The 576,716-nt window shown below is 36.3% G+C and overlaps 1 protein-coding gene across 1 annotated transcript; it reads right to left on the bottom strand.

Annotated features, from left to right (window-relative positions):
- Positions 1-249,095: 249,095 nt before the first annotated feature.
- Positions 249,096-521,890, bottom strand: NCAM2 (neural cell adhesion molecule 2). Its single transcript, XM_059493913.1, has 18 exons — positions 521,413-521,890; positions 384,302-384,376; positions 383,128-383,334; positions 380,732-380,875; positions 376,605-376,742; positions 372,183-372,300; positions 367,029-367,189; positions 358,276-358,421; positions 342,076-342,226; positions 328,735-328,922; positions 327,995-328,091; positions 317,856-318,029; positions 296,786-296,905; positions 294,648-294,769; positions 287,210-287,390; positions 264,777-264,981; positions 260,210-260,329; positions 249,096-255,425 (listed from the first exon to the last, which is right to left on the bottom strand). Exons 1-18 carry the CDS (start codon positions 521,888-521,890, stop codon positions 255,314-255,316), a joined length of 2,937 nt encoding a protein of 978 aa, XP_059349896.1. The 3' UTR covers positions 249,096-255,313.
- Positions 521,891-576,716: the final 54,826 nt, after the last annotated feature.

Here is a 576,716-nt window from a genome sequence, read left to right as displayed (position 1 = left end):
AAAGCTCTTAAGCAGTCATGAAAATAGAATTCATGTTTTAAGTATTCATTGAAAAAACAGATAAACTTATACTATCCCATTGGGCTTAGTTCTATATTAAAAAGGAGAAATATCAGCTTCCATTAGTGCCATAAATAGAAATAATCAACTGTCAAAATACTGAAAATAATAAAATAAAATCAGTTTAATGAAGCTCTGTAAGTAAGGAAACTAAGTTTATGGTAACCTATTGTGAATATGGAGAGAATGCTACTGAGACAATTCAAGCTGTCTAAGCAAAAGAAGTTATCTTGATATAAATCCTTTATTAATTTCCAAAAGTGAGCTGTTTTAATATACTTTGGATTAGTTTGGTAGGTTCAATAGATAGAGAAAATGTCAATTTACCCAAGTGAAATCCTTTCAGGAGATGAATCTATTCAACTAAACTACTATCAAACAGACTTCTGAGCTCACAAGTGGAACTTTTAACAGAAGAGATCAGCCAAAAACAGCTGAGCTCATGGGGGAGATGAGAGAGCCAAGTTTTAGCTATGGACTTTGAATTTAGCTCTCCCAATACAAGGAAGCATCAGAGCAACTGTCTACACTGCTGAGATAATCTACTTTTAGCAAATCAACATTTATTTTTATACAGAATTGAATCTGAACCTATGATTTGAGCTTGCTGCCTACACCTGTGCTCTCAAAGTACACAGGAATGCCTTTTGTCCCCATTCCTATCCAAAAAGAAGAATGAAGCTATCACCGCAGAACATTTTTGTTTGTACAAACTTCTTGATCTTAATTTAAAAAATCCTGAAAAAAAATAGCAAAAGGATTTCTTTCTCTGGGAAAGCAAATGGAAAACTTCTGACATACAAGATATATAGAAAGTTGTCACAAAGAATTGCTCACATTTTAGAAAACACCACTGTATTTACTTTGTATTTCAGTACAAGAAAAAATACCATGGCATATTTGGACCACAGCACACCATAATTCCTCAGTCTGAAGATGAACATCAGCTAAAATATGGTCTCTGAATCTCTGGGCACCAAGATCCATTTCTAAAATGGATTAAGAAATTACTGTAGAGAAAAGGAATGGAGAACGACTATTGTCATGAGTGTTCCTCAGGAAAGCTATTTAGAAAATAGGTTTATATATTCAGCTACAAATACAGCAAATTCCCCATTTCCTACTTTGCTTCTCCTTGTACCAATGATGTTTTTACTCCACGGCACTCAAATGTATTTGAAATTATGATTGCTCACGCACAAGAAGAAACATAAAATCTTGTGGCTTTATTTGTCACAATGGCTGTATTCATTGCTGTCTATCCAGGTCTATTGCCTATTATTTCACTGGGATGAAATCTGCAAGAGGGGAGCTGTTACTGAAATGCCCGTCATTCCAAAATAATAATTCTTTTTATGGAAACAAATTAATTTACATGTATTGATCCATTTAAGTATATGTTAGCAAGTATTATATTGCTATGATAGAGACAATAAGGCATATTTCTCTTAACAGAATTCAAATCTTTCTAAACAAGCCAGCTTTGCTATACCTGTACCTTCAATTTCACACTTCAGCAGATGGTCTATTAGACTCAGCTGTTTCCTCCACTGTTCTTTAGAAGAGTAAACAAAAAGTGCACCCTAGAACTGATGTTTGCAAATGCTTTCTATAAAATAGAGAACATAAGCCTATTCCAATGCTAATAAAATATAAATGTAGAAATATTAAATAAATTTGTATTGGAACAGAAATAAAGCACAGGTACGATAGGCCCAGGGTCCAAATAGCTGGGAAAAAAAAAAAAAAACCAACACAACAAAACCAGCAACAAAACAAACAAAAAACCCCTACACAGAATCCTCACAGGGAAACTTATTATTTTCTAAAAATAAAGTAATAATAAAAATATATATGCAGATGAGACTTTTTGCAGTTTAATACCCTGTAGACATTAAAAACATATGATAGAAAAATAATTAGGATAGCTGTTTTTCCTTCAAACCTTTTTGACCAGGACTCTGATTAGTGCAACTGAGCTTTTTGTAGGTCTTTAAAAACAACTACCTGTATTTACACATCTGGTGTTTAATAAAGTAATTTGTCTGATTATCTTAGGTACAGGTAAGAAGGTAGCACTTTATGTCAGGATGCCCATCTACCTTCCAGAGATAATGAATTCTTAGGAAACACAGTAAAATGGTTCAGGGGTCACTGAGTCATCAGGGTACCTCCTCATATGGGAGAGACCAAAGAAGAAGCAAAATAAGTAGAATAGGATGTCCATAGGTAAAAAATTAATTAAAATGTCCCGCAAAAGAAAGAGGTGAAAAATTAAAATTCTAAATTAGAATCAAAGCCTTCTGCCATGAAAAATCACAGCACAAGGATTTAATCCCCAGATAGGCAAGTGGCAAGTTCTTTCCCCTGAATAGTGAGGAGTCACAAAAGGGGACTGAACACAGCTTCATTTGATATTTCTGGGTTAGACATCACCCAAACAGTAGAGAAAGTATTTTATTTTGAAAAAAAGAAAATATCAAATGGTCTGAGACAGCACAACCAATCAATTTGCTATGCTCATTTTGGAAATTAGTGTGGCTAAACCACAGACTGAAACTGTGGGCTTCTGGCATGCTGGTTTTCAATTTTGCTAATATTTGAGTTGAAAACACATTTGGCAGGAACTTTTTACCAAAGTCCACACATAGCATTTCACAAGGAATCAAAGCAGCTTCTTCTAAACAAATATATTCCTCCTATGCTTTGAAGCATACTGTAATTGCAGAAGCTTATACTCATTTCACTTTAAATTTATCCTTGTTCTTTCACGCTTGGATTGTAAAAGATAACTTTCCTTCTTGGGTTTTGACTAACTCTCAGCATTAACTTTAAAGAAAATTATGTTCCACTCAGATGCCTCCTGTTTTGGAAAGAGGAAGTGGTGGGGAAAGTTGTAAGCAGTAAGCACCCCTTTGATCTGAGCTCTCAGCCTCAACAGGCCTCTGTGTAAACTGGACAGGGATGTTGACTGATGTAGCACTGGGATTATCTTCTAAGTGTTTGCTGAAAAAGCACTTAAAAATCACTTTGAGGTGCTTAAAAATATTTTTAAGTGGTGAAACAGAGCCAAGCTAATGAAGAGAAGCCTTGTAGTTAAGTAAAACTAATTTCTGCTTCTCTTTTCATTCCCAAACTGCACCAAATAAGTAGATCCTTCACTAAATACAGATATTTCACCACTTGCTTATTACCCAGGCTGTGCTCACAAAATTAGTCAGCTTTACTTTATCCTCATTTTAGACACTTTTGTGAGTCATTTTAGTTTAATGAGATTTAGCAAAACCAATGTCAAATTGTAGCAAGGAAATTCACAAACAACATATCACTCACTGGTAATGTACTATGATGTTTAGTTGTTTATTGATAAGAGCACGTGTGAACTGAGGTAGCCATGCCATAAGAGTGGTTCCTGATTCAAGAAGTCTTCGAGCACCTTCTGAAGTAGCAAGTTTGCAAGTAAATTGGACATTTTAAACACATTTCTTATTTATTTGAAATTGAAATACAGATTGAAAGATTAAGAAAACTTCCCAAGACCTTTCTCTGTTATCTTTTGGATTCCTCTATGCCTTAAGTAAATCTAATCTGCATAAATTTATGCTCAAGCTGAATGTCAGGGGATATATAAATTTTCTTTCAGCTGTGGGATGAATGAATAGGATACTTTGACACACACAAAGACAATACTTCTCTCAGTAGCATCCAGAAAGGTCCATGTGTTCTTAATTGACATGCAAAAGACACTGCAGATAATTTTGGTGATACAAGAAATACATATACACATGTATCTGTCCATACTGTCCTGTCTCAAGATTCTCTTCCATACAAACATTCCACAAACATCCTCTACAAAGGTTGCAGCGACCCTTGGAAATTCTAAGAAATACCAAGTGAAAATTATACAAGAAGATTCAACTTTAGAAAGTAGTTTAGGCAGCGAGGCTGTCCATGCTTTTTTAATATCCAAATGAAAAGCAAAGCTGTTGAAAAGTTTGGACAACAAAAAGGCTGTGCAATCAAAAATCTCTCTTCTGTTTTGATATCCAAGAGAAAATCCTATTTTGGCACAGGTTGAATAGTTTTATACTGCTAAGGAAGTATAGGTCAACAAAAGCCCCTCCCCTGCTTGAATTCCCTCAACTGCAATCTGAAGTTCAATCCCTTGTGAAAACTAATGAAAGTGGGCACTCATAAGAGGAAAAAAAGACTTTCAAAAATAGGAAACAATAGCTAGGGAGGGGAAAATGCATAGAGCTTTTGTGAGGGCTACTTTAGAATGTAAAACAAGACCTCATTTGAGGGCAAACATAGCTGCAGTCAAGTAGGTGTGTTCTTGTGTGTGCTCATGTGTGAAATAAGTGGTGAATTTTTGCTCAGAGATACAACCTCCTCTTGATACATCCCTGGTCCTAAATTGTCTCACTTTTTAATTTCATCCCAATATGCACCAGGAACCCTTTGCAATTTCATCTCGCTCTTCCCACAAGCAGTTCCCATTACCATACCTTATAAATTAATTAGGAAATTACTGTCCATTAAACTTATGTCAGACTGTTATGTTACCCCAGAAGTTATGTCAGCATCAGTTTTCACTTCATTAATACTACTACACTTTTTCAAGCCCAAAGACTGTATATTTTGAAATGTCAGCATGCTGGGGTCTTTGAAAATTTGTTGCATTTTCCACATATGGAAAATGTTCAATACTTTACAAGTGATTATCTTTCAAGAGAGAAGACGTTCTTTTTATTTTAATGATATGCCCAGAGGTTTTTGAACCCAGTGTGCTTTAGGAAGTGATTCACAGTGTCCTAGAGGACACCTTTAATTAGCTTTTAATTTCAATCAGTGAATTAGCTGATGAGCATAAAATGGCAAATAACCGTGCTACATCCCATCACCTATGGATCTGTAAAAACTGGATGTTGTTCTACACATTACAGACTACCCTGATTTCTTTAATTTTCAATCATAATTTCCCCTTCAGCTCTGCATTATATTACAACATGACTCTCTTTAGGTATAGCTTGAGAAACCTTCTGAAAAGACCAACCATTAAATAAAATGTTTTCCACAATAATGGCTACTTTAAAGCCTTACATCTGATCCAAATTACATATAGACTTACTCTACAGTAATAAAATGCAGCTGTTTTGCAGTTCTACGCAGTCTGATCTCAAAATAAAGATTAAAATACCATTCTTTTCTAGAATGAACATGGTAGAATAAGGCAAGTGGGAGTGGGATGTTGTTTGACAAATAGAGTGAGTAAAAGAAAGGCACTTTCAGCTTCATTATTTATATTGAAATTAGAATGGTTCAAGGATCCAGGTTACGACTGTCCTCTGCACGAAAGTAATTTTAAGATTTTTAAAAGCTTTCTCTTTTTTCCAATCTTCTGCTAACATCATTTAACAACAACGAAATATCAATTTGATGGTAATATATGTAAATATTTCTTTGCTTATCTCACTTAACTCCCATAAACAATTTTCAGTTATTGCAATAAAAATCAAATTGAAATTTGAAAAAAAATTAAGCAATAAACCAAAACCTGCCAATATAGCTGTAATTTAATAATAATAATTTTAATTATTTATAAAACTGCTATTGAGGATTGACTCTTCCAGGAATGATTGCATAAAGATATTTTTATTTGCTAATATAAAAGGAATCTAAATCTGAAGGAACAGAACACAATTTCCTTGGGTGAATTTTTAGCAGGACCTAGAAGGAAATTAATTCTGCAATTCTTATTATTGTTAATGGGAGTTACTCAGCCAAATCGTCATGCATGAGTCATAATTAATATGCAACCCTTATGGTTTTTCTGCATAATATTGTAAATTAATTTCCACAAACAAATTCCCAGCAGTCATTTAGTACAGTAGATGTGATTCTGATTCTCGAAGGTCCCTTCATTCACTCCAGTGTAAGCCTGAACGTGTGACCACATTAAAAGGAGCTAAGACCTGCCTGAACTTCTTAATTAAATACTCACCCTGATGTAACTCAACTAGCTTAAACAAACTAGCCCAAATTTACACCAGTAAGAACGAAACCAGAATCAGACCCCCACTTCTACAAACCAATTCCTTCTTTAACTCATCCACTGTGAAATTTCCACATCAGTAACTTTCAGATGGGATCTACAAACACTTCACCTTGACCCACCAGCAACCTTTCCAGCATGGAATTCAGTTCTGCTGGATAGTATTTATTCTGGTCAGATCCTTTCGATGTTTCTCTGAAATTTGAGGCTGGTACACATTACTTCAGCAAGAATATACTTTTATATATGAAGAATTGAAGAAAATTATTTTCTTTTGTTCCTCTCTTTAACTTCACTTGCAAGAAAACAGCAATCCAATACAATTCAGCACTGCTTCCATCATTCACTTTTGCATCAGGCTTCTTTATTGTCTTAGCATCTGTTTTTCAGGGAACTGCTGAGTTCAGCACAGTGAATACCTTTGTACAGATGTAAATTTTTAGCTTACTTGCGTGCATCACATAACACACAACTGGGAAAAAAGCTACCTCTAATTACATAAAATGGGAGGTCATAGCTACTTGCAACAGTATGTGGGGAATTTATTTAACCCCATTTTATGGCAGACATTTCCATTTTGATACTTTCTCCTCTGAATGGTGACAGAGATGATGAATCATACTGGATGAGCCTTCTCACTGTGTTGCATAAACACATCTTGCTCTGCTCCTGAGGACTCCAGACCAGAGAATATAGGGCTTTATCACACCTGCTGATGACTTCTCTGTGTTGAAGTGGCTTTGTGCCAAATGCCTCCCTAATTAGCACACACAGAACATAGACTGGTTTGGATTGAAGGAGATCATCCAGTTGTAATCCCCCTGCCATGGTCAGGGACACTTTCCACTAGACCAGCCTGCTGAACTCCATCCAACCTTTCCTTGAACCCTTCCAAGGATTGGGCATCCACAACTTCTATGGAAAACCTGTTCCAGTGTCTCACCACCCTCTCAGGAAAGATTTTTTCCCTAATATTTAATCGAAACCTACTATTTTTAAGTTTGAAGCCCAATCTTTCTTGTCCTGTCACTACTTGCTCTTGTCTATAGTTTCTCTCCATCTTTCTTGTGGGCTCCATTTAGGTGCTGGAAGGCCACAGTTGGGTCATGTCTGCATCTTCTCCAGGCTAAATGATCCAATTGTCTCAGATTTCCCGCATAGAAGAGGTGTTCCACCCCTCTGATCATCTTGGTGGTATTATCTGGACTCCAACAGTCCATGTCCTTCCTGCACTGGGGACTCCAAAATGTGTGGAAAAGTACTTTCAGCATAAGTCACAAATCTAGCCAAACCAGTTCAAGATCTTTAGGATATGGTACCATACTATAGTTCCCCACCAAATTAATTTTGTTTGTTTTGAGCTTAGTTTCAGGCAGAGGCAAATCAACAACTTGAGCTTTGACCTCGTTTTTGCCTTACTGTCTTAAAAGTCTGCAGGCTGCAATTCCACCTGGCAAGATCCTGATCCTCCTAAGCTCATTCACTGCTCAGTTCCTGTGCCATCACACCTGGTTTGCACAGACCAGTGGGTGCTGTCCATATGCCAGTCTGGTGCTTCTGCCAGAGGCTTCTACTCCTCCTCACTGCTACTAAAAAGACATCCAGTAATTGCTAGCTTAGACTTAGATATTTAGGTAATGAATCCCACCATCCTGGGAGGCCTGCTACTCAGCCAGAGGTGATAAAAAATCTTAGTTTAAAGCGCTTGAGAGGATTTTTTTTATTCTCATATTATCATTACAAGAGAATGCTTTTTTGTTCTAATATTATCAATTTGTACTATAGAAAGTAAGTTTATAAAGTGTTTGGATGATGTTAGTCTGGGGAAAACTTGAAATGAGCTCAGAGCTTATCAGCTTATGGCTCTGGTTAAAGAGTGGCTCTTGGGAGAACTGTAATTATGCATGCACAGTGCTGCAGTTGTGTTAATAATAAATCTTGCCTCACTCGAGGGTCACCATGGAACCACCTCCCTGTATCTGCATCCACAGCCCTGGTAATTTTCAACCCAGATGAGCTATCCATGGATCATGAGAGCTGTCTGCATTTTTATGCCAGGACAATCCCTATATCCAGCTTACAGATCTCTTACTCATTGTCTCTGATACATCTGTGTCATGCATTCCCTGTAAGATTTTGCCACCCAATATCTACCCTATTTGTGATTTCTAGGAAAAAGAAGGAATGAGAAAGATACCAGATCAAAGTCTGTAAAAATATAGAAGCAATAAATTTCTGTAATTGTCCTGGAAAATATAAAGTGTGCAATTACTGGCAGAGACAGGATAATATTGGTACCTGAAACTACACAGAGTGTTCGGTAAAACCTTAACTCTAAAGAAGTCTGGATTTCAGTCTTTTGGACTGTGAAAGTATAACTGCTTATCTCTGGAGCTGCTCTTGTAAGTAAAAACCACTAAACATTTTTTAGCAAAAAGTATTTTCACTTGAAATAGTACGACAATTTTTGTTTTGCTGTCTTGCACATTACTGAAAAAATAACCACAGAATCCCTCAAATCCCATATGCCATACTGTGCTGGTTTGGCACTGCCTGGCTTTTGGTAGCAGGGCAGTCACAGAGGTGACTTCTGCGAGAAGCTGCTGGAAGCTTCCACCACGTCCAGCAGAGCCAATCCCTGATGGCTCTGAAGATGGACATGCTCCTGGCCAAGCCAGGGCCAATTAGAGAGGTAATGCCTCTGTGATGACATATTTAAGAAGAAAATCAAAACAAAGTTACAGATTTTTTTCTAGTTAGAGAAGAGTAGGAAGTGAGACTATGTAAGGGAAACATGGAAACACCAAGCTCAGTGGAGAAGGAAGGGCAGGAGCTGCTCCAGGCACCAGAGATGAGATTCCCCTGCAGGCCATGGTGAGAACATGGTGAAGCAGCTGTGTCTGTGCAGGCCACGGGGATCCACAGGGAATGCAGAGATCCACCCACAGCCCATATAGGAGATGCCCACGCTGGAGCGAGTGGATGCCTGGAGGAGGCTGTGATCCTGTGGGAGGCCTGGTGGAGAGAGGGGGCCCTGCTCCCAGGCTGGAGCAGCCTGTCCTTGGAGGGCTGCACGCCGTGGAAGAGTGACCCACGCTGCTGCAGTTTTGGGACAACTGTGTGCCTGCGGGAGGGACTCAGATTGCAGCAGTTTCAGGAGGTGTGGTGCTCGTGAGATTGGAACCGCTTGGGAGAAGTTCACAGGGAACTGTCTCCTGTGGGAAGGGACCCCACAGTCTCACAGGGGAAAGACTTCACGCCCTGAGCAGTGGAAAATTGTCACTGCCATATTTTCTGGAAAAATCCCTTCGCCAGGATTTCTTTTCCTGGTAAGCTGAGAAGCCTCAGAGAAAAATTAAAACAATAAGTATCTGATTGCTTCTCCTGTGTTTTGCTGCTTTTGAATGTGGTTGGAGATTGTTTACCAACATGTGAATTGTTTTTACTTAATGACCAATCATGGCTAGCTGTGTCAAGGTTCTAGAGAGTTATGGGTTTTTCATTAGCATCTTGTTAAGCCTTCTGTAAGTGTCCTTTCTCTATTCTTTAATATAGTTTTAGTATAACATTCTTTTCTATAATATAATATAATATAATATAATATAATATAATATAATATAATAACTAAATAAAATAATAAATTAGCCTTCTAAGAACATGGAGTGAGATTCATAATTTCCTTCCTGCCACAGGGGACTCTGAAAATACCCCAGAAAATCATCTTGGTGACAAACTGAGCAAACTCTCACCCCACTCTGTCCCTGCATGGTCAGTGGGAAGGAGGGAGGAGTTGGGGGAAGAAAAGGTGTTTCTAAGGGCTTATTTTACTTCTCAATATCCTCCTCTGATTTTGTAAGTAATAAATTCACTTTGTACCCCTAAGTTGAGCCTAACTTGCCCCAGTGTTTGTTTGGAGTGTTTTCTCCCAGTCCTTAACTCATGAACCTTTGTTAATTCTTTTCTCTCCTTTGCCCAGATGTGGCAGGAGAGGGTGAGCGACAGACTTTCATGGGTGTCTGGTGCTTGGCCAGTGTCAAACACATACAAACACTGAAGAATATTAATTTTAAAAGGAAAGAAGATATATCTAAATTCACAAATAAAATGTCTTATGGAAGAAAAAGTCCAAAACCTTGTTAAACCTATGTAAAAAACTTAGATCTCAAATTACTCAAAGATTCAGTGAACTGATCAATTCTCAGAAGCTCATTCCCTAAAAAATTAAAATAGAGTATTTTTTTAAACATTTTTTAGGTTCCTAAATATCTGTAAGATATTTAGATACCAAATAAAAATGGCAAGATATTTTTTAAAAGTTGGAAGAAAGTTATAAGTGAGAGCCAATTGTTATAAATTGGCAAGAAGTGATTAAAAAGCAGCAAGATTCCACTTCCAGTGTGTCCTCTAAATACAAGTCAGGGTACAGGATACCTGAATTTCAGCTACAGCATTATGCACAACACATGGATGCAACAGCAGGTCCCAATACAAAACTTCAATCATCTTTTAAAATTACAGAGTACATGTCACATGTTCAAAAAAAAAACCAACTTTTTTTAAAATTAGAAGAAAAATATTAAATGATGTTGGCATTATCAAATGAAAGATATGCCCAAATGAAACTCATTTGTTTCATCTCTTCTATAATATAATTTGTATAACATCAATATATACAACCAATTATTTGGTTTAGTTGAATAATGGAATAGCATCTATCATAACTAAACTACAAAAGCAACCCTCATCCTGCCAACTGTGTGCACAGACATCCTTCCCCTACTTAATAAGTCAAGAAAAATCTGCAAATATACCCTCACATAAAACCATGATTGCTCTCAAACGGTTGATACTGGGAAACATAATTGATATCCTCAATTGATTCAGGTATATTCCATGGGAATATCATGTCCCTTTTCTACATTCATATATTTTTGATTGTTTATGAAGAGGGGATAGTAAAAATTTCTCCATTTCAGAGGTAATTGAATGCTTTAGTTTCACTTGCTTTTTAATCTGTTTTCTGTGGCAGTGTGTCTGGGAAAAACCCCCAGCCCCAAAATCCTCCATGTCAAAGAAAAACCCTGAGGCTGAAAGCCTCTGCTGTCAGGAGCAGTCCTATGGAAAAGCAAAGTGGATTTTTGCTGGTGCAAGGATATGTCTTAGGGCCTTACTATGAACCCTGGATGCACATCTATGGCTGTACAAATACTTTTAAGGATTAAGCTGTAACTTCAAACTTGCCTAATCAACAGCAATTCAAGCAGAAATATAATGGAAAAATCATTAAAACAGTAATTTTGCTGACACGGACTTCTATTAAAAGCATCTTAAATTGGAATGGCTGCACACAGAAAATGCTTTTCCCCCAAAAACAACTGTAAGTGATTAGTCTATAAAAAGATTAATTTCTCCTAGAATAGAAAATCAAACCAAGAACAGTTTTGTTCAGGCATCTGCTCGCAATGGAAAACATATTTTAGCTCTGGCCAAATGCTGAAATAATATTTTTATTCTGGAAGTATTTTGCTATTTTATGTTCCCCTCATTTTAGTTTTGTGGATTTCATGCTGTAGCCACAACAGTGTTATTAACACTACTAACTTTTTTGTGTTACTTAATAAGGAAACCTATGGTTTCAAATTAAACATCACCACCAGAATTAGTATTTGCATAGTCATTGTGGAGAAGTGATTAGACTAATCAAAACTCCTTGATTAAAGAATGTTTCCCAAGTGTCTGTCCCTGATAATTACTATGCAACCACTACAGTCTAGGAGATAAAACTGAAGGCCTTTGTGCACATGCTGTAATGTTTTTTAATACAGAAATTATATTTTTAAAAATTTTTTCTATTTTATATATATATTTATATGTAGCTGATGCAATTCCAGATGTAGCAGCTGATACTTTTTTGTAGATAGAAAATCTTGCAAAATTTACTGTGGAATCACAAATGTCAACAAAACCACAAAAATTTTTAGTTTGGTTTTCTTAAGACAAAAGCAGAAGACAATGTGACTGTACATCTTTGGGAGCAGAGCCTGCATTTCAGCGCCCACTCTGAAGATTTTGAACATACTTTACAATAGATAAAACACATAAAGAGCCTTTAGAATCATTCCCCGGATTCTTCTTCTCCTTTGAAAATGTGAAACATGGATAAAAAAAATTGAAGGTGAGTTACCTCATAACTGTGTGTTGAAAGCAGTGGGAAATGATCTGAGGCAAAAATGGTCTTCACATGCTTCAGCTACATTTTTGAAGCAGAATAATACCCACTGCAGGGAAGGTGTGCTCACTTATGATGGGTGCACACAGGTGTCAGATTGGGTTTCTCCAAGCATAAGGTAGCAGATTTATTTTGGGTCAGAATTTATGGCTTTCAATATGGTTTAAATGTAAAGTAGGCACTGTGCTATTCAGCCATGAACACGACACAAGAACATCCACAAATGGCAAGGTCAGACACAAAATGTTAAGTAACTTTGCAATTTTACCAGCAAAATCTGTGCTCAAGAACTGAGACTTTCATTCCTTTACTTAGAAAATGAAGCACCCAATGTACTCAACTTGCCCAAGGTCAGAGCACAGACTCCCAGGTCAAGGGAGGTTTTTACCACTGTGATCTCTTATCTCACCAGACCAGAGTTTAAGAGCATCCTTAACACAGAATGTAATTGCTGTATATTTTATTTAAACTGCTATATAGGATAGTAACAGTCCCTTTTTACAGCCTATAGAAAATATATGCACTACAATCTCCTTTTTTTTTCTCCACTCCCAGTGTTTGAATTATTCATGTGAGTAGTAATTGGAAGGATGATTAAATTAAACCACGTGGAAGAAGCTGTATATAAATTTCGCTATGTTTTTACAGTCATATTTAATATCAAAGCAAAATACACATAAATCATAAACCAAGCTCATGTCTGTGAAGAAAAACAAACAAACAAATAAATAAATAAATGAAAATTTCGATTCCTAATTCATCCTTGTGTAAAAGTCTGCTTCACAAACAACATATGTTTGGTATTGTTGTTTCTTTAAACAAGTTAAATTGTCTAAACAGATCTGTTGAGACTGCAGCTAAGAATAGGCCTCCTTACTTCCATTTCTTTTCAAATTTTTTAGTCTCAATACTTAGTTTCATGTTTAAAATGTTCTTGCTTGTGGTCCACTGATAGTGAAAAATTAAATTCTATTAGCATGAAATTTAATTTCATGCATTACTTAGTAAATATTAAAAACAATATCTACTATCTACTTTCTTCAAAAGGATTGCATCTTGTTATCACAGAAGTTACAGGACATTATAATGACTTAAAAATTTAATATAAAAGTATCAAATTTAGAATTTATCCCAGAATTAGTGATAGGGTCCTTCACTTTTACAATGCCTGGAACAGGGAACCTTGATCCATGTAGTTTAAGTAAATAAAACCAAGAAAGCACAGGATCCAGGATCTCTTAAATCCTGTATTACAGATGGTGCCTCTTTGGTACCACAGAGCTACTCGAGACACAAACAGAGCTATATTTAGTTCTTCCTCCTGCAAATCCCCAGTCTAAAAACCACAGCTGCTTCATGAGTCATCAATTGCAGACAATAAATAAAGAGAATGTCAGGATATTTTAATTGATAACTTGCAAATCTGCTTATATTATAGCTCTTTCCTACAAAAAAAAACCCACTCAATTATTCTATGACAATCCTAATCCCAAACCTGTGATTAAGTCATCATAAACCACACAGTCTGCGCTTTGAAACACTTTATTCTGAGTTTCTTTCCCTTTGTGTTTTGTTTTTTTTTTTTTTTTTTTTTATCGTTTTAATTGAAAACTTAACCCCAAAATAATTGAGTATAAGGCTGCCATTATTTTTATCAGGGTCATAACTCCAGAAACTGAACCACTCTTTTTACTGCATAATTATCAATCTTGAACAAGGAAACATACTTCCTGTTCTTGTGAAATGCTGAAAAATAATACTGTCAAATCCCATCAGAATTAATATTAAGTGAAGTCAAAAGAAGCTATGTCAATATTTGCATACAAGGAATGCTCTGCCATTCACAAGAGTTCTCACACAGTGAAGAGCAAAAATGATGAAAAACCCCCAAACCTTAAAATAAATAGAACATTAGAACAAAAGACTGCAAAGGAAATTTCACTAAAGGAATACAGAAAACTTAGTCGAATCACATTCAGAAGCCTGAGATTCAATCAGTGCTCTAAATATTCAGGGTAGTTGATACACTGTGTGCATGGCAGTAGGTATTTTTTTTTATTTATTTTGTTTGTTTGTTTTTTGGTTTTTTGTCTTTTTTTTATTTTTTATTTTTTTATTAAATGTAGATTTAGAAAACAATATTTATACAGGAAGAAACACATTTTTAGGTGTACCTGAAAACATAATCTTCTACTGATGCAACATTTCTGTAATCCCAGCTATTTAAGTAATCCAATTTGCTCTTTCCATGTAGGTCTAGGCTAGTCAAACAACAAGTTTTCTTTCCCAAGCAATTATTAATTTCATAAGTTCTTCGGTGGTGAAATGTTTTAGAATCAGATATTCAGTAATTCAGATTTGCAAACAGAATCCTGTACAACAAGATGAAAGTGTAAGACATGCCCACAATGAATACAAAAATGTTTAAACCATAATCACTGACAGTGGTTGTAGTTCCTTGATTCATCTCTTTCTATCTCCTCAACATATTTTTATATTTTATAGTACTACATGAAAGAAATGTTCCACTTCCCATTAAAGCAAGCAAACAAAAAGATTTAACAGCTATTTGAGCTGATCTGATCAACTAACTGGTGTCTGGTAATGCACCTTCATCGATTTATACACATGTGATTGCTTATAAATATTTTCTTCATTGATGTATTAAAGCTGCCCCAAAAGAAACAGAAATGTCAGCTTAATATTCATTTGCAGGATGCTCTTCTGAAACCTGACCTCTGCAGCGTTTTAATAGCATTATTGCAGTATTGACAGCCTAAAGAGTTGCCTTTTCTAATTTGAAAAAAAATCTATTCAGAAAGGAATATTAATGCACGGCCCAACTTTGATGTGAGAATCTAAATGAAGGGAGATATGCCGGCAGGGTAAGCACTCTAACTATAAAGAGTTATTATTTGCTATGAGTGCATTCAGTTTAGAAAATGAGGGAAGACAAAAGCCTAGATGTGCAGGATTTATCTACTGAATATTCTTGAAGAGTAGATCAGATTATTCAAACGTGTGGTACAGCTTTAGAGTGGGACCTGGGCACCTGCAGATGCCTTCCATGCGACCAGGTTGCTCAAAGCTGCATCCAACCTGGCCTGGAACATCTCCAGGGAGGAAGTCTCACATTCATGATTTCTGAAAAATCTCTTCACCCAGGATTTTTCTCCTGGGAAGCTGAAAAGCCTCACAGAAAAAGGAAAATAATATTATCTCATTTGCTTCTTCTCTGTTTTTCTTGTCTGGAATGTGTTTGGAGATTGTTTACCAACAGGTGATTGTTTCATTGGTTTGTGCTGTGGATTATTTTGACTCATTGGCCAACTGGGGCCAAGCTGTGTCAGGACTCTGGAGAGAGAGTAATCAGTTTTCATTATTATCTTTTTAGCCTTCTATAAATATTCTTTCTATATTCTTTACCATAGTTTAGTATTTTTTAATAAATATAGTATCATAAAATAAATTAGCCTTCTGAGAACATGGAGTCAGATTCATCATTCCTTCCTTCATCAGGGCACCCTGCAAATACAATAAGGGAGCATCTATAGCTTCTCTGGGAAGCCTCTTTGAGTGCCTCACAACCCTCACAGCAGAGAATTTCTTCATCATATCTAATCTAAACCTACCATCTTTCCATTTAAAGACATTCACCTTTGTCCTGTCATTACATGTCCTTGTAAATAGTCTCTTACCATCTTTCTTTTGGGCTCTTCTGTGTACTGGAAAGCCTCTAGAAGGTCTCCTTGAAGCCTTTGCTTCTTCCTCCTGAAAAACCCCAGTTCTCTCAGGCTCTCTCATAGAAAAGGAGCTCTGACCCTCTGATCATCTTCACATCTCTGCTTACATTAGGAGTACCAGAGCTGGATGCAGAACCAAGGTGGGGTTTCATGAGGTCAAAAAAGAGCAGCAGAATCACCTCTTGCTGGCCATTTCATGCAAAGTAAGGTCCTATATTACTCTTAGAGAACATCAAGCACATTTTTCTAAAACAATATTCAACCAAACACAACATTTTCCATATAAAATCCCATAGTTGGTTATGATGCAATCTTTCTGTCTGATCCACTGCTTGTCCACCTGTCTGTCAGATTCCATCACACAATCCAAGATGTGTAATCTCTTCTGTGTGTCAGTAACTACTAATGGCTTCCTGAAAAGGTCTTGGTGGAGGTTCAGTGAAAGGTGTAAATTAGCAAGCAGACTTAGCAAGCAGCAGATAAAACAATTAGACTAAAGATCTTTTAGGCTGGAAGTACACCCACAGCGAAGCCTGACTTTGTAATTTAGCAAACAGATTTTATGAGTGGCAGATACAACAATTAGTGGGAAAATCTTTTGTGAGTGAAATAGCTCATCAAATATGCACAGAGAAAGCACATTTGCATGAAAATTATGTGTATGTTTCCACTGAAAAGCAATCTCTTTTTTTCCTGCCTTTTTTTCCCCTCTTTTTGTTGCTGGAGTTTGTGGTAGGAGAGTGATGGAAAACAGAGCACTTAGTAAAGGAATAAATTCCAAACAGGGACTGTAGATAAATTTGAAGAGCCACCCTAAAAATCCCTTGCATTAGAACTCAAGCATTTTGCACCTCAGCTATCCTAACTGTTTTCTTTGGTTGTTTTTTCTTTTTAATCAAGCTTTCTTGTTTTATGATTGCTATGCTTTATTGCTTTATTTTAACAACTTGTCCGCAGCCAAATGTTGACTGAAATGTTATGCTGTAAAATTATTTGAAAGGACCTGACAGGCTGCAATTTCTGTAACTCTGTGGAGGAAGGGGAAGTCTGACACTGGATTTATTATGCAGCCCTTGATCTCAGGTAACTATTTGCTCACACTCCATTGCAAGTGCACACAGAGCTATAAAATGCTGGAAAAACCTCATGTTTATTTCTTAGGACCTTAGTTAACCATTTGAAAAGATTATTTGCTTCCTCAAATACAACAAAAGCCACAGGAGATGACAACTCAAACCTGAGAGTATCTCCCCTCAGCCAATCCCTCCAACCACTGGGAAGTTTCCAGGGCAGAAGAATAAATTTGGGTTTTGCCAAGTAGATAACAGGACACCACCAGCTCTGTATTTATATTGCTTGTGTGCTATAGAGGTCACAGTACTGGTTGGCACAGGGCTCAGCAGGGCCCAAGCTTACAACAGCACATCAAGTAATTTAAAATAGTCTGAGCTATCTAGATAAATGGGTCATTCATGTAATACATTTCCTCAGGTTTGAGGATTACGTGGATCTGAGCAAAGTCTTCTCAAAAGGCCTTCTACCCACCCAGTTATGACAGAGAAATGTTTACAGACACAAGAGAGCTAAACTTTCAGTTTTTGCCGAAAGGGTTGTTCCCATGAATGGCCAGTTGGTGGTACCTCGGGTTTTGATCGGGTATACTTGAATCCAATAGTCTTCTGTCCAGACTGTATGAAATGGAACTGTACAGGACATCAAACATATTAACAATTTTTTCCATCCAGTATTCTTACTGGATAAATGTACTGAGTTCAAAGTTCAGTTAAAAGAATACTTGGCCTTTTCCTTGCTGTTTTAAACTTTATTTATTTATTTATTTTAATACAGAGGTCTCTTTTATTACACCCTATGACAAACACTTTGTTCTTACATATGTTCCTGTTTTAGCACTTTTCTTCACTTAAGAGTTTAAAAAAAAAGATGACCTCTTTTCAAGATATTTTAAACCTCTCCAAGACAGTGACTCCGGAGTGACTCCTAGGTTGGCATTCCCAAACTCAACAATTCATTTAGTAAATGATATTACCATGCTTTTAAAACACAGAAACACATAATAAATCTATTCAGAGTAAAAAATATATTCAGAGCAAATTTATACACTTTGAAGAGATAAGGAGTAATTTTACACTTTTGTTCTGTGAAGAAAAATTAAGTATTTATTAAAATTTAAGTAAATATTTAACTGAGGCACACACTACAAAGATAGGAATGGAAAAGTTTAGTATTTCTGTTCAGATTAAATAACCTTCTTCAATTAAGTTGTACTTTTTTCTTAGACACTTTAAATTAATTCCAGTAAAATTTTTCTTATTACTGCAATTCCCAATATTTCAGATTCTTTAGAATAGTCTCCCAAATACTTATGGAAGTTTTTGAAGGTATACTCATGTCAGAGACTGAAATGTTTTCATTTATGCTTTAAACATCTTAATTAAGGACTTTTGACAATTATAGCAAAACTGTAAAAAGTCTGCAGAGAAGACTACCATGCCTGAGGCCCTGGACTGCACGTTGATGTAGATTGTTATGGGAACTAAGCTGATTAAGAAGGAGGTTTTGACTGTGTTTGTGATTGTGTTGGGGGTATTCTTGAAGTTGTTGGATAGAAGCGGAACTAGGATGGGGGTGAAGAGGATTGTTAGGGTTAAGAGCATGAATATGTTTAGGACTAGTGAGAGGTCCATTACTTTCACTTGGATTTGCACCAGATGGAGGGAAGACAAGAGAGATCACTGAGACCCTCAGAAGGATGATATATTTCTACCTAGCCTGTCAATCTCTCCCTGTGCTCCTCTTTTTTCTATTCCTTCCTTTTCCCATTAGCGCAGTCTGTATTGCACAGCCCTGGCTGCTTTTGGAGAATAATTCTTTTTTAAGTGATCTCCAGCTACTACACCTCCATGGCCTCATGTTTTTACACTTGGTTTGTGTAAGCTTTCCTTTTTATTCAGGTGTGGAGAGACCCCTCATTGTAGCCTCTGTTTGAATTTCCTACCTAAGAATACCTCTGAACCAAAATGTTGTGAGTTTCTAATAATCAATTGCATATCCTGCCTATTCATTCACTGATGATTTCTCTCCACAGAATTTAAATTTAAAATTTTATTACATTTCTGAGTGTTTTGGGAAACTGGCAGCTGGAAAGACCAAAAAGCATTCACAATAAGAGGAAACAAGGCTGATTGCCCTCTATTCATACTCAGCACAGCCCCTGCCAGCTGCCCAGGAACTGCTCCATCCCCAGAGCCAAAGAAGAGGAAAGGAAGCCAAAGTGACCACAGCTTCAGCTGGAAGGAGAGGGTGGAGAGCTGACAGTATGCCAAGATATTTTGTGTCATCTCTGAATGCCCAAGAGTATCTGAACACCAAAACACTTGAAGATTCATTTGAGAGAATAAGATATGTACAATGAAGGTGTAATAAGAACATTTTGCTGTCCGTGAGACCCACATCAGTGAGACTTACACCTACTACTGATGCTTTCAGCTCTTTTGAATCATCTGGTGTCTGAAGCCATGCTCTGTTTAGCCATTAATACTACAATTTAGGTATTTTAGGAGAAAAAAAAAGTTTCTCCTAAAATCTTGAATCAGTTTAACTCTTGCTAAACCAAATAAATAAATGTTTTTTCAATTTTCTATAATTGGCATAATTTTATACATTCATTATAGATATACATAATACAAATATATGTAGCAATTGGGACAACAAAAGTTCTAAATACAATGTATATTGATGTTATTTTGAGTACAATTTCATATAGTCTTTAATCCAAAACTCTTGGAGTTAGAAGTTTTCCCAGTAATTAAGCTGTAATTCATCACCCATTTTACTATGCTATTGACTCTTGATCACATAATAATTTAGCAATTCAAGCACTTATTATGGGTTGCTATGTTTTGTACAAGAGTTCCTGAGAAATTACTACAATATTTCATAGTTCTTGTTTTTGCAAAGTTATGGGCAGTATATGAAGGTAAATTTGGTACCATGGTTTTACTTCCATGAGAACCTCTTTAAGTCCCCGCTGTAGGACGTCAAATAACTTGGGCTTCAGTGAAATTCTTTCTCTTAAAGTGTCTTCATGTGAAAAGGCTTAGAAGGCAAAAGTTTACAGGTGCAACTTTCTCCTAATATGGAATAATGGCATAATTTAGGTTGGAAAAGTCTCCAACATCATCAAGTTGAACCTCATCAACCACAACATGGCACTGAATTTCATGTCCAGTCATTTCTTGAACTTCTTCAAGGATGATGACTCCACCACCTCCTGGGTATCCCATTCCAGTTCTCCTTTGTGTCCATTCCAATATATTCACAGCCACTTGTATATGGACAAAATACAGACATAAATGCCCGTGTTCCAGATTTAAATTGGTGACTTCAAAAATGGCCCCTCTTATTTCTTTAATTTAAAAACATCAGCTAATAACAAATAATAGGCACATTATGGTTTTCAGCACCTTGGGCTCTCTCCCAGCAAGTAGGAATATATTCAGTGGTAATAATCCCTGACAAGTTTGGCTTGTCTTAATGTTCTCCAGGAAGAACACAGGAGATCTGTGCCCCTGGAGTCTGGTGCTCACAAAATGCAACATTCGCTTTGCCGATTACCTATCCATAAATGTGCATGTTTCCAAGTTATTTTGAAAATGGAAGGGCCATATCCAACCAAGCATTGTTAACTAAAATTTAGTGAAATTATCACATCTCTAAGGAACAGTGTGAAAGACTATAAGAAAAATGCATACTTTTGTGCTCACGAATCAAAAAGAAATTACATTTTCTGCAATCATCAGCTCATGTATAAAATGCTTTGAAATTGAATCACATTATTACTTCAGACAGTACAGGAAGTATCATAAAATAATAGCTATGTCATGAATTGCTTTTTTTCCTAAGGACTTTCTAAAATAAATAGAAAGGTTTGATAGCATAGTGCTTCAAATGGGCTGCATCAGAAAGGGGCTGTGCCTGAGAAAACGTTTGGTCAGATATATTGCATGTGCAAATTACTTCAGTGAAATTAATAGCAGAGACACACAGTTCCTGCTTCTTGTCTCTAGCAGAGAAACTGTGAGATTTTATGTGTTCTCAGTGGGCAAATTTCCTGAATCTATTAAATGGATAAATGAAATTATTTTGGAAAATGGAATAACTTCCTCTTTATGATTTTAAAATGTTTATTTTGATGTAATATCTTTCTCGTTTTCCTTCCTTTTCCCCCTCCATAAATTCCCTGTTCCATCAACATTTGGGCATTCAAAATATTTTGAAATAAAAATAAACACATCTACTTATGTGTGTGAAATTACTTATTTCTGAATTGGACTGGATGGAGTACATTTGAGCAATATTCTGTTAGGGGTGTGTCTGCAGAATTTATCTTTGTTGCAATTTCTAGCATATGTAGACTTTTTTAAAGATAGGTTTTCAATGCTTAAAACAAAAATTCTGATGTATTTTTCAACCATGTATGTGAATATAATTCATGCATTCCCATGACTTGATCTAAAATTTAGAACTTTGACATGGAACTGTAATATAATGGTTTTAACTGAGATAGAAATGAAAGTAAGTTAGGTAATAGCAAATAACAACTTAATTTGCTTACTTCAATCATCTGGGCTCTTTCCCAACAAGTATCATTATATTCAGTTGAAAATGTACAAACGATGAGATTTTAAAATGTGCAATTCAGCAGCATAAAAGCTTGTGTAAAGTTCATCTAGGATAAATTAAATATAAGCCCAGAAAGGCTATGGGATTTCCACCCCCTCACCTGTATTGTGTTTGAGACAGCTTTTTATTTAGGCCAGAAAATAGAGGAGGAAAAAATCCCTTCTTCTTTTTCCCTCTTTCTGCATGAACAGCACTATCTTCACCATCTAAAAAAGATTGCTGCAAATAGAGTGAGATCTGTGGGAGATTTCTTCTGAAATAGTGGTGCCTGATTCAGTTATCACACAAAGAAATAATAATAAAAAAAAATGTCATGATCATCACTTGCACTAAAAGTCATATATGGTTAACTGCTGAAATTTGAAATAACAGCAGCAGTGGCTGTAACAACCTATGCAAAAAAAGTTAATTAATATCTAAAGAAAACTTTGATAGTTTTTTTTTTCCTCTACCCTAAATAAGGGCAAATTTAATTTTGATATTCTAGAAGACTTGTGTGTTTATGACTGGAAAACACTTCGAGACTTCATTTTATGATAACAGAGGTTTTACTGCAGAGCAGATAAATAGTATTTAAGAAAGCAATTCAAAACACAGTGCTAAATTACCAGAAGCCTTCAATAAACAAGCAATGGAACAAAGTAATTTTAAGAAAACTGAACAGAAATGAAAGTAAGGAACAAAAAAAACCAAAACCAACCAAGCAAAAAAAAAAAAAACCCAAATGACAACAAAAAGAACAAAAATATTAAACAAAATAATGATCAAATCACTGGAAAAACAATATTTGGACAAATATAATTTTTGGGAGGAGGGGACTCCAGTAGGTACCAGAGGAGATAAATGGAGATAGAAAAATGTGAGACCATATGGTAAAGGTGAAATCCATTGTGCCCAGCTTGATACCTATATTTAGGGTACAAAAGCAAGATTATTCAAGCATTCAAAATTTTCTAATAGTCAATGGAGACAGATTAAGAAAAGCACATTTAAGAAAACACAAAGTTGGTCTAGAGACCTGTATGTCTTCCCACCAACTACAGAGGGACCTAAAATTGTTAAATTTGCCACACAAAGTAGGCACAAGTTGTCTCACGAAGTTTGCTGCATTTCAGCCTGGTCCAGGCTGAATCTCAGACTAGAACCAGGAACTGCAATATAAGTGACCCAAGAAATGGTGAACAGGTATTAGAAGCATAGGAGAAATTGCAAGTAGCAAAACCATCGACATGAGACACTGGTCAGACCTGATTTTAAGATAAGCATGAATTTAAAGAATGGATGGGCACCACCAAGATCCAACACATAAATAATTGCTAGGTTGCATGCAAAAACAACACAGCAACAAAGACTCTGAGGTCTGCCAAAACAGTCAATAAAATGCATTGTCTTAAAGGATGTAAAAGGAGATGGAGGCAGGGAGAAGAGAAAACACATGCCAAATTATCAATAGAAGTCTTAACATCAGGTCATCTGCTGGTCCCAGTTACTACAGAAATAAAGAATTATGATCAGTACCAGAAAAAAAAATGGATGGAAAATATTTGCCATCAGAAGACAACCAGTTCTCAGCAAATAGTTATCGGTCAAAGTAGTATAGCCATTTATGTAACAAGTGACAGTGACATGTAACAGTCACAAAAACATTTTAAAGTCTCTTCCACAAAATTAGTTCATTCTGGAGAGAGGTATTATGAGGGAAAGTAGAGATAAAATATTCCTCGGTTAGCATTCTATGTGCTGCGAACCTTAGTAGAAAATTAAGCAACGGGTTTTGCATTGAACTTTGGCTTGAGCAAAAGGAAACCAAGTAGTTTGGTTACTACTTACCTACTTTGGAGCTTTGGTTAGCTCTTTCTTTGGTTTTGAACTGGATATTAGACATATTTGGACTCTCACACAATTCGAGAGTGAAAAACAAAAGCCTAGAGAAAACAAAAATCCCAATCAGATGAAGTGGCTGAAGTCACTTTTTCTGCTCATCCTGGAGAAGAGGAGATTGAGGCCAGACTTCATCACTGCTCCTCTTCAAGAGAGGAAAAGGAGGGACAGGCACTGATCTCTGCTTTTTGGTAATGGCTGGCAGGACTAGAAGGGCTGAAGTTTTTTCAAGGAAGGTTTTGGTTGGATGTGAGGAAAAGTTTCGTCATTCAGAGGGTGATTGGGCACTGGAATAAACTCTCCAGGAAAGTGGTCACAGCACCAAGCCTGGTAGAGTCCAAAAAGAGATTGGAAAACACTCTCAGACACATGATGGGATTCTTGGTGTATTCTGTGCAGGGCCAGGAACTGGACTCAATGATCCTTGTGGGCTCCTTCCAACTCAGGATGTTCCAAGATTCTATAAATTCTATAAATTTTAAAAATGTGTGTTTTTTGTAGATGGAATTTTAAATTGTGGCTCTTGGAAGGGCAGGCAATGACATGCTCTTTATGCAGAAGAATGTTTCAGCGAGACAGAAAATCGTGGTGAGATGCAGAACTGCCCAGAACTGAAAGCATGGCTATGGTAAGGATGGTGGCAAAGAGCTGACAGAAAGACAGACAATATTATACCAACGTGACAGAAAGACAATATTATACCAACACGACACGGGTTCCTCCCTGCCAGGGGCTCCTCACTACTGGACTGTGGTATCCCAAACTGAAATCTCATCAGCTTGGGCTGACAACTCACTACAGGAAAAAGTTACAATGCTTTTGTAACAATGCTGTTGACACTTGCTATGTCAACAGAGGTAGGAGCTGGAAAAACAAACCATCACCATTATTTCCTCTCTTGTGCCGCTAGAAAGTAACTAGTTAAAAGCTTCAAAGGCACTGCAGGCTATTTGGATATGCACACATGAAATTATCTTTAGCACATGGTCCTTTTCTCCAACTAAGCTTTCATGTACCACAGTATAACCTACATTTTATTTCAGTATCAGTTCTGTGTTAAATCCCAACACAAAATTCACATCACTAGCAGAGTCAGCAAATACAGGGTCTTGTCAACAAGTTGTGCACAGTCTGTCATCAACATGCTGGCTGACAAAGAGCTTTATTACAAAAGCTTAGTCTGAAAGAATTGGAACATTCCCCAGGGACACCAAAATGAATTGGCAAGCCTGAAGTTCAGTGTTACTGAGAATAGTTTTTACTCTGCAAGTTATTTATCCATGCAGGAATATTAAAAACAAACAAACAAACAAACAAACAAACAAAAACGCTGCACAGTTGTCCATGGGTTTCAATCCATTTAAGTGTGAAAAATTGACTTCTGATTGTCAAAGATGCAACTGGCAATTTTCAAATCTGTGCAGTAGAGGGAGATTAAGTCCCACTGAATAATTCACTATGTTTATAAACTAGAGTAATAGAAAGTGAGAAGAGGGGATTGCATTATGCAATCAGTATATTTTTCCTACATGTGGTGAACTGATAGACTACCCACCTTTTATTTTTATTCACAATGATACAAAAAAGTGAAACATGGAAGCTGGACTCCCACAGAAGAGACCTAGCAGCTATTTTTTGAGAAGAGCCCTTCTCAAAGAAAAAAAAATTAAAAATTACAGTCCATAATGGCCAAGTGCCTGGATGACAAATGCTGGGCTGTAAAGCCCCTAAAGCCCCTACCACCAGGCACCACCATGGTGCTGACACCATGAGGCCCTCCCAAGGAGCATAATCCAGATTTCTGCTTTGTGAGCTCATCTCTCACCTGTAGAGTCTCTGCCATCTTTGCAGCAGGAGGAAGCACAATGATAGGACAACCCTCTGCCTTGGCTAAACAAGCTGGTAAAATGATAAGACAATAAAAAGGTTATTAACAATCCAGCACCTGGGAACAGAAAAATATTTTCTCTAGGTCTAAAACCACACATTCAATCTATACTATTATGACTTCATTATCCAAGCTTATTATTTTCATCATTACCCGAAATTATTGCATTGTTGTATTGCATGACACATTTACACTGCAAATAAACAAGGAATAAGTAATTATAAATGCCAGTCATGTAAAGCCATTTTGTCAAATGTTAAATGCCTAAATATCTCTGAATACCTACCTATATAAATCACTGATTAGTACATATTCAGAATTTAATGACTGAGACCTTTGTCACTTTTAAAATAATGAAAAACTAGCTTTGCTTGGATGCATGAAAATATTACCATATTACCTCATTTATTTTTAATCTTTTCACATGCGGTATAAAACAAAAAGGAATCTATATACAAAACTGAAGATTCTTTTAAATATATTCATTTGTATGCATTGTGTGGTTTTAATGGAATTCATGAACTTGGAGGTACATATAGCTGACAGAAATCTACTCTTTTATAAAATTCTTACCTCTGCAGAACCATGAAAAATGTATTTGAAGAAAACAAATTACTGGTTTCAAGCTTAGTATTCACTGTGGCCTGCAGATGAACAAAAGATATATGAACATTCAGAGAGAGCAGATAGAGATTCTGTTTATACATGCATCCCCTAAATGTGAACAGCTCTAGCTCAGTAATTTTCTAGGTTTTATTAGCAGCTTTGACATAATTTCTTTCAGTTTAATTGAATGCAGAGTTTGGAATATGTTAAAATGAGGAAAACATGTATTTTAAAATATCTTGTGTGTGAGACTACTGAAAATCCATTAGAGTTTAGAATAAGAAGAGGACAGTGTACAGTGTAAACAGGAGACATTACTGGTCACAGCCCTCCCTGTTCTCTGGATGCCAATCCCAAATTTCATTTAGCAGAAAGCATGGCTCTATGCTAAAGAGTATCACAGCTAGGAATATTTGCTGCATTATGTCACCTGCAATGTTTTACTGTGAAAAACTGAGATTTCAAAATGTGCCTGTTCAAAATTTATCAATTTCCGCTCCTGAAAGTTCTCTTTGGAGGGAAGAGAAATTAATTTATTTAAAGAAAATCCACGATAGAACTAAAAGTCCACAAATTTTTAATTAACAATATGCATTCTTTCAGTAAAAAATACTTTTAAAATATTTTAAAAAAAGATTTTAATATTTTATTAAGAACCATTAAAAATATGGCAGTTTGCTTTTTTTTCAGAGGTGAAACATGAAAGATAATGATTTTGATTTGCATGACGTACTATATTTAAAATAATTAATTTTTTAACTACTGCATCCACCAGTGAATTAAAACTGTTGCACTTCACTCCTTCAATGTAAATCTCTGGAGTACATTTATAAATACATATTTGTGTTGGATTAAACATTAATCAGCAAGACTACTTTATCCTGATGCATTTCTTTTGCAGCTTCACCAGTTCTTTGGTTCTTGGACAATTCTTTTGGTTAGAAAATAAAACTCTTTAAGTCAGGCCTACACTAAAGGATTCCCAAAATCCTTGAAGGCTACTTTCTGACGTGACTTTTTTATGTACAATTTTTATCTATATGGTACAACTTTCAGATGGAAAGAGTGCAAATAAAAAATTACATACTGTTCTTATATTTCATGGTGACACCTTTGAATATGTCGATTTCCAGCTAAAGGGAATTTTCTGACATGAACACAGAAATTTTTAACAATCATATTTTAAAAAATGTGTGAGATATCTCTTTCACCAGCAAAGTAGGAAATCTAAATTACAATGTATTAAAACACAAATTAAAATAAAGCATAAAGTATTAAAAAAAAAAAAAAAAAACAACGGAAGAAAAGAACAAATAAATTGAGAATGATTGCAGGAATACCATCTCAAATTTTTGGTGATGCTTACATAAAGATTTATGCAATTTTATTCTGGCCAAGAAGACAATAATTTTTTTTAAGTAAAAATTTCAGAGATATTTTCTTTTGACTGGAATTATTCTTTCCTTTTGAGTAAGGTAGAACATATACTTAGCTTACATGACTACATGTCACAAAGCAAATTCAACATGATTTAATTCTGAATAGATGATGCCTGTGTATATGTACTTTCCTCAATTTTCTTCCACTCGTTTTCCATTTTGGTGACTATATATTTCTTTCGTGATGCACAATCCAATTTCTGAAGAACACTAAATAATAACTTACTGTTGACACTAAATTACTAAAAATGACAATATAATTATCTTGGTCTGATTCTTGTATGCTAGGGTTTTTATTATTATCTTCATATCACTTTATTTCATTTTCTCTAAGCTAATATTTACATTGTACTCCATACAAAAAGTCTTTCACACAGATCTATCTAGCTGATAAAGAGTAATTGGCTATGTAATATGCAACCTACAATACTACTTTTATTTGGAAAATAATCTTAATACCTTAAAAATAGAAACCCTCTAAATATTCATTGGAACACACTGGCTTGGACAGAACTTCATTGCATTGAAAAATAAAATGCAACTTTTTGTTTGTTTTTATTTTAGTTCATTTGACTTTCTGGTTAAAGACAGTATTTTCTACATGGTAAACTGAGCCACCAGCATTTTCATGAGACTAAAAAGAAGTAATTTGTGTTTGCCATCAAGCTGTCCATAAAAACAACAGTCAGTAACAGCTGGTAAGGCTCTGGTCTTCAGATTATGTTGGAAATGCACATAAGAGTGTGCAGCAGGAGAGGATATGCCTTCTTGCATTTCACAAAAATGTATTGAAATTGTATTTATACAATTGTCTCTTCATCTATAAAAATAAATCTGTTCAGATGTAAATAGGAAAAAAATTTGTTGACATTCAGCATAAAACTGAAAAAAACAGCCTTAAATCAAGTGAGTACACTTCTAAGATCAACCTATGATTTAGGTGGAAGATATACTAAACCCTAATGTTGTTTTAGCACCTTTTGCAGGTACTCACTGTTTCTTCTCAAAACTGCCAGTTATAACACTTGCAGTTTTAACATGCACTCAGCCAGTAAAGCAAAACTGAATGGCCACAGAAAAGCTGACTTTGATTGACCCCTCCCCATCACCAAAAACAGAGTTAAACACACACACATTCCTATATCAAAAGCTTCATTCTATCAGACCACTTTCAATAGATACAACCCCATTAGTCGTTCTTAAAAGTAGCAACTTAAAAGACATCCCAACTCTGCCATGTAATTTTCACTACCAACAGATACACAACCCCAGCAGTAGCCAATGCAACTTGGGCTCTGCAAAATGTCAGACTGTGCTTCTGAGAGGATCTCACCATCAATGTCTACATGAAAAATTATGTCAGGAAAACTAAAAAAAGCCAAACTAGACATCAGTTTTTAAAAAAATCTCTATTATGTTTAAATTGGCATAAGTCACTATCTAAACACCATGCTAGAATTTTTCTTTTTGCCATGCACCAATCTTCCACAACTCCTCACAACTGAGAATAACAATAGGATTAATGCAGGCCTTTTGATGAAATGTTTTCTGCTTTCTGGGTCCCTTTCCACTCTTGACTTTATAATAAATCTTAACTGAAAAGGGAAAAATCTGAGCATGGTTTTTGCCAACCCAACTACATTGGTCTTCCCATTTCCATTTCCACTAGAGTCCTATTCACATTTTAACATTTGTATATTGCACTGCAGCTTCCATTTATAACCAGGCATCCAACAACAAGCATGAAGTAGCACAAATGTTTAAACTGCAAATGTTTATAGCAATCTACTAACAATTTTTTCACCACTACACTCAGTTTGTTTATCATGACCCCAGGAACAAAGAACTAGTTGACGATTTTCCAAAATGATATTTCAATATTAGGCAAAACAGAAGATATAGCTCATAAAAACCCCAAAACTGAGGCATTTCCTGAATAACCTATTGAGTGGATGCACAAGTAGTATTACAAATATTTGCTTTTGTATATTTTACACTTCTAATTTCAATAGCTCTCTTCCAAACACTCAAGCTGATTTTGAACATTTGCTGTTGATTAAAAAAAAAAAAAAACAAATAGCCCACAACCAAACAGACAACCCTCTCAAAAAAATAAACAAACAAAAAACCCCAACGAAAAACCAACCAAACAAAACCCACCAACAACAAAACAATCTGAAAGAAAGGCAAAATAATTACCCATGTAATTTATATTATGTTTATATATTATTATAATATATATTAGATATTTGTTATATCTACAAAGTTAAAAAGGGCGAATTCTTTCTTTTGGGGACATTAAAGTAAAAGTACTTCATAGGTGGCATAAATTTTAGAAGGGTTTCTCTGCCATGAAATGAGATCTTTGCAGATAGAACAATTCTTTACTGCCTGGAAGAGGTTCCATCATCACTTTGCTGTAATGGGAAATACTGAGCATCTTCAAGAGCAACATGGACAAAAAGCCCTGCCTTTTTATGAGCAAGATTTTTCAGTGCAGTGGATGGCATGAGTGGGAGTAGATCAAGTGTTCTGCTTTGGGCTAAAGTCACAGAAGAAAACAGTGAGTAAATTTTGAAACGGGACTCCAAAGGTTATTTTAATGCATATTAACTAAAATTCTTTGCACTGGAGGATCCTCCACTTTCTCAGGCCAAGAGCAGCTCTAGTGCTCTTCCATGCACCAGGGCCTTCCTACGGCATTGAGTTATCCCAAACCAATCCTAGTTTGGAAATTATCAAAATTATGGGGATGCACGCTCTGATCCATCCCCAGACTCCATGCTGGCAGCATAGATTACTTGGAAAAACACAGCAACCACCCAAACCTCATCTACAGTATTATCTCTAACATAATTGATAACAGAGGTAAGACCACAAGGAAATCGTCTACACAGAGTTTACCTGTAAATCAGCATAACATTTCAGCATGAAGAACTACAAAATACAGCATAAAAAGTATTCATTCATTCATTACACAAACAAACCTAAAAAAAAAAAAAATCTGTAGGATGTGACAGTGTTCGCAGGGGTCTTAGGGTGAGGGAAGAGACAAGAATGTTCACTTTATGTTTCAGAAGGCTTGATTTATTATTTTATGATATATATTATATTAAAACTATACTAAAAGAATAGAAGAAAGGATTTAATCAGAAGGCTAGCTAAGAATAGAAAAAGAAGAATGATAACAAAAGGTTGTGTTTCGGACAGAGAGTCCAAGCCAGCTGTGATTGGCCATTATTTAGAAACAACCCCATGAGACCAATCACAGATACACCTGTTGCATTCCACAGTAGCAGATAATCATTGTTTACATTTTGTTCTTGAAGCTTCTTAGCTTCGCAGGAGAAAAAAATCTTAAGGAAAGGATTTTTCAGAAAATATTATACCTACAGTAAGGAACTACTGTGCTAGCAAAGACACCTTCATGTTTCTGCACAATATTGATGATTATGGACCATCTCCGTCCACAGATACAATCACATGTAGGACTAAACAAGCAGGAATAAACAAGAGATATGAAGAACAAAACACTCATGTTTTACTATGATGCAGCAATATCACAAAACTGCAGTAACAGAAATGCTAAATAGCCTGAAATGACAGGGTCCAGTAGATTCACAACGCAAAAAAACCCCCAAAGCATGTTTCTCTCAAGTTTGCTTATCTGCTTGGCTCAGGTTAACCAAGCTACCAGAAGCAACCCAGATGAGGCAGTGGGGAAGCTCTCCTGGACTAAGTTACTCCCAGGAGCTCCATTTCAACTTCCAGATTGCTTCCACCGCCCTTCAGATGCCCCACACCCTTCAGGGTGATACAGATTTGGCCACACCAGTGCACTCAATAGGAAGCGTTGTGCCACTTGCACTGAAATAAAAGCATTCTGGTCAAAAGTAGGAGCTAATGGCTGGTACCTCTCTTATGCAAATGACAGAAATAATTTATCACATGTTTTTCATGTTATGTGATCCTTTTCCGGGAAAAATAACCATACCACAATGTGGTGGTTTGACCAGGAAGAAGTGGGAATTCTGGGATGCTGTGGTCAAACCAATGGGTGCTTGCATTTTGATATTGGCACCTGGGGTAGCCAGTGGGGTTTTGGACACACCTCTGAGAACACACAGGGGTTAAAAGCAGAACTTCGGGCCTGGGAGGCTCTCTTGGGACTTGGAGGTCGGATCTCCGGATCTCCCTTCCCCCGTCCAGCCGCTGCTGCTGGGCGGGGGAGGGGCAGCCATGCCGGTAGGCCTGGGCCTGGACAGACATGGGAGTGAGGAGGCCCTGGAGGATGGAAGGGTGGAGGAGCACCAGGAGACATCAGGCAGCCATCCCCCCTCCTTGGAGACAGACAGAGAGAGAGAGAGAGTGCAGCCTGTGTTTGTGGCCGTTACCTTGAAACTCAGTAAACATGTGCTGGCAGCAGGCAGCCGGCTGAGGAGATGGGGGGGTGCAGCCAGGAGTCCAGCCGCCTGGAGGAGTTTTTAACCCTTTTTGGACAATGAAAACCCTACAGAACATTAACCCTTCCTAGACGAGGGATAAGAGTGGAGGAGGACGAAGGAAATGAGCGAGTGATGGAGGTCTGGACCAGAGAGAGAGTGAGAGATGTTAGAAGAATGGAGAAGATGGAGTGGCATTTTATGCTGGACTCTTTTGTGTAGCCATGGACAGAGCTATGTTTCCGTGTGATACAGAGACTGAGTCCAGGGGGAGAAATGTCCCAGTGCCAAAGAAGATTCAGTGTGGGTACCCCTCGGCCCCAGGGGGTATATAAAATATGGGGGGGATAGATGTCCCAAAGGTGAGAAGGTGAGATACTGTGCTTTTCTGGAACTGGACAAAGCATCCTTAAAAAGACAACCCTGGAAGCAGTCCTGATCCCTGTTTGGTGGTGAGAGCACCGGAACAAGGACAGAAAAGGCCACCACGACACATGGAAGGACTCACTCTCCTCTTGAGGAATTGAAAGTTGAGCATTCTAAAGGGGTGGTGCTGGACCCAGAATTGGTGATTTTGGAAGACGTATTGGGAATTTAGGGGGGAGGAGGAGGAGAGTGTTTTTTGTGAGGTTTTCATTTTCCTTGTGTTTTCTTTTTTCTTTTGTGTGTAGTTTAGTAATTGTTTGTGTAGTTTAGTTAATAAACTTTTCTTTATGTTTAAGCTGGAGCCTGCTTTGCTTATTCCTGGTCACATCTCACAGCAGACACCAGGGAGAAGGTGTACCCATGGGGGCTCTGGCTTTGCCAGGCCCAAACCCTGACACACAAGAAGGTGTCTCGCCTTTTTCAATATTATAGTTTTTTTAGTAAGATGGTCTTCTATTGTACTGAAAAACTTACAGCACATGCACATATCTAAGCAGATAAAACATCACATATTTGTTTTTCTGTTTATTTTGATTTATGTTAATTAAACATCTTCAACAGGATGCAATGAAAACTACTTATCTCCAAGCTATAATGATTTCTTTTCAGAAGCAGGGCAATAATAAACTCTGTCAATTCTTTCACCAAAACTTGCTATTAAAATATGCAGAAAAATGTTTGCAAGGAAGAAAGAGCAGCAAGGGACAGAAGAGAGCCACAAACAGGCACATAAATATGCAGCTTTTAATAGGCAGTGTGGATTCCTATTCTCATATTTTAAGTGTCCTCACCCCTGAGTGAGCACAAAGAATGGGGGCGACAGGGCAGATGTAGCAGCATCAGTGACAAAAGTAACACCAGCCAGATCTTGCTGCCTCCCTATGACTGACAGCTCTCTTACCTGCCTCCCCTGCTTTTTGTTCCCCTCTTTTCACTAACCACAGAATGCATTACATGTTCTGTATCACATGTTTTGCTGGAGCCTAAGCGCACACAGGCAAGAAACAATTTCCCTGATGGTATTTCATGGTGCAGGCTAAATGAGAGGCCTTTGTGATGTTCCTGAAAGTAAATTTGTGCAGCTTGTGAACCATGGCAGTGCTGCTCAGCTCCTGACTCAATTCCATCCCAATCCTCTGGCTGTGATTACATATTCCTCCTATGTGCTGCATCCCAGGGTCAGGTGCTTTCAAAGGTTTCACTGACAATACCTGATAGGGAGTTAGCATCCTCTCTCAGTGATGGCAGCTAAAAGTATGGGCATGACTCTTGTTTAAACTGACTTCATATATTTACATTTTTATTTTGATTTTATATGGGCATGACTCTTGTTTAAACTGATTTCATATATTTACATTTTTGTTTTGATTTTGATTTCATTTGAATAAATACAATCATACAACAAATTAACACTTGAGGGTAAAAAAAACCAAAACAATGTCATAAACCAGTGTTTTGCTACAATTACCAACATCTTTATAAAGCTTTACTAAACATACAGATTCTCTAGGTTTGATCATTGAAAGCAAAAGTCAAAAAATGTAGTGCATAATATAGATATATGTGTGTGGGCACAGATGTGTGTGCATTTCAAGAGAGAGATCTTCCTTTAAAAAATATGTTTTGCTTTTTTTAAATTAAACCTGTGGTTCCTGTAAGAAAGACAGCACAATTATTATGCATAAAAAGTAATTATCTACTAAAGTTTAATTTCTGTCTCCTAGAATTTTTAGCAGATAATAATCTCAAATATCTATTTAAAAAATTTTAAAGGATATTAATGATTCTTCCATGTTATTAGATTTATATCCCTCTGGACATTTGTATGATCTACTACTGAAGTAAGCAGTCTATAACACACACCAGAAGGAGCACTGATTTTTCCTTTTGTATAGGTGTGTATCTTAGATGGGTATCCGGAAATTCAGCATCCATAATTATCCAGAAATTAGGCTCTTCTGTGCTAACAGAGAGCAGTCAATATTTGAGACAGTCACAAACTAATATAAAGACATACATATTTGCTGGTCCCATCATGGGGTTATTGTTTTTTGTTTCTGGATTTATTTCTTGCCTTTTTCTTGCTGTTCTTTAAGTGCTGAATTGTTGCTTTTCAAGCAAGAGGCTGCTGTAGGTATCCCACAGGAAGGAAAGGGAGAGAGAAAAGATGCAGTCACCTCTTTATCTACCTGTCCTCTATACTTTTCCGACCTATCTGACTTTCAACATGCTTTACAGTAATTTTTTGTTACAGGTTGACATTTCGGTGGCATTTCCCTGCCTGAAAAAATTTATTTATTTTATTACCGAAGACTCTACCATTTGTCAATCAGAATTTTTTCTGTGCTATTAACAGTGACTGCAAGCAGCAACAAGTACAAAGTCTGCCTGAAAGCAGAGGATGCTCAGTTAAACCCAGAGCTTATAGTCCAGTATAGCAGCCAGTGAAACTTGCAAGAATTTTACTTTTTCTGACAAAGCAAAAAGAGGATAATATCAATGATTACTTAGAATTTTAAGTTCAATAAAATAAGGTAATTTTGTTTAAAAATAGGAAAGAGGATTATTAGCTGGATTCTTCAGTGAGCAAGGTAAATATGAGGATGGATAAAAAATACTTTGTTCAAGTAAACTGAAAGGACATTTTTCTCCTGCTTCATCAGAAGAGGTGGATCTCAAGAAAAAAAAAAAAAACAGAATAAGTTACTGGCCTGGGAATTTCCTAAGAAGCAGTTTTTCTGAGAAGGTTTTAACTGATAATCTCCAGTTGCAGATTTGAAATAAGGCCTCCTCTGCTTAAAATAGAAAAAGGAAAGAGAGCTCCTAGAGCATCTGATAGATATTTCATTCCCTAGAAAGAAGGTTGAGTAATGCAGAATTATGACATTTTCATATGAAGTCTAATTATGATATAGACAATTCAAAATTATGGATCTATGAATCTTCACCTATGGAAAAGTTAGAAGGGCCAAGGTCAATGGGGAAAGTCATTAATTTAGCAGTCAACTGATTAAGGAAGAGTAATCAAAAAGGATATTTAAGGGATCTTCAAAAAAAGAACCAGACTAATAACAAACCAAAGATTATGCATTGACAAGAGACATGTCAGCTGATAAGAAAGTACTACTTTATCAAATGAAAAATCTATTATTTTTGTGTTTAAATGTTTGCATACATATTAAATGCCATTCAAATATATCAAAGTATTTTATACTGATAAAAAAGGATAACATTTCATCTCATTATAGTCCATTTTTAATTTTTTTCTTAACTTTGTACATTGCAAAGGTGAGATAAAAACCAAACTAACAAGTCAGGTAAGTGGGTTACAAAGCTCTCTGGATAGAGCTGTCCATCTCTAAAAATTAATGGAGATGTGTTAAACACAGCCTACAGCAGGTGCAACAATATCATGGATACTTTTGAAAAGAAAACAATAAGCCAGATAATTACCTATATTGTAGGGGGTTTGATTGACTAATTGTTTTGGGTTGTTTTGTGGGGGGTTTTGGTTTTTGGGTTTTTTTCGCAGTTGGGTTTTTTTGGGTTTTTTTGCTCAGTTTTGTTTTGAACAAAACCCAAACCTTCAGGTTACAGGTCAATAAACTTACTTTTCCTCTTCTGACTGAATATTGAAAGAGTCTTAGGGTCATGCCATATTAACAAAATTAAATGCAATCTACATACACAGATATTGATAGTAAGCGACAGACTTGATGACAAAAAAGGATCAGAAAATTTAAAAAGCCATTATTCCCTCTTTCCAAGGTTCTTCTATGAAATTTGGAAAGTAACAGATCAGCAGCATTTACTATAAGACATCCCTATAGATAACTAGCAACTGAAAGGAGAATAAATTCAAGGTAGTTTTGATGCCCAAATCGCATAAATACTGTGCAATAGTTGCCATCTAGAAGAAATTGGATTTTCTGCTTCACAGGAAACACTGATGCTTCATATTAGTTTCCATCAGTTATTGGAATAAATGGATACACATATGCATTAATATATACATAATTATGCATTTATATACCAAAAATCTAGAATTCTAGATAACAATAAAATTCAATCAACATTTGATTGAAAAGGAATGATGCACTAAAGTTGTTATTTTAGGTCACTAATTTTTCAAAGTACAAAATAATTTATTTTACTCTATAATTTAATTTTTTTTCAACTGCAATGACTTCTGGGAGTTCTCAATCTATTTTCAACAGAGTATGCTTGAGACCCTGGGTGGAAACAACAGTCTGCCTTAGAGCATCCACCTTTAACACCTTCAATACTTCTGAGAGGTCCATTCCAGATCTTCAGTGACAGCATTTTTAGTTTAAATTTATCTAAAACAATTATTAGCTTATGTAATTTCTCCCATCCTCGTTTAAAGAGAACTTGGTCTTGCTCTAGCTCTGATAAATAAGGTATGCTTTTAGCCTTGCCTTTTAAAATAGCTTCTTCAATTTCTTGCTGATCTTTCTTCACCCTCATTCCTGCCCAAAGTCATCACTCTTGTGTTTGTTTTCCTGAAAAACTGCATGCAGTGTCTCAGATAAACTCTCATAAGGGTTTTTCCTCCAACAGAATCCCAGTGCATCCCACCATCATATTTTTTATTTCCCTAAGGAAAACTTTATTTTTGCAGACTCTGAAAATTATATCAGAGGGTCACTATGGAAAATTACTCTTCAGCCTAGGAAACAGAAAAGGTTCTGCTCTTCAGTTTTGCTTAAAAGATAAATATCTATGTCATTGATTGTTGTACTTAACCACTCTTGGCCAGTGGAGGGATTAGTTATTCTACATATGTCTGAATGTTGCATCATAATATGGCTTTCAGTGGGGGAGAGGGGGGGAATGCTTCAGCTAAAAACCTGTCATGGAGCACATTCAGGACCCACACCAGGTGACATCTTGCTCTGAACAGTCCTTTAAAATTCATTCCTCTTGCTGCAATTACTTTTTATAAAAAAAAAAAAAAAAAAAAAAAAAAAAAAAAAAAAAAAAAAAAAAAAACCAAAAACAAAAAAACAAACCAAAAAAAAAAAAAAAAAAAAAAAAAAAACCCAAAAAACACCCGAAAAACTAAATCCTCGCTCCCAAACATATAAACAGCTCAGAGAAAGGCACCTGGAAACAGAGAGATAAAATCAGGGCACATCTGGGGGACTCTCTGGATCCTGAACAGTCAGGTTGAGAGGACATACATTCTGTCTCAACCTCTGCTTGGAGAAGTGCATCAAGAGAGGAATCAGAGAAGAAGCACCCGCTGTAAATGTGTTTAACTTCAGACTCCTTATAACAGACTGCCTTTGTTCACAGCACTATTATATGGTCCACATGCAGAAAAGCTGATTAAGTGGATGCAAAACCCAGCTCCCACCCCTTTATTCACAGCATTAGACAGTAAAAATAGATCTAAGTAATGAAAGAGTGAAACTTGTACTGGGTACACCAGGTACAATTCATGATTTGTGGGGATTTTTTTCCAAATGTCTTTTAATTGAAAAATTGTCCACTACACATCCAAAAAGTGGACATCAGAAATCATTTCACTTCAGAGCAAACCTTTCCTACATACTCAGTTTGCAGCTCTGGAGGAGAATTTGTCATATCATCTTAGAAAAGTTTTTTCAAGACCAGTTTCATGCAGTTGCCTGAAGGGCAGAGATAGAGCAGAGGTGGAGTTCTTCAAGAGATCAGGTGTTTGAACATTCACAGAGAAGGGCAAAGTCAGGGTTAATCACTGCTTGGGAAATGCTTTCAGGAGACCATTTTAAGTGCTGTCACAGGAGGTAAGAAAAAGGGGTCAGGAGATGACTAGACATCCCAATTCCTCATTGTCACTGCTTCACTTAGGAGAGATAATGAAGATGCTCTCACCAGGAGGGATATCTTCCCATAGGAGTACACTTAATGTCTTGACCAGCCGACCAGAAAGTCATCCTAGAATATCTTCAGGTTATGTAAGTTATTTATAAAAAATTAATTGCACCATTATAACTAAAGACACACCTTTAAATTCTCTTAAGAGAGAGGGCATTTAGTTCAAGCTATTCATTGTCTGATCAGTATAAGCAATTTCACCCAAGGGCTTGAACCAAAAATAAGCATTTTCTTTTGCATCATACTCTTGTGATTCCAAAGGCAGCCCATGTTGGCAGGTCACTTTTTGCCTACTTAGAATTGTAAATGGTTTCAAATTTTGGCAGTCCAAACCTCTGCTTAAGCTTCCTACAGTCCAGTTACTAGCCTGAAACGTTATACTCACTTCTGTTCACCTTCCCTTCATCCTCTTTTCATTCCATCCTTTACTTTTGCCTAAGACCTCCATCAAAACATGTATTAAATAAGTTAATAGGATAGAGATGAAAGTAGAGGAAAGAAAAACCAGAAGATTACTGGGAAAAGAAAAGCTATGAACAGAGAGTAAAGCTGAGATAAAGTGGGAAGTGTGGAGAGGAAAAGTGAAATTAAGAGGAATGTTTGATGATCAGCTTAATGGAACAGGGTTGTGGGGAGATGAATGAGTGACAGAAATTAAGACAACATCAGAAGAGATGACTAGGTGATAGCAAGTGGGCAGAAAGACTCTAAACACAACAAACCGTCAGAGACAGAGTTAGCAACAAATAAAGCAAGATTTCCAAATAATTCCCTTTTTAAATACTAAGCATATGTAAGTTTAAATATAGAATTGCATTTATAGTTACGAGGCAGATGGGATCAGGGGACACCAGCAGTGACCCACACAGTTGGAGACCACATCAATGACATTTGTTAACACCACACATCCATGAGGTGTTACACTGCTAGGCACACAACCTGAATCCTTCCAGAGCTGAAAGCTCTGCAGAGCAATTGCTGTGCCTTCTCACCCAATGCTGCTGCCATGGGAGTGTGGGTGCTGCTGGCATTGCAGCCACCTTGCAGAGACAATGATTTTCTGATGATATTTCTCTTTCTTTCATAAAGCTAATATATTGACTACCCCTGCAAAGAGGAGAAAGAAATTGATCTCTCCAGCAGTAGGTGGCTTAGCTGGCAAACAGCAGTGGTGTCTCCTTTGATGATTTTGAAGGATCCCGCTGACAGGACCCGAAAGCTGGTTTCCTTAGCAACCACAGATGATGCATGACTGTATTATGTTTGATTCTCCAAACATCATTTCAGCTCCTCCCTGAGATTTAGTTCTTGTTTGTTTGTCAAGCTTGTGTCTCTGAAAAGCATGTTCCAATGAAAGATTCCAAAAATTAATCCTCCACCCATTTCTCAGTAAAAACATGTCTTTTCACTCATAGAGATTTACACTTTCAATCAAGCAAATGCGATTGGGCCCCTCTCCAGATTTCATTGCCAGGACAAGTAAAGTTCTTCCCAGGAAGGATGAAGGAGAATTTGTCACAAGAGCAAAAGTTAACCACTGCAGCCCACCAGGTGGAGGTGACCGACTGGGGAAGGAATGATGGGTTAATATTGATCCTGCATAAAGTGGAAAATGGAATATAGGCAGTGTGGTTTTGCAATCTAGGTTGAAAAACAAAGCAGAAGAGCTGCTCAGGGTGTGCTTTAGGCCATGGAATAAGGGACCTAATTAGCCATTAAGAGGGCATTGTGATAAAAAGAGAATATAAATATTAATGAATATCAGATAACCCTCCAGGATACAAATAAAAGTATGATCCTGGAGAAAGATAATTTCATAGAAGCAAATCAATTTTAATGCAATGAATATTGCACTTGGAAATGTTCAAAAGAGGGGTGTATTAAAATGGGGCATAAAGAATTCTTTACCATTTATAACACAGATGAAAATATTACAAGGCAAATGTAGAGGATGGCTAATATTATTAACAGTGAACCACCCTGACTTCAAGGATAATGAAAGTCAGTACACATGAATTCAAGTACTCACACCTTGACACTTTGACCTGGCATTTTAGAAAGCACAGAAAGAAGAAAATATCTTAAGGGAAGCCTATTTCTGTGGCTACATTTTTCCTTTTTGAGGGTTTTATTGGTTTCCCCCTCCTCCCCTCTGCAAGCACCTGAATTAGCTCCTTCTAGACCTGATGCCTCCTGCAAGATTGACCACTTCCTTTGCCAAGAGGGCGCACTGCTGCCTCCTGGTCAGCGTGGGAGGCACCAGGGTGCCAAGCTGAATTTCAGCAGCTCAGCCTCCAATGGCTCCTCTGACTATTCCACTCCAGGCACGGAACCTATTGAAAGTTGTGACCAAACCCCTCTGCCTATTTCTCCAGCCTCTGAAGACACCTTTGGAGGGCTGCAAAACCATCTAGGAGCTCTATCAAGAATTCCTCCCAGCTTAGGGTCATCTGCAAGCTTGCTGAGAGTGCTCTCTGTCCATTCATTCATTCATTAAAGAGGATATTAAGCAACATTAGACACAATATTGACTACCAGAGCACTTGCCCAGTTATTGGTTTAGAGCTGGGCTTAGTACAAACAATTCCAGTTCTTTCAGCCAAGCAGTTCAGTCAGTTTCCTGTCCCACCTCATTGCCATTTACCCAGTCCATACTCCACTGCTTTATCAATTTTGATATCATAGGAGAAAGGCTGAAGTCAAGATAAACAATGTCCATGGCTCTCCCTTCATCTGCCCACCCTGTCATCTGATTGCAGAATGAAATGTTTAGACACAATTTCCCCTATGTTAATATTGCATGTTGCCTACTCCCAATCACCTTTTCATGTGTCTGGAAATGGTATCCAGAATATTTTTCTCCATCATCCTCTCAAGGATCAAGGTGAGGCTGACCAGCCTGTATCACCTCAGATCCTCCTCCTTTCAGGTTCATAGGACAGAAGTGGCACTTCCTTTCTGTCCAGTACTCAGGAACCTTTCCTGGTTGCTACAAACATTCAAAGATAATTTGGAGTGGCCTCACAGTGAAATTGGACAGCTCCCTCAGCATTTGGTGGGTACATCCTCTCTAGCTCCAGCCTGCTTCGGCATTCCCAAATCTGATTCTCCTCCACCAAGAGCAAATCCTCCACACTCAACTTTCCCACAGCTCCTGGGGAGCCAGAACTCTTAAGGTCTAGTCTCAACAAAATAGACCAACATGAAGATGTCATTGAGTACCTTGGTCTTTTCTCAAGTGCTCTGTTACCAAGTCTGCTGCTTTATCCAGCAGTATGTCCATATTTTCCTTTGCTTTCTTTTTATTGTTAAAATACTGTATGGAATTATGGAAGCCCTCCTTGGAGACCTTCTCACCAGATTTAACTGCAGGTGGATTTAAGCTTTCTTGGCCCTGAACCTCCAGACTAACACAGTGTGTCTGTATTTCTGTGGCACTAACACCAGCTGTATGATTTCTTTGTCAGGGTCTCAGCTCATTCCTGCAGGCCTGCTCAGATCTTTGCCTGGCTTCCTGCACAGGGAGTATCCCATTCTTGAGATTGGAGCACATGGCTTTGGGAAACCATCCAGCTCTCCAGTCTCCTCTTCTTCTCTACAGGACCATATCTTGCAGTATCCTTCCAAGCACACCCTGAACAGGCCCAAGTCTGTTTTTCTGAAGGACAACACCTTGATCCTCCTTCTTGCCACCGTTCAGGATCATACCATATCACACACACAGCAGCCGAGGTTCCTGCACCTAGCCATCAAATCCTTGAACAATTATTTTCATTTCATCCTGAATTTCCACATGGCAGTTTCATGAAGAGGTGGAAACACTTCATTACATGAGCCCTCACTGTCAGCAAGGCCAGGCTTATTAAGAGAACTCATTGCTCAAACCTCCTTGTTGTTGAATTCCTTCCCTGTTCAGAGGCCAAAATCCATCCAAGTTCAGGTATTTCCCTGATGCAGTAAAATATAATCCTGTGGTTTAGGTACTTCATTCATCAGTGTTTTTATCCTTATCAGGGGGTTAAATAAGTATCGAAGGTCTTTTCTTCCATGAATTTCTCTAATTGCCGTTAAACCAATTTATACTTTGGCATCCTCAGCATCCTTTGGCAAGGAATTCTATGGCTTAATTAAGCATGGCTTAAAGCAGCACTTCCTTTTGTTCTTAAACCCTCTCATTATTTAATTTTGTGCTTTCCAGTTCTTGTTTTATAATAAATCATAAATGATCATTCTTCATCATTTCTTCCATGATTTTGGATATAGATCCCTACCCAAGAGAAAAGCTACTACTTCTAAGCATCTTTTCAATCTTTACAGTCTCACTTGCAGCTCTTCCATACCTCTGGTAATCTTTATATCCCTTCTTCTTACTTCTCCCAAATTATTATGTTACCCTTGAGATGAGAGGATCAGAACATGTAGCATCCAAGATTTAAACACATCAGAAAGGTGTTGACTTACAGTAGTGCTTCTTAGCTTTCCCTTTTCTTTCATCTGTTCAAAAAAATTCTTACACACTTTTTGAGAACAGAATTTTGTCTCTAGAGGCACTAATGCTTTGGTTTTTGTTTTGTTTTTGCTTTTGTTTTGTTTAGGTTGTATTTTTCCTTTTGGTTTTGGGTTTTTGTTTTTGTGGGTGGTTTTTGTTTTGTTTTGGGGCTTTTTAGTGTTTTTTTTTTTTTTTGTCTTTGTTTTTTGAGAGAGAGAGGAAGGTTAATGCAGAGTTTCTCAATAATATAGTAACGAGATTTATCTGATCTGAGTTTCACCTGCCCTGAATTTTATCTTCTCTTTCTTCCTCAATCATATCTGGATAGTGAAATCATTCTGCAGGTCCTGAAATTGGGTTTTGGTTTTACTCTACTGTATAATTTTGTACTATCTAGGATTTGTTACCTAATATTTTGTCTCTTTTCCAAATAATTTATGAAAAAATTGAAGAGGACTTTAAGCTCCCCTGTATTTATTTGTTGAGTAGGAGTAATTTTGAACTGTGTTCATTTGTCGTCTTGTGCTGTCTTTCAGCCTTTAAAATAGCAAGATTTTTTTATCACTGGCCATTTGCCATTTTATCACTGGCATTTTGGGAAAAGTGCCTCCTTTCTATATGAGCTCACTTAAAAAAAAAAAAAAAAAAAAAAAAAAAAAAAAAAAAAAGTAAATTCTTCCAGAAGGAAACTTTCTTCCCTATACCCTATATCACCTTTTTTCTTTTTTTTTTTTTTCCTGTCTGGAAACTTTACTCAGGAATCTTATCTACTCCTTGACAGCTTAAACTCTGTGTCCAGAAACTCTCAAATCTCTCCTCCCTCTTATCTTCTCAGTGGGGCATTGGTTCATGGCATCTACATCTTACTCAAGAGGAAGAATTCACTGGTCCTCAGTTAACCTGAGGATACAATGAATAATCAAACTCTCCCAGTACCACAGCACCATTCTCAGTTAAACTCTGACTCTCCCACAGGGTATTCTCAGCACAAATCCACAAGCCTTATACCTGGTGCAAACATTGCTTGCACTTTCCTTTTTGTCTTGATGCTATATCTGCTCAAATGGTCTTTCTGTGTTTCTGCCAGCTTAGAGGTAGAAGTGGTCTGTGTTGTAGCTCTGTATACTGAGTACTCGCCAGTTTGTTTTCCTGGGCTCCTGTTAGTGAACCACACTGGCACAAGTGTCAATATTTCATGGAGATCACCTCATGCACAATGCTATTCACAGAATCACAAAATCATTAACGTTGGAAAACACCTCCAAGGTCATCAAGTCCAACTTTTGCTTGATCACCACCTTGTCCACTACGGCAAAAAATGCCACATCCATTGGTTTCTTGAACATCTCCAGGGATGGTGACTCCACCACCTCCCTGGGAAGCCCATTCCAGTTCTTGACCACCCTTTCAGTGTCTCACTCACATCTAACTTGACACTCCCTTGGCACTTCTTGAGGCCATTTCCTTTTGTCCTGTCACTGCATGCCTGGGAAGAATCCAACCCAAACCTTGTTACAACCTCCTTTCAATCCATTAACCTTCATGACAGGTAACCAAGGTTATGCTCCATGCAGAAAACTCTGAGACTTCCTTTCCCCCACCTCAGACTGTTACACCCCAGTCACACAAACCTGGGACTAAACCAAGGTTAATTTTCTCTGGGTAGACACAAAGGAGAAAATTCCAACCAAATGTTCTCAAGAGGTGAAAACACACAAAAGTTTACTGGAAAACTATAGAAAATTAAGTAACATGTAATGTAAAATTAAGTAACATGTAAGAATAAATACAACATAACATCACCTATCCCAGCATAGAGTTAGCCCATTGAACATAGGAAACCTTTAAACTCATTCAATATGACAATGAGTGAGGAGAGAGAGGGAGAAGAAGAAAGTGAGAAAAACAGAAAGGAAAGATAGCAAACAGGCATAGCTGCCAGGTCCTGGGTTTCAGCAAAGTAAGGCTCCAAGATGAAGTTGGGGTTAAAGAACAATGTGCTTGCCTGGTGATCATTCTTAAACCTTTCTGGCCCACACTGAGCCTTCCTCCCAGGAGGAACCTCTGCTCTCTTGGCCCCTCAGGGAGTGGGTTAGGCAAAACTGGGGCTGCCTTGAGTGTGTCATGATGGACTGACACTGCAGGGCTGGGCAGTATGGGGACAGGGCACTATCTCACCACAGCAGGGCCTGACCCACTCCCTACCACACTTTCCAAGGCCCCAAGCAAGATGTCTTGAAACAGATTGCCTTTTCCAGACTCTGACACAGACACATATAATTTTTTTTCAAATTCTATTTGGATTTTCTTCTACATTTCAATTTGGAGAGAGACAGAGTAAGACCAAACTGAAAAATATAGGTAAATTTTTTATTCTTCTTTTAAACTACCCAGTTTCATCTTTCTTCTGCCTGCTCCTCTCCCTCCAAAGGTTAGTACCTCTGGGCTCCACAAGTATCTCCTCCTCGACTCTCCTAAGCCTTGGCTTACTCCACAGACACAGCTTTGTTATTTCTGGGGTTTTAACAGTTCATGAGCTTCCTATCCAGCAGGCTTCACTGCCACTCTGCTAAAACTTGTGGTTGCAACTATGAGGCAACATTAATCTTTTCTTCATGCACTTGTGGATATAGATTTAGAACTAAATGTATTTACATTCAGGAATACACTTAGCAGTGATGTGTCCTTAAAACAGGACAGTAGGTATGATCAGGTACAAATCCATGCATTTTTCTACAAAGTGAGAAAACAAACTTCTGACTGCCTGCTGAACTACTTCATGCCATTTATTCCACTTCAATACTGAAGAAACTTTAAATGTTAGAAAACAAAATTTCATTCTGTTAACTAGCATCTCAATTGCATCCCAAACACCAGCTATACAATGAGTCATCACAGCAGCCTTGCATTCCCAGAAGAGCTGTCACAAAGATAGAAAATGAATAAATGAGTATCTTTGCTGTTGTGTGTTGTTGCTCCTGCTGCCCCACTCCATTAGGGAAGAAATCAAAGCACACAAAAGAAAAGTCATTAATTCTTACTCCTAATCCCTTTCAATATAAATCACCCTTTTTCATGAATTGTATAACCTTTGTCCTATAGGTTTACACAGATAACACAGCATATAAATATAGAGAAGTCATATCACAGTAGAAGACATCAAATGAGTTTCAAATAACTCTAACAGAAGATTTGTATTTTTCCATTCCTAGTAGCATTGTCAATTTGCATTTTCATTCTCCTCTGTCATTTTTGTTCCTCTACTGGCTTTTAAAATCAACATTTTTCTTCCTTTGTCTTGAATTTGTTTCACACTAAATAAGGAAATGCACTTGATCTGTGCCATGCATAATGTATAGGCCTCATAAACATTGACATTTCAAGTTTTCAAAGTTGCAGTGAAACAGAGAACACTTCAAATACCTGTTTTGACATACTTTCTTATTCTCAGCGACAACACACAGGTTGACAGCCTCAATACACATGAACACCTATTTCAAACTTAAGGGAGAAGATTTAAAAACTATTTTTGTGTATATCATAAAAAAATTGAAAGCAGGAAACTTAAGGAGATGTCTGCAGCATATTGTTCATGTTTCTAGTTCTTTAATTCCATCAAAATGGAAACTAGTGTGAAGTAAATTGTATTTACACAGTAGAGAAAGTAATACATAATTTTAAAAAATTAAAAAAGCATTGTAGAATCCATTGAAAGACGGGTGCAGATGAAGAATAGCACTGTAAGTAGCATTCTCTCTGTCTTGATTTTAGCATTTTATGTATCATTATTTTTTAATTAATTCTGTACATGTTTGCTGTCAAAAAACAAATATAGATTTAAAGCCGGTGTCTCTTATCTAATCCACATTAGGATATCTAACACTCAATTCTTTTCATTTCCTGAAGCCAATGCTGTGATAAATACAAACTAACAATATCTTGTAACTTGTTCACTGCAGTTCTCTGGTACTCACCCTTAAATTAAATTAAGAGGAGAGTTGTCTACTAAGGAGGATCAATTTTTTGGTAAAGGTAATGAGAAAACAAAACAAACAACTTCAGCTGTGCTAGCAAGATATGGAGATCTTACTAATGAATGTCCAATAGCAAAAAGAAAAGAAAAAATTAAAAGGAAATATTTGCATAGCTGCTGTCGCAGCCAAGTTCAGTAATCCTTTTCCTTGCTGTTTTGCTGAGAATTGCATGCTAGCCAATTCATTTAATGAAGAAGGGTAACACCAAAATTGAGTTTTGGACAAACAGGATTAAAAGGTAGCAACAATATTTTACAGTGAAAGAGGATTAGACATTGTGGGAATTGTTTTCTAACAAGTTATATGGTCTTCTGGCTGGACTGAGATGGTATTACATGTGTAAATTACACATATAGAACTAATTTAAACAATTTATTTGTTGTCAGTCACTAATTTCCATCAGTAAGACATTAAACATAAACATAGCAAAAAGTAGTATGGAAGCTTATGGCTGAAGGCTGCAGAGACCAATGGAGGGAGCATTATAACTTTGTCTCTGATGAGCCAAAAAGGACAAGAGAGTGAAGAAAGAAAAAGGAAAAAAAAAAAAAATCATCATTTAAAATATGCACAATCACATACTTGAAGAGTCTCTCAAGTAAGTATTTAAATCTGGATTCAAGACTCAAAACAACTTATAGAAAGAAAAAGATTAGAGAATCTTCTGGAGTTAACTTGTCCCCTTTCTGCCAATTTTATATTGACTCTGAAAGAACCGATTTATGGTTTCCCATCAGATTCTCAGGCAGTCCTCTAGCAGTGATATTGAGGAGACTACTGATGAAAAGAGTTGATAAAATAAATAACAAAGGGAAAATGATTTAATTCCTTGAAAAAGTGATTCTTTTTAAATGACCTAGAATATTTTTAGAAGAAATGTAATAATAGGTGTCTTAACTCATGCCTATGGCTCAATTCAGATGATTTTTTTTTCCCTATCAAGGATTCATTAAATCTTTGATTAGGTTAAGTAATTACTTCAGGTAGTTTCACTAAGACACAAAAGAAAATTATACAACTGATTAAAGAATTAGTTATTTATGGTTAAAGGCCAACTTTTGAAGGCAGTCAGAGGGAAAACCTCAATTACACTGCACAAAAGACATGCACATTCTCCTATGACCAGGTTTGTTTGGGTGGTTACAGCACACCCCAGTTAAAAATTTAGTGCAGTCTGAATGCCTCTTGAATAATAAATAGGGAACATCTTCCTAACAAGAGCTCTGTGTTGTTCTGTCTCTTTTCTGAGTGAATGATTTGCATTTTCAGCTCCCTTTCCTCATGGTATCTCAGTATCTAACATCTGAACACAGCTACAAGGAGGACATCTGGGGGTCAACAGTGCCTGCTCCAGAAGTCCAGCTAGGAACAGTGCAAATAGATTTCCTACTTCATTGCACATTGTTTTAATTTCTTCCCTAAAAAATTTTAAAATGTAGTTGGAATGCATTTGTTTAAACTCTTAAGAGTGTATAAAATAATGGAGACATTATTTTTGGAAAGTGCCAATGAATTAGATTACGGTACCTAAATAATGTAAAAGTCTCTGGTAAGTACATGAAAAAAAAAAGTGGAAACAGCTAAAGTTCAGGGGTTTTTTGTCATTATTTCCATGGTCTTTCATTTCTGAAAAAAAACCAAATACAGCCAAAAATTAACTCATGAAACAGAGTCGGGAGTCTTCACTAAAATTGTACCATTAATATTAAGACACTCCAGGTTCTGTCTAGCTCTATTTCAGATGTTTTACCTGAAAAGGATTTGGGAAGTCGTCTTTGGATAGCCAGAATACTACAGGGATGCACCAAGAAACAAGGATGATTAACTGAACTAACAATTTTGTGCAATTTAGGGATAAATGAATAAATATATTTTAAAAATTGAAATAAATCTTAAATAACTACTAATTTCTCTGATGATGATTGCAGTACAAAATGAATCACAAAAAGGAGCAGTGAGAGTGGCGAAAATTTCTTCTTTCTTCTTGCTCTTCATCATCCAGAAGGATCCTGGAATACCTATTCAAAATAACTTTTTGTCAACTGAAAGGTAATATAGGAATGAGCCTCAAGATTAACTTTTTTTCTTTAGCATCTTAACAAGTCTTATAAATACTAAGTACCTTGACCCTGCATCTCCTCACTGTAGCAAGATTTAAACTTTATGATATTCTGAGAAACAAGTTGTCTAAACCACTGTCAATTAAACAGTTTTAAAATAGGTTCATATCTTGCAGAAAATTCATCAACAGGGTAGTTAACAAAGGTTCACAGTAAAAATAAAGCAAGCTACAGCAAAAAAGTATAATGAATGAAATCAGCCAAATGGCTTTCCTCCCTTTAGTCCTTCTTAATGCTTTAATTTATGAGCTAGATAATGATGGACTTTCCCTGAATTTGAAGCCAATATGAATATAGGAGGTAGGAGAAAGGTGCACAATGTGCCTTCACTGTTGTCAGGAAGGATGAGATTTAAAATTTCTCTAGATTTTTTTTTTTAAGAATTGAAGCTACACCCTGAATTATGGATAGGATGTAATTCTCTAATGGGAAGAGAAATTGTATTTTAGGCAAGAATAATCAACCATGCAAACATAAGCACTTAGAAATGGAATGGCAGGTCTGTAGGAAAAGATGTGTGGGTTATAAAGGGAGATTTATTTGGAGCATGTGGAGACAGGATAACCATACTCAATATGTGCTAAAAGCTTCTATAATAAGAAGACATGTATGTGCTCCACATTCAATCAAGATAGGACAAGAAATAAACAAATTAAACTCTATTAAGAAAGTTTCATTTCCAGTGTCAGTTGAGAAGAATTCTAAAATTAGAAATCGTTTAGGATGCTCCTGATTCTCATGCTAAAGGTAATTTTAAAGAACAAAATAAATAAGAAAAAGTTGGTTTGGATTTGGCCTTGCCTTGGGCGTGTGAATCAGGATCAATGTCTTCTTGAGGTAACACTGAACTTTATCTTTTAGGATTATGAACTAATCTCTCTGTCCTTAGCCTTGCACATTTCTGTCGGAGACAACTCAATCTTTTTCTTCATTGACAAATAAATCACCATCTTTTCCTACCTATAAACTGGCAATGTGCTGAAATTTAAGTTTCAAATGCCATTTATGTTATTTGTCCTCCTGGTGCACATTTAATGGCCACTGCCACTAATGCTGTGCAACAGCATCTTATTATTACAATCTCTTGAGAGCTAAAAGCCAAGAACTTTAACAGCTTTAAGCTTAGAATCAGCACAGAGCTGTCATTGCTTCTTCCATCATTTTAATTTTTGCAAAGTATGAGAGAAAATTCTCCTGCCTCGTTTGATGTGTGTCATCAACTGCAAAATCAGAGCAAACTGCAGTTTTCTTACCCTGGAAACCAGCATGTCAGGAACTGAGCTGCAGTCATCAGTTAAATTAGCTCCAAGCACGCTGGGCTGCTATGCTCTCATAGTATTAATTTTTCATAAACAGAAGTTGTTACAAAGAATACAAGCCATTCTAACTTTGAATAATTTCTTCATCTCTTCTTTTTGTCCTAAGATTTTTCATTTGTAGCTTGCATGTTCCACTGCTTAGAAAAACATAAAGCCAGCATAATTATTAGTTTACATGTGACAGCCCAATATGTCACCTAGATAGGGTCTTTTTGACAGGAAATTGAAATGATGAGCCATGACTTTTGCCTTGTTGATTATATCAACTGTTGTTATATACCCAGTAATTAAACATTTTTTAATGCCTAATTATGGACATGCCAATCAAGACCACAGCTAGAGATAAATAACTCTTGCACTTCATGATAAAAAACAGAAAATAATTAAAATATAAAAGATCCTTGGTATATTTATAGATAACTCATTATAAAGCAGGTTTCCAGAAAAAGACCTGGGAGTCCAACAGACAGCAAACTGAAGAGGAGTTGTCTCTCTCTTCAGTGCCCCTTTGCAATAAGCAAGGCCAAACACATTCTCCCTTTTTACTAGCAAAAGTGTAACTGTGAGGCCCAGGCAAGTGATTCTCCCCTTCTGTTTCTCTGTATTTAACTTAAAACTTTCCAACATATGAAAGACACTGACATACTGGATCATGTTCAGCAGATGATCACCAAGACAAGTCATCAGTGCATCTCATGATGCACAAAGGAAGGCAGAAAACTTGTTTTTTTCATCTTGAAGAGCCTCAAGAGAGAGCTTATTACTCCCTAGACCTCCCCACAGCTGGAGCATGCTGTAAAGAAGCAAACAGTCTCTTCTCAGAGGTATTCCGTGAAAAGGGGCAAACCGGCACAAAATGAAACAATCATTTTCACTGTGATATTAAAAAAAAAGTATCTAAAATTAGAGAATGGTTTGGGTTGGAAGGAACCTTTAAGTTCATCTAGATCCAACCCCCCTGCCATGGGCAGGGACACCTTGCACTAGATCAGGTGGCTCAGAGCTCCATCCAGCCTAGCCTTGAGCACTTCCAGGGGTGTGTGCATCCCCATATTCTCTGTGAAACCTCTTCCATTGCCCCAACAGTCTCACAGTAAAGAAATTATTCTAAATATCTATTCTGAACCTACTCTCTTACAGTTTGAAGCCATTCCCCCTTTTCCTGTCACTGTATGTCCTCATAGAAAGTCCCTCTCCAGCTCTCCTGTAGCCCTCTCTAGGTACTGGAAGGTGCTCCAAGCTCTCCTGGGAACCTCCTCTTCTCCAGGCTGAGCAGCCCAACCCTCTCAGCCTGTCCTCATAGGAGAGATGCAGAATGGCAGAATATGTCCAGATACAAATTCTGAGAATACTCAATCCATGTAGATTGTTCATAAAGCTCAGCACGACAAAATTTACCAACCTGATCAACATGATCCTGCTTCGAGCAGAGCTTTGGACTGAAAGTGTCTTTTGCTCCACATTACTCTCTTTTTCTATGCTATATCATGTGCTTTTATTATATGCAATCATGCATATAATATTTTATTCTATTTGATTATATTTTACTATATGCAATATTTATTGCATGCAATATTTACTATATGCAATATTTATTACATTTCTTGCAGAAATATCTGAAATGTAACATTGATAACATAAACACCATATGCAATGTTTTAACTCCTTGAAGTCTGGGAAAAGATTTCCACAAAATATGTTTAGGAGGAATGTCTGCTTTTGACCATTAATCTTCAAAAAAAGAAAGTTTCTCATTTAGCTCTTCTAGTTAAAACCTTTTCTACTGAAGGGGCATGAGATGAATAAGTGCATTTCAAAATGCTTTGTCTCTCAGGTTATTCTTGTATTTTCAAGATTTCTGCCATGATGATGACTTCTGAGCTTCCTATTTTTCCTTTTTTGACTCTCCATAAGATTAAATACCCTAGACTGGGTGAAAACATCTATTGTAAGAATTATTTGACTTCCATTCTCTTGAGAACAAAAAAGAAAGGGGACGGATGCCTTCAATTAAGCTTTGTTAATGACAATTCCATTACTGAAAAACAATGAAAGTGGAAACATCAGCTTGAAAGAATGTGTTTTTTCAAAAAACTCTCAACCCTGGCACATCAGTCACTTCTAAAAATGAGTTATTACAATCAAATATCACTAAATCCAAAAGATTAAATCTAATCACCGAGAAAAGTTATACTCTGGATTACAAGGTTTGACCTTTCAAAAGTACTCCTACTGCACAGTGGAAAATTATATATATAAATACAAAGCTTATACCATTTCTCCAGAGAATTACTTGCATAACACAATACAAATAGAGTGTATTTAAAGAAAGAATTGAATTTAACATCTCTATAATCTTGAGATGAAAATACACTAAATAAACCACTCTAGTACAAAGTTGCTGAAGACTTCCTGGGCTTCCAACTAGAAAATGTTTATGCGAAATTAAATTTCAGTTTTCTATTCACACTTTAAAACATAAACACTTGTTAGTGTTGCAGTATGAAACTGCCTTTTTCACAGCTCTGAAAATAGCAAAGTAGTGTTCCTCATTCTTTTTGAATACGCAGATGAGAATGTGTGCAGAAATTAAATAATACTGCATGTTTTTTAAAACTCAGAGAAACTACCATCCATCAATGAAATTCTGGATGTGGTGCAGTTTTCAATGAAACAAACTTAGCTAGACATGCATGGAAATCTCACATATCAATCACAAGTAAAAGATTTTTATATCAAACTTCAACTTAATCCACCGAAATCTGTAGCATTTCCTAAATAGGATTTTCCAAGAAACATAAGGGATTTGATTTCATGTTTCTCACTGAAACAAGAATGGAACTGTGCTAAAAAACCAAAACCATAAAACCATATTTAGGCACTTGATGATGCAGACAGATACCTTTGAAAAGTGTTTGAGAGAGACTGGGGGCCCTCCTGCAAGCTGCACAAAGGACAAGGATTTATAAGAATGCAGATGTAATTGGGAACTGCTACTTCCAACCTAAAAATTCAGATTCTCAAAACATTGATGAGCTGCCACATTAAGCCTAGAAATATCTGAAATGTAACATTGATAGTATAAAAACCAATAAAGTTGCCAAAGTACCTAAAATATCTATTTCTTGACAACTGCACCATGACAACTGCCAGCTAGAGACTTACACAAGAATCACATGCTAGAAAAAGACCATTCAAAACTGCTCTGAGATAGAAAAAACAGGAAAACAGGAAGTAAATGACATAGTATTTGCCAGAAGTATCTGACTTCAGAAGTTTATTGGAAGTTATCTGCATTTCCATGTAAAAAAAAGTTGAATGCAAAAGTTTTTTGCATTCAAAGACCAGAGAACTGCACTTCAGGGCAGCACATTCACACACGGCTGAAAGATGGAGAGTGTTTCATATCACTCAAAGCAACTTCTCCAGCTGGTTGATAAATGCCCCAGAGATATTCCAAAGGGATCTCTGTCACACACTGTCTTCATCCACTGTTGGGACTGAGGATGCAGAATCATTGATAAGAGTTAAGAGAGAAAAACTTCTCCTAGCTTGGTGCAGAAGGCAATGATCTTTACCAAGAACTTGTTCTAAAGAAGCACTTTATACATGCTCATCTACCTGCCATGTACATAATTTTGGTTTATTAAGTCACTTTAAATTCAGCCTTCAGGTTGTGAACATATTGTGGTCATTCATTTTCCAGAGTTCCCTCTTCCTGGGAGCTGAAATCCTTCAACTCAGGAGCTCACTGGATGGGAGGAGCAGCTCCTTGTGCTCTTTAGGTTGGGTAATCTGCCCTGACTAACTTCTAGGAGAAGTAGTCTCAAAGTACATATGAATGCTGTTCTTGGACATAAGATGGCAGACAGGTACCATAGCAAACCTTAAATTCTTTATTTTCCTTAGCAACACACTTACGTAAGGTCTATTGGTGCATTATCATCATTCAAATTTCCTGAATAATGAAATTACCTTATCCAGCAGAGCTGTGCAATGCTACATTTTAGACACTTCCAACACTGCTGTGAATAATAAAAGACCTTTGGAAATGTTTCATGTCATTCTGTCACATTTGAGTTTCCACCCTTCCAGAGGGTATTGTCATACCTCCTTTGTTGTTGCTGCTGAATATTTTGGGAATTTTCCACCTTTGCAGCTCTAAGCTTTTCCATGAGCTTTGCAGCCAGCTACATCGCCATCCCACCCAACATCAGGATGAACACTCAAGGGTCTTGATCTGGACAACACACTGGTCTAATTCATAAAGTCCATGGAAATGAGACCTTTTACAAGTCAATGGTTCCGACACTAAGCCAAAATGTATAAAAATTACTCAGATTGCTTCAGCACTGACTATCTGTTTAACAAATCACTTAAACACACACAAGTGTTTGGCTGAGCACAGAGGTGCTTTGCTGACTTATAACTTCAAGGGCACAGGAGAAGCACAGACATAATTAACCTGCCAAACCTGCACTGACCTTCTGCTCCTGAGATTATTAACTTAAAACTTCTTCTTTGTCAAGAAACGTCAATTAACTTACCACAAGAAGTGTAGCCGGGGAAACTAAATCTCTCCTTTAATGGTTTGATTTTCTCTGTTAGTTTCCGTTTCCAGCTCACAGCCCAAAAGAAGAAATTCCCTCAGTGCTTGATGTTCACCTGAATACATCAATTAAAAGAGACGTCTCCAGTTTCTGCTCCTTATTAACTTCAAGTGTGCAGCAGCCCAGAAGACAAGAGGATAAAACCTTCCAGAAGAATGACAAACTTTAAAAATATACATGTCGTTGTCAAGGCAGTTACGACACAAAGCAGAGACTACAAGTAGTCTCAGCTGGCAACTCTTTATTAGTGAACATGGCTGACTTTTATACACTTTCTAATTGCTTATGCTTTTTCTATTTTAAGTATTGGCTACAATAAGTCAACATAATACTGTTGGTGAGAAGTTACAGTGATTTCAACTAACTTTCTAAAAATACTTCGTCCAGCTGCAAGGTTCTCTTATCTTTCTTCTCCCAGTCTTTTTAGTTATACCTTTAGAGAGAGCTCCTTATCAGCTTCTTCTTACTTCTCACCTTCTTCTCACTCTTTTTGCTAACAAGCCCACTGTGAGCCCCTTCCACATATACATAATATTAGTTTTAGACCCAATCTGTGCAATTCATCAAGCATGATGTCTGGAGTAATTTCAAATAATTTGTTACCCTCCTTGTTCTGGGACAGAGGCATCACATTAGCACTACCTTCTTAGAAATAAACATCTTTAAGTTTAGCATTTGGATGCATCCTTCAAAGAGTCTGTGGGAACAAATTTAGGGGTTGTTGTTCTGAAAATTGAACTTTTTTGGAAATTGCCAAAGCACACAAGTAATCTAGGAACAGTTTTGGAAGAGGCGTTAAACCCAGTGTTTCACACACAGTACTAGCCTTGATCACTGGAAGAATATGGAATTAAAAGCCAGTATAAAATCTTTCAGATAAAAATAAATATTAGTAGCCAGTAATGTAGATGTAGATACATTAATTAATAATGTAGATAATTCAATAATTAATAATGTAGATCATTCAACATATTCATATTAGAGATTAAAGCATTGGATTTTGCAGCTTTTACAGAAGTGGTTATACTTGTTAACTCCAGTGAAGCCTCTTACTTACATCAGTATCTTTTTAAAAACATTATTGTTATGTAATCTTACAAAGCTCTTGGGTTCAGCTGCACCTTAATTGCATATATTTCTTCTTATTCACTCACAACCTTTCCATGCCATGACATACAATGTTTGTTTTATCAGAATTAGAGCTCTGAAATTCATATCTAGGGCATTTCACTTCAAACTGGGTATTTAAATAATACCCATATTTGGGCCACAACCGACGTTTGAGAGAAGGGTTTCTAAGTCCTCAGAAATGGTAAAATGTATCTCTTCTGTTGTCAACTGCTTAAAAAAAAAAAAAGAAGTGAATGAAAGGTATTGATCAATGAAACATAAATTTGACTTACTTTTATGTTGTGTTAAAACTCACTTGTTAAAACTTTGAGAAAAATTTGCAAGGTTTGAAAACACAGGATTTCTGAAGAGAGGTAATTTCAAATTTTAAAAGCTGGTAGCTTCTGAATAGTACTAATTCCTTTCTTAAACATTGTTTAATAGAAAATAAAGTCTAAGAGATGGGAAATCCCTCTGGGTGCATATTCTTTCATGCTTCTTGACTACTCATTTTTAAATACAGATGACATTAAAAAAATAAACTCAAAATATAGTTAGATGTCAGACATTTCTTATAATCTGTCATCAGAGATGTATAATGATAAATACTGTACATTATAATGGCTGAATTTTTACCTAGATTTTTCCCTAGATTTTCCATTAAAATCATGAGAAATACTAGAGCCAAAAATTATCCTTCCTCTGATGGATTTGTTTCAGAATTCTTTTTCTCAAAAAAATCACTTAGGAAACTTTGTAAATTTCATTAATTTTGCCCAAAATTAGACCATTTTGTAAGAAACAGTGATAGCAAGACAGGGAAAGCACACGTTTTATACAACATATTTGTGTCCTTTTTTCATGTCTTATTGACACTGGATGTAGTCTCAGTTGCCCACCTCTGTTGTTTACACTTTTACACAAATGTTATGCACAGGTTTATGAAACATCAATTCAAATGAATATTGAATATCGAAAAACTGGTCTCAGAATGAAAATTTTCTACTAAATCTGTCTTATTTTCATTCCTAATTTACAGTTTAAGAAAGGAAAAAAAAAGAAAACCCAAATCAAATCACAATGACAAGCTAAAGGAATGTATTTCATGCATGATGAGAAAAAAGTAGGATTTCATATGAAAATCTTACACAGTTTCTATTAATCTAGTTATCTGTTATCATAACCTAGTCAGTTCCTTTATCCTTATGCTCAAAAGTATTTTTAGGTTTCCAGGAGATAACTAAACCAAAAGCCAGTAGAGGTTGAAATATTTGAAACCCACTGCCCTCTTGCAAAAAAAAGGTACTGCTGATATTTCAAACTCCTAAACACCATGAATAGCTCCACTGGCAGGAGATGCCTACCCTCAGTTGGATGTGCTGAGCATGAAAGTGCATTCTGATACTCTCACCAAAGTTTTGTCTCAAAGTGACTGCCTCTTCCTGAACTACAACCAAGTTATTTAACATCGTCCTTCCACAGAAAATTTTGTGCTATGAGTCATATAACCAACTTGCTTTTTTTTTTGTTTTACAAAAAGAGCCCATGGAATCAGCAATGTGCCACCTTGCATTGCCCTGTCTGGCCATTTCCAGATGAAACAGGCAGCAAACCTGTGCCAGACTCACAGACCATAAACACTTTAAGCAGCATGGGAGATATCTTAGAAGAAAGCAATACTTTGTGCAGTTATTTAAATTTATTCCAGGTATCTCTTTTTAACCATTATGCTGGATCACTTTAAAGTGCAGTTCAAACTCAAAAGCAAAAAACATCCTTTACATCTCACAGATAGGAGCCATCACAGTCCTTTTCTACAGCAGTAAGCATTTTGATTTAGATGTAACTTGAGTAACCTGCCACACAAAGGATAGAAGCAGGCACAGAACTTTCATCACTGTCCCATCTGATTTAAGAGAAAGAAAACAATTTTTCCTCAGCTTAAAAAAATATTAAGGCTATTTTTATTCATGTACTAACAAATGCATAACTCCTATTCGGTATTTCATTTCTACAAAATGATTGTATTCAATATTTTGTATGTTGAGTGTAGCATCACTCATTGCATACATTAATATTTTGAATTTATTTTAAACATAATAATAAGCACCATAAGAATACATTTTTACAGAGGGTATAAAAAAAGTTGAGCTATTTTTCCATAATCCAACACACCCTAGTTAGGTCTGGTTAGGACAACTGTCAGCTAACTGAAAAGCTACAACAAAATAAGCAGTTTCAGACTGATGGTTAAATAACTGCTAAATTCAACATCCCATTTTCTCAGAACAGTCTGAGGTCATCTGGCAGCATAGCATCATGAAACTCAAATGTCAATCAAGTTCCAAGCCTACTTGCTAAGGGGGGCTGTGTGAGTCAGAATTTTTTCTGGATGTTTGCATTTAAATAGTTTACATGATCCAGTTACTGGTATAGAAGCGATGCCACATTTGACTTCTTCAAAATGGTAGTGAAATGGAATTAAAAGAAACAAGCTTTAGCAGTAAAATCTAAACTTAGTGAAATTTAATGTCTACACATTAAAAAAAAAAAAGTGTGTTCTCTGGTGATTTTATACTCAGGTTTCTGTCAAGTGGAGGCTCCTTCTTCCCCCCCTTTATTTGTCATTAAATTTTAGACCACAGCGGTGTTTATCCTTAGCACCACCTGAAAACTCCTGAAAACAACCTGAAAGCTCAGTTCCTTCATCTAATAATCATTCAGTGCATGACATAGTAGCCAGCTTCCCAAAGCCATCTTTAGCCTATTGATCAGGTATCTCAGATACTGGATCTTTAAACAATTTGGAACCCAACAGCAGCAATCCAAAGAAATTAGTGTATGAGTTTTCCCATCTATGAAACTGTGAAATTAGGGCTTTGAAGCTATCTACAGCTATCTACAGGACTGATGATCCTGGTTCAGAATACAGCTATTCCTAAAAATTAACCAATCTAACTTTCATGTAAATTTCTTAAACAAACAATAATCTTTACGATCAGCTCTTGTATTGTTTAGTCATAACAGGTGAACACATTCTGGGAGTTTTGAGGCCAGATTTAATTCTTCATTTTGAGGCTAGTCACTGAGGTCCTTCTGGTGCTGCACATGTGTTTTTCCTTTTTGGGCAGTGAGTATTCTTATAATAATGCCAAGGGAAAATCTCCAGAAACAACATTGTTATATTCTTATTTCATAGAGTATTGTACTTTGCAATATATTCAGGGGGCTTTTTGTGTTTGTGTGTTTTGTGTTTGGGTTTTTTTTGTTTGTTTGTTTGTGGGTTTTTTGTTTTTGTTTTTTTTGGTTTTGTTTTTTTTTTTTTTTTTAATTTTATTTCTAAGTCTTCCAATGGACTTACATAAGTCCTCACTTTTTTCCTCTTTATATGTGAAGCTCAGGCTGTCGGGATCCTAGGAGTACCTAAATAATAGTTCATAAAAAAGGAAGGAAAAAAACTCAAACACTAAGACAAGGATTATCTTGGGCTTTTATTGCTACATTTTCCTTCTAAATAACCATTATGCTGTCACTAAAAAACTCCATTTTTTATTAATTTGTTCCATGAAAATGAGCATTTGTGCTGCATATGTGCTTTCGCTTGGCCTGGCTTCATCCCAATTTCTCTGGCTAGCTTCCCATACAGCTCCCTACTTTCTTCCTAAAATCGGTTAAAAAGTGATGATCTCTGGTTTTAAAACCTCATGGCAACCCAGCTTCCAACTGCCACGCTCCTGCTGCTGGCTGCGCTCCAGGAATGCACAGGGGCACCAAGGCAGGAGTGCTGTGCCCAGAGCACGTCCACAGAGCCATCACACATTTATTGGGCTGTTTACAGGTGCCCGCTCTGGGTGGCGGGTCCATCCCTTGCATGAGGCAGGAGGAGTGTTTGAGGTGAAAAGACTCACACTGTGCATGCTCCCCTACCCTGCTTACCTCCTACACACTTTCATTCCCCATTGCTGCAAGATTTTTCTCTCAGTTTTGGCACATCTGTAAGGAAAATTTCCATGAAATTAAAAAAAAAATTAATCATCTTTTTTTTAATCATCATGCAATAAATACATTACATTTCTACTTCTATATCTTTGTTCTTTGTTCAAAGTAATGCTCAACTTTAGAAATACATCCTGCAGGCAGTATCATAATCTCACTTGTTAATTATATGGATGTGAAAAAAACACATTTCATCTTCCTGATATATTGATTCTTTGGCAGCATCTCTTACTCAGGCAGTTTGAGAGAAAATCAACAAAGTTTCCAGACTAACAACATACCATCCCCATTATCCATTCCCTTTGTCTTCTTGGGGCAGAAGAGGAGGAAGAGGAGTTGAGGATGAAGAAGTTAAACTGAGCCTGGAAGCAAGGGCAAAGGTATTTTATTTTTGTCTTTATTTCTAATAATAAAAAATTATTTTATTGTTATTTTAGGCTTATTGTGAAAATAAAAGCAGCATTTCACAACATGATTTTTAAGACTTGTGGCTATGGGCTCTATAAATCAGGTACAAGATGAATAATTTAAAATGTAAAAATCATTCATAACCTGTCCAAAAGAAATGTCTATTAGGTAAAGAACTATAATTTATTACTTTTGAAATTTTTAATCCCTCCTATCCATTTTAACATTTATTCAGAACGTTGCTACAACTTAGAGAAAATGGAAACCTTTTTATATTTGTTATCTTTCCACTGCTAATAAGGAGGACTGAATAAGAGATAAACAAGCTATTTCTCCCAGAGCTGGTGTTACCCCACAGAAGTTGCTGGCAGTTTCAAGAGGACAAAGACACCTAGAAAAGACCAGGAAAGAAAGAGCTTTCTCTGAATAAGTGGTAAGTTCCAGTTTGAAGATGAACCTCACTTCGATTTGTTGCAAGTCTTCTTCAGCCTACTGAACACAACATATTCAACTCATGTGCACCAACATTTGACACCTGCAAGTAGATGAGTGTCTTAATCTCTGAGATATTTAAATTTATCTAAATATCCAGGTTTTTCTGGATATTTAGATAAATTTAAATATCTCAGAGATTAAGAGCCAAGGTTTTTCTGATATATCAAAAAGACAGAATCTTCTGTTGTCACTATAGGTTTCAATTTATATTCTATACCAATATAGACTTATCAAAGTCCACTCAAGTTCTTATTAAAATCAGGAGAAAGGTCAAAATTAACTCTCTTTCCCTCACTAATCAAATCCAGTTCTTGTTCCTGCAGTACCTAATACTGTTTATATTTCTTATTTCATTGCAAAAGTAATGAACTTTGCATAATGGAAGCCAAAGCACCAAGAGATTATTGTGATGAGAAGAGGCTATAATATGATTTTATTTCAAAGATGGACAGTGTTAACTAAAAGAGGAAAGGAAGGCAGTATATTAACCTAAATAATTAGTCCTTATGTTAATAGCACCAATAATTCATATGCTGATAATGAGAGTTTCATATAACCTATCAGGCTGAATGAGTTACACTGTTCTCACACAATTCCTATGAATATATCTATAAATATATATGTATATATTTTTTATATTTTATCTATGCATTATAGATACATATTTTATTATATGTGTCTATATATATCTGTAAAAAAAAAAGGCAACAAAATTTGTCATTACTTATTTTGGGGCCGATTTCCGCTTTACCAGCACCAAATCTAAATTAGAGTTGGGGTGTGCCCTCACCATTACCTGCAGCACACAGTGACACAGAAAGGGTGTCCAGAAAGCAGCCTGCACTGCAGACCATGAGGCACAGGGTGCCAAACAGCACCCAGGAGACAGGGATGAGAACTGGCTGGAAAATCACCTGTTTGATCTGCTGCACCGCTGTTGAAGATTGCAATGCAAGTTGTTTTCCATTACCATTTGTATGGCAGATTACCTTTGTCAAGTGGGCAGTTTGCCTTATCTCTCTCTCTGAGTGACCACATTCACACCTCCCTCGGGAGGGGACATTGCTGATAACAGCTATTGAATGTCACTGCATGACTGATAAGAGCTACAGCATCCCATTGTGAGATGCCCTGCCCAGAGGGAGGAGCCAAGCATTGCTACCCAGATATAATCCAGACGTTTTTGAGACACCAGCACGGCTTTCTCCAGGGGATTCCCCAGAGGAACAGCAGCTGCCTTTTCCTCCACTGGATCTTCAGAGGAAGAATACATCCTCTCTACAGATCCCCCTTGCTCCAACAGAACCACCCCTGACACTGCAGGAGGGCTGCAGCCGCATTTCCAATGGGACTGCCACCAACACCCTGACCCACAGGGTGTCAGGTTGGATTCTGCCTCTGTCAGTGTTGTTCTAGTGTACTGCATTGTTTAAAATTTATCTTTTTTTTTTTCTTTTCCCTATTAAATAACTGTTATTTCCTGCTTCCATAGTTTTGCCTGAGAGCCCCTAATTTAAAATTTATAGCAATTTGGAGGGGTGGGGAGGGTTTACATTCTCAATTTCAGGGGAGGCTCCTGCCTTCCTTAGCAGACTCCTGTCTTTCCAAACCAAGACAACCACATATTCACCAGGTGTGTTACACATCACTGAATGCCTTTAGGGGTTTCTTTCTTTCCAAGGGAGTCATTGTGATCATTCTTCTCCTTGACCCTATATAGAGGCCATGCAGATTTGCTGCCACTACCTGTGACAGCAGCTCAAAAAAGGCAGGAGGTAAGTGCTGAGAATGTCCAATGTGACATCACATGCATTTATATAAGCACTGAAACTGCTAGAATGCTTCACAACAAGAACAAACACAGGCAGTGTAACTCTACCCATTGTATCTCACCAGAAGAACTAGTAGGTTGTAGAATACAGCATAACTCCTTCCAAAAATATGATTTTATATCCTTTATTCTCTTTTTTCTCTTCACACACAGTCAAGAAATGTGATTATACTAATGAAGCTTTCAACAAAATTGTTAACAGCACATATAAAAAGTCAAAGCTTCCCCTCTTTAGATATTATTTCTTACTACAATTTCTGATACATTATATACATCACCAGAAGTAATTTCATAAAGCTTTTATGGAATGAAATTATTTTACTCTTGAAACTTGAAATATTTCCATTTTATTTCATGACAAGTTAGAGGCAAAAAGATTTCTAGCTCATATAAACTGAAATTATGTCATATTTCTTACCATGTGTTTTGTTAGCTTTCATTTTGGTAGACTCACTAAATTCAGATACTGATGGTATCTTGTAAATTTATATAATAATGGTTCAAAGTTCCTGCAGAATGATCAATTTATTTACTATTGTTTATCTAATTCAGAATTAATTAGCAATATAAATTTTTTTCATTCTTCCCATATGTTCCTGAAAATATCATCTTTCAATTACTGAACAATGATTAGATGGGCTTCATAAAACTGCAGTTTTCTTGAATAATTTCTTTCTGAAATGCCTATGTAAATAAGTGGCAAAAATGAGGAGGCATATAATTGATCCTTGTAAAGACAATACTTGAAAAAATGTAGAAGAGGAGCAGAAGAAGAGCTATCAAGCTCTCAGAGAGACCTGTTGGTATGAAAACTGTTAACATTATTCCTGGACCCTTTACAGGTACAACCTAGGCAGGTATGATCAACGTGCAGTCAAACTCTATTCTAAAGATACCAAAGTAGCTCACAGAACCATAGAATATCCTGAGTTTCAAGGGACTCACAAAGATTTTTGAGTCCAACTCCCAGCCCTGCACAGCACACCCCAACAGTCACACCATGAGCCTGAGAGCATTGTCCCAATGCTTCTTGAGCTCTGTCAGGTTTGGTGCTGTGACCACTGCCTGGGAAGCCTCTTCTCGTGCCCAGATGCTCTCTGGATGAAGAAACTTTTCCTAATATCCAACCTAAAAGCTTCAGATACAGCTCCAGCTGTTCCTGAGGGTGCTGTCACTGCTCTCCAGAGGAGAGATCAGTGCCTGCCACTCCTCTTCCCCTCTTGAGGAAGCTGCAGACCCCAGGTAGGTCTCCCTTCTGCTTCTTCTTCTCCAGGCTGAACAAATCAAGTGACCTCAACTAATTCTCATTCACAACTCAATGTGTTTCATACCAAAAAGGAGTTCAACTAAAATGTTGAACTCCTCTTTAGTTCAACCTAAAGTTCACCACTTTAATGGAAGTGTTTTCGTGACAATTCTTAAGGCTAGGATATGTTTCTTCTTAATTCCTGAAGTAAATAAAATATTTTTCAAGCAGTGATAATTACTCACTGTTAGATTTGGTACACTGTAGCAGTATTTTTGAAATGTGTATTCAATTTTTTGGACTCTGTAGTTAAGTACTTGTAAGGCACAAAACCATAAGCAATTTCACCATGTAAAAGGAAAGATGGGTTTGGAGAGAGGAGAATTTGGAAGCCATTTGTGCTGTCTCTCATGGGCTTCCCTTTCCTAAGCAATAAGGAAACACTTAGAGAGCAGGTTTTAAGCTGTAGAAAAAAAAAAAACTCAAAACTCCACACAAGCTACTTCTCTTCTAAATATTTCTAAATTATTCTCAGTTCTTGCAAACACAGTGCAAGTGTGTGTTTGTATGTGTGTGTTTAATCTTTTGAGATAAAATTATTCCCTAGGTGTACATTTCCTTTAAATATTTTTCCTTTATTTGCAGTGCATAGAAAACACCAGTTCCCTTGATGTTTCCAGAGAACAGGTAAGAAATATTCTGAAGAAACTCTCCCATCCTGAGCTAGTAGGCACTAAGCATCCCTCTGTTTCTTCCTTAAGCCTTTTGCAAAAAAAATATTGAAAACACCTTGGCACTGGAAGTCTTAATTTGGTCCCTTTAATCTCTCTTCTAGAAGGAAAAAAGTGTGATACAAATGATACTGAAATGTTCCTCTTTATAATTATTTTTTCATCATTCAAAAGGAAGCTCACTACTGAATGGATATTAAAAAGTGACATGAAGTATCTGGCTTAAGGTTGCAAAGATAAACAGAGCTGTATTCACTGCTGCTGCTTATCAAGTTATGCCAAGAATGCAAAAACCTCAAGACACCCAGAATCCCAAATCACTCAGCTCCTTCTCCCTCAATGGGCCACATGCATTCAGACATTAAATGAAATCTCAGCCTGTCATTTTTCAGTGCAGAACACAAGGTTTTGGCAGTACCTGACCCTCAGCCACACACACATAGAAAAAGCAAAGCCTTCTTGCTCCACCAGCAATCCAACAGGCTTTCAAAGGTAAAATGTTCAAATAATTTAAATTTCACAGAATTGCAACAGAAGGCACAGTGAAAGTGGTGCATACCCCCTGACCATGCACATGTGATGGTATTTATAGGTATAGCTAAGGTTACACAATTATCATCTTTAATGCCTTATCATCATCATCATCATCATCATATGAACATACTTTTGAAACTTCTTAAAAAAAAGGAAATTTCTCATCACCTTCTTATGCACCATACTCAAGAAGGATTTCAAAAAACACGTTTATTTTTTCTTCTGCAACCCAAACCAGGCAGATGACAAGGGATCAGGGCTAGGAAGGAAGAGAGCCCCACTGGGAGGTAACCTGGCACAGGGTGTCTAATCTGCCCTCCTGGTCAGAAATTATTCCCCTCCATCCTTCCACAATTAAGCTGCTTCTGCTTTCCCAGGGAAATTGAATGTTTCTCTGCAAATGCACTTGACAGACTAACGCAGAGAGTTAACCAAATCAGCAAAAGAGAATCTGAGAGAAAAGATAATTTGCTACAGCTCCAAGTTTTTCAGCTGATAATATTGAATTAGTTGCAGCATGTGTTTGATAACCCACTGACTTTCACTGAAGTCACAGGAGCTCTCATCTTTAATAACTCAGTTCACATTGTAAATAAACGGGTTTCATCCAACACAGACTCTTTTTCTATTTAGGGTGCCACTGCATGAGGCTGCAAGTCCCCTGTCTATTAGCTCTTATAACTTGGATGCAAGGAATGAAATGCTTTAGCTACCAGCAGTTCTCAGATTTCTTCCTGCCTGTGACAACACTTTGTTTAAAGCAATTTAGCTAACTCTCCTGAGCAGATGAAATGATTTGAATGATTTGCCTCACTAATCTTTTCCTCACTTACCAGGCTGTTAGTCTCTATGTGGACATTGTGCATTTGATCTTTCATCTAGGAAAAAGAATATAAATATATAAAAATGTATTTTTACATCTTTATATATTTACACAATGAACATTTCACAGGAAGCTCTGGCAGCTGTGCAGGGAGTTCCAGGCACCATGTGCTTAATGCAGCATTTGCTACATAACATATAATATTTTCCTTTCCTATACCATGTATTTTTCTTTTGCACAGCACTGCAGTTGATCGCCATTACCTGTGTATGTGATAGATGTAAGACCTACTTGTCTCTGAAGAATCATAATGTTTAAATGGGTCCAACACAGACAGTATCTCCACTTTCTTTTATTTTTATAGCTGCACATCTGAACTTTACTAATTCCTGATAGAAAATCACCAAATACTTCTTGTACTTTACAGTATAATTCTCTGATATATACAAATATACACAAAACCTCAAACCTAGATGGATTTTTAAATTAAGAAATCCAACTAAGACATAACATCAGTTTTGCTGACAGAATCAGAATATTTGCCGTAAAACTGAAGTTCCAACAGGATGTTCAATCTTGATACATATTTTTGACATAAAATATTCCTTGGTGCTGCTTCTTGGGAAATAATAAATTCACTGAGGTGTTACATCCATCAGGGCACCGAAGACAGCTTTAATGTATACCTCCTTAAATGAAAATCATTGCTTTTACAGGCCAATAATACCATTTTCCTGTCAGCTTTTAAAGTCAGTCTTATAGCTCTCCAGAAGAATCAGGTGTCACAGGAAGACCTCTCATTGAATATTCATTGTGCTGCCAGCAGTATTTTGAAACTATCATCCTCTCTAAGAGAAGGCAGCAGAGATTGCAGAATACTGGCCCCCTTGGAGGACTTAGTTCAAGCAGTAATGATCTGAATAGCAGGAGGTTTAGTCTGGTACTGATTCAAAAAAGTACTTTTACACACAGGAAAAAATGGCTGGTTTCCTTGCCTTTTTTATTTTAACAGGAGACAAAAAAAGGTATCATAAATTTACATCTTTAGTGTTAAATTATGAATTAATATACAAAAATATAGGAAGAAGTATGCTTGAAATCCATTATTACTCATTAATTACTCAAAATATAATATATATTTTGACACATATTTTAAGTACTATTTTTGTTTATTGCTGAGCTTTTAAGAATAGGATAGCCTAACTTCACAATCTCAAGAAAAATAAGCAATAAAATATTTTGTGAACATAGATAATGTTGATTAATGGATTATTCTTATAATACTGGTATTTTTGACCTATTTAGTTCATTTGAACACCTTGGCAACAGCCGCTGGCATTACCCATCAGCAAATAGTGATGGGTGGTTTCTTTTTTATCTATTATATGTTGGTTTGGTTTTTTTTGTATTATGGCTCAGTAAGTGCTTGGAGATCCTGAATTTTCAACACTTTGAGAGCAAGAAGCTATTTCCAGCATTGCTCTTTTCTTTTAAGAACGCTCCTCATAAAATTAGTGATTTATTCATTTCTTTCTTCAGTGGCACACTGAACATAAACCTCAACCCTCCTGGAATTCACTCAATCTGATGACATGCTATCCCTATGGATGTTCATGGACTGCTATTGCTGTCCTCAAGGCAGCCACTGCTCCAGATGCAGCAATGTTCCGAAATGACAACCTGACTTGGAGGATCTGCAAATCCAACCCGACCTGAAGACAAGCAAAGCTTGTAACAGGAGCAAAACCATCCAATACACCTTGGAAATGGGGGAAAGGAAAACTTTCCCATACACCAAGACAAGACAGTGTGGGACCATCTGCTCCAGAAAGAAAGTGATATTTGTGAATCAGAAAGAACACTGAAAGAAGAGACCTACTACATTAGAAACTGGAATGTGTAGTTTAATGTTTTGCTTTAGTTTTCCCAGTCAGCAACTCCAAGTTCTGGGACTTCTGGGTCTTTTGAGTGTGGTTTTCTGGTTTTTCTGGAGATGTTCACCAAGAACAAGGCATGCAAAGGACTTCTGGCCTAAAGATTCTGTCTTGCTAGTCAAACAGACTTCTTCAAACAGACCAAGGACTGTGGGTTTTTATCTAATGATTCACTCACACCTCTTGATATAAAAGAGAAAATTTAAAACATAAAGACTCATTTCACTGCTAAGCAACAGTATCAATAACAAACTATAGAAATTTAAAAAAAAGTTGTTGCAAAAATTATATTTTATACAACCATCTGCGTGTTCTTTTAGTACAGAAATATATTCAGAAATGTGTTCAAATAATTGAAAAAATTCTTCAGTGATTTGGAAATGCTTTCAGAAAAGAAGAAGATGAAGAAGGGCAGGAGACAAGAGAAGGATGATAACAAAAAGAAGGGCAGTAGACAAGACAAGGATGATAGCAAAAAATTTTCCATTGTACTCAAGGTACCCTGGGAAGGGAGGACTTCAAGAGGAGTACCACAAAGGGAGGACAAGTTATGGACAAGGGACAAGAGTTGTAAGTCACGTTTTCACAACTGTAGCCAAATTCCTCTCAGTAACCAATCCTCTCAGACAACCCTCTGTTGTTTGAGGAGCATGAGGACTTTTCAGGATGATCACCAGCAACAAAGTAATTCCTGGAATAGAAATTTCTAGGGATCATCCATAGCACAGAAGTAGACAGTCAATCCAGTTCGAAAGTCTGGATCATCAGCTATTGTGAAAAAACAAATCTTTATGAATCCTTAAAGAGCAATCGTTAAAAATACAATCAGGCTGACACTTTTGAAGGAAACTAGTATTCATCAATTTTCACCAGGCTATTTATGCACATTTGTGCTAAATATGGTGCTAATTTTAATTTTAATCCAACATCATATTCAGGGATGGCAGATATTTCTCTAAAGAAAAAGATAGTTGTCAAGTAAAACTAAACTTGACAGCGGTCTTAAGTGCTGGAATACAGAGAATCAAAACAAATGTTCAAGGTGAACATTGAATATGGTACATCCCATGTGCTCCTACTTCAAGGTCACATGAGGAAAATGCTAAGTCCATTTGCTCCTCATTCCCAAGAGCCAGGCTTTCTGCCAGCTATCCTTCAGAAAGAAAACCTTTTCTGTGCAGCTGTGCAGAGGAGTTATGTATGCACAGCATGTGAGGGACATAAAAGCAGCATGCTCCCATCACCTCTCCTAGATTTATCATTAGTTCAAAAAATTTATTGTATTCCAAGGCTGTTCTCGTAGTGTGAGATGGGAAGTACAAATTGCTGCCTCTCATTTTATTGTGTTCCCTGCAGGGGAAGGCAGTGCAAGCTGCCTTCTCACACCCTCAGCTGAGGAAGGAGCCCAGTCCTACCCCCTCGCACCACAACACCAAGGCCTCTCCACCCCTCTGCAGAGAAAACCAGGGGAAAACTTAAAGGATGAAGGAAAATAAGGTAGTCACACCTTGGGTGTAAAAAAGCAAATTTCTGTTATAAAAGAGGAAACAAAAAATGTCTAACATTTCTGTTTCTGCTGAAGTTTAACAAGGGAGTATGGTTGGCCAGGTTGGCTTTTCATGATGGACAACACCACAGTACAAATATCAAGTGTAGCTGGAGAGAAAAGTAAAACAGAGGCAAGTGGTACTTGAAGCTCAATTTTCACTACGTTTCATATGTAGCCTAATGAAACACAAGTACTCTAACCAAAACCCAAAATACTTGCATTTGGATGCAAGTATTTGCATTTTTGGAATCAAATTTTCATTTAAATTTTAAAAAAAATTTCTGATTTGTGAGGTAGTGTCACAGACATCTTTTCATGAAAATCCTTTCTTAGGATTTTTTTTTCTGAGAAGCTGAGAGGCCTCAGAAATAAAATACAAACAATTATTATCTGCTGCTGCGGAATGCAACAGGTGGATCCGTGATTGGTCTCATGTGGATGTTTGGAATTAGTGACCAGTCACAGCAGAGCTGGCTCTCTCTCTCTGTCTGAGCCACAGACCATTGTTATCATTCTTTCTATTCTATTCTTAGCTTAGCTGGCCTTCTGAGATGAAACCTTTCCTTCTATTCTTTTTTAATATAGTTATAATGTAGTATATGTCATAAAATAATAAATCATGCCTTCTGAACATAGAGTCAACATTCTCGTCTCTTCCTTCACCTGGAAACCCGTGTGAACACCCTCACAATGGTAGCTTTAATGAATAATATAAATTACCTTTCAATATACTTATGGAAACTACACAAAAGGTATAATGGACAATTTTCTAAACATAATTTTTTATTGCATTTTATTCATCACCTGACTGTGCAGGATAACCTGGAGACATGAAGTCAAACCTTGCTGCCTCTCCCGTTCAGCTGAAATTAGATCTCAGCCCAAGAAGCTCCTGAAGGAGCAGCCAGTATAAGGCTTCCCTACACAAGTCCTCACCTCTTGCTGTTCACTGTGATTCCTCTGGAGATTTAATTCAGAAGTTATCTCCTTGATACAGGAAGCTTGTTCACTGGCTTATGTCCATCTGGATTTTTTTTTTTCTTTTCAAATATTGAGTCTGATGATGCTGGAGTTTGGAGAAAGCAAGCACATCTTACCTGGTAACATTCCAGTTCTGAGACTCTCAATGATTTAAGAGTGTAAACCTGAGCTAATGTTTATTTATACCAGCCTGCATGACTCTGCAGTTCAGTCCCCCTAATATTATAACATGGAATTCATAGCTTTTTTGTTTTATGAATTACTCCTCTGTGAAAAATTAAGTGACAAATAGGGGGCAATAGATACTTACATTTTTTTCCTGCATCAGAGTTGAGCACAAAATCTCAATGATTTTGTGAATGAGAGGAAGCAACAGGGATGAAAGAGAACTTGGAGGCAGCAGGTCCCAACATGCTGGACATTGGTGAATGCTTGAGTGACTCTGGGAAGTGAATTCAAAGGGCTGCTGCATAGGGAAAATGTCTTTTAATTTTGCATCTTTTGAACAATTGCATTAACCTGCAGCCATCAGATGTGAGCTTCCCTTTTCATTCTGTCTGTTCTTTCTGTTTTCTCCTCAGATCCTAGATCTTACTTTGCTGCAGTATAGCTAAAATTAAAAATGTCTTAATAAAGATTTCTAAATATACCACATAGGGGATCTTTAAAGACTCATCTACTTCTTCAGCTGGTAACTCATTTTAGCAGTTACATAACCATCATATATGGGAGCCAGTTCCCAGATTTGTGGGAACTGAGGATGGAAAAAGTTTATGAAAATGTGACCTCAAGCAACATTTAGGATTTACAAATCCTGAGATCAATAAATTTAATCTTTTGTTTTCTGTCTGAAGTACAACATTCTCAAGAGAAAGTTTTGTGCTTTATATTAGGAATAAAATCCCCAAGTTTGTAGCAAATATTTTGGTGCTCTGTGAGACATCCCTAATGATTTCACAGGAACTTAAATCTACCAGGAAAGGTTAGTATAAGAAAATGAATATTTCTTTTCCTAGAATTCCTAGAGACTTCCAGAAAGCCTTCAGAAATTATATCACTGCTGATATCATATATAAGAAAAATTCTGATCATATTTATATTGGCTTATTTTTAAACAAATATAGATACTTAAAGGAGATAATTAAAAAGTCTTTATTCTCACCTAAGTATGATTTTCTGCTTTCAACCTAATTATTTTTATTCCAAAAGTTATTTTTCAGCTGAATATTTCTGTTTTCCTTCCTGCACATGGCAGAAACATTTCCCTAGTGAAGCCATACCATACCAAGGAAATACAGTTTAGAAGGAAGAACTTAATGCAGTATCAATACTTATATTCATAGAATCATAGAATGGCCAGAGTTGGAAGTCACCTTAAAAATCATCTACTTGCAATGCTCCAGAAATATTTTGGAACCTGTAAAGCAAACTGTCTTCCTTCAAATTAACTATGTTCCATTATTATTCACTGACCTCAAAAATGAATTTTATTAGCTAAGTAAATAATTACCTTCTTCCCAGCACATATTTTATAGGATTGGGGTTTTTTTTTTTTATTCTGACTAATACATTTTGTTGGTTTTTATCCAATAATGACTTAGAAGGACACAGGAATAATTTTTTTCCTCAGCATTTAGACATTTCTGATTATACTCATACAAACTCCTTATACTGCAGCAGATTTTTTAGACTCTGCTTTGCTTTTTTCCACAGAAAACTCAGAAACTGCACACATACACCCCTTCAGTCTACAGCTATTTTGACACACAAGTGATAGACAGCCATTTCCTAAGCAGAATAAATTTCAGTAAGTGTAAATATATTCAGAAGTTTACTTTTATGAAGGAATGCCCTGTGTCCCTTACCTGCTCTCCAAAACTGGATCCATGCTGTTTCATTGCTATTCTAGAGATTTCTTTTCAGACTTCCGCATCTTTCATCACTTTGGTGCATGTCCAAACTCTTAACTGGAGTGAGCCTAAATTATTCTCCAAGTTTAACAGATAAAATAACCAATTCAAAGGTAAGCACAGAGGACATTGAGGAGAGTACGTGTTTATTCAAACAGATTCCCTCCTTCATCCCTATTCCCCAAACCACATTTTTATCCCTCAGTCTGCAGCATGCAAGTGCAATGATAATCTTTGTCAACATAGTCACTGCAGGTATCCTATGTTAGAATTTAATACCATAAGGCACGCTAGAAACAGCTCTCCATATGACTGGAATTTTAAAAACTACTCTCAGCTTTTTCTAAATGAAGTCTTTTTCCTCTGAAAAGTCTAGTGGACAACGGGGTTTGATCTACATGGGCTAAAAAATATATGGGGGCTCACAATCCATTTTTCCAGAAAGACCATCCCTTACTTCTCTGGTTTGTCCCCTTGTTTTCTTATGAAAGAAGCTGGATAACTAGCCAAGGAAATTGGGAAATTTAGCAGTACACAGGGGTGACCTGTAACCATATATTAGCTCTTCCCTTCATGATAATATTCAGAATAAAGAAAACCTGGGCAGGATTCACTTCAATGAGTTGCAGATTTTGAACACTACAGACATCTCCAGCTAAGCCAGTCATCCAAGTTCACTTTAGAATGAGGGAAAATGTAACCTCTGGGCACAATTTACCTAACTCTGAATAAATGTCTGAACCAGGTCAGATGAATCATTCTGTGTTTCTCCTCACTGACTGTAAAAACAGCCTATGAATAACTTGCATGATAAAATCCTTCACTATAGATATATCAGTGGAAAAAAAACCCAAAATACAGTTCTGACCACTCATAAAAAGATACATGGATATGTATGGTATAATGATCCACCATTATACAATCAAGAGGGAAGCAATAATATTGCATCAATGCCAATTGAAAATAAAAAATGGTACTACAATCAAACAGTTTGACCTCAGCTAGCTTATTACTTACGAAGAACAACACTTTGGTTAATTTTTAGATGTAATTACTACAAATTATGGAAAGCAAAAACAATTGTAGGTTTCCTTCCAGTTAACTGCCCAAATTAAATGCCCAACAACAATAGAGCAAAATGTGCTACAGGGAAAAAAAGTCTTTGCTTCAATAGTCTTTAAGTTTACACAGAAACCTTTATTCCATGTATTAACTACAAATCTTATTAATTCCTTAAAATCTGTAGAATTTATTTTAATTTCTACCCGAAATGCAAAAATGTAAAAAAACCCAAAACCCCAAACTGTTAAAACATTAAAAAGCAATTAGAATCTTCTAAAATCTAATTTTTAAGTACATTCTTCTAATCTCAATCAGTTTCAATTCTCTGACAAGTTTTGTACTTTGAAGCTTTAGCGCAAATGTTCATTGAAACCTAATAAAAATGCTAAATTAACAACAAAGAATATTGTAAACAACAAATGGAACATTATGAAAAGTGAATAATATGCTAAACATATATAAAATATATTAAGGAAAATACATGAAAGTTAAAATGAAAAGTGCTTTCCATTCCCTCCCACATTTGTTTATATCTTTATTTTAACTGTATATCTATTTTCAGATAATTTTAATGAAGATACAGGGATCCAATTTCAGTCAGGGAGAAGTCAATAAAACAACACATCTGAAAATTTCTTTCTGGCTTATAGTATATTATGCTCCAGGTGAAATCTCTCTAGTATGAAATGACTTATTGCATACAGGAAATAGATTTTTACAGCAAAGGATCAAGACAGAGTAAGCAAAGACTGCCAATTAATCCATTCCCACAGTATTGTTAAAATTTATTTTCCATGGTGAACAGCGTGGTCCTAGCTAAGTATGTGTACAGACTGACAAAAGAATATTTGTGGAATGTCTTAACATAGCTAGTCATTGTAGCTGGCAGTGCAAGTCAGCTATATCTTCTTAAATAATTTGCAGATTCTTAGGACAAAGAAATATTCAGCCAACTTTTCCTTTTTTGTTTTATTTAATTTCCTATGTTAACAAATTAAGTTTTCTCTTTATACATATCTACACAGAATTAGTGAAAGTACTTCCTCATAAATACAGAAACACATATGCAATATATAACTTCTTCCAATTCTTCCTAAACACATCATTTTACTCAGTTTCCTTCCTTATATCCACAGTCCTTACTCAGATGCATGAATCAGAACACATCCAAAAATATCTATCCAGTACAGACAAATTCTGCATTTATTGAGTTTACAAAAAAAAAAAAAAAAAAAAAAAAAAAAAACCAAACCAAAACCAAAACCCTAAAAAAAACCCCCAAAGAAATAAACAAAAACAGCCAAAAAACAAGCAGACTGAAGCAAAGGCTTAGGGAATTTTCTGCAGGAAGATTTAACCCGCTCAAATAAACCGAGTTAAACATTAGGAAAATAACAAGGCAGTAAGGAACATTACTGTAATACTATCAAATTTTCTGTAAGGGTATTATGTCCAGATACTAAAACCAGTTATTCAAGGACTTAATTCTTAAAAGTATTATTTATGCACATATTTCCATTGACTCGTATAAGCCTACTCATGTGAGCTAAACATATTATAGGGGTTCTGTTTTATATTCAATATACTTGATTTCATGCTCTAATAACACTGCTGATTTATTTCTTCCATTAAGTAATCCTCTTGACTCTCTGTAATAATTATATTGTAAGTTGTTTTCCAGAAAAGATGAAAGTGAAGCTATGCTGTGGGAAGGAGTAGAAAAAACCCTGGTCATTATACATGTATATCAAGACTTTATTAATTTACCACAGACGCTTTCTTTTAAAGTGAAGAATTAAGATACTCAGCAGCTGTACTTGCAGAGATAAACAAATTTATCACACATCAAGTCTCTCTGCTAGCTTTATTTAAAAGACATTAATAAATCTGTTTCCCTTCATCCTCAGTCACATGCTTATCACCTGATGATGCTTTTTTGTGGTGCTCTACTGAGGTATTTAAAAAATATTCTCCCAAGCAGTTTTACAGCCTGCTGAGTAAATACACACATCTTCATACTTATATACCCTGATAACTTAATGACACATTGCAAAACAGCACTTCAAATGTGAGGATAAAAGGTAATTACATGGCCATCCAACAACACACTACTTTCTGTTCAAACCTGGTGCAACTCTGAATTCTGATTCTAGCTTAAGAGAATAGTATACATCCAAATTTCTTCCCTGCGAGTAATTTGGCAGAAATTAAGTTTCCTTCTTCCTTTCCTCTCCTCCAGTTTCTGAATAGTATATATTTATGAAGTTTCACGCATTCTGGTTTCTTAAACTGAGTAAATTTTTCTGATGCCTCCAGGATACACTGATTCCTGTGAACACTTTCGAGTCTGTAGCCAAGTTAGTGATATTGAACTGACTTCCCTTATGACTACATGGAGTTAAATCCCTGACCAGGGAAGAGCTCATATCTTCTTGAACAGCCTTTCACTCAGGTTTACAACACCCATTCTTTTTATTTTCTAATAATGATGACCTGTGAAACATCATGACTGAAGCTATTTTCATAGAGAATAAGTTATCCTATGATTCCCTAAGTGGAACCTGAAGGGAAATACAGGAAGACCTTGAAAAGGACATTATTGTTAAATTTGAGTTGCAGTTGAAGGCTCAGAAAAAGAATCAACACACAAAGACACAAGTAAGGACATTAAAAATTGTGCTCTTTCTCTCACTATATATAAAAAATGCCTTGCATTTTTCACTCTTGCTATCCAAAATCTCGACTTCTTCTTTCTTTCCTAGTGTAATGCTGTTCAGCCTCAGACTGCAGAAAAACTAGCAAAAAAAATTAAATTAAACTAGAGAGATTTTTTACTTATTATATAACCCTCATTCTGGAGATGGCAGGCTGTATTTCTCTGATCCTTCTGCCTTCTAGATTAATGTAAACCCAGAAGGTGAGTTGGTATATGTATGCATAATGCAAAATAAATGAAAAAAAAAAAAAAGACAAGAACTTCAAAATTGCCATTTGGATATTTATGCAAACCCAGTGACTATCAGAATATGAAATTTCCTTGTTTCCCCACTGTGCACCATGTGCTGCTGTTTCCTAGAAAGGTGTTATATGTGCTAGATGGGAAAGGTTTAATCTCCAAATCAGGAGGTTGATTTTGAGCAATCTGAGGCCAAGAACCTCCTTTAAGAAAGCTGAAGGCAGGTGGTGGGGCTGTGGGCGAAGCACATGCAGAGACCAGGAGCTGCTTCAGAGGTACAGGCAGCCACATGTGGAACAATCCCTATCAACATGAAAATTGTATGAATTTTATGGAATCCATATACAGTTGTAACAGCTGTGGAATGTTGCTGGATTAAGAGTAGCCATATTAAAATTTCACTGTACCTAATAATTAAAATTTTGTAATTATTCTATTTATTTTCAACCTATTGCACACACTGTATTTTAGAAGTTTCTTTATTCCTTTGTTATTCATAAAAAATTCTACCAATCTCTTTCAAAGTCCTCTAAAGTTCTAAGTTAAAGGAAGAGGTAGCAGCTGCACACCCCATTAGGCTCACAGTGGGATGAGAATGAGACTACAAAATCATCCTCTTTTCCACCTTTGCTTCTTATCTTCTTTGCTTTTATCTTTTATTATTCTTATCTGTTTTCCTTTCCTTTTGAAAACAGAATTCCACTCTTCTAGAGCTGGACCAGTCAGCCATGCACTTCAAATATAATATTTAGTGGAGGTGAAGAAGCATTTTGTCCTATCACGGTGGCAATGAAGCCACTTTTTTTTCCATTAATTATGTGGAAATACACAAGCATGCAAAAATCACAGTGGTCTTTAGAGGCTAAAGGAAAAAAGAACTGCTTTCCCCACACATTACTTTACATAACAGTGATCTACACAGAAGGCATGAGCTTCCATCTCTCCTCTAACCTCACATATCTGCCCAAAATTCTGGTTATCAGCATGTCTCATTCCTAACCCTGGATCACTGAATGTTAATCTGCAGTCAAGGACAAATTCTGCCTGACTGCAGTTTTCTTGTCTTTTTATTACTATTTTTTATTGTTATTTATACTGTCTCCTCTCTCTTTTTAATCTCTCTCTTTGGAATAAGAGATTCAGTACGACTTGCAAGAAGTCTTTAAACTTTGAATTGCCCTGACATGAGCGTATTGTGGACAATTAACAAAATCCCATAAAAAAATTGATGGTATCAGAAGCAATTTATATTTTAAACAAAATAAAAGGAAAAATGAAATTTCTTATCCTGCTCAGTGTAGCAAGAGTTCAGAGGACCTTGAGGCCAGTAAGATGTAAGGAGCTATCAGTAACTGAGGACAAAGGCAAAAAGTCCTGACAGTGCTAATATTGAAATCCATGGAGGATAACATCCCATGCTATCAATATCACATATAGTTATGGTCCCCAAACTGGCCAAATTTAAAATGGGGAAAAAAGAGGTGGGGACGAGCAACAAAATAGAGAGGCAAATCTCCCCTCTTTCAAACTGAAAGATGGGAAATTTGGGAAATTTACATTATAGATATTAGGAAAAAAATATATCCTGTGAGGCACTGGAATAGGTTTCTCCAAGAAGCTGTGGATGCCTGTCATGGGGTAATTGTTGATGGTAGTGTATTCCCTGATCCTCTGCTTCATGCCTCAAAATGGTTGTTGTATCCTTGAGGTGGGTAAAGAGCAGGGATGAGCCTTGCACCTTGTTGGTGTTTTTTACCAAAGCCTCCAGGTGTCCAGGCTGTGCTGCAGTCTGGGTTTTCTTGGCTACCTTGGTTTTGCTAGCCCAGGTGAGAAGGTTTTCCTTTCCCTGACCATGGAGAAGCTGCAGCAGCAACCCTTGGGCAATCTTTTGAGGTGATCTAGACAGCTTGGTTAGTTCAGGCCCAGGTCCCAGCCCTTGGGACATGAAGGAGAGGGGTGGATCAGGACCAGCAGGATAGAGGGGCTGCTCCATCCCAGCCCCAAACCTTGGGAAAGCTGAGCCTGGGACACAGAGCACACCAAGCCCACTTGCTTCACCTGCTGCTGGAGAGGAGGTCAATGCCAGAGGTTTTCACCTGTCTGCCCAAACTGCTGTGTGAAACTCCTGTTTGTTTTTTCTCTTGAGACCAATGACGGCGCCATCCTCTACCACATGGGGTGAGCCAATATTTTTTCCCTGAAATTTTGGGGTTTTATTCCAGCGTGTATGTGGGGTAAGATCTGACAGTTTTATAATTTTTCCCCATGCCTTACGGGCATTCTGTTAATAAACTGTTGCCATTGTTCTTTTTTTTTTTACTTTCATTCATTAGTGTTAATTTCCAATTGATGGAAAGGGGCTGTTGTAACACACACTCCTCTTTTAGAGGAGACAACTCCTTCTAGAGTGACTTCTCCTGAATTTATCATTAAACTGAGACAATGCCCCATCCCTGGAAATGTTCAAGGCCAGTTTGGATGGAGCTCTGAGCAACCTGGTCTCGTGGAATGTGTCCCTTTGAGAGGAAAGAAGTTGTGCTTATGTCTTTACAAACAATTTGATGGGTGAAGATGTGGGTGTTATAGTCTTTGACGAATCTACTCTACTAACTTTGGGCAGCAGGTTTGTTGTAGAGCCCAGACAGTTTGGCTCCTAAAACAGTCAAGTGGGTCTGCACAACCCTGAATTTCTGAACTTTGGGGTCAAGCAACAGGTCAAGTAGGGGAATATGTGGTAGGTTTGGGAAAGTTGTACCTTCCTAGTACCACAGCCAATGGGCAAAAGAGGAGGGTAACATGAGGCCAGGAGTTTAGGATAAAAGGAGGCTGTGCCCTTTGAAATTGAGAGAGAGAAAACCCCGTGGGGCTGTGCCCCAGTGGTCTGGGGTGTGTGCCCCAGTGCACCCTTTATTTGAATAAATTTGAAAGACTCCTTGTCTCCTTTACGGACAGGGGCTTTTGATAGCGTGATTTTGTCATACGCTATCCATGACAGGGGGTTGGAACTGGGTAATCTTTAAGGTCCCTTCCAAACCAAACCATTCCATGATTGTATAAATAATAGCCTCTCTACTTAGAAATGTGTAGACAAAATATACCCCATCAACTTTAGAAGGAAAAAAAAGCAATTATGGATAAAAAAATCAACAGATGCCTACAGCATAATAACAAATGTACATGAAGTTAAACAATGAACATTTATTCCTTATTTTTCACAGGACAGAAAAGGAAAATCATGATACTACCACAGTCACAGTCAGCAATTCAAAGTCATAAGAAGGAATTACATTCTCCACACAAAATGTGATTAAATAGTGAAAATCACAAGAGACCAAAAGTATAAATGAATTCATAAGAAGATGAGATAAGTTCATGCAAGTGATACAAATTCCCAGCCACTAAATACAGTGGTTTGATGTAGCTGCTGGCTAATAAAGCCATTAATCTGCTTATGTCTGGAAGCTGAAGGGGGAAGGGCTTTTCTGCTTTACTATGTGCTTTGCCTAGAATCTGCTACTGGCTATTGCTGGGAACAAGCCATTTGGCTGGATGCATAACGATATCCCTCACTATGGAAATTCAAAGCTGAAAAGGAAAACTATAGTTGCAGAAATACTTCATTTTCAAAACCACTGTGGAATAATTTCACAACAAATTACTTGTAAATATAAATAGCTACTATTGCTTATCTAAACTACAGGATTTATATGTTCAATACTGATATTTCAATATATAAAATGCAGAATAAACCTGTTGTACTCCACTGTAACAGCCCTACTAATAAAAAAGCAAATTTTAACTTTTTTGGGAAACTACTTTCTAATGTATTGGTTTTCAAATCAGATTACAAAAACTGAAAATCATCTGACATCAAATGGTAATCTTACACTAATCTTTAGCCCCAAGACTTTAAAAATGGTCGTTCAAACAGAGAGATGTGGGAAGAGATGGGATGGAGTTGGGCAGTGGGCTGTGGGATGCTCCTGCAGAAGCACATGGCAGCACAGAGAGGGTTGTTTCCCCCTGACCCTGGGAAAGGAGGTGTCCCACTGCAGAACCCTAAGGGAGAGGAGCCTTCTGGAAGCTGACAGAGGAGTGAACAGAGCATAATCACCCCACAGAAGGACGTTTAGAAAGCATGTTGCTGATGAGGCAACATGGGATAAGTCACGTAGTGAGAATTACCATGTAAGGAAATACTGTGCCTTGAAAAGTGTGTGAAACCAGCTCATTTCTTTTGAATAAATGATTCAGATTCCCTGCTGGCCTGAGTCTGTGTTGCAGTCACTCACAAAGACAGACTATTATCATTCTCACATGTTGGGCTGAGTTTGCCTGCTAAGACTTTGTTTATCTCCTTCAGCCAATGAGAATTCAATTACTAAAATGAATAAAAATTAAAACCATACTTTGAATCAATTAGATTAGGGACTAGCAAGTGCAGTGTTCACCTACACCATTTCCCTTGCATTTCCACAATAGCCAATACCCGTGTTTTTCCTGAAAACCATGTTGAAAACCAGCTGCAGGATTGCATAACTTTCTTCAATCCTTTAATTTTTTTTTTTTTGTAAATGTTACCTATCTTTACTATCAATTTCATTCATTGGTATAGTGGATTAATTATTTTTGTGACTAAAATGTAATGCACAGTGTTGAACCTGAATATCAGCTTTTGCTCAAAGTAAATCTTACTTTGTCCAATGGCAACTGGTTAAATTGTACATCAGACATGTTATTCATTGTACTAACTGGATGGGCACTGTCAGATTCATGTGATGTTCATCACAGCATATGACCTTTCCATCATCAGGGAGGACCATTATGAACAGAATAAAATCAGCTTTGGGAGAGCACAGAGGACTCTAAGAAGTTAAACACGGCTGACCCCACCTACTGAGATTCATGGGTGTAAAGAAGCGACTGAGATCAAGGCTTCAACTCTCATTATCAAGATTTCAATAACCTCCATTTATTTTTTGCTTGTAACCTAGTTGTGACCTGCTGGAAACCCCAGGTTGCTCTGAGGTCTTAATAATTTTATCTGCCACACCAAATAGTGCTCAGGTACTGATAAAAACCATGTTACCTCTGTAGGCCTTGATGATCTTTTTTTGGCTGAAGGTATGAAACATTGAGACTGCACAATTCCATTTTATTCCACAGGCCTGCCTGAAGAAAAGTTTTTGCCCTACTGCTGATAACTCAAAGAAACTTATCCCAAAATAGGTAGAAGGTCATTCAAATTGGTAGAGAAACAGATCAAGCTGATCACAGACTCCCTGGAAAATGAATGCTTTTTCTCTATTCACCTCTAATCCTGCTGATATATATCTTCACATACACACATACATACAATCAAGTGGTCATACCACTCAATCAGCATCTGGCTTTAAAGTATCCATGTGCTCAAGCCATACAGAAAGAAAATACTGGATAATAATGGCTTATAAGTATTGCCAGGAATACATCTGTTTGCATATTATGCATACGCTGTTAATACTTTACTTTCTGGTTCTCTGCTTTCCTTCCTTCATAGATCATTTTCACAGTGAAATCCTTTTCTAGTCAAATTTCATCACACCATGCCATGTCAAATCAGGGACTCAGAAGTTAACCACAAGGTACAGTATTTCCTAGATTGTATTTATCATCTTCTTTCATAACTTACATTCAAGACACTAAACAAAATCTGGGAATAGGGAAATATTTGGCAAAGTAAGGTCTTCTGCTTTGAAAGCAGCCAGAATTTCACCATGTTTAGCAAGAAATAATTACTAGAACCATTAAATAGACTCTGATAAAGATAAGTACTCATTTGTTACATGGTAAGACTGTAAAGAATAGAAAGCAAATTTTAGTGGGAATAAATAATATTTCAAATCTTGTTGTTCTGAACCTTTCTCAGTTGCCTTCAAGTATTTCCAAATTCTTCAGCCAACATAATTAATTAAATAAAGCTCTGAATTCATGTAAAGTAAGAGGATGGGGATTTGCCTTAATGTGTAAAACAATAATCATCCACTACATTACAATATAGGTCTATTAAAGTCAACTTTTCCTGTTTAAGAATAGAAATCTGAATAAAGCCTGAGCAACACAGAAGTAAGAAAGTTTGTCATGTTGTTATATTTTCTCCTAATCTTGAATGTCCTCTGATGTGTCTTCCTCTTTAACCTTATACTGAAACTAACTTTATTTGTCACCTAGTTTAAGCCATCTTGTCCACAGGTAACATAGCTATAAAGCCTTTCTTTAGCAGGAGTCACATTGGCAGGAGGTTTTACAGTCTTTTAACTAATAAAAAAACCACAGAGGTTTTTACAATAATAAATTATTAGCAAATACATAAATATGTATGTCTATGTATATTTCAGATATCTGAAAGTGATTCTTTTGACTCAGTACTGAAATACAGCATGGAACAATTTGAGAAAGGAGGGACAAAAATATTTTGCCTAAAAACATGTTGTGTAACACAAGCACAAAGAAAGAAGAATAGTGCCTTTCTGAAATATAATGGTTTGGGGAAAAAATAGTAGTACTCTTAACACCAAATTAAAAATAACCCAATTTACAATCAAAGAACATCAGAGTGTGCAGCCTGTAGAATTACAAAAATAAGAGGGCTGAAAATAAGGACAGCCTATTACACAATGGTTAAAAATTAAAATGTTAATTATATAAAATTATGTTTTCCTCTTTTTTTCTAAAGGGTTTCTTGAGAACTAATATGTACAGAAGAAATAGGATTTTTTATTTTAATCTGAAACACAAAACCTGAATGAAGTATTTTGGTGTGCTTGGGCTCACATAGGTACACAATCACTTACGAAAATATTAACAAGGCATCTAATGAGCAATATTCCAACTTCTACTCCCTTTTGGCATAGCTTTGCTGGCTGCCCTTGAATCAACCACTTGGCCAAGGTACCATATAACTCATAGATATCTGTTTCTATTAAAACAGGTACATTTGGAGCTGTCAGCAACATTTACAAAACTTTCAGTGAACTAAAAATTACCATGGGCTGCAAGGGAATTTCTGCTCTGGAGGAGTTTTCTCCCTTCTTCTTCCCTGTTGTCTGCAGGGCTGTTTCTCTCACATATTCTCACTCCTTTTTCTGGCAGCTGTGCCAGCAGCTTTCCTTCCTTCCTTCCTAAATCTGTTATCCCACAGGAGCAACCACCATCACTGATGGGCTTGGCCTTGGTTCCTGTTGGAATTGGCTTTCCTTGACACCCATGGCATGTTTTGGTCACTTGGGATATGCATTTTTATCAAATTATCATTTAATTAACATGATCTGTAGTAATAATACATGACATCTTAATCTTGGAACTTTGTTCTGAAATAATCTTTTTTTCCTTGAGGTTTATTATGGGAACAATATTTTCATTACATGAAGGGTGAGATGAAACATCCTATTCTGTAGGAGAAGTGAATTTTCTTTCTCTTTTGTGAATGCACAGGCTTTTTGCATCACCAGTACCTTAGAAACAAGGGAACAAGACATTGCTCCATGAGAGGGGCAAACAATTTAGTGACTTTTGCCCGTTTTAGAAGTTTCATGAAATAAGGATTCATTACAAGAGTTCTGAAGAGTTTTGTTTCCCAGAAGATAAAAGGTATCTTTAAATTATGCATATTAAAGATTCTAAGTACTTTTAATCATGTTCTAAAAAATATCAGAAATTAAAATAACAGAAGTGGGTAGATGTGCTCCTCACTTTGTGAAAGTTCAGAGTAGCTATAAAGGAATAAAAATCATTAAACTCCTGCTAGATGAGTTTTATTGAGTAATGATGATTTTTCTCTCATTCTCACTTTAAGATAATTCACTGTATCAACTTTTCAGATGAAAAAGAAAATGGAAATTGGCAATGAAAAAAATTCAGATCAGTATAAAAGATATTTTTTGCATATTCTCCTTATTTCAAAGGAATTTTTCATTTTTTAAATCAGTAAATTGCAAATACCCTATGGAAATTTGCTGTCTTCAAAAGTAAGTGAACAATCCTTAGTTATTTTTTGAGCAAGCATTTACCAAGCTTTAATATTTAGCGAGGCTGACAAGCACATACCAGTTTGACTGTTTACTCACAGATTTGCAGATGTGCATGTAAGAGATACACATGATGCTCAGAACCCCTCTGATTGAAAGCCAATATAAAACATTGAAACAGAAAAATAAACAGCCAGGAGAAACTGAAAAGATGTCTCTAGCCCCTTGCTGCTCCAAGTGAGCAGAGTAAAACTTTGCACATGCTTTTCAGTCATTTTTCCCTCAGATTTTACTGTAGTTTATTTTTATATAGTTATCTACTGCTCCAAATTAAACCAACAAATCCAACAAAACAAAGCCAAGTCATAGTCAAATTTCACACATTTTGCAGTTTCATCCCTATTTTAGGATTCTTACATACATTGTTGTATAGATGTCGTCTTCTAAATTCAATGAGCTTTCTTACAGGATATTGTTTTTCTAAATGTATTTCGAGTTAAAGTGAAATTTTCAGGATTCAAGCAAGATTATTCCCAACAAATCACGTGGTCCTTGGTCCTGAGAAAAGCCCCACTTGAGTGAAAACAATTACAGGTAAGTAAAGGACAGGTAAAAAAAAGAACAAAAGCACACATCATGTGCACATTTTCATCTTCTGGAGGATTGATGTATTTCTAATCTCCATGTGCAACATTTCTCTAGATTATCTTTTTTTTAAGAAAGGTACAATGTAGTGTTAAGGAATATATCTGGTGATAGCTGTAGATATATAACACAAAAAATAAAGTGATTTAAAGTCAGAATGCATTTAGATGGCTAACTGAAAGAAATTGTCTTCTTCCACCACCCTTGCTGATATTTTTATATGCTTTTATATGTAAGTATTATTCTATGAAAAAAAAAAAGTCTATGCAGGTTTTCAAGTTGATCATGGTAGCCTGAAAAATCAATGTTTTAAAAGCTATTGTCAGCAGCTGTACACTTATGCACATAATATTTGTACTTTGACCCATTAAATTTCTCTATAGCAATGATTTTTTTAAAAATGTGTTTTAGAAAACTCACCATTATTAATCTTTTAATAAAATCTTTTGGTATTATTATTTAATGTTTCATATCAGTCTTCATAGCCTTCACCCAAGGCTGTGAAGAGGCTGTGTTGAACACACCTTAAGACAAATATTTTCTCTTTTTAAAACTGTTTTTTGTGTGTCTTTCATTAACACTAAAAAAAAGCAGTACTGGCATTATTGTGGAGTACTTTTTTGAAGATTTTTTAGCACTTATGTAACATAAAAAATGAGTTTACTGGCTGATCCATCATCATTTCATATGATTGTGGAAATTGTTCTATTTTCATGGATAACATAGCTCAGGGTATTTGTCACCTCACTTGAAATCGCTGCCTAAGGAAGCTGATGATCTCCTTGAAACCTCCATTTTCAAGCAGTTAACTCTGGTAATGGAGCTCACTTTGTAACTGAATTACTGCAGCTATGTGTGGAACTTCCCTTTGATTCACACCCCTTTTTCTTGCTGGGATCTTTGCTGGACAAAACTCCTGACAGTGCCCTGTCACTGGTGGTGGCTGATGCATTGGTTCTCCAAGGCACATACTTGGGAACAGCACCGGACAAAATTAGAGATATTGAGAAACAAAGAAAGGAAAAGGAATTTTCCAACTCTTTTTATATTTAGAATCCAAATCAGTGCCAGTCAAAGAATATTCAAAGAAGCAACTTATTTAAATGATGTTACTGGATCAGTTTTGGAAGCCTAAAATCTGCAGGCACAATCAACAAAGCAGTAGCTGAAGCAAGTGAGAGAATGAGGAATCATCTTGACATACTGAAAAAACCCACTGCAACAAGACATGCTTGAGCAGAGAAAGAAATCACTCTTTCAATACTCATAAACAGCTTCCAAAAATTCATTTCTGGGGCCTCCAGCATTAGAGGAATGTGGCTCTCTTGGAGTCCAGGGGAGGACCATGAAGATGATCAGAACTTGAGCACCTATGATGCAAGGCTGAGAGAGTTGGAGGTGTTCAGCCTGGAGATAAGAAGGGTCTGGGATGACCTTATAGGAGCCTTTTAGTACCTAAATTAGGATTATGAGGCAGCTGAAGAGAGACTTCTTACAAGGACATGTAGTGACAGAACAACAGGCAATGGTTTTGAACTGAAAGAGGGCAGATTTAGATTACGTATCAGTGGCGAGGCACTGGAACAAATTGTCCAGCCCAAACCATTCTATAATTTTATTATTCTGCAGCCAACAGAACTGTAGACATAAATGTATCTACTATTTTCTTCATGAAGATCAAGATAAACTACATAAAATTATACTGAAAAATTTTTAAAGAATTGGATATATTTTTGCAGAAGTTTAGCACAGGGTAAGCTAAATCTATTTTCTTCACAATTTTTTAAAAGTAAATCAAGTTAGATCAAAATCCAAAACAAAATCGAGATATTTTTAATTAGTAGAAAACATTCCTTTCAAGGATAAGTTAAATCCTTAAAATTAGGATGAACAAGGGGATATAGAATACCTCAAAGGTCTTAAAAGTATTAACTAATGTTAAAAATTAACAAAAAACCCAGTCATTTTTATGAAAGCGTGTAAACCATAAATTTCAGATTTTCATAACAAAAAGAAATTTAAAATAGCTTAAAATGGCAAGCAACACATTTCCAGCAAAAGGTGAAAAGGAAATAAAATTTGTTTCGTTTTACGAAGTCAGTTTGTTGGTACAAGAGCCGCTAAGTAATACGACATGAGGAAGCTGTAGGGAGGACACCTACCCAAAAAAGGAGACTTTAATCCAACAGAGAACAGTGTTAGTAGGGCCTGTTGGTTTCACCAAATCAATTTTAAAGCAGACTAAAAGTGCAATGTGAACACATTCTCTGTGATAGTTACATTTCCATTGTATTTATCTGCTGAAATCAGCCATTTTGGAATCATTGGAAAAGTGTGCAGAATTGCTGGCTAACAGCCACCTGAATGTGAGCCAGCATGTTTGCCCAGGTGGCCAAGAAGGCCAGTGGCATCCTGGCCTGGACCAGCAGCAGTGTGGCCACCAGGACCAGGGCAGTGACTGGTGAGGGCACACCTCAGATCCTGTGTCCAGCTGTCGGCTCCTCAGTTCAGGTTCTGGAATGTGCTGGGGAAGGTCTGAAGCCCAAATCTGATGAGGAGCAGCTGAGGGATCTGGGGGTGTTAAGCCTGGAAGAAGGAGGCTCAGGGTGGACCTTTTCTCTCTCTGCAGCTGCCTGAAAGGAGGGTGTAGCCAGGTGTGAGTTGGTCTCTCATTCCAGGTAACAAGTATGAAAATGAGAGAAAACAGCCAAAAGTTCTAGCACTTTCTTCTTTTTTTTTTTTTTTTTTTTTTTCCATTTCAGCACTTTGATGAGGAACCAAACCTGGCAGAGAACCTGCCTTTTGCAGAGTATCACTAATTTCAGCCCTTGGAATACGTTCACAGATCAGTTTCTATCCAAGGTGCTGGTGAGGCAGAAGGGAAGCGGGGAGTGATTCCAGCCTGCTTAGCAGCACACCTATTCCAAATTAGCTGCGGACAGGGAAAGTACTACAAGGCCTCTCATCTGCCTTGTATTGGTTTTTCACAGGGAAAGAATTATTGCTGCTGCTACTGCAACTTTATAACCCTTGCAATTGCTATTATTATTTCTGTGGAAGAAAATGACAAAACATTAGTTATTCTAGATGGAAAGGGAATGCACGCCTTGAAGGTCAAGGAAAGTCTAACTTTTACCACCATACAATAAAATTACTTTTCCTTTTGCTAGTTCAACTATCAAATTGAGAGAAGAAAAGAGTTAAAACAAATCAAATTTGGTATATCTTGATATATCTGCATTCGAAACTTTTTTTTTTTTTTTTACAAAGAATGGATATACTGGGAGGGAGCAGAAATTGTTAAGTTTTTATTTTATTTTAGACATTTCAATTTGGAGAAAATACATCCAGTGAAAAGTAAAGTGATATTTTAGCATCAGCTGGGTGGTTGACTGTACTTTTTTTTATTCAGTAACTTAGGGCTTTTGGTGTTCATCTAGATTTAGAAAATCAGATCAGTTATCTCTACTTTTGAACAAAATATTATCTCTCATCTTTCTTGTTCTGGGGGTTCCTCAAACCATAAGGATACAGGGGATTTCAGCATAAGCCTCGTGTAAATTATAGAATGATAGAATTGTCTGGGTTGGAAGGAACTTTAAAGACCACCCTGCCATGGATGGGAACCTTCTACTAGACCAGGTTGCTCAGAAATCCATCCAAACCGGCCTTGAACACTTCCAGGAATGCAGCAGCCACGACTTCCCTGTACAACCTCATCAAGTAAAGAACAAAGAACCACCCTTACAGTAAAAACTTTCTTCATAGCACCCAGCCTAAAATTACTGTCTTTCAGTTTGAAGCCATTCCCCCTTGTCCTGTCACCCCAGACCCTTATAAAGTCTCTCTCCATCTTTCCTGTAGGCTCCCTTCAGGTACTGGAAGGCCACAGTTACATCACCCTGAATCTTTCTTCTCCAGGCCCTACAATCCCAATTCTCTCAGCCTTTCCTTACAGCAGAGGTGCTCCATCCCTCTAATCAAACAATTATCTTATTCAAACAAAGTTTTTAATATAACAATAAATGCAGCAGAGTCCTACCAGAGTAGGAACCTCCTGAAGAACTTGTATAATGCTCCTCCCTTCACCCAGCAAAATTAGATTTTTAGTGTCACCATAGCAAAAAGAGAGAATAATACAAGTCCATTATTGCTGCCTAAAGGCAACCAGTAGACACCAGTAGAAAATCCCAATGTGTCACTTCAATCCATTTTGAAGAGTAAACAAGTGGCCTTCGATAGGTAACTTCCTAATGCAGGGCAAAATTTTGTCATCACAGGTACACGTTGCAAATTCAGCTGTATGCTGTCATGTTCATATTTTGCATCAAATGTGCCTCCTCCATGCTCAGGAGTAAGCAGTAAGCACAAATAATGGGGAAATGCTATGATCAATGGTAAAAAACTCTAATGGCTTATTCAGGGAAAAACCTGTAAATTCTTAGTCAAAACTTTTATTTTTCAGCAGAGAGACTACCTGTCAGGAAATAATGCATTTGTTCATATCCACTATTTTTAGTCTGTCTTTGACTGACAGAGTCCTCAGATATTTGTAGTGAGAGCTTAAAAGGCAGTAAGTATTCCCTTTGTATTTCTTTCAAATAGTAGATATTACAATGATTATTCATCAATATATAACACATTTGGTACAATATCCAGCAGTACAATATCATTTTAGGAAATTATAATTTCATGGAAATAAAAAAAATCTGAATTTTTCATTCTGAGAGCTAGAACCTGAAAAAATTGAAGATACACTTAAAAATCCATGGAGATACACTTAAAAATCCATGGAAATTTAAATTGAAAAGCCCTCAAATGTATTTTGCATAAACTTTAGTTCTCAAAATGTTCTTAATTTGTGGGTCGCTTGTCAACAATAAACATTCCTCTTTGTGTAGACAACATTCATATTCCTGGTTGAAGTATGGCAGTACAACAGAACACTTTCTTATAGCTGGTTGCTCACTTTTAAGAGAGAAGTAGCAATATGTTTCTTGATATAAAATAGTAATTTAACAAAGTTGATAGTAAATGTGACAGTTTAAGAAGATTCAAGAGCAAGGTACACTCAATTATTTACTTCATAGAGGATCTCAATTTTATGTATAACTTAGGAAAAGGAAAAAAACCAAACCAGTACTGATAATGCATACAAGTCATCCTATCAAACACTCATTACTTAACTCATGTTAAGTAGTTTATTTTCTGGTCCAACCTATCACGTGTGATGTGATGGAAAAATACAGTCAAAGGCAAAACATGGAACACAATTATGAAAGCTGTACAGGAATGTTGGATAGTTTGAACTTCACAACCAGCTTTTCCTTATCCCATTCCTTCTGCCCCAGCAATATTTTCTCTCCCAGTCTGACTTCTAAAGCAGGAGAGAATAAGAGATGTCTGCTGTAAGATTTTTCCTATTATATTTACAGGAAAACCACCTTCTGAAATTCACAGGAAATTGTAATATACACAGTAGGGAGTTCCTCCAGCATCCCGCAATTTTCAGCAACAATCAAAATGTGTAAAGCAACATGCAGAAATGCTGAAACAGCTTTCATTTCAGGTACTCCTGGAATGGAAAAGCAGTGTAATGCCTTTGCTGCCTACCTCTGCTATACTTCTCATCTCAGAAAAGTCAGTAATGCATATATGTGCTGTACAACCTGACATGCTCTTTAGATTTTGTGTGTATAGAAAGATTTTTTACTAAATAAGATTTTTGCTGATGTCAGGAATTGGTTTAAACACAGAAGACCAAGGAAAACTAAGCCTCTGTGTAAAAAATGGACTGAACCCCAAAAGGTTTGAAATATACCCAAAAAACATGATTAAACCAGACATGGTTAGATGTACCAAAACAACCTGATATATTTTATTTAATAGTAAAAGAGGCAAAGAGAAGGAAGTGTCGGAAGGAAGTGTCGGAAGGAAGTGTCGGAAGGAAGGAAGGAAGTGTCGGAAGGAAGGAAGTGTCGGAAGGAAGGAAGGAAGGAAGGAAGGAAGGAAGGAAGGAAGGAAGGAAGGAAGGAAGGAAGGAAGGAAGGAAGGAAGGAAGGAAGGAAGGAAGGAAGGAAGGAAGGAAGTGTCGGAAGGAAGGAAGGAAGGAAGTGTCGGAAGGAAGGAAGTGTCGGAAGGAAGGAAGTGTCGGAAGGAAGGAAGGAAGGAAGGAAGGAAGGAAGGAAGGAAGGAAGGAAGGAAGGAAGTGTCGGAAGGAAGTGTCGGAAGGAAGGAAGTGTCGGAAGGAAGTGTCGGAAGGAAGTGTCGGAAGGAAGGAAGTGTCGGAAGGAAGGAAGTGTCGGAAGGAAGTGTCGGAAGGAAGGAAGGAAGTGTCGGAAGGAAGTGTCGGAAGGAAGTGTCGGAAGGAAGTGTCGGAAGGAAGGAAGGAAGGAAGGAAGGAAGGAAGGAAGGAAGGAAGTGTCGGAAGGAAGGAAGGAAGGAAGGAAGGAAGGAAGTGTCGGAAGGAAGGAAGGAAGTGTCGGAAGGAAGGAAGGAAGGAAGTGTCGGAAGGAAGGAAGGAAGGAAGGAAGGAAGGAAGTGTCGGAAGGAAGGAAGGAAGTGTCGGAAGGAAGTGTCGGAAGGAAGTGTCGGAAGGAAGTGCCGGAAGGAAGGAAGGAAGTGTCGGAAGGAAGGAAGTGTCGGAAGGAAGTGTCGGAAGGAAGTGTCGGAAGGAAGTGTCGGAAGGAAGGAAGGAAGTGTCGGAAGGAAGTGTCGGAAGGAAGTGTCGGAAGGAAGTGTCGGAAGGAAGGAAGGAAGGAAGGAAGGAAGGAAGGAAGGAAGGAAGGAAGGAAGGAAGGAAGGAAGGAAGGAAGGAAGGAAGGAAGGAAGGAAGGGGGTTTGGTGTTTTTTTCTGCAGCTTTTGTACACTTTTGCTCTAATAGGCAAAGATCCTTCATAAAGATCTTCGAGCCATAAATTATAACCCTCTGTCTCCAACAGCTGCCTTTAATGTCCTGCTAGTTCATTTAGACATATGCTGCCTGTGGCTGATTTGTAGAAGTGGAGCATATTTCTAACATTTAATCAGCACGGAAGGTGAGAGAGTTATTTATCTTAGTTTAATTTTTTTCTTTTTTTTTTTCCTTGCAGTAATAATATTGAGAATCACAGAAAGCACTAGCAGTTTTAAACTGACATATACAGTTCAAAAGTGATATGTACCAGTTTATCTGTGTGTGAAAAGCCCAGTTAACACAACACCAAGTGGTCACACCAGAAAAAAAAGGCACCGATTACCACATCCAGATTTATTCTGAAATTCCTTAAAGGTTTCAGACTTGGTTTCTTGAGGATATTTTCTCTCTTTTACAATAACTTGTACAATTTTATCATTGCTATGATGAAATTCTCATATTTGGATTTTGCTATAATTTACTGCTATCCTTCTGCTATTTACTTCTTGCACCCTTGGAACAGGATTTGGTATTTCTCTTAATTCACTTTTTTTTTTTTTTTTTGCTGAAATCCTTGAAACAGGATTCTATTTAGTATAAAAAACCACTGGTTTTGAATTATATTAACCAAAAATTACTTTACAAAATCAAAATTTCCTCCATCTGAGTAGAACACTTTTTTTTTTTCTTGAAAATAGAGTTTTCAGTAAGAGGAAAAAAAACCCCAAAATACTATTGGTGATACCACAGAATCTCATGTACCTAGAAATTCCTTTGTTCTTCCATTCTTGTTTACCCTGTCCCTCTCCCTACCAAACATGATATTGCTTCTAAAGCATAGACTAAAAATTTTAGTTTCAGGTTCATCCTGAAATCTCTATATGAAATATGGTGGATATTTTAGAATAAAATGAATATTTTCTTATTTATTTACTTTAGAATAAAATGAAAATATATTTGAAATTCTTCCGACTACTAGTTTTTGATCAGTATCCTGCATTCATGTTGTGTCTCCTAAAATTGGGATCAAGCATGATGATACAGACGCAGGAGAATTTCATTAAAGCCTTGTTGAAGAAAATCTCCCCACTAATCACAGGATCACAGGCCCATCATTTGTCAGCCAGTGACTCAAATTCGTCTCAGAAGTTAATTTGAATCATTGCAAGCTTCTATTTTTTTGATTCCTGGCACAAAAGAGTTGCTGCTCTCAGTCCAGCTTTTAATGGGCAGGTGCCCACATCATAGAATTTATCCTTTATAAGCGAAATTCGTTATTGATGTACTCAGAAGTGTTTATGTCCATTAATGACGCATTGTAGGAAACATTCTCAAGTGATGCTCATGTTGTACTCAGGTGATTATTTTATAATGGCTCCTCATAGCAACAGCTGGAAAAAATGTAGAGGGAAGAGAGAGAAAGGAAAGATGATAATTTCAGGTTTGAGAGTCTATCAATTGCAGAAATTTTCATAAATACCTGAACTGGAAAAATAATCTCACTTTGACTACTGGAGTATTTATTATCTATTCTTATATCTTCAGGCTATATAGACAGGAACAGCGCTGTAAAAGGACTTTGACCTTCATATTTCAGACTAAGAAATTTACACTAGTCTAAAAGAGGAAAGAATGAGAAAGTTCAAGGTCTCGTGTAGGGAGGATATGAGTAGGTTGGTGTTCCCATCCTTCATTCCACCCCAAACCCTATTTACTCTTCATCACCAAACTTGTGGTCAGTACCTGACAAAAGGCAAATGCAGATAGGCATAGATTGGATAAACTTCAAATGTAAAAAAGTATTTTAAAAGAAAAAATGCACCGATCAAGTAATGAGCGGCTGCTGACCTTCATTGTCTTCTGCAAAATGTTTCTTACTGAATAATAGAGAAAAAAATAATGGAAAATAAATAGAGAAAAAAAATAGAAACTAAGAAAAATAATAGAAAATAATATAAAAACTAATAGAGGAAAAAAAAACCCACATGGGGAGGCTACATATTGTCCAGAGAGCACATTTTTGAAATAATAACTTATAAAATTTTAGATGAGCTTTTAGAGCAAAGACATGTGGAAGTATATTCTAGATCACGCAAATAATAATATTTTTTAAAAAACATCCAACATGCAAAACAGACTAAATATTCAATACATAAATTGATGACTCATCAGTTACAGAGAGTTTAGAATTAAATCCTGAATTTTTTTTTTTTGCCCTTTAATCTAAATAATTACTTTGCAAAATTAAGGAAGATACAAAAAGCTGTATTATGGGCACGATAACTATTTAGTCCTGCAAATGTACCTCATTCAGTTAGTAGCTGGTTGAAAGCAGCATCCTTATTGCCAACATAAAACCTTACCTTGGGGAAGATTTATGAAAACATCTGTCTTTTTTAATCTTCAATAGCTTAAGACAGTAAAACTCTGGGCTCCAGTAGTATGTGTGTACATAATGGGAATTCCCTGCTGGAAAAACCAGGAACTTTTTCAGATGTCTCAGATGGTTTTCTCCCAGAGGTGAAGCGAGCTGAAAACAACACACTCCTGTATCCATAACAGAGCATCACAAAAGATTGTAAAGAGCATTATATTAAGATTGTAAAGGTTAGAACATGTGGGCCAGAGGCTGAGGTCTGCAAGGAGGAGCAGCAAGGGTTTAAATCTGACAAATTCTTATAAATCTAACAAATTCCAATAGAGAACCCAAGGCTGCATCTTGCTAAGAGCTTGACCCTCCAAGTCACACACTACTGTGCCTGTTATAAAATTTTAAATGTACTCCATGTTTTACAGCAACAATATTGGAACTGCTGCTCATGGAAATGAGATAATGATTTCTATTTCTTGTTGTGCCATTACAATTCTCTTCTTTTTGCTTTTCTGTCAATAATTTTTCCTTGTTAATGTATTGATGCGTGTACAAATTGCCTTTTTTTCTGATTGCTCCCTTCAGCTCCTTTACAGAGATACTCACTTAAAAATCCCCACTATTCTAGGCATTGAGTCAAGTTTTCAATTTTTCATTAATCACAAGGAATATAGATTATGACTTTCTTTGTTTTTATGCCATTTCAGTCTCCTACAACAACAGAAAAACTCTAGTAAAATATAGTTTTAATCACTTTATACCTAAAAAATCTTTCTCATCAGTCAGTCTTAAATCTCCCAGCTCACCTCTTCTCTCCTGTTTTTTCCTTCCAAAGCAATTCCATTTTGCTTCATTAGCAATAGCCGTCCAGAATTCTTTGCCAGCTACATTCTTTATTCATCAGCTTTACACGTTTAAGCGTTGGATAACAAATAACTTCTTAGGTTCAGATATAATAATTTGTTTTGAATTTTAAAGAGCTATTAATTTCCTACTTCGAAATGAAAGCACATTCATTTTTTTTCTGAAGGTTATTCTTCTTTCCCAATAAAGCTAAGGAGTGCCATTAACAAGACCACAAAATTTCACGCTGAATAGAAATTTGACTCAGTCTCGCTCTTCATTTTTGATGATGCATGCCTTTGACTTCTTGACTGTATTTAATTCCTTCTCATTAATGGCACACACTTGTCTCTTATGCCTCTTTGCAAAGATCAGTTATTGATCCACATTAATGTAACTGATGTATCTCTCCCCCATCTATTAGCCAGGTGTTTTCAAGCATGTAATTTAACTGAATCCTTTCCTCCTCGCAGATAACAGTTTCTCTGTCATGCACTTCTGACAAGCACTCTACTAAATTTTATTCCTTTTCTTGTGCTTCATTTTAGTGAAAAAACACCCCCCAGCTCTGCACTCATTTTATAATAGTCATTGTTATTAACTGCAGTAAGAGGAATTTTATCACTATAGGTGTTTCTTGTTTTGTTTTGAGAAAATCACTCAAGAAATATATCAAACATTTACAAAAGTAACAAACTCGTGTGGGGTCACTGAACAGATCCAGAAATGCTTTAAAAATTCTTCTAGGTTCTACAACTCTATACTTCACATGCAAGGTACCCATCATCACATCCTCCTGAAAAGTAAGCTGTGCCATTTCTGATAGAAATTAACTGCTCTGCTCCAAGGGCTGGACTATTTAACACCAACTGTGCACCCCTGAGTCTCATGGGAACTGAGCAAGCCTTTAATTTGGCCAAGGTGTACTAAAGACCAAGTCCCTGTTGTGAACACCAGCAGGCCTTTCACAATGCAGTCCATGGCACGGGAGTCATTGCTCTGGCAGAACTGACAATAGTGATGGATAAGTACACCAGTCACATGCTCTTTCTAGGTGAATTCTGTGACCAAAAATATGCCTCTTCAGACCATATGAGAATCTACTTAAGCCGATTATAGTGGCAATGTAACCCGCTAGCCCACTGAGATTATTAACCTGAATTTTATTTATCTTAGATATTTTAGGCAAAAGTAGACATCACTTACAGTTTCTTCTCCTGAACTAGCTCCATCTTAATCATTAAATAGATATAAACCACCTTCATATAATTACAATATCTGACAAATCTGGTGATATTCCTAGGAATGACAAAAACAAGAATATGAAAGATTTATCAAACTTCTGAGTAAAATGTTTCAACAGTTGCTTGCCCTCATTGCCAGCAGTTTTCACTGCCTTTCCAGTTTGGACTTTGGTGACTTAAACTTCCAGCTGTTGGATCTTGTTATGTCTTTGCTTGGCAGATTAGAGAGACCACTGTTATCAAGTAAAAGCACCATGCCCTACACAGTTGACTCCTCATTTGCAAGCAGTAATTCAACATCATTTTTAAATGCAGATTAATAACTCAGTGAGAAAGGTGGGTAGGAATACAAGGAGAACATTCAAGTTGTGTCAATCTTTTTTCAGAATAATACTGAATTAATAGCTATGTTATTATTTAGATTATTATTTCATAAATTGCAATCTATTCATATACCACAGCTAAGCAGCATGTAAAAACGCCAGGTGGCAAAAATCTGTATTTTTTTCCAATTAAAATACATAAATATGCACAAAAGCAATAAGAACACTAAAGTGCAAGGCTCTACTTTCAATGGCTCACTGATTAGTCAAATTATTCTCAAGCACTTTTTTATCTCTCTGGGAATCCTCATTTTATACTTTCCAATGAGCAAATTTCAATTTTTACAGTACTGTTTGCCTGAATTAAGTTTCTTTTGTTCAGAAATTCTCCTTTCAGCAGTCAGCATAAGAAGGAAGACAGAACTCATTTATGCAGTAAGATAAGTTAAAATCCATCAGTAATTTTTGCTCTGTACCAAGCATTTTGGTCTGGCAAGATGGATGAGCAGTACCTGACCATATTGCCCTAGCCATTTAAAATTAAAATGGAGTTACCAGTTGTAATGACGCTGTTTTCAATATAACGTTAGAGGTTGCCAGATCTGGTGGGCTTCACTCTTACTGCAGCTGGGTTGACACCAGGCTGCAGTGGTTCCAGGTTTCCAGATGGATCTCAAGCTCAACAGATGCTGGCATCTGGACATATATTAGGCCAGGTTGGATGGGGCTTGGAACAACCTGGTCTAATGAAAGATGCCCCTGCCCATGACAAAGAGATGACCTTTATGGTCCCTTCCAACACAGGCCACTCCATGATTCCATTCCATGAGTCCCCACAGCTGCAGCCCTACACCCTTTGCTGGCAGAGACTCACTCATCACACACAAAGTTGAGCCAGGATTTTCCAGGTCCCAACAGCTAATCTCCTCCATGCTTTTGCCTCTGTAGGCACCCAGATGCTTTCACAGCTGGAGTCAGACATGGAGACTTGCTCCACATCTTGCTTCTGGGTCATTTTTACTCACCAACTCATCAGTTACCTCGACTGTTACTCACACACATGTTCACAGCCTTACACTCATTCCAGTCCCTGGCACTGGACCTTCCCCCATGCTCTAGTTGCTGCACAAGATACCCCTGGCACATAAAGAAGGACTTTCTACCCAGGGAAGAGCTGGGAAAAAAAAAATTATAAGGGGGACAGACAGGTGATAAGTCACAGGGCAAGGCCAGACAAAAGTGCAGACCAAATTACGTGAGATGATCTCTTCTAATCCCTTAATTTCTCTCTTGTTTCCTCACTCCTATTCCTCCCAAAATCACCCAAACACCTTCCTTTTCTTATCATTGATTCCTGCCCTAAACACCTTGTAAATCCTGTGTGGTCTCAAACTCCTTTTCCCCTGCATCCTACAATGTGTCCCACCCCAGAGCAGCAACTCCTTTTTGCACGAAAGATTTCTCAAGTTTCTCAAGACTGTTCCCCATGACACTCTGTGATGGTTTTCATGCCTGGACACTGAGATGGATGTCTCAGCTGAGAGAGCACTCATAGGAGTCTGGAAAAGCTGATTGTTCTTAGGAGTTGTAGGCTTGTGTTCCCACCTGTCCCTGTGAATTCCAGACAGCTCCTGATGGGCTGGTGATCCCTATAATTGCCTGGGAGTAGCCCAACAGGGCATTACCTGGGTTTCAGGTAATTTGGGCTACTGTCTTTCTGAGCTCCTTTATGGGTGTGGAGATGGTCTTCAGTACACAGCTGAAGAGTAGTGTGACACATGTCACCACAAAAGCTGTGGAGCAGCACCAGACAGGCAAGCAAAGAAAGAGGAGAGAAGAGAAAAGAAAACATTGGGGCAAGACTAGGAACAAATTTTTAAAAAGTAGTTTCCAACATTTTCCTATGAAAATGTTGGAAATCAACTGGAAGAACAAAAAGCCCTAGAAGTTATCCCAGGCAGTATCTTGAAAGCCCAACAATGCTTCCAGTAGTAACCATGGATACAGAAGATGAGCCCTCATTTCCAGCTGAAATCTTGAGGATGTCAACAGGAATGATTAGCACAGGGGTTTTTTTCCTCACTGCTCTGTGCCCCTTCCACGGCTGCTGCTCAGAGTCGCGTCTGCAGCAATCACCACAGAGCCAGCGGAAAACCCAGCACTGGGACTCACCAGTAAGCTGATTTCTCACAGAAGCATCACTGAATTGCAAGAGTGCTGTACATGCCTGTGACCAACACTGAATTGCCAAATTTATATTGTCCCAGTGCTCGGCAATTGCTGGGTGACAACATTGTGGGCTTCTCCCTTATGAGGAACTTGCTTAGGTATGTAGAAAAAACCTTCTCCATAAACACGCCACTTAAGCCTAAAAACCTTTGAATTTTTCCAATAACATGTCACAAAATTCAACCCTTAACCAGGTACAATAACACTAACTCAGCCACTAAGGCCCAGTGCAGAGGCTTAAACTGAAAAGACTGAACAAGTAATTTCCCAAACCCCTGACTGTGCTGAGACTGACTTCAACATAACATTTACAGGAGAATGATGCAAAAGTAATTTTCAGAATATTCACATCCCAGATCTTGTTTCACATGACAACTAAAGATGTCAGATAGAGATTATAAAACCCCTCATCATCTGTTCTAAAAGGAAGGACACTTTCTGATGGGTTAATTAATTAGTGGCAACAAGGAACATTTCATGTAATCACAGAAACATTATTAACAGTAATAAATTGCACCTTCCCAGAAGCAACATAAAATCAATGACTTTACAAGAAATTGTTAAAACTATGGTACTGCTTTAAGAAAAATGCTTATTTGAAATATGTGAAGGTTGCAAGGCCATTGTATTTTCATACATTTTTTTGTTTTAGAGATATTTGATGTTACCAGGTTAAATCTATTTTCTTGAAAGCCAGTGCCTGCATAACTGGATAATAAGGAAATACACTTTTTGTGGATAAATCTCTGGATTAATTAGGAAACATGGACAAGTGGCTAGGAGAAATTCAAAATACGATGGAATGAGAATTGCTCCTCAGGATAACTATAGGCAATAGCATCCACAATGTTTGCTTTTTTCAAAGGGGATGGCAGCCTAGGTCCTCCTACATAGAGATTTTCCTGTCCTCAGCATGGGATTAAGCCAGAGTCTGGAGTATGGATAGCAGAAGATCAGGGTCATGACTATTGTGCTTTACTTCTAAGACTATCTGTCTTATATACTGTGTACAGATTCTCAAGATTTAGTTTTTGTATTTTAATGAGAGGTATGCAATATTAGAAGGCAGATTTTTGCTAAGAATGTTACTGAGGAGTGGAGGAATGAAGGAGTTTTACATAAATTGTAAAATTTCTTGATGGAAAAGATTCTCCATAAACCATAACCATAATTTTCTCGAAAAAATGTAGTCATACTGATCCTCCAAGAAAAGTGTACCTCAAATTTACTGAATTTTCATAGGAATTTCACTGAGATATGAAAATATTCCAAGAGAAACCACTGTCATGACAAATTTCTCTTTGCTTATTGATCTTTCACTATAATACAGAGAAGGTTTTTTCTCTCATGTGTATGAACCCAGAGAAGCTTCCCATCTTCACCTAGAAAATATTTATCAAAACTGAGCCTCACTTCAGTATAAATTAGCACTGACCTATATGAGATAACTATTTTTGCTACCCAGTTCACTAAGGGATTTCACTGATTACATTGAGTAAGGCAAAAATTTTAACTTCAGTTTCTGGGTTGATTTTTTCCCCACACTTTAAAAATTAAATTCCCTTGAAAATGCAGCTGGGTCACCACCTAATGTTAACCCTTATTCTATGTTCTTCCATCTGCTGAAGGAGGGCAAGTGGCATTAGTTCTGTTCTCCTGTTATTATTTCTCCCCACTAGCTTATAATTTATTCTTGGCAATTACGGATAAATGAAATCTACTGCTGATAATTAAACATACGTGTCTCTTTAAAGACTCAACCAGAGGTCACAACAATTGTCAATAGTTACACAAACATTATTAGTATTAATTTAGCCTTAAGTGCCAAAGCATCACTTAACATGTAAACTGAAGCAGTTTTTACACATAAATTAACCAGTAGGAGGTTTTCCCTTCGGTGTTGCATAACTAGAAGGAGGAAAGTCCTGCTGTGGCATGCTCTATAAAACTATTGTTTTCATAGAGAATTATTGATAGAGAAGCCAAAAAAAATGTCTTTTGTTTTTAAGGATGATAGAAATTGGAACAAATACACACAAGTGATGAACATGAATGGAGACAGCATGCTATCTAATAATAAAAGTAGATGCCTAGAAAAAAAATCTGCCAAGTTTAAATAATAATTAAAGTGCTTTAGACGCTGTCCTGGAAAGGAAAACAATAATGCAGGACACCATGATATATGGATACCATAATGTACCACCTTACAACAACCAGGTTAGGACATATCAAAAGGCAACTCTCTGTCATTACTATGATCAATAAAAATATATTTCCTATGATGACCATTAGGTTAAATAAGAGGTAAAGAAAATTCAATTAATTACTGGTAAGTTTTGGAATCTTACATGGCCATACAGATTTTAATCTATCCTAGAAAATCCAATTTGCCAAAGAAGAAATTAATATACAAATTTTAATCCTTTACCAGAGGCAAAAATAAATTTCCATAAAGCCAAAATTCATGATGCCTTTTTTGAGAATATCCTTGGCTTGGTAAAACAACGCTACTAACAAACAATGTATGATATTATCTTGGGTAATGTTTTCCCAGAGTTTACTCCAAACATATCTTTTTTATCGTTTACATAATTTATGCAGCTACACCGAGAAACACTTTATTAAAGCAAGCATTAATCTATCTCATTTCCACATTGAGCCACCTCAGAATTACCTTATCAAAATTCCTGTCATGTAAAAAGCACAACCAATATCTGATTAAATAGATCAACTATATCTGATCACACAACCCACACACAGTCCAATTCACCTCTGTAACATATTGCATAACTGTTATTATCTACCCAATTAGCAAATACTTTGTTTTCCAAAGTGTATCATACTATTCCCACAACTCTACAACTACTATTTTTTTATTTCATCAACAAACAATAATTACAATATGCCTCTAAGATATTTTTGTTCTCAGAGATTACATTCCTTTGTACTTGCTCAACTCCAAATGGTTAACATGCACTGTTTACCCTCAAAATTCTCGTCTTGCCATACTAACTCAAGGCATAGTGCCTGCCAACTTTAGTTTCGGATTTTGGCTTGTTTTTTGGTGCTTTTTTTTGGTACGACTGAAATGTACTGTTTGAACTGTACCTTGGTCTGATCCCTTGTGCTGATCAGAAGATTTGTCCAAAAGCACAAGACAAAGTCCCTCTAACATCTTGAATTCCCTACGTGTTCCAGCACAAAGCAGTGACCTTGTCAAGGTGAGTCATGAAAGCTCTAACACAAACAGAACAGTAAAAAGCAGTGGGACCGAGCCTGCCCTCAGCATGCTTGCAGGTGATGCTGAGCTTGTGATGCAGCCACACTTTGGAGGGAAGGGATGGATCCAAAGGGACCTGGACAGGCTGCAGAGATGGGCTTGTACAAAAGTCATGATGTCCAACCAGGCAAAGGGCAAGGCGCTGCATCCTGGTCAGGGCAAGGCCAAGCACAAATACAGGCTGGATGGAGAAGGGATTGGGAGCAGCCCTGAGGAGGAGGACTTGGCAGGGTTGGTGGACTGGAAGTTGTCCTGGTTTAGGACAAATCTGGGAGAAAACCTCGAAGGGGTTACTCTAGAAAGCAGATTCAAGCAGCCCCTTCCCCAGTTAGTTTGGGAAAAGATTTCCTTGGAGAAAAGTGGAAAAAACCTGTTTATTTAACAGGCAAAGCATTCACCACACCAGCACAAAAAATGAACAATACTAAACAATAAAACCTCTTGCCAATCTGAAGAGATTACAAACTCAAAAAGTCCCTCTGTGGGCTGTGGCTCAGCTCACTCAGTCTCTGATCAGTCCCTCTGGTGCTGGAAATGCCCAGGCCCAGGCCCGGCCCAGTGGGCCACAGGTGTGAACTGCTGGAGCTCTGCTGGTGTTCAGTGCAGAGCAGGACTGTACCTTGAACCTTTGAACAGTTCCAAGAAAAAGAAAAACCACAGTCCAGGAAACTTCTCTGCCTCAGCTAGCGAAAAACTAACTAAAATGCAAAGGAGAGCTCTGTCCTGCTGTCTGTCTGTCCACAGACAACACAGTTCAGGAGCAGGAATGTTGAGGAGTGACAGCAGTTACTGAAAACAAACTGAGCATTTCTTCCCTCCTCCCCCCCCACCACTTCACTCTCAGAACCAATCTTAAAGGCAAAAAACTTATTTCTGGGCTAAACAGATGAATGGGGATACAAGCATCATAAAGTCACCCCTGGACAGAAGTTCAACATGACTGCTGCTATGTCTGCTGGCAGCCCTGGAAAGTCAAACTTAACCTGGGCAGCATACAAAGCCCTGTGGGCAGCAGGGTAAGGAGGGGATTCTGCGTCTCCCCTCTGCTCTGGTGAGACCTACCTGGAATACCTGTGTTCAGCTCTGAGGACCTCAACATAAAAATGATGGGAACCTGTTGGAGTAAGTCCAAAAGAGGGAACAAAATTGATCAGCTGACTGGAGCATCTCTCTTATGGGAAGATGTTGAGAGAGTTGTGTCTGGTCAGCCTGGACAAGGGAACGCTCCATGGAGAGGCATCGAATCACAGAATAATCCTGAGCTGGAAGAGACCCAAAGGCATAATTGAAATCCAACCCCTGGCCCTTCACAGAACACCCCAAAAATTACATTGTGTCCCCAGGAGAATTGTCCAAATGCTTTGTGAGCTCTGGAAGACTTGAGGCAGGGATCATTTCCCTGGGGAACCTGTTCCAGCGCCAAACCATCCTCTAAGTGAAGAAACATTTCCTGATATCCAGTCTAAACCTCCACTGACACAATTTCAAACCATTCCCTTGGGTCCTGTCACTGGACACTGCAGAGCAGAGATCAGTGTCTGCTTCTCCTATTCCCCTCATGAGGAAGTTGGAACTGCAGTGAGATGTCTCCTCAGGCTCCTCGACTTGAGGCTGAACAGAGCTGAATCCAATGAAATCCATTTTGCAATATTCAGATTACAGCCTAGAAATTTACAGCCTAGAAATACAGCCTAGAAAGAGTAGAATCAAGCATAACACAATCCTGGTCAAAGTTTTCACCCACAGGAACTGGGAATTATGTCGGTCATAGCCATAATTTTGGGGGTGGGGGACAGGAGAGAGGCAGAACCAAAGCAAATTTGGGTAGAAAGCACAAGGACAGTGAAGTGGTTCCACTAAATCACTATAATGTACATATACCAGTGCTCACAGTCAGTGTGCTGCCTCCCCTACACTGACATCTCTGTGTTATCTGTTTCCAACCCCTGGCTTGCCATGAAGAACAGATCTCCAAATTACCTTGTAATTATGCACAGCAATGGTTTTGCTATTGCTGGTCCATCTGCACAAATCATGTCAGCCAAATGCTGCTGCTTTTAAAATACATTGCAAGATGCTAAACTCAAGTATACTCAAGAACAAGATCTTCTTCTCCATGCTAGTATTACTTTTATCACATCCAAGTTTGTTCTTATTATTAGCCAAATTGTACCTTTCCAGAATTCATTTCATACATCTGGAAAATACAACTCTTTGAAGGAGTTGAAATTCATGACCTTTTCCCGGTGTCCTATAGCAGTTTCTATTTCACCATGGACCTATATCCTCTCAAACTCTTCTTGTGCTTCTGCAAGAAATCAAATATTGTTAATAAACAACAAAATATTTCCCATAACCAACTTCTTTTAAATACTTAGTTCCATTTTGGCAAGGTGTATTTTGTAACAGGTTTGGCTTTCCTGAAACTCTTTGTACAGACTCTGGTGGTTTTTAATCAAATTGACATGGGATATGAAAACTCTTTTAAGACATTTATAAATCCATCAGTATATAATTACAAAAACCATATCCATTTATTCTGAAACAAAACTTGTATGTGAGCTTACATCTAACAGCACAGTGCATTAGCAAAGGAGAGGAGTGGAAGAGTCTTCTCAGCCACATGAATACAAAAGTAAAATTCAATAAAAATAATCAGCTTTTCCTCCTTTTCATAATTGGTTGCCAAAAAACTCATCCCATCTCAGCAGAGACCTTGGCATGGATCCTGTATAAAATCACAGTGTTCAATTTCCAGGGCCTAGCTCAAAAAGCTTTTCTTTGTGTTACATTGTTCAGCAGGTAATTGATTGGAGCTTATTTACATTTTTTTTGTTTTGGAGTTCAACTGGTGAACTCTCTGTGTTAGTGTTCTCAGAGATGAAAAATAAAGACAAGTATACATCTATTTCTGAATCATCTTTGAAGACATTTGAGCTATAAAATTTAGTCTGGTGTTCAAATCTATATGATGAAAGATCCACGTAGCTAAATCTCTTAAAACAGGAAATGATACAGAAGAAATTGTGTGTAACAAGACATTCATTACACCACTGAAAGCAAAGGTAGTGTTGAGGGGAGACATTTAATTTCATTGGCACAGAAAATGAGGATTGCTCTTGCATGTGACTTTCTAAGGTGGGTGGCAGACAGCATTAATGCCAAGCAGGGGAGTGCTCTATTGAATGTGATCAATCCAAAATACTGCTCATGGAAAAGATTTACCACATCCTGAAGCTGTAAATCTCTGCTACAGCAGAGTTTGTGCAGCATTTCAGGGAGTTCTTTACTATCCTGTACTGACTTAATCTTTTAAAGATAAGTTAAAAATATGCCAATGGTCTCATCACAGAATACCCTGGTCACTGGGAGATATGCTAATTATCAAGGGACAGACTGATCTGCATCTATACTCACCCCACAAGGGATAAAATCCTTGTGCACAGGATGGGCATGAGTGCATGTACATGAAGGAAAGAGTCTGTGCATGACATACTGCCACATTTAAGATAACATCACAAGCTAATCACAAGCCCCTGCTTGATAATACTTGTAGGAACAAAGACCAATGATGGTGTGTTCACACAGTACTTCACTGAGTCCCTATATCCTTTCCTTACGTCATCCCTTGATTAGTCTCTTGTCTTTTTCCTTTGGCCATGCACTGTCAACTAAAAATTTCTCCCTCCAGTTACACAGCTTAACATAAGCATCACTTAAATAGTCTTGAAAACACCATGACTGATTCAGTATTCCTGAAGAAAATTGTCTAGCAGTTAGTTGAAAAAATGTGCAAATGTATACATCTATATATATACATAAAGATATGTATATAGAAGCAACATCTTCAGAAAAAGTATTTTTTACATACTCAAACACCAGACCTATAAACCAGCACAACATCAATTCAAATTCCGTGTTGTGTTGCTGGAGCTCCAACAAAGCAGTGTGACTGCACTGCAAGAAACTGACACTTCCCACTATCAGATCTGTGCACTGGAGCATGCTTTATTTTTGTCAGTCAACAAAATTAATGCTAAAAATATTTCTTTTGGGGGGAATTGGAGAACTAGATCTAGATATGGATGAAGTTTGCTTTTGTGTATTCACAAGGCTGACCAGTTGCATCCGTTTACCTCCTTTCCTCTCCCTCCCCTGCCCACCACACAGCCCCTGACCAAGGAATAAGGAGTTTATGTTAGTTTTATGCTGAAAAATAATGTTCTACACTCACTTTTTCAACAAAATACAAATGTACCCCCCAGATCATATTTAGGGGGAAAAACTTCTTCCCCTGGGAAGGGGAAAAAAATCCATGTATCTTCATAGGACATTTAAAAATGGAGAAATAACAGGCAGAGGTTTGGGTAGTGTGGAATTTACCTCCTAATGAATTAAACAGCAGATGATAGTATCCCACACTGAGTCATGGCATATGGAGTAATAGTCATCTCTGTAATACAGAAATTCACTAGGAAACATTTGGAAAGTGGGAAACAGTGGGAAATCAGGATGAAACTATGAGGATGCCAGTCTAGCACACCAAGTTTGGTATAACATTACTCACTTGAATAACCTTTATTAAAGATGCAGATCATTCTGTTCACAATCTGTTCCTGTAGACTGACAGATAAATAGGCCTAGGTGAGTTTAATACCGTAATTACATATTTGTCAATCAAAGAGTGAACAAATACAGACTGAATAGCATTTCTCTACCATTTGTTTCTATTTTCTATTTTTTCTAAACATATGATTTTCATTACAAAGCAAGACTAAAAGGGACTCCTCACACAAGACACTCAAAGAAAATTATAGGAACTGGACTTTGACTCCACTTCAAACACTTTTGGTATTGAAGACAAGACCTATTAGAAGTTCATAAGAGAGTTTATTAGAAAACAGATTCTATTAGAAGTTTATTAATATCAGAGATTTCTGACTTTCCCTAATTTTTGTGTTTAATAATGTTAACAACTAACAAGCAAGATGCACAAATATTTTATGTGACATAGTTGCAATAATTAATCCATGATAGTTTTTCTGTCCTTCTAGTGAGATGGGATTCATAATTCTGTTGAAATTGTTAGAGGACCAGCATTGGCTAAACAATAAAATAAGGAACGTGTCTCTCAGGAAAATACCTATCTTATTTTTACATTAGTAGTTTGATTTTTCCTGGCACTGAAACCTCTTCTGAGTCAAAACACAGCTTTAGTAGGAGGCATAGATCTGTATAACTTTCATGAGGGTGATCCAGGTACATTAAATCTTGACAGGATATCACTGTAATGGCCAAAACTAATGTGGAAGTCTTGGATATTACTTTCCAGCATGGTTGCCCACTTCCTCGATCCCTCAATCCCTTTGCCTTGGAAGCCAGAGGGATATCATTGCTGCATTGCACTGATTTTCACTCTGCTGAATAAATGTCTTAAGCAGAGACTAAACCAGTTTGTTCATCTTCTATTCCCAATTTTCCTCACAATGGACTGGACACAGGTTTAATCCTATGCTCCCAATCTAAGCCACTCCACCACCAGAATGCCACAATAAAGGTACAACTTTTTGGTTATGAGAAGGAAACAAAGACAGGGTCAAAATTCATGTATTCAGCCATTGCAGATCTGTCATAAAACAATTTCACATTGCTTAAGTGCATCTCTCTACTGTCCAATTAATATTTAAAAACAAAAGGCAAAATCAGAAATAACGAATAATGTCGATCCTTGAAAAATGGCACAGAAATATAATCCTACAGTGTACAGCAATACATTTTGATGTGTTTACAATTCAATCGGTAGTATTTAGTGCTTTTTCCTTTTAAGTGCATCTAAAATGAAAAAGATTTTATAATAGGCTATACTGCATAGTTTAATTTTATTCTCTTATTTGTAAGAACAAATTATAATAGCTTAGCTACAGTAAAAAACATAGGGGATTTTTAAATTAGTTTCTTCTACTTGCATACTTATAGCTTCTCAGATTGTTTAGTTTAAATAATTTCAATGCTGAACTCAGCACACAGAGAAAGCTATTAACCATAGGAATAAATATTTGGAAGCTGAGGTTTTAAAAATTGCATCAACGTTATTATTCTACTTAATAATAGCTTTTTCATTGTAATTTAAAAGGCAGTTTATCTTGCAGTTAAAGTGATAAAATGTAACTGTATAAAATAAATAGCCTTTTCACAAACCACTGATTTAATTAAATTTAGAGATCATTGTGAGCTAGCTTTATGATTCAATTTTTGCATCATATTTTTATTGTTTTAATCTGAATGCCTATATATATATAGACATGCAGTTTATAAATATAGATGCAGAGATGTGTTTTGATAATTTATTTGTGCTGTGTTGCTATGATGCATAGGTTGGTGTTCTCAGCATTCTCTATTTTAACTGTTAGGAATAGTTTGACAGGGTTACAAATTCCCACAGGTCTACAAATTAGGTAAAAGTAGTGCAGTTCCAGTGAAAGAGGGGAATGTATGATTAAGAAAACTCACTTATAAAGTGAACTGATTTGCCAAATGCTTTTCCTGATTTTCTTTCCTAAGCATAAACTTTACTTGAGTTTGTAATATGGAGTATCTGGATATGCACTCTATTTTCAGCACATGGTCAAACACAGTGGGAGTCTCACGGCTGAAAACCGAAGCAGGAGATTTGCATATATATCTTTATGAAATATATATAATTTATATAGTATTTATATTTTTATTTATTATACATACTCTATATATAAATTTTTATATATATATATATATGTTAAATTTATGCACATCTTTCATAGAGCTAGCTCTTCAGCCGCTAGGGCTGCAGAAAGACCGGTGAGGAAAAAGAATGGAAAGATCTCTTACCTTCCCAATCACACATTTGTGAAAAACAACAGATGGAAAGTGATTTCCACACCAGGGTAGAAATTAGTGGGCTGGCCTAGTCCAAGGGAAAATTCTGCCTTGTTTGCTCTCACTGCTGATCTCTGTTTTTTCTATTCGCCAAGGGTCCTTTAGCAGCCTTTGCTCCAACACACTATTTTAAATCACTGTAACTACTCTGTTTGGTTTCAACAGATCATATCTTTATGAATTCCTCTCTACTGGAAGTATTGACATTAATTTTATTGAGAATTTTTTCAAAAATTTCAAAACTTAATTGTGGGAAGAGATGGGATGGAGTTGGTTTGCAGGCTGTGGGATGCACCTGCAGAAGCACCTGGCAGCACAGAGAGGATTGTGTCCACTTGATCTTGGAGGAGGAGGTGTCCCACCACAAACTCTACAGGAGAGGAGCCTGCTGGAAGCTGAAAGACAAATGAACAGTTCATAATCACCCCATAGAAGGACATTTAGAAAGCATGTTGCTGATGTGGCAACATGGGATAGGTCATGTAATGAGAATTACCATGTAAGGAAATACTGTGTCTGGAAAAGTGTCTGAAACCAGCTCGTTTCTTTGAATAAATGATTCAGATTCCCTGTTGGTCATTGTCACTCACATTTAAGTGATCACATGTATGAGCTAATTCCTCTGGGTCTCTTGTGACTGATGCTTTCCTGTGAAGTTCAAAACATTCAAATCTTGCTTTCTTTTAGCTGGGAATAAATTTTTGTATCCCACACTGTTTTACGTGAGTTTGTATCATAAAAGTAGCATCCCAGGACAAGATAAACAAGCTGATGAGATCCACCAAGATAAATTTGGTTAGTCAGAACACCAACACCTGCCAATAACACCAAGATTGAGGGTTCAATCCCTGTATGGGCCATCCATTTATGATTTGGACACCATGATCCTTGTGGGTCCCTTCCAAATCAGAATATTCTGTGAAGTCTGTGAAACCAAATATTGTCCCCATCAGCACCATGCTGAAGTGAATTCAAGGGCAGGTTGGACAGAACTCTGTTCTGGAAGGGGTGTCCCTGCAATGGCAGGGCAGTCGGAACTAGATAATCTTTAGTCCCTTCCAACCCAGGCCACTCCATGGTTATAGGATTTTATGTTGAACTCTTGGGCCTGAAGCAGTGATGGCAAACAAACCAACATAATTTTCATTAGCTACGGAAACAGCCTGACACTTCACATCCACCACTTATCCTTGTCCCCACTAGGAACCCCATACTCCTACAAGTTATGCCCATAGAATGGCTTCGGGCTCAAATTAAATAAAAAATATAAAAAATGCATTTCACTTCTTCAGGTTATCCTGCAGCCTTAGGGATGTGTGTCTACAGGTATATGTCAGCAACAGGTCAGTAAAATGTGTCAAGGAAAACACTTGAAAATTCAACTGCAAGTCAAAGAACGTGTGTTATCTTAAAAATAGTTGATTTCAGGAATGTGAAACCTCAAACTTCTGTTGAACGTCGCACTGACTCCACTTATCCAGCAAAATTTGATTTTAATTTATATATTCCTCATCTCACTTGGATGTCAAGAGTATATTTCATAATTTTAAATCAAATGAAAACTTGTATTTGGCAAAATTTAGAACTAACAATAAGTGTTGAAATTACAAAGCATTGGATCTTTCTGGCAAAAAAATAAAAATCAATAAATTAAATTTTAGTTGAAAGATCATGTTAATATGTTCCTACAATTTATTCACCTTTAAGAAAATGAAGCAAACTGACATTAACTAACCAAAGGTTTACAAAACACTATTGTAAGATGTTCAAAATTTAACAAACAAGAGGAGTCTGGATGAAATCCACTGTAAAAAAGTGGGACAACACTGTTTGAATAACTGGCATTGCCCTGAATTACCTTTAATTCACATTTTATTGTCAGTACAGCAGTTTATCCTGCAGGGATAAAGGAATACTGAAACATCCAAAATTTCATAGCAAGTACTGAGGTACAAAATTTGACTTTGTACTGAGCAAAACAAGTAAAGTCTCTGAGATGAATGAGTGCTTTCTGACAGACAGACAAAAGTACAGTCAATGATTTTCCAGTCCTGTACTTCTACTCCTGAAACATGTAAAGCCTTTCACATCAAACTAACTGATACTCCAGCACTCTTTTCTGCTATGTTATAGGAACACAGATCTTTTTTATACAGGTGATCACTACAGTTGTTGGGCAGGCTGAACCATTTTTGGAAGCTGAACTATGCAGTTTAATATTACTGTTCCCACTAATGTTCCCATGTCTGGGTCCGAGAGAGTGTGCTTTGTAGACTTTTTTCACAAAGGAAAAAGCAGCATTTGCTGTTTTGAACTGAACCTGGGGTACAAAAGTCATGGCTGCAAATAGAGAGGGATTATCATTTTGCTAACACTTGCATCTGGCAAAGTGTTGTATGCAGCCCTTTAGTTTGGCTGAAATCAAATCTCTGGAATTTCAGACCTGTAAAACCAGACAATGATGATCTCTGGCTTAGAATCTTAGAACTGGATCACACTGATCTAAACATGACTAGCTTAGCTTTAATAATTCAATTGATAATTATTTTACAAGAATTATTTTACACTGCTATTGAAGAAATCAGTTTCATAAAAACATTCTTTTACCAGTAAAAGGTACAGTAAACATGGCATAATAACAGGAGCTGATGCCCTTGAAAATATTTTATGAGTTTCTGGAATCTGAATGCACACCTTAAGAAAGGACCTATATATGGACATTTTACACTGTGTTTGCCTTAAACAGCAGCCATTTATTCAAAACCCATTTGTTTTTCTGGTTATTAATGCTCCTTATGGATTAAACGCAGGCCACATAAGGCTTTTAATTTCTTAATCTGACGGTGAGTCTTAAATAAAGAAGTGATTAGGTCTGCAGCACAGACTGATGTATTTCCTTTAAAAAAATTAAAAAATCCCAAAACTCGCAAAAAAACCCCTCCAAAAGCAACAACAAAAAGCCTCCAAACAACAAGAAAAAAGCAGCAAAAAGCATTCTGAAAAATAAAAAAAAGAAAATGTTTCTAAAACACAGAAAAATCAAGGTTTACACACTGAAATGCACTGAAGTTCCAAATCCAGCTTCTGGGATCTCAATATCTATTGTCCACCTGCAGACATAGTCTTTATAATTGTTTCCAGAAATAGATTACATGGGAATTCAAAATATGTAGAAAAAACTCTGTGCTGCAAATAAAAGCTTTGAGAGTAATATCTGGTGAGTTCATTCTCCAATGCCCATTCTCCAATGCCCACGTATGTTTAGACAGCAAACAACCCTTCTTGCAGCTTCACATCCTTTTGTTTACAAAACAAAAGAGTTTTTACAATTTTTTGCAAAACATAGAGCATTTACTGTGCTAAGGCTTGTACAGAGGAGTTGGGTATGTAGCTTAAGAGAAAGAAAAAAGACAGAGGATGGATTATTTTTCTGTGTCTGTCCTTCAAGATTACTTGCTCCAGTTATACCCTAGACAAAAAAAATTATTAAAACTGTATTTTATTTTTAAAATGTTGCTTTATTAGAAACAGTAAACAGGAACCATTTTAACTGCATACATCTGTCATCCTGCACTTATATTTCAATGAGATAGTACTCAAAATTTTATGGGACTGCCTGGAAGCACTATTACTGCTAATCATTCCTTTTCTTCCCCTGCAATTTTTTAGGAGTTAAAGGATATGCTGATGTTGGGGGATTAAGAGCAATTGCCCAGCTTCACCAGTGTTGTACAGCATTCTTAGAAGGTGTAATATCAATGGGTTAATTTAAGACCATAGTGTCCTTTATTGTATTGAAATGAGAGAATATATTTTGGATTTTTTTAGTAATTTCACATGATTTTAACAGAAATTAGTCAATAACAATTATGTTAAGCTTTTTTAATGCATTGTCACAAATCTCTGTAATCAAGTTCTCACAAATACCTTTTAAAGCATTACCATACCTCATCATTGCAAAATGTGAACAGCGCAGAAAAACTTTTTAAAGTATTTTAAGAGACTTCTGGCTTACTAGCAAGCAGCATACAGAAAAAAAATGTTGTTTTATAGACACATAGGAGAGACAATCAGAAAAAATATGCAAAACAATTGATATAAAGCTAATACTAATTCCCAATAAAGAAAATCATTCTCAAGAGCCTGTAGCACACTGTGAAGTATGTAAAATATTTTCTTCTTACAGAGTAAGATAAAGATTTCAATAAAAAAAAGAAGGTTCATTTGCTAAATTATGTCTTGCTTACATATGATAACCATTAACCTTCTCTAAGACTTAGTCAAAAATGCTCAGAAACCCTTTCAAAAAGATACTCCTAAAAGCAAATTCCAGAAAGTAATTAACTGGAATCACTCTAGAGGCTGATGAAATAGAGAATTAAATCTGTCACAATCCTCTGAAGTAACACATGCATCAAGAAAACGGTATTTAGTCCCTTCCTCTCCTACAAAATCTGAACAGTGATGTTAAAAAAAATTTTTCAAATAATCATTCGTAAGATAATACTTAAGGTGGAGAAACAAGTAAGGCACCACTCAGAGCGTGAGCATTCAGAAGAGATGAAGTGTGTGTCAGCACAAGAAAATCTACCTAGAAGTCATGCAAATCCTATGCTACACACAGAGCAGACTTAAAAGGGTTAGGTTTTGAAAACAAGCTTTCTCACTATAAAGTATCTTTGCAACCTGTCTCCAAGATCCTTTCACCACTGTTAGATAGACTTTAATTCAGAGCCATCATCTTCTTTTATGCTTTGGTGGATATATTGTTCCCTCTGATCCAGTCCATGAATTCTGATACAGCAGAAATAAAAGACATTTTAGTTTAATAATTTCCTATGGTTTTGATAAAAAATACAAAGTGTTTTGACAATGAAAAGGCAGCATATGGAACTTAACAAGGAGGAAATTCTTTGCTCATGCAAATTTTACTACTGCCTATTTAGACTAATGAATATCTCCCCTTTCAAGCTTTCTCAGGAGAAATGTTTTATACACAAGAAAGATAAAACTTCTTGGTCCCACTGACTTCTGTTGTCCACAGTCACTTAGCCACAACGGACCAGGGACTGCCATTTCAATAGGAAAGAGACAGATCCCCAACTTTATATTGCCTCTGATGTCAAAAATGAGTGAGATCTCAGTTCCTTTCTGTATTGGATTCATTTTTGTTTCAGCTCTTCCAGAACTGAAGATCTCTTCTATCCTTTGCAGAGATTTCACAAAAAATCTCCAACACTAACTTAAGTATCACATATTGCTCTGTTCTGTCTGCTCACTTGGGCTTAAAATACCCATTCTGCTGAAGTAGAATTCTTAAATATTCATCTCAGATGCTCCATTTAAAATGAAAGTGAAGTAAAGGAAAAAAAAAAAAAGGAAACACCTCACCTCATCCATTTTCTCCCTAAGAAATCGTTGCTCACTCCAGAGCACCAAAGTCTTCATTTTCTAACACTCCTGCTGTTATCACCCCATAAAATAAAGCGACACTTGAAGTACCATCTAATGGCATTTACATGGCTACAGTAAAGAGAAATGGAGCACTTTCTTCCATAGAAGTCTTCCAAGATCCCCATTTTGGGAGCAGCCTTTCCTCATAAGATCCAGCTCAAATGAGGACTCTTACTCCCAGATTAACTAGAGGTGTTAAACCTCTAGATGTCAAACTCTCTTAATGCAAGATCTAACACTTAGGCAAGTGCAGCACAGGCCTTTCCCAGGCATTTTAGAACATGAAAAAGACAGATTTTGCACCAAGTTGACCACACCAAGAGTAAACGTTCCATGTTAGAACAAAAATCCTGGAAGAGTAGCTTGAAGAGGTGGAGTCATGCAGTGGTTCCTCTGTCATTGAGGAACAGCTTGCTGTGGGCTGCTTGGTGAAATGGGGTAGACAGACAGGGATGGCAGGGGAAGCAGGCAGGGAAGAGGTAGCTCTGCAGGGAGATGAACTCTTTAGGTACTCCCTTCTCAGCAAGAAACCAAAAATGGCAGGGAAAAATTATGGTGCAGTTGACTGTGTTTATGTGCTGAGACTCTTCCTATATTTTAGCACTTGTAGGACGACCATTGGTCAAACTGGCAACATTTATCCAGGCTTTTGGGCCTGCCTGCATCCAAGAGGGGTCACTTGCAGCCCAGTTTCTCCGCCAGTCAGGCAAAGTATCCCTGGGCACAGAGCCTCCCTCTGTTCTCTCCGAGCTGCTTCCTGCGCAAAACACGGGTTAAAGTTCCCAGCACATGTAGAGCACCTAAAGTAATTTTTCACCACATGCCAGAAAATGGATTTATAAGATATGTAGAGGCATAAATAAAAATTAAATTTGTTTCTCACATGCTGCAAAAGGGCATGGTCAAATAATGAAAATAAAAAACTAAGCACTAAGGGGAAGTTTGAAGACTTGTCACCCAGAGTGATGGGGAAAACTTAGCCTAGGAAAGCTCACACACACTGTGACTGTCACTGTGTCATTAGAAAGAAATCAGGTCTGAAGCCACAGGAATAACCTCAGTAACTCAAGACCAGGGAAAAAGGGGAAGACCAAATCCTCCAGGTTAGCAGATGATAAAAACGGAGGAGATCCCCAGGAAACAGCTTTTAAATGGCAGAGAACGTGTTCACTCTTTCAGAAAAGAAGATGGAGTGCCTCTATGTCTCTGCAGAGGTTATCATACCACATTTATAGTAAAGATTTTTTATCATGATTATTTGGTACTGGTACTATGGTAACAGTATGGTTGGCAATAAACGTTCTGTGAAATGTCTTAAATTATTTCCCAAACTCGACAAAATGTTACTGGTGCATTCACAGTATAGTACAGCACCGAAGTATAAACATATTTGCAATGTGCTGTCTATACATTTAGTAATATTTTTTTTAATAGTAGTAACAAGAGGAGCTTACCTAAATTCCCACATGAAATAAACTTAACCCATAAGAGTATTTATCTTTCTAAATATTATTATGAATATACAAATGGAGGTAATAGACATTCCGGGCTTAAGGACAAAATTGAAGATATAAAATGAAGAAAAAAATAATTTACGTTAAAATAATCTTCATTATTTTACATAATATTCATTATATAAAACAATCTTCATTTTATTTTGAAAATGAATGCGTATGCATTAGGCTAATAATTAGGCTATGATATCTGGATCACTTCCACCAGACTTCATGTCATAATTTGAAGCACTGGAACAAAGCTGAGTAATAAATGCATTTTCAAAGTTGCATCATAAAGAAACAATAATATTTGATTCTTCAGGAAAATATGGTATAATATTTGAAGAACCTAAATATACATAAAAATAATTTTAATTTTTTTAAGCATTTAAATCAAATGTATCTAAAATAATCTAAATTGTACCAAATATTGCATTTTAGAAATACTCAGAGCAGATTTCTTCTTATGACTGTGAAGACTGTTTTCTTAAGCTTGATTAAAAAAAACAAAGAGTATCTTCAAATACCCAGAAAGACACTAATATTTTTTAAATGTTTTCTTACATCTCAGACGAGAAACTGGCAAGTGGACTATTGGTGCCCATATCCTATTTTGAAAATCTGCATCAGCATGGAAATGTTCACTTCTTGTGTGCAGACATTTAATCCAAGAACCCTTCTTTTCTGGTAAATGCACTTAAGGAAAAATATTATTGCAGTCAATCTTTGCAATCCTGAAGGGAATACAGCTCATGTTTTATTGTTTGACAGAGCCATTTAGGGTCAGGAGTGACAATAAGAGGATCATGAAGTTCACTCACCTTTATGCTTCTTTAAAGGATAGATCAACTTCATCCTAATATGTTGCACTTTATAATGCTTGCCTTTAGACTTAACTGTCTGTGTGAAAATTAGTATGACCAAGTAAGATTATTATTTATTTAATGCCTGCTGACTAAAAAATGTCTGTTTTCTGGAGAGGTTACCACCAATGAAGGCTCATTTTGTTGTTCAGTGTAAGTTACATGCTCCTTCTCTTCAAAAAAGTAAAATTCACACACATACAGGTTTGCAGATGAGGTCCACTTGAAATACCTTTCAGGCAAATAAGTGATAGTTATTTGAATATTCATAATGCCATATCACAAATCCAGATACTGCTTTAATGGCTGATGAATCAAGGTCACAGGAAAAGAGTCAATAAAACACTAATTTCACAAGGAAGTCCTTCTCTCAAACTGTTGTCATTCTGAGGTAATTTCTTGATTACAGGACTTTGATTAATGCTTATGCTTTTTCATTTTAGTAGTTATCAAACATTATTATTCTTTAAAAACCAGAGAATTTATGGACAGAGCTAAAGTTATAACAAAGAAAAGAACAACAATCCTTAATCTCCTCTGTCATATTGTGACTGAATATCTTTTGTGGGAAGACTCTAATTGCAAGTACAAATTACTTGGGGCTGAAATCTGACATTCAAGGCTGGTGGTTGAAATGAATCCTTAAGTATTCACAAGTAACAAGACCTTTGCTATCACCAAAGAAGTTGCAAGTGTTCAAACACATATTTCCCTGGGCTGCTGGAAAACACAACCCTCTGAGCAGTTAAATGTTCTTAAGTCAGTGTCTTTGTCTTTCTGACAATGTTAATAAATTAGTGTTGGCATTGGTGCTGTAGGACATAATCATCTTTGGCGTGATGACTGGTTGTGCTAGACTGTGCCATATGTCAAAGAATTGCAAGAGCATCAAAATTCTCTCACTCCACCCAAGTACAATCACGCTCTTCCATTTGAGGCAAGAACACAGCTTAATCCTAGAGTTTGAAGTTAACTAGACTTCCCTTGTCTCACAGAAAGATGCTTTTAAAATGCCATTTCAAACCTTTTGTCTACCAGGGCTTCTTCATTGTCTTAGTTTAGAATGTTGCTAATACCTTTGTGTTATTGTTGCTTTATACATGCATATGTACATTTATATATGTGTAACAATCCAAAAAGTTTGGCCAATCAGACAAACATAATCTGGAGGTTTCTCACCAGATATTTCTTGGATTTCAAGCACTAACATTTTCAACATGATTACAACACTTACCACAATTCTTTGAATGATGTTTTCATGACAAAAGAATACAAGATGCAAGAGTACTGCATAAAAACACAGGTAAATTTAACTCAGAAGGTAATAGCCCTTCATAGAAATGGTTGTTCCCAGACCTTCCTTTGCCTCCCACCAAAATTAGTCTTAATTTTTTTTTTCCAGATGAGAGTTTTAAGAGCAATTCTTGAATCATTTCAGGCAAACATATCCACACCTCCCTTTCCATCTGCCTGTGAGCAGCGTGTAGGATGTGCCATGCTGGTGGTTATTGGTGGCAGTGGAGGTGGGTGCTGGTCTCTGCTGTTGCATTCCCTGAATCTCCAACACATCACTGAGACAGCTTAGCCTGCCCATGTCTCTCCTCCACGTTTAGAAGGAAGGTGTTTGATCCCTGTAACACTGAGGTTAGGAAAAATAAGTTTTTTCATTGCACTCCTAAGATTTCAGTCAGTTCTGGAGATATTTCAATTCTGCCTGCCATCATATCTCAGCAAGTAAAAGTACCAAGGATTATCAACTAAAATATACTCTGCCTATTGACAAAAGGCAAATGCACAGGGGGAATATGGCATTTGGGACAGAAGCAGCACTGCAATTTACTGGTTTGCTTTTGTCTCAGGCAAGAAATAATAAGTCTCATTTAATAGGGTTCATTTAACATTATCAGTCAAATCACCTCAGCACTTTGAAGAACACGATGTCTGGTATCCTGAAAAGAGGAAAAAATAGTTTTTCTATTTATATATTCCAAATATCAACCCAATTCAATTCTGTCATTTTAACAAGATGTCCTACTTATATTTTCTTTCTGAAATGAGTCTAGAGAAAGAGCCCTCCTCATTTTAGGGCAGCAATGAAGATAACAAGCCAAGAATGGAGTACAATTTGGAAGTAGAAATTGCAGGCTTCTGTCTTTGGGGACATAATTGATAAGGGAAATAAATTTAGATTGCTCTCAGTAACCATGTTATGCAGTCACAGTCTTTCACATATGTTGTCTTACACACAAAGGTTTTCTAAACAGTTATTGCATAAAGAATCACACAAAATTTTCAAGTCTTACTTTGAAATGGTTAGTGCTCTCTAGTGACAACATGAAGTTTATAAACAAAAGATTTGACCAAATATATAAACTTTCATTTCAATATTCACAAGACAAACAGAAATTGATCTCTGAAGACACCACTTCTCCCTTTTTGCAAAAAGGGAGAAATATGAAATCTATTTTGCACAGACAGGATAATTACTGCACGTTCCTTTTCTTGTTTCTTCCAAGGGGAGAAATTGGAATTACTTTCACATTGAAGAGGCAAAACTCTTCCTGTCACTGGACTTCAAATTATTTTAATTGCTTTTGTTATTTGTTAGTTATTTCAATCAAAATATTCAAACTTCACTTCTCTAAACTGTTAAGTTTCCAGTCACATAACTAGGGGTTAGTAATGTAAGTATAAATAAATTTATTAATACATATTTGCATAAAATAGGTCTAAAGGTTTTATTTTTTTACTGTAATTACTTACTAGTTTAAACAGAATTTAAGATGTCCAGATTTCTTATATTTTTATGGTAATAACTGCTTTGATAATACCAAACACATTTTTTATAAGTCTAGTGAATCTGAGTGTGAAAGCATTCGGTTCTTCACAAGGCATAGTCATTATTTCTAATCAAAATTGGTACTGGAAAAACTTCAAAATGCACAAAAATACTTCCCGGACATTTTAAGCCTATCAAAGCAACACCGTAGCTTCACAATTTTTAGATAAAACTTCCTTCTTGTGATTTTTATTTAGGAATTTTCTATTGAAGGATTGTATCAAATTGCTTCCAAAAAAACCCCAATTAATGTAGCAGTAACTATTTCTCCCTAATGTGAAATAAAACATGCAGCTTTTGAGAAAAATTCCCTCATTCTTGAATGTTTCTCATTAGTTCCTTTGTGCTCAGTTTTATATAGTAGATTCATAGAATCACAGAATAATTTAGATTGGAAAGACCCTTAAAATCATTAATCTCAACCATTAACCCAGCACAGCCATGCCCACCACTAAAACGTGGTCTTAAGTGCAACATCTACAAGTTTTATAAATCCCTCCAGGAATGGTGACTTGCAATGTGATGAGGGCTGGGCCAGAGACAGAGAAAACATACACTCCAAGCTTCTTGTGACAAACAGCCTCCAGCTTATTCCCACAGGTCCTTTTATAGGAATTCCAATTACACATGTGATTCGTTGAGGTCTTAGCCCTGTCCAGCTCTCTGGCCAATGAATCTGCATTTAGTGCTGATTGACATTGGCTGAGGGTCCCTGTGTAGATTTGAATCTAACCTATCCTTGCCCACCCAGACATTCCAATGCTACAGTGACTCCACCACTTCCCTGCACAGTTCCAGTGCTCAATAACTCTTCTGGTGAAGAATGTTTTCTAATATCCCATTTAAACCTCTGCTGAGGCAAGCTCAGGCCACTTTTTCTCAGCTTTGTGCTTGAAATCTGGGAGAAGAGCCTGAACCCCACCTGGCTACACACTCCTTTCAGGGAGGTGTAAGAGAGCATTAAGGCCCCTCCCGAGTCCCTTTTTCTCCAGACTAAACACCCCCATCTCCCTCAGCTTCTCCTCATCAGACTTGTGCTCCAGACCCTTCCCCAGCTCCACTGTCCTTCTGTGCATGGGTTCCAGCACATCAGTGTCTTTCTATCCCAAAATTTATCGCAGAATTTGAGGTGCAGCCTCATCGTAGCCCAGTACAGGGGATGGTTGCCATCCACTCTGGCAAGCCACAATGCACGTAGCCTTCTTGGCCACCAGAGTTAATGTTCAGACGCTGATGACCATCACCCCAGATCTTTTTCCCCTGGGCAGCTTTGCAGCCATCCTGTCCCCAGCCCATAGCGCTGCCTGGAGTGGTTGGTTTGTCCTGATTCAAGCACAGGATCTGGCACTAGGCCTTGTTGAACCTCAGGCCACTGTCCTCAGACTATAGATCCAGCCTGTCCAGATCCCTCTGCAGACCCGTCCTGCCCTCCAGCAGATCAACACTCCTGCCCAGCTACGTGTCATCTGCAAGTGAATGAAGGTGCACTAGCTCCCCTCATCCAAATCATTGATAAAGAAGCAAAACAGAGTTTTTCCCACTACTGAGCCCTGGGGACACCACTTGTAACCAGCAGCCACCTGGATTTATCTCCTTTCACCATCACTCTGTGGGCCTGGCCATCCAGACAGTTTGTAACTCAGTGAAGAATACACCTGTCCAAGCCATAAGCAGCCAGTTCCTCCAGGAGAATGCTGTGGGAAATGGTGTCAAAAGGTTTATTACAGTCCAGGTAAGAAAACACCCTCATCCTTTCCTTCATTTGCTAAGCAGGTCACCTTCTCATGGAAGGCCATTGGATTGGTCAGGCAGGACCTGCCTGTCACAAACAGAGCTGCTGGGTCTGATCTGCTGGCTGTCCTACAAATGCTGTGTGACTGCACTCAGGATGGTCTGCTCCATCACCTTCCCCAGCACTGAGGCCAGGATGACAACCCTGTGGTTCCCCGTAACTTTTATCCAGATCTTTGAAATGGGCTCGCCATTTGCTCCCTCCAGTCCTCTGAGACCTCCCTGGTTAGCTGGGACAGCTGGTAGATGATTGAAGGTGGCTCGTTGAGCTCTTCTGCCAGCTCCTGCAGAACCCTTGGCTGGATCTCCTGAGGTTTGTGTGTCTCTAAGTGGTGTAGCAGGTCACTGACCTTTTCTGCTTGGATTACAGGGCTTCATGCTGCTCCCCACACCTGTCTTACAGCTCCTGGGACAGGGTACTCAGGGGATAGCCAATTTTACTATTAAAGTCTGAGATAAATACCATGTTAAGAATCTCAGCACTCCTCCCATCCTTTTCCACTATGTTTTCCCTGCGTCCAATAAAAGATGGAGATTGTGCTTAAACCTCCCTTTGTGGTTGATGTATTTTTCATTGTATTTTACAGCAGTAGCCAAATTAAGTTCTACTTGAGCTTTGGCTCTTTGGATAGTGCTCTCCCCTGCATACTCTCCTGTTTTCGTTGCAGGACTCTTGAGCTGCCTAACCCTTATTCCAGAGGTCTTGACAGTTTTTTCTGTTGAGTTTCAGGCAAAGCTCTCTGTGCATATGGCTGACCTTTAGGCACATGAGAATTGTCACTTCCTGAAATAAGATAAGATTATCTTTCTATCTTTCTATCTATCTAGGATATTTCCAATAAGATTTCCTTCCTGAAAGTAATTCTCTTAATTTCATAATAATTATGAGGTAGTGGCAGGGGTAGGAAGAATTTAAGAGACAGATACCATTACCTCTTATTTCAAATTATTGTCTTTTTGATTCTGAAGGCAAAATTAGGAAGTTATTTTAAAAACATGGATTTATTTTCATTATCACTGCCTCCTAGTCTATTTCCTGTGCTAGAGGAGTATTACTAGTCAAATATTAAAGGACTATATGTTGCACTATAGAAGTTCAGACATTGAGTTATTAAATTAGAACTAATAAAAACATTTAACAAAAAATAAGAGTTGAAATTACATATATGTTAAGAATTCCTGCCTCCTTTGTGAAGTGGATAGGTACTGATTTTACTTGATCTGTAAAGTGGTATGTGAAGTAATTTTTTCTGAGCTTGTCATACCACCACAATAATCCATTCTGCTCAATCACCAATACCAAAAGTGACATTGCAGTGTAAACACCAGCACTGATGACCATGCATCAGCCTCAGTCTGTGTGCATAGAGCAGATGCTCAGCAGTGCATATAAGAGTAGGAAAAATCTCTCAACATCTATGAAGCCCAGAACCCTTGATATTACCTCTTAGTCTTTTCTTGGTTTCAGAAAAATCTACATTACTGTGCTTCTTCAGTTCAGACTTGATTTGGGTTGGGGGTTTTTCCTGGTAACTTTTTTGCACTTTGAAATAATCTTTTAAGAGAACCATCTAGTCAACCACTAAAGATTGCACACAGAAAACTTGCAAATAATACCAGTCTGAAAAGTCATAGTTGAAGTATATAGGCTGAAAATTCCTTTTGTATGAGTAAGTTTAACATGTGCATATTTTCACACAAAATGAAAGGATCATATATACTGTTACAGCAGCTGCTGTAAGTCACCAAGCCTCCATTTGTCTTAGAAGGGACTCTGAACTCACAGGAATCTACCTCAGTAGATTCCTTCAGAGGATACTGCTCTTGGAATTTACTGAACAGGTTAAGAGAATCATAGGATATAAACATATTCACAAAAAAAATTCTATTTCTTTATCAGGTACAAATACTTGCTTGCATACAAGCTAAGAGAGGAATTTTCAGCTATTATCTAAGGCCATAAGTGTATAGCAGTAAGCTAATTTTTGTGAAGTTTAGTGTGCTTTCTCAGAGATTGGAAAGAGCCACAATACAAGAACTGTTACCTGTTTAGGTAAAAAATCAAAATAATAGGGAGTCTTCTGTAGCTGATGGGTTAACCAGGAAGTTTTCGAAAAGTGGAAAGATTTGATTTGTATTATATTTTTCAAAGGATGTAGGAAGAAAATTACAATATTGTAATGGCAGCATTGTTCTAGGAGGGGAAAACAAAAAGCAGGATTTTTTTCTATGTTTATTTCTTATTATTTTTTTTCTTGAATCTAAGTGGGGTCTCTTTTTTTTTCACTCACACAAATAAAAATGCATTTCCACATGCAGTATTATGCAAATAATAGTATAAAATGGTTCTATTTACAGAAATTCATTCGTTTGCTAAAAATGGTGTGAAGAAGTGTGTTTTATGACTTTATATTAACAAATTTTTGTTTTCTTCAAGCATTAAGGGTTTCTGTGGTTTAGATTTCCACCTGTATTACTATTACTTGTATCAAGTCAGGACATATATACCAAGTAATGCCTCATTATAACTCTGTTTCTGGATGATTTATTAATGGCTGAAGTAAATGTGACAGAAATACATTAAGGATTTTTTTTTTACTTGAATTTGAGAAGTATAAATCAGATACAAGCTTTAGAAACTGCTCACACTTTACAAATCAAAAGTATTTTCTGAAGACAGACCCATGTATTCCTAAGGCACTGGTTTCCACGAAAACAAAACCACTTTTCACATTCAGGATAAGTTTTAAAAATGGAGGGAAATCTACTGAGGTTTAAATTTTTAAATTAAATCCAGATATTGTGGAGATATGTAATTACTTAATTATGCATCTATAGATTTCATGTTATTCCTTTATATAAGTGCTTGCACATTTCTAGAGCTTTGAATTGATAGTACTTGAATTGATTCAAGTACTTAACCTTAAGGACCTTAGCCAAAACTGAATAAAAGGTAGAGATATGAATCTAAGATATTTGTGACACATGCAGTATTTAAATTAGGATTTCATTTCAATTTGCATGATATTTTATTGTGTCATGTGGAACTTTCTATACTGAAACCAGAAAATTTTGACAAATTGCAAATTAGGCAGCTACATTGTATTGGTCATTATAATTAAAATAAAAAGAAAGAAAATCAAACAAGCAGGAGAGCGCCACTTTCTTGCTGGTCAGACAACAGAACTCTAGCAAAGAGCCGTCCAAGAGCTACAATTCTGGTGACTGGCTGCCTCACAGTCTCTTCCAGACTGTCATCAGCACCACCTCCTCACAACATTAGAAATTAAGTGGATGCTAAGCATTTTAATCATTAATAAATTCAAAGTCCATTACCTCCATTAGGTTGCAGGAATATAATTATTCTTAGCTTTTTTTGCCTAGTTACTGGTACCTATCAAATATCCAAGTCAAGCATTTAAGAATAATCACTGCCAGTCACGAACACCAGTTGAACTAGAACTCATTAAGCAATTAGTAACTAATTTCAAAACCAGTGACAGACAAGAATGGGAGAAATAATACATTCAACCAATTTCTGCCATGTCTAGCTAGTAGAAATAACTTAAAGGAAGGAAAGTACTCCTGCATATATGAAAATGACAATACTCTCTAGATTTAGGAGGTGGCCTCAAGTTCCAAAGCAGAAATGGGTATCCTCTCTTTAACAGCAAACCATGTTAAAGCATTTAAATGACATACAAAATGCATAAGGACATTCAGGTACCTAAAATGGGTGGAGAACCTTTCTTACCTTCAGCGTTTCCTTTTGTTTTCTTGGATATTTATCAATTTATCCTTCCTGATGGTGCTATTTGCCAGCACTTCTAATGCAGTGATACCAGCTGGAAACAGTAATCGATGTCTGTTCAAGATTCAGATGCATAAAGAGACCTTTAGGGAATGGAGAAGTGGTTGGTTTATTTCATAAGGTGGCCAAAGAACACATTATTGTCACCTCTGACCTTTATATAAGACAAATTGAAGAAGGAAAAAGCTACTTCCTCTGTTTTCCTTTCTCTGCAGTCTTTCATTTTGACCTTTCAGCAGTCCTGTCATAAAAGGAAGATCCAGGGAAGACTAAGCTAAGGACATAATCTATACCATTTCTTTCAATAAGCAGCAAGAACGATCCATTAACAAAATTAGACAACAAGCGCAATAAAGGAGAGTACAGTATCACAGACCTGAAATAGATTTTGTTTCCTGTTTGGCAGGATTATGTTCTATCTTTGGCCCAAGGCTGCTGAGGCACGTGGAATTACAGGCACAGGAAGCAGAGGCCTACTCATCATGGAACTTCTTTCTTGATTAATCCTTTCTGAGGACCTCAGCTTCAATAGAGAAGTTAAATTATCATTTGCCAATTTCAATCAAGCCTATAATTTAGGGCTTAGATTTAGGAGACATGAAGTTCTAACTCCTAAACACTTACTATAATGTACCTGCTATAAATTAAATACATGTAAGTCCTAAGCTTTAGTGCAGTGAGTTATCCTTGGAGACACTCAAAACCAGATATGTCCTTAGGAGCCTGCTCTAGATAACCATGCTTGAAGAGCAGAGCTGGGCTAGACAATCTCCAGCTGTCCTGACAAAAATCAACCACTCTATGAATTTACTTACCCCTTCTTAGAGCAAGCAAATAATTTTGACAATACCAATAAAACCAGTGCACAATCACTCAGTCTTGCCCTTTCTACTTGAAACATGATATGCAAGATGAGCTGAACCAGTGACCATCATTCTTCCCTGATTCCTGCACCAGTGCTCTATCACACTCTTTTTTTTTTTTCCTAATCTCTAATCTAAACCTACTTTCTTTCAGTTTGAAGCCATTTCTCCTTGTTCTGTCCCTCTAGGCCCTTGTCAATAACCTCTTTCCATTTTTCCTGTGGGCTCTCTTCAGGTACTGGAAGGCCACAATTAGGTCTCCCAAAAGCCTTCCCTTTTCCAGTCAGAACTATTCCAGTTCTCTCCGCATTTCTATTTTATTTTTCCCTCTCATTTGGGAGCCATTCTCACAAGATCAAGCTTCACACCACTAACCTGCCTAGTTAGTAAATGCTGGTAGCACAGAAGCATGAAAATAGTCTCTGATCCTCAGCTCTGCAGGCAGTGAGTATGTGTGAACACACCAAACCAGAACTCACCTTGTAGAGACTCCTGCAGAACAAACTGCCTCAGGGTCAGAAGCAGGCTGTGCTAATTATCTTCTGTGATATCTGCACACTATAGCTCTGACCAAGGCCCATTTTAAGGGTTCTGCTATTGAAAGATAGGCCTACAGTATTTTTTAATGCCGTGCAACTAGTCTATATATTAAGAATTAAGGAGATCAGCTTTCTGCTTACAGTCTTCTTAGGAGCAAAATGTAGGAGTGTGATTCAGATTATACCATTAAAAATGCCCAACTGTCTAGTGACTTTTAACATGTGTGCAACATGTTGAAAGTCACTCATAGAAGCACCAAGGTGAGTTGGGACACTCCCTGCATTAGGCAAAATCCAACAAAATGACTTCACTAAATCCAAATGGACACATGGAAACACATGAACACACATGCATGCATGGATGTGTGCATATGCCCACTTTGGTCAGAGATCATTCTGGCCAGCAAATCTCATATTTCGTCATCACAGACAGTCATTTACAATGCCTAGACTGCAGTCTAAGAGGAACCTCTGTGATGTGTATTTCCATCTTCCCTAGGGTCTGTTTCTTAGGATTATGTAGTATTTTTCTTAAGAGAGGACAGCAGTGTGGTTTCTATCAGGTACTCATGCTTTGTGATTCATCACCCTTTTAAAGTGAGGTTAGTAGAGAAGTTGTTAGTGCCAGTTTTTAGTGGGAAGTGGGGCTTGGGGCTTGTGATACACATTGAGCAGGTTCTCCATGTTATGTATGTGACACAAAGTGTTCGGAGGAAAAAAAATAAGAAACATCCGCATATTTTTCTTAATATCAATCTGCTTTGAACATCTGGAAATTTCACTGCTTAAGGACTTCAAGTCAGGGTAGTTACTTGAGACCCTGTGTTCATCAAAAGTTTTCATAGCAACTAAGGAAGATGAAAGTAGCACAGAATAAAAGACTCACAGGTTTATTACTGCTATGTCTCTGGTACTTTCTAGAGTACACTGATAATTCACCAGTCAAAAGAAAGCTTCATCCTTGCTGAAAGTATCAAAATCTGTATCAGAGATATGTGTGGTGTAAAAAGGATTATGACTATTTATGATGAAATTCTTTGGTCCCTTATCTTAAACTTGGTTTGGACAAAACCCACTAGCTATGATTTTTCCTCCCAATTGCTTTCAGAACCACATCCATGTCCAATATCCTAACCCATGCATCTCCTATTCAGTGAATGAAGTGAAGCTGACATTATTAGTAAATGAGCAGATGTCCTCATTTGTTCACTCCTCTTAGCCAAGATGTGACATTGTCCTCACCTCACAAACTTCATAAATCCACTGCTGCAGAATATCTTCACATGTGGATGTTGGAAATAATGAAGCCATTACATAAAAAGGAAAATCAAGGTGGGGAATTGTGGGGGGGAGGGGTGGGAATGGGGAGCATTTTATGTGATTGAAAACATGGTTGATGGACTCTGCACATAAATTAAAACACATCTTGCCTTTTTAATCTACCATTGTAATTCTTTGAAAATGTCTTGATATAATGATCAGTTTTCAGTTTGGTGTGATTGCAAACATGCTGAATTGAGTTTCTGTCCAGAGATAGAAAGAATGAGTCCACTTTAGTCTTGAACTACATGAATATTGGTTTCAGAAGAAACACTGAAATTTGGGGGAAAGGCATAATTTTATAGAGAACAAGAGAAGCTACATTATAAAAAAAATAGGCTGGTTATGCCTTGATATTTGGAAAAACCAAAATAATTTCCTGACTTTTTAAGCATGCAGAAATTGATAATGCTACTTTTCTATTCAATAAGACACAAAATTTATTTTTGATTTTTCCCACTCTCCGTATAACACTAGAAATTAATATCATATAAGAAATGAAGCTCATGTTTTCCTATCCAATGAACATGTATAACATGAGGCTTAAGAACATCTAGGCTGACACATGCAGGTGTTTATTATAATTTCTTAGGTACTCAAAATCCCTTATCTTCTCTCCTTTTGCTTTTGTTCCATCCATTACTTATGAATTTTTCTTTTTTTTTCCTAAACAATTTTACACCAGTTAGAAAAGCACACAACTGACCTGTTTCAAATTTGCAGCCACTATATTTCAAGAAATAGACACAAAACTAAAATTACTTTTACTTTTAATAATTCAGTCTTTCCTAGATCTCTGTTTTCTCAATTTTTCTATGAGTCTTTGCAACAAAGTAGAATGGAGATCTTCTAAAATGCTAAGATTGCAACTGAAGTAGTCAATCTGCCTGATTTTATTCTCATCCAGGCATACTCTTTACAAAAAGCAGAATGTGTACATGAAAAAGAGACTCCCAAGTATTACCAAGTATTCACTGTTCAGGCTTCACATTTGCACTCAAAATAAACCACAGTATGGTGTCATAAAGTTAAATGTAACTACATGGACAAGAAAATAAAATTTGTACCGTAATTGAAAGTCAGGATTGTACAATAAAAATGTCATTCTGTATATTTGCCCAACTCGATAATTTTTAAAAAGTGTATCAGTTTTAACATGTTAATGTGCATATATATTTAATACAAAAATGCTTCAAAAATTATACTCTTTGAAAAAAAATTGTCTTATTTCAGAAAATATCCCATTTTTACAGAAATTTTGTTTCTGCTGTAGGGGAGGAAAACATTTCAGACATTCTGAAATGGTGCAGAACACAGAAATACTCCATTACCCTCCTACAAGGTATTCCATGATAAGCTCTGGTCGGTGAGATGCAGTTCCATACTTCTGGCTTATGGAGTACCAGCTTCCAAATTGGCTCATAAATCATCTACTGGGGACACTTAGGATAGTTCAGACAAGGTGCTGAAGTGTGAGGCAGTCATTAAAATTGAATCAATTTCCCAGAGAACGGGCAAACAGAGAACCAGACACGATTCAGTTTTTTTTTTATCATGAAATCACTCAGCTTACATTAAAGGAAAAGCTCGAGGTCTTGTTTACAGTATCCAAAACCAGAAAACTGGCAGGTGCTTATCTACACAGTAGCTGAAAAAGCAAAAAAGGCTGTGCTTAACAGATTTATTCTGCATTCAATGTGAAGTGTCTGAATCTGCACTTACTTGACTTCCTGTAGAAGGCTTTCCTGAAACACTGTTTATCATAAACTGCTCTGCCAAAAAAACCCCATCCATTCATCATCAATAGTGTTTACTTTTTGGATGCACTAGTTTTGACAGTTAACTTCCTTTTAGTATTTTGTGTAGGGTTTAGACTGCTTTAATCTTTCCCTCACTTCAAATAAAATAAATTATAAAAAACTAAACTTACTGAGGAAATAATCTCTTCTTTCTCTGAGATACACATTAAACAAATTTCTTGGTGATGCAAATGTTTATCAGACCAAGTGTCATCTCCTGTACCCAACTGAACTCATGCAGCTGCTTTCAGCAGCACAATCACAGGCACCTCATAATTCCCTCTATAGAGGGTGGAACAAAACTCCATTGGGGTTATATTTCACATCACTCTGCGTGTTAACAAGCATACTGGTAAAAAATTCTTAAAAGGGTAAAAAGGTTTGGGGATAATCATGGACAGCCTCTATTGAAGATACAGCAACAGATATTTTCAAGTCAGTTATTTAAATATACTGAAGATTTCAAAAGGAAAGTCATCCAGATAATTAAGATGGGAAAACTTCTAAAAAAGGTCAATATTTTCAGGGTTTTGCCCTCCACAACCCACAAAATTCCATAAAAGAACATTTTTTATTGTCTGTTGTTCTATTCTGATTTATACCAATGTCAACATTCCTCCTGGAGAAGTGAAACATCTTCTTTTCCAGTATTGGAATTGTAGTGACAGGACATGAAGTAAAGGGTAAAAATTAAAAGAGGATAAATTTATATTAGATATTAGGAAGAAAGTTCTTACTGTGAGGGTGGTGAGGCACTGGAACAGGTTGCTCAGAGAAGCTGTGGATGCCACATCCCCGGAGCTGTTCAAAGCAAGGTTGGATAAGGCCTTGAGCAGCCGGATATAGTGGAAAGCGTCCCTGCCCAAAAGAAATGAATTGATCTTTAAGATCCATTCCAGCCTTTTAACAACCTTAGCTTCTGTGGTAACTTTGTATGAGAAGTCTAGTTATATTAATATACATATATGCATATATACACATTTCTATTGTGCAGAAGCAGAAGAACAGAGAGAAGGAGTAGAGAAAATTTTGAATTGCCATAGTTATATTTGGATTATATTCACACATTTCATCATATCTATGACCATAGAATCATAGAACAATTTATGTTGGAAGGAACCCTAAAGATCATCTACTTCCAGCCCCTGTGCCACGGGCAGGGACACCTTCCACTGGACCAGGTTGCTCAGAGATTCATCCATCCTGGCCTTGGACACTTCCAGGGATGGGTCAGCCACAACTTCTCCAGACAACCTGTTCTAGGGCCTTATCACCCTCACAGGAGAGAACTTTTCCCTAATCTCCAATCTAAATCTATTCTCTATCAGTTTGAAGCCATTCCCCCTTATTCTGTCATTCCAGGCCCTTGTAAATAGCTTCTCTCCATCTTTCTTGTATGTTCCCTTCAGGTAGTGGAAGGCCACAGTTAGGTCAACCCAAAGCCTTCTGTTTTCGAGGCTGAACAATCCCAGCTCTCCCAGCCTTTCCTCCCAGCAGAGCTGCTCCATCCCTCTGATGCCCTCGGTGCCTCCTCTGGGCTGGCTGCAGCAGGTCCCTGTCCTTGCTGTGCTGGGAGCCCAGAGCTGGATGCAGCCCTGCAGGTGGGCTCTCAGCACAGGGGGCAGAGGGGCAGAATCTCCTCTCTCAACATTAGAAGAACCAAAAAAGTGACAGTCATAACAAACAGACCATACCATGCTTCCTCTGTGGATGAGACATTAATCTTTCCAGGGGTGCTGTGTCTTACAGGTGCTTTGGGCATTGTGCCATCAATCTTTGCATTGCTTTGAGTTGTACTGAAGCCATAGAAACAATAAACTTGGGAAGATTATTTCTGCCCATAAAAAATGCTTGATTGCTCTTTCTCCAGATTTTCACTGCTGATGAACTCTTGCATTTTCAACACCAACACATAATCTCAAGTAAAAAAGAAGTGTGGGTATGAAAACCTGCATCTCATTTAAAATGCTGTATGAAAACTGTTCTTTCATCCTAAAATGAACTATTCCTTCACCTACATGAAAGGAACACTAAAACAGTGGTACAAATAGCAATTACTCATTTTGTTCCCCAAACATAAAGCTTTTTTTATTTAGCAAACCTTGCTGGTTTATTTGTGTGCTACTTGGTGACTTTTGTCATCTAGTGGCCACCATTGAAAACAAGGATGGATTTTTAAAAATTTCAACATGATCTGGGCACCTTGGGTACAAATTTGTAGCATTTTAATGCACGATGTGACTTATTTCTGTTCAAATGTATGTATTTATTGTTTTACATGGAAATGATGTTACTATAAAAAATATGAACAAAGCTTTTCAAGAAAAATAGTTGTATGTGAACTCACTGAGGGGTCAAAGCTGTGTTTGTTATATGTATGAAGTATATTATGTCAATGTCAATAGTTTTTCACATAACAGTTATCAGTATTACATGCTACATTCATATAGTTCTGATTGGTTTTAATTCTAAAATTCACAATAAAAATTACAGGTGAGTTTTTTATCAGCTGTTGTGAAAATGTGTAAGAATTACATCTTACCACAAGACTTTATTTTAACAAATAGTAGATTTTAATATATTTATGAAGGATTTATTGATGTTTTAAATATATTATAAAACAAGTATCATGCAAAAGCCATCCTTTTTTAAGTAGTTATGATAGTACAAGGTCTTACATTCTTGTAGGAACCAGAGCAGACCATACCTGGGTTACCTACCTGACATTCTGCCTCCAGAAGACTCATCCTGCATGTAATGTAAAATGAGGTCAGAATTTAAATTAAAAGCCCCCCCTCAAGAAAGCCATCCCATTCTGATGTTGTGACATTTATGTGCTTAAAGTCTATAGCTCTGTAAGTGAATGAAGCTACCTAAAGAAGAAAAGAACAGCATTATCATCAAAACTTATGACACTCATTAAGTCTTTTGATGAGCATAGGTGAATTTAATTGCTCTTCAGAGCCTGGAAGATAAATCATAAAACCTGCATACAAAATTAACAAGATCACCTCAAGAAACTGGTGACTCCTCATTGACATCCCTGACAATAAAATGGTCTTCATATATCACCTGGGGATTCATCACTTTTGAGTAACGCGTTTACCATCTGCGTTTATCCCAAACTGCTTCTGCTAGAATGTCTGACTTCATAAAGGTTCTTCGGTGAGCAACTCTCATGCTTCTGTAGATAAGTGAACAGATTCACTGCATCATTCTTCTAACACAGAACTAGTAAAAGTAATCAGCTACAAATTGCTTAGATTCATAGACAAGCTCTTCATTTTGCTGGATGAAATCAAATGAGATACCACTAGTTTCTTAATTTGCTTAGATAAAGTATTATTCAGCCCTATCTCCAGTTTTCATCCATTTCTGAGATACATATTCTTTGTCTGACATCCTCTCTCACAATCTTCAGCTCCAGTCATCTGAATGGCTGAACACTTAAACATCTCTAAGCAGAAAGCAATAGCCAGTGCAAAGAATACAAGCTCAACTTAACATGAAACTTCATGAAAACTTGGAGGAGGTTTCTTTAAATAAAAACAGTTTTAAAAGCCCAAGTTTTATAATTATTTGCCCTGTTTCTTCAACTTTCCAAGAAAGCCAGGCTGAATAGAGGTTTGAGCAACCTGGTGGAGAGAAAGGTGTCCCTGTTCACAGCATGGAGGGGAGCTAGATAATCTCTAAAACATTCTTTTATTCTATGATTCCTAGATTCTGGAGCTTTCACATATCTCGACAGAAGGTCAGAGCCCCTCCTTGCTCCTCTTCAATTCTGATAAAGGCATCTTGCCTGAGAAACTTCATCATTTAAATCTCTTGGTGGCCATTTATGTTCTACTTTTAATGCAAGGGTTTTCCATCATCTCTAGTGAAATTGCTGTCAAATACCATGACTGTCCTGTGAGCAAACCTCTCTGCCTCCCAAGGTGAAATTACTTAGATGAGATAGGAATATCAATATGCTGAAGTTAGTCCAGAGGAGGCCACCATATTGATCAGAGTGCTGGAGCACCCTTCCTACGTGGAAAGGCTGGGAGAATTGGGATGGTTCAGCCTGGAAAAAAGAGGTTTTGGATTGACTTGCCTGGGACCTTCCAGTACCTGATGAGGGCCCACATGAAAGAATGGGGAGACTGTTTACAAGGGCTTGGAGTGACAGGACAAGGTGGAATGACTTCAAACTGAAAGACAGTAGGTTTAGATTAGTTCTTTGTCAAAACTTCTTTCCTGTGAGGGTAATAAGGCCCTGGCCCAGGTTGCTCAGAGAAGCTGCAGCTGACCCATCCCTGGAAATGTTCAAGGGCAGGTTGAATGGAGCTCTGAGTAACTTGGTCTAGTGGAAGGTGTCCCTGTCCATGGCAGGTGGTTGATCTTTAAGATCCCTTCCAACCCAGGCCATTTCTTGGTAATGTCCTTCAGAAGGATTCATTCATAAACCTAAGTGTGTTTCAAAGTGTTAAATTAGAATATCAAAGCGTGTGCCCTGAAATACAGACTGCTGAAATACAGACTAGATGAAAACATGTTAAGAAAAGTGATTGAGGTGTTCAGTATTTCTGAAAGGAGATACAAAGCTGAAGTTTCAATGTAATATTAAAAAAAATATTGGAAGTTCCTTCTGTTTCAAACAAAGTGACTTGGAATGCCATGCACTGTTCCTTAACAAATGCAAGCCCACAGTTTCAGCACAAAGTTACAACAGTGGGGGGCTGTATTGCAGTAAAAAATACTCTGGGATTTTTCAGATGACAAAGGGAATTGGCCAAGTGTTTACATATCGCAACAGAGTACCCTGGAGAAGGAAAAGAAATAACCACTAAGTAAAGCTTAACACAGGACAGGACTGCATTATCACTGTTGAATCCCCTCTCTTACAGAGTATAACTGCAATCCATGTTTCTCCCCAGATGGAAAGAATTACACCCATTTAGAAAACAGGAAGTTATCTTGCGCAAATAAGTGCATAGAAAAATAAATGCCGCACTGTCAATACATAATGGCATTTCTTTATCAGCTGTCGACAAATCTATTTTAAACCCAGTATTTAACCAAAGCACAATATAAATAGTAAACCCATCCAAGCAAGCCTTTAGTGGTTCTATAGCTTAAAGACAGAAATGTTCTTACTCTAAGCTAGTTAGATCTGTAAACTGTGCCCAGAATTAATTTTATGCCAGCAAATTACTGTTTTTAACAGGTTATACAAGGCACAGAGCCATATAATTGCTCTTCACTTGAAATATGCTCTCATTCAAACTGAGGAAATGAAGTTAGCTGAAGGTACAGCTGGGGGTGAGGAGGAGCACATCTTATCTGTGCAATGACTTGTTCTTTACAGGTGGTTGGTTCGAAAATTAGCAGCTATTTTTTTCTGCAGTAATAAATTCTAATATTTGAAGAGAGTGAGAGCAGATGGATTGCTAGTTCATTGCCACTTGCCACAGCACTATGAAGATTTAATCTTTATGATGAGCAATTCGCTCTTTACATAAGGACTATACCGGCATTCCAATATTATGTCTCATCAGCCCATTTTAAAGCAGACTGGTTTCCCAGACATTTTTAATATAAAGCTTGGTTCTATTTTTCTTGAAAATACAAATTGCTCTAAGACCTTTTAGCCCTCTTTAAACTATGTGTCCCCTGTTTAATAAGTACTAAAATCCCAGAACATCAATACTATTATTTGAAATGCATGTTTAGATGCAGCAATTTTATTCAAAGGACTAAAAGATCCCTATTTTTAGGCAAAATTTACTCATTTTTATTTGTGGAAATAAAAATATAATGGTCTATCTTTACAGCCATAATTTCTGTTGGTTCAATGAAAAATGTTTCATACTCTAACTCAAGGAGCTTCTCCTGCTAAAATGTACTGGTAGATAGGTGAACACATCTGTCTGCAGCCAAAGTAATATTTTATCATTCCCTATAATATGTTCCAGTGTATGGCCTCTTACCCTAAAAAGGCCAGAAATGTGCATAGGGGAAACTTCCATGGCTCAGGGGCATTGAAAACTCTGAATCTCAGCCAGCTGCCCTCTGAATTCCTAAAATCTTTCTAGTCCAACTTTCTAAAATGTTTGCATTTTGATTTTCTAAAAATCTTTGCAGCAGTGCTTTTTTTGTATATGGATTTTTTTTTTTTCTCAGAGTCAATTGAGCAAACAATTTCCACTATAATTAGAGCTACATTTGAAATATTTGTATTTCATTATCTCACTTTTCTTACACAGCAAAGGCTGTGGAGATTTTCTCAGGTAAAAATTTAAAAATATTTTTCAGGTAAAAATTGAAAAATAATTGGTTTTTGCCTGAATAAATGCTGCCTTAAGACTCCTGGGTAAGTTATTGGTAAAATTATTCAGGAAAACAAGCTCCTCAAGGAGGCATCTTATGTCATCTGGATAGAACTACACTTTGAAGGCACTGAAAAGGCACAGGGAGAGAACTGTGCAATGATGAAAGCAGAAATTTGAATTTCTTTTTAATTGAAACCTGGATAGAAAAAGTCACCTAACCCTACACTATTTTGTCTTTTCTTCTTATTTCCTTGCTCAAGGTTTCCTTCTGGAGTGCCCGATTTGTGTAAATAGTTACAAGCCCAGTAGAGGGTGCTGAATAATGTCTATCATAGTTTAAAGGATTTTTTTAGAGCAATAAAATGCAACCCTTGTTTTTACATTGCAAATAGCAGCTTCTGTTTAGCCTGCACATCAATTCTTACAAATTCAACTCACACGCTAAACGCAACCAACCTATTTGCACATCTGTCTTTTTGCTCAGCTCTCAGTTTTCACCTGCTCTCCTTAAAAAGCCTTTCAAATGGTCACACCAATCTGCAAGTGCAGGGACCACCTCCTGGTGCATCCTAGGCATGTGGAACAGCTGGAAAGAAGCACAAAGTGAAAACATTTTACATTTCTGCAAGGTCAGACTAGAGGATAACTCATCCCCTGGACACTGTCCTCGGTCATGGCAGTTTTGAATCATCCTCTGGGAATTTAGGAAAAAGAAGCACAGATTTGGGTAATTTTACAAATGTGCTTTTGGTTACTTTGCACTCATATCAATCCACTGATAATAGAAGAATATGAGAAAATGAAATAATTTATTGCTTAAATAAGTTCAAAGAGAACTAAAAGGATATAACCTGTTTTGAAACTACTAAAATAAGCTATTATTCAGTACAATAAAATCTTTATATACTGATGGTTTTGTTTGAAATCACAATTGTTTTCAAAGGAAAAATAATCAATAGAAAGAATTATCATAATCTTATTAGCTAGAACAATGAAAAAAGCTGCAATAAAGTGTGCATAGAAAGATGGTGCTCATTTTAAGAAATAAATTTAATCTCTTTTGATAACAGAAAAACTTCATTCTCAGTGGTTATTTCTGGTGTGCTCTTATAAATTAATAGAGGAATATTATGTCTCCTGAATTCTCCAAATGTTGTAAAAATACAGAAAATAAATCTGAGGCAAATCTGCTCTTCTAAGCACAACATGAGTGGAAGACTTTTAAGGTATGCTCTGTGTATTTTGCACACAAATTTGAAGTGTCGTTCTGACTGAGTATCCTGGTATAAGCCCAGGGCTCAGAACTGTCTTTTCAACTGATCAGATCTTTGATGCAAACCTTTGAAAAGTAAGAACTTGTTTGATTCTTTGTTAAAGAGCTCATTAGCCTGGTTTAGAAATACCAGCAGCTAATGATGTTTAGGGAAAATATGTGCCTGTAACTCTACAATAAAAGTCAGATTTTGCTGCTCAGTGCATTTTCCCCTATGAATTTCTGTTATTATTGAGTGACATGCAATATTCAGAATTTCATTAGATTCCCATTTCAAAGGACTCTTTTCAAGACCAGTTATGGAATTCTCTTTGATTTGGCAGCTCAGTAGGAAACCACCTCTTTCTCCCTTATAAAAAAACAGATAAAAGAAAACCCAAACAACTCAAATGCCTTGTGAATATCAAGATCAACTATGCAAAAATTAAATATAAAAATTTTAAAAACTTGTGGAAAATGAAACAGAAAGGATGTGTCTTGAGTAGAACATATCACCTTCTCAAATATCCACAAGAGAACCTTCTAAAGAAAATGTGGCCAATTTCTTTAATTAACTCTGTTATTGAAATCTTAAAAATTACCAGATCATCCAAATACTCAAGTCTTGGTGTGCTAACACATGTTTAAAAAAAAAGCTCTTGGCTTTAGTGGGGGCATTCTGTCAGATGGAGGATGACTAATACAGGATCAGATTTTGACCTTTCAGGTTCTACTCTCTTAAAGTAACTTTTTCTTGTAATCAATATATACAAGATTATGCCACAAAGTCTGTGGTCCATCAACAGTACAAAGGACAGAAAAGAGAGAAATTACAAATTAAAAATGCACAGCTCTAAGGGGAAACCAAAATAGGCAAAAAGGTGAGAAAATTTTATCTGAAAAATATAAAGGTATATAATGTATTTCCTTTTAAATTCAACCTAATTATTATCTTCAATAGTGTATGAAAATTCACACAATGCTTCAAGATCTGTATTGATTCTTATTAATGAAATGAAATCTATCTTTTTAGCACCACACTTCTTGCACTGTGTTGGGTTTTCTTAGTATTTATTTATAGCAGAGAAAGACTTTCACTTTACTGTTTGTTTGAGATATTGATTGATATAGTCATCTGAATAGTTATGAAAATCATGAATGATGATGCACCTGTCTAAATTCTGACATATAAAGCTCATATCTGAGGTGGCTACTCTGCTTGTAGAGGTTCTTTATGAATATAACAGAAAGAAATAGGCATTGTGAGTGTGCAAAACACACAAACTACACTCAACCCACAAAGCAGCTATTTTCTTCTCATTATTGTAAAGGGGAAAAAATAGCAGCTCAGAAGTAAATTTTGTAAGATAAATTAGCTGGATCTCTGTTCATGTCTTCATGTTATCACATATTCATGAATTCATGTGTTATCACTCACCTTTCAGTAAGGACTTGAAACTCCAGAAGAGGAGTCTACATTTCTCAGTCTCTGTGGTTTTATTCTACTCAGTTCTGTACTATTCCCTTAAGCACAATATTATTTTTTTTTAATGTAAGTAGGAAGAATGTCTGCGACAGAAGAATTTTTTTCCTCCATCATCTCTCTCCTCATCAGTCCACTGCATTCTTTTGAGATCTGTTAAAAACAGAAATCCAAGACTGAGTCACTGTGTGTCTCAAAGTAAAACAGAAATAGAAATTCATAGGAACAACTAGTCTGTGTATGTCTATCAAATCAAAAGATACACAGTGTGACAAACAGGAGGAACAAAAAGTTCCTGTGTTTTTCCAGAGCTGTAATGTTTCTGGGATTATTATGGAATTGTTCACAGGAACAGAACACTAGGCACAGAAATTTCCAGGAAAGATTATAAAACCATACTTCCAGGAGAGACAGAAAGAGGGGGGAGACCATGCTCTCTGAAGATGACTCTCTATCACCGTCAGCTACAGTAGAGAGTGAAAAATTTGGATGAAAGCTTAGGCTAAGGCTGGAGGGAAGGCCAAAATATAATGTACATGCTAGTGGATGTTGCTTACAGAAAATTTAGTCAGCAAGAGAAAGGGAAAAACAAAATTTATAATGGAAAAACAAATATTGGAAGACACTCTTAACAGTCCTTGATTCTCATGGATGAAGTAAACATCTCAGAATCTTCTGGAAGGAGATATAGCATAATACAAATAATTTGAATTTCTAGAGTGTGCTTAAGACATTTTTTTGCTGCTGCTACTAGAGGAGGCAGTCTGCAGAAGCTTCTATTCACAAATAATGAAGTCGTCAATAATTGATGGAGGGCTTGTCTGTTACGATCATGAGATGATAAAGTTTAAAAATATAAAAGTAAGACAAATAGCAAAGTAAAGAATCTGGCTTTGCAGATGATGGATTTTGGCTTGTTCAGTGATCCAATTCAGAAGGATAAAGAAATCAGCACAAAATTTGAGATTAAGTGTATCTGCAGCAGAATGAAGCAGGTAACAGACAGAGAAGATGCCAAAGGCTGAGACACTCAATACCTCAGTAATTTCCATCAGGGTTTGCTCTCAGGTCTCCCAGTCCCTGGCGATGGCATAACTTAAAGAAAAGATACTACTACCCATTGCAGAAAATAATCAAGTTAAGGACCAATTAAGTAAATTTTCATACACATATCTGTAGTTACAGGGAGAATACCTCTGACAGTGCTGAGCCATCATTGACTTTGAGGCAATTCTGCCATCTCTGACACACTCTGATGACTGTTCATGATTAAAAGAGCTAGACCAAAGTTACACTCTATGTTAGGAAGAATGATCAAGAAAGCTACAAACCAGGCCATCTCACCTCAGTCCTGGGAAGGCTATGGAGCAGATTATCACAGAAGCCACCGAAGCCATTACATGCAAGCCGAGAAGATGACTGAACAAAACCACTAAGGGCACCTAGAATTTTGAGCTTCAATCTCAACACAAGCCTAGATTTGTCATGCAATTTAACTAAGTCACTTTTCAGTTTCTCACTTTATTTTTCTGTGTATCAGATACCCCAGGAACCATTGGTATTTTAATCTGACCTGATTAGCGCTGATAATATGATTCAACTCTTCAAGAAGGGATCTCAAAACTCTCCCGAGCTTCCTTATCTGAAGGTATATGTCCTTGAGGCACCTTTTGTCTCTTACATTAAATAATGACCTTTATAGAGTTCTGTAATTTGTGAACTTCAGTTGGTTTAGCACATCTCTTGCTAAATGTCATTTTAAATTAGTATGCACACTGTAAGAGTAGCCTCAAATCATTAAGAAATTAATATTCAAAATAATTTCAAAGTTTATAGGAGTTGATACCCTTGGGTTATTATTTCCTACTCCAGCAGAATGTACATTGGCATTATAAAAACAGACTTTCAAATTTGTGTGGGTCATTTCAGGCCCAAGAGCTTTCTCAAGCATCCAACATTTTTATGCTGGGTAGTCATTCAAGATCTGCCACTTGACTTTGAAGCACTGCAGTCATACACAAGTTTTTCCCCTGGACAATGGGAAGTAGCTGTCAGAAAAATTTTGGTCCATTTCTGCTTTCACCATGGATAAGGTTAAGATGTGTTTTGTATTTTCTGATGAGACTTATCTTTAGGTTCCCCTGAGATGCGATTGCACATTAGCTCCTCCCCTTGAAAAGAAAAGGCTCTGCTTTTTCAAAACCAGATGGGTTGAATCTTGACTGGTCCTGACTAGAAATAAACAATACTACAATCTTAATTTAGCATTGATTTATTTTTTCCCAGAAACACTGTATTATCCAAGACCTGCTATTGCTTTTCCCCCATGGTAAGAAAATTGTTAATGATATCAATTACATGACACAAATGACACATCAAAATTTGTCTTCTGTTCCAGGTCAGCAAAAATTGCAACTCAAAAACAAAGATAACCTGAAAAGAGTTTAGGGAGATGATTTTTTTTTTTTTCCAAAGTGAAAAATACCATAGAAAATTCAAGTCCAGTGAATCAGAAAGTGCCGTGATGAATGAATTGACACGGTGCATTCATGACTGCTATGCTGTGTTTTTCTGGTGGGAGTCTGCTCAGACAGTGTTGTGAAATGAAATGGAATTTACCCACTGCCTTCAATGCTTACAATTGCTAGACACAACAAAGTAAATAAGGAAGAGTGGCAGCTGTCAATTAATTCTGATTTATTTTCAATTATTTTCATTTTCATACGTAATTAGTTTTATAATTCCCTTAATGTTCTTGAAAATTACGTTTCTCTTTTCAGTCATTCTTAAATAAAATCAGAACCTTCTTTCTATTGTAAGCTACACTCCCTTATTTCTAGTGGATGAGAAGCAAATTTGGCTTTTATGACATACTCCTCCACTTCTCTTAGCAATAAATCTACTTGTTTAGTCACACAACCAAGAGCTTTTATTTCATTTTTATAACACAGGTAGACAAATGAGCTAAATTTCTTGCTTTTGAAGTATGACTTTACCTTTTGCATGAGAATTATTCGTTTGCAAACATATTTCATTTCCTAGCATTCTCCTCCACAGTTTGAATAATGCTTGATCATTCTCTTTAACACCAACTGAATTTGTTGAGAAGAGATTAGTCAGTCATTAACAGCCAATTGCAGAATAAATTCTGAGTTATTTTGTATTGGGTCGTATATATGTATTGCTTGGGGTGAAAAATTACTAATATGTGAAAATACAGATATAATTTAAAACATATAAACATATGCAGTGGATCCAGAGAAGGCCACCAAAATGATTAAAGGGGTGAAGCTGCTCTCCTGTTAGGAAAGGCTTAGAAAATTGGGATTGCTCAGCCTAGAAAAGTGAAGGCTTTGGGGTGACCTAATGGTTACCTTCCAGTACCTGAGGGGACAACAACAAGAAAGATGGAGAGAGATTATTTAGAAGGAGTAGGAGTGACAGAACAAGGAGGAATTAATTGCAATTCAAAGTGAGTAGGTCTAGATATTAGGAAGATATTCTTTGCTGTGAGGGTGGTGCGACACTGGAACAGGTTTCCTAGAGAAGCTGTGGCTGCCCCATCCCTGGAAGTGTTCCAGGCCAGGTTGGATGGGGCTCTGACCAACCTGGTCTAGGGGAAAGTGTCCACGGCAGGGGGTTTGAATTAAAATATCTTTGAGGTCCCTTCCAACCCAAACCATTCTATGATGTAGTTAAATAACAATGTGAGTTTAAGCTTTGATTTAAATTTATTTCCTGTATTCATAATTCTGCAAACCTACAGCCAGGTCAGGACTTCTCCCATTACTTTTAACTTCAGGATTTGCCTCTAGTATTTTTTTTCTGAGGTAAATAGAAGTGAAACATTAGTGACAGTCTCCAGAAACAATGCTATGTATAGCCTGTCATCAGAATATGCTGGAGATATTGACACATTCTACCCATTTAATCTTCATTGGGACAGACTAAAAGGAAGAACAAAACAAAACAAATTAACCTTTCTTGCTAGTTATGAACTCACATGGAGAACAGATGTTTCCTTTGTATTCCCTGCACTAATTTGTCTAGGAATGCAAAAATCTGAGGTCATTAGTAACAGAGGAAACAATTGCACTAGGGTTTACCAGATTATAAAATATAAAAAGTTAGTAAAAATCATGGCAAAAATAGACAACCACAAGAAATACTAGTGCAGTGTAATGCACTTATAATATTAATGAAATTTAGGATACTTAGAAAATGTTCTTGTTGCAGTAACTGCTATTGAAGCACTAAAGATTAGTAGGTTAGCCTCAAAATTACTCTGCTTAACCAGGAAAAGAAAATGTCTCTGCAAGAGGAATTAGAGATTTCTTAAACCACAAGGATTATTTAGATTTCAAAAAACTTCACCATTTTTTCTTAGCATGCTGAATCATCACATCTCATTTAAATCCAGGCAAATCTCAGTAACCTTCTGGCAACTTGTGAAAAGAACATACCCCCTCTGGCCATGCCTTGAATAGAATCCCAATCACTCTTGGACTAGTGGGAACACACTTTTGCTGTCTGTAAAGCAAAGCACAAATCACATTCACCACTAGTTCAGAGCCAGCAGAAATACATATCATACCCTGTTCTTTCTGCTACATGGTCATGAGAAAAAACATGTTCACTTCAGCTACTTTTGTGAGGTATTTTCAGTCACTACATGTTGTCCTGTACTGTCTCATATCTCGCTGGATTAATAGGGAGGTGAGGATCAGAGATAGGTACATAAGTAGATTTCTTTACGGTTCAGTAGCAAGAAACCACCATTAGTGGTAGCATAGTCAGATACACTGCACATGTCTACTCATCACATTATTTATTTATGGCCAGAAAGGGTTTTCTCCTTTCCACTCATGCCAGATCTTCAGTGCTGAATAAAAAGCTATTCAGCTTGTAGTCAGACTTCAGTTGATGATTCAGTTCACTGTTTGTCAAGGGAGATAACCCAGATCCTGCTGAGGAAACAGGCAAACTAAACCACTACATCACCTTTGGTTCTGAGCACAGGACAGCTGCTTGTTACTCATAGACAGAATTTACTGGTCAGTGGCACTGGGGTCAGTTCCTTTCTTACAGTAATAGGAACCCTCTGAGCCTTATCCAGGCTAAGCAGTCCCAGATCTCTCAGCCTTTCCGTATATTAGAGATGCTCCAGTCCCATAAACTTCTTAGCCCTTTTCTGGATTCTCTCCAGCACGGCCATCTCTTCCTTGTAGTATGAAACTCAGAACTGAACGTGGTATTTCAGGTGGGAACTACTATAAGATTAAAAAACTTAGTGTTTTTTAATATTGAAAAGTTGACCATTTGAAGCCAGTGAGGGATATCCTGCACCTCATATTGCAATACTCACTTCCACCATCACTGCAAAACCAGAATTTTGAGACTTTTGTTCTTACACATAATCTAATTTAATTGAAACACTCTGACTGAGACTTAGAACAGTCAAAAGAGAACACTGACACTGACTTAGTTGGGAAAGGGATACAAGTGACTAGGCAAATCAGAGCAGTAAAAAGAAAGGAGGAAAATCAATCTAATTTATCACATCTTTATTATACTTTCAAGAAGTCACACATGTAAAACTTGGGAGGTCCTAAAGATCATTCTTAGTCACAACTTTGTCAGCAGGTACTTCCCAACCAAATATTGCCAGGTAGCAATAGCTCTGGCAGCCATAATGCTTATTTAAATAATAACATTGAATTAGTTTAAAGTTTGAATAGTTTTCCATCTGAGGATGGAACACAGATGCACCAGAGCATATCTGATTACCCTGTCAAAGAGCGAGGCTAAAGAGGCAAAGCACAGCAGGACCAAAGCTGCTGCTGTCAGAATTTGTTTGTGCTGTCTGATCATTCAGTCAATGTGGCACTCACAGTTCAAAACTCATAGAAATATAGTTTAGGTTTACAGATAGTTTAGGTTTATACAGATATAAATACAGATATATACAGATAGTTTAGGTTTAATTCCCTCAGCACATCTGCCATACCATCACATTTCTGCTGCTCTTACGGTCTCTTTAGGCAAGTGTGAAAGTTTTGTATGATTCTGTAAATAATTCCTTAGAATACCTTCCTTCACTAGTTGCCTACATCGTTATATCAAACTATGACCAAACCAAATTAAACCAGAGGAATCATCACCCCCATTCTTACTTAATACACTAATGTGTAAGCAATCCTATTCTTTAGGAGGGGTTTTTCTACTTGTATGACATGATGCATTGAAGAGCATGGTGTTGAAACCTTCACTTTGTCATTTGTTCTAATCACAGTAGAAATGGTGATGAAATTTCAAATTCAGTTCAGCATTGTGTGCTCGAATATTCCCAGAATATCCTTTATGTTTTGAAAATCTTATCTTTTTTGTTTTTACAGATATTTTTCTAGGGAAACCGGGCTATGAATTTGATGCAACTGTTACCTTCACCAGAACCCAACAGTCAGTCAAGTGTTCAGGGGCTTTAAAACAGTAACAAAAACCAAAAGACATGAAGCAGGGAGCTGTCAACCATTTGATAAACACTGAGTATTTGTCCCTCCCTTACTTAAAAAAATTATACCTTTCTCTAAATTACATAATTTAATTACGTAATTTAGAGAAAGGGCTACATAATTAAGGATCATGAAGACCTTGTATCAATCATCATTTTTTCTGTAGTCCAATTACTATAAAAACACACATTTCTGTACATTCAATTAATACCTCTGCACTATTAAACAACTCCAGAAAGTAATAGATTTCCATGTTAAAGAAGCTGGCAAATTCACCACTCTGGAGGCTTGCAGCCTCAGGAAACCCCCATCCATGGTAAACTCTTCCCATGCCAAAAGTGTACAACTTCACAGGGTCCTGGAAAAACATAAGCAAAAGAACCCATAGAGACTATTCAGCCACCTCAGTAGTTCTGGCAGCAACAGAGAGGCTACATTTTTGTTTTTAACCCCTGAGGTAAGTGCATGGTGTCTATGAAACCACGAACATGTTTGAATGCTAGTTTTGCACCTCTATCATGGTGCAAAACACAGGACACACTCACAAATGTTGTGTTTCACACTCAGTGACAACCATCTTTTATCCAAGCCGTGGAAGAAAATGAAAGAGCAAAACACTTTTGGTAAGATTTGTAAGGAACAGGAAACAACTGGTTTGTTTTCATAGGGAAGCTATTTGAAATAAATTCTGCCTAAGCATGGCTAAGTTGTGCTATGACAGAAAACAGAATATGAGGGAAAATCATAGAATGAGGACAATCTTCCAGGAAATCCTGTCTCTGGAGGTCCAAATGGACATGTAATTCAATGAGTTTATAGTGAGATCCTGAGGTTAAAAAACAAAGATGGGAGTGCTTGGATTATATTTAAGAACATCAAGAAAAAAAATGTGAATTAATGTTACAGGCAGGACATCATGAAGTTTATGTTTTTAAGAATCAAAACAGATGGAACAATGACACATGCAACACAACACCATCTCTGCAGGAAGAAAGTGAACTTCACACAACAGACTCCAGCATTTACTGAGAACAGGAATGGATGGCCAGAAATGATGATTAGGCAATTTAAAATTAAGTCCTAACAATTCTGGGTATTTGATGGGGCAAGTCATCAGGAGGAGTTGGTCCTGCTCATATGGACACCTTCAGACTAAGTTTGATACAGATTTGGCACATTCCTCTGAAATATCCTGTTCCCCAGCCAAAAATAATTGTTCCATGCCCTTATGCCAGTATTCCTTTATAGCTAAGATACAGAAAACAGTACAACAACTTTTATCCAGACTGAAGAACAAATAGAACAGTCTCTGGCTGTCTGATTCAATCCTGATCTATCAAGCAAGGCTAGTTTGGTATTCATGAAGCACTTAGCATCTTGCATATTTGAAGTCTGGGAAAATATTCCACAACACTGAGTCATTAATTGTACACTGTGTTGGCTACAGAGAAAAATAATACAACAATATACTACTTTCCCCTAGAAGAATTATATGTTACAGGAAATCCCTCTGCTATACACACCTTCCCTCTTAAAATGGATTTTAGTTGTGGTTTGACTTGTTTATTCCAAAGATTTAGCAATCATACATTTTGATTGCTATAATTTACATACACTTAAACACTACCTAACTCTCCAGGAGAAAAATTGCACCAACTCATCTTGAAGAAATTTTGATTTTTTTCTAAATCACAGATGTACTGGCATACAGAGCAACACCATAAACAACACAGAAAGGAATTCATTCCTCATCCACATTATACAGCACAATAAGAAATGTATCTATTTCTTTCCCCTCAAATAAAATACAAAACCATTTTTAGAACAAATCAGAAATTATCAGGTTTATGCTTCATTTTCTTCTCTTCCTCAAAGGCATCTTTCTTCTATTTATTCTTCTACCTTTGGAAATATTTAATCTCCATTTAGCAAACCAGACTAATGCCACCAAATCTGTAGCTCAGTCAGTGACCTTAGCTGGTAAAGCAAATTCACAAAAAGCTGCTCTAGGGTATCAGACAGGCAGGTATCTTGTCATTTTAAAAAGGGCCAAAACTCAATGAGGATGAAATGAGTAAATTTCCATATAAAATTATTCTGTTACTCACTGTAAGAAATCAGGGACTTGAGACACAAAGTGAAGGAGGATTTCCACAGAATTGCAGCCTTTGTCTTTCTTTCAGGGATGGATAGGTGAGAACACACTTAGGATACATGAAATAACAACAAAGAAAACTAGATCTAAAATGGGTGATGAAAGACACCAAGTTACAGGTAGAAGCAATATGAACCACAAAATAAATCTACAGTATTTAAAAGGGAAAGAAGGTAAAGGTATATCCTGGCCAACCATTGCTGTAAAGAATGGAAAAAATGAAATTAATTTAAGTTATATTCAAATTGAATGAGCTATGAGTGTTTAATGTAATAATATTTGCAAATTTAAAAAAGAGAGTTTTTAGTAAAAATTTCAAAACACAAGTAGTATTTTACACTTCACCTTAGTGGTGAACCAACAAATGTCCACATGACCTTTGTAGATAGATAGAAATCCTGTTGAACAGTGTACAGCTGGAATAATTGAGGTATAATTGAGTGCTAAAGAAAAGGCAACTGGACAAAGAATAAAACCTGCAAGATAGAAAATGAACTGGAAAGAAATGTGGAGTACTTAGGTGAATAAACCTGAAGTGCTTACATAATATATTCATTCTCTCAGAATTTCATGTCTTTAGGGAAGAGAACATTTTCAATTACTATCTAAGTAACAAGAAAAATGGCCACAGAAAATGAAAAAATTGGCTGATTGCAGTAATAATCTTGTATAGACTGAAATGCATTTAAAGCTGTGATGTGATATTAATTCTGACCCAGGTAAAGGGGCTCTTTGAAGGATTTTAGGCCCTGCAATTTGACAAAATTTCAAGGGCTCTGCAAAGAAGTCCACTTGAAAAAAAAGAGTGGGAATTTGAAGGCAAAGATCATTTATGGCTGCAAGACCTGAAGCTAAATTCCTCTCTGAATTCCAAGCAGACAGTAGCTAAGGAGTGAGCAAATGGCCTTTGTACTGGAAGCCTGGGGAAACAGATCCCAGAAGACAATAGGGTGATGTGAGAAACAGGACATCTCTCTAAAATTGCCTCATCCATCCAAGTCCTGCTGCTCATTATTCAAAAAAGCCCTGTGACCACAACTCTTCAAAGCAGAATCTAGTCAATAGGGTTTCATGGCTATGATGAATTTTCTAATCCTATATAACTTCTACACTTGGCATGAATGTCTTAGCTTTACAAGGTAACCTTAGTGAAAAATTCTTAAAGCTGTTCTAGAAAAAAATTATTCCTAGAGTTCAGGTCACCCTAAAAATCCCTTTGGAGAGGATTTTTACCTTATTTGTAATTATTACCGCCTCTTATGCACAAGTGCATTAAATGCAAATGCCAGACAAAAAAGCCGTTAAATCCAAAAGACAGGTAAAGGATTAGCATTCTTGCACCTGAAAGATGAGTATGGGAAGATGATAAATATTTTAATTCTTGGCTTGTCTCTTTATTAAACTGATTGTACATATTTCTTGACTATGCTTGATTTTGTTTGAATTTTTTTTGTGTCTTGTGTAAGCCCTACTGAGTGTCTGAGCATTAACAACACTAAAGAGAAACCTTAATATAGAAACTGATTAAGGAGTTCCTTATAAAAAACCATACATGTAGCACAATTTTTTTTTATTATATGCCATAATTTGAAGCAACCAACATTGTCAGAAATAGTGCAAAATAAAGGGAATACTGTGGCAACTTTAAAATTATCATCCAGGTCTTGGAAGAACCGGCTTCATTGTCTTAACAAAGAGAACTGGTTACCCAGTAACCAGTAAGTGAGAAATTAAGAAGAGAAGAAATGCACAATGCTTTAAAGTTCACAAGAAAATAGAATAAAATTTCTGTTTTATTTAATTTGCCTTTTTACTGAAACTAGGCAGAATGTAGTAAATAAAATAGGTTACCTCATCTTCATTAGTCTACTAAAAATTCTATGCTAAAATAACACAAAAATACTTGCAAATCATGAATCCATGGAAGTGTTAATTACTGCTTTATTGAGCATAAATCCATTTAAACTGCTCTATTTCCTAAGAAACACATCTAGGCAAACACTTCCAAGCAAAATACTATCGAAGCAGTGAAACATTTCTTAATTTTTCTTCTGTATTTTTAGTTTCACTCACACCTATAAAATTGAGCACTCAAAATGCAACTAAGCAAAGAATAGAAGTCAGAGCTGAAAATATATTTTGAGAGATATAACACAAACTTCTAAATATTTGCATAAAGAATTATGTATACCAGCTGTCCCTGGAGGATATACTGTGAAGTCAGAAATTACTTTCAATGTCTTCTGTGTTCTGTAGGATATTATAATTCACATGAAACAGCAGTTTTGCTAGGCTTGAAAACTTTACATTAACATTTCTTCATCTTTTATGTGTTGTATGAACAGCAGCAGAGAAAACAACAAACAACAGAAACAGCATCAAAAGTGTGATGCAATGAAAAATCATTAAACAACTGAGAAAGAATATATGTAAAGAATACTGTGTTTTCAACCAACACCTTACTGTTTCTCTTTATAATATCTCTTATTCTTGCTTCAAGTTCATTAACAGTGGGCTTAATCAAAATCTTCAACAATTCAACACTATTAGTGAGACCAAACTATGACAATAATAAATTAGTTATAAAACTAGATTATGCAAACAGTAAAACAAAATTGTAATTCACTTTTCTTTTAAGTGTTCTTACAATGATGACAAAATTCTTTACTGTCAGCACCCAACATATATGGAGTTTATACATTTAAATCAATTAGCAAAAATTTTCAGCTCCTCACAACTTTTTTCCCAGGCACTAAAACCACTACTCTTTATCTTTAACTACTTTGGCTATTCAGCAACCATGAACAATAATATTCATTAAGAAAACCTCAAAATCTGTAAGTTCTAATGTCAGCTGTAGCAACAGCTTATCTGGATAGAAGCCGTTCAGACTGTCATTTCCCTTGAGCAAGAACAACGCAATCCAAATATAGAAAATTCACTTTGAAAAAATTATTTGAAAAATCTAAGATAAAATTTATACCGATGAATTTCATTCCAATTACTTGTTCATGATTTCCTTTCCTGCTGAATGGACATCAGTTTAAGACACAGACTTATTTCTGATGGATATTTTGGCATTCACAAGAATTACCACGTCACTAAAAAGCCAAACCTGAACACATGCAGAAGTGGCTTTATTCTTTCACATATTGAATCAGGTTGGCAATACATGTATGAAATTGAAATTATGTGTTGCAAGTTCAGCTCCCTCTCTTTTTCCTTAAAGACAAAATAGAAAGGCTGTACAAATTACTTGGCACATTTAAATATATGGAAAGCACAAATGCATAAAGCAAAATATACTATTTAGAGGATCTAGAAAGCTTAGTGTGAAAAAATCTTGGCAGTCATGGAAGATAAAGGAAAATCAAAAATTAAAATAAAATATGGGAAAAGTATACAAGACTCTGAAAGGCAAAATATATCTAAATCTAGCAGATAGGTTTAGTACAACCTTCTACTTCTCAGTAAAGGAGAATGCAATATTCAGAGTAATTTAAACTCTTCCTCTTGAAACCAATGTCAAAAAAGGTTGATATGAAGCAAAGAAACTCCACTTTTTCCTTCCTCCTGCAACACAGCATAACAGATGGAAGCCTCAGGACTGTAACAGTTACTAGGAATTCTTTTCTTTTCCAGATCCTACTCTCAGAAGGTCCCCAGACCCTCTGGGTTTTACTGCTTACATTGCTCTTTGCCTCAAAGCTCCCAAGGACAAACCTCTCTGTTTAGCCTTGATGAGCATACCTGGGTCCAACTGAGTTTTCTTACCTTATACACAGAGAACCTAAAGATCTGAACAACGTGTTTTCACATGATTTTGGGTTCACAGAGTATCCTGCTGCCTTTGGTAGCTGCATGATTAAGGATCATTGGCCTTGAAATGCTCCTTGGACAGCTCCTTTCAAGGATCTTTGCTGATGCCTGGTTCTCCATAAGGGCCCTCTTGCTCTTGAAATCAAAATAGCTTTCAGAAGGTGGCCTGCTGGTTTTCCAATACTTAAGAATCATAACTGATTTTCGCTTCACGTCCTTCCTTCAATATCTCTATGACCTAGGAGCATCACAGAAATGACATACCTATTTCAAAACTCCAGAATCTCATCTTTACTTGAAATTTATACCTGTGAAACAAAAATCTGTCTAAAACATGTACAAAACATATTAAAAGATTAAATACAATATTTGTAACAGATAGAAAATAATCTTTGTATATTTTATTAAAGAAGTGACTGTTCTCTTGATTTTTTTCAGCCTAATACACTTCAGAGTAGTGCAGGGCTTTAGAAGATATTAGCATTTACAGAGTTTTCCTCCAGAAAATGATCAGTGCTTCATCAACTGAAAAGACTAAATTACACATCCAGACAATGATTAGTTATTTGACAATGACCATTTAATAAGGAATCAGCTGAATGACATTAATTGACTTTGAAAATTCTCTGCCTTCTATGGCGGTGTTAAACATCAATCTAATTAAAAAATATGTGGATATGTTTACAAAAGAATCCTCCCTATCCTCCTTAGATACACCATTAGATACATCTAATCACACCATACCCTAGGTTTACTGATGGAATGCTTGACCTGAAAAATAAATTTGAAAGATATTCAAAGATACACTAGATAATCTTATTATTTAAGATGGGAGGCATTAAATTTTACTTTAAGATAATGTCCATCAGTCCAGGGGACACGCCTCTTTGTTTTCCAGTGATTCATGTAACTAGGTTGGAAAGCTGTGCCCTATGCTCCCTTGTTCGAACTTCTGTTTCAGCTAACACAGGGTCACCATGTCTGTTAAGTGTATGGAAAATCTTCTCTACCATCTGAAATTATTCAGTGACCCCCATGACATTCAGCTAATTAACATTGCACTTTAATTTCTGTGTAATATTCATTAATTGAAGAGGTCAGTCTTTCTGCTGAAATGACCAAGGTACAAGTTTCTTGTGTTTTCAAGAACAGATTAAATGGGAGGTAACTGTGACAATACAGACTTCTATAAACAAATACTGCAAAATAAAAAAAAGTAAAAAAATAACAATCTTTCTTGTGTTTAGCTGACAAAGAAAGATCCAAGCTTTGTCTTAAAAAGTGTATTTATCAGTGCTTAGTATAAACTTCAGTTCTTTCTTTTTTGTTGTTTTGGGGGGGTGGGGGATATGTTTTTATGTATCTTGAAGCATCAGTACAATTGAAACAATCAAAGTCAAGGAAATACTTTCCTTCTTTGCACCTTCCTGTACAGATTTTAGTAAATGGTATGCATATCCCAGTGACACCAACAAGACAAGAAACTGAGGATCCCAAGAAGTAGAAAAAATGGGAAGACTGTTTCTCAGGAGTGGTGTTAGAACTGCTTTCTTAAAAACCCTGAAGACCGATCTATGACTGCCATCCTACTAAAATATTTCCAGATGATAACAGACTTCTCTGTGTGGCCCCTCTCCACTAATATTTTGCTAAGGAAAAATCTTATTTTGCTGAGGAAATGGCAAACAGATACCTAAGAAACCAGGAATTGTGGAAGAAGCAGCAGGAGAAAGCACAGGTTAGAAACCCTTCTGCAGACACCATTACTAAATACTATAAATGTGATTCCAATCTGCAAAACCTTCAGTGCAAAAGTCCAAAATAAATTTCTCCCGATGGTGCAGCCAAGAGGCCTGTCCAGTTTGATTGATCATGTACATAACACCACAGCTGCCACAATGGGTAGAGCTTTGCAATGTTTTTTGGGAATGCTGACATTGGAGGAACGTGGAGATGCTCCCATCATGAAATACATGCTTGTGCATCTCACTCTGCTGAAAACCACCACACATGTAGTTTCTATTTAGAATCACAGAATCATTTAGATTAGAAAAGACCTCTAAGATCATTAGTCCAACAATTAACCCAGTGCTGACAAGATTAATGTTATAAACCAATTATGTTTTGGTTAACAATCCTTAGTGCTATAGCTTTCCTCCCTCTGGGGAAACTACTAAGGATGCAGCCAGTTATGCTTCAGGAATTCTACTTTCTCTTCAGAGAATAGTTAGCAAAAAATTAAAACTCAAGGTATATTTCAGCCTTCTCAGCCCTGGAATCAGGGAAAATGTGTACTTATAGCTGAACAGATAAACAAAAATCTTAATCTGCTAACCTAAAAGAGACTTTAACTTCAATATCAAAACCAGGATTCACATCTGGGCTATAAAATTTATAATAAAACTCCTAGCAGAATCAACATGCTCAAAGCAAAGCAATTGCTTTCCATTAATGTAGGTACAGCTGAGAAATCAGACCAAAACACAGAGGAAGGGATGAGAAAAAACCACCTTTTTGAGATGCTTTTTTAGATTATGTCTATATTCCTTCAGGGTTCTCCTTAAGTTTTGTTATAGAATGCAGAGAGAAACCAGCATTGTCACATGGTCTTGACTCCCCTCATTATGATTTCAGCCCGTACAAAACACTACACAAATGCAAGAGAGAGAAAAGAACAGGATATTACTATTACTTACTCTTTACCAGAACAATCTGGGTAATGAATCTGCCCAAGCACCTGCTGTGTGAAACAAGCATGTAAAAATCTTGCTTTCATGATTTATGGCATTTCATGCGTCTGCTTTTGTTTTTATTTTATCTTCAACAAGCTGACACATTTGCTTGGAATTTATTATTTGTTTCCGTTTTGCAATAGTTATTTAATAATTTACAGAATACAAATAGACCAGAGGAGATTGGAGTTTCACTGGTAAACAGGAAAGTACATCCATGAAGATGGTAAAACCAGCATGGACTGCACAATCACAAGAGACATTTACAGTCTGACTGGAAGCCAGAAAGAATTGGAACATTTTTTCCTAATTTCTTATTAGGATAACAATTTAAAATTTGGTAATTGGAAGCCAGGAATGTACAAAAAATAAACTAAACCCAAACTTTCCCCAGCCTGGGAAGTGCCACATCTAACTCTAGCAATGCACAATAACCATAGGTTTTTTTCATTGAGTTAAAAGGCAGAGGAATCTGCTGTCTACCGAGATTGATGGATATTTTTTCCCAAAGATTTATCCCTAAACTTTCTAGTATTAAAAAAAAAAAGTTTGCAATTAAATAATAGTTTTGGTATCTTTTCTTGTTTAATTATTGGTTAGAAAAGGGTAATTAATATTATTCAGGTCTATGTTACATTTCAATTTTGTATTGTACACCAGCATTCTCATAAATTATGATACCTTATAAGCAAATATTTATATGTGTTGGGTAGAACCTCATGTAGAAAGTTAAGCTTTGAGAAAACTTCAAAACTGAAGCTGGGCATGGAAATAAAATCCTTGGAATTACAAAGATCTACAATTGTGTATTATATTTATTCTAGCACTACACTATTTTTAATGAACTGAGCAGATTTTAAATTATAAATTCAAGAGGCAAGTTCCTCATATGGCACATTTCATTTGCAGAACTATAGCTATTTAAATACTGGTTTTCTCTTTTCATGTGTAGTTACTTGTATCTTACATGTTGAAAAATATACCTATTAGAGAATAGTTTCATATTTGATTGATCAAAATGAATAGAAATAAAATACAGAAAAGGTCACCACATATCACACTGAAATAATCTAGACAAGCTGCAATTGAACCAGAGAACATTCCTGCAACCCAGTCATTCCATAACTAAAACTTAAGGCAGCCACAGGCTGTTGGAGATCATGGAAGAATATTGCTAGATAGAGAATCTGAAACTTAGAGTCTGGTTGATGTTACTTCTGTGACATTACACCACAAAAAGCCATTCCCACCACACAAAGTTCCAAAGTACATTCCATGTGCTTTTGACATCATGGCATTTCTAATTCCTCTCCTAAATATTTAGGCAATTTCAAAGTAACTTTGTGAATGATAGCACTGAAAAGCGTCTAATTAAGAAAAACATGTACTCCATAAACCAAATTGAACTGACCCAGGAGGGCAAAACAAAACTTTGCTCCCAGTAGATTTTATTAAAAATGCATGCTTTGATCAGCAATATGATAAAATAGTTATTAAATTATCATCAGTCACTGCATACCAAGCATTCATTTTACAAGAAATGGTGGAGAAGAATCATAATTACAAAGCAAGCATATCAAACCATCTGCAGTTATGCAGATGGCTTTTTTACAGTAGTAGAGAAAATGTACTTATTTATGCTTAGCTATTTTTAAGTATTCGAGAAGGAAAGGCACTCCATGAATACTTACCAGCAAGAATGCTGACCCAAAAGGATTCATAAATACTAAGCTTTGCTTCTGGCACTTGAACAACCACACTGATTCCAAATATCATGTCCTAATCCACTAACTTCTCTGTTTCTGATCCTGTATAATGCTCTGAAGGCTTAACAACCTTTAACATTTCACAGTTAACTTCTTGAAAATTAATGGGAACAGCAGAGTAAAGCAGGATGAGAGCTAACATCTACAAAAGAATATTACATTTGTAAATCAGAACAAAGTGGCAGTGATCCATTTTCAAATATTTTTAGCCCTCAGTATATATTATAAAAGTGATTGATCATATATGTAAGATATAGACTATGATTGACCATATATGTAAAATACAGACTATCTTTAAAAAGATACACTTTTGTAGGACATTTTTACATAAACATGATCACACGCAGCCTTACCCGATTCAGAATGACTATCAGTTAGACTAACTCATAAACTGGAATCACACCAGCTTCTCTGGAATATTGCTTTAAATAAGACCATCAAGCCCAATATTTGTCTGGTTTTCAGCTTAAAAAGAGAACAAACAGTGCAGGAAATACAATATAATATTCTTCAATGTAAACATTCATGGTATTTTTTTTCCTGACAGTCATCAGAAATACCTGTTTGATATATTTTTTTTAAGAGAAAAAGAACAGAAACATTTTGCTATTTAAAACAACCATTAAAATTTTTGCACTGACATGGCAACAAGGTACCTCATTATATCAGCCCTGCCCGTATTTCTGGGGAATTTGACAGGAGTGGTTACTCAAGCCCATTGTGCTCAGCAAAAGATGCAAGATCTGTTCTGATTTAGGATGTACACACATAAGAGCACAGATTCAGAGAAGACATGCACTATAATGGTTTAGCGCAAGGCTTCCTGTTGTTTGCCGCCTGGAATAACAAAGAACATTTTGAGAAAAGCTATGTGTTCTGACATTCCTATTTATGTTAGGCAACACTTTATGTCTTGAGTGTTCAAAGGAAATTCCTAGGTACTGTTTGTACTTAAAGCAATATTCCAAACTGACTCTGGCCCTCAGCAATCTGAGGTCTGACTGACAGGAAGTATAAAACTCTTAGCCCAGATCAGTGCAAGGACAAATGAACTTGCAGTACCAGATTTAATATTATGGAGTTGGTCTGTGCCTATGACCTCTCCTTTCCCAGAAGTTCCCACACAGTACAAGGTTGTAGCTTTATACTCCTGAGTGCAGGATGAATGAGAGCACACACAAGCTGTATCTCAGCATCACAACTGCTACATCACCCCAGTTCAAAGCTTTTATTGCGCCAGGCTCCAGCTACTGAACCAAGAATAGCCAGAGCCTCCTTCCATTTATTTTACTTTCAGAAGAAAGACATTAGTAAAATGGTTTGTGTTCTCATTCCTCCATGCCAGAAGGGGATTCAGATGCACTGTCTACACAAGTAGCCTTCAGTGACCAAACAGCCCAAATCTGGTGGAACCATGCCTGGTTCATTTTGCAAGTTGTGTATCAATTCAGTGATGGGGTCCTCTTAGTTCAAGGTTCTTTTTCAAGTACTAATGTCTTCGCCAAAAGCAATTTATTCTCCCCTTTCATACCCAGTAAGAAAAAGGTCTGGATTTGAGGTTACCGAGATTTGGTACTATCAAATATATGTCTGTAATGGTATCCCAGCTTGGTGCAGATAAGTTCAAGAGTCTTCTCATAAAAAAGAAATTGAATAGATACTGCTGTGGTGTTGTGAGATCCCCAGGATGAGGTGAGAGATGAGAATTTGACTCCAAGTTCTCAGAAGGATGATTTATTATTTTATTATATTATATTTTATTAAAAGAAATTATATACAAAAACTATACTAAAGAAAGCTAAAGGCAACATCAGAAGGCTAGACAAGAATGAATAATAAAAACCTGTGACTGACTCAGACAGTCTGACACAATGGCTGTGATTGGCCATTAATTGAAAACAATTCACATGTTTGGATAAACAATCTCCAGACCATATTCCAAAACAGGGAGAAGCTGAGGCTTCTCATCTTCCCAGGAGAAGAAATCCTGCTGAAGGGATTTTTCAGAAAATATCACTGTGACATCCTGCAGCATTGTTCTCCCGCCCGGTATCATCCAAAACTTTAGTAAGTCACTCTACATCATCATCCAGATCACTAATAAATGACAAAAATATGACAAAACAGAACTAAAGAAAGCTCATCAGAGAACTCCACTTGAATATTCTTTCGGTCAGCAAGTATTCCAAATTAAATGTATGTAGTATTTTTCTCATCTTGCATGAGTTTTTAAATAGAGTATTCATGCTGAACTCTGTACATGTAGTGTATATTGGGGATGGGGTTATTTTGTTTTCAAAGCTTCCACATGGCCTGAAACATGACATTCTTCAACAAATTCTGTTTTCTGATGTTATTCTCACTATGTTCTTGGACTGCAGCTCAGTTTTGTGATTGTTTCTTCTGTCAATTTACTGGATATTTTAGAGACAGATTTATAACACACTATTTTCTATCCTTTCTTCTCTGTGTAGGAAAATATTTTCCTTCCTTCCACCGTTTGGTATTTTATTTGTCCTTTGCAAAATCTTGAATACAAGTGCCAACACCTTTGAGATTTCTCAAGTTTGTTAAATGTCTGGGAATGATGTTCAACAGGCTCATCTAACTTACAAACCTCTAGCTCACCTAAGCATTTTCTAAATCCTTTTTTCTTTTAGTTCAGGTTGGCTTACTGCCAGCATTTGTTCTATCAGACACCAGTAGTAACCTCATTAGTGAAGATCAGAGAAGAACATCATTAAACTCATCAGCCTTCCCCCTCCCATTATCTGTGAGTAGAAGTCACATTCTGTACTCCCACACTCTGGCAGTGCCTAATACTTTGTGATTAATTACCTTATTACTGACGTGCTTTCAGAGGAAATGTGTTGTTTACTTGAGAATGGTTCCTAATTCCATTCTGTGACTTGATCTTCCAAATGTTGAGCTTGAAATTACAGAAATCAGCAGAGAAGAAAGGGATATTTCATTGTACATTTACCTTTCCCTCTTGATAACTTTCTTGTATATGTAAACAGGGAATAAAATTTGAGCAGTGAGATCCCCAATGCTTTTGGCTTAGAGTGAATACTCATCTGCTGAAAACAGTTTTCATACCTTTTCTGTGCTGAAATACATCAATATTTGGTAATGATTTATTTGTAGAGAGCACAGTGACACTGTGCAGCAGGGAAGGGCCAGATCCCTCATGAGTTAAAACACCTCAAGTAATGCTGAACACTACACTTGGCCAGAGTCAACAATGATGAAGCAAATTTTTGAAGATACAAATTCAGATTAGCCTCTTTGGTGGAAAGAGAGGATTAGTTCTGAGTTTATATTATCAGTTGACTGCAGAGTCACTTCTGACACCCATTCTTTTACAGCATGTTGTTGCTTCAGGCACAACTGTCGTGTCTAACAAATTATCATAATTCCCTGCACCCACTATTTATCACAGATCTCCTCTGTCTGAGAACTAGAATTAGATTCCTAGTGCCAATCTGACACAGTCTAGCAGCCATGCCAGATATCACTGATAACCCATTCTGCACTTTCCCCATTACCCTGCATTGGCCATGGAGGTACTCTATGCATAAAATCCTGGAAAAGTCTGCTTGGGATTTATACATGTGGCACCACAACTGGTTATTATCCTGATTATCTGCATGACCCTGTGCTCACTCACACTTCTCCAGCTGTCCTTTCCAGAAACCTTTGATCTGCAGGCAGTCTATGAAGGTCTGTTCCTTTCATACCAGTATTCCTCTCAAGAACCAGAAGCTATGTATGCCTCCTAAAAAGTACAGATTTTTATTCCAAACCTCCATACTTGACTCTATTTAGTCTCTTTCTATACAAATCCTGGGAGGCTGAGCACAACACACAGCCCGTGGTGCAGCATATGTGGGAATGCTGGATTAGAATTCTCTGCAAAACAGGGTGAGATGTGGAACCTTCTGTAGCAGTGACTGGAGGAGACAGACAAACAACCTGACATGAACTTGTTCCCAGAATGGCTCAAATTAGTATGAGCCATCCTAATGAGGTACCATCCCTGGGATGCATCACAAATAACATTCATGACAAATCTAGATGGGTGCAGTTCATTTATAATACAACAATTAATTTACAGCAGTACAGCTTTGCAGACTTCACAGTGACTCTCAAGGTGTATTTGCTTGGAGGCATAGACAAGGACAGGACATTTACCCTGAGCATTTTTTCTCTTAGAAGGTTATAACCCAAAGCTTTTCACAATTTACCTGTATCTCTAGATCCCACTGTCAAAGCTTTAAATTTCAGAATAACTGGAAGAATTCATTAAAATGATTAATATTCAGAAACAATGGGATTGTTAATTCAACTGCTCTGTTGGAGGTCACAGTTACTTACAATTTCTGTTTATATTGAGACAACCACCTACTATAATCTTCCAGTTTCATTAATGCTTAATGATTAATGACATTTTCTTACAGGAATGAGCAACCATTTAAAATGTGTGTTGCTACTGTGTTACAGTTTCTCTCTTACAGAACTCCAATGTTCTAATTTAAAAACAAACCTCCATGAATTAAGCAAGCAATCACACAGCACTGACAGCAGATCAATCTTTAAACCCCATTTCCCTCGCCCCCCAAAACTTCAAGAATCTTGCAAGAATCTAAATTCATGTATACTTGTATCTGGACATAGGTTGATTCCAGCTTTTTATTATGAAATAGGAAGGGAAAAACTTACAAAAATTCTTTCAGATATTGCTCAAATCTTTCCATCTCTTCAGTATGTGTATAATTGGTGGATTTTAGTATTAACTCTGCCCTTAACTCATCAAAATATCTGTTTGTTTACCTTATTTTTGCTGTTTACCAAAAGCCCCCAACCCTTCCTGGTCTCAAACTTATTATTTTTAAAGAATTACCACTTCTTTAGAGGACTATGATGTGTACAGTAAACAAATCTTTTTCAGAAAAGTTTTCTAAAGATGTACCTATGACATGCATCAAACAGGCCATTGATGGGATGCTCCATGCAACACCTTGTTAAACCATTTTCTTCCATTTTGTCACACAATTTTTTTAAATTGCCTGAAGTTTGAGAAGCATCCACTAAAAACTACCTAAAAATCAATACATCTAAAATCTTGAACAACATTAATTACGATAAATACTACTATTATTTCTTCTGCACAGTGAGAATTGCAGAAATTTCTACTCCTGGTAATGCAGACACATTGCTGACTGGCTCAGACCCAGCTACAAGAGTAGCAGATACTTTCAACATCAAACCCACACATTTTTCTTAGTCAGCAGACAGCTATTCTTTCAGATGATACTGGTACCAGCTTTTCTGAGTCATCTCAACACTGTTCACATGCCGTTCCCCCTGCCTACAGCATAGTGTAGGAAAGCTGCTAGCACATAATGAGACAGATCTGTCCATTTCAAGGCTGAATCTCACAAAAAGCTAAGGTGGCAACATTTCCACTTGGGTTCAATTTGGGAAAGATAAAGTAATATGTGTCATTGTCAGGAAAAATACACCAATGGTTTGGCTTTGTTTTCCTTATTTTTAAATTTAACTTCAAGATGTTAAAATCAGGAAATTAATACCTTATTATCTTGACAAGGTGTGATATTTCATATAAAAATGTTTTTCTCTTCAGCATCATTATGTCTTATCATAGAATCCTAAGCACTGAAACATAGAATGGCCTGGGTTAGTAGAGAACTTAAAGATCATCTCATCCCAAACCCCTACCATGGGGAGGGACACTTTTACCAGATCAGCTTGCTCAGAGCCCCATCCAATTTGGCTTTGAGCACTTCCAGGGATGGGGCAGCCACAGCTTCTCTGGGCAACCTGTGCCAGTGCTGGAACACTCTCACAGTAAAGAACTTTCTCATAACGGATAATCTAAACCAACTCTCTCTAGAGAAGGTTTGTATCAATTTGAAGCCATTCCCCCTTGTCCTGTTGCTCTAGGCCCTTGTAAATAATTTCCCTCCATCTTTCATGAGGGCCCCCTTCAGTACTGGAGGCCCCCAATAAGGTCAGTGTGGAGATTCTCAGTTCTGTTAAAGAGAATTCTCACAGGCTTCAAGCCTGGAGAACTTAGAGAGGAAGAATGAAAACAACTATTATCTCTCTTTCTGTTCATGTTGTTTATAGATATGTACCTTCAGAGCATGTTATTCATAGTCCACAAATAGTGTGAAAGGTTTTTACTTTGAGACCAATGGGGTTTCACCTTCGTGACCCTCTTAATAAAATCTCTCTTTTTTGCCTTCTGAACCATGGACTCATTTCTTCTGTCCCTGACTCAACAGGGTTAGGTTAGTACAAAGCTTCTTTTTTCCAGGTTAAATAATCCCAGTTCTCTCAGCCTTTCCTAATAGAAGAGGTCCTCCATTCCCCTAATCAATTTGGTGACCTCCCCTCTCCTCACTCCAACACTTTCATGTCCTTCCTTGTGGGATCTCAGCACCTCAGGACTGATGTGCAGAGTGGCCGAGAACACCCTTGGGGGGCTCGGGAGTCCTGGAATGTTGCCAGAAGTGTCTGGTGGCTGGACTTTGATCCTACACAGGAGACGACACCTGTATGAGGATGGGAGGAATTCACCGGGTGAATGGTGAAGGGATAAGTTAATTAGAGTGTAAGACACAGGGTTTAGGATTTCTGTACAGGGGGGTCTAAAGAAGTAAGATGGAGGAATTGGGGCGTGTCCTGTTCTTCTTCTTCTTCTTCTTGGCCTCCATCTTCTGTGGTGATGGTGGCACTTTGGGATTGGTTATTACTAGAAGTGCACCGGTTAGTAAGGGTAGAAGGTATTGGGGAAAAATTATAAATATTGTATACGTAACTTCAGGTATAAAGATAAGTGACCGCCCCGGGGGCTCGCAGTGTGCTCATGGCTGGCTGCTGTGCAGACCTCTGTCGGGCTGAAAGAAAATCTTTTAGATAAACAATTAATAAACACCGAGACCGAGAAAAGATCAGAAGTCTCTTCTCGTCCTTTGAAGCGTCGGCTCTTCAAGGCCATCCCTGGGCCTTTCCAGGCCACCTAAACAGCCGAGAAAGCAACACTTCCTGAGCTGGGACCCCAGAGCTTGACTGAGCACTTTGCTGGAGTTCAGAAGACATGAAAAGAGCTTTGTATTTATTATCCTAGTTAGAGGATACTCTTGTCATGATAATACTGTCTGCAGTTTCAGCTAACTGTACTTGCAACAGAATCTGCTGCCTTTAGCCTTTAATCCAGTTCCCATGTGTGGTACTTTACACTTCTGCATTATGCAAGGGGAATATCTAAGGGCCCTCTGTATACAGTAACTGCTCATGCACATCAAAAATAAGGTTCTACTAAAACAACTCAACTACCAGAACTTTCACACACCTACTGTTTAATCAATACATCAGCATCAGAGAATGCTGATGCTGTAAACAAGCCATTTGCAATTTTATTAAGTGACAAGTGCTTTGGCTGCATGCTTTAAGGTATATCTTTCTGTCCATTTTACTTTTAATTGTTTACTTAAATGACCCAAGGGAAGGCTTCTCTTCAAACAAGACTGAAATTATATACTAGGTTTTTGTAGATTAATAAAGGTGAAGTACAGCTTTATGAAAAATAAAATTTATTCTTTGCATGACAAGAGCTACTCTTCAAGCTTTTAGTATTCTAATATAACACCCATAAGAAACACCTTGCTGGACAAAGAAATGTAACCATTAATGTTCACAGAAATTATGCATTACTGGTTTAGTATTTTATCTCTTAGGAATTTTACAATTCCATCATAAATGGAATTTGGAACATAGAGACTACTTAGAAATTCAAGATTGCTTTGTGGTTTCTTTAAATATTTTTACCCAAGTACTCCATTTAAACTAAATTAAGCCGTAAAACTGCACACAAGAAGAGTGCAGTTTTTTAATATCAGCAAATAAAAGTTGACTATGTTGTATAAAACAACAATTGAACTCCTTGGTCTGCATATATTCTTATTCAATATTTCTGTCATAAATCATTCCCTGCTACATGTGATTGGCAAAATGCATTACTTGGCTGTAACAGCTGTACTTTTGATACTTTTGAGTCATACAAAGTTCTGGAGTTTATTTCAACAAACTATGATAGTGCAAGCTCATTTTATAGATAAAATCTCTTCTGGAACAAACCAGTGGGAAAAGAAGATGACTCAGAGGGATGATATTTAATTAGTATTATGTATGGTAATAAGCCATTCCAGAACTAAGCTAGTCATGACAAAGAAAACAGCCCCTCAATCTTAACAGCTCTTCAGGGTTTAGCTTTAAATAATGACTTATCACTGAAAGATTTAGCAAATGCAAATGCAGAGCTGCAAATATATCCTGAGCTGCCACTATAATTCAAAGATTTAAATACAATGGTTTATTTAATCCACTACAGTCTAGTAGGTAGATAATATTATTTCTTAAATACTAGTTCTTATAGAAAATATTTATGATTGAAATCTGCCTGTGCACTGGTTCATATCTACAAACTAGGGCAACTGTCATTACCTAGATAGTAGGTACACACAGGATTATTTACTGCTGTTCTGACAAGGAATGGCTGGAAATACTTTTCTATCAAACACATTTTTAGCATCTATATAGAGCAGTTTGCCTTATTTAATGTACACTGGAATCCAAGAACTCCATATCTGCCTCTAAGAAAGGAGGGGAGAAAAACACTCCAGTCAAGATCAGCACAAAAGTTTTATGAAACTTCATCTTTAGGCCTGTAAAAAAGATCTAACGCTAGGGACAATCTTCTATTGATATCTACAATCTAAACTATCTTCCAGCTACTTGCCACTGGTAAGTTTTAGGGTGAAGGTGGGGCAACAGATCCTTTAGTTTCCACTGTTCGTATCAAATCCATGAAATTGCTTTCATTTTGTGGTTATGACTGCACTAAACAAATCACTTCCTTCTTTTATATTACTGGATGGAAGATGTAGAGAGTAATTAGAGCTTTCAGAGCTAGAAACCCCAAGTGTTTGCTACGTACTAAGTTCTTATCTCTAAAAGAAATTGCCATGAGAATAGACAGATTTGTCAGTCTTCTTTTCATGCTGCAGCTGTATCCAGCCAGGCTGGTACTGCCCCCACGGTCAAGGGATACACTCAACCTCATCTATTCCTCCAAATTAAAGAAACAAGGAATGTCCAGACTGGGTTGCATTGACTGCCTGGATGTCTCAGGCTACCCAGGCCAAAAGAAACACCTCCATTCCTTTAATGTAATGCCATGCTGAAGCATGCAAAAGCAGCATGCAAAATCTACCCCAAATCTTTTTGTGGAATTAAGTTTGCATTCCCTAGGGCTTTGACTAAATTGTTAGAAGTAAATTGAGCTAAAAGAATTTCTGAAAAGAGCCAGTAAGGAGCATATTAAAACACTGCAGAATAATTTATGAGTGGAAACTGTAATGATGTGATATATCATTTGTGAATATAACAATTTTTTCATTAGCATTTTGGAGTTAATTTCAGCAAATGAATTCATATTTTAAGTTCACTGTACTGTACAAAATTGAGCCCTACATCTATGAAGAATATTTGACAATAGTAAAAGAGTTTCTGGGTTTTGTTGACATTTTATATCTTAAGGTGAAAGAATTAAACAAATGGGAGTTATGCTTGTTTGACATTTTAGATATCCTTCTGTTTATATGCTAAAGCTGCCCTAATTTTTCAGCAAGACTGGTCTCAGAAATGCCTGCCTCTGAGAGGCTTTAGAGCACAGCCAGAGTTTTGAATTGAGGGCAGCCATGTTCTTGCTTACATTCTCTGATTTGAATTGGAAAACAGTAATGGGAATATTTTCAGCTGAATACAAACTTCATTGACTGCTTTGCTGAAATTAAAGTAGCGGACAGTTCCAAATATGATACAAAAATAAGGAACCTGGAGTGATTATTTTCTGAAGTAAGTCAATCTCCCCAGCACATCTCTCTGAACCTTTTTCCTGACAAGGCAAATACTTTCTAAAGAATATTAGAATCCACAAGGGTTTTAGCAAAAACCAATATTCAACTCAAATGCATAAATAGATTTTACCTTTAATTTTCCAATAGGTTTAAACTATGTCTTTCTAGACTAGAAGACTACATGATGTTAAGATACACTAATAGAAAATAGGGCAATAAATCCATTGAATTTGAAAATGTCTGGATTGAGCCCTTGAATGTGACCCACTTATCTTGTGTTGCAACAACATGTAAACACACATGTAATACATGGAGTTTCATTTAATTTCTTCAGGTGCCCATTTGCCATGAATAATTATTCCTCTCCTATTTGCATGACTCATGACATGAGATTATACAATATTTGGAACAAAAGATATTTTTGAGAATTTTGTGGTAAAATGGACACTCCATTCTAGTCCAAATGATACACCACAAGAATCCTAAGAAGTCCCAATATGCAGAAAGCAAATGTTAAGATAGCTTCCTTATTTTCTGAAGCACTTTTCCTATGTTTTTCTGAACTAAAATCTCCAATCATACTTGAAGAATGTCCATCATATAGGGATTTCAATTACACACAGAGACATCTGACCGAAACACAGCCAAATTCAAATTCAAATTCAAAGTCATGGACTAACTGCTTAAAATGATAAATTTTATTATGATTGTTATTATAATTTAAATTGCAACCAAGAAGACTCATGAAAATCTTGGTTCTGAAGGTTGTAAAGGGAAAACTCAACCCAGAGTAAATAAAGAGCATATTGCTGATGCAGCATGCCATGCATCCTGAGATATTTGGTTTAAAACCTTGGAAGAATTAGTGCAGCAAACACCTTACCTATAGTGACATGATGTTCTTTTGATTGTTTTTCTCTGTGGGTTTGTTGACTTTTTTTTCATTTTTTTAAAGAGATATACTTTGGTGGCAAGAGACTCCTCAGTTAAACTGCAGTTACCCACTCTAAATTTATTGAGCTTGATGAGAACAAACACAAAGTCTGTGCTAGCCTTGGCACCATCAATCAAAGTGCTGGGTAGTATCACATCTTAAGCTTCTTGATTTAGAATTCTTTTCCTGCTTGCTTACTGAGACGTGCAATGTGTGTTAATGCACCTGTGGATGAGGACAAATAGTGTGATAAGCTATGAAATATTTTCCCTGAGATCAAAAATATCAAAAACTGACAAATGAGAGATCTAGTGGGACTAAGAAACATTTTATTAGAAAACCAAAGATCTGTTTACCCTATCTTCTAAAATTTATCACTCTTTTCTCTGAAGATTTCACATCTTTTCAAGACAACTTCAGAGGTCTAAAAATCTTTTGTGTCCATTGAAGCTGAAATTGCACTTATACCACTTATGTGAGGTTATTTCAGAATCAAGAGAAGTGAGTGCAAATGAAAAATTATTGAGTTGAAAAGCCTTTTTTTTTCCTTAGAGGGAAACAACTATCAGAAACACCTTTTACTGATATAACACCTTTATGCGCAACAAGGAATAGGAATTGTTTATGGCTCTTCAGTGGTATTCCTGAGATGCATCAAGAATGGCATTGTCTGCAGATCAGGGAGTGATCCTGCTCCTCTACTCAGCCCTGGTGAGGCACAACTGGAGCGCTGTGTCCAGTTTGGGGCTCCTCAGGACATGAGAGACAGGGAGCTCCTGCAGTGGGTCCTGTGGAGGTTACAGAGATGATGAAGGGATGGAGTTTCTCTCTTATGAGGAAAGGCTGAGGGAGCTGGGGCTGTTCAGCCTTGAGAAGAGACTGAGAGGGAACTCCATCAGTGTCTGTCAGTGCCTGCAGGGAGGGGTCAGAGCAGGGACCAGGCTCTGCTCAGTGGTGCCAGCAATGGGACAAGGGGCAGTGGGCAGGAATTGATGCACAGGAAGTTCCACCTGAACAGGAGGAAGAAATTCTTCACTGTGCAGTGACCAAACACTGGAACAGATCACACAGAGAGGGTGTGGAGTCTCCCTCACTGGAGATATTCCAGACCCATCTGGATGCAATGCTGTGGCATGTGCTCTGGGATGATTCTGCTTGAGCAGGGAACTGAGACAAAATGATCCACTGTGGCCCTTTCCAACCTAACCCATTCAGGGATTCAGTGTGTCACAGACATCTTTTGTGAAAAATCCTTTCTTTCGGATTTTTCCCTTTTCTGGGGGGCTGTGGCCTCAGCAACAAATGTAAACAATGTTTATCTGCTGCTGTGGAATGCAACAGGTGAATCTGTGATTGGTCCTCTGTGAATGTTTGGATTTACTGACCACTCATGGCAGAGCTGTTCTCACTTTCTGTCTGGACACAGAACTTTGTTGTTCATTCCTTTTCTATTCTTAGATAGCAAGCTTCTGAGAACTTTTCTCTCTATTCCTATTAGGATAGTACTAATGTAATATATATCATAAAATAATAAATCAAGCCTTTTGAACATGAGGTCAACATTCTCGCCTCTCTCTTCATCCTGAAAGACCCTTGCAAGCCCTGTAACATCAATGAATTTGGGTTTCATTTATATTGATATCATATCACTCAGCAGATATATTTAATATTATGGGAGCTGAAAAAGCATCAACATGATCAGGTGGACATGAGTACAGTGTGAATGCAAGATCTGAAGACATTCCTTGAAGAGGAAAATCTAACAAGAATTCAATTATAATTATTAAACCTAAGAACTTAGTCAATGTACTGGTTAGATTTTTTTTCCACTCTTGTAGAAGGCCACACAGATTGAAAAATAGTAATATAAAAAATAGAATTCCCTGGCCCCCAAAATTTGGGTGATTACATTTTCTCTGTCAGAGTTCTGACTGTACTAGATCAGAGAATAAGACAGCATTACTTCCCTGCCATGCAGATATTTGTTTTCATAAGTTAAAGGCAGTTAATTGGGATCTTGACTGAACTCCTGTGAAACTCATGTTACCTATGTCTCTGTTAATGATGTAGTTATGTAACACACACAAAAAAATAATTATAAGCATTTTCCAATTAGCTGTCTCTATCTTAAATGACAAAACCATCAAGACTGTTGTCTCCTACAAAAAGGCTTGAAATTGTTATTGATATTACCAAAATAATTTCTTTTAATTGATGAGAAAAAAAAGGGCCAGAGCCATAAAATATACTTTTCTCTCAAAACAGCACTTTATTTGAACAAGGAGAATGACTAACACTGTATTGTGGGGGTGCAGGATTATTCAAATGAAATGTACCATTTTTAAGCAATTAGACCAGAAAATAAAACAAAGAAATAATCATACATTATTTCTGAAAAGACAGTGCAGAACTAATTAGCATGAAAAACTATATTCAGGTTCTTCCCTCTCACTTTACTCCACAGATAGCATTGATTTCTACAAAGGAACTCCTAAAGTAATACATTTTTTAAAATAAGTAACTGAACCTTCTCCTGAGAATATTGTATTGTTATATGTTAAATTAGTTATGCATTTTGAATGTATAAGATATCAGAGACTATATTCACATATTTTCAGTGATCAAGCTGCCAAAATGATTCTATTTAAACTGAACTTTTCTTTACATAACCTTGTTTTCCATACTGCTGTTACTTTTCAGGTTGCTGTATTATCAGACTACAATTTTATAAAGCTGTTCACATTCCTTAACTGTGCACAGCCACAGAATTTTAAGTGGCCAGGTTAGGTTACAGGTGTGCACCTGTGCCACAGAACATGCTCAGAGGCCTTGAAGCACAACAAAATGAGTTTTTGCCCATAGTTTGAGCACTAAATAAAAGTAAGATGGCCTACCACTGAAAAACCCTGAGAAGTCAAATTGGAGACAGTTCAATAGCTGTAAAAACATTTACATCTACCCTTTTCAGATATAAACTGGACATCATAGAATATTTTGATTTTTCTTATTTACTTATGGCCATAGAAATACTTTTTTTTTAATGTTTGCTAACAAACCCCTCTCCTCCTTACCAATCAACTCATATTCTGTACTATTAGCATCACATTTCCTAAATAATTTCTTTTTTTTTTCTGCCCAAGTTCTGCTGATATAGAAACAGACTCAAACACACTGCTTCCACTCAATGTACACTCAAATACAATTATCCTGAAAATAGATAAAAATGCACATCCTCATACAAATGAGAAACTAGAATGCTGTGTATCTGCTCTGATTGCCTCCAAAATGTTAGGTATAGGGAATATTCCTGCAGTATTGCACAGATGTTATAATTTGAACCATATTTCTAAGCTGTGTTATGCACCTATTTTTCTCCAGAGTCTTCTGGGGGTAGCACTAATATTATTTTCCTAGCATGCTTTAACATTTCTACTCCAGACAGTAAGACAAAACCAAAGACATATTTATTATTTAAAGAACATTCATCCCAGGCTATAACAGCAAAATACATTAGTAGCCATACTTAAATATCTGAAACAAACTATTTAGGAGATAAAAAAGAGTGCAAGCATGCAAGAGCATGAGTAGATTCTTCCCCAAAACCAGAGTAAATAAAAGTAGTATTCAGAACTTGAGACTTTCTCCCATTAAGTGAATGACAGAACATATTGTTGCAGAGGAAATTCTTCATTCTCTGCTATGCTAAAAGCCTGCAGTACAAGATACTGCAGTTCCAAGATTCTGCCTGATGCCTGTTAAAACCCATGGAAAGGAAACACCTCTGTAGCTTTTAGCACAACTTGTAAAGTACCTGACCTGTTTCAGGCCACACAACAGCTCGACAAAAAAGGAGAGTTTTTGTTGGAGAGTTCTGCCTCCCTGCACTAACATTAGAAGTGACCCATTAAAAGCTAATTGTGAAGACTAAGGTCAATGAAATATTCATTATAGCTTAAAAATACACATTCAATCATAAAAAAAAAAAAATCATTATACTAAAATTCATTGCGTTTTGTACTTCTAAAACAGTGCTTACAAGTTATGTCATTAGGAACACAGAACCAACACAACACTAATTACAGGCCTCAGTGACGCCCATGGGGAGCAATTTCAGATTTTCCCAAAGACAAAAGGATAAGCATAAGCATCTTGGTAACACTATCCAAATTAATGTGGAAAGATTTCTACAATCTGACAGAAAGAAAATGAAAGAGTGTTTTCAGAAATTTCAATTACAAGAGCGAAACAATTACTCTGCTGTCTGGTTTATATCTCCCAAAGTCATTTTCTTTCAATTGACAGTAAAAGCAAACTTAATGCAAATGTATTTACATCCAGCTCTTAGCCATGTACAGAATCTGAAGCTAAAATACAGGGTAAAGATTTTTTCTGCTGACAAATACAGAAAATAAATTAAGAAACTTTTAGGAATGTGGATATGTTTTACCATAGCCACTGGTCTTGGTTTCTAAAACTAAAGGATAGTTTTACCCCAGTAGGTTTTCTTTGCTTTGCTATCAATAATGCAGTACTCTACCTTTCCCTTGAAAGATATTCACTTAGATCTGTGTATTTTCACTGTGCTACAGTGGAAGATTTTTCTTGTTACCGACCATGTCAAGTAAGAAACTCAAGGTTCAACACCAGCTATGCTCAGTGAAACAGTCAGACTGCTTTAACAAGCTGTTGGAGCAGCAGTTATATCTCATCAGCTTCAGCTCAGAATTCCCAGCTGAAGAGGAAGTCTGAATTTCTCACTAAAGCCAAAGGTTAAAAATTGCTAAATTTAATCCAGATAGCACTCTAGTCTCTTGTGAGAAAGAAAGCATGTGTGTGGTTCTAAAGTGGGGCTATCCATGGAAGCCTTGCATTGGTTCACACATCCCTTTGACATTGCTTTCTCTTTACAGGTTATTTTGTTTGCTACATCATTTCACCATCAGTTTGGTTATTCTCAATTTTTCTTCTTGAAACCCTATTTAAGCTCATGTATTTAAAAATGAGAGGCAAGAACTTTGGAAGAAAAAGGAAAACCTTTCCTAAACACTCCCAATTTTAAAATAATATATTTTCCATTCTTCTATCTCATTTTAGTCTCATGTGCATATAGGCAGCCTGTGAGTTGCTTAATAAAGCATCTTGTGAAGCTGGATTACACCTGCTTGCAGCAATTATACCAGACAGGAGCTACAGGAACAGTGTGCTCAGAATTAGAAATATTTACTGTTGGAATATATGGAAAACAGCAAGTTATGCATGATGCCATTCAGTTCAGCTCATTTTCAGCAGAGCTCTTGCAAGTTACCGTAGAGTATGTTTGCATGCTTAACTAAGTGCATTAACATTTTGGGTTAGATTGGGAACACACTTTTGAACCAAACATCTCTTATCACCTCTCACATGGCCTTGGTTTGCATTGCAGAAGAGTCTCAGAGGATAAAATTGCATCCCTTTTGAATTAAGGTAAACTGACATTGTACTTCAGAATGACCTGAATCTTAGGCTGCTATCGACAGGACCAGGGCAGAGCCAGGCTGAGCTAAATCCCTTGAAAATCTCATAAATACATAAACATGCAAATTTTTAACAACAGTGTGGTTTGCTATTAGTTTTCTCCTGTTGTACTACACTACTGGCTAATGCAGACTCAAACTTTTCACAGTGGCAGCAGCCCTGGCATTCTTAGTGGAACTGCTGACAGTGTCAGCACCCTGAAAAGTCTGGGTAGACATTGAGGCAACAACTGTGCATATGCTGGCCAGCTGTCAAAAATTAGAGAACTCCTCTTCCTCTCTAGCTTTAGGAGCTTGCATCTTGAATATGGAGGTGTCCTCACAGGTCCAGCCTCTCCAGATGAACAGGTCACCTTCTCCCTTATCCAGGCTGGTGTCTCCGCTATCAGAAGTGGAGTCAGAGCAAAAGAAAGGGATGTGTGGGTGCCATGTGCCATTGTGGGGTTCTGCCTGTATGGCCACAGGGAGGGCATAAGAAAGAGGGGTGTTGCACCTACATGGGCTTCAAGGTTGGAATTAAGTGAGCTGGGAGGAATAGCAGTGTCCAAAATACATACATTCAGGAAGGTTACTCTTCAAGATGCAGCAAAAGCTCTGAGGACATTTTCACTTCTGACCCTGATGAAGGAGCTACAGGTTTCTAGTTACAAGAATCAGGTGATGAATGCTCTGATCAGAGACAGAGGGGCTCTGTCTTCAGCCAGACAGAGGAAAGGAACAGCTAGTCTTACTGGACTGTATGGAACAGGTTTCCTGGCATGTCAGACCCATGGGAGAGAAATACTTTGGTGGACACTGGTGCACAATGAAACTTCATGCCATCAGGGCCCATGGAGGCAGAGCTTAGCTAGATTTCTGGAGTGACAGGGGGTCCCAGCTGGTGAAGTGACCCCAACAGGAAACAAGGGGGATAACATATCCTACTGTGGACCAGCCCAGATTACCAGGGTGTCCTTGTCAGAGACTACCTCAGAAGAGGACACTGCAAGGACCTAAAACTGCACCATGTATTACTGAGACACCATGAAGTTTATCAGTTGTTTACCTTGCCCAGCCTCTCAGATGATCCATCTGTAGTGGACTTGCTGCATGCCAAGGATCAGCAGGTGCCAGTTGCTACCATGATGGTGCATCAGCGGCATGATCCAAGTGCCTGTTTCCCCTCCATGAGCTTATTCATCAACAGAGAATGAAGTCATCAGCAGGAGTTCATCACACTTGAGCAGTCCCATACAGCCAGTGCAAAACTCTGATGGAGAGTGCAGACTTCCAGTAAACCATTGTGACCTGCACAAACCACTTTCCACAGAGTGAAGCCATCCTGGGCATGTTAGCATTTCAGTATAAACTGGAGTTAAAGGCAGGCAAGTGATAGCATCTTACATGATCAATGCTGCTTGCTCTGCTGCTTTGACAGATTGTAGGCCACAGCTTGCTTCCATGCAGAGGGTTGTCCATTACCTGGAATTGTCTGTCCCTCAAATGGCAGTACAGTGTAGCATATGAAAACCAGATCAGAGGGATGGAGCAGCTCTGTTATGAGAAAATGCTGAGAGAACTGAGAGTGCTCAGTCTAGGAAAGAGAAGGCTCTGGGATGACCTAATTGGGGCCTTCCAGTACCTGAAGGGAGCCTACAAGAAAAATGGAGAGAGACTATTTACATGGGGGGGGCAGGACAAGGGAGAATGGCTTCAAACTGACAGAGATTAGGTTTAGACTAGATGTTAGGAAGAAATTCTTTTCTGTGAGGGTGGTAAGACATGTGTACAGATTTCTCAGAGAATTCATGGCTGCCACATTCCTGGAAATGTTCAAGGTGAGGTTGGATGGAGCTCTGAGCAACCTGGTCAAGGCAACCTGGTCTAAGCTCTGAGCAACCTGCAAGATGTCCTTATCCATGTTAGCAGTATTGGAACCAGATAATCTTTGAGGTCCCTTCCAACCCAGGCCATTCTGTGATTCTATGATTAATATTTTCCCTTAAAAATGAGTTTGCCCAAAACAAAGCAAGGCAAGGGGCCCGCACAAGGGACTTTGTTTTAGGAAATAAAATTTCATTTAGATATTGCCATATGTTAATGCACGTGAATTATTATTATTATTATAGCAGCCATATTCCCACCAGCTAACTGAAAGAAAACAGAGTCATGCTGAGTTTATAGACAGTGCATATCCTTGGTTGCAGTCAGACTGAAAGTCCTCTCCACTGAATAACACAGGAAGTATTATAGCCAGATCCCTGAGTAGCAACACACCTTTGAAGAGACCAAACATGAAACTGATCATGCAGTATCCCTAGACCAGATGGACAGGACCAGAATGTAAGAAGGATGGCTTACACCACAGGCAGGAAATTGTTGCTGCAGCCAGAAAGCACCTAGAGAGACCCCAGGTCAGCCTCTGGAGTTTTGGAGCCAGGACACAGAGGATCTGAATCCCACTGAACCCTAGCTATGAAAGAGACATACTGGTAAAACACAAAGTGGTTCGGGGTGTAGCAACTCAGAAGTGTTGCTACAGAAGCACAGCTCTTCTTACAGCACCACAAATATCCATACTGTCCTGAATCATCAATTGAAGGATCCCTCTACACATCATGCAGCTGACACTAATTGGTTCACAGTTGCATGAACATGCCAAAGAAAATATCACATGCTTTCTGTGGTGGAGATGGCTATTGTTTGTTCAGAAACTTACCCTGTAACCAGTATTGCCACCCAAAATACCTCAAACTTCAAGTAGCAAGTTTGATGATGACAATTCATCACAAAAAGAACTGAATTGAACAATATGAGCCAACTATGAAACTTCTTTGTAGGCATCCAGGCCAAGAAACACATTCCTTGACTGGGAACATCACATTCCCTGTCATGCACCAGCCACCAGGAAGACAGAACAAGGCAATGCATTATTGAAAATTATGCTGAAAGCAAATTTGCAGGCTTCAAAGCTCAAACACTGATGCACATTGGCCAGAAGTCATATATCTAGCAAATACTAGAGGATCTTCTTGCCCAAATAAAAACCCAGAAAACTGTGGAAAAGCTACAGCTCCCATGGCACACAAAGGGAATTGGATCAGAAAGTGTGGGTTACACCTTCTTTGGGAAAAGACAAAGACATTCAAGGGATAGATTTTTTTCCCTAAGGACACAAGTGTATTTGCTGGTTAATTCAGTCAGATGGACCAAACTGATGTGTTCCTCCAGGATGCCTAACTCAGAGGAAAAATAAGGTCTGATTTGCATTTTCATCATAGTTATATTCCAGTGGGAAGCACCACATCAAGAGCCAAAAAAACCACAAGCCTTGTAAGGAACCTGCTAAGTGCAGACTGACCCAACCTGAGTTGGCTTCTGCAGCCAACAATTCAACACACAACATCATCTCTCCCCTCTCAAATCACCACCACAACAGACAGACCCCAAGTCATAGATTTCTTTCTTCCCCATCCTGCTGAAGGTTTTGGACAGTGGCAGCATGAACAAAAGACTGTTTAGTTGCTGTCTTGTACAGCCTCCAGTAGCATATTTTTTGTTTTTTGTTTTTTTGTTTTTTGTTTTTTTTGTTTTTTTTTTTTTTTTTTTTAAGACAGATTCCTGATATCTTCATTTGGAGTTTAATTAGACAGAGGATGCTGGAATTTTTTTTTTTTTCTGAAAGTAATGATTTTGGCCAAAGGGAAAGCAGCATTAAATACCTGTTATTTTGTGCATTTACCCTTTAGCTATAATTTAAGTCTCATATATATTTACATCCATATATAATTTGCATGTAATCAAACAGGTTTTGATTCTTGCAGCTCACATTGCTTTCTGAATCTAACAAATGAGAAAAAATAGCAGTCTGACATAAAAATCTGTATGCTACCAGTACCACTGAAAACTAATTTAAACTTGAATTCCCTTGTAAACATCTGTTCCTAATAAAACATCCACCCTTTAAGCAATTGTAAGACTACCAGGGAGCAAATAAACATCTAAATAAGCTTTATTTCATTTCACCTCCCATTGGAGGTCACTGGGACATATATTTCTTTCTTTCTCATTTTTTCTACCCTTTCTATCTCTTCCAGATTAGTTTTATGCTGAATGTATGCCTCAAAAAATGAGCTATTTGCCTGAAAACATGCCCTAACTTCAAAACTTGACCGAAGTTATAACAGTTTTTCCTGTAAGCCAGCATCAAGGAACTCTGTAATTAATCATCTCTTTCCTTGAGGGCTGCTGTCACTCAGCATAAATCAGAGAATGTGTTTTCTTCTTGTTAAGGAAAACATTTGTTTTTCTCTTTATGAAAAAAAAAACATTTGAGATTCTTTTTTTTCTTTTTTTTTTCTTATGAAAAGAAACATTTCTACTCCCCCTTAGTTAAAGAGTCTAAATCAAGGACTCTGAAGGCACCATATTTTCACCTTCATAGCTCAACCTCCCTCAACAATTTTGTTTTGCTAAATTGATATTTAAAGGTCTGATTTTTAGTAAGTGCATTTTCCTGTGAAAATATAGCTTGTTAGAAGATTGAAATTTGCATAGGGGAAAATTGCGATGGGACAGTAAGTATTTGGAGGTTCTTCTTCTGCTTTTCCTCAGAAGAAAAGCTGAAACATTTTTCCCTGAAGGAGAAGATTTTTTTCTCTTCCCACAAAGCTTTTGCCCTGGCTCTTGAAACCATTTTCTGCAAGGATGAAACCTCCCCTGGTTTTGAGGATACTTTGCATTGGCTGGACCCCAAGCATTGAAAGGTCTGCTGCATTTACCAGCACCTCTTCAAGGCTGACTGGGAGAAGCTGATTGGGAGAAAATTGATTTGGTTATCAATAAACAATTACCTTTCCTTCTAGAGGTTTGTACCTTATTCCTTAGGAGATCTGCTGACTTTTACTGTGTAATTGGTTCTGACTTGAATAGAGCACAGACATATATGGACTAAACTTTAGCCAAATTAAGGCTGACTAATGCATTATCCTGGAGATGCAGCAGCAGTTGCAGGTTCACATGTGGTAAGATTTTTCCAATGGGATTTTAAAAAAAGAATCATATAATGCAAAAAGTGTAACACATTAAATTCAAAAGACTTTTGAAAAATTACAACAAACTGGTGCCAAGGGAAGCCTAAAAGAGCCTAGGTCAAATAGGAATGATAACACCATCACAGTATTCCAGGGAAATGTCCTTCATACTTTATCTGCTAGTCTTTGATAACACACTGATACCCTATTCCAATACTAAGGAGAAATGAAGTGACTTATAAGTCTGACTTTGTCACCATGATATTTTCTGAAAAACCCCTTTGCCAGGATTTCTTCTCCTGGGAAGATGAGAAGCCTCAACTTCTCCCTGTTTTGCTGCTCTGGAATGTGGTCTGGAGATTGTTTATCCAAACTTGCGAATTGTTTTTAATTAATGGCCAATCTCAGCCAGCTGTGTCAACTCTCTGAGTCAGTCACGGGTTTTTATTATTCATTCCTTTCTAGCTTTCTGTTGTCTCCTTTCTCTTTCTTTAGTATAGTTTTAGTATATAATATCATATAATATAATAAAACAATAAATCAGCCTCCTGAGAACATGGAGTCAAATTCTCATCTCTCACCTCGTTGTGGGGACCTCACAACGCCACATGACCCTAAACTTCAGTTTCCCACATCTTACATCCATTTCACAATTGTCCTGGTGAGGACAACTCTCAAAGCACAAGTCTGCCAAAGACTGAAGTGTCACAAGTGCACTGACAGAAATAGATGGAGAAATGAGCACACATCTATGATTGTTTTAGGCCAGAACTATAAGGCATAGAAAGGCTTGAGAAGCCTTAAGTGCTCACTCAGTGGCACATCTGGAGAAAAGGAGGCTCAGGGGGACCTTATCACTCTCCACAACTGCCTGAAGGGAGGCTATAGCCAGGTGATGGTTGGCCTCTTCTCCCAGCAGCAGGACCAGAGGTCCTCAGGCTGCACCAGGGGACATCCAGGTTTGACATCAGGAAGAATAACTCCTGGTTGTCAAGCACTGGAACAGGCTGTCCAGGGAAGTCATGGAGGTGTTCAGGAAATGACTGGACACGGCACTCAGTGCTCTGGTGTGAGAGACAAGGAGGAGATCAGTCACAGGTTGGGCTCGATGGTCTTGGAAGTCTTTTCTGAGTTTCTTTCAGCACAGCCTGGTGTTATCTATATTTATATAATTCTGTCTCAAAGAAGGAATTTCCAGGATATTTTAGAATTTTCACTCATGAGAAGAACGTAACCCTTAAGAACAGACCTATCAACAGACTAGGAAGAGAAAGCAGAGGAAAGTGTTTTCTTTTCCGCACAGGATTTGGAGCTTCTTGGGTCAGCGAGAGGGGCTGCATGGCATGGCAGCTACAACCGGAATCAATGTGGAAAATCCTTTCCATGTCATCCTAGCCCAATGAGACTTCAAATTGGTAGGCAGCTCTCAGAGTAGACATGGCAATAAGCAAAGAATAATGCAGATACTAAATACACAGTATTATCTCAAACTACAGATGTTTGGCTCCTGATATTGAACAAAAAAGAAAAATATACAAAGTCTTGAACAAATAAATGTTTTACAGTAATCTTGAAGAATTAATTCAGTAATACCTATGATTTGCATTTCATTGTCCCTATTTATGTAACAAAGATTAATCATCAAGGTCTGTTAACAATAAAGCGACTTCTTGTTCTCTATTTCATGTTTATTTTGCTAGATGATCAGAAAATATTAAATGCAGGTAATTCAACTTGGCTTCCCAGAATTTTAAATTCTCACCATAGTTTAGATCAGTCCTCCTTAGTTATAAAAATCACATCTGTTTTTAACTTATGATGTTTTAAGAAAAACCACAGTATGAAGCATAGGAAATTTCAGTCTAATAATTCACTCTTAAATTACCACATATTACTAAACAGAGATCTATGTACAGTAACATTCAATTTATTTGCTATAACCAAGAAAAAAAAGATCATTAAGCCAAGGATTCCTGGGGCAAGATATTAACAAAAGATTTTGTGACTCTTTTGATGAAATAGCTTTTCTACTACTAACAGTTACATTAACATATGTTCAACTCCAATCCAAGTAACTGCAGCATAAGGAAAAAAACCCTACTTTCATATTTAAATCAGACATGCATATGTAGTTATATGTTTGGTTGTATAAATAACTTAACCAGGACTCTCTTAAAATTCAATTCTCTGTTTCTGGTTTGAGTTAGTTGGGGTTTATGTTTGGGGGTTTTTTTAACTGTGTTTTGGCTTTTTTTTATTTTTAAAGAGTTCTGCTTTTATTTTATCACTCAAAAGCACCTGGTTTCCCCAGGGATTAGTTTTCCTACCCAAACACCAATCAGGGAAGATTTGAGCAGCTGCACATACTTCTTCCCCTCTCTCCAGCACAGAGAAGCACAGAAATAATAAAATTTATACATCACAAAAGATCACCAGTGAATATGTAATGTACATTTTCAGTAAATCAAAGCAACTATTCTCTTTTCAAATCTCCTACTGAGATGTGTTGGGGGAGTTTGCATGACAAGAAAGCTGTGATGGACACAGATCAGCTCTGCAGGAGAGAAAGGCTAAGGAGATATGGGAAGGAAATTTGCCTTCTGTGCACAGGGGTAGTACAGATTTGCAATAGGATGGGAGACAATCTTGTTGAGAGCTCATGGGTTAGAATCAAGCAAGAGGCTATTAAGGGTGGTGTCCTGTGGAAAGTCTGTCACAGACTCTCTAATCAAGGTGATGTAGCAGAAAAAACCCTTAAAGAACTTGAAATCTCTGTCTCACAGACTCTTGTTCACACGAGAAGCCTTGACCTCTCTGATATTTGCTGGGAATGGCAGGACACAAGAAATCACGAAGGAGGATGTCAGGGGATAACTGTCACATCCCAGGTGTACAGGGGCTGGATGAAAAAGCCAATGATAAAAACCTGGATCTGCTACTCACTAAACAAGAAGGAAAACAGTAGGGGATATGACAGTCTGTGGTAATCTTGATAGTACCTTGGGTTCTTGGTAGTACCTTAGTACCCATGACAGAAGGCAGAGCACAAAACTTTGATTCCAATAGAGCAGATATCACGTTACTGAGAGAGTGAGGAAACGGGATCCATGGGCAGCTTCAAACAGCAAAAGAAGCCAAGAAATCTATCTAATCCTTGAAGACCTCCAAGCACAAGGCACAGTACATCCTCATGCTGCAGGAAACAAGGAGACAACTTAGGAGACCAGCATGGCTTAAGCAGGAAATTCATGACAGACACGTGGCATAAAGAAGAATGCTATTGTGCAGATGGAATTCAGGAAATCGACTCAGACATTTAGTGAGCCTGTTAGTAAAATTAAAACTTCTGCAGCTGAGACTCACAATATACTTTGAGGGCCACAAGAAGTGCATTTACTGCTTCAGAAATATTGAAAGTCCAAGCAAGGAAAATGTGGGCCCATTGCCATGCAGGGCAAATGATTTAGTAGGAGACAGATTAAAGAATAAGAACTTCATCTTTTCTTTGTCTCAGTCCTCAAAAATAATGTCTTATCAGCCTCTTTGTTTAGTGAAAGTTCAGGGAAGGAAAGTACCAGGATTGGATAGGAATTGACTCAGGGATCATTTGAGAAAACTTGGCCTATAGCATCCTGTGGATTCAGATGAGCCATGATCAAGCATGATAAAGACCACCACTGCCCTCACAAGGTAGCTCTATCTTCTTTCAAAGGTTGGGAAGTTTAGGAAAAATCCAAATCTAGTGATATAAAGCTAAGTGATAGTGATACAAACAATTCAGCTTCCAAGCTGCTATGGTTGGTGCAGGGAGGGCAAAGTCTCCGTAATCACCTAAGGAAGTCTGGCCTTTTACAGATGTTGGAACACAAGAACACATGAAGACTAACAAAAACCAGTGAAATAACCATTATTTTAGGAATTGTATCTCCTGTTTACCATAGAGATAACTACGAAAATCAGTATAATAAAAAAATGCTAATGCAATATTTTAATATGTCTGAGGCATTTAATGAGTTTTTTTTTCTGTTCGAAACAAAAGCTCTTAGTCCTGAACTAGTCTTCCGTATCTAACTCACTATTAACTTTCAATTTTAATTTAAACATAAGGAGTTTGTGTATCAATAATGCAGTGAAAATGGAAGTGACAAACTGCTATTAATGGAATGTACAGACCTGAAACAATAATGACAAATTAATCCAATCTCTTCTGCACACCAAACATTACCAGATTCACAGATGAAGAATCCTATGTGGTTTCCATAAATTAAATATTAATATTTAGAGTAAGACACTAATCTTTGATGTGTGTATTTAAGTTTGCAGTATTCACATTTCAGACTACGAAATAGTAAATGCAGCTTCAGAGGAAAATTATTTATAGAAATACTTTCAGTGCTATCTCGCAAATGGAAGGTTTAAGGTAAATTTTATGGAACTGCAGAGGCAGAAGTTGACTGTAAAACGTCTCACTGTAGGGTATTTAAACACTTCAACCAAGAAAGTTTCTCTGTTTCCCAGAGCTAAATGTAGAAGGCTGACTTTTAGAAAGGTTAATAACACCCAATGGCATGCCTTTATCCTTATATATAAAACATGAGGATGACCAACTGTGATGGAAAGAACAAACACGGGCAGCCATCCTTTAAGGACACAGACCCTTCAGGACTCTCCTACCACTGTGATGAAATCTGCTTTTAAATCTGTCTCCAAGGAAAGCTGACAAGGTGCACATGTGCCAGTGTGTGCTGCAAACCCTGGCAAAGGCACTGGTGCCTAGAGAAGCTGCTGACAAATTAATCTCATTTGATAACCGTAGGTTTTTGAGGTGATGGAGCTGGTACTTTCCTGCACTAATCACCTTAAAGGTCTCAGGTTACTTACTTATATCCTTCAGTTCATGTTCTCTCAAGAATTATTCTTCCACTAGCTGACATCCCTCTACATCCCTTCTGAAACCTTTAAGTAAATGAGCTTTTATGGATTTCATATTAAAGCATCACATTTTATCACAAATCACAGCCCACAGAATTTACAGAGTATATAACAGTAAAAAAAGGCATCAGAGATTTCACCAAGTTTTCTTTTAACTTCACACTTCTCATTTAGTCTTCTACTATGCTAAACAAGGGAGTGGAGACAAATTGAGGTAACCAAATAGTGCAGAACTTAGCACTTTATTCATACACTGTCTGTTTTAATCAATCTTAAAATGTAAAACACAGGCTAAATGACAGCCAAAAAAAAATCATTAGATGAATTATTCACCAAACAGTTTCCACAAAACAGTCTTGTTGCACTCCAGTGTGGTAAGTCAAAAAACCCCCAGCTTATATGTGTTATATGTAAACAGCAACTGTAATACAAATAGCAATAATTACTTCTACAACAGGATGGGTTTCTTTCCTCCTAAAAAATTGCCTGAATTCTACATTTAGTCAAAAAGCTGCTCTAAACAAGGGTAGTCCTGACCCAGCATGTCCATATCATCACCAGGACTTGCACCACCTATTTCAGAAAACAGAAGAATGACAATATCTTTGAGTTGATCACCAGGCTGAAGACTGGACATGCGTGCACCTCAGACTCCATCCATAAGGAAAAGGTAGCAAGTGAATCCTTCTTAACTACTTCCAACTTGAAGGCAGTTAACTTGGCCTTACCTTATCAAGGAAAAAGGAGGTATACTAAACAAAATGTAATAAAAACAATCTCTGAAAATAATTTTTATTACTTATAAATTATTAATTTATTATTTTTTTGTCCTCCTCTGCTGGGGATATATGCAAGACCACAAGCTAGCTCAAAGTGCCCTAATTCTCATTGTTATGTCCTTTAAATTGGGGAACAAGGTCTCACATTCTCTCAATTTCAAAGCTCAGCTACTCACTAAACAAAAGGGCTTATGGGCTTTGTCTTTCCCCTTTGACAAACTTCCCTTCCAAAAATCTGGAGCAGGACTACCAACTTAGAGCAGATCTCACCCTTATATTTTCTATAAAAATATAAGCTAAAATAAAATGAAAGCTGGAAGGCCTATGTCTGTATCTGTCTAATTTGGTGTCACAATTATTTGTATGTGCACCTTTGCTGCTACCACTTCCTGATGTGCTTCCTCTCCTTACTTTGGAAAACTGTCTCTCTGTAACTATTGTAAATACTTGAGAAATCAAGAGCACTGACAAACAAATAAAAAATTAACACCATGTCTCTGATTACATTGCATTTTTAAGCTTTGTGATTAAAAGAACTATTTTATGACAGTCTTAAAAGAATGTAACATCTTGTTAAATACTTTGAAAATAAAAAAATACTCTTCTATTTATAGTACATAGTAACCAATTAGAATTTCTGTGTTCTTGGAGAGGATGTATTTTTTTTTTTAATGTGATGTGATGTGATTTCAGGTTCCAGTTTCTTAAGTGATATAACGCTTATTTCCAGAGAGTGTTGAGCAGACATATTTTAAAAAGCAGAACCACTACAGGTTTTAATGACTATTTATTTCTGAAAAGGTAGACCATAGCTGTTATTGCTGGCTCTGATATCAATGTGCTCTGACACATTTTTACACATTTTTTAATGTCTTGTTTTCTCACTTTCTAATTCTCAAAAATTAGTCTTGTAGTGTTTAGCTTCTTCATATGGTGGTGTGAAAATTAATTTGTGTTTGACAAGCTATTGTTATTTATTTTTGTTGTGCTCCTTTGCAGCCTACTTTACACAAGAACCTATCAGGAATATGTATTTGCTCACCATTGCTATTTACCATAGGGAAAATATATTATTAGCAAGCACAGATGTCACTCTCAGGCACAGGTGATATGAACATTTAGTTGCAGTCATTACAGCTGTCATAGGACACAAAATATCTTCCTATCAATTCATTAAATGACACAGAATTACCCTGAAATATTATGCACTTACCAAAATTTGATCAGTAAAATCTAAATTTCTAAATAATTTTTATGCAGAGATGCCCTTGTGGTCGTGCAGAATTTTCTGTAAGACAGTCATGGAGGCAAGCATCCTTAGGTACACACATATTCCTTGACTCAAACCACATGAAAGAAGTGCTTACATTTCTCAGAGTATATGATAAATCTTCATTTTTCAGCTGAAAGAGACATGTTCTTAAGGAAGGAAATATGTGGGTAGGATCCTGAGGTCTGAGCTGCTCTAGCAATCTCCAAATATCACTTCTCCCCACTACAGAACTATAAACCCCTTTTTTTTCCCCCAAAATATTGAAAACAAGTAATTTTCAAAGTAGCCATATCACTTAATTTTCTGCTTCAATAGAGGTGCATCCCTACCTGTTGGGCCTGGGGATTTCTGTTTTTTTGTTTTGATTGTGTTTAAGACTAAAATTAAACATATTTAATCTGAATAATTTATTCTTTTATTTTTCTTCTAGGAAAAAGAGGAACTGCACATGTTATGCAAGGGAAGCTCCATTTCCAGTCTCCTTTCCAACCTATGACATTTCCCCAATTACTGTTTCAATTAAATATGGTGTACTCAAGCTGGGCATTCAAATAAATGGAATATAATGAAATGCTGGGTTACTCATTATGTTAACCTCATTAGAATGAATTAATGTAGTGATAAATAGATTAAGCTGTCTTTAACTGATGACAAACTAAAAATGGAGCACTAAAGAACTCCCACCACTAATTTAAATAATAAATCAATTTCCATTTTCCGATGAATTTCATGTGATATGAATGCTGTATCTTGCCTTCAATTAAGCTAAACTGTATTTCTCTTAACTAATTTCAAATACAATTATATGTTTTCTTATTATCAGATGAATGCAGTTATGTTTACCTTTTATCTAATCCTTAGTGTCCTTGATGTCACATATAAACTACACACAATGAATCCTAATATGGGGCAGTGTGATGGAGGAGTTTTATTATCCAAAGCCTCACTCATAGACAGAAGAAAAACCTGCAATTCTGATCAACAAGGACTGGAAAAGTGAAAAGATTACTGCAAAATGAGACAGAGAATTCATGATGAAATCCATGTATGTTCTTCTAAATCCAGTGATAAATACCTCAGTTCAACAATAATATATACAGTAAAACATTGGCTGGCACTAACAATAAACAGGTGGAGTTCTGATACAGAGCCAGGATGCAGACTGCTGCAGGCAGATCACTAGTGCAGGACCTTTTCCTTAAGGTAAATTCCCCAAGTAACCTTTTAATATGGAGTACATTTGACCATCAATGTTAAATGGGTTATTCCCATTGCATTCTTCTTGCACAGCATCAGTAATTTTGGTCTTCACTTCTTATTTATGAATTTTTATACATTTCCCTGTGTCTAGTTCTTTAAAGATCTGTTACTGTTTTGTAGTGTGAGATGGTTAAGTTCCTCAAAACAAATAATGAAATAAGCATCTCTCGCATGTGATTAAAGAACTTGTTTGGAAGAACTTTAGCAGATTTGTGGAAATGGAGTAACCTTAGCTGTACAAAGAAATAGTTACTAATGACCAATGAAGCTGCAATGTAAGGATATAAGGATCTCTTTTCTCCTCAAACTTAACATAGATGATCTTGGTGCTATGACAACTCCCCTGCTTGTACAAGGCTTGTCTTCTCATTTTGAGCTGGCCCCAAGATGCCACTTGCAGCACTCCAAGTGGCAGGGTCAGATGTCCTAATTATTAATTCCATTAAATCCTATCAAGCTCATTCAAGAGAACTGGATCCTTGCCAGTAATGCAATCTGCAACTTCAGTCCCATAAGTTCCCAAAGTAAAAGCAGACTTGGACTGAGTCTCCATCATCAATCAAAACACTATTTTTCACTTTGAAATCATTGTAGACCCTAAATTTAAAGGCCAAATCTGAAACTATGACAATTGAATCAGGAGGAAGCAGGCTGAGAACACTATTGATTTTGCCACTAAACACATAAACCAAAAAAACCCAAACACCTTCATAGCTTTAAAGTATTCTTTAAAGATCTTGAAATATTAATTGTGGGGGGGAAAGGGATAAAGAAAAAAAGAAAATGAGCTACTATTATTGTTTCTATTAAACACTCTAAGTTGCAAATTGAAGAAACATATAGCCACAGGTGTGCGTCTATTTTACTGAAATGACAGAAATCCTTCTTTTCAGAATTTTGTATGCTAATCCCAGAGTTGAGATGTCAAATTTCTGTGTAAAACAAGACAGTCTAAAATTCACTGCAAAGGCTAAATCATTCTATATCAATTTGCACAGAATTGGAACATTGGAAAATAATTAAATGGCTGACAAATGTAAATTTAATCAGTGTCAGTTAAGTGGCCCTGTGGCAAAGGAGTCTTCAAAGTCCAGTTACATATAGTGTCTGACCCACTAGGATTTAATTGATTAGTCATGATTAAGGCTGGCTTGACAATTCTGAATATAGCCACAGATGAGAATGTTTTTCTGCTTGCTAAATTTCAGAGAGATTTAGGGGTTTTATCCAGACCATAAAAACCAAAACCAAACCCAAAACACTTCACAAATCCTTCACTGGTGGTACTGGTTGCAGAGGAATTTTCAGTTTCATGAAGGTGCCTAAACAAAAATAAGGTTACCCTGTCTTATCAGCAGAAACACAGGGCTCCTGCTGGAGCCAATGTGAATATTTATAAATTTTTTTCCCCAATGATAAAAAAACCAGTAAAGGAATTAGAGCTTGGTTAATAATTCTACTAGCCGTGCATTTGCTACATGTCTATAACTCATGGAAATAAAGTCTGCATAGCTTCAGATGCCAGGGAAATAACCATTTTTGTAGTTGGACAAAGTTTTTTGATGTCTGGACATTTCCATGCAGTCTGTGCACCAAGTCTGAACTCCTGAGTGAATAATGCACTTGCTCTTTTATGCCAGATCTGATTTTAAGCCTCCATAAAAGTGCTACCATGCACTTAATGGAACAGCAAAGTACATTAGCAACAGCAACTAAAAGGGATAAGTGCTATTTATATCTGACTTCTGCTCTCCATTGATAAGATAGTTGCCAGAAAACAGCAAGAGTAGTCAAAATACAAGTGTTATAGCTATATGTGTGTATGGCATTTGTAAATGATTTTACTGTTATGATGCTTCTAAACCACAATAATAGTAACTCATGATTCCATATTACTGTAAAGGAGATATTTTTCTGGCCTCAGGTTGTATATTACTTGTAGGATCTGGAGTGTGCTGAAGAGGGTGAGGAAAAAAAATACTTAATTCTATATATCTGTAAGGAAGAAGTTTTCTTTTTTATCCACTGATAAAAAGTGACCACACATTAGAGCAGAAACTCATCATTGATAATCAAAAAATTTTATTAGCCAACACTAATTCTGAGAACCATTAAGACAAATTCTACAAGACCTGAAACTTTGTTGCTTTTAATTATCACTCTGTTTTCCTGTCTAATTTTGTAGGACAGGAGTTGTTCTATTTATTCTTTGTGACAAGGTGATCCTGATACTACCTCATAAACCACAGACTGCTGATATATTGACAAAGTAAAAATTCTAAGCCAGCCTCTAATAATCTGACCACAGAGCTCCATAGAGATGAGAGTTTGGATGTTTTTCCCCATCCTTTCTAAGAGATCCCATGTAAAGCCTAAACTGCATCTTTCTCTGAATCCTTGTTTTCAGTTATCAGAATTTTAATTATCCAGACTGAATAATTCTAATCATGATGAATCATTGAAAATGAGTTACCAAATGGTCTTCTGCCCCTATAAGGCAAAACAGGATGTCACACTCAAGAGCTAGAGAAATAAATACTGCAACTGTACTTCTCTTGCTACAACAATTGTAGTCAGAGAGGAAAGTTTTCACTTTTGGTTCAATTATTGATTTATGAAAGTTGGAAATTACCTCCATGGTCATCAAGTCCAATCTTGAACAACACCACTATGTCAACTAAAATATAGCACTAAGGGCCATGACAAGTAATTTCTTGATCCCTTCCAGGAATCTGACACTTCCTTGGCCAGCCTGTTCTCATGCTTTACCACCATGTCAGTCAAGGAGTTCTTCCTAATATACCATCTAAGCCTCCCCAGCACAAGAAAATGCAGATATAAAACAATTATATGACAACAGATTTACAGAAGAACAAAGAAGCACAAGAACCCCTCTTCGACAAACTGCAATAGAAATTGGACTGCTGCCCAAATTTTATTCATTTGTAAGTTCAGTCCCTAACATGAAACAAGGTTTGTGACTGGGCCTAAGGGAGCGCTCACACACACAGGTGGTGGTACAGTCCTCAGCAAAAACTCCTAATTTCACTTATCAGAAATAACTGAATAGAAAGACACAAATATGACAATATAACAGAAAGAAATATTGGTCATTCCTTAAATTACTAAATATACTTTAATCAACGGACTCATTAATATCTGCCTGACTTGCTTCCACAATTCTCATTCCAACATCCTTACTGTTGCTCAACTCAACTGAGGAACCTCAAAGTCACACAAAAAATTCTGTAAAATCTACACATTCCTTTCTCAGAGATCACATACTCTGACAAAGAAATTGAAACTCATCTCCAATTTATCCTTTATTAAAACCTGAAAGTAAAGTAAATTAGCACTATTAAAATTTTCTCATTTTAAATTCCCTTTATTTGACTTTCTTTTCTCAAATTCTCTATAGACTAACACCTTTTTTGTAGGAATCCTGCTGTTTGCAGAAATTAAAATAGCTCAGAGATACTCCTGCTTCATAACTTTGCTTTAGCCCTTTCCTACCTCTGAACACTGAGTATTGCATTTTGTAATGCTGTATCAGAATAAGAGTGACCTTTACAATGCCCTTGTACTCTTAGAATCTGTCCTCAGAGCCAGGTGACAGACTACCCTCCTGGGCACATGAAAACCTCAAGAGAAAGGCCACTACTTACAGAGTAGAAGTTTGAAAAGAGAATTAACATAAATGTCGCTATGCGGGGTTATATGGTCTTTACTCAAACATAGCCTTTAAAAAGACTCCAAATGCCAGTATTTTTAGAAGCTGGAATAAATATGGAACATTTTTTAACACCTGATTCTATTTAGCACTGCATTGTAATCGAAATACAAAATCAGAATAGACAGTCAGGCTTCACTAAAATGTACATTTTTCATGTCCATATCTAATTTAATTACATCTGAATTATTTTGAAGTAAAATTTCTACACTTAAATGGATTCATTTAGACTAACCAAAGGGGGGAATGGGGGGAATTTTTGTCAGGGACTGCCGAAGAACTGGTTAAAGCTAGTTAGAACAAGTTTGTTTGACTTCAGAGATAAAAACATTGTATGAAGTGCATAACTTTGTGTAAATGGGGTTGATAAAATCTGCCCAAGTAGCTGTAGACCAGTAATTTCCCCTTGGAAGACTTTACTCAAGGACAGTACAATCACCAAAACTGCTTGCAACTATGCACAGCCCCAGACCAAATATTCTGTGAGAGAGGGGCTGGAAGAACCCAAGGTAACAGCACTGACATTTCCCTTTTCCACTGCTGGTACTTTGAGCACTGTTTGGGTCTCCTATTGATTTTCAGACTGTAAAGGAGCCACACCTCACTACAGGTGCAACATATCCTTTGTTAGGAGGAAATCCTTCCTCTGTTAGGAGGAAATCAGCACTTCTCAGACCTTGCTGTCTGTACAGTGAACTGCCCATCACCATCTGTCCCTTGGACAAGTGTTGACATTCCTAAATAGCCAGTCCTGTTATTTAAAATAGATATCCGCTTAACTTCCTGTCATTTGGAGAACCAAATAAATTTACCTGCCTGGCAAGTGTTCCAATGTGACCTTGTCATTGAGTGATGGCTGCAAAATCCTCAGGATAATATTTTCTGCTTATTACAACAGATTTTTTTTTACTCTAACACTATACTAAGACACAATGTCGTTTTTAGGAAGGAAGAAATGTTCCAAATTAATCACTGATGATGAGCATACATGAGTTATTATTTGGACAGCTTGACGCCAGACCTCATTAAGTAGGTACCACACAGAAATTGTACTACTTCTGCATAAATATTTGCATGAGTTTCTACAACCCTTTCCTAATTCTGGCTGATGAGAAAGTTATGTTTATAGCCCTTCTGTTGTTTTCCTGCTTTCCAAACTGAATATTCCCTATATCATAGCTATGGTATCTGTTTAGTCTTCAAATTGCACAGGGTTTTTTACATGCTCACTGATGAATACTGTCATGAATCACCAGAACTCATCTTCTTGAGAACTTTCTACTAAAATATTAGAATAAATATAAATAAAACTAATATTTTTGAAATTCTTGCTATGCGAAACCAACATTGAAACACCGACCATTTTGGGGTCACAATTCTGAAACTGTTTAGAGCACTGATTATCATTAAAAATCCCCAGCTCATAAAATGAAACTGCTCATCACCATACCTTTCGGGATACTCAGGAAAAAGACACCTGTCATTTTCTTAATGCTGCTATTATCCCTAATGTGAAAGCAATTAATATTTGTATCTTTCTATGTTCATCCTCAGAGAGCAGTTGGGTAAGCTGAAAGACCTGCACTTTCAATTTAGGGGTATCTGCTCTATCTCCCAAATGTATCAATACATTTCTACTTCGCACATTTCATACCAAACAGTAGGTTCACTTAAAAGCCCTCCAGGCTCTTCAACCTTGTTTCTAGGTAACTTTAAAAAAAAAAGGAAAAGTACTGCAGTGTGACAGTAATGTCAATGAAAGTAAATTAATTCAATATAGCCATGTATATGAGTCTGGAGTAAATGTGTTGTTAGCAAAGTTTTGAGGTCACTGTTTGCCTACAAAACTCCAAATGTTAAAGAAGGGCTACACTGTGGCACAGATGTACTGCAAAAAGTATTCATAATTAAAGGAATTTATTCAATCATTATTTAGAATCCCCCAAGTAAGTCTTGATCCTCAGACTTTATTTCAAATATTTTATTTGTACTAGGAGTAGCTGGCCTTAAAACCCATTGATTCCATCCTCCTACAACACAACTGCCTAATTAAAATTAGTTCAATTTGTATACACTCTTACATTTATGCTGGACTTCTGAAACAACCATTAAAGGAAATTAATTCTGGTCCTTTCTGAGTCTGAGAGAGCTCATATAAACACATATTAGCAAACTTGAGGAAAAAAAAAATCCTTGTAGCTGTAAAAAACGGGGAAGCAAATCCAGAGTTGTTCCTTTTTTTTTTTCTTGAGTTCTACCTTAACCACAGAGCTGCCAAAATTATATATTGAAAGACTTTGTAATAAAAACTTGATTATGCACATTTCAAATAAAGAACCATATTTTACCCAAGCAGTGGTACTTCTGTGTACACACAACAATGAAAATGAAGATGCTGAAGAAAGGTTGGTGGCTGAAGAAACAGAAAGATAAGCAGACTGTTTTCCAGCTATTTTATAGACAGATGGTCCTGCTGGAAGTGACCAAAAGTGTATAATTTTCTTACCTGTATCTGGATGTAGGTCTGTAAAGAGTATTTGGGTCTGGACATGTAATTCTTGTTGTTTTCAGTGGAGAGCAGTGCACCAAGTCTTCCTGAAAGGGTGTTGGTTTTTAAGTTTTTGTCTCTTATGTATGTATAAATATTAAAATTGTAAAATCTGGTTTATACTTGTAAAATCTACCTACCAGTCTTCACAAAGTCATAAAATTAACAATAAAATTTAACTTTTATTTCTAAGAAGTTCATTGCTCTCTATTTTTTAGGATGTCAAATATTTTAGGAGTTCAGAAAGATAAGCTTATTACAGGACTTCTTCTTAAAGTGGACTTGTTTAATCAAACCTAATTTCAAAGACAAGTTTTTATTTTACTTTATTCTTACTTTTGCATAGTTAATAAATAGATGACTATTTATTAACATCTAATTTACTAACACTCAAAATGCTGCATTTAATCCTCCTCATTTTTTAATGTATTTTAATATCCTTTATTTTTTAACATCAAAATATTTTTCAGAAGATGAGAGAACAATAATTTTCTTTTTTTCTTTTTAACTTATTCTAACATTAAACGTTTGCAATAAAAAAGAACATTTTATATTAGCAGTAGTTTTCAGGGTATACATTCAGGATGCTCTCTTTTTTTATGTAAAGAAAAGTTCTGAAAGCTCATAATCATAAATCCTCTATAGCTCACACAGAGCAGATACATCACTTTGATTCCAGGAGCAAAGGAGAAACCCAAAAGAGAAGTGAGAATATGGCTTTCATTCCCTCTTATAACTGTTTGATGTTTTTTGTTTGTTTTTTACAATAAAATATTACTCATTCACAAACCTCTAAAATTCCAGTTAATTTATGAATATGATTCAGCCAAGAAGCTTACAGACTGAACTGTCTTTATCTTGATGATAACAACAAGAGATTACACAGCAATTCTTAATGATTGGCAAGATATTGTCAGAAATGTAAATACAGAGCTTAACTATTTCCCTGAGCAAGTGACCTTCTGTGCTGGAGTGACTACATCAGAAAGAGGAGGGGTACAGATGGCATCTGTCTGGAGTTCTGTAACGACGGTAGCTCCCCACAACGTTCCTACCTCTAAATTTGAGGAATATGGATTTGATGGGTGGACTGATGGATGTGTAAGGAACTGGCAGGATGAGCGAGTGCAGAGTTACAATCAGTGTCTCAATGTCCAAGTGGAAATCATGAGTGTTGTCCCTCAAGGGTCATCACAGGAATTATCCATTGCTATAACAACCCTTGGTACTACCAAATTATGTATCAGTAGCCATCAAATCATCATCATGATTGCCAGAATTTTGAGTCAGTAGCTGAATCCATATCTGGGCTTTCTTATCTTCTTTCTTTGATAGGGCCAAAGCCTCATCCCCTCACCCAAACCCGTTAGGGTTCACATAATTTTTTACCTGAAGGATCCAAAGAAACTTTTCAGTTCTTTTTTATTTAAATGTACCCAAAACTATGCTCCTGCATACTGAAAACTCTATTTTGTTTCATATTTTGTCTCTTGTAATCTTGGCCTTGAAGGATAACACATTTAATAACTTTGAAGCAGCAGGATATCAGAAATACCAGCATTAGAAATATTCAAATTACACATTTGATATGCAATTCTTCACTTCCCATCAAATGTTTTCAAGCTTTTGTTGCCTACTTCAGCAAACAGAGTTATTCTAGTCACATTTTAAGGTGTTTTCTTTGATGTGCAAATAAACGAGAAAGTTCAGATAAGAAAATCCAATATATTTTGTGTACTTCACGTCAGCAAATCAAATAGATGAAGTGAGCTTATTTTGTACTGAAGGTAGAAAATGTCAGAAGGCATATTTAAAATTAAATGTAGTAATTGCAGGAAAATGTGTGTTAATACACTATTATAATAACAACAGGAGACCACAGATGAAAGGGTAGAAATAAATTTAAAATATCTCTGCTAGTTCTCACCAAGCACAGCACAGAAAAGCAATATACTTTTTATGGGAGCAGGACTGCTCACCATACTTTAAGCCATCTCACATTTTTCTTGAGATTTTAGGTACTGAAAAAAATGAAACAATTCTCTCTAACTCAGAATGTCTTTAAAGATAATGATGCCTACTTACAATGATTAATTAGGCGAAGACTTACACTTTAGGCAACCTAAATTACCTTAAAATAAAAATTTCTGACCTATAAAAGTTACTTTTTTTTTTCTATAGTTTATCTATTCAGTTGGGCTATATTTAAGTTACAGAAACTAATTAGAGATGTTCTTGGTTCCTAAGAAGGTCACAAAGTTGCTGTGGAGGTGAAGAATTGCCAAAAACCAGATGAGTAAACCAGAGCAACAGCCACACCAGAATCATGAGATCCTGCAGGGCAGAGCCTTCTGGAAAGTTACTCTGCTATTTGTTTAAACAGGTTTGTGAAATGAGCTATTTAAAAATAGAAGTCTCAGCATCACAGGTGATGTTTTCCCTTATAATCTTTTCAGGTTGCAGGACTGAGCTGAGCTTGGAGCCTTTAGTATTCTAAAGGAGGCTTTGCAATCTCTGTAAAGCCAGCCATCCATCCATCCATCCATCCATCCATCCATCCATCCATCCATCCATCCATCCATCCATCCATCCATCCACCCAAATCCTGAGCAGAACTGGGAATCATCTTCTGGTGTTTCTCCAATCCACCCTCTTAATAGTGTCAACATCATGCAACACCATTTTTTAAAATCATATTACTTTTCTGTTTTTGTTGATAGGAAGCAGCACAACTACAGGGCAGGTTGAAGCACCCACATGTCCTGCAGCTGTGTGTACCCATAGCCCCAGAAAGAGTTGCATGTTTGGAACTCACATCACTTGGGAAAAGGGGTGCCTGAAAATGCGAGGATTAGCTGCAAAATGGTATTTTGAACATGAAAAAATTATTAATGCTTTAGAAGTCTTTAGTATTCTGTTTCATCGGTTGTATTAGTCATATTGATCCCAAATGTGTATTTCACTGATTGCTGGCTAATTATGAATCATTAATAAATCACTAGATTAATTATGCTCCTTTGATCCTGATTTGGTTAAGCTATATTAGCCCATGACAGGTGCCAGCTCAGCAAATGTAGGAGCAATTCCTAGAAATCAGAATTCATGCCAGTAAATTTCATTTCCTCCTTGTGTTCATTTGTATGCAGTTGTAGCTTGACTGTGCAGCTGCCATGGGAGATCCAATACTTAATTTAGTGTGGCTGGCCTTTCTCTAGCAATACAGAAATTCTAATGGGAAAAAGCTTTTCTGGTTCTTAAATATAAAAAGAATGAAATGTAACACAGTACAGGATAATATTAAAGAATATAAAGTTAAATAAATATTTTTTGCAGCTGCTCCAAGACTTTAGTTACCTCCAAGTTACCTGAATTATAATTTACCTGAATTTTCCAACAAGGAGAGACAGAGACAAGTATTCTGTGTCTGTATTCTGAATATCAGGGGAAAGGTATCACACATCAGTTACTGTAAGTTAGAAATCCTGACTACACTAAAAAAAACCCAGATAAACTTATTTCTACAAGTGTCTCACACAGGACTTCCATACAACTACAGTGATGCTGTACATTTCTACTGCTGCATATGTGGAGGTTTCTCCGATTCCACTCCCTTTAATCTTACTGTAATTAAACAGCTGCTCTTCAGAAAAAATTATCTGGATTTTTCTCCTCATTGCTGAGATGAAAAAGTGATGAAAATCTTTGAATAAAGGGAAAATTGATATTGATTAATTAGATTTATATTTTTTTAGTTTCGTATGAGCTCATAGCTCATATTGCGATTCCACACTTATTCTATGTAGAATGCCTGTTTGTAACATTTAAGAGCAGCAACAGAAACACTCATTTCCCAGAAAACATTAGGTCTCTGTCTAAAGTCCTTCAGGCATAGAAGGAACATGTTAAAGATGCAGAAATTGACATCTGTCTCACAAAGCTGCACGGAGGACCCTGAAGATAAAACATCCTAAATAATGCTCAAGACAAATGTTTATTCACAGGACTACTCATCTGAATTTCCAGTACTTACCCTTAGATGGCAGTTAATCAAAACTTTTATGAAAAAGGGGAAAAAAGGAAGAGAAAAGAAAGCTAGAATCTAGCTGCAAAAAATGTAGTTTAAGCTTTTTTTAAACTAAACCTAAAACTTTTCCCAAAATAAAGTATGTTAAAAGCTGTCCATGAAAATCAGTTGAAATATGCCACAGATTTTATACCATCAACTAGTTTTAATGACTTATCTTCTTTTCATCCTTTAGGCTGAAATTGAGTTTCCTGACTCTCCTAGATTTCCTGAGGGGTTGTTTTATCTAATGGGTGTTATAGTGCTCACTTAGTTCTTCCACCTTAGGGAAGAAAAACACCAGAAAAATGCCACAGGCTTGCTGGTTTTTCTCTAGACTTGAATGTGTGGTACTTCAAAGTCACCAGGCATGTTTATATTGCTCTTGGCACCAGCAGTTATCCAGAATGTGGAATGATCTAACAGCTTCCAGAGGTTCAATAGTTAGAGCTGTGGATCTCTCTCCTGATGTTACTCAGAGGGTTATAAAACATCTGGAGTTGGAACGACCCATATGGATCACCAAAGCACCTTCCAGGCCCTTCCCAAGAGTCACACCCTGTGCCTCAGGGCCTTGTCCAAACACTTCTTGAGCTCTGTCAGCCTTGGTGCTGTGGCCACTGCCCTGGGCAGCCTGTTCCAGTGCCCAGCCACCCTCTGGGTGAAGAACCTTTCCCTATTGTCCAACCTAAACCTCCCCCAACACAGCTTCAAGTCATTCCCTCAGGCCCTGTCACTGTATTGCGATTAACATTTCCCCCAAAATTTTGGTATGAGACAACATTAACTTATTAATCTACTGATAGACCAATTTTTAACAGCAACATGACAGTTGAAAGGAAATTTTAAGATGTTTTAAATGCTTCAAAACCAGAGAGGTAGGATCTCTCAGGACTACATGTGACAAAAACAGAAGATACACTCAGAAATGTTTGGGACATAAGAGGAGAAGTTGTGCTTTACTCCAGTTCAAGATTCCCAGAATATTCACTGAGGAAGACAGAGAAGATGAACTAGATCAATTTCTAGTACTTTCATAAGGAAAATAAATTATTACATCAAATGAATAAATTAGATCTATATTAGAATAACAGCACTCACACAGGAGCTCTGAAGGAACTCAATAATAAGAACAAAGACTAAGGTGTGCCTGTGCCAGAACACCACCAGGCTTGTCTGCTAAAAGAGATTTTCAGGGGATTCCAGGAACTACTGGCTGATGAGTCTGATTTTTATTTCAAGATGAATATTTAGTTGGAGAGTCTACAGGAAAACATACAGTCACTGAGCCTGCACATAAACAGCCTGGTTGGAAGGGAACAGCCTGGCTTTCTGTGAGGAAAAGTCCTGGCCCAGCAGCCTGTCAGACTTTTTGAAGGGGATCAATAACCACATCCAGCAGACATAACATATTTGAATTTTCAAGACACTTTCAACAAGGTTTTTCAAAACAAATTGCTGCAGAAACTGAACTACCTTATGACTGGGAATGTTTTCATAAAATAAAAAGCTAATTAGGGCAGAGAAAAAGAAAAGGAAGAGCTTGATGCTCCCTTTTCAGCACAAAGAAGAGACAGTCCTCGGGCCCTCCAGGCATCGGTGCTGTGATTGACTCATTTTATTCACCTTTCATGACAGAAAAGGAAGTGCACTGTCAGATCTCCAAGTCTGCTGACAATAATGAGTTTTTCCAGGTAGACAGATGCCACAGCAGTGGTGAGTATCTCACCGAGCTGAGAGTGTGAGCATTAGATGGCAGATGAGCTTCAGGGTAAACAGGTGCAAGTTTGTGAACAAAAAGCAAAAATGGTCTGAGGCAAGATGAACTCTGGACTAGCAGACAGCTCTGGAACCTGGAGTCACCACCACCAGTTCCCTGAAATCTTTTGGTCAGGGTATGGTGGCAAGCAAAAAATCCAACAACGCTTTGAGCGTCACTAGAAAGGATACAGGGAGAGCAAAATCACAGAAGGCCACACTGCAGGCGGTTCTGATATCCATGTCAAAATGCAGCTTGAGTAGCTCCTCATGAAGAAAAGCTAGAAAGGTCTGGAACCTTTCCTTTCAAAGACCAGGAAGCTGAGGAGGATATGATAATTTCTCAAATCGTGAAGATGCTGTACATTGCAAATGCAAAAATATTACAAGCAAGTTCTGCTGGGCTGGAAGCAAAGGGGATTTAATACTAGATTTAAGTATTACAAAGCAGGCCTTGAACTTCTGGGACTTCCTCCTGTCAGGTTGTTAAATTAGGCTCTGACAGAGGGTTCAAAAGGAGTTTGGACAAATTCAAGTACCACAGATTCATTAATGGATGTTAATGACAAGTTTCTTCTAGAAGGCCTGGCTCTGCTGTTGTTAGATAGGGAAGGAACAGTGATTTGAGTAATCAAACCTGGAATTAAACATTAAGTTACTACTCAAAACCCAAAAAAACAATTAAATTATTTAAATTTCTAGGTATAAAACCAAGTGGCTTGATTGTTGAAAATGCCTAGAAGTAGAAAAAGCACCACATGATTTATAAGATTCTTTCCTCCTGGAACTAAATGGGCAGAAAAAAAAATAGGAAAAAAATGCAGAATCTGCTTTATAATAAAACCAGGCCAATCCACAGAAGTGAATAAATGTGGTTTGTTCAAGCAGTTTGTGGGCATGTGTCAAGCTCACAAAATTTTGACATATGTTCTTTTCAGCATGATAAACACATCCCACTTCCCTACAAAAAGCTGTTCCAGTTGCATGGTTGATTTTAGTGGCTTTTTTGGTGTTGTTTTTGGTTGGTTTTTTTTTTATAGTGGCAATAATTTTATAAATTTAATAGTTTATATTGCTTTATTTCTCATATGCTACCTCTTTACATGCATGCTTGATGTTCTCAGGCTTTTCCTATTTGTTTGCCAAACATCCATTAGTCTAGTCCTGAGCCCAGAATGTTATTTGACCTCTATTTAGTTTCTTCATTAAGTGACATGCCCAAAAAAAATTATCCCAAAGGAATGAAAACAACAAAACCTAAATGTACTCTTAAAAGCAAGTCTGTATGGCAAGAAGTCAATAAATAATCAGGCAGTTGATAATAGCAGGAGTAACTGTCACCACTCTTGACCACTTACAACATCCTTAAACACATTTCAATGATATAAACTTTCAAATTCTCTTTGTATATTAAATTACCAAAAATATCTTTAGTGACAATGATGCTATCAAAAATTCTTTAAAGTGAAATTACCTATTCAACTACAATCTAAATACTGATCTACATGAAGATAAATGCTTTTCTTTCAAGCCATTCACCTGTGGCTTCCTCTCCTTTTGCACAGTCATTTTACTTCTGAGCTGCCAAGGCTAATCAGCTTTTCTTTGATGCTTTCAAGTTTTCAGCTCTTCCTTTTTTCACTGATTGGAAAATGTATCAGTCCTAATAAAGAAAGCCATTTATTTCCTTTCATTAGGAGTGAAAGAACAATACACAACTGATTGTCTGTGGTCAGCATTAAACAAAACCTGTGTCAGTGATGAAGATTATCAATACTCCTTTATGGCTCGTGGATAATCAGCTCTAAAAAGCAAGCAAGGAACAAGAGAAAATAACAAAGTTTCTTTAGGCTGCAAGATGCATCACACCAAGAAAGACATCACTATATGAAGATTTGTGGATCCATAATCTCATGTGCCTACTTTCATTTTTTTTCAACTCTTTTTTATCTTTATGGGCATAAATTCTTCAGAAAAATACAGAGATCACCACCTAGGTGCTTTTGAAAATTCTTACATATCCATATCCAGCTAAACAAGTTGTCATCAAGTCAATTGAACATCCTTAATCTCTCAATCTCGGTGACAACTGCTGCAAAGCTGCAGAGAAGCATCTGCCACAACAGTCTTCAGCAAATAAAACTCAGATGAACATAAGCTAGCAAAAGGACAGTTCAATATTTTTGTGAAATATTTTTGGACTCAACATCCAGGACAGGAAGACTAAGAACAGAGGTGAGTAACTATTCCTGCTAATGCCTATATATATGGGATCTTTGCAGTGAAAAATTTGGTTCAAATAGTGCCTTGAAAAGCAAGTAGGAATCTCTGAAACTATTACCACAAGGTGTAGGATTTAGCCAAAATACTAACTAAAGCACTTCAGAAAGCAGAAGGCCAACACATCTCTGGAAACATATGTGAAGTGCATTTATTCACAGTGCTTTTTTCATAACTTCTCCATTTTCCACACAGAGAAGGCATAAGGGAAATGTTAATTAGCAGCCTGAAATGGCTTGTAAACCACAATAAATAAAGGGATTTAATTCTAATTATTTTTAAGCATAACATTGCTATCGTGCAAATAATTAAAAATACAACCCTCCAAGGGATGAAAGATTTGATAATCTTATATTTTTATATGTAATGTTTCTAGTATCTCCAGACCATATTTAGCCATTGCCAAAAAAGCAAAGATGCCACCATAAAGCATAGGATAAAGGGAACAGGAGGATGGAGCTTTTTTATCCTATGTTTGCCTGTCTCCTGTTCTTCTCCCCTCTTCCAGCATTAGGAAATGCTACAAATAAGTTGAAACAATGTATGTCACAAGAGATGAGAGATTCAGCTGTCTCAACAATACATCTGACAGCTTTTATTACTGCAGAAAAGGACATGGAGCGAGGCAATGGAATCTCCCAAGGGACTCCAACTGGTGCAGAAAACTTTTCACACTTTGAACTGTAGCTCCACATGAGAAAATTTTAAAAGTTCCTGATGCAAGTGTTCTAAAACTGTCACTTTTTTAAAATGTTCTTCCATAGTTAAGGATCATGCAAGGGAACTGAGTACTAGTACGTGATTGTAAGTTTTGACATAGAAATTACATAGATATCCTAAGACACATTTTTCAAAGACATATTTCTATTTAGACCTTTCATATTCTTTCCTGGTGCAAAACTAGCACATAAACCAAAATTAGGCTTTCAGAACCAACTTTCAGGTAACCAAAATCAGGCTTTCAGAAACATTTGAGGCTGTGGCAAGGGAAGTTTAGGTTGCATGTTAGGAGACGTTCTTTCCCCAGAGTATGGTTGGGCACTGGAACAGGCTCCCTGGGAAGTGATCTCAGCACCAAGCCTGACAGAGCTCAAGAAGGGTTTGGACAATGCTCTCAGGCACAGGTTGGGATTGTTGGGGTGTTCTTTGCAGGGACAGGAGTTGGACTTTGATGGTTCTTGTGAGTCCCTTCTAAATCTTTATATCCTATGAGTCTATGATTTCAGGATAAGGAAATAAAATACAACCCAATAAAGCATTAATAAGCAAATGGCTACTGAAATGCTATTTGTGTTTTGAGAAATCCTTTTGGTCCTCAGCCACTATCAAACTGTGTGTAGCCTCTGAAACATGGACGAGCAAAAAAAAATTTAAATACATAAGCAAGACAGAAGTGAAGATTTCATATAAAAGGACTAAAATCTTATACTCTCAATTAATCTGTTCCATATTAAGCAAAAAGCATCTTTTAAATCAATTCAGGGATCTATTTCACCAGCTGAGAGCATTAGAAAAGCATCTATTTTCAAAAGGAGGCATTACAGAAGGTATTCCAAATATCCATGCAAATTCTTAACATCAAAAATCAGCTACAGAAATGCCTTAGTCTTCATAGGTTTGAATCCAAGCCTTGTAGCAAGACTTCAAATTGTCACCATCAGATTGGTGTTTAGTCACACACAGTCTATAAAATGCTTAAGTGAAGTCTGATGAACATCAACAACAACAAGCAACTCCTTAACATTTCACTCCATGAACACACTCTATATTCAAAACTTACTGTGTGCAGCCATATAAGCCTTTAAACAGGTTAGCTAAAAAATAAGTATATGTTTAAGGTAAACATAAAACAAATTTTGGCACATCATCTAATAAATAAAAATGTGGAGATTCTTTTATTTGTGGTCCTGTTATTCTGGTGTTGAAGTACATAAAAAGAAAAATTGAAGCAAAAGAGGGGAAGCTGCCTTTCCTAAAAAACCCGAAAAATGTTACAACAAAGAAGAAACAAACCTAAACACACTACTACAACACAGACAACTTCTAGAAAAGGTTAAATATAACACTTGGAAATCTCAGTGACTGAAACCTGGGAGCCCAGCCTGCCACAGTCCAGTTGGTGCCACTCTTGTTTTTAAGCACAGTTCAGTGGAGTTTTCATCACGTACAGTTAAGTAGAAATGTGTTATTATGAATACACAACTTAGCAGTAACCACTAAGTCTGAAGTCAGACTCATCTCTAAATTTCCATCTTCTACTTTTATTCATATATTAATTTATTTAATCTTATTTCTATGGTAAAGATCTCCATTCTATTCCACATCATTTCACCAGAAAGAAATCTGGTGGTTTAGCCAAGTTTTCTCTTTCCACATGACTAAGTTCAACATCACTTTATAGCAACTCTCGTGTAATAGGAGACCAGGACCTATTTTTTGCCTCTTCACATGTAGATTTACATTTATACATGTAAAAATATCTCATATCATGCATATTTTCCTTATTAAGAGTGGGATACAGGTGTTATCTTTCTGTAGTAAGCAAATACATGGATTGTATGTTCCATGTTACCAGACTGATGCTGAAAGAACCTTTCCTGCCCGGAGCAACTTCAAGTGAAATCTTTGCCTTTCAGTATTTCCTAATAAAATTTTGACAAGCTGAAACAAAACCCTCAATGCATTTGACTTCTTTTGATGAATGAAAATCTAAAGCCAACCACCATGTTGAAGAAGAACTGCTCATAATAACTAAGAAACCACGTTGGCTACAGCAAAAGGGAAAAAAAAAAAAAATGTAATTCTGATTTTTACCTGAAAGTGCACTTCAGGATGAAGTCTGTCAAGCTTCAAGTGTTTAGTTGTGGTGAGTTTTTTGACAGCACATTAATGATGACACAATCTGACAAATATAGACTGTCCACTGCTGCTAGTAATTTTTAGCAATCAGCCTTTTATATAAAATGTAGGTCAGACAGACGCATCACATTCTGCTAGAAGGTTTTTGGAGGAAAGAGAACACCAGTGTGAAATTCACATCAGTACATTCTATAATTCAGTCATATTAGTTGTGTACAAGCAACAGAACAATCTTTGATTAATAAAGCTTAACTGCATGTAAAATACAACAAATGAAAGAAAGAAAATGTATGAAATTTTGAGCCTGTTACCAATTTTTCTAGAAAATTTCACTGAATAAGAGATTAACCACAACTTGCAGAGTTACACATAGACTCACATACTGAACATAGATTAATTAATCTTTAAAATATTTCTGCCCTTGGAAAGCTTAATGACCAGTTTCAAACCAATTTAGTCATAAAAGTGTCAGGTGAAAAGAAAACATAATTTTACTTTTAGCTAACAAAAATTACATTTTTGTAACATGTAGCATTACAGTCAGCACCAGTGTTTACAATGCCATACTGCTCTTTACAGATATTATATTTACTTGTTCCTGGTACATGTACATTGAAAGAATGTGGTCGTCAAGGCATTATCCAGCATTTGAGGACAAACAACTAATCACAGAATCATAGAATTATTTGGACTGAAAGGAAGCTTGAAGCTCATTCCATTCCACATCCTCCTGCCATGGGTGGGGATGGCTTCCACTAGACCAGGTGGCTCAGAGCCCCATCCAGCCTGGCACTGAACACTTCCAGGGACGGAGCATCCACAGCTTCTCTGAGACACTTGTGCCAGGGCATCACCACCCTCACAGGGAAGAATTTTTCCTAATATCTAATCTAAACCCATTCCCAGTCTGAAACCATCCCCTCGACGCTGCCATTTGGAGACAGAGGAAAGCAGACATATTAAATTCACGTTTACTATGAAAAGAAAATCCCACACCAACCCAACAAAATATTTTTCTGCTCTCTGAAGGTTTCAAGTGTCTGTATGTACATTAAAAAAAAAAAAAAAATCTGCACAGTACATCATGTTATTTCAATTTAAATTTGGTATTCTATTTTCAGTGAAATTATGGTCATATTTCTTTACTTCAACACACAAATCTCATCAGAAAAGAAGTTAAGTTTTTTTTAGTATTAAGTACCAAAGTAGATTTTTACACCCAAAAAATAAACTACCATTTTTCCAAATTTTTCTAATCCAAATAAATGTATGGATTAGAAAAATAAGGTTTTAAATAATCCTCTTGATGCACTTTCCTTGCTCTGAACCCTTGGGGTGTTTTCTGCTGTGCTATCTACCATCTATATGAGTGTACTCTTCAGCTCTTTATCCACATTAAAGATATTTTAAAGATAATTGTACTTTTATAAAACTTCTCAATTTATTAAATTAACCATGTGATACTTTTAATATCATTTTCAAGAAAGAATACCATGGGTTCTTTCCCAGTTTTGAGTATGTAACCCATAATCACAAGGTGAAGACTGCAGCTCCCATTTTAGAAGAAAATAGCTTTAGAAACAATGGGTACAAAATATATGGAACTACTTTTCTTCCTGAATTGATTATTTAGAGTAGAATAAACACCAATAATAACTTAAATCCATATAAATATAAAACACATGGCATTGCCATGACTGGCTTTTGTATGCTAAATTTTATAAATTGTCACGTTTCGGTGATGAATATTTTGTTTCCTGGAACAGATTTTAGAAACCTTCTAATCCTTGCCAAAATATATGTATGACACTCATTATTTCAGTATTATTTCAGCTTCCTGTTTTTGTGTTCAATTGTAGGATGAAAGTCAGAAAATAGACTCCTTAAGACGCATTCATCCCAAGTAATCTCTAGGACAGAGATAATTTTTTTGAACTACATGAAAGTAATCAGTCTTCAAGTAATTATTTGCACTTCAATTATATGATATTAAAACATTGGCAATGCCAGATAGATTCTCCAAAATCGCATTTATATCAATACAGTATGGTGTGATGTTTTGGTTTTTTGCCCCAGTTCAATTATTTGAATTAGTGGTTGGTTTTAAAAAGAAGAAACCCTTCTTATTAAGAAAAGGAAGACCTATTTTAATTTTTTTAAAATATAATTTACACATTTTTTGAGGGTGAATACTCACAATTATGATTTTTCCTTTTTCAAAAAATGGTAAATCTTCCTGAAAAGTGAGGAAAAATAAGTTTTGGAGTTTAGAATCCAAGTAAAATATACTATCCTCCTACATAGAGTGTTTCTTTAGGGTTTAAATCTGTGTTTAATTCTTTAAAAGAGATTAATCTATGGCAAAGGGTGTATTTTCTTTCATGTCATCAAGCATGCGCTGTTTCACGGATAGAAATGTTATCCCTTATGCAATGTTTAAGTAGTGTTTTTCCTGTCAGGTGTAAGATTCAGCTTTAAGTCTTATTTCTGCCATTTCAAATTTTTAGGGAGAGTGATTTCAGAACATTTTACAGCCAAAATATTTACTTGAAGAGTATATAATAGCAAAAGCTTTTCTTCTGAAACCAAGATCACATTGTTGTAAATAAATAAGAAGTTTGGCTAGAGGTGACAGCTGATCCTCAAATGTTGTTAAAGAAACATTAACTAATATTTTACAGGGGTGGAAAGATTCCCATTGCACACCAATCTGAAATAGAAAATGCATTTACTGAGTGCTTAGATCTGGAGTGACAACAATGAGTGTATCTGGTACTTCCAGACTCCAGTCATGCTTCCCAAGGCCAGTTCAGTTGGCCCTGAAATTCTCATGTAAAACACCCAGAAGAGAGCTACTGAGATTATAACGTGAAATGTGATTCCTGTGAAAATGTTTCAGCCAGAAAGTGTAACATTTTAAAACTTTAAGATAATTTTGGTTCCATCAAAGCCTTTTTTCTGTGATCGAAACAAAGGCATTCAACTATTTAGCTGATATTAATTTCTCATTTCCTGCCCTATGAACTAATTGATCAATGACAAAGTGTTACCTTAGTATCCCTCTGATGGGTTATGATTTAGCCCTGTTCTTCAATAGATTATTCTTTTTTTCTATATTTTGAATTCATTTCAATTCAGCTAAAATATTTAAATTTTGAGAATTTGGAAAAAAAAGTTTTCTCAAATCTCTTACTCAAGATCTCTTAATCAAGATCCTTCAAATGATTCTCAGTTGAAGCATTTGTCATGACCAACCATCAGGTCATCAGGATTCAGCAAGGTAATGTTAAGGTTACTAAATGTAAATAAAGTATTTAGTTTAACATTGAAAGAGCCTTTCATCGGACAGTAATTTAGCCAACACTTAGATCAATGAGAATACTAGAAAGAAAGACCCTGTACTTGCTTCCATATCCTGAGTGAGAACTTCAGTGAAGAAACATCCATTTTTGCAAATTCCTGCAAACATTATATTGTTTCTCGGTATAATGAATTCTGTTACATTCCAACAGGTATTTTAGATGTAGAGACTCCCAACCAAACAGGGGAAGGATGTTAAAGAGTCAGAATCCCACAGGGCAAAAGTCAGTTCTAGTCCTTGATCTACACTACAAATCTCTGAACAAAAATAACTCAAAACCACTCTATAAATATGCTGAAAAATTAGCAATGTCAAAGAAAAAAAAAAGAAAAAAGGAGGAAAGAAAAATCAGATCCTGAAAGAAAAAAAATCCCTATTTGGTGTATGTCACCAGTCTATGTGCTTCACCAGCTGAGGAATATATAGGTTATGCTCTACTTCCCAAACTGAGATGGAAAAACATTGGTGCTCATTTCAGAAGGTATTTCATTGATTTAAAACCTTACTGGCAGAGCACCATGTAATAGTTAAATTCTTTGTACTATAAATCCAGATTGGTGAAATTTGTTCTGAGCAATTCTTATTCCCCTATCTAAGCACTTTCTGTAATAATAAAAAGCAGCAGGGAACCTATGGAAAGGAAATAAATTCAACATCAATAGAATATACAGCCATGGGAATGTATTATGGATTCTTCTTTGGAATATCAATAAAAGTAAATGCTTTCATAACACCTGCTCCATGTTTTATGTCCCAGCCAGAAGTGGCCCCTCCAACCAAACAAGCAAGTTGAAACTAAGCATGTATTGTCTGTGCATACTATTTTCCAACTGTCACCTGCTCTTGTTTAAATGGATGTTAACAGGATAAAAAAAGCTTTGTATTTGTCATCTATTTGACTGAACAGTTTATTATGCCACGTTTTCACTGTACACTATTGATTAGACAGCTTGCAGGCATCCACAGATCCAAACCCACAGAACATCTTAAAAATGGAAGGTGTCTCTGTAGATCACCTAGTCCAGTCCTCTGCTCAGAGAACACAGGCCAGAGCAAGGGTTAGGCAGATAGTCAGCATGTCCATGGACAAAAAAACCTGTTAGGGCAGCCTGTTCAACACCTTTTGTTACAGGAGCAACGACTCTCCCTCCTAACCTCTAATAAGCCCTGAATGCATCTCAGTTTGCTGAAGGTAGGCTGGAAAAATAACACAATGTGTGTAATCTTGTATTAAGCTTTTGAGAATTTAGGAGAAATTAATGTGGCAGATGTGCAATAAAATGCAGGAGGCCACATGAAATCCATCAGTGTTATGGATAATGGTGGGAAAATTGACTGTATACATCAAATTTGCAGCGTCTTGCAAATGAGGAGCAACTTAAAGCCAGATTAACAAGCTGGCATTTTTTACATGCTTCAAAATAAAACAGAGCAGCTGAAGTGCTGATATAGCTTTAAAGATAAACTTAAATGAATAAAGAAAAATTAATTTTGCTATCATTGCTTGCATCGTTGCCTATATTATCTGTGTGCTGCAGCTCCTGAAGGGCTGGTGTCAGTGTTGCTGCATTGAGTTTGCTGCAGCACAGCTAAAACACATAACTGTTTTTTGTGTTAGAATGTGCCATTTTGGTCCTGAGCACTCACAGAAACCCCCTGTAGTATAGTATGTCCTCACAGTCCACAGCTTGCTTGGCTACCCTGTGGATTACTTGCATGCCTTCTGTTAGAGGTCACAGTGCTGGGTAGTATTTATTTATACCTTCTTACTTGTTAACTTTAGTAGATAAGTTCATTTTAAAATCAATAACCAATCAATCAATGAGGAGTGTTACATAAAAAAGATTACTCAAACCTGAGGTAAATTTATCAGTCCTTTGTTGTCTCATTATGCTTGGATAGCTGCTTCTCAGACAGTCTGCAATATATGAATGACCAGTTCTATGGGTTCAAAGGCTGATAACATTATTTTTTTCATTTACTTCACATTCATTATTTCAATGCCCCCCAGAGAACAAATGTTCTCTGGGGAAACCTTATATTATTGCTGTTAGCTACAAGTGATCATCAGTGTGAAGAGTTGGTTTCTGAGAAAAAAGTCATACATTTAACTACCTAATTTAAACTAAATGAGTTAATAAGACTTGGTAGAATACTTATGGATATGGTTTTATCACAGTGGACAGTATATAAGTCTTTGATTAACAAAATTCTTTTTCACTTTTCTGGAAAATTAGGGGAGAGAAAGGCATGAAATTAAGGACAAAGTCAGAAATGTTCCATGGAAATCAGGTGTCTTAAGAAATTGTTCATTTGAAACCCAAACCAACAATATATTTGACCTATGATCTGTCAAATGCACATATGTAGCAAATTAAAATGGGGGTTTATATCTTTTAACTACTTGGAAAATTCAGATTTGCATGAGGCTCTCTGTTTAACATCCTGGCGGATCAATTTTAGTGCAAACAAAAGCATTCACTGGTGTGTAATTGGGCATGAGGTTTTCATGAAGATTTGCAGCCCAGAGAAACTCACTGTGGGATCCCAAACAGCATTTGAGTGGGATTGTAACAACTGTAAAGATTTTATCATAATAATTAAAGCAAGGTATAGGAAAGGTTGAACTCTGTTCAAGCGTGCACAGAAACTATTGTTCCTGTTGCTCAGATAAAATGTGCAACTTGACTCAGGTAATTGTTTACATGACTCAGAATAAAGCAAGCAGAATGCTGCAGTAATACCTGCATCAATTATTGTTTTGGGAGTCCTGCTCTAGGTAAGATAATACTTCTCTTATGCCCATATAACCTGCAGAATGAAGCACCAAATATGAACAAAAAGAAAGCCTCAATCAGTCTCTTACAGAAGCTGTTCTGCAGCCTTATGCTGCAGTAACATATATCAGGTTTTAGAAGGTTTTCTTTTCACATGCTGCTCTTCCTCTGCTACATGCAGTGTGTTAGCTTTATCATGGAAGAGATTTTGATAAATAATATTATACTGAGCTTATAGCACAAGTCAAAAAGTGTTCAGTTAATCAAGTTCTTCCTCCTTGCCCTGATATTTTTCTAGTTATCAAGGTTTGGTTAGATACTTTTTTATTACTTTCCTTTGCTTGTCACCCATGCTCAACAACACATTGTCATCAGCCAGATCAGGAGGTAACTCTATAAAGCATACATCTGAAAACTGGTAGCTGCATAATAGAATCTGAAACACAGACAACAGTCTCACATATATTAAGATACAGCTTTTTTTTTTGCAAAAATGAGTAATTTGCAAGGTGTTAGTCAGATTTTAGATGGCTTTCCAGGTAACTTTTTAGTTCTGAGGAAGGCCTGTAGACAGTTATCTCCCTTCTCTGGGAGGGTGATGTTTCCACTGTCAAAGTGCTACTACTTATGGGTGTGTCAAATCAGACACTGGAAAAGACACAGTGCACTGTAATTCTTTCTAACTCTTCACTTGGGAAAACAATTTCTCATTTTTTTTATGCAACCTCGATGATACTGAATATTTTCATCAGATTCCTGTGACACACTTGTACTTTGCAGTATATTTTCAAACTGTCAATAGATACTAACAAAACTCAACATCTTAAACATCAATTTCAAGTCTTTATTAAAAATGTTTGTTTCTACCATTTCCTGGATGTTCTTTTGAACATTTCATTCTTTCTACTTGGAAGCCCTTACACTGAAATCCTGCAAGCACTTGTATCTGAATCCCAAAGCTTTGCATGACTTATTCTTTCTGTCCTCTATGGTATCAAGTTATAGTCAAGCAGGATTTTTGTTGGTTCATCCTACTTTATTTCTGGCTTTCTTTATAATGCTGTGTATTGTTTGAAATGCTATGTGAGAAGTAACTTCCACAGACATGTTTGGATATTCATTAGAAGCAGCAACCTGTCTGAATTCTGTAGATTAGAGTTCACAGAGTGACAGAATGGTTGAGGTGGGAAGGCAGCCCTGGAGATCAGCTTGACTGCTCAGTTAGGACCACCACCATGCCCAGGACCATGTCCAGATATCTTTAAAGTAACTCAAAGGTGACTCCACAACCTCCCTGAGTGATTTTATCCAGTGTTTGGTCACCCTCTCTGTGAATAAAAGTGCTTCCTAATGTTCAGGTGGAACCTCCTGTCTTTCAGTTCGGCCATTGCCTCTTGTCCTGTCACTGAGCTCTCATTTTTTTCACCCTCCCTACAGATATTTGTGTCCACCAAGGTCTCCCCATAGCATTTATATCCCCAGGCTGAGCAATTTCAGATCTCTCAGCCTTTCATCATAGTAAGGATGATCTAGTCCATTAGTTTTCAGATTCCCAGACTCTCTCTGTGGTATTTGCTGGGGTCCCCAGGATGAAGGAGAAATTGAGAATCTGACTCCATGTTCTTAGCAGGCTAATTTATTATTTTATGATACTAGATTATATTAAAGAATGCTATACTAAAACTATACTAAGGAAGAGAGAATATAAATATAAAGACAAAAGACTTAACAAGATACTAACTGAAAACTTGTGACCCTCTCCAGAGAGTCCAACACAGCTGGGCCGTGGTTGGTCATTAAACAAAAATGACCAATCACATGAAACCAATGAAACAACCACCTGTTGGATAAACAATCTCCAACCACATTCCAAAGCAGCAAACACAGTAGAAGCAATCAGATAATTCTAATTTTCATTTTTCTCATAGTCTTCTCAGCTTCCCAGGAGAGGAAATCCTGGGGAAGAGATTTTTTTCAGGAAATATGACAGTGACACTCTCTCCAGGATTTCCATGTCTCCCTCGCAGTGGGGAGCTGAGAACTTGACCCAGCACTCATGATGTGGCCTTGCCACAAGTGGTGAGTAGAACGAAAGAGCTGCATCCTCTGGTGTCCCCTGGAACTGATGCCAACACTCCTCCGGATGCAGACCAGGTCATCCTTAACCTTGTTTGCTACACGGGCACATTCCTGCTCCATGCCCAGCTTGGTGCCCACCAGGATTTCCAAGGCAAAGCCACTTTCCATGCACTGGTGTCTGGGGTTCCTCTTTCCCAGGGGAAGGACTTTGCTTTTGTCCTTTTTAAACTTCCTGAGGTTCCTGTTGGCCCATTTCCCCAGCCTGGCAAAGCCCCTGGAAGCCATCACAACCATCTGGTGCATCAGCCATTCAAAGCAGAAACTGTGATGATGGAAATAGTTTTAGAACCTGAAGGGAAAACACAAAATGTCTTCCTAGAAATATGTTTACTATCACAGCAGCTCATCAGAATGCATTGAGTAAACCAACTCCAGAAAGGAATGGGTTGAGTGTTTTAAGTATTCAAATCCTTTACTCCTAAGTTAAGCATTTATTTTCAAAAATTCTGAAATACAGCCAAAATTATTTGTGAAATTTGCTGGTTTACAGCAACAGCAAAAGAATTCCTTTGAGTTATGTATTTGCAATCAGTTATAGAAAGATTAGAAGTCCAAAAATGGAAGCAAAAAACACCTCTGCTCATACTCAGTGGCAGAATTGTATTTTTAGGCTATTATTACAGATTGAAAACACAATATTCACTCTGATTTTTTTTAATTCTGATAATTATTTACTTAATACTGTAATGTGCATGGATCTTTAAAATAGAGTGGACGAAGTTAGGGAAAAAGTGCAAAATTCATCAACTTATAGGTAACATCTAAAGCTCAAAGGAATAGAAGTTCAATAAAGAACAGATGCAGGATGAATGTTAATACTGAAGTGTTTGTTGTAACAGATGGGTTTTGAAGAGAGCAGGGAATGTGGGGCTATGGGCACATTTTTTTTGGCAGGCAATTTGGAATTAAGGCATTTATGCTTTCTGGCCAGTATGACATTGTCCAGGGACATTCACATGAATAAAAACATTGTTTTGTTTTCTGATTTATCCTAGTTGTTCAAGGGATAAAAAAACCCCCCATAATCCCTGTGATCTGAGGTATGAGAACATAAATTACTTATAGAAAAGACAAAGAAAGACAGCATAATAGCCTGGCCATGTATTTACTCTTCAAGAACACAGTTGCTGTATCAGTGAGGGACCTCTTGCAGATCATAAGAAACATTGGATTGAGTAGAATACCTGATGTGGTGCCCTTTATGTAAAATACTCCTTTTCTGTTCAGATACAAGTTCAAACCAGAGAGGGTTGGTAGAAACAACTTTATACTGAAATTTAAACTAAAAGTTCTTTCAGTTCCCTCTAAAATTATTTAAAATTTTTGACAGTGAGGATTCATAAATTCAGGATTTTTTTCTCTTATTAGAGATACTAAAAGTCTAATTTTTTAAAACTTCATGCAGACCAATTTAAATACCTAATTATGTAAAATTGACCCAGTCATTGTAAAATTACAGTAACATATTTATATCTTCTAAATAAGGAACTCGTCTTCACATAAAGCTCTCTATTTTTGAAAAAAAAAAGAGATTTTATGCATCAGCATTAGAACAAAGTAAATATAATTTAAATTCTGAGCTTATTGATCTAAAAACAGTGGATAGTAAATCTCTTTATGAATCATAATTTGGTATAGTTTTGCCTCACTTCAAACAGCCTCATCTTTGTCCTTAGAGATCCACCATGCAGACTTTATTTTTTAGCATGACTACTACACTGTTACTCAGGGTAGTGCAGTATCTGACAATCTAAAATGGGTTGCTTTTTACCATTTGCAATAATTGACTTTGTGTCAACAGCACTGACTTGTGCTTATTTCTCCCCTTTTCTTTGTTAATCAGAGAGCAAGCATGCAGTTAGAAAAGGGAAAGATGGGACCTCTGGCAATGCAACCCTTTGAAATTTATCTCTTTTTCCTTCTTCCTCAGGCCTTTGTAGGAGGCATTGTCAGTTATAGTGAAAGCTTTCCCCTCTCTGTGTGCCTGGTCAGAATGAAGAGAAAGAGCTTATTGCTTGTTGCTCTTGTTCACTGGTGCCTAATCAGAATGCTGTAAGGAATTTTTACTTTGTCTCTTAGGGCTTCTGCTGTTTGCTCTAGGCAGCCTCAGGCTCCATGTGGGAGTTGAGTGGCAGGTTTTTCCATTAGACTTCCGTGGTTACAGAATACTGCCCAAAATAGCAAGGCATGTCTATTACATACTCTCCTTGATGCACAGAAGGACAGCGACACACTGGAATCCTTTGCCAGCTTTCTTTCTCTTTCTAACTTGAGGAATCCTGGAAAGAGTGATGACTCCTGTTTTCACTCAGTTGAACTCTGTGACACCTCAAAAATATGTCTCTCCTGAGAGGTGTTCCAGCCAGGCTGGCAGTCACTGTGTCCTAGGCAAGACAAAACGCCACTGGTTTTCTTTTTCATTGGCTACCTGCAGATGAATGGGTGTTTTCTTGGATAACCTGAGCTATGGCAGCTCAGAATCAATATATTCTGCAAGAGCAACCACACTGTATCTTGATTTTTCTCATCAAGAAAGTTGAATGCAGGGCCAAAAGAAATCTATATTATGTCTGAAGTTCTGCACACTTTACAATGCAATATTGATATAAATGATGCATGGCAATAGATTTCCTGGCAGACCTGGTAATGGTGGTGGACAAGACCTCCAGACGACATTTAAATGGGTAACAGAATTACAAAATGAACATAAATTATTGCATTCATTAAAGAAATTCAATTAAAATGCATCATGCAATAACAGTCAATTCTAATAGCTGAAATTACCTACTGTCTGAAGAAAAACTTGCTGTTTTGGTACCATATTATACATAAGTCTTAATCTGTATATTAACAGAATACTTTTTGTATCCTGAAAGGAAAATAGACAATACTTTGATTAGCTGAGGGTGCAGTGGTAGAATAGTCTCTGATTTTCTGTTCATTTTTTGTCTTAGATCAACTTCCTAAGGGACCTTCAACTTCTTTCTAAAAATTATTTCTAACTGAAACTTGATATGTAAACTATTAGACTGGGAGCATGTAGAATAAATTATGCTTCTATGAAAAAAATATAAAGGAAAAAATAAGAGTATTTCTACTTTATGTTCATCTTTTCCTTCAAGTAAATTTACCAGTTCTGTTGCACTTGGAAAATTTGGTGGTTATTTTTGAAGGATGGAGAGGGAAGGCAATAGATAGTATTTAACTGATGAAATTCATAGTGACTTTTTAAATTGTAATTCTGTGAGATTTGTAAATGTGGAGTTTCCTGATACAGTGTGCAAATGCTTTTTTTGTATGTATAATATATGAATAATATATGCTTTGTATATAAATATATACAGCTGAAGTGATGAAGTGAAGGATTTCTGCATGTGTGCATAGAAGCGTATGTACACATTTAGTAGTATAAACATATGCTCACTTAAGCCAAGATATAGACGTACTATATTTTTTAAAATTGGATTTTGGTACAAATTGGCTTGATGCCGTTGCATAGAAAATATTTCAGACGCTGTGCTCATCTGAGATATGAATATAGAAGCATTCATTTTGTAAATATTCAAGCTTTGAATTTCCATATCATAATTATTCTTATCGTAAGAGCATTCTAAGTTGTTTTCATAAAATGAATAGAGAGTCTTGACTCAGCCCCTGCTGTATGTTTTGCTAGGCACTATGTGAATATAGCTTGTTAAACCTTCAATCAATTCTCTTTGCCTATTCCATTTAAAACTGTTCTTTTCAGAAATGTTTTTTTTTTGCAATTTATTCCTTCCTTTAGTGTTGTACATTGTATGCAAAAAAAATTCTAGCACTTTTACACCATTTTCCTAATTACATAACTTAAAATGTCCTAATTACGTAACCTAAAATTATCATGTGTGGGGATTTTGAAATATTTAATGGCCTGTATAATCTCAAGGATACAATTGTGGAGAGGAGCTTCAGTTTGAAAATAACTTAACTACTGACGCTGAAATGGGTGATGTTTTTTTTTTCTTTTCTGTTTCCAAAAGTGTGTTTTAAACCACCATGATGTCTTTTGAAGGAGAAAGCATTGTGGACCATAAGCTATGAAAGTTTCTGGTGCACTCCTGATGCTGTTGATGGAGAAGCCCATGGGGTAAGATGACCTGCTAGACCTGGTATTAAAAACAAGGAAAGACTGATTGAGGATGTTGGGAGGAATCTTGCTTATAAGACGGTGGAATTCAGGATCCTGAAGAGAAGTAGCAAGGGAAATTATGCCTGATGAACCCAAGAGGTTTCTGTGAAGAGGTGACTGACTTGGGGATGAGGAGAGAACTGGATGTTACTGATTTCAGCTGTCTCACATGACATCACAACTGAAAAGCTGCTGCAGACTGGACTTTATGTGCAAGGAAATGGAACTAAAACTGCTGATCACAGTTGTGATCAGTGGCAAAATCCAGTCCCTGGCAGTGCTCTGCAGGGTTCAGTGCTGGGCCTGGTATTTCTAAATACCCTCAGTCCTGAGCCATATGACAGTACAGAGGGTACCCTCAGCAAACTTTGTAGGTGAACCCAGCCAGACTGATGGACCAAAGAGATGGTTGTACAGCCTTCCACGAGAATGTAAGCTGGAGAAACGGGTGGAAGGGAATGTTGTGAAGTTCAGCAAGAGGAAACATGGGGCAGGGCATGTACTTGGGATGGGGCAGGGCAGAGAATAACTGGTGCCCAAGTAAAGGCTGAGGACAGACAGGCTGGAAATTTGAATAAGAAGGTATAGGAGGGGCATGGTGTGATGGTGGTGAGATCCTGGTACAGGCCACGAGCAACCAATGCACCTGTGTTGTATCCTTGACAATTCTCACAGACTGGTGGTTGTCCTGGGCACCTTGCCTTCTCCACCAGCTCTCTGAGCCAAGGACGGGACTGGCAGCCCCCAGAAATGCCTCTTAACCTGAGTAATTTTGTGAAGACTCTTCAATCTACAGCCTACCAGCTCAATTTTGGCACAAAGCAGGTTCCTAATGATTTCTGATGACTTGAGCCTTTTTTCTGTGCTTTCTGTGTCAAAGATGGAAATATATTTTTTTTTCTTTTTTTGGAAGTTTCTTCTGAAGGAAGAAGAAACATACATCTGTTAGTATGCAGATGCTGTAATAATGGTATCCACCAAAGAACTTCAAATACAATGATGATTTATGCTTTATTTTCTTACAAGTTTTTTCTTACTGCTTCAAGTTCAACATAAATATCAAGTACCTGAAGGAAGAATCTGATATGTATTATTACTGTATGCAATTTGAATATATTATAATAATTACATAATTGTATTATATTATAATTTTTGTCTTTGAATACTTTAAAATAATTTAATCAATATCACTAACTATAAAGGTTTTTTTTTTGTGTTGCAATTTTGCTTAATAATCTGTGGTGTGCATTGCACTACTGTTTTTATGAATATTTTTTTGTGCATTCAGGGGTAAACCATAGCCATTTTGTGTCAGGTAATTTTTCCCTGTTACATCTTTTAGGAAGGGGAAAGCACCTTTTTTTCCCTCTTTTTGTTTATCAGAGGGGGACATTAGTGATTCTAATCCTAGTCATTTCTAATGCTAGAGCAGTTTCCTAGTTGAGCTCTGTGAAACAGTGAAATTCCCAGGGTGGAATATTGAAACACAAGGTGTAGAAACACTGAAAAATTAGTTATCAAATGTGACTTTAGAGATGAAATGGTTGCTACATCTGTGTGAGTGCATAGTAGTACATGGTAGTGGCATGCTGGTGGTGTAGCTGCAGAAAATACTGATGTTGTTGGTATTTTGACCAAATATTTTTAAACTCACTTTGTACACAGAAGAACTGAGCCCAACACACTGTGATAGTGCTCTGTATTTTCATCCATGGTCTGTCACAAAGGGATAATAGACACAAAATGCAGGGGCAGACAATCTCTGGAAAAGGTAATAACAGCTGCATGTTTTTCAGGCTCTGTGGAAAGAGATATTTTAGGAGGAAATTCTCACCTGTTTTCTCCAGCTTTAGAAAATTTGTAATGTTTCAAAGGGTAATAGATGGAGGAGGAGCAGAAAGATTCTCGGTGCCAAATCAGACAGCTGTAAAGCCTGTGTCCTCCAAAAAGTTGTATATAATTAGTACTTGTCATTGTGAGGAACAGTAATTAGTTACTGTGTATAGAAGTACAAAGAGAGAAACATGTGATATACTTTTCAAATTTTAGTGAGAGAAGCTTTGAGCACAATCTAAAATATCTCTTGATTAATGATAATAATGGTAGCCTAGAAGATATGTACACCTTTATTTTAAAGTTAAGTAAGACAAAAACCTAATATCAAATATTTCCCAGGTGTTTCACAAACATCACAACTTTTTTCTATTTGTTTTGACTAAATTTCAGAAATCAGCTGCAGAAGTTGTCAGCTAACTAGCATATTTTCAAACAGAGGTTTGTTTTTCTAATTGAGAATAATATGCAGATACATTTATCTTTTTTGGTATGTCCTAGTTGTTAAGTGTAAAGGTCTTTATCTGTATATAAGCATATTGCATGCATAAATGAACATTTTCAGTAGGTGTTCAGTAATAACCATTTTAACTGCAAATTGAGATAACATACAAGCCTTCCCAGAGTAATTGTAAATGGTCCTCTAAAAAATTAACTGAGTGATAGTTTTATTAATTAGTCATCAATAGAATGAGTGACTATCTGCCTGTCAGTATTCCCTACAGTACTTAGTCTCCTTTGAAATTTTAAATGTGAGCTAAATAAAATTTCCCACGCACTATAAAATATGCTTTAAGAAATACTTTATGTTGTAGTCCCCTGTTTGTAAGTCTTGAATGAGAGATGATTTTTGAAGATGAGTGGTTTGAGCTGTGTATAGACACATATGGACTTTGGAACCTTTGATATGGTATTGTACATGATATTGTACAACTTCTGTTCCCTGTGGGTGCTGTGTTCAGGGATGGAGCAGCTATAGTAAATGAAATCAAAGGTTTAGAAAATCTATTACCTTCTGATGTTGATCAGAAATGTCAGTCTTGAGGAGAATAGACAGAACATCCCACAGCAAAATCCAGAGCTGGGCTGACAGGACACAGCCATGTCATTCAGGAATGGAGAATCCAAGTGGGATGAGCCAAGCAGATAGATAGAGGTGTGCTCTCTTTCCCACTAAAGGCTTCTAACCACCACTCAAGGAAAGAGAACATTTATTTGATCTCACCCAGATGAGCATCACCTTCTTATCAATACTTACCTTTTCCACAGACATATCTGTGTCCTATGCATTATGTAATGCTCCACAGTGACATTTGATGATATCAGATCACTTTGAGTGACATAGATTAGGTTTTTGGGGATCCATGTGTGTAGAATAAATTGAAATTAACTATATTCTTTGATTTTGCAAGATGCTTACAAACTTTTTAGATTGTATTGCAGCTTCAGGTGTGTTCCAAAGAAAGAAAGAAAAAAGACAAAAAATTAGAAATTGAAGGCAATAAAATAAAAGAAAAAAATAACCTAAACCCTGCTATTTTGATCATATACAACAATTTATGCTTTGGGTTATAATTGCAACATATCACCTTACTTTGGAATGACACTGAAATAATGCAGAAAATATGCTGCCTTGTATTTCCCAAGGATTAGTGTGGATATCAACATTTCCTGCAGACAGCAGATAATTTAAAGCTGTTGACAGCTAGAGGTAATATTGTGTAAGGTGGAAATGCAGTGGAATGAGGAATGTTGTTGCTACATAAAAACTATGTTTGCTGTCTAAACTATTAGTGCTTTAACATGTCACTGAAAGGTCAGCCTTAAAGAATAATGGAGGAGCCTTTGGAATGAAGGGAAAAAAATTAAAAAGGATATACTGTGAGTTCATTCCAGCTCTATCTTTTTCATAGGGATGCTAAAGTAGATTTTTTTATATTATTTCCATTGTTTTGTTTTGTTTGGGATTTGGGGTGGATGTGTGTGTGCGTAATTTGGAGGGAAGGAGTGTGTGTGTGGTTTCATTTATTTGGTTGGTTTGGGTTTTGTTTTTTGGGGTTTTTTTTGTGGGAATTTTTTGTAATTATTTTTTGTAATTTTTGTAATAATTGTCCTAGTTTTGGTGGCTGAGATAAATAAATTTTTCCTAGCAGTTGACTGTTTTGGATTTAATATGAGAATGATGCACACTGATTGTGGGATTGTTGCTGAGTGGTGCTTACCACATCCCTAAGTCAAGGGCTCTTCAGTGTCTCATGCTCTGCCAGGGAGCAGGTGCACGAGGAATTGGCCAAAGGGATAGTCCATAACACAGAATGCCATGCTCAAGATATAAACTGGGGGAAGCTGTCCAGGAAGGTCCAATCACTACCTAGGAATATGACAGGCATCAGTCAGTATGTGGTGAGCAACTGTATTGAGCACTATTAGCCTTTATTGGGTTTTATTCCTATTTAATATCTCCATTTTCATCATTATTATTATTATCATCACTATTATTATTATTGTTATTACTGTTATTGCTACCCTTACTAGTACTACTATTTTTACAACAACAACTAATAATAATATTAGTCTGTGCCAGTGCAACACATAGAAATTTTTACTGCATGTCTTAAGAAGCATAAACACAATAAGTCTGAAATTTACTCAACATCCTGGTGACCACATCTGGAGTGCTGTGTCCATTCTGGTCTATGCAGCACAGGAGAAACATGGAGCTCCTGGAGCAGCTCCAGTGGAGGTTACAGAGATGATGAAGAGATGGAGTTTCTCTCTTATGAGGAAAGGCTGAGGGAGCTGGGGCTGTTCAGACTCAAGAAGAGACTGAGAGGGAACTCCATCAGTGTCTGTCAGTGCCTGCAGGGAGGGGTCAGAGCAGGGACCAGGCTCTGCTCAGTGGGGCCCAGCAATGGGACAAGGGGCAGTGGGCAGGAATTGATGCACAGGAAGTTCCACCTGGACGTGAGGAAGAAATTCGTCACTGTGGAGTGACCAAACATTGGAACAGATCACACAGAGAGGGTGTGGAGTGTTCCTCACTGGAGATATTCCAGAACCCTCTGGATGCAATCCTGTGCCGTGCGCTCTGGGATGACCCTGCTTGAGCAGGGAACAGAGACCAAATGACGCTCTGTGGTGCCTTCCAAACTGATCCATTCTGGGATTTTATGAAACTATTTATTTAAAATTCTTGCCCTGGCCTAGCTGATGAGATTTCTTTTTTGAATTTCAAGCACAAAGAGACTATTTCTGTATTCCTGGAAATTTCCAACTCCAGTGACATGCTAAAGGTGTAAGAGTAAAAAGTAGTCTTTATAAAGGGCCAAACAAAAATTACTACCCATATGTCTTTTTTGTTCACTTCTACTATTTGGGCAGAATACATCTAACATAACTTGTCTATGTTTAAAGAACCATCTAAACCCAGAAGGAGCCACCTCAGCTGAAATTTTATCTTCACTGATTCTGCAGAACCTACAGATTAGTCAATCTGGAAACTTGTGCTTGAAAATACATCATGTAACTAAAATGTACCATGGTCTTTTCTTCTCCCAGGAAGGCAGCTCAAAAATATATACTTTAAGCAAACTCACAACTTACAGAGGACAATTTTTCTGCAATATAAATAAAAAAAAAAAAAATCTTGCTACCTTAATTTTTTTTTTACTTATCCTTACTAAGTTTTAGTCAATCTTTCAAAACACATGGATGAGTGTACAGGCATATATCTACCTTTTATATGCATAAAACATATGCTGTCATTCTTCAGCTGCTATAGCAAATACAGGGGAAGTAAAAGCAGCCTCTCTCAAATTAATAAAAAATAAACTTCTTCCTCTAAGACAATTTTTGCCCCCTCAGTAAATATACTTGTGTAACTAAAAGCCACTTTCTTGTCACAGGACTCTGAAAATTCTCTCTGAAAATTTTGAAATATGTAGTTTGTTTTAGTCTGATTTATGAGACCACTTAGGTTTAGGTATGTCTCCAAGACACATTGCTTTCAAGCACAGCAGCTGATATTTGAAATGCACTCCTTTACAAACATTGTTGGGATTCATCCACTCAAAGAAAACACATTTCTTGCATGACTGTTGAATACCACTGTTGATCAAAGACGGAGAATATATTAAAAACCAATTCTGCTATGAAAACTTGGGTAGGTTGATGCCTCTTTAGAGAAGTATTCAAGAAAAAAATAGGTAGAAAAAATAGGTAGAGGAAGAATGAAGCAATATATTGGCCTAATAAAAAAGAAAATTGTAAATGACACCATGTCTTTACACATTATCTTAGAAAATTAGGGCTCAGTTTTGGTAATGCATGTTTTTACTATTGCCAAGCAGAATTCCTATCCACTGATCACAGTCTCATATAGTCAGAACAAAGATATTATGCTTTGGAAAATGGGCTTTCCCTGGCCTTTCAAATATCAGAACTTATCAGTGTGTTTGAAACAGTCTCCTCAGCTTTCCTCATTTCCCCAGATAATGTGAGCACTCACATGAGTAACTCACTGGACAATGTTTCTGATCCAACAGTGGATCTAAGGCTTCTAGGAAGGATGGGCACTTGGTAATTATGCTTTCTCAAATCAGTAAGGTATTTAGGATGCGTCCTGGGATATTGCCCTACAAAATTATACACTCATTTCCAAGGATCACTGAACTCAGAGGGAGACTCTGAGACACAACTTCAACCCATAAAGCAGTCCTTGTTCTTGAACACATTTAAAACAGACCCTGAAGCTTCTTACACATGGGTACGTTTGCTAAGCTGCCCTAAAAGGCCAGCCACAACCTGAGGTATAAACACTGTGCGATTCTTTCCCCATTTCAAAATTGACAAAATTTATCTTTTATGTTAAAACCGGTCAGCAGTAAAGTTGCACGTCCTACTCAGATGAAAGATAGAGGAGCATTTTTTCAAACAACTCTTCTTTGAACACTTCAACACACATCACTAGCACAATAAATTAGGTGACTGCTTAGCTACATCCACAAATGGCTTTTTCAGATGGGAAGCTGCAAGGAAGAAACATCCTCCTTAGGAAGGTGGGGGGCAGGCATGGGACCAGCAGTCAGGAAAAACAAAGTCTGGCTGGATCCTTCCAAGCCTTGATAGTGATCCAGGTGGTGCTAAATGCCCAAAGGCAGCCTGTTTGTGGAGGATCAGCATGTGGCACAAAAGCTGACAGGGATTAAATTGAAAAGCAATACCGAGAGATCACAATTACATCACTATGAGCGTATCTTTAAATAAACATGATAACAACAGTTACAGGCAGGATGACATAAGAGCTATGTTATTTTATAAAAATGCCTCCAATATTTTCTTTTAAAGGTTATGTATGGCCACCAATCAAAGATGATTCTACAAGAGTCAGGAGGGTGCATTTCAATCACTGACTACTCAGACTGCTTCTGTTGTTCAACAGTGCATCCCCTCGACAGGAGCTCCCCCAGCTCTCCTACATAACAGCCACAGATACTCTGATCTAATCACTACCATGAAAGGGAACAATGATAGGAGACTAAAAAGAAACAGAATATTTTTTGTTTCCTTCTGTGTATATCAAAGGACTGGATAATTTTGTACATTTGATGGTCGTGTCCCATTCCCCCAAGATTTCTATAACTAGAAAACTCAGGCTATTCAGTGATTTCTTTTAAAAATTGGTTCTACAGTTTCACTTTAACATCTGTTGTACTTTGAGGGAGTAAGAATTTTAAGACTGAAATTTGCTTAAAAAGAACAAGCATCAAGATGTCTCAGAGCACAATGATTTTACTTCTCCCCAAATAATGCAAGGATATTTGCAAATGAATTTGTGGTGAGCATTTCCAGGATTACTACATTTCCATCAGAAATTTTTGTGTGATTAACCTTCATCAATCTCAGAGCGTGAAAGGTCAGCTTGGAAGGGACCACAGCGGATCATTCGGTTTCAGTTCCCTGCTCAAGCAGAGTCATCCCAGAGCACATGGCACAGGATTGCATCCAGAGGGTTCTGGAATATCTCCAGTGAGGGAGATTCCACATCCTGTCTATGTGATCTGTTCCAATGTTTGGTCATTGCACAGCAAGGAATCTCTCCCTCACATCCAGGTGGAACTTCCTGGGCATCAATTCCTGCCCATTGCCCCTTGTCCCATTGCTGGGCCCCACTGAGCAGAGCCTGGTCCCTGCTCTGACCCCTCCCTGCAGGCACTGACAGACACTGATGGAGTTTCCTCTCAGTTGTCTCTTCTTGAGGCTGAACAGCCCCAGCTCCCTCAGCCTTTCCTCATAAGAGAGAAGCTCCATCCCTTCATCATCTCTGTAACCTCCACAGGACCCACTGCAGGAGCTCCCTGTCTCTCATGTCCTGAGGAGCCCAGATCTCAACAAGCTGCAATCTCTCTGCTCTCTTTGATTCCCGGGTGCCTTCCTAGACACAGGCATTCACCTGTAAAAGATGCAGAGCATCTCCACAACAACATCACCTTCGCTCCTACATAACTGTCCAAAGATGTCTCTTCAAAACATTTTAGAGATATGCATCAATAGAAGCAAATAAGCACAGAAATTAGCAGCAAATCTTAAAATAAGTTCATGTCAAATGCCCTGAAAAAATACAAATGTATTTCCCTGCCTCAGTTTACATACCAATTCTGATCCTCCAGTGCAAGTCATGTAAGTCAGAGCCCTGGACCTCGGGCAGAGGTCACTCTATAAAGCATTGGACTTCTCTTCTAATTAGAGAATTTGAGAAGTTTTTGTAGGCACCACAATGAAGAGAATTAAAAGCGTACCAAGATTAGCTCATAACTACATTGTCAAAATCAAAAGTGTCACAAGATTCCATTTACTGTTGCTCAGCAGCACCTCTCCAGTTATTAGGCAAGGTATTCTGACCACTTGCACCAGCTGAAATGTCAGTAACCTCCAGTGTAAGTTATCTACATCATGCAAAGTATCATAAAGACAGAACACATATTCACCTAAACATGTCTTATTTTCCTTTTAAAAAAATGGCTGTGAATCCTTCCAGCTGACATGTCAAAATTCAGGAAATTCTGTAGACAAGAGAGATCGCAGCTTCTTGCCTGCTTGATTTTCAAGTTCAGGCCTGAAATGTTGCTTATGCAGGAACTAGAAAGGGCAATACACATCTTTTTCTCCAAAGGATATTTCTTTTTAATGGACAGTTAATATTAGACCATCCCCTGTAGTTATCTCTGTGCCAGATCTTGTTCTGACACCTCCTGTGAGTTTAGCTCAGTATGAAAACAGAAGACAGACATGGCAGAAAACAAACTGCACAATCAAAATGCAGTTTGCAGTCTGACACCCATACACAGAACCTCTAACACCAGGAAAGATCTGGTGCATAAACACTTTCCCTAGTTTGTTGCAATAACATTACGAACCAAAATGTTTATGCAGTTCTTTCTTCAGCTGACATTTAAAGCACTGTCTCATTTAATTTATGCTGCCCCCTCTGTATTTATCCTCCTCAGAAGAATGTTTGGGTGGCTCAGAATTGTCGTGACTTGACAGTGACTGTACAGAGGCAGAACAATAAAAAAAATTATTCCTGGATTTACTGTATATAATTAAGACTTTAAAATATGTGCCCAGCACAAAAGCTATGCAAGCAGCTGACTCTGACATACAAAGTGCTTAAATGTGTAAAAGCACATTCTACACATTCACACAGAATCTATAATGTTTCAAGCCCTTTTCCAATCCTAATTTTATCTGTGTCACCTACACTGAATGTAAATCAGTAAGACAGGATATTTCCAAACATGCTTAACTATTCTGTAAAGGAATGCAAGGGCTAGACTTGCTTACCACCATTTCAAACTGTAAACAAAAGTAATCCCTCCTGCTCATTACAAAATCTGAACCACATTCAGGCTTTCCTGTGGGTAGCAGGGAAATGCAAGCTAAACATTTCCTGCTCTAGTACTTGATTATAGACCTGAACTGAAGTGAGAAATACTGTAAATTTTCAGTAACTAGATTGAAATAAGGTTGTTTCTCAAGGTAGACTTTTGTGTATTGCTTTTATGCTGCCATTGTCGGCAGTGGCTAAACTCCAGCAGAAGGGACCCAAAAATCAAGATGCACATTTCTCCTGATCTTTCACAGACAAACTTCTCAGTAACTTCAGTGGTGATGCTATCTGAACAGTCTTCAGCATCAAGCTCTTCAGCATCAGCACATATAATTGGGCACTTCCTGAGAAGTCAAACATTTTTCCTCCATCCTATCCCATGCTTGAGCATTAATTTAGAATCCTTTTGACAATTACTGGGAAAATTCTCAAGTGTAGGGGGTAATGCAGTTTATGTATTTCATTATTTTTCCAGCTGTATTTTCATAATTGCGCATCATTGCTCATTTTTAATGGCATTTCAAGAGTCATAATATTTTTTAAAATATAGTAGATACTGAAAAATTGGTTTTAATTCTATAGGTTTACCTTCCAGCCCCTGTGCTATGATGAATTATGCATACAACTAATCCAAGTGTTGTGCCTAGTTTTCCAAACTGGCTACTGCGAGGCACTCATTTGATTGACAAAATAAGATTATTTATTCTCGACTCTGAAACTGCTGAAGTGCAATAAAAAAATATGGAAATAAACTAAGAAATGCAGTTTTCATTTCGTTAGAATTTATTTTTACTGGAAGAGTGAGGGAATGGGGACACTCATGACTTTTTCCAGAAATTTCAGTGTCAAGTAGAAGCATTGTCACCAAAAATGACTCTGCTTTTAATTCTGTGCTGCTAAGCAAAGTGCTTTGACTGCATAAGTGTATTCTCTACATTGCATTATGAATTGTGGTACTTATCTCAGGAGCCCTAGGCAAATAGTACAATGCACAATAGTGGTTTTTATCTAATAAAAGCTGTTTTCAGCTGTATGGATATACTAGGTAATGCCAGTCTTCAGTAAGCAATGCATTTTGGAAATGTATTTCTGTGGCATAAATAAGTTCAGAGTGAATGTAAACAACTGCAGATATCCCACATTGCTTTGTTATGCTAGAAACCTGGGAAAAATGCTTTATGATTTTGGTTGAGAGCACTGGTCTTGACAGCTCTGCATGTTTCTCCCCTAAAACACGCACGATATAAGTCACAGATAAAAGCTTTCACTGCAGCAGCTCCTGGATTTTTGTCATTTCCACAAGCATAATACTTATAATCATCAAATTTTTATTCCTTATCTGGCTGAGCACTGAATTCAGTGCCAGAAATTAGGCAGATTCACCTGTATCAGAAAGGTCTACAAGAGCAGCTTACCTCACATAAAGACAGGCTGTTTAGAAGCCCCAAGAATTTATTAAAAGAGGGATATCCCTGGGAATGGTCATAAGTGCCTCTCCCTTTCCTGTAGATAGCAGTGACTGCTGCTTAGGGTTGCTGCCTAAGGGCGAAATCTACACACAACCTAATTCAAACCCTGTAATTTATACTTTCTGCCCTTCACAGGTAAAAAGCTACTAGCTTTTTTAGCTGTCTGACTAAAGCCATGGAGATACCACTGAAGTTCAAAGACACTCTGACGGTTCTGATTCAGCGTTTAATGCAAACCTGACCTTGAAAGTACCGGTAAGAATTTCCATCAATATCTATGGGAATTGCATATGCATGCCATGGAGACCACGAGGCTCTAAATGCTTTTATTGCATGATTTAGAATCCCCTTAAACTGGGCATCATGGTATTTTAGGGTCTAATTCCTCCTGCCTCATCCAGCCAAAACTCACATGAGGAAGAAAGATCTGGATCCATAAAGCATACTGAATTAAAGCCCATAAAAGAAACCAATTGCTTACCAGAGTGATTAAATTCAGAGATGGTTCCACTGGGAAAATAAGAAGCTTCTTTGCAAAAAGTTCACTGCCAATAGTAGCTAAAATTCCCTTTAGAGATAGTCACACTTTTCTTGAAGTATTTCTAACAGACTGTGAGGGAGTCATGAAACTTAATGCTTTCTTTCCTTTTCATATGTCAACCTCTTCCCTCCTCCCCAGCTCTACTCACTGTACTTTTTATTCTTTGAGACAGAGAACACACAAAGTATTGGACAGGTCTATTCCTCAATCTTCATCTTTTTTATAATCCGCTCCTCTTCCCCATAAAAGTCCTTGTCAACAAACATTATTTTCTCTATAATACAGTTCTATTTTGCAGCCAAAGGTTTGACAAAATGAGAGAAGCATCACTATTGTGTTTTCCCTGTATTAGTGTATGATGGGCCGACATCACCTGTTGCAGCACAAAGCTGTGAAGGTATCTGAAAGACTGCAATTTTTCCTCACAAAACAGAAGAATTATAGAAACTTCTATTTTGACTTTAAAAGTTTAAAAAAAAACTGAACCTCTAAAATTTATAAGAGAGCATTCATTTTCATGAAAATAATGTTAAACTATTATTTCAAATGAAAAGGTTTTACTAGCAAGTAGAGTTTTATTATTGGGCACTTTTATATCAACCATTAGTATTTTATCTGTTTCTATTTTGTCCTTTTTGAATATACCTGAATTAAAAGAATACCTAAATAATTTTCTCATATAAATGGTACATTTTCATCATCTTTCAGCTTTTTTTGGCCTTCAGGATGACATTTGAAGGTTCTAGGAACATCTTTATCCTTTACAACATACCCTAAATGATTCATTTCCATAGAATCATATTTCCAACATCAATTTTTGTTATACATACAGCACAAGAAGCCCTTTTCACTACATGCCATGGAATAATGAAATTGATTAATTTTAAACTGATTCATCATTGTACCTCTAACTGACTGGAAGTCATGATGTTGGAATTAAAAAGCCTTTTTTAAGAAGTCCAATAGAAATGGTCAAGACTAAGAAAGACTAAGACTGTGAAAGTATTATTTCTAAATCTAGGTGTCTGCAGTAATACTAAGTCAATAAGGAGCAAACAAAAAGGGAAAAGGACAAAAACATATATCAATATTCAGGAAGAAATAAGAAATGTATGATTTCATTACCCTTCCGCTTTAAAGGACCAACACCTACCCTCTAAGGAGCCACAGAAATTTATGAGCCTGACAGAAATCCTGTCTCTCAAAATGCTACAAGGCAACTAGTAAATACAAACTGGGGAATCTGATGATTCAAAGGCCTTATGATCAAGAAAAGAAAAACAAACAAAAAACCACAAGCACTTCTCATATTACAAAGAAAAGCCAGAAAGTTCCAAATTGGAAGCAATCTTCAAATGACCATACATTCCTTTATGTTGTTAACATAAAAGCATGTTCTACATGAGCTTTCTGTGATACATATATCATTCCTTTAGATCCACACCAAAATGGGGAGTGGCTGTTATACTCTTAGGAACAATAACATGGAATAAAATTGTGTGTCTCATTCCAGTCAATTGTCATTAATAAACAAATGGAGGCTTAGTGCAAAACAGTATTTAGCTCTTTTTGTAACTGGGTCTCCTATTCAATCTATCATAGCAGAAGTTTGGCAGTGAACTGCCTGCAATCAGTGTGAACTCTCAACAATGCCAAAACCCTGCAGCTGACTCTTTATGCTACTTGATGCATGGGAGCTGCTTTCCCAGAGCTTAGAATGCTTACTTTGTGTGTTAATTTTTAGTCAGTGGCTGCTAAGACTTCTCCTGAAGGCTCTACTATGAGGAGAAGGCCTCTGGTGTCTCCGCTGCAGATCACTCTGTATTCCATGGGAGCTGAAATCATTCTAGCAAATACAAAACACATCCCCATCCCTGCCAGCAACACCCACCTGTGAGGCTAATTAACCAACTGCCAGTTCCACTAGGGTATCCAACTCCTTCTCCACAGAGCTGGTATCCATCCATCCATCCATCCATCCATTAGCGTTCAGGAACACATAATCACGGAATGATTATATGCAGGTGCTTTAATTAAAGAGCTCTGGGTGTCAGGGGTGCACAGACCCAAATCTGACCCTCCATGGTTTTGAGCCAAACATGTTTTATATTCTATAGTTTTATAACTCACATATTAATTGTTAAACTTACATTGTTCTGTTGTATACATTAATTCCATCCAAGCATGGATTTCTCGTGATCCCCTTCAAACCCCTAACATTGTTTCTCATGATTCTTTAAACAATAATTATATCTAATCACCTTAACAATCATAAAATTTATCATATGTTGATTACAGAGGTGCAGTTTCACATGATGTAGCAAACACAAGGCCTAACATTTCCCAAGGCCTACCTTTAACATTTTCCCAGGGCCTACTAAGCCTAACTTTCTTTCTAACTTCCTGAATTTTCTATGATTTTAAAATCTTTTACTATCACATCCAGCTGTCCATCCATTCATCCATCCGTCCATCCATCCATCCATCCATCCATCCATCCATCCATCCATCCATCCATCCATCCATCCTCTAGTCTCTAAACCAAGAATTGCCCCAATTCATGCATAGGGCATTGCACTTGACCTTGTTGGATCTCCTGAGGCTCACATGGGACAATTTCTCGAGCCTATTAAAATTCTACTGGATGGAATCCCTTCCTTCCAGGGTAACCATCATGCAACTTCCTGTCATTCACAAATTGGGTAAGTTTTCAATCTAATTGTCTGTGTCCCCAAAAAAAGATCACAAAGGTAGAGGAGAGTCCCTTCAGACTGAAGGAATGATATCTTCAGACATAAATGAAGAAATTCTGGAGAGGGAAGAGCAGCAGGCCAGGACAGAGAATTTCAGAATATGCTATAAAACAACAACAACAACAATGCAGTGAGCATGGCTGATCAGAAAATAAAGCTGTTGGGATTAATGGCTGAATTCCTAGGGCTGCTGGCCATCCTAATGCATCATTCCTGGTATTTGTGGGCTTGTCTCCAGGTTATGATCATCCCTAACATTTGCTCCATGGAAAGAGGTAAAAGGCTAAAATCAGAGACATCTGCTCATTGAGTAGTCTGTTTGCTAAATCCAACAAGAGCAAAAGCCTGTAATACCTCAGATGTTCTCTTTCTGTTATAATTAGGAAATAGAACTTGATTTCATAGAAGAAGAAAACAAGGGAGACAACAAAATGCAAGGCTCCAGTAAGTGCTAAGGTCAGGAAGTTCTGGTTTCTTTTTTTCCAGAAAACAGGTTACATGGTGGGAAAAAAGCATGTCAATCTGTCTCAATTTAATTTTAAAAAAGGCAAACTTGAATTGGTATAATTACCTCTGACCTGAGAAGTTAATGGTACTTTTGGTCTTATTTTACCTAAATTCAGTTATCTATGCATCTTTTTCTCTATGTGATTATGACAGAAAAGAACCCCTCATTCTCCAATTTGGAACCAATATTTTCCACCCTTTTCAGATGCATTCTGTTATTCCAAAAATAAAAAATAATGCTAAACCAGGTCTTCAGAGTAGTATCATACATGAATTAATTTTTTAAAAAAGTATTCATCCATGATAAAATTCCAAAGCAAGTTTATAAAAGAGACTTGTAGACCTGAATTGTTAGAATGGTATTTCTTTTATTCCCAAGAGCCTTATCAGTAGCACACATCAATACACAAATAAGTTTTTACCAGGGTGTACTTCCATCAAAAGGTGGAAACATTTACTCCTGTTTGTTTTGTCTGTTTGAGGGTTTTTTTTTTCCTTCTGTCTCTTAACCCTCATACAGAACTTTAAATAGCAACAGGTCAACTTTTCAAAATTTGCCTGATGGGGAGCATGGTATTAATTAAAACAAAGGAACAATCAGTTGTCAGGGGGATGGGAGAGAACTCGAGCACACATTATAAACACTTGAAACTCGAGTTTTCTGTTGGGAGCAAGAGTTCTCAACCTGAACCTGGGGGAAAGGACATGCTGTTCCTCCAGATGTTCAATTAAACATCACACACTGAGGCAGGAAAATTAGATAGAAGGTGATCTCTCTCTAAGCAAATGAGTTCAGATGATGAGACCTTTGCTTCACTTGATAGATTGAAAGAATTCCTAAGAGATGCTTTCAAAATGTTTTTAAGAATTTCCATGTGCTCTAGATTACAGAAGCAAAGATAAACAGACAGCCAAGAAAAAAAAGATTGCCACAGTTATTTCTGCCCTTTTATTAAAAGAAAGGGCCTAATACCCCAGTTACTTCTGGGGCTGGACTATTGAGTAGATCATTAAAACATCTAGGATAAAATAAGCCCCACAACCAGAAGACACTTTCATGTGCTGGCATGAAGGAAGAGTTATAAAAATATCGAGAACTTCCAAATCAAATTATTTCAGTGAGACTGGTCTCTGAACAGCATCCACAGATACTTTACAAATACAAAAAAAACCATATCCAGTCTCAAAAAAAATTGTGGTTTCATTATTTAAAAAGGAAAAAAAAACAAACCAAAACCAAATCTTATACCAAGACAAACCAAAAACCAACTGCTCTAAAATTGCACTAAGCAAACAAAACCAAAATTTCAACATTATAACATTTAATGTCATTCTAAAAACAGAATACAAGTGCAATAGCTGCCAAAACCATGTGTCTTATAATTGCATCTTAAGTTTCCTAGGAACTCCAAATAAACAACAAAACATCTATGGAAAATGTTATTGCAGAGGGTAGTTAGACACCTGACAGACTTCAGCTGAAATGTAGTCTTTTTTAGCAAATAAAAAAGAAGCATCAAAAACTAAAAGATAAGAGATCAGGCAATGGCACAACCTTCTCAGTTTCAATTTCTTTAAACTGAACCTGCAGGGTTTCTCTTTGCTTTCCCTGTGAATCAGGACTGAGGTGCTTTTCAGACATGATTGCAATAAATTAAATGTGCATTACCAACATCTGCTGGGAGGGACTTTTACACTCAAAATCTCATATGGGTAAAAGTGAGCACGCTACACATGCGGACTCAAGAATTTATTATCAGCCTAGTGAAAGCTTTGACATTCAGTTTGGCCAAATAATCAAACACAGAAAATTCACAGTGGTTAAAATGTTACATGTATACTTATATATGACTGTATTAAAGAAGACATTCCCAGTCCTTCCTATCTCTGGTACACCTGCATTTCCAGAGTCTGTGTGGTTCTGATGGCATTCCCCAAGCAGTGAGTTGGGGAATGTCACCTGTCACAGACATATTTTCTGAAAAATCCTTTGCTAGGATTTTTTTCTCCTGAGAAGCCTCAGAGGAAAAGAAAAACAATAATCATCTGCTGCTGTGGAATGCAACAGGTGCATCTTTGATTGGTCTCATGTGGTTGTTTTTAATTAATGGCCAATCACAGTCCAGCTGTATCGGACTCTCTGGTCAGTCAAAAGATTCTATCATTCCATTCCCTTCCTTGCTTTGCTAGCCTTCTGATGAAATCCTTTCTTCTATTCTTTTAGTATAGTTTTAGCATATAATTTTCTTTTATATATAACATATAAAATAAAATAATTAATCAGCCTTCTGAAACATGGAGTCAAGACTCTCACCTCTTCTCTTGTCCTGGGACACCTGCAAACATCACCACAGTCACAGACACATCAATGCCCTCAGCTCTCTCTCTGAGGCAGATGGAATGCTGGTGGTGGCATCCTTTCCTTGTCAGAGCCAGCTCAGGACCCTTTGCATACATTTGCATACATTTGCATACTGTGTCCTTCTCCCTTCTGCCAGGCAAGAGGTGAAATCTCCCCTGCAGCCACCCAGCATCCCTGGGACTATCAGCCCTTCTCCAGGGGCATTCCCAGAGCTGGACTAAGGCAGTCTGGGCCTTGGGAGCCCAGCTCAGCCCCCTGCAAGGACAGCCCAGTCACCCCTGGGACCCAGCACAGCCCAATTCCTGCCCTGACAGCATTTATATATGAACATGATTTTGCTCTTCCCAGGTACCTGTAGCTACCTGCTTTAATAGATTTATTCTCCAACTGTTCTCCAGCATGATTCATCTGCTAAATAAAGAGATTGGCACCATTTGGAATTTGAGCTAGACGTGGCTAGCTGGGGAGCTATAATTCATATTTTACTTTCTGAATTCATTTCAGCGCCTGCTTGCCAGACTTTTAAAGTTACTCAGGATTATCTGTCTCTCACTTTCACCCAGTTCAGTAAGAGTCTTAATCAGGATAAGACTCATTTGCTTCAATAGGATTTACTGCTTAAATTAGGCAGATGCTTAAGACTCTAATTCAGCAAGGTGTTTAATCATTACAGCCTGCCTGTCAAAACAGTAATCCCAATGGGAACAGTGATTTAACACTTATTTAAACTCTTAAATATATATTTAATTAAATTTTAAGAACTGTTCAGAATACAAAGGAACATAAGCACATGTTTAAACTCATATACTACATGCTTTGATGCATGGATTTCATATTCTTTGAAATACCACATTAACAAGTTAGGAGAAGGATTTACAAACTCATCTATCCTTTTTTCCTGATAGCCTCACCACAAAATCCATTATATATATATAAAAAAGCTTCAGTTAAAGGGGAGAAAATCCTACATTTTTATTAATAATAGAAGAGTTATTTGACTAGCATTTTGGCAAAGAATATGAGCCCTTTACACTGTTATGCAGGTGTTCATAAAATAGGCGAAAATGAAAACTTTGAAAGGCTATAAAATGTTATTACCATGATGAACTTACTTGAACAGAGATGAAAGTCAGCTCAAAGTTATCAAAACTTTGAAGAACTGCAGAACTATACCAATACCTCCTTTTAATTAAAGTATTTATAGGGGGAGAAAAATTACCACTCAATCAGTATCTATCATAGCCTGCATGATAAGAGTTTTAAATCTTTTTCTTAGCCAAAATAATTTTATTTAGTGTTGGTATGTGGGGGAAAGGACTGATCAACAGGCTTCTGGGCATTCCTTCTTCCTTCTGCTGTGTTTGCTAGTATGAATGCTCAACTGCTGCTGGACAACACACCAAAACATCTCACTGACATCACTGCATGCAAACTCCAGGTCCAATAAGTTTGCATATAAAATTTATTAATTTTATGAGATAAAAGAATCATTCCAACCTAGGGGAAGGGTACAGGAATAATCTTAGTCATGTTTTGCATGCCTTTCTGAGTAGTGACTTGAGCAGTTTCCTAAATGGAGATAATCTCCCAAACTGGACGTGAGGCCAGCAGGGCTTGCTTCAATAAACAAGGCCTAGCAGCCTAACAAGGTAACAGTCCCTCCAGGTAATAACATAATTATCTGGAACCCAATAACCTGACAATTCATTTACTTTTTTAGAGATACTACCACACTGAGATCAAGGAATACAAAGTAGCTGCTTTCAAAGTAAACGAGACACAAGGCTGGAACAGTGTCCTAGGCGCCTTAGCTAAGAAGTAGAACTATGTTCAGTGAAACCTCCTTTTATACACATATTTTTACCGAACTTTATTAAAACTGTTGAGTAGCACATTGTCTGCAGTAGCAAAGTTTTGGGAATTTTTTTCCATTTGTATCCTACAATAAATATGATTGAAGATATGATTTGAAAATGAGGACTACTTTTCAAAGTTACCTAAGCAGGAATTTACACAGATTAGGTTTTTGAGAAGAAAATGATCAGAAGAGCAGCAATAAAGATAAACTCTCTCCTTAATGGCAGGTCTGAAGATGTGTATTTACTCTAATCACACAAGAAAAGTATATATATTTATCAGAGTACAACAAGACAACAATAGTACCCATTACCTTGCACTGTGGAATTACCACGCTTTCCAATAAAATTCCTGCTGGGATGACATACCTCAATAGTATCTAGACTTGTATCAACTACTTTCTTAAGGAATGAAGAAGATTTCTTTTTTCCTCAAGGAAAAGAGATTCCTTTCCTTTTAAAACCATGTGCAACTTAAAATTTTAAAAGTATTCAGCTCACAGAATTTTTTTTTACTTGAATCCCAAACAATAAGAATGAATGGATGGAGACTTACCAAGTAAATGCAGAATTTTGTCTTGTGAAAACTGGGCTCTTAATAAGTAGACTTTTTTTTTTTTAATCATTCTTTTGAGACGTGTGAGCAATATCTACCAAAATGGGGCTGGGTAATACAGCTTCCCAAGCCTTCATGCACTAAATGAGCACAGGAAAATGACAGTAACAAAGTTATTTGGTTTTGACTCCTTCAAAGACTTGAATTAAAGCAGAAAATTTGAAACTACCACCTTAAACACTAGAGGTAAGGGAAGAATTCTTCTAAATTGATTTACATCTCATTTTTTATTGAAAAAGAATGCTGAATCCTGTCAGAAAAACCCAAATTTATTTTTGTTTATGCATGCCAATGAATACTGACAGGTATAATTCATAGTCAGTTTGTAATTTATGCCTCCACCTGTAGACAGTGGTAAATTTAAAGTTTTAATATTAAGTCAGCAAAGAAGGAGATATAGCACATATTATTAAGTATGTGCAGATGCTTTTATATTGTGATACTTAGCCAATAAATTTCACAAGTAGCAAATCCATGAATGGATGGAGACAAACCAAAAAATATATGGAATTTCTTCTTGTGAAAACTGGGCTCTTAATAAACAGATTTTTTCAAAAAAATTTTTGAGGCATGTGTAAGCAATATCTAATACAATTCATTCTTAATCTTTGGGGATACACACATTTGCTACTCCTCTCCATCAAAATCAAAGTAGAGAGTAGCAGGACTAAAGCCATAATCTGTGAAGTAGTTTTCTTCGGGGTTGCATTTTATCTGCAGATGGAGCATTGCAATAAATCACCCTATGTACAACCAAGATGATCCCAAAAACTGTGCCTGAATTATTCTGAGAAGTTCAGCACTGAGATTTGAATGGCCCAGAATAATTTGGAAGTGACTACTCTTCACTTTCCCTTCAGATAGTGCAATTTTATCTTATTTTCAGCTAATTTTCTGAAAAATGTAAAAATATCTCCATTAAATTTCTGAATTTTAAACAGCAAAGTTATAGAACATTTTTCATGTTTATGTCATCTCTAGGTTATTTTTTAAACCACGTGAAAGTTTCCTGTACCTTGAACATTTTACATTGACATCCTATAATTTTATTGAAATAATATACCTCATATTCAAGCATAAGCTTTTAGTCCATTTCCTTTAAGAGTGATTCACAGAGGTGTGAGAGCCAGTCACTGCACACTTCCAGAAGAAATCTGTTTCTCTCAGATGTCCTGCTTTGATCACAAGCCTTGTTGTGCTGTTCTTATTTTCAGCCTTGCCAGACATTTGATTTTCACTCCTACTTTTAGTTGAACAAACTATTGGTTATCCAAGAAGAGGCTGGGGGAAGTGGAAAGAAAGGGAGAAGACATCCAAATTTGTATTTTAAATGAGACTGTGATAGTCAGCCTGTCCATGGTACATGGCTCGTCTGCCCTAATCAGCATTCCTCAGCTTGACACTAATGTGCCCTAACAAGGACAGCCAGAAGTTGTGTAAAAATAAAGAGATTTGGCAACGAGCTGAAGTTGTCAATAAAATCTTACAAGTGACTCAAGGTCACTGTGTCAAATCACTCACTTCAGCTTGTGTAGAACTGCAAATTGACACGGGAGGACAAACAGTTTTTCAGGGACCTTTCTCTGCCTGCTGCAAGACAGATTCCAGGCAGATTTTAAATTGGGTGTTTTGAAATCCAGACACTGAAGTATCACAGTTTCATCAGCTCTAGCATTTCTGCCTATGGGCAAAGTAAATTGAAGGCTTCCAAGAAATGTTTCATTCAAAGATAGCATAAGTATGTGTTGTCCCACAAAAACAGGACTTGGAAAGGTATATCTGCTACACCGCCACGAAACATAAATGAAAAAGGAAGACTAAAAGTATAGAAAAGAGATACTGAATGTCAGGGACAAAACAACGATGTCATTTTTGCCTGAAGACATAAGAAATATACAAGTGGTAGAAATTTCAGAATTATATTACTTTTAATTACACAATAACAAAAGAGGCTCCAGCTGGAAGTTGGGTGTGCTTATTCATGAGGGAGAACTGGATATAATATGATTTTGATTAGATTATACATTAGAAAGAAACTGTTCAGTTGAAATAAACTACAGATAGAGGAAAGAATGAGATAAGGTAAGAGCTGAAAATAAAAAAACTTTAGCATAGAGTATCACAGGAAAATTGTGTACAAACTGAGTAAAGCCTCTCTTAGTATATGAATTAAATATGTAAAAGTCAAAATTATTTATAAGGATACAGAATGTATTAAACTAGTATAATTGGGAGTAATTTCTAAAAGTTACTTTGGTAATTATGGCCATACAGAAAGTTTAGACTTTAAACACAGAGATTTTTATTACTGCAATGATATTCCTGTCCATACTTTTTTGGTCTAAAAAACCATATACATGTGATATATATTTCACTATTTCTTTTATTCATTTTTTTTAGTCAAACTATGAAAAGGTGCAATATTTCAAAAAAATGCCAGGTGAATGACTCTGAGAGGGGAATGGGGATTCACAGCAATATACTATTGATTTTGCCACTGTAAATTGTACTGTGTATATTGACAGCTTCAAACACAGAAAAAACTGCAAATATGTGAGAAAAAAAAGAGAGAATTTTGCATTATACATTTTGCATTATGTTAAAAGTGAAGAGCCCAGGCTGTCACTATTCCATTAAAGAACAATATCATCCACATTTGACAGGAAAAGGTACTGTATCTCTGTGCCTTATAGATGAAAACATGTTACTGGATTCAGGAAATTGGGACCTCCTGGGGCATTGATGGATTTAATAGCAGCTGTTTCATTGAAGCAAGCATTTTGGAATGTAAAAAAAAATCCCACCATATTATAACTAGTATTTGTAGCTATTTTGCAACATAATAATACATGAAGCAACGATCAAAGTTGTTTTTAAATATAAAAATATTTGTAAAGAGATATTTTAAATAATCTATGTTTTTTTTCTTTCTAAAAAAGCTTTTATTTCTAATTACAGAAAGGAAAAAAAGCCAACAACACCAACTTGCTCTTATCTTGGATAAAGAAAACAAACCAAACTCACAGCTAAAAAAGACCATTTAAAGTAGTTTTTTTCTGCTTCTTGTTTTATATTTAATTTTTGGTATGTTTTCCAAAATGTCTAGTGGTTAAAAAAGAAAACATTTTTAGGTTACAAGTCATCTTTAATCTTATGCCCTGTTTGTACTATCCAGCTCAGCTCATCTAGTACCTGTAATTTGCTGAAACTCACTTTACTACAGAGTGAGGTATATTAGCAAAACCCATTAACCTAATATTTTTGAACAATTTATATTCTTTTATATTGTACCCTTGATAAAGTCAAAAGGAAAAAGTTAAAACATTCATCAAATAAATTATTCATTAGAAATTAGCCACTAAGTTTTAAGAGTAGAAGGCTGATATTTGTATATTTATGGTGACTTTCTGAGTGCACTGAAACTGAAAGTATCTCTGGAGACTCCTGAAATTAAAATGAGTTTATGAATTTGGCAAAGTAATGGAGGACTTTAAGACACATAGCTGGAGACACTTAGCTTAATTACATATGTGTGCATTTTCCTTTTAGGATTGTTTTCCTTCTAGTATTTTTCTTTTTGTAAGATTAAATTAGCCTGTTAAAAAAAGTTGCAAAGCAAGTCACGCAAAAGCTCCTTTCTGCATTCTTTGATTTCAATGACATTTGAATTAGGAAAAGGGAATAAAAAATCCAGACTGCAGACAGCATTTGCATTGAATTTCAGACTATACATTAAATATCTATGATCTTAAACCAAATCCAGAGAGGAAAGCTTTGCCATTAAACTGCTGTATAAACATACATTTTCATTAAATCTTCCTCATACTGCAGATTAAAATTTATAGAAGTTGATTAGTAGCTGGTAAACACTTAGACTGTGCCAAAATGTTGCTGTGTGACCTCTGTGATGTGACTACCAATCAGGAGTTGTGAGAGCAAGCAGAAGAAGCATAAATAGTGCACAGAAAGGACATGCTTGTGTTTATTTATGCAATCAGAGCTTCTCAAGTCTTTCTTCCTGATGAACTACTACTCAGCTGAGGGAAAAGAGGAAAAAACAGGTTATAGGGACAACGCAGATTGCCTGCTGGAGTGATTACACACGAGGAGCAAAGTTGCATGAGGAAAACATTAAACATAAGACAGCTTCAAAATTATGTTTTGAAAGAGTTCACAGCACAATTATGAAACCTATAAAACTACTTGAGGATACAATCCTGTCAACATGCATTATGAATTAATAGTGATAATTTTTTCTCTTTTTTATATTCTTGGAGGACTCATTTCTGTCTGTTAGATAGAAATAATTTTGTTTAAAAAACCCATCCACCTCCATATGTATTAAGACACTGATGTTTCCTCATGGATCCCTCTACTTAAAGAGAAAATAGTTTGATATTTCAGAATTCAAGTTTTATTCAAGAAAATTAACTGTATCTTAGCCCAAACTAGCACAAGAGGATCCAATTAAAAAATCTTTTAAAAATTGCATGTAGAAGACATCAGAAGATATTAGTAAGAGATCCTTCATATGCTCTTTCATATTTCATATGCAGATGACAATAAAGCCCTGGTATCTTAGCAAGATCATTGATTTCAAAATATCTTTATATTTAGGGTCAATATTTTGGTCTGAAAGCTTCCTAAATCAGCAGCAACCTGTGGATGTGCCTGTTATAAAAATATTTTATTAAATAGGACACAAGGGTCAGTCAATTAAATATAAGAACAGCAGGAATATACAGCTCCTCTTAAAATCAGATGGAACATTGTTCAGCTCAAACACTTGACTATCAGATCCAGGTAGGTATTGGAGGGGGAAGCATAATACAAAAATAAGTTATCATATTTAACAATTTTAATGGCATTATTATTAATGAGGGGTTTTTTTTACTAATTGGCACTGTGTTCTTATGGCCGGACTAGTAACAATCGCCATATTGTGATTAGGTTTTATCAATTTTTGTTAGGTTAACAATAAATTCTCAATAATCCTTCTCCTGTATGTAATGCAGTCTTTCTCTGTAATAACAGCTTGTAATTTTGTACATCTCAGTTTATTTTCTTGAACTATATCCCAGAAGCTCAAATAAACTGCATGTAAAATTGTTTTAAGTTCTGTGCATAGACATCAGAAAAGCTGGCAGTCCAAAGTAGCAGTCCTGTTAAATGTGATATGACAAGCCAGGAAAAAACATTAGGAAAACAAACAACTGTGTTGTATCTAGCAAAGTGAGGGAAAAAAATAGAGATTAAAATAACGGCCTTGAAAGCATGTAATAAAACAAAACTATAAGTTCTTCATCCTTATCCAGAGCTGTGTTGTTTCCCTCTCGTACTTTAAGATGATAGAGTCAAAATGTGACTTGGTGATGCTTTCTCACCTGTATCTTTTAATCCTTATTAAATATATAATTACTGTCCTTTTTGGATACAAGGCCAGTTTAAGAAGTTTTTTCTTCATTATCGTTACATCTAGTGTTTCATACATCATAGCATGAAAAATTACAATCACATTTTCCACAACCAAATAAACAGGAGGACTAAGTTAGGTATGAAATTTGGGGTGCAAGGAGCAGAAGGCTAGCAAAATGTAAATGCAGTTGTCTGGATCTGGTTTGGCTTTGGTAGGACTTTGTCAGCACACACCAGCAGCTTGGTCTGCTTAGGGCACAAACCAGACCTCTTTATCCTCCCATTTAAGTGTCTTTTCAAGGGCTGACATCAAAAATTGGGATGGAGGAAAGTCTAGCCTCCAGACAGGCTGAGAATAAGCACCTGGAACACTGGTTTTGCAGAGCTGCAGCCTTAAATGTACCCAATGTGAAGAGGAACAATCATCTGAAATGCCCAACACGTGGGGAAACAAGTGTTCCAGTTTCAGCATGTGCAGTTCTGGGCAGACATTTCAGAGGCTGGATATTTCCTACATGCAGGATGTGTGGAGCCATTGAAACCACGTTACCTGCAATGTGAGCAAAGCCAAGGAACTCACCCTGGTGCTCTCTAGGATTCCTGCAGCAGCTGTGTCAAAGAAAAGGATGAGAAGAGAAGGAAATTCTGTTGATTAACTCATAGCTCAGAGAGAGCTGAGTGTGGACAATCCTGCTACCAACTAAATCTAGAGTCCTTTTATCCATACAGAGATCAATCTAATTGCTGTGGCATGTTATCATCCTCTCTTCATTAACATAAAATCACACACCAAGTCAACAAGCATTAATTTGGATCACAGAAGAAGAGGTTATTTTTCAACTGGGAGAACAGAGAATTAAAACAAACCCTAAAATGAACTTCCTTCTTATGAGAAGCAGCTCACTATCCAGCTTTTTCTTCTGCCTTCCTGCTCCATGATTTTCTTTCTTCATTTTCTTACATAAACAGAAAACACATGGAATATAAATTTTTTTGTATCTCTGGCTAACATTCTGTATACAATGAATTGCTATTTAAGCCATCAGGAATGTAATTAGGATAATAACTAACTAGGCAGTAAAAAACTTTTCTTCTTCCTCTATTCAGCCTCCCTTACCTCCCCCATGTTTCTGCACAACTGGAGGATGCTAATTATCTTTAACAAAAGGTAAAAAACCCCTTCTAGTGAATGTTAAAAAAAAACCCAAACTACATGGTTTTAAATTAGCTGCTATGTTAACTCTTGCATATCAGTAAATTAATTTTAGCTTAGCAAATATAGCAGACTTAGCTCAAAATATGTGTACATAGAAGTCTTAGGCAAGAGCTGCACTGAAAGACAGATGTATTTATAAGCCATGGATTAATACTGAGCACAAGTTGTGGGGTATCAACTCTTCATTTTCTGCACCAGCTCTGTTGCTCCAAGTGTGAGAGGAAGCTCAGACAGACTGCAGTACTTTGGAATGGGTCATACCTGTACAAACACAGGTCTGCTGGCGTTAAATGGAAGATACAAGAGAAAATCTGCATGGTGAATCAGTATTAATAGTGAAGATTGTCCATTATACTTTCTATTTCTGTAAAGCATAACAAAAGCCTACTTCTAGGGTCCTTAAATGGCTTGGGTTCCACCACAAAAGCAAGGCTTTGAGAAAATTGCCATTGCAGTCAATTTGCCTCCCTTTGCTCTCTGTGGATTCCCCAGCATATCTGACATAGTCTTTCCAATTTTGGGTTTAATTGTAGGTGGCAAATTCTGTGATGGCTATTTAACCATACCAGGGACTGACTTAACTCAATTTATGTATACCATGTTAGGTCTTATAACAACCTAGCTGTGACGTTTTCCTATTCCTATTTTCATCCCCATGCAACACTGAAAACCTCAGCACAGATGGTTCAGCTTTATAATACGGTAATTTAAAGTGTATTATCTCAGATGTTTTGGCAGTTCTGGATGGTCTGAGGAGGTTTTCTGGCAAAAGAAGTCAAGCTGGTACAATATTGTGATGAAAAGGAAGCAATTATGATGTTTATTTCTGATATATTTTGTAGCAAATGATGAATCAATCTTAATTCAGATGCAGATAGATATTTATCTCACTGAAGAAATTAAACTTCTAAGAAAGAAAAGCAAAGCAAACAATCCATAGCTATCTGCCTGTATCTAAAAAGTATAAACCTTTGCTTTGAGAAAATGCTATCTCTTCATCCCATGGCAGAGTAACATGTGGTGGACCATAAAAATCAGCAAGAGAAGCTGTGCATAGAGGCTGTAAGTCATCTGCATCCATCCCAAATCAGATCTAACAAAACCTTAAATTACACTGCTATTATGTTTTGAGCCTAGCAAAATCCAGATGTATGGTATATCTTGACAAGCTTTTATTTTTCTTTTAAATTTCTTTTAAAGTCAAGTATTACTCCTTGCAGAACTAAATGCAGCACTGTGTGATGGCAGTTTGTGTACAGTGACTCAAAGGGAGTAAAGAGAAGAGACTGCAGCTGAAACTGAAACTTTCTGGATTGAAAATTTCTAGATTTGAACACATTTATGTTTGCACATGCTAGCACTCAGACAAGAGATTGACAATCTTGTGTTAACAGACTCTTTGTAAAAGGCAAATAAACTGTGATCAATTTGGCTATAACGAAAACACAGGACAGAAATCAATTTTAACATGATTTTGAGCTAATTTTTAGAGAATTTTTTATTACTATATACAATGGAAAAAAATATAATTTTTTTTGGCTACAGGAAGGCAGTCCATTTTGCTTCTAGAAAATCCCAACCTGGTCTCAACTAATTGGAAGGGATATGAGTGAGATTTAGCAAAAGGAAGTATACAAATATTCGAATTAGCTATTCATAATAGAGTCCTGTGTTTTTTTTAATTGTAGTAAAGAGTTTTTTGAGACACATGTACTGTATAGTCATTCTGAAACATGTCAAGTAAGAGCCAAATAAATGGAAATCAATTTAAAAAGAAATTAACCCTATTCCAACAGATAACTTTGTTCAAACACTCAATTTGAGTAAAACTCTACAAAGCCTGCCAGTCCACCCAGTCCATTCCCAGCTGATCTGCCCAAGAGGGCACTTCTGGATTGGGGAATAGTTGCTAAGAAAAAGCCAAAACCTTCTAAAGCTGCACATCCTTGATTCTCCAGAATGTTGTTGTCACCTGCCTGCTTGCTCAGCTAAATGAGTGAAGCAAACAACAACAATTCTAACACAACCTGTCTGCCTGGCACATTTTTGAAGTTGAAGCAATGGAGTCATGACCACAAGCGCAGGAAGAACAGAAGGTCATGCCACAGGCTCATCAGTCAACAGATCCATAAGTGCTTCAAAGGAAATGTCTGTGCAGAGAAGGGAACAAGGAAAACACAGTATTCTTCTCATGTTGGTATTTTTTTTATTCAAGCTTGACAAACAAAAAATTACATAGTAGAATAATGTAAATTACGTAAATGTCCAATTACGTAAATCAAGCTTAATTCATCCTTAAGGCTATCTAAAAAAATCCATAAAAAGAAAAGATGCAGAGAATATAATTTATCTGGGCTAAGCAAAAATTCCACCTCTGAAGTGCTCTGGAGCACACCTAGGTGCTATGCAGCTTTCAGAAGAAATAGTGAAAGGGAGCCTGAAAGCAATGTATTGTTAGCAGAAAAGAAAAGTTTGGGTTTTGTGCTCAGCACTTTAGGAATAGGTGATGTTACACAGGTCAGAGTGCTGAAGGTGTAACAGTGCCTGAACACACATGCTTACCTCTAGGAAAGAAACAAGTTACATGTACCAGCCAGCTGCAAAATAGTCACACCACACTTGCATTTGTTTAACCCCTTAAAAGGTGCCCTCAAAAGGCATAGTAAAGAAACAAATCCTTGAATATGTTAATTCTGCTATCACAGATTTCAAATAATTTTAAAATAGGTTAGCTAGGATAAGTTCATGTTTCTTTTGTTGTCTGTTAATCTGCTCAAGCACTTCCAGGGAAATTTGGTTGATGTGGTATAGGAAGATGTTGTCTGTATTCTCTGAACAATAATTTAATTCATGGCTGCCCTTTCACATAGAAGTAACTGCCAACACTTCAGAGGAATATGTCTCAACAGGCAGCATTACATGTTGATATAGCAGAGGTTTGGGAAGCTAAGCACAGGCACTCAGTTTCTCATAATTTGAAAAAGAATTCATAACTCTTTGGGGTGAAATTAACAACATCACCATTATTGATAACAGTTCTACTTTGTCCAGCTTGCCACTTAAATATCCTACAGAGCACATATTCTCATCTCAGGATTTGGCTAGTGCTCTCGTGCTCAGACAGTGGTTCCAAGTCAGCTGTTAAATGTGTGCTCAGGAACACAGGTATTGCAAGAGCTGAATGCTCCAAAATGTTCAAACACAAACACACTCACACTCCATGAAGCAGCAGGAGAAGGATTTCTCACAAAACATAGCAAAACCTTCTTTTAATCTAAGGTGTAAATCTGGCAAACTGTTTATGCTTCTTCTTATATTTATTGAGAGTGGTCTCACTGAAATCAGTAGGATAAATGGGTCCATAAATCTTTAGCAAAAAAATAGCCAAGGAGAGTAAAAGAAATATTACACTTTCCTTTCAATTGATTTGCTCAATCCAAGCAACTGTCACCCAAAATGGAAATCAGACCCTCTGACCTCTAATCCAGTGCTACAGCCTTTCTCATTGCTTTCCCAGCTCAGACAAATTACAAACTACAAGGACCTTATCTCCCAGGAATCTCCTATAGAATAAAAGCAATCTGCAAAGGGTATGATCAGTCTACTTGTAGCACTATATTTTCCTCAGCTGAGAATTGTGCTTAACCTGAAATAATCAGGTTATAATAATCAATAATCAATATCTTAGTGCTTTAAAATGTTGGCAATGGGCACTTACCCAATACCTATCTCCAAAGCCTTATTTTTTTGTTTGTTTGTTTCCTCCTCAACATCTAAACCAATCTGAGAATAGATTAAATTCTTTGTGATTTTTTTCGCTAACCTTCCGGGCTCTGGGAGTCCTGACTGAGCCTGGGGCTCCCCCCACCTTATCCACAACCCAAAACTCATATCAACCTCCCAGGACCATCAAACCCTGTCCCACCTCAGCTTCACTCACATACCAGGGGATTCTGGATTTTAACCCTGAGATCACTGGGGCTGAGGCTGCCTCACCTACTGCTCCCCCTTGTCCTGGCTGTCTTGTTCCTGGGATAAGGATGGGGTGAGAGACCCTGGCTGCCAAAGGCTCCCAGATCCCTCAGGGGTCCCCCAACACCCCAGTGCCAAGGAACTCCCAGACATCACAGCACCTCAATACTGATATTTCAACATCATCAGAGAAATCTAATACCACCTTCTAATTGCTTCATGGGTTTTATGGATATTTTTAGTTAACAGAGTTAACATCACATTCATCAGTAGTTGGTGGAGTGGCTTTTATGCCTCTATATTATTGCTTCCTTCTTATTCCCAAGTCCAGCAAGTGAATTCCTAGTCTGATGCTGGAATCAAACTCCCAGTAAACAATCACTTTCTGTGATGAAATTTGCATGCAAATACAAAAATTATGGATGCTGTAGCATAAGACAAGACCATGGACCCTTCAGCTAGCAATAGGATGTTTCAGATTTGGGAGTTTTTGTTGACTTGAAGAACACAAGTGGCCATGTGCATGGCAAGGATAATAATATCTGAGTGCTGTAACACAAGAATATAAAAGTGATTTTTGTCTGTTTTCCTTTATGCAAAGAAAAAAATCATATTTTCCAGAGTAAATGCCTTTAATTTTTGAAAAGATTCCACTTTCTACTGAGTATATACTTCACAGAAAGGAGGATAGGAGAAAATGCTGCAGATGGTATGTCATGAATTCCAAGAAGGGCAGAACCACGACTTCAGTGTGACAATTGACACATCCCATTAGGGAATGGCCTCATTACAAACCTTGTCTGTAATTAAAAGTTTTGCATAGGAAAACTCAAATACTTCACCAGTTTTATTCTGTGCTACCTATCAGACAGTAGTTTGATTTTCAGTGCAAGTGCCTTGTCAATTAAATTTACGGTACACTGTGTGCAAGTGTAATTACTTTCTCTAAATTCTTTTTTCCTTAAAGAGATCTGTAACTCATTAAAAAAATTGAAAACAATTTTTAAATAATGCTGATGTTTATTTCTGATGGTTTTGGACATAGCAGGACATAGCAACTTTCTATTTCTTGTGATTAAAGATTATTTAGGCCTTCAGATATAAGTTAATGATGAAGTGTTATTTCCATGCTCTATGATAAAAATAAATGTCAAAGTAAAATTCATTCATCATGATGTGGTCTATGACAATGGATAACTTTTTAAATTTTAAAATAATAAGATATAATTTCTCAATTCCCTGTTTAGCCCTAAAAGATGTCATTTGCTTAGTAGAATAAGTTTTTCTTTTTCATTCCAAAATTTTGTTCTCTTTATCATCAGATTGCCTGAGAGAATTCTACAAATTTGTGCCTGACCTGATCACTCTCTTGCCAGATGTGATTCATTCTGCTTTCTCAGCAACACCACTGGCATTGCTTTTTATTGGCACTGAGTGTGAATGGGCTTCAGTGCTTTGTTTAATCAAAGACAGTTTTATCTTTTTGCTGCATAAAAGATTTTTACAGAAATTAAAGTCTTACACTATGCTCAGTCTAGAGGTTTGGGTTTTTCTAGAAAGTGTCGAATAAATCAACAAAGTTTTAACCATACCCCCCAAAATAAGCATTTTCCACATGGGAATGAGCTTACAAATGCAACTTGTTTTTCAGGATCTGCTAGGGCTCAAATGAGAGAGTTAGTCATCTTTTGCCAAGAATCAAAGTGTGACTTTTTTTTCATTTTGTTTGGGTTTTCTTGTTGCAGTGCTAGCTGTGTCTAATTTAGGAATTAAACAGATAAACAAACTATCATTATCAAGGTACCTGACTATAATTTATCTTGTGTTTTCAGTAGCACATCTGAAGCTTGGGAGAGCATGATATATTTTGACAAGGTTAAATTTTAAAAAGTTGGATCTGTTTCTGTACAGGTCTTACATTACCTTTTTGTTAGCAGCAATTTGAAATAATTGTATTAATACTCACCTGTAAATTAAAGGAGAAACCTCTCTTGTGGCCAGTGAACTGTACTGATTGTCTTTCAAGAGATCTGAACTAAATTTGTGCATCATTTTAGGACATCTGGGGTTTTCTATGATCAATAAACATGATTATATGAAAAGCTTTGAGGGACAAGCTGATGTTGAGAGGACACTGAAGCAGTTCCCTCATGTTCAGTTTTTCAATAGAAAGAGACATTTTTACAAATTGTTAATGCTGCCACTGGCACTTAGAGAAGTACATGCCTAAGACATCTGCAGTGGCAGAGCTTAAGGATCTGTGGAATGAAGAAAATGAAGCTGTGAAGACTTTGTTGGGTAAAAAAATATATTTCTCCTATGTACTGCCCCTCCATTCTTAGGGAGGGGTGTGGCTTTTTAAGAGCTTAGGTTACACTCAGAAAACTGATCCTTAGGCATGAATACACAATCTATCAAGTTTCTCTTAGGTTACTTAATTTTATTGGTGGCTATATGGATGCCACAGACACCCCTCTGCCATTTCAGGGACATGCTGGGCTATATTCTCTGGGCTGTTCTTTGTCCATTTTCCATCTTCAGTGGAATAAAATCCAGCACTGCAGTAAAAGCCCATTTAATTGCAGTTTCCATCATCTCCTGGTGGTGCTAACACAGTTACAAGACTTTTGGAAGGTTCTAGGTATGGCAAAATAAGGTGGCTTCTGTCGATAAAATCTTTTTCTTTGTCATAAACTAAATACCTCATAAACTAAAATACCTCATGCTTGCATGTCACCTTGTTTTTTTAAGATTTTCTAAGCCTTCTGATGTTGGCATTCTTGTAGTGAACTTTCTCACACACTTTTTGAAAATAACATTGTTTTGCATTCCTTTATGGAGGAGGAGAAAGTTGATGGACTGTTGGTTAGTCCAGTGTCATTGGAGAGGTGGCACTGTCACCCTCAGAAATCTATAAATAATGGAGTCAGAAAATAAACTCCCCTTTTTTCTTCACCTTGAGAACAGCAGTGTGCGCTCGTGTTGTTTCGTGTCCTATAGTGACATTTGCATTGCTTGAAAAAAAATAATATTATCTATCAGCACATTCTCTATTGGGGATGATCATAATGGGCCTCAAGCTCAGCTGGAGACTCAGGATGATAACAATAGATGTATTTTGACAGAAAAGAGAATAATAAATTGCAGGTCTGTGTGAGCATTATTCAGTAATTCTATAACAGGGGGGAAATAAGGGTTATGTTTCTTTTTGGAAATGAGACTCCCAATGAATCGGACATCTCGAAAGAAAGACACTTAGCAAAAATAAATGTAACTACAACACTTCATTAAAGTAAAAGTATCTTTACTATTAATATACAAATGGTGAAGAGTGACAAATAATTGATATACTTTAAGCCATACTTTCAATGTCTTTCATAAATACAAAACCAGCATCTGCGATATTACTTCTTTTTACAGTATAGAGATATATATATATACACACAGCATTTCATAGGGACATAAGATTCTGAAACAATAAACAAACTAGCTCCAGTGGTAGCTAACTTATCAATATATAATTCAGGTGGCAGATATCGCAAGTGGGCTGTTGACAACGTGTGGAATAACGAAAACCATAGATGGTATGCTTTAGCTCATACTGTACACAGCATACAAATACGTACCGACTGCTCAGTGCAGCAGGAAAGCCTTTTTTATTTTTTTCTCCTTTTAAAACCTTGTCTAAGTAGTTCAAAACTCTTAGTCAGAACTCTACACCATGAGCAATAAAATTATCTTCTGGGGGAATCTGACTCCTCTATGTATTTGTCATTGATCTGTAGAGACTCTGAGGGTTCGTCTTGAGTTCCTCCAACCCTGCATTTTACATCTGAAAAACCGTAGCCTAATTACAGGGGTGAGTTAAAGGATGTGGCAGGGTTAATTCCTCCTCTTCCCTGGTTTTCAGAGCTCTCGTCACCCTGCCTTTTGGCAGTGCCCTTCAGCAGCCTCCCTTGCTTCAGTTGCTCCCCTTTTCCCTTGTCAATGGTAAGGAGAGATGCTCCCAGCCCTCTCCTGGCTCACTCTTTGGCACCTGTTCCCCCTGGCTTTCCCGAGCTCTGTCGGCACCGCGTCTGGTCGCCTCGCCCGCTCCCCATCTCACCTGTCACCTAAAAGCTGCCAATACAAATTTGGCAATAAATATTTATCTCATTTCTCTGGGCTAAAAATGGCCAATATTCAAGTTTGAAAGTCAAACATTACGAGGATCTCAATGCCTCTTAAGAGAAAAGATAGACTGGTAAACTGAGAATTCTCAGAACCTGATCCAAAGCCAAATTTGAAAGGCTTAGTTTTGCTCAGGTCCAAGTAAATTGACATAAGAACACATATGAGCAGTGGAAATACTGAAGATCACTTAAAACTTACAGAACTGCTGTCAAGTGGACAGGGTATTTCAGGAACTTGAAAAAATCTGAAAAAATCTGGAAAAGGGGAGAAGAGTTTTTTTAAAAAGATTTATTTAACCATGGTAGCTTCTCATCTATCAGAAAGATTATCTGAAGCTAAACAAGGAGATTTAAGAAGGATCATTATTTACTTAGAATGTTTTCATCTTCACCTAAAGAAGTATTGCAACCACAATGAGTTATTTAAAGAGATGTTTTCTTTCTGGACATAGTAATGTATGGGATAAAACCGTCATTGGATATTCTATCATAATTTCCTCATCAGTAAAAACTCCTGATAGAAAAACCTCCTCTGCACAAAGTGTCAGTAGGAGTCTGGCAGGACATTTGAGTTCCACTTACACCTGGAAATCTGGTTCACAAAAACAACTCCATCAGTTGAGGACACGCAGAGCCTCGCTGAGATGGTTGAATAAAATCCAGGTCCTGCTGGAATAGGTTTTTGTCTTAAATCCCGGGGGCCTGGATTGAGACCTGGATTCCTGCACTGTGACTCTGTGCAACGGTCTTAGCATCCCTCCATAGATCAAAGAGCTCTTGAGCTTTCTTAGTAAATGGTATTTTTGGAGGTCCTTTAATCAGGAGTGAATATCCAACAGACACAACTATTCTGCAAAGATGTTTCTTCCTACAGCAGCTTACACAGCGATGGTGAGGCTGCAAATGATTGCAAAACAAACATTCTCTCCAGTTTATCTCCAGAGGTAAAGTGCTGGGAAGATGCTCCATAGCATCTTTCAGATTGGAGGATTTAATGTTTCAGATTTAATGTTTTAGGTCTAAGCACTTAAATAGAACTAAGGAGACTTTCTATCTGACTCTTGAACTTGAGAAATTGGTCAAAACACCCCTACACATCCACTACATTCTTCATCTATTTGAAACTTTTCAGCAGTAAGACATCCACCATGACCCTCATTGGAATCAGGATCTCAAAAATTTTTGCAAATTTTTGTTTCAAATATTTATGTTATTTGAAAATAATACCCTCAGATTGATTTAGATGAATATTTGAGAATATTTGAGCAGAAAAGTATGTGACAGTAAAGCTTTCAATTATTTTAAACAGGCTTTGTAGACAAATTATTGAAGATTTTTCTTTAATAAAGCAGAGTGGCATGCTATCAAAAGGCACAAATACATTTCCATTATCTGGTCTAGGAAACAGAAAAAAATGGCATGATGATTATACTACAGTTTGATGATTGGCACTTAAATAAATAATCAAACTAATTACCATCATAAAAAGAAAGCCACTTTTGTTTGGATGAACATCGATGCAGAGGCTGAAGACAGCAGCTGGGATTTACTGCACCAGGGACTGGTGTCAAACAGCCTTTGGAGATGATGGCCACGGTGTAACTATGTTGTAGATATCTATGAAGAGATAGAAAGTTGGCCCAATCCTGCAAGGTCTCTTAGGAAAGTACATCCATCTTCCTGCTCACATCCACCCCACTAATGCCAGTGCAGTGCCACAGAAGGGGTGAGTTCAGCCACACAAAATGTCTTGCAAGACCGAGGCCTGAATAAATTAATCTTTGTCACATTAGGCATTAGCATCACCAGAATAGCAAATATTTCTGCAACCACAAAAAAATCTTATAAGTCAAAAAAGGTAAATAAACAAACAAAACCAGGAAAAAATTCTCCAGGGTACATTTGATTACTAAATTGTAAAATATTAATTAAAAATTTGTTGTTATTGTGGAAAATCAGAACTCAAGTCCACTAAAAAACTAAAAAAATACCAAGGAGCTTTAAGTAATTTTACTTAATTGTACTCCTTTTTTTTTTTTTTTTGAAAAGAGATTGTCACTGCCACATTTTGTTCAGTACTAATTTCAATGGCTCCCTCCCACCTTGGTCCCTGGAGTATGTTAGTGTAACAATTCAGATTACTTTTACAAATAGTTATAATTTGTCAACTCTTCTGACATTTCATACTAACACTTAAAATTACTTTAGACAGTAAAAGTGACATTTATACAGATACCTGTTTTTGTTTGTTTTGTTTTTTTTTTTTTTTTAATCTAGAATAGGAAAAGAAAATAAACAAATGTTGTTATTCCAGTTCTACATATATCTTACAAATTACTATGTGTAAATTATTTCCTCATTTGGAAATATTTGGAACAATTTTGAAATATCAGTGTTCTTCAGCATTCTTTCATAGTGAGAGTTTGGTTTTCTCCTGCACAGCACAGAGATAAAGCACAAGAGATAACCTATTAATCCATAGACCAAAAAGGTGTGCTTGGACAGTCCATCAGAAATTTAGAGCTGTTTTATTCTCAGCCCTCACACAGATCAACTGCCAAGAGACATAACAGCAAGAAGAAATTAAATACTCCTGGAAACAGCTTTGATTTGTAATGCAGCATAGTGGGAAATGCTTTTGCTTCCAATATTGAAATAATACTGCAATATATTTTGCTTGTAAAGAGTAGCACAGGCGTATTAGCAATAAATGTGCTGACAAGACCTCTTAAATCTTCTAATCCCTTCATACTCTAATTAGAGACCATATCAGGAAAAAAAAGAACAAAAAAACAAAACAGAAAAAAACACCAATATAGAACCGTTAGGTCATTTTTTTGGGTTTTCTTTGTGTAAGTTCAACTAAAAAGTACTAAAATTTGAAATGCATCTGCAGTTGAGCCTAGACACTGTTAGTTCTGCTACATTGTATAGAAACCTTCTTTTGGAAATGATCAGGCTAGCTTCAGAAAAAACACCATTTGTGCAGAGAAGATTGAATGGTGCCATCCACATTTGTCTCAGCAGGTGAAGAGTAAACTATGTCTACCATCTTCATCCTCATCCTGGTAAAAATATTGTTCGAGAGGAGGTTCAAGCCACACCAACCACATAATTCTCAGTTGCTGGAGTTGTCCAGGTTCCTTCTGTGAATTTTGATAGAAGAAGAAAGCCCAGCTGCAAATACACACTTTCTGGAAAGACTAAAGTCCATATAGATAAATAAAACAACTGTTCTTCAAATTATATGTTATGAGCAGGCCTGCTTGCTATGTGCTTAGAAAGAACCAGGAAACCTGATTAAAAATTATCAGAAATCTGATAATTTCAAGCAGTTATTTAGTAGTACTGCCTGCCCATTATGTGGGAGCAACATTGAGTATTCATAAATTAATATCTTCGTCTTTCCTTCATCCAGAATTAGTGTCAGCATTTAGAGATACTTCTTTTCAGCAGTTTTCAATTGTAATCTTCCATGACTTTCATCCCATATTGCCATCTCCTTTTGCCCATTTTTTTTCACTTTGGTTCTGATTTTGTGGGAACTTGGCCTCCTATCCTAGCCACGCCAGCAGTATGCCTCTGTCCTCAACTCCTTGGTTCATTTTAGCTATTTCTCAAAGTGAGGAAAAGTTGTAAAAAACTCATAAAATAACTTGGTTTTGAAAAATAAGAAATATCTAAGAAGTAAATATAAATATATTTATATTTATATATATTCTCCTCAGCTCTTTCAAATGCACTTAAACTTGGGTTGACAAGAAGGTTATTATGATATACATTTCACTTTCAGTTTTACTGTACAAAAGTCAAAAATTACAAAGACTTCAAATATGATCAAAATTCAGATGGAGCAAGCACAATTTGATGAGTAAAAGTACACTTAAACCTCATGCATGACTTAGATGTGGAAAATTCACAACTTACTCTACCAGTTACTCCTGACAAGTAGAATTTTCCAGTCTAGTTTTCTATGTGGTTTATCATCTTCTTTCAAAGCAAGGCTTTGAAAAGTTTGGTAGGTGTGGATACACTATGCTGGAATGGAAACAAATTATATTGCTCCACTTAGTGACACCACTAAATCAATTATTAATTCATATGAATGAATTTCAGATCAAATAAATCAGTCAAATTTCCTGGTGGGGAGTGTTGATCAGAATAATATAAAGGAATATCTCAAAGAAAGCTTGATTTGAAAAACATGTATTTGGTTAAATATAAGATTGATTTACTCAATAATTTAAAATTGTTCCAAATTGCTTAGACAAAGTCGTTTTTCCATCTGTTCTCACATTGTTCTTAAGACAAAGGGTATAAAATCATAAAGGGAAAAGTCCTGATTCAAAAAGGTCAAGTTTAATATTTTATATATTGATTTGGGGAGAAAATGTATTTACTTCATTAAACTACAGTTTTATCCCTTAGCTAAATGGTTTGAACTAAGACAAAAATGAAAAGCCTGTATGTATAAATATGTTGGGACAAATTTTGTAAGTTTTCATTTGAAGTGAAGATTATGATTAAAAACAGATTTCTTTTTATGCCTTGGCTGCGTTTTAGTTCACATATAACTTTCAAAACTTTCATACAGAAAACCTGAATCACTGAAAATCCTGGAGTCTTTCAGAGTCACACTCTTGTAGTTAGGATGAGGCCAATAGACTGTTGTGAAATATTTAGCCAATTTTTGAGCTTGTATATTGTGAGTACTAGATTTTTAAAAATGTATTTATTGAAGAACCCAGGAGAAAATGCAGTGGCACCCGGCTCTGTGTTGAAGCATTTTGTTTTTTTGATTGCCTCAAGTGATAATCACATCTGGAATGGCTATGGAGTGTCAGCCAGAGCTAAGGTCTTAAACATTATACTGAGACTGGTTTAGTTGTTTTATTTTTCCTAAAGGCAACCTAAAATTTCATTTTATTATAAATGGAAATAAATACATTATCATACGGCACTTTATGCATGTAGCTTGCACTGTAAGATCTGGAGAGGCCTGATGTGATTGTTTGTGGTTAGGAGTGCTTCAGAATTTTTCTTCTAAGTAGACACTCTTTTTCATATAATAAATTACAGTTCTTATTCTGCAGATTTTTCAGATTTATAGCATGGGACTTGGTGTCAGCAAAATTACATACTAAAACCATTAACAACCAAACAAGAAAAAAAATATAGAAAAGAACTGTAGACAGGAACTGTTTCATCATATGTACACATGTACTAACTATTCCAAGCTTAAGTTTCCCAAGAAATTAAGGTCAGCTGTAAAGTTTTGGTCACAGGATTACTTCAATCCAAATGCATTATCCAGACAGCTGTAGTTTATCTTATTATGCTTTGCTATCATCTTCTTTTGACTGGATGATATCGTTAGCAACTTTGATTTCTATGGTTTCTGGATTTAAAGCTTCTTTGCCATTTTCCTCCTTTAGTGGCAGCTTCCTATCAAAAAAAAAAGAGGAATCATGGTAACACAAAAATAAAACAATCTGTAATTTAAGTCTATAACATATATACAGTTCATATAGGTCACAGTGTAGAACAATAGTTTTGTTTTAAAGTAATGTATAGTTATTTTTTTTATGAGCACTGAGGTTCTTTACTTTTAAAGCAATTCATATTAACTCTTTCCACTTCTATAAAGCCACAAAAATCACATGGTAAGAACATGGGTGCTTCTCAAAATGCAGTTCTTCAATAAGACAAAAAAAAAAAGTCTAATTACTTGACCCAAGAGAGTACAGAGGTATGTGTTGCCTAGAATGCCTGTGAAACACAGTCAAGCTTTTTGCTTGACTTTTAAATCTTGATTAAACACTTTTTAGTGCCTTTCCTAAATGTAAATTCAGTTGCATACAAAAGAACACAGCTATTATTGGAGATTATGGATTATGCCAAGACATAGGTAAAGTATTTCTTCTAGTGCAGGAGGTAATGGAAATCATCATTAGAAAGTTCTACAGTTTAATTTTCATGGATCACATATGTAGCATCATTAATAACTTACAGCTCTTTTAAGACTTGTGAAAACTCTGAGGATCTGGCAAAAGAGTCCCCACCCTTTTGAATGTGATCTCATTGAAAAAGGTCTTTAAAAATCATTGATTCCCTTCTGCCAGTAATTAGCTGTCGAAAAATATAGCTGTCAAAAAGATGCATGGTTTACTGAGATGTTCCTGTAATAGCATCTCCTAGGCATAAAACCTCTTAATCATGATTCCAGTTTGGGTTTGCTTTCTGGGTTTTTTTTACTAGGGAATAGTATGCATGTGCCTTTTTTATTCATAATAACTGTTAAATGTTTCAGTAAATTTCTGCTTTGCTTGATTCAATGTCCCGAAGAGCAATACAATGTTCAAAACCTGTCTGAGGAATCTTGTAGGAATCTCTTATTACATGGTAGTGTTTAATTGCAGAAAATAAAACAAAACAATACCTGAATTCCCAGTCTTATGAAATTTAAGTTGTCTGAAATGAACTAAGAAAGATGCTGTTTATCCAGAAGTTAAACAATGAGCGCAACATGTATCTGAGAGAAATCAAAGATTAACTTGTTCTACTACAGTAAAATACATGGGATATATCATCAGATGTCTGGCTCTGAGCACAGAGGGAGGTATCTGCTAATTGTCTGTTTCTCATGACAAGCCCAAAGGAAACAGATTTCAGCTCACAGCAAGATATCTGAAAGAATGGAAACAACAGAATCAACATAAATCTATTTTTAACAGAAGGTAAAACACTGGGGCAGAGGAAGGGCAGCTCGTGAGATGCATTTTTGGTAGGCAGGCATGTGGGTCAGAGGTCTGATTAGGCAAAAAAACATTACAACAAGTATTAAAAAACCCCCAAAACCTAATTTAATGTAGTTTTAAGAAAAGCAGAGTAATCTCTCAAAAGATAGTGCTGGAAAGAAGGAACTATTTAGTCAAAGTCAAAACTGGGGAATTGAAAAATTATACTGAATGGAAATTTAAAGAAATTGGTTTAAGTGGATTAAGACCATGTTACGAAATACTTGAAATAGGAAGATTTGCTAGAACCCAGTTGAAAGAGATTGGACATCATTGAAATCCATACTCATGCAAACAGTGAGATAAATTTGCTTTTACATGCAAGCAGAGAACAATAACACAACAAAAGCTGTACACAAGTAAAAAGTTTTATGCATCAAAACTTTGCTCATCACAAACTCCATGCACCATTCTTAAACCTTATTGTATTTTAAAACTTGTGGGCTTGAGTTTTCTTAATGGAGTGTGAATTATGAATGCACGTTATCATTAGACATTGTTCTTTTTCCCTATGACATTTTTGTTATTTTGGAATTTTGGTTTCCATTTGCTTTAAATACATATTTAATCTCTATTAATAGATTAAATATATTTCCTCATTCAATTAATTAATTCAAGTTTAAGGATTCTAATTATACCAATTTTTCTACACCAAATTTTTCTTCAGCGACATATTAGAAAGAATTTTATATTTTTCAGCTGAGCAGACTAATCCTTTCAAATGTTTATTCACTTTATAAAAAAAAGATGTTTTTAAAAAATCCCACAAAAACCAACAAAAAAATTTCTCACTTTAAGCAGATGTTGGCTTCTATCAATTATTAATAGCACTGCATGTGGCCTATCATCAACAGTCTGCTGATACCCCTACAAAACTTTAGCTTCAATATTTACTTATTTTATAGAAAAATGACTCCTAGCCATTTTGATACTGGAATTCACCCAACTGCATTAATACTAAGAGAAACTCAACCAATATTAGAAACATATTAATGTCAGACTAGGAATATAATTATTGTACCACATTGTATGAGGTATTTTATTCATATTACAAAAGTGTGATATGTAATGCACAGCTTAAACTGATTTCCTGCCAGCATGATTAAAACTTGTTGACTTCCATATAAAGTGCTTTGGGATAATCTGTCATACGTGGATTCCAAACGTGGCTTTGACAAGGATCATCTGAGATAAGGTAAAACATAGTTTGCCAAATAATATACTGAGCAAAGTAATAAAGAATATTGTTGTAAGAAGAAATAATCTCTTTACTAATTAGTTCCCACAACTTCTTAAATTGCATATGAATTTCTGATGTGTAACTTGCTACTATTCAACATAATTCAATAATTGTTAAAATATTTTATCTAATTTAACCTCAAGGCTTATCTTGTATATCTTTAAGACAGCCAGAATTACTCATAATGAACCCCACCTTGCTTCACTCTCTGCCTGAAATGTCCTTGAAATTTTCTTTCCTGCAAGCTAAGCTCTCCCCTCCAAGATCCCTTCTGGTCATCCTCACCCTGCCCAGCATGTGTTTTTCTGGCTGTTGTTGACCAAGTATTTTTGTGTTATTCCTACTGAGAGGCTGATTTCTCCTCTTCTGCATCTTCCCTTTGTGTGTCTCATTTGTACTTTACTTTACTCCTCTGTTTCATTGGGTATGACCTGTGGCTGAGTCAAAGGTCTTTCCATATTCCCCTGGTATCAATGGCCCTTCACCATCTCTTGCACCCTCTTCTCATCTTTAGTTTCACAAGTGACACTGTCCCAAATCTTTAGCTGACTTGTGTACAGCTGTGCTTTGGGCTGCTGACACCTTTTGCCATTGGTTGTGAGGGAAGATATTACTAAGAAGGAAGTTTTCGTCGTACTAATATCTCTTAGCAGTCCTATTTTTGCAAGGACGTAATGCCCATAAAATACTTATCAGTTGTTCCTAGGAGTTAGTTTTTCAGGGGTTTTGTTGGTTCTTTTTTTGTTTTGTTTTGGTTTTTTTTCTGTCATGACAGTGGGGACTGTCATGACAGTCTTTCCCCATCCCCTAAGACAACAAAATATTTTTGATTTTAACTTTCTCATATTTCACTCCTGTCAGCTGATCTAATGATTGTGACAAGCAGAAGGAAGTGAACTGGATCTTTCCTGGTATCATGTTTCCTGCAAGATACATCTGATTTGCAAGATCTAGTGCTAAAAATAGTCTTGAATCATGAACAAATATGGACCAGGTTCTTTAACCGCTAACGTATCCAAGGCTTGCTGGACTTGTACAATGTTTACAACTACATTCCCCTGACTCTTTAGATAACTGTGGGTTTTCCACTGTGCCCCTTATTATAAATTCTAATACGAAGAGCAAACATATCAGCAACATATCAGTCACTCGACAGATTGCATAATTATTTCATTAACACAAGTTCAAACTCTCTGTGCACAGCTTCTTCATATGGCTTAATGTGCTGCTACTTAACTCCCTATTTACTAAAAATATCAATGGCAGCTGGTAGCAAACCTTTTTTTTTTTAATTAAAGGTTCTGGCTCCTACAGTTTTACATAATGGCAAAAAACGAAATTTCTTCATATTTTCAGAAAATAAAAAGACTGTTTTGAAAGAACACCCTCTCCTTTTAAAGAACTATGATTTCATCAAATTATCAACAGGTGAATTTCTGTATTTACTACATAATCATCTTCATAACCTTGATGCCTTGAAGACGTCATGAGATAAGAGATTTTCCCAAAACATGGAAAGCGTTGGGATCAAAACGAAGAAAACTTGAAGGTTTCTTCAGGAATTTCATCCCTGGGCACAAGGCTGGTGGTATTATTCAGAAGGCCAGGGCCTGTGAGCATGGCTGCAAACTGCAAACTGGTTTCTGTACTGAGAATGTTGAAGGGATGGGAAGGGGAGGTGAGGAAATGGAGCAGAGGCCGCCCTTCAGCACAATTAATCTAACTCCACTGTGTGGACTTAAATACCAAACTAAGCTCTCAGTTACATGTATGAAAGCAGGAAGGGACCACTCCAGTGAGGAGCTGGGTTTCTGGAGCACAGTATCCTTGTGCCCCATCTTCAGGATGTGTGTGAAGATGCATGTGAGACTCAAATTAGGGCACTCCTGAGAGCTAGGAGATTGTTCCCACAGGGCAGTTAAAAATTGCTGGGTAGGTGGTAAAGACAAGGTGCAGCAAAATAAAAATTCTTTGTACTGCTGTGCTCAGCCAGTGTCGGTAAAGTACCATGATTTAAGCTGGTTATTGTGAAAACCACACCAATCAAACAAACCCTACCCTCACACACTGCCTTGCCACAGCAGACTCCTCTGGTGATGCTGTGTACCTCCCCTCAGAGTGTGGGACTTCCAGTCTGTCCACACAGCCAAGATCAGCTCGTGTGAAACTCCAGGGAATATCAGGCTACTTACTCTGGTTCTGTGAGGGGAGTTGTCTCATTTGGCTCATTTACTGGACTCCCATCTTCATGGCTGGTGATTCTTTCATCCTCTGTTCTCATTTCTACTATTGGCTCTTTTGATCCATCTTTCCTAAAAATTATTAAAAGAGTTTTAGTCTCTTATCATCACATTAACTACGTACATTGCACATAAAGAATTACTAAGATCCTTTCTCTCAAAAGTTGGCAAAGAGAAGGCAGAACAAATTATCAGTGACTAACACCACCAAGACACATTTAACAGTGTGTTCCCAATTCCTTGAAGTCTTCAAAGCATCCTGTATCCATGGTTACTTCCCTAACTCTGTAAACATGATGAATTAGCATCTCAAAAGAGCATTTTGTTTATGACTAATAATAAGGTGACAGCTTCTTCATGGGAATGGATGTAAACTTCCCTAACCTAGTAAAATAACGATTGGATTTGATGCCTAGTTATATTTGAACTTTTCTGGCAGTGTTAAAGAGCTGTTATGTGAGTATACACACCACAAAAGTGTGCTTTAATCTCCTGGATTGTGACAACCCCAGCTGCCATTAATGCAAAGAGCCCTTGTGTGGTAAAAATTGAAGCCTTTCTGCTTTTGCAGGTAGAAAAAACTGTTTCTACATCATATTTCCCCCATTTGAGGAACTGCTAGTCTCTCAAGTAAGTCAATGTACAAATATTGTGCTAATGACACAATTAATTATAAGGAGATGGAGCAGTGAGTGCTGTCATTATGATTTTCTTGGTAAACAAAGAATCATAGAATAGTTTGGGTTGGAAGGGACATTTATAGGTCATCTAGTCCAATGCCCCTGCAGCTAGCAAATCAGGTTCTTCAGGGCTTCATTCAACTCTGATTTTGAGTGTTTCAAGCAATGGAATATCTACAGGTTGTCTCTGGGCAACCTGTTCAAATGTTTCACCATCCTCATGGTAAAACAGATTTTCCTCATGTCCAGTCTAAATCTACCCACTTTCACTTCAAAACCATCGTCCCTTGACTTTGTAAAAAGTCTGTCCCCATCTTTTTTCATAAATTCCCTTTCAAAGGGACTCAGAAAAATCTTTATCTCAGCCTGGCCTCACAGAGAGTGCTCATCCCTCGGATCATCTTTGTGCCCTTCTCTGGATTTGATCCAACAAATCCATGTCTTTCTTTTACCAAGGACTGCTGAGCTGGATGCAGCACTCCAGGTGAGTTCTCACCAGAGCAGAGGGGCAGAATCACCTCTCCTGAATTTCTGGTCATGCTGCTTTTCATGTAGCCTCGGATACCTTTGGATTTCTGGGATGTGAGCACACATTTTTGGCTCATATCCAGCTTTTCATGAACCAGAATCCCCAAGTCCTTCTCTCCAGAGATGCTCTCAGAAATACAGATGTGATCTGGAAATAGATCTGGAAATATCTGTTCACTGCCACAAAGTATTAACATTACATATGAATTAACAATACTTATTTAAAGTAATAATTAACTTTTAGACAGTTTTGCTCTCAAAAAGATCAGATGATACCTGAGATATATATATATATATATATATATGTACATACATATACATATGTACCTATGCATACATATACCTATATATACCTACATATACCTATAGTTATCTATATATATTACCTATATATACCTATATATATGTGTGTGTGTGTATATATATATATATATATATATGTATGTATGTATATATGTATATGTTTGTATGTATGTATGTATGTATGTATGTATGTAAAACCCTTCTTTTGATGAAAATATTTTATTCCTATATCCTGGAACAGCACCAGCTGCAGTCCAGAAACAGAGGGAAACTGAGTTATAATTACTTTTATATTTAACAGATTTTTTCTGGACTGGGATGTTGTAGGGAGCTGTTAGATGGCTACAGGCCACACAAAAAACCTGGCTAAATTCTTCTCTAATTAATGTCTCACATTTTCATACTGTTTCTTCAAGATAATGGATAAAACAGGATTTTGCAACAGGAAGTATCAAGAAAACTCTTCCATACTCTGAAAGTTATCCTTAAGGAATATCTTTGTAGGTTAATAAGAATGTAGCCCAGACAGAGAAATAGTGTGAATAAGAATTAATAGGTAAAAATGTAAAATATTTCTGTCTGATAAAAAACTCCAAAATTTCATGTGCTAATTTATCTCTGCAAGTGACACTTAAGATACACAAATGGATACAAAGCTCATTTTGGTAGATGATGAAATCAACTTTCATGGCTACTTCATACCTGGGAAATATTAGGGATCTAAGTTGGACTGGTGGATGGATTGGTGAGTTCTTCTTGCTTTGTTGATACAACTACAGTCTTAAAAACAGTGTTGCATGACAAAAGGACCAAAAAAATGCTACTTGTGACCAGCAGTCATGTATATTTACAGAAGGGAGAAACTGTAGCATTTCAAATTTTAAAGAAGGGAAATTGATTTGTAGGAAATCCATTATGTCATCAGTGTCTCTGTGTGTTACATGGATTATATCATCATTGTTCATTATATATATTATTATTTACTATATATATATATATAGCTTACAAAATGTAACCAAGAACCATATCATAAACCACCCAAAAATCCAGAATGTAAACTAGCATATTTAAAACAGAGAAATGTCAGTGAATTTTAGGCAATATCAGTTACCATTACATATATTTAAATGTTGACTCTTCAGGTCTCTCCTGGGAGTTTAGTCTGACAGTTTATTAATGCAGAGAATAGGCTAAAATAAGACCTGTCCCAAATATTTTAAGCTCTGACTGACTGAAGACCATTCTGACAAGGAAAGAAATATGATTAAACAACATAGTTGTTCTTGCAGAAGAAGTGCAACAGAAGAATTAATATCAAGAGACGAGCTCGGTGCTTTTTTGGGACAGCCTGGAATAGCATTTGATAATAAGACGTTGATAGCAAGGTATAAACTGCTGTCAAGTGACATTTCCAACTTTATCTCCCTAAGGTCTTCCCATTTAGGAGAGTCTGTACACCAATTTATAGTTGGCCACTCCTTGAATGGGAAACTTCAGCATAAACTGAAGTGCTGTGCTCAATAGGAAAGGACAGCTGGGTCAGGGCCAGAAGCTTCACATCTTGATTCTATCGATCTGGACAGGCTGGCTTCACAGGATGGAAAAAACACTGCTAGTCTTCCTCTTACTGTCAGATGTGGAGAATTAGGAAATAGCTGGTTTAGGTAATTTATTCTATTATGAAGCATTATAAATACTTTTCTGCCCTCTCACAACTGGTTTTGTCCTGTGGAGTTGTTTCTGAAATGGCAACTCTTTCAAGAGGAACCCAACCAAGATGTGTAGCCAAGTGACCTAAGAAAGACACAGCCTGAAACCAAATAGCCAGAATTAAATCCCAGAAAGGCACTTACACCTCCACTACTGACAATGGAGACACCTGCTCAGCTATGAATAATGAGGGCTGCAAGATCTAGTGTGCTCTACATCCATCTGAAAAGGGATGGGACCTAGGAAGCTGAAGGATAATGAACAATAAAGCCTGATTATTGGGAGAGTAACATAGCAGTTGGACCAGCAAATGTTATTTAAACCACACACAGACAGCATTCTCAAATATTACAGTGCATGTGTAAGTTGCCTACCAGATGAACAGGATGAGAAAATTATGGGTTTTTCCTAGTAAGAAAAGGAAATGTTTAAAAGGAAGGACCATATGTAATCTTCTTTCTAGTTTACTTATTGAAAACTCAGTAAATGTCACAACTCTAAAGTGTGATTATTTTATGTAATCAGTACTTGAACTGTTTTGCCAGAAATCTCACTATCCACTCTAATAATTTAAGAGACCATACTTTCACCATATTTTCACCAATGATCAGTTCATTCACATTTGTGTGATGGAGTAGCCACTACAAAAGAGTATTTGTGAGAATCAATATCAATTATTTCCCATTCACGTTTAGCAATCATTGACTGTTGCTATAAAGAACAATCTCCCATCACCATTTCACCTACATCCAGCTCAGAAGTCCTATTAAAAGAAAAAAAACTGACAAGATCTTTCATTCCTAAAGTCCACAGACAAGAATCAAGGCTTTCCATCAAGTGCTATATCTAAGAAGAAAAACTCCCTCACGGATTTTCTATAATACCATGTCCTTCACTCGTGGATTTACTGGCACTGTCACAGCCATAGGCCGAGTTTCTGGGTGTTAGCAGCTCAAAGATGGATTTGCAGAAATGGAGTTACAATGATCCATTACCTGCTCCTCATGAACCAAATCTGTGTCTCCAACTAGTACTGAATTACAATTGATTTCCTTTGTGTCGAGCTGGACAAAGAGGTCATCCTAAACTGAGCTACAGCATATTTCTTTTTTGTGTCTCAACTTTTCTTTTAAAGGCAATAAACAACTCTACACACTTCAGAGCAGCACTTTTCCAAGTAGTAGAAGCATTTTATTAATTCCCTTTGCGACACCACAAAATGGCCATAAAGCTAATGTAAGTTGGACAGCCAACTTTTTCTTTTAAGGATGTTTCCAACCCATGTGATTAATACTCACAAGTAAGCGGCTTTTCCTTCTTCCAGTTCTTTACTTTTCCCACTTGAACCACTCTTCTTCCCACAGATTCTCCTGGTGATGCACATGAGCAATCCGCATTGCCGTACAAAGAAGCAGCTAACATCAGTCACAACCAGGATTAACAAAAGGGCTGCCACTCCCAGGCCAATGACAGCACCAAGTCCAAGACCATTAAAAAGAGTGTCTTCAAGGAAAGAAAATTAAGATATATTAATAACACTAGTCCTAAAATGTAATTTTCTAAGCTGTTGGTCAGGAAATTAAAGAATGTTAAGGAATGAGCCATTCAGAAATTATTGGAAATAAATGGTTCTGATGATTATATATAGTACCTGATTAAAATCACAAAAAAACCTCATTTCTTTAGCATAATATTTTCCAAATGCCAAAATTCCAGTAAGTTAAAAAAAAAATAAATGGCACTAACTAATATCAAATAATATCACATCTTAACATTCCATGAGTAGGAGTATGAATAAGCAGCCCAAGGAAAATATTTTCAATGTTCAACATGAACATTGATGTAAGTTATCTTTTCTGCATTTCAAATACAACTTATTAACAGTGATGCTAAGCAGAATTACTGAAAAGTTTAAGAGACTGGCAAACCATTATTTATGCTTGTAATATTCTGAATTAGAGTGAAAAATAAGTTATTTAATCTGCAAAGAGTTGCACGCTATTAGTCTTAAATAATTTAATATGGGGAAAAATATGCATATTGTCAAATGATTATAGGGTCAGGACCTCATCTTGTTTAGTCTTGTACCTTGAAAATGCAATCATACACTTCAAAATAAACACATTCCACACCTGATCTTGCTTTACGTGTTTGAATTTTGAGAGGTGATGTTTAGCTAATTTCACTTCATTACAGATCTCAGGAAAAATATTTTAATGTTTTGCCTCGGTTGATATTCCCATGACAGCAATGCTACAAACCCTTTTGAATAGTGTGATTCTCAGGAGTCTATGAACTCAGATGGGGCTTATAGAGGAGAGGATTTGTATCTGATCATTGTCTAGGGGAAAAAAACCTCATGCACCCAGCTGATTCAAGAAGATGCCAAACGAGCTTAGCTATTGGCCAGTTACAATTTCCTGGTGTAAGACTGTGTCCATTAAACCCCAGGGGAGTGGAGCTGGGTGAGTTTGCCCCTGGGTGATGCACACCAGCATTGCTTCCCTCCCATGTCCTGGAGTGATGCCCGAGCCAGCACCACTCACTGGGACATTCCATCGGCTGCTCTGCCTGCTGCCAAAATAAGAGCAAGATTATTCTGACCAGAGATTACTTGAACTGTTGTAACAGACACCAAACAATTTCATAATGTAATATAATATAAATATTTTCACTGGGTTACTAATATCATCATCCTCCTCTTTCTCTTCCTACTCTCCTATACACTATAGATTGTTTTCAGATTAAGCACAGATTTTCATATTTCCGCTTAAACAATTTTAATAATAAAATCTTTACCACTTCAAATGTAATTTCAAAGTTTTCTTAAATCAATGAATATATATTCTTTGTCTAGTCTTTGTTTAGAACTCTAAACTGGAAAAATAAAAACTTTTTTTCAAAAGATGGGGTGGATTTTACTTCTTAAGCAATTCACTTCACTGTCTGTTGTATGGGTTGTTTTATTATAGAAATGATCTTCACAATGTTATTATACAACAGGCTAGAATTCAATGTATATATTTCCATGGATGGATAAGCAGAAAAACAGGCATATTATTTCAAAGTTATTTTCCTTTGCTCAGAAAGACTTTAAAACCACTACACAAATTATAAAAATAATGGTGCATCAATGAAATGATTTATCATTTATGCATTGCCCCATCAGCAATGCCAAAACTTGATGTTTTAAATTATTTTTTATTTTTTAAACAACAGCATTCCTATTTAAATATTATACTTTCTGATACATCTTTCAAAACTTATTTTATTCCTATATCCACCCACATATTTGGTGAATTCCTTTGTAACCTTCAGTAATTTTTTTGCCAGTATGAATTGTCAGAAAGATACAAGTAGATATTTAATTCCAATTTATTAAAAAGATCATATATTTCAATTGTTTTAATACCAGTAAATTCTATAGTCACCTTTAGAGACCTCATAGGGTGAATCTCTGTACCTTCTCAACCATCAACTAGAATGCGAAGGAGAAAAATTAGCATGATTTAATCCAAATGTTGAAAGAAATTCAGGGGCATTTTACTTGTTTAGTTTTATGGTGTTTTTTTCTTAATAAAGTGTTAAAAAGTTTTTACTATGAAGAGATATTTTTTCCACTGCTGTGAACAGCACTTTCAGTGTCCTTGGAACATTGTGAAATGTCAAGGTTATCATTCTAAATGATCCAGTGGCAGAAATGACTACAAGGTATCTTCACAGGAGAGTGAAGGGAATGTTTACAGTCACAATATTGCTCCTTAGTTTTGCCATAGTTGTCATAGTGGAACACTGTTTTTTTTTATTTTTAGATTTTCTTGTAGGGGTGCTGCGTATTTCTCCATCTCTTCATGGCTGATGATTTACTTTACATTCAGCATTCCCCACCCTTGCTACTGCTCTACCAGTCCTAAGTCATGTTTTTCCCACTTGAAACCATTTTTTTCCTGCAGGTTTCTGTTTCATAAATCTGATTTATTAAAATTGTCAACACTTTTCCAATATTTCTCTCCTTTGTTTTCTGTGCCCCAAAAGGTGAGAGTAACGTGGACAAATCCAGAGGTGATGTGAGGAGCATGGCTGTGATGAGCCTTCTCACCTGTCTGAGGATCTGATGTACTTCTGAAAACAGATAGAAACTGGACAGCCTTGTTCTTTAAATCTACCTGTGTTATGGTTTAACTTTAATCTTAACGAAAACATACAAACCTAAATTTTAGAAGTTTATCTGTGGCTTGATTCCTTTCTTTCTTGAGTTGCTTTGATTTTGTACTTGCCTACCTGCTTCCACCAAAATCAGCTGTAAAACTAATCCAAATAACTTTTAAAGCAGATTAAGGCCTCTCCTCACTGGTTTCAAAAATCATATCCTAATATATATGTAATTTCAAAACAATGTGAATTTTTTCTTTATATGTTATGACATCGACAGAAGTTCTAATTCTGTGACAGGATGAAATACTAATGTCATACTACAAAAAGTATTCCCACCAACTTTGACAAGCAATGCTGTTATCAAAGAAAGTGTTGCCTTAAATTAAATTAAACTATTATGTTGTTATTGTAGTTGTATTACAGAAGCTATTTTAAATATTTCATGTTTTTACAGTTTCCCAGTATGTACCAAACAAACTCAAAATAATAGTTCTACTGTGTGCTCTAAAATAACAAAGTATTTGTGCATTATATACTTTTTTATTTTCCTAGTTGAAAAAAACCACTTCAAACCATAAAAATTCAATGTTAATGTGAAAGAATCAGTTCTTAGGAACTTTTTGAAAATGTTTATTGTATACCTGTCTTAGTTATCTAACTAGAGAGGGCCTTTTAAAACACTTCTTGTTAAAAAGAAAAAAAAACAGGGAAGTATAAGTTCCATAGTTCTGACTGAGTTTTATTGTAATTTCTTAAAAATATGCTAAATTGAAAAGGATATGTTGTTTTCATAAACAATGTGGCATAAGTAATGTAATACCTTGACATGATGATGAAGGAAACTGACAATTTAAAGACACTTTTTTCACCCACTTCTTCAAAGAAATGATCATCAATGAATGGAAATAAGATTAAAAAACTTTCAGAAATGCAAAACATAAACTAAAATAAACAAAAGCAAGTTTCTACAAATGTCATCAAAAGTTTTGGCAATATTCAAGTTCTTCTTATTGAATAAGTTATGGTATTATTTCTTATGAGACAATTGAACATTTTTTCAGGAATCATTACTTGATGAGAATGAGGAATAAAGAGCTTTGGCAAATAAAATGAAATTTTCCAGTGAAAAGAACTAAGTGAAGGGATACATTTTCAGTAAGTTCATACTAAGTTCCTGTAAATGTTCTGCACCAGATGCTCCGAGGGAAGCAAGTCAAAAGGGAGAATCTCCATCTGTATGTGTGTACAGAATCAGAGAATGGTTTGGGTTGGAAAGGACATTAAAGCTCATCTCATTACAACTCCCCTGCCATGGGCACCTCCCTCTAGACCAGTTTACCCAGAGCCCCATCCAACCTGGCCTTGAACACTTCCAGGGTTTGGGCATCCAGAGCTTCCCTGGGCAGCCTGTGCCAGTGTACAGGTTTGCTTTACATATGGCAAAATAAAGTTTTTGTTTCTGCACAGGAACAAAACATGCAACATCAATATAATCAAAGTGGTGTTAAATGAACCTCTGTCATTTGAGGTGACAATTTCTCTGTGCTCTTACAGAATCACATTGCATATATTTATTTACAGCTACAATAAAACTGTAATTGAAAGCTTTACAACAAGCACTCTGTGTAATCTGGGGGGTAGGATAAGGTGACAGCCAGACATCCTTTTCACGCCTTCAGTGATATTAAGTTTTTTGAGGAGAAAAAAGCACATTAGCAATTTCTTGCACATTGTTCCCCTTCCTCTTCCTTAGAAGGCATGGGAAGTTAAGATGAAAGATAGATGATTATCCAAACCTTCCTTTTACAGTAATTTGAGTTCTTAGGGGAAAAAAAAAGCAATGCTGTAAAATACTTTTCTAACTTATAGAACAACATGTGGCTGCTTCAAATGCATGGTGCAGAGTTATGATACATGATTTTCCTTTCTTTCAAAGCAATCAGAAGATAAAGTAAACTGCTCCCAATCTAAAATTCGAAAATTATGATCTAACTAGAGGGTGAAATTGAAATACTGCACTAGGTCATGGCAGGAAAAAAACATTCTTGTTGATCAAGTTGAACTACACTTTTATATTGACCCTTAAAAACATGCCCAGCTATTTCTTCACTGCCTCTGAATATTGTTTTTGATTTTATATCCGATCTGGAACTTTTCCTAGACTGAAAGTCTTACAAAATGCGTACACTTACTCCGAACCTCTAAAAAGATAGAAAATGTAGTCCTCAAAATTTTTTATCCATTGATGAGCACCAAAAAAATCATAATGCAGTACCAAAAAATTAAACAGCTCTACAAAATTTTCTACCACTTAACAGTAAAACAGTAACATGGCAGTCCATGTCCAAAAGAAGTAAAGAACCAGTGATCCCTCCCTGCTATACAAAGAAGCTCCAATACCTTGCCACATCCAGAGCTGCATGGCCTGTTTTTAGCAATTTATATCAATAAAACTTTTCTTTTGAGCCAGGTAAATGCCCAGAAGTATAATGTCTTCCTTCAAATGAAATAAACAAATCATTACATTTGCAACATCAGCTTGCAACAAATCATTAGGATTCTGCACAACATTTACTGGGGGACTGTTTGATGCAGAAGAGAATGTGACAGCAAGGTGCATTCTTTTCTATCCCATTCCTTAATGCAAAAAGATGCTAACAAGGCTAGAATCTACATTAATTGTAATGCTTTTTCTTCCTCAGTGGTTTTTCCTACAACTCTGTGCTAGGACAGATTCTGCTGAAGGGCAGAGGACAAACATGGATGTGTGCTCTGAGCTGCCGGACTGAGTAATGTGCTCTGACAGATACACTTGACACACAACTTTGGAAAATAAGGGGACAGTACTGCTGGCTTCCTCTACCTTTCTTCTGCTCATCAGTGACAGCTCTTCATTGTGTCCCCATCTCAGATGAGGTCTGAGCTGCAGTGAGTCAGGGGAGCCTGTGGTGCCACCGGGACTATCAGTTACAGACATGTGAGCTACTGAAATAACTGTCTCTAAAAGGTTGCACTTTTCTGATGCTTATCTAAGTGGAGTTTTTCTTCATTATGGCTGAGGTCCTCCTGCCAAAAATTTTCTGAAATGGATTTTTGCCTTTAAATTTTACAGGAAAATCTCTTCTATTATGAGTCTCTCAGGATACTGAGTAAGTAGGACTTGAATTCACATCTCCTCTAATGGCCCTTAACATTTTTCATAGGAAGGTGTCTTAATAGACATAAATGCAATAGCCAAGTGTAAGAAATGTAATGTAAATAGCAGCTTGAGTATTTCTGGCAACAGTAGTTTGTCTGTGGTCATTGAGGGATAACAAGGGAAAGGATACCAAAAAACTCTTTCTTTACTACAAAAAGGATTCTGTGTTGTGAAAATGTTTTCTGGTGTTGTCATTTGCTATTTTTTAAAGTAAAGTTTTAAAAAAAGAGATCCTTTGCGTGATCAAACTATCCCTAAGCAGACTTCAGGAGCATTTCTAATATGCCTTAAAAGTTATCCAGTTACAGCAACAGCAGCTTTTTCCTTGTATTTACTCAGTCATCATAGTAAAGGGTATTTTTTAGCATTGCCTCCTTCCATGGGAAGCCCCAGAAAAATGCAGGCAGAGAGATCCCAGTCCTCCTGTGCCTTGAGAGGGAAAGGCTGCACTGTGGGTTCATGGAATCAGCACTGCTCCCAGGTTTTGGTTTTCAGTAGATTTGGGAAAAATAAGTTTCTGTGTCCCAGTTTCCTCCACTCAAACTGACAGCAGATTAACTGTCTCTTGGAGGAGTTCCTAAGAACCTCTGCAGATTAATTAAGATTGATGTGAGTATTGAGAACATGTACTTATGTGTGGTTTCAGTACTGCTATTACATAAAAGGATAAATTATTTTAATTGCTTCATTTAGGAGAATTCAAAACCATGCTGTGCATATACCACAGAGACATGGGAAATTTTTGCATCTTTATAGTGGATGACAACCCTAAGTAGAGTATTGCAGCCAGGAGATCTGAAAAAGAGTCAAACTATCTCAGGATTTTTTTTTTTAATTGAGAAAATATTTCAAGTTTGACAGCATTCTCTATAAGACCTATGTAAATTCAAGTAGAACAACAGTTTTAAGCTTGGAATATTATGTTAAATATATAATTATTTTGTAGCATTAGCTACAAAAAGAGCAGTTTAATATTATAAATGCTGCCATTATATGGTGCATGTTTTTACTTTAAAATGTTTGAATGCTACAGCTGCAACTTCCAGCAGAGTCCTGCTTGGTAGGGCAGCTTTTCCCAGTATTAAAACTTCCTTTGGGGATACAACTTAATCAGGCAGATTAAATCAGAATGGATCAAGCTCAGGCTGCACATTCATACAGACAATGCACATACTTGCTTCACTAGTGAGTAGCATGGCAGCCACCTAATCTGAGCAAAACTGAAAATTCAGGAATTCTAATTTTAGTGACTTTGATGTTTGTGGTGGGGTGGGATTTTTTTTGTTTGTTGGTTTGTTTGGTTTTGTTTTTTTGGATTTTTTTTTGTATTTTGTTAGTTTGGGTTTTTAAAAATATTCACTATTGGACAAAACCCTATAGTTAAAATGCAGATACAATGCTAAAAATTATCTCTGCAGATACAAAATACATCACATAGATAGTACAAGATAAAAAGAGCATTTATCAGCAATAAAGAAAATACAGATAGTAATGCTTTAAGTCAGTTTTCTTTATTACAAAAAATGAAGACAGAAATTGCATGAACTAAAATGAACTTTGAACAACAGATGAAAGCCACACGAAGTTACATATATTTCTTGACATTGTGTTTGGAAAGGTGCTGAGGGACATCACAGTTACACCATGCACACGTTCTTCAGGGAAAAAGCAGAGATGACAACAAGTGCTGCATGCACGAAAAACTCAGTGGAGCAAAATGGTAGTGAATTATGAATAAGATAAAAATAAGCAATGTGTCACAAATTAAAATTAACTACTTTAAATCCAGATTTTTTCCTTGCCTTTCACACTGTTTTTGAAAACAAAAACAGATGTTGCAGTGTATTCAATATTTTTCACAAAATTAGTTTTTAGTACATTGTATGTATTGTCATTTGTAATTCTGTTGGATACGTACACTGAGGACGATTTACTTTGCTTCTATTATGGGCATTTAATACATGCATTAAAATTAAAACTTTATGTAAATAAAATATGCACTGGAAATTGCCTCTACAAAAATGTTAAACGTGTCAAATAAATATACAGAACTGTTAATAAGAATATAACATAACAGTAGTATGGTGACAAGCATTACTACCACAGCTTCTTGGGACTTCAGACCCAATAATAAATGAACAAAAAATGGAGATTTCTACCTCAGTTTCTTGCTCTTGTTGTAAATCTCTAAACTTAGCACAGCACTCAAGTGCACAGCTTATATTCAGCTACTGTTTCTAAACAGGCAAAGTTGGTTCAGCTCTACACCTGGTATTTGATGCCATCAGCTTTATATTAAGATGTCATTGATATTAAAGGGAAAAGGTGATTTTCCATCATTTATATATTATGTCTGATAAATATATAGCAATGGAAAACTGAACATTCCTTACATGCCTGAAGAAAATGAATGGATAAAGTAAATGCGATAAGCATAAAGGAGCCCTAGATATAGGAAAGATTTCAGTGATGTCATATGTCATTATATGTCAGATGCTACATTTCTCTATATCCTAAAAGTAACATTTTCTTTTTTTCCTTTGCTCCTAAAATTCCTGAAAAAATGAACAATCAGAAATCATCAACATACTGGACAACAGACAGAGAATTGACAACTATTAGCACAATCACAAATTGCATACATTCTCCATTATGTCATTAAAAAACCCCAAAAAACAAACAAACAAAGAAAAAATAAAAAGAAAAACCAGCAATTGCTTTTTTAGGCTTAATTATTTAGCTTTACATTTGCAGACCCATTTGAGTGGTGCCTATGCAGGTTTCCATGGTGGAGAGAGAGTACATGGTAAGACCATGAAAACTGACTGAGAATTGGTCATAATTTATGTGTATAATTAAATCACCATATCTGTTTATCTTTTAAATGCATATAATATTTCTTACATCAGTTCTTGGCCTTATATTTTCACAAAAAATATTGAAAGTTATTTTGTTATTTGGCAATAGTATGTTTTGTACACCTCCAAAAACCATTCAGAAGTTATATTTTATACCTAACATATGCAATATGTGTGTCTATTTCTGGGCAATATTTTTCCTATTTAGAGGGACAGCAATTTATATTCTAATAACCCTACAGCAGTAAAAAAAAGGATTGCATTTGAAGTTACATTATGTAAATACTTTGATTTGTGAACAATTTGTAAATGTTAAGAACTTGTCAAAACTCTGGAAAGAAGAAAGAGAACAAATAAAATCTGATTAGGAAAGAAGCCAGCCTTAGACTCCAAAGGTTGTAAATCAGAACATTTTAAAAATATTGTTCCTTAGAGATATACTGCTATATCACAGAATAATCATTACCCTTTTTAAGTTTCTGTGCCACCAATTTGGATTTAAGGCACAAGCTCAGCAAAGCATATTTTAGGACTTCAGTGTTACAGACAGTTTAATATTAGCATTTCAAAATATGTGACAATGTTAAAATTGTAACATTTTACACTGTCAGTCATAAGACCTAAAATCTGTTTTACAATTACAACATTTAAAGGAACAAATTTACTTATCTAACATTTAAATACTAATGTCATAGGTAAATTGAATTCAATTTGTAAAGACATATTTATCATTTTAATAGAGTTTAAATTACAATTTTAAGCTGTTCAGTCTATACCTATGAATTATAATTTAATTTGAAAATGTCTCTGTTCATTTTTTCCTCATTCTTGTCTGTATGAAGCCAAGATTTCAAAATCTTCTGAATATTCACACAGATTGCACAAAATACTGTGAAATAATCCCACTCTCATTGTTTTTAAAGATACAATTATGAAATGCTCATAAAGAGAACTACAAACAAAGCTGTACTAGTCATTCATCTGAGGAGATATATGACAACCCAAGGACATTATTCTCTTCCACTTTTTCTTTCTCATTACAGAGGTTTTGGGTCACTGCCCAGAACTGCCTGGCTCTGCAGCCACATAATCCCCACAATATTGGTTTAAGTCATTCTCTTTGGAATTTGATGGGAAGATGAGGGCCAGAAGAAAAGGATCACATTCAAAGTACTTGATAACTTCAAAATACAAAGCACAGAAAAATTTAAATTGGAGCAGACCTAAAATTTCTCTCACTTAACAGAGCAAATTTATCTAGTTCCCAGCTGAAGCTACTATCAGTTGGAAAAAAAGATAAGTGATCCAAATTTGTCTCTTTATCCCACTGGCATTGAGACACTGAGGATAAAAGACAACTTGCCATTCATAATGTTTATTTAGCTTCTAAAATTTCTCAAGGCTTCTCATTATCTCCTTCACAGTATGTTTGGAGAGTTCACAGTCAATCAGTCTCTGCACCCTAATTCCTATCTTGTCTTCTTATATACTTATCTGCAGTGTTAGAATGACTTGCTAAGATAATAAATTCATAGCCTGTAAAGAGCTCTTCAAATGTCTTACTGGAGTAGAAAAATGATATGGGAATTTTCATTTTTCTGCTTTTCTGCATACCTGTAGGTGTCTAGTCTTGCTTTATTAAAAAACATTAAGAGCAGTGACATGTATGGAGAAGGTGAAAATATATTAGACAACATTTAGTAGAATCACATCAAGGTTTCAAGTTTCAGAAAATTAGGAAAACTCTACAAAATAAGGAAATGCTGGGATCAGACTGCCTGTGCAACCTTATAAGATCCTATTTTACTTTTCAGTTTATGAGACAATATATGTGTTGCTCAGGACTCTTTAATCAAGTGGGAGGTGCCCATTAGTTTTGATTGGATTCACAATTTTATTTTCTTTACTGTGCAGAACAGCAACTGTGTGTCCACAAGAGAAGATTCTGTTCCCTCATGTGCATGCTGTGCCTGAGTCAAAGTGGGATCAGAGTGCAAAAGGGATGGGACTGCAAAGAGGAGCCCCTAGAAAGAATTTGCTGCTCCCCTGGACCAAAAGGGAGTCCCAGTGCTTGTGCACCACTGAGCTCCTGCAGACTGAGAAAGATCTACCAGTATTGGTTTTTAGTAGGCTTAAACTGTGGGTTTCTTTCCCCCTTAACATCTACTACAGCATCTACTTACTAAATATTAGCTAACAACCACTTCTTGGATGGTAAGTAGAGATATCTTTGCCATTTTGTTACCACAGAAGGCAATAGTGGCAATAGTGACAGTAGTGACAACAACAAACATTTTCACTATCTGGATTTTTGAAATGGGAAGAGAAAAAAAAAGAAAACCTCTTGCAAATGTTCCTGCCCAATGTGATTCTTTCACTAAAAACAAATCTAGCATTAGCAACAACATTTGTCCAAGTTATACTCAATTGAAAATATGTTCTCTGATCTGAAAGTGTTTGGTAACTTATGCGTAGCTAGCAATTCCAAATCTGCTGTAACACAGTTAAGATGAAAAGTTTCATTTAAAATATCATCTAGCCTTCATTAGTTACATCTCTTGGTTCAATAAGAATTTAATGATTTCAAAAAATAAATAGTATATTTTGGAAGAACACCTATACAACTAAATTACAAATTCAATATATGAATTAAGAATTTTTGTGCATGGAAAAATGGGCTTTCACCTGAATGGCCCTAAAAAGGAACCCAAAGTTTCAAGTACTACAAAATTAGAGCAGAAAATGTCTTTCTTTACCACCCTATGTCAGGCACTCATCAATGTAATTAATTTTTAAATAACATCACATTAAGTCAAAGTGACAGAACACACTGGCAAGGGCCATGGATGGAACAGTGGCTTGACTTTAAGTGAGAGCTTATCTGCAGGTCACAATGAAACTAATGTTTTCTAGATAGCAATCTTTTCAATTCCAGCCACTTCATTGCACTAAATATGGGAACTAGTTAAAAAACGTATTTCCATCAATAAATTATTCCATAGACTTACACACTGGAGACACCTTACTTGTGACATAGTCCAATTTTCTAAAATGATTGTAAGCTGGTTTAGATGAGGATAGGGGTTTTTTTATATCCTAAAGGAAAGACTTCCAAAAATATTTCAAAACTGGCAAAAATCATCATTATTTCTTAGAAATAAGAAAATTCTTTAACTGAGTGATGATATATAGATACTTAAATTTGACCAATTGATTTCCAATTTGTAAGATAACTTTTTTTAGGTCCCAAAAGGTATGAACTATAAGGAGGAAAAAATCATCATATACAGGTAATTCATCATGTTTGTTATATTAAGTAACAATTTGAAGGGAGCTGTCTTAAAATAAATATTTAACTCTGCCTTAGTTTTAAAGTGCATTGCTTTCTTGGGTTATTCTGTATGCAACAGAGAAATGAACCGTAAACCTAGACAACTACATAAATTTTAAAATCTAATATATGTAATAAAATATATATATGGACTCTTATTTAATAAAATCTTTTTCCTGAGGTTTTGCACACACTGCTGCAGACCTCATAAGCCATGCTTTTCATATATAAACCAGGAAATAATGGTTTTTCCATTTTTACTACAGGTCAAAATTGAACCCCTGGAGCTTCCAAGTCCTACAGATGCCATGAAATGAAATGTGGCACCTTTGCAGCCACACAAAGTGACTTTGGTGGGCAGGGACCTGTTTTATGTGCTGAGGCATGTCTGCGGAGAGGCACAGAAAAAGTATTTTAAATTAACAACTACGAACTAAAACAATTCATAAATAATTGGTTAGGGAAGACATGCTTGTTAAAATCCATTAGAAAGTACAAAACAAATCTGTATTCACAGAACCACAGAATGGCCGGGGTTTTGGGGGACCTTATAGATCATCCAACCCTTTGCTGTGGACAGGGACACCTTCCACTAGACCGGGTATCTCAGAGCTCCATCCAGCCTGGACTTAAACCATTTTTATTAAGCATAAAGTTTTAAGTACCTTGTGTCAGGAACCAGTGAAAGGAAAAATTTTTTGCAAAGCATAAGTACAAAATGAAAATACTCTCCTGGAAGATGAATTGGTGGTGTAGCTGGAAAGCCATATGACTGACAATGGTAATGTCTCTGCATGAATTTCTTATAATCAAAATCTAACTGAGAAAATAGAACCAAACCACCTTGATCAAATTCAGTAAGTCAGATTCTCCATGCTCTGTCTGACCAGAGTGTCAAGCATCATCTTTTGAATTTGTAACAAAACCTACCAGGCTTCCAAAAGGCGCCATGAATAATTTTGCATGCACAGACTGAAGTAATGACTCTATTTGGGATCTTGACTAGGAATGGAAATTTTGGAAGAGCTATAGAAAAGTACAAATTTTATAAGGTCTGTGTTTATTTTCCAGCAAATAAAAAATTAGGAGACAGAGGAAGAATACATATTGCTTGTCTTATCATCAACAGTACAAAAACATGCACCAGAAACTTATGACTACAGTGAGAGAGAAAACAGCAGCATTCAGCTGCAGGGACTGGCCTCCATTTTCACGTCTAGGAGCTTCACAGCATCTGTCTGTGTGGATAAGAATAGTTATAGAAAATCAAGAGTTTTAAAAAGAAGTAAATTTTAGGAAAAAAAAAGTGGAAAAGTTGAGATGACATGAAAAAGAAAGTATCAAAAGGAAACAAAAGTGACAGTGGGAAAGAAAAAAGAAAAAAAATAATATTTACATTGTGCCAAAGACAGTCACTTGAAAGACATTATTCTAACGAAAACATCAAATTATGAGTAAAACATAGATAGAATGGCAACCATTGAAGTACCCCAGCCAAATCTATATAATCTAATACTAAAATTGTGGAAAAGGTGTACCTCCATAGCAGCAATGTGGTCCTCCTCAGCAATCAAAGCAGCAAACTGGTCTAATTTTAAAACAATTTATTTAAGCGCTTAACCTGAAGCAAGTTTCTTGCTTCCCCCTGAGACCATTCAGCCAAGTCCAACCTAAAATACAATTTTGACTTTTATGTTGGAGGCACTTGGAACTCACAAAACTGCCATGTAACACTGTCCTGTAACTTTCAGAAATAGTGACTACTGACTGTTTAAAGCAAGGAGTATTGAAAGCAAGGAGAAACACCAGCCTGTAGGCTGAAAGGAGAAACTAGAACTGTGTCAATAATTACACAAAAAGAAGGTTTCAGTCATGCACAAGAAGAGACAAACTTATCTGTTTCTCCTTGCTAATGGCTTTATCTTGTTCCTGAATTATTGTAGGAGATCACAATGGGCCACCAGGAAAACTGGCTTCAATAATATGGACACAGGTCCAATTAAAATATGAATGACCTGTGCAATTAACACATGCAGCTCAGTAATTAGATATTGACTTTGGCACTAAAGTGGGAACAAAGAAGCTTCTTAGATATTCACATCCTCACAGTATGTCTGGTTACAATTACAAAGTTTGAATATATTTTTTCTACAAATATTTATATTGAAGGTTCATTTTTTGGCAAATAATAGAGTCAAATTTATTCAAGATATAATGTATTGACTAGATTTTTTTCCCAGCTACAGCGACACGGTAGTTATGTTGTAGTGATTAATACCAGTGTTAAACTAATATTTTGAAAAAGACTTCAAAAGAAATGAAAATGTACAAAACCTTGCATTTCAGTATAAGCAACAACCTTGGTTAAATCCTTACTTTAAAACTGATTTAAGAAATTGTAGTGGAAGCAACTATAAAGCAAATGGAAGCAAACTATAAAGCCATATATATTCTCGTATGCATAATATTTAACCAATGCTTTATCTTATCACAGAAATGCCCCTGTTGCACAAATACATGCATAACTATCTCATGCAGATAACTACCAAGTAGAAAAGGCAGCAATATAAATAAACTAAGAACAATTGGAAAACTAAGAACAATGGACATTATTCCATCCTCACCCATATCTCTACTGTGATGTTTCCAGGGATACATATTGTGTTCAAGCCATTCAAAATTCACAACCAATTCTTTTTCTTAAGACTTAAATAGTTTGGTCCATATACTCATAGAAACAAACAAACAAACAAATTAAAAAAAACAAACAAACAAACCCCTCGAGCACATTAAAATTCCACATTTACTTCAATAATTCAGGTTTTAAATATTTTTAGAGAATATACCTAAGCATTTCATATTTTAATTGGCACTCAGAGATATTTTAATTAAAAAGCATCCTAATGCTAGCAATTACCTGCAACAAATAATAAGGATTAGAGTACAATAAATGTAAAGTGTGGCCTTGCACTTCAACATTCAACATCTAAAGTGATTTTCTTTTTTCTTCATAGCTTTCAAAAAGAAAAGCAAACTAAAATTCATATGATAAAAGAAAAAATTAAATTCCTTTTGAAGCAGAAATTCTGAGAATACGCAATAGCTTTGATTGCTGCTCCACTGCTATTCAGTGGTAGTTAATGTCTGTGATAGCTGTACCATAAGAATTACATTTTATTATTTTCTTTTCTGTTAACATTTTTGATGGTGCAAGCCTTTTTGTCTCTCTCTCTGATTCATATCAAATAAGTTCTATCAGTTTAAGTGAGGGATTTCTATCCCTTTTCATGTAATAACTTTATTCTTTGCAGGGAATGGAGCAAACAGCTGGTTTGAGCCTAGAGCAAGAACATGCCCTGTCACTTTCAACAATGATCATCTCCAGGATTTGATGAGAAATGGCTCTTACTCAGCAAATTCTACTACTGGTTTGAAAAACAAAACCAAATAGGTTTTGTAGGGGCTGTTACCTTTCTGGAGTTTTAGATGCTAATTAATCTGATTGGTGTGAGTCCTACCAACTTTTTTCCTCAAAGCAGGAGACCTCAGAGATACATTTCATATCTCTATCCTTTTCAGAAAATAACAAAATTATTCTTTCATCACAGCAATATCAGCTGAAGAATTTAATTTACACTTTTGGCTCAGGATTAAGATCTGAACAAAAGTCAGACAAAAGCCTTCATTTTCAAACTCCTTTTATGGAATTATAATATCCTTCAGCCTATGAGAAAATGAATCAGGTAACTTCACAAGGATAATGCTGCAGCTCTTCCTTGCCTTGGGAATATGATCAGAGCTCCAAGGGGACTGACATGCCACAGGCTTTCCTTTTTCACTCCTGCATTTTGTTCTTCATTTTAGATTTAGCTAAAGCCCTAACTAGTCAGATCTGTAGAGACAGACTGAGAAATCCTGTAATGCACAAAATCGTACAAAAGAGACACTAATTACCAACTTAAAATTTCAGATCTGTGGGATGGAAATTTTATCTGTGAAAATCCTTCAAACTTCTTCTGTGCTTTTACTTTTTCTTTTGTGGTTTAAATTTAAGGTGGCTGTCAAAGTTGGTTTAAGGATCAAAAGTCAGAAAATTCAAACTAGTCTTTTCCAAATCATTCCAATTGTTAGAAACGTGTGAGGGTTTAATACAAAATTTTTCCTATTGCACTACAGAGAATTTTACTTCTATTTTCAGATAAGATTTTAGAAGGAAATTACAGGAATGCTTTAATTTTGAAGCCCCCATTCTCTGACAAATTTAGTGAAATTGTCAGCTATATCCAAAAGTTTTCAGAAGCCACAAACTGATGGATATTTATGAATGTACACACACACACACATGGAAAGGCAGTGTAGTCACAAAACATAGGCTTAAAATCAGGCCATTCCTGAAAGATTCAACAGTATTTTTATGGAGATTTAAGCTGGCAATTTGTAATCCACAAGTGATGACATTTGATCCTGGCTCAAGTACCTATTGGCAGCCTTTATAGCTTTTTCTATGGAAAGAGAATACAAAAGAAGACTAAAAGTCCCCATAATTCCTCTAATTTGACTTTTAATGATGAAATTTCCTAGAATTGAGAATAGGCACCAAGAGTCAAATTGGGGGTCAATATGGGTTTCAATACTGTTCAACATCATTAATGATTTGGGTGATGGGGCACTGAGTACACTCAGCAACTTTTCTGATGGCACACAGAGGAGTGGCTGAGGAACCAGACATTTGTGCTGCCACACAGAGAGACCTTGGCAGGCCAGAGAAATGTGCTGATAGGAACATTGGGAAGTTCAACAAGAGGAAATACAAACCCCTGTCCCAGGAAAAAGCAATCCTGGTTCCCAGTTCACAGCTAAGGGCACCCAGCTGGAATTCAGCTTTGCAGAAAAGGTCCTGGGGGTCCTACTGGACACCAAGTTCAACAAGAGGCAGCAATGTGCTCTCCAGGCAAGAAAGGTTAATGGAAACCACAGCAGAGCCCTTGGCCATGCAAGCCTGCTCTCATGGGATACACTGCCCTTGAACTTGGTTGTAATCACATAAAATCTAATCTCAAACAGATATGAAATTATTTAAAATCTAGGAAAAGTGCTTCAAAGGACACAAGAGCTGTTCAGTTTGGAAGTCTGCCCATAGGAATGGTCAGTCAACAAATGTTGCACTCTTTTGTGGAGGAAAACACAACATGAGTGAGGAAGGTGGCTTTTTGGCTTCTCTTGGTGGATATATGGTCAGGGGTAAGTCAACATTTTAGAGAAGGGGGCACTGCCCTTTGGAGCTTGGGAACCTGTGCCAGGGCATCCACATAGCCCATGGGCTGAATGGGTATGAGAGATAGAGTGCAGCAAGGGAATATGCTCTAGGATTGTAGGAGGTGGCAAAAAAAAAAAACCTACCCCAGCTACACAGATGAGATCATATAGCATTTATTTATATACTCAAAAGGTCACCTGATTGCTTGACTGAGAGCAAAATTTAAGAAAAATACTTGCCCTGAATGAAAACTGTGAGAACCAGGGAAACTTCTTTCTGTTTTGCTGTAATTAGTAATTTTGAGTTTCTGGCTTAAAAAATTAGCTTCCTTTCTAACAAAACACTGTCCATATAGCTCAAAAGCTCTAGTAATACATCATAAAATGTATATACATAAATGCAACCCCAAATATATACACACATACTTGAAGCAATGAAAAGAGCTGCTTTTATTTTGCATTCATGTCAAGACCATTGCAGATCCCATGGTGTTTATGGAAAAACTACTCATAAAAATCATGGTGATTATCATCTTTGCCATTGGTAGTGATGAGAGAAAATACTATGTATTTTTGTTCCTCTTTTGCCTCCCAGTACATGATTTAAAGTGTGGTGATACACATGCACAGAAAAAAATAAATGAGATGTTCAAGGGATTAAAACATTTTCAGACAATAAAAAATTACACTCACAGTTCATGCAATATTGGAAAAAAAAAAACCAACCAACAAAAAACTCTCAAACAACCAATATCACAAAGTAAGAAAAATAGATCTAAGAGGTTCTTGTTATATCCAAATTTTTTTTCATTTTCCCACTATTGCACCAAGTTATTAACTTTTAGTGAGGAAGAAAAAAAAAAACGTGATAAAACACAACTTGCAACCATTTTTAATATATCTACTGGCCTTTCAAAGTAACAGCACTGACTGGAATAGAGCCTTTGGAAAATGGCACTTTCATAAATCTGCTGGTAATTCCTGAAAATATATTTAACACTATCAGAAAGGATCGTTTTTAGCACCTTTCATTCCATCTTCTTTTGAGATTTAGTATTTACCTCAACATGTGTTTTTAGGCTGCAACTGTAATGGTTCAGGATGACAGCAGATTTGGACACTTTTGCGCCAGCTGTGGGGTACAAGGATAGGATCTCTGTTTTCTCACTGTAGAGAAAGAATGAAAGGGCCCAAACAAAGGGGGTGTAGAATCAGGTCTAGGAGCTAATGGGCTTGAGCTGCTCCCAGGGGCTTTTAGGCTGCAGAGGTTAGTGCATGCTCTCCTAATGTGGATGAAAAACTAAAGCACTCTGCTCCTTTGAAAATCCCACAGAGCTAGAAGCTTAGCAGTATAGATAAACCAGAAGCAAATTTTATAAAACATTACAAATCAGCACTAAAAGTGTGATAAATACTTCACTCAGAGGCAAACACACTGAGGTCAGAGTTGTACCTGCCTGCAAATGTTGCCAACTGACATCCCTGGTGAGATTTTGGAACACATAAAATACTACATCTAAGACTGTCACTCTTTCTCCAAGAATGAGTCTAAAATGCATGTCCATATGCCTAAGTGAAATGTGAAATTCAGATATAGAATTGTAACCACAAAAAATAAGTCAGAAAAGTAGGAAGGAAAATGGTGTAATGGTGTGTATATATATATATATGTATATATATATATACACACACATGAATAAATATGTTTTAAGAAGGTTTTTTGCTGGCATTTCTCAAAGTCAGTGCAAGTTTCCATTGATGAACTGTTTAGAAAATCTGGACACTTTTATTATACGGATTACAAATTGTAAGGAACTAATCACAAATATGAGTGGCTCATTGAATGGATAGTGTGTCACAGGCCTAGGAAGATACATTATGAAATAAGTAGATCTACATTTGGAGGCTGCTGAGGCCAACCATATGAAAATTTAAGGGAATGTCTGTCTCATTTATGCACCTCCCTGATGCCAGAGAGCAGTTTGCAGCCTCAAGCTCCTTCCCAGACCTAAGACTATTACTGGAAGATCATCATTTTGTGCTGCCATGGGATTTGACTTGCAGCCAGGAGCTGGTACTTGCACACTTCGCTAGGAAGCAGAAGCTGTGGATTCAGTGCCCACAGGAGCTGTATATTCACATAAGTGGAGTTTTGGCTCCAAGTTCCTGTCCCCAGGGATTGCTACTTCTGCCTGATATCCAATGGCTTTTGAAAGCACAAACAAGCTCCTTCTGGAGAATTTAGAAGCAGGGTTTTAGTTCTTGTGACTACTCCTATTCCCCTATTAAGTGCACACTGAAGGACAGCCAACATGTCCTTGCTTCCATCTCCCTTCAGTCTTCTTTCAACCTCCCTGATTTATTGCATTAACTTGCTACACTTCACCAGGGTATTTTTTATATGTAGTTAACCAACAAGATATGCTTGGGATAATTAATATTCATGAGATTGCATACATAGGGTCTGCAGATTTATTTCTCTTTAAATTTAGGACCAGACATAAACATTCAGTTCAGCTGAAGTGCCACAAATTTGGACAAATACAGATGAACACCTTCAGGACTCTTAGAGGCTTTCCTAATAGTTACATTAATAATATGAAAGGAAATGTCAGTTACTGTAGTTACTGAGAGAGCAGAGGACAAATGATGAAGATTTCATACAAAAGTCTACTCAGTTTCATTCTTGTTGCCTATGTTCTGTTTAAAATTTATCTGTAGACATCTAGCTGTTAATACCAAAGCCTCAAACAAATAGTGCATCATCAGAGTTAACTGGCATCAGAATATTTCTACTCAAACTTAAGTATTTTATACATAAACTCTATTGTGTTTTAATAGATTACACTCATATTTTTGCAGCATTATGTATGTATGTGTATAATGTTATATCATAGTTATAATATTATGTCATTTCAAAACAAGATAATCATGCTGACTCATGAATATGAAGACTAATGTTCCACTGATTCTAAATGTCTTCTGACATACTTTAAAAAATTGCCTACAGAATGTTCTTGTGATGGGAATTTCACACTCTTTTTCAGGCTTTGAAAAAACAGTTGTCAAGGAAACTAATTAGTTCCACAATCATAATTGCAGTAATGATTCACATAAAGAAGACTTGAAGTTAAATAGTGTAACAGAGTTCTTACAACTACTTAGAGGTTATGTTAGAGCACTGAAAGGAAAAAGCCCCTAAGCACCTATAAAACTCTTTTTAGAGAGAAATGCTCTATCTTCCTTCTGAAATTAAATTAACTAAGCTACTTTTTACTTGAATGTCTAGAGACCACCTATGGTATCATTTACTGAGGAGAATTAAGTTTCTCCGCTACAGCAGCTACGGCAATAGTACAGAATAGTTTACATAATTATAAAAGGCTAAAGTTGGTATTCATTGCAAAAGAAATAATATTTTTTTCTCACCTATGCAAAATTGAAAAGTGGCTTATCCCTCCCCTCAGTAAGTTTTTGCTTATTTTTCAACTTGACAGATATCTTTATTTCCTCAGGACAATGAATTTCCCTACAGTTTTTCTCCCTTTTCTTTTTCAATCACAGGAAATTTTATTTCTGAATGATAGCAATCACAAGGTCCTGCCTGTTTAAAAACAAGTACACAGAACCTATTGAGACCCTAAATTTCAATCAAGATGCAAATCAACTTTACTTCAATTCAAGTGCATAAACAAATATTTTTACTAGAACTGGATCTGAGTCTATGAATGAATTACAAATGTGTTTTCTTTATAATAAATAAAAGGTAAGGATGCTTCCAATATTAAAAAGAAAAACTTCTATGGAATATTCAAACATGTTGCAGAGATCTTGAGATAAATTTCCTGAAAATATATTGGAAGGAAACTTACAATAAACAAGAAAAAAAATAGCCAGGTATTTCAAAATTTTCATGACTCATTCCAGCTTATTGGCACTGTATCAGTGCTAGTCAAGTATTCAGATTGAAATGCAGGTATAAATAAGGTTTACATTTTAATATATTTGCCATTGTATTTGTTTGGCAAGTTCTTTGTTGATTCTAATACACTAACATTTTGAAAAATGGCAGTCAGAAAATACCATGTTAGAGGATTTAGAACTTGATTTTGCAAGTGGTAATGATGATACTGATCTAATTTGGAAATAACTATTAAAGATGCAGCTCATAATTTTAATAGAAAGTTTTAAATATTTTCCTCATAGCATTTTTTTAATAAAAATAAAAATTACTCATAATACTCCAGAAAATACCTTATTTTAGGTTTATTGTTAACTAAAGAATTTTTCATTGTTGTATTAAAAAAAAACCCCTTACATTGGGAAGCATTAAAACTCATACACTCACTCTTAACTAAAATGCAGTTTTCTTAAATGGAATTTCAAACCTTCCTATTTACAGACTTAAAAATAAGAACAAGGTTTCTATAGATTTCAAATGTTGTAAATCAGCCTCATAGAAGACTGCTTGATCACTATGTTAGGGTGAATCATCACCTAAACAAGACTATTTGAAGTCTTAACCTCATCAGACACTAAAATAAATGCTTTTATTACATGCGTAGCTAAAAGCACATGTAGAGATGGAAATTAAATAAAGAATTCTAGAAAATTGGCTTAACCAGACAACAGGCAGTACAAGGCAACTGGAAAAGCAGGTGTATCTTAAAGATGGTACTTTTTGTTGAGTGTCATCAACAGGGTTTAAGAATCAATGTTTCTTCTATACTTAAAAATTACCTTATTACTAAGAGAAAAGTGGGACACAGGGTCTCATTTAAAGGTCCCAAATAAATTTTTTTGCTGATATTAAAATCTGGGGTCTCACATTTTTCTAGTCCAAGACTTCAGTTACGTTATGCTAAACTATACACAGTGTACTATGAGTTGGAAATAATTAATAGAGAAAAAACCACAATGAAATTAACTTACCTGTAATAATGTTGGGCTTTGGTGGCATGCTGAATTCATACAATGTTGGCTCAGAATAACCCAGTCTGTTGGCAGCTGTAATTTGTACTTCGTAGCCCATGGTCCACTGAAGATGCTCTAAGATGATGTGGTCTCTACTACCCTGGACTTTTTTCTCCAGCCACTGGTCTTCCTTATCTTTCTGTAAAGATGAAAATATTTGTTTCAATTCTCCCAGACTCTTGTTTTATTTGTCTAAAGTCTGTATGCACATGATGCATAAAGATATGGAGCTGCCTCTACAGAGGTCATGAACACAAATCTAATTTTGGAGTTCTGAGTACTTTGGCTTTTTGTAACGAGTTTTGTAAAACTCCTTATCAAGTTTCCACAATGTGGATTTGGAGAATTTTGTGGTCAATCCTTTTAAACTTTTTGGCTTCAATTTATTCTTTGCTCAAATACTGGGTTTTATTTTATAGAACAGCAGGCTAATCACTTATATAATAAAGTGCTAAAAATAAATTATGTAAGAAGTTTATTTCATACAGATATTTCAATTACATTTTGATCAATATTCATTCAAACAAACTGGCCATTAAACCAATTCTTGAATTGTTTGAGAGTCCAGCTGTGTTTATATCACACATTACTTATTTAACAAAATATACACTAATTGTAGCAATTTGGAAACATTTTTCAGAACAGGTTGTATGCAAGAATACAAACATCATTGAGAATATATAAAGTACTACGTCTACACCTGTGAGGGGATATATGCAAATCTTTAGGATGGTGTTCTAGACAGAAAAGGATTCTCATAATTTCTCCTAGTTCAGGTAATTAAGACATCTATACATAGAGAGCAAATGAGGACTTAGATTGCAAACTAAATTCTGGCATTTCATAAACCTGGAGTTCTTACCTTTGCAATCGCTACTTTGAGTGCATAATACATCTATTTTTTATACAAATAGAAATTACACAATTATTAATAGGTAGAAGGATGAAACAATATATATTGCCAAACAAAAAAGTCATCTTGTTCAAAGGACAGCCAATAACAGTCAGCAAGAATCCATGCAGTCCTACCCTTACAAGACACTGAGGTACAATAGCATGGCTCAAATATCTCTTGAGAGACAGATCCTGGCCATCCAACCCCTACAGAAACATAGACCCAATCAGTGGGTCTATGTTTTTTCCCATAAAACCATATGGAAAAATTTAAATTCAGACAAACTTAAAATACCAGAAAGTAGAACTTAGCTGCACAGTACTCAGTAGCTTATATTTAGGTTCTTTTCTGAAGCATCTTGCTCTTCACTGATACAGGTTTCAGAGAAAATAGCAACTAATTTAGAGAGTTCAAGGACCAATCATGTTCTCTTAGACTTACTTTTTATTTGTGCCCAGTCTTCAGAAAATAAAGGATACACTAAGTTCCCTTGTGAGCATTGCTGCAATAATTTATTTGTTATCAGCTCTGAGGCTGATGATCTTTCCATACTGACTTGACCTTTTCATAAACTTTCTTGCTTTGTCTGCATTAGCATTGGTATTATCAAATGATAGTTCTGAGAATGAGTAAAATCCAACAAAACCCGTTTCCAGGAATATTTTCATCCAGGTGAAAATTCCTACCTGGTGCAGTATTAGACTAATGTAAAACATCAGAATGGTAGGTCAGTTAAAAATAATGAAAAATTTACATACATTGGAGTAAAACCAGTTTGTTCATCATACAATGAAAGCAGTATTTCCTATTAAGGATATTTTCCCATATCCTGATGGATACTTTCTATTGCAATCACCTGAGTGAATCCACTCACATTGTCACTATACTAAACTCCTTTTTTAAACTACATTTTTGCATAGCACTGCTGAAATAGAAGGAGCTAATACTGATTGCAAAATGCATATGGAAGTACTCCTCAGTGATATTAGGAATAGCAGTGTTATGTAGCACTGTACTTTAATGGTTGTTGAAATTGGTGAGGTATGGGAGGAGTTACAAAAAATGCAGCTAGATTTCAAAGAATACCAACATGAATCAAAAGTTCCCTACATAACCTCAGTATTGTGCACAGATGCCATGTGAATATACCAGGGAATTCCAAAGGGTTTCAGAAACAGAGAAAGACAAAAAAACCCCTAAAGTTGGAAACTACAGATTCAGGCTAATACAGTTGCTGCAGAAAAAAACAGCATTGAAAACAGAGATACAATTATATTTTGAAAAAGAAGTGCAAAAATCTATGTCATTAATGGAATTAAGTTGCACTTCTGCAGACAGAAGAACAAGTGAAAAGGCAGGTGTTCCACAGTTTGGGCAGGTGAAAAATAATGAATGAGCTGAAATGTCACAAGATACCTGCATATGCTATGCCAGAGATACCATAATTTAGTTGAAACTGAAACCAAATGGATGAATTGAGATAAATTAACCAAAATCCAAGACCTGAGTGCAAAGACAAAAATGTTTTGAAGAGTGACAAATACAAGTAAGGAGGAAGAGGAATAAAGTGTCTGGAGAGCAAGGTGTGTTCTAAAGACAGACATTAAATCTTCTGAGCAGAGTACTGTCTGTTTATGTCTTCTTAAAGATGGAAAATAAAACAAACAAACAAAACCAAAACAACCCCAAAAAACAAAACAAAATATAAACCCAAAACAAACAAAACAAACAAAAAAAACAGACAAAAAAAGGAGAATAACTTCTATGTCCTTCATTACAGCTGTTATTTCAGCTATATTGCATTTTCAAGTACTTTCTCATAAGCAGAGCTCAGTAATGTGTCCATGTTTGATTTACTACAAGTGTAGAAATGGAAAAAGAGGGATGAGAATACAAATCATGGGTCTGCCAGGTAAATCTTCGCACAAATCTCCCTATTTAATGTCAGAGCCCTTCAACTGTAGCTTAAGGAGCTGAAGACAATGATAAGAGATCACTATGAACCTTATTAGGTTGTTCTGTTATTAATGCTCAAAATTTCTAGAAAGCTTTACATAAGCACAGTGTTATACAAGAAAAAGAATGAAACCTCTAAATTACAAACAGTAGTTTAGTTTGGGGGGTGAATTAACATAAATGTCTTTAATAATCATTAATATCAAGCAACAAATTCACATTTACAGAAACTCTGATGGGATCTGCAACCTCAGAGATTAAACTGTTCCTTTAGTAACATCTTATTTTGTTTCATATTATGCAGAAACACTTGTTTACAAAAGGCCACTGATAACCTAGCTGGTGACTGGCAGTTCTGGGGATTTCACTGCCCACCTGCATTACTCTTCAGCTTTATATTAACACAACAAAATCAACTACAATATACATCATTATTTCCTAAATGTGTAAATATTGGCTTTATATATTTTTGGCTCAATTTTTTTTCATAGTATAAGCATCAGCCAAATGTATTTAAGAAGAGTCTAAGAGCTAGGTTTTTAAGACACCTGTAACCTAACCACCTAAATACCCTGACAAAACCGAAAAAAAACCCACTTCCCCTGAAACAAATAAACCCACAAAACCAATCAAAAGTAGTGTAAAACTCCAGTCTACAATGGCTTGACTGCTTCTCAAACTGAGGGCACACCTGGCAACAGTAAAGCCAATTCATTGTTTAGGCAGCAGTTTACTAGCCTGGAAAATACCATCTCTCCTTACTGGTCATTCTATATTGTATCCTAAATTACATTCTCTGGGATCTCATAAAAAGTGAGAAAAAGTGATTAACCCCCTTCAACTCTTCCTTTATTCTCCATCCTCTCTAAATTGTTGAGCTGAAAGCTCAGCTCAAACAGACTTATTATGGTGTGATGAAAAAATGAGACCGTACACTGTCTTGAAAGCTGGCAGGAAAAAATATCAATAAATACTCACAGAAGAAAATTGAATCATTTAAAGCAGTGACTTCAAAAGAATTAATTACATCAGGTTGGGGATTTTTAGGTCTGGTAATAAGGTTCAGGGCAAATAATGAACGAAGCACAAAATAGCTGGTAATGTACATGATTTTAAAATACACAGAAATTCAGAGGATCTGGCAGGTAGACTGGAACCTAGAGAAGCAAAAGTATTTCCCTGTTTCTTGGTAGGTATCTCAAAGTGAGAGTAAATAAGAAATTTTCTCTTTTAAAATATTCTATATCTATAAAATTTGTTGTAGAACCCACCAGTAAGGAGCAAAGTTAACATGTCCCACATCAACACAGTCAAAAAAGAGAGAATGTGCTTCAGAGTAAAGCACATAAACTATCAAACTTTTATCTCCAAAAATTCAGAGCATCAATAGTAACCCTGTCACAGGTCAAAAAATTTAACAAATTTTAGACCTGCAAAAACCAGTCACTTTAGTAAATTTTACTTGCTTATATCAAAAGTTTCATAATCATAAAAAAGAGTTATTTTTATTATTCCATTCTAATTCCAAATGTTCACTAAAATTTACCCTGCCAGGGAAGAACAAAAACAACCCTCTTCCCCTCCCCATACTATTTTTTTTTTTCCTGTTTTTGTAGCTTACTGCTGGCATTCTGTGACCTGGCAGTACAGAAATGTTAAGACACCTATTCAGAACTTTCTTTTTAAGCATTATGAAGCAAGCTAATCAGTGTCAACACTTTCCAAAGGCTGCTTTGAAGCCTGCCTGTCTCTTATCTCTCTGTCCTAGCTGCTGTGACAGCCTCTCCCCTTTATTCCTACTGCTCCTTCCTGCTGGCCCTCCTTGTCTTGTCAACACTCCCCTCTTGATTTTAATTTATTACTCTGGCACCTGGTAAAGGCCCCATCAGATAACAGCCACTTACCAATAGAGTACACATTTCCATAATTTATAAATTATGGAAAATAATATGGAAAAAGCTTCACATCTGATGTGAAACACCAGCACATCATCATGTGTGTCCCAACCAACTTTGGAAGGACCATAAGCAGAAGAACCAAAGGGAGGTTTGAGTTGGCCCCCATGAAAAAATATTAAAGAGTTCCTCTGAGAAGTGTGGCTGGCTTTCAGCTCTGGCACCAGGCAGGATGCTTCCCTAGAGAATTCCCATCACTGCTCTTTCCAGCTGGATACAAGGGAACAGTTTTCCCTTGTTTTACTCTCTCCCTTCCTATTCTTTCCTAAGGTAACTTTGAAGTCAATGTGCGCCATCAGCCTCAGACTCCACCAGTGAAGCTTTGTCAGGCTGTCTCAACTTTCTTAGTGCAACAGCATGAAAAAAATTGAGGCTGCAAATCATAAAAATTGCACAGTACCTAACACTCTGGAATAGAGAAGAAAATGTCAAGCTGCTGTAGTCTGATTGTAGTTAGTAATTCCTGCCCATAATATGAAGAAACTGATGTTAGGAAAGGAATATTCAACAGAATGAAAAACATGATTTCCAGAAAAAAACTTACTGTTTGCCCTCAACCAGGCTGTAATATTGCTCTAATATATTAAAGGCTGTCCTTCCTCCAGTTAAAAAAAAATCTGTATAAAACTTATACATGGGTGAATTAACTTTTTGAAGAAAAAGCCATTGATGTATTGGTTGTTATCAAAAATGCTCTTCAAACATGCAAGAAAATACATTGGTCCAGGTGCTAATAATGAGGCTGGCAAGAGTTATAGGAAAGCTAATTAAACACGACCAATGGGGAAGATGGAAGAGAAGCAGTCAACAGATAATTATGAACTTTAAATAGCATTCATTCTTGCTGATTAAAACACACACACAAAAAATTCTGCTTCTTTTGTTGTACAAAGGCCTTTAATTTACTCAAATTGCTTTTTCAATTGGAAGTTCAAGGAGTTTGAGGTCCAAGGAAAAGCATTCTTCAACCTTTTAAGTTTCCAGTTACTGCTTAAACTGCACATTTACCTTCCAACACCACACAGAAAAAATAATCTTTTATACTATAATATTGTACCTTAGTGAAAACACAAGATCAAAACTAGATTTCCAAAAACTTTTTGGGATAGAACCAAAAGAATTTATCTTATTTTAATCATAAAAAAGATTAAATTCCATATGCTGCATGAGTGCATTATATCCAAACTGTTTATTTTGTACTCAGCAGTAAACAAAGGCATTGTAATCTAACTAGCAGTTCAATCCTGTTAAACTCCATTTTTATCTTGTATTGCATATTTAGTACCCTCATCTTCTTTGCTATTACTGTTCTTTTATGTCAACTGTATTCATTGGATAGAAAGTAATTTAAAAAGGTCAATTAAGATTTAGGGATCAGTGATAGCACAATAACTTCTGGTCATTGCCCCAGACTACTCCTAAGAGTGCTACCAAATATTTATCAAATAATTTTCACTATTAATCTTCTTTGGTTAAATTCAGCAAAGGAGAGTATTTTTACATAATAGTTTAGGATTCAGATAACCCCTAGACTATAATCAAAAAGTTACATTATAGTAAATATGAGGAAAAGTGACAAAAAACTATTACAAATAAAGGAGCTGTCTTTTCCTTTTGGTAATAGTCCAACAGGTTCTATAGTCACTTCCTCAAAAATTGATTCTTTCTGTATATAAATAAAGTCCTCACTACCTTCCATTTAACATGACTGGATATCCAATGTTACATTCCCAATTTTCTAGACTCTTCATGGACAGGAAATTCTGCTGTAACACTCAGGTAAAATGGGTCTACTCAATAAAGTACTACACAAGGAAATTTTTTTAAAATTTACACTGGAATGAAATACGTCACTTTTGCCAGCTCTGCAGCTACTTCTTCAATCCAATCATTTCTAAACACAGTACATCATGAATGAAAAATCTACACAATTTTTTAAATGTATTATACACTGCAGAAAATCCTGTTTTCTAAACTTGCCAGATTTGATGAGAAAACACCAAAACAGAGCTTTCTAGAAGGCAGAATGCACAAACCTCTGCCCAACAGTTGCCTAAGAACAGATATGTGCCCTCAAACTCATAAAATTCCCAACAATGGCTTTTGTAAAATGAGACTTGGAATTCAGGCAGACAAAAGATATGAAATGTGATCAGCTAATATGGAGCACTCCAATGTAGCTTTTTATCAATACAGATGCATTTAAATTAGATTAAAAATTTTCTGTTCAAGCACCCTTTAAGTGTGTGATTTAAATGTTTGCTAATTTACTGCGCTTTTAAAAGATGAACACAAATGTCCCACTTTTACTATGCAATAAATAAAGAATATAATTTTCTTGGTAACATGAATTTTCAGTATACCTTTAGAAATAGCTGATTGATTTTTAGGTTTTTTCCAATTTTTATTTTATATGCTGACAGCTGCAACTTAGTTCCAAAAGAAAATATACTATAGCTTTTTTCTTTAATAATTTTCTAGAATTCAAGCCACTTTGGCAAATTTAAAATAATATAAACAATTTTCTCTGCATTAAAAGCAGATATTAACAAGCATAATTTCATTTATTTTGATTGAAAGAAATACTTACACTTCTGTATTTGACAATATATTCCAGTATGGGGGCACCTCCATCATCTTGTTTAGTTATGCTGAGTTTAAAACTCTTGCCACTATCTGGTTGTCCATGAATTGAAGGGGGGCTTGGCTCCCCTAAATAAGGAAACAAACAGTACACAATAATAATAATAATAATAAATCACCAGTGAGATAACTCTTAAATTACAGCAAGAAACTTGTCCATAATAATATTAATCAAAATATTAAAATCAATATGACCATTCTAGGCACTACAAAACAGACTTTATAAGAATGTTAAGTACTGTGCTTGAAATATGTTATATTGTTGATTCCTCATACAAGGAAATAAAATTATGTGAAGGATGAAAGAAATATTCATTTCTTTGAGACCTTCTGACTTCTAACACTTTTAAATGGAATTTCCTTCCAAAATCATTTAGTCATGAATTCATCAAGGCTGGTGACCTGCTACTCACCCTGAAGCTTAAATGACACTCTCTTGCAAGTAAACATCCATAACTTAACCATAACCTTTAATCCTATGTGAGATTTCTAAATTGCAATACAGTTTTAAAATTTTAAGTAAGTTTACTCTCCAATAAATGTACCAAGTAAAATTAGATTAAAAGTTATCAAGGAATAACAACTTCTTAGGGAAGTAAACATCAAGAGTAAATGTAAACAATAATATTTTTAAACCTAAACCCAAATGTCTTAGTTATAATAAGAAGATAAAGGTAGTCTTAAACATGCAATCAAAGAATAACAGCCATTTTCAGACACTTTCCTAGTCAAAAACTCACAGATTATTTTTTCTATATGCATTTTTATATTTCATTTTTTAAAAAGAGATGCTAAATGAACATATATTGAAGGGTCTTCAAAATATCTGTAAATGTGCATTTACCCAGAGAGACACTATTTGTTTAGAAATAATTGTATTGTGTTTGGCACTTATTAAAGTAAGTATAAACTTACTTAGATCACAACACAAAACTTATCAGGCTTTCTATCAGATAACATGTATAATGTTATCAGATATATATGTATAATGTCTTTCAGTTTCTGTCATTTTTCCATCAAGTATGCATATAGGAGTAATAGGAAATTATTTTCTCTGTCCTGAAATATATTTAGAATATGTATATGCTTCAATGAAAAAGAAATTTGAAAGCTGTCAAGTTACTGTTTTGGGACAGAAGAATAATGCAATATAGTGAAATATAATAATATATAATAATATAGCATAATATATAATATGATATGATATGATATAAATTATGTAATCTAATCTAATATCACAGAAATATTTTGTGTTCTTTGTAGTTAGATTATTTTTGTTGTTCACTCCCTTAGAGCCAGTATTAGCTACACTGAGTAATGCCCTACTCAGGAAACAGTTCTGTTGCAACAGATTTATGACAGACTGGTCTGGCAGTAGCTGCTGATGTGTTTCAGCATATCTGTTTGATTACTGTACACTGCCATCTGGTAGTTCCTTTGCTTTTCTTCTCTCTATTTATTTAATTTATTTACTGTTGTTTCTATTTAAAGATAATTTGACAAAAATAATTTTTATTTGCCCTCAATAGTTTAATCTGAACCTCTGGCCTATAGTTAGTAAAAATACAAAATTGGTTTCATAGAATTTCTCATTTGCATGTAGTCATAGTTAAAATAATTTATTCTCATAATTTCTTCCATAGTTTAAGAGATTTCTATTTGATGCTTGACAATTGCAGAACAATAGCACCATAATTTGGTGAAGAAATGTCTCCAGAAATGGCCAATTCACTTCTTAGATGTGGATAATACCCTGACTGTTAACAATAGAAAAATTTCTTATTCTAGTATCTTTGATGGTTTGTCCTCCATTATATCAAATAAAAGCTTTTCTGGATCTCAAAAACATAAGATAATGGGATAAATTCTCCAATTTAAGTACACTCATACTTCTTGAAAGGGTGGAATAACAAAACCTGATTTCTGAGAAATAATGTAAAAACTTATATAATATACAGGAGAGTGGATTATAAACCTGAAACATTATCTACAGTGGATCATAATTCAAATCTAGAGATATAATAATAATAATAATAATAATAATAATAATAATAATAATAATTTAACAGCACAAGTTTTACTCACGGACAGGTAAGGTCTGAAAGATCTCAATTTTGCTGTACTCTCCTTGCCCTTTTCCATTTACAGCAGCTACTTTGATTTCATAGGTTGTATTTGGTTCCAAATTGCTCAGAACAACCATAGCTAAAGGGAAAAAAAAAGAATAAAACTTGACGAACTAATAAATTTATAAAAAGAAAAGTAAGAAAAATTCATAATTTGCTTTCTTCACTTGTAAATAATAAGCCTCATATTCTGACAGTACATTGGTTTTATCACAGTACATCAGCTTTTTTGTTGAGTGCTAGTAGTCCCGTTTTTCATCTGCATAAAATCATTGTTGTGACTGAGCAAGCTAAATTTCTGAAGGAACAGTGAAGTCAGTGTTGGGCAACAATTAAGGACCTTGATGGGGAGCAATATCTTATATTCAGATTGTGAGCACAGTGTATTGGGTTTGCACACCCAAGTTTTGGGTAGCGAGGCTGCTGCAGGGTTGACTTCTCTTAGAAGGTTCCAGAAGCTTCTCCCTCGTCTGACAGAGCCAATCCCAGCTGGCTCCAGGCTTGACCCACTGCTGGCCAGGCTTGAGCCCATCAGTGACAACAGCCTTCTGTGACCACGTATTTAAGAAGGAAAAAAGTTATTGTGCAGATGTATTTGTGGCCAGAAAAGAGCAGGATGAGGGTGTGAGAGGAACAGCCCTGCAGACACCTGGGTCAGTGCAGAAGGAGGGGCAGGAGTTGCTCCAGAACTCCAGAGATTCCCCTTCAGCCCATGGTGCAGCCCATGTGGATGCAGCTGTTCCCCTACAGCCCATGGGAGACCATGGGGATGCAGAGTTCCACCTGCAGCCCATGGAAGAGGCACAAACCAGAGCAGATGGATGCTAAGACAGGGCTTTTCCTGTGTGGGAAGCCTGTGCTGGAACAGGCTCCTGGCAGGGACCTGCAGACCCATTCCAGGATCCCATGCTGCTGCAGGTTTCCTGGTAGGATTTATGACTCTGTGGGGGAACCACGCTGAAGCAGCCTGTCCTTAAAGAATTGATCCTGGGCAAGAGTGATCCACACTGGAGAAGTTAATGGAGAACTGTTTCCATGAGATGGACTCAGTTTGGTGCAGTTCATGGAGAAATGTCTCCCATGGGAGGGACGCCCTGGAGAATGGGAAAGACTCCACTCCCTGAGCAGCAGTGGGAACAACATGTGATGAACTCCTTTTATGACCAGGTCACCTGCCCGGTGGATGCAGGAAAGGCTGTAGATGTTGTCTGTTTGGACTTCAGCAAGGCCTATGACACTGTGTCCCACAGCACAGCCCTGGAAAAGCTGCAGCCCAGGGCTTGGACAGGAGCACTCTGTGCTGGGTTCAGAACTGGCTGCATGGCCGGGCCCAGAGAGTGCTGGTGAGGGTGCTGCATCCAGCTGGGGGCAGCCACCAGGGGTGTCCCTCAGGGCTCTGGGCTGGGGCCTGCTCTGTTCAGTATTTTTACTGATTACAAGGATGAGACTAGTGAGTCCTTCATTAGTAAATTTGCAGATGACACTAAGCTGAGAGTCTGTGTCGATCTGTTGGAAGAAAGGAGGGCTCTGCAGAGAGACCTGGATCAGTTGGATGGATGGGCACAGTCCAATGGGATGGAGCTTAATTAATCCAAGTGCCAAGTCCTGCATTTTGACCACAATAACCCCCTGCAGCATTATAGGCTGGGGACACTGCAGTTGGACAGTGCCCAGGCAGAAAGGGCCCTGGGGGCACTGGCTGACATGAACATGAGCCAGCAGTGTGCCCAGGTGGCCAAGAAGGCCAAAGGCTCCTGGCCTGTGTCAGGAACAGTGTGGCCAGCAGGAGCAGGGAGGTCATTCTGCCCCTGCACTTGGCAAGTGGTTGTAGAAATGTAACATCCTAAAAAAGAGTAGTATCTTTCACAGTCCCTAGGGAGCCTAATTTTTTTCATTAAACCGAAGGATTTTTTTAGTTGCTTTAGGCCTTCAAGTCGTATATCCAATGAAGGCATAATTATTTCTGTCCATACTCTTTGTTATTCTTTTCAGTGCAGATTTATTAGAATTTCTACTTCTTTAGTTTCTACAGCAGTCCGACAGATTTCCCATTAAATGTGAAGCTAAAGAGATTTAATTAATTTGGAAAAACAGTAACTTCTACATTTCACACTCTCTTATGGGCATTTTGCATGAATTTGCCATTGAAACATAATTGTTTTCTTGTAAATAGAGCAGTAGAATTGTATGTCTTCTAGCATGCTTTAGCTTTATCATTTTACGAGATTTAAAAACACTGAAGTCTCAAGTATAATCATGTTATGAAAAAATAATGTATCATCATGAGAATAAGAATAGAATTAGGAGATATATCACTGAGTTCTGTTACGATGAAATTTAAAACTTAACTAAGCAGTAGCAGTATTTGACTTCCCTTTCAGCCATGATTACTTTCCAAGGATGAATAATTTCACTGAAAAGAAACCTTAGGGCATACCAAATATTAGTGCTACTGTAAATGTTTTTAAAATTTAAACAACATAAAAGCACAACTAGGAGTCTACATTTAAAAAAATGCAAATGTGTTAGCTACATGAAACCTAAGGATCCAATTTTATAAGCACCCCTGGGACCTATAGAAATGAATAAAATTTCTTATATATGCAGTATTCAAAGAATCATATATTCTTTATATACCTTATAAATATATATATTTATAGATATATAATTTAGAATCCCCTGCACAGAACTATGTATCTAGACACAATGACTTTTGCAATTACATTTGTGGAATTAACCCAGACATATCTGTTACCATAATATGTCCTCAAAAACTGGACTCAGTATCAGTGATGGTGTGAGGTGCATATATCAAATATGTAGGAAAAAATAATAACTTCTGAAAACAAAGAAACATTCTGGATTAGAATACATACTCCAGTTGTAAAAGAATACTTGGAGTAATTAAGATTAAGAAGTTGTCACAAAGAGTGTAACAAAAGTGCAGGACTGAAGATTAATCTAAGAGAAACGAAAATTTCACTGCTTGCTAGCAGTTGAGAATGGAAGAAAATACTTCATAAATTAGTTAAGTTCCTTTTTATAATGTCTGTTTCTGTTATTTAAGTATAAAATCAGCTTATTCATCTTTCCATATACAAATAATTTTTTCTCACATGAAAATAGCCCTGGGCACAATGGATATTTTTTTATTTCTTTCACATTTAGTGCATAAATGTGAAAAGAACCAGTCCACTGCATACCATGTATTTACATTATGGCATTGGCATAATTATTGATGGATATCAAGTTCCAGATATACCGAATGTGAAATCCCTTTCTTTCAGAGTATCACAGGAGATTTTCCAGTTTCTTCTGGCTGTTTATCAGTAGATATTTTCTTGCTAATCCCAGTATCTGTGAGTTTTAACTGAATAATTCAATTTTGTGGATTGATTTTGCCGAGATAATTCACATAGTGACTAGTTAGATTGAGGAGTAGATTTGGAAGGAATACTCCAAAGAGGGAAAAGCAGAGCAGTCACTTGTGAGCTTTCCAAATTAAATAAATTATCTAATTTAAGTTTGTTAATTAATAAATTAACATGGTGCACAACAGCTCAGAGCTTAGTGTTATCCATTTATAAGTGAGGCTTTAAATCTCAAGGTAGCCTTGGAGGACAATATGACACAAGAAGATACTATGTATATTGGCTTTGGTTTAGTATGCTATATTAAGGCTTTAATACAGAATTATTAATAGTTTTGGCAAGATATGCCACAAATATTGTTGCTAGTTTGGTTTTCTAATTTTGTCAATCAGAAGTTAAAAAGAAACACAACAACAGAAAATAATTAAACCTTACTGAATAAAAAATGAAGTTTAACCGATTATGTTATAATAGGTTAATCCTAAAGTTTAAGCAACACTAAGTATAAAGTCCTTTTTTTATTATATAGATTCTCGTAATTTGCAAGCAAATCTAATAAATTGAAAAAATTAACTCAGTACAGAAAAAAGCCCACAGAAATATGTTAGAAAAAAATGAAGAACTTAATACTATTTAAAATACAGCTTGCAAGCATTTCATCTAGAAAACTTCCTTTTATTGTCTCAGAATTTTAACTGCTGTCAAAATGAACCATGGGAAAGCAGCATCTAACACAAGATTTGTTGTGAAATAAATTGTACCATAAATCCAAGTCAGTAAAACCGAAACAAAATTCCCCAGCTGCTTCTCTGGTCCAGGGTAGGTTGTTTATGTTACTTTATTACAGCAGAACGAGAGGAAAAATGTCTGGCATATTAAATTGTCTTTTCACTGAAGTAATCTGCCTCAGAAACCTTTTAAGAATTGTGATATATTACATAAACCATCACCAAGGAAAAGAAGGTTAAGGGAGCTTGCAGTACAGTTCCTCTACGTTAATCCCAAAGTGGATCTCATATGAGGTTAATTAACGGAAACACCACATTGTTCCATTGCTCTCATTGGAGAGGTGTCTGCTCCAGAGAACAATGTTATTCCAAATTCAATCCCCTGAGGATGTCAGAGCTAACTGAAGAAGGATATAAATTTATTTTGAAACAAAGTAGCTGAGACACTGTTGCTGAAACAACATCTTCACTCCTATATATGTGAGATTGTGGTGGCAGAGTGAAATTTCTGTCAAAGAAGCATTACAAACTTGAGGATGGTTTGGGTTTTTTTTCTCACTTCTCTCCCTTTAATCTGAATCTATATCACTGCAGAGGATGTGTGCAGCCTGACTACTGTGCATGTTAATGAGTGGAGTGTTTTGATTTAACAGCACTTTGCTGCACCTATTACTCATTATTTTACTACTCTCAAGGAAAAACTGAGTCCCCTGGAAATACCTGAATATCTTTCAGAGGAAAAAAAAAAAAATGAATAGCATTTTTATGAAGCTTAAAGAGGATTGTGGTGATGATTCATGTTCTTTTAAGGGCAGGAGAAAAAGTGATGGGAAGACAGCAGTGTGCAACTTGAGGTGATAAAGTAATAAGGTTCTGTACAAATGTCTGAGACTCCTGTAGATGTCACAGAATATGAGGAACTTTGCCCAAAATCTGTCTGCCTGGGATGAGCAACAACTGTTTTGTTTATTCTATGTGTTTGTACAGTAGGAGGAAGAGTATATAACCTCTTTTTTCCAGCTGAGACTCACAGTTAGCTCAGAGAAATATTGACAGAATGAAGTTAAAAATTGCCACAGGGGAGAAATACAGGGGAAAAAATAAAAAAAGGATTTTGCTACACAATAGACAAAATGTTAATTCATATGCAGAAAGAGCCAGGCTGTGTCAGTTCCATCTGTCTGACTTGCACAAATAACAATTAATTTCATAAATACTCATTCAAGCATCTGGCTATAACTGTCAGAATTCAGCTAACACAAATAAATGAACTTTAATAATGAAAATATTTCAAGTTGCACATTCTATGAAATAAAGATAATGATAGCAAATCATACTGTCAGTGAAATCACTGTCATAAATTGGCGACAATATCTAACTTTAATTCCCTAAAACACCAGAAACAAATGTCATCATTTTAATAATCAGATAAAATGGTTCTGTTCCCAGAATTTCCATCTTTCTCTGCACTATAATGTATAATTATTACGTTATTTTGGAATAAAAGTATTAGCCATTTATTTAACTGTGAATACAAATAAAAACCCATGAATAGAGATACACAGTGTAGTAGATCAGGTATAATTAATATAATCTAATGTTCACTAACTTGAGTAATTTGTTTACAAAACACTTTTCAGTAGCTAACATTAAAAATGCATTTGGCAAAAAAATTAGCTGTAATATTTTATTAATATTAATATATAACACATTAAAATACAATTACCATGTTAAGCTCCTTTCTTCCATGTATTTAATTTTTAATTTTACTGGGCTGGATTTTGAGATATCACTATACAAACTGAACCAAAAGTAGCATCCCTATTCAGGGATTTTCTTTGATACCTATTTCTACTGAGAAAAAAACTAGCCAGAAAAGGTTAAGTAATCCATGGGAAAATCATAGTGACAAAATGCACAGTACTATAAATTAATGAAAATAAAGCAAGCATGAGTGTAAACTAAAGTGTCTAGAAAAGAGCAAATTTGGGGATTGACAACATAATTTATAATATATTGAATCTTCATGAATCCAGAAGATGGGATTCTTCTTTTAACAAACTTCAGGTATAAAAATGAATATATTTTCTTTAGAAGTTTATTTATTTAAAAAAGCACCCTTAATTCAACTTGGTTTTAATCAGAATAACAGCAGAGCACACAGGGAAAAAAAGGAAAACATTCCTGGAACAAAAGCAATCAATTGAGATAGATTATCAGATCAGTAAACCTTGCACAGCTTTGTTCAGAACAGAAAGATACTTGCAGGAATTGCATACAAATAAAATCACCTATGCAGTAATTAAAAAAAAAAAAAAGTTAATGCATATACTATTTCTAGGCTATAGGTTTACAAAAAATATCTGTACTTCAAATGATAAATTAAGCCATATTATCTTGATATATTCTTCAAATTTTTCTGTTATACTGATTTGACAATAAAATCAAATATTTAACGAAAAAATCCTTCCACTTTTACTGATTACTGATTAGCATCCTATCAGCAATCAAGTGCAACCAGGATCTAGCTTTGACAGATTCTGTTTCCCATCACCACTACAATGGAATTTATATTTACAATATACACTCTTTAATACTTCTTTCTCCAGGTTTTTATTTCTATATTTCTTTGACTACCTTTATGATGACCAAGCCAGCTGCTTAATACCAAATCTTGAAAAATGCAGTCAACTTCCACAAAAGGCACTTGTGGATATTAAAGGAAAGGGAAATTCAAGTCAAAGAATAGGAAAGGGAAAAGAGAGAAGGAAATGGAAGAGGAAAAGGAGTGGATAAAGAAAGAATGGACAATTAAAAACTTTTTTAAGTACCATTAAATATAAAGTTCAGGATAGGGAGTTCTTGAAACAACTGATATTCCCTGTAAGAAGATCTTATTAAACTAGAAAAAAGCATCCTGAATGAAAAAAATTCTTTACAGTATGCAATAGGTAAAAATGGAAATACTTTCTCAGCTTTAAAATCACACAATTCAAATACATTTCAAAAACAAATTCTCTTTGAATTATCTCTTTTAAAGTGTCAGGTCTCCTCCCAGTACTCATTAGCCCTTAATTTTATTTATTTAATAAGTGTTTTGGAACAAGTTTTTAAGAAATATTTTATATTTTTTTCTCTGAGTGTGCACAGCATTGTCAGTGTTTTGTAGTGTTGCAACTTATCAGACAATAATTTAAACAATATTCAATGATGTCTAACAGTTTCCTATCACAGCATTTAGAACCATTAATTTGATCAACGCAAATTCTGGATCTCATGGAAACTGGTGAACTTTAGCACAGTCCTTAGAAAAAGTGACTGCAGTTTTTTGGGGTTTTTTTGAGGAATCTCCATCCCTGGGACTCAAAACTGAGTTAGACAAAACCACACCTGATCTGATCTGAGACTGGCAGTAGTCATTCAAGCCAGAGGTTGGACCAGATAAATACCAGGTATTCCTGCCAACCAAATTTTCTGATTCTCTAAATTAAAGGGGAAAACTATTTTGGTTCTTGGAACATTTTGCCCTCTGCTATAAAAATATTGCAAAATTCTTAATGGTAAGATTTTGCTTGGAGAAGCAGCCAGACACTTGAAAAGGACTATACTAAAAAGTTTAATGAAACAATAAATGAATGCAGTGAAATCAATGGGGATTTGGACTTCTACCAGATCTTCCCTTCATGATGGGAAAGGAAAGTATTGTTCAAAATGCTTCCTAACATATGACTAATGTTCTCAGCAGGGTTCATTGTTAAATATTTATGTCACTATAATTGCTACAATTTTAGTAGTACAAATTATACTGCTAGATATAAAATCTGATTAAGTTAAACATGTTCATTAATCAAATTTACTTTCTGTAGAGACTAGTTTTAAAATTATCCTGTAAGAAAAAAATACAAGGCCATTGAATACACCAAGCTTACATTGGCAATATGAACACAGAAAGACAGCAGAGTTAAGATATCTAAGTCAGTATACTTTATTGAGTGAACACAAAATACTAAAAATTGTAGTAAAAGAAATAACTGTTGTAATCTCAATGCAGAGGGGCAATCAATGCTCTTATTAAAATAATTCACACTGTCATTTATCCTATTGTTTTTTTCTCTCTTTGAATACCCTTCAAGGCTGAAAAGAATGGTTAATGGGAGAAAACTCAGAAATTAAAATAAGATTATTTATTAAGAGACTACAAAAATATATTTATAGTTAGCTTGTAGGCAATGCTACTATGTATTCCCTGTTTTACATCAAAGTTGGGAATCTAACCTGGATTATTGAAGAAAGAAGTATACTTTGAGCAGGGAGGCAGGAGTTAGTTATGAATGTATACCTTCCTTTCCTCTACTCTTGCTGCAGCTGTATCACTTTGTCTCATTCCTCAGTATAAATCAAACTGTATCCTATCCCAGTCTATTTCATACATGGCAGAAGCTAGAATCTCTATAGCAGTTTTCCTGCCTTTTTTTTTTTTTTTTTTTGCTGTTCTTACAGTGGAGTTCCTGTTGTGATTTCCATCCCATCTGAAATTTGCAACACAAAGCTGGAGTTGAAAATGGTCTCCTACATTTCACCCATGAATTCTTTGTTATTAAAAGATCCTGGGCAGAAGGTGAGGTGGGCTTCTCCTGAATTCACAGCAGGCAAAAGCTGCATCTTCTGAGAATGAGGCCCACATTAGTTCCTGTGGTGCACCTGGGATATGTTCTGTTGAATGTGTATGCACTAGTTCATGGTGTAGTAAACACACACAGTTTGTCATCTGAAGGTCCTGGCGACTGATTTAATACATCAGGGTGAAACTCAGGTCTAAATTAGCAGCTTATCCTGAAGTAGTTATTGATTATTGGACTAAATATATTCTTTTTTAATCAAAAAACAACAAAAAGAAACCAAACCCACAAAAAAAAAAAAAAAACCCAACCAAAGAAAAACCCACCCAAACAAACAAAAACCAAACACAAAGAAAAACAACAAAAATCACAGAATCACTTCAGTTGGAAAAGACTGCTGAGATCAAGTCCAAGCTCTGACTGATTGCAACTTTGTCAGCTGCCACATCCATTTGTTTCTTGAGCAATTCCAGGGATGGTGACTCCATCACCACTCCCTGGGTAGTCTGCTCCAAAGTTTAACAACCCTTTGAATGAAATAAATTATTTTTGATGCTTAGCCTGAACTTCCTCTGCTTCAGTTTAAGACTGTGTCCTGTTCACTACTTGCCTAGGAGAGGAGACTGCCCCCCAGCTGGCAATAACCTCCTCTCAGGGAGTTGTAGAGAAGGATTAATTCATCCCTGAGCCTCCTCTTCTCCAGATCAAACACCCCCAGCTCCCTCAGCTGCTCCTCACCGGACTTGTGCTCCAGACCCTTCCCCAGCTCTGTTCCCTACTCTGGCCACACTCCAGCCCCTCAATTTTCTTCTGGCAGTGAGGAGCCCAAAAGTGAGCACAGGACTCCAGGTGTGACCTCACCAGTTCCCACCCACCCAGGGGACAGTCACTGCCCTGGTCCTGCTGCCACACCATTCCTGATCCAGGCCAGGTGCCACTGGCTTTCTTGGCCACCTGGGCACTGCTGGCTCATGTTCAGTCACTGCTGATCAGCACCCCCAGGTCCTTTTCCCCAGGGCAGCTTTGCAGCCATTCTGCCCCAGCCTGTAGCACTGCAGGGAGTTGCTGCGGCCAAAATGCCTCCAAAGTCTAAAAAAAAAAGATTTTAACAACTGCACTTCCTATTGTCAGCAAAGTTCTGCGGAGCTACAATTTGTTCTTCCTATGAAGCTTTACAACATATTTAGGATGTTTTGTGTAATAAAATACAATTCACTAGTTTTCTTATGGGGTTACAAAAACTGTACTGTGTTATTATATACAAATTAGATGTGGCTTTCCTTAATCAGATGGACCTAAACTGCCCATTACTACAAATATATCAGTACTCTTATAGTGAAACAAAACAGATGTTGAGAATTCACAAGTTCTTAATGGTAAGCCAAAGGAATAGCTGAGAGCACAGGGAATGAATATTTTAAATACTATGCTTAAAGAAGCAGAGAATTTTTCATAGGTAAATTCATATTAGCAAGACTTGTCTTTCAATTAAGACTGCTATTTAAAATTCCAACATTTTAAATTTCAATTTAATTCTGCTTCCTAACAGTAATAAACAGAATATGTAAAATATGTATGACTTTGCTCACTTAAGTTGCTGCAGCCTTGGAGCTGCCTAAGAAGCAGGTTCTGACACAGGAATTGTCTTTCACTCCTGTAAGCCACACAGTTTTCAAGTCTGGAGCATGCAAAGTGTGAGGAAAAGAAAGTCTACTTGCTGTGTTACCCAATTCAGGAGCTGGCAAAAACCTAACCACCACTACTTGAAGAACAAAGCAGTTCCTGATTTCTGCAATAACCACAGAAGGATTTTTATGATCCTAAATGTGTCTTTCCTAACATTTCCTACTCTGTAAACAGAAAGACCTCAAGTCTGACATGAATGATGACTTCAAGAACTGTTCTTTTGCTTCTTAAATGCAAAGATAATTTTCCTTCACAACTTTCCTCCTCATCCCCATCCTACTCCTATATACTATAATTTATTTCTTACCAATGAAGAAAGAAATGGGGAAACAGAAAAAAAAGTCATAAAGAGATTGATTTATAGATATTGTGAAATGTAATACAGATAGGGCCATGCTATTGTTCTGCTGCTCATTCTTTTATGTGGCTGAAGGAGAGCTCTATTCATAACCACTCTGTCTTTCAATGACCTTGAAAATACTTAAAGAATACTCTGTCATCCTGGAGCACTTCTCTATTTTGTATTACGAAGTGCAGCAGAAGTTTATATACACATAAATATTCCATAAATGCACCTTACCTTTCTCTAAGTAGACAAGCAATGTACAATAAATGTGGATGAATACAATACACTTGAAAGGCAAAATTTGCAGCTGCACCATGTGTCTCATTTATCAGCTCTTCATACCCAGTACTGCACTGCATCACTCTCTGCTTAACCAGATTTACCTTTACAAGCCACGTCAGCAAGACCTTTACATCAGATTAGCTGTTCACCATAAATTTACGTGAGAGGGTGCAGTTATGAAAAGCCTGAAAGGTCTAAATAGGAAATAGACCAGAGTTATCACAACAACAGCACCAGGTGAAATACATTTGGAATGACTGTTTCTCCATTTAATTTGTTATTAAAATATTTACTACATACTCTTCTTGCAATCTAAGTATCTTCCATTTGTTCCTACAGATTTTTAAGTCTCTGTCTTGAGAAAACCATAAATCACATTGTGCAATGAGCTTTGACTGGTTGACCAAATGCAATTACAAACACAGAATTACCAGGAAAAAAAGAGTAAGTTCATATAGTGGTTATATTTGCATCAAACTTAATTGCTTTTAGTTATGAACTCATGCTGTGCAGTAAATTGTCTGGATTCTCTTCACTTCTCATGACATTTTATTCACCTTTAAATGTGAAGAGTACATCTCATTTTCCTGATGTTTCAGGTCTGTATAAAAACCTAAGATGTTTAAACATCGTTTTCCCTTTACAATTCTCACTTTTCAGTCTCTCTAATCCATCCATATAATTTAGTTTAAGACATTTACAGTTCAACCTTTTCAACCACAAGAGACTTTTACTCAAAGATTTGGATGGAGGCCAAAATTAGTATAGAGACAGAATTAAAGAGCTGAATAACTTTCTTACATGCAGGCATATACACAAATTAAACTTGATAAAAAGTGCTTTTTGTCCTCACATTTATTAGCAGCCTATAGCAGTTATAAAGCTGCATACATCCTTTCACTTTTGGGTTTTTTTATGACAGCTTGCCATTGAAAATTTTATTGGCAAATCGCATAATGCCATTTTATTCCAAGAATTAGGATTTAAAAAAAAAAATCGGCACTTTTTATTCATATTATTTGTATCAGGTCTTACAACATTATAGCTTAATAGTATACGTACATATATATATATGCAATTACTGCCTTCTTGTAATTTCAAAGTAGGCTTTAAGTTGAGAAAACTATTTTTGAATCAAACTAAATACTCAGTTTATATTGAAAAAAAAAAGAGTTTAGGTTTATCAATAGCGATATGATATTGATATTTATCAATAATGATAATGATATTGATATTTATCAATATCATTAGATATTAACTGATAAGAGGTATGATTCACAAATTTTTTGAAAATATTAACAATTATTGCCAACTGAAAATGGGCAATTTCCCAAATGAAAATACTAATTTTAGTCAATTTGACAAAGATAATAAATATGACATAATAAAAAAGTTGGGTATAAAGCAACAATAGATTTTTGGGGTCAAGCTTTATAGGGATTTTTGATCCACGATTTTGCTGTTCTTAAACTCCCTGCCTAACAGTCTGATAAATGAAGAACCAGATCCTAAAGCTCAGTTCATGACACAGAATTTTTTTTTTCTGAATGGCTTATACCACCACTTAACAGAGACAAAAAACCTCTGAGTCTTCAGGCACTTCTAGATTTGTGGTGTTCATACATAGTATTCCAGAAAGGAACAAACACTCCTCACGAATAGTAACTGTTATTGTTGAACTGAATGTGATCACAATTCATGCCATAGGCAGTCAAATCTGACAGATATGACAAGGAATTAAATGTCTCTAGATGATTTTTTCTCCTGGGACAGGCTGATGAAGGCATTTTTCCTTCTGCTTTTGCAGCTTGCAGTAGAAATTAATGAATTTTGCCTTGAAGATTCTCAAAGTAATTTTGAGTGCTGACTTAGCCTACCAAACTATTTGCAATTTATTTCTGTTTGATCTACAAATTATACAGATATATTCTCCTTAATCATTAAACTCATTAGGAAAATAATTTAATTATATGGGGTTTGTATCTCTCAGGAATCTATTTGAAAGTCTTCCTAGTTTAATGGTTAAGTATTGTTACACTGGGAAATTGCTTCAGAAATCAGTGGGGTACATACTTTCATGCTTTAGTACAAAAGAAGCAGTAAACCCTCAGCCTAAGAGGTAATTCATGTGAATTCTTACTAATCTATTAGATTTCCTCTCAATTTCAATAATAAGAGATAGTAATGGCTGTGTTTTATAATAGGAAAGAATAATTTGTGCCATAATGGTGTTTCTGAAATCTCAGGGGATATCTATGCAGAAGTTCTTCCCTATGAGGACAGTGAGACCTTGGCACAAGTTTCCTAGAGAAGATGTGGATATCCCATCTCTGTGAGTGTTCAAGGCCAGGTTGGATGGGGCTCTGAGCAGCCTGGTCTAGTGGAAGGTGTCCCTGCCTGTGGCAGAGGGTTTGGAATGAGATGAGCTTGAAGGTCTCTTCCAACCCAAACCACTCTGTAATTCTACAATTCAATAAAATTTTGAATTCCTCTGAAAGAATCTTTGTTTATATGATGTCCACCAAAATGTCCCGCTTAAGGACAGACAATTAAATTTAGCAGTTTTACCCAAAAAACTGATCTGCACAGACAAAAAGAAAATCCCCCAAAACCCTACCCCTCTGGACCCCTTCCCAAAAAAAACCCAAAACACCATTTCAGAGTTTGGAATACTATATATTTATATCTATATCTATCTATATCAAATGTAAAAGAGAAAATGGAATGAACTTATTTTAAATGTACTGGAAAATGGAATGACCTTTTTTTAAATTTACATAAATTTATGTTGTTTTTTTACTAAGAACTTCTATTGTGAGTTGCCTACATCATCAATACCTTCTCACTGGTACAGCAAATTCAAAACTAAATAGCACAATACAGAGGGAGAGTGCTTAAAGTTTTGATTACCTCATCAACACAGGCATGTACATAACTTCCTCTAACCTTAAGGACATTTGTAGTAAAAGGAGCAACAGTACCAGGCAGAACACACAGCACAACAATTTAAGAACAGGTCTTGGGTAAGAGAAAATAATTATCTTCTATAATGCACCTTAAAACCTAGTTAAATATATGTGAATAAAATAGTAGAGACAGGACCTGGTTTGAAAAAAACCCACTCATTTCACAAACTGCTAAATATGGAATTTCCATCCACAGAGACATTTAGAACTCAGGGCAAAGACCCAGCAAAATTTTGAATTTGGCCCTGATGCAATCTGGGGGCGTTGGAGCTGATGATAACAAGGATGCTTTTGGGACCTTTAGGAATTTAGCAAGCTAAATTATTCTAGAGTTTCATGAAGTACATGAAATATAGTGTACTCAGATGAAAAAGGAAGTAAACAGAACCTGCTGAGATTTGAATGTGAAATTACAAAGAATTAGTTATTCCAGATTTGAGGTTTAAGTTGTTAAAACCCAGAGAGAAAAAACTCTATTTTTGAGAGAAAAATGTTATGTTGAAAGCCAGCTTTTGCAATAGTGCTTGTAACTGGATAACTCCTTATTAGATGACTGAAATCTTGAATTTATTGCTCTTCTATTTCCATATATTTAAGATGCTGTACAAGCTCAGATGTTTTCCTTATGCTGTGTTTATTTTTCAGAAAAGTAATATAATGCAACTTGTTCACCTGTCAAGGGTTTTCTTTTCTTCCAGAAAGAATTAATATTTCAACATTTCTTAGCTAGAAATATTTTTCATCCTTTCATTTTGACTTAAAATGGAAAATTGTCAAAAACATATTTCACTTCTTCTTGCCCATAGTCTGATTATGCTATCACAAGCCTTCAAAAATTATTGTCTCCTTCAATTAAATATTCACTAAAGAAATATAAATATATGTTAATAAATTATCTTTGGTATATTTTGATATCACTGCATGAAATATATTTACAAGTAACACTTTTACTATTGAATAGTATTGAACTTTGCACATTATTTGTAAAGTTTCTGCTTTCTGCCATCCAAAGAAGAATCTCTAATATCAAAAAAATCATCCTTGACCATTGAAACACAAAACATAGATATAAAAAAAGGCATCTCATATAACATATTGATTTTCTATACTTTTCTTTTTTCTACCCCAAAGTTTGGAAATGTATGTATAACTTTAGCTTATGTAATTGGTGATTTGTAGAAATTATTTTATGCTAGTATGCTATAAGAGCTAAATTATAATTCCAGGGATAATTTCACTAGAAGGGTTGAAAATCAAAAGAATATCTTGTGAAAAAATGCCAAGACTTATGGATGCCAGTAAAGTTCAGAGACTTTGAGCTTGTGGGGTTTTTGGGTTTAAGGGTTGGTTGGCTGAGTTTGCATTTTTAGAGGGTCTGTGTTTGATGGATTTGGTTTGGGGTTTTTTTGTTGTTTCTGTTTGGGTTTTTGGGTTTTTGTTTCCTAGAAAAATACACGAGATGAGACATTTTTGAGTTGTAAGATCCAGTCATTTCATGCTGATATAATTGTTCCTCATATAATAAATTCCTAATTATCTAGGGTTTATTATCATCAACTTCCCTAGAAACTCAGGAAAACTAGAACCTTACTCAAATGTCTCTAAACTCAGTGAATGAGAAGTCTTGCTTGAAGAAGTCTTTCAAATTTATTAAATTTTTATATGACACATAAATAATTGAATTTTAAAAATTAAAATTTAATTAATTGAAATTTTTGCCTAAAAAATTCACAGGATCAATGCTTGGAAATAGGAAAATGAAACTCTGATCTGGAATCTGAAAATTTCTAAACACAAGTAGTTTAGAGAAAGCAAAGGTGGGGGGTTTGTGTGGATGTGTGTGGATGTGCGTAGGCGATGGCTCCAAAAATCTCCAAATGTGTATCCCTCTTCTCTAAACTGCCAGCCATCCACCTATGCCAGAGGTGAATTTCCACAGTAATCTGAATATGGGACTGCATTTCATGTATTCCTTGTGTTGTTCTATCACCAGCAAATTGAGTAGAACAAGAAATGCAGAGACTGGTTTTTCTTGGTATTTCACTCAGAAACATATAATGCTCTGGAAAAAAAAAATTATCTGTCTACCTGTAAATTGAAGAACAAAGGAAATAAAGTGTTTTGTGTTCCTGTTGAAGACACTCAAATGTTTCCAGAGAGTGAACATTTTTCAGGTTTCAAACAACTTCCACAGTGGTTTGGATTGGTGTAAAAGCTAATTTTTACAAATGCATTATCTGCTGCCTGTAAACAAGAATTACTAATGTCTATAATGCTATCAAGACAAAACAAGACCTTGATGGCTTCTCTATTAGAGTTAAATCAGTGGTGCTTTCTGAGGGATTGAATGTGAAGAACTGAATTTCAGAGACTCTATCTTGTTTCTTCCTTGAAAGTAAACATTGCACAAAATGGAAAAATAAAGGAGGCTTTTTCTTATAAATTCTTTGTTGATTAGACAGAAACAGATCAGTTAATGTCCTTTCTTTAAAAACAAAATTGCACAGAGGATTGTGGTAAGGTGATTTAAGCACAGGTATGTCTTTCAGCTTGTCACTGGTTTCTTTGTGCCTACAGGAGAAAGCCTGGCAAATGCTCTTCACCTTTGGTTATCCACTTGCTGATGGTGGATGGGCACCTTCCCACACTCAGGGATTTTCCAGCTGTCTGGGTGAAAGGATGCAAACTCTCCTTGGATAATTAATCTTCTTACAACTATCTGCATTTCTCCTACTGCAGGATAAGTAGGTTTCTTTTCACGTCTTTCTTTCCACTTCACCTCCCCTTGGGACTCTGGTCCACAGAGAACTCCATCCACTGTAAAGTTGGATTTGCTGGTAGCCTTCAACAAAACTAATTTCATATTCAGAGGAGCACCTAAAAAGCGCAGAAAAATCTCACTGCCATTCGCTCCCTGATCTCTTGCTGAATTATGAGAGTGTTGATTATGATTTTAAATCCCTTAATAGACTGAAATTGGTGTATCAGATGATTGCTTCACTTTCTGTGCTCTGCTTCAATAGCTGCAATCAGCACAGACTTTCAAATGAAATCTTCTTCATTATAAAAGACAAAGGGGAGAGAACAGGGAAATAGATATTCCTGGTTACAGCTCCAAGAGGAGAATTTTCTCCTTACCTGAAAACAGCTCAAAGTAGTAAAGTTTGAGACAAAAGTCACCTTTAGAGAGATTTTTGAAGAAGAGGGAAAATGAAGAGAAATGCAGACTGGATTTGCATAGAATCCACTTCATACTGCTTAATCATCTTGATTAAACTTATTTGTATTTACTGCATGATTGATTACAGAATACCTAACAACTTGGACAAGCATCTATTGTAGTTTTCATACAAATAAAACTATTATAATCTTAGTCGTAAAATGTTTTATACATAGCTATTGGGTCATAACCAAAAGAAAATTAATGCCTGTCTAGCATTAGGAGCAATTATTCCCAAAAAAGTTTTTTGAAACACCTATTGATGCTTTATTTATAAACCTGTTTCTGTAGCCACATTTCTGTGAGGCTTGTTTAATTTTAAAATGTGTTTTTCATTAATTTTGTGACTTTATGGTTGGTTTTTGTCACTGTGTGAGGAAAGCTACATTATTTCTTTAAGTCACAGTACAGAGGGAGCAGAAGACAGTTCAGCCTTGAAAATCCCTGTATTGGAATTCTAACAGTCTTCCAGGTACATCATCTTCCTGCATATAAGTTTTTCTGTCTCTTTCCCTTGATGGCGTTTTTGGAATTGGCACATTTTGTACATTGTGGCAAGAAAGGTCTGCAGTTTTACCCTTCCTGAGTTAAATCTGACTGATAAATAACCATCCTGTAAAATTTCAGAATATTTTGTCCCTTACTATTGGGAAAAAATATCATGGCCCATGCATTATGTATGCACCACCACTTGAGATGTGCAAGCAGTTATCTGTCCCTGTGTAAACAGCATTTATATCTGAATCTTAGCCATAAACCATCCCTAAACTGTGAACAGATGGAAAAAGTGGTTTTGTTTCCATTAAGGAGTATTGAATGAGTGTGAAAATTATGATGATCCAACTACAAATGGTAATCCAGAGAACTGACTGCATTCTAAACATTCTCCTCTTAGCTGAGATGATGTTGAGGCATGCTAGGAAAGTGGTTCTTCATTATTTAAGCACAATCAGAAACTGTCCCAAGGCCATATATTTGCTATTATCCTTTAATAAACTATCCCAAATGTCTCAAAAAGCTGAAAGAAAAAAAAGCAAAAGAAAACAAAACAAAATAGCACCTTGACTCTAATAGAGCTTCACACAAAGAAGCTTTTGCTTCATTGAAAAATATTTCAGGAATTGAAAACAGGGATTTTGGAGAGGGTATCTCAAGGTTATCTTAACATGACACTGTAGGTAAGGTGAGATATAAATGGAGAGAATTTTAAATAGATGTTTTAGAAAAATTGCTGAAACGTTCTGAATGCCCAAGAAACATGCAAAGGCTCAATATTCCAGAAGAATTCAATTTCAATTTAGCAGCATTTCCTTTTTTAAAAAGGACACTAAGTTTGTTTTTGACATCTTCATTTGCAAAAGCTTTTTCTGTCCTGGGCTGTTATGTTTGTGCTTTGGTAACATATTTTCGTTTTCTGATTTGGCCCTATAGTACTTCACAAATAGAATAAGTTTTCAACTTATTATAGAATATCTGCAGGGACTTATGATAAATGAAACCAGGTCACTTTTGATTTCCCTATAAAACTACATAATGTAGCTTTAATAAGATTTATGAAAAGAAGATGTTTTCTGTTTAGTAAATGTTTGACAATCTGAAGTAGTTATTGATTTCTAAAATAGTTCAGAGAGCAATTCAGAGAAATATAAGGATATATAGTCTAAATCCTTCTACACAGGGGTATATCAGTAGCGATTTTAGAAAACATCATGAATTAATTATGAATGTAGTAATAATTTTTAATATTTCCCCCTGTCCTTTCAATATATATGTATTTACTACATGACTCTTTGTAGACAAAGATGGCTTTTCAGGTTGTTTTCATATTTACTAGTTTTTGTCATCACTTGCAGTAATTTTTGGTAACATATGCTATTAAGAGGTATCTTTAATTGTCCAAATTTTCCAAAATCATATGAACTATTTTGTTTTCTCAAGAAAACCTTTCAGCATACCATTAGGAGACAATGGAATGAAGAAGACTACATGCTTGCAACATGGTATACCTCCTGAAATTGTTCATGAGAAAAAGGAGAGTAAAGTATACAAAGGAGGATGTGGGGAAATATTACAATAGTATTCAGGAAGTAATACAGCTCTCTGCCAAAGAAATATTTAATATGAGTATGAGTGGCAGCAGAGATCCTAAATGGTCACAATCTCCTTCATGGTCATAACATTTGCATCAGGACTGCAGGTATTTGTACCTGTCACTCTTCTCCAATTTTAGAACCATAGAATTCAAACAAGTCTTGGGCCAAAATGATTCCACGATTCCAAGACCAATTCATGTTATACAGAAATCTCCAAAGTGACCAACAACACTCAATGCTGAAAGAATATTTCAAAAGACAAGTGAATTTTTAAAGAAGGCAGCTCCAGCCAACTCAAGTAACAAGGATCTGTGAAATTACACCTTTCCTACTTTAATCAAATAATATTTTAATAAATTTCCCAATATCAGAAATAATATGAAAGAAAGTTTTATAGGGAGTAAGGCGAATATGTTTCTTGCAAATTTAACACTGAGGATATTTGTTTGTTCTGGCTTTACAATGAAATCAATCATCTGTGTGATTGACTGATTGACTCTGTAATCACTGAGTTTTTACTCATTTGAGTACCTTGCACCTTACTATGCAGACTGGTCACTTCAGGTTTTACTCATTTGATATAGTTCATATCAGAAAACAATTATTGCAAATTCATTGAAGGAAGTAGCTATGAGAATAAAAGTCTCTAACTTGATCTGCAACATTGCATGAAGAAAATGGAAAAAGTACACCAATATCCATTAATGTGCCTGCCCTACAAATACAGAGCAGGCACATTCTTTAGATCTTCTAGTTCTGAGAGAAATTAAGCTTTACTGGAATAAAATGAATATTACCATGATTTACATTATTACATTTATACACACAGTTACTGTGTTGAGCTAAGAAAAACAAAAGATAAGGAGTTATAAACCTTTTTTTTGAACATGTTAACTAAATGTTCTATATATGTTTCTTTGAAATAATTCTATAATTTTGAACATGTTCAGTTTAGTGCAGAATTTTTGTATTACAGTATGTGAAAGAGAAAGAGATACACACTTTAGATTTGTAACATTTTGTCTCCTGTGACTCTGCTGATCACTGCAAAACCATTTACCTGCTGAAGTATTAATCAGAAAACTGTTGAGGCTGCCTTAAGTAGTACTGAAAATATCAAAAGGCATATTTGGATACAAGAGTTAACATTACTCTGTATGAACTACCCAATGCATCAGGGGCATAAAGAACTCCTGTCTATTTGGTGAGGCTTATGCTCTTTTCTGCCAAGAGACATGCAAGTAAATACCCTTTTAGAGGGCATTTAATGTTCTTTGAACAAACATGAGATGCTTTTGAAACAGGTATCTTTAATATTAACAGGTATGTAGACAGTAACTAAGTAGCTCACAATCAGTAATTAATGCCCAGGATTAAATATTATATAACAGCTTACTTAAAATTATTCATTTAGGTGCATACATAATGCACATTCTCAAATGCAATGTTATTTTAACTCTCTTTGAAATGTATAGCCTCAAAAGCTGGCTTTTGGCTGGACATGAAAAATGTATAATAATTGTAAATATTTTTAATATAAAAATGAAGAGTTACAAAGTTGAAGGACTATTTCTAACTGGTGTTAGCAACTCTGCACTAATACAGAGATGCAGCTACTGGACTAAGACAAATAAAGAAAGAGCTGAGAAATACTTACAGTATTTTCCTTGGACATTCTTCTCAGCTAAAATGCTTCCATTTATTTTTTGTATACTTACTTTGAACTCCATGGGAGCGAACTATTTTCCAGGTTTCCGAGGCTACCTCTTTCACATCCACTTGGTAGTGGTGAATGGGCACACCTCCATGGGAGTCTGGTTTATTGAAGGAAACCTTGGCAGTGGTTTGGGACAGCTCTAAAACTCGTACTCCGTACGGATTTGATGGCACATCTGCAAAAGCACAAACACAGTTTAAAAATCAGCAACAACCACGCAGACCTAAGCAGCTGATAATCTGCCCACAAAAGTCTCCTTAGAGTCTTCCAAAAATAATATTGAATAAGGTGCAATAATGTTTGTGTTAGATTAACAACTTAAGCTTACTAATACAGAGCTGTAAAAAAACCACATTAATTTCCTTTTATGCTAAATTACTGCAAAAACATTTTCCATTTTTGCCTTTCTTTTATAATATGATAGTTCTTAATAGCTACTTTCATGATATAAAAATGTAAGAGATCAGACTGTTGACAGTATAATTATGCAAAAGAGAATAACAGACTTTATATCAAATTTAACAAAACAAACAGTTACAGCTAATTAGATCATTCAGAGTCTAAATTCTTTTAAATAAGCTTATGACAAAGAACCTTATAAATATTTTAGCCATTTTATGGAATTCTGAAACACAGCTTAATACGTGAATCTCTTTTTCTGTTTTTTTTTCAAAGACTAGATTTCAAGGTACTAACAAAATACATTAACGGAAGGTTTCTTATCCTCTGCTCAGCTTGAGAACTAATTTACAAATTAGGTTGAAAGAAATATTTTCTCTGGAATCAAAAGCAAGAGTATATCTTTAAAGTAGAAAAGATCTATGAAAATAAAGCAGGTGTTTGTGGGTGTTGAAAAGCTATATATGAAACAAAAGCAAAAATAATATTGCAGTCAGTACATCTTTAAGAATAAAAATATATTATCTTTATGATTTGTGATCAAACACATAGAAGTCAAAAGACTAGCTTTTCTAATTGTTCTACATTTTAAAGAGTTATAATTATAAAAAAATGGTACTGAAAATAATAGGAAGAATTTAATTCTGTGGACAAAATACCAGAGTTTTGAAACACCATTAAAAATTTGCTTTCTGATCCATTTGAAAATTATTTGCATACCTTGTTCTAGATTTGACATTGCTTTTGTCTCCATGTTATGAAAGATATTTTTGTAAGGATATCCCAGAATTTGAACCAAAGCCTGTAATTCAGTTAGTGGGTAATGAACCATTTACATAAAATATTGTCTGTATTCAAAGGCTGTCAGACAGTGGTGAATAAAAAGAAATCAATCTGAGCTTCACCCAGCATTGGTACTTGAATGAAAATGAGACAAAAATTTGTACAAAATATTAAAGGACAGATTTAATGACATATTCAGTCACAAATTCTCAGGAAAAGGACACTGCCAAATCTGGTCTAAAGGCCCTGATTTATTTAAACTTTTAATTATCAGAAACTTAAACTTTTTCTCAGAAGAACATCTCTGCCAGTTGTCAGACTTGAGTGTTTTTATGCAAATATCACAACTCTTGTAGCTGGCATTTCTGATTCCAGGTCTCCTGAAACCTCCAAAACTTACAGTTCACTGGGTTAAATCCAGCATAGTTTTATATGGATAAGAAAGTTGTAACATCTCTTACTTAAAGACACAAGTATGTCAATCCATTACATTACAGATTTTAGTAGAATTCAAGTCTCAGCTTGAGGGATTCAAATCCTTTCCTATTCCAGAAAATAATTATCAGGATATGGGATTTTGCAAGAAATGTTCACATTTCTTAGAAAAGGATTGACAATCTGTGATCAGATAGAACAAGACTAAATGTAACTAGTCTGCTATGAATGCATGAAAACACAGACCTGGTTTTGGGGTCACTTTCTAAATGGGTCAAAAAGTTGGGGGTCTTTAGAAAAAAGAAATCATGTTCAAAAAACAAACAGCCTTTTCTTTTCTGTGACCACATAGAAGAAGAATGTGAGTTGGTTGTTAAATCAGCATTCACCCAAAAATCAAAAGAGGAAGAGGATTATAACCAAATTGTGGCCAAACCTTCAGATTCTCCTTAGAGCTGAGAGAAATACTTATTTTTTCCCCCTATATAGTCATTAAGTACATAAGCACCACTCTGTGTACAGATCCCCTCTCTCCTGAGCTCAAATGGCAGTTCTGAGAAAAGTGAGAAAAATACAGTGTAAGAATCCCAGCCAAGCAATCCAGGACAGCCACACCTAAGCATGTATGAGCCATGTGGACACCATCACTTGGGAGGATGAATATCAGTACTCAGTACTAAAGATGAATGCTCTTTGGATTCAATTACAAGCTAAAAGCTGCTGTGGATACCAACAGTACCAAAAATAGCTTCTAAACTTCTGAAAATTCTTTTTCTCTCATTAAAATTGTTCAAAATAAAACAAACAAAAAAAAAACAAACAACAGGGGATGAATGAATACCTAATTTAATTCATACTACTTTATGTTAGTATTTGGATGATATTTTTAATAAGCCAGTTCCCTGGTGATTCTGTCTGCATTGAAACAATTTGGTCTATAGTATGAATCAAAAATATTATTTACATATCCATTCTGATCTTGGCTTTCCAAATTTAAAGGAGACTTCTCTTCCTTGTATGTTAATGTCTGTATGTGTTTAACTATAATAAGCATGGCACAGGGAAGATGAAATCCTTCAGGAAGAATCTTATGTGTGCTACTGCAGATTCTAGTATAATTTCTGCCAGAGGAAGATATGATTCCAGTTGGTAATAAGCATGAAATGAAGCTCCTTTGAAAACCCAGTACAATATTTTGTGTAACTAGCACAATGCAATATGTTTGGAACTCACTGAAGTGTAAAATACATCCACAATACTACTTTAAATATGCATCTCACATTCCAAGCCACCCACACATGCAGGTAAATTTTATGCAGTTTTCAAAGTTGAACTATATCAGCTGTAAGGAAGAAAGTGAATCACTTGAAGAAAATATAGATGAGATACATTCCTGGTGAAAACCAAAACCAAATACTAGAAATACCATCAAGATATATCAAAATACCTACTATCTATTTCCAGCTAGGTAGACCTGTAACTTTTTTCCCCAATGAAGATCAATAACACCATAATGAATTGAATCGAATTCTGTGGTTCTCTAATGAGTATGAATTTGATCATGCAAGGTATACAGCTTTCTGGTCCTGATCCAGATAAACATTCCTGCATTTGAGCTATCCCCTGTCAGTTCTAATTACTTGGAGCATTGCTGTGATTTTCATGTTAGAATTGCAAGGCTTTTGGATCAATGATAGCAGGAGTGAAGAATAATTTGCAATACTGTGTACCCTGAAGTCTCTGCCTGGAAGGATAGAGCTTTGGATTTTTCTTGTTCTTTTTCATTCTGAAACCAACCAACAAAATGAATCTCAGAGGAGGTTAGCTGCAGGCAGTGATCACTAATTCATATACTCTTGTAGATATGAGCTGAAGGACTAAAAAGTGGAAAAAGGAGGGGATTTACTTTCTATGATTTAAAGATCATTTAGTGATAGCGAAGATTCCAGGATACATCCTTGGAAGTTCCACTGCTATATTTTTTTTGTCACTAGACTGATGTCAAAAAAAGAGAAAATTCATCACAAACTCAGCCTTTAAATTAAAGACATAAAAGTCACAACAAATGCCAGACATTTTGTCAACTTCATCTTTCCACATCTATTTCTCTGTCCAAAATGTGACTATATTTATGTATGATATTATGTATGATATTAAAGGACTGTGAGGAGCCAATTTACTTTTGATTTCTGTTTCAATACTGGTTGTCAGAGGTGTTTGGGGCAGGGGTTGCACGTGTGCCACTTGCTGGAGGCAGCCAGGAGAAGATGAAGGAAGGTCTCTCCTCGTCTCTGGGGACGCTTTGCCTGGTCACATTTCACACCTCACATGGGACAGGCAGTCAGCAGGAGACCACCAAGGATGCTGCACTCCCCAGAGGTTTCTCCAATCAATGGTGAAAGGGCTCCAGCAACAGACTGCAGCAGAAGGCTGGACTGGGCCAGTGGTGTCCTGTCAGCAGGAGAGACTTTGGGAGGAGACAGGGGGTATAAAAATAACTCCTCAACAAGCTCCTGGGGGCTTTTAGAGACTTATCTTCTGGCTGGGGGCTTTTTAGCTTTGAGCTTGGTAACTAAAGCTGTTTGTGCCTTGTTGTTTGGCATTTTTGAGTCTGGGGGCCTTTTGGTCTTGGATTTTTTGGTTTGGCTCCAGTCTTTTAATGCGTGCTTCTTGCCCTGGCCTAAGCCTGCCTTTTGGCTCTCCTGCCCTTGTTGGCTTTTGGTCACCCTCGTGTCTGTCCTGCCTCCCTGTGTCCCTGACCAGAGCCCTGCCTGCTTTGCCCCCACGTCCTTGCCTCTGGTGCTAATGCCTGCTTTGTGTCTCTGTCTCCTCTCTCTCTCTTCCCCCTGCCTCACCTTCATCCTTTTCCATTTCCATTCATCCTTTTCCATCCATCCATTTCCATTCCTTCCTTCTGTCTTTTCTAGCCCTCTTTAGCATGCCAGTTCTGTATTTTGTTTGTTTGTTTGTTGGTACCAACAAACTGTTCTCAGGTACAATGTTGTCTTGGTGGACTTAACTTCATTCTAGACCATCTATTTTTAAAAGAACTCCTTGCAGTTCCCCACATTGGAACACAACAAGAATCAAATAAAACCACATAGTATCTCCTCCAAACAATAGGTGTAAAATTGCACCTTATCTATTTTGTACTCAGCACATAACGCTGGTTTGCACAAATAGAATTTGTGATACAATGGCCTAAATAGAATTGGTTTGGTTCCAAAAATGCTATCACAGCTGATAGAGAAGTACACACAGTATTATGAGTTCATATTTGCCTCCACTGATGTGTAAAGTCTCCTAAATTATGACCAAACTTGTTCAATAAATGACCACTTTTTATCACTGGGGATTTTCTTTTCAAGCTATTTTTTGATAGCTTTATGGAAGAACATAACTCCCTCTCAGAGATTAGCAGCCTTAGTATAAACAGAGAAAAGGAAGTGATTCTGTGAGAGTGGGCTCAGGGATTGATCTTCCAGTCAGCTCTTGTCTCCTGTCAGTATGTTTCTACTGCAGTTCTCCAGCTTTTCCTCTTTCTGTACATCTGGCATGTATATTGACTGAAAATAACCATGTCTAAATGCTGAATCTAAATAGCACCAGGACCTTGGCAAGGAAAGAGGTGAGCTTTGGCCAAGAAAGAGATGAGCTGGGAAGTCTAGTCCCCAGATGAGCTTCTGGAGTCAAAAATCTCTATGAAATAGCTTGTGCTTGTACATCCTTAGAATGGGAAAAAAACCTCAATATTTGATCTACATATATTTCCTTTGCCAAATCTCTGCAAGTTCTGGAAAAATAAGCATTCAGTTAGTAAACCAAATTCTGTTAGTAAGACCACAGCTAACAAATAAACACATAAATAATAAATTAAAATAAGACACATGCACACAAAGCAAAACACTGCTGCTATGTTGATAATTTCATACCTATTCTAAGTGAAAATATGTTGCAGTTTGGTTAATTTTTCAATAAAAATCCTTTAGCTGATGCTGCTATTATGTGAATGGCAAGTTTTAGAACAGCAAGCTAGATTTTAGGTCTTTTTGGAGACAAATGGGCTTTTGGCAGAACATGATTTTCTTTTTCATTATACTATTCTCCATGGAAAATTAAGTCCTACGACTTTGATTTTATTTTACCTGCATGGAAATGCAAATACTTGGTGAAATAAGGAACAGCCATTAACCAGCAGCAAAGGGCCAGCTGGTTAATGGATGAATTTACAGACAAGTAAATTTCTAAATATTATTTGGTAGCCTTTGTCAGTTGTCAATCAGCCTTTTCATATTTTGGGCATGATTTTATTCAATAAAAGAGGTTACAGGGTGCATTTTCTGTGAAGCTCAGTTATGGTCTTTGCCTTTTGCTTTTGTTGTCATTACTCCCCATATTCACTGACTTTCTGTGTGCACAGGATGCTTAAAGAATATCTAATTCAATAAAGTGGTGTAGGAGTTCTGAGTATCTAATGACATCATTGACTTTTTGCTTTTTAATTCCCTTTAATATTCCTGTAGAAAGGAAAAAGATAAATCATACACCTCTAGCAGATGTAGCATCTCCCATTTGCTCAGTGAAGCTGTGGATGCCCCCATCACTTCACGTTCTCAAGGCCAGGTTGGGCAGGACATTGAGCACCCTGGTTTAGTGAAAACTGTTCCTGCCCACAGCAGAACTTTTAAACCCTATGTCATCCCAGAATACAAGGAAGAAGGGGAAAGGAAAGTCTAGGAAGAGTAAGGCTATGAGATCCATAGAACTGAATCATAGTTGACTTTTTAGGGCTCTATATTCAGCCCAGCTATACATCCAGCTATGTAAAAAATCTACATTAATATTTAAAAAAAGAGAAACTTTCAAAATTCTCATTTAGCTCTCTGTAACAACCTTAAAATTTACCATTTTAAGGTATTAAATTACCTATTCCAATAACATAATCCTAAATTACTGATGGCCATGCATCCTTCTACTTACATACATACTTGCATACACAAAACATTTGAAATAATTATACTGAGATCTCAAAGAAACACAAGAATGCTTTTCCAGTTCATACTGGCTCCCTGCATAGTGATATTTCACACAAACTATGCATAAACTAGATTTGGACAAATCTTAGAAATATCTGTGCTCCCCTCAGCCTCTGAGACCATTGGGGCAACCTGCCAAGCTGACCTGGCTTGCCAAAATGTAAGCCTGACTTAGATTAAAACCAGAGTGCAAGTTCTAAAATACAAATTGTGGCTGTTGTGCTGACATGAAAAAAAATAATTTGCAGTGGCAACAATTGACTGTGGTTCTTTTCACATTCTATATGTTACACACAGAACATTTTAAAAGCTCGGGTAATGAAAAAGGAGGTCACCCATGTGTTATTTTTAAAAGTTCATCACCACAACAATCAGGTCATGGGAACATCTCATTAAGCTTTCAACAAAACTCTGAAGTTTCTAAGCAGGCCGTCGCCTTCCAGAATGAAACCTCAAATACTCTGCAGCTTCTCAGTTGTTTTGAAAGGTTTAAATGGAATTCAGTCTGATTCAGTAGCTCTGTGTAATCCAAGTGAACAGTTATGCTTTTTTTCTGTCATAAAAATATGGCTTTAAATTGCACATCAATTCTGAAATAAATTTTCCTTTCTAAAATCATCAATAAGTAATTTCTTAAGGAAGGCAACAAGAATAAAGATAATGGAATTTTGACAGTATGATAACTTCCTAAGTAGCATTAAATTAATATAAAAAGGTAGTTTGATTGTGCTGAAATCCAACAAATCAGAAAATTGAATGAAACATGAAGGAACAAGTATTCCTGCAGAATTTAAAGAGAAAACTATTTAGCAAAATGATCATTATTTGTGATCAAATTTGACTTAGTACCATACTTTACCTAATACTGTCTCCCAGCTAGGAATTGTATTTTTTTTTCCTTGACAGAGCCTTTGTAAAAATATTCTATGCCCCAGCATTTGTATTTACAATCAAAGCCAGGAGGCAAAGTATGCGGCATTGAAATGCATGAAATGATTTTATAGGCTTTAATATGGGAAATATCAATCATTAGGCCTTCCTAATTAACCAGAGTGAAGCAACCAAGGTAATAAAACTAGGGACGAAGCTGCATTTGTCATCTTATACCTGTATCTATTATAGTGGTTTTATCCTTTGTATCCCTGATAATTTTCCATTTCCAGCTGATGCCAGTTTAAGTGCAAAACTTGTAACAGTGAATTACAGTTTGGGGTTTTATTCCAAAACAAAAGTCTATTTAGAGGCAAATGTTAAAAATATCAATCTTTCAGGACACTGAATATAATGCATTACACTATGGTAAGTAGTGCATAGCAGTGCACAGTGACACCCCAAATCCGTTTTTTCCAGCCTTGTTCATTATCACTACTAATAAACCTGATTTTCTTTTTTTTTTCTATTTTCTGCATTTAATATCATTATCTAGAATATCCCCAGATAGCTCATGTTTTACATGATGTCTTCCCATAACTCTATTTATCCTCACTCCCCTTGTTATGTTTATAACTACAATACATATTTTTTCAGTCTTCATCGAGTTTCCTGAAGAATTGCCTGGAAAAAACATAAACAAAGCATTGCAGAAGTAGAAAATATTAATCTGTTTAAAACACTGGCATCAGTAAAATTTCTGATACAGTTGTATTAAAAAGCAAAAAAAAAAAAGTATTGTGGCTTATTTGTTTTCCTTGCATTTCCAGGGGTGCTCATGTGTGAATTTTCTGAAGTAAAATGACAAAATATTCCATGCTTTTTCAATTAACTTTTAAAAGCTGATATTCTTTACTACAATTGATTAATTAATAAATTATAAAAGCAGGGGATATATAGCTAAAATAGTCATCATGTAGTATCATTTGTTGTGATGTTTTTGAGATGTTGTTCTGCAAATCTAAGAAAAAAAAAACATTCTGGAGAATATCTGTTGAAATGCTCTCCCAAGTGTATACACATTTATGAAAAAACAGCACACAGCGGCAACCACAACGTTTTCTCATCATTTTCTCTCCTGAGAGGTAAGACCCCAGAGGAATGCAAGTGGGGATTTTCCTTCCTTTCCTGGGATTTATGTTCATGGCTTCAAGAAAAGCTTTTTTGTTGGTGGTCAAATGTATCTGTCAAAGGAAGGTAAGATCACACCACAGCTAACACCCCAAAAAAGTTGTAAAATGAAGGGTAAGGGATCTCCTAAGTGATGTAAAATTGTGTGTTAGAAATTTGAACCCCTCATTTTCCTATTTCAGGAAGCTCAGCACTTTTCATGGTTCTTCAAAACCAAAAGATATATTATGATATTATAGAAATGGGTGCTAGAATCCTACAGAGGTGATGGGAAAAACTTTTAAAACTGTGTACAAAGTCCAAGGAGAATATTAATAAATAATAGGGTTTGTAACTCCTGAGACATCAAAAGAAAATAACTGCCCTATGGAGCAAAAATTCTCAAATAATAGCAGCAGGCCAAGTCAGAGAGCTTCCCTGTGACTGGATGTGCATGCTTCAGCAATGGTCCCCTAAAAGTCCTCCTGGAGTAGGAGTCTAAATTTTTTAATACAAAAAATCCCAAGCAAACAAACGAAACCCAAAGAAAACAAACAAACAAAGTCCCAAAGGAAAACAAAACAAAGCACTGAAAACCAAACAAAACCAAAACAACCAAACCCACAAACAGACACAAACAAACAAAACCCAAAACCAAACCAAAACAAAACAAAAAAAACCTCCTAGACCAAAACTTACAACTAAAACATTAAGCATCACTTGGAATATGTGTCCTAATGAGAAAGGAAAAAAAAATCATATATAGCATTAATCCATTCCACAAGAAAATATAATGGAAAGCACTTCTAAGAAACTCTCATTTGGTCTCAGTTAATAGTTGTTTCTGCCAAAGAACAAACATACAGTCAGATTTTTCTATGTGCTAAACAACAATAGAAGGACATAAAAATTTTCAGACATCCAGTAACAATAGGGTGTAAAATATCTGAGAGCTTAAATTATTTCAATCTAGCATCCCAGTAAAATTCTACTTTTAAATAAGTAAAAGTGCAAATGGAGATAGAAATTCTTTGCTGATGTATTTCAGTCTCTTGTCATTGTTGTTTTATCAAGAAAATATGAGGGGGAAAAAGGAAAAAAATAATTTTCTAATTCCTTCTTACTTTTTACTGCCTGCAAGCCATATGTCTCTCTGCTGAAGTAATAAAAATACATTGTTATAAATGTAGGATACAGTAAGAACAAAAGAAAAAAGGTTAGACTGATTTTTTCAAATTTCAGAAGGCCTTGAAATTAAATCAAAAGAAGATTTATATTCTGAGACAACTGGTTTATTTTACTTCATATTGCAGCTCAGATCTTAGACAATTAAATTATCTGCAAACAGATAATGGAATAAAATAAACAGAGGATAGTGTGTCTGAACTTAATGTTGATTAAATTTGGAAAAAATATTTAAAGAAAAGGAAGCAACATTTTAACTTACCAGCTTGACCAAGTGTATACTCTTGATATCTTGTTCCTATTCTGTTTGTGGCTGTACAATTATATCGTCCAAAATCACTGTCAGATGTGGGAGCAATCTTTAAAATGAATACACTTTGTAAATATTAGTTGCTTATTAAATATATATATATTTTTAAATCAGAAATTCAAGTAAGCTCTCCTTAACCAATATGCAGATGTGTTCTTACTTCAACATATCTAGCACATCCTCCAAACATAGATCTAAATGCACATTTTTCATGTTTGACTCCCCCTTCTCAACTTCAAATGAATAAATCTGATAATGGAAAATTGTTTGTCTTTCAATTTCATCTTTAAACAATAATTTATAAAAACCCCCAAAATAATAAACTTTTTTGTAGTTTATTATTGCACCTATGAGGCAGTCACTTTAATTTTCAGTCTTACCTTGGTATTTTAGTTTTATATCTATTTATGGATTTTTTTACTTCCAATAAATGCAAATTATATTTTTGTTGGGTACAGTTGGAAAACTGAGCATAAGCCATTCAAATAAGATTTGTTTTCTAATTACTCATAAGAAATGTGCAGATAGATCAGTGCATATATAGTTGTTTGTTGTTTTGTTCCTATTTTAGGAGTGTTTCTTATTAAATTGTAGGTTTTAGCCTTAAATACACTCTGCACTACTCACAGTGCTGCCAAGCTGAGGACAAAATTATGTTCTGCCACCACACTGATTTCAATTTGAAATCTTACCTCCAGAATCAGCTTTCTTCCTGTACTGTAGGTCTTCAAATGAGTTGTATTTTTTACAGGTAAAACTAATTTTCCTCTTTTCCACTGAACTGAGGCAGATGGATTTGCCAGCACTTCACAGCTGATATTGATGGGATTGCCTTCCCAAGAGTAAAACATGGTTTGATTGGATAGGAATGTCGGAGCATCTGGAAAAAGAAAGTAATGCACAAGTTTATTAACTGGTTTAGTAAAACATGCTGTATACCCATATCCAAACCTTCATGTTGAATGAAAAATTTCAATTGATTCTTGTGTCAGTTTACTACAGAACATGGGAGTTTCAGTATTCAATCATGAGTTCATTGGGTTTTTATCTTGGTAAGTTTCTCCTCTCCTAAATGGTTTCAGCTGAACTTCTTGGGAAAGAGAATACCTGTCAAATATATTTAACTTTAGGCAATCACTTGCCCTTTAAAGACACTCTCTCAGAAATGAGGAAGAGTGTTTCCTCTTGAGGATGACAAAGTCTTCAGCCAGACCTTCATATGAAAAAAGGAGGTGACCTAAAAACATACATTGTCTGTTCATGTGCTGATTTTATAGTGTCTTTTTTGCTATGGAGAAATTACATTCACTCAAATTTTCTTGTGCTCTGGCTTCACCCATTTCTAGATGGAACTTTATTATACTTCATGAAATATTTTTAAAGAGACATGTTTATTTGTGGAAATAAGACTTTAAAAATAGCAAAAGAATACCAAAAAAGGTTACAATGTATTCTACCTACTGCAGAAAATATGTTGTGTGTACATTATTTAGGACACTTTTTGTATCAGTTCCTTATGAAATTTTCAAGCTCTAGCCAAGGAAAAAGTTGGTGTGTTTTTCTTACAAACCTGACTGGTTTGTAAGAAATGTTTGCATTTAGCATATACCAAACACTGAGTCAGACACAGAGGAAATTGTTGGTTTGCAAACTAAATGTGATCTTCGGACCACAATGCCACAAAGTGACAAGACTTATCTCTTCTATTCAAGGTTTCTCTGGAGAGCAGGAAGTTTAGTGATTTCTATAAAATGAGAGGGAGTAGCTTTTCTTCTCTTCTTCTTATGTCTTGGGTGAAAAGTAGGTTATTTCTATCAAATATTTCCTAATTTCATTGTTACTATCTTTTAACAGTATTAAAAAAAAATATTTTTTCACAGAAACTTCCTTAACGATTTAATTCCAAAAGAGAATTATCAGTTACAGCTGTTGCAATGCTATCTCTTTTTAATATCTAAGACACATATACAAATATATATGTGTATATATATATGTGTGTGTGTATATATATGTTTTGATAAATAGCTCATAAATGTTTTTGTATATCACTCTGAAAAATCTATTCTAGTCCTCTGACATATAGCTTAGTTTTAGGCATGAAAGTTCCTAATAGGTGTATGAGAAACCAAAACTGAGCATCTTGAGTATGAAGCAAACTTTAGCTTCAGGAATGGTTAAAAACAACTGGGTTTTTTCATTTTTTTGTTCTCTGAACTGCACATTTTAAACTTCTTCCTGTTTGCCTCTGTGAAAAAGCAAAATTTTTGATGACATATGCTGCTGCTGCATCTAGGCATATATACTGAGCAAAAAGAATTGTTATCAATAGAGGTTTTAAAGCACAGATCAAAGCTGTTACATTGCTCAAGGCCAGCAGCATTTCCTTTAATAACTGTTCTGCCCTTCTTTTTGTAGAAAAACAAGCATTTTCATCCAAATAAGTAAAGCTTGCCTGGCTATGAATTTATTTACGAGACAAAGGAGTTCATCTTTCTGCTCCAAGAGTTTTAATAAGTAATTCTAGACATCCTGTTTTTCACAGACCTTTAAACACCCCATATTTCAGCAGCTAAACAGTTTAATGCAAAGAACAGACTATCAAAGAGTCTTCAGAGTGTGATGTCTTACTCTACTGGAGAATATGAAGAAAAAAGCAAACTGCATAACTATGTTTTATGGTTAGCTATGGTCAAGAATCTCAGAATACCAAGGCTCAGAGCCTTGGATTTCCTCTGGAAATTAGGTTCATGGTGAGAATCGCTAGTAGGAAAACTGTACAAACTCATTTCTGCATGTTCAATAGATGGATCAATAGCATGTTCAACAAATAGATTGGAAATCTCATTAGAGTCTTTGTGAAGTTGCTTCACAAATTTTATGTAAACACTGTGTTCAACGTGCAATTTCTCACAATAACTTCAATACATTTATGAACACTGGCATGAATGTTGAAGATTAAAATATACTCTGAATCTGAGAAATCCTGCTTCCTAGACAACATTATGTGGTTTGATGCTCAAGACACATGTAGCAAACTCAAATCCTATTTTAAGACTTCCAAGTGAAAAAGTAGTGCACACTTCTATACTGCAGATAAAAGCATTTAAGAGAACAGGGACTTCCAGTTCCAATTTCTCTCTCCTCTAAAGGTAGATTTTGGACACCCATTGTATATATTTTTTGATATTTTAAAAAGTATAGGTGAGTTATGGACTGCCATCTACCACCAAAACTACAGGTATTAAAAGTCATAAACACAATAAACAAGTAGGACTAAAAGTCTGTCAAATAAAGATATATCCCAAAATAAACAACTCACAATTGTAAAGCATTCCCCTCAAAAAAGAGCTTTGTAATTTCCCTCAAAAACCTGTGTAAGAATGCTTTGCAGACATTTCCCCAGCATTCAAGAGCTCCAGTATACAAAAAGAAGAGGACTGTACTAATGACTTGAAATGGAGAGATTAGTTTAAAACAGATGATTTTTGATTTCCCAGTCAGGAACAGATTAAGATGCCTGGAGCTATGTTTTACAAAAAGAATATAATTCTGTAAGTAATTTTCTTTTTACAGTACAAATAAAAGATAATTTAGATTTCTTATGAAACTAAAAGATTGAGCTGGAAGGGAATAATTTGTTTATAAAGAGAATTTGTTTTTTCTTATATGCTTTTCATCACTAACTGCTGTTTAGTATGCTTTAATGGTTACAGAATTAGTATTTCTCAAACATAAACACACATTATGTTTAATATAAATGAATAATGAAAAATAACAAACTTTAAAGCCACGTCTTTGAAAACATAAGTCTGACTATATTATATGTTTACAAAACCTGATCCCACCAGTTTTATAATATAACTAACAAACAAATTACATTAAAAACCAGAATATTTATCAAAAAGCTCTATCAATTGAAAATGAAGTAAAACCAGGTAGAAATGAGAAAGTGGTTCTATGAAAAGATCTTAAAATGCAATATATTTATTCTTTAAAAAAATAAAAGATTCAATGGAAATCAGTTAGAAAATTAGAACCATTAAAAATAATAATGCTTTCTGCTTAGCTTCTATGTAACTGAAAATTAATTTACACCTGACAAAATTTAATGCAGGGTGCAAATGAACTGTTCCTTTAAAGCTTTTTTCGCAAAAAGTAAAAAGTTAAGATGACATACTAGAGTTCTGAACAGATAAGTAGAAGTAGGAGCTTGAATACACTCCAATAAAATAAATACACCCTGATGGTATTTCTTATATCTGACCTTTTAGCACTTTACTGAAAACAAAACAAGTAAAATCCCCCAAAGCTGCAAAAACTTTACAAAATTTACCATTGATATTATTTAATAGATGCACACAATATCATAGAATAGCTCAGGTTGGAAAGGACCTTAAAGATCACCCAGTTCCAATCCCCCTTGCCATGAGCAAGGACAGCTCCCACTATCCCAGGCTGCTCAGAGCCCCATCCAGCCTGGCCTTGAACACTTCCAGGGATGGGGCATCCACAACTTCTATGGGAAACCTGTTCTAGGGTCTCTCACCTTCATAACTAAAAAGAATTCTCCCTAAAATCTAATTTCTGATAACTCTCAGTTTAAAACCATTGTCCTTATACTATCACTGCAGATAACAAAAATTCTCTCTTTTGCACACGGAAAGGCTGCAAATGTCTCCTTGGAGCCTTCTCTTCTCCAGGCTTATCAACATCAACACTCCCAGGCTTTCTCCAGCACTCAGGCCACCTTCATGGCCCTCACCTGGACCTGCTCCAGCAAGTCCATGTCTTCCTTGTATTTGGCATCCCAGAGTTGGGGGCAGCACTGCAGGTGAGGGTCTCACAAAAAGTGGGTACAGGGGTAGAATCACTTCTCTTGACCTGCTGGCCACAGAGCTGTGGATGCTGCAGCCAGGATGTGATAAACTCCATAAGGTTTTAAGGCTCAAGTATGCAAGATTGAATATTAATTTGGAGAGATTAGGCAACCCAAATGAAAAAAAAACGCCTTGAAGGAACAAAGACTATATCACAAAGACATAAACCTAAACCAAGCTATTCTATGGGTGCAGGATTCTGTAAGAAATTATAAATTTAGAATGGCATTTTAGAGTAGTTAATGTCATGGTACCAGCATCAGCTAAACTCAAGCTGATTATTTTGCCAAGCAAGAGAGAAACTGACAGGTTGGCACTCCAATTAGAACGAGTTCTGGATAACCTGTGTAAGAAGATTATTTAAGAGAAGCAAATTCTGACCTGAAAGCTGTCTCTAGCATTTAGGTATCCTTGTTAGTTATAATGTCCAGGAACAGTGGTTCAAGAACAGACTAATACATCACCTGCCTTGTCCAGAAAGTAATTAAATTAAGGATGACAAAGATCCAGCTCTGGTGTATGTTTGGTGTCATACACAAAATTAGATACAGCAAATTGCCTGATTCAGTACATGTGTCCAGACTACTAGAATGGAAAACTGGTGTGCAGAATCAGATTTGTACTTCTTAATTTAAGAACACAGGTTTTCAAAATGTGGCTATTTGTTTCCCTGGAACATGTAATAAAAATATGTGACAGATTGTCAGGTCTAAGACTCTGGGACATTTCCTACAGTATATTATTGGAAGCCTCACTCTAAAATGATTAATGTTGGCATGAGTTTCCCATCATCAAGGACTTTAATAAACCACATCCTCTGGCAAATCTAGTACTGTCCTTGCCATCAATCCTGTAAAAGTGCCTCAATTTTTTGTAACTCTGCCACAATTTAGTTAACAGCCATCTATCTTTCTCTTGTGCTTTCTCCCTTATACCTTTTTCAATAGTTAATATTTTAAACTTAATAGCTCCTCCTTGGATACGAAGCAGAAGGACCTCCACAGAAAAGTACAATAACTGTCACATATTCATTTGAAAGAAGAAATAATATTAGAAAGACTTCAAAAATGTGGTTAGGTGACTATATTTTAATCTATAATCATTCTTAAAAGGAAGACAAGAATTGGAAAACTTCAGCTACTTACTGCTACTATCATAACCCTGTGACTGTAAGGAAAAACATCCAAGACCCACATGAGAAATTTCCAAATAGAAAAGCTAATGAAACTCATCACATATTGATTTTAAATTGTCATGATTATTAGCTATAACCAGAGGGGTCTTTTTTTTCTGGAATCCAACCCATGATTTCAAAAGTTTTGAGAGATACTTGTTTCTTTCAAAGCAAGTGCAGAAAACATCACATTTATTGTAAGACTTCCTTTCCCCTTCCCCATTCTCTTAGTTCCTCTCAAAATTCATTAAAATATGACATTGATATTCAATAGTATGGTGTACTATTGACTGATTCTATCTTTATGAAGAGTAAGAGCCCCCTCCTACTGACAAACACTGCTAGTTCCTGGAAACTTTAACTTGGGTATTATTTTTAATATTCAAACACTTTACCAATTGCTCTATTTCCATAAGAAACTTTTTGCTAGATGCAAAGCATGTTGACAATTGTACATTATATAATATTGGGCAATGAATGCATGCATGGCTCAGGTGCTTGGTGCTGCCAGAATTGTAGAAATTCAATGTACCTATTTTTCTTTGAATTTCACTTGACATTAAATAATTGTATTTGTTTTTGCTTAAAAAAAAAAAAAAAGACAACAAAAAAAAAAAAAAAAACACCCAAAAACCACAAAAGACAAACTAAAGCCCAAGAAATTTTAATGTCATAGAAATGTCTGCTTTGAATTGATAAAAAATTGATTTAAAATTGCCTAAAGTAGTTTAAATTAGAAGGACAAATTCTAAAGAAAACACACCTAGGTAAAATAAACAAAATAAGCCACTAGTGATGTATAAAATAAACTGTTTGCACATGTCTATGATTCATTTTGTATGCCTGTGAATCACCAACACTGGGAATCAGATCTAGGACAGGAAAATTCCCCTACAGATCCATCACACTAGCAGCAATTTTCATTTTAGGAATAAAATTATCAGGTGCTGCCCATTGTTAACACATTGTTCTCAAATGATGCCAGTTTGCACCAAATTTTCGATTGTTACACGTATTCCAGGACAGAATTACTGGAATAATTTAGTATGGCCTGACTTCTCCATCAAACATTAGATTACATTATTGTCTTATAGGCAGAAGTGAAAAACTGCAATGTTTCTCTCAAAGATCCCAACCCCATCTTTCTTCCTGTCCTATGTGTCACATTTCCAGAACAAAATTCAGTCTTTACCGTCCATATTTTTCTACTTGTCACCCTTACCTCCAGAGTTAATGTGCCTCTCTCATACATTCCCAAATCATAATAGTTGCTGTATTGAGCTAGGACTCTTAGCCTTTTCATCTCTTTACTTAATTTTTACAAGCAGTGCTGTCCAGAAAACAACAATAAAATCTCTAAAAATTAGTTTTGTTCAAGTTTCAAATATCAGTGCTACACTTATCATATCACACAATTATTTTCTTCATTATACTCAGATGCTGTGGCTCTGCTTTGATGGATCTGTCTTGGAGCTATAAGAAGGCAACAATGCTTTTTTTTCATTCACAGGTTATTACTGTGTAATATGAATTTTATGTAGTATGAAAATACTTGTGAAACCATGTAAAATTTATCATATTCATTATCAGTGTAAATATTTAAATTTCACAATGTAGAACCAGACTCAAGGAGGTATCAGAAAATTCTTCAGTTTTTTTCTACCTTTGCTTTTCACAATTGCAGATGTGAAAATTTATGACAGTAAGAAAAGATGTTGAGGCATATATATCCATTAATAACTAAATTATTAGAAAAAGAAACCCCAAATTATTTTATTCTTTCAAAATTGTGTACTTCTATTAAGAAAAAAGTAGCTAAAATGTAATTAAAATCTACTTTAATTGATAGCAAATTAATTGCAAGATTAACAAAAACATGTAGTAGAGAGCTCTGTTAGGTAAAAAATTATGATAAATTTCTAATATGAATATCATGTTTAACAAGTGATTAACATATATTTAAGCAAAATGTTTTTAGGATGGAAGTATTTTACAACCTTTTCGGCTAAATAATAGGTAGATTTATTATATAGATGAATAATTTTTCCATTTTACCACACATCTGTAACATCAGAAAAAGAAAATGGATGCATTCAACTGTGATTCACTCTGGGAAGTTTGGTGAAATGGTTTTGGAAAGTGACTGTATGTGATAAACCTCATATTTTGCACAGAATTCAACTTTCTTGTCCCCTTGAAGTCACAGCAGTGGCACAGTAAGCTTCTTTCTGTGCAAGTGCACAAGTGCAGAGAAGAAAAATGGTAAATCTTACAACTGACATTCATAATACGTCAAAATTATCACACTTATTCCATGATGTTAAAGGCTGACCTTTCCATCTTTGCTTTCTCATTTTAACCTATGAATTTGACAGGAAGAAATGTAACTAAAGCCAATAGTATTTTATTAGAAAAGATGGATTTTTTTTCTATACTATTTCAATATTTTTTTTCTCTTGATTGTTCTTTCTGTAATTTGTTTCTTTCCCAGGCCATATGTTTGTATTTATTAGTGTTGTTTTCTGGCTGTGATGACAGGATAGAGCTGGGTCCTCATGACTAATGGATGAAGGGAAGGTGTAAAGAAGACAAAGTCAGGTTTTTTCAGTTGTGTCCAGGAGACAGGAAAGAGGCAATGCCATTTTGTGATTCTGTGAGCAGTGATGGGATGTGGCTGCACTGATCTCTTTTAACAGAAACCAAATGCAAATTATGAACTGTTTGAATCTATCATGATTTATGATGGCAGTAGGCAGCTGGAACCTTTTGTGACATTTATCACAACGTCGAAGTTTCCCAGAGAATTGTGGATGATCCATCCATGGAAGTGTTTAAGGCTAGTTTGGAGGAGCTCTGAGCAACCTGGTCTAGTGAAAGTTGTCCCAGCCCATGGCACAGGGGTTGCTACTGGATGAACTCTGAGATCACTCCAAGCCAAACTATTCTATGATTCTGTGATAATATTTGTGGCATCTTGTGCAAAGTAATAGCATTTTAACCAACTGAAAACCTTTCTTCCTTGAAGGTAAATACAATTTGCAGCTCAATCTCTCGAATCCACTTTTAAGTAATGCTGTATTTTTTTTTGCAAAGATAAAAAATTAAATTGCATGAATCCAAAGCATCCCACTCAACTGCAGTGCAATACAGCTAACACACAACAAAACAGAAGAATAATCAGTTAATGAAACCAAGTTCGATACTGCAACAGTAATAAAGTTGCTTTCAAATTGTGGCTGGGGAAAAAAACAAAATCAAACACAAATGACTGTTAATGATAAGCAATACAGTACTATAACAAATACTGCACATTTTTCTTTACAGGCAAAGACTATACTGCACATGTTGCATGATTATTTTTGGTTTTACCACCCAAAGCTGATATTTAACTAATATGGAATATTACTCCAAAATCATGTTTGAATGAAAAGCAATATTAAGAAAACATTCATATTCCTGGAATACACTAAAAATTACTTAAATGCATTTTCTCAGAAATTGATTTTTAAGAAATCATTTTTATCAACTACTCACATGGCTGATCTCATACAAAAATGAATCATGTTACTCAATGTAAGATATTTGTCATAGATGATTCTATCTCAAAATATTACTCTTTGAGCACTGTGAGGAAATAAGCATTTTTGGACCATCCAGCTTATCTAATAGCTGTAATTGAAATTGTAACCTGAAATTGAGAGGTTTAACTAAAATAGTGATGTAAAAACTGGTAATTTCAGCTAAAATGGTCTCTTAGTCAGAATGCTTCCTGGATAGTGTATGGGAAAACAGAATTTTCCAAAGGCTGTGGGTCAATGGCTTTCCTGGTAGAAGGAGTACTGTCCAAAGGAATTTGCACCTGGTGAAACAGGGGGTCAGAAACAGTAACATCTTACATAATGTGTGCACCTGGGAGGACAAAATTAAGTGAGGGCTGTGAAAACTTCCGACAGGCTAATGCCAGTTTGAACAAAACGAAGGGAAAACTGTAAGGGCACATAGAGAGTCTTTCAAAGATCATAAGTGTTGTTCATTGCTCCTTGTTTAAAGCTTTTTCAACTTAGCAATGATGTAGGGGCACCCTAACTAATAATACCACTTGAAAGATGATCTAGCACATTGAACATGCAAAAATTTCAATTTTTCTTCAGTGTTAGTTATGCATTGAAAAATTTGTGAAACCTAAGACCTCATGTGTCTCTCATCACTAATTTTTCTTTTATCCAGGTCTGTATAATGCTTTTAAAGATTAAAAATATCACATGGAAATGTAAACATTTGTATAGCAAAACTAACTTTGAGAGACACCTGATATTATAAGCAAAATCAATTTATAATTCACTAGGTTTAATATATTTAAATTCCTCAGGCTGTCTTGAAAACCTCATCTTAGCATATGACCTGCTCTATCTCTTGTATGTATTTCTCTAATATTTTTAATTTTAAAAATAGTTATTTCTCTATGATAAATATGTAGATAATAGCTACAGACACATCCTAATACCCAATACATATGATATATTCCACTTTTCAATTGATTACTTATTATTACTCTCATCCAGTACACACTAGGCTTCATACATTAAAACAAATTTTGAAGCTAATGAAATCCATTAATAAATAATATTTGAAAATGGTATTTAATTTTGATGTAATTTTGATTTACCTTTCAGACTTTATATAAGGAAAATTAAACATAACTAAACACAAAGATGACTTGGTGGGAAGAAATATTTAAAAATGCCCCCTGGTTCCCTGCAATTCATGTCTTCACAGCATTTCCTTCAGATAAAAGTCAAGGTTAACTGTTCCCAGCTGGTATCAAACCTGATAATCTCTTCCTGTCCTAAAGAACTGCTCTTATCACCAGGAGCAACCCCAACAGAGAACAAGGATAAAGCAGGGAAATTCTGTGCAATCCCACTGCCAGTTAAATCTCTGAGAGGGGTCAGGAAGTAAAAGGATGAGACAGTGACACCAGAGCGCTCAGTGCCTTCATTCAGCCTGTGTGACTGAGGTGGCATTGAAGGATGGGATGGAAGCAGTTTCCTCTCCTGACTACACAAACTGTCATATACAATAAAACATAAAGAAAAATGCTATAGTTTTGTTTCTAACTTACAGAAAGGGATGCCTGCATTGTTTACTTCCATCTAGAAACTAGATGACAATATCAAGAATTAAGTTCTGCTTATCTATTTATATTTAAATTTTACAATAGTTTATAGCTTATTTATAATAGTTATTAATTAAAGATAATGGTTTATTTATAATAATAAGTAATCATTTGATAATAGTTTATTTATAATAGTTATTATTAAAGATAATTCAAATTTCTGTTAAAGTGGCTGAACTGCAAGACTCAGCCATACCTGAATAAATTCTTCTCAAAAACTGTTTGTAAGAGAACAAAACAAAACTAATAAAAGAGAAAAATTAAACTATTTTGAAGGGTTTAATGCAGTTTTTTAAATGAAAATTTGGGGAAAAAAAAGTAAAAGCTCTGATAGCACTGTCAGTTATTATGCTGAAGAAATGGCACTTGGAAAATATTAAAAGGAGAATCAAAACTATTATATACTGACTTCACCGAATCCCCCCCTTTTTAATGGAGTGCTACAAAAATACAAATTAATCGTTTAGTTTTTGAACCTGAATCTTTTGTTGAAATTCCCAAGCCTGCAACTTATGAAGTCACATAGCTGGAATGACAGATAAGCATCACACAGCTTCATACAGGAAGATGCTGAGAAGGACGGTCAGAGGTTAGGACAACAAACAACCAAACTTTGGGTGGAAATGGGGGCAAGGAGGTGCTGAAAGGTTCTTGAAAGGGGCTGTTTTGTTACAGAAGTTTCTGTCAGAGGCCAGACTGATGGGATATGAGGTTGCAAAGATGCACTTCTTCCTCCTGGGGACATTATTTTTAAGAACAGGAGAATTCTTTACCATTAAACAAGTTCTTTCTTTCCTGGGTTAGACAAATAAGTTATATTTGAAATTCATATACCAGTTCAAAGTTATTTGCAAAGGAAAGCACAAAATTTCTCTGAGTCATTAATCAGAATATGAGACAGACCTATATTATATCACCCCAGAAACACTTGCTTTGCATCATAGAACTACTTGACTTAAAGGAATTGAGGAAAATTGTATTTCTGTTAGTCAAACAATACCTGTGCTGGAAAAAAATACATTTGATTTAAGGCTCGCTATCAGTTGAGTATTTAAAATTTAAAACTCCAGTTTTAAAAATATCATAATAAAAATCTTCAGTTATACATTAAAAGTATCCATTACAATGCTTGATTTCTCTGATAGTAGAATAATATTTCTATGTTCTTTATAAACTGTGTTTCCTCAGAGGATTTTAGAACTGTAGAAAATTTTATGCTGTATCAAAAACTGTGTCTACCAAGGCATAAATTCAGACTTTAAGTTATTCCATTTTCTCATATACTGCATTTGATTGTTCCCACACATATTCAAAATTCATTCTGCCATACCATAAAAAGACTGCTACTTTTAAATTCCTTCCACATCATCTAAAACTTTCTCCCTGAAAGGTGTCTTTGGTTATAATAATGTATTGTATCAATGCAGAGGTTTTATTACGCCCTCTGGTATGAATACTGTATTGCTAATAAAACCTTACATTTCGAGTGTCCATGTTTCATAACATGTGGTGCAACATATCTCTCTCCTCTGAATTCAAGATATATTAATATTTAATACTAAAGCATAGAGGCAACACAACAATAATCAAACCATGTATTTAATATCATTATATGGAGAGTTGGCAGAATTTTAGAGAAACTACGCCTAATTTACATTTTTATCTATTTTTTCCCCTTTATATACATATAAAAAGTTATCATTGCATGCATTAAAGAAAACAAATGTAGCAAATTAGAATTTATTTCTTAGGTCTTCTGGCTTGGCAAATCTCTCCATTCCTAACACCTAAAAATTCTTTTGATCATTCCTCATTTTTCTTTCAGATTTATATTCTATGCCACAATGCAATGCTTCCCTGCCAAAAAAGAGCACACAACTGTATAGTGAAAGCACTTTCAGAACTCCTCAGGAAATCACTCCATGGTCTGCAATCATTACTTTTATTTCTGTGCCACAGAATCCTATTCCAGCTTTTATCTTCCCACTGGAAAGAATTTTTCTGTTTGAAGACTCAGTTCAAACAGGCTCATGCAAAATCTACTGGAGATGCAAAATAATTGTATCTAGAAATTTCTAATAAATGAAGCAACAATGAAATGTTAAAAAAGGATTTTTTTTGCTTAATTTTTTGAAGACCTTTTTTCGTGAATTTGAAGAAAAAGTTGAAGAACTAATTACCCAATGAATTTTTTTACATTTCAGATTTATATCCTCTGATTGGCTTCTCAAGTATGAGATTCTTCTAAGCAAAAATAATCTTCTTTTTCTCCTGGATAAAACGCAAGAGCTTGGAATAAAGACAATCTCTAAAAGAGACTGTTACAAACATGATAACTCCAGGAGGGGTATAATAGTGGCCAGACACCTTTTAGGGATTAGTAAATCAGAGGACTCAGAAGCAAAAAAGAATCTTTGTTGAATCTTAGGAAGTAAAGCTCAAGATTTAGCTGATGCTCAAATCAGTCCTTACTTTATCCTGCTGAACACTTTTCATTCCCAGCACTCTCAGCTTGCCCAGAGATTTGAAGTTATTAAGCTTAGCCTTAAGTTAGTGGATAATAACACTGGAATATGATTTCAGAAGAAATCCTGTCCTACATAAGTCACCAACACACCAACAAGAGTCTTGTTAATTCAGAAAAGACAGGATTCTTCCACAGAGGAATGAGCTACAGGACATGCTTTCTTCATTTGTGCAAGTTTAATCATGAATGACCACGAAAAAAATGACCTTCCATTAAGAATGTACTTTTTTTTTCTTTTAAAACAGATTTTAAAAGAGAAAACAAAATATTAGAACTTACATTCAATATCAAGGTACATGCTCTTTTGGTGCCCACCAATTCTACTTGCCGCTTCACAGTCATATCTCCCTGAATCTGACAACTTCACATCTTTAATATGCAGTGACGACTTCCCATGCTGCCCTTTGACTTCTATACGGCCATCTGGGCTCTGTTTACATTGATTCAGGAAAAAAGAAGGTTTTATATGTTTATATATGTATATCAATGTAGAATTTATAGATATTAAACACTGCTGATAAGAATGACTGTAGCATCTCTTCACCTATGGTGAAGTTATTACTGACAGCTAAGCAACTTCTAAGTTGTCCAAATAAATTAAAAAAATATAGATAAACAAGTTCTCTTTCTAGGCAGAATAATAAAAGAAATAAGTACATGCTTAAAGGAACATTGTCAAGGGAAACCACAAAACATATCAAATTATAACAGCAATAGTGAACTACAGACTGAAAACTTCTTTATGATCTCACTCACTGTGTTATGATGCTGTTAAGAAAAATGCATAGATACAATACTATATCTTAGAATTCACACAGCATTATCTCTGGTCATTACAACTGCAGCTGAACAGAAGTAATGCCTCAGACAATGAGCAAAACCCAGAATCTTACAACTGCTAAAAAATCTTGAACCATAAATACAAATAGAATTTTTGGATTTCAGTTCCTTTTCATTCCATGGAAAAGGCATGAAAAAATGAATAGTGGCTTTAAATTTTCTAGAACATAAATTTTATAAAAAATACTTATCAATAATGACTGTCCTTGCCCCTCCCCATCCCTCCCCACAAATTTGTTTTAATTTATACAAATATTGGGTAAAACAAAACAACATAAAGTCCTCTTCTTGATGCTTCAAACTTTATGAAATATTATGCCTGAAGAAAAAGAAGTTATTTTCTTCTGCTCTTTACTTAAAGCATCATACAATAGTTTGGGCTGGAAAGGACCTTAAAGCTCATCTCATTCCAGCCCCCCTGCCTCGGCAGGGACACCTTCCACTAGATCAATTTGCTCAGTCTCATCCAAACAGACCTTAAACATTTCCAGGGATGGGGCAGCCACAGCTTTTCTGGGCAACCTTTGGGAAATTTGTTGTACTTTGTCATCTCTCACCTTGTTTAAGGGAAAAAAAAACTCCAAATATGATTGAAAATACTGATGTTAAGCTACCTTAATTATTGTAAGGTGGAAAAGGGATGAAAACTCAATAATTATTTGACTGCATGACGTTACACTGGAAGCAGATTTTTATGTTCAATTCTATAATACACACACTCAAGTTTACTGCATATTACACTCAATACTCACCAAGTGGCAGCTGATGTTTAAGTGGTTGAGCTTTTAACTCATTAAAATTGTTCCTTTTCTTAATAAAGGAAATATGTCACAATTTAGAAATATGTCACCTTAAAATATTTGATGTAAAGCAGTCAAATGAAGCATGCTGTTTATAATGATTTCTATAGAAAGAAAAGTATCCTGATCCTATGTAAGAATCCAAGTAGACTGAATTTTGTTTCCTGTGAAAATGGTTCACCATAGCAACATATATTAAAGCTCTTGAATTCTAACCCAGAAGCCAACATAAACCTCTTTGGATTGGCACAAATTAGCAACTTAGACCACTTAACTATCAATTTCAATTCTGAAAACTCTATTTCTACAATATGATCAAAAAAGGAAAAATTATGGTATTGCTAGTAAACAACAGTTTACTGCTAATTAAAGTAGTGAACATCATGGCTTTTGGAAGGAATTCCTCAGCTAATTAAATGCAATTTCTTTTTAATAAACCATTGTTTTCTAATTTCTGATACAAAACCAGATTTATATATATGTAAAACATAAATATAAATGCTTATTTTTATAGCATTATATCTATTGCTTATATATATGTAAAGCAGGTACATTCTATGACATAGTTAATACCGGTTATGAGCATTTTCTTCTTTATTTAAATATTAAGCATGTAATACCATGGCCAAACTACATTATTCCTACCTAAAATCTACATACACTTCAGAAATTTAATTTCTGATTTTAATTCTTGATGACAAATATTTCCTTAAGAACTTATATTTTAAATGGTGAAACAACCTGAGACAATGAATCATAGATAACAATAGTAAATACTTTATTAGTGATTCATTAGCTCTGTACTCACCCCAAATACTTTAATTCACTAGTACATATTTCACTATAAGTAATTCCATATATCCCTAAGCACATAAATGAGTACTAACAGATGTAATACAAGAAAATAATAATAAAAATAAGCAGAAAGATCCTTAAATTAAATAGGTAATTTACAGTAATTCAAACAGGTAATTACAGTAAATTAAATAGGCAATTTACAGGTAATTTCACAGTAATTTCTCAATCTCCTTTTAGTTTACCTAATTATTTTCTAATACTGATGGAAAAAAATGTTGACTGTACTCAGCATAACTTTCCTAAGTTCTCACATTCTCTTATTCAAATTTAGATGATGTAACATATCTTAGATTTATAGGTAGGACAAAACTCAAGCTATAAATACTAATAAATACTCTGAATAATAGCTAATAAATACTCTGAATAATAGAAGATTTTCATATATCATTTATTCTTATAATCAAATATATGGTAAGAAACATTGAAAGAGGGATTTACTAGGTTCAAAGTCCATAAAACAAATAAAACAATGGTAGGCAAGAAAATTTCACTAGAATTATAATAAAAATATGCATTTACTAAAGAGAATTTCTACTTATTTTTAGGTTTATGTGTTAAAATTGCTTACTAAATCAAGCAAAAATTATAAATGTGTTCTGCTTCATTGCTTATAATGCATATTATACTGTGGCTTTTTAATAGACAGTTTAAAAAGTCCTGTTCCCTGAGTCTATTCTATAGATGGACTGGTGTACAAATCCATCATTTATTTCTTTTACAAAGATACTGCAACACCTGATTAAAAATATACTGATAGGCTGGCATTCCTGAAGAAAGAAACAAATGAAAGAAAACAAGAGTGTAAACACAGACCAAGAAAACTCCATTACAAACAAAGAAACAACTAATTAAACAAATAAATAAATGAAAGGAAATATTTTGATGCAGGTGTCTCTATCAGTGAGAGGATTCTCAGAATATGAGGAAAATCAGCACATGCAAATCAAAATGCTAATTAGAATAGTGAAGTTTCACAAAGACTTCAAAAACACTGTTGGGGCTCTATTACATTTCTTTATGGTATAAATCACACAAGAGAGATCTGGGTAAATGATTCAAGGACATGTGGTTACACAAAAAAAGCACATAGTGCAGTTGGATATGAAAAAGGGCAATGAAGAAACTGGAACAAAAATCAAATATGTAGCATTACCAGCAGCAAAAACTGAAGACACACTATTTACATTTTTCTCATATTGTAAAGGACATTATTAAAACCAGGATAAACGGACAAAGCAGAACTTTCTGACCATTGGTAACGCCTTTCTGGGGTTAATTTCTTTCCTGCACTAATTATGGAGAGCACAATTTAGTACAATGTCTGACACCATAGTACAGCAAAACATGAAGAGAAAGAGACACAGGTATGGGAATACTACACCTGCCCAGTAATCCTTAGGAGAAATCCCCACCAGGAACAAAGCTTTGGAGCTGCCTATGGGCCAAAACCAAAACACAGATATAATCTCTATAAATTAACAATGCCAGAAACTCTGAAGCCTGCCTGAAATAAAAATGGATACCCACTAAATTGGGACATTCTTTTTTTTCTTTTCAAATGTTACAGCATGAGAGATGTAGCATCTGTATTTTATGTTATTGCTAATCATTATTGTTAATAATGATAAAGAGCATAAAAGGGGCAGAACAAAAGAACAAACCCCTAGAAAATCAGAATAGTCTCTGTGGCCCAACAATCATGATTTGTGCTCATTCACTGAATTACTCAGTATCTCCTCCCACCATGGAGAATGAACAAACATTGAGGTCTCAAAAACTTGAAGTTAAGACAGTACCATACAGATTTACACATTCTTTGAAAAAGAAATTATGTTAACAGGCCCTTACACTCTCAGACACTGGAAGAATGATGAAGTCTTCAGAAGTTGCATTTTCACAGCATTTTAGAATTCATAATAAAATCTAAGAAATAAATATTTTTCATGGCTAATGTTCATTGGAGAATTTCATAGAAATCATAAATAAAAGTGGTGTTTTTGAGACTTTGGTGGGGGGTTTTTTCTTCTCTCATAACTTTATCACCAGCATAAAACTAAGATACAAACAATAAATCTTCAGCAGAGACTTTGAAAAATGTTTTACATAGATAAAGTCTCTTTGGGATTTTATCCCCATGAAAAGCAATTCCCTAAATTAGGAAGCAAGAAAGGCCTTTTATTTTGATTACTGATAGCAATCTAATTTTCTGCCATTGTTAAAGGAAACTCTTCTATACAGGTCTGCAAGTAAAAAATATCCAAAATGACACCACATAAAAAATATCTTCTGGGAAAAGTTAAAAAGAAAAAAAAGGTGAAAATTTTCTCCATTTGCAATATTTTTGCTTATAATATGTAGTTAAACACAAATGACTCCTGTGCTAATTAAAAAATGAGAGGTATTGCATAATTTGAGATTAGTGCTGCAGGTTCTCTAAAAGTATGTATATATTTTTGGTTTTGATAAAATTCATGTGATACTATACATGTCATTCTACTCCTTCTTCTGTCATGCTCGTGCTTCTTGGATGTCTTGCATAATTTGCAGTTCCACATGTGAATATTCCCAAAGGCCTGACCAGCTGATGCTGACCTGACTGGCTTATGCTCAGCTCCAAGGACAAGAACCAGAGCTCACAAGGCAGTACCAGAACAATGACAACTCTGAATTTCAAGGATTCCACTAACAGAGTGGATGGCGATGTGATGAGACAACAACATCCACAAGGAGACAAGGATAGCTTCTGGAACAGAATAAATTATTCAGGTACCATGGAGTTTTCAATCTACAAAATTCCACTGCCATTTTAGTAAATTCAGTTTAATTATTCAGGAGGTGAGAGGTTGCTAGTGCCCAGAAATTGTCGTTTGTTTACAAACTGTAGAAAGTTGCACTTGGACAGAGGTGGATAGTGTGGTTAGTGCATGAGCTTGATTTATCAGCCATTGCTCCAACTCCCACTGAGAAAAAGTAGAACCAAATGAGATGAAGTTGTAGGGCTGCCAAAACTTGCATTTTGAGTTGGCTGAAAACAAGAACAGAAGGAAGAACAGTTGCAGAATTTGGTGACTCATTTGTAGCTGGGTTTTAGTAATATGCTTGAATGGTTAGAGAAGCTGACTTCCCTCCTTGAGTTTACCATTTGGCTGTCAAAATACTCCTTCAACACCTGAAGTACAAGTGCAAGACTGCAAGCAAAACAATCCCTTCATTTAAAATCTAGAAAAGTTGAAATACCTTTATTTTACTTTATTTAAATGTTTAAAGCTTATTCATGTGCAAAGTGCCATCACAGTCCATAGTTAATGCTACAGGTCAGTTTTTCCTGTCAAATTTACCAAATATATCTTCCGACACCTTGTGTACTTTAGTATTATTTTGGAGGTGTGCTGCATATATTAACCACAGAAAAGATGAAGAGGTAGTGGCTTAGAATTGAGACTGTGCTTTTCTTTTGCAAAACATGGAGCAATGTACTAAAAACCAGTCACTGTAAGAACATGTAACTTGAGTAAAATCTGCAGGTGTTTTAGATTTCCAGCAAAGGATCTGCTTCAGATGCACACAGTCGAAGATCCTCATACTGTAGGGGGGAGGATTGAAAAAAATCACAGTTCTTCCTTCTTTGGATCAAACTGTTAACATTTTCCAACTCATTATTTTGTCTTGGTTATGTTTTCAGTACACATAGCTGAATTTTCAAGGAGAAAACAAATATTGATTAACAGAATCATCTTTGGAATTTCACAAATAACAATTTTTTAGGAATTTTGCTGATTTCAGGTTGTGCTTGCATCCACATGAGAGGTAACTTGAGATCATATACTTCAGGCTGATGCTTCTGATAGTGAGATTTAAGCAGATCTTAATTGCCCATGAAAATGCTTCTTGAAGCAGCATGAAAAATAAGAGCTTCTGCAACCTGACATGCTGATACTAAATGATGATAAAATTCCAGAAGTCTATTAAATGTACGTGAGCAGCAATTCCTAGTCTGAAAATCTACCTTTGATGATGAGAGAAAGGGCTGTTAGTCACAACAGCCATCATCGTGTAGAAGCTGATGGAAGCTCCCTTCTGGATTATGGATGGTATATTCACAATATTCCCCATTCTCTTCAGGTAAATGTATTCTATCCATGCACCTGTTGGAGACAGCAGAAAATTCCAGAGTATTGCTATGTGCATATGCCTTAATGTCCAGTGAATCAGAATAATGCTACAGCAGTGTCTGGACTTCAGTGATTTTTATAGGAGACCTTGTGATATTTTAAAACTTCAGCTTGTTAATTATACACGTCAGCATGCTGCAAATTCCTGAATTTCTAGGAATATATTTTTTCCACAAAGAAGAAATTATTGAAGCACCTATTGGTTGTAGATCTATAGTGTAGCACCAAGGAAGTCACAAGAAAATCTAATGTTGAAGAAAAAAATACTGTTGTTTTCTGTTCAGCTGCAGACACACCAGTTACTTTTAAAGAATTCAGATTGTAAATGGCAGCAGGTCCTATGCAGGTTGTTAGCTGCATGTACAGTCTCAGCAAAAAAATGTGTTCTTGAATGCTTCGTACAACTTTTTGAAATTATGAACTGATATTTCATTGATTCATGCGGGCATTTCTTTCAAAGTTTAGTCATTATGCAAAGAGGTGACACATGAAATCCTGACACCAAACACTTACAAAGACATTAAATGGAAGACTGAACTTCTTTCCTTCATTGGTTTTTACTCAACAATGAATATGTAAGAAAAATATTTAAGAGAGAAAAATGATGAGGATCCATTCAAGATTACTTCTGCTAAAGATGCAAATCCTAGATGTAAATCACAAATCTTAATGGATGCAAATCACAAGAAAAAAATGGTTGACGATTTTTAATGGCAAAAATATTAGCATCATATTAAATAAACTTGTAGAGTAGAACAAGCATTAGTGTTGCCCATGATAAATGACAACAGTAACCACAAATGAGTGTTTATAAATAAAACAGAAATATTACAACTCCAATAATTGCAGATGTGCTTTGTAATTAGAAATCCTGTTTCACTCATAAATACAGTATTTAATGGCTTTATTCCTAAGCATTTTGCTGATCTGAATCTACTCCAACACAGTTACCATTAAAATAGGTGACTCAAATGGATGCAGGCCAGCAAAATTCTCAGGAAGAAGACTTAAGGTACAACGTTCTTATTCAATACAGACCTCACATAAAACAGCCACTAATAGTAACAATTTTACTATACAATTGAATCTTAGTTTAGACAATCAAATATTACTGTAACTTGGGACTGAAGGTGGTTGTTCTGTAGTTTTAGCGACCAGCAAGTGAAAACATAGGGGAAAACTAAAAATGAAAGAAACAACAAAAACCCTGTGGCTGGGCGCACATGAAGAAAAATCATGTCAACTTGCTGCAATACAAAATGGACAAAAATAACTTGAAGCTGACCCAAGGCAGAGTGATGAATTGTCAATCCTTTTCTAATTTTTTTTCCTTTTTTTCCTCTTTTTCCTCTTTAAAGAAAAACAAGCACTGTCATCTGTCAGCCTGCCTCTGGTGTCTGGGTCATTAAAACAAGGAAAGGAAAACTAGGAAAATTTTGTATAATAATTTTTGCTACAGTGTTATTTTCCCCCCTTTATTACTTAGATAATTTGAATTAAAATGTTCAAGTCATTATAACTGAACAAATAATAATTGCTTGGTTTATTTTGTTTAAACTGATATTACTTGGACTGATAAAAAATTCTTACATATATACAGGTTGTATAACCCTCTTGTGCAAGAAAGTTTGCTGTAATATATGACGACCTTAAAAATTACTACCACTATAAGAATTTCAAACAGACCTTAATTCCTGTGTATATACATTCATTTCATTTTCACAGAATTCATATTCAAACTTTAACACAGTCTAGCTTTAGTTGCAGGGATAACTGATGTATTGAGGGTATGCAGAAAAAGAAAGAAAAGAGGGAAAAACAAAAAGATAAACCGGAAACAAATCACGATTTGAGTTTCTGTGTTGTTCAGGAGCTGTATGCAGCTTGAGATCCCTCCCAGTTTACCATAAAGTTGATGTATATTTTACTAAAATTATTCTGGTCAGACAGCAGATAAGAAGTCTGTCTGGAAACTGGGGTGTGACAGAGACCTGCAGGGTAAGCAACAAGGCTCCCTTAGGAGAAGGAAAGTCATGGAAGGGCACAAAGAGGCACAGTTTGAGTCACAAGGTGAAGGGAATTGTCAGCAGAACAGATCCTAACCTCACAGATCACAAAAGTCTTTGCTCAGAAACACTGGTAATTCTGGAGGGCTTTTTTTTCATCTGAAGAAACAAAAGGAAATTACTACAGTAGCAAGCAAATGGAGAAAGTGAGGTAACCTGGACATAACTGAAAGGGCATGTGTTTTCAAATAATTTTATTTAATTGATGTCCTGAATACAGTTCTCAGTTTTTCTATTTACTTGTCTATATTGCTAAATAAAATAAATAAAAATAAATATAAGCTTGTGCTATAAATTAAAGCTTATGCTGGATATATCAGCTAAGTTGGATATTTGCTATTACAGAAAAATGCTGTTCTACAAGAGTTTGAAATAAGGTGGGAAGCAGAGATTGCAACCCATATGTTATTCTCCTGGGGAAAGTCTCATTGAGAAACAAAACCTTTAAGCCAGTCTATTTCTTCTTTTCAGTCAGCTTGCAGGACTCCTGACTCAGCTGTACACATTAGGAAATGGAATATATGATTAAATTATCAGAATTTATGTATTAGTACATCATTGAAGAAACAGATCTGTAATAACACATTAACTGAAGAGAAATGTGGATAAATTAATGACAGCTGAAATATTAGTCACAGCTCTAGAATTCTCTGGTATGCAGGTAATTGGGAGGGAGGACTGGCACCTGGAGGAAAGCAATCATTTTTTGTGCGAGGAAGAAAAGAAGAAGGAGGACTGAGTAAAAAAGTGTCAGAAACAGCCCTTTAACAGAGTTAAATAACCCTGAGGAATTTATTGTTGTGTTTAGGCTACCTATAGGACATATTAAAGCCTGTTAGATGATCATCTTTCAGTAAAGATTTCTACATGCTATTAATCCATTGAATTTTGCCACAAATGTTACAACTTCATTTGTACAAGCAGGAATTTACAGAAAGGCAAAAATAATTTTATTACTAATAACATTATTTTTGCAACACTTAGAAATTTTAATAACACAGGTTGATCCCATGCATAGATGGGAGTTCTTTTGACAATGAATCAAAACTCAGATGTATTTCCCACTTATGCAGTCCTAAGAAATATGGTTTGCTGAATTTTATAAGCTGTCAATAAGGGGTGGTGCAAACAGTACTTTTCTCAGTGTACAGAAATAAGACTTTTGCATTATGGTTTAAATGAATTTTCATAGCCTCCTAACCAGCAAGATGTTCACTGATACATCATCATTGTCCTGTTAAAATGTAATAATTTCACTGTCTTTGAAATCTAGGAACTGTTATTAGTAGGAAAAGTACTTTATGAGTAGATACACATGGAGAGATTGCACAGTGAGAATGTGACAGGAAAAAAATTATTTTTTAATAAGCATACTAAGGATGTTAATAAATTATCAGGAACTAATTATTACATAGAGTTTAGATTAAAAAAAGAAACAAACAAACAAGGGATTGAAAAACTGAATACAGGCCTTTGCTTTTATCCTGGCTTTGCCAAAAGTTCTGAAGACTTAAATTATCCTAATATATACAGGTACTCAAACTTCCTTTCAGGTCAGGAGAACTGCAGACATTTCAATAGCACAAAACACATTTTTGCCAGCGTTGCACTTCTGATTTTGCCACTGATTATGCCTGTCCTCAATGTAAGCAGAATGCAGAAAATGCAACACTTCTTAAGTGTCCTGAGAAGGTCCTGTAGTACATCAGGGAATAATGGCTCCAGTCTCTAAAGCATGGATGTATTACCTAGTGAGTCATCAAGTGCATATTCTCTATTTCACCAGACAAGCTACAGCTATTTGGAACTCCTTAAAACATTAGCAAATAACACAAGTGATACTTAGGCTGAAGCCCATGAAACAAAAGTTTGTGTTGTAGAAGAAACGATGAATATTCCAGTCCAAGCTGTGCCGGTATTGTAGAAAATGGTCCATGAAAAGTTCCCTGATAATTTCATTCTTCATTAGTGCAACAGACCTAGTATCATCACTGATAACTAAATGGCAAAAGCTAGAATTTCAAATTGAGAAATAAATGCCATTTCCAAGCCTTTAGAGCTTTATTTCAGGCAGTACCTGCAGCACTGCAACCTACAGAAACTATCCAAACAATATCTATTTGGTACATAGGTAGCAGAGAAGCAAATCCATTAAATAGAAAATAGTTTTAAAATTGTAAATATAAATTAGGTGTAAAAAAGAGCATACATCCATTTGCAGAACAGATAACAAATTTGGACTTTATTTAAGGCATCCCGCTAAAGAACTGCTTATATTGTTCATTTCCTAAATCAATGTCTTTTCCTAGGTGGTTTAAGTTGTTAATACAGAAGAGTTAATAAATTTTACATTTTCTTGCCCTTTTGTCTCCTTTAAATAATCAAAACTTTTTTTCTGCTTACCTAATTCTTTCCCAGTAGCAAGTGACCATAAAATTTTACTGAAACTGTCAACAACATGAAAGGAAAAATACACAGAAATGAGAGAATTCTGAGCTGGTGTAACACCAGAACAGACAGCCATGCACACAGCATGAATCCCTCTAACTCAGTGTATGTACAGGCCCTTGGGCTTACTCTGAATAACAGATAATTTACCTTCTATCCCAAAAGAGGAGCAAATCTGAGGGGCCCTCTGGTTGCGTGGCTAATAGTTAGTACTGACTTGCCAAATACAATCAAGATCTCAAAATAATTACTAGTTTAATTTTTGGCTTGATTTCCACATCACTGCAGACACTGTAGCTCAAAGGACTGTGAGGAGCTCAGACAACTGATTGAGCTACTTGAGAACTTCAAAATTTCCACATTGGCTCACGGTTTTCCTATTTCCTCAGGTCACAGAGGAAAGCTGCTCTTTCCTTCTAACTGAATACAGTCCGACTCCTGCAAAATCAATCTTCTTGCTCAAATACTGTCACCTCCCAAAACTAGAGACAGATGAAGGAACACCAAAAAGTATTCAGATTTCCATGGATCAGATGGCTCCTGAAATTCTATTATTCAGGGCTCGTATATGGCCCTTTATTTGCTTATGTCACAGGGTGAAAGCCTCTATATATCTCAACAGCATTAATTATCTAACATACAAGTGACCCTCTTGGTCAAGTTCATTTATTTACCTTCTCCCAGTCACAATATCCTTGCTAACTTCATAGTCTTAATAAGTGAAGCTCCCAAAAATTCATTTAGGGCTTAAAAACAAAAGAGAAGAGAACTTTGACGCCTGATTGAATTGTTAGCAGAGTGTTTCAATTGCATCATCAAACACAATTGTGGCTGGCTACATAAATTGTTCTGGATTTCAGGCCTGTGCCAATACTGCAACAACAAAAATATTAATATGATATTGTAAGTAGGAGCTTTTCCCTAGGTTATAACTTGTTTCACCACAATATGTAGGTGAAACAGGTTATAACAATTTTCTCCAATACAGGAAAGAGATTGCCCTTGTATATTTCCCATCTATTCAAAGAAGAATTATTCGTAAAGAGCAAGATTTGGATAGCTCAGGAAAAAAAAATAAATTCCTGGAATCAATTAAAATACCCTAGATACATCTCTGTTCTCTGTGATTCATTTCAAATAAAGACCTGATCCTTGATGAGCAAGAATTTAATAGGGCTCACATTTCAAAAAGAAGGACAACATATTTCACTGACATTGTAAGACTGCTTCTTTTTGTGCAGGGAAAACCAACATAAACAGGGAGTAAAAAATACAATATTCTTTTTATTACCATTTTTAATAGCTGAAGTGAAGTTAATAGGCTTGGGAAAAAAATAGACTTGACCTTTCAAAGAAAAAGATTATCTTTGTCTATTGCATGATCATGAAAACTATTAAAAACTCTACAAGCTCCACTCTACAAATATTTATGATTGGCATGCAAATACAAAGTCAATTCAAACTTGGAAAATAAATAAATTATTAGTCTGAACTCTGCAATATTTAGAAACAATGTCACAGGACATTTTTCAGGGAGAGCCAGGTTATTGTTGCAACGGAAAAAAGCAGAATTCAACTGTTTATGCAGTGTTCACAAAAAAATTAAAAATCACAGGTTGGGTTTTCCTTGGTGGTACAAGGAGAATAGTACAAGGTATTTAAGAGACATTCAGTGAATCTGTATGAAATAGAGTACATAGTACAGTAAAAATTAGAGTATAAAATCCTGCCCTAAATCCAACACACAAGTTGCAACTGGGACCTCTCTGCATTGGCTCCTTTCATTCATTTCATGTGTTTAGATCATAAATTCCTCAGGGTATGCAGCATATGCCTCTTTGGACACATGCTGCATACAGTGGAGCCACTGTCTCATATCAAGCCCCATCTGTTATTGTGATTTGTATTCCAAAACAGGGCTTGAAATGCTAATTACATATAACATTGATCAGCACTCATATTTCTGCTAGAATTAGATGCTATGAAAGTGGGGCACTAAACTCTGTCCTCACACTTGTGCAGTACACCCAGGAATCAGTGACAATTTTGTATCAGCAATCAGGATGTGCTGTCCTTCAGGGATGTGTGGAGAGACCATGGTGCATGCCCAAAATCCATTTCATAACTGATTATGCCAAATTGCATCCAATCACCATCTTTCCTCCTGTTCTAAAAAAAGCAGCCCTTCTCCTGCCTTCTCCTCTTTTCACTGGGAAAACGGCCAGGCCTGCTGGATGCACAGTGGTCTGTGGGAATGAGCCATTTGAAATCCCAGCTGGAAGGGGCACGGCCAGGTTGGCACATCAGGACAGGCAGGGCTGGGGATTCAGGGACTGGAAGGACACAGGCAGAGTACATGCTCCAAGCAGAGAGCTTTAGCTTGGCACTGAAACAGCAGATGAAGCTGTGGCCTTGGACTAAGCCTCCGTTTTCAATTTTACACCTTTAATGGTGAGACAAACACCTTCCAGCACTCACTGCTATTTGTTTATTCAGCCTTACCCACCCTCCATGTATTTATGGGCTATACAGCCACAGAAGTGATTACAGAGGTCATCTAATATGACCTCCTGGAAAACTTTTCATTTAACTTTCAAGAGAAGTCAGAGGAAAGGGAAAGACCCCCTTATTTCAAATTCTTAGTGAAAGAGAGACCACACACTGTGTGGCAGATTGTTCTAAGAGCTAATTGATAAAAGGACAGAGGAAAAGGCTTCTTTGCTTCTGGTTTGAACTCACTTGGCTTCAACTTTCAAATACACACTTCTGAGGTACTGAAAATCCTTTATCAAAGCTGTATTTTCCAAAGAGATAATTATAGAGCTCATACTCATTAATATCATCCTCCTTAAGCCCAGCTGGGTTACTTCTTTGATCTATGACTTTGGTGCATATTTTCCATTCTTTTGGACACAATAAATTCAAAACTCAGGAAAGTCTATGTCCCAGTTATAAGATCTATCATTGGATGGAAAACATTTTGAATCCATGCAAGCTCAGAATGATCTCACATTTAGCAGTCTTCCTAATCCACATGAGGTATGTTTACATTTTAGTAAAATAAGAACCATATGATTGAGGAGCTACATTCTAAAGTTAATAAAAGTAAAATTAAAAAAATAAGAACAGCACTTCATGTATTCTTTTAAGGATCATTGTGTTAATATTATTGCTTGAACAGCTTTTCCATCCTCTGTGCAAAAAATCATCCCCTAAATATACTCTTAATTCAACAGAAATTATGAATAAGGTGCAGTTGATATAAAGAAAAAACTGATACAAAAATGAATCCCTTGAATAAAGATAATAATTTTATATCTATGCTTAATTTATGTTGTTGAATGATGGGATATTATTTTAAAAGTTATCAGATATAAGTAATATTTTCATTTTAAGACTATGTTCTACCTTCATTTCTTCAATTCATCTTTTCCTTCTCTTTCTGTGTGCAAAACACTGCTGTATTATTTAACAACTATTCAATAATTTAATCACTGCTAGTTTTGTTCCCTATTCACCTGATTTGGTAGGAAATCACAAGCCAGGCTTTGGGCAACCCAGAGCAGGAGGACCATGGGGCAAATATAGCAGCATATTTTATAGGTCAAGGACTATTCACTATTTCAGAACATTTATTTAAGATTCAGCAAAAACTCTCCCATGAGCAATGCACAGAATTCTTTCTTTGGCAAGAACAAAGGAAGGAACATAACTGTATTTATTCTCATTCTTTTTATCTTCCACATTGAGTCTGTCAGCACACCAGTAGGAAGTGAATATAGATTTTCATTTGGTAATCACTATTACTGAGTTCAACCACATTTCAGAGAATATTCCAGCAACACATCAGTTTTACCACCTGCAGCTGGAATTAGGAATATAAGACTGTCTTTTATAGGCACTGGATAAATTTCAGGTTTCAACTGCACCAACATTTAGAGCTTTTTCTGCTATTTTCTCTCATTTTCAATATCCTTTATTGAAAGTTATTTTGGGAACATTTCAAACATAAGTGAGTGGCTAACATTTGTAACCTTTGAACAAAGCATAGTCTTTGCAAGTCAGAAAGATGACCTTTAACTTGAAATAATTAAAGAGGAGAGAAACTGCTTTGTCTTAATGCAAAACTATTAGAAAAAATAATATATAAATACTGCTATATTGCTCCAAAGTGGAAATCGCAGAACAGGAAAATGGTAGACAGAGCCTCATATAAACTGCCTCAATTACAGGAAAGGTCAAGTCAGGGACTAGACCAGAGCAGACCTTCTCCTTTAGAACACAAAAAATGAAGTACATAATTCCTTAACATACAGCAATTCCCTAAGAACTAAGACACCTACTAAGTATCTAATTCCATTCATGGCATGATTCCTATCTAGTTTGTCACCTGTGTGTGTTTTTTTAAGCAACAGCTATGAATATGCAAGATGAAAGTATTTTACTACATAATTACCTAGAGTAAAAATTACGAATTATTTACCCAGAAAGATGGTATCTCTTACCTCAGCCACTACAGAGAAATTCTGTAGTCTATGTCAGGAAATGAAGAAGAAAATAACTAGTCAAGTACTGAAATAATTATTTAAAAGGAAAAAGGAGAAAAAAAGAGAACTCTCTAGAATCACAACTTGCTATAAGCATGGTCAGGAATTGCATTGCACCATTCCCTTTTCATTTCACCATTCCACCTAATTACAGCTCCTTTTCCCACACTGACTTTCTCCATTGTCACACTGCAATATTTCCCTACTCAACTTACTTTTGTAATAAAATACTAAAATGGGGGGACAAAATGAGAAAATAGGCTCAGCTTGTCTTCTGTGACAGGAAAAATTGGAAGAAAAAAGAGGAAGTGGGAAATAAAAAACTATGAAGTATTCAGATTTTTTTAATTTAAAAAAATAAAATGTATTTTTATATAAAAACAAAAATATATTTAAGTTCCACTGTATTTTGATGATTACTGGACAGAATTCAAATATTCTGAAGAAAGGCTATGAGTAGCCATAACAGTAAGATGAAATTAAAACAATTAGTAGGGATTATATATAACAATTTAAACTACAAAGATGAATTGCCTTTCAGCATTTAATTGCTGTTTTTCTTTTTTTCTTTTTTTAATTTAAAATTTAGAATCTCCATGTCTCTCTTACTGCCTAAGAAAATAGCAATTCCTTCTAATTCCAGACGAATCTAGAATTAATTTGTCTCTAAATTAATTTTCTGCTTACAAGAAGAAGATTAGGCAGACGATGCATATTGAAATATTTCATATATTAGAGGCAGATTTACCTTGTCGCCTTCAGAGAAAGTCATTCCATCAATGGCCCTTTTCCAAGTAATCTCTGGAACAGGTTCTCCTTCTGCCTCACAGATGAGAGTTGCTTTCCCATTCTCAAATGTGGTTTCATTTTTAAGTTGTATTATTTGAGGCTGCACTGTTAAAAATACAAATTGCGTTACTGATCCTGCACAAATAATGTAATATCAAAATCTATCTTTAAAACCACCTTTTTTTTTTTGGTCAAACAACTTTTTTTTTTCTGGGTTAACTAAAGTTTTAATGTTAATATCTATAAAAACAATTAACTTTTCTGACCTCAGGTTGCACAGCGACCATTTCTGTATGTCCCATGAGCTGGACATCCTGCTCCCTTGGTGGGGTAGAGTGGGATGGGTCCTGGCTGGTCTGGCTTTGTGGCTGTGTTTATGTGCTTTTTTCCCCTTAGGGACAAGCTGCCCAGGAGTTGTGGAGTCTCCCTTCCTGGAGATAACCAAAACCCAGCTAGATTTGTCCCAGGATATCTACTCTGTCTGCCTCTGGACTAGGTGGTCTCCAGAGGTGCTTTCCTATCTCAGACATTCTTTGATTCGATAACTGGTGTTTGTCTTCAAATGCATATTATTCAGGAAAAAAAATTAGGGATGATTACCATTCTTTGACTTTGATCTTTAGCAATGTTTCACTGGTCTACATGAATTACAGAATTGAACAAAATATCCCAGCATAAAACACATTTCACTGGTATTAGCACTATGGAGAATTTAAGAGTCCTCTGTTACATCCTTACTTACCAAGTAAACTGGTGGTAAGATACATTTCAAAAAGTCCAGATATTGTTTGCGTTCTTCAAATCATTCCACTTTATAGCCTCAATTACATATCAGCTACTTCTTTCAATCTACACTGTACCTTATAAGGTTATTTATAAATACAATACTATTTCTGGTTACATGTGAATACTTTTACATAAAGGATTTATCTGTACAAGAAGTCTGGATTAATACTGTGCATAGAATGTTACTCTCTTCCATGACATTCAAGTATCTTCATTAAATTTTTTTTTTGTCTTATATATTACCTCATATGTAATGATTAATAAGTTTCTCTGAACTTATTCCCCTTGTACATTGATGAAGACACTCATCCCCCTGAAAAACCCAACATGTAATCCTGTAATAAGAATATGATTCAATATATTTACACCCAAAAGCAGCGAATAAAATTTACATGAGTGAATCAAAAATTGGGCAGCTTTTAAGATTAACTTCATCAGCTTTAAGTACATTTGCTGAAATGTGTTTTCCAAGTAGTTTCTCTGAGCTTCACTTTTGAGGAAGCACCTCTATGGTGTATTCCTTATGAAACAGAAAATAAAGACATGTAATCTGTCTTCTAATGAGGTTACTAAAGTGTGAATAGAGAACAGCAATATTGCCTTATGTTCATGGATCATGATGGGAAAGATGCTCATTCAGGTTGGAATGGGCACCAGGAGAACTTCTTGACCAACCCCCTCATCAACACAGCATCAACAGACCCTGTTCAGGTCAGGCTGCTCGGGGATTTGTCAAGCAATATTTCAAAAAAAACTATTTCAAAAAATATCATGAACAGACATTTCTCAGACATCTCCTCAGCCTATTGCAGTGTCTGGCTATCCTGGTGAGGGGTCTTTTCCTTATTTCCAGTCTCCTGCTCCATTTTATGACTCCTCAGTTTTAAGTATTGTCTCACAGATGCTACATTCAGCATCACCAAGAAGAATAAGAAAAGCAGGCTCAAACTTGCTATCTGTAGGCACATCACCTGCTTTTTATTCATTCCTCCACACAATTCTTGGTCTCACTTCTCAACCCTTTTCTCCGTATTCCTTCTGTTGCTTCTCTGCTGTCTGTTCACCCTTTACTATTATGAACTAACTATTGTGTGTTTACTGCATAGAGATGAGAAACAAATAGCATTTTACCTAAGAAAGCACTGAACTAATAATCCTGCTTCATTAATATATAATCTATAGTGAATGTGATCATGTGATGAAATAAAACACCTTGAGTGATCAGGAATTCTTGAAATGTCAACTGGATACAGATTTATTGGATGCAGAAAGCAGCAAGCAAATCATTACATCAGGATGTGGTACAGAAAGGGATGTCAGTGGAAAGACTAAAAACCCCACCAGAATTAGAGACAAAAGATAATTATGTTAGGTTCCAAAATAACTTTAATTATTACTCTCACTTTCAGGATCATTCAAATGTCCATGAAATATTTCACCTTGGAACTCAAGTGCTCTATTTCTATAGCCATAACACCTGGCTACAAAAGAAACTGTTGTGTCCTTTCATTACTTTAATATATCATCCTTCCTGGAAAAAAAGATGAGCTATAACAGACATAAAGCATTTTTTTTTTAAGAGGGATCATACATAGTATTTCATGCCAAAAATTCTCAAAAGTTATAATTATTTCCATCAAAATGAGTTCCCCATCTGGACAACATGACAAACAATGTAATTTGCTCAAGATGATGCATGTTCCAAAACACAAAAATAAATCTTAACCTTAGACTTATTCTGAATTCCTTTAAGACCTTTTTCAAATGGATCACTACAAGACAAAAAGTTTTAGCTTGACATTTTAGACAAGAGTACCTGACATTTAAAGGAATAAGCACTGATTAATCATCAAATACATCTAGCTGACAGTTATTACTTGGAAGAAGAGAGCTCATATAGGGGATATTATTTAATTAATTCATTTTTGTAGGTCACAAGTCATAACTTACTATTGACTAGAAGTTTTTACACTGTTTGAATACTTTTCAATGACATTTTGGACATTGGAAAATATTAAAATACATTTGTATACATGTAAATAAAACTAGTTGAAAATGCCAAAACCAGTATTGACAGAAATACTGGAACAGTCATTTCCCCCACCCTCCTGCCTCCAATTTCTAACCGTTCTTTCTAAATTGATAAGGTCATTCTCAAACTGAGTTGATATTTGCATTTTGTATTCTAGAAAATATGAAGCAAATAAAAATACAGAGCCACGGAATGCAAATTCAGGAAGCCTTCAGGCTTTTTCTGCTTTCTTCAGATAAAAAATATTGAAATATAGATGTTGTGATGTAGTTGAAACATTTGTAAGCTAAATGACCTGGCTCAAATGAAAGAATGCTTGAACACAGAAAGGAGATCAACTTCATTAAAATTATTTAAGGTAAGGAATATTATTACTAGACATGCATTGTTAAATATGAACAGAGTGATGATATCAAATGAAGACACAACATTTACTGATTGGAAAGTTTGTTTTCTGAGCAAAAAAGGTTGGTTTACAGTTTCCTAACACTTCCTCAGTAAGCAACTTTCAGATTCCTTCCTTGGACTATTCTGGATTTGTCTCATGGCTGTGTTCATACAACCTCTCCATAAAGCCTATGATGAACATGGATTGCAGTCTGAGGCTTTTGCTTACAACCAGTTTCTTGGAAAAGGTACACATTTTATTGAATGCACAGACTTCTACCCATCCTTTAACAAAGAGTTTCATTAAACCTGGAAAGCAACACATATATAAAGCTTGAGATAGTCCTGTGTTGCACCAAAAGAATTATTTTAAACAGTTTGATATTGATACAAACTTGCTTATACTGGTGAGAGGCCTGGTGTATGCCTGTATGGCTGCCTGATGAATCACTTGATTAATATATCCCAGGAGGAATCATCCCTTCTTGCTGTCCTCCTGCTCAGACACTTTTGAATCAGAAAATGTTGCAAAATGCAGAAAATGTTGCAAAACTGCAACCCCATTCTCCTGGAAACTCCTGGTACAATCTGAGTTTAGTAAACAAGCTAGGCCCCAGCATGAAAATACCCAAGAAAGAGGTTTCAGGAATTTGATTCCTTTTATGATAAGGATTCACATACATGCCAGTATGAAATGCTGGCCTGACTTAGCCCAACATAAACTGAGTCTCTCTCTTTGAATGGTATTATTGAAACATGGTAAAATGCTATTACTGCTTCACACTCAGAAGGGTTTAAGACTTGTCTTCTGGGACAACTGTCATCGCTGTCTTAACAGACGGGATATTTTTTTTATTTTAAAAAGTAGAATTATTCCTAAAAAGTGAGGAAGTTATAAGGAGGAAAAAAGGAATGCAGAAAACACATGAACTTCTAATGATGCCTCAGGCTTTAGCTTTTGTATTTTTCAGATTCTGTTCTGCTTCAGTGTGTAGTTCTGAGCTTCTTATTAGGGCACAGTAAGCTCTCTTCAGAGACTAGGGAGACAAAACAATTCCTTCTGTGGCTGGGGACTAAGGACAAATGATCCAAGTTTCAGGCCCAAGAACATAAACAGTGGACTGAAGAGATGAAAACAAGAAGGATGGGACTTCATAATCTAAAGCTGTAACTGGACAATTAACTCCAATATGCAAATGGACCAGAACTTATAAAAGCGTGGGACCTCATGACCAGTCATCCATTTTGTGACCATTTTGGGTCCATCTTGGTGCAGCCCTGGCTGGGCTCTTGTCCTACCCAAGGTGAATCCATTGAGGCCTTTTAATAAATATCTACTTTATGCTTTACCTCCTGCCTATTCTCTGTTCCAGGTCAGCTTTCAAAAGGCATCACTAACATTACACTTGGACTTGGTGAACTTTATGATATCTGGGAGGAGCAGGCACAGATTGCTCCATACACAGATCCACGGCATTCTCCTTCCAGAGGTATCAGTGAATTTAAATGAAAAGCTTCCATGTATGTATTGAAAAGCATCTCATGACAAGCAAAACTAACCACAAAAAGCATATAAAATAAATAAATAAATAAATAAATAAATAAAATATATAAATACATAATCTATATAAATATATATAAAAAATAACATATAAGTTTACTTGCTAAACCCAAAAGAAAATTATTAAGGTATGCTCCAGGCACTATAAAAAGGAATGGAGCATTAAGACTGAAAATAAGGGAAAAATTTAGACAGCTCGCCACCCCATTCTCCAAATCACAAGACAGCCTTTTTGGTTCCAAGATGAATGCATTTTGGAGGACTTAATTAACATTAAAGTTTTGAATTTTAGCATTTGAAATAAACACAAGAGGGATAAGATAGGAGAGGTACATTATATTTCCTCTTCTCTGTCAGATGACAAAAAACATATTAATAACAGCAAAAAGTGTCTCAATAATCAGTAAAAATTACATTTTGAATGTAAAAAACTGAAAAAACTTTTCCACTAAACAGCATTCAGATTATAATTAAAAAGGCATCTAGAAAATAAAATTAATATGTGTTTAAACAATGCATTAAGTACAAAGTGTCTTTTGTAATGCTTTTTGAGATATCCCTTCATTTGTTTTACATGAAGTCATTTGACAGAACCCACTGAAATGCCATTGAAATACTTTTACAATAAAATATTACTCAGACTGCCCTCTCACTGATTATGGAGGTAAAATACCTGTATTATAGAGAACTTCATATTAACTTATGCTACAACTCCCTTAAAATTTTTATTTTTATTGATTCTGATTAAAGAAAGAATATTTTTTCTTTCCCGGAAAAGAAATTATTAAACATAGAGATGTATTTTCTGTGACCTAAGTACAGAAAAGAGAATACTTGTTGAAAACCACAATGCTAAGTATCATCAAATTGTATAACCACGTATTTGAGTGATAAAGAAGTGGAAATAAAAAACTAGAGCGAACAAAATGAAAACCCTAGGAATATAAACATTATTCATATTAAGCACAAGTATGTCTTTAATTAAAGCTAGTTTTCTTTCATTTATTCTGATTATATTTTTTATTCTAACATAAATGAAGCCTACTGCCATCACCTTGTAGAAGGAATGATGAAGAAATGAATGTTTACTTTGGAGAAAGTAAGAAGATATAAGAAGCTTTACTGTATTGAATTTATTGTCTGTTCTTAAGTCAAGTGTTTGTTATTAGGTAATTTTTGGAAATATTTTGGGTTTTCCATAGATGTAAAAATATGGTATTTCATAATTAAAAATGATAATTTAGAATTATCTAAACACACAAATTTATAAATATGGCCAGTTACTACTGAAAAAGAAAAAAAATAAAGTGGAACAGTAAAAGTGAAAGTGATAAGTATCAAATAGAGATAAATACAGAGAATATTTTTAAAGAATTAAAGGATGAGTACCTATGTTTTCAAGCTGTTCAGCAGTCAACATAAATGAATTTGAATTAAAAACCTTAGCACAAGTTCTAAGCATTAATAGATAAGATCTTTTAGATAGTAATTGCTAATGATACAAAAAACAACTATGACAGGTAAGAAGAGGACAGACAGAGATAATAAAATCATATCAACAAAGACTGAGAGAAACAGGGTTTTTGTCTCTTTTTAGAACAAAGCACTGATACAGAACTGATACAGAACTGGGGAAGGCAAGGCATGTGCCTATGGGTTTCCACACGTATACCAGAGCTGCAGAAAAACTTCAGAGTAAGCATTTTACATCAGAATAAAAAAGGGTTTTAAGCATTGATACTGAAAAACACCTAAATTTAAACTAAAGAATCTAGGTCATGTATGAAACTAAATATGTAGCTATTACATGACAGTAAAATGAGCATGTTTATTCAAAAGTCCTGTGCTCTAGAAAGTTTAAGTAGTGAATTCTATAATATTACTATTATTTTTACTAAATTATGGTTATATTACTGTTATTATGAGTTTTAACACTGCCAGAGCCGTGTTGTAGAAACAGTAGTCGTTGCCCTAAGGAGTTTGCATTGTAAATTAAAACTAAAGATAGCAGACATGTGAGACAAATAAGCTAATGAAGTGAGAGAGAAAAATGCAATTTAATAGGCCAATTTAACATAAACAAGTTGTTTGTGTACTATTTAGATATAATAACCAGCCATCTGCCTTGTCATTTTCAGACTGACACTTTCTTTAACACATTTAATGGAAAAAAAGATAAGTACTTGTTGTCTGGATATATGACTGTATATAATCTGTGTGAAAGAGATAAAAGTGAAGTTTATTGTAGGAGACATTAAAATCCCTTACAAATTAGCTATAACTCTTAGGGCAGAGATGTGAGAGACACTCTAGAGAATTCTGTGCAAAATTAAACATAAGAAGCTATTTTTCAAGCAAGAAAGAAAATACCTAAGAAATTTAAGAGTTTAGGATTTCATGGAAACATTAAGGATATGTAGGTTCATAATGGATTTAACAAACTCATTGTATCCATTAATACAGTAGGATTTTTCTTTCCATGGAGTCCCCAGTAAAATGGTTGCTAAAAGATGAAAAACATATACAGGAAATCCTCACTCTTAGTTTGATGTCTCCTTTTTCCAATCTCTTTCATTAAAAAGTTTCCTTTCTCCAGGCAAGTAAATTTCAGGAACACTTAAAATTACTTGTATAACACACAGAGTTATTTCTGACTGAAATTTCCGCAACTTAATATCAATATTAAAAAGTAATTTCTATTCGTTCCATTATTTTTTTTTTTTTGGATATAGAGTTGAAGGAAATATTTCAGTTTTCCTAACAAGGATGCTATAATTGTTGGGGCTGGGATAAAATTTAATATTTTATTTCATCTTCTTTCATTTGAAAGGTAATTGAGAATAACTCTCAAGTACCTCAGAACCACAGCCCAATGGAATGCCAGCATTATACAACACAACATCTACCCCCCTCAATGTCAATTATCAGATTACTCTCTCCCATTAGAACTCTTTCACTTTCATAAATTATCATTAGCTTTAGCTGGAATTAATGGTAAATCCTTAATATCTGATTTTTTTAAATTAATCCTGTCTTAAGTATTTAGTATTTAACTATTCAAATAGAAATTTTCTTTCTCTATAATCCAAGCTATACTTAATGTAAATATATATTTATATATTTACATTAAATATAGCTTGTATTATAGAGAAACATAATTTCTCTATATATCGTTATATATATATATGTATATATATATAAACTCCAACACATTCAGTTTTGTAAGTTTTTCAAAAGTAAGTTACAGCCTTTTTTGTTTTGCACAGTGATTCTGAGGGATGTTTTCGACATTCTCATGAATATCCACTCTCACTAGGTTATATCTCAACAAAAGTTCAAATAAATTATCAGTTCTATGTAAAGGAGGGAATCATTAGCTCAGTTGGGGTGGGGGAACATAGAAAGAGAAATAAGGGGTTCGAGGTTATTACTTTTATCCTTTGAAGCTCAGCACACACAACATTTTTGTGACTACATCTGCAATTGTACACTTAAAAAATAGACATCAAGAAAGATAAATTGAAAAAAAAAATTAGGAAGGCCTCTTCATGGCATTGCTTTACTAAAACCCTCACTGCTTAGAAGTCAAGATACCCTGCTTTTTCCCCTTTTCAGAACTTCCCCCTTTCTCCCCTTGGTTTTCTTGCAAGCAGTCAACTTCTAAATTAAAAACAGAGTGAATTAACTATTTAACACTCCACTGTACACTGCATGTGAAGAGCAGAAAAGCAAATGCTGAAGATAACCTTTTCAAAATGAAATTCAGATGTAAAGGTTTAGGCAGCCAACAGGGACAAAAGAAGTTGTAAAATCATACAGAAAGCACTTTGCTGCATCAGTAGGCAGCTTGCAGAAATACTACTGAACTGAAAATTGTGAATTAACACCTATTTCCTTACTGTTTACATTTAAAAAGGAAAGATGGACCATATTATGCAGTACTTACCAAAAACTTGAAGGACTGTCTGTTTTTTGTCATTTCCTGCTTTGTTTTTAGCATTGCAGATATAAGGACCTGCATCGATATTTTTTATATCTCTTATTGTTAGTTGTGTATTGCTTCCTCTCAGGACATATTTTTCATTTTCTTCAATAAGTTTACCATTCCTAAAAAAACAAAAAAGGTATAAATCAGCCTCTAAGATCCAGTAACAATGTGCTATAGGAGCATCAATAGGCTGAAAATAATATTTGAGGGAAGAAACTAGTATTACACTACCCTCAAATATCACAATGTAATAATTTGTCAGGTTAAAAAAAATATATATATATATATATGCATAAAAATACTATAATACCTTTATTCTTAAATGTTCAATATTGACCTAATGTTAGAAAAAATGGTTGTGAATAAGATTCTTACATATGGCTTACACTCAAGGGAGGGCATAAGAAAATTGGTTATATATTGTATGTGAGAAACTATTAAAAGCCTATTTTTCAAGTGTAGCATCTGCAGTTCACAGTAGTAACAATGTAGCAACTTATGAAAAAATTAAATTACATTCACGTAGAGCCTATTGGCACATCAAGAACCCATCCAAATTATTTCCTCTCAGTTGTTGTTGGCTAGCCACAACTTAGCAAGCAGGCATGTCTCCAGATGTTAGAATGAGCTGTGACCAGATGGTGCAGAACTAATAAAATCTGCAGGCAGTTCTGAGGGCTGATTGAGGCTTGACTAGTCCATTTGGCCACCTTGGCCTGCACACAGCTGCTTTTTCAAGAGGGCATTACTCAAACATTCTATTTTATTCAATATTCCTAGCTTAGGACGTTAAACTTTTTTCAAGATTTGAACAAAAAATATTTCCATTTTATTCTCATATAATGATAACTACATGCATTTCATATTTTCCTAAATAATATATTCTCTAAAAGACAGGATACTGTTTTTTTCTTGGGAGAATCATAACTGTTAGTAGGAGTACCCTGATATCTATATAGTTTGCACTTAGTAGTAACACTTTTTTGTAAATAATTCTAATCCACTTAGTTACCAACATTATGATACTTGTTCATTTCCTTTCCAAAGAGAATCACAGAAACTGATTTAGAGAACAGAAAAGGCCTAATTTTCCATATTAGATAGTCTCACAGAAAACCAAACCTAACCAAAACCAGAACAAACAGAAAAAGCCACCCAAACTCCTTACACAACAACAAACAAACAAACAAACAACAACAAAAAATCCCAAACAACCAAAAACCCCTGGTGATTTCTTTTAGGAGAGAAAAGTATTTATTCAAGGTTAGAAGTAATTTCCAGGTACCTGTTTTCACAATCATCGATATCTATAGCAGTTTCTCAGCAGAAATGAGATTATGAGCATGTCCCTGGACCCTCTAGTGAGCAGAGAGATTCACATTGATGCTGATATTGGATAACAGGAAAACATGAATAATATACTTTAAGTGGATTATTTATTTTGTGAGATAATTCTAAGTCCTGTCAGCAAAGACCAGGAAATTGATCCAGCTAAACTTTAGCAGTGTAAATTATCTCCACAGCTATAAACTATGTTTTCAGTAGGACAATTCACATGAGTAAAGATTTCCAGTTCATGACCTGTAGTTACATTAGGATCTTTGTCTTTCACTCCTGGATAATTTAATTCCATTACTGTATTGCATCTCTCTGAAGGTTATGCTTTACATTGATGTTATATCAGCTTCAACAGAGATCCCAGTTCCATGGAGAATTAATTAGATTCTCTTAATGCACGAAATACCAACAAAATATATACATATATAAATAGAGCAGCAACTAAACTTTGATGACTTTCCTTCTTGACAAGGTATTTCAAAGTGACTATTTTTTATAAGTGCACTAAAGGATTTCTGGAGAAAAAAATTGACATATTAGTTCAGATGAATCCATTTCAAATTGATCTAAACTAAATCTCATCAGCACCTGGAAATAAAAATGGTCAACTAAATAGTTCAACTTCACCACATTAGCTAGTGTCTTAGCCAGCCAAAAGCTAAAAGTTTGAGAGTATTGTTTTGTCCAGCATCTTGCTTACAGTCCACATGAGTCCCTTTAATAGTAGCATCATCTGATTTTAAAAATACAGATATTTTTCATGGCCTATCTGAAGTTGATCTGTTAAAATCAGTACATTGGAAATCCAAAAGGAAACAAGGGTAGTAAAAATTCAGATAATTTACTTTTTTAGTTGACTGAAATAGCAGTGGACTGTAAGACTACCTTTGAATAGCTCCCGATTTTGCAGGCCTTAATAAAGAAACTTCATTTGACTGAATGATTGAATATTGGTATGAGAGCCTATTTTAAAAGGCAACAAAGGCAGAAGAACATGGAAATGTGTAAACACATGTCCTCAGTCTTCACGAACCACCTTAACAAGCATGGATATACTTTTTACACCATGAAGACAAAATCCTGCAGCAGAATGGAGTAAAAAATCATTTACCACCCTTTTCGTCAGTATTTTTCCACAGCTCCTCAGGAGACTGAATATGGTTCAGAATGTTTTGCAATGAGACATCAGGAAAAGCTATAATTATGATTTTCTGTTAGAATATCTAATATCATCTCTCTGAGGCCATTAGTTATACCTAGCTAATCAGAGAATTCAGAAAACAGGCTTCCATCAAATCACTTTATTACACCTAGCCATTTTAAAAATGTTTAACCTGAGACAAATTAAATAAAATGACTGAACTCACATAGATAAAAGGTGAGGTTGGGTTTAAAACTGAACACAATTCCCTTTATTGGCTGTGACGAGTAAGTATAATCCTTACAAAAGCACTAGTAAAACTTTATCAAATTCAAGATATAATTCCACTTGTTTATTAAAACTGAAACACAGTAAAACTGAGCTTAGTACCAACTTTCAACATCAAAAAGAATACTAAACAGAACCAAATAGGGAATAATTTGCTATTCTGAAAAATATATTCAATTAGCTTTTCAGTTGATGACAAGCATATTAAGATTAGATAAATTTGTTTAGATAAACTTCCCTAATATTCATTGAAAATGCTTTCTAGATCTTTCTCAAAATCAAGAAAAATATGTTGATCAGGTTTTCCTATGCTTAGTCTTATTACTGAAAAATCCCTGTCTGAACTATTGTAGAAAACCAAGGCCTTTATCTTGACATACTTTTTAGATAAGACCAAGGACAGGAGAAGAGATCATCTGATTATGAAATCATGGACCTGAAAATTTTAGGACAGAGATTTCAGAAATTTGATGCAGAAATTTAGGAATAGAATACCATTTATTATTATTTGCTTTCTCAAAAAATAGAAGGAATTCTCTTTCCTCATTTTTTCCCTGCTTGCATATCAATAATAATATATTGTCCCATGGTTAAATGTTCTTTTTGATGTATCATTTTACAAAATCTCAGTGTCAGCAAATAAAAAAAAAAAAAAACAAGAACATTTTTTACTAACAAGAATTTACACCTTAATCAGATAAATTTAAAAGAGAATCAAAGGGGGAAAAATAAAACATCAAAAGGGAAGGGAGGGACATTAGCCAATATTCCTTATTATGAGATAGTTCCTGAAAGAGAAACAGAATAGAAGTTTGCGCATGTATGATTCAATATCCAGTCCACAAGCCTCAAAAGCTTCTGGAAAATCATTACAAAAAATATTTAATGAATGGTTTAAAAATTTAGCTCCTCAAGGGCTGTCCAACCAAAGGGAAATCCTTCAGTGGGCTCTGATCAGTGAATACAAAAATAAGTGTCTCTCCAAGACACTTGGACTGTGTGTGTACAATGGTAATTATAAAAGATGGAAAAAATCCCACAACTTTTAATGGAGTTATCCACAAATGGTGGAAATTTATGTAATCTTCCTTCATATATACCATGATGCATGTTGTCATACACCAAAGACATTTAGGAGAGCAGATTTCAGGCAAATCTTATGAATTTTGGTCAGGACATTTAAAAAAGTACTTCAAAGATGTCAAATAAAAATAATATTATCTGAATTTAATATGAGTTCTTTGATTTAGGCTATAATATTTTGCATTTATTTTTCCTCCTCTTTACTGAATTTTGAATTCTAAGCCACATTAAGGAATTGCCTTTGCATTCTATTTATTTATATCTCCTGGGATTCAAATTGCATGAGAGAAAAATTCAACTTCACAACTGACCTTTGGCATAACAAGATTAAGATATCAAAAGAGAGAAACTTAATCTAACATTGTTCAAATGTTCCAAAGGAGGTGAAGAATTGATGAAAATCACTTCTATGCCCATTTTGAAAGTGGGATGACCTTTTAATCCACTTGAAATAATATAAGTAGATGCAAATTATTCAGGTCTAAAATAGAAATGTGCACTGGTTTGATATATTGAGATACTTTACATTCCAGAAATGATGCATATCTTTGTTGAAACTGAAAGAACACAGAGTAAATAGATATTTAAATTTTTACAAATGTTGTATGGTAAGTGTTCCCAAATGGCATAGCTATACTATGCTCATGTCATTGATATAATGAAAAAAACACACAGGAGATTTAAAAGCAATTCCATTTTCAAAGTATTTTGTGTTGATAAAATTATATTAAGTTACACTAACACTTATTCAATGACACATTCCTGGGTCCAACAAGTGTCTAACTTTGTACCTCTTTCTGAATCTCATTGAAATAGAGAGTTAAGGTTAAAATCTATTTTTACAAATGTGGAAAGTGTTACCTTTTTTTTATTAGTATTGTTGACCTTTACTGGATATTTATTTACTGGATAAATGCGTATCTATGCATTTATGTGCAGAAGTCGTTGTTAGATTTTTGTTGTACTGTTTTTGAGATATGAACTTATTTCTTTTCCACTCACACATGAAGAAATAATGGCAATATGGTATTTTTGGTACTTTTTGCATTTACCTCGCTGGCAACCTGAGTGCAATTGAATTTGTGTGAGCCTGTTCACACATTAATGCTTAATCCAGCCTTAGCAATGAGAATAGAAATGGACAGAAAATGATCTTAGAATTCAGTGGAGAAATTAAGGTTGCACAGCTTAATGGACTGTGCTAGAAGATCAGGACACATTAAAACAATGTGCTCTGATGTGGAGACCTGGGCTGAACTCACCTGTACCAAGAGATCTCAGGGGGAGGCGATCCAGTGGCTCTGCAGAACAGAGTTACTGCTTCTCCTCGATCTGCCGTGGCATTGAAGGACTTCTGCAGCAGAATGATCGTAGGGGGCACTGAAAAATAAAACATTATGTCCAATGAATGAAAAATAAAATATTAGGTATTCCTGGTGAAATTCAAAATGCAGGATCCTTTGCTAATTTGGGAATTTGGGATTGCAATTAGGGATCAAGCTACCATGTGAATTATTGTTAGTAATATTTCTTCACTTTTCTAAAATTCAAGATTTTTAATATTATTAAGACATTTATAAATTTCATTTTTAATGGAATGAATTTTTGGAAGCCTTTTTCAGCAGTTCTTCAATTTTCTTAAAGAACATTCTATGATGACTAAAATTACACCTAACATGTATAAGTCAATACACACATAAGATATAAATCTATATCCTGATGTAAGACAGTATTTCTAAAAAGAGGGATCAGTATACAGGAGCCTTCATTATGCATATTCAATCATTTTACTGAGCTTCAGCATACTTCCCAGCCAGGAATGTCACCAGCTTCCAAAGGCCAAATGCAATGCAATGGATGCACCAATGCAATGTGCAACCAATGGATGAAATCTATTTGTTTTCCAAGAATTTAATTTTGTTCTAAAAGTGACAAATGTTTTCTGTTCTTGATGGGATGATATCATGATAAAAAAATAACATTTATAACATTAATAATAATCAAATAATAACATTTTTAACTGTTATAAAATAATAAGGGTTCACAATGAACCTCTACCCAACCAAAAAACCAGCAATATTATTGGAGACAGAACAACTCACAGGCTGATATTTAACATATTTGTTTACATATCCTCTTCTATTAATTAACATGCAAACATGAAGTGTTCAAAGCCAGATTGGATGGAGGTCTGAGGAACTGGGTGCAGCAGGTGTCCCTGCCCATGGCAAGAGTTTGAAACAAGATGGTTTTTAAAGTCGCTCCAACCCAAACTATTCTGTGATTCTATGAAACATACAAATAAAAACAATCCAAGCAGATTGGATGGGAGTTAATATATGTAGAAGAATGAATGACACAGAAAGTGAGAGGAAAGGGAAAATATTAGGGCTTCACAAAATAAAGGTCAGCTAGCAAGAAAATCCTGGGAGATGACAGAGTGACTCAGTTATCCTTTTTATCTTTACTCTTTACTAGTGAAAAGATGAAACAGGCAACCTCAATGAATTTGTTTTTACTGTTCCATTGCATTCCACCAGATTTTTCTCACCCACTCTTGAAAACCAACTGTTGTGGCCCTCTACCAAATATTTCAGAAGCCTTTTCACTTCTGAATCTTAAATCATGTACCAGAATTATCAATGATAAGTAATTGTGTGTTTTTATGTACTTTTCACACTTTTTAATGGTGTGTTTCACAGTGTTTCACAGATCACTTCTTTCCTATCTGAAATTGCATGGGCCGTTACTCAGCACACAAAACCCTTCTGCTGTGCAACGGGAATTTATCCATCTCCAATAAAAAAAAAAAATCCCATAATCCTACTTAGAAAGCTTTTAACGCTTTTTAGCTATTTTGCAGTGCATTGTAATGCCTGGACCTTGAAAATAGTTGGGAAAATGAGGAGATAATTCTTTGCTAGAAGTAACAGGATCTTCACGGTTCATCACTAAGAACTACAGGACTGTTCAGTGCATTACTTAAGTAATTACTAAGTGCTTCAATCTTCCAAGAGATATTGCAATGACAATAAAATGAAATATTATTTTCTCATTTGAAAAGTAAAATTTTATTTTGCTCATAATTTTTCAAGGAATAAATCTGTTTTCATGCTCGTATGTACATAGGTTGTATCTAAAGTGTAAAGCTACAAGAGGAAAAGTGAAATGAAGGTATGCTGGTAAGTCTCTCTCATTTCATATTTAAAGCAGAGTGGCAAAATTCAGTCCCATCTTACTGTGTAAATAGCTCTCTTTCATTAACTTCACTGAGATCAGGATGACTAATTTATGGAACTTCTCAGATAGTAAAAAGTAAATCTAAGTGGTATATTAGAGAAAAATTATTTAAAAAAAAGAAGAAAAAGAAAAAAAAAGAGAGACAAAAGAACAAGTAAAAGAAACTTTTGTTTACAGGAGGACTTGATTTTTTTTATTCTCTTCTATATCACCTATTTGCAATCACAGAAAATCATGACATTCAGATCTCACTGTAAATACAAGTAGAAAAGAAAGGTCACAATAATTTTAGTGTTGAAAGTAGAAAAGAAACATAAACATTAGATTTCTAAGAGATAATCCAGCTGTCAATTTCTTACCCATTATAACCCTCCAAGGATTTCCATACATTAGAAATTACCCTGATATCAGACTTTGTTGCAAGATTCAATTATTTTAGAGTAAATTTGCAAACTATTCATATGCAAACTTTAATTTAAAGAATGAACTACTATAATTAGTATGGTTGCAAGATTTCAAAAAGTACCCCTGAGCTCTTTTGTTACAGTTTATCCTGCTTTGGAGACCTTACATACTTCTATCCTGGTTTAATTGAAACCAGGACAACTTTTTCATTGACTCAATGCTCCTTGTGGGTCCCTTCCAATTCACCTCATTGTTATTATAGAAACATTTTTAGCATATATTTTGCAAATTCCTGTAGATTCTACAGTGACTGTAGCAAGATGAGGAAATAAAGCTCAATAAAGCTCTAAAGTTGAAAAATTTTTCATACATATACTTTCATGACGATATTTTCTTTTTATCGCAAGCTTAGATTATCCTTCAAAGTAAGTATTTTTTTATTTCTCTTTTGGAAAAGGAGATGCACTGGACATAGGGCTATGTAGCTTTTGGTGGCCTGTATACTGATCACTGATTCTTTTCTTTGTCTTTTTTGTTTTCCTTTTTTTTCTTTTCTTTTTTTCCTTTTTTTTCTGCATTTTAATATTAAAACACTAGAATTTTTTTCTGAATTTTAATATTACTCTAAAAGCTTTTTTGGATCAAATTTTATCCCTTCAACTTCATGTAGGCAAATCTATTTATTACTATAAATGAAGCAGGAAATAGATCTTAATTGATGTCACTCTACATGACCAACCATGTCATAATCACTTATTTGGCAGCTCCTTCTCCTCCCAAGAGTGAAGTTTAGGGATGAGCGTTAAAATCCTTGCCTAGAGTCACAATAAATATAAGATGGACCAGATTTTTTTTTAATTCAGCAAAAAATGATGTGAAGTCAGACTATTATTTGCAAACCAATGTTTTAGGTTAAGTACAGACTCTCTCAGCTCAACTGCATAAAAGTAGAGATGAAAGGTAATCAGAAGGTGGATTCATATCCCTGTACATAAATAGAAGCAGAGTAAAATCTCATTTGGCATTTTAAATGCTACCAGATGCACTGCTGGAATTGTACATAACCAGGAATTGTGGTAATGCAGCACCAGAATGTACCACCCACAACAATCTAGAGAATTCTGCCTCAGATGTTGCTGCTTGACTAAGAATTACCTGTGGCAGAATCTGCCCCTCCTGCTGAAACTGGCTGTGAGTTCACCTCACATAATGATTTGTGTTTACTGGGGTTTGCTGGGAAGGACCAGTCAAGGGCACAGCATTCAAAGCTCTGAACCTAAGACACACTGAGGAAGAATTTCACTGGAAATCTGACATTAAACAGACTGCAGAGATAAAAAATGCCCTTTATGAACGGTGTCCTTTCCAGGCAATATATGAAGAGAGAGTTATCTTTCACCAGGTCAGTGCAGAGTTTAAGAGAGGTTGAGTTAAATGCTCCCTCTTGTCTCAATTCATTGATTTTCCCTCTTAGAGGTCTATTATAAACTAATAAAATGTATAATGCAAATTTTCAGGAAACTCCTCACATATTTTATTCCTCACAAAAATAAAATTTGAAAAAATCTGTAATTAATGCTGTTAATAAAATGTATCTGTGAGTTTTGGGACAGCTCATAGAGTATATTACACAGTGAAAGTGAATAATTATGAAAAATCAAGTGTGTTTTTTAAGAGTAAATGACAAAAACACTGAAAAAAGACTGAACTGAACTACTAGAATCTGAAATTAAAGTCTTGAAATTATTATTGTTCTGTAAATAATGAATATTAATGATCCATTATTATTACTATAAATATGCTTTACATGTTTATATTTACTGATATTATGAAATGTAATGAATTCTATTTACACAGTACAGTAGGTTGTTTGGTTTTTTTTAATACTAAGGAATTACACTTATAGGAAACCAATACTAAACAGATGTGACAATTATATTAACCAGTTTAATAGGGGTTTTTTAGAAGCTGATGTATGTTGAAATAGGCCATAATAATCAAATAAAGCAAGAAGTTAATTTGTCAACTTTATTCCTTACCGTTCACAATAACAATTATGTCCCGAAAGTCAATTTCTCCTCTTGCTTCCACTCTTCCTTCACATCTGTAAACTCCTTCATCACTTTTATTGATCTTGAGAATTTGAAGATTATTGTTTGCTAATATCGCAAATCGATCTAGAAAGAAAAATAAGAGATCAAGTAGCATAAATCAAATAAATCAAGACAACATTAGGAACACTAACTTAAATTATGAATATTTAAGTACTTTCTCTGTACAGTCAGAGTACTCATTGACAAAACATTTGTACATTTAAAAAGAAAATGTAGGCTGAGAAGTTTGGGGTTTCTTCATTCCCAAGCACATTGAAATTCCTAGAATTCAATCTGGACTTTCCATCCATCATTTCCTACTTACTTCAAGGAGTAATCGACTGTAAGTTAAATAATAAGTTATTGCAAAATGAGTGGAATACTCGTGAGCATTTACACAGAATAACAAAAAAGATTAGATGGAAAAAAAAGACTCAAAAATTAAATTGAGCAATTTTTAATAAAATGACCAACGAAATGCTGTTTCCCTCTCTATCTAGACTATATGTCTTTGCGCCCATTCTACAGCCCAATGTTTAATGATTTTCAGCTTGCTTGCCCTTCTTCCCTTCCCCTCTTCCTTTCTTCATTCACTCTTGGTCAATGATATATTTCACCAATGATATATTTCACACTCTAACACTTCACAGAAATGGCAACAAAGACATAACCCAAAAAAAGAAAGCTCTCTATCTTCTGCAAAGGCCAACATAAACTGAAATTCAGTAGACATTTTGAGGAGCTGAAGTACACTGTAAAATCAGGCTCTGAAAGAAAACCACGTATACACTTTTCTGCACATGCAGCAGCAAAATTATAATCTTCAGGAGTAAACTGGACCTGAATTTAATTTTTCCTCTCCCTTCTCTCTGAACTAGTGTATTGGGTTTATGTGTTGATCTGTTGGCCTCAAGGATCAGATATTTCCTTTGTAATCCATGGAAGATTCTATGCTACAGCAAATTCATCATGAACTACAACCCAGAGAAAGGATCCACACTGGAAATGTCACAGACTGACCACAGGCCCCATTCCTCAGTGTCCTTGCATTCCTTGGGGTGGGTGAGGTAGAGGAGTCAGCAATGAAAGAGTGAAGTCAGAGTAAAAGGAGAGCGGAGATATTGCTTTAATTTTGTCATTGTGTTTCACCATTCAACGCTATTTAACTTGCAATAAATTTAATTAATTTTCCCCTCCGTCAAAGCCATTTTGCTATTGCCAGTGAGCATTCTCCTTGTCTTAATCTCAGCACACTTTTTCTCTCATTTTCTCCCATAATCTTGTTGTCTTTATTTTTTTTTTTTTTGGCAAGACTTTGTGGGGGGATACAGAAGTGGCTTCTTTGAGAAGTTTCTAGAAGGGTTTTTACCCATGTCCTAGAGAGCCACTGCCAGCAGGCGCTAAGAAGGAGCTGCCCCTGGCCGAGGCTGTCTGCAGCTCTGGGATAACCAACTTAAGAAAGGGAAAATTAATGTTCAACAACAATTCTATCCAGGGGAGGAGTGAGAAGACTTGAGCAGAACCACCCTGCAGACTCCCAGGTCAGTGAAGAAGGAGGAAGAGGTGCCAGAGCAGACATTCCCTGGCAGGCCATGGTGCACACCAGAGAGAGGGTGTCCCCACACTGGAGCAGGAGACGAACATGAAGAGTCCTCCCCTGAGGAGGAAGGAGCAGCAGGAGAAAGTGTTTGGGATCATGTTAAGCCCAAAAAGAAAGAAGGTATGGGGAAAAGGCGCAATTCAAGACTTTTATTTCTCACTATCCTACTCTGATTATGTTGGTAATTATATTTTCCTTTAGTCAAATCAGTTTTGCACATGATGGCAATTGGCAAGTGATTTCTCCATTTCCTTATCTCACTCCATAAGCTTATTATTATATTCTCCCTCTCCTGTCCAGTTTCAGAGGAGGTGCTTGAGCAGCTTTGGTGACAGCTGATATCCAGCCAAGGTCAGCCTCTTGAGGAGGGTGAGTGAGAGAAAGGCTGGGTGGCTGCCTGGGAGCTCACCAAGGTAAACCCAGCAAAACTAGTCAATATTAATGCATTCTTCTGAGGAGAATGACTTCCTGCAATTCACTGAATGTGGGTTTTGAAGAACATGAACCCCTGTTATTCAGCCGTTGTTCTTGTTCTATTTTACACCTTTCAATATTGGAGGATGATGAGATTTAGCATTTAACTTTCACTTTTAACTATCAAACAAATGACTTCTCTACTAGTAGCAAGAATTATACTATAAAATGAAGACAGAAATGAAAAAAAAAATCATGTTTCACCTGATAGAATTTTATAGGACATTAACATCATCAACATATTTACGCTAATTATGTCTGGTTTGTTACAAGTCCAGCTTGAATATTAATGCCATTTCATACATTACCAGAAACAAAATATATCTTTTCCTGTTCTACTCCTACACAATTACCTACACAGAACCATGCCTCCAAATATTTTGAAACGGGGAGATCCAGTCCCTCTTTAAACCTTTAAGCATTGGTAAACCTCTTTTTGTTGGTTTTTTGAGGGTTTTTTTACCATAGACATGCAATGTGTGAGATGAACAGAAGGGCTGGAGATTATCTCCATTTTTATAAAACAGTGAAAAAATGAGGGTTCATTTAGTATCAGGAAACAAAAACTAAATGTTGGCTGCATAGCTTTTGAAATTTCATTGTAGAAAAATAGATACAGCAGTAGATATTCCCACGAGTATACCCGAAGTTCATTGTGCCGTGGATATCTTGATAAAATTGTGCCCTTTACTAAGCAGATTTGAGTTGGTGAATCTGGAATAACTGGGCATTACACTACTCCAGATCATCACTGCATTTTTGAGACTCAATTCCCTCAACTCAATTTCAAACGCCTGATTTAGAACAGTCAATTGCATGACCTCCCCCTTCAGTCATATCACATGTTAAGTGGTGTGGCTGACAAGAAGGGCTTATGTCTTTCCAGTGCCACTCAACCCAATCTGGAGGAGTTTTTGGCTCATGGTTTTTAAATTTTGCTGTATGTGTACCAGGCTTTGAGCCAGAATGTCCAATAAAATACTGGCTAATAGTAGGACATTACTGAAGAGCTGTTGACTAAAATATTGAAAGTTAATCAAAACTTTCTTTCCCAATGGAGAGGAACTAAAGACTCGATCCACCAGTATCAACCAAGCTTTTTATTTTCCCCCCCTAACAACTGTTCCATATTTGCTTGACTTCATAAAGCCCCCAAAAAACTTTTCATTTTCATTTTGAAATAAAGAAAAACAATAAATTTTGAAAGAGTAAGAATTTTAAACGTGTATTGGTACTCCGAGTTTCATTACATGCAGAGAGAAAAACTGATGGGAAATTAGAAAACCTGATTAATTGACAATGTTAGTTCAATTTCCAGAAAATGTAAAAAATTCCTGTTTTGGCAAAGATTGAGACAGCACTGAAAAAAATGATTCGAAGCTTTTTTGGGGGGTAAATAGAAAAACTACTGTTTGCCTAGAGAGAGAGAGACTTAGAACTTACACGTGGGGAAAGTGAGATTTATCTTAAGCCAATCTTTTTCAGTCCTGCCTCAGCAGATTACTTATATCCCACTTACTTGTAACTCAGAGGATAACAAGTAAACTCTCACAATGATGCAAAATACCTCTCCACCTGGAATTCTCTGAGCAACTGGGCAAGTATCCCAAAGTCAGGGCTGCATAAGGTCAGTATCACAGCTTGGTCTGCAGTGAAGTTTATCTCTGTGTGTTTTAAACGTGTTCAGCTCCTACAGACCAGGCACACCAGGAAGAGATCCTGTGAGGGAGCTCCCAGCAATCTTTTGGGAATTTGGAAACTCATGCTACACCTAGGCAAAATTCCCATTGGGAAAAAAGACACATGGGGGAAACCATTGTACACAGATTCTCTACAGATCACAGAACCTGGTAAAATTACATTTAAGCTGACGGGCTAATCAAAACCCCCCATTAAAATCCATCATAAAGTCCACTAGGACTTTAAAAAGACCTTTTTTTTAAATAATGTTTTAATATTAATTGGAATGTATAACTGAAAGAGTTACCAAAATACTAACTGTCAGCAATAGTTGTGACTTCCTCATTCCGATACAACCAGCTGACAATGGGAGCGGGTGAACTCGTAACACGGCACACAACTTCTGCATCTTCCCCCTGCCTGAACTCTTGTGGAGACACTATGTCCCGAAAAGTGAGCTTTTCTGGAAAGGAAAAAATAAAAAAAGAAAACACAATGCAGTAAGAGTATTAACATAACACTAAATTATATTCAATAACAAGATAAACACCACTATTAAATCTGCTTATTGTGACAGTACAGAATTATTTCCATAACATAATTTTCCCACATCAGACTCAAATCATCCTGGACTCTGCCTGCAAAAATTACTTTACAATCCTTTTGTATTATGCAAAATGCTGTTTATTTATATACATTCTGCAGGTTTTATAAACATATTTTCATTGTTTTCAATGTTCCAGAACACAGTTTTTAAATTCTACATCTTAGAGGTTTATATATTCATGTTGATAGTCTATTTACTCTCTTGTGGGTTTTATTCATCATTATTCTGTTATTGAATTAAAAACTCATGTTTTTATTCTCTTAATTCTTCCATAAAACCATGAAAATTTGGGAAATTCTCATGAGAAAAGTGGAATATTTGCATCACTGCAAAAAACAGCAGCTGAGTAAAATACAACATTGAAAGGCCAGTGAGAACCTATTAGGTCTATTATGACTATTAGGTCAAAAGAAATTTTATCATTATTTTTAGGAATTAACAAGATTGTTTTAGGTCTTCTGAGGCTTTTAATTCTTCCAATCTCAAAGAAACAAATTATATTTGATTTTCCACATGTGTCGAATAAATCCAGTAGGTTTAGAAGTCCAAGATGCTATTAATCTTTGATCTCATATAAGATGTAATGCAGGTGACTAACACGCAAAAAGAAAAAAAAATCTGGAAGAATTCTTGCACACAGAATAAACAAACCAACCTATGTTCTCTCAGGTCAAAGATGGCCAATTACATTTCAGAGTAAAATTTGGGGAGCTTATGCCAGAGATGCATCTGCATCTCTGTTTTTTTTGTGTAGATATGAGAGCAGGCTCAAATAATCCACAGCAGAGGGAGAACAGTTTTATTGTTCCACGTCTCATATATATTCATATGAAGTCAGAAAAAAACCTCTCACAGACATCTGAGAGTCCTAAAAACCAGGCCCTAAGACTACCAACAAGCTACCCTGCTTTTTTCTTACATCACAAATACAAATAAGGAAATTTTACATGTCTGTTCCCACAAACCTTAACATTACTTGTGTAGGTTTGTGGGTTTGTCTGACCTCAGAATTATTAAAATTAACACATGCAAATGCTTCTAAAGATTTCTACTTTTCTCAGCATTCTGCTAATGGAGTAACTGACAGTTTTATGCATACAAATGAATTCCTGAAAAATCAAAATCCTTTGATTTGTGAGATTTCAAGCCACCATGTAATCACTTCTAACTGCTACCACTCTCTTATCGGTTGTTTAATTAGAAGATTTTTTTTCATCTTCTTTTTTAATCTATGTCTTTTGTTATCTGAGCTATCTGTACCTCTCAGAAGCAGTGCTTTACCACTCTACTCTGTACTTTTTGTCTCATTGTAATTCCTTCACATTTAAAAAAAACTGTTCTCCAATGAACTTAGATCCTAACTCATGTGATGGGCTGCTGGCATATGCAGCATCTTTCACCAACAAAGACCTTGCCTCACATCTTCACTGCTTGTTTAATGCACAGCTTTTAGGTACTTTTGATTGATCTAAAGAATGTCATACAATGTAGTAATTCAACACTGAGAAAAAAGCTCCTTAAATCTCTCAGAGAATGTCATACTACAATAGAATGCATTTATTTTTCAAATATACTTTTCAAATTGTTGCTTGCAATTGAAATCCATTTTGGTTACTTATCACACTGAGTTTCAATGGCTTATGTCAAAACTCATTCGTAAGGCCAAGAATAGCAAAAGACAGAGATTAAAATAACAATTCAGTAAAAAATCCATTTTTTAAAGTCATATATTGCACTTCCTGCACTTTTATTTATGCACATATTTGTAATATTTTGTAGTTTGTAAACTGTACACACACTTGTAATACGAATTATACTGATCTACTTTTTTCCTCCTATTTTCTAATTTCTTTGAGGGGCAGACAGTGCACCCTCATAAGATGGCATTCTAAAATACAGGAGAAAAGCATGCTACAGTAGTTATAAGTGACCCTCCAATTAATTCAAATCATTTTTCTTAATGTCTACTTACTAAACTGCACGAGATTCAATTATTTGGAAGATAAAATTCAGAGCTTGGGATGATATTTTGAGAGGCTTTACTTTCTCTATGCGAGTGTCTTTTAAAACAGAGTCTTTTATTTGTCAATTGATGGTATTTTACTTACGATAGATCTCCAAAACCACAGTAGCTTCTTGAGTTTGTCCTTTAGCATCTGTTGCTTGGCACCGGTATATGCCAGCATCTTCTATGTTTGCGTTGTAAATGGTGAGGCGTGAGCGGATGCCTTCCTTCTGAACAACCACCCTCTGACTGGAAACGATCTTCTCTCCCTGGGGGTTGTACCAATCTATGGTCTCAGGCTCACCAATGGCTACAAACAAAACCAAAAACGATGCAAATTTAGACATTTAGAAGGGACGTCGTGCAACGCGTATGCCTACGCAATGCACAGTCTGTGCAGTGTCAGGAATTGAAAATGAATTCAGGAAGAATTTTTTCATGGAAAGGGTTGTCAAGCACTGGCTACCCAGGAGGATGGTGGAATCACCCTGGAGGTGCTCAAGGGATGACTGGATATGGCACTCAGTGCCATGCTCTAGTTGTCAAGTTTGTGATCAGTCAAATCTTAGACTTGAGAATCTTGGAGGTCTTTTCCACCTAAGTGATTCTGCAATGTCAGCTAATTGCTAAATTATGCCAGTTGTAAGAAAGACAAGCAGGACAAAACTGCAGGCAGATGTACAATCTTTGAGACAGGGTAAATAGCAGCTAAAGGATTTCAAGAGGGGAGAAAATCCACAGAAAAGTATAAAGTCTTATAGGAAAGAAACAGGCTGACAGTGACTGGATTAACAGGTCAGGTCACCTGGTAATCACAGTGACAGTGTAGTCAGGCCATGTGTCACTGCCAATGGAATATCTCAACTCAGCACCATCAAGGATCCATATCAATCAGCTGAAAATGCAAATTCTCATTCTCCTGACTGATTACTGCCTCACCAGAAAAAAAATCTCCTTGGATGTCTCATTAGGTTGGAGAGGATTTAATTCTTTAGTTTAAATAAGTGACAATTTTAAACTACAAAAACATCCTAACAGATATAAACTACTTGTACTGATACAGAGAATTCAAATTGATTCAGTGTGCGAAATGAAGAGATCCTAGACTGGAAATGTGAAGCCAGTGAAGTCCTAGTATTTGTCACAGTTCTCAAAAGTCAATGGGAATGTACAACAATATATTAATTTAATATTGTGAAACAACTACTTACTACTAATACATTAAAATTTCAAAATTTAACAAAAATTACATACCTTAAAATTAAATTAATACATACCTGTGCATGTGAAGAACTTGGATTCACCCACACTGAGTTCAACTTTGCTAAGTGAAATTGTTACTTGAAGTAAAGCTGAAAAATATAAAGTAGATTGTAAATTAAATTTGGGAATTTATCAGTTTAAATCTTATATTGGCAGGTTTTTTATTGCTTTCATTCTATATATTGAACCTGTTCTACAAATATGAAATTTTAACTAGACATTTTTATGTTTAGAGCAAAAGTAGATATTGAGATAGAGAAAACAATCTAAATAAGGATGCTACACGATGGACAGCCTTATGTCCCAAACCTGAGGACAAAATTAAACAAGAGGGAAAAAAAATAAAATTTGATAGAAATATACATGAACATAAAACTAGAAATTAAATGAGAAAAAGCTGATTGGTAACACAGAGAACAAGGGTAAATCATGCCTGACTAACTCCACCATCTACTAGGATAAATTTCTAAATTTTGTGTACAAGAGAAGAACATTGGGTGGAAATTACCTTGACTCTGTCAAGGCTTTTGGCTTTCCCTCCCAGAATAGTCTCATATTTGAGTGTATTGGATATAAAAAGCAGGGTTTTGTTAGTGGGGCTGGTTGCAGGGGAGGGAGTTCAGAGGTTGTGCTGTGACAGATACAGGCAGTTCCAGCTGGGTCATGATGCAGGACACAACTGAGAGGGCTGAAGGAGTTTGGAGCACCTCTCAGAACACCAGAGAGAGAGACAAGAGGGCCAAAGTGATAAGAGGCGCTCCATGGCACAATTGGCAACACTCCAGGACTCTGGCCAATGCATGAGCCCATGAGAGAGCAAACACATCCTGAAAGGACTGTGATTATCCACAATAAAAAGAAGGAAATGAGTTAGGCAGAAGGAGCTGTGGAAGAAAAGAGTGAAAAGGAAGGAATGACAGAAAGGAACCACTGTGCCCTCAGCCCAGCCCTCTGCATTATCCATCACCTCACTGAATGGATTGTTACCTGCATGGGTGGTGGTAATGAGGTGAGTGAAGGCCAGGAATAGGAGGGACTGGTATCTGGAGTCTGGGAAAGAGGTAGAAAGGTGTTTTCCATAAGTCTCTAGCTTTTTTTATGTGACAAATTTTACCCATAAATATAACTTCAAAACTTGCAAAAACCCACAGCTATTCAGTTCTGTTTATAGGAAAAATTCAAGAAAAGCTGAGCACAGAAAAGCTATCAGGAAAATACTATCCATACATATTAATTTAAGAGAAAAGTGCAGTAAAATAGATTTGCTATTAACTTTTATGTAATTAGGCTTGATAAGCAAGAATTAGACTAGATGCGAATTTTTTGTTCCAATAGTCATATCAAAAGCTACCTGAAAAAAGGCAAAGAAAACTGAAGATTATGTCAGTATCAGTTTCCCAACCTAAACTTAACAGAACTGGGTATTTTCCACAAAAATTCCCCACAAACAAACAGAAAAATTAAACATCAGATACCTGTAAAGCACATAACATTTTTCATGAGATTTCCTGAATTGTGAGTGCTTTTCCTAAGGAGATCATAATTAATTGATTTTTTTAAGTGAATATTAATATTTTATATCCTGTTCCCATAAGAGAAGAGCTAAGAATAAAAAAAAAATTAAAAAATTAAAACCCACAACAAAAAAACAAAAGAGTAAAAAGCCACAAAGAACATATCCTGCCTCAGGCAAAAGTAAATATCAGTGTGCACTCTGCTAAAATCAAAAATTCTCAGCCCATAAAGACAACCAGGAAGACAGCAGGACTGCCTAGTCCAGAAAGAAGCAGAAGGGGACTGTAAAAATGTTGAATCTATTACTACAGAGGAGGGAGTAGTGGAATTTCCAGTGCAACAATGAGGAGCACGGTGAAGGCTCCTTTAGGACACACAGAGCCCTGACAGAGGAAGAGTTGGCTTGTTGTCATCTCTGGTCTTTACACCCATGGTACCAAAAGCAGAAGCAGAACTGATGTGTAAGAAAGGAAACAAATTTAACATAAAGTTTAAATTTTGTTGTAATAAGAATCAAGGAGTAATCAATCATCCAGGAGGCTACTACAAGCCTCATTTCTTTATTTAACTGTCAGGTAAAGCTTTACTATAGCCTCAAGACCTATAATTGCTGGTGGAAAACAAGGTACTAATAAATCAAGCCATGGGGGAACTTGAAGAGCTTAGATATTTATTTCATGTCATATTCTACGTCACCATTTTTCTGATACTGTATTCTTTTAAAGAGCAGTCTTTTACATTTGCTCCAGAAATATATATGTTAGCAGGGAAATATATATATGAAATATATATTTCAGCAGGGTTGCTTCAAGGATAATTGCATTTCTTAATTCCAATAACTGATGTCAAACTATATAAATGCAATAGATTAGGTAATGCATGTTAGCTAGAAAGTAAGAGGTGGCATGATGAGAGGTGTAAAAGCAAGAGAATATTTTCCCTTCAAAAATTAAATAGATATTTGAGATTGCAACACAGCTTTGGCAGAGGTCTCAAATCCAATTAAATTTCTTAGCATGAGTGTAACTACATAAACTCTGTGGAGATTCTAGCTACATCTCTGAAACCAAGAGGAAATATTTTTTTTCTACATATGGTACTTTAATACATATGGTATTTTAATATTCACAAAATAGAAAAATATAAAACCATCTGTCCCATTTTCCCAGCCTCACCATTTTCCTAGCTCTGCTTGATGTAATTAAAAAAATATTGCTTCTTGCAACCTAGAAGTAAAACTATTGCTCAAGTTATTAATCTAGAAATCTCTGCTTTTTAGTAGTCAGGCAAATGAAGCTAGGAGAATACACATTTGTTACTTAATGAAAGCAAAATATTGCAAAGAGACAACACATTCAGAAAATGTCACTGTATTCTGAATCTGTCTCAAGAGCTACAGATAGTATAAGCTGTGATGAAGATGGCAGAAATGTAGTCACAACTCAAATTATTACTGTACTCTACCTAATGGATTAATAAAAAAATTGAGTTCTTTGCATCAGGCTGTTGTGAATCTCTTTAATTACACAGCTGAATGCTTATTTTATCAGATCAGTGGAGATATTGCGAATATTTAGTAGAGGTGCTACCTATGTTAAACTAAGCCCAGAAATAAATAGTACCTCCTTGATAGACCTTGATAGATAGAAAAAGTATGTTCTCTTCCCATGTTTCCAAGAATATCACTTAACTACCTATTCAGAAAAAAAATGAAAAAAGGCAAGATGTAAAAGATCTACTCAAGCAGAAGTCTGGGGAGTGTAATGCCAGTGTAGTACAGCTGTTCTGGGAAAAAGTGAATTCGTTTGGGGCTTCCCTCAGTCTTTGCTACATGTCCAATTTCACAGCAAAATAAAAGAGCACTACTGGAACTAGGTGATACAACCAATCCCTTCCCTTTTGATCAGTCATTATAAAGGAATTATTATCAATTGTAATGCACTAAGAGGATTCTGCTGAATTATTCCTTAATGGTTTTAAAAATCACCAAGGAAGATAAGTAAGAACGGTAATGAGAGGTCCATTTGTACTGCTAAACATGGAGACAGATGACTGCATTCATAAGGACCAATATTTAGTAGACTAATTGATATCAGTCCCATTAGCAGCAGTAGTCCTCGGGTTTCAGAACTAACACCACAAATCTGCCATGGGTGTCTGCTCAGATGCAACAGAAGTGAGGTGCCATCACTGAGAGATAACAAAAATTGCAGCAATAAGTCACTCGTGTACTTCTACTGTCCCTTAGCAATATATTACAACACGTTCAAAGTGCATACTACACAAATGTACACTTAAATATATAAATATAAAAGATGTAAAAGGTACTAGAAAGGTAAAGAAGAGGATATTTTAGTAAAAATCTGGAAAAAATATTGATTAAAGCTCTTCTTCAACTAATAAACCCACCCAACATCATCTTCTAATTCCATTTCTTAAAAAAAAAAAAATCCCACCCAAGCACTTACTTTTGCCTGCATTGGAAAGACACTAACAACAAAACATATCATATTCTGTTCTAGTTTCCACAATATAAATTGCATACAGCATAGTTGAACAGTTTCATGCTACATCAATATATCTGAATAACTTTTTGAATTTATTTTTCAACCATTAGACGTTACTCAGCTGTACAGGGGTCTTCCTAAACCTGTTGGACTGCAAATTCTTTTCTCAAATAGTAAGGCAGTAAAAAGGAAAGGATGCAGGTCTGAAGACAAAAGAAGGCACAACTTGGGATCAGCATGGAGCTAAGGGAAGCAGTGACAGCTACAGACACCCATTTGGATAGCTTTGGCACTGGCTTCTAAGAAAAACAAGCAGGCAGCAAGATTCAGCTGAGGGGACTGTTTTCTTTGGGAAGGTCCAAATTCTGTTTAGTGTAGGTTCTCTGACAAAAACTACACCTTTCACTATTGGTGTTCTTTCGACTTCATTCAGTAAGCAAGCTTACTTGGGTGATGTGGTTTTGTTTTCGGTAAATTATTTAACTTCTATTTAATATATGCTTAGAAAACTAGGCTTCATTATCCTTGGCATTAAGAAATTAATATGTTTTTAATAGGTATCAAATTCAATCCCAGGGCAACCACTCACCCAATTAATCTTTCTACCCTTCATTATGCAGAATTCCAAGAATATTATGTTCAAGTGCACTGATGCCCGATAAAAGTGAATGGGATTTGAATGAAAATTACACAACCCTTGAAGAAATTGATTCTCCCCTAAAATTCTGATAATTTATAATTTAAATATACTTTGAAACACTATTGAAAAGATACTTTGTGGGGTTTTTTTATTAGAATTGTATTTTAGAGCCTTTTGGACCTCTAAGCTGAAATGAGGAAACATAAACTAGTAAATATGCAATTAACTTGTATATTTACAGATAGTTCAAGGAAATTTTATTTTAGGGCAAATGCTAGAGTTCTTTTTAAAAATATGAATTGTTTAAACTTTCTTAACTACTAATTCAGCAAAGTAAGAAATACAAATCCAAAAAATCATTAAACAAGCCATAAAGTCACATTTCCATTAACAAAAGTTTGATCTAAGCCATCTCCATGAGTAATCAAAAAATTGGGAACAGTATACCACTTCTCTGAATAACTCCATTAAAAAACAATATAAAACACAGTTGAATTAAAGTCTATTTAAAGTTGTTTGCACTTGGGAGGCGGAATGACCCAAGGGAAACCATGTTTGGAGATATCATAATTCACCTAAGGCACTATTGGTTTTTTCACATAAACAAAGAAAACCCCAACACTTTAGACCTTTAAAAAGGGATGCAGTCAAATATTACACAAGAGATGACCATTATAGATCATGATGCAGTAATTAAAATTATCATCATTAAACAGCAAACCCACAATGAAATCTTAGGAAAAAAATATAATTTTACCGCATACTGAGATCTCTCTTATATCCAAGTGAACTATCTATGGGGAAAAAATCCTATTATCCTGTCCTGAATATCAGATGATGTTGTTGTTGAGCTTGTAAAGTCTGTGAGACTTGTAGCATTTAAAACCACCTAATGCATTTGCAATCCTTTGGGAACAAAGAGAATGCTGAAGAACAATTTTTTTCTATGTGTGTGAGAACCTAGAGTGAAAAATTAATCCAAACAGACTATTCAAATGCAATTCATTTAATGTTTAAATTTACTCATTTGAATGTACTTTTTGGGTTTTTTTTCCTATCTTTTGCAGGTTAATATAAACTACTCAAAATTTCTTATTCATCCTTTCCTAATATCCCAATATCCTGTAAACAATGTAGTCCTAGTTTTTTCTTATGAATAAAGGCGTATTAACTGGCCTAATATATCCTTCTTCCATTCAATGGAATTGAATGGAAGAAGGATATATTAGGCCAGTTAATACTTGTCTGCAAGTTTTATAAAATCATATGAAAGAAAAACTGTACCTGCAAAGATAATAAACATAAATTTAAACCCTAAAGAGTTTGGTTATTTGCACTTTTCTAGTTGGCTGACTACTAATAAATCATAAAGCATCACTTCTCCATGGTATGACAGTACTGAGAGATGTTACACTCATAATTGCTTGGCAGAAAGTTTCACAATTAATAAAGTAGTTCAGTATAAATGAACTTTCCATTTTATCACATTAGCCTTAATTTGGATTTGTCAGTAGAGAACACAGTTCTGATTTAAAGTTCTAAGGTTTTATTTGAACTACTATGGATTCCTTCTTCAATTTCTGTCTTATAGATTACAGAGTTTTTTATTCTTAGTGAGACAAAACAGTCTTTGTGCCATCATGAATCCGTTTCCTACATCTGTTGAAGCGTCATTTTCCCTGATGAGAGGAGCTGGAAGTCACACAAAGTTCAAACTGCCTTCTGGGCCAGAACAGATGTTGCAGGGGTGAAATGCACAAAGAAAGAGCACCAACACAACCCAGTTTTGTGCAACAAATACTGAATCATAATCAGAAAATCCTCTGTTAAACATTCTTTTCTATGACACTTGCAGCAGAAAAACTTAAATAGATAAGCCATTAGTATCTGAGCAGAGACAGTAAGCAAGTATGAACCAGTCTGCTTGCTACAATTCCATTCAAAAGACTAACCTCAAACAGAAGTTACTCTTTACTGTTCCCCCAAAAGTCAAGCAAAGTACAGTTTAGAAATAAATACATAAATATTGTAGGTGCTATTGAGATTTTCAGGTAGGTTGATAATGGGAGCTCAATTCTTCAAAACTAAAACGATGGGCAATTGGGTAAAATTGGGTAAATTTTTTTATATAGATTTACAAGCCAAAATATATTTACATATACTTTTAAAAAATACCTAAAGAATATTTATAATTATTTAATATTCCTTGTCATGGCGTAGAAACTTATAAAAAATTAAGATTAATAGATAGAGAAATGAAAAAAATCAATATGATTTATTCACTTAGAATCTGTGCAAGTGAAAGGCACAATAAACATTGGAGGAGTTTAGCTATAAAGTGTCAGGCATGACATGATGCATGTGTTTAATTCTATTTAAATTATTCTAGCGAAATTCAGTAGGGCTTTTTATTATGCATTGGAAGAACAGTGAAGTTTAAAATTCATTTATTAACAGAATATGAAGATATTTTAACTGTAGAGGAACATACTGGGGAGCCTTTATCATGTATTGGTCTCATACACATATGGACGTATTGGTCTCAAACACATATAGATAAATATGTGGAGAAAAAATAGTATAGAATAGGATGATCAAAGTACTATAGAATTCTATTTATCAATTATGAACATCCCCTTAACAAAATCTGCTCAAAAAAATACTTGATGAGCAAATGAATATTAAGGAACATGCTTCCCAAACTGAAAATTATTAAGTTGGGGAATTCCTAATTTCAAAATATCTCCTACACACAAGGTTAATCTTATCAACAAGTGCCTCAATAAAGATACACCAGAAAATTAAGGACCTGAATCATCAAAATAACAGTTTTTAGTAACCTAGATATGTAGAATAAGTGGGAGGTTGGGCGTGTGCATTGTGGGTAGAGTTTATTTTTTTAATAATAAATTTCTTTTCCCAAGCAAAAGGCTGTAGGAAAAGAGGCAATGGCCTCCAGTTGCACCATGGGAGGTTTTGATTAGATAGTAAAAAAAAAAAAAAAAATTCCTCACTGAAAGGGTTGTAAAGCACAGAAAAACACTGCCCAGGGAAATGGTGGAGTCACCATCCCTGGAGGTATTGAAAAGATGTGGAGCTGCAGAGGTAAGGGACATGACTTAGTGCTGGGATTGGCAGTGTTCGGTTGAAATGGTTGGACTCAATAATCTTACAGGTCTTTTCCAACCTAAATGTTCTATGGTGTTTTGTTTTTGGGTGTGGGTTTTTTGGTCGTTTTTGTTTTATTTTGTTTTCTTTTTTTAATCTAGTTTAAATTGGATTTAATATAATTTCCAAAAGACAAGTGGTAGAACGCACTAACAAAAATACAGGAATCTTTTTGAACATAGTAAAACACTTTTTTACTTGGTGGTCAAGCACAGGAGCTGGTTGCCTACAGAGGCTGTTGGTTTTCCATCCTCAGAGATACTAAAAACCATGCTGGGCACAGCCCTGAGCAATCTGTTGCTGACCTTCCTCTGAGGAGGGATTGGGACCAGGAGTTTTTTCTGCCTTCCTGCCTCCACTGGTATATGTATGTCTGTGATCTTCAGAACATGAAAATCTAACTTGTTTCTCCTTGCTCCACTGGGCAGCCTTTCATTATAGAACAGTAAATCAAACACAGTACAGAGAAAAAAAAAAAATTACCTGAGGGTCACATTTGTCAAAACCTGCAAACTTGAAGGTAAAGCCACAAACCTTAGAAATGTTTCTGAAAAGAAGCACTCATGCCAAAAGAGTGTCTCATATTTCCCCATTATATTCCATTTTGGTTTTTCTGAGGAAGAAACTTTTTAAAACAGCATTTCTTCATTGTTGCTGGGTATTCAGCACAAGTTTGACAATGTGCCAAGACTGTAATTGAACATGGACACCCTAATTGAAAGATACATATGAGCTGCCTGCGGACCAGTAGCAGAAAACATGATACTGAGAAAAGAAAAGAAAAAAAAACCAAAACAAACAAGCAAAATCACTGCTAAAATTCCTCCTTCAAAATCAGCTAAAAGCCCAAGTGGCCCTTCAAATTGCAGAGGGGTATTGGATTGAGCCAGCATTCATCTAACTACTTGCATTTATAACCTAAAGTCACAGAACGTGCTTCTCAAACTTCAGGCCAAAAACTGTCTGCAAAGTTTCTGTTGAACGTTAAACACATTAACCCTCCCAAAATAACTAATTCAACAATAATTGATAGAAGTAATACAGCGTAAATGTGTCTTAGAAGGAGCCAAGAGCCATTCTTAAGCAATACATAATCTATTCTCACAAAAATGTCTGCTACAAGCACATTCTACAAAGGAGATGTGTGATATTTGTTTCTAATGTGATGTATATATTAAGGGATTTCTCTGGGAAAAAAATAAAATGAAGTTGCTTAAAAATAGTACTGTAATAAAGACAGGGCAAGAAATCATGTCATAGAATTATGGAATCAACATATCCTGATTGATTTAAAAACAAGAGATCTTTGCAACTAAAGGTGCAATGACTCATTTTTCCTCAGTTTTCACTAGAAAAATTCTACAATTAGCCTTAGAGTTCAGAAGTTATTAGGTGAGATTGAAAAAACCAAGAAGTTGTCCACGTACAGGAACCATTGCAATTGCTCGGTGACTGCTGCTAAAATACAGTAGTCTCTATGAAATGAACATATAGGTAACAAGTTAAATCAGAAAAATATGCAACCTAGATTCAGCACAGAAAGAGCAGTATTTAGGTCATGGCATTTTGAAGAAAACACATTGACTAATCAATGTCTCTGTAGCTAAAAAGAGAGGACTGTAACTCTGATTGAAAGAATTGTGAAACAAACAACTCTATTGGCCGACCTTGCAGGTTTGTCTTTTTACCTGTAAAAAAGTTGACACATGCAAAAATTACTTGTTTCTGAGAAAGGAAATTTCTAGTAAAAAAATGCCTCAAAGGTTACAGTCTCTGTCAGGAGTTGTCTTTACTGTAAATGTAACAGTTCATTACATTTCTTGGAAGTGCATAATGAAATCAGAATATCAATTTCAACTACACATAAGCTCACATTTTTAATTGTGGCAGTTCACAGATATCGTGAAAATGTGACCCAAGGATGGCTGTTTGACATCTGAAGAAAATGAACTAGTGGCTGTTGAGGACAGACATCATCAGGGCATGGAGAAACAGCTACAAGGACTTCCTGCTGCCAGACATTTACATCTAAGCAGTGTCTAAATTCAGATTTAAGAACGTGCAGAATTTCTTTTGGAAATAATCACTTTGTCCACGTGGTCCTTTTAAAAGGTATGTAGTTCTTGAGACATTCCAAGTTGGCTGGAATATGAATTTATGGACTCATCTTTTCACCCAGTGAAGTTTACTTTGAGCCATATTTTTTATTTCCTCATCCTTCCATCACATCCTTAAAAAACTTGAACCTGCATTTTGAAATGCAAGGGTCCACAATCCAAACTCAAAAATATTATCAGCTAGAGGTGATCCTTAAACCAGAAATATTACCCACATCACCTATGTCTTTATAAAAATTTTGTTTAGAAGTGAGGGGTAAGCATAGAATTAGACATTTTGATAAATGCCTCTCTACTGCCCTTATTTTTCTTTACTTTCTACTTCTGGAACTTACAAATAAAGCAATTAAAAACATAGAGTGCATAACTTAGACAATCTTATTTAAAAACATCTTGAAAAATAATTAGTTGTATAAATATATTTTATCTTTCATCAAAACCTTTTTAAAATATTGCCATATTTCTAAGCAACTCAAACATAAAATTATGGTTGTATGAATTTTTAATCTTTCATAGTTTAAAATAGAATAATATTAAGTCAGTGGTGTGTTTGTTCTTGTTATATTCCCCGCTGAAAACCCATTTAAACAAATTTTAGGAACTCATAAATCACATAAATAATGCTAAAAATGCCCAAGAACAGAAAGATATTTAACATTCAATAAAATTGAAAATATTTTAGAAAAATATTCCTTCAGCACAAAGTATTACTCTGAATGGTCAAAACCTGAAGAAATATGAAATTTGTTTGAATAAATGTCTGATTAAAAAGGGCTTTTGCATCATTATTACAGAAGTGTGGCTGTTGAGGATAATATCAGAGCTGGTGTGTGCAGAATGCACTTGTGTTTACAGGTGCCAACATCACAGTCCATTGCAAAGGTGACAGACTTTTATGCACACAACTTCAATAATTAGGAGTGCTCCCAATCCACTTTAAGCAAACAGCTTAGCACTGCATGAAGCATGTTTAATTTTTCAAGAACTTTTCTAGAAACCTTAGCAATACATTAAAAAGATAGTTATATTAAATTATATTAAAGAAAGGATAATCTATTCACGGAAATGATTCAATTAGCTTACAGGTAACTATTATTATTCAGCACAAAGCTGGTCATTTAAATCAACTCCCAGGCTAAATTTGGGATGGGTTAATTGAACTATGAAGTTTGACATTTTCTTTATATCTCTGAAAAACTGACATAAAATCATAGAATTATTTAGGATGGAGGTGACCTCTAAACGTTATATTACCCAACCTTCAGCTCATAGCAAGAATTACCTCCAAACTTAGATTAGATACTTTGGTAAAACAAAAAAAAATTCTCTTTCACATCTGAGTTCATTTAGAACTTTAGATTAGAAGCTGAAATGATTAGAGATGAAATTCTAAAGACCTAAAGGCTTTCCTTCATTTTAAAGGCTTTCCCTCATTATGTCAATTGATTTAGAGCTCGCTGAAAGTATTTGACCATTAGCAAGAATACAATTTAATTTAGTTGTAAATTTATGGCATAAAAAGAAATAATTTAGAAAAAAAAATATAAAAGATAATTTTCTAATTTATTTTAAATATGTTTAACAGCAAAATAATTATTTGTGAGGACATCTGGGCAGGTAGTTTGAGTGAGTTCTTATCCACTTTTCTAGCCAATACTGAGGAGGGCATAACTTTGTAGCTTTGTGTCAAATTTTGGACCTCTGGAAATGTCCAGAAAATGGCTAGATCTTAGAGAAAATGTCTCATGAAAAAATTATGTCAGAATCTGGCTTGTTTATTCTGGGAAATAGAAGGCAGAGTATCAAGATATTAACTGCCTACAACTTATTTAAGCAAAATTAAAAATATATCAGAGCCAAACTCTTTTCAGGATGAATGTCATTGGACAACTCAAGGCCATGATCCAGAGGAATGTTTGTAATGTAATGTGACACTCTTACTGTAAAGAGGAGATTGGAAGAGATGGGCCCCAAAGATGCTCTCAAATCAAAGTCCTACAATATTTTGGTTCTAAGAGGAAACATCATGAACATTAGGGGACAGGAAAATAAATTAAATTACTTGTTCACTGTCACAGTAAGGAATGGGCACAAAAATCCAGTTAAAAATCTGAAGAAACAATAGCTTCGAGAAAACCTCTCATGAGAAACAGAAAAAAGAAACAAACTGGTTTAACAAGTTAATCAAATCTGAATTATCTCTGAAAGAATAGGAAGAGTCCATCACATCCAAATAGAGAAAAAAGCTTATGCTAAGCTACAACTGTTAGCTATAGCTATAGGCATGCTATAGCTAAGGAAAAAAGAAAAAAAAGTGGCTTTATTTAATGTTTGTAAAGTACCATAAATAGAGGTAGTGTCTGTACAAGATAGTTCACCAAAAGGAACCAAGTTTGCAATTCTAAAATCATGTAATAAGAACAACAGATGGAGCCCTACTCATCAGAGGACCCCCCCCGACTGACCACAGGCAGCTTAGTCCTGGCCAACAAGAACAAAGAAAGCATTTGAAGGATATTTTTCCTATAAAACTCTTTTGAATAATAGGCCACATCTTTAGCTGATGCAAATAAGTATTTTAACATTAATGAGAAACCTCCTTGGAAATTATGTAATAAATATTTAAAATGCAAACAAGAAGATTGAATTTCTAATTATGCTGTTTCCCTGTTGTCATAAAACTAAGTAGTTTGAGTGCAAGACACATGATAAAGCTTTTGATCTTTGGATAAATGTCACAAACATTTCTTAGACATAAAGTACTCCATTATAGCAAAGAAAGGTTTTATTTCACATGTGAGGATTTTCTTCCATATATGCTATGGTCTTTCAAAATCTATGGAATCAAAAAGGAACCACGATACTTAAGAGTTTGATCTGCCACTGAAGCTTAATGTTGGAAAATACAAGTCCTACTGTTAAGTATCCATTCCTGTAATATTCAAAAGCTAAAAATAAAATTATTTGGCAGCTAGTTAAAAGTTACTTCATACATTATTCTTCATGATTTTGAAAATGAGCTTCTATATGTCGAAAAATTATTTTCAAGATAACTGTGTGTGTTTGGGTATGAAACAAATATACTTTTTTTGTACCAAATCACATTTGAATGTTTATTTAGAGATAAACTTTCAGTACCTTTAAACTACAGGATAGAGAGAAGTTTTAAAAATGCATTAGACCTGATAGAAGATAGATCTTACTTGACTTTGGGATGCAATTTAAATGCCTAATAAATTGCTTCATCAACTTTTTTAGCTATTGAAGCATTACTGCTGTCTTTAACATTAGCAATTAACTACGATAATACTTCATTTAGGAAAACAGAACAGCAACCCAGGAAACAGACACCACAAAAAAGAAATTGGTTGCAACATTTTGCCGCTGTTTAACTGAAATTTCAATAGAAATTTCACAGAAAGTACTCAACATGAAGTCCGATTACTTGTTAAAACTAAGTAAAATTCGGCAGAATTCTTTCCTTATATCTTAACAAGATATATCTTATCTTATCTTATAATTCTTTCCTATATCTTAAACAAGATTTCTGCTGATGTGTTTTTGATATATGCAGCTAAGATACCACTAGAAAAACTGGGAACTGCTAAATGGTTAAAGAGCTGCTAAAATATCACAGAATCACAGAATGGCCTGGGCTGGAAGATGCCATAAAGATCACCTAGTTCCAACTCCTCTGCCATGGGCACCTTCCACTAGACCAGGTTGCCCAAAGCCCCATCCAACCTGGCCTTGATATAAATTCTGGAACTCATCCCAATTCTGGCCCTATGATTAAGTGATTCCTCCTGAGTTCAAATTTTAACAGCATCATTTATATTGTGTGGGAATACTCACACCAGTTTAGATATTGAATTGCACACAGATAAGTGCCTATCAGAAAACAGCCAATCATCTCTGTATTTTAAGAAATGGATGACTTGGCCCCACTTGTGAGGATGTTAATTACAATTCTTAAAATATAGTGCTCAATGTTCCAAATACCTTTCATCAAAGGATCCAGAAGTTGTGCTAAAAATTACCTAAACCATGGACATGATAGGCCTTGAAGAAGATGTAGAATCAAGACAATTTCAAGCTTCTCAACAACTACATTTTCAGTTTAGTTTTGGCCAAACAGAGCAGTCCAATGGAAAACCTTTTAGCTTTTGCTCCAAATATCTTCACTGAAGAAATATACTTGAAAAGAGATAAATGTTTGCAAAGTTTTATGTGGCTTTTGTGGAAAGGAGATGAAACTTCAAAACTTAAATATTAAAAATAGGCAAAGACTTGACAATATTATCACTAGGTATTGGAAGTATTATGGATCACAAAAAACCACTTAAAAACCTAGTTAATCTATCTTAAAGGAGCAACTGCCTATTGAGGTATTATAAAAAACTTAAAATATTGCTGTTAATACAGTGAAAGTATTCTCTTTCACTTGTGCAAAAAAGTCAGAGCAGCCTCATGAGACCTGTCTGGATTATAAAAACTTATAAAGTCTCTGGCATATTCTTTCTGTTTCAAAAAATTAAAAGTTCAAGGAAATGCTTATAAATAAGTGACACTGCCAGAGATCATAGGAAATCAGACTGGCTTTTCAAGCTCTTTTTTTTAACCCTTAAACTCTTTGATCTTTAAATGCTATTGTATGGGTACTAGCAAGTTCGCATCTTTAATTATCTTGATTTAGGAAACTAATTTTCTCTCAAAGGATTCATTTGAAAAACCTTCTAATTGAGAACCAACAGGGTTGCAATTACTATGAAATTAGACAAATGTATAAACAATCTAATGTACCAGACAATTCTGAGTTTTTAAAAATCAATCCTTTCATGATACTATATACATATTTATTAAGGCTGCCATAATCCCCAATTAAATCTTTTATGGGTCAAGTTAGAGCTGACTTAGAGATTCTTAGTACTTTCTGCATTTAAGCCCCAAGTAAACACTAAATTTCAGACTAAAACCCATATAACCGGTCAGGTCAGGTCAGAATTCTGTAGGAAATTGCACTTTGTTGATTTTTTCTACTTCCACTGGAAGTGCTGGCACTTTGGCACCCAAAGGACTGTTTGAAACCTTCAGTTCTAAAATCCCCCATAACATCATAGAATCATAGAATGGCCTGTGTTGGAAGGGACCTCAAAGATTTTCTCTGTCCAGCCCTCAGTCTGGGAAAGAGACACTTTCCACCAGTCTGGGTTGCTCAGAGCTCCAGGATGGGGCAGCCACAGCTGCTCTGGGCAACCTGTGCCAGGGCCTCATTATAGGGAGGAATTTCTTCCCAATATCTAATAGGGAGGAATTTCTTCCTAATATCTAATCTAAACCACCTCTCTGATAGTTTAAAGCTATTCCTCCCTGTCCTGTCACTCCATGCCATTTTAAATAGTCTCTCTCCATCTTTCCTGTGGGCTGCCTTTAGGTACTGGCTGAAATTAGGTTACCCCAAAGCCTTCTCTATTCCAGTCAGAACAATCCCATTTCTCTCAGCTTTTCCTCCCAGCAGAGCTGCTCCATCCCTCTGATGCCCTCGGTGCCTCCTCTGGGCTGGCTGCAGCAGGTCCCTGTCCTTGCTGTGCTGGGAGCCCAGAGCTGGATGCAGCCCTGCAGGTGGGGGCTCAGCAGAGACAAATCATAAGGCAATGGCTCATTTTTCACAGATATTACATACCACCTTCCCAGAACATAAGCCTCTAACATATTATCCCTATGCTTTTCTCACATCCCTTAATTAAACCCTCTTTTTTTTAGAAAGGTGACTATCCTGCTGCATATTTCCAAGAAATCCAAGTATCTCTGATTTTTTGTATGACCTGGAAGTGTTCAAGGCCAGGTTGGATGGGACTCGATCAGCCTGGTCTAGTGAAAAATGTTGGAATGAGATGTATTGGTTAGGTCCATTCCAGCCCAGACTATTTTATAAGTCTGTTTTTAGTGTCAGGTCTGGCTGAAATTGGCCATGGAATTATATACTTATTAAGAAAAATAACAGAAAAAAGTAGTTGAATGAGCCTAATTTTCTAGGTGTGCAACTTCATGCAATTCAATTATATTTAAATATTTTTTCAGCCACTGAAAATATAAAGACATACTGGTGGCAAAGAAACCTCTCAAAATAATAGCTATAGCAATACTTTTTTTTTTTTTTTTTTTTTTTTTTTTTTTTTTTTTTTTTTGTTCTGCCCTCATGAGAACCTACTTGGAGTACTGCATCCAGGTCTAGGGTCCTTAGTGTAAGCTGGAGGTAGGTATGGATAATAGAATTGAATTCCTCCTGGCAAAGACCTGGACATGCTGGTGACTTCATAGACACTTTCACCTCCCCTTCCTGAGTACAGGATTTGTAAGCCTTAGGAGCTAGGTAGAAAATTATTAAAAAGTGATTAATACTAGGAAGATTTTTTTATATAATAAATTTGAAGGCTTCCTTCCATTCATTAGACCTAATAGACAGTTAAATTCAATGCGACTAACAACAAATTCTTAGAGTCATTTATATGTTACTCTCCCTTTTGCCCATAACAGGATTTTCAGTCTCAGCACTCCAAGGGATTTGAATATGGACCTCTCATTTTAAAAGCTAACATCTCTACCTGAAAGCTACAGGGCAATTTGTGGTGGAGTGCTCTCAGTTTCTCCCCAGAGGATATTTGCTCTGCATAAATATTTAAGCATTTACTGAACAGGAAGTAGAAGCCAGGTGTTCTCTCTTTTACATGAGAATTTTAACATACTGCAGAGCCATTCTCAGCTTCAGGCTGAAATCTGTAGGCAGAGTCCATCTCTCTATATATGATTACTTTGGTCAGATATGGTATGACATCCTGTTACAACTTCAGGAAAAATGTAGTGTTTTATGTTAAAACACTCCAATGTTTTCATCTATTAAAGAGAAGAAATACTACAAAAGGATTTTACAAAAGTCTTCATTAAATCAGTATCCTAGCACACCTTCTATATAATTCTTGAGAAACAAATAAGTCAGGCAGGATGAGATATGGAAGATAGGGGAATTAATTATTCCTTTATGGAATAGAAATAGCAATAGCTTTGTTGTAAGATTCTGTAAGGGTTCAACCTTTCCATGCCACAGCAAATTGAACATATTTATTCCACTGATATAATTAGTATTTTGACTTACTTGTTTTATGGAACTTTATTTTATGAGGCCAGTGGGCAGACACTTTATTGCTCTCTGACCAACCCTGAGATCAGTGCTGTGTTTTTTTGTACAACAGCTCTTTCTGAGCATGTCCCTCTGACAAGAGGAGGGGAACAAATTCCCACTGCATGCTGTATGAAAAATCACTGAAACCAGCTGTAGGACCTGAGGGTCATATGAGCCAGCAAAGCTCTCCAAAAATGCAGCGGAATCAGAGACAGAAAAAAACCCCAAAACTTGGAATATTTGCAGAAAAAATATAATTACTTTCTCCTTTTCTGATAATCTCTATTACCTAAGATAGTAAAAGAGATGAATTATAAAAAAACCCAATGAACTTAGGTTGAATTTTAAAAAGTACTTGGATTGCTATTAGTTAATGAAAACAAAACCTGAAGACCACAATTATTTTATTCATAGTAGTATAGTAGTAGCGCTATAGTGCTCTATAAACACTGTGGGTACCATCTACCATATTTAAATTAGTCTTTTTAAGCAGTATTGCACATGAAATATTGACTGCAGAGGGGATAAACACTCTTGGAGACAATGCATTGTATCCTAAAACAAATATCTAAAATGCATCAGCTGATTAACAACTTCATAGTGCCCTTTCCATTTTTATTTAATTAGTTGCAAAAGGAACTTAACAGGAATAGGCTAATATCTCCTTAGAATCATTATACCAAGATACTTGATATATATTTGTACTGTCTAATTTAATATATATTTCCTATATATTGTATGTATGTGTACGTGTATTTGACTTGAATATCAATTATGCATTGACGATAGACATGTATTTGATATATCTTTCTGAGATAGCTTGAAAGGTTTGAATTTATGGAAGTGCTGAATATCCAACATTTGGAAATGTTTCTTTATATTTTGATGAAACATGCAAAATCCTTGGTTGGATTAGAAAATAAAGTTCAATTCACCACTGAATATATTAGGAATAAAATAATAGTTTATAAGTGCCCATTTTCACGTTTGGCATTTTCATCTCTCACGTGTTACATGTTGCCTGGCTATCTTCCTTTACCATATCATTAATACAGTCCCCTTTACTAAAATTACTTTGGCTAATCCTTAGCTTTTGGCACATGTTCATGGGTTCAGCAAAATCTGGAATATTTCTGCTACTTAACAAGTTGTACCTTTATATGTAACTCAGTACTGAGTTCCTCACATCTCCTCTGCCATATGGTTTACACAAAGGGTAAGGTTCAGCAGCTTGAGCAAGAGAGGCCAACACTTGGAATATTAAAACTCCTCATTCAATCCAGTCTAAGGAAAAAAACAGCTTTTGCTATATATAAAGCCAGAAACCCAGGAGTCCTTATCTAATATGATACATGAGAATTAAAACTTGAGATAGCATAACATAATATAAAACTGTTTTCTAAAGTATAAAGAAGATTCTCTTAGATTTTTAAGCATATTTTTTAAATGAATAATTATTTTGCCTACTGAACTTACATATTAACAAATACTCTCTAGTTTTACTTAGCTGACCTAATCCATTATGATAGACCATGATATTTTTTTTCTTTCCAGATCATTACCAGAGGAAATACAGGAGAGTTAAATGGTTGTTTTTGAAATTTGGATACATTATGTGTTAACTGTTGACATTAAGTATTTGCCTGTATTTGTGTATAAATATACAGATATACATAGATATATATACACATACACACACACACACACACACATATATATATATATATATATATACAGACTCTTTTATATACAGACTCATTTAAAAGACTGTATTTTCCAAATGTTACTTATGGCAATGACTGGGAGTAAAACTTCAGCTTCTCTCCTGACTTAACAGAAAACTGATTCAAGGAAGTTATGATGGAAAATAGTTTCACAAATGGCTGATTGTTGGTTGTGCCAACAATCTGAGTTAAGAAACTAAAGGGAGGGAGAAGAGAGAAGGGAATACAGCCATGTACAAAGACCTAAAGATGTTTCTGTTTCAAATATATGAATGAACTTATATGTGAACTGTCCCTGAAAAATATTTATCAAGAAGAAAAAAAGTTTATGAGAGAGATAGAAAAAACATTCCTTGCCAAAATCAGAGAACACAGCATTACAATTTAACATCCATAGTTTCCTCCACCTGAGACTGACCAACCCCAACAAGGAGTTTGAGCTCTGCACAAGTTAGTCAGTGTTAACATGGCTAACACACGTAGTGCGTTGCTCCTGTGAGCAGAAAATGCATCTTCCACACTCTTCTCTACCCTAAAGAGGTCATTCAACTGCAAAATCTCTCCAATATTATCAGATTAGCTTGAAGAATGTATTCCAGACAAAGAACTCCATGAAAAAAAAAATATTAATTGATCCAGGATATAAATATAACTACTTTGGTGTTCAATTATAAACACATCTTGACATTATTTATTTGAACTAAGCATAATGGAAACAAAAATGCATAAATACAAATTCATCTAAGCTAGTTTAATTGGAGGTATAAAATGAAGGAAAGATGTGGTCTTTGATTTCAAATAAACAAGTTATAACTTCCAGATTACTATAGTAAAATATAGTCTAGAATAAATTAATTTCCTTGAATCCTAATTTTATTACAAAAATACTCTCCTAAAATGACCGTATTTTAGTTTTATTTCATATTTAATCTTCTGGAAAAATCCAAAATAAATAAAACAGCTAGTTTGCTGACTTCACATAGTATCACTCACTTGAACTAGTGTCAGGTGCACATTTTTAATTACATAAATTTGCATTAGTCACATGTTAAGCATCAACTAATAAAATCTAGATAAGGACTAAGCAGAAATAATATTCTAAGTAAATGTCCTGAAAAAAACAGATGTTTAACCAACCTTGGTTATCTGCATGAAAAAGCTGAATTGAAAGTGAAGTGACCGAGCTGAAAAGTGTTCATTTTCCATTCTATTTCCATCATATATTTATCATATCAAGAAAAACCCCTTATTTTCAACATAAAGTACATGCTGGGAGAAAATACAATATGTACTTCCCTGATTATGACATTTTACTAGAGCACCAGTACTTTAGAAAAAGTAGCACAAGCCAGAAGACTCATCTCATTAAGCCAATTCATTTTTCCCTTACAACACAAACCAAGATATTTAATCTGTATTTATGCAGACTAAATCAGGCCTGAAGACTGGAGGTTCAAAGAACTGAAACTATTTACACTGTTTAGATTTGCAAGCCATACTAGTATTAGAAAATGAAAAAGCCAAATCAGATTCTGAAGACTGATTATCATTTTTGACTTTTGTAGGAGTACATGCAACACAATTTGCTCAGAATATTATTTCTACAAAAAGACAAACCAAACCAAACCAAAACAAACAAACAAACCCCCCAAAACATAGGAAACCTAGAGAAATATAATGCTAAGTAAGTTCAATGTAACAGTTATTGCATAAAAGCAAGCCCTATACGGTAGATAATTTCAAATTAGGAGATAAATTTGTTGTCCATACTAAAACATTCACTGCAGAATGCTTTGGTAAAACTGGAAATCAAGAATGGTGCCAAGGGATGCTCAAGGTAGTTGTCAGAGTGTCTCCTTGTAAAAAAAATGTTAAATAAAAAATGTATATAGCTCTTGACAGAAAGCTTCATATTAAAGTTGCTCATCTAAAACTTGGAGGGGGAGGACTGTAATCCTCTCTCCTTCAAACTGGAAACCCTCAGTACTCTGACTTCCAAGTGATAAATTTCAGTGATATCTTAGAAACTCTCTGGTATTTCTGCATCTTGATTACCTACAGTAAATCTAGATCACAATTACAAAAACAGTGAAGAAGGAATAGTCAGATGCCTTGCTCTGGGTCTTCCTTGCCAAAGGGTACAAGGAGAGATGATAAAAAGTTCCTGTGTTGATTAACATCTGCACATTTATAAACTTCATGAGATAAGTTTGTGTGTGGATTTGCTGTGTGCATCACTGAGCACTGGAATTGCTCTGTTAAGTATTTATGGTCAGCTCATTAAAATAGGACAAAATTAACTGAAAAATCTTCTCTGTCCATCTCACCAGCAGAATTCCAGAAGTAGATGGTCTTTGAGAGAGATGGGGTACAAAATGCAAAAGAGGGATATGCAATGACTGCACAACTTAAAGAATTCAAGCTGCAAGCAGAAAAGAATCTCTCTGTAGCATTCCAGTGATAGAGCAAACATCTATTTACAGTAAAGGGCATCTCTTAATCTTTCATTGAAAGGAAAAAAAAAAAAAAAGAAAAAAAAGAAAAAAATATACTCCAATTTCATTCCTGAATTGATTGAGGATGACAAGGGATTTATTAAATTGTGGAACACTTGGTGGTACCTTGACAGTTGTCACTTGCATTTCTTAGTGGTACCTCCCATCTAGTCTGAACTCCAGAGAAGTGTCCTCACTTCCACTATGAATTTGAAGATCTCACAATCAACATTATCCAATTAGAGTGTCAGCACAAAGATTATAGCAACTTCTCAGCCTTCACAGGAACAGGCTTGGAAGCATTTTTCAACATTTCAAGAAGGCATGAGAGAAACAACTCAAAAACCAATTCCCTAAATGACACTGAGAGGAGGAAGGATAAACTCAGTATGCATCAAGTGTAGAAACTGGTGACAGATAAATTAATTTCCTGGCTCAGCTAGAATTCTCAAATCACCTTAGGAGAGCTGTAAATAATTTCTACAGTGCCCTTTATCCAGAAAGAACTCGGTATACAGGAAAATAACCAGGAAGTTTGACTTTTTCAAGCTGCTTCTAGAAATAGCTTTCATCAAAAAGGGCATTCTCACTGACACAATTAACTAGACTATAACTGTAAGTAAATCAGTAGCAGACAGATTACCAGAGACACCAGGCTATGTTCTGCACAGGATTGCAGCTCTTTTATTGGTAGAAGTCCTGTGGATGACACTTCAAAAATTTGAAGGCAATCTTTTATTACAAAACCAAAGATATCTCACTAGGCCAGTGATGGCTCTTTAACCAAACCAAAAGGTAAATTAAATATCTTTTGGTCCATGAAGTGAATTAGAAAGGTAGAAGATGTCTGTCATGGTGAGGCAGAGTTACAGGAACAGCAGGCCCTGTTAAGACAAGAGAAATCCCCACAATTTCTATTTTAATGAAACCATTATTCAGGAACTCTCTCAGGGGGAAGATATATAGTGATTAAATCAATCCAGAACTCAAGCCATGGGGTAGAGCACTGAGGAATTCTAGGTTAGAAATTTATCCCAGAAAAGAAAAAACCTTTTATTTTTCTTTTCTTTTTTTTTTCTTTGTGTTGTTGGAAGACACCAGTTGGAGGAACCCAGTTCATCAAGCTTCCATTATATGGCTATATTACTGAGACATTCATTTTCTTTTTTTTTTTCCTGTTGGTCTCCTGGCTCTTTTGATATGTGTGCTTGTATTATTTGAAACCTGTCACAGTGTCTATCATGATAAAACTTTCAAGGAAAGGTACAAAACCCTGTCTCAGTGCTGAACTCCCTGGGAAAAGAGTTGGAAAGGAATTAATCTCTTCAGCTGCAAAATCCACTTCCAGAGAACTGGCTGCTAATAACTCTGAAGAGGTAATTTATTTTAATAACATGTCCCACAGCCTGATATTAAAAATAACTGAAATTTCACATTTCTCTCACACAAGTAGCTCAGGAAAACTGAAATCCTGGAAGATACTTGAATCTAATAGGCTCAGGCTCCAAATGTAAGGGATAAGGAACAAAAAAAAGCACGTGTTGATGGGTAATAGGTATATTCATGCATGGTAGGAATGTACATGTGACTATTTTTTTTTTTTAATCCAGGTATTTGAAATATGTATGAATTTATGTTTTAGATGTGGCATTTCAGAAGTATACAGTGTTATTCTTCTGGACAAAGGCAAAGAATGGAATATTGTATCAGCTAGCAAAGTTTTTAGAGCCTATTTTTAGTGAGCTGTTCTTTTAAAGAAGATTGGCTTGTGCACAGGAGAGAGGAAGAAGGAAATTGTGCTATCAGAAGGTTGGGATTTGCTGATATTATATTCCATTACCTTGGGAATGACCATGCTAAAATCTTCACTGACCTTTCTGAAGAAGCATGGATGCCTCCAGAAAGCCAAATGGAATCAGATGATTCTTGCTGGCATCATCCTCACTCCAAGTGACTCCCCAGTTGTCACTGCACTTTGCAGTACAAACACCAAACCCCTAAAGGGACTCTTCCTATGTGACAAATTTGAAAGCAGAGCCCAAGTTCAAGCATGCTTGAAATCCCAAACTTTGTTCTGCAATACTCATAATGACAGCAAGGCATGGCTCCAAGAGTTTTAGGAAAAGAAAGGGCAGGGTAACACATGGATTAGTCACACCTGTGCATATTTTGGGTTATCTTCAGCAGAGTACAGCTCTAGGTGACATTTACTTATAAATCTGAAAGTGCAAATAAACAATTCTGAAACAAAGAACAGCTAAATCTAAATGCTAAAGATAAGAAAAGACATTAAACAACTTAATCTTTCTAATTTCATATTACTGCTGCTCATTGCAACACTGTTCAGAGTTTTCACAGATTTAATTTAGATCATGTTCTTGAATACGTGATGAAAACATAATCGAAAATATTAGATTTTGCTTGTTAATTAAATATTTTTAATTTAATTTCCTAGAGTAACATGAAAACACACTTACATTCTGCAATCATAAATGCTAAAATGATTGATGACTGTCTCTATAAATTGTGTCTATAAAATCTAAAATTATAGAGAGGAATACTTCAAAGGATTGTTTATTAAGTTTCTCTGATTTAACAGGCAAGTTATATCAACTGCTTTTCAATATGTTCACTATATGCAAGCAGCTCTTAAATTTACTGCATTTTCAGCTAGTGAATCAAGTGTATTTCCCTACAGAAATGAGACAAAGGCTGCTTCTGGAATTTATTCAGCTTGCGCTTTTTTTCCCCTCTTAAATGAAAAATCAATAAACAGGCTCTATATTATTAACAAAGATTCATTTGCCAGATTATTGCCAAACACATACCATTAATCCTGCCTTTGTACTTAATAGATCAGTAAATATTAATATTGCATTTTGGTTCAGATTAAAAAAAATAAATCTGAAGATAGTTTCTAATACAGGACAGGATTCCTCTCTTGATGAGAAATTCTCTCTTCTCTCATTAGAGACATGGGAGAAAGAAAATGAGAAATTATTATCAGCTATTTGATTTAGCCATCAAAAATTCTGTACAGATATGTGTTGAGTGCTGTATTTTGTTTCCTTTGAAGTTTATCTGAATATCTTTCCTTCTACTCAGGCCTAATCCCAACCAGTTTTTCCTTACATCAATTTATTCTACCCATTTATTCTCCTGATATCAGCATCCACCTCTTCCTCCACTCCTGGACTATGTTTAGATTGCTGTTCAAGTGCAGGTTCCTCCCCACCTTTCTCCTGTTTACAGCCAAAGCCCTTGCTGCCAATGTTATTTCTTTTCACTCTCAGCCTAAATTGAGCTTTAGCTTTCCTTTCAGCAACACTGAATAGTCAGGCCATGTTTTAATGTTCCTCTTTTGCAGCCTTTTCATTATGTGTTCTGGTTTTGACCAGTATTTTTGGAACAATGTAAATAAATTTCTACCACAGCAGCTTCTCCTATCTGTCCCCTAGTTTCTCCTCATAGATCTGAATTGCAACAGCTCACAAAATAATCAGACAGAGAATATTTTTTGCCTGCAAAATACATCCATATCAAGAACTCCTCTAGAAATATGCATTTCAGGGATATTTATTCTATGTATTCTGGGGCAATCTAGAAAGCCGCATAAAATAAATCTGTTTCTTATTGTTTTCCTCCAGATAGTTTATAGTAGTACTTTAAGTTTCTAAGCAAGGAATGAAGACTCAAATAAAACACAGACATACACAGATACTTATATGAAACTTGTATGCTAAACATTTTCAAAGAAAGTCTGTCCCAAAATGGTTTTGGCCCAATAACAAATCACAAAGGAAATGTGTCTGTTTCCAGGGATGGTCATTATATTCCTAGGACACAGTGAGAAATACCAATTTTCCTCTACATTATGTCATTTTCCTCTTAAAAAAAAAAAAAAAAAAGGAAATTCACAACATCTTTCAATATTTCTCAGGCACTGTACAAAAGATAATTTGTTCACAGTGAGGGGCCCAGAACAGGATACAGGATTCAAGGTGTGGCCTCACCAGTGCCAAGTACAGGGGGATGATCCCTGGTCCTGCTGGCCACACTGTTGCTCATACAAAAAAATAGCTGTTTTTATATTAGTAGTTTGTATATGCATATTCTGATATAAATATATTAATACTAAATAGTAAGAAGGATATTTTTAACAGTCTTTCCAGTTTTTTAACTTAGTGAATTCACTAATACACAGACCTATGAAGTTGTGCACCTGATAGTGAACAACAGTAAAACAATGCGGCATTTATATTTTTCTGATGATAAAATGAAACCATATTAAAACAGTAGGGACATATTCTTAAGACAACTGATTGAATCAGCAAAAAAATGTTACGATGGCATTCACTATTCATCACTGGGATCCCCTTCCCACATGTTATATGTGTTTTGAAGTTCTATATTGTAAATGACTCATTCAAATGTGATAAAGAGACTTCCACAATCCCTTTCCTCCATTTACATTTAGGTCTGTTCCACATGTATAGAACTTAAACATATTTCCCCCTTCCTAATCCAAAATATCTCTATTAAATTTTTTAGCTTTAAAAGCTGATACCATAAGTAGAACTTGTCATGAATAAGTGCCTTACTGACAGACTGTCTGAAGGAGTATTCAGGATTTTGGATTAATTAAGTACAGAAGAGTATTTCATCAGCCTGACACTGTGCATATTAGTCCCACATCACCCACTGAGAAACAAATTAAATTCATGAACAAGTACCTCTCTACTTTTTTTTTGCTGCAGTACTTCAAGATATTTGAACTTTTTGCAAACCCCCAAGAGATATAACTGAGTAAAAAATTGGAGAAATTGCAAAGCATTGTTTGTTGCTTCCTCATGAGCTCATCAAACTTTACTTTTCAGGACTACTACTGGTCTTGTCAGGGCTCTCAGCACAGCAGTGTCAGGCCTTTGAAATGAGAAGGAACAACAACTCCAGGAATAATGGTTGAGACCTGCAGTGCCACTCTCTTTTCCTTTGTGCAGGAACATCCTAAAGCAGCCTCCCCCATTTCTCTTGTTACAACAAAACCAACTCAGCACTGCTATAGAGAAAGAAACTAGGAATTTATCAAAAATATTAAAAAGATAAATTTAAATATAAAAAATAAAATAAGATTTAAGACTTGAACATTTATCACTTCTCTCAAGGCCAGGTTTTTCCTGTGTACTCAAATGCTTCATGTGTCAATGCATAACTGTTGAGCAATACAGGGGCAATGGAGCTACAAATATTTCAAGCAATGGATGAAATCCAGACTAAGTGGGAACAAGTCCCATTTCCAAAGAACTGATTCCATCAAAAGGCCAGATTTTGCAAGAACTCTAATTTTTCAGTCTCTTAGATGTATTACAGTACAGAATCTGTGCAAACCTTCACTGAATCTGACATAAATGAAACAACGTTTTAAAACCTGATTTTCTTTATTGATGGCAGGAGCTCAATAAAAGTAGTTCCAATTCATTGGCTACACTATAGAAAGGGTTGGCACCAGGTATTAAGGGTACACAGGCATTTAGATGTGTGCCTACATGTATTTTAATATGTGCCTACATATACATAGATATTTAGAATATTTGCCTTCTACTTGAAAATTTTATCCGTTTCCCCAGCATCCAAGAACATTCAGAACTGTCTCCTATGTTGGTAAAAACATTTTGCTTTGTGTAAAAAATAAAATATTGCTTTCAGAATAATGACTTTTAATACCTTTAGGAACTTTTTTCTTTTTTTTCCACTCAAATAACAGCAATGAAGAAAATTTAGCCACTCCATCCACAGGCAAATTTTGCATTCACTTCAATTCTATTCATTAGTTCTATTTTGAAAGCTGCCATAACCATTATTCTGAAATTTGACTTAGGTGTGCTCTTTATGAAGAGCCTCAGAAGACTGACCACACCAATGAACAGTAGTTTCTGTCACAGGAGTGAGTTACAATATTATGTAACTTCAGAGATTGACCCTCATTCCCCAGTAAATAATTGCTATTGATGGCATCCTAGCTTCACAAGAACAAAATATGCTACTTTTTTGAAAGAACAAAAAAATGAAACTGCTCAGTAAACTGAGAAGCCTTCATAGTCGTTTAACAGTTTAATTAGTGAAGGTGTAGCCTTTTTTTTCTGAATTTCTGTTCTCATGCTAGAATAAATATTTTTTCTGTCTGTTCAACAATTCTGTTTTTTTCCACTCATATGAATTAGGGAACATACAGGAAACAGTGCATTACACACAGGAATAATAACCACAATTCTACAGCTATTTCTCTTTGAAGATTTTGTACAAACAGCACAGACTGAGATTATTATGACCTTTAATTACAAAATAAATATTCTGTAGGGAATATAGGCACAAATAAAAAACTTCCCAGTAACAGCAACATGTGCCACACTGAAGAAGCTGCTCCTGAGCTACAGAAATCAGAACTATCTATTACAGAACTGCAGAGCCCTGGTAAAACAGGAATATTTTCTAGTGTTTGGTCCATTGGTGAACTTCAGCCCAAAGAGAGCATGTGTTGATTTTAAAATATGGCAATAGGGACTACAGAACAATTAACTTCTCATTATTCTTTAGTACTTAAATTTCCTCAACTCAATTATTCTGGAATAATTGCTTTTTAAAATTTTGCTTTTATTTCTTGATTATATCTGAATATAATTCCGAGCATTATTCCAAGTGTTCTGTCACTGGCTGTTATCTTTTCAAGTGAATTTCCTTCTACAGTATTTTGTTTACCATTAATTCACTCTCTCACTGCCCTGTTTTGAACATGCATTATGTGATCACCCATGATCACACTTTCAGCTTGAAGCAACTTTTCCCTCTCAGCATCACGCCTTTGACATGCAGAAGTGAAAGAAAGGGAGTCAGAATAAAAGACCATTGCTACTGCTGTGGTCCAAGTTGTTGGCTACACTGTAGTGAAACAGGGCTGCTCCTGTGACCAATGTGGCATCTCTCAGGGCTATGTCAGATATGTTTTCATAACCCTAACAACTGCGATACCCATAAACTGTAAAATGAGCTCTCATACACACAGAACACGAGCAGTGCTCCCTCAGAAATTGAGGATGTACCACTGCACACACACAGTACCTGTGACCTACAATTAGCAGACGCTCATTACAGCTAACCTGATTTTCCCCTGGAACAAGGACATGGACTGAAACACACACTGAGCCTGTCAAACACACAGAGAGTCTTATCCCTGCCAATCACCAGAAGCATTAGGTGGTTTAACCTGTTTTCACTAATTTCTGGCTCTCAGATCACTGCTTCATAGATTCCCCACATAAGTCAAGAGATATCACCCCAACTCTACTCACAAGAATGTCCCCCTCTAATCCATCATATAGGAAACTATTCATAGATCCAACTATTTATAGATCATGTTCTCCCATTTTTTTCTTAGTCCAGCACTATTGGTAGTGCTGGACTAAGAAAAAAATGGGAGAACTTGAGTGAATCGAATAAGTAGAGATCTAGTGATGTTTAAGAATTCAAAGCAATGTGCCCCAGGGTTTGGAAATCATTATTCTAGTAATTTTCTCTCAAGTGAGAGACAAAGAACATATGTCAAGCATAACATAAAATGTATACAGCTCCCTGCCCCATGTGGGAAAGTGATCTGGAAGAAAAAGCTGGGGACAAATGATGTATATGAATGATGTTTCATATATATATATAAAGAATTTTCAGATATTAATCCTCAACATATCTAAGATTTTAATCTTTCTCTAGCATGGAAATGGCATATTAAGTTAACTATAAGATTTATTCCTGCTATATAGTTGGTGTATTTCATTCCCCTGTTTGTTTTTTTTGGGTTTTTTTGTTTTTTTTTTTTTTTTTACATCTTGCATGCTGATTCTGTATTTTCTAGTTACAGAACCACTTTTTTCATGAAATACAAATCAAGTAGATTAAGCACAAGAAGGACAATTTCAAAACAGCCTTTTTTGTGCTCTGAGTAAAATATCCATTATAACACAAGTTTTATTCATTTTGTTTAGTTTTCAGACCACAGAATATATCTCTGTTCATGGGTAAATTTTCAGAAATACAATACATTCAATAGATCATGTTTTATAACATAATAAGCAGATCTCTGCATTTGTTTCAGACAGCAAATTATATTTCATAAGCTTATTTTTCTTAATTTTTTCCTTTTCTCGTTTTTTAAAGTGAAATTGTGATGGACGATAATAGAAAACTAAGAAGTGTAATTACATTATTTTAACCCTCTGTTTAAATTAAAAAATGTGCTGCTGAAAAAATGGGCTTCAACAACAGCCAGGGAAATACCAAACCAGCCTTATTACCAGAAGTAACTGAACATCCTTTGGTTTCCTGGCTGCCTGGCTCATAATTAATCTATTCATTATAAATCATTTCTTGCATATAAAGAAAAATTGAGAAGTTCAATCCAGTTGTGCTCAATTAGATTGCAGATTACATGAAAGGCTAAATTGGAGGCAAAAAAAGATTATGTTGCTGTGCCTTACTGTGCTTTGTCTGCTACAGTTCAAACAGCATCAGCTCTGCATATCCACCCATTTTATATCCTCTATATTCACAGCAAAGAAAAGATGGTAAATTGTGTCATGCATCAACTGATATTAAAAAGAAAAAAGGAACAGCAAGTGTCTTGCATAACTCTGAACAAAGCACTTCAAAATGCTATTAAGCTTAACAGCTTCTCAGGATCAAATTATCGGTGTGATGGGAAAACAAACTTGCTTTTAGTACAAGAACAGGATTATTTATGTCACACCTGCATTCTGGTGAATTTCTATGCCTACCAAGAAGCTGTGCTTTTTTACACCTGTTCTGGAAGTGTTTCCTAATTAAACATGTGCATAAAGAGAAGCACATCTCTGTTTTGCTGTTCACACATTAAGCACATATGATTAAACACCAGAGGGTAGGTTTATACATGCAAATCATTCTTGGAATAAATATAGTAAACTTAATATGTCATTATCTGCATAATACTGGAACCCACAGTAAAGAAAACGATGATGTGTCATTTAACATCTATAAAGATGAAAGATGGTTACAGTACACGATGTTGTCACAGTTTAAAAAGCATTTTAGAGCACTCAAACAATTTTCATCAACTCACTTTGAAGGTATTTTCAATGGAAGTTAAAGAATTATATTATTATCACATCAAAATATTTATACATCACTGATGAGAAATATCTATTTTAAGGATTCTTCTACAGTTGAAATTCAAAAAAATGGCATTTAAGTTTGTGATTTACTATTAAAATGATAGTGGGTCAAATATTAGATTTCTATATTTAACTAGTACATCATATTTATTGAAATCTTTCCTCCGCTCATACTCCAAAATTAGTTTTTCAGAATACAGCATAGTAAAAGGGCATTAGAAAATGGAATAGTTCCATTAAAAGTATGTAGTACTCACTAGTCTTTTTTTCTTTGGGAAAAACTCATTAATAACACAGTTAGTATTTAAGCAATCACGAGTGACTATTTTTCATTTTTTGCTTCTTTTAATCTGAAGGTTGTCTTGCTCTTTAGATTCTATAGCGAAACAGCTCAGGAAAAGAAACATGGAAGTCAACAGGAATTTTGGTTGAGTAAGGGCACTGGGTCTTCACTGAAAGTTCAAATAGGACAACATCTTATAGCTTCAGGATCTCAAACCAGAGCTATTTTAAATAACTACAAACATCTATAGGATTTAGTCTTTATGGCAGAGAAAACTCTTCTTACAACCAAAGCGTAAAAAAAAAAGTCTACTTTTTTCCATATCAACTTCAGAGCTTTGTATAAATCTCAAGAAATAATATTTTGATTTTAAATACAGAATTTTAGGATTATGTGGAATAGAGGAAAACGACTTAGATGCTTCTTTATAGAGAACCTGCAGATTCTTAAGCAGTAGCTCCTTGTCAGTGAGACATTTTTACAGAAAGTGGCAGAAAGCATAATAAGAATCTTGTATTTTTTTGACAACTTTCCCTTGGGCTGTATTTTTAAAAGAAGTTAGCATATTGCTTTTAAAATGAGGAAGGAATAACCAACCCACTTGAATAATTTGGTCTACATGAGTTATCCAAAAGCTTCATTAAACTAGGAGCCCATAAAGGCTGTCTTATTTTTCAAAAATGGAACAAGTGTCTTTCTGGGTGAATTTTGTTCCAAATATCTCTTTTTCCACTGCTTTCTTGCTCTCCTCTCCTCTTTCAAATGAATGATTTCTCCCTCCCACTGAAACAAAAGGAATGTCTCATCCTCTCATATCTAGTGTCACCAAAGTATAAAAATTGCATGAAATGGTGCGATACAGAGTGGACTCTATATTGCCTAAAATACAACAAAAGTAATGAAAAATAACCAAATGTGATAGAAAGAAACTAAAAAGATGGGTAAGAAATTTATATTTTTGCAGTAGCATGGGGATTGTTAAGTCAAACTCTTCCAAAGAAAAATTCATACTCCACTCTCCCTATCACAAGATAGACTTGAGAGTGACTACATGAAACAGCACAGCACAAATGGGGAAACAGAGATTATGTTTAAAAGCTGAAGCTGCCCATGAATAGAAATTATCAAAAAACTTGCAAGGTCAAGAGTAACAATAGACCAAAGCAGTTGGAAAAAAATAAAACAAAAACATGAAAAGTTTGTCTCAAATCAAACTCTGGCGAAAGTATTTAACGAACAGAGTGAGCAAGAAGGAAGCACCTAAACGGAGCACTACCCAGGTAAAGTCAGAAGAGACTCAGGATGAAAAAGCTCAACTAATAATTGCTACCCAAAACCTCTTTCTCAAAATATCTCTTTCTTAACAACTCCAGACTGAAAAGTAGCAAACATTATACACATCTTAAAAACTGGGTTCCAGGAACACAAGGAAACCATAAAATTGACACGCATAACTTCTGTACTGGCCATATTAAAGGACTTAAAAAATGTAGAATTAACAAAATTTTAAATATTTGCTTTTACTTCATAGCAGCCTGGGCACTGATGTGCTTTGCACTTGTGGATAATTCATGAGTGCTTTGGCTTTGGTTACTGAGAAACACCTACACAGCCCCAGGGTTTTCCCTCTGTCCCCAGCAGGCTGGTTGGAGGTGACAGAGGATTGGGAGGGTCCACAACAGGGACAGTGGATCTCAGATGATCACAGAAATATTCCCCAGCCCACCATGCCATGCTCAGCATGACAAGCTCAAGGCCAGGAAGAGGAAAGAGGATCGTTGGCATCTCTCTTCCCAAACAACAACAATGCTGGAGCCCTGCTTCCCTGGAAGTGGCTACACACCTGCCTGTTGGTGGGGAGCAGGGATGGAATGCCTTATTTTGTTGTGCTTCACCTACTAAACCCTTTTTAATCAAAATTCTTATCAAAAGCTTTTTCCCTTTTGCCCTTCCAATTCCCTCCCTCACTCTGCTGGGTAGGAGGAGCAGCTCTGTGGGTTGAAGCTGCTTCTGGGGTTAAACCACATAAACACTATAAATATGAAATATAGATGTAGTAAAAATACTCAAAGGGATGTGACATGTTTACATTTATACAAACAGAAGTAAAAGTACTAATATCAAAAAAGCCCTCAGAAAAAGCTCAGAGCAGAGATTTTTAAAACAAAATCGTTTAAAAGCATGCAAGTTTCCAGTTACATTTACTGTTTCCCAACTTAAGCACTATCCTTGCATCACTACAATCAATTGGAGCTTTATTACTGGATTCCCGCAATGTGAGAGCAAGCAAAAACCCTGCAATCAGCAAAATGAAGGTTAACAGGACTTTTAGAAAGCTGCTTAATGCAATTCCTTAATTGCTCAATATTCAACTGAATTTCAGATGTAGATTCCAAGAGCAGCAATCCTTAACATTTCTCCTTTTTTATCTGATAAAGGCCAGCAAGTAAGAGGTTTCAGTCTATGCCAGTTGGAAAGAGAAAATTATTTATACAGAGTAGAAAGAAGAAAGAAAAATATGAGCTAAGGAAATAATTTAGCAAATCGGTGACTACACCTAGATTTTATTTTCTTGAAATAGGCTCCAGTATGCTTTAAATTAACTCCATAATGATACCTCATGATCAGGCTTTATTCCAATAATACAATGACATGATGACATTATAATAGGCTAAATTCTTCATGGTAGAACATCATAAACAAATTAGAAAGTAAACATTTCATAGTGTTCAAAAAGACAACTCAAAATTTCAGTCAGAGATGTGACCCAAAAAGGTTTCTTTTTTTTTTTAGGTTGAAATTTTTTTAATTGCATAAATAATGATCACTACATGAAGGTTTGGAAATGATACAAATATGTCCACTCCTCACTTCAATGAAAACACTTGCAATGAAAACACCTACATGGCAAAGTCCTTGCTTACCACTGGTTACCAATTTTCTACAGGTGTGAATAAATAATTGCAAAAGTCTGAAAATCATTCATGTTTCAAAGTTGAGAACTTTTGTAATACAGTGCCATAAAACAATAGAATGTGATTTCATCTGAAATCCGTAAAAGCCACACAAATCAATCCTTGGGTTCTTTGCCCTAAAATTACCAGCTTGCCCTAAAATACTTGAACTCTGAGAACTCTAAGATTTATTTTGATCTTCCACTCAGAGAGAAAGATCTGAGATCACAATTAGATCAAAATTTCTCTTCCATTTTTTTCCTTTAATGAGTTAATGAATTATTTAAAGCCACATATACTGTTATAAAGCTTTTTAATTGTTCTAGATATTTTCTAGACCTTATAAGTTTTACAGTTTTTAAGACTATGTATTTTAATTATTTTGCTTCCTTTTTCAAGGAAAAGTGTGCAATTGGATCACTGGAGTTATAAAGAAGATCTGGTATGTGAATATTTTCTGAAAAGGTATTTCAATTTTGTAGCCTCTTACTATAAATCATATTTGTACATATATCAGAATAATTTATATTCCAAGCTTCTAGATCCTTCTCTATCTTGTTAATACCACATCTGTTCCCATACTGATTTTCATTCTACTGAAATCTCCCGTGTCCTTCACTTTTCATTTGAAATGGCAACTAATACCAAACATCTATTTTTAATTTTTATAATTATAGCCTCCTTGAGTCATAGGTTGTGTGGCTTTGGGTTTGTTTTTTTTACTGACTTTTATAATGTGTGATAGTGACATTCACAACCATAAACATCCTTTTCTGATAAGAAATCCACATTAATTCATGCTTTTAAAGCCTCAGACTGATAGGCTGATCATTTATTTTTCTCAGTCTGAGTATTGAGGGGTTGGAAGTGCTGAGTCTCAGTGTCGAGGCTGTTTCATGTACAATTACCAGTTATGCACGAACATGATTCTTAATTTTCCCTGACAAAGCAAACAAGAGCAAACAGCAGTAAAATGTGATAAGCAGTAAGAATATGAAAAACAGGAGGAGAAAAAGAACACTTTTCTGGAAACTTTGCTGAAAATAGAGCTTATTCTTAGTATTTTATAATACTATAATGTAGAACAGCTTCAAATGGAAACCAAAGGAATTGACCAAGATATGGAAGAATGACCACACTGATACAGTCAGAACATCTTGAAAAGATCTCTGATTGTTAGAGGGATAAAAAATCTGAGGTATTGCTACTCCCTCATTTCTGTGATGGCTACTCTCTTGGTTCACCAATCAACAAAAATGGGCTGTTTATTTGGGATTTTTGTTTGCTTGTTTGTTTATAGACAAAAGGATCCATGTTCTTTTAAATTGTGAAATTATGTTCACAATATTGTTTCAACTATTTGGTCATCTGCCACTTCAAATAGATTAAATTAGGAGGCCATTATATATTTCAGAATAATATTCACCTATGTATGGATTTAATTACTACTTAGCATTCTTTATCTAAAATATTTCTAACTCTAAAATGGTGACTTTTTTAATCCTGGTTATGGTTTACAAAACTTTATGCAAGTATACTGCCTCTTCACAGGTTATAACAAAGCACACATAACAGATTGCATTTTTAAAGGCCTGATATAAAGTTACTAAGGGTCCTGTTGCCACAGGTGCTGAAGACATCATCTCAATTTTTCTTCTAATTTCTGATAGTGATTGGCCCAACCACCATGATAGGTAATTAATCCAAGTCAGTGCTTTCACTAGAAAAACAAACCCAAATTCACACATGTTAAAACCCTAAATATATGTGAAACTATCATCATTATGCTTCTCTAGTGTTGTCATTTTGAAGACTCTTTCTCAGTGATTCCTGAAGAACATATAAAATTTCTCAGACTTTAAAAGAGTCTTAAAGACTAAAAGATAGATTTAAAGCTCTAGTTGAAATCTGCAGTTGGCAACTTTGCTCCTCTGGGCAATGAAAAGACCTGATAGCAAGATGTAGAAGTACAGTAGAAGACTGTACACTAGGCAGACTTCATGAGCTTGGACCAAGACCAAAACACAAGAGCTTCCTAAAAACTGTTTTCCTTAGTTTACATATCTAGGTATACATCTCTGGGCTTGGTTCTTCTAAAACAATAAGCACCATAGTACATGTCTAGTGTGTCTGCATCCATATGAATTAGAAATAATGGAAAACAAAGAAACAAAACATCTTGAAATAATTTTCTAGGAAGGCAACATGAAAATAAACAAGATATGGTAACACTTCACACTTTCTTCAAGGCCACCAGATTACATAGTATGACATACACAAAGAATCAGCAAAATAAATGAGAATGTAATATTATTGATCATACTTGTGTGACAGAAAGTCATTCAGTCATAAGAGACATGTGGCATTTGGAAACATGTAATTGTCATCTCAAACATGGTGGGACAACTCACAGAGCTGGAGCACTGCACTGGATGCCTACAAACTCTTCAAGAGAGACAGAAAAGGGAGAAGAGGTGGAGGGGTGGCCCTTTATATCAGGGAGGTTTTGTCCAGTGCTGTGTCCAGTTCTGGCCCCTCAGTTTGGGAAGGACCTGGAGACGCTTGAGCGCGTCCAGAGGAGGCAACGAAGCTGGAGAGGGGCTGGGAACACAAACCCTGTGAGGAACCACTGAGGGAGCTGGGGGTGTTTAGCCTGGAGTAAAGGAGACTCAGAGGTGACCTTATCACCCTCTAAAACTTCCTGAAAGGTGGGTGTAGTCAGGTGGGGTTGGTCTCTTCCACCAGGCAGCAACTGACAGAACAAGAGGACACAGTCTTTAGCTGCACCAAGGGAAATTTAGGTTGGATACTAGGAAAAGGTTTTTTACAGAAAGAGTGATAAAGTACTGGAATGGTCTGCCCAGGGAGGTGGTGGAGTCACCATCCCTGGACGTGTTTAAAACAAGACTGGATGAGGCACTCAGTGCCGTGATTTAGTTGAGGTGTTGGGGCATGGGTTGGACTCGATGATCTTAAATATCTCTACCAACCAAGTCATTCTCTGAATTCTGCGTGTGACACCAAAAGCGTTTTGTCAAAAATATAGAAAATATCACTGCTTATTTGTAGTTATAAACTTTGCCACAAAGGACCCATTCTTTCTAATTGTCAAAGAGAAAATAGACCTCATTTTTTCTTAGCATGGTTATTCTGAGTACAATCCCAAATCCTCTCAAAGCTCTTTATAGGCAAACATTACATGGCTGAAATGGTAGAGACAATCAGGATTACATTTTTGCCTGGTTTTGAACATTATTCACAGTACCAGTTCGCTGTACTTTTTTTTAATAATAAGGTCAGGAAATTTCACCTGATCCATTTATATATGTAGTTCATTAATCTGAGAAGCTTATCTCCATGTGTGTTATGGTCAGTTTTAGATACTCAATGTCATTAATAAAGAAATTCAGAATTTCTCTCCTTCCCTGTAAAATATACTACAATTAGAAACTGTTTTTGTTGAGATTAAAATAGGAAATTGGTGTAAGAAGTATTTTTGCTTAGCTTCATAATCTCATCTGATTAGCTTCATCATTTCAAAATCAAGACTGAAAATACTCTATTTTATCATGGTTATTAGCCCTGGGTAAACTAGAGAAGTTTCCACAAAATTGTCTTTTAATGCAAAAGTTCAGGATCAACTTTTTTGGAAACTTGTCTTTACACACAAACTCACAGGAGATTTTACCAAATAGAATTTTAACAGAAAGATAAACACAAAAGCACATAACTAGAATATTAAACACCTGATTCTTGCATAAATTATGTGGCATTCTTGCATACATTATTACCACTTTTGCTATAAAACTGGAAAAAAAAAAATCTCCCCACTTTCTTGTCCAAATTCTTTCCATAGCATTCTGCCTTTGACTTTGAGAGTCATGCTTTCAGCTCAGAAAATTCAATTGTACTCTAGTTCACTAGGGTGGAAGTTGAAAATAAACTAGAGTAGAACTAAGGTTATGGGAAACAACTTCTTTGTATTTCCAGGCAATATGTGTTCTATAACTGTGGAAAGATGGGCCGGATTAAAGCTAAAATTTAACTTTAACAGCAATGTTTTTAAGTGATTGTAGGAATTGCTGTCCCATTACAAGTAATCTACAAGTCTTACTATTCCTTCTTTTTGTTACCTTCTTATTGTTGCAGCACTATTTCTTTATTATCTTTATATGGAGAGATATTATTTTATCATTCTACTATAATGCAACGTCATGGTCAACAGTTCTAGTTCTCATCATCTGAGCATCTGAATCCAATGAAAAAAACAAGGCACACCAACTAAAAACACAGATCCGTGATTCAGATCTCCCCATAACTGTGATTATTGGTTATTTACCATAACTAATGCTCCATGGATGACATCTATGTAATGATACCAGGAATAAAACACACATTTACAAAGGGTTTAAAAGCAAATTTTATCAGGAAGACAAAAAGTTAACTTGATGTTGAGATCAGCTCTTCTAAAAGGAAGAACAAATGTTAGAACTGAATGCCAAAAAATCCCACTCTGCTGATCATATTTACGAAAGTTTTTGATTCAAAGGCAGTGTTTCTTTCAAAATTCAACTTCTCAACCAGTCTCCTCAAAACAGAAAAGGAGTCACTTATCAATCATCATTGTAATGCCTGCCAGCCTGTCACTGCACATCCTTTAAAGCTGATACTTCCAAACCTTCAACGTACACAGCTTAAAAAATAGGAGAACTTAAAAATTGATTCTCTTCATTCTGAATGCAAAACCTTTTTTTCTATGTTGTTTCAGTTGAACTTCACTTTAGCCATTATAAAATATCAAGTACTAGTGATCTGTGTAGAAATGCAGTAATTCATTAAGTTACTCTCCTCAGTAAATAGTTCATGTCAGTATTTCTCCCTGGTGTTGTTACTTAAGTTAGTCATTAATAACTCTAAAACCTCTGGCATTACAAACCAGTTTGTAGTGAGGAAAGAGAGCTTATCCAGTGACTGATATCTCAAAGTAAAAGAAAACATGTTTGAATATAAATCATGTGGATACTGGGTATTCTTAAAAAAAAAAAAAACAACACAAGAAGTAACCTTATTTAAAGGTTCACTAATAACTCCATGGTCTCTACACAAATAATAAACATGTATAATAAATAATAAAAATGTCCTCAAAATACTTAAGTGATAACTGTCCTTTAAAGTTGCATAAAATTAGACATTTTAAAATAATATTTTAAAATTTCATAACTCAGGAAAAAAACCCCACTGAAAATCTAAATCATGGAACAGGTTACATTATTTATGTAAAATCATAAATAGTAAATAAAGGTCTAGAAGTTTTAGTAAGTGATTCCAATTTGATCTCTTTTTCCCTTTCTGCCACTACTTCGATCTTTCTGCTGCAAAGGGAAAAACAACAGCAAAGAAGGCAACATGCCCCAGAAGAGATGTTTCAGTGAATTGAGAGCTGTACAAAACAAAAGCATTGAGGTATAGGAAATGTCACTTTAAGAACTTAAACATATTTTCACTGTGAGGGTGATTCTAGGAGTAGAAAAAGTCATAGGTGAATAATTGTGAAAATTTATGTGGAAAAAATGTAGGTGTGACAACCCAGAGAAACTGGGATAAAAACTGTGGTCATGGTGACATTTTCCTGGTACAAACTGAAAACTGTGGAATGCATAATGCTGACAGAAGGATAGCAGAGCACTTCACAACCAGGCTACAGAATATTTTCAAGTCTTGCACATTCAGTGAGGCTAGCTCTAGTTCATTCTCATAGTTAGAAAGTAAATAAAATAATACATACTCATTTCAGTAGATCTTTAAGAGCTCTTCTGCTGAAGAGAATAGAACAAGTGAAGTGTAGTAATAATGTCAAGACATTTTCAAGACAAGTAAAATGGAAAATTTGGAAAAATTGTCTTTCAAAGTATTAGAACTAACCCTCCTCCCTCCCCTTCACTTCATCCCCAAGAAAATTCCTCATACAATTGGAGAATGTAATTTAAACTTTCAGAAAGTTTATGTGACATAATCTTACTTAATTTTTATTGCTTACAGTTTGATAAATTGGCACTTGAAGCTGGTGGTTACTACAATATTACACATATTTCTGTATATTATATATTATATATATTGTGTATATATATATATATGCATTGTTTTTATTTACACTGAAGTTTGGATTTCCTATACATATGTGTTCAGAAATGTGCCCTATTTTTGGGATGCTATTACAGGTCTTAGGACTGACAGTAACAAGAGGCACCACAAGGATCAAAGAGCTAAAGCACAACACATAACAAGAAAAAAAGGAGACCTTTTCCTTATATGCAGCAAAAAGTTTTGGTTTTAAAATGCTCTCACACAACTTCTAATTGTCCACAAACCCCGCCACAAATTCATCTGCTTGGAACAAAGAGAACAACTTGGAGACTTGGGGATAATTTCCACAAGTTCTATTATATTCATTACTGCTAGAATTCACTTCAATAGAATGGCTGAGCTGAGAACAAGAAGAAATCTGACTGCCTGTTCTTGTGCCAAAGCACATATATAGGCTAGCAGGGAGAAAAGCAAGATAAGAGGGTATCCAAAATTGATTGTTTTTCAATTTCTCTGCTATTTAGGAAATCCTTGGGGCAGTTGCTGCCCCATCAGTCTTTTTATTAAAAGAAAATACAGTTTAATTACAGTTTCAATTAGATTACCAGGAACCAATATGCACAAAATGTGTTATCATTCTGGAAGCCTGGCCAGCATTAAAGAACTTCAATTTTATTTACCTTTTGTTGCTGAACCCAAGCCAGCCTTCTTATTTCAAATGTATTTCTCATTGTAATATTAGGATGAAAATTAGGATAAAAATTTTGTGCGCCTTGTAAAGATAAAATTATTTTCATAAAGGATCACAAAGCAAACACCCCTCAGGACAGACTATGTCAAGAATCAGGCTAAAAAATGCCAGCATGAATAACTGATTTTAAATTAATTTTGACACAATCTTTTTTCTTATCCTTCTCTCTTTCTCAATATTTTGGTTTTTCATATATGTGCATGGCTTAAGATGCAACCAAGTGAATAATTCAAATCTTCACTGGAGAGCTCCCTCTTCAATTTATCGGACTATGTTTTAGACCATCCTTCTGGCATTAATTTATACCAAAAAGCTTCCAAAACCATCTTTAAACTTTCTCAGGGAGTGCAGATGTCCTGTCAGTTTTAAAGACCACAAAAATACATGGAAGAGCTCTAATGGTTAGCCAGCTTTCCTACATGATCCTGAATTAATGGAAGTAAGAACAGCTTGCAGGTTCTGAGAAAAGTATGCTTGAGGCATACACAGACACTGACTCTATTACATTGATTTGGACAACTGGACTTGAACACTTAATTTAATAACACAGAATATATTTGGTGCTAGTCAAATAACAGGGGAAAAAATTAATTTTCTATCTGGTTGAATTACTTTCCATTATTAATGAAAGTAAAAAGAGAGTTCAGAGTTATGTACACCTTCATGGGCACTTTTGCAGGCTCTTTGTATGGAAGATGATAGTGGAATCAAGTCTGAAGTTATATACACGAGTAAAATTTCAGCTCTCTGTATGAACTTATGCATTCTTCTTCCCTACCTTTATTGATTTGGACTTCAGGTTAATTAAATTCAGATAATACAAGTCTCATTTGACATATGCAGTAGTGGACACATTTTCAATAGCAATAAATTAAAAAAAAATTATAATTGCATTATTGCGTTATCCAGTTGCATTTAATCAACAGATTACATTTTCTTTAAAGTTTCCACTTTTTCTCTCATAGACAACAGAGACAGCATTTCTGGTCAAAAATACATGATGCAATACATCTACCAATATCTCAGAGGTATGGCTGTGTGTAATCTGAGAAAGTCTCTAGATAATGTATCACCGATAAATTGAAAGATGTATAAACTGAATTTTCAAAAGCATCATAATTTATGTTACTTATTTTTGTAAAAATTAATCAAATTAATACTAAAATACCACTGGCAATATACTTTGTCTATGCTACATACAAGAAACTATTTACTGGTCATCTATAGTACTTCTAACGTTTTCAAGGCACAATTCACCTGCCTGTTAGATAAATATACAAATGGAAGTGATCTCCATTTCAGAACCATTAGGGTTGGAAAAGACCCCCAAGACTGAGTCCAACTTTTGACTGGTAATCATCTTGTCAACCAGACCATGGCACTGAGCACCACATCCAGTCATTTCTTGAGCACATTTGTCTCTTAACAAAAGAGTTTCATTTCACAGAAAGAAATATGGAACGACACAGAAACAGCAAGCAGCGAATCTGTCTCAGTATAATTCGTAGCATGCTGCTCAAAGATTCTTTGTAATGACTTAAAAATATTTTCCCCCAGGCTCTGCTGTTAAATTATTCCATTACAATTGACCCAGCAACCTCTAGTTATCTTTTCTGAAATATTTAAGATACTTTTACATCCAGCTTACAGTTTTGATTATTTCTTTATTTCATTATTCTATTTCCTGCAGAAACACTACTGAAAAAATTTAGTCACCCTGCCAGTGTATCTATTCCTTGTAGGCTTGTTTCACATTTTAGAACTTACTGAGAGCTTTTTTTCTTAGAGCAACAGAGACTTAAGTTTATATCCTTTTTTTATTATCTTTCTTTTTGTTTGTTTTGTTTTAAAATACCACAGCTTGTAAGCAATTCCTTTTTTATTTCCTGTTATTCCCAATTCATTTTCTGGGCAACATTTTTCTTCTACTTTGCTCATCCCTCATTTCCCTCCAGGCTGTAACAAATTATCTACATTCCTCTGGAGATCCACATTGCAATTACTACCTTTCTTCTTTCTTTAATGCTATTTCCCCTTGGCGCTGACTATCTCAGAGATATTTTGAGTCAGACACTGCTTCAGTTTTGGTAGGAAAAAATTCCAGATAATTCTTAGGCAAAAGTTTTGCAACCTATGACTGTCCCAAAGGTAGAAAATTCTGTCTCTTCCTATCTTTCCTCCTGTAGTTTAGAGAGCCTTTCAGCCAACAAATCGAAGCACACAACTGTGCTGCATTTCAATTTTGACTGCATTGGAGGTGCTTACTAAGACAAATTAAAGGGGAACTTCCTTTAGAATTGTCATGTAATTACAAAGTCAACAACTTCTGCTTACCCACTAATTACAGAAAATTGTATTTGATAGCTGCATAATTTGATCATAATTGCAAATATTTGAGCATCTTTAGTGCTGTTTGAAGAATATTTCGAAATGCCTCCTCAGTTCTTCTGGATTTAAACATATGCACAGTGTAAATAAAACACTATATGCCAATGGATTGCTTTTATGTATCTGCCAATTCAATTTCCCTTACATTAATTCCTGTTTTGAACAGTTTCATCTTTTTCAGCAGACACACATAATTTCTATTTACAGCAGTGTGGAGCTGAGTGACAAAGCATTACACCACACCAACAAGCTGAATAATCCTACATAGTTTAGTATATTTTGGCCGCATTTACATAGATTGGTTTAGACTTGCATGTGTAAGTCCCACACATGCACAAACACAAACTGCTGTGCCTGAAAAAACGCAGTTATATGTCTCAAGAGGAGAATGCTCTATGGGTGCTCTCTAAAACACCCCTAGAGAAATGTATTTTGCAAAGTTGCCGCTAAATTAGCTGAAATCAAAACCATCTGGAGAGGAATATGAACCTCAGACACCACAATTAAGTTGTATATAAGTAGGAAAACCCAACTGTCATTGGCTTTCAAAATTATTATTCTCCTTGAGACTCTCATGGATTAATTCCTAAGTAACTTAATTCCTAATCCTCATTTTTTTATCCTCATTCTGCATGACAAGAATTTATCTATTATAAATTTAGCCTAGACAGAAGAAATGGGTTTAAAATTAACAGAATTGAGTATTCTAAAAAGAAAACACATCATATTTTAATTTATTGTGGGACTTTGCTGCACTATCATCTTAAAGTGTACAAGAACATCTCACTCAAAATATTTGGCACTTTTTCATGCAGTTCTTTTCCAGTTTTCAGGCAGTTTCTGAAGTTCTGCAGATCCTTTTTTTTCTTATAGTGCATCTGTCCTTAAACACACCTTTAACATGGACACAGCTGAGAATTCATCTGGACTGTCAAATAATTAGAATTATTGGATTATGAAAAGAAAAACTTTTAATTAAAGAACACATGGAGTAAATAATAAAGAGAATACCATGTAAAAAGAAATTTTCCAAGCATTAATTTTGCTAGAGATTTCTTTTAAAATTCACCATTTAGAGAGAACCAACACAAACATATTACATGACCAGAAGAAGCAACAAAATATTATTATTCTGAGGTGAAAAAGCACCAATAACTTCAAGTGAAACGTAGCACTAAACTATTCAGCTTCTCTCTGTCTTGAATTATCCCTGTTAATCCAAAGAAGAAATCATACTGGGGCCAATGGTTAATTCTACAACTGCAATTGTTGCCCCCCTATCTTCTTAGGTAAATGACCCGGAATTATGGTTTTATTTGGTGAAATAATATTTTTCTTGTTTCAACAAAGTAAACATTTTAATAAATTAGGCTGTATGATTATTACTGTTCACATTTTCCCACTTAAAATGAAGTCATTAATTTATTTTTTTTTCCTGAATAGATCCTCCCTCAGCAGAAATCTTTGTGGTCTTCTTAATTAATACTGATATCTTAATCTACATAGATTGAGACATTTTCCAAACTGTATAGAGAAAAACCTGTACAAGATGTAAAATCCGTATGGTAAGAACGAAGGATGTAGAGAAAGCAAGAAAGACACCTTGTAACATGAAATAATCTTGCAGCAAATTTGAGAAGGGTGTCTGATACCAACAGAATAATCTCCCTGAACAACAGGAGCCATGTCTGATGGAACCACATTCATCCCACAGAATATTATATAATATTCCACAGAATAATCAAGAACACCTGGCCCAATAATGACAATAATGTCATGAATAGATGAGATTGTTTCCTTTTGGGGAGGGGAAAGGAACACAAGATGAACAGGAGAGGAATGATGGGAAGAAGATGGACCACAGTGGTTCTGGTTTGCCTCGTCCCTTGTGACCCCTTGAGTCTGACCACCTTGACTGGGTGACATCAAGGGACATGGCCATCAGCACCAACTTCAGATAGCAGCTTCTGTGGTAGGTTATAGAGGCTTGACACAGCAGCCAAATGAGATTTATAACTACACCGATACCACAGGAAGTCAGTCCTGCAGCAACTCCCAAAAATAAATAGCTTTTCTCTGGTTTGAGAGGCCAACATGTACAGAGAATTTAACCTCCTCAATTTGCTCTTTTGCTGTAGTCCAAAAATAATCTGTTCCTAGCAGACCTCATCTTTTTTTTTTCCCCCTCTTGAAAGTCACATCTTAAAAGAAGTTAATTCTGAGAGTGGAGAATACAGCCACTGTACAAAAATATATATATACTTCTGTGAACATACATAAGTATAAATAGCTATTCCACTATAAGCCCTGGTACTGATATCATTGACTTGGTATCTCTATCAGGAGAAGAGAAAGAAGATAAAGATGAACTATTTTTTTCCTAAGCTGTCAGCTGCTGAGCTGCTCATTCACATTTCCTATGCTGCGTCCTGTTCCTTCCCTCTCTCAGCCTTTATCCAAGTTTCATAAGTAGGATGCAAATAACAGGCACTCTAAAAGATTACAAGGACAGGGGACAGCAGAACTTTAGCTCTCAAGAACAGGTGATCTGGATTTAATGTCACAATGATGGATGAATGTTTTTGGATTAGATGTGAAATTAAATTTCTGGAAGCAGGAAGGCCTCTCTGTTCCACTCAGGTTATATGGTGTATGACATTAGAAACACCATGTTGCTAATGGAATTATTTCAAATTAATAATAGTTATTCCAGAATAGGCTCTAATAAACTATTTTAGTATTGTGCATTTAAATTAGTGTTTTGCAAAACTGTCATGTCATTGACCCCATGGCACTCATCTAAATGTGAAACATTTTTCTTCCTTCTTATTACTGAAAATTCCATGGTGAGTTCAAGAAGAACTTAAGTCACTAAAAATATATAAAATTACTTTTCTAAAAATAATATTTTTAATCACCAAGCTCCCCTCATAACATACAAAAAATATTTCTTGCTTTGATGTGAAAGCAAAAGAGAACAATTATTAAGCAGTTGTCATTTACACAGCCTGCAACAGTTTTAGTAGAGCAGGGCAAATGAACCTTTTACCTTTAAATGGAAACTTGAACATTTCAAGTTCAAATATTTAAAATCCAGTTCATAAAAGATTGCTTGGCACAGTCAGAAAAAACTAAGCAAATATAAATCCCACTAAATTTTAAGACCAATGAATCATGCAGAAATCAAATTGGAAAAAAAAAAGGCAAAAGTTACCTCATCTTCCATCTGCATATTTCAAATATCCCATAAATGTCTATGTATAAAAAAAATACATTACATAAAAGGAGGGGAGCTTGGGCTTGGAGTTTTCAGATTGTCACATTCCTTGCTAGAGGAACAGTCATACAGAGATGACATTTATGATGGACAGTGACAGGTATCATCAATTGATTTCTTAGACAAATTATTGGCCAAGAAGAAATGACAAGTTTCTTTTGTCTACCTCACCAGGTTTCATAGAACTCCGAGAACCTGTGATTGAAAAAGGACACTTCAGAATCCAACAAAACCAATCTTGAGAATATTTGAGACTGCAGGACTGTAGAAATAGATCTGCTACTAAGCAAAGAGTGGCAAGAAGGTTCTGAGACAGAAGAAAAATAAATTCACATCCTGTAAAAATCTCAGATTAAAGTTTACCAAATTATATATTTAAAAAAAAATAAATCCAAAACCAAAAAACTTACCCTTCAGTTGACATAATTATCTTCCAAATGGAAATAATAGGCAGTGGTCAATAATTTGAATGGGTTGCATTTTTAATTTAAACATTTCTAATGGGAACAAATATTCATCCCTCCACTATCCCAGCAAGACTTTCTTCATCTTACTCACCACAACTAAAAACCAATGGCCACAGGCTATGACAAACAGAATTATTGTTGAAAGGGGCAATTACTCTTTTAAACAGCTACTGTCTCCTGATGTTAAAATTCTTCATTCCACAGGAGGGCTGCTAGAAATGTCACACTAAGTACAGATGGCCACTGTTCAGTTTCAAACACAACCCATCACTGTGCATCTTTTCAGAAAGAAGTGACATCATTGAGTGCAAATCAAATTCTTATGTTGAACTAGAGATGCATATTTAAATTGCTACATTCTGAAATAATGTTATGAAAAACTAACTTCAAAACCACCATCTGGAAAGTGGCACTTTATAGCACAATATTGTCAAATCAACATGTGCAGGTAAGGGCTGCAGAAACTCGGAGATGCAGGATTTCAGACAGAAATTCCTTGCAGAGATCAGAGAAGAGGCTGATAGTAGAACTCAGCGGTACAAAATTCTAGGCACATGACGTAAATTTTCTATGGTTTTTAAATGTAACACTATGAGAGCTTTGCAACACTATGAGCAGTATGTAACACTCATCACTCAGAGTGAGAATTTAATGCCTTGCCCTTGTAATGACTAAACTCATTGGGACAAATCCCTTACATTCTAGGAAAAAACATGTTTCTTAGGAACATAAATCAGTGGGGTCTCTCAAAGTATTTCATTTATTGATGAGTTCTGATATAGATGTTGAAATCCAAGCAAATTAATCCCACTATATATGCTTAAATCTGTTCAAACTCCTGAAGTCCTGCATCAAAACCAATAAAATATGCTTTAGATAGAAACATTTTTCACTAGAACAAGCAGATGAGACCTGAGCTTTCATGGCACAATTTCCTTGGATTTAGACTTGTAAAGATAATTAGCTGATAAGAAATTCAAAAGTGTCTTAATATTTTTGGCTTTCTTATGTGCTTTTCTATGTTGTTGTTCTGTAGGTTTTTGTGTTTATTTGTTTTGTAGTTTTGGCTTGTTAGTTTGGGTCTTTGGGTTTTTTCTTTTTTTCACTGTGCATTGTGGGCTCTAATAAATTTTTCATCAAAAACACTGTTTCAAGCTGTGGACCTTTAATACTGAGTCACAGCTTTGGAAGCCATTTAAATGCTTGTTTTTGTCATCAGAAATCCATATAGTCTTTCAGAGGAAAAAATAATGATTTGACAGAGAGCTACTACATTAAAAACAGCATCATAATCTATTTTGACAGGGATTAATTCAGTAATTAAGAACAACAAGAAGTATAAAGAAAAAAAAGAAAAATATATTTTTGAGTAAGCATTTGACATCATTTTACTCTGTAATAGAGTAGGAAAACATTGCCTATTCAGAAATTAAGTTATTTGAAGGTTATGCACCATTCAGTATTACAGGAATTCTGATACATTGTTTAGTCACCAAGTTAATCTCATTTGCTGGAAAACTATTTCAATCAATCGTGTTTTGACCAACACAATAAGGAAAGAAAATTTAACTATTTTAAGGTTGCAGCAGTCAATAACAACAGTCATTTATAAACTCTTTTGCATTTCTTTTTAAAATAGTTTTCAGTATTTGTGAATTCTATGGTGAATTCATTGGTGCCAAAACCCCAAAGCAATCACATCCTCCTCTTACTTAAAAATAGAAACAGCAGAAAACATACTCTGAAAATTGATATAGTCACTAAAGTAGAGGAAATTATTGCCTCAATTCTTAAAGAAGTAGATCTGGGAGATTCTGTGTACTGATTATTTTATGGAATGATAGACTTGCCTACTAATGTTACCAAAAATTAATAAGCTCATTATGTCCATAATGAATTACAAAGGAAAGCTGAGGATAGAATGATGATGACAATGATTATAATAATAATATTTATCATGAAACCAAGTAGCTATTTTGTATGACAATATAAAAAAAAAAGGCTTCAATCTGAACATAAATGATCTGATCATCTTGCTCTGTCTGGTATGTAAGGAAGATATATCAACATGTTTTGAATTTTTGAACAGCAAAAAAATGCACTGTTTAGTAACGAAACCAAAAAATCATGTCCAATTGTAGACACATTAATTCCTTAATCCAACAGTTTATCTATATTATAGAGGAAAAAATAATTTTAATTCTTCGTAGTAACCATTAAGACATTGTGAACCAAACTGAAATTAACTGGAAGACAAACCAACCCACTTAATTGAAATAAAATTGAAAAAATAAACAAAGAAAAAGAAGATAAATTAAAAATTTAAATTATTATTTATAGTAATCTGTTTGTTAATGGCTTTTGGTGCATATGAATAGCCAACTGCTTATTTTTTGAAGGAAAGGTCTCCTACATTAACACCCCTTAATCTTTGAAACCTTGATTTTTTTTCTAATTTGCAAATACAGACTCAAAAATGTGACAAACAGTGACATGCACATCGAGCATTCATATACTTCCACTCTGCACAAGACTAACAACTTTTCTGTATCAAGTATTCCATAAAATAAACTTTAGATTAAGTTACCAAGCAATTAAGACATTTCTAAATCCTTATTCTTATGGTATTTGCATTTTAAAAAATTTAAAAAAAAATACAACTTCTAATATTTAAAAGCTCTCAAACAGAAATTGAACCTTGCATGAACAAGGACAGTGAAGTCAACAAACAAGACAGGTTACAGGAATATTTCCCATGAAAAATATACTATTTTCAGGAAGCTTACTTCCCACACTCACATTTAGTTCTTCCATGCAGAAGAGGAATACCAGGTATAGTCCAGAACTCAAGTTTCCATATCAAAGAAGTTTCCCAGATTTTTTTTTCTTTTCAATAATATTAGTTATGATGTTCCAAATTAAATTAATTTGTAAGACGCTTTTTCCAATTAATCATCCAACTCTTTAGTAATCTCAAAGGTAGATTAATAAAAACATAACTACTTATAGCTAAAAGGAGAAATGCATCTTGGGTTAAGGAATTCTTCATAGCCTTGGATTCCAGATTCATGGTCTCAAATTGATAAACCTATTTTATCTTTGCACCAAAACATCACAGAACTACCTTTCCTAAGGTAACTTTTAGTAAATAGTATTTTCATACATCACTAGTTCACCCAAGCACAACCTATCAGTCTATGTCTCTACCTTTTTCTGCAGGTTATACATTATGAAAGAAGTACTGTTCCAAAAACATAGTACTTCAAAAAGCAATAAATCATAGAGGTGTAATAGGTGTACAGAGAAGAATTTCTCACAGAAGTATATTGGATTTTTTTGTGTACTACTGCTCCATCCTCAACCTTGTAATAGAAAGAAACAAGCAGAAAATTGAAGAACAATCAAACAAGGAAAAGAAGAACTCAAGAAGAGTTTACCTTGCTCTTAGCAGTTGTTTACAGTTCTTTAGGTTATCTAGCAGTTAAACAGATATACACACTAATATACAACCCCCTCCAACCGAGCTTCTCACAGCAATTTTGTGCTGCAGGCATGGAGAGACAGACACACACTCCCCAAATTAGTCCCTTCTGCCTTCAATAATGTTCTTGACAGTTTCATGGCCACTGGAGGAGGAGATGGTCTCACACAAACCCAGAGAAAGCATCAGACTCCTGCCTGGAACATTATGTTTCCAAGATCCTTGTAAGTTAATCTACTGCCCACAGACACTGCACCCCTGACAGGCTAAGAGATGAATTTCCACCAAACATTTCCTTAACAGATGTTTGCTACAGGCTACCGGTAATTTTTATTTTATTTTACTACTGCATGAACTATTCTTCTCCTTACCAAAGCCTTCCATCAGACTCTTTATCCAAATCTGTTAATTTTCATGTGCATCCTGATTTGCCTTTATGAAAAATTCCTAGATTTTCTGACAGTATTTCCTATGTATAATCTTAGCTCAAAATAAATCCTGCTTTTATTGCATAGTATGCAGTTTATAAATATTCTTCCAGTATTTAGACTGAATGCAGCAATTTAAGGCAAGAAACTTCTGGAGTAACAATTTTAAGAGCAGTAAGTTAAGAGGAACTTATTAGATGTTTATAGACCTCAAATATCTATCCATGAGATCAAGCAGAGCATATGAAATTCCATTAAGGAAAGCAATATATTAATTATTTCTTTTTCTTCTTTAATTTTCCTCCCTCCCTTCTTCGCAAACCTTATGCAAATGAGAGTATAGGTGATTTTATATTTACTTATATACCCTTGATTTCTTCTTAAACTACTTTTTGTTTTTCATTTGCAGCTTTCATATCTGAAGCAGAAACAAAAAAAGTAAAAGCTTATTTATATAGGCATAAATAGGCATAATTGCATCCTTCATGTTTGTAACACATAAACTAGACACTCTTATAATTAGTAATAGAAATCTTTTACTCTCCACTGAGAGCAATCATAGAATCACGAAGTTTGATTTGGAAGGGACATAATAAAGGCAGTGTAGTCCAAACATTAGGAACATATTCATTTTTCTTGCACTCTGATGAATCAATCCATTGCATTGGTTTTTCAATAAAAATAGAAATTACTTTTCCACTTTATGCAAAATTTCACTTAAACTTCATATTTGCATCAAATCCATTTCTTTCACTAAATATCTCCTCTCTGTAATATCTTGATCTTGAAAGAACTTCATGTAGAAAAGCAATATGGGGACAAAATATTGCTGTAGAAGTGTAGAAATAACTATGTATTAATTTTATTTAGATTTCATCAGCATTCTGGTCTTGCAGATCTATAAAAATGCCTGGGAGATATGGAAAAAATATATAATATATATCTTTAAATCCAGAAAATAATCAATATTTCTAAATTTGTTTTTATTTGTGAAATTTTTCTCCCATCTGGATCACTTGCCATTAAATCACTTGTTTCTTTACATACTTTCCAGAACTTTTTATATCCCAAAGTGCAAAAGAGGACTTGCTGCCCAAATTTCCAACCCTTTGTACATTGTAGCTATTCTAATCAAAGATATATTTAAGACTCAATACTGATCTCACAGAAAATGCTAGGATATTTTAATAATGGAAACTTTCCAGGACAAAAGTTTTTCAGAAGAGCACCCAAAACCACGTCTGCTGTATTGATTTAGAGTTTGCACACCTTAATCTAGAGAACAGAGTCAATATTCAACTCTCACAACTCTCAGAAGTGTCTCTTGAAGGTATTTGCTTCAGTAGTCTTCTAAAGTTACTACTCCTCAACTTGCAAGACCACAGCCATGAGGGGAAGATTAAATATTTCTTCTATTTAATGATTGTGAGCCTCTACATTCAGTCTTAAAATAACAAAAGTCAACTAAGTGAGTTAATCTGCACTATAACATGAATGAAAACATCATTCAGGAACATGCTGGACAGGAAATGGACCAATTCACATGCTTTTGAACACACTTAAGTAGATTAACAGGTTGCCAAAATTAAAGTTTATTTCCAAAGAAAAGGATGCCACTCCCGAAGTGTATCTCTATTTCAGGAAATGTGAGGAGTGTGGAATTAACTAACCAATAAATTATCTCTGACACTAGGTGATGTCAACAGTTTTGCATACTTACCACTATTTCAAAAATCAATAAGGCACAAATGAGTGATTGGAAAGTGAATGTTTCCAGAGATTGTCAATCCTCCCTGGCAGCAACAGCCACTTTGGCACCTGCAGCTGAGACACTGCAGCATCCAACATGAGCCTTTTAACTAACCTTCCAAGTGACAGTGACAGCTGATAGCCAATGGAAGAACTGTCTTAAGAACCACACAAATTCTTATTCTTACTTCAGGAAGCCGTTTTGAATGTAACAAAATATATTTGAGACAATGTCACAAAATAGAAGTCTAGGCTTTTGATGCAGCATTACTTGAACAATGATAATACAGCCATTAAGAAAACATGAATTAAAGAATTGTCTCTATCAGTCTTTAGTTGTTGTTGCCACAAAAGAGCAAAGGCAAACTGTAGGATATACTCGGTACATTCTACAGACTTAACATTTTCATACATTTCTGTGTTAATATTTTCTCTCTTACTTTCAATTAATTGCCTGCCTTCTCTGCTCCTACTGTGAACCAACAGCTTGATTTTATCCAATTTAGAAATCTTTCCCTTTCTGTATGCTATCAATTTCCTTTCTCCCTCTTGTTTTCTCTTATGGTGGCTGTATAGTGTTCCTCATTTACAGGCTTCACTTTCTGAACTCTCTGCCACTTAAGATTCAATTTATCATTTTTAAATGGTACTCCAAGTGTGACCTAGTCAGGGCCAACTAGGAGAAAAATGATTATTTCTTTGGTGGACAACATGAGTTTTTTTAACAGCATTTAAAAGAATAGTGTCATAAAAATATAGTTCTCATTTTATTCCATTGCATATAATGCACAGATAATTCCCTCAAAACTGCTGTTTAAATATTGTCAGCCCATCATTTAATAATTTCTCTATCTGTTTAATACATGAGACTCTAGACAGACAAATTACTATAAAATTATATGTAAAGCAACAGATGAAGCAACTTAGCTATGTTAGACCAATGGAGCCCCACCCACTTCCATGTACATCCCTTTAAGGTCTTGTCTATGTTCCCAATCTTTAGTCTAAATGAATATTCATTCCTTTTAAAGTGGTGTGTAATGAATTTACACAGCAGTTAGGAACTTGGTTTTATAGTGGAGTTGGTAGTGTTATGTTAACAGATGGACTTGATGGTCTGAAGGGTCTTTTCAAACCCAAATCATTCTACATTTCAATGAAAATATTTCTCTTCAGTCAGGGAAGCCGACACAAAGGGAAAACAACTGTCCCTGTTTTTATTCAAAGGATGATGTAAGCTTTTTTCACTTAAAAATGAAAGTGAACACAATCACCAACAGAAAAAAAAAAGGCATATTCCTCCTCATTTAACTCCATTTTTCCACGTATTTCACTCTTGGCTGCAACATGGCCATGTTTGAACTGTCTGAGAGCCCTCCTGGTGCCAGTGTGCATCTGGCTGTCTGGGCTCAAAGCAGTAACCAGGGAACACGAGACACCAAATTAAATTTCTTCAACTATTCACATTATCAAGATGTTTTTAAATAGGCCTTCTTAATAAATCTAAATGTAACTATAATATTTAAATAGGTAATACTCTCTGAAACATGCACAATATTAAACTACTCTGGGCCCTATTGACTTTTTCTATTCTCATTATTCTTTTCTCATAAAATGTTACAAAAGAAAACCACAGGTTTAGAACAACAAGTCATTAACATTTTCAAGTGGCATTTTATTTCTATTTTCATCCCATTAATTGCATCCAATCCCTCCACTCAGAACATTTCACACAGGCAGCTGCACATGAACAACATATAACTAGAACAAGATTAAGGAAAGGTGAAATGGGGGAAGATAATCTTGAATTTTACTTTGTAAAATGAGGCACAAAGAAGAAAAATATCTGGTCCAATACCTCAAAGAAATTTCTGACAAAGCAAGGAGTAGTGCTTTAGTATCTGTAAAACGCTCTGATCAATAAGCAGTTTGCCAGTAATTTTGCTTGAATTCCTCTTTCTCCTTAACAGGCTTTGGGCTTTCATTTTGTTTCAGAGACTTCTTATCTAAGTTGTCTTCTTGGATGATCAGGCAGAATTTTTTTTTGCAAGACTGCATTGGCTCTTGCAGAGTACAGAAGCTATGGATTTTAGTAAGAATGTGAATATGTGGGTGTCATCTCAGCTTCCCATTATACGACGTCTTTTGTCTTTTCTGTATGGGACCACTCCTCTTCAGACTTGTTAAACTCACTGTCCTCCTCTCTCTTCTGCCTAAAACAGCTAAAATACCTGTAGTCACCTTGTACATATCCCTAGGTACTGGAGATGGGGAAAGGAAGGACACAGACAAAGCATCTAACACTCTTTCTTTCTATAGAGACAAGTGCCTCTAAACATCAGTATAAATAACCTGATTTTCAGGACTAACTGCTTCTCTAATTGAATAAGTAGCTCCCAGCTAATAAACATAAACACCAAGAAAATCAATCTTCATTTCCCTGGACCAGGTGAAATAAAGATTCTAACCCACAACTGTCAACCCTTCTTACACTGAAATCCACTAGTTTAATTTAGAGGGAATTGCAGCTTTCTAAAATACAATTTGAAAGGTAGGATATGCATGGCTACTCCAAAGACTTCAGAATAAAAATTAAAAAAAAAAAGATAAATACAAAACCAGAAACAAAATCTTCCAAGTTGTTCAGGTATGCTGCTGAAAACTGCAAATTGTATGATAATCTGATCAGAAACAACGAAGACAAAAGGGTTTGGAAAACTGCATCCAATAAAGGATGATGTCTGAAAAAGTTTGCTATGATTCTACTGGTATTTCAGGATTAAAGCATAAGCCATTTAGCCAAAAGAGGTTTCTTTGGACTGACATGTATAGATTTTAGAAACAGATAAAATGCAACCTGGTATTTCCTTTAGATCCTGTGCCTTGTCAGACATACAGTCAAATCTATTTAACTGCCATCTTTATTACCCAAACACCAATGAGCCCTTAACAGCTTACAAAATCCTTATGCACTGCAGACATTATTATAGTTTTACTGCTTGAATGCTGGAATAACAGCACCTTTAAATATATATCAGCTTATATGATTTACTTGGCAGAGGAAGTAAGATGCCTTTTCAACAGGAGTTTTCTATCAATGTCCCCTGATGGGTCCCAGTGCTGGGGAAACAGCGGTGTGCAGAGTTAGCCCTGGCTTGAGTAGGGAAAGAGCAGGCTGAGAGGAAATCTAAAACTCTTGGCTACACTCACATTTCAATATTTGTCTCATTTCTCGGACCATAAATGTACTTCACTCTTAGAAGTTACACTGGCAAAGGACAAGACTGTTTTATTTTGATTATAGATTTCTACTATATCAAAGACATCCAGAAAATCAAATATTTACAACAATTAATATTAAGTAAACCAGAAGTTCACTGAGCTACAGCTCTTGGCATTGTGTTTTGTAAGCATTTAACTTTGTGATAAATACACAAAAAAAATCATAAAACACCATACACCTTTAATTTTATCTTCATAGCTCTCATTCTAGTCAGAGTATTAATGGATTACTTTAGAAAACCCCACCAAGTCAGCATATGACTGGCCTTATAATTGAACACGAGGTTCCACAGCTCTTAGTAAAATACAATTTAAATGCTGTTAAGTGCATCCCAGGTAAACAGCTGCTGGCCACTGATCCTGGTTAAGCTGACAATGCTATTTTCCGAATTCTGATAAAGCAGTGCCAGCTGTAATGATCCTCCTTTGTACAAAGCCAAATCCACTTTTGTGTTAGCAACCTGTACTGCCTGATAGTGACTGCTTCCATTCTTCAATGGCAGTCCCAAAAAGCAGAAAAGTAAGGAAGCTAAGATTTGCTCATCCTAAACCTTAACAAAAAAAATTTAAAAAAACTAAAAAGCTCTCCCTCCTGAGAAAAGCCAGTCTTCAGTACCTTTCCTAGAAACTGAAGGACAAGAGGTAAACTTGATGATTAATCTCACCAAACATAAAAAATCAAATTTGCAGTGTGTGTTTGCCTGTGTATGAGTTTCATTTCCAGGATGATTTTTCAAGAAGCAAAGTATATTAAACAAAGGACCTTTCCTTTCTAAAGGATCTTTTGTCTTTTATTAACTTTTTGTCAAGTTCAGTTTCTATCTTTCACATGAACAAAAGGGATAAAATAGATAAAAGATGTGAAAATCGTATACAATTGCGTCAGTGAAGAATCTTAACAGTTTCCTGTAAAATTCAATTTTATATTTAGACATATCTATTCAAAACATTTTCTACATGCTGCTATTCTAAGCATAAATTTACTCTGGCTTTTAAACTGCATTAGCAAAAGGCAGGAAGCTCATCTAAAAATGCACATTCTTGTATGCACGCAGATCAAAAGGCAGAGAGAGAGTGTATTTTACCTTAAGCATATGAGATATTTTTAATCTTAAAAAGACCCAACTAAACCAAACCCATAAAAAATCTGAAAAACTTAAAACTTGTGTTTGGTGTCTCTATGTATGCCAGAACAGTATTCAGATAGTGATTATTTTTAGCAGCTGTATTGTTCCATGTAAAACAAAAAATTTACTTTTTGTGCATAAATAAAAATTCTCAATTTGCATTTACTCGGTATGTTCTTATTTTATAAATAATTTAGCGTGAAGAAAAGGGTCTAGGAGGGGGCTTTATTGCTCTCTACAGCTGCCTGAAAGGAGGGTGTAGGTAGGTGGGATCAGTGTCTTGTCCCAGGTAACAAGTGACAGGACAAGATGAAATGGCCTCCCTGCATCATGGGAGGTTCAGGTTGGACATCACAAAGAATTTCATCATGGGAAGGATTGTCAGGTATGGGAATGGCTTCCCAGAGTGGTGGCAGAGTCACCATACCTGGAGTGTTCAAGAAAGAGCTGGACATAGGATTTGGCAGTCTGCTCTTTTGACAAGGTGGAAACCAGCCATAGGTTGGACTTGATGACCCAAAAGGTCTTTTCCAACCTTAATGATTCTGTGATTTAGAAATTAGGTAAGCATTTTTTCCATCTTTTTAATTGAAAATGCAGTTTTTGGTAGATCTACCAACCAACATTTAGTCAAGATCTTCCAGCAGCAGAACAAAATCCATACTGTATCACCAGACCTAAAACATGCACATGGTACCTACAAATACCTCACCAATGCAGACATGGCTTTCCTTGGTGTATCTCAGGAGCCATGTGATTTCTGCTGAGAGGGAGAAGATACCACTTCCATTTCCTCAGACTGGTTTGAAACTGCTTTCTTTATCTTTTTGGAAAGCATTCTAATCTCTAAGGTGTTATATGAAAGTGAGGTACTAAAACCTCTCCCTTCACTTGTGCCCGAAAGAAAGAGGCCACATTTTGGTTGGTTTTTGGCTTGGTGCTCCCAAGTGCCTCCCAAGGAAGCAGTCTGAACTAGTCTGGATATGCACTAAAAACAAGATATATGAAATTTTGAATTCACAGTGTATCTAGCAAGTGTTCATAAACCTGCAGAATTGGTTGCAGCAGGCTGACAGGTAACGGCAGACCCATCCCCGTTTCATGCACAAGAGCTTGACCTCATTTGAAGCAGACTAACAGCAATCTAAACAGGCAGAGGAAGATGAATATCCAACTAAAATAATGGCAAGTTTCAATATATACAAGGTAAACTTTAGGATAGCTTCTCTGGGATATCTACCTGCCTCTGGAAGAAAAAGGGCACAGAGCTTTCTCACACGTACTGAGAACAAACCAGTTTATGTACTTACAGGAATTTTTTCTTTGGCTTACAAGTTTTCAGTACCAGCTTCCCCAAAACCACCTAGAAATAACAGACTTGGGATCTTCATTTTCCTCCAACCATAATTATTCCAAGGACAAGAAGATAACTATATACAAATGCCTGTGTATTTTATAAAATTTTTTGATTGCCAGTTTCCATTAGTCTGAGAAATCTCAATTTTTAAAACTCAGAATTATTTGATGATTTTTTTGAAACATAGTTTGATTTGCATGAGATGTAGAAACAACTGTTGGAGGAGATTTTAAGACTGCAATGTGATGTATCATTTATAGTTATAAACATTTTCTTATTTATTTCATTTCACCAAGGGCTTTATGTTTGGATTTGTGCAAAACAATGTCAGAGGCCAAGTAAAAGTTCTAAGGACTACAGGAGTTAATTCTACATGTTTTTCAAGTTCTCTTCTTTCTCATTCTTTTCTTTGTGATATATAGATGTGATGGAACACCAAAAAAGCAGCCTGGCTATCCCTCAGATGTAATCAGGGATGCTGGACAGATGAAAGCTCATGAATTTCCTGAGAATCCTAGTATATCCTAGTTAATAATCAAACCTGCAATCAGACATTAAGCCATTTTGTCCTTGACTTCAGCTGTGCACAGCAATTTAAGAAATACAAGGATGGTTAGGACAGACTAATTGGAAAGCAAAATGTTGAAGAGCAGCAGTAGAGCCTGTTCTGGGTCAGTAGTGTAATCTGCCTGTCTTCATATAGCTGCACGTACCAGCAAATGAAAACACAACAATTACCTAAGTAAATGGCAAGGTTTGAAAAATACCAGCCGAGGGAGAAATAAAATCCATGAATGACTCGACATTTTAACTTAAAAGTAAGCAAGAAAAGCACATTCAGTGAAATAATCAGCTACATTTCAATCTATGTTAATTTTGTAGCACCTGCAAATTTAACAAAATGTGGTGATTCTAAAATGATGTTTTGCTTTTTCAACACAATTAAATTATAGAACTATTAAGGATAATAGTATTCTGTGCCATGAATGAATGAAAAATAACACTTCAATGACAAAAAAAAAATGTTTTAAACTTGACCTGAGTAAGTCACCCACCCTTTGAGTACTAAAGGATCTTCAGTTTCTTAGTTTAGGTTTTCCTCTGCATCTCCCTTTTTTTCTTCCTTCCTTCTTTTCTGTCAGTAATGAATAGTCTTTCAGAAGTGAAATGGATTTGTCCTTCTCTCTCGAAAATCCCTCATACAGGAACTGCAGCAGACACAACAGGGACTGAGTTATCTTTTAAGTAGCTCCTAACCAAGTGATATTTCCTACCTGAAAATAAATTTTGGTACACTTGCTAATAACCCAGTGCACCAGAAATAGATTATATACCAGTACTCTATTTGTTTTTATTCACAAAGGAAAAGTGGAATAAAATTTTCAAATCTCCAAATAAATACTACAAGGTAGGAAGCCTAATTATTAATTAATATGTTTAGCATATTCTGGAATAGTCTTTATAAATAAAACTTAATCTGCATTTTTTATTTTGTGATTTATAAGTCAGAAACTTCACATTATGAAATATTTGTTCTGTATATGACTTAAATTGGTTACCTTCTCTTTATTGAGATAAAATACAAATTTTCCACTAGTTTATGCATTGAACCTGCTCAGTAGGCAAAAATGTCACTGAGAAAGCATGCCAAATTATTGCACTTCTGATTTTCTTTAGACTTCTTTATTCTATTTTATATGGCATGTCTTGAAAATGACAATTAAAACCAACATGAAATTAAGAAGTGCATCCACCAAGACAGTTCCTAGCTATCTAATTTTGCTTTGGTAACACAATTCTTCAATTTTCTTAGTAAAATATGATAAGTCATGTTCACCAAACCAGATTCAGATTAAATCATATTTAGGAAAGAGCTACCCTGCAAATTAAACTTTAGACAACTGTCTTGGCACAGAACCACCAGGAAGAGATGAACTAGAAAACCTCCCAAGTCAAATCCAGAATTAGAAGAGTTTCTTTATGTGGAAGTTGATCAAAATTCTTCTCTGCTAGGGAGGCAGGAAACCACAGAGTGAGTTCTGAAAAACAGGTTATAAGCAATATACATGCTTCCTGGCAGAAAATATTAGCAATGACTAAGAGACTGAGCAGGTGACAGTACACTCCAACCATTTCCCACTTTCAACAAGTTCTTCTGGTTTTCACTTTCCTTTCCTATTTTTTTAGGCTTAGGCTACAGGAGAAATGTCATTTATTCTTAGAAATTATTGACAGGTTATTTCTACTGCATGGACATTCCTTCTTCGATACTTTGAAAATTCTTTGCTGATGTGATCAGATGGAAAAAACTGAACTCCCAAGTTCTACAGCCTGCAGAAACACCACGAATAGAGACCTTTCTGAAAAGATTGTACAAGTTTGTGCTAACATAGGTGAGTTAGCGTGGGATGGTGCAGCCTTGTGAGGAAGGAATACTGTTTTGTGTTTCACATTTCAAGTGAGACAACTTGGTAAGGCCAGTTGATGACTAGTTGTGAAATGTAGTATGAAAAATAAAAATCAGCTGCAAATTAAAATGTATTGGCAAGCACAAGTAGATGTAATACGCTAACTTGTTTTTTTTCCAAAACTTCCCTTACATATATGTTTTAGAATAGATTCCATTTAATGGCTATTCTAAAGCCTTTACTTAACAAAACTATTTTCATGCACATGCAACACTACAACTTCAACTGACAAAGACCTTAAAGTAATACCATATCCAGTCTGTACTGTAAGCTAAGATTCCCACATAAATCTGCTTTATGTAAAAATTAGTTGGTCTCACATTAAATGTCCTTAAACATGTTGATGTGTCTCATGTTGCTACAGTCCTGTCACACTCATTTCATGCTCAAAACTCTTCTCAGATTCACTTCAGAATGAAATTAAAAGCAAGAACTGAACGGGAAAATAAGAAAGATCAGTGATGGTTTAGAATGCTCTGCATTGACATAATTGTCTGAAGGAGGCATTTCTACTCCTTCTATTTTTGTCCTTTTAAAAGGAATTAATCTACAGAGATTCAAATAAAGAACAAACATTAAATCCTAAATTACCTACACCAAACTCCTGAGAAAAATTTAATAGAACAGCATGTATACCAAAAATGACAGAAATGGCCAAAGGTGAATTGACAATCAACTAATGAGAACCCTGAACTCTCAGGGATGTGCCCTGGACCACGGGGCATGTTTTGCTTACGGCACTTCTGGAGCAGCCTAACTCCTCAACAGCACTTTCAAGATTTCTCCTGGAACTGAGAGACAGACATCAAATTTGCTGCAATCTGTGCAAAACAGCTGTTCCTCAACGAAACCTTGGATGCCTGATACACCAACCAGGGAAAACAATCAAGGGCTACCAGCCAAGGCCGTGCTGTTTTAGTAGGACCTTCCCTATTATGGCCAACATTTGTGGAAGCACCATCTGTTCTGACAACAAAGAACACGACTTTTCTTTATTTTCTGGTTGATCCCCCAGCTCCCAGTCTAATATCTTCTTCACCTGTGACATTGCAACACGTCCCTGGCTTTGCAAAGTGTGCACCACATACCACAGGGAACAATCTTCTTCCAAGTTTTGCATTATCTAGCTCGGAGTAGGGAGCAATACCACAAATTAAACTCCAATCACACAGAAAGTTGTTTACAATGTAAAGCACAGGGAGTTTTCATTGTTCAAATGCCATTAATGAAATCCACACAAATAAGTCCCTAAGCTTTTCCCTCAAAAATTAATGCTAAAGCATTTATTCATAACTGCATGTTCTTTTCAAAAGACTAACAATTACCAGGCTTTAATGACATCTCTTTGGAGAATATGGATATATAATATGTATAAACCTAAAATAATTGTTTGGCTGGAAGCCTGGTTAAATCACAATTCTGTAAGTGAAAATCTTTCAGATGAAAATTTCTTTCATAGCACAGTTATATTCATTGTACAAGTCAAACTGTATTTTGAAGTCAGTAATTTGGAAAAGTGATTTTCTTCTTCAGAATTAGGGAAAAAAAAAAACAATAAAATGGTTACTTTTCAAAGTATTTGACATCTTTCTTACAGTGTTGGAACAAAATTGGAAGAACCTGCATGGCAGCAGGAAAAAAATGGCTATGGAACTGTGTTAACTTAAAAATTACAGAAAGAACTCTAACACGCTCATGTACAGAATTAATAAAAAACAACAGAGGTGTCCTGAAGCTCTAAGAGTTAAGGTGTAAGAGCTGGGCGAGAGGGAGAGATTAAAAAAAAGGAGATGGAAAAGAAAACAAACAAACAAGTGACTAAGGCATCAATCAGCTGGACAGACCAGTGGCAGAAGATTATGAAAAATTTAAAAATGGCTACAATATTTGGTCACTAATATTCAGCAGAACTCCTACTCAACCAAGGTATTGTTTCTTTTTACCCCTACGCCCAGGAAAACTACTTTATTTTGCCCATATCAGTGGTTTCAGACACTCAAAGTTAATTGTTTCACCACACTGACAAATAAATCTACAATTCAAAATCAAATCCATGTCCAGGGATAAAAAGAAAAAAAAAAACAGGAAAAAAAAAGAAATTAAGGGAAACTCATTAATTCCTTTCCTTCATAGCTAAACGTTTAATGAATAGGTATTTAAAGGCTGCTATTCATCTGTAAGAATTCTGTAATTTTAATTTATTGGAGGGGATTTCACAGCAGCACCACTGCCCCATCAAGGCATTATATTCAAGGGACAACTTGGTGTCAATTCCTCTCAACAAACTGCAGGTTTGATAAATAGGTAAGATACACAAACAACACTAAATTTCATGAACAACATATTTTCTAATATAATATTTTAAAGTATGCAAGTTATAATATAGTCACAGAAAAATCAGGAAGTTTTAAAAGTAAGAGGCAATCCTAGGTAGCCTTAAGAAATCAGGCAAATAAGAGAGAAATCATTTCCAGTTTACAGATGAGGAAATAGGCCACAAAGAGTATTTTATATTGAGGTGTGCTTCCATACAACCTATTTGCCACCCAGATTTTACACTGTTCAGCAAAAAGTGTGAGTTTTTTAGACATAACATTATAAAATATTTATATGAAGTCATTAAACACAAGTCTACATTGGACTGGTTTTATCTCACCTTCTTAGCTGTTTTATTAAGAATTTATGTTGTGTTTCACCTATATAAAATGACCATGTTTCCCAGGTGAATGAATGCTGTTAATTTTCCAAGAGTTCTGCAAGGAACAGAGCTGTGACCTTACATTCAGTCCATTAATTTCAAAGAGTATAAAGATTTCATGGAAGGTCTATATAACTGAAATCTTTCAGCTATGAATAAGCTTTTTCAAATAAGTCTGGTCCTCAAAATTTCTTGGCCTAATATGACATTTTCATAAACTCTCAGAAACTTATTTTCAAAAAAGTCTTATTATTTAAAAACATAAAAAAGGATAACCATTACAGATAAATGATTACAGATAAAAGCTAACTTAACTATAAAATAGATACTAATATAGTTTAGTATGTTTTTGAAAAGTGGTTTTCCTGTGAGCTGATTCAAACAATGCAGAATAATCTGAGGTAATAAAGACCATGAACTGTTGTATACCTCTGAAAAAATCTCAAAATCACTGGGAAGCACACTGAATTTACTACTTTTTTATTGAGTTTTAGCTAGTCTGATATCCACAAAAACCTCAAGATACAAAACTTATGTTGGGTTCCTATCACTGGTAAGCCAATTTGAATTCCACTTGTCAAATACTGCCCTAAAACACACTAGTAGATTTAACCATGTGATCAAACTCTACCAACTTCATTTACTTTTTTCCATGAATAGACCAAAATAATTAATTTTTCATCCTATTTGACCTAAACTGAAATTATGGGTGAGTCAGAATTAAGTCTTTTTAAGATTTTCCTGACAATCATTTTGCAAGGAGCTGAACAAGTCCCAATAGCAGCTGTCTCATCGAAATTGAGACCACTGATAATCCAAACACATAGGGAAAAATTAATAATGCGTCTATCTGGAAGTTTTGTAGAATGTTAAGAATTCTGGTTTTACTTTTGAATTCTAGAGGGTACACTAATGAAAACTGAAAAATAAACTGAAATCCAATAAACTGAAAATTATGGGTGGGTCTCACAATTAGGACAGAAGACTTTCTTGACAATCATGCTGCAAGGAGCTGAAGGAGTCACAATAGCAACTGTCCCATCAAAACTGAGACCACTGATAATCCAAACACACAGGGAACATTAATAATGGGTCTAGCTGGAAGTTCTGTAGAATGTTAAGCATTCTGTTTTTACTTTTGAGTTCAAGAGGGTACAACACGAAAGTTGTACCCTCACAGATATGGATCTGTTTGGCTTTTTCCCTGGCTTCAATGCCTTAGATACCAATTATTAAAACTACATGACCTGAAGTATAAAATATTTAGTTATGGACTCACTTTACTACTTACAGCACCATAACACTCTGAAATGCAAGCCTTTCTTTGTAATATATTTTGCTTATCTTCCTGCACAGAACTACACATCATCTATTTCTACAATTTGTGTCACTGTTCACACAATATTCTATAGGCAAACATGCTTCCTTTACATATTTTTTTACATGGGTGCATTAACCCAAGAAAGACTGGCAATATACTGAATAACAGACCGAAAGACTGAAGTTCTGACCTATAGGAATGCATGCACACAGCATCATTTTCCATTTTAGTGGGAAAAAATATCAGTGACTTCAGCTGTATGCTTCTCATACTGGGAAGGCCACTGAAGGAGAGACATAAGAGATCTTTGGGTAAAGAAAATAACATAACTTAAAGCAGAAAATATTGATGAGTTGTGTTGGCAGGCAGAAGCAATAGCAGAATAAATACTTAAAGACACCCATGGCTATGGACACATGCTGAGAACTGGTAAATTCCGTTTTCTCTCCCTCTACATTAATATTGGCTGCTGTGGTTAATTCATGTGACAGCTGGGGCTTATTTCATCCCCAACCCTTAATAAAACAGGTATGTCTGACCTCATATAAGACTACAGCTACAAATGATCATGCAGTTATCAGCATATCTTTTAAACTAGAATAGTGTTTGAACTACAGAAGAATAATTTAGCTCAATTATGGAGATTGACTCTCCATTTTTAAAACCCCTGCATAATATAAAAGATTTGTATAGCTAAAGTGGCAATTTCCTACTAGAAATGATAAAATACTTTTTTATCAATTTATTCATCTGGGATATACACAGAAAATGCTGCTGCACTTTTCCATGCTCATCCCCTCATTCCCTCTACAGGAAATTATTACTCTCAATATACACTTAGAATAATTTTTAAATAATGCAAATTATGAGTATAACCTCTCATATGATTTGGGCCTGAGGCACAAATCAACTACTTGCTGAAATTTTACTACTAATACGACTTTCAGATAAACTTCAGAAAACCCAAGGCACATTTCTGGTTCTTATTTTTATATGAGTAACCTCTTCTAATACTAGAAGGAAAAAGTTTACCTTATTCAACAAAATAACCCCAAAATTCAGTCCTAAACTTTACATATTACATTTTTCTGCATTGGTTACTGAACATATCTTAGGCGCATTTAAGAGTAGATTGGTCCTAAGAATAACAGTAGTCACTGAAATACACCACTGAACATATAAATAATAGTAAATGAACACTTCTCCCACTGAAAATTTTGCAAACAGACTTAAAAACATGTAAAAAAATTACTAATAAAATTGTTGTGCTGAAGTTACCATTATTCATTAGTGCAAAACGTGAAGAAACTAAACTATGAATCAAATGAGAGTATTTTCACAATTTTTTTAGAATTTATTGTGCTTTCCATATTGTTTCCATAATATTATTAATATTAACATTAATAGATTATGTTTCCATAATATATTATATTATTTCCATATTTCTCCAACTGTACTTGTCTGCAGATGTGCATCTATAACATCAACATTTCAATTATAGATCACCAAAAAGAATATTTTTACAGCTATTCTATGAGCTAAAAGGAGATGCATATGGAATAAAGAATGAGGAAAAAGTTGGAAGCACCTCAATAAATACAAACACTCTGCTATTATTAAAAAAACATCAAATTCTGATCATCTAAAAGGAACTTAGGAATCTGTTCTGCATTCCAGGTTTTACTTAATCATTAAGCTCGTTATGAGATTGCTACTGTGAACAAAGAACAGGAACTATGAGTTTAAATCACTTTTTAATTGCTTTCACAGTTCCTTCATTGGGCAATGACCAGGTAATGGTCAGGATAAATGTCAGTAATATTTCTCTTGTGGTTCCTAATTCTAACCCCAGTTAGACATATTACCAGATTTTTCTCCAACAGTCAGCTCAAATCAACCTCATTTAACAGCAATTTTGGGTTTCTTTGTAACTGGAGGTATTGAGAAATAAAATGGGGAATTGTTTTGAAAGTAGTCTACTTCGCAATTTTGTTTATATTTTCTTTAATAAAAGCTTTTCATGTTAAGTTAATTTTTCATATATTGAGCAGTATTTTTTTCTGAATGGATAAACTATAGGAGAAGCCAATAATTTCTCTTGAGAAAAACCCCACAGAAACACATTTTTTTTGATTGTTTCCATTTAGTTTGCTCTACATATCCAGTAGAAATTCCCTCCTCCTTGTTCCCTTGTTCAATCTTTATGAACACCATGTACTCAGTCCAGAAACAGAGAAGGAATAAATCAGACTATTTTTAAGCAATGTCATGATCCTATACCAATAATGGCCTCTTTGCCATTTAAATGTGTGTTGGCACTTGTGCTGCTGAACCAAATATCTTATATTTTCTATGATTATGGATGGAATCTTTCTACCTAATAGCAAGATCTATTTCACCTAACAAACACTAAAGTACATAATAAAAATATTTTCCTGCTTGTTTCTTCCTCCACATTGGAAAAAAGCCCAGTTCTGATTGAGTATCAATAAAATCTGTTTTTTCCATTATTAACATGGCATGCTGATTGGAATTCAGATTGGATTTTTTCTCTTCACAGACACTACAGAGCCCTTTAACTGCAGGAATTTGTTTTCTTCTACTTTCCATTGATTAAGCTGTGGCCAGTTCAGAAGAATGCTAAGTCTCATCTTTCATTTCTAGTATTTCTATGTTTGTAGGATGTTTTCAGCCTTGTTATTCATAATTGAAGCTTCAAAGAAAGAAATTGTCTTATTTTAACACCTTATAAGAAATATAAAACATAAAACTGCTTAGGAAACCATGACTGAACATCTGCCAGCATCAGCAAGACTGTGTTGCTTTTCCTTCTGGACTTTAAACGAGCATTGACCAAGTGAGCTCTAGCACCTGAATCAAAAAAGTGTTCCTCAGAGGAACTTAGTTTAATTTCTGTCCCCCTTCAAAATAAAAATAAAATATGCTGATCTTGGGTTGGTATCCCTGGAAGGCACCACATTGAAACCCAGTGGACAGGCCAGCATCCTGATGCTGGCTTAGGTATCCCAAGTACATTGAATCAAGAAAAAAAAGAAAAATAACTTTTTTTTTTTTTTAATTACTATTACTATTGAAATTTCAAACAGATGAAATTTAAACTTTGCCACTTGGTGCCTGACATTCCTTAATGTCCCCACTCTGGTTTGAATGCTGACTAGAAAGCAGGTACAACATGCATTCATAACTTTGCTCAGACACAAATCTACATCAGGTCAGCACTGTGCACAAATAAATGCACATCTGATTGATCATTTCATTTTTGCTTTTCTCCTTCTGAAGGTGAGGCCACAACAAATATTTTATACATATATTCCTTCCACTGCTGGCAAACAAATGCACCTGTATTTGATTCAATGACAAAATCATATGATTTGAAACAACCCCATACATTTTAGTTATAATTTAATGGGTTTAAGCATCCTTAAACTTTTGAATTTATTTGCATATTGACCAAGTGGAGTCACAATTCTTTCTCAATCATGTACAGTACATAATTTGAAGAAAAAAGTCTCTAAAGTGAAAATGGGGCAATGGAAGGGCAAGAAACTTGGACAGAAAAAATATGCAGGGGGAAGGTACAGAATTAGGTGAGAAGAGTGAGTTTAAAGTCTCACAAGGACATGAGAATGATATCTGTTTTAAATCACAACAAAATAAATTATTCTGAACAGGGAATACCTGTTTTATAAACATTATTTCTGCGTGCTTTTCATAAAGGCAAATGCAAAAACAATTTGCATTTTTATCAACCATAACTTCAATCTTCACTGTCAAATGGTAAAAAAATCATCTTTCATGTGCAGCTTATGATCCTCATTTTAATGAGGACTTTGAGAACTGACAAAAGCGTGTGAATTTCTGTTTCAAGTATATCTTAAGTGTGCACCTGAATTATAAATTTTTAGAGGCCATTTTTGTTTCTCATAGTTCTTTTGGTACACTCTAAATGAGGTTTGTTAGCAACAGCCCTATAGTCAGACAACTATTAAAACTCAACACGGGCATTACATCCTTAGGGAGAAGAGGATTAGTGATTTCTGGACAGAATTTTGCCTCCAGAATTTTAGTTATTTTCTTAAGAAAGATCATTAAGCCCGTGTTTCTCATGGTTAATGCTACATTTTTATTACTCTATTGTTTATTTACTGTTTTTTCTCTCAATTGTTCCTGGTTTATTACTTGTTATTTCTGTTAGTTTAATTGTATTCTGCTTTCAGTGAAGCAGAAACGAATTATGTATTCGCAAAACTGCATTGCACATCAATTCCATTAAGTTAAATGCATTTAAGTGACAATATTAGGAAAAAAATCTTAAGAAAAAAACAGCATAGAGGATTTTTTTCTCATAATATATTATCACTATTTAATATTACAACAGAATGTCACAAATTGTAACAATGAAAATATTATTTAACCATATGAATATTTTTTACGTTTAACACTTGCACAGCAAGCAAGCCAAGTTATTTTGAAAACTGAACCTTGTTTGCAGCTCTTTATAAAGAAAATATTTTGAAAATAAAATTCTCAAGTATATTTAAGTGTTAAAGTTATAAATACTATAATGACTTATCAAAGACTACTAGATTAGATCTTAATGCCTTGTATTTCAATAACTCTTGCAGAAAGTCCATAGGAACGGGATCATTGATTTTCCAGTATACTAAATGTGAATCTGCTTTCTTTCCATGTTATTGTCACACAATGAAACTAAAATTTAGTAGTTCCTCATTTTTATATATTTCATTAGTAAACTATTTTCCCCATGAACACATTTAATTCTTTGAAATCTTTATTTGCCTACACAAGACTGAAACAGGCTCTTCCATTTACTTTAAGGGGAAAAAATACAAGATTTTTGTTTGTTTGGTTTTTTTTAATCCCCTTGAAAATATTTTTCTCTCTCGTTATTTCTTTGCTGGGTTTGCAGGTAAACAGCTTTTTGCTGCCTTTTACTACATTGGCTTGGAAAAGGTAAAATCTTCCCATGCTTAACACTACAAGTGTGAATAACTCAATTACTTTGCAAGAGCACTTACAAAGAACCTATTTGCATTTTATCCTTATATTATGTAAATCACAATATAGAAATATAGTTATTAAGTTCCACTTAAAATCACCATGCTGCCAAAAGCTCAAGTACCTAGAAATTTAACAGCATTTAAGATTTTCAACTGAATTGAAAAGCACTGTTTAAAACCTCCACCTAGGAAGGAAGCATTCAGACTTTATGTATTAGCTGTAAAATCCTCATCTGCTTCTCAACAGCTTCCAAAGGCAACACAGAGCCTTCAGTGCTCTGTATAAAATAATAGAGTTATTACAGTAAACACTGGAGATTCAAAATATAGGAATTATTTCAACCATTTCCTTCAGCTCAAATATTGGCTTAAATGGATGGAATTTAAGAGGCCTTAGTGTAGTAATTACAATGACAGATGAAAACAACAAAAAACTATCAGTGTTTTAAACCAGAGCATCTTGCTTTGAAAAGAACAATGATTTTTTTATCCCATGGAAGAGATAAGATGCAAATAAATGTTCTAATACATATTTTATAAGATTTGAAATTTTACCTCCAGTTTTTTGTGAGAATTTTGTAAAATTTTTATTCTTTCAGTACTGTACCACTAAGGTAGCTTTAAAATGCTGTGATTTATGTAATTACTGTATGAGCTTTGGCATTTCTTGCAGAAAGGAAATATGCAGCAGTCCTGGCACAGAGATTGGAGTCCATGGCAGCAGAGCACTAAGTGCCAAGCTGAAGAGCATAATATCCAGAATTGAAGAGTCAGATGTGAGTGGAGTTCCATGAACCAGCCACAGGATCTTTCACATTTCATGGCTTGGTGGCTTCTGACACTTCAGCAGCCACTTAGAAATATGACCCTGTAATTAAATGAGTCATCTCCTCACTCCCTAGACTAAAAGCAGTGCTGCAGGCACTTCTGCATTAGATTTACCAATATTTTTTTAAGTTTTGTGCAGACCAGGACATCAAGTTCAATAGATAATTATGGAGCCTGCCACTACATTCCAGTGCATGCAAACTCTCTCTTTATTTTAAACTTCACAGTTTAGCTATTCCAGATTCCTAAAGGTGTGAGGATTACCTGGCAAAGGCTTCTGACTTACTGAGGTCTGCTGGTCGAGTAAAGGGACTTCACTTCAAACACTCAGAGAAGTTTAACATACTAGCAGACAAACAGCACAAATTGCTATTTAATAAACTGAAACGTTTCAATCTAAGAGTAATTAGATTATGAGAAAACTGGAAAAAAAGAAAATATTTTTTTGCTCATAGGCACTCCACACAAGCAACAAATTTCAATGTTACAGCTAAAGTCACAGCATTTATGTGTAGCTTGGGCTCACTGTCAGCTTTCATCTCTGTTGCTGAGGTGTCAAACCAGACCAGCAGCACTGGGGTTATGGTAGAGAATGGAAAGAGAAAGATGAAAGAGCAGCATTGAAAGAATTAAAATTTGCAGTGCTGCTGACATTGAATCCAACCATCCTTCACCTTGATGGTGGGTTTTTAGTAATTATAAAGTTGCAGGTTTTTGTCAGTTGATGATGATTATTTTTGTTAATGGTAGCCACATTAGAAGCTGGGGATTTTATGAATCTCTGATGATGGTTGGGTCACACAGTATTCAGTTAATGACTATATCATGGCAAAAACCCAAGAAGGATGAACAGAAATTAATCATTGGCCACTCTGCCAATAGACAGACTGGAAGAAGGGTGGAGGGAATTTTAAACAGCTGACTTGGTTTATTATTAGGATAAACTGCCTCATTTTTGATGTGTGTTACCAGCTTGCCCCACTCTTTTCTCAGCATCCAACAGACCAATTAGTTCTAAATGAATATTGAAGGTGTAGAACTCAACAAAGCCAACTATCTATGAAACCAAACACAGTTACTAATTTTCCATTCCCTGAGTCTGACGGTACTGTGAAGGTATGTAGACTTCTGGTCACAAATGAACACTTTTGTTAGGATACCAGTATTCTGAAAGGAACAGTGCATATTCAGAACACAGAGGCATGGTTCATCAACTCTTTATCCCACACACCCTAATGCTTCCTACTTCAACAAGCTTAAAGATACTAAAGTTGTTTTGGAATTATTCCAAATAATAGGACTTCAGTGGATCAATATCCTTTCACTACAGGTGATTTCATAGTATTGTGGTGCTTTTTGGATAAATGCTGGTGCAAATGTCCACTCAGCACTTGAAAAGCTTGGCAGAACTCTGATGTGTAATAAATTGGACTTTTTCAGAAATTTCTGCCAACTGACAGTCTTGAAAAAAATAGTCCTGTAACAAAAGAGAAAATGCTGAATAATTTTTTACCCCAAGAATGCCCAAAACTTTCCGAGCATCCATTGTCACCTCTTGCAGAGAGATTGTATTTCAAAATTCCACATAGAAAAAAAGAAAAAAAATCACCTCTCCTAAACTACATATGTATTTTCCTTCTTAGCACTTTCAAACAAACTCTTTATGCTGGCTGAAGATCAAAGGTGAGGTGAGAACTGATGTCAGCCAGACAAAGCTACATCAAATTGACTCATGCTGTTCCTGAAAATTTTCAAGGCTTTGGATGTCCAGTGACAAAAGCTTTTCCATACTGTACAAGGCTTAAAATTGTATTTCCCATTATGAAAAGGAACTGGAGACAAGATTCAGACAGATGCTGAAAAGTCCATTGCAGTAAATATTTGGCAAAGTTTGTTGGAACAGCCCACTTACAATGAGCAGGACTGGGTTTTTCTTTGGTTTTGTTTTGGAGAAATCAATAGGATATTCAAGAATACAGAAAACAAGTTTGTCTCTCCAATAAGGAGCACGGGAAAGTTAATACCACTGCCCAGTTTTCACTGTGGTATTTTCAGTGGAAGTTCAGTTTCTGACTAAAGATAAATGTGCTGGTTGTGGTCATGCAAAGTGCTGGTGGAGTCACAGGCTTGATGAATTGGCAAGGTTTCATAATTTTATTACTAAGCACGACACAGATCTTGGTATTGGATTTGTCAGCCTTAAAAGGTATTGCAAGCTGAGGAACATCCATCCATGACAGTTAGTACAGAAATTATGGACTCGATTTGGCAGGGTATCAGATTACTGAGAACTGAAGAGAGGAAAATGTGGTCAGAGGCAAACCCTTCCATATGGCTATCTCTGATAATCACACAAGATAATCAGAATAACTGGGGGTGAAAAAAATAGGTTAAGCCTAGATGGCTTCAAAAGAACCATGGCAGAGCTCGCAGATAGCTGCATCGAAGGCAGAACAGGCCTAAGAGTGATTTGAAAGTTTACAACACAATCCAAAATCATCATCAAAAAATTCTTAAGGAACAATTACCTGAGGCTCCTGAATTAACTCCTGTACATGTGAATTTAAATCAGTTCAAGAAAGTAAAGCAGAGCATGCAAACATATGGAATTTGTAACAGAAACAGTAGTACTGACACTGAGATGTTTAATAGCATACTCCAAATTACTGTCTGTAAACATAATTAATAAATTAATCTTTGAACAACATAATTGTTAGAAAATTTAAAGTTAATTACAATTTCATTGGATTTAAAAACTGTTGAAATCCCATGTGAATTCCATTTTGACTACCAGTCTTCCCAACAGCCAGAACTCACACATCATTCAGGCTTAAGGTGAACAAGATGGACTTGGAAAATTTAGACCTGCTTCAAGCTCATCTCCAAAAAAAAAAAATTTTGTTTCCATCTTTTCCCAGAAACAATAGAAAAGTACTGCTATGCTAATCAAAGCAAAATTGCACTGCTAATTAATCAAAGTGAAAGAATACAAGGACGTATATTCAAACGTCAGAAAACAACACAGTACTAGAATACAGAATCTGTGTGTAAAAAGGATTATAAATGTCTCCAGACAAACAAAACAAGAACCATTAGATCATCATCCTTAGTTCTTTTATACCCATGAGTTTTGAGGCTTTGCCACTGCACAGATCAATAGCACATGCTTCCTAATTAAAACTCAGTCAATAATTAAAGTTAGCCATTATACCCAGGAAGCATTTGAGCATCACTGATTGCTTCATGTTTATTATTGTCAGTACATTTATCTCATTATTGCAAAATTTTCTGTTATTGTTTTATGTCAGCTATTTCTTACACATGAGGTAAAGTACCAACCCATTTCTCAAAGTCAAAGTAGTAATCCTTTTGACCAGATGTACCTAAAGAGGGAAATTATAGACTTATTTCTGAAAAACTTTAAAAGAAGTATTTTACTTGGGGAGACTAATAGTAACACAGGAGCTTTTCATCTGATACAGAGTGAGATATGAAAGAATATCCACTGATGCACATAAAGTTAAACAGAAAAACTCAATTAAAAACTGAATGTAGTTGGTAGATGCCAACATGGGACATACAAAGATCTATTGGAGGAAGAAGTGACCTAAAATCTACCCAACAATGGCTTGCACATCCTGTTGCACACTCCCAAATGCCCTTCTCACAGCCACAGGTTTTACAGGCCAAAAAGACCTCTGAAAACTATTGTCAGAAATCTACGTCTTTTTCAACATGATTTTAATTTAAGTTTTTCACTAAAAGGCATTTCAGCACTGATTTATAAAAAATATGTTTGAGAACAGAATAATTACCACATGGAAAACTTGTCAGGTTAAAAGAAATGAAAGAAAATGCATATTTGGGAGGAGGAACAGTGAGTGGGGAGACACAAAGAAGCCTGCAATCCTGGAAAATTTCCATGCTGGCATTAAAAAAATAAAATAACAGCTCAGAAACTGAAAGAATTTCAAAGCAAATTAATAACAATGAAAAACTGGAAAATCTATTTTCAGGAGAAATGTTAACTTCTTAACTGGTAAAGAAGTGGTGCTTTTTCTTCCCAAACATATATTAAAAAATATAAATAAATTTCATCTGTTAACATATCAATATGAACAAAAATCATTGTCAATGCTAGAAAAACACTGATCATGTAATTTTTTAAAAGAGCAATTCTTAAAAAGTGGTTAAGAAACCTGCACATCTGAGAAAGAAGTTTGAAGTTGCTCTATGCAAGTGAATGAAGGGATTATTTCCAATTTAGAACATTTTAGGCTACTTAAGTACTTTTTAATTTTATTATCTTAAGAGCCACATTTTGATTTTTTTCTGAACTAACACTAATATATTTAGCAGCACAAGCCAATTTACTAAACGACTCTGATTATTTAGAGGGGGGTTTTCAGTGTTATTTAGAAAGAATTTCTGTCAGCATAAAAGTATATTGGAGATCCAGAAAAAAAATTCAAACAACCTGTCTCATGGTCAACTGGGAAAAAAAAGAAAAGTCAGCCTTTCAACAGCATTTCTGTCTACACAAGTTTTTGAATGCATATAGGCTTGAGAAACATACAAATTATTCTTCTTATTTTCTCTGTTCTTGTTTGAAAGTTGAGAAGGTTAATAAAAAGAGCTTTGAAATTCCTTTTTCACTTTCCTTCTCTGCATCCTCCCACAAATTATTTGTGTCTTACATCAATTTAAGTCAAGGAAAACTTTTCAGAGAGGAAAAAAATAGTGCTATAGATTTCTCCCCTCTTTCCCAGTAATAAACAACCTCAAAGTACTCCTCTACTATGGACATACTCACTTCATACTGCTTAAATGTTTAAAAAGACTGTGATTGGGAGATGGATGCAAATGGAGAAGATTATGAGGATCAAAGACATTCCATTGTCTTTTTCCCCCTCAAAACAAATGCAATCACATAATACATGTTATTTGCAATTTATTTTTCTGCCAAGATTATAAATGTAAACAGCTTATTATTTTATTATGCTTCATTCAGTCAATATATTTCCGTACAACATACTTGGACAACTAAGCAGGAAGCATTTGGCAACAAATCAGATTACAAAAGACATATTTGAGAGTTGAGAGTAGAGAACTTTCTAACATCTTACCAAGCAATTTCCCACCCTGTTGTATATAAGCAGTCCTGCACACAAACTGTGCTACCAGATACAAGAAATAGCTAGTAACAATAAGCAAACAATGTTGGGATGGTGTTAAGAGACTAAAAATCCATAATTTTCAAGGGAAATAAAAACCTGGCAAGTGCACAATAGAAATGACAACACTGCTAGGAAGAGAATCAATGTTGCGCTCAATGCCAAGTGTGATACACTAAAACCACACACTCAATAAGTCTGAATAGATTAAGTTCTCTTTAGCAATCACATCTTTAAAGCTTGTTTGATAAGGTATTTCAACATCTAAGATCTAAAGTCCCAAGAAACATTTACCTTATTTTTAAAAACTTCTCCTTAATAACATTTTCTCTTCTCCTTTCCTCTGCTTTATTTCCTGACAAGAAGAAAGCCTAATAAAAATTGCTTAGGAAGGGCATCAAAAAGGAAAGAAAAGCATCAGGCAAGAAAGAAGTGGAAAAAAAAAATATGTTATTCTTTGGCCCTATTAAATTTATGGAGATAGTCCTTATTTTAAGTCTTTCAATCACTTTTGGAGCCTCACATCAATAGTATCACACTTAACAATGTTATTCTGATAATTTCAGTAAATTTCAATCTATTATCATTTACACACACTGAAAATTCTTGCCAGAATTAAAGAACTCATAACAACTAATAGCAGATATACGAATTTGTAAAGGAGCCTTTCCAAGAGAATCCTGGCATATATTAGCGTGATACAAATTAAAAGCCAATTTAAAAACTGTACTAGTCTTTAAACTGAGACTTTTTTATCTTTAATATCTCCCTTACTGCAACATTAAAAAAAAATAATATACCTCTGAAGCTTGTTTCTCTCATATTTATCAATGTACTACCTTCACATATCTATAATAAAAACTGGAATTCTCTTTTTACATTTAAATTATAATGTAATACTGCTGCAGTAGGGAAAAATATATTTAATCAGATTTTAATTGTAGTTTAAATTATTCCAAATTTGCACTATTATCAACAAATTTAATGCAGCAAACAAGACCAAGTCTTAATAAAACTGCCATACTCCATTTTCATTCAAACATTTGAGATGTACATAGAAATTTTAAAAATGAAAATATTATTTTGACTCATTTTCAGAATAATCAGCTGTAACTCAAAATCCTACAGTGACTTGAAGAAGAATTTTTATTAATACTTCAAGAATTTGTTTTCCATTTTTCAATTTTTCAATTCAATAATTGAATTTCAACAGGCAGATGGTAAATTCCTGCCTTCGCTTTTTAATCCTGTTTTACCTTCCTGTTCTTCACTATCTGTAGAACTCAGGCACACATTTCCTTCCTTCTGCTCAGTGAATACCTTTTGTTTGGCTGGTTCCATTGATGGCTTTCCTTACGTCACTTGGGATTCCATAAAACAGAAGTACAGATAAATTCTCTGCTTCTTACCCAACCACATCTGCTTTATTTCATTTGTCCCCTCCAATAATACAGCAATTTTTAGGGCTTTAATGTTATATCATAATATATATATATTTGTCATAACATTGTGGAATATTCCATTCACTGAATATGGAAAAGGAAAAGGCAATGGTTAAAGCCACTCACCAGCTACTTGTTTGTTGTATGGCAAAGACAAAACTAATTCAAAATGCACCAAGATTATGCATTCCACAGATTCAAGTATAATGTGTAGGGATTCCATTCCATAGGATTTGCTTGTAGCACACATCCCAAATTCACTTTGAAATAAGAAATTCAACTCCCTTCTAAAACTATATCCTACTAATTGCCATTTCAGCAATGTGTTTGGAAACATTACTGTCACAAAGAAAATATTCTGGAGTACCTCAGAATGTACCCGAAGATATTACATTATTTTTTCAGGTATAAGGATTATATTTCCTTTATTCTTTTGTCTTATTCATGTAGGTAAGAAATAGTTCTGAAATCTAGGAATTAATGCTACAGTGCATGTAAAATGATTTCTGGTTACCAACACTCCATTTGGAAAAACTACCATGGCACTGCAGTGGTTACTGTTCTGGTAGCAGGACTGTCACTCTGAAGACTCACTGCTCTTGGGGCATGAATCATGTGCACTGTCTTCTGCAACTCAGTGTTCAACAACACTTGTGCAGCTCTGCAGCCACACAAGGAAAATGGTAAATCAAAGAACCTTGCTAAAGAAAAAACAGATTAAGCCACATTCAGCAAAGTTTCAGTGCCTTCACAGCTTTCAGAAGAAGTACCTGTCTCTGCAGAGCACTGAGGGTACCCCTGGAGAACCTCACAGCACCAAGGTGCTGAGGAAGGATGACCATGAGATTCGAGCATGTTTGACTTGGATGTAATTAATCACAAATGACTGCCAGAGAAAAAGAATCATGGAAGGAAACAAATCAAAAGCGTGTTTATGGAAAATGAAATGTCAGACTGAGAAAGCTGTAGAAGTTGTTATGAAATTCTTGCCTTTGAGGCACTTTGATTTTCAATTTTATACTGGGATTTTGGTACACAATGACCATAACATGTCTTGGAGCCAGCAGCTTACTTTCACTGTTGGTCATATCTGAAATTATTGGTTTACTACACAAATATTTTGCTGAAAATTTTATTTGGTAAGAAAGCACATCCTTGAGGCTTATATTTCTCAATTTAATACTTCAGTCATGAAATTTTGTAAAAAAAACTGCCATTGCTGTTATGCACATTTTTTTGTTAAACTAAATAAAAGTTAAACCCCATTTCACGTTGGAAGAAAACCAACATTCTGTTAAACTTTAGAATTAACATGAAAGTGTAACTGAAAATTTTCTCTGCCAGCTTTTGTAATCCTAGTTTTGTTCATGGCAAAAGAAAGACAAGTACATTCATTCCCTTTGATTTCTGAATAAGTTCAAGTATTAAATTTACTCAGGATTTTAATCATGTTTTCTCATTAAAAATGCAGCTATGCTAGGAGTTTAATCATGTTTTCTTACTAAAAATACAACTATGTTACAAAACAATTCTATTCCCTTTAGATAAACAGAAATTGCATGAGTGGAATAAAAGAGAATTATGGATTAGGGTTTTTTTTACAAGTTCCACTGACTTTTAAATCAATATAGCAAAAATATGTATGAAACAAATTCTGTGGCATATGCATGAAATTTTGCAGAACATTTGGAAGAGGCCGCATTTCAAAAGGATTTTTTTTGCTTCTGTAACCGTACACTTGTTCATTCAAGTGATTCTGAGGTAGCTCTTCTCTTTATTCAACCTTTATATGAAGGACGACATTTTGCCCATGTATGATTTTAAACCACATTTAAAATTCAACTTCTGCCTCATGATGAAAGAATTATTCTGAGTTCCAGGGTCGAGGATGGTTAATGACAATGGTCACTGAATAACAGAGTAATCTAGGTTAAAGGGACCTCAGGGTCTAGTCCAACTTTTTTATTCAAGGAGGATCAACCTTAAGCACACACCAGATTGCTCAGGGTTTTTATCCAGACAAATCTTCAAAAAAATTGAAGATGGAAGCAGCACTGCTTGTCCCCCAGTTCTACTGTTGGCCATCATCACAAAAAGTATCCCTTACACCCAGTCCATCCTGACAAGAGAGGTCTTAGGAAAGAATATTACAGCTCTGCATGTGTTACTGAGCTCTGGTAGAGCAGGACTCATTAATCTCTACCCCTTTAATCTGATTTTCCCCTCTGATTTGTGTACCATCACAGACCATGAAATTCTGACTAGCATACAACTGCACAGCTACAGCACCAGCTTTCCACAAGTTTTCTGGTCATATATGAAAGGAGAGTTGGTGAAGAGAGGAATAAAAGTAACCTTTTTTGGGGGGAAGGGGGCGCGGGAGAGAGGGGTGATGCCCTACTTCTTTCCGCGTACATCTTGAATTCCAGTCTGTGTGACACTAAAGATGTTCTTGATGTAAGAAATTACATCAAGTCCAATACTTGTAAGGGTTCTCTGCCTTACCTTTCTCCATGATGGCAGCTGGGGACATTCTGATTTTAACTACAAAATAATTGAAAGTAGAAAGGAAGAGTGAAAAAAATAATTAAATCATTCCTGTGCCATAAGCAACAGAGAAGTGGGAAAAACATCCTCATGTTTGTCATAAGGCTATGTGCAAGCTGTCGAACTTTCAGTTTTAGATAATATAGTTCAAAAGTTGAACTGGAATTCAATGCTAAGTACAATGGTTTTGTGAATCCTATTTTAATGACTAGCATTAATCAATAAATACCATGAGTTGGCTTTAACATTGCTATAACCACCTCCTAGAGGGAGGGATGAATTTACTTCACTAAACTCTGCCAGGATACTGAAATTTGCAGAGCAGTGAAACTCCTTTTCTTGATTCACCTAACAAGTACATGCTATTTCAAACTAAAGAAGAGTAATTTGGTTTAGATGTTGGGAGCAAGTTCTTTCCTCAGATTATGGTGAGGCATCAGAAAAGATTGCTCAAAGATGTGGATTATCCATCCTTGCGTGTGTTCCAGTCCGTTTTATTTCTGTATCCTTTACAAGTATCAAAACATGGCTATTTGTAAATATTTTTAAAATTTATTAAATTAGCATTGGACAAAGAGAGGACACAAACCAGCATGAAACTATACAAGAGCAGAGATGCATGAAAAATGAGTACCCATATTTTTTTTCTATGCTAATATTGTCATTTTCATACAGCTTTATTAATTTTAAAGGATAGTTCTAGCATTTAGATGGAAATAAGTGATGTGTATTTGAAATCTTTTTATTCTATTGATTAATTTATGAAGACAAACCTCTCAATCCTGGGATGAAGTTTATGTGTTTAAATATCCTAAAAGTTTTACATTAAAGACTGGTTCGTTACTTCGTCACACAGGAAGACTGTATCAAAAAGTCTTCCTACACCACATAACTTTTTTTTTGCTAAAAAATACAACCCTTTAAAACCTTAAGAAAAAATGGCCATGAACCTCTAAAAGCAACAGGGGCATACTAATTTTTAAAGACACCCCAAAAGACCTGTCTGTTTGATAATAATAAAGAGATTATGGCAGCTATTGTCAGTCCTGTTTCTTACTTGTGGCCTAAGAAAACCCCTCAGTCAAACGCCCCCCTCTTTGTTTTTTGTCAGCTGCCAGTCACAAAGCTTGTATTAAGCGTAATGAAGTTAGACAAACTGACAAGATAATATTTTATGGAAAGAAATTTTGAGCTAGGCCACAGCAAAAGTGCCCTAAACCTCAATAATCTTCTCCTTTCACACAAATACCAACTTTAGTAGTCAAAGGCAAGCTGTTTAGTAAAGGTTCTGTCCATAAACTTCAGTTCAGGGAACATGACATAATTGCAATTATTCATCTGCTATGTACAAATTTAAGTTCACAGAGTTCTTCAGATCCTTCTCTTTCCCTCTTAATTGGATTTCACCATTCTCTCCTCTTAATTACTCTCTTCAAGCTTGGGTAGATCTGGTTTTGCACTTGTTTGTCTGCTGTTCCTCCCTGAACAGTAAGTGTTTTGTTCAAGCTCATGAAGTTTAATTTCAGTCATGGTAACCAGAGCATGGATTGCATCCTTCCCCTCTCATCCACTGTCCCACTTCCACAATGACTTAGAGGTAAAACCACATGTTCTAGTGCTACTTTTTGCACTTAAAACAAAATGTAAGGCCCAGAGTCACTTCCATAGAGAAGTGGTACCTATTTCAAAACAACTGCAAATCTTAACACAGCTTCAAATTATCTAGATTCCTTTTTGTCCTGAAACACTCTTCTAGTTGCAAAACCTTTTTGGTCTGGATCTATCACTAGAATACAAGTCTGTAAATGTTAGTCTAAACATAAAGGCTGGATCTCCTAGGCCAAGACAAAATGAGATTGACTTAAATGCATACCCACTAAAACTTTAGGAAACATCCAGGTCTATTCTCATCTCATATAATTCACTTTCATGCCCTTTAGATAATTTCAGTCTCAGACTGTAAATAAGAAAAAAAAAAAACAGCTGCATACTGCACACACTGGTTTTAGCACACAAAACAGATAAGACCATCAAATGTTGGACATGCAGCCACTGGATATTCAAATGGATACACTTAAAGGCATGCTCAGAAAATTACAAGCATGGAGTTATGGAAAAAAAAGTCCTTTGAGATTCCTCACCTTAAATAACCACAAGTGAGTAAACTCAACCTTTAATAACTTACTATTGTATTGTTTATATCCTCTGCTGAGGATGAGAAAATTGACCCTATTAGGTTATACTAAAGGAAATTCAATTATTTACAAAATGATTATACAAATAACTTCTATCTTGTGAAATTTTATGTATTATTTCTGAATTAGATGCAGTAATATCAGTTCATTGATAAGGAACAAACATTTTTCAAAGTCCTTCTGCATAATCTGCAAAAATTATTTTTTTAAAACCCTTCAGAACACTGAAAGCATTCATGAATTTTCTTCTGAATTTAAAAAAGTAAAGAGCAGCCTCACTTGTTTCTCTTTGCCAACAGTATTAAAAGAAAAAAATTCTAAGGAGAGATTATTACGTTAATGTTCCTTAATGATACTTTGATACTTAAATATTTTTATTGAATGAAGACAGGTATAATCACAACTAGTCTATATGTTATGAAGATCTGGAAAAATATTTTCCTACTGAATAAGCATGGATACTCCTAAAACACGGTCTATGGTGGATGGAGGAAGATAATAATGATACTTACTTCTTGCTCTTATTAAATATTGTTTTCACCTGATGGCAAGAATTTCTTGCTGAAAGCAGAGTTTTACACCATAAGACCATTTTTTGTAAAAAAATTGTCACCAGTCTCATTTTAATAATTTTAAATTTAACCACCAATTTTTCTATTTAAGTGAACAGCTATGACCACGTACTCATGTCTTCAGAGATCACACTACTATACAAAGCAGCCTCTACAGAAATACTGTTCTACCATATTCTTAAAGACGGAGCCATATAAAAATTACACATTTTTATACCTTATACTCATCTCTTCTATACTTTCTATCTAATTTTCATTTAAAAATGTGACATGTGCGCTCACTCTTTTGCTTTACTGATTTTCCAAAGCAAATGCCTCCCACTGTGTAGAGGAGCTTTTGAAAATCCATATCCCTTGAAAACTTTACCTTCATTTTTTTATTAATTTAAATTCAAATACCATTTTTCATAGTCAACACCCTAAATGCCCATATTTTCCTCCCTCATATGTCAGAGAAACTTGTACAAAAATCAGCTAATGTCACCTATATTCTTCCTGAAGTTCTGGTGATTAAGCACAGCTTGAAAAGGGAAGAAGTGAAAATAAGATGGTTAATCCTCTCAGGCTGTCTGTACAGAGAGTAGAGAAAGGCTTGCCTAAAGGGGAATTAAAACTGTGGAACCAAATATTCCACCTTTTATAACTGACGATGTTCCCTAGTTTAACCTTGTAAGAGTAAGGTCAAGCCTTTGTGCAACCCACTGTCACCTTATTTCTTCTCCCAACTGGATCCAAGGGGAAGCACTAAAAAACTAATGCAGTTAGTGCTGAACAAAGGAGAGGCAAAAAAAAAAAAAATTATTCTCTCTGTGGATGCCTTAAGGCTATAAAGCTAAAACTGTTATTTTATTATAAATTAAAGCTGAGTTGAACAGCAATTTACTAGGAGAAAAAAGAAATTAAAGGCACCAAATTTGCAGCAAGAATGTTAACTTTGATGTTAACATCTTAAATATAATTTATGAAAGCTTATGCTCATTTGTTAAATTACTAGGACTCAATTTTCCTGAACACATTTCTTAAAGAAGTTTCACTGATGCCTGCTAAAATAATGAAAAGAAATATATCCTCATTCTCATGAATGAGAATTTTTTGCATTGAGTTGCCATCAGCAGTAATGGAAGCTGTATGCAACAGTCCCAATGGACAGTAATACAGAGGCATTCCTAAATACACAAGGGAAGTGAAAACACCTGAGAAATTCAGACTCCAAAGAAATTCAGGAGACATTTATTGGAAATTCTGTGACAATTTAATGATCTAGAATGAAAATATTGCCATATTCAGGTGCCTCATTTCTCAAAATCTGCTCTAAAAATATAGCATGTGCTGGTCTGCTGTACAGAAATCTCTCCAGCCAGGAGCAGAAAAAAATTAACTTCTGTCTGCCCTCTCCCATCCTCCTTATTCACAGAGGGCTGAGGTGTCAGGGCAGGACAAGAAAGCCCAAGTAATTCCCAAGGAAAAAGCTGTACTTCTGTTTTCACTCCCAGGTCAGTCAATACACAGAAATATGACATAATCTCCAGCCAGAACAAAAATATAAGGTACTCATCCTCTCACCTAATAAAATATTACAGCTATATGATTATTCTTATACATAAATATGATTTTTATACATATATATATACAGCTATATAATTATTAGCGCTATATAATTATTAATACATTACAGAACAACAAATCCACAATTTGTGAGAAAGGATCAGCAAAATTTAACAATGCATTTCTTTCAGGCTTTTTGGGATAGAATGCAGCAGTCAATGAAGGACTTACAAACCTTTGCGTACACTTACACACACCAGTGAGTAAGATGATAATAATTTCCTTACAGAAGTGTAGACATAGACCGGCTCAAAAAGTTTGCATTTTAAAATTATAAAAAAATCAAGACTATGGGATGAAGTCCAAAACAACATATTTTTTGGAAGATATCATTTTAGAACTAGGAAAAAAAAATCTAAACCAAAGTGAAAAGATGTAATGAGAGAAGAGACAGAAGGGGTTTTGATAATGGAACTAGAACAAAATAAAAAGATAAATTTCAAAAGCAGGGTGGACTGGAGGTAAAAGCAATTTGCTCAGTAAGCAAGAAGTACAGATGAAAGAGCAAATAATTATTTTTAATTTTTAGTGTTGATATATGCTTTATTTGTAAGTAAATAAGAAATGCTCTATAATAATTGTTTATCTCCTACAGCAGCATAATTTTGAAATTTCATGATGTGATGATAATGATTCTGATTAATTGCCTCATATTTAGGTTTCTTCATTGTGAAATGTTGAACTGTATTGCAAAGATATGAAAGAAGCCAAAAAATATTTTCAGATGCTACTAGAATTTTAACCAAAAAAAAAAGAGAAGACCACACTGCATTATCACAGAAAATGTCCTCATTCATGCAAACGTAACCATAACCAGCCAAGATCTATTCCCTCTCTCCACCTCCAGCAATAGTTTCACTGAAAGTCTACTTTAGAATCTGACATGGTTATCAATTAACATCCTCCCTTCCAATTTTCAGCCAGATAAATCTTGGGAATTAGGAACAAGCAACCTTTTCATCTAATTTTGTCTTCCTGTCTGTAATAATGAAGAATCATATTTAAGCATAGCATTCATCTTGCTGAGCTAAAACCACAAAATCATTCTCTACCTGAGCTGGCTGTGCTAGGTGAGGGCCCTCCCACCATGGGGAGGGATGGATGTGAACCAAATTGGGGGGGTCAAAAAGCAGAGGAATGCATTGGATTCAAATGTTCTACCTCAGCTAATAAATCAGCATGGAGTCACAAAATTGAAGACATTTACACAGACACTATTTCAGACTAATCTCATAGGATATCTCCTGTACAGATCATTTTTGGTCTAGTAACTTGCCTCTTTTAAATCTGTTTTTAATTTATTAAACTTATCTGATATCTTTAACATCATAACTGGGTTTGAGCCCAGATTCCAGATGAAGTCTCATATGGGCTAATTTACAAGAAAAAAAAACAGTAAAAATTATGGAATTATCATTAAAAAACCTCAAAAATTGAAATCTCAGACCAAACCAGAGTGAGACCCTTTAAAGCATTTCACTGAACTACTGGGCACCAAAATACTTGATTATTTTAAGTAGTAAGATGGTAAAAAGCAATTATAGAGATTTTTATCACTCAAATTATCTGTTTCTAATATATCTCTTCTATAAAGCACTGCAGACACTAAGTAAAAAAGTATCTTCTACAATCTCATACTTTATGAATTATTTATTCACTATGTTTGTTACCTAGCTTCAGTCTTCCATAAGCAAGTCGAAAGTACAATTATCTAGACAGATTTGCAGATCCAAATAATAAACTGATATCAAAATTTAACCCAAAATCATACCAGAATATTATGGATTTACATAACACTCATTTACAAAAAAAATATTCCATACAAATAATTGGCAATTATTTGTGTAGGGCTCACAAAAGCTTGAGGGTTTTTTGCCTTTCTTCTACTGAGCTACAGATGAATGTTAAATAAACTGCAATATAAAAGAAATATTTCCACCCCTGGGTAAGAAGAAGCGTGCTCTAGAGTGATGTATGAGTCGTCCATGAGCTTCATACATTTGTTCAGAACCAGTTAAGGACATTTTGATCCAACTTAAATCCAGAATCCTTTTCACGAGAACAAGTACAGTGGTACAGCCAGTAACTGAGCACAAGTTTGGATAATAAAGAAATAAATATATTTAGGAAAGAAGGAAAACATTAAGACATAAGGATTCATAGCAGGAAACTTTTGTCACACAGGAACAACTTTATAAACTACCTTTAGCAATGTGGTAAAAAAACAAGTCAGTGAAGTGCAGTTTGATTAATGACAGTAAGTATGGATTCAGACTAGAGGAGATCATGTTTAAATAACCTTTTGAAGCTCTTTGAAAACATTTTTTTTTTAATGAAAAATAAAGAAAATTCAGTGAATATTGTGTGCTTAGATTTTCAAGGAGCATTTGACAACAGTTTTCTTAACAGATTCAACACCAGACTAACAGCCATGCAACACAACAGGCTTCTAAGTAGGAAGTTGTGTGAGGAGTGAAAGGTGCATAGTTACTATTACATTTCCATAGTAGCTTTGAGAGTTTTCAAACCCCCTTGCTCAACAGTTAAGTTATGAAAAACCTTCTTGCCAAGCTAATTAAGTCCTGATCATCATAAAAGTTACTTTAAAAAAGAAAGTATTTGCAATGAGTATTATTATTAAGTGTTAGGATTATATCTAATAATATTAGGATGCATAAGATCACTCCAGATAATTTCCACTTTAAGTTTTAGAGCCTAAATGAAAACAGAATTCAGTAATAGAGACATGAAATCAGAGGACTGTGCTTCTCATTGAACTTAACAGCTGGGCTATACTTTTAGTGATGTGCTCCAGAGAAAATGTGGTAGCAGCTACCAGCTCCAAGGGATGGACACACCATAGCACTCACATCCAGAGACACTGCTGAAAATCTGCGCCAGGGAGCTCAAGGTGAGGTGGGGAATCTACTTTATGTACATCACTGTCAGCTCTGATAGTGCCACCTTCACATCATCCTTTTTCCTTCTCTGCAAGATGGGAAGAACAAGCCAAGTGTATCAAAGAGATCAGCAAGCTTGGACATGCAGCTTCTCTTTGATTCACACCACAGAAAAGGATTTTTTTTTTCCCCTAATGCTGCCATTGTATCACAAATTTTATGAAGGTTGGAGACACTATAAAACAAATCAGATAATTTGATCATATTTGGGCATATCAAGATAAATTTATACATATTGGGTACACAAGATAATTTAAGACAAAAATAAGATATATTTGGGTACACAAGATAAATTAAGACAAAAATTATTAGTTATAAAGAATAAAATATTGAGTGAGAACACAAAACGTGAGTTTGAAAATCTCACAGAGGTTTTAAAAAAGAAAAACAATTCATAATACAGATACAGCAGAGGTGTGTAGAGAAAAGAGTAAATTCAGCTTGCCAAATCAATGTTTTTCAGTTTCTCAAGCTACTATTTTTAGTTAATATCTGACTCACTAACTAATCACACTAGAAAACACAGATTTTCAGTTTTTTCAGTTTTGTGTTAGCATATCCTTTTTTCCTCATGTGTGATCATGATTGAATCTTTCAAAAGAATGAAAATTCTCAGGTCAAGAAAATCTCTGCTTCTTAATCTCTGGGTTGAAATCTTGAGATTGGATGTATGAAAATGCTGCAGTGGAAGTTTATATTCACCTTAGAAGCAGAACTAAAGCACGAATTGAGAAGGGGAAAACAAACAACACAAGCAAAACAAATGAACACCCTCTCCAAAAAAGATAAAAAACAAACAACACAAGCAAAAAAAAAAGAAAGAAAAAAAACCACCAAAGGTGAAGCAGTAAGAATGATCATAAGGAATTATTTCAGTGCATGACCTTTTATTAGGCTAAATGTCACAAATCTCTATCTCATGGTATTACAAAAGGATCTAATCTACAATATACCCCCTGTAGTTAATTTGCTTTTAGTTTATAAATGCTTGGGGTTTTCTTAAAAGGGATCTCATGTAGCATCTGACAAATTGGAACTCTCATAAAACAAGACTCTGCAAAAGATACCAAATGGTTTTGACTCCTCACAGATTAAAACATTATTTGAAATACTTAATGCTTGACCATACTGTAAAAGGTTTTATCATAGATAGCACTCCAGGGTAACTGCAGTGTTGAAAAATATCAATGAGTGTGCAAGTTCAAGTACTGACAAGAGGTTTTTATCACCAAAAGCTAAGATGACATCCTCATGAAAGAAACTAAAGGGTGGCCATGCATCTTGTAGACTTCCAAAGGCCACATAAGCTTTTCTCTATGGTGAAATGAAAGTAGTAGGATTCAGCCTTTCTATGCTTTGTTACTTGAAGTCATGGTCCTTGTGTTGACCTAGAACTTATACCTGTATATATATGTACATATAGGCACATAATATAAATATAAATAATATATTTATATAAAATAATATAAAATAAATATAAAATAATTATTACTTATATATACATATACTTAAATACACAAGTACACGTGATATTCCCTTTGAGTTACATGTACTGGAATGACCAAATAAAGGCACCATTAAGTGCCTTTGTTGCTATCAACAGAACACACATTTTATTAGAGAAGCAACTAGTAATGAGGGCACAGTAAAGGAGAGTTCAAAATGGTGAGTTTGGGAATGTCTCCCACCTTATCCTCCTGAAAATGATCATTTGGTTCAATTTCTACACATAGGTAAATAATCAGAAAAGTATTAGGAAATAGAGAAGAGGAAAGATTATGTGTTTTAATATCTAATGCAATCATACTGCACCATAACTTTAATTGTGCTTTATATCTGCCTCAATTAAGATAGTAAAACTTTTATTTACAATGAATAGGCCTTGACGCTTGTATCGGCTTGCTTCACAATAAATTCATGTAAAGTTGCCTGCCATGTACAGTAATAATCAGCACTATATGGTGGGAAAAAAAAATAAAAACCACGCAAAACAACAACGAAAAGCCCAAAGAAACAAGCAACCCTCCCTCACCTAAAAGCAGCTAAAGAAAAAACACCCAAACAAAACACAAACACCCTGACCCCACAACTGCAGCAAGAATTGAGCAAAGTTTGAGTTGAAATGTCACCCCTCACGCTTTCTAACTTCTGCAGCTTTTCTACCTTATGGAGAAAAGTTTTGTACAATTTTTATATAGAATTTGGTCTCGGTGAACTACTTGGGGTGTGCTAAAAGCATCAAACAACTTGTCACAAAAGTAAAACACAAAAAAATGAAGCAAACAAGATGAACTCAGCACATATTGACACAAATTTTTAGTTTGAGTGTCAGGAAAATGTGGCTTATTGGCACTGATGTCCCACCCACAGGAGCCCTCCACAGAACAGAATCAGAGCCCAGCTGAGAGAGGAAGGATGCTCAGATGAGGGTCAGGCAGAGCAGGTTGCTCAGGATCATGTCCAGAAAGGTTTTTAATATCTCCAGCATGGAGACCAAGGCCTCTCTAGGCAACCTCTTTTGCTGTTAAAAAATGAAAATGCTTATTTAGAAAAAGACAGGGAGATCACTCATTAATTAGTGCTGAAAGCAAAGCAGATTGAACTTGGGGATTTGACTTACTGTCAATTAAGCTTTTTTTAAAAAAGGCAAAAATTAAACCAAAACCAAACCTTCTCCCCATCAAGGAAATAATTTAGGTTGGGAAAGATGTCACTAAAGCCACCCCCAGGGGGTTCCATTCCACTATCAAAACTTTGCCACTTACACTAAACACATTCTTATGCCACAGCACGCTACTTTTGATCTTCAGAAATCTTCTTGAAGTTAATTTTTAAATATTTCCTCTTTGAAATTGCCTTTGAAAAGGTTTTGAGCTAAACAAGAACTCTGCACATACAGCTAACGCTTCTTTTAAAGCATTATTTTCTTCAAGATTCCCCTTATAGACCAAAGCCTGTAATACAAAAGTGCCAGCTGAAAGCTCTACAAAGTAAAAAAGGATCTTAAAAATCTTCTCATGTTCACACTTACACCTATAAGCATTTACTTGTTTAATGTCTCCCAACAGCAAAAAAAAAAAAAAAAACCAAAAAAAAACCAAACCAAAAAAAAAAAAAAATTAAAAACTAAGGCCATGAGATAATATGTTTAAAGAGTGAATAACTGTACTACAGGATTCATTACAGCACTCCATATATAATTCCAAGTGCCACTTTTCCATGTTCTGGCTTAGAGGAGCCCAAAACAGAGGCCTTAAAGACTAATTAGAAACAAATAGTAATAATAATAAATTGTTCTCTCCCCCAGCATAGGTTTCCAACCTCAAAAGGAAAAATTTTCAAGATCATAACTCTACTGTGTAATTTATACACATGTGAACAATTTTATTATTGTTGATTGGCAATTTTCTCCCATCCTCTGTGTTTCACTGAAGAATGCCCCAACAGATCTTCCTCAAAGATGCATGAATGACATCTTCAGAAAAGTTATCCTAAAGAGATGTAAGTCTAGTCTAATTAGAGTACTGTTAGGGTGTGATTAAACGCCATTTTATATATCTCAATATGGAAAAAGTAGCATGGAAATCAGTAGGACTATTCTTAAATATCACTTATCACACGGATATTCTGTGTTTGATGTTAGTCAAAGTAAGCAGCAGAAGCTTAACATTATGAATAACGTAAAAAAAATTCCCAGATTATGCCAAAATCAAGTTTAGCGAGATGAAAAAAAAATATAAAATAACATTTACTTTCAGTTCTTCCCCATGATCAGTTTTTCTGCAGAAAGCAGGAAATCTAAAATAACCTTTGCCACTCAGACTTCCAAACAGGAGAGGAAATATACATTATTTTGATAGGGTTTGAGTGCTAATTTGAGTCTTAATTTGAAATACCAGGAGTCTCTTTGAGTTTAGCTGTAGATTTAGTATAGAGAGAAGATATTGCTTAGAAGATTGAAAAAATATAAATAAACTAATGACAGCCTTTCAGAGCACAAAATCTCTATATATTAATTAAATTAAACAGTCAGAGAAATAGATTATAGAATAAGCATACTATATTTTATAGTTTAGAAATGACAGATCACATTTTATGGTAACAAATTCAGTGGTAACCAATTCAGTCTAAAACTAATTCAGTGTTAAATCAGAGTTAATAGTAAAACTATTTTATTTTGATATGTTTCAGCATTAAAATGAAAGAAAGAATCAGTTTTAAAATGCTTTTAAAGAGCAGTTTGAATACATGAACAACTTAAATGGTATAAAATAAACTGTGGGGCAACTACAAGTGAAGGATTAATTCTGAAAAGCAACTGTAAAAATCTGGGGGTCTTCCTCATGAATGATCAAATTAGTAGATATTTTATCTAATAATTATAAAATTAAAAGTTTTCTAATGTGTTACTCATTAATAGTTATGACTATGTATGAATATTCATTTTAGTATCATATCTAATCTTATTTTAATAGATTTAATAGAAAATAGATCTCATTTCTATATAATCCTTATCTACCAGTAAGAATCAAATTAACCACTTTGTCTGGACTGAAACTATTTTTATATGTATAAGGTTTCCTAATGTTGTGTGCTATCTATCCAAAACTAACTTATTCTGCTTATTGTTAGCAAAATGTATTTATTTTCCAATCAGCATCAGTTATCCTTCCTTGAGTATGAGGGCAGTGTTGTTCAGATCTGTCTTTAGCTTCCATCTGAATAAATATGGAAAATAGAAAAAGGCAGGGGTGACTGTAATCTGTCTTTAAACAAATTCAGTAGACCACTAGAATATGCTAAAAGTGTAAAGAAATTAATAAAAAAAAAAAGTTCCTAAAGATGAAAAAAGGCAACAACAAAGACTTTATTCATCCTACCTCCCCCTCACTCAGCATATCCTGCAAGTTTTCACAGGTAAAGGAATTTACAGGATCTGAATTCCTTTAAACTAGAAAATGAGGGCCTGCATCTCATTACTCATTGCAGGAACTTCATTCCTCCCTATTTCAGGATTATGAGACACAACATTTTCTTCCGTTCCTTATGCATTCTTCATGTCTTCCTGCTGCTCCTGTGCAGTGCTGAGATGAGATTAGATATTTAAAGGTATTCTGGTACTATATTACTGTAAATCCATGAGGAAAACAGTAATTTTATTGCATCCTTGTGAGTGAGGTTGAAAATGGTTTAGCTGTACATAATACCCTCCTATGCCTTACTATAAAAGTCTTTGAAAAAGGTCAAATCTTCAAACTGCAATCCACTATATGCACAGTAATACAATCTATTACATGTTCTTGCCAACCAATCCATTGTAAATTGGGTTACATAAATATTATTTCCCATTTGTCCAGCTAACAAGGACAATGCTGCTTTCAAACCTAAGGCAAGCACACCATGTGCTTCCTGCTCAGTTAAACCATTTTGTCTCTGCATTTAGATGTTTACAGATTGTGTGTCAGTTCAGTTGGGTCTGTTGTTCTGTTTCTTCTAGAAATCCAGTGTTGCATGCCCCTTTTCCATTTCCACACCCATTCCAGTTGAGATCAGCCCTGGAGGGAAGGACTTGGGGGTGCTGGTGGGTGAGAAGCTGGATGTGCCCCAGCTGTGTGCACTACGAGCCCAGAACCCCCCATGTGCTGGGCTCATCCAAAGCTACTGACAGAAAGATTAAATATTAGGAAAAAATTCTTTCCTGTGGTGAGGCAAGTGGCACAGCTTTCCCAGAGAAGCTGGGAAACCCATCCCATCCCTAGAAGTATCCAAGGTCAGGTTGGATGAACTCTGAGCAACCTGGTCTAGCAGGAGATGTCTCTGCCCATGGTAGACAGGTTGGGACTGGATGATCTGCAAGGTCCCTTCCAACCCAGGGGCATTCTGTGTTTCTAATAGGTACTGCCATTTTTTCCAATATATTAGAGAATTGTTTATGTTGTATACATATATATACACACACAAACATACTCAGTGTGATTTGATTCTCTTGCTCAAACAGAGCATCTTAAACAACTTCAAATAGCCCACCCTGGTAGTCATATAAAGATGACTTACATTATACATGTCCCCAAAATACTGCCTGGAGTTCTCCATTTAACAAAGATGATCTTATCTTTTCTGAAAAAGAAGTTGATAATCTATCCCACTAGTTAATTAGGTATTGTGCTTTCTGAACTCCCATCCAATGCAAACAGTTTAGGTTATTAAGAGGGCTTTTTTGAAATCTACTGTATAGAATAGAAATCCCAGAATAAATAAATATTTTCTTTTTTAAGATTAGAATCAAGTCAAGACAGTAAGCAGCACTGTGGTGGATTCAGACAATCACCAAATAACAGAAAAGCATATGCATATCAACAGCTTTTCACTGGGAAAAAAGTAATTCTTGTTATTCAAGATGAATATGAAACAATAGCAGTTATAAAAGCTTTACCAAAAATTATTCAAGATACTCATCCCAACCATGAGGGGTTTTGATTATATAAAAACCATTACTGACATTAGAAAGTGAAGGTTATCCATTATTTTAATAAACACATATTTATTCACAGGCCCTTTGTTATCACTCTCAGCAAGAAGGACATGACTAAGAATTGTTGGATAAAACATTCTCCTACACAAACCCTATGCAAGGAAATGTTACAAAAAAAGGCAACAGAAACTCAGAAAACTCAAAGAGCTTACAAATACTGATAAAAGCATTGCTCTCCTCTCCTCAAAACTACCTCAAACCTAGCAAGGGTTGGTGGACATCAGGAGATGAACATGAACCCAGGTGGGCAAGGTACCCAAAGACATCCTGGTTTTTATTAGCCATTGTATGGCAGCAGGACCAGGGAATGGTGTAGAGAGAAGCTATTGCTTAGAAGACTGAAAAAGTATAAATCCACTATATTTATAGACTGTCCTCCTGATCACTGGTGAGGCCACACCTCAAATCCTGTGTCCAGTTCTGAGCTCTCCTGGCAAGAAAGACACATAAGTGTGCCCAGTGCTGGGGAAGGGTCTGGAGCACAAGTCTGATGAGGAACAGCTGAGAGAGCTGAGTGGGCTCAGCCTGGGGAAATGAAGGCTCAGGAGGGAGCTTCTCACTCTCTACAACTCCCTGACAGGAGAGTGGATCCCCAGGAGGGGATCAGCCCCTTCTCCCACAAGTAGTGACTCGACAATAGGATATGGCCTCAAGGTGCACCAGGGGAGATTTAGGTTGGACATCATGAAGAATTTCTTCATGGAAAGGGCTGTCAAGTATTAGAGAAGGCTTCCCAGCAGTGGTGGAATCACCATCCCTGGAGCTGTTCAAGAAATGACTAAACATGGAACTTAGTGCCATGGTTTAGTTGACAAGGTGGTGATCTGTCAAATGTTGGACTCAATCTTTTAAATCTTCTCCACCCAAATGATTCTGTGATTACACAGTGATGCAGATGCTGCAATGATATATAAAAGTTAAATTTCTATATCTGACGCTTTTCAGCTATTTTCACTAGAAGCATCATGGGTGAATAAATATGGCATCCCAAAAAAGAAGAAAGGGGAGAATTTATTTCAAGCTTAAAATACAAATTAATGCAACTATCAGCCAAGTGCCACAGAGCATGTCTACCAGGACAAATCTTTCAAAAAACAATTAAGTCTTTCACACAAACTGTTCAAAAAGAGCAATGACAAAACCACAATGAGTGAAAAAACAGTTCACCTATATGATGGCATATGGTAACTGGATATGTTGCCTTAACTTTTTTTTTTTTGGCTCCCCCATGGTTTCCATGAAGCTCTGGATGAGAATGAATGAATCACAGGAAAAGCTAAGTAAGAACGCTTCAAAAGACATGAGTTTTGTCCACATAAAAATAAAGTGGGAAAAGAAAGCTTCCAGAAAGATAAACATGAAAGCACAAGAGACAAAAACTTTAAATTATATCCTTTTACCCAAGAAGTCAGGACTACAGAGAGAATCTGAACACAAGACCTTGGTAGAAAAGGAACATTCAGAAAAGACAAGGCTACAACATAAAAAAAAGGTCCCATACAATCTGGGAAGATCCCTATGTTACAATCTTACTATTCAGGCTACAAGTCACAGGATTCCTCTGAAATAAAAGTTTTAAAGAAGTTATTGAAGAAATAAAACATTAAATTGTCCCAAAGAATTTGTCAGGATTAGACAGCATTCACTAGAGATTCCTGGGAGAATTTACAAATGACATGGCATGATGAGACAAAACAGTAATTCATTCTCCCTTTTAATGGCCAGTGTTATTTGTTGACTTTTAGGACTCTATGTCACTGTTTACTAAATAATTTGAATATACATATCATGTTAAATATCTGGCACTATCTCTACTTAATTAATTAGAAAAATATTTTAAAATATAGTTAAGACTAATATTGCACTCTGACATTGCATTGAATTTCACACCTAATGTACTGCATGAAGTAATAGCACAATATGTAGCGGAAGCAAAAGAGCATGTTCTTCCCAGAGCCTTGGAAAAGGTCCTTGGACAAGAGCCAGCTTGGAAGCACAGTTCATGGTATTGAGATTTCACTAAAATACACCAATAACCACACAGTTTTCACTAATAAAAACCACTTTCACCTTACTGAGGGAGGAACTACGTAAATATTCCTCAAACCTTCTATCCATAATTTTGGTTATGTCTGTATGTACCAACCGTGGCTGAGGTAGAATCAATTTTTCATGTTGGATTAGAGGGGACTGTATGCAGGATTTGTGCTGAAACACAGGGATGTGTTTGTAATTGTTGAGCATCACTTGTTCAGAGTCAGGATTAAATGCCAAAATTGTATTGTCAGTCACAGAAAATAGAGAATATTTCAGTTTCATGCAATTTTTTTTCTGTTGTGAGTGATTTAAATAAAAATAATTTTATGAATCTCAAAATATCAAATGTTTAGTCACTCTCATAAAACTATCAACAATCACACAGAAGTGTTCATATTATTTACTAAGTGTTTGTATTATTAAGTGTCATTATATTAAGTGTTCATATTATTTATTAGGTGTACAAAATTATAATGGGGGAAAAAGTCAGAAGCAGTAGTGCAGTCAAATCATGATAATCATAGTGAAAACATTTTTTTTTTAATAATGCTGTTTAGTTATTTGTTTTGTAGTAGTTGTTTTAACATCATAACATAATAAAGACATTTACAAAAAGTGGTTGAGGAGTTCTTAGATTTCAGTATCACCTTTCAATACTTATTGGGACATTGGAAAGCTCCACAGGACTGCAGCACTCTAACATCTGAAAAATTATTTATAGACCCATCAATCAGATGATTCCAAAGCAAAACACTGTGCTCAGCAGATTATTGTCTAATTTTTACTAATGTCACACAGTGGATCCAATCTCAGCTCTTGTTTAGAGGATCTGCAAGTCTAAATATAGTTAGAGAATTAAAAATTGATAAAGTTCTTTAAACTTTTTTTTAAGATACTTGCACTATGTTTTAAAATATTTGCAAGTGATAAACTAAAATAACTCAGAGACAGTTTCTGAAAAAATGATACGCATTTTGTAATTTATTCCACTCAAATGGGAATTCTAAAGACAAAGTTGCCAATGCATGGGGGAGTTTCTAGAGTGGTCATTCAGATTAGTTCTCCAAATTATAACAACTTTAAATCACTAATACTATCAAAAATTCACTAAGACTCAAGAAACTGATGAGCTTTTTAACAAATCTCTCTTCATATTTTCATCTTAATATTATGATTTAAAAAGTCATTATGCAAAGATGATGCAAAATTTCATTATGATGTAATATTTGGAAATAAAATCCAGATTTTTAATGACTCCAGATTTTAGAATGAATACAAAAATGCTCAAATTATTTTATGATTTTTAAGGTTTATATTTTGTAATTTATTTTGGCAGCCTATTCCACAAGGGCATCAAAACACTTTTTTCCAGACTCAGGACTCATTTTTATTTCATTACTCATATTACCAAATCTCACAAATAATTCAAAATTCACAATATTCCCACTACATCTTCAAATCAAGTTCCTTCTCCATATACTTAACTGCATTTAGAGGTTTTTTCCCACAAAATACTATGCCCCAGAATACTGTAATTATTAGTCATCCCTCAATTCACAAATTCAGCTTGATTCAATTTTTACTCTTCTGGAAATGAAAATATATGAAAAACTTACCCTTATTTTAGCCCTTATTTCTCAAACATGCTGCTGATCATAAGTGTATGCTTCTTTGGAATTTGATGCATGATGATTTATGATTTAGCTTGTGCTTACTTTCAAATACCATCAAGGATTTGTAAATACTACACTATTCCCATGGTTTGCCTACTTTGGGCTTATTGACTGCAAAGCATTCAAAACATAGGAAAATAAGAAGATGATGAGAGCCTCTTTCCACCACCCTGGCTCCACAACTATATTTTTGCTCTTTATTTTTCAAATATGTGCCATTAGGGCACACCAACACAATATGCACACTTATATTGAGGCCCTAATACACTGAGTGATACAACTAATACAATTTCTACTGACAAGAGAAATAGCAAAAGATTGTTTAGTGCACGACTGTATTCACACAGGAACTGCTGCTGGGGATGTTTAAGATGACAATACCTGTATAATTTAAGAAATGTTGGATGTGCAAATATATTATGCATGTTTTTGTATTATGCACATGCTTATACCTATAAATATTGATGCTATGCTACCTAAGAATCTAAAAATATTAACAGATACAGCTGAAATAATAAACCTTTTTGAATAATGACTTAACTTACCTCTTATTACATACTATGTGCTGGCCATTACATTATAAATTCTCTGTCAAAACAAAACCACAGTGATGAAGTTCTCTTGAAGCCAGACTATCTCAACCAAGAAGCACTGTTGAATGTAAATAAACTAAGATGAATTTCAGAAACCTACTGGACATTTTTATAGTCAGGTAAATTGCAGACTACAGCAACAGAACATATACCTGTTGTGCCAGGTTTTCTGCCGACAGAAAGTTTTGCTATATGGACAGAAATTGTACAGAACATCCTGAAGTGAGCGAAGCAAACAGGTGTCAGCACTAACTGAAAAGCAGAATAACGACCACTGGGTATCAGCCTCACTTCCACCAACCCCCCATTCTTTCTTTTCTATTCCTGACCTATGAAGTCTGCACTTCCTATGAAGATGAAAAGAAAGAACCATTAAGAGCATCTTCTGGTATTGTCAGATGCATCAAAAGCTGCCCTTCATCTTTTGCTTCTCCCCTTCTCGCCTTTTGCAATTTCATCTGTAGAACAGAACAAAAGCAAGAGATCTCTTTCTTAACACCTTTATGTCCACCAATAACAAACAGCTTCCCAGCTGCACTTTTTAGCATTACACCAGGGGTTTATGCCTTTGTTAGTCTCCAAGGATGCAGGGCAGACCAAAGGTTTGAATACTTTCAAGACTTCAGGCATTGCACACATTACATTATACTGCTCCATGAATGAAAGGTGCTATAACTAAACCTAAATAAAGCCCATAACTTGACTCTCTAGTTATCTGTTCTGGTTTTAAATCTTTTCACAGTCTGAGAACACTCGGGGTCAATCACATTCAACATGGGGTTGTGCAAGCAACCTGCACCTATTATAGTATTTGCTCAGGGAATTTGATACAAATGCTTCCTTTGATGAAAACAATTTTTTATTGCCACTGTTATTTTTTATAAAGATTAGCAAGCTGAAGGGAAAATGGAAAAGAATTTTCTTGTCTTCCTATGCAGGCAGCTTGTGCACTCAGTATGAACTTCCAGATCCCGTGATCAACAGAGTACAAATGAAAGTTCAAACAGCCAAGGACTGCATTGACATCTCCACTCTCTCCAACAATGTGTTATAATGTGCAAGAACACTTCCTCAGGACACCAGAAGGAGCTGCTAGGCAGAACTACAATACCATCCCAAAATATTAACTGTAACACAGAAAGTTGATCAGTTCATTAAAATATGAGCATTCTCTGAAGAGAAAGTAGATTCCTTTGAAATATAGATTTTTTTTCCTAATAATTATCATTATTTTAATTTTTTTTTAAGGGAGTATATACCACTGTTATTAAACACATCTTTTCTTACAAATTGCAGCCTAGTTTCAATTGGAAGTGATCTCTGGAGGTCATTTTGTCCAGGGCCACCTACAGCCCAGGACTTTAATGTATTTGGATTTTTTTCTTTGAAATGAGGAGTTCTAACATAATATTATTAATTTTCCCTTTGTTATTGTCACAAGGCAAGGGGCTGTACTAGACCTCTTGGGAAATAATCAACTGCCTGGCCTTAAAAGTAAATATTACGGTCTCCTAGGGCTGCATGAGAGACTGCAAAACTGACAGGCCATGACCCCTCACCATCTAGTCGGTTCCATCAAATTCAGTGACTACTATATTAAAAAATTCAAAGAATGTCCTTAGTAAAATCAGCACTTACTTTCTGTAACCTCCCTCTTCCAAAAATAAATCAGGAGTCAATTTCTGGTATTAGCTTTGCCACACTTCATGTAACATATCTCAGTTGCAGATGTTTCCAACTGGCTTGGCCAGTAAAACCACTGCCTAGGTAGGTATTCAGGTCATGAAATTCTGTGTTTGTAATTAAGGCCTAAAACCAGGTAATGCTCAGCTTGTCACGAAGCACTGAAGAAGTAAATTCATCTCTATCTCCAATCAGAAAATTTCTTCAAGAACTCCAGTGATATCATTTGGCATGCAAAGATTACATTTGGTTTCCTTCAAGAGATCAGAAAAGACAAAGGAAGACAAGACTGCTAAATAACTTAAGGTGATTCTGTTTTGTTTTGATCTCTTTGCTAAAATCATACCAAATGCTAAGGTATACTGAATCTTCTAGCTCATGTGTCTTTCTAAATATATGTTTTGACAGTTATAAGATCAGTTATATATTATTTGCGATGACAGACACTTCAGTATGAACATATTTTCAGTTAAGTAAATTTATCATCTTCATTACCCTGTGAGTTCTCACATTAATTTTCTATCCTTCAGGAAACACCAGTCATGAAATAACTCAAACTGAAACAATAGCATTCTGCTGCAAATTGGTCTAAATATCACAATTAAAATCCAAGCCTGCTAGTGTGTAATATTTAAAAAAAAAAGACAGATTTTCAGATAAACACATTTGTACCCATTGAATTTTTCTCTAATTTCAGGAAAAAAATACAAAACCAAAATAACACAAGAGGCAACTCAATGAACAGGAAGTTCCAGCTGAACACAAGAACTTTTTTATTGTGCCATGGAACAGATCACCCAGAGAGGGTGTGGAGTGTCCCTCACTGGAGATATTCTACAACCATCTGGACAAAATCCTGTGCCATGTGCTCTGGGATGACCCTGCTTCAGCAGGCAGGTGGGATCAGATGACCCACTGTGGTCCCTTCCAACCTGACCCACTACTTGATTCTATATCTTTCTCCATTTTCTTTTCTAAAATTTTATATGCATTTTATCACCACCAATTGGTAATGGATAGCTTTTGTTTAGTTAACCTTTGTTTGCTTCTTTCATTAGAAGTGGATTTTTTGGCAGGTGTTGTTTGGTTTCTTGTTGTTGGGTGAAGTTTTCTTTTAATGGTTGACAGCTCTGCTTCTATAAGAGAAGTCCCAAAATCCCTTTAACACTCTTCTTATTTTATAAAATATCTACTAGTACCTGAAAATTCACTACTGTGACACCTCCCTTGAAACAGGATTTTTAGCATTTAAAGGAAAGAAGTTGCATATCCTAATGTGAACAAGTAATCCAAAATTTTTGAAAGTCGGGTTGACATTTTTTCCTTATTATTACATTTATGCATTACACGTGTAAGCTTTTGGAAACACCTGAAGCTATCTCAGGGATAAAGAAGGAACACATCTTTCATACTAACTGTAAGCAAGCCTTTTAGATATAAAATGAAATAACTGTTGATCACTCCCTTGGCTCTCCAGTCAAGGAATCAGCATGAGGGAGCCTCAGTTGGTGTGATACTGAACCTACTGTGGTAGTGATTGACACAAGCTGCTCTTCAACCCTCAACAACCTCACAAGAGAAAGGTCCTCTGTGAGACCAGGCAAGGTGGGCATCTTCATAATTTCCTCCATTTCCAAGGCAGCAATAAAAAAAAAAATTAAAAAAAAAAAAAAAAAAAAAAAACAAAAAAACCACCCTCCCCCCCCCAAAAAAAAAAAACCAAAAAAACAAAACCAAAAAAAAACAAACCACCCAATGATGCCTATCTGGGGCCTTGAAACACTTTGTCCTGACAAGCATACACAGTGTCTGGGCCAGTCACAATGGGATGTTCCAGCCATTCATTTATGGTCAGGTTGATTTTAATTTCCAACAAAGTCTGCTGTTGGAATGCCTGTTCCTCCAGAAAAGCATCTGGCTTGTGCCTCTCCACAGCTTGATGGCATTAGGGTTCTCTGTGCACCAGTAATGAGGAAAGCGTTATGCTCCTCTGGGTCCAACATTCCAAGCTATGGGATCCACACAGTCCAGTAAATCTGGCTGTCCCTCTCCTGCACCAGGCAAGCCCCTCTAATATTGATATCACAGGATTCTCCACTTATTTCTTGTAAAAGTGGACTAAAACTTCTCTCCATAGAATCAGAAGTCAAATCAATCTGTCCACACTGCCTGAGAAACTGCCCACAGGAGCAGGAACTTTCCACAAAGATTCTCCATTTGTTTTTTCCTGTAATTCATGTGCCTCTAGGGTAAGGTAAGCTTTCCATTTCAATTCCTCACATCCTGTCAGTGGTCCCACAAGTAAAACCACAGGGTATCCTGTGGCTGAACCTTCTGTATCATCTTTTTAGCCAAAGGACACCTGCAGTCAATCACTGAGGTACGAGCCCGTACAGGTGGGGAGTTGGACATATTTCCTCTGAATTGCTGGAACTCACAAGACAGTTCATCACACAGTTTCTCCACAGCTGAGATGAGGGAGAAAGAAATACTGTCCTACATTAATATTCCTCAAGCTGGTAAATGGCTTCATCCACTGTTGCTGCCACACTGCAGACTAAGGTATCCAGGGGGTTGGTGTGTGAGAATGGGGCATGCTGGACAAATTTCTGCCCCATGGATCACATGGATTGGAGTTCATCTGGATCTGTCACTGTGTGTTGTTCAGGCCATAATAAGTCATCTCTCACAGGGCTAATTCCCCAAGTTATTGGATACCTGTGCAGTCCATTTTCCTGGGCAACATGTAATAACTTCCTTGGAGGTAAACCTTTTCCTTGTGATTGATTGGATCACCTCCAGAAGTTAAGGACTGGAGTCACTTCTTCAATTACTTTTTCAATGCCTTCTTTCCTAGAAAGTGATCACAGCTGTTTGCCTTCTCTACCCTCTAATTCCAAACTGCTATCCCAAATACCCAAGCATGAGAGCAGGTGGTAACCTGTTCACTGGGATGACAGCTGAAATCTTTTTGTATATCCTGCAGTTCACCCAAGGACAGGGAGTAGTGTTCAGCCCTTGTTCTGTCTATTCCTCTCATTCCTTCTTTGCCCTCCTTGTTCTCCATTACTAAACAAAACCATGGGTTTTTCCACATTTCCTCTTGTATACAGGGACAATGACAGCAGAATTGCTGGTTCTGTGGCTCAGCTCCAGGGGCTGTCGTGGGGGCTGGAATAGATACAGAGCCTGTGGTCCTGTCACCAGCTCCAGGGACCTTCTCTTCCCTTGGAGGGTACTGAGCAGCATTGAGCAAGGCTCAGCAGGCCTGGGCCAGACCCCAGCACGTTACAGAGATTTGTGTGTGCATATTAAATTGCCAGATTCACTTTTTCCAAACATTTCGCTATTTTTTTCAAATTCTGGACTTAGGTGCAAAGTTCCAAACCACTGGAGGCACTCGCTGTCCTAGGTACTTCCCCATACCATCCCACAGACCCTGCTACCCATAAATACCAAGCCTCAGGGCAGATCTCTGGCTGATGCTCTTAATTACTTGTTTAGCCTTAAAAAAACCTCACCCATGTGCAGTAATGTGCTAGTTCCTAGCAAAAGGACTAGGTTTGTTTCAAGGATATTCAAAAACCTTTAAAATTCTCAAAAGGCTACTATCATCAGCGTGGGGACAAAAAAGGGACATATCTCCCCCACAGGCTGACTCTGCAAGGAGAAAAGGCAAAAGATGTTATTAATAATAGTTCCCAGCAGGTGACCCCTGATATACAGAGATGACTGGTATACTGAATACTTGTAGCTGAATGGTTTTATGCCCAGCAATGCTATCACACCATAAGCCCTTCACATCCCTTTTTCTACTACAAAGTACAAAATGATAACCCTTAGCTGAGGCCCCATGGAGGATAAACATCACCACAGGGAACACACACAGCAAGTCTTAACCCTGAGAACAAGCACAGCCCTGATAGCAAATAAATCAACATTGTGACAGCAACTACTAAGCCTACACAATGAATGCCTACAACAAATTTTCTCTAACATGCTCTGGTCAGATCTGGCATTATGTCTACCCTTTGATCCCCATGTTGGGGGTCAAAAAGGACTGTCATGGTTTAACCATAGTCAACAATGACATACCCTGTCGTCACTCACTCACTTGGCCCTCCATCCCACCAGTGGAATAGGGAGGAGAACAAGGAAAACAAAACTAAAAGACACAGGCTTATATAAAATCAGTTAAATAATTGAAACAAAGTAATTATCATCATAAAAATAATAGTAATAATGATAGTAATAAAAGGGAGAGAGATGGATAAAACCCAACAAAGACAAGCCGTGGACAATACCATGCTCACTACCCACTGACTAATGGCCAGCCTGTCCTCAGGTAACTCCCACATTTGATACGTATGATGTTCTGTGGTATGGAATATCCCTTTGGACAGTTCAGTCAGATGAACAAGTCATGCTCCCTTCAAACTTTTTGTGCAATTCCTCACTAGCAGAGCATCAGACATGGAAAATCCTTGACTTATGGTAAGTCCTATTTAGCAACAAACAAAAGAATCAGTGTGATATCAACCTCATTCTCAGACTCAATACAAAACACAGCACTGTACAAGCTACAAAGAAAAAAATAACTCTATGCCAGCAAAAATAAAGACACTTGATAAAGTCGATATTAATTTGTTCAATCTCAGTAATAAATATTTAATCAATTGTGTAATCTCTTTGTGACATGAAGAAGCCAGAATACATCGGGAATATGGACTGAGGTATCTCAGACATGGCAGAGATTGCTGAGGCTCATCTATTTCCAAAGTCACTTCTGTTTGATACTTATTCACATGGGAACCTCTGACATCCACAGGGGACATCCTGAGGTCACTACAAGCTCTGAACACTTGGGTAAAGAAGTGGGGACTTGGGGAATCTGGGGACCCAGACAGGGCTCCCTTTCATCCCATGGCCAAGGAAAATATGTTGGTAAGGAGCTAAATTTTCCTACAGATGAATGAACAACAAGATACAACTAAAACTCTGTATTTGCAAACAGGTATTCTTGTCAGGCCAACCAGTAAGAGTTTCAGTTCACCAGTAGATGGGTTCCCCAGAAAACTGTCTAATTTTAGTCAATATTTAAAATTTTCTAATCAGCTTTCCAGATTAATGGAACTCAACATTAAAGGCACATTATATCACATCAAAAAATGACAGATTCAAACAGTTGACCACCGGGAAAAAGAGACAAGATGACAGTAGCTAGGAACTAGAATGGAAATAGAATTAGGATATCCCATTTCAAACTGTTTTGCATGCCCTTATACTCATTTCTAATCACGGCCTGATTCTTTAATACTGCTAATTGTGCAATTCAGTTTGCTCCATCTGCATTTTTGACTTTTATTTAGAAAAAAGCAATTATTTTCATTTGCATGATTCTTTAACTGGGTTAATTATAAATATAAAAATTCAAATTCAATAGGCAAAGTACAGATGGTTAATCTCAAGTTATAGAGACCTTAAATTCATTTTTTATTAAAAATATTTTCACTATTTCATAACACTGGACATGCAATAGTGCATTCATTTAGATGAAATAAAAAAATTTTGTTATAGTTACCATTTCTAAGTATAATAAATTATCATAAAAGTCAAGTTATCAAAAGTAATTTTTTTCTGCATTAGAGAAATTTAAAAAAACCCCAAAAAACTTACTATTCCATAAGCCAGTAAATCGGATCCTGCTGAGATCATGCACAAAGGTTAAAGTGACATTTTATAACATGAGTAATTTATCCACATTTTGAGACAGCTTTCCACAGAAGAAAATAAACGAGAAGAGAAAAGCCTGTTACATACATTTTAAGGTCATATTACATTTTCTGTTCTACAGCAACGTGGAAAAAAAAAAGATTTATTAATGAACATACTACTTCAATTTCATGTTTCAGCATTAGGTAGAGTGAGAATTTGTAACTCATCTCAGATTTATTCTGAAACTACTGTCAAAAGTTAAGCCCAGACTGAATGTAACTTTTATTTCTTTTGACATTTGCTTGATACGCAAAATTACATTTCAGGAACAGTCAATCCAAAGACCATATTTCTGTCACTGAAATCCTGGCATTTGATGGAACTCCACTTTTTTTGCTGAGAAAGTATCCAAGAAAAAAATAAATTATTTACTATGGCTCTGTGAATGTCATGCAAGTCTTCTGCTGAGTTCATCACAAAGTTTTTAATTTGGAAAGGGCTAAACTAAAAGTTCAGCATACCTGGGAATACATCGGTCACACAAAAAAATAAAAACAGCAAACAGAAACCTTAAGGGACCATACTTCATTTCTTACACTTTGATCTCTGGGGGAGTATCAGGATCCACAAGAAAAGTAGAAACATTCTGATCATATAAAGCTCTGCAAAAACACTGCATAAATTTAAGAACTAAATACTTGCTCTGGAGATATGGAAAAATCCTTATGGTGCGTAAAGTATCTCAGGTATTTAAAAATTTCCTGAGTTTAGTTTCATTCACATTTGTCTAAGCTACAACACGTTATCCAGTATAAACCATTGTGATGTTGCTCTGTCAACTAATTGCACTGAAGAGACACAAAAATTAAAATGTTTGGAGGCTTATTAATTTATAGGAGAATAAACTTGTACTTCTATATTTGGGCCTCCTACTGCATTGAGAGATGGAAAGTAAGGCTGCCTTTAGAGCAGCTCAGGCAATGACCTCCTCTGGCAGATCTCCATCCCACCAAAGCACACAAAAATAAATGCACAGATAAAGAAACAAGACTACTCTGGGTTATCCCATCAGAGAAAAAAAAAAAATTAAGCAAATGGAAATTTTCTGATAACACAGACTTGAATTTCAGCAGTGTAAGCAACTTTTCTTTTCCATGCTCTTTGCATTTAATTTTTTCATATTTTTATTAAACAATGTAAAAGCATAGCTAGAGGAAACTAATAATATATAACCCAGGATTTAAAGGAAAGCAATAAGGAACATTCTTATACAAATATTTTTTTCTATTTTAGGATTTAGGAGCTTCTAATAGTTTCTCATTAGACTGCTGTTCTGCCCAGTGTTCATAACTAGAATTCCATCTACCATACAGATCCCTTCCTTTCTAGATCCTTCTCCAGCCACTGAATAACAAAAAAAAATATGGTTTGGTGGGTTTGTTTGTTTGTTTTTTAAATCCCCAATTAAGCCTTATAAGCAGCTTGAGAGAGGGGATTCTGCCCCTCTGCCCCCTGTGCTGAGAGCCCACCTGCAGGGCTGCATCCAGCTCTGGGCTCCCAGCACAGCAAGGACAGGGACCTGCTGCAGCCAGCCCAGAGGAGGCACCCAGGGCATCAGAGGGATGGAGCAGCTCTGCTGGGAGGAAAGGCTGGGAGAACTGGGGTTGTTCAGGTGGGAGAAGTCAAGTCCTTGGAGTGACCTAATTGTGACTTTCCAGTGCCCAAAGGGAATTTACAGCAAAGATGGAGAGAGACACTTTACTATGGTCCAGAGTGACAGGATAAGGGGAATGGCTTCACACTGGCAGAGAGTAGGTTTCAATTAGACAGTAGGAAAAAATTCTTTGCTGTGAGGGTGCTGAGATGCTGTAACAGGTTGCCCAGAAAAGCCGTGCCTGCCCCATCCCTGGAAGTGTCCAAGGCCAGGTTGGATGGGGCTCTTGAGAAACCTGGTCTGGTGGCAGCCATCCTGGTCACAGCAGAGAGGTTGGAATGGGATGATCTGTAAGGTCCCTTCCAACAAACCATTCTGGGATTCTCTGATTCTTCTTACAGACACTTCAATCAAAAGTGTTCCTAATCCATGCTACTGCTCAACAGATAATTTTCAGTAAAGTTATGGTCAATTAATATAATCTCCTAATAACATCTTCATTCAACAGCTTTCTTTTCAAACTAGAACTTTTAGATGTGTGTTCTCTTATGCCTCTATTCCTTATTGGCATTTATTTGATGTCAAGTTCTTTATCAACCATGATATTTTAGATGAAATTTTAGAGTACACAACTAGATTTTCTCCATTTGAATGTCACACAGAACAAAATTTATTATTTGACAGTGTTCCTGAGGCTGGGGGATGTTTCTTTCTTTTACCTGAAATTATATCACTAACAAAAATCACCAAATACAAGGCGCTGTATTAATTTTGGCCAAATTAATGAATGTGGCCAAATTAGACAAGAAATGGTAAAAGAATAACATGTAGGGAAGCTGTTTTCCTACCAGTGTAGATATTAGATAAGAAAACAAGGGCCTTTACAAGTTATCTGAATTATAGTAGGACATGGCTGATGTCTCAGAATTGTAATTAGAAGCTCAAACAACTAAGAGAATCATTTTCCTGACTTGTATGAGGATGAGAAAGTAAAAAACCTATTCCTTTCCTTGAGAATATAAACTCTCTCATCAAATGGGTTGGCCTTGAAACATATGACTTGTCAGATTTACTGATTTTTCAGTCAGAGAAATTAGAGATTTTAACTCTCAGAAATTGCTTTTATTTTGTCAATTGCAATTACAGAACTCAGGTTACTAAATAGAACAATTAAGAATTATGTAAATCTCTATATGTATGGACAGACACCCAAAACCTGCAAGAATGTTTTACAATGAAACAGGAACTGTATAAATACAGTGATATTGTAATACAGAAATACAGTGATACATGTCTTTTTTTCAGTCTTTCCTGATTACTGCTGCTCAGACACATCCAATTTTATATAACTAAAAAATGTAAACAAAGAATCATCACTTCTATAGATGCAACTAGTATCATTCATATGTGGAATCTTGTAACTGAGCATTTTAAAAAGTTATTATTACTACAGTTTATGATAAAAATCAGTGGTATGCTCCACGATGGTAAGGAGATATTTGTAATTAAAAAACAAAGCAAAACCACACTACGTATAGGAACAAGTTAAACAAAGGTCATATTTTAAAAGACAATTTTTTAACCCTGGGGATTTGAGTACAATATAGGTAGAGATCTAATTTTTTCCCTTCCTAAACAGCTGAACCTCACATTTGTGACATACTAGAAAAACTTATTTTCTGTGCTGAAAAGGGTACCGTTTAATCTAGAAATATATTTTAGTTATATGCCCTACACTTCATCCCGAGATATAAAAGACTACCATACTTTGTACTCTCAGACCTTTCTCCATTATTTCCTCTTTGACTATTTTTCCATTATTGTTACTGATGGAAGATTAAAACATTTTGAGTACAATAAAGAAAGACCTTATTCAAATATTGAACTGCCTGCTGCTCATTTCCAAACTAGAAATGGGTATATGGATCTTTTTCAGCCTCAAACTGATCACACAAACAGACTGCAAGTTTAATGATTTTCTGCCATTGGAAAAAAATAAGAATTCTTCCAGCTCTCTGTAAATTTTAACTGCATACGGCGAAAGAACTCAGAAATTTAGCTTTTTTGCTGAGTGAACAAGAGTATAACAGCCTCAATTTGATCACAGGTGTATAAAGTAGCAAATTTACTTACTGGATGTAGGATCACAAGATGAAAGAAATCCTTCTAACCATTACAACATGTGCACACACAATAATCTTCCCACATGATCCCAGTATCACACTTTTAAATTATTCATGTTGGAATCAACTGATCCAAAACTCAAATTATTTAATTTCTAAAACCTTCATATCATTGCAATGTAGAACTCTCTTGCATGCACCTTAAAAAGACCAAAAATAGTCCCAAACAAAACCCCAAATTTAAACCCCAGACCCCACAAGACTGCTCAGAATTTCAGTAAGTGATAAAATGGTGCACACTGAGCTACAGCTTTAATTTTAAGCCATTCTTAGTTTTACTACATCACAAATACAACTGTAATTGGTGCACAGAAGCAAAACAGGAACAAAGTCAAGCAGGAGCTTCACATATGTAAGCAATACAGAGAGGATTTCAAAATGAATACAGAACACAAACATGAGTCTTAGGTATTCAGTGTAATCCCCAAAATATCCATTTAAATTGAGAAGCTGCACATCACTGACTTTTGTTAAAAAGGTGACAGTTTCTAACTTTTTCAGAGGTGCATAGTGGCATAGGCAGTCAAAATTTCAGTCATATTAAGGAGACACACTCACTTCTCAAAAATAAAGTAGCTGATACATTTCAATACTGTATAAATTCTTAATGAATTCTGACCAAAAAAAAAAGTTTATACACCTTTTAAAGCATTAGAAACAAAACCCCCCATTCTTCACATTAATAGTGGTAAAGGGAATAAAGAAAACTTTGCTTCAACTCAAAGCACCCAAGTGCCAGCACTATATAGAGTCACACCATGAAATACACTTGGATGAACTCCAAGATTGAGAAACACCAGAAAAGCAATTGAGTGTTTAAGAGTTCATCTGTCTTTCTGACAAAGTATGGATTCAGTCCCCCCAGATGAAATTGTCCTGGCAACCTCAGCAGTAAACCAGCACTCCTGGCTTTACTCTGTCAGTAAACAAATGGAAATGTAAAATTTTACCTCATTGTCTTGTTTTGACTTAGAGGCCAGAGAAAGATAGGAAAAATGCAATATATTTTTAATTGGGGCTATATAACCATAATTCCCCTGAAAACATTTATCTTATCCATAAAGACTTTGCTCGCTAAGAAATTATTAAATACTGGAATATATATAAAGACTGCCAAACAGGCTATGTCATGGTAAGAAATAAAAAAGAAAAAAGAGAGGAGCTGGTTCCTGCACTTTGCATGTTTCCTTTGTTAGCACCAGACCATGAATCAGCCTTAATTACTGTAAGACTAAAATTAATTCCTAAAGTATCAACAGGGAAGTAGTGATATGTTGTAACTCCTGAACCATATGATAGATCACCCTAACATATCTTGAAAAAAAAATTGATTATACAACTATTTTTGCAGGAAGCAGCAAGTGCATAGTTAAAGATATATCACTTTATAAATACTCAATTGTCTGCATTCTTTGAATTTCTTCAATAGTGAAATGAATGGCAATATGGAGAAAAAAAATTTCATGTCACATCACAGAAAATTTATTAAAGGCGAAGAGATCTCTACAAAGAGTATCCATATGTTCACAGCCTACTTAGAACATCTAAATAAATGTTTTTAGGGCTTAAAAGACATTCTATACAATAAATTCCATTACCAACTCAGTTGAATGCAAATTCCCTGTACAGGAGAAGCAGGAACATGACTGCAAGCTATACAGTTGTCTGATTATATTTTTTTGTTCTTATCCTAAACAATTCCTTACTTTCAGAGGCCTGCTCTTTTTCACAGATTAGTTCAGATTCAAATAGTTGAAAGGGAAAATAAAAACTGATTTAAAAATAAGGTAATTCAAGAATAAATCAGTATTAAAAAAAAACTGAGAAAGTCACTTTCACTCTAAGAAGTAACAAAATTGCTAAGAAGAGAGCACAGAATTCAGTGCAATTTAGCAGATATTAGAGTCAATAGAGAAAGAAGTGGTCATAAGTATTAAAGTACACAGCTGCTGAAATCTTACATAATGAGATTCCCAAGCCAGTTCCAGAAGGGTTATTTTATTCTTTTCTTTTCATGTTTCATCAGTACTTCACAAGCTCTCAAATGCACACTATCTGAAGTATTTGCATCTATGGTCAAGAAAGGAATTTAAATACTCTTTATTCAACTATTTCAGATATAACAACTGATAGAATGTATTTCTCATCAATTTTTAGGAAGGAGTAAGTTACAAGTACTAGAGAATATGTACGTATTTGCTACTTTTTTTTTTCAAGTATTAATGTAATAATTTTTTTGCTTACATTACCAAAAAATTCAAATATCTCATTGAGTCTATTATTGAATCTACTTTGATGACTGTCCTTTCAAAATCTCCTTGGTTGTCTTTCCTCAACATAGCAAGTAGCAAAATTAAATCCAAAGAAGTCTTGGTATCTCTCAGTCCTGTGAATTCAGACATACACAAACATCCTACCAGCTGCTTCCCAAAACTCCAACCAAAGAAAGTCTGCAGACCAAACCATGCCACACAGCACTGATTCTGCCAAAATAAACCCTACTGAGCCATGGATGTGGCTCAAGATACAGAGCTGTGCAGAAGAAACTACGCAGCCAGAGGCTTCCTTTAAGAAATCACAGAACATGCTGCGTTGGAAGGGACCCCCAAGGATCACTGAGTCCAGCTCCTGGCCCTGCCCAGGACAGTCCAACAATCCCACCCTGTCCCCGAGAGCTTTGTCCAAGTGTTCCTTGAGCTCTGGCAGCGCTGGGGCTGTGACCATTCCCTGGGGAGCCTGATCCAGTGCCTGACCACCCTCCAGAGGAAGAACATGTTCCTGTTATCCAAGTCCCTGCAGCTGAGCATCCCCTGAGCATCCCCAAGGGCAGCTTCCACCACATGTTTGAACCTGGGAAATTCCTCTGGCTGCCCTGGATGGCTTGAGCCCCTGCCCAGGGAGCTCAGAGACCTTGGCACAGAGCCCAAGACCCCTGTGCCTTTGATTTGGCCCTTGGAAAAACAATTACCAACCTTATATGAAGAATTATGAGCCACGAAAGTTTAAGTAGAATGATAGTGAATTTATCACAGGGTGAAAAATAGATTTTTTTGGGGGTTTTTAGAATGGGGGTTCAGGGGGCAAGATGGAGGAATGAGACATGTCCAGCCTTTCTCCTTCTTCTTCTTCTTGTCCTCCATCCTCTTCTGTGATGTTGAAACTTTTGGATTGGTTTAGAGTAGAAGCTCACTGTCTAACATAGGTGATAGGTATTGGAAAGTAATTGTAAACATTGTACACGTAGTTTTTAGTATAACAAGATAACACCACCTGGGGGCAGGCAGAGTGCCTCTGTCTGTTCTGCTGAGCAGACCTCAGCTGGACAGGAGAAAAACTGTTTATAGATAAGGAACAATAAACAACCTTGAGACAGAGAAATGAAGAGCTCTGACTCCTTCAAGCACTGGGATGGGGAAAAGAGACTTTCCAACGTATCTTGGGGTCACTCTGACCAGCGAGAGATTCTGAGACGGACACACAGCCTGTGCCCATCAGGCCAAGCTGCAAAACCCAGCAGGCACCAAAGCCCAGCCTAATCAATAGGGTGAGCTGCTCACTCTGAAATGCATGTTCTGCTTATCACATTGTCCCATTCCTCTAATATACCTCAGGAATGTAACCCTCTTCTCATTTTTTCAGACCATTCTAAATGATTCTCCTCTCCCTCACATCTGGACATCACCTCTCTCAGTTCAAAACCTACCAAAACATTTGAGTTTGCTAGACACACTTACAATGCCATCTAAACTGCATCCTTTGTGTCATGGGGATATGACACATTTTATCCCAATGGGGATAAAATTTCCAAGAGCATCTAAATAGGCACAGCTCTAATCAGACGGGGGTGGACACCCTGTTTTCCTCAACAGGAATTTGACACTTCCCCTAGTCCTGGGTCCTTTTTCCTGCTAATCACAACGACAGAGAAGGCAGCTCCCTGGGGCTGTGTCCCTTCACCCCAAGGTGAAGCACAAGAGCAAGGAGCAATGGGAGAAGCCTTCCTGGTTTCCCAGACAACAAAAATCATCCAGCGTACAAACGGCATTATCTCCTGAGAGAAAATCAGCAACTTGTGGTCTGAATCTCTCAGAAGCAGTGTGAAAGCATCTTAGTATCTGGTCAAAATGTCCAGCTAGAGTTCTGCAAGGCAAACTAGACCTTTCCCCAAACATTCAATGTTTTCTCATTTTATCCACATTATAAGATTGAAAAAGCTAACAGTAGTAATATATTTTTTATAATTTAAAAATTACAATCAGTAAAGCAAGAAATTCTTTACTGCTTAAATTTCACTTTCTTTAATGACAATTTTTTTCATATTAGTTACCCTGCAGCTTATACTACCTGAGCTCATCAGAGCTGGTCAGCTCAACAGCTGCAGGGTGAAATAAACTAAAAAATGAAACAAGAAATAAGATTAAATTAGCATCTAATCTCTTTTTTAGGTGAATTTTAGTTTCATAGCTCTTAAGTAATAGCTAGAAATTTGTTATTAAATTCAGAAATATATTTTCAGCCTTGAAACTCTTTGATGGATCAAAGAAAGATGGAATCCTCTTTCCACACAAAACCTCCATGTATAAAGAAAAAAACCCTAATAGAAACTTTGCCTCAGCCAATTTTATTAGATTAATGCAGTATAACAAATCAATGTAATATTCCCATATTTATGGCTTATAAGAGAGATTAGTTGTTCAGCTATGTAAATATAATTTGCTTGGTTGAAATTCCTTCTCCTTCCTCCCCTAAATTCTTATTTTTTGCATCTCACACAACAGAAAAACAAGGTGAGCACAGCCTTTTTAAGACTTTGAAGAATTTTAAGACTCAGTGAACAGAAGTGACTCATTAACTCCTTGTGTCCTTTGTTTTTTCTATTTAGCACTCATAGATAACAATTTCTACAGCCCAATAAGCCTAAGAGGACTTTAGCAAAGGTAAATTCTCTAGTTCTTACCTAGAAGGCTTATATAGCAGTGTTTTAACTGTAAAAAAGATCCCACATACAGACAATCACAAATCAAGTAAAGATCTGAGAAGAGAGCCTGGATTTTGCCACAGACACAAACTTCCTTTCATTTGGTGCAGGCCTATTCTTTGCTTTTTAATTGTCCTCTTAAAAAACCCAGCCATAAAAAAAAAAAAAAAAAAAGAGCATCCAAAACCAAACCAGCTTTCAGCTTTTCCATGGAAGGTTCTCAAGCTTTTTTATATAATTTTTTTATAATTGTGTTTAAACCACTAAAGAACTCATCATAAGCCAGTATATGTTGTAAATAGTTATACAAAAATAATTACACTTTTCAACAAAGTAGCACATGAAATTTAAACTCATAAATAAAAAGGCTAACCTTTCCTTTTCAAAGAAACCCAAAGGTCTATTTTAAAAAACCCTTTAAATTTAAAAAATTGGGGTATTTGATTCAAAGTATGTTAATATAACAGGGGTCAAATGACACTGAATAAAAACAAATAAATTTATAAGCTTTAAATCAAAACCACATGACTTATTACAAGTTGTCAGCTGTCAATTGGCTCTTTCTGAACTGTTTTAACATTATGATGTATTTTTAGTTAGGGGAAAAAAATATCAAAGTAAATATTTTTATCATCATTGTAGTTTCAGGTTCTAGTAACTAAACCCATGTTTCCTATTTTTTTTTTTACCTCTAATCTAATATTTTCAGAAAATAGACATTACCGCTGCCTTAAAAATCTCCCCTGATGTTAAAATCATATTTCATACAAAATTTAAGCTGGTCAAATCACCTTACACCATCCAGGCATGCTCTATCTTCCTTACATTAGAGAATTTTTGTGAAAACACACAATAATCTCTAATTTCCTTTCCAAGTGAACCCTCAGAAACACTCTGGCATACTCTTGAAATGTAAGAAGGAGATGTAAATGTGTAACATTTAAGAGATGACCTCATTTGTAAAACATAAAAGGCCACTCAGTTGTGGATGAACAAGTAATTATGTTTTTCTGTAAAAATCTGAATCATAGATAGGATGTTTTCAAAAGCATATGGAATTGCTTGCAAGGTACCTCATATGTAAACTACTTTGGACAACTGTGACAATAAAAACTATTTTTGAGAATTCACCTCTAATCTTTTCATAAGATACTGTTGATACTGCACTTATTGTTCTGAAAATGTTTCCTTTCTTTACTGAGGAAAACTGGCAATTCAGCACTTCAGCAAAGAGCATTTCTTTGCAACAAAGTAGAAAAACATGCTCCAAGAAAGCACATTATGCAAACGCTGCACAGCCTAATCCATATTTTATAACTACAAGAATAAGCAGAATAGATATGCTAAGCACTCTTGAATGTTGGCTTTCCCCTCCAAAATACCTGCATTGTTCTCCCAAAGGGAAGCAAGGCAGACATTAATACAATTGTGCCAACAGAACTCATGGCAATCAACTTGCATTTTGAAGGCATGGGACACTTATCAGTTAGAGATCCAATTACACACAAGACACCACATCCAGCTATAAAATATTTCATGCATATTTACAGGGTTTTTTAAGCAATAAATGACTCATCTGATTTAACTAGCTTTCATGTTATGTTTCTGTTAAATTAAAAACTGCTGCAGTTCAGCTTGTTGCTCACTTGCAGGCTATGACATGCTGCCACCAGGTGGAGATAATTTAATAAGAAACTTATTTATGTACAGAGAGTGTGGGAGGACCTTCATAACATGAAATTGTTAGTGTAAATTAACCAATCAAGGGGGAAAAAAAATCTCTGAATTAACTAGAGAACTGGGACAATACTTTATATCTACCACTAACATAAACATATAGAGAGGCCAAAACTTGATAAAAGATATTCTGATAAATCCTCAGATATTTGACCTTCAAAAATTGAAAATTTCATACAGAAGTTCATTAAAAAGGCTGAGCAGCAGTCATCCAACCAGACAACCAGTTCAAATACAATCCTGCAGCATTACATTCTTTCACCATTGTGTGTATGTGAATAACTGCTTAAAACAAACAAAAGACAAAGCAATTTGAGGCAATTGGGTCAGGAAATCAGTTACACAGTACTGCTGCTTCTTGAATATATCCAACAGATAGCAGACAAATGTATGTTTTAAGTGATAGCAGTAAAAAATCTGATTGTCAAAGACCATACATGGCTGCTCTCTTAGCAGCGACAGATTATGGGAACAGCATATTATTTTCTTTAGGGACTGTCATGCCACTGCCCTTCACAACACAATACATATTTAAAAGGAAATACAAACAGCTTTACAAAACACTTATAAGCAAAATACAACATTTGGATGATGCAGTAGAGCCATCCCTCCCTGTTCATGTTCTAGCAGTGCAATCCTCTCATAAAGACCACCCAGCTTTAGATAACAGGAGGAACAAGCATTCTTTCACCCTGAAGTCCTTGCTGGATGCAGGTAATGGAGAAAGGAAGGCTGAGAACAAGGAATCACTGTATCATCCATGGCTTGACCCTCGGGCTGCCTCCAGCCAGAGACACTGCAGCACTTGAACCACATCTGGCATGCAAACTTCACTCCCTCCCAAGGGCAGACACCAGGAGATTTGCAATCAGGGAGATTATACAGAGCTAGGTTGGTGGAGAGGTTCATAATTGGCTGCATGTCAAAACAAAATTGCAAGAACCAAACCTCCAATTTAGCTTTACTACAAATTACACTGCAAAGCAAAGGCAGAGTTGTCTTCCCCTGGGAAAAAGGCCTGTTGATTTTATGTGTCTGTCTGGGGACCTACATTATTTTTCACATATTTACACAAAACCTGAAAGCAGGCATTCATTGCTTCAGATCTAGAATATTCTTCCCTTTTCTTCACTAAACTTTTGATTTGGTTTAGTTCTTCAGTACTTAAAAAAAAATAATATAATCTTCATACATAACTGCCTTTGAAACCCCTGCTTTAAATTAATTTTTCATAGTATGTATTTGAGAGTATCCTGTTTGTCTTAATTTGTGACATGGAATTTCCTCTCTAGTTAAACAGCAAAGTATAAAACACATTGATACCCTGAGATACATGAAATCTTTTTAATTATACTTTGTTACATAGAGTTAGGACATTGCAAGCAAAGAAAAAAAATACCACAGCACAAGTATTTTAAGTTGATTCATTTATATTCCTCTGATACAAGATATGTTGTAAAATGAAGAATAAAGTAGCAAAGTGAAGATTGTTTCAGTGGTGTTTTTAAAAGAAAATTTTAATTGTAAATGTAATTTATTTGTAAATTACAAGCCTGTCTCTGAAATGCATTTAGTCAAACCTATTTAGGGAATAGAGGTGGAAATCCTGTGGTTGGTGTTTTGCAAAAAGTTAAAGATTGCCTTCTAATATGGAATCATTGATGAGATGCATCAACTAAAGACATAATAAATCGGAGCTATGATGTCATTTAATGATTTAATATGAGACTAGAAGAGCATCTCAACATGGACCAGAAATAGAAACCAGGTGTTTCCAAAAAGTGGAGAAAAATCAGGCTGCAATAAATACTAGAATAATATGCATAGAAAGTTGCAAGAGCAGCTACATGGAAGCAGGAAGAAATTATCTTCCTGTATCTTCTAAACCTGTGTGAGCTTATGTACCTCACAAAGCGTCACCCATGTTTTCTGATAGAATACAAGGGTCCAAGATTTGTGATCAAAGAAAAACACATTCAAGCAATTATGAGGTGGTAAACATGATTTAACAGAACTGGGAATAAATGACAGGAAAACATTGTCTTCTCCAAACTATACCTACAAATAAAACATGCACTTTAACACATACAAGGCTAGTTTGATATACTTCCAAATAAAAGGAATTGAAAATTAGTAGTGGCACAAATTAATTTCCTGCATTGATTACACTGATATGCATCAGATGTATCCAATTTAAAAAAATGTGAACAACATTGTATTTTGGGGGTTTTTTTGTGGTAAATCTTAAAACCTTAATGACAGTGATATAAATTTAAACTAAGATCTAAGCAACTTTGATTTACATGGCAAAATATGTACAAATAAAAAAAAAAATCTTATGTTACAAAATTTGGAAGTCTATCCTGCCAGAGATACTGCTGTTTCATAAGAGAGGGTATGGAACATTACATACTCTTTCCATTTGTCCTTTATTTTCAAGAAATGAGTGGAACTAGACCTTGATATGTTGAATGTTAGTTATTTGCTGGCACTATGATTCTCTTTTTTCTTAGGCAAAGTTGCTTGTACAGCATTGACTGAAACCATAAATAGAGAACATTTAGAAGAATATTCACCAGAAAAAGCAGCTACATTGAAGAAATTAATGACATAACCATAGAAAAAGGCAGAATTTTGTCTTATCATTAACTATTTAAAAACATACAAAAGTCACAATTAAAATTCTTCTCCTCAAGATGAGTCACTTTTTAAGGTCTCCTCTGCAGAGAGTACAAATGCTGATCATTTTATGTTTTCAGCAACAGATTGGCGAAACTTACTTGGCTATGATTTCTCTAAATACCAGATCCTTCTTTAAACATATCCAGAAGAGTTTGTGTCAGTTTCACAAAAAATTTAATGCTTCTATTTTTCTAATGGCCATAACTCCTATTTTCTTCCACTGTTTGAGAATTCCTACTTGTTTTGTGAAGTCAAAGAACCTAGAAACCATTTATTTTGGTGAACAGGAGTGGACTCTACAATCATATTCCATAGCACTTGTGAAATGCCACCTATTTTTCATCTCAAATTTTGGGCTTAATTATCACTAATCCATAATGAGAACATGAAATACATGAAAACTGAGATGAATCTCATTTAATGATTAATCCTTGCACAGATTTTACCAATATGAAATTCTAGAAAAATTCCTGAACAGATGTTAATATTTAGAATGGATTAAGTAATAAACAATTAATTTCAATGTACGTTTTATTTTACCAAATAGAGACTTATAGATGAAAATTCAAGGTTTCATTCCTAAAATTACAACAAAAGTTCTGCTTTCCTGGTTTTTATTAAGTTAGAGATCCTAGTGTCCTTCTACAGGCACAGCATTACCACATCAACCTCAAATCCATTTACCCCTCCCCCTTTAAAATCACTTAATTTTATAGAAATTTTTTTAAGTATTTTTGAATATTTACTTTTCCAATTTTCTTCACTCTTATGGACAAAATGATTACATTTTCAGACTAAAGATGTTTAGTCAGCTCAAACTCATTGTTTTCCTCCACCAAGCATATACTTGAATGAGAGAATAATTCTCTTTCCTTCCACTTGTCACTCTTGAATTGTTAAAGAGGTCAAATATATCCCTCTCCACTGTTGAGTAAACAAACCCATTTGCTCGCATGTCCTGATACCCTTTCTTATCTTGCATGAACACTTATTCCTAAAAATAAAACAATTTTAAAAGAACAGACTTCACTGAAATATGGGAAAAGGGTGCAACTAAATAAAATTAATTATATTTTTCAGATATATGAGACTATAGAATATATTGACACCTACAGCCTCACACACTACTTGTGCAAGAGCAGCAAACCTGTACTGGCCAGACATCTTTTAAAAAGAAATACAGAATTTGCTGGTGAATCCTGTTTCATTTAAGATTATGCTCATTGGTTTTGGCTTCAACTTGCAATTCAAAAATCTTCCTATCATTACCCCTTACCATCAGCTTTTCTTGGCCCTTTTTAATACCTCCTTCCCCTCCTTACAGAACCTTGGCATTATGATTATGAATTTAAGAGATCTTGGATCCCAGAATGCATAGGATAAACCCAGAGTGTGTTCTATCATCACCAGCAAGCTCAAGAAGTGTTACTAAAAGGAAGAGCAGGAAATTATGGTGGGAGTGGTTGAGATTTCAGAAAGATCTGAGCTGTACGCGTACAACCTGAGTTCAAGACGTTTTGCATATCAGATGGGAATTACTAGATTTTTTTTAAATTTAGGTCTCTGAAACTGGCTTTTTGTGCTAAGGCTTACAGGAAGGGAGAAGAAGAGAAAGGAAGGGACGGAGGGAGAGAGACAGTACCACTTGTGTTTCCTACCATGCACACCAAGTTAAGGACAGACAAACAAATCCTGCCGGTGAGTCACAACCGCTGTTCTGCAGATCCAGACAATTATGCACTACAAAGATAAAACATTCTGACTCGTGCACAGGGGGAAGCACTGCCTGAAGTCCTTTGAGATGAAAAAGCACTCCTGTTTAAGAAGGAAACCATGGGAATGGGTGTGGGGGTGGCACAGAGCAGGAGGAACAAGTGCTGAGGGTCTAGGATGAACAATCGGCACAATCCGTCCACTCTGCATAGGCTACATCACTGGAAGGGTGTTGGGAGGTAACATTTAATTCCACAGATATGTATGGAAAGTCTAGAATTCCTAGCTATGCAAAGACCATTTCCCTCCCTACTTTCCTCTCTCACCATACATGACTTATTTTACAGAACATAAGAAATGGTAAACTCTTCCACAACTTTCCTTGTATTTAAAAATTCACCTAGCAATCCAGCTTGCTTCCAACCACTTACTCAAACCACCTGTTCAGTATGAACCCAATTTGTGTTTTCCAGAGGGTGTTTTTGTTTGGCTGGGTTTTTATAGATGTATAACAGTATAGTTTTCCTCCTATTAGTAAATTATTTATATGTCATTGCATGGCTTCCTCTTTTCTGCTCTGTCTCACAGGACATCCAAACTCTTCACTTGCTGCAATTTAAAAACAACAGTGCTCAAATGAACTAGTACAATGAAATAATTCTGCATTTCAGCAGTGCTTTATCACCTGCCACCACTGTAAGAAAAAAACTCAATCTGCCGCCTTATGCAAGAAATTGACTATGACACCTGTTAGTTACAACCACCCCTTTTGTCTTTATTTACTACCAGTATCCTCATGCTGAGCTCAACAAGACTGAATACACAAAAACACACCTTTAAAAGAAAATTAAAGCAAAAAATGTCATATGTAAAATTGCAATTTAATTAGCAAAACGCTTCTGGTGGGATAACTGGTTTAAAATTTGGAAAAGAAGTTCTACATGAAGCTTAAAGAACTAATTAAAGATACAAAGGCTTTTAAATGTTCACAGTAAACCATTAATATTTCGTTTGCAGAGGAAAATGTACCAAAAATAATATAAATTAAAAATTAATATTACATTATTGTAACCTTGTGCAAACAGCCTGTAAACTTAAGAAATCCCAAACATTAATAATAACAACATCCATGTCTGTGAGGAGGAAGAGTATTATTGCACTCCTCTCAAATGATTTTGCACTTCATTTTAGATAATCCTCAGTGTCAGGTTCTCTGAAAAACTTTTTTTAATTTTTTTTTTTCCATCTTTTTTTCCAACTGTTATCTCAAATATTATTCTAACAGTTCAAGAGAGATTTCTTGGAATTTTTTTTTGGGCTGGGTAGGAAAAAGGGAGAGAGGAAAAGGGCTGTTGGTGTTTTGATTTACATATGAGAGAAACAAGCTCAGATATTCAATGTTATAACCCTTTATTGAAAATTACCTGTAACTGACCATAAATTTGCCAGATTACTGGATAATGAATTATCTGGCATATTTTGACTTGAAGAACCAACTAAGTACTTTTAAATTCCTAAATATCCCTCCTAGAACTTGTTTTAAATTTTCTTTTTTTTAAGTGGTTTTACGAGCCTGAGGATTTTAGATACAAAATGCACAGTATTTCCCTTTCATTTGAGGCTGTTTCTGCCTTTAAACTAGCTGTTAACTAGTCAAGGAACAATGAACTGTATTTCTTACAGCTGACACATTCAGAAGTTAATTGCTGACATGCATTTGGCAGCTGTCCCAGTACAGGAAAAAAAGAATGTATGGATTCAGGCTACTTTGCATTCTGGTCAGAAACACACACCAGCAACATGACAACGAACTTTGCACTCAAAAAGGTCCCTCTTTCAGAAGGCTGCAGATTAAATAAAACATCTTGTTTACCAAAGTGACAGATTTGGTCTGTACAAATCAACAACCAAGATTAAAAAATCAAGGAACGTATTACATGCAACAAACTAACCTTTAATAAAACTATAACTGTTCTTTTCAAGAAGCCTATTTAAACATAAGAAAACGCCCCACATTTTTCTTAATGTGAAAAAGGGGATACCTGCTACTAAGATACTCACATCATTGTCAAGAAGTATTTAAATGCTAGTTAAAGATAAGAAACACTAAAAAATGTTTATTAAAGATCCAAGTGAATAGAGAAATTAAAACTATTCTATACACACACAAAAGTCCTTGTATTTCCGAGCCAGTTGCACTGAGTTACAGTTACAACAGTAACTCAATTCTGTTGAGTTACTCCAGTGATACATGCTATCAATTTTAATCATAATTTATCTTGTGGTAGCGTAAATTATACTTTTGTTCATCTGAGTAATCCCTACAAAAAGAGAGAAATGTGGTCTTGTTTTAACCCTGCAGAAGCCAGGAGGGGAGGAAGGGGAGCAAAGCATCCCAGAGCTCTGCAGAAGCAGTGCAGGGGCACGTGTGTGTGCCTCTCATGCCATTACCACAGCTCCAAGAAAGGCAGCTGCCCAAAACATTCCTTTCAGTAACTGAGTGCACACTGAACAGCATCCAGAACAGTTATATAGAAGTTATGTTATTGACTTTGAAGAAAAAAACTATATATCTCCATTTCAAAGGCACATCGTCATTTTTCCAAGTCATCTGGGGAAGAAGTGCAAGAATGAATATTCATACATCATCAGGAGGTGGTGATTGAGTTTATAAATTTATGAAATATGATTCGTTTAAGATGTAAATATGCATTTTCATATAGGATTAGAACTTCTCCTGAAATGCTGGGTCCCTTGCTCTCTACATTGCCAATGGTTAAAGCACCAAGAAATTCCACTGTAATGAAATATGTCTATATATATGAGCTACACCAGTTACTTGAACAAAAGTACAGCTGCATTCTCTGTACCTCTCTTCTCTTTACAATCCCCTTCTTGTTCTTCCACTGGTCTTTTCCAAGCCTTTTAGAACTAACTCTAAATAAATTATGCTGCTGTTTATACAGCCAATTCAATTTACAGCAATAGATAACCTCTTGTGTGTACAAACAGTGAAGGGGACACAAATTTTGCCCCTCTAATTACTCTGCTCTCTCAGTTGTTTTAAAGGATCAGGGAATGTTCATTCCAATCTGCATTCCAGAGCCCTCCCCATTTCTACTGTGGGATTAAAGAAACTACATAGGGTTGCCCCAGCATTTGGTACCCTGTACACTGCTTGCTCAAAACACCTGCCTAAGTAATAATATTGCCTTTTTAGAACATTGATTAAATACATAGACTTATTTAGCTATTTCTATATTTGAAATTAATTACTGATAATATTCTAATTTGAATATTATCAGTATTAATTTTGCATTTGTATTTCAATGTGTTTGTGGATCATAGAAAGGCAGCTGTGTAAGACCAAGGCACCTGTGTTTAAATGGAAACAAAACTCAGGAAGACAAAATCAGGTCCATCTTCACTCCCAAAAGACAAAACCACAACTACAGATATCCAGTCTGGCAATTTTAATAAGTAGAGTTTGCAGGAAAGAAGAAAAAAGCTTGGTCAGGCTCTGAACATATCAACACTGGAAGCATCTTTCTCACCCAATTTCATGAACCTGAAATATTACCAGTCCAGCATTCACAATCAGCTTCAAACACCAAAATAGCCTGGATGGCCATGGAAGTAAGACAGTTTGGTTATTCTGTAGTTTTTCAAAGTGATACATGCTCACGGCTCTTATTTCAAAACCACAAAAAAGTAATTTCTGATGCAGTGTCAGAATAGTGAGAGGGGAACATAAACCTTTAAATACATGTCCTACATGTTGTTTTCACCCACATTAGGGTGTTTTTTGGCTATGTGCTGGGTTTTTTTGTTTGTATTCCTCTCCTTACCCCCTCCTCCCCAGCAATGTATTTTCCCACCAAAAAAGCACATTTCTATTTTGATTCCCTGATTCCTTAAAAAGAACCACTGAGAATTCCCCTCACTAATCTGCAGATTTAAATAAAGATTTCTGAGAAGTACTCTTTAGGATTCTAAAAAAAATGCTAAATCAAGCCCACCAAACATTTCAGCCTCAGCTTTGGCCATTTTGAGAATCAAAATGCATAGCACCAAAGAACAACAGTGAAACCAGTTGACAATCAGCACATCTTTTCATGTCAGTTTAGACTCCCTATCACATAATAAAATAAAAAGCAGGATGACTTACTGCATTGAAATGACATCAAAATAGCCAGTTCAATTCTGGATTTATGATGGACTCTGACTTTTCTCAAAGTTTCTTTATGCTTAATTTAACATCAATTAAGAAAGAAAATATCCACAGGGGCATGACTTCATTCACATTTTAATTCTTGTAAGACTGTAGGAAAAGTATTTTCATAATGTAAAGGAAAAATAAAAAACCACTCAAAAACATCCATAAACCCCCATTCCAACAAAAAAGCCAAAACCCAGTCAAAACAAGCAAATATTTATTTAGGTAGGAATTGAACTTTACACAGAGGTATTTAATGAACAATTGAACTCAGAATGGCCATACAATTTTTTTTTGTATAGAAGTGTTTACTGTGAAAAGTAGCTTTTGCTTCACTGTGCAGTTTTTTTCCTAATAGTTGCTTAGAAAAGCTTATATTCTAATTTCTGCTGTTTTAGTAATTCTTTGTCATAGACACGTGCAGCTATTTTTAGGACCAGATTTTAGAAAAACATGAGGCAACAGGATTTTAAGAGGAGGAGGGATTGTCTTCCAGTCTTATGAGTGCCATGTAAGACTCTATGTGATGCTTTCATTAGGGAAAAATTCATGGAAATGGTTGTAAAGCACTGAAACAGACTTCCCACGAAAGTGGTGGAGTCACCATCTCTGGAAACATTCAAAATTGTGTGAGTTTAACAGAGGACAGGGTTCAGCAGTGAACATGGTGGTGATTCTGCGTTGATGTTTCATAAAGGTCTTTGACAGCATCAACAATCCTATGACTCTATAAAAACACTTCTGGACTATGAAAACCAAATGATTGGTTTTAGCAGCCCTATACCTTTATAAAAAAAAAAAAAAAAACACAAAACAAAACAGTAAAAAACCCCAAACACCCAAACAAACAAACAAAAACAGAAAACCTCCACCACTGACCAAGAAACATCTCTTGCTGGAGGAGAACAAACACTCAGGTGCCTCCTTCCATACTGCTTGAGTTTCCTATCTCCCCCCTGTTACAGCACTGGGGGTTTTTTTGATCAAACATTTATAAAAATAATTAGATAATTCAGTCATTTTCATAGGTAAAAACAGACCATCATTGCAGTAACAAGATTTTATTCAGGAAGACAGATAGGGATGTTATTTATTTAATATCTAGAGGTCACAAGAAATAGTGTTGGTAGAGTCATGAAGAGAAATCTTTTTTTCTGCAGCACTACCTTGTATTGACTTACATGTCTAAAGACTAAGAGTACCTAAAAACCTTAGAGAACACTCTCGAGTGAGCATCAGTCTTGAAAATAGTCACAGACATAGTTAAGGTGCAACAAAGCAATAGCAACAGTCACTAATCACACAAAAAAGAGTAAGATTTCCATAGAACAGCTTTTATAATATTTATATGATGATCAAGTCTTTCTTTTGATTTTCTGGGAAACTCACTAGCTACAGTTATCGGTCCTGTTTTAAAATGAGCACAGAGGAACAGAAATCAGAACTCCATCTAACAGCAGAAGGGCTTTTCCCTAGAAAAGGATGTTTTCTGGGATTGCTTAGTTGTGCTTGTTTGGCTTTTTCCTAAATCAGATCACATGTAACTAAAAATGCAAAATAGGTGATTCACAGAGAGGTCTATTTCCTTTCATCAGCATTTTTACTCTTTATTTAGTAGTTTCCCCAGCCATATCTGCTCTTTTATGCAGCAGATAAAGTGTTCATTCATGTACCTAGAACCACACAAAAAAAAATAATAAAAGGCTGTCAGAGTGTGGCACAAAGGGCTACACAGAGAGAAATAGGTGATTCCTGAGATGTTAGAACACAGAGAAGAATCCTTTGATTTAAACTACTCTTTACAAACTATATAGAAATTTAATGCAAGATCAAAATTATTTTTAAAATTAGCAGCACATACAAAGTCCATGCCCTCACAGAATTGAAAATAACTATCGTGACAGTAAACAGAATTCTCTAAATTTTCTTCCAAGAATGGTAAAATATGAGTAATTCTACCAGAAGTTCAGCAGAACTGTATAGCAAACAAAAACTCTGAGAGAGTTCTCAAACCCAGTAACAAAGTTTTTACAAACACAGGCTGTGTAATCCAAAGACAGAATTCTAATTCACAGAAAAGCAGTGCACAGGTGTTGGAAAGGATTATTTTGACTAAATGCTAAAAGCTGTTGAAGCCAACGTGTGGAATTACCATAAACTGGCACAAGTCCCTGGAACATCTGATGGCTCAGACAGTGGCACTTACAGACCTGCAGGCATGACCTGAATACTGAAAGCCCAAAGAACAATTTTGACCAGTGTCACAAAGCCACAGACCAAAACAAACAAGTAAATCAAAACTCTTAAAAAATAAAGCAAAACCAAGTGATGAATTTAGTGATGGATTTTTCAGACTGAATGCTAAACTTCCCAACACAGTTATAGCCTGGGCTACAGCTAAGTGCCCAAGATGATTAATTGCAATTTTTTCCACATGTTCCCAGAGGGAGACAATGAAACCAGCAGCTTAAATATCTGCAATGTATCTTAGGATTTATTATTAAAAAGCACAGAGAAAAATATCCTTTTTGTGTCTTGCACTTTATTTATCTCTTGAATAGAATCTGGCACACCAGAACACCCCTTTCGTTTCCAGTTCTTCCGTGCTCTTTGATTAGCCCACACTTTTTCAGCACTACTTATAAACATGCCCACTACTTAAACACACAAAGTTAGAGCTTGATTTTTCTATTCTTCACTGAATCAAAATTCCCACGTACTCATATGGAATTTATACAACTCCTGAAAGCTTCAATCAGACCCTGAAAAGTGCAATCAGTAGAACCCCTGAAACACTTGACTCCAGTGGGAGTTCCGTGGCTGCAGGGTGTGCACAGTTCTGTTAGCAGAACTCATCTCACATAACACAGTTTTCTTAAAATAAAAGAAAATAAAAGTCTGGAGATGTGGCATTCATCTCGTACTACAGACAGTCTTCACTGGGAAAAGTCAGCATTAGCTTCTGCTTAACTCCAAATTTGGGTATTGTTCCCCAACAGAGAAAGCACAGGAGCACGTGAATGGCTGCATTATTTATGACAGACAGCAATGCCCAACGGGATATAATTCATCTTAAATTTCAAGATGAATAAGACAAGATTTACAAAATTAGCAGTCAGGAGCAAAAAACCATACAGAAAGCAGAAAAACCAAAGATTCTGTTGCAAAATAAAGATCCCTCATATCATATCACATCTTTCAGGTGATTAGCAAAAACCAGATGTAAATGTTGCATAATGTTGTCATTGCAATTCTCTATTACTGCTAAAATTAAAAAAAAAAATTTAAAATGTGAAGAACTTAAGGCTACAGTTTGTAAGAACTGGTGCAGCCTCACTTTAAGTGTTGTATGCTGTTTTGGCTACCTCAGTATTGGAATTATATCAGAGAACCAATAGACAGCAATGAGGATAATGAAGGGTCTGGAGGGGAACCATATGAGGAGCATCTGAGGGCACTTGGTTTGTTCAGCCCAGAGCAGAGGAGGCTGAGAGGACACCCCAGTGCAGTTACAATTTCCTCATGAGGGGCAGAGGAGGGGCAGGCACTGATCTCTGTGGTGACAGTGACAGGACCCAAGGGAATGGCCTGAGCCCGTGTCAGGGGAGGTTTAGGCTGGGTATCAGGAGAATGTTCTTCCCACCAATGGTGATTGGGCACTGGAACAGGCTCCCCAGGGAAGTGACCACAGCACCAAACCTGACAGAGCTCAAGGAGCATTTGGACAATGTCTGTGGCACATGGTGGAATTGCTGGGGTCTCCTGCACAGGGCAGGAGTCAGATACTATGATCGTAGTGGGTTCCTTCTAACTCAGGACATTCTGTGATTCTGAACCATCTTAAGAGTAACAATACTTCTTCCCTCCTGTTCATATGCTACAAAGTCACTGCTATTTTGGTCACAAATTAATTGTCATCCTGAAGGGTTGGCATTGTTTTTTTTTTGTTTATTTTTTAATTATTCTATATCTATTTACTCATGTATCAAGGTTTGTTTTAGAGTATCTCTGCTCTTTCCATATGCTCATCCCTGGGAATCATCTTTCTAGAAATCCAATCTCTCTAATCATTTATTTCACAAGGATTACTGGTAGACCAGTTTTAGCCCTCACCTCCTTGTAAGGCACAACCTGCAACACTGACTATAGTGCAAAAGAGATACAAACAAGGAAGCTTTTTTAAAATTGGCCTGATGTAGATCAGCTTAAAATTCAAGTACTTCACATTACTGTTTGTTAAATTAAAATAACCATTACCGAAAGGGTAGGAAAATAAAATGCTATAAAGAATTTAGGGAACTGACTACTAACAAAAAAAAAAATTCATTCACTGTAAAGCCCATTAATATAACAGGTAGTTCTGAATCCATTACATAAGAGATTGGCAGCTTCTCTGTTATGTGCAATTTCAAATGCCACAGAAGAGTTAAGTAAGGAACTGGTATGACTCCACTACTTACAGCACCACAATTAAAGGACTGAACAATATTTTTTCAGACTTCTTTATCTCTTGTGCAAGTTGCTGACACTTTGTACCAAGCAGATCAAAGCACCAGCAGATTTAGGAACAAATTCAGGCCACAAAGATCTGCCAAGATTGTTAAGGAAGATCACACAGATATAACCTGACATATCCCTGAACATTGTAGGTGCACTGACAGAAGTATCACACTCTTTCTGTTCTGTACTCACTTGTTCCCTTATGACTCCTGCTTTGAGTCTCTGTTGAGGTCACTGGAGCACATCAATCTTTTTCTGATCCAGTAAGCACATTAGTTTATGAGTATGGTAGGTTCAAGAACTTCTTAAAATGCTGTATTATGATACTCCAGATAACTGGTCTCCAGTACATTTAATATATCCTCATATGCTATACTCTTCCCCATAAATCAACTACACTGAATCTGTAGTTTATTCTGCTTTGACCAATGAAAATAATGTCATAATATTAATACAATACAATTGCACCTTGATTACATGTATCTTCTTACAATAAAAAAAAAAATTGTATCATTAGTTAAAGAATCTGTTCATAATAAGAGGCAAGATTACCTCTTCCTTCCTATTTATATCTATCTGTATCACATCTTTATGTTTCTGTTAAATACTTTGTTATTTTAACCACAGTCCTGAGTTCACGCAAGCCAAATTCAGCCGAGTACAAAGGTCCACAAAGTTAATGGGTTTGAAATTACTTGCAGCTTGACTGAATCTGGTGCAACATCTTTTAGCAGCAAGAAAATTGCTGGCAATGAGTGTTTTTAATCTGAATTCACACTATGCTCTAAAGGGCACCTCTTGGGCAAAGGGGTCAGGACAATGACTTCTTGTGTGAAGTAGGAATTTTTCCAGGCATGAATTTTTGCTCATAGCTGATATTGTTCCTTAGACTACAACTGCAATGCAAAGCATTAGTTTAGTATTAACTAATGGGAAGCATCATCGTGAAAAGAAAAGTTTCATTTGTATCCTTATAAGTTATGAATAAGCAACAGCTCTGACTATTGCTGAATTATGAGGTTATTCATCAACCTCTCTCCACTGTTTAGCAATACTACTCAGGTAATTAGAACATCAAATTAAAACCAGTTCAGCCTTCTAAAGTCACAATATAAATTTCATAAGGAGGAAAGATTTAACTCAGCAAAATGAAAATGAGCCACTTGTATTTCCCTCTCAATTTTTTTTTTACCAAGAGTCACTACATCTTAAATGAACATAAATTAACATATCAAAGATCTATGCTCTTTATGGAAAGCTAGTTCTTGAAGGAACTTATTTAGTTAAGAGGAAATTTATTTCAGTAATGATAGGCAGGACTACTAAAGAGGCTGACAAAACCTCCATAGTACTATATGCTGTTTTCCAATTTTATCTGGATGTTATCCATCCAGAAACTGGATATTTCAGACAAGATTATGCTTGGACAATGGAAACTGGTAACAAATTACACCCTTGGTTAGTAGATCTCCAGGCTTGCAAAATAGGTTTCTGAAAGACTTGTTCTCTTCGTCCTTTTGGCAATGACCTTTATGCATCACATTAAAGAGCAGGTGAAACCAAAGAACTGATTTTCTGATTTTTTTTTTTTTTTATTTTCCAGAAGAGGCAGGAAGCAGATGAAACATTTCAGCAGGTGTTTGGCTACAAGTTTTTAGCATTGTTCTTAAATAGGCAGAAACTGTGTAATGAATCTTGATACACTTTACTGTCACCTTTCCCAGATTAATCCACTTGAGACGGTAAAATAAATGCTTTTAAAGAACTGGCCCTTCTAGTCTCTCATGCAAAAACAAACTTAAGTCAATGGATGGTGTCCTATGACTAAAATTAGCAGGGTTTGGCTACAATAATAGAATGGCTTGGATTGGAAGGGACTTTAAAGATCATCTCATTCTAACCCCAGTGTCATGGGCAGGGACACTTCCCACTAGACCAGCTTGCTCAGAGCTCCACTCAACCCAGACTTGAACAATCCCAGGGACAGGATCCATAACTTCTGTGTGAATCCTGTTCTAGTGCCTCCCAAATGACAATATTCACAGATATCTTAACACCTAAGCACTATAAATTTCTCATTCTGCAGTAGATAATCAGACTCGCCGTTCATTGCCATGCATTCATTAATGATCCAGCTGCTAATGCACAAATGCAAAGAGAGAAATTTTCTGTTAATCCTAATTTCCTAAATCATACCAGCAGCATAAAGGGACAGTGTTGCCTATCTCATGCTATTTAAAAACTAAATGCTGGTGACCTCCTGCCATTTCAAGAGACACTTTCACATACTCCAGTGAAGCCACTGGAATCGATGGATTCCTGCTAAGAATGAGCCTCTGTCTTGGTGCTTCCATGGAGCCACTCAAATGCAGGACACCCAAAGGCTTGGCTGTCTTGTGAACACAAGAACTTCTAACATTGTTGATGCCTGTATTCTTCATTCATAACTTTTATTAACCCTTACATGTATTTCTTTTCCAGTACACAAGGATTTTAATATCGTAATATGTCACCACAAAGAGCTGTAACCAGATAAATGACTCTCCCTGTTTTTCTTCTTTCTTACTATTCAATAAATTAAAAGGTAGGTTCTCTGGTCATCTACAGCAAAACAAATCAGAAAATTTCTTCTCCAATTAATGATATCATCAATCAATAGATAACAAATAATGCAAAAATTCAGGCATGTAATAAAAATAGGAACCTTGGTACCTTTATTTTTGAAGACACCCCATTAAAGATGCTATGGCATAACAAAAGGCATCTGAAGAGTATCTTTCTTAAGATAACTCTTTTGTTTCCTGACATAGTTAAAAAATATACAAACACATTCAGTTTTAAGAGGAACTGAGCTACAAAAGCAATAAATTATTTTGTTAAAGAATGCAGAATTACATCACTGAAGCTGGACATCCTCAAATTCTTGAAGTATCAGCAAGTAGTGCTTTGAATGCCCTATTTAATACTAAAAAATATTCTAAGATTTAAACTAGTTACCCTAGTTTCCAAAATGTGAATGTTCTAGTCAAATACCTAAACTAAGAAGCAGTTAAATACACCAAGGGGGAAGCCATGACACTACATCAGAATCAGGCCATGATTGATTGCTTAGGTCAAAATAAAAACTGGTGTTAAGATACAAGCAACCAACAGGCCTGGATCTAGTTCAAAGCCTCCAGAATTGAATACCTCAGGTTATCAATAAGTTTTTCCTGCAGTCTCTCCTATTCCTGAATTTCAAGAGACATTGAAAATGAGATTCAAATGACCTGCAAAACTTCAGAATGTCATCAATTATACCACCCTTATTTCTTAAGGCAAATGTATATGCTAAAAAAAAAAAAAAAAACAAACAACTAAAACACCCCACCAAAAAATCCCAAGAAAAACCAAAACAACAACAACTCAAGCAAACAAATAAAACATCTGGCATGAATTAGTTGAAAACTGGTTTAAAATCTGAATACCAGCCATTATCCAGATTCTTTACCTGGACAAGTTCATATCCTACTCTTTCAATAATAGATTTTCAACTCACAATCACAAATTACAGTGAAGTTAAAACATGTGTTTCCCAAAATGTCATATTAACTTGACTCAACTGCAGTGGAATCAAGTGGCATGTGCTGAATGTAGCTGTGGGATTACTGGAGTAAATTGAAAGAAAATCAGTAGGTAAACATGAACCACTTGCAAAAGGTGCCTCAAAGAAAAGGTCAGTGAAAGGGCAAACAAATACTGCATTTGTTCTCAAAATATTTGTTGAAGAAGGCGGCCATGAAAGGCAAATAATACATAAATTCATCTTAACAATCCAGCAGCATTTCCATAGATAAAAATAATGAATTATTTAAATAAATGTGTTGTACTGAAAGAGGAAAGGTCCAAATTATGCTATTCAACCTCTAAGACTTTGAAGCTCTGTGTCTATGACTTTATCATTCATATGTTTCATGATTTAGAGTTACTGCAAATTATAAAAATATCTCTAATTCCATTTGTATGGGAGTGCATGAAATAAAGCTCTCTACATATTTTTCATCTACCTATTTCTAAGTCAATGTTTCAGAACTCCTCATCAGGTCAGGCTTATTTCCAGGCAGGTATTTTGATTCCCATATTTACCTGAAGAGGAGAATGTAGCCTAAACTAGAAAAATCAAACATGATTTTGTCAGATTTTTGTTTGTTTTAGAAGGGTGAAAACAAGAAGGAAAGATAACAGCAGTGTTTTAATCTTAATGCAGTTGTACAAATCAACTGGTAGAAAACATCTACTTGAATTCTCAGGATCTGCATCAGATTCCAGTGTACAGAGTACAACAGTAGTTCCACTTAATCCAGTAAGCAAAATCACTGATTTCAACAATTCCAAATGTCATAAGTTCACTACCCAAAAAGCAGAAAGAAGCAGGATTCCAGATTCTTGGTGAGTAAGACACACATGCTGGCATCTCCCAGGGGAAAATTCCTTATTAACAAGCAGCCCCTTTAAATTACTTGTAAAGAGAAACTCTTCACAAAATGCAAGAAGAGCCTTTGTGCCAAAGCAGTGAAAAGAAGAAAGTTGAAGCACAACATACCCACTCCTATGAATCTCCTGGATGAGCACAAAAAAAAAAAAAGCTAACCTAAAGGAATGTGTATTATGCAGAGTGGTAAAAAAATAGGATTTTACAATTTGGGAAGATGCCCATTTCATCCACTTCAAGTCAGTGTCCCCAGACACTGGTAAAAACCAAAGAAACTTTATTTATCACTACATATCTTAAAAGGCAGATTTGCAGAGTGCAGTATGCTCTTTTTTGGTTTGTGGTATGGTGGGGAGTATGTGTGTGTGTTTTGTTTCAATTTTTATTAAAGCAAAGCTAATTCAAGCTCAATAAATTGTCTGGAGAGCTTTGAAATGTTAAGGAAAAAAATCTTTTTGTTGGAGCATAATAACACTGCCAGTTAAACTCCTCCCTTGTGATGAAATTAGGAGAGGGACTATTTGGTAGATAATTATGACATTCATAAGCTCTTAACGTGAGGGGCTGGGGGAGGGGGTGCCTGTCTGCTGCTTGTTCTCAAACTGCTCTGATTTTCTGGAACAGAACAAATACAGCACAGTTCCCTCTCTCCAGTCTTGAACACCACCACTTCTCAAAGAAAAGGCTTCAGTCGTTCTTCTTAAAATCTACTGCAGCTATATCTTCAAAATATAAATCCTGAACCCAGGAGTTGCAATATTTCCAAAGCAAACGATCCAAATGTAGTTACTGACTTTCTCTTAGCCATCCAAACTATTTAAAAAGTCATATTAATTTAATACTCACATAATAATGCCTTTCTTAAAAACAAACCAAAAAACTAACCCTTACAAGCAGCACAATCTTCATTTGATGATGTAAGTGCTCCTCACCACTGCATTCCCCCCAAAAAAAAAAAAATCCCCAAGAGTTTTTGGAACAGCCTCTCAAATAATTTGATTCACTTCAAGAAATTCTCAAGATTACTTCAATGTGGGGTCAAAAAAACCCATGTACAACAAATCACCTCAATAACGCAATAATGCTCATTAAAATTTAAAATAAGCTCCCCCCTAAACATCACTGTAGAAAATGCCTCTTCCCTAGCAACATAAATGGGTGCATTTTCCATATGCAGATGTTGTCCCATTCCCATTTACTATGCCCTGCTGTGGATTGAAGCTGCACATTGCTGTTACTTCTACAGTCATTTAAAAAATTGAACTCTGCCACTGCAATTCCCTTCCTTTATTAAAAAGAATAAAATGAAGCTGTTTCTTTAAATTGAGGGAAATAACTTACTATCAATATTAGGTTTATTCAGCTTTCCTGCTCTTCTTTCCACCCCCCCACACACATATCCTATAATTTTTAAAACCCAGTTTAATAGCATCTGTAATTCCACTCCATTATTTATCTCCTGACATTTGCGATAGTAAGAAACCTGAACTATGCAATCCTCCCACGCTGCAGAAATCACACTTCACAAAGTGGCTTTCTACCCTTCCTCCTTTAAAGGAGGAGGCGCATTCCACATCTCCATCCTTACACCAGGTGGATCCATGCAAAGACTGCAGGAAGCGTTCCCGATCTCCTCCTCTGCCATCCCAGTGCCGGCTGGACCCAAAAGCCTCCGGAGAGCTCCCGAATCACTCGCTGCTCCTCGGAAAAACCAGGGAAATATTTTCTGTAGAGATTGAGAGCACCTGGTGCTCTCTTTTTACTAATTGTCACCGAAAGAAACCGCCTGGATGGTGCCAGGCTTAGCCACGGATGCACGGAATATTTGGCAGCTGCGGTTCTTGGTACCCCGAGGCATCATGCCTGACCCCTGTCCCCTCCTTAATGGCCACAAATGTCACTGTCCCCCCTCAGGACACCATGGGTGGCACATCCAGCCCAACACAGGACACCGTGGGTGGCAGATCCAGCCCAGCCACCCCTGCACAGGACACTGTGGGTGCCACATCCACCCTTTCCAGCCCTGCACAGGACACTGTGGGTGCCACACAGGACACTGTGGGTGGCACATCCAGCCCAGCCAGCCCTGCACAGGACACCGTGGGTGGCACATCCAGCCCCGTACAGGACACCGTGGGATGCACATCCAGCCCCTTCCAGCCCCGCACAGGACACTGTGGGATGCACATCCAGCCCCTGCCAGCCTGGCACAGGACACCGTGGGTGACATCCAGCCCCGCACAAGACACCGTGGGTGGCACATCCAGCCCCGCCCGCCCCTCACGGCGGCACATCCAGCCCCTCACGGCGGCACATCCAGCCCCGCCCGCCCCTCACGGCGGCACATCCAGCCCCGCCCGCCCCTCACGGCGGCACATCCAGCCCGTTCCATCCCGTTTGCAGCGGGGCGAGGCCGCCCCGTCCCGGGCGCTGCCCGGCGCCGCCGTGGAGCTCGGCCGCCCCCTGGCGCCCGGCGGCGGCAGCGCAGCCCGGGCCGGCCCCGCTGCCATCCCGCTGGGGCGCTGGGGCTGGGTGGGGTTTATCTCCCCCCAAAAACCTCCTTGGGAAGCGGGGCCGCCGCTCACCCCGCAGGTGCAGGGAAGGCAGCCTCGCACAGGGCACAGGGGGATAACGGGAGCGGGGGTACGGACAGCCCCGCATGGCTCAGAGCCCCGGCCGGACGCCGGGAACTTGCCCGAACAGTTTCCAAACACCGCTGTGGTTATCCCTCAGCCAGCGGCTGCGCCCCTCCCGGAGCCCCTTCCCGCCCAGGCTCTTGGAGGAGCACAAATCCTTAAGTAACTACGCTGGGGACATCCAAAAACAAACAAATAAATACTTAAATATATACATATATATATGTGTGTGTGTATATATATATGTATGTATGTATGTCAGCCCCAGAAAACAGACCAAACCCAGTGGCCGCACCACAACCCCCGAGTCCGCGTATCTCGAAGCACTGTACATATGTGTATAAATACACATAGATACATTTATATATATATATATATACAGATACACATGGAAAGATATGCAAAGGACGAAGCGTGCCCGAAGGCACAGCCCGGCGCGCCCCGATCCCGCCCGCACCTGCCCCCGCACCCCGCGGTGCCATTCCGTGGCACACGGGCTCCTCCGCACCCGCGCACAGCCCCGCGGCCCCGACAGCGCCCTCCCCTCCGCGCCACCCCGAGCCGGGGCTCGGTGTCCCGGCAGCGAGCGGGGAAGGGATTTCCAGAGAGGAGAAACCCCGAGAGGAACACTTCAGGTCAGGTTTCTCACGGACTCTACCGCCGGCACTTCTCCCTGTTCCTATGAACGAAGCCCACGCTGCCTTCCCCGCGGGCAGACGCGGATTTTAAAGACCAGTGCTCGGCAGATTTTGTGTAATCGCTTCATCTCTCTCACACATTTACCAGGCACAAAAAAACCAAACAGGCAAAATCCTATGCAAAGCAGCTAAGTGCACTTAGCACTGTCCAGCTTTTTTTTTTTCCTCCTCATAAATGACACCTCTTGAAGACTGAAACGAAAAAAAAAAAAAAAAGAAAAAGGTGGGCGATGAAGCAAGTTTTAGGTCCTTTTTAATTTGGCTCCAGGATAATTCATTGCTTTAATTTTTTTCCTCCGTTTCTTTGAGCAAGTGGACAGCATAGGTAAGAATAATAATTAAAAGAAAAAAAAAAAAAAAAAAAAAAGAAAAGGAAAAAGGCGGCCGCGCTCCGCTCCTACCTTGCCCGCTACTGAGGAGCAATCCGAGCAGGTAGAGAGGCAGGAGGCTCATGTTCAGGAGCTCTCGCCGGTGGACAGTTCCAAGTCGGAGGATGCTCGGCCAGCCCAGGCAGACCCTGTCACTGCTGCTGCTGCCGCCGCTACCCGCGCAGCTCCGCACCCGCGGAGCGCCGCTCGCCAAGTGCCGGCCGCGCCTCCAGCGCCGCGCTATATCGGCGGGGCCGCGCCGCCGCGCAGGGGGCGGGCGCACGGCGGAACCGCGATCCCTCCGCCGCACTCGCACCCGCCGCACTCGCACCCGCCGCGGCGGCGAGCGCCGGTCCCGCAGATTCCTCCGCTGCTCTGAGAGGTGGCGGCAGCACGGGAGCATCCCACCCTGCATCCCCTTGAGCATCCCACCCTCCATCCCCTCCTGCATCCCCTCCTGCATCCCTTCCTGCATCCCTTTCCCGATCTCCCCCTGCATCCCACCCCACATCCCCTCCAGGATCCCTTCCCCGATCCCCCCGGGCGTCCCTCCGCGCTCTTCGCCGCGGCCCCTCCGGAGCCCGCTCCCCCCTCCGCTGACGAAGCGGACCCAGCCTAAAGCGAAGAGGCGGCGGCTCGGGGGAGAATCCCACAGGGGAGCCCCCCCTCAGCATCCCGGGAGAGCGCCCCTCCGCTGCCCGCGGGCGGGGATGCTCCCCTGGCGCCCCCGTTCCCCCCGGAGCGGGCGGCGGGGGCCGGGATGCACCTTTGCTGCGCCCGCGGGAAGAGAGCCCCGCGTACGGGTGCGCCCGTAACTAATCCCGTCGGGCTTGTGCTCATTCGGCTGTCTAGGAATTCACTCGGTTTGACTTCTGTTATTACTCCAGAGTAATAGCCGAATACCTCGACTATTCGTGGCTGCGTGAAATAAAACCGATAAAAAAATAAATTGCTTACCGTTTGGATGCTTTGGTGCTGTCTGGCTGAGGATCTTGCTTTGTAAGGAAAAAAAAAAAATCTGCAACCTGCATAAAGGGGTGGGTTTTTTTTGTCCAGCTTGACTTTGAAGAGGTAATTCTTTTTTGAGGGGGGTAATTAAGCTATAGGCTCCAAAGCAGGTTCCATAAATTTGTCACCTTACCACCTGTATGATATATGGAAGGAGATAGAAGTAGATTTATATTAATGTGAAGCGGTGATAGTGGATAATAAAGGATTAATCCAAATTAACACATCCCTAATATTTTTTCCCAACCCTTCCCTTGTCCTTTTCAAGAGGATTTGGGGAGGAGGAGGGAGACAAGGAGTCCCTTTGCAGCAAACTAATATGAACGACATGAACAGTATCTCCAGCTTGGCTCCTGCTGCACAGTAGTCTACAAAATTCTGAAATATAGGAAGAAGAAATATTTTTTCTGGGAAGAACAAGATAGGGCACAAAGTCCAAATTCTTTCCTCAGAGGGTGGTTTTAGGACACTTGAGGATAAAACAGAGTGAAGAGAAAATGCTGGTGGAAGGGAATGTGAGGGCTTTTTGCCATTGATTGGTTGATCTACACCACGTAAATCAGAATCATATTGCTCAGCTCCACACCTCACAGTCCTGCTCTTAAGCTAAAGATTTTGTAATATAGTATAAAAGGAACAGGTTCATATATATTTAAGTGGAATTGAACTGATATTCCTCATAAAGTTTTGGAAATCCAAAATATGGCAGCCTCAGCAAAGCCTTACAGGTCAGAATGGGATTTATGTTTAGGAGGTGCTCTGCTCATGAATGTCTTGAGAGATTCTTAATTGCAGGAGCTTTTGGCACCAGCCTTTAGTGCAGGTTCAGGAAAGCACAGCAGAGGAAATTTTTTGGTGAAATTTTCCCAGGTGTAAAGGTTCCATTAGCCCTAGTACCCAACTACAGGAATAGACATCATTAAAAAATTAATATAGAAAGGTAATGAAAGCAATTATTAGATAAAAACCTTAAAAATAAAATTTGCTTGGCAAAGAGCGATAAACCCTCACTATCAAGTGGGTAGGATGCAAGTTTTATCAAATTTAATGTCTTGGAGCATTTTCATGCAGCAAAAGTGGAATAATTAGAGAAAATAAAAGGGGTGTTAATAAATAAAACCAAATAACTTGTACACATACCTGAACATCTATCACCCTATGGCTGAGGGTCAGAAACACCTTGATCTGCACAGGTTCAAGGAATGAAATCCATGTACACATGCCCCACCACAACACAATACAGAAGCAAGTAGGAGGTTTCTTGCCCATAAGAATGCTGCTATCCCAAGTTTGCTTATTTGAAATTATCAACATGATGAGAATTTCACCAGTGTCAGGTCTGAGTGACTAGTTCTTGCTCCTTTGAAATCAGGAGAGGATGCTCTTCTTCCAAATAGGATTCCTTGTCCTGAGAGCTCTGCCTTGTCCGCAGCAGTCACCAGAACACACCATGTAGGCTGTCCACAACAGATTGGTACAGCATTTGGAGAAATCTGTTGTCAGTCCAGCTTTTCAAGGAAAAGAGGAACATGCTTTACACTACTCTGAAGCAATGGAGTAAAACAGAAAAAGATGAGTATAAAGCTCAAAAATAATCACATTTTTGTAATACCACTGTGAAATACAGAGGCCTCCCTGAAGGAAGAGGCAGCAGCTGGTGTGCCCATCAGTAAGCATGTAGCTCAAAGTACTCTGTCACATATCCCACCTAAAATGTATGTTAGAGTATGTTTAGTCCCTCCTCCACAGTGGAGGGACAGAGAGAGGAGGGGAGGAGGAGACAAAAGTACATAAGTGTGCAGGGTTTCATTGTTTCTGCTGCTTATGGAACAACTCATTAGTTAGGAAATAAAGATCTGTAAATAAAAGTGTCCCACAGTGAACCACAACAGCAAATTATGCTGAGGTCACACAAACAGGGATTAGAGAGATGCAGAAATAAAGCACAAATTTTCTGCCATCCAAAGCTATATGACTCTTGGTGCTCGTGACCATACATTAAATGAACCAAAAGATGAGAATTTCAAAGTGCTGTAAAACATTAATTAGTACCAGTAGCAGTCAGACCTGTATTATTTCCCATGATTTGGCTTATAGTGTTATTCCTTAGAGTGTGCTGTTACTGGGAGGAAGGCTGACATGGAGTTTAATGGCTGTGCTGAGACTAGGGCACAAGAAAACATGATTTCTGGATAATACAGCATGTATAACAAATATGCTGGCAGAAAACAAGCATATGCTATGAAAGTTTTAAATTTTAAAAAAATAATAAAATCAAGAGCAGAAACAAAGAAGAGTATTATCCCAAGTGAACTGCAAAGAGGAGCAGCATCAAAAAATATAATGATCATTCTGCTGGGGCAGTTATTTCAAAGGTGAGGAACTCAACCTTTGATAGGTTTGATGAGTTCCCAAAGCAATTAAAACACAACTCCAGCGATCGGAAAGTCTTGTCAGGAAAATCTCAGGGGAACAGAAGGGAAAGTATTACCTAATGTTACCGATCACGTTTGATTGATACCTTAGATCTTTTGGGGTATCACATTCAGAATCAAAGTGGATATATCTGTGAATTCTCTGTCTTTTACACAGTAGCCTCCAGCTTTCACAACTGTGCTATCATGTGCAGCTTTTCTCCCACAAAGATTTACTAGCTGTGAAGTTTGCAAAAAGACAGCAAGAATTAATTTTCCCCCATGTTGCTTACTTGTTTTGCTCAGTGAGATTATTTATACAGGAGTCTGTCCTCCCATATGAATTAGGCAGCAGAATTAGGCTCTGGCAACAGAAACATTTCAAGCTTTCATCACTGCACTTGAGTCAGTTTACAAGAACTGAGGATGTGTAAACTTGCTGTGACTGAACTTGTCAAGAAACATCTCCATGATGTTTTTACAAGGATTATTTTATTTTTAAGTTGATTGATAATTGCATGTTCAATGCAAATGTAATTAAATATAGAAACTGAAATCTTGGTGATGATTTGATAATGGATATTTATCCTGAGATGCATGTTCCCCAACGGACATCCAAGCTGCCAGAAAATCCAGCTGGATTTGCTTATATGTCTTCAAAACTTAAATGTTAAGGGAGCACCTTAAAATTAGCTAAGAATTTTAGGGGAACGTATGGCAATGGCACAGTTACAAAAAAAAAAAAAAAAAAAAGGCAAGAGATTGTATATCTGAAAATAACTTGTGAGGAGCTGTAAGGAAATTGGCACATCTTGTGAGCAATTGTCAAATGTTTTGGGGAACAGGAAGGGGGAGAAAAAAGGAAAAGAGAAAAGACAAAATACCCCTTCTTAGCAGCACAATATGTTGCCCTTGCAGGATAATGCCTTCTGCCAATAGGGTAATTTTCAGAGGTGCTTATGAACAAAATTGCTGATCGTCTCCAAAGTGAGTAATTATCCCAACTAGGATGCTTTCCTATGAAAACTGCAAACACAATTGAAGTGGCACTAAGATAAATTATACAACAGTGAAACGCAGCATTATTGTGGTGAGGAAATGATGCACAATAAACAAAAGAGTTTCATAAATGTTTACACCACATTTATGTTTCAAGTTCTTATATCTTATAGGGACTTTCATAAAGATATAACTTTCATAAAGATCTAAAATTACTATGATTTTGGATAAACATTTTATGAGAAAGAGACAAATTTGTTGTTTCCACTCTGTTTCAAGACACTTTTAAATAAACAGCTCTCCTTTCTGCTAGAGAAACTTAAAACAAACCTGAAATTTTTCCGATACTAAGAAGAGATTCACAGTTTTGGGTTTTTTTTGGGGGAGGTGGGGGAAGGGATAATTCTTTGCATCATTTCTGGAACTGAATAATGACAAGGACAAATATAAAATAATTTTGTCCAGGTAAAGCTGCCTGCTTAATTTTTGGAGATAGAAAGGTTGCTTGAAGTACAGTGTGCTAATTTAGTTACAATATAAAACATTGTGCTGACGAAGAAATCAATACCCTGAATTTATATGTCTGAAGGAAATATTGTACACTTCTGTGTCCGGTGCAGCAAAAGCAGCATTTGAGAGATGAGACAAGTTAACTTCTCCGGACTCTGGAGGCAGATTTCCATATGTTCAATGTTCCCACGTTTCTGTATGAGTGACTTTATTCCTCTTCTCAGATCAGTCACCCAAAAACCATGAACCAGCAACAGTTATTACCCCATCACTATCAGGTACAGATATTTGGGCAGGATTATGGACATGTTTATTATTTTACCTGGGAATGAGACTGCCAGTGCTAAGATGCTCCAGCTGGCTCTATATAATTGCCTACATATTCAGCAACATGGCAGGTGTGTACTTTTTCTCTTTTATGGGTACTTACAAACAGACTTTTTCATGGTAGTTCCCTTCTTTCCTATCAGTTACCAGTGGTTTATTTCATATAATTTCCAGAGCAAAGATACTTTATTTTTTTTTCCAACTTGGGGATACTATGAATGCTACCAAACAATTCTTCGTAAATTACTACATTTCCTTAACTCATTAGAACTTTCACCTTCATGCTTGACAAGTGTAAAAGCCTGGTTTTAGTTACTGAAGTCCCACCAGCCATTTGTTACCCTCTCTTCAATGAGAGCTATTTCTCCATGAACTGCATTACCAGATCATACAAGTAATAATATCTGGTTTAGTGCAATATCAGTTAATTTAATTGAAGGGAGCTTCAAGTATATTTTATTACTGAAACACTGAAGAAGAGGCAACAGGATTTTCTGGCCTGAGCCAAGATGTGCAGAAGTTATTTCAGCATGTGGAATAGCAAAGAATGGTTGCTACATGGCGAGAATTTGAAGAGCAGTTGTTTTTAAAGTGGTTGTGTGTGCAAAAACACAGACCTTTCTCAGCTGCTGTTCTGTGACTGTGAAACTTGTTCCCTGCAGTGCTTTGAATCACGACGGATTTCAGTGACATGCAGAACAAAATTTAAATCACCCTTATTGAGACATCCATGCTTTCATTAAGAGTAAAGACCTAAAAACTGCAGACCAAAGAAAGGTGACCTATAGAATGTAAAATTAGGCATAAAGAGAAAAAGTTTATGGATGCTTTTGGGTTCTGTGTTGTGGTGTGGGTGGACTGGAAGCCAGACATGAGCTGCTGAGAGCCCACCTGCAGGGCTGCATCCAGCTCTGGGCTCCCAGCACAGCAAGGACAGGGACCTGCTGCAGCCAGCCCAGAGGAGGCACCGAGGGCATCAGAGGGATGGAGCAGCTCTGCTGGGAGGAAAGGCTGGGAGAACTGGGGTTGTTCAGCCTGGAGAAGTCAAGTCCTTGGAGTGACCTAATTGTGGCCTTCCAGTTCCTGAAGGCTGTCCTCAGGAAAGATGGAGAGAGACTATTTACAAGGGTCTGGAGTGACAGGACAAGGGGGAATGGACTTCAAACTGAAAGAAAGCAGGTTTTGATTAGATAGTAGGAAGAAATTCTTCTCTGTGACATTTGTGAGGCCTTGGTGCAAGTTGTGGATGTCCCACCCTTGAAGTATTCAAGGTCAAGTGGGATGGGGTTCTGAGACACCTTGTGTCTAGTGGAGGATGTCCCTGCCCATGGCAGAAGTGTTGGAATGAGATGATCTTTATGGTCCCTTCCAACCCAGGCCATTCTATGAGTCTGTGATTCTATGAAATATGCTGTATATTTTAATTACTGCCCAGATTAGAATGTCTGGGGTTCAGAGCGATCTTACAGACATCACTGTTCCCATTTTCATTGGAAATAGGTAATAATGGTTGACTTACATGTGATACAAGTGAGCAAAGACTGTAGACAGTCAGTAAAATCTTCATGGAGGACCTAGAAATACATCTTTATTTGTATGCATTAATAAGCCTGAGGGAAAAGAAACACATAGTTTTGAGTATATTCATTTGTCCAAGTAATAAAAGAACCACCCAATTGCCCACATATCCACTTCTTAAAATGATCATGATGAAAATGCTTAGCTGTGATTTCAAGAAGAGATCAACCAATAAATAATGATAGAAAATCCAGAAAAAAACATTGTTTTTAGTGCAAGACTTGTATGAAAGCATGTGATATAAACGCCATAATTTATACCCACACTTATCTTTTAATTCAATTTCAGACCTACAACTTCAGAAGCCCTTATTCAAGAGGAGACATCTGCTGTTTTAATGAGATATTCTGAGCTCTTGACATCTTCAAGCATATTGATACAGCAAGTGGTTTCAAAGGTTAACCATGTTGGTTACACAACATTTTATTTCATTAGTTTTACTTCTGATGAGTTTTAAAAGATTAGAGTGCTCAGTTTTGTTTCTCAACATGCTGTATTCCAAGAATAAAAATTCTCTTATATCTCTTCTAAATGTGGTGATCCCAATTTACTAACCTCACTTGCTTTTGCTCCTGTCTTTGTAACATTTTTTCATTCTCCCTCTATATCTGTTATAAATCTTTGTAAGGTGAGGAATTAAGCACACTATTGCATATGAGCATGAACTTCTGATTTATAGTGAATTATTTTTACACCCAAAGGTAATGTTTTTTTTAATAACTGTCATAGGCATGTTTCAACAGACTTCAAAACCAGATTGCAATACCACGCGTCTTCTATAACTTAAGAAAATATCTGAATTGTCTTTGTGTAAAAATTTAAAACTTACAAGATCCTTAAGTAGAACAGAAAATTCATTTTTCATTGCTTGCTTGTTCAGATTTTCAAAGTAAGTAATGATTTTTTTCTAATAAATAACAATTTGAGTTGGCAAATATCTGGAGGTTAAGAAATTTATCTTAAAAAGAGGAACAAAATATTGTATTTTTAAGCTAATCTATGTTATCCAAAGTACATAGATACATAAAATAGGATTTTTCTTAGGACATACATAATTTTCCCAGAGTTTTTCAGCCATTCAAGATTTAATATTTTTATTACTTGCATTTACAGAGTCTGGTATACCAAGAACAGTAGTTATGGAGCAAGAACAGTAGTTATGGAGCAGTAAATCTTGTAGGGCACTAAATTTTTTTTTGCTCAAGGAAAAGCTCACTTAAAAAATATCTATCTTAAAACAGGGAAGTAAAAAACAACCAGCAGTACTTCCATACATTTCTGACAAATGTACTGAAGTCACACTTATCAAAATAATAATGTTTGTGTTTGCCACATTCTTGCTTATGTCTTTTTAATGTTAAATTTCTTCTGTGTAGACATAGTTCCAGTTAAAAAACAAGGAGTGAAAAATACATTTTGAAAGGGAATTTTTACACCAAATTTAAGAGAGGTAAACTTTGAACACATTTTTAAATGGCATGAATAATTTATTTAAAATGTTTATTTGGGAGTAGTGGCACTTGGGATCTTTATTGCACAAAGAAACCTTTTCCATAGATCTATATGTTACAAATTGAAAACGGAAAATAGTCATTAAAATAGATGAAGGCCTAAGGTTTCTTGACTTTTATGGGAGCAAAGCTCAACCTTCTCAGAGCCTGAGAAAACATAAAGATCTCTTTCTACTGAAGTAGTTGTAAATGGTGTCCTCAAAGACAGATTTTGCAGGTGATTCAGTTCCTGTTCTCAGGCACAAATGATGACCGTGCGTGTATCCAGACTCTTTAAATTTGGACAGTTCCACAGAGGTAGCTACATCCCAGAACAGCTGGAAGCACAGTAAATGAGATCAATTCTCAGGCATTACTTTGGGTTATCCTTCCAGCAATTTCTTTAGACCCAGCATTTAACAATATTTTCAAAATTATCTTTTTCTTACAGCTTTATGAGTAAAAGCCTCTGAGTTCTAGATGCATTCTTTGAAAACAAAAAGAACATTTTAAAAATTCACATTTGCCATGGACAAAGCGCGATTGCCTCAGAGTATTTACATTACTGCAGAAGAAGCAAGATTATCAGGGAAAACAAGTTAAGAGATCCTTTTTCTGCAACAACTGTGCCAATAACACTGATGAAATCATCACTTATGTTTTTGACAAGCAAGAGAAATCAGTGTACTGAATGTAGTGCTGTGCTGACTTGTAGTTCATGGGAAAAAGAAAGGGTGGAGAGTTGGGAAGGATCAATATTTTTCAGAAGGAGAGTTATAAAAAAAATATTACATAAGGGACTAATAAAAATACTGTATTTTTTTCCTTGAGGTTTTTCTGTTTGTTTCTTACATTTAGGAGCTCAGCAGAACATAACCAAAACTGATTTAGGACTGGATTGCTCCCTCAGCTCACAGAATTACAGGAGATCAAGATGAGGAGGCTTTGAAGCACAGAGTAGAATCTCCATGGCATTGTCCACTTTGGACCCAGGGTACTTACTGAGGTAAAAATTATTTTTCATCTTGGGAGTATCCATGTTGGTAGAAAAGATGGTAAATGAGACACATTTGGAGCCATGGGTTCTCCAGTACAAAAGAAAGAGAGAGGGCTGGAGTAAGTCCAGCACAGGGCCACAAGGGTAATTAAAGCCTTGCAGCATCTGATATACAAGGGGAGGATGAGAAAACTGTGAGGAGTCAACCTGGGAAGAGAATGTTCAGGGGATTTTATCAGTGTGTAAAAATATGTGATGGAGGACAGAAAAGGAGATGAAGCCAGAATCTTCTCAGCATTGTCCTGTAACAGGGCAAGAGACAAAAAGAATTCTTTAAATCTTTCCACAGTATTTAAATTTCTCTCAGCATCCTAGTTGCCTCAAGAACTTTTCCTCCTATTGAGTGATTTCCATGATGCCAGAGACAGCAGCCAGAGAGGGTGCTAAGAGGTGTTCTGGTTTTTCATTTACATTAATTGCCAACTAAATTTCTACTTGAAAACATTTAAGCAAGGGAAACATGAAAGGATTTCTTCCCTTTTTTCTTCCTAAAAACATCGTTGTTGTGAAATTTCAAACGGTCGTAAAAAAATATCAGTATGAATTCTTGAATTGCATTTTCTATGGATAATGAATTTAAATAATAATAGTAATTATTAATAAGCTCCAGGAAAACTTGAAATTATAAAACAAAAACAGAAAAGGGCTGGTAAAGAAGAGCAAATGTCTCTTTGATTAAGGCAAATCATACTGTGCATTAGAAATGTCAATTAAAAGAAGTCACTCAACTCAGACTGTCTACAGCTCCCACAGTAAAATAAGTTTGTGAGAGCCTTGTGGAAAATGACATATCAGAACTTCTATCCAATAATTTATTTTTTTTTATGCTTGTGAGATGTGTCTAACTAAAGTAGTGGTTCAGCTCACTTGTATGGGTAGGGTCTTCCACCTTATCTGTTTTATATATGTTACTGCTCAAAAAAACCCTTTCAGGGTGATTTTTTGATAAGAGCTAATAAACACTCTTTGGTTTGACCCTCGATATCCATATCTTATTCTATTTTCCTTAATTCTTTGAATGATTTTTCCATTTTCTCTTTCTTTTTCTTTTTTTTTTTTTTTTTTACTAAAATTTGCTAGTTGTTCTGTTGGTATTTTCCTTAATAGTCCCTATTATAATTCTGTTGCCTTACCATCCTTAGATACCCATAAAAATGTAATTTACCTACTATATATGATTGCAGACTATGGTTGCTCTTTATTTTTATACTACTGCAGATTATATTTTGGCCGGACTTTCACGTTAGCTGGGTGCTCAAAACATTTTTCTGCCTCCAGTTATCATTCAGAGTGCTAACATGGCTACTGAACTGGAGTGTGCTCTTTTATAAAACTTTCTGGTGGTCTGAGGATGCAAAAAGTTTGTGCTTGTTCTCCATCACAGGAGCAGACAGGCAGCTCGCGGAACTGACACGTGTAGAAGAATTATTGTCGTGGTGATGCACAGTCCATCTCCAGTGCACATCCTGCAACAGGCCTGTAGCGCAAGAAAAGGCAAAAAGAGTTCTAAAAAACCTTGGACACTAAGGCCACAATCTTAACATTTTTCAAGGTGTTTCAATAAATATTTCAACCTTATTTGCCACAGTCTCGTTATTATTGTGTATGACTTCAAGCCAAACTTTCTGTTTCTCTCATGATATTTATTTATATTGTCACAAAAATTACAAACCTGTTAGTTAATATATGGTACAGTGACACTGAACACTTCTTGAATATTTCATTGTCCTTTCAGCATTTCTGCTTGGGAGTCCTTGAATCATAGAATCACAGAATGGCTGGGGTTGGAAGGGAACACTAAAGATCATCTTATTTCCAGAACCCTGCCATGGACAGAGGACATCACTCACTAGACCAGACTGCTCAGAGCCCCATGCAATCTGTGCTGGGACACTTCCAATATGTGGGAAGTGGGGCATCCACAGGTTCTCTGGAAAACCAGTTCCAGCATCTCAACATCCTTTCTGGTTTTTTTTTCCTTTTTGAATGTCTGGTCTAAGCCTACTCTATTAAATTTTGAAATTATTTCCCCTTGCTTTGTGGCTCCTTGATGGAATTATTTTGGATCAGTGTTTTGGTTGTTGTCTAAATGGGATTTGAAAATACAGGTCTGGATTTTTCTTTCTGTGATCAAACAAAACCTCCTGCAGTTGTTCAATATGATTTCAAACATTTTTCCTTTTCTCAGTGAATAAGATTTGCACAGCTAAGAGGATGTCTTTTCATAGATAGCCGTTTCTCTGAAAGTTAACAAAACAGTCATTCTATAAGGGTTCCTCAATCCTTAAGACCCTCTTGAAGACAAAGACAGAGAAATCAAAGCAGATACTCTCATATTTTTGCCTTGTTTCTTTAGTGTTGAAAATAATTAATGTGATTAGTTGAAGTGTGAAGTTGTGCATCTATAGTTTTATAGCTATGCCACCTTAAATGCCAAAATGACAGAATATCATTTTAAAAAGAGAATATCATTTGAAAAGAGAAAAACTACTAATCTAGAAAAGAGCTTATTTTCACAAAGATGTGAGAGTAAATAGAGAGCCAAGGTCTTTAGCAAACTAAGGTTTTATACATGTTCAGAACAGCTGCAATATTTTCACTTAAGGGACTAAATAAAATTAATACTAAATTCAAGTATTTCACTTCCTTTTGTATTTTACCAGTTATACATTCAGAGGCCAATGACTCTTCAATGACTGAGTATAAAACCTCACTGTCTTAGTGTTTGAAAAGCCTGTGCCAGGAGAGGAGCTTCACCTCTCATTGAAGGATAACAGATGGATGTGCACATTCATTCTTAGCAAGGAGATATCCTTGAGCATCTAACCAAGGAAATGAATTTTGCTTTTGATTCTAATTGTTGTTGACTGGTTTATGAGTTTCAGTCCTGGAATACGGAGTGCCACAGTCTAGATCTTGTTCATCAGATAATTCCCCTTTCTGTTTTTTTGATCGTTTCTAGCTTGGACAATGGCATTGGGATTTGCTTGAAATGCAGTTGCAGATCATGGCAGTCATAAACCAGGTAGGTTGCAAGGGACTTTCTGGAGGTCATATTGTCTTCCCTTTTCTATTTAAAAAGGGATCATTTCAAAGTTAAATTAGATTACTCAGAGCTTTATGAAGGCTACAGAGAGCCTTCCATATTCCTGAGCAGCAAATACAAAAAAGTGGTTCAACGAATTTTGTTCAGTAGAGAATAAATAACAGCTGCTGTGCTCTGCATTGAGTGGAAATATTTTGAAGGTTTTGCTGCTTTTTTCTTTAATTCTTTTTAAAATTACTGATTTTAGAAGCATTTAAAATATTGTATGATATAGGAATATCAGAATTTTTTGCAGCAGAACTGAAAATTTTTCCCTTTAATTCTCCTGTTTATGAATCAATGCCCAAGTCAATGGATGCCTAAAAACACCCTCCAAACCAGCAGATAATCTGACATATATCTAACATTTTAAAAAAGCTAATAATTACAGATATTCTTGTTTACACAAAAGATTCATTCATTAAAAAAATCTTCCTAAATTTTCATCTTCAACAAAACTTCATGTCAATGAGTTTTAGAAAATTGTGCAAGAAAAAATCTATATTCATTATTTTACAACATGCAAATGGTCTCATAGAGTCATTTATACTGCCTTCCCTCAAAATGTGTGCATTACAAAATACCATCAGTATGCTTTCTGTTGTCCAAAAGTATCTGCAGCTGTAATCTGGTCTATGAAAAATTAAAGTTGTGTTAATGATAAAATAGTCCTATCTAAACCAAAGAGCATTATGTGAAGTACTGATTACATAATGATTAAATAATGATTACTTAGAAGTTAACTGGGGTAGCAATATTTCAAAAATCAGAATGACCAAGCACTCCAGAGTTCTGGTCAAAGAAGAAGTTTAATTCTTCTGTCTCACTGAGTGCTAGAACACAGCATTCTCCTCAGTTTCAAATATCATTAGGTGAAATAATTTATAATAGTAAGTTTCTGCTTTCATATACTGCATGAGAAGGGTACTGGACACTATTTCTGCTGAAAAACGAAGAAAAAATAAATTCAGAGGACGTCAGTGCAGTAACATCCACATTCATATCCACAGAAAGGAATTCTTGAGATCCAAAGATATCTTGCCAGTAGCTTCAACTGGATCACATTTGACATATTTGAGGTAATGGTATATTATTATCAATCTGTTTCTATTTATTATTTTCTCATAACTTTAAGTATTAAACTTCATGTCTACCTTCATCTGAAAGTTTCTGATTCTTGCTGCCATTCTAAAACTATTATTTTATTTGTGCCTCATAAACATAAAGATACTTTTTTCATAACCAGTTTTTCGTTCCTTTATTAATGAGCTCTTTAATGATATGAAGATCTACTTTCACAGAGCAAATTGCTTTTTCCAGTAAAGTATGGCTCTCCAAAACTCTGACAATTAGAGTCTGATATTTTTATTAAAATTGCAACTAATTATGAGACCATTTTTTAATTCTTTAAGGGAGAAAACCATTTTTGGTAGCTGACAAATTAAAGAAGGGGAAAGTATAACTATTAGCAAATGTTTTACTTGTGTCTGATTAGCTTTGCCCAAAACATTGACTGTAAAATGATGTTTCACTGTAAAAGACATAACATTGAAATAACAACAGTTCATCTCAATTAACAATATCCATTAGAAGCCTTACACCTGTAAAAAAACTATAATATACAGACATTGGCCAAAAAAATTCATATTGGTCTATGGGAAAGCTGGAACCAACCCTAAATGCTTGTGCCTGACTTGTCAAATGGTCCATTAACCTACTCAGATTTGTGCAAATGGGTGCTTATCTCAGTTCACAGAATATAAATTAATGTAAGGTAAAAAAAAATAAAAAGGAAGGTTTGATTTAAAAAAAAAGACACATTTTGCATTGAACAAGTTTGGAGAATTTTGTTTGCCTGTTGTGTTCTGTACTTTATCCCTTACTACCTTTTTGTTGAGGAATATTCCAATAAAAGTAGTTATTTGTTGCTTCAACTTCCAGCCTAGAGATTGTGGTTAAATTTGCAAGGATAGTTTTATTCTCTGAAGGGAAAGAAACAAGAAGAAAACATAAAATTGCCCATTAAAACAAAATTTCTCTGTTTGTTCCTGGCCTGCTCATCAGGAACTGCATGTCCTGTAATTGAAGTTAACTACCCATACCAGCACATATGTGAGTAACTCTACTGCTCTGCTATATTCATCTAATCCAGGAGAGTAATGAAACATAAAGCAATAAATTCAATCAAATCCCAGATTAGTCGGGCCAGAAGGAGAAAAAGAAACTGCTGCAAGTTGTTTAGTATTAAATGCCCAAATAAGAAAAGCAGACTTCTGACTGCTGGAGTAATTTCCAGGAAGGTTCCCTGGCCAATCACTCCAATGTTGTTTTCCATCACAAATATTTTTGCACCTTGTTTTAAGGACACCTGGGGTATCAGTTCTAGGAAAGATCTGTTGAATTCCCTGAACAATGTGCTGAATGTTTATTTCTTACAATTATCTTAGACTTTAACACACAAACAAAGCAGATGGTTGCCAAAGGCTTCAAAATATTAAGAGCAGGAATGAGTTCACTGACCAAAAGAGAAACTGCACCCCATGAAGATCATATTTTTTAAAAATTTATTTTGTCAGTAAAAAACCTGAATGGAAGCTGGTGTCAGAAAAACTGGATAGAATAGTAAGGGGAAGAAAAGACAACACCTTTAGATACTCTTTTGTGTCTACCTGTTACAGGACAGAATGATTCACTTTCAGCACAGGTTGTAATAGAAAAATTTCCTTCATACTATCCTGATTTTCAAAAGGAAGAATATAAATCAAGCATTTTTTCTAAAACTGGTGAGACTTCCTCACTAAACAGTTTTGATCAAAGATGCATGTAGAGAAGTTGAGGAATTAGGCTCTTCCTTCCCTTCCTTCCTTCCTTCCTTCCTTCCTTCCTTCCTTCCTTCCTTCCTTCCTTCCTTCCTTCCTTCCTTCCTTCCTTCCTTCCGACACTTCCTTCCGACACTTCCTTCCGACACTTCCTTCCGACACTTCCTTCTGACACTTCCTTCCTTCCGACACTTCCTTCCGACACTTCCTTCCGACACTTCCTTCCGACACTTCCTTCCGACACTTCCTTCCTTCCTTTCGACACTTCCTTCCTTCCTTCCTTCCTTCCTTCCTTCCTTCCTTCCTTCCTTCCTTCCTTCCTTCCTTCCTTCCGACACTTCCTTCCTTCCGACACTTCCTTCCTTCCTTCCTTCCTTCCTTCCTTCCTTCCTTCCTTCCTTCCTTCCTTCCTTCCTTCCTTCCTTCCTTCCTTCCTTCCTTCCTTCCTTCCTTCCTTCCGACACTTCCTTCCTTCCTTCCTTCCTTCCTTCCTTCCTTCCTTCCTTCCTTCCTTCCTTCCTTCCTTCCTTCCTTCCTTCCTTCCGACACTTCCTTCCGACACTTCCTTCCGACACTTCCTTCCGACACTTCCTTCCGACACTTCCTTCCGACACTTCCTTCCGACACTTCCTTCCGACACTTCCTTCCTTCCTTCCTTCCTTCCTTCCTTCCTTCCTTCCTTCCTTCCTTCCTTCCGACACTTCCTTCCGACACTTCCTTCCGACACTTCCTTCCGACACTTCCTTCCGACACTTCCTTCCGACACTTCCTTCCGACACTTCCTTCTGACACTTCCTTCCTTCCGACACTTCCTTCCGACACTTCCTTCCGACACTTCCTTCCTTCCTTTCGACACTTCCTTCCTTCCTTCCTTCCTTCCTTCCTTCCTTCCTTCCTTCCTTCCTTCCTTCCGACACTTCCTTCCGACACTTCCTTCCGACACTTCCTTCCGACACTTCCTTCCGACACTTCCTTCCGACACTTCCTTCTGACACTTCCTTCCTTCCGACACTTCCTTCCGACACTTCCTTCCGACACTTCCTTCCGACACTTCCTTCCGACACTTCCTTCCTTCCTTTCGACACTTCCTTCCTTCCTTCCTTCCTTCCTTCCTTCCTTCCTTCCTTCCTTCCTTCCTTCCTTCCTTCCTTCCTTCCTTCCTTCCTTCCTTCCTTCCTTCCGACACTTCCTTCCTTCCGACACTTCCTTCCTTCCGACACTTCCTTCCTTCCGACACTTCCTTCCGACACTTCCTTCCTTCCTTCCTTCCTTCCTTCCTTCCTTCCTTCCTTCCTTCCTTCCTTCCTTCCTTCCTTCCTTCCGACACTTCCTTCCTTCCTTCCTTCCTTCCTTCCTTCCTTCCTTCCTTCCTTCCTTCCTTCCTTCCTTCCTTCCTTCCTTCCTTCCGACACTTCCTTCCTTCCTTCCTTCCTTCCTTCCTTCCTTCCTTCCTTCCTTCCTTCCTTCCTTCCTTCCGACACTTCCTTCCGACACTTCCTTCCTCCTTCCTTCCTTCCTTCCTTCCTTCCTTCCTTCCTTCCTTCCCTCTCCTTCCTTCCTTCCTTCCTTCCTTCCTTCCTTCCTTCCTTCCTTCCTTCCGACACTTCCTTCCGACACTTCCTTCCGACACTTCCTTCCGACACTTCCTTCCGACACTTCCTTCTGACACTTCCTTCCTTCCGACACTTCCTTCCGACACTTCCTTCCGACACTTCCTTCCGACACTTCCTTCCGACACTTCCTTCCTTCCTTTCGACACTTCCTTCCTTCCTTCCTTCCTTCCTTCCTTCCTTCCTTCCTTCCTTCCTTCCTTCCTTCCGACACTTCCTTCCTTCCGACACTTCCTTCCTTCCGACACTTCCTTCCTTCCGACACTTCCTTCCGACACTTCCTTCCTTCCTTCCTTCCTTCCTTCCTTCCTTCCTTCCTTCCTTCCTTCCTTCCTTCCTTCCTTCCTTCCTTCCTTCCTTCCTTCCTTCCGACACTTCCTTCCTTCCTTCCTTCCTTCCTTCCTTCCTTCCTTCCTTCCTTCCTTCCTTCCTTCCTTCCTTCCTTCCTTCCTTCCTTCCTTCCTTCCTTCCGACACTTCCTTCCTTCCTTCCTTCCTTCCTTCCTTCCTTCCTTCCTTCCTTCCTTCCTTCCTTCCTTCCTTCCTTCCTTCCTTCCTTCCTTCCGACACTTCCTTCCTTCCTTCCTTCCTTCCTTCCTTCCTTCCTTCCTTCCTTCCTTCCTTCCTTCCTTCCTTCCTTCCGACACTTCCTTCCGACACTTCCTTCCGACACTTCCTTCCGACACTTCCTTCCGACACTTCCTTCCTTCCTTCCTTCCTTCCTTCCTTCCTTCCTTCCTTCCTTCCTTCCTTCCTTCCTTCCTTCCTTCCGACACTTCCTTCCGACACTTCCTTCCGACACTTCCTTCCGACACTTCCTTCTGACACTTCCTTCCTTCCGACACTTCCTTCCGACACTTCCTTCCGACACTTCCTTCCTTCCTTCCTTCCTTCCTTCCTTCCTTCCTTCCTTCCTTTCGACACTTCCTTCCTTCCTTCCTTCCTTCCTTCCTTCCTTCCTTCCTTCCTTCCTTCCTTCCTTCCTTCCTTCCTTCCGACACTTCCTTCCTTCCGACACTTCCTTCCTTCCGACACTTCCTTCCTTCTTTCCTTCCTTCCTTCCTTCCTTCCTTCCTTCCTTCCTTCCTTCCTTCCTTCCTTCCTTCCTTCCTTCCTTCCTTCCGACACTTCCTTCCTTCCTTCCTTCCTTCCTTCCTTCCTTCCTTCCTTCCTTCCTTCCTTCCGACACTTCCTTCCTTCCTTCCTTCCGACACTTCCTTCCTTCCTTCCTTCCTTCCTTCCTTCCTTCCTTCCTTCCTTCCTTCCTTCGACACTTCCTTCCGACACTTCCTTCCGACACTTCCTTCCGACACTTCCTTCCTTCCTTCCTTCCTTCCTTCCTTCCTTCCTTCCTTCCTTCCTTCCTTCCTTCCTTCCTTCCTTCCTTCCTTCCTTCCGACACTTCCTTCCGACACTTCCTTCCGACACTTCCTTCCGACACTTCCTTCCGACACTTCCTTCCGACACTTCCTTCTGACACTTCCTTCCTTCCGACACTTCCTTCCGACACTTCCTTCCGACACTTCCTTCCTTCCTTTCGACACTTCCTTCCTTCCTTCCTTCCTTCCTTCCTTCCTTCCTTCCTTCCTTCCTTCCTTCCTTCCTTCCTTCCGACACTTCCTTCCGACACTTCCTTCCGACACTTCCTTCCGACACTTCCTTCCGACACTTCCTTCCGACACTTCCTTCCTTCCTTCCTTCTGACACTTCCTTCCTTCCGACACTTCCTTCCGACACTTCCTTCCGACACTTCCTTCCGACACTTCCTTCCGACACTTCCTTCCTTCCTTTCGACACTTCCTTCCTTCCTTCCTTCCTTCCTTCCTTCCTTCCTTCCTTCCTTCCTTCCTTCCTTCCTTCCTTCCTTCCTTCCGACACTTCCTTCCTTCCGACACTTCCTTCCTTCCGACACTTCCTTCCGACACTTCCTTCCTTCCTTCCTTCCTTCCTTCCTTCCTTCCTTCCTTCCTTCCTTCCTTCCTTCCTTCCTTCCTTCCTTCCTTCCTTCCTTCCTTCCTTCCTTCCTTCCTTCCTTCCTTCCTTCCTTCCTTCCTTCCGACACTTCCTTCCTTCCTTCCTTCCTTCCTTCCTTCCTTCCTTCCTTCCTTCCTTCCTTCCTTCCTTCCTTCCTTCCTTCCGACACTTCCTTCCTTCCTTCCTTCCTTCCTTCCTTCCTTCCTTCCTTCCTTCCTTCCTTCCTTCCTTCCTTCCTTCCTTCCTTCCTTCCGACACTTCCTTCCTTCCTTCCTTCCTTCCTTCCTTCCTTCCTTCCTTCCTTCCGACACTTCCTTCCGACACTTCCTTCCGACACTTCCTTCCGACACTTCCTTCCGACACTTCCTTCCTTCCTTCCTTCCTTCCTTCCTTCCTTCCTTCCTTCCTTCCTTCCGACACTTCCTTCCTTCCGACACTTCCTTCCGACACTTCCTTCCGACACTTCCTTCCGACACTTCCTTCCGACACTTCCTTCCGACACTTCCTTCTGACACTTCCTTCCTTCCGACACTTCCTTCCGACACTTCCTTCCGACACTTCCTTCCGACACTTCCTTCCGACACTTCCTTCCTTCCTTTCGACACTTCCTTCCTTCCTTCCTTCCTTCCTTCCTTCCTTCCTTCCTTCCGACACTTCCTTCCTTCCGACACTTCCTTCCTTCCGACACTTCCTTCCTTCCGACACTTCCTTCCTTCCGACACTTCCTTCCTTCCTTCCTTCCTTCCTTCCTTCCTTCCTTCCTTCCTTCCTTCCTTCCTTCCTTCCTTCCTTCCTTCCGACACTTCCTTCCGACACTTCCTTCCGACACTTCCTTCCTTCCTTCCTTCCTTCCTTCCTTCCTTCCTTCCTTCCTTCCTTCCTTCCTTCCTTCCTTCCTTCCTTCCTTCCGACACTTCCTTCCGACACTTCCTTCCGACACTTCCTTCCGACACTTCCTTCCGACACTTCCTTCCGACACTTCCTTCTGACACTTCCTTCCTTCCGACACTTCCTTCCGACACTTCCTTCCGACACTTCCTTCCGACACTTCCTTCCTTCCTTTCGACACTTCCTTCCTTCCTTCCTTCCTTCCTTCCTTCCTTCCTTCCTTCCTTCCTTCCTTCCTTCCTTCCTTCCGACACTTCCTTCCGACACTTCCTTCCGACACTTCCTTCCGACACTTCCTTCCGACACTTCCTTCCGACACTTCCTTCTGACACTTCCTTCCTTCCGACACTTCCTTCCGACACTTCCTTCCGACACTTCCTTCCGACACTTCCTTCCGACACTTCCTTCCTTCCTTTCGACACTTCCTTCCTTCCTTCCTTCCTTCCTTCCTTCCTTCCTTCCTTCCTTCCTTCCTTCCGACACTTCCTTCCTTCCGACACTTCCTTCCTTCCGACACTTCCTTCCGACACTTCCTTCCTTCCTTCCTTCCTTCCTTCCTTCCTTCCTTCCTTCCTTCCTTCCTTCCTTCCTTCCTTCCTTCCTTCCTTCCTTCCTTCCTTCCTTCCGACACTTCCTTCCTTCCTTCCTTCCTTCCTTCCTTCCTTCCTTCCTTCCTTCCTTCCTTCCTTCCTTCCTTCCTTCCTTCCTTCCTTCCGACACTTCCTTCCTTCCTTCCTTCCTTCCTTCCTTCCTTCCTTCCTTCCTTCCTTCCTTCCTTCCTTCCTTCCTTCCTTCCTTCCTTCCTTCCTTCCTTCCTTCCGACACTTCCTTCCGACACTTCCTTCCGACACTTCCTTCCGACACTTCCTTCCGACACTTCCTTCCGACACTTCCTTCCTTCCTTCCTTCCTTCCTTCCTTCCTTCCTTCCTTCCTTCCTTCCTTCCTTCCTTCCTTCCTTCCTTCCTTCCGACACTTCCTTCCGACACTTCCTTCCGACACTTCCTTCCGACACTTCCTTCCGACACTTCCTTCCGACACTTCCTTCTGACACTTCCTTCCTTCCGACACTTCCTTCCGACACTTCCTTCCGACACTTCCTTCCGACACTTCCTTCCTTCCTTTCGACACTTCCTTCCTTCCTTCCTTCCTTCCTTCCTTCCTTCCTTCCTTCCTTCCTTCCTTCCTTCCTTCCGACACTTCCTTCCTTCCGACACTTCCTTCCTTCCGACACTTCCTTCCTTCCTTCCTTCCTTCCTTCCTTCCTTCCTTCCTTCCTTCCTTCCTTCCTTCCTTCCTTCCTTCCGACACTTCCTTCCTTCCTTCCTTCCTTCCTTCCTTCCTTCCTTCCTTCCTTCCTTCCTTCCTTCCTTCCTTCCGACACTTCCTTCCTTCCTTCCTTCCTTCCGACACTTCCTTCCTTCCTTCCTTCCTTCCTTCCTTCCTTCCTTCCTTCCTTCCTTCCGACACTTCCTTCCTTCCTTCCTTCCTTCCTTCCTTCCTTCCTTCCTTCCTTCCTTCCTTCCTTCCTTCCTTCCGACACTTCCTTCCGACACTTCCTTCCGACACTTCCTTCCTTCCTTCCTTCCTTCCTTCCTTCCTTCCTTCCTTCCTTCCTTCCTTCCTTCCTTCCTTCCGACACTTCCTTCCGACACTTCCTTCCGACACTTCCTTCCGACACTTCCTTCCGACACTTCCTTCCCTTCCTTCCTTCCTTCCTTCCTTCCTTCCTTCCTTCCTTCCTTCCTTCCGACACTTCCTTCCTTCCTTCCTTCCTTCCTTCCTTCCTTCCGACACTTCCTTCCTTCCTTCCTTCCGACACTTCCTTCCTTCCTTCCTTCCTTCCTTCCTTCCTTCCTTCCTTCCTTCCTTCCTTCCTTCCTTCCGACACTTCCTTCCGACACTTCCTTCCGACACTTCCTTCCGACACTTCCTTCCGACACTTCCTTCCGACACTTCCTTCCGACACTTCCTTCCTTCCTTCCTTCCTTCCTTCCTTCCTTCCTTCCTTCCTTCCTTCCTTCCGACACTTCCTTCCGACACTTCCTTCCGACACTTCCTTCCGACACTTCCTTCCGACACTTCCTTCCGACACTTCCTTCTGACACTTCCTTCCTTCCGACACTTCCTTCCGACACTTCCTTCCGACACTTCCTTCCGACACTTCCTTCCTTCCTTTCGACACTTCCTTCCTTCCTTCCTTCCTTCCTTCCTTCCTTCCTTCCTTCCTTCCTTCCTTCCTTCCTTCCTTCCGACACTTCCTTCCTTCCGACACTTCCTTCCTTCCGACACTTCCTTCCTTCCTTCCTTCCTTCCTTCCTTCCTTCCTTCCTTCCTTCCTTCCTTCCTTCCTTCCTTCCGACACTTCCTTCCTTCCTTCCTTCCTTCCTTCCTTCCTTCCTTCCTTCCTTCCGACACTTCCTTCCTTCCTTCCTTCCTTCCGACACTTCCTTCCTTCCTTCCTTCCTTCCTTCCTTCCTTCCTTCCTTCCTTCCTTCCGACACTTCCTTCCTTCCTTCCTTCCTTCCTTCCTTCCTTCCTTCCTTCCTTCCTTCCTTCCGACACTTCCTTCCGACACTTCCTTCCGACACTTCCTTCCTTCCTTCCTTCCTTCCTTCCTTCCTTCCTTCCTTCCTTCCTTCCTTCCTTCCGACACTTCCTTCCGACACTTCCTTCCGACACTTCCTTCCGACACTTCCTTCCGACACTTCCTTCCGACACTTCCTTCCTTCCTTCCTTCCTTCCTTCCTTCCTTCCTTCTTCCGACACTTCCTTCCGACACTTCTCCTTCCTTCCTTCCTTCTTCACGACACTTCGCTATCCGGACACTTCCTTCCGACACTTTCCTTCCGACCACTTCCTCGACCTCCTTCCGACACTTCCTTCCGGACACTTTCTTCCTTCCTTCGACACTTCCTTCCCTTCCTTCGACACTTCCTTCCTTCTCCTTCCTTCCTTCCTTCCTTTCCTTCCTTCCTTCCTCTTCCATTCCGACACTTCCTTCCTTCCGACACTCTCCTTCCTTCCGACACTTCCTTCCTTCCGACACTTCCCTTCCCGACACTTCCTTCCTTCCTTCCTTCCTTCTTCCTTCTCTTCCTTCCTTCGACACTTCCTTCCTTCCTTTCCGGACACTTCCTTCCTTCCTTCCCCTCTCCTTCCTTCTTCCTCCTCCTCCTTCCTTCCTTCCTTCCGACACTTCCTTCCTTCCTTCCGACACTTCCTTCCGACACTTTCCTTCCGACACTTCCTTCCGACACTTACTTCCTTCCTTCCTTCCTTCCTTCCTTCCTTCCTTCCTTCCTTCCTTCCTTCCTTCCGACACTTCCTTCCGACACTTCCTTCCGACACTTCCTTCGACACTTCCTTCCGACACTTCCTTCCGACACTTCCTTCCTTCCTTCCTTCCTTCCTTCCTTCCGACACTTCCTTCCTTCCTTCCGACACTTCCTTCCTTCCGACACTTCCTTCCCGACACTTCCTTCCGACACTTCCTTCCGACACTTCCTTCCGACACTTCTTCCCGACACTTCCTTCCGACACTTCCTTTCAACACTTCCTTCCGACACTTCCTTCCTTCCTTATCAGGAAAGACAAACATAACAGGAGAGACACTGGTGCAAATTAACTGGAAGAAAATTATAATAATGCTTCTGTACATTTGAATCTAACAGATATTAGGATCCATCCTAAAGAGACACAGTGCAAAAAACCCATTCCCTAATTCAGGAATAAGAAAACCTTATCAGGATCAGTGGCCTTGGGGATTGCTTGCCCTGGTCTGGCAGAGAATTTTGATGGCATGAGATTCCTGCTTAAGAAACAAACTCAGGCACAAAAGAGAAACTTGAACTATTTTCTACAGCAAAGGTCACAATCAAATCCATGCTTAGAGTGTAAACTTTATATTCAGGGACTAAAACTTAGCAGTGGATTACAAGATTTTTGTTATCTTTGAAAAGTTAATAGGTTTAGTGAACAAGGGAAGACTCCAGCATATGAACTCCAGCATTGACTCTTTCAGAATGGACATGATTAAAGATTGGCAAGTTCTTATATCTTTTATAGTTCATATTTCTTTTCTGTTCCATAGGATCTTGTATTTTTCTTTGGTTTTACAGCAGATACTTTTTATTACAATTTACCTGTCAAGTTTAGGGGAATATAGCAAGCTAATGTAGATGGGAATATGAGGATTAGCCTGGCAACTTTTGCTTCTCCTCTTCTTTTTGCAGACTTCACATTCAATTTTTGATATATTTGTGTATGTTTAAGCCTGTGCTATATAAGTATACACCAGTAAAATTTATTATCTGTGTGCAATTCACATCCTCTGTCTACATCTACAGCTGGGGATGCCCCAATCCCTCATTGAGGACCCCAGTTCCTATTACTTCAGCTGAATCCAGCTATTCAATTAGTAGTCAGAAATGACTATTCAGTCAGATACACCACTAAAATTAGATATCTCTTCACAAGAGCATTTGCTTCTCCTTTCCCTGTCATCTTTTCAGAAAGTCTTTGTCTGGAAATGAAAGAGAGTTGCATTTTGCTGCTCTGATTTATCCTGAGGTAAAGTTATACTTATGTGGGTTTTGATTAGACTCTCAATCCATAGGGATGACAAAATCAAGTCTCTATGATATTTGCTAATCATAAACACCTTATGTCAGGGGTTATTACACTTTGTTTGGCCTTTTATGTCATGTGCCACAGTGAGGCATTGGCTGGGAGAACTCACACAAACATTAACATTATTTGGTTTTTTGTCTTTCCTTTATTTGCTTCTCTAAAGGACACATTTTTATATAAACAGCTTTGAGAGAGCAGTATTTATTGCAGAAAATGAAGGGCATTTTTATCAGACAAATAAAAAAGATAGATTATATAACTGAGAAGAGCATTTAAGATTTGTAAATGCAGTACTTCATATTTGCTCCTTGTATTGTTTCTTATGTGGAGACAGGCATTGACTCCATTACAGCAGTAAAGTATGGCTCTCCAAAGACATCTCTGAATTGGCAGGAAATAGATTCATGTTTCATAATTGGATAGAACTGGCATTTGTGAATCCATGTAGAGATCTGAAAGATCTTACATATTGGGTAAAACCTCCATTGGTCAGTAAGTGGCAATAAAAAGAGCAGGGTATTGATTCAAATTTGCTGTAGATACCTAAAGAGTCTTTGCTATAAGATTTCTTTGGGCCCAAAATTCCGGCCCAAAAGTCAGGTCAGGTCACTGCTGCACTTGCACTGTTTCTTATAAGACTTGTCCTCCACTTGTTCAGATGGTCTCTGCCATAATAATTCCTAGAACAACCAACTTAAATAATGATTTACAACAATTTAAAAGTATCTCCATTACAATCTCCACCTCTGGTTCTTTTGAGCTGGTTTATAGTGCTCAACATTGCAATGCACATCTCCCCTTGCTCCATCCTGGCTAGCAACAAGGGGTTCCTGCATAAGTGAAATTTCCATAACATGCAACTCAAAACCTGTTTTGCAACAATTTAAAGGCACTTGCATTACCATCTCCATCCCTGTCCCCTTTGGACTAGAAGACAGATTTCAACATTGGAATTAACTCCTCCTATTTCCCCCACTTCATTTTGGACTTATCTGGACACTGCAGTCCCTTAGGGGTGTACTGGATCCAAGTGGAGCCTTAACTGTGAGCCAGCCTCTCCAGAGCTGTAGCTGCTCTGCAGAGCTGTGCCTGGCACAGACACTTGGACACACACCTGGTCTATTGTGTTCTTATTCACAGCCACAGCTGTTCCAGGGTGTCCTGCTCATCCACAGGTCACTGTGCTCTTGACTGGAGCTCACACTGGAGTTCCAGCCCAGCAGCAGTGGTGATGCCCTGGCCATGTGTGTGCCAGCCAGATGCATGGCCCCTGCTACCACCAAAATGTTCCCAGACTGAAATGAGAAGCAGCAGAGCAGCAAAATAAGAGCAGAGCCACTAATGAACACTAGACTGCAATACACAAGGTGAGCAAGCCCCATGGCAGGCACAGGAGCTTGTCAATTCAAGCCTAAGCAGCAGTGACAGCTCTGCATTTGGTCTGGCACATTTCAATCAAATCAGTTGTTATCTCGAAATCTTTGAGCTCCATGTTGTGTGCCAAAAAAGACTGTCTTTAATTCCAGCCAGCAACTGCACCCCACACAGTCACCTGTACACTTTCCCCCTGGTGGGATGATGGGGCAGAATCTGTAGAGCAAATGTGAGAAAATTTGTGGGTTGAAAAAAAGGTGGTTTAATAGGGGAAGGAAAATGCATGCTTACAAACAAAGCAAAACATGGAATTCATTCCCCACTTCCCAAGGGCAGGCAGGAGTTCAGTCATCCCCAGGAGAGCATGCTCCCATCATACCTAATGGTGACTTGGGAAAACAAATGGCATCTCTCCAAAAATGCCATTCTTCCTGCATCTTTCCATAAATTTATATACTGAGTGGGACACCATATGGTCTGGGGTATCCCACTAGTGACTGGGGTCATCTGTTGTGGTTATGTTCCCTTCTAGTGTGCCCCCAGCCTTGACACTGTGAAAGCACTACTCAACTGTAGCCAAACAACCCTGTGCCAACAGTTTTGAGCACAATCCAAATCATAAAAGCTAATTTGGAAAAAAAAAAATCTATCCCCATCAAAACAAGCACAAATACATAGCATAAGAAGCACAAAATCACATTACACAACGCTGAACATAGCCATTAAAAATTTTAAAACCAAAAGACCTCAATATTACTGCAAGGCTAAAACATACATATTAGTGTAAGGTTGACAATTTAATTAAAGTTTTAGTAAGGTGGTCTCTACTCAGGAACTTTTATATTACAGATATCATCAAAACAAGTATTTTAAGGGGTAACCAGCAGAATGTCAATCTGACAGTGTTGCATATGCCTACAATACAGTCTTGAAATGTAATTGTCATCACAAATTTAAAAATTCCAATGTAACAAACATGAACAGAAGGGAATACTATACCAACTATTATTTCTAGATCTTGAGTTTTTAATTTATGAAAAAATATATAAACACAACATATACCCAGAAGACTATCTGGTACTTGAGTATGAGAAAGGTGACAATGTAAAGAGCTTGTATGTATATGTTCTTTTTTTCTGGTAGGTTTACAAGGTTAAATGGAAAAACATATTTTAGTCATAGGGACTACTATCAGTGAATGAAGATAAAATAATAATTACATTCAAACCTTATTTGTAGGAGAAGCATGTTCTGACAAGCAGACCAGTAAAAAATACTAAGAAATCAACCCCAGAAAAAAAGCCCTAGAGAACAAAATTACATTTCTTACAGCTTGACTGAGACTTTATATTTATCTCCAAGAAGTGAGTTGGCTTGCTCCAGTGCCTCAGTTTTCTCTAACTGATATAGAAATTAAAGGCATTGCTTAGAATATATTGTGAGCTGTTGTAGAAAAAGTTAATTGAAACTTAGAGCTAGCAGCTTAAAGATTAATAATAGCCAGAGCAGAAAAAGCCAGCAGCTTAAACATCAATAGCTGGAGTAGGCAAAGCTTGTAGATTGTGGTATATGAACTGTAACAACAGTATTCCAACATGCTGAATGACTAACTAGAGAAGCTGACCTGAGGGGATGTGATATTGTATAAGGAGACAAGCACTTAGCAACTGCTTAGTAACCAAACAGGAAACAAACCAAACTGATAAAAAACAAGGGGACCCTGGACCTTACTACTATTATTGGCACAAAATTTCACATTTGGAGTGGAGAACTCAGGCTGTGGGGATATAATTGCCCAGGGATTTTTTTGTAAGGGGTCCCTCTTTGGAAGCACCCAGCTCAAGCAGTAGTGCTGTTAATAAAAAATACTTTCATAAAGGAATTTCTCTTTTAGCTTAGGCAGAAATGTGGAGACAAACCTTTTTCCAGTGGCTGGCATGTGCAATTTCCATAACAGAGCTTAACTCATTAGTTATTATAAAGCATATAGGCCTTCACATAAAAGGCATTACTGAAGTGCAAGGGTACCATTTTAATATAAAAAAGAATAAAGTGTGAAACATAAAACACAAAATGCTTCAAGCACAGAAAAGGATGGGGAGTTTCTAGAATGAGGGCAAAGGAATGAAAAAATAATTTTAGGGAAATGTGAAGTCAAGAATGAAGTATTATTGCTGCAAAAATATTAAGGAGGAAGGTAGTCTCTTGTAGTGGATAACCCTTTAAGAGACATTAGGGATAATTTATTGGTACAGGTGCCTGTCACCACAGGCTATTTACATGAACTGTTCCTTGAGCATTCTCAAAGGAGGAAAAAAGGCTTAAGAAAGAACTAACACCAGAGAAATACTTACACCAAATCAGAACAAGAGCAAAAGACCGAAGGAACATAGTATTACATGGGTAAAAGAAGAGAACAATTTGAAAAAGAAAACATATCTACAAAAGATGCTAAAATCAACAGGACCCAGTGTAGAACAGAAGAAACCCAATGCACAAGGTGTGAGCCTTCCTGACATGAATAATCACTAGAAGAACCTCAAATAACACACGTCCAAGTCTGGAATAATATAAAGAAAGCAAGATAATGCTGAGTAAAAAAACAAAAAACAACAACAGAGAATAGTGAACAACAACACTGTTTCAGTCTTATCAGGATGGTTCCATGAAATACCTTGGTGACAAGCAGAACAGTGTATAGGAGCAAGTGATACACAGGATTTGTCAGAGAAATTTTGACAGAATGTACAGCCTTCAAAGCAACTTTATAAAATATTTCTTATTACTTGGGCACCCAAAGATGGCTTTTATCAAGGCCATCTGGTACTGCAGGAGATATATGCAGTTCAGGAGGATAAAGAGCTATCTTGAGTTATAAAAAATTAACATGAGAAGAAACAAGCAGAAATGGATGCATGTGTCACATGCAGCACTGCAAACACCAGTATAGGGTCCTGTTGTTTTCCCTGTGCTTGGCAAGAGAAGGATGCTCCATTTAGTCACAAAATATTAAAAGGAAGCAAAATGAATAGTGGCGGAAGACAGGAATTAAAAAAGCTTACAAAGCAGTTATACTTAAAATAGCCTGAATAGTTAAACAACTTAAATGCAATTAAAATGTATTTTTTAAAATCCCAGAGCTAGTCAGAAAATGCTAATAAAATACAGTTCACCAACAAACATGGAAAATAAGTATCAAAAAATCTTGAATCCAAATTAAAAAAAAAAAATGTCATCTTTGAGGTTTACGGTGGTTTGGATATCATACTCTTTTTTAGCAGTGAGGACAAAGTAATTTCATGCATGATGAAAAGATTAAATCAGAATGTGTAAATAGTAAAAGAAATTATTATATAAAGATAATTTCTTCCAGGACAAGAAAAGGTATCTAGTGGAAAATTAATGAACAAAAAATGCAGGTTTTATAATAAAGATTGCATTCTGGTCCAAAACTGTGGACATTTTGCTAATTCAAGATAATTTCAGATTCAAGTTGACAATTTTTGCAGCTTCCTGATATTTTGCAAAGGTAGAAAGTAAGCTCTCCCTTGATCTGTGATAACAAGTGATTACGGCAAAGTTATATTTAGTATTCCAGCTGGAAAGCAAAAAATAAGAGCTTGAGAATCTATTAATTTGAAAGTATTTTCCCCTTATCTTCAATAATGTGGTTTTGTAGATATTTGCCTAATAAGATTATTTGCATTTTGCAAATACTACTTAGGTGTAAAAGTGTGCTGCAACATGTCATTAAGTTTAACCACAGTCATACAAAAGCAAGCAGACACTCTATTTTTATTTTGTCTTTCTCCTCTATTTTTGGAATCAGCTGTTAATTTTGTCAAGTTCAAACTGTTCAATAACGGTATTTTCCAGAAACATATGTAAATTGAATATATATCCAATTCTGGGGCACACTTGAGAGTTAGTCCTGATTTTGTTTTACTTTAGTATGTGTTTTAATTTCTGCTTTTATAAGAGACTCTCTGAATACCTTTCTGTTGTAACATCATTTTAGGAAAAATAATGGGTCATGACCTTTTTCTGCTATGCTTTTTAAATATTTCTAATAAAACATGTTAGTAAAGATCTACAATGAAAATGGCAAGTGGTTGTGAAGCCACATTGCGTGGCTTCAAGCCTTACAAAAGTATGACTAAGAACCCAAGGTAGCTGGAACTAGTATGAAAAAGTAAATTACTGGTTGTTTTTTGGTTTTGTGTAAGAGCTAACACATGAAGTAGCTTTTTACACCACCTCACACAAGTAAACCATACTTGTAAGAAGTTTGTTAAAATGCTTTGTGTTTCTAACAGAGGGAGCCAGTTGCAACCCAACGTGTTTGGGGACAGGTCTCAACCAAGCTCTGACAGAGTATGTATGCATCCTGCAGGCTTGGGACTGTGGAAGTGCCTTGGATGGAGTGATGCACTTCACTGGTGAGAGACAGGCAGCAATATGTTTATTGATATAAAACAGAAATTTATCAAAGTTAATGGCAAGTGTGACAGGGATTTAACAAGTTCTGAAGACAAGGAGAGGACAAAGTCAGACAAAACTGTCAGAGAGGCCCTCCTCTTGAGTCACAAGGTTCAGAAAGGACCTCCTTGCATTCTAATCTCCTCAGAGGGGAGCTTAGTTGCAGCTGGATCCAGATTTACTCCTAGACTTGATCAATCTCTAAAGGACTATATATATATATATATATATATATGTGTGTGTGTGTGTGTGTGCGCAATCAAGCCCTTATATCACTTAGCTAAGATTTCAAAGCTCAGTGTGCTCATTCCCAATTCACTAACTGAGTGTCTGGTTAAATAAGGAATCTCTAAACCCTGAGCAGCAATCTTTTGAGGCGTCCCTGCTCCAGGGCAGATCCTGTTGCATATCCCAGGCAGGATAGCTGAGTGTGCCCTGGGCTTTCCACTGTTTATGGAGTGAGGAAATGGGCTCATGGTCATGCCTGCATCCTGACTACAGCTGTCAGTGTCTCCTGAACATGACTTGGGTCAGACCTTCACCAGCACTGGGGTTAGGTGTGCCCATGGCTCAAATTAACCCTGGGCTATTGTGTTATTATCTGTCTCCCCAGAATCCATAGGTACAATGGCAAGAAAAGGAATCAGCTGAATGGGGCAGTCTCCTGGTGACAAAGGACATGGAGAAGGCTGTGCCACTCAATACTTTCTTCAAGAATCCCAGGCTCTGAGACTCACAAGAAAGACTGGAGCAAGGACAGCTAACTGTCTGTGGAGGAGGATGAAATTAGGGACCATTTAAACTGACTGAACATCCTCAAGTCTCCCAAACCTATTGGGACGCATTCACAATTGCTGAGGGCAATGACCTGAGGCCACCCACAGTTATCTGTGGAAGACTATCGTAATCCAGGGAAATTGATGAAGATTGGAAGAAAGAATCATCTCCATATTCAAGGGCAGGGCCAGGAAACTGCAGGCAAATCAAGCTCACCTCAGCCCTCAGGAAGGGGGTGTAGCAAATAATCCTGGTAACCATTTGTAAACACACAAAGGACAAGAAGGTGACTGGGAGTAGTCAGGTTGGATTTATGAAGGGAAAATCATGCATGAAAGACCTGATAGGTTTCTATAATGAGATGACTGGTTTGGTGCATGAGGGGGGAGAAGTGAATGTTATTTGTCTTCACCTTGGTGAGGCTTTTGATATTGTCTTCCATAATGCCCTCACAGGCAAGCTGATGAAGCATGGGCTAGAGAGGTGGACAGCAAGGTGGATTGAAAATTGCCTGTGATGAGCAGGGCAAAGAGAATCTGGAATTTAGTCCCTGGTAAAGTACCCAAGCAGTAAATATGGGGCTCAATCCTGTTTACCACCTTTGTTAACCAGGATGATGGAAAGGAGTCTGTACTCAGCAAGTTTTGAGAACAAATAAAACTGGAAAGAGTGGTAGGTACTACAAAAGGTTGTGTTGTAATTCACAGAAATTTTGACAGGCTAGAGAAATGGTCTGATGGGTCTCCAGAATAATTCTTGACTCTCCATCCCTACATAGTCACAACCTGACTGGACACAATCCTAGCGACCTGCTCTGGCTGACCCTGCTCTGAACATGAACCTGCCTTCCTGCCTCACCATTCTGTGATTCTGTGTTTAAAATGTTCAATACTGACAGTCATTGTGAAGCCTTTGAAGTTTTAAAATAATCAGATATGTGATATTCAATATTGAGAAGTATTTTACACAAAGCTAGAGTGAATATAAATTTATGTAAAATTATATTGTGAAATATAATAATAAATTAACTCTTGAGGATAAATCTTGTAGATTAAATAGGATAGATTAGGAAATATTTAACATATTTATACAAAAAGTCCTAATTTGGATAGTTTTAAAAGATAAAATCACCTTTAATCAATATAAGTATCAAGAGAAGATGAACAATAAATAAGCAAGCAAATTAAAATACAAGTTATAAACTAATATCTAAAGTACAGTCAGCTGCAGGAAACAGACTTTCCTGCAAACCATCTGGATTTCAACTCTCATCATATTTTAACCTAAATTAAAGGTGTCTTGAAGGTAGCATAAATGGTAAAGAAAATGTTATGGGCTTCTTAAAGCACCCCATTTATTCTCTGTCTCTTTCAGCACTGAGAAGGCTATGGGAAAATAAGAGCAGATATTTCTTTCTAAGGGGCTAAAGATAGGAATTTTCTGGGTAATAATGTCTATCTAAATTCATCTCAGAGAGACTTCACTTACAATTCTCTCTCTAGGAAGGAACGTTGTTTTCCATCTATTTGTGATTCTTCAGGAAATGATCTGCTCAATTCTGTAGATTAAGATATACTGTATTAGATTTTGAGGTATTGTGCTGACATCTAACCTAGAAATCTAACCGTTTTTTTTAAAGCATCAATACCTCTCCTAAAGCAAAACCTTCCCAATCTTCATAAAGAGAAAAAAAAAATCTTCTTTTCAAAACCTGAAATTGTCATGTTAATTTTCATCTGATTTGAAGAAATGCTGATAAAATGGTTGAACAAAACATAAAAGTAGATTTTGCTTAAGTAGTCAGTTCATTTTCTATTATCAATTGACTATTTAATTTGTCAGAGAGTACTTTGAGAAAGGAATGTTTACAGGTTTAATTAATTTAAAATTTTATAATTAGCCACATTATCACAGTTAACAGAATCACAGAAATTACTGAGGAAGAAAGCCTATTTGATTATTCTCCCAGTCTCCCTGCCAAAGCAGGAGCACTTCCTAGGCTATTGCTCACAACACTTGATTTTTAATGGAGTTTAAAACACTTTGTAGAAGGTGAACATATTTCAACCTCTCAGGAAACTAATGAGTGGAGTTTCACAATCCTACATCTGCATGAGCTACTCAGATGTAAGGCCCTGACTTTGTAAATGTTACACACTGAGTCAGTTTTTATGTACCAAGTCACTCACTGATATCAGCTGATGACAATCTGTGCCCACTGGACCACACAGTACATGAGAAGTGTTCTTCTCAGCTTTTCTGGGGAGTCTTATTTACAAATTAAACACTGAAATGCAGTTTTGCTATGGTAAATGGTAATATGTATTCATGATCCAAGTAAGGGCAGTTTTCAGTCTATCGTGAGGGAAACAGGGAAGGAAAAGAAAGAAACAAGAAAGGAATGACTCAAATTCTGTAATGAAATTTCATTAAGTAAATGTTGGAGATGATGGGAATCTAAGGAGGTAAGGAAAATTTTTGTCCTAGCTATACATAGGATTAAAATAGCCACCAGATGCTTTAGCTGTTGTGTTTAGCCTCATACTTGGAAATCATCACAATTCAGGAGCTGACTGGATGTTCAGGGATCGCAGCTGAGTCTGAGGAGAGGTGGTGGGTGTAAGGCACAAGCTGTGACTCTTGATTAACCTTCTAAAGGCAGCATAATGTGAAGTGGATGTCCAAAGATAGCTCATTCCAAACACAGCTTAGGAAAAAAAATTGATTTTAAACAAGGAATGTGGTTCTCATGGCTACCTGAGAAAATTAGAACTTCACTACAGTTGCATCATCAACTTTTAGACATAAATACAATGCTAGGCCCAGGAAATTCAGTAAAAGTGATAATTTTTCAACAAAAAAATACTGTAATATCAAATTCTGCTTGTCAAAACTATAGTTAGGAAACACCAATTTCAAGGATAAGGAAGGTTTGAAAGAATTTAGAAATGAAGACAGTTTTTGGTTATTCGTGCTCAAACTCATGTGACATGTACTGAATCATTTCCACTCCTTGTAGAAAAGCTCATGTGATGTTTATTCTAGCTCATGTCCAGATTATTCTAGGAAGAAGAGTTCAACAGATTTCCTCAGTGTTTAGAATGGTTCCGATTCTTTTTATTTTCTTTTTGAACATGTGATTGAAAAACTATCTCAGTAATTTTAGTTTAGGCAAGTAGCAAAAATGAACAATCCTATGTTTTTCCAAATATCTATATTTTCCTTCAGCAGTGAAGACTATTGTCTTTCATACCAAGAAGAAAAAGTAAGCTGTCTTTGCATCAAGTAAGGTAACGCAGAACAACTTTGCAGAGAATGTTGAATTCAGAGATTTTCAGGTATGCTTCTTGAGAAGAGATTGTGTATATTGTTGCTGGTGACACGACTGACAGATCAAACATCTAAAAATAATTTCCATCACTTTTGTTATCAAGCAGTGGAGCTGGAGGAGCTATCCCCTATGAGTCTCACCTGAGTTTGTTCTGTGGAGACTTTAGAATGGTGTGCTTAAATACATCTGCTAGATATCACTGGACCAATTATGTTGGAAAAGAGCTCTGAGATCCTCAAGTCCAATCTTTGACTGATTACCACCTTGTCAACCAGACCAGAGATCTGAGTGCCTCATCCAGGCATTTCTTGAATACTTCCAAGGATGGTGATTTCACCATCTCCCTGGGCAGTCTGCTCCAATGCCTGACTGCTTTTTCAGTAAGGAAATTCTTTATGTCCAACCTGAATCTCCCCTGGAGCACTGGAGGCCATTCCCTCTTGTTGCTGGTTGTCTGGGAGAAGAGCTAGACTCCTACCTGGCACTACCCTCCTGTCAGGGAATTGTAGAGAGTGATAATGCTACCCCTGAGCTGCCTTCTCTCCAGGCTGAGCCCCCTCAGCTCCCTCAGCTGTTCCTCAACACATTTGTGCTCCAGACCAATCGCCAGCTCCATTGCCCTTCTCTGGACATGCTCCAGCCCCTCAATGTCCTTCTGGCAGTGAGGATTCCAGAGCTGGCCACATCAGTGGCCTTATTCTCGGGAGTTTGCTGTTTATTCCAGACCCGAGATACGTGAAAAGTCTCTGTTTCAGCCCTCATGTTCGAAGAATGAGTCGGAGCTTTTCAGCTTTTGGTCTCAGAGTAGTTTACTATATCTTATCTATAAAAATTTTTCTCCTGTCCAGATGAGGTCTGCTCAGCAGGACAGCCAGAGGCACTCTGCCTGCCCCCAGGGCAGTGTTATGTCTTTATACCACAAATTACGTATAACATGTTTACAATTACTTTCCAATAGCTATCACCTATGTTAGACAGTGAGCTCCTACTCTAAACCAATCCCAAAGTGCCAACATCACAGCAGAAGATGGAGGTAGAGAAGAAGAAGGAGAAAGGCTGGACACGCCCAAGTCCCTCCCTCTTGTCCCCAAAACCCCTAGTCTAAAGTCCCAAAATCTACTTTTTCACCCACTGATAATTTATTATTACACTACTTAAACTTCTGTGGCTTTCAGGTCTTAGTACAAAGTTGGCAACTTGCTCCACGGGTCATAATCAAATCCACAGGTGTTCTGGGCTGTGTACCAGGGTCTCCGAGTCCTCATCAGGGGTCCCAGCCACTCTGGACACCCAGAGGGATGTACTGAGTTCTGACACCTCACCAGGGCTTGGTGCAGGGGGGGGCAGTCACTGCCCTGATGGCCACACTCACTGCGTGCTTTTGGCCCCTACTAACCAAGGTGTTAGTAACCAACATTGCAGAGTTTCTTTGTTTCACTGATTCTTTCTGGCCAGATGTTCCTAGAGCATCTGTTATTGTGATGCTGAGACAGAGCTGAGTGCTCGTCACACACAGGGACAGCAGGGCACAAACCTCCCTTTTACCATCTGTTAAAATGATTTGCTGGATCCACCCATCACATCAATGGAGGCTCTGTGTGAGCCAAAGGGAACAAAGTGGTCATATATCAGCTCACTGCCAGTATTCACACAACATGCAGGGCCTGGAATGTCCTGTGATTTCACACCTGTATTGTAATATTGTGTGTTTCAAAAATATTTTTCACAAACAGGGATATATTGGATTATTTTATGTAATGACAACGGTATGAAATACAAGATAATAGTCCAAGTGAAAACATAACAAGAAGCTGGTGACACAACTTTATCTCAGTTCTGTAGTGGAAGAAGCTGCTCTTCAATGCCCCATTCTAGCCAAGAAAATTGAGCCTCTATTTTACCTGCTGTTGTTCAGAGAGTTGTTTAAACTTCTTACAAGATAAACATTTAATAAAAATAAGAGATGAATGAATATGAAAAAACAAAGGGCAAAAAACTATTGCATTGCCAGGGAAAATAGGATTTGAAATAGTAAGAAGAATGTGCATTTTATGCAGTGTAGAACATTAAATATCTTTATGACTAGATCAGACTGTCCAAGAATATGAAAAAGAGTACTCTAGTATTTGGTTAACATTCAGATTTTGAAACCTAAAGAACGAAAGCACAGCAAGGAAATGAAATGTTGACACACTGACTAGACCCTTTACTTATTTAAATGCATATTTATGGATTTCTCCAGCCCTGCCTCCCTGTAAGTCACTCACTTAGGTTTACATAGGGAGTCCTGCTAGGGAGCACCCAAAGGCATCACACAAAATCAATACAAGAACAAAATTGCTTAAATATTCATGAATACAAATGTATAATGCACATGGTCTTCGTTTAGTCTGAAAAGCAGGCAAAGATTCCAAGGATTTATTCTTTTCCTATTCAAGAAAGTACCAATTTTTGCAGTGAAGAGTTCATTAGAAATGCATTAGATTAGATGAATACAAAACTATACAAATAACTACATGCTCTGTAAAAACCTGGCATCATTGTGTCTGTGGTGGCAGGTGAGCAGGTAGAAAAGCAAGCACACAGCTGATCCATAATCCTCACAGAAGCCTCATGGCTGCAGTGGCTATGAAACATCATGACCTCAACTCACTTTCTCTGAGAAAGATGAGAAAGGACCATCTTTAACATGTATATCCCTGATAAACAAATCACCTTATTATAAAAGTATTTGTGTTATAAAAATCTGTCTACACCCCACTTATTTCAACAAGTCCCCAGTCTCCTTATGTCTGTCACCCAGCAATGTGTTTTGTCTCAGTTATTCCTGGAACACTATTTTAACAAGCATGAGTTGTGTGAGGTGCAGATGACGGATATATCTGGATAATCCAGAGCACTGTGCTCCAGGGAACCTCCTTGGGCAGGGAGCTTGGACTAGATGGCCTCCAGATGTCCTTTTCAACCTTAAACATTTTGTTATACTGTGATATGAAATCAGAGTTTCCATGACATACAGAACTGTTGAGGTCTCAGTACCTCATTTCCTAAACAATTAACTTTCTTTCTGGGCAGTCTAACATTTTGTGCTGTTTCTGCATGTACTTTATAACCTCCCACAGAGTACTCTGGTGCCAAAATGAGTGCTATTTCCATTAGTAGCAGACTTCCTTTGATGTTATGCAAAAACTCTTGTTAGCATTTGGGCTAATAAAAGCTATTACAGTGAACTTGTGACTCTTCAAGTTGTGTTTATCCTGCTGGCCCCACTACCTATCTTTATGAAAGCAGAGATAAGCTTATTAAAAATCATTAGAAGAAGATATAAAGACTCATTTCCAAGTCTCCCCAATGCCTCACATTGTCATAAGGTGCCTTCATGGGTTATTTCAGTGGCCCTTTTTGAAAATCAGTCTTTTTAGATGTGCTGTCACCACATGAAACCATTTCTGGAGTAAGGACTTTGGAGAGCCCTATCCCCTACACAAGATCAGGGGAATATTGTGTGATAAAAGCTCAGCATCTCACTTCCTTATCCATTCCAAGCAAGACTTCGACTATCCAGTCTCATGACTTTCTAGTTCACGTAGTAACTTTAGTTATGACACCAACAGAAAGCTCTCTTGTAGTCAGACTATTTTATTTTTTTTTTGGCCCTTTGATTATATTTGAAACTGCTCCAAAAAACAGCATTTGAGTGTATTGAGCCAATGTATTCATAACTTGGGTTGAAAAGGACAAAAGAGAGAAAGGGCTTGATCCTGAAGAACAAGTTTGTCTTGAAAATCCAGCTGAAAACCTTATGGCTTTCAGAGATTTTGTGTTTGAGCTTAGTCTGGTTACAGACAATGGTGTGATGTCCATCCAATGCTTTTTATAATGTCCTGTTGCCACAGTGCCTTTTACAGTTCTGCAGATCATGACCTGATTTGGATTAAAACATAAACAGAGAGTCTTTATATCTTCACATTAGAAAAAAATCAGTTATGCATATTTTTATATTGTATGCCCTGTGGATGTGAGGATATAGATGAAAGAAGCTAAACTTTCTGTGTATACTGAAATTTCTTTTACATAGAATCATAGAAAAAAACCCCAAACTTAGTTGTTTTGTATTTTTATTGAAACGAAACATGGATTCTGGAGCAATGGAGCAGGGTTTATTTTGGAAATATTGAAGACTAAGGAAAATATTTACTAGATATCTTTCAGTATAATTTAAAGAAAGCTATTTAATTATAGGTTCTGTAAACTGAAATTGAACAACTAGTACCCAACAAAGGAAAATCACTTTAACATATTTTCTAGTGAAAATCTGAAGACAAATTGAATAGTAGTATCATCTTATCTGCTCTCTGCAGCAAAAAATCCAGAAAAGGCTAAAAAAAATTGTCTTTAAAGCCAACTAATTCTTATTCTTTAAATGACAATAAGTCATTATTTACAGCTGAGTTGGTGAATCTGGGTACTAAATTATCTCTGATTTAAAAATCTGACCTGCTACCGAAGAATTAATGTGTGACTAACTCTAGGACCTTTTGAAGATTAGGTTAAGTAATTCCAGAGTCTGTCTAAATAAATAAATACTTGGCATACAGAAGTCCACTCTTACAAACATAACTGGATCACTTTATGAAATTTTACTTTAGGTATATCAAACTGCAACAGTAATTGCTTTTAAATTTTGGGAAAGAAAAGTATCCCTGATACTGAGTTGTATCAGTAAAACCACAATGAAAAGCTGTGTTTAAAGTTGAAATTATCTTTTATTGCTTTCTAAATAAATTATGTTTTATATATAAAGTTTCTGAGCTTCTTTTCACGTACTCTTTTGGAAAACTACTTTAAATATTAAACATTATGCGTCTATTGTTCATATTTGAGGACTCTTATCTTTTTTTCCTTGAGTTCTTGGTCTGTACATATCCTGGGAAAAGTGCATCACCTGAAATATACAGAAAGCTTATTTTTAATTAGTCATGAATATTTAAACCCAGACAGCCCTACCTAAGCCCTACTGGACTCCATAACCACAAGGGGGCAGAACAAACATTAATCACAGAAGTCCAATTCTTCTTTCTCTCAAGAAACTCATTCCTCAAGCACAGCACCAGATTTCTCTTCCATCTGGATTAAAACATCTTTGCTTTGCTGGAGACATTTTCCCAAGAAGTTTTTTATGTCCTTATCTTTTATAATTACAATATTTAAAAAAAATAGAAAAAAGGAAAAAGAAAAGGAAACTATTATAATGTTTTCCAGAAATCTTTAAAGCACCACTTAGAAACCAAGGATGATAAAGAAGAAAGGATCAATTCTCTTGCCCTTTATTTTCTCAAATGAAAAAATATTAGGGTTTTATTTTATTATTAAAACAAAAACAAAACAAATCCTTCAAATTCTGAGAGTTCTCTAAATTGAAGCTTTGAAGTCCTTTTTTAATCCTTTGATTCAAAACAGGAACTTTAATGTTTAATCCTGACAAGGCAAAGAACACATTAGTGTGATTATAATGTGACTTATATTGAAGGCTCAGGAGTAAGTGGTCTTTTCTGTGAATATAGAATATATATGTTAAAGTTAGCAAAATAGTTTATGTTAATAATATGTTAATTTTGTTCATTAGTTCATTTCATTTTTGTGCATTCCTCCATAACTATCAAAAACCTAAAGGCCAAGATATCTGTTGCAGTAGTGAATTTTCTGTGTTAAGATAGATTCTGTGTTAAGATTTTTTGTCTTAGATAAGGAAAACCATATCACATACAGAAAATCTGGTATTTAAATACTGCCAAAGTAGGTTGTGGGTTTCAGCACTCACAGTTCTTTACCAAGGAAATACAGCTCAGACAAAAAGGGGGAGAATGGATGGACTAGAAATAATCTGCATCCAAATAGTAGCATGGCCTGTTTACAAACAGAATCTGTTTCAGAGCAGTTGGAGGTTATTTTCATAGAAATGTTAGCAGACCAATTTATGGCTCACATTCATATTTCTCTGCTTGCCAAATCATAAAGTGGTAGCCAGACTGAGATGCGTGCCACCTTCCTTCTGGCTCCCAGGAAAACGCTTTGCTGTGGGCTTCTATGGAGTTTTAATGAGCTGGAGAGGACTGGGAGCATCTGATGCATGGCAGGAGACCAATCTGTGTATTAATACAGTTGTATAAATATATTAAAACACATAAAAAATCCATAGTGCTCTGCACATACCTGTTCTGCTTCTGACAGAAACGAAGTGCCGACAGAACCACACATTATTACAATTCTGCTGATGGCCAGACTGAGAATAATGCTGTGGCTGCTGGACAGACAGGAGGCAAATTGCACTGCCTGAAGGAAAAGAATGAATTTCCTCATCTTCGTGTTGTACAAGCCATGGCCTCAATTGCAGGCCATTCTCTGGCATTTTTTGAGGACGCTGCTTTCCATACCAAGGTGGAATGAAGCTTATCTCAAGAGCACACACCACCACAGGTGCCGCACCTTTTTTGGATTGGGATTGGTATTCCAGAAGATTTTGTAAAACTGAAGAAGAGGTCTGTACAGAAAATAAAAGGAAAGATAATGGAAATAAAAACAAAATTGTGTTTGGCTGAAAGAATATGGTACTTGAGTACAAGGTGTCAGCTGTCTGCTTTCTAGGAGAGGAGCTGAGGATTTATGGTTGTAATTAATCATCAGCAGTTTCAGGCTGCTTGGGAAAAGACAAACTAGGGACAATAAAAAAGAGCACAGGAGATCAGATATGTAATTTTTTATTAATACTCCTTTATTTTGCATTGATAGAATCTCAGAGCATGAATTAGATAAAAGTATTGTAGGCTTTTAGACTCCAGAGGGTGAGAAAAAGTACACCCATTAGAATTTATTTAAAGGAAACCAGGAAGTATATTACTAACAAATAATGCCTTAAAGGGGTTCTTTAGTTAACAGGAGGGAGAGAAAAAAAAAAATTAAAAGAAAAATTGTGTCTGTTTTCAGATCTGCAAATATTGCTCCCACAAGGAAGGGAGTAGTTGATTCTTCATATCCATATTTTAAAAATTACGGCAAAAAAAAAAGATTTTTAAAGTTCCCACACCACTTAGGGCCCAGACATCTTCAGCCAAATGGCAAACCTATCAGCATGGCAGATAAAGCCCTGTTATTTTTCTGCTGTAACTTGGCACTTTCTGGCCACAATATTTTTGCCTTGATTGCAGTTCAGTTTAATACAGTTGGGATGATCTGATAAAAATCGAGAGTGAATTTAGCAAAGAGACCATTTTTCATACCACAAAAAGTGAGTCAGATATTGACTTAATGGATTTGGAGAAGGCTTGGATGAGTCATTCTTCTCCTGGTTAATTGATATTGCTAGGACATGCTAAATGTATCCCTAAATAGCGAAATAATTTATAGAATGTGCTTTTCTGGCTGTTAATTGTGCAGCTGGATAACTGCATTTAAAAGCTCATCCAATTCTCTTGAAATCACTAGAAGGTTTTCCACTGACTCAGAGGAAACTGAAGTAGCTTTTCAGGGACCATTGTCAAAGGCAAGAGGTGATCTGACTGTACAAAAAATTTCAGCATCTTATTACTCTACATGTGCTGTATCCTTAGAGTTGTTCCAAAGCTCCAAGGACAGAAGAAACCCTCTTTTATCATCCTTTTACTTCTCTAAGAAGGAGATAAATCTGATGTTTGGTTTGTATTTTCTTTTTTAAGGACTCTGACCTTTTCCAATAGCCTTAAAACATTTCATGCATACAAACTTCAGGCCACAGAGCAGTTGACAGTTTAACAGTTTGAATTAGAGCTCATTTGGGATCCAAGACTTACATGGCATTATCTCCTCTTGATGTATGTCTTCTGAAGTGCCTGTATTACAAATATTTACTATAAACTTTGCTGTGATAGTCTCTGTGGTTTTTTTTTCCCCTGAAGTTATAAACTCAGAGTAAAAAATACAAACAAAATAGTAACAATTCCAAAAATAATGAAGTAACTTGATCATTCATTATTGACATGTAGTATTCACTAATCCAATCCCAGGGAAAGGAGGAGCATGTCCCCTTTAGTGCTTTTTAAAACAGATATTCTGACTTGCACTAATAACACAATATATAAAAGTAGATGCTAATATAGGAAAACAGGAGAATAAAAAAAATGCATTCATCCACTGAAAAAAAAATACAAAGCTGCTTGGAAAACAAGTCAATTAACAATATCTTGTACATATAAACCAGAATAGTTTGGGGTATTCTGTTGAAACAGGTAAGTTTTGAAAAGACATGCAAAATAAATATTCCAAAAGGGGGGGAGAGGGACCTTTGTATTTATATAAATGTCAGCTCTGGACTTTTTTATTATAGTCAAGAATTGAGCAGGAAAACATCTGAAGAAGAAGCATATATATCTGCTTTCTTTGTAATAGTTAGAATTTTATTTATTTTTTTTTTTTAAATCAGGATGTCACTAGACTTGAGTTCTGATAAATGGCCAAAGGAGGCAGATTCCAGAGAAAGTTCTCAGAATGGCTCACTCAAACTGACACAGAGCTGCTGAGCTTTCTTCCAGCATTTCTCAGTTGCAGTAACAGTGCTGGGGTCTATCAAGAGCTATAATGGTCACAAAACCACCTTGAATTGTACAAGGAAGACGACACAAGGATTTGCCTTGGGATAAAATATTTAATTGTCTGTGTAATGTGAAGTTGTCCATCATTCCAGCTGTAATAGAGCTTGTGGTGTGAAGCTTAGGAAACAGTTGATTGATCTTCAGCAGGAAAATGTTAGAAGATGCCAAGTGCTCAGGTCCCTAAGGCCGTGCAGCATCAGCAGTGACTGCATCCCAAGGATCTCAGGAGGGATAAATTACAGAGGCAACCAAGAGGGCAGGGGACTGCACTCCTTTGTGAGCTCCTTCTTTTGTTCATGACAAAACTTGCCAGAACTGCTCATCTTATCAAAATCTGACCAAGGAAACGTACAGATTTGGGCTTACCTATATATCGCCTTCACATAAATAAACAAATATAACTTTTTCAAACATCAGCATCAAGAGGTAAATTTTTTGACTTTCAAAATGAGGAACTGAAATTCCAGGGTTATGTAGTTACTGAGCTCCATAACCACAGTCTCTTCTTCCCTACAGAAAGTTGTTGGGTTGTTTGTAAGGAGACAAAATTTTGGTCTGTTATATTCAAGAATTTATCAACAACTCAGCATGCCTGTTCATATGGAAAAAAATTCCATATGGAAACCTATATTCTCATATCCAGTGTGAATTTAGGACAGTGAAAACTTAGGTACATGTCCAGGCCACGTTGGATACAGCTCTGAGGAACTCAGCCTAGTAGATGTCCCTGCCCAGGGAAAGGGGTTAGAACAAGAGGATTTTTAAGGTTCCTTCCAACCTAAACTCTGCTGCAATTCCATGATTCTCTGTGTATCATTATTCCTTGATTTAGTTCTACTGAAACAACACAAGCTCTTCACAGAAGTCTTCAGAACCATTCAAGGTGAGTGGTTCAGCTTTCTGTGATGAATTAATATCCACTGGGAAAAAAAAAAAAGTAGAAAATGCAATAAGGGCTTACTGGCACCATGCTGCATCATTGAATTAATATGCACTTTTGAGTTTTAATCTGTTCATCTTTGGGGGATGAGTATTACTATAGACAGTGCTAGTTCTGGACAGTGCTTGGAGAATTATTTGAGAAATGAATTAGAGAAATAGAGGAAAATTATTCATCTGCATGTGAAATAGTCTGAGAAACCCTTCTGCAAGCACAGCATGGACTAGAAGCCAGAGACACAGTAAAGATCATGAAAAATATTCTGTATAGAAGCTGTATTTGGCTCAGCTTTATCCAATTCTCTGTCAGAGGAAAACAATGATCTTCAGCTTTTGACAGTGTGCACAGAGATTAAAAGGGACAAGGGAAAGCATTACTATCACTATTTGGAGCTCTTTCAGCATATCAAAACCAAAGTACTTAACTTCTGCACCTCAATTATTCTACTGTATCTCTGAAGCACTTTGTACAGTGCCTTATCTACTAAACCAAGAAGGTGCATTTAAAGAAATACCAGACTGAAGATTTTCTATTCCTTCCCTTAGCAAAATCTGGTATCTAGGCAGTTTTATACATTCTCCTATCTGCATCTAATATTAATAGCTTATTCATTATGTCAGCCTCTGGAAATTTAAGAATTATTACCTTCATTTTACAGACACAGCCAGGTATGGGGGAGGGCCAGGGGAGCTGGGTGTATGCAGCTTCCTCAGTCAATAGGAGCTGGTTTGCACAGTCCTGCTGAAATTTGATTCATAAACTATTTATCAGTGACAGGAGACAAATAAATTAAAAATCTGGATTAGCAAGCTTTATGAAGAGCAGAACACTGAAAATATAAAATACCTTTGTTAGCCACATAGAAATTTGATTAATTTATGACCTTAATTTCTTGCTATTTTGAAAGAATTTGAGCAAATGGATTAGCTCTTGCATAGGGTTTTAATAAAAAAGCCTGGTGCTAAGTAAAAAACCCCATAGTACCACATGAGACACACCATCCCTTTGGCATTAAAAGTCCTCACCTTGCACTAGTTGCAAACCTTCCTACCTCAATAACTTAGCAAGCAGAACAATGACACGCGGGTTAGGTGACTGGCAGCACTTAATGATGTGCCAGCAGCAAGCCCTGAACAGGCGAATGCAGCTCATCACCTCCTCCCTCAGCCTCACTCCTCTTGGGCTGACACTTCTGAAATCATTGCACCCTTTATAAATGCCTTGTGACTGCAAAGTGTGCTTACATTGCTGCTCCGTGGTCACTAGGACCAGTTCTACCAAATTACTGTATCATCAGGTCATGGTACCTTCCACTAGAAGCTTAAAGCACTTTAAACCTTATGGCAAAAGAGGAGTGAACTGTATTAATTGCATGCTTGGTCATAAAACACAAGGCCTATTCTTAAGTAATGCCTTGTCCTTTAGCTTCAATACTTGATAAAACTTTCTGCAAATATTTTAAAATATGCTATTTATACAAATATCTAATATTAATTTCCTAAGTTTCATTCATATTGACAAGGTTTTCTTGGTGTTTCAAGCCCCGTGTGTCTGAAAAACTAGGCACATCTATTTTTATACAGGCACAAAGCATTATAATAATATATTATTTGTTATTACAAATAAGGTTCTGAGCTAGAAAACTACATGTATTTCCTTTGTTATCTCTATTGTTAAAATTGCCTCACTACCCTCAAATAAAACCTATGATTTCAATGCTTTACTGCGTTCATTTCAGTGAGTATATTCCAGGTCTCTTGTGAAACCTCACCTCCCACTCAGATGCCAAAAAAGTGTTGACTTCTATGAAAACTCAGCCTTGAAAATGTCAAATACACAAATGTCTAATTATGCAAGGGAATTTTAATCCAGAATATAACTCAATGCTACAATCTGTACAGCCTGGTTTGATTTGCCAATTAAATCTATGTGAGATACAGAACTTACTTATCTTTTACAGTTTCAGTGGGAGTGTAATAAAACAACAGGTTTTGAGGAAGACCATAACCTCAATGATTGGGTTTTTTTGTTAAGTGGAAAATGGAATTCAGTCAGATTGTTTAAGTGACTCATTCTGCCTTGGAATGGGAAACAAAACCACTAGAATTTTTCTGTATTGATAAATAGAAAAGAAACAAAACCAACCCAACAAAACCAACCAACAATAACCTCCTCCACAAAGATGGGAAACAAAAGAAAGCTTCCTCCTGAATTTCCAGCTGCAGCTGCATTCCCTCCTGGAGTTATAGGTTCTAAGAGCCTTCAATCTGTTTTCTTTGTCCTAGCTGCCAGTTAAATGAACAGAAAAGTGGATGAACCTCCTTCTCCTCCTCTCTGAGATTCAATTCTACTGTCCACAGCTTATTACATTCTGGTTGGCTTTCAGTAGCAGTCAGAGAGCACCAACACAGACCTTGTGTGGATGTCAAACCCATATAATAACCATGCAATGAATGCACATCCCAAGATGACTTCAAGAATAATTGCAGTTGTATGACTCCATTCTGACAGGATAGTGCAGCTGCTTAGCATTGTCATTACCTGCACATCACCAGTCTTTATCTGCAGACTACAGATCACTGCTTAACTCATGCATAACTATTTTCCAGCATGACAGGAGCTTTAAAACAATAATTTTGTAGTCATCAAAGTTGTATGAAAAGCTCATGGCCCTTCACAAAACATGGTTGTGAAAGATTTTTTGCACCAAAAAAAGGAAAATGCTTCTTAAGGGACCTGTTACTTAGGTCCCTCCTCAGTCTTTGCAAAGACAATTTACACTTGTCAATGATGTTAAAAATCTTAACCCAAGAGAGCAATTAATTTATAAGAGGGAAGAAGAGATATCAAAGATAAAGCAGGGATGATGTAATAATAGTATTTTATTTAGCAAATCAATCTATTTATTGAGTAGAACAATTTATAGAGCTCTGATATATTGTCAGCATTTTGACTTCTTGGCTTTCACTATTTATAGTACTGTTCTTGCTGTTGTAGTCAAACTGTGATATCTCTACTTATTCTATTTAATATTTATTAATGCTATTTTAACCCTACCATGGCAGTTTGTACTACTTCATTTTCATTACACCCTATTACCTTTGGAGAAGACTAAATTACTGATAATTCATCACCAGTATCATACACCTTTTTTGCCAGTTTCTGCATTCAGAATTGTATCAAATTATCTAAATTAGAAAAGTAGAAAATGAAGTCTGATTTCAGGCCCAAGAATCATTCTCTTACTCACCAGCATAACTAGCAAGGACTACTAATTTAATCTTATCTTTTCAACAGAAAATCATAACTGAAAACATGCAAGAAAGTGGCCTCATAGATACAGAAAAAAAGAATGAAAAGCAACTCTCCAGTGTTCAAAATTCATACACACATCTTAAGTCAGAAATTTTTTTACCCAATAAATTCACTCTACAGATTTTTCCTGTATATTTTCTCTTAGATTATTCTCTAGTTTTACTTCTAAACTGCAGCACATGAAAACACTTGCTGAATCCAGGCACATATCAGTGTTTCTATACTGTATTATATCAGAGAACCGCACCCCATCTTCCTCTTTTTCCCCAGTTTTCTCTTTTAGTTGGAGACAAACTGCAAAGATGGATTAGCAACGTCTGGAAGCAAGACTGCTGGGTGCAGCCATTAGGGAGCACTCCTGCCTCATGTCTCTTCTGGGCTGGAAATCACATGTTGGTCCATGGGGAGCTCCTTGCAAAATTCCCGATTGTCACAGACATCTTCTATGAAAAATCCTTTCCTCAGGATTTTTCCTCCTGAGAAGCTGAGAAGCCTCAGGAACAAAATGAAAACATTGATTATCTGCTGCTGTGGAATGCAACAGGTGCATCTGTGATTGGCCCATGTTGGATGTTTGTAATTAATGGCCAATCACAGCCAGCTGGCTTGGACAGAGAGCCCGAGCCACAAGCCTTTGTTATCATTCTTTGCTATTCTATTCTTAGTTAGCCTTCTGATGAAATCCTTTCTTCTATCCTTTTTGTATAGTTTTAATGTAATATATATCATAAAAAAATAAATCAGCCTTCTGAAACATGGAGTCAGATCCTCGTCTCTTCCCTCACCCTCGGACCCCTGTGAACACCGTCACACCCGATAACCTTGGTAAACATAGGTAAGGCTTTTTTTTTTTTGAAAAAGAAAATTCTCAGAATTTGCACTGGTGGACACTAACTTGGGCAAGTCTCCAGCTGCAGAGATCCCTAACAAATCTGGGAGAAACAAACTCAGTTTCTTTCCCTCAAAGATAGAAAGAGGTGGGAAGGAAGAGTAAGAGACAAGCAAAGAAAGTCTGGCCTCACAGAAGAGAAAACTTTTTAGTTTTCTGTGTCTCCCTGGGCAGCTACCAGAAACAGGAGAGCTGGTATCCTTGGCTGTTCCTGGAGATGATGATAACAGCTTTCCTGTGATGCTGCAGTGGAACATCCATTTTCCCAGGGCTTACTGCCAGAATGAATAAAGAGCTCTGACTTCTGAGAAGAGGGAGTGTAACACAAGGCAGAGAGATTTTGCCTTTCTTGATTATTTCGGGGACATTTTTGGTGCTGCTCCAGCCATGGACTTATCAGATAAACAGCAAACAAAGCTCCTTCACTCCACTGAGAGCTGAGAAGAGTATTCCTCTGGATGCTTTGTTTTGCTTTCTAAAGAAGCAAAGAAAAATAAAGACATTTTCTCAAGATTCAGCAGGTGACTGTCCTCTGTTGAAAATAAAGCCATAATTTCAGTTTACTCCTCACACTAGTTGCCTTCTCTATATCCACCAGAACTTATATTCAGTTTGAGCTCCCTGGGTTTCTTCCAGGAGCCAATTTAGCTAAAATATTTGGACAGCTGGGACACAGCAGGGAAGAAAATGAGAGACAGGGCTGACTGTGTTACCAGTTGAGTTCTGTTCCTGCTCTTCAGACTGACTTGCATAATCTTGGGCATGTCATAACCTTTCTGTGTCTCAGCTCATATGCTTTCAGATAGGTACAATTATAAACCTTTCAGGGTTTTTCTGATGGTGGATTTTACTCTAAAATACATGGCTGAGAGCAAGCGTGAGTGTGAAAATCACTATATAAACAAGTTACTCAGCACTAACAGCCCTCTAAAAATAGAATCAGAAATGCTTTTATATTATCAAATGTTAGACCAAGAAGTATTATCTTTTTCCAAGTATCACTGCAAGGTTAATGAATTCTCTTTCTGTTGAGTGCTGTGTGCCAGAATATTATTGTGTTTAATATAACCGGAGTGTAAGGTGCTGCTGTGCCTATGAACTTTGGGCACAGATACAAAAGCAGCTATATTCTGCAGTGATAAAAACTAAAACAAATTCATCATTGCAATGACAGCTTTCTAGCAAATATATTATACAAAACATGAATTTCCTAAGGTACACTCTAAAGACTGCATTTAGGGAATTAAATGCCTAACGCCTGCTATTTTTGGATTTTAAGGAAAAAAACAAAAACAGTCAAAAAGTTGCATGCCTTAATCAATTCAGGGATTTGAAAATGATGTTTGGCCAGTTTGTTTCCAACCTGGGTTATTGAGACATAATGGGTAAGCATTGCTAACTGTCTCATTGTCATCAGAGAGCTACATGAATTTAGGAGATAAGATCCCACTGACTGGGATCTCTCCCTGTCTGGAAATAAACTCTCTCTCCCTGCCCTTACTTGCTCTTTTACACCTTCTCCTCTTTTTTTCCTTCCTTTTCTCTCTTCTCAGTCAGCTCCATGAGGCAGAAAAATAGAAATGAATAAGAATCCCCGGACCTTTAAAATAAAACTCAGGGTTGTCTTTGTTCTCATGTTTTAGAAACTGATTATCAGTATGTGTCTCATTTGTATTTGCACAATTTCTTGTCTGCAAAGTCAAGAAATCATATAATGCTACAGACTGATATGCAATATTCCTGTTTTCTCCAGGGTTACAATCCTACTTATGGAATTGATGTACTTAAGGGTCCAGTCTTCCCCAAAAGGGCAAAAAACCAGAAGAAAACATAAAGCAAGGTATTTGAAATCAAAGAGAGAGAGAGTTTAAGTCTACAGATAGGTGAGAAAGTCACTCTGAGTAAATAGAAATTAGCAGGAACACAGCAGGAGGAAGATGGCTGTGTAAAATATGTAGTTTCCTTCTCAAATTAAATTTGGGATTTCAGTTCATTTGAATGAAAATATAAGCAACTAAATATGAAGGATTCAAAATTAAGCAAAGAAATAGAATCAATTTTGCCATCCCGTTTTTAAGAGGGTGTGCTGACCCCACACAAGAAACAATGTTTTGGCGGGTAATTAGCTTTTCATAGGAGCAAATAAGGTTTGCCAAGCTGCTACCTTTAAGGAGCCACTCTGCTTAAAGACAGGCAGCTCTTGATCAGCCTGACACACACAAATGCCAAGATCAAAGGACCAAGAGCAGACATCTGCAATATCTCATCCATAATGAGGGGAACACCTGAGGTTTGTGGGTGCTTGTGGTCAAAAGGAACAGCAAAAGTCAGAGTGCTCTGAAAAGCTTACAAAGTTTTAGCAGTAAATTACACGTTTGGCGTGGAACTAGGAATGGTAGTCCCTGAGTGTCCATATAAACACAGGGCAGTGAGTTTTGGGTAGTGGGTTGGTGGCAGCAGGGAGAAAAAGAGAGATGAATCAAAGAGGGGAAGAGAGGAAGAAATAGACAAAGAAACAGAGGGAAAGAGCACTAGTTCTGCCTCCAGTGTTGATCCACCTGGGATGTCCAGGTCCTGGGGCGCATGTACAGGGAAGTACACTGGGCTTGATGGGATACCTTGTTATAGACAAATTCTTCCCAGCCTGGAGATAAGATTCTCACTTTCAATGCAAATTAGCTCTCACACACAGTCCATCCTTCCAGACCTTTCTGGAAAGCGGCTGGAGGTTTCAGGGTCTCTGGTGGTCTTGTTCCCCCCCTACAGTCCATGTATACCTCCCAACCTCACTCCTGCACTGTGCTGTGTTGTGCTTATCTCCAGGAGCAAGAATAAGGATGTTTGAACCAGAAAAGTGCTGCCCTACCTCCATATGGCCCCTGCTCCAGCCACCTCCTTTCTCACAGAGTGTTATTGCCAACAATCCTTGGCTGTTTTTGTCAGCAATCCATGGTTGGCTCCACACCTATCTGACTCTCTGTGTTTCAGACATACACACTAACCCCATCTCTTTTATGCTCCTACAACATCAATATCTGAACTAATGACCTTAATGCTGCCTTAACAAACAGTGGAGTAATGGAATCACTCTTAGAGCATGATAGAACATCTGCTGTGTCCCAGAAGTGCACGTTTACTTCATGGGCATAAGAACACCAAGGGCAGCTTGCTTCAGAGACAGATGTTTGTAATTTTCTTTAGGTAAACTGGGTTGTGTGCCAATTGGGAAGCCACTGCAGAACACAGAGAGACATTTCCAGTGCACTTGGATCTTTCTATCCCTGTTGCAACCAGTGCTGCTGAGCTGTAAGCAGTATGCTACACAAATGCAATGAGCTGTGCTTTTTCAATTGTTTGTGCCAATAGCTGCAAAGTCAGACCTAACACAAGTCTTCCATGAAAAGCACTACACTCAAATGCTGTCCTAATCACTGAAATATGTCAATGAAATTGGTGAAATTATGTATTTATTAACATGTCTGTTATTACCATTATGTATTATTACTGTTGGTGAAATTATGTATTTATTACTACTTCTGTTTCCTGACCCAGGGTTTTGATTTTCCTGTTTCCTCATTAAATTTTGCTGTGTTTATTTGCCACATTCACATTTTCATTACAGGGCTGGTGGTGAAAAGACTTGGCAAAGAACACATGGAAAAATCCAGATATTGAGGAATTCTAACAAATTAACTTAATCATAGAACTATGTAACTGGTATTTGACAGAATAGATGAACACATGATCAGTCCTGTACATTGACAGTAAGAAAAAAAGCCTGAAATATTGGTAAACAGTTACAGATAGTTCCATGGCCATTACTGGGACACTTGGGTGTGGTATTTGCTGGGTCCCCAGGACAAAGGAGGAATTGAAAATCTGACTCCGTGTTCTTAGAAGGCTTATATTATATTACATTACATTACATTATGCTAAAGAATAGAGAAAGGATCCTTACAGAAGGCTTAAAAAGATAATTATTAAAAACTCCTGACTGACTCCTCAGAGTCCCAATACAGCTGGATAGTGATTGGTCATTAAGTAAAAATAATTCACATGAAACCAATCAAACAATAACCAGTTGGTAAACAATCTCCAGACCAGCTTCCAAAGCAGCAAACACAGGAGAAGCAATCAGATAATCATTGTTTTCATTTTTCTCTGAGGCTTCTCAGTTTCCCAGGAGAAGAAATCCTGGTGAAGGAATTTTTCAGAAAATATGACAGTGACACCTGTGTTCTCTTTATTTAGGAACAGCTGAAGGAGTCAGGTAGACTGCAGCTGCTAAAGGAGGAATATTCTGATGGAGAAAGTCAGGAGGCCTAAAACAGTGATAATCACAGTCTAGCAGGCAATAACAACTTGAAAGAAGATCTTTCCTAAACATGATGCATATTTGATGGGGTGGCAGGCTGGGTCCTTCCAAGCAGTATATTGCATGATGTGAATAGAAGGAATATCCCTATTTCTCATATAGATACCATATATTCTTATGATGTATCATAACAAAGACTGTTCATATACTTAAATGGAGGTCATTCTGCTATCATTGCACATTTGGAAATTTCTGAGAAGGATTTCAGTGTCTATCTCAACCACATGCCACTGTAGCCTTCATAAAAAGTTATATCTGTAAATTGGAGTGAGCATATCCCACCTTCACATCAGATAGGGGCAGTAAAATCCAGCAATGACTGAACTGCTCACAGAGTAGAAAACAGAAAAATGGCTAAGAGAATTGAGATCATTCATTCTGAACAAAATTGCAGCCTTCCAGTACCAGAAGGGAGCCTACTTACAGGGACCTGGAGTGACAGGACCAGGACAAAGGGGAATGGCTTCAAACTGTCAGAGAGTAGGTTTAGATTGGATTTAGGAGTAAATTCTTTACTTTGACTGCAGTGAGGCCCTGGCACACGTTGCCCACAGAAGCTGTGGCTGCCCTAACCCTGGAAGTGCCAAGGCCGGGTTGGATGGGGCTCTGAGCACCCTGGTCTAGTGAAAAGTGTCCCTGCCCATGGCCGGGGGTTTAGATGAGATGATCTTTAAAGTCCCTTCCAACCCAGGCCATCCTATGATTCCATGAAACCACAGGCAAGCCTAACAGCGATCAGCTCAATAGTGTCAAAGGCTCAAGTACAGCAGTGAAATAAAATAAATAACAAGAGCTACGACTGAAATAAAATAAATGACAAGATCTATTTTCAAAGGAACAAGTCTAACAAAGAGCCCCTCCCTCTCCATGTCCCTTCTCTTATACTTGTGTGTATAAATGGCCATACACATTTTAAAAAACTCTAGAGGGGTGCCCGAAAACAGCAAATATTGTGCACAAGAATAATTTTTACAAGTTAGGCACAAAGTTTTAACAATGAGGTCATCTTTGATATGGATGCAAATGAATTTAAAATGTTTCATAGCAAGCAGTTCCCACCCAGGGGATGTAAACAAGCTGCTCCTGCAATAACAAAGCATTTGCTTGGCATCTAGAGCTTCTTAAGGGGAAAAAAGAGAGAAATCATAGATTTTATGAAATGCCTTATTAGAAGACATTCCCAGGGGGAGAAGGGGTGTGGAAATGCAGAAGCAGTGTCAAATGCAGTAAGTTAATAAAAAGCAAATAAAATCCATATGTTTTAAATAAAGCCTAATGCATTATTCATAAAGAAGGTCTTTGTCTCACAAAGAAAGTTTAATGCATCATCCTGTTTACTCTATTTTACAGCATCAATTAGAAAAGAGAGATTCTCTTCCTCTCCAGTTAGTAATATATCTCCACCATGCAAAAAAATGATTATGAGGTTTAATAACTTGATGAGAGATGCGTGAAAGTGAATCAGCAAGACTGAAAGGAAATCAGCATGTGAAAAAGGAAAAGTGATTCCTTTATTGTGAAAATTCATTCAGTTTACAATGACTAGGTGATGGCAGGCCTGTTTTTCTCTTGTGGACCAGTTCACCTAAGATGTGATAGTGGGAAGGAGCAATGAAGGAGGATGATTCTGGTTCCCAACTACCTCCAATCTTTTCATTCTCCAGAAAAGGACCAGATAAACTGTGGTCTCTGGGGGTGTGTGGGGAAACACAAGAAAAATTATCAAAACTAGAATTTAGAACCATACATGGATTTTTTTTTTTTTTTTTTGTTGTAGCTAGTCCTTAGAATAACATCTAGCTGGGCTCAAAGCCTGTGCTACACAGATCTAGCTGAGCTGTAACTGAATTTTAGGTGTTTTTAATATGAATTTTTAATATTTTTTAAGCTAAGAAAAGGAAACAGTTCCAAAGACATCCTTCCAGAAATATTTTACTGGGTGCACTATGGACATATTTTATGCTTAGAGATTTGTCTTGTGCTTTTAAGATTGTCCTTTCATTTTTTTTTCCTCCAGTTGCTGTAGACACCTAAGAACACAACAATGTCATGTCAGCAGGCAGATGCAAAAATCATCATGGACCATTATTAACTCCATTATTAACTGGTAGTTGAATATTCACATGACATGAGTAACTCTGTAAGGAGAATAGACTAGTTTAAAAACATAATGTGTATGATGTGACAGTTTTGAACCTAGTCTGCCCTTAAATATTCTTATTCAGTAGTCTGCTCTTAAGATTACAGAGATTTGGGTAAATAGGTGACAACTTCAGCTTTTACACTGCAACTGTTTGCAGATGTTTCCCAAGTATCTTTAAAAAAAATTGTATCAGAGGGCTTTTCATAGTGAAAGAGCTTTTGAGACTTTCAGATTTGGGTTGCTTTTCTCTACATCATATTTTCTTTTTCCCTGACCTCACCATATCAATTTACTAGCAAGTTTGGTGATAACTTCCAGTGGACAAGAAGTAAAATGATAACTTTTCAGGAAATTCCTTTGAGAAGATGCACTTAGTCCAGTTGAAAACTCTAATTGCATGCACCAGATGATGGCAGAAAATCAGGTATGGGAAACACGTTTGCTTTTACATTTCAAATATACTCCATAGACTTTTATATTTGAAAGTATTCATTTCCATCTTCAAACCTCAGTTCCTAATGTTCCCTAAGAGGCTAAAATCTACTAGGAAGATTTATAGGGAGCAAGCAAGGAATCCTGTTAAGTACTGGTAGATATGCTTTCAGCAAGTAAAGATACAGATATCTCATCAGCTGCAGAATCCACAGGGCATGTGTGAGGAGCTTCCAGAAACGAGCCCTTTCAACTGTGCTAAGAACAAA

The sequence above is a fragment of the Ammospiza nelsoni genome, chromosome 2 (assembly GCF_027579445.1).
Source record: "Ammospiza nelsoni isolate bAmmNel1 chromosome 2, bAmmNel1.pri, whole genome shotgun sequence".
NCBI classification, from domain to species: domain Eukaryota; kingdom Metazoa; phylum Chordata; class Aves; order Passeriformes; family Passerellidae; genus Ammospiza; species Ammospiza nelsoni.
This window is presented reverse-complemented; position numbering and strand designations above follow the sequence as displayed.

Excerpts from the sequence above, each read along its gene's own strand:
- NCAM2 (XM_059493913.1), bottom strand. The coding sequence starts at position 521,890 with ATGTGGGGTGGGATGCAGGGGGAGATCGGGAAAGGGATGCAGGAAGGG. Across the intron at positions 287,391-294,647 it reads ATATTGTCAAATACAGAAGT|AAAGATAAGGAAGACCAGTG; the intron begins GTAAGTATTTCT and ends TCATCTTTACAG. Across the intron at positions 255,426-260,209 it reads ACTCCCCTCACAGAACCAGA|GAAGCTGCCACTAAAGGAGG; the intron begins GTAAGTAGCCTG and ends TTTTTTTGATAG.